This window comes from Dama dama, chromosome 3 (assembly GCF_033118175.1).
Source record: "Dama dama isolate Ldn47 chromosome 3, ASM3311817v1, whole genome shotgun sequence".
In the NCBI taxonomy this organism is placed as follows: Eukaryota; Metazoa; Chordata; class Mammalia; order Artiodactyla; family Cervidae; genus Dama; species Dama dama.
In genome coordinates this window covers 35,155,602-35,730,500 of record NC_083683.1, presented here as the reverse complement: position 1 = coordinate 35,730,500, position 574,899 = coordinate 35,155,602, and the positions used below count along the sequence as shown (strand labels likewise).

At 38.6% G+C, this 574,899-nt stretch overlaps 2 protein-coding genes and 1 non-coding gene across 8 annotated transcripts; 2 read left to right on the top strand and 1 right to left on the bottom strand.

The window, feature by feature from the left end:
* Positions 1–209,198: 209,198 nt before the first annotated feature.
* LOC133044015 (uncharacterized) lies at positions 209,199–456,827 on the top strand. 5 transcript variants are annotated; one of them, XM_061125579.1, is made up of 8 exons: positions 209,199–209,663; positions 237,576–237,632; positions 245,445–245,482; positions 301,033–302,040; positions 305,815–305,957; positions 349,661–349,731; positions 453,246–453,951; positions 455,404–456,827. In XM_061125579.1, the coding sequence occupies exons 4-8, from the start codon at positions 301,951–301,953 to the stop codon at positions 455,465–455,467; spliced, it is 1,074 nt and encodes a 357-aa protein (XP_060981562.1). In that variant the 5' UTR covers positions 209,199–209,663; positions 237,576–237,632; positions 245,445–245,482; positions 301,033–301,950; the 3' UTR covers positions 455,468–456,827. The 5 variants fall into 5 exon arrangements, 1 of the variants encoding a protein (XP_060981562.1); XR_009689812.1 differs by lacking the exons at positions 237,576–237,632; positions 301,033–302,040; positions 455,404–456,827 and adding exons at positions 348,444–348,523; positions 448,001–448,135 and having other exon boundaries at positions 305,815–305,961; positions 453,246–453,358; XR_009689815.1 differs by lacking the exons at positions 237,576–237,632; positions 301,033–302,040; positions 305,815–305,957; ... (1 more) ...; positions 453,246–453,951; positions 455,404–456,827 and adding an exon at positions 276,078–276,619.
* TRNAG-CCC (transfer RNA glycine (anticodon CCC)) lies at positions 352,588–352,660 on the bottom strand. The gene has a single exon. It is a non-coding gene; the product is annotated as a tRNA-Gly (tRNA).
* A 22,640-nt stretch (positions 456,828–479,467) lies between the features above and the next one.
* On the top strand, positions 479,468–574,501 carry KITLG (KIT ligand). Of its 2 annotated transcripts, XM_061125555.1 has the most exons (10): positions 479,482–479,700; positions 517,941–518,054; positions 530,360–530,422; positions 547,928–548,098; positions 550,575–550,734; positions 551,454–551,537; positions 559,969–560,078; positions 560,727–560,794; positions 561,796–561,872; positions 570,126–574,501. In XM_061125555.1, exons 1-9 carry the CDS (start codon positions 479,686–479,688, stop codon positions 561,833–561,835), a joined length of 825 nt encoding a protein of 274 aa, XP_060981538.1. In that variant the 5' UTR covers positions 479,482–479,685; the 3' UTR covers positions 561,836–561,872; positions 570,126–574,501. The 2 variants fall into 2 exon arrangements, with proteins under 2 accessions (XP_060981547.1, XP_060981538.1); XM_061125564.1 differs by lacking the exon at positions 551,454–551,537 and having other exon boundaries at positions 479,468–479,700.
* The last annotated feature ends 398 nt before the right edge of the window (positions 574,502–574,899 follow it).

Here is a 574,899-nt window from a genome sequence, read left to right as displayed (position 1 = left end):
AGGATGTAGCGACTTAGTTGGCAAGAGGTGGGCATGATTAGAACCGGAATCTGGGAGAGAGAGCCAACAGGAGAAAGAGCAAGTCTTTGGGCAAGCTGGCATGACCTCAGAGTACTCAGAGGACTCTGTTCTTTAAACGACCCCAGGCATTGTTCAGGCCATCTTGTTTGTCACAGTCTCTCTCTGACTTTTTGTATAAGACATACAGAAACAATTCTTAAACATGAAATAATTTTCTTCTCTGGTCTCATACAAAACTGACTCATAAATAACCTACAGCCTTACTGCCAGCCACTATCTCCTAGGTATGTCTTCCTGGTTCCAAGGAGTCTATGCATAAAAATCACTACACTTCCCATTTATGGAAACATCATGTAATATCAACCAGACACTATTCATTAGCACTTAAGCCATCAACAAGTTTTTACCAGGTTCCTTGATTTGCAGGGTATGGGTGCAGGCACTGTTCCTAAAAACTAGGTGTTTTATAAAAAAGCACTCATGGTGATTCAGAAATTTCTTTTTCCTTTGATACCAAAAGAAAGTGAAATCTCTGGGCTTTGTTAAAAATGATAGAACTTAGAACTTTTCAGACAGACAGTGAATGTGGGTGTTAAGTGGGTTTTCAATGGTAATTGATTCATCAAATTTATCTTGCTGTTATTCTGAGTTATTATTTTTGTCTTTAGAATAGTTGGAATCGGGGAAGACTTCTTTTATTTGTTAGAATGTTTTCAGTTTCCTGAAAATAGAAATAGAGAGAAAAGGACAAATGGAAATGCTTTGGATAAGTCAAGCCATGACTACTTTATAATGTCAAAACAGCTAAATATATTTTCCCTTGTGATGTGTAGGTGGACATTCAGTCCAGCAAGCATACGTAACATTTTCATATTTGAATCCAGCTTACAAACTACCACTGTACTAAGTAGTTCACTCTTAAATCCCCCCATCCCAATCTCAATCATTGGCCTACATTAATCTGTGCAATAATGAAGAATAAGCTTCCGCTTCAACTCCTAGCCCTGCTACTCACTAACATGTCTCATAGGATTGTTAATCTGAGGATTAAATGATTCAATATGCACAAAAGCTACACAATGTAAGCACTGTATGTTAGCTGACAGTAGTCATTACAATAAAAATAAAGGAAAATTAATTTATTACTCAGTTCTGTGACTATAATAATACTAACATTGTCTTCATAATACTGATCGTGTTTGGGATGAAATTTATAATCTATCAAGCACTCTGCCTATGTTACATCTCATTGAGTCCTCACAATGAAGCCATCCATGAGCTGGTGTCATTACCATTTTCCTTAACTTATGCTGGGGGTGGGGGGCGGTCAAGTGACTTGCCCAGGGTCACCCAAGTGGGAAGTGATAGGGTAGAATTTGAAACGAAGGCAGTATGATTCTAGAACTTCTACCTTTAATCACTTCGCGGCACTGTCTTTGCATAGTTGTCCCCAGTTGTGAAGCCAGTTCCTAAAATCCAGTTAGTCATCTTGCAAGGTTTCCGTTAACCCAGGACTATCAACCCCTCTGTAAGGTCCTCACACACTTCCATTGGGCTGGATTACTTTGGTTGGCTTTTGCTGGAAATCACATTCCAAAGATACCCAATGACTTTACCTTTACCTAGAGATTCAGATTGAATATACCTTGTGCTTGTAATATTCCCAAATGTTCACATACAGCCCTATGTGGTAGGTACCATTATTCCCATTTTACAGAGGAAAGGCTGAGGCTCAGGAAAACTAGATAGCTTTCTCAAAGTCTTGTAATGAGTATGTATATCAGAAAGCTTTTGATTTCTTGTCTAGTGGTCTTTCCATTAGAGGCGTGATGGAACTAAGGTCAAGACTCTTTTTTTCCTCATTAGGCATCATTTTAGGTGTCTTGATCATCCTCAGTTGCATAGCAACACAATTATAAAGATGAACTTTGAACTGATCATCCCCTGGGTTTGTTTAAAAAGATAAAGGCCATGCTTAACTTCTAGATGCTGTGCATCTTTGACTGAGAGGGTACTGTTTTACTACCAGAGCTCTGAACTATATCTCTGTGAAATTTACAAGCATGCTGTGAATGATCTTTCAGTTCATGCTCTTGGACTGTGTTTCCCACCTACTTGCAGGGTGATGAAACTGGACAGCTGCTTCCTGGGGGCAAGGTGAAGATGTAGATAATATGCAGTCCCTTCTGACCACTGCAGAGGAGTTCTACAATAGGACTCAAAGACCCCTCTGCCTTCTGTTCCACCGATGGCTTCTCAATGATCTGTTTGCACATTCTTTTCCTGCTTGGTAATTAGCACCAGCTGTCTCAACTTAAAAGGGAGGAATCCCTTTGAAATTCTCTCTGTCCTCCATGAAATGTGCTACTGAAACGTGCTAATTAGTAACTGGACTTAGGACAACACAGACATGTGTTTCCTGTGAGTTCTGTAGAAGGAAGAGCAGGAGGAATCTGAACATCTGTTTAGTTGCATATGTGTGTGGATGCTTTACTCATTTTCGAAATGACATTTTTAATGCAAATCTATCTGCTCAAATGAGACTGGTAGCCAGGAGCTAGGGCCCAGGCCCCCCACGTGCTGCCTGCTCCCCCTTCATTTGTAGTTCTTCTCAAGTTGCCAGGATCCCCGTGTGCAGAGAGCAGGGCCAGGGGATACCTCCCCCTGGACCTCAGCAAACTGGCTTCCCTGTCAGCATCCCCTTGCTCTTCACTAGAGTATCAGGATCATGGGGTTCCAGGGACACAAAAAAGTAACTTCTCTTCCTTTAGGGACCCCTGTCCCAGGGTGAGCTTATAGTCAACTGGGTGTGTCACAATTAGCTCACCCCAGTATTTGAGGAGAGTGCCTAGAGACATAATGTAGCATTGCGTTAAATTGTTGTTTAGTCACTAAGTTGTGTCTGACTCTTGCCACCCCGTGGACTATAGCATGCCAGTCCCCTCTTTCCATGGAATTTTTCGGGCCAGTATACTGGAGTGGGTTGTCATTTCCTTCTCCAGGGGATCTTCCCAACCCAGGGATCAAACCTGCGTCTCCTGCATTGCAGGCGGATTCTTTACACTGAGCCACCTAGGAAGCCCATTGTGTTAAATGTACTTTGCTAAAAATGGAGAAGTCTCCCATCTGCCAGTTTAAACTACGATTGAAAATCCTCATCTTCACAAAGAACTTTGAGCAGCAACTTCCAGGGTTAGAAACCGTCTTGGCACAGGTGGAAAGGTTGTTGATTTTATCAAAACCCTTGGGGATTTATTAACAGGATTAAGGAAGCTCAAAGGAAGCTTGGGGAAAGGATGGGAATCATATTCTTCCTCCAAGGTCATTCTCTTGGAGCAATGTGGTCAAGAACCACCCCTGGCATTCACAGCACTGATTCCTGGAACCCCAGAGGCTGCTACTGCTATAATCTTCGCCCCAACTGTTCTCATATCCTTGCCTTAGCGACACACCATTTACAGTCTTGGGGTTAGCGTTTGGGGCTTCCCATGCCACGCTAGTGGTAAAGAACCCACCTGCCAATGTAAGAGATACAACAGCCACAGGTTCCATCCCTGGGTTGGGAAGATCCCCTGGAGGAGGGCATGGCAACCACTCCAGTATCCTTGCCTTGAGAATCCCATGGACAGAGGAGCCTGGTGGGCTACAGTCTAAAGGGTTGCAAAGAGTCTAACATGACTGAAGCAATTTAGTTCACACACGCAGTGAGTGATTGATAGCTTGAACTTAGGTCACATCACTTTCACCTGGTTGTAAGGTGGGATGGGACAGTCCTCAAAAGATTTGTCTGTTGATGGGAAGCTCAGTTAGACTTCATTGTTCTTTTCAAAATCATGTATGGTGGTGGAAGGATAAATCTCCACAAGGAAGTCAGGTTATTTTTGGAAACAACATTTTATAAATATATATTATGGAGACCTACTGAAGGACCTACTGTTTGCCCAGTGTCCATTGATTGTGGTTCAATGCAGTCTTGTGTGGCCAAGGCCATGAGAGACATGTCCTGTCTATCTGAACACCTGGCCCAACTGGCCTCGCTCCAGGATGTCATTCAATAACTGGGAGTCTCCTGCTGCACCCCAGGGGTGAAGCAAGCCTCACTCCAAGGACTCACGTGCATTAGGTCTATGTTAGCTCTTTGATTATCCACCTGGCTCTGCCCCATGCCCTTGACCCATTCCCAGACACCCTACCCTTGACATGTGTGGGCTCTTGGGCTTTGTCTTGGCAGCCCGGCTTCTCTGAATATGTGATTTCAGACTCTCACCAGCTGAACAGGTCAGATAAGAATGTCAGGTTGCTATTTTTTACTCCCACATATTTGCTCTTCTAACTGTACCAGGCTTTGCTATTTGGACTCCTACTGCCACAAAAGACATCACCATTCTTTTTCTTTCCGGCTTCTGGATAGAGGCACAGGAAAGAAGTGAGAATAAAGATATCATGGTGTGTTTCTTTTGCAGACAGCAGCTTGACACATGTGACATGAGCACTCCAAACCTAAAGCCTGGCCTACTGTCCACCTTAAAATCTGTAATGACCTCTGCGGCCTTCTGAATTAAGTTCAAGTCCCTTGGCAGGCAGGAGCATCCCTGAACTCTGTGCCTCGCAGTCTAGGCTTGAGCTTGGCTACATTTAGCTGCCTGGGCCAGCTGTCTTTCTCTCATCTTCATCCCTTGCACACAGGAGGTTTACCTCTAACATTTGTAGGGCTTGGGTACAAATGCAGGCCACAGGCCATTTTCCTAAAATATGTGAAAAGTGAAGTCGCTCAGTCATGTCCGATTCTTTGCTACCCCGTGGTCTATAGCCCACCAGTCTCCTCTGTCCATGGGATTTTTCAGGCAGGAATACTGGAGTGGATTGCCATTTCCTCCTCCAGGGGATCTTCCCAACCCAGGGATCGAACCCAGGTCTCCCACATTGCAGGCAGACACTTTAACCTCTGAGCCACCAGGGAAGCCCTAAAATGTGTACATTAAGCTAACACACTGTTACATATCAGGTGTTCTATCCTTTACCTTTGACAAAAACACCTTTGTAACTACCTAGAAAGTTAGGTTCAGATTTTGAATTCTCAGACTCTTCAGAGTTTCACGTCAGAATGTCACAGGCAGGAGAGAGCTCCCCACCCCAGCCCACCAGCCTTCTCTTCCCACCCCTTCACCTGTTGTGCACAACCTGTCTGTGTGCAAGTTTATGGACACTTTAGCCTGCACACCCAGGCACCGTTCACACCCCTGCACATGGCCATTCCCCAGCAAGAAGCCCATGAACAACTGGGCTCCCTCTTAGGAGGATGGAAGAAGCCACACAGGCTTTGCAAGGGGGCCTGAAACCACTGGGGCCAGAATTTCTGGGGTTGAGGTTTCTAGAGCACCATGATCCCTGGGTCGGGAAGATCCCCCGGAGGAGGACATGGCAACCCACTCCAGTATTCTTGCCTGGAGAATCCCATGGACAGAGGAGCCTGGCAGGATACAGTCCATGGGGTCATAGAGTCAGACACGGCTGAGCAACTTAGCACGCACGCGTGTCTAGAATGGGAAGAGGTGGGAACGTGCTGCAGGTGGGCATGAGCCCTCGGCCTGCAGACCTTGGAACCAAGGGGAGGGGCACCACTGGAGGAACACTAGGTCCTGTTGCGGGGCCCAGGGGTGAGGCTGGCACAAGTTTTCCCTCTGCATAGGATGATCTTCCCCTACTTTATCTAACTGATGCACATCTGTCTCTCAAGTATCCTCCTGTTCTACCTCCTTCCTCCAGGAAGTCTTAATTCTCTCAGAGTGGGGGACATATTTCAACTAAACTGGCTGTGACACTTACCATGTGACTCTGAGGAAGTGGCTTAACCTCTCAGCACCTCAACTGACCTTTAAGACTGTCGTGAGGATGAAAGAGTTAATGCGTGTTGAATTTTAGAGCAGAGCTTGATATGAAATGAATGTTGACTATTTTAACTATTATTATACACTCACATAGCATGCAGTACTTACTCCTATAGAACTATTTCACACTTTTGTCGTGTTTTTTCCACACCTCTCTCTTCCAGCAGATAATGTGCTTCTTGCCAGCAAAGACTTAATATTATTTAATTTTGTATTCCTAACGTACAACCCGATATATGTAACATATCAGTGTTATATAAATGTGTACGGAGTAGATGAACTGCCTCAAGGGGAGCTGGAATATACAGCTGAAAGCATTCATGAAGCAGCCTGTGACTTTCTATAGGAAAAACCACTGAGAGGCTGAACTCAACTTCTCAGATCCTTTTGACTCTAGGCTCTTAGAAGAATAGATGGAGATGATAGACTGAGCTAGAAGGATCACAGAGTGGCACAGAGAAGAATTATTCATGTGGCAGTCCCACCCAGAGATGAGATATGCTTATGCATGTATGCTAAGTCACTTCAGTCATGTCCTGACTCTATGTGACCCTGTAGACTCTAGCCTGCTAGGCTCCTCTGTCCATGGGATTCTCCAGGCAAGACTACTGGAGTGGGTTGCCAGACCCTCCTTCAGGGGATCTCCTCAGCCCAGGGATCGAACCTGCAGCTTCAGCATTGCAGGTGGATTCTTCACTGCTGCACCTGAGATATGCTTATATAAGATGCTAATCCTAAATCCTGGTAAAGACTTATAATCCAAAATACTCCTTTATTTAACTTTATATTTGTCCACATGTGAGCCAAAGGATCCAGCAAGCATTCTTTCCTAGGTTTGGAGACCACATGTTCCTGGGCATCCATGATCTGAGGAGGATATCTCTGCTTTCTTTAATTGGACCTGTTTATTCTGATGACTTGCAGATAAGCAGAGTTCAGGAAATACGGTCAGGAGAAAGTCTTTAATGATGTTTGCTTGATTACAATTATGAAACTGCTCTGCAGAGACTTCCCCATCATTTACTCAAGTGGTTGCTAAGTAATCTCTGATCTGGTCCCACAATTAGAATGAATGGGCCTGGCTGCTAGTTGGCCACAAAACCGTTCCATTCACCATTCATTCCTGAACTGCAATGGGATGTAGCAAAATGCTTTGCACAGTGCCCAAAAACAAAAAATGAAAAGAAAAAAAAAAAGGAGACTCCTCAAGTGAGTTTACTTTTCCCTTCTTTTGAAGTCACATTTACTCATTTAGCCATTGCATATAATAAAAATATGATTTTTTAAATGTTTAAAACATTGCACATAGGACATTTTAAATTAATCAAAATAAAAACAAAGCATCTAAAGACAAAATGAAATGGTCTTTCTCTCATCAATCACAATTTATAATAAAATAATTATTTTTATGATAACAAATGCCTATCTAGTGCTTATTATGAGTGAGGCACTGAGTACTCTGTATATATTAACTCATTTAATTCTTACAATGATCCTGTGAGGTAAGAACTATTCTTATTCCACAAATGGAGAAACTGAAGCATAGAGAATTAGGGATGTTGATGACGGTTGTATAACAAGTGGCAATGGCAGAATCCAAAGCCAGTCCACCTGTTTCTAGAGTCTGATCACTTCACAATTATGCTCTGTGGTGTAAAAAAAAATACTTAAAGGAATTTTTCATCTAGAGAGGCCCTATCTGTGGCACTTAGCTTCATGCATATTTTAATTTTTTTTCATTTCTGGGCAGCTTGGTCTTGCTGTGATGGAATACATAATCCCCTGATGTGACATAAACCTGATTGTGACATGGGTGAGTGAGTTTTCACTACTGGGTTTACACCTTAATATACTGAGCATCTGACATTTTGGCTGTTTTAGGATTTGGGACTGACCTCCCCAAATAAGGATTTTTCTGAATGAAACGAAATTGATTGAAGTTGAATGAAATGCTGGGGGAGGTATGCTGTACACCCTGGAAACCATGTTATTCTGACACTGAGGTCTTGTTTCCATGGTGATAGGTCAGGGCATTAACTGCTACAGGGCTGACACGATGCCAAGATTTGGGTTCTGGGTTTGTCCTATATTCTTCCTTCCCTTGGATTCCTGACTTCCTCACAAGTTAGTGATAACCAATTGCTACAGGAGGAAAAAAAAGAAAAAAAAAAACTTTCAGCAGCCAGTAAACATTTCTAGAACTTGATAAAAGGAAAAAGTTGTATTCTCATTAAATCACTCGACCTTTTCAAAGGGTGCCTTACAAAAGTTTTAAGAGGCTTTTTCTGTTATAGATTATGTTTATCCTCATGTCTGGCTTGAAGGCTGGGGGTTCAATGAAAAAATAAAAATAAATAATTTCTTCTCCTTCCTTTATTTGCACTTTTTTAAAGATCAACACTGATTAAAAAAAAATGGAGTGGGCATATAATGGAATGGAAAGGGAAAAAATGGAGGGCTGCTTCTTTTATGATGATTGTGATATGACAGCTCAGAAATCAACTTTTTTGTATACCTCAAGGTCCATGAAGTCTGATATGTTCAATCTGTTGCTTTTCTTAGAGAAAAAAAAATGATCAAGTGATACTTTAGAAAGAAGGGGCATGGCCAACTGAAGAGACAAGGTATAGATATTTACATCTTGGGTTGATCTAGCCTCCAATGGAAAAGATAATTACCATAGCAAACCCTTAGGTAGAGTTAATATGTTCCAGACGCTGTTCTAGGTGCTATGCCTGTATTCACTCATGTGATCCCCAAATCAACCCTATGCGGTAAACCATACTATGATATTCACTGCTATTTTACAGCTAAAGCATAGAGATATAAAAAGATTCTCCCAGAACTTTAGAACTATTAACTGATGGTGGGGAGAGGGGAGCGGGAGGGAGCTGGTAGGGGCAGGGGGTTAGGAGGTACCAACTACCATGTATAAACTAAGTAAAATACAAGGAAACATTGTAGATCACGGGAAATGCAGCGATACTTTACATACGGGGTGTAACCGTTGGAAATCGGGGGCCCTGTGTCGTACACCTGAGACTGACATATACATCAACTTTATCTCACTTGAAAAAAATTAACTGGTACAGGCAGTTTTCAAACTCAGAAAGTCTGATATCAGACCTATGTAGTTAATCCCTAGTCTATGCAGTCTCCTACTTTCTAAATCATTGATCCCTACGATAGGGATAGAGTAAAAGGATAAAGTTGGTGATTAAATAATTAGTTCCACTAGAGGACTGTAAGCTATATAATATATATATATAAGCTATATAATATATATAATTATACATATATATGTATATAAATATATATAGGAGACCTCTGTAAGTTAATGCTTACTCAAGAAAGAAGGCTTGCTTAACCACAAAACCGAGCAGGCTTTCTTAGCAACAAAACCATACACAAGTCATGCCCCAAAACAATAAAACAATGGTGGCATGAGATCTATATCTTGCCCAGTGAACTCAGAAAGTTAATGATTCTCTAGGACGTCTCTCTACACACATAAAAAACAGTAATTTTAGCTTGACCATGTAGGGACAAGAAAACTCCCCCGCCCGATCTGGTGGAGGAGCTGAAGATGGAAGCATGATGTCTACTCAAGAAAGACAAAGAAAATTATTTTCCCTTTCCCCACTCTTCCTTTGATTATAAAAATGTAGCCCAGTAAGTTCTCGGTGAGGCATTTCTCGCCCACTCACTTGTAAATCTCACAAGTGTCTCATTCTAATAAATCACTTCATTTCTCGCTGAATTCTTCTCTTTGCGAGACATAAAGGACTGTGGTATTGGAGCTCTTTGGAGCCCCTCAAACGACACCCAAATGGTTTCACCTATTTCCACTTATTGGACTTGACATCATTTTTATCTCTTCAGTTCCGTGTTGAAATACACAGAAGTTTTGTTCATTTAGATTTGTGCGTGTGTGTGTGTGTGTGTGTGTGTGTAAGTTAATTAAAATTATTTTCCAACAGAATCTTGGAATCTCTTTAGGGATAATTGTGAACAGCTTGGGATGTCACAAGTCTAGGGATCAACTGCACAATATTTGTATTCATGCTTCTGTTAATCTTTAGTTGAAAGGAGAAACAGCTGGATGCTCTGCTCTTTAAAGTAACTCTTTAATCAGTTCCTTCTGAAACTTTCTACAATTTTCCCTCAGTGCCTCTATGCTAAACCTGAGTACATGAAATTGATATATCTAAATATTTAGTGATGCCATAGTATTCTTTTCAGTTATGCAAGCTTAAGACAATGATTATTAATGCTTTGGTCTGTGTTTGATTCAGGCCTCAGCACAATAATGCTATTTAGTCCAACTTGGCATTTGTATTTAGGTTCTGATTCCTGCTTAATTTTTATTTAATTCCTGGTAGATAAGATCATATATATCTATTTGATATGAATTAACTCATAGCATGGGGCTTCCCAGGTGGCACAGTGGTAAAGAATCCACCTGCCAATTTAGGAGACACAGGAGACTCAGTTTGATCCCTGGGTTGGGAAGGTCCCCTAGAGTAGGAAATGGTAACCCACCCCAGTATTCTTGCCTGGAAAATCCCATGGACAGGGGAGCCTGGCAGACTACAGTCCATGGGGTGGTAAAGAGTCAGACACGACTGAGCACGCACACACACACACACACACACACACACACACAGAGCTCATGGCGTGACCAAATCTTCATCAAAGTGAGTTTTACCAGCATAGTCATAAAATATTCTCATAATAGTATCATTATAGCTTCAAACTTTTCACAATATCATCAGTGGTTATTCATTAGATTTCCATTTAACATGACATTGAATTAAATTACTACCACGATTTACAGTTTGATGACAATTAGAGTGAAATATTAGGTTGGTGCAAAAGTAATAGTTTCAGACTGTAAATTTTAAATCATTACAACTAGGCTCAGACACATCTTTATTAATCAGAATAGGAACCATTACAATCAACACAGCTTTGCCAACTAGAAATAAATTTGCTTATACTTGCAGCAAAAAACAAAAACAAAAACAAACCATGCTTTGGGATTTGAGAAACTCTCAGAAAGCATTTTCTGCACCTGCTGGCTATGGAAGCGTTTTCCCTGCAAAAAGTTGTTGAGATGCTTGAAGAAGGGGTAGTCAGTTGGCAAGAAGTCAGGTGAATATGGTAGATAAGGCCAAACTTCATAGCCCCATTCATTCAACTATTGAAGCGTTGGTTGTGCGACATGCAGTCGTGCATTATCTCAGAGAATTGGGCCCTTTGTGTTGACCAATGCTGGCTGCAGGTGTTGCAGTTTTCAATGTATCTCATTGATTTGCTGGACATACTTCTGAGATATAATAGTTTCGTAGAGATTCAGAAAGCTGTAGTGGAGATGGGCAGCAGACTGCCAAACAGTGACCATGATGTCACTGAGGAGAAACCTTTACAGAATGAGGACATTTATTGTAACATACTACAGACTTGCTTTTTTTTTTTGGTTCAAGTTTAGCTTTGGGAAGTGTTTTGGAGCTTCTTCTTGGTCCAACCACTGAGTTGGTTGCTGCTGATTGTCTTATAAAATCTGCTGTTTGATCACCAGCCCAGGTTGGATGCATGAGACAAGTGCTTGGGCCTGGTGCACTGGGAAGACCCAGAGGAATCGGGTGGAGAGGGAGGTGGGAGGGGGTATTGGGATGGGGAATACGTGTAAATCTATGGCTGATTCATATCAATGTATGACAAAACCCACTGAAATGTTGTAAAGTAATTAGCCTCCAACTAATAAAAATAAATGAAAAAAAAATCTGCTGTTTGTCACACATTACAATCAGATTTAGAAACAGTTCGTTGTTGCATAGAATAAGAGAAGCCACTTCAAAACGACAACTTTTTTTGATTTATAGTCAACTCAGGAGGCACCCACTTATTGAGACTTTTCACCTTTCCAATTTGCTTCAAACAACAAACAACCATAGAATGATCGACACTGAGTTTTGGGGCAACTTCTCATGCAGTTGTAAGAGCATCAGCTGTGATGATGCCCTTGGTTGTCATCCACTTCCGATAGCCAGCCACTGCGCTCTTCATCTTCAAGGCTCTCATCTCCTCTGCAAGACTTCTTGAATCACCACCCCACTGTCCATTCATTAGCAGTTCCTGGGTCAAATGCATTGTTGATGTTGCAAGTTGTCTCCACTGCTTTATGACCCATTTTGAATTAGAATAAGAAAATAGCTTGAATTTGCTTTTTGTCTAACATTATTTCCATAGTCTAAAATACATATAAAAAACAGCAAGTAATAATTCACTAGCAAAAAACATAAAGCTAGAAATGCATATTAAAATCATGTATAACATAACGACATTTATTTAAGAAGGTACACCAATATCAAATGGCAAAGTTCAACAATGCAAAACTGCAATTACTTTTGCATCAACCTGATAGTTGAATCCAACCTTTTAAACTCTGTACCTATAGAGGTGTTTAATAAATATATTTTGAGTAGTTTCTATTTTTAGGGACCAGGAATAATTCAGCATTTTTTGTTAAGATTTGCATTATTGAAAACTGAGTCTATATGCTCAGTTGAATGAAATTTACTCATTTATTGAAAACAAATACTGCATGATTGATGGTGCTTCTGTACCCTCTAGTGGTCTGACGCAGAACTGAAATAACAAGAATCTTCAAGGAAAATTGCCTGAGAATTCTGGGGTCTGGGCAACAGTACCTGCATGTACATGGCCATAAATTTTAAAAAGCAAAGATAAGAAGAGATTTAAGACCAGGCTTCTAGAGTGGGGCAATGTGAGTGTGGATTTCATCCTCTAAGTTGGTTTTACACGCATGACAGAAGGAGTAGTGGTAGTTTGAAAAAGTTTCCCCTCTCCCGCTTTACATTTCTTAATTTCTCTGAAATACTGGAGCTAGTAATATGTTAAGGCCTTTCTAGTTAGTGTTAGTGGTAAGGAACCCGCCTGCCAATGCAGAAGGCATAAGAGTCTCAGGTTCCATCCCTAGGTCGGGAAGATCCCTTGGAAGAGGGCATGGCAACCTACTTGAGTATTCTTGCTTAGAGAATCCCATGGACAGAAGACCCTAGAGGGCTACAGTCCATAGGATCTCAAAGAGCCAGACCTGATTGAAGTGACTTGGCACGCACACACACAGTATGTCAAAACAAACGTTCTCTATCTATAAAGGTTTCTCCTCAGTGACATTATTGACGTTTTGGGTTCTGTAATTCTTTGTTGTCTACCCTCATCCCTCACCCCCTGCACTGTAAGACATTTAGGAGCATCCCTGACTTCTTACCTACTAAATAGAGTAGCATCCCCAGTCGTGATAACCAAAATCATTTCCAGCATTGCCAAACATCCTTTGGGGGAAATTTTTTCCCTTTGACTGAGAATCATCTTAATAATTCCTGTTAGGTAAAATGGAAGTAATTCATCAATCAACATAAATAGCTCATTTAAGACTTAGTATGAGTCAGATGGACAAAGAAGCTGTGGTACATATATACAATGGAATACTATTCAGTCATAAAAAGGAATGTGTTTGAATCCATTCTAATGAGGTGGACAAACCTAGAGCCTATTATACAGAGTGAAGTAAGTCAGAAAGAGAAAGATAAATATCATATACTGACATATATATATGGAATCTAAAGAGATGGCACTGATGGATTTATTTTCAGGGCAGCAATGGAGAAACAGACATAGAGAACAGACCTATGGACATGCGGGGAGGAGAGGAGGGGAAAGGTGAAATGTCTGGAGAGAGTAACATGGAAATTTACAATACCATATGTAAAACACATAGGCAATGGGAATTTGCCGTATGACTCAGGGGACTCAAATAGGGATGCTGTGACAATCTAGAAGGGTGGGATGGGGAGAAAGATGGGACGGAGGTTCAGGAGGGAGGGGACATGGGTGTACCTATGGCTGATTCTTGGATGTATGACAGAAAACCACAAAATTCTGTAAAGCAATTATCCTTCAGTTAAAAAAAAAAAAAAGACAGCATGAGTCAGGCCATGTACCTGTATTACTTAATTTAATCCTTTTTCGAATCCTCAGAAGTCAATCCTTTACAGTCAGTCCCGATAGTAAAATTGTCTTCATTTTACTGATGAGGAAACTAAGGCTCAGAGGAGTTGAGCAATTTTCATGACATTACATAGGTAAGTGGTAGAGCCCATGTTAAAATCCAGGTGGTCTGGTTCTGGAATGTGCATTTGCAAACATTCTACTGGTGGTTCAGTGGATAGGAATCTGCCTTGCAATGCAGGGGACATGGGTTCGATCTTTGGTCTGGGAAGATCCCACATGCGTGGGGCATCTAAGTCCATGCCCCACAACTACTAAGCCAGTGCTGTAGAGCCCACAAGTCACAGTTACTGAGCCCGCACTACTGAAGCGTGCGTGCCCTCGAGCCTGTTCTGCATGACTAGAGAGGCCATGGCAATGAGAAGCCGGTCTCACTGCAACCAGAGAGACCCCATGAGCAGCAACGAAGACCCAGTGGAGCCAAAAACAGAAACAACACAGAGAGAATAAATATGTACTGCAAAAGTATAATGCCTTATTAAGCCCCACAAAGGAATGAAAAACAGAATTACTGATTTACGGGTAATAAGAATCTACAGATGCCAATTTATGGCAATTTTCTGAACTGACAAAACAGAAAAGAAAGATAGTGTGTTGACCTTGTCATAGGAAGATTTGTTCTTTTCACACAAGTACCCACTCTCCATACAGATACAGAAATGTATAAAACAAAGCTCCTGGGCTCTGAAGCTTGCTCTTATTGTCGCAAGCAATAAGCAAATGAACAAATGTCTAATATTTCCTATAGCAATACGCTATGGAGAAAATAAAGCAAGCTAAAGGGGGTGGAGAGGGTCTGAGAAGAGGTAGAGAGCTTCTGTTTTACACACAGTGATGGGGAAGTATTCCAAATAACGAGAACAGCAAGTGCAAAGGCCCTGAGGTAGGAGCATAGTTGAAGTGGGAGCAACTTAAGCATAAGGGCAAAGCAAGAAGCCAGTGAAACTGGAGCAGAGTGAGTGAGGGGGAGTGGTAGATGAGACAGAGTGGGGAAGACCAAAGATGCCCTGAGGTGTAGCCGGCCTTTGTAAAAAGACTTCTCAACTTTTTACTGGGATGAATATTCATTGAGAATTGCCATTATCTGACTTATTTTTTCAAGGACTTTCTCTTATTTGGGAAGTAATTTATCATGATGCTTAAGAGTGTAAGTTCTGGAATCAGACTGACCTCATTTTAAGACGACTTTAAGAACGTATTCCCTGTGGGCTTTGGGGCAAGTAATTTAACTTATCTGAGCCTCTGAATACTTATCTGCAGAAAAGATATTAGTAATATCCTAGTTAATTGAATTGAAGTGCCTTTAGACATAAGATGCACCATGATTTTGTATACTAGCAAGAAAATTACAAAACAACACTGCTAATCACACATGAATCAGACAGACCAGGCTTTCCAAGTGTGAAAATGTCCTTAAGCAGTTTTTTGGGTATTTGGTCATTTACCCTGACTTCATTTGCATTGCTTGGCATGTAACAGCCAATTATGTCACATAAAGCTCAGTAATGAAAGAAAGCATAGTTTCATCTCTTTGTTAGTGACTTAATTTCTTAGGGCCCCTTAAAGCATTTGGTTGTTGCTTTGTAAGAAAATCAGGAATCAGGGTCTTTACTGTGAGGAATACTTGCTTTGCTAATACCAAATTTGATCCACTTTCTTGATCAGTTTTTATGCTGGTTCTGCTCATAAACCAGTTTATGAGCCAGTTTAAAACCAGATCATAGAGTAAAAGATTTTTAAGCAACAATTCAACCCAACATATGTAGTGCCAAGGATGTGCATAAGTCAACTGAAGTGACAGTATTCTGAGTTTACACATTCACAGACAATGATGGGATTACATCATGTCTGCCCTCTAGTCTCTGGTAATTGTAAGGTGACATCTTGTGTTAAAATGTCTTATATCTGTGGGTGTGCATCACCAACTGAATGAACAACGATTTGAGCAAACTCCAGCAAACAGTGGAGGACAGAGGAGCCTGTCGAGCTGCAGTCCATGGGGGTGAAACAAGTTGGACATGACTTAGTGACTGAACAACAACAAATATGTGTGTCTATCTATGTGATATTATGATATATATGATATTATATATCATAATATTATCATGTAATATGATAATATTATCATATAATATATGCATTTTTGTTGTTTAGTTGCTAAGTTGTGTCTGATTCTTTGCAACCCTATGGACTGTAGCCCACTAGGCTCCTCTGTCTATGGGATTTTTCAGGGAAGAATACTGGAGTGGGTTGCCATTTCCTTCTCCAGGGGATCTTCCTGACTCATGGATTGAACCTACTTCTCCTGCATTGGCAGGCAGATTCTTTACCACTGAGCCACCAGGGAAGTCCATGTATGTATGTATTAAATTTAAATATACACACAGTCTACCTGTGTATGTGTTTATTTTAAAATTGATGGAATATGGGATAACACCTGCCCTAAAGAGTAGAATTAGAATGGGAAGTTCCTGGCACATCGTTAGTCACCAGAAACTATTAGTTATCATTCTCATCTCTATGAAGACTTTATATTACAAGCTTCCATCTCTTTCTATAAGACTCCCTAACTTAATTTCCTCTGTTTTGCACAGGCTCAGATCTTTCAATTCTAATTACTCCCTTCTTCCGCACTTTCTACTCTCAGAAGCAAATAAAATTATGTCTCTAACTCCCTAAACATTTTTTTTCCCCAAAGTCATTAATCAATGGCTCATATTAAGTAAAAAAATTGCCTCAGTTCTCTGGAGAACCTTTCTATGGCATAATAGATTCTTCCTTATTTCCTATCCCCTGAGCAGCTATTAAATCAAGGTAGATATTTGTCTTGCAACTTTTTTCATTTTCTTGATGATTTGAAATACTAAGGGACCTTTATCACTTTGTCTTGTGCTAGTTGCTTAGTCGTGTCCAGCTCTTTGAGACCCAATGGACTGTGGCCCACCAGGCTCCTCTGTCCATGGAATTCTCCAGGCAAGAATGCTGGAGTTGCCACACCCTTCTCCAGGGGATCTTCCGGACTCAGGGATCAAACTGGGTCTCCTGCACTCACTTTGTCTTATCTCTTTTATATTTATTCATCAGCATGCTTGGTTGGTCTGCCCTTCTTCATGAGAAGGTCATGATTAACTGATAAGCTCAGTATCCTGGTTTATCCTTCTAATCCTAATGTCATGTGAGGTCATTTAAAGAAAAGATTGGAGGCAGCAACACCGCTGATTATTATTTACCCCACGCCTTTTTACATCTTCCTGGGATGTTGCACTTCTTGACCACCTGCCTCATCAAGTTAAAACAAGAATGAAAATAGCTGGGGTGGGGAGGCAACAGATCAAAAGGAGGTCTAGGAGGAAGCCCATCTCTGGGACCAGTTTGCCCTCATTATGTGCAAGCTGGGAATGGCCTGGGTGCTCAGCTGTCCTGGAATCTCAGGCAACGCAAAGGGCTTGTCAGTGTCTATCAGTCCCACATGATTAACAGCCTCTTAAATCTTTAGATTAAATTGCTTCCAGGTCTTTTAGAGCAGGTGGTCTGTTCAGAACTATAAACTGTGGAATGTCAAAGAGGGGGGAATGTGTCCATTTGTGAGGGCGGGTGGGCAGCTAAAAAGGCCTTCATTCTTCGGTTGAGCCCACTTACTTACTCTGGGTAGAGTGTCATAAAGTTCAAGATTGGGTACCTTTAAAATTATTGATTATAATTTAAGGTAATCTATCTAAACTGCAGCATTAGAAGTAGTTCATCATTAAAAGTGCTCTAAGCAGTTTAATCCACTTGTATTGGCACCTAGATTGTAATTTGTAAAGAGGTTAGTGGCCAGATACTTGCCTCAGAGGTCACTTAAATTTTAATTGATTTTCCCTGAAGTTTCAAAACAACCTGACATGTTGATCCTCCAATGCTTTTGACAGTCAGCTCTGTCTCAGTTGACTATGTTTAAGTTAACAAATTAATACTTCTTTGTTTCATTCTTCAAATTCATACAAAAATGAACCGAGGCATTTTAACAGCCCATTCTTGTTAGGAATGTCTAGAGTCCTGCTTTTCCTTAAAAAAATTTTTTTTTAAATATTTGAACATCCAAACACCTGTGGGCTTTAAGAGGCCTCCCTCTGGCATGTTTCAGATAAAGAAAATGGTTATGAACAGAGAGAAGTCATTCATTGTAATTTGTAACCATGCACCGATCTTATCTAGCAAGGATCTGTTTTCAGATGAGAAATACACAGTCTAGACAGGAAGAAGGAAGTGGTGGGGAATAGGAAACAGCAGGCTCCTTGTGGCTCTATGGATTTAACCTCTGGGCAACCACACATTCTGGGTTGGGGGAAAGGATTAGTGAAGCTGAGGGAACTAAATACATATTACCATTCACACACAAACACATGATTAAAAGTCAACCTGTTCTTGCTAAGAGTCTGTTATATGCAGAGTGCTCTCCCTGGAAGGAAAGATAAGAGCGATTCTCATTGATCTTACAGAAACTTGTCTTATTCTCTGTCAAATGAAGTTAGAATTTGATTGAAAGCCACCTTAAGCTTTTTATTTTATTTTTTTTTTTGAGAATCTAGACTGATCAGCTATCTGATGCCATAACCCATTACTACCAAGACATTTTCAGTTCTGAGACTATTCTGGGAAATATTCTGTCCATGGAGGCTTTGGGAGGATCTGATTTTGTTTGGTCAGCTTTAAACCAAAACTGCCAAAAATAATTTTGACTACCTGATATTTGCCTATTTTCCTAGAAGATGATAACTTTATTAAGAGTGTGGTAAATTGCATCCTTGGCCCTAATTCATCACCCAGCCCCTATAACCACTCTGTTTGCTGGGTGACTTTGAAGTTATCCTACTAAAGAAGTAGAGAGCTATTGAGTGACCATCTGGTCCTTGTTTACTCAGGAGTTTCCTGGTTCTAGCACTAAAATTTCCTCATTCTGGGAAGCCCCCTTTGTCTTAGGCAACTGAAGATTCTTGACCACCCTTACTTAGCAAAGTATATTTTTACATGTTTTTACTTTGGGCTTGGCCGTGTGATTTTCTTGGCCAATAGAATGGAACTGAAATGGCAGTGTAGGTTCTGAGCGTAAGGCATTAAAAGACACTGTGGTTTTGCCATCACCATGAGAAGGACGTGCTCTGATTACCCCATTAATTAAAAGAGGAAGGGCGCTGTAAAGAGCAGAGCCAACTTCAACTGAGCAGCTCAGCCAAGCCCAGTTTGTATCAGCCTACTCTTGGACTGCAAGGAGATCCAACCAGTCCGTCCTAAAGATCAGTCCTGGGTGTTCATTGGAGGGACTGATGTTGAAGCTGAAACTCCAATACTTTGGCCACCTGATGCGAAGAGCTGACTCATTTGAAAAGACCGTGATGCTGGGAAAGATTGAGGGCAGGAGAGGGGCATGACAGAGGATGAGATGGTTGGATGGCATCACCGACATGATGGACATGGGTTTGGGTGAACTCTGGGAGTTGGTGATGGACAGGAAGGCCTGGCATACTGCGGTTATGGGGTCGCTAAGAGTCAGACATGACTGAGTGACTGAACTGAACTGAACCCCAGAAAAGCTAGGTTTGCATGAGTGAGAATAAATTCATTTGTTATTTTGAACCATTGGTTTTTGGTGTGCTTTATTACTCAGAAATCATTAACCGATACTAATCAGTGTTTTTTGGGGCTTCCCACATGGTGCTAGTTATAAAGAACTGCCTGCCAATGCAGGTGATATAAGAAACGTGGGTTCGATCCCTGGGTCAGGAAGATCCTCTGGAGAAGGAAATGGCAACCCACTCCAGTATTCTTGCCTGGAGAATCCCATGGACAGAGGAGCCTGGTGGGCTATAATCCATGGGGTCTCAAAGAGTTGGACACAACTGAAGTGACTTAGCATGCACATAATCTGTTATTAGTACCCAGCAGTGGGTTAAAATGGGCTTCCCTGATGGCTCAGATGGTAAAGAATCCACCTGCAATGCAGGAGACCCAGGTTCCATCCCTGGGTGGGAAGATCCTCTGGAGAAGGAAATGGAACCCACTTTAGTATTCTCGCCTGGAAAATCCCAGGGACAGAGGAACCTGGAAGACTACAGTCCATGGGGTCACAAAGAGTCAATGACTGAGTGACTTCACTTTCACTTTAGTAGGGTAAAAGCTTTATATAGATCATCTTCTGCTACCATGCCATGAAACAGTAATATAATTATTTTCCAGCTGGGAAAAGTTATAGATAGAAAGATGGAATAAATGCCCAAAATAAGCAATGGAGCTGGTTCCAAACCTGCTTTCAAAGTAATCCAAGATCTCAAAGTTTCTAAGAGTATTCAACTAATACAAGCTCATTGTGACAGAATCAAGCAAATCTTGAATATATAAATAAGAAACATAAATGAGAAAAAAGTAAAATGTCATCTCTTTTCCTTCCTACTCCTCCCCCTTTCTCATGTCTTAAGTCTTCATTTCTGAGGTAGTCACTATTCATCTTTTGGCATGAATTCTCCCAGATGATTTTCTGTGCATTTTATAAGCACGTTTCTTTATTTTAAATTTTTATGCAAATAAATATATACTATTCTGAAGTGCTCTTTTGTTTTCTTTGATAACTTGGACATCCTTCCATGCCAGTGCATACAGAGGAACTTCAGGTTCTTTTATTAACTGTATATCACTCCCTAGTATGATGGCATCATAATTTGAGTTTTCTCTTAACAATAAGCATTTCCATTGATTCTAACTTTTAATTGTTCCAAACAATTATTCCATGAACTTTCTTTTCATGTATTATTGTGCACATATGTATTTTTTATATTAAAAAATCCTAGAAATTAATTTTGTGCACAATTATACATCAGTGTTTCATAATTTTTTTGTTTCTTTTAATAAAATATGTGCAAAACATGGTACTTGTGCACAATAAGCAAATGCTCACTGGATACTGAGTTCTCTTTCTGAACCCATCCTTCCCTCTTCCCCTCCCCACGCTTCCCTGGTTGGAGGCACTTCGTACACATTCATGGGAGCCTGTGAAGTGCATTAACTATACCTGTTTGTCCCCAGATGAAGTGGGTTGGGTTGCTATCAGCTGTTGAGTTTGTTGTTCTTCCATTCCACATAGCATGAATGATTCTTTGGAAGCTTTACCCATCATCCTTAAAGACCCCACCCACTGCAGGTGTTTGCTGCTTAAATGACAAGCTGGTGATAAATTTCTTCAATGGAAACATTTGTTCCATTAAAGAGCGAAATCATAGTACGCAGTGGGGGTATGACGTCACCTTAAGGTAGGCTCCGTCGCTGTTTCTATTCAAACTGTTTAGATTATTTAGTTTAGACTGTTAAGGGTCTCATGTGAAGAGATTCAAAGCCTTCTGCCTTATCATATAGGTTCCTCTGGTTGAAGAAAAAACTTCAGAGAGAGAGAAAGACTTTAACAAAAGAGAAGAGAAAAAGATAGGAGGTATGGGATTAACATGTATTACATGTCTGCTATGGGTCAGGAATTTTGTTTTTGATCCAGAGTTATTGAGAATCATTCGTGTGCCAGACACCGTGCTAAGCAGTGGGAAGAAGAAATAAAAGAGGCAGTCTCTGCTCTCACGTAGCCCATGGTACCCTGGGGAGACACGTATAGAAGGAAACAGGTATTGTGAAAGAGCACACAATGCAACATATAGAAAGTGTGCAAATGCTTCTCGCGGAGATGCTGGACAGATGTTCTGGGACAAATGAGTCTTGCACAGCGTTGGGGTCGGGGACCTTGAGCTCCCTTCCTATTGATACCGAATTGTGCGGCTACCATATCTCATGTCCGGCACCACGTCTGGGAGCTGACACCTAGATGGGTTCATTAACTGCTGCTGCTGGTTATCTGATGAGCCACTAGGCTCTGCAAGGATCATTAGCAGGTGCTTCAGATCTTAGACCTGAGAGTTAGAATCAGGGTTGGTTTTAGAAAGAGTGCTTATATATATATATATATGTATATATATGTATATATATACTAATATATAGATAGTACTTAGCCCAAAAACATGAATGAAATCATACCACTTGCAGAGACATGGATGGACGTAGAGACTATCATATAGAGTGAAGTATGTCCGAAAGAGAAAAACAAACATCATATATTAACACACATAGGTGGAATCTAGAAAAACGGTATGGATGAACCTATTTGCAAAGCAGAAATAGACACAAATGTAGAGAACAAACCTATGGAGACCAAGGCAGGAAGGGGGGCTGGGATGAATTGGGAGATTGGGATTGACATTTACCCATCCAGTACAATGTATAACACAGATAACTAATAACAACCTCCTACGGTACAGACAGGGAACTCTGCTCAACGCTTTGTGTGACGGAGGGGATGTGTGTGTACGTGTAGCTGATTCACTTTGCATATAGCAGAGCCTAACAACAGCATTGTAAAGCAGATAAACTCAGAAAAAGAGAGAGCGCTGACACCCTAGGTATAACCCAGCACTCGCTGCATGACATACCCTGTCTCAGTAGCTTGGATCTATTGAATTGTTTAATCCCCATAACAAGCCTATGAGATAAGACACAATTTTTCTTTTTTAAATACATTTTTATTGAAAAAAAAAGCATATACACGACACATAAATCCTAAGTGTACATTTCCGTGAACTTTCACACATGGAACACGCTTATGCAACTGGAATCAAGATCAGGAGATAGAACACTGGTAGCGCCCCAGAGACACGCCCCATCCCCAGTCACTACCCTGCTCTTCCCTGAAGCTGTCACCGTCCTGACCTGTCAGTACAGATGAGTGCTGCCTGGTCTTGAACTTTATATAAGTGGAATCATATGGCACATACTCTTTTGTATCTGGTCTCTTTGGTTCAATGTTGTATTTTTGAGCTTTGTCCACATTGCCGGTTGTAGCGGTAGTTTAATCATTTTCATTGGTGTCATTACTCCATTGTATGATCATGCTGCAGTTTATTTATACACTTTAACAGTGAAGAAAATGTGGTTGTTTATAATGAATTCATTATAATGAATAGTGGTACTAGTTCTATCCAACAATATGTATGTGTCTAACTATATACGTATATGTATATATGTGTGTGTATATATATATGTCCAGAACCAGCAGAAATCAACATATTTGTTTATACATGTGTGTATATATACACATATACTGCCAAACCATTATTTCTAGTGATTTTGCCCATTATACTCAGCATGAGGAGAGACATCTCTCATTCATTAGCACAAAATCCGACATCCTTTCCCACCCTTGGTTCTGTCCTGCATTACAACCAGCCTAACATGCATAGGTTACATCATCACAGCCACCCTTCGGCCACTCCTTGGATCAAGATTTGCACACACCAGCAATGTGGCCTGCCTTTGGAAAATGGGCTTAGGGAAGAGGCCTAATTCAGGCCCAGTTCTGGAGTCCTGGGTGTCTAGACTATTGTCCATGGAGGAGGGGATATAGGTTCTGAGTGGGCATGTTCTTGGGCTCCTCACTCCATGGGATGGAGCAGGGTCAGGGCGGGCCCCCCTTGACTGGGTCTGAGGACAGTATTACACTTAGTTGCCATGTATGAGAATCTCAGTTGTTTCACTTCTTTGTTAAGACTTGATCTCGTTAGTCTTTATTTTAGCCCTTCTGCTGGGTATGTAGTTGCATCTGATTGTAGGCTGAACTTATGATCAATGAGGCAACGAGGTACAGTGTTTTCTTTTTGTATTTTTTACCATTTGGATATGCTCTGTTGTGAAGTGTCTGTTCAATGATTTCCCACAATTTTCTATCAGGTCACTATTATCATCCCCATTTTACAATGGGGAATTGGGAGCATAAAGAAGACAAATAACTTTTCCAATAACTAGAAGTAGAAACAGAGCTAGGATTTGAATCCAGGATGTCTGACTTCACAGCCCACTCTCCTAATTCACTCAAATTAGTCAGACAAGACAAGACATAGCATCCGCTATGACTCACTGATATTCAGCTTGAGCTCCCCATACCGGAGGAAAAAAGTTGTACTCAAGATTCCCAAGTGGGGACTACCTAAGGAAAGGTAAAATGACCACAAGTTTGACGGCTTAAAAAAACACACAGTTATTCTCTTGCAGTTCTGGGGGTCAGAAGTACAAAATGGATTTTCTAAGGGTGAAACCGAGGTTCTCTTTTTGGAGGCTTTGGAGAGAGTCCGTTTCCTTGCCTTTTCACCCTCTGCCTTACTGCATTACTTGGCTCATGGTCCTTTATTCCATCCTCAAGGAATCTTCAAATCTCTCTCTGCTTCTTCACATTAGCTTCTCCAACACAGTCAAACCCCTTTCTTCCTCCCCCTTATAAGGATTAGTGGTTGCATTTAAGGCCCAGGATAATCTAGGATACTCTTTATATCCCAAGATCCTTACTTTGACCCCCTCTACAAAGGTACTTTTTCCACATAAGATTAATATTCCCAGGTTCCTGGATTAGGATCTGGGTATCTTTGGGGGCCATTATCAGCCTACCACACCCTTCTGCCATTTTTGACTCAATATGTGCATGTCATGTGTTTTCCCCTGCAAACATTTGTACTTGGAAATAAACTGATTCATCACCTGATTCACTTATACTGAATATCCGCCAAACCATTGAGAAAATTTCTGCTCAGAAATGTCTGTTTTTGTGGTTCCCATGAACCTTTTACTTCCTTATGATCTGTTAAAGTGTTCTAGGAAGGAACCAAGAATGGCTAGCATTTATGTTTTAGTTAAGATATAAATTCTTTAGATGATTCATGGGGTTTCTTACCGTGAAATCATCTTTCTAAGAAGCTTCCTTTTCTCAGAACCTGTTATACTTTCAAGTTTTCTATGTTAAAAAGTAGTTTTCTGTACCACTTCTGCTTTGTACATGTAGCAAATCCTGGTCGGGAGTGACAGGAAGCTCACTTCCGTGCGAGGGCTGGCTGCCCCGGGACACCTGCTGTGCTAGCGATGAACATGAGACGCCTAACACGTGTTGTCCTTCCCCACACCCAGACCCCAGTTGCCAGGTTGAAGGCTCAGCTGCCCTCAGTCCCAGGATCTTCATAGCTTTATCCAGAGGCTGGGAGTTCCCACTCATCCTTCTTTTCTTCTTCCACATGATTCACATTGTATGAGGCTTTAACTCTGGGTCCCCCGGAGAACATTTTTATTCTGTAGCCATTTGTTGTTCATTTATTCATCACATGTTTGCCAGGTGCCTGCTATGTACGTGGCATCCTGCTGGATGCTGGCAAATTAAGGATGAGTAATGCACAGACCCTGCCCTCAGGATATCAAGCTGCTTAGTCACAATATGATAATCCTGCATATTAGCCCTTTTCAACGGCAAGTGATGGGAACGAAATTCACACTCACATAAACATGAAAGAAGATGTCTTGATTTACATTATGGAAAAGTCCAGGGATAGTACTGTGTATCAGTTTGGGTCCAAATTGAGAAGAGTTCAATCAAAAATGTGTGTGTGTGTGTAAATTCACACTAAAGGGCTTATTACAGGAATTGTACTGTGCTATGCTTAGCTGCTCAGTCATGTCCAACTCTTTGTGAACCCATGGACTGTAGCCCAACAGGCTCCTCTAGTCCATGGGGATTCTCCAGGCAAGAATACTGGAAAGGGTTGCCATGCTCTCCTCCAGGGGATCTTCCCAACCCAGGAATCAAATCCAGGTCTCCTGCACTGCAGGCGGATTCCTTACCATCTGAGCCACAAGGGAAGCCCTATTGTAAAAATTTGACCTATGCAATTGTAGAGGCTGGTTAACCAGTTTCTGTAACGTGCTCTTCATCTCGGATACTGGAGCATGAGGATCTCCGAGCTAGCTATAAGGAAGCTAGATGTGAAGTGGGAAGGACCGAGAACAAACGGGCACTCCTGCATGTAAGCCAGAACCTATGCGGTTGGATGGGAACCTTCATCAGTCTCTCATCATCTCCAGCCCACATGGGACTCCCGTGGTCCAAGAGTTGAGGAAACTGCAGGGACGTCTGAGGGAAGGCGGGGTTGATGGGAACCTGGCTGCTGCCCCACAAACACAAAGGCAAGTCACCCACCAGCACAGTACACGTGTGATGGGCCATATCCAGGCCCCTTCCCCAGCTGGCTCAGACATCAAAACGACACGGCTGCTTTCATGCCTACCCTCCGAATCCCACACAGAACATCTTTACCACTAGCGCCACCTGCGAAGCACATTTTAACAACAGGCACAGGTCGCGCAGGTAGTCAAGAATCCACTTGCCAATGCAGGAGACATAAAAGACTGGGTTCAGTCCCTGGGTTGGGAAGATCCCCTGGAGGAGGGCATGGCACCCCACTCCAGTGTTCTTGTCTGGAGAATCCCATGGAAAGAGGAGCCTGGTGGACCACGGTCCATGGGGTCACGAAGAGTCAGACATGACGGAAGCGACTAAACACACACACACCGAGAGTACATGAGTGATTTTTCCCCAGGGAAAATCAAGGTATCCATACTAAAAAGGCAAACCCAGCCCCAAAGTAAAAGTCCACTAATACAGAGAGAAACCCAGGGAAGCTTTGCCATAGGACATAGTGGTATCAATACAAAAGCAGCTGGATGCACAGAGTAATTACTAGGCTGAGATCTGGAAACACACGGTGTCAGTCTTTATTGCTACTTCTATAATCTAACTACGTGGCCTCGAGCAAGTTGCTTAACTTCTCTGCAACTAAATGATCTCATCTGACCTCACAGGGATCTCATCTGACCTCTCATCTCATCTCATCTGTTCTCATAGGGAAAATGTTAGCCTAGATTTATTCATTCATCCAGAAAGCAATTATCGAATATTAAACCATATGCCACATCTTGGGATGGACAGAAAGCCCTTAAGGAGCTTATCATCTAATGAGGGAGACAAACAAGTAAAGTTACAACACGTACAAGGGATGCAGTACAAGGATAAGAACTCCTTTCTGGGGCAACGTTTAGGGGACAGGAAGCTTCCTGAGGAAAGACATCCTAAGAACTTTTAAATGACAGGTAGGATTCTATTGGCAGATGGGTGGAGAGACTTCATTCAGCTGGTAAGGAGAGCAGATTCATGAAGGGGCAGGGCAGCAGAGGGGCAGGCCACATAAGAGGCAAACTTCAAGGGTTTAACAGGGCACTTGTGGACAATGAACAAAGATAGGTTCCCTGTTAAGGATCTGAGCAAGAATTTCAAGCCACACTCAGGAGTGTGGCCATAATCTTGAGGGAGGCAGGGCGGGGATGATTTGGGTAGGGGAGCCTCATGAGTGGTGTTCAAGAAGCTGGGAGTCAGTAGGGAAGAAAGAAGGGGAAGCACCGCAAGTGGTCAGCTGAGAAATGGTTTCTCACATCCAGGTGGCAAAGGCCGCAGGCCTGGACTTGGGAAGTGGTGTTCTGTCTGGAGTTAAGGGAAATTTAGAGGGCGGATTGTTAGGCTGTACTCATTTACTAATGGTGACGGGAAAATGCCAGACCCCAGACTGACAATCAGGAGGAAGGAGGGGGGTTGCTACCATCTAGAAAGGGAAAAACCAGAGGAGGAGTAGGCTGGGAAGAGGTGGAGGGAGGTGTTGAACTCAGTTTGGAGTATGTTGAACTTTCAGGAGGCTTAGATGGAGAAGTCCATGAGGACCAGAGGTTCTATCTTTATGCTAGGAGTCCTTGATTGTACTCAGACTGTTCATGCAGATTTTTGAGCCTTTCTTATCTACTCATGAGGATGTAAGAATACATATCATCATAAATATACAAGGACTTGAGAAGTGCTTTGTAGATACGAGGAATGTGTCTATTGTGATATGCTCTTCCTGATGTTTAGTGGGAAAGCATAGCTGTATTTTATGATTTATACAACAAAGGAATGAAAACAACACATCTATTCCTAATTCCTCTAATTTTTTATCACAGAGGGAAATCATGGAATAGGAAAGAACTCTTTCTGATGATTCTTCATAAAATGCTTTCTACACTCTTCAGTTGAAATGACAGTCTATGTGAAGAATAACTCTTGGTAAAGAAATATTTCTTTTTCTTCAAAATTTCTATAAATAATATATTATTACCATTCTTCATGATAGGAATGCGAAAGATGTTCCAACACAACTAAATCTTTATACTACAATAAAAACACAGTCTCTAATCCCATTTCCCATACCACTTCCATTTTCTTTAAAAATGATGCCTTTTATTTATATAATGTTGTATATATCTAGAGTGAGAAGGATTTGTGCTAATCCAAATTTCCTTCTAGATTTATATCAAGTACAACTCTAGTTCTAAATGATCATGAAAATAAATTTTCCCAGCATTCTGGGGGCTCTCTGTTCAATGTCAAGGCATCTGATGAGACACATACAAATAAAACAGATTTGAACATGATCACAGTTATCTCCTGACAAAGTTCACTGAGGTTAGGGTTCATCTTTTCCTGTGTCTCTAGTAGATAGAAAGCTAGAAGATTAACGCCAATCTTTACATTCATAAACCTTCTCTTTTGGGGCTCAGGAAAGCAAAGGGACCTCTAAAAATTTTGTTTTTCAATTTTATTTTATTTTTAATTTTTATTTTATGTTGGAGTATGGTTGATTTATAATGCTGTGTTAGTTTCAGGTGTACAACAAAATGATTTAGTTACACATATACATATATCTATTCTTTCTCATATTCTTTTCCCATATAGGTTATGATTGAATAGGTCCATGTTGATTATATCTATCTTATACAAATGTATTTGTTTATAAATGAATAAAGGAAGGAGACATGTTTCCCCTTTAACCCTTTCTTAAATTGGATTTATTAATTTGATTGGAGCTAAGATCAGTGACTTAGGACAGACTGAAAATTTGGACTCTGTTTGTATGAGGACACAAAGTGTATGTGAAATTGATGCCATATGCTGACATGACGTACCTGCATATGCATGCATGTCAGGGGCTTCATTGAAATGTGAAGTTCCCATTAAATCCTTTTCACAACTTCGTCAAGTAGGTCTAATTATTTGTATTTTACAAATGAGAAAAGTGAGGTTCAAGGATGTTAAATAACTTGTTATTAGTCATTGCTATAAGTCAGGTTTGTTTTCATCTGAACCTTCAGTTCCTCTCTCTTTGAAAAATCCTGCCGGTTCTATACCTAGATGTACACACTTTATCTTATAGGTGGAGATAAAAATCACAAGGAGCAATTAATTACAAGTTAAAAGTGAGGAATTCTTGTCTTAGCTTCACTATTGATCCTTTAACTCCTCTTACAGAGAAAGTTTCTATATCCACAAAATAAAGATAAAGGCATCGACATCTATTCTTTCTAGCTTACATGGTTGGTATAAGGAGTTGGAGTTGGAGGAGTCAGAAGAAAAGAATTCACATTCCAGTGAATTCGCTTACCAACTCTGCAACCTTGAGCAAGTCACTTCACAATCTCACCTCAGCTTCCACATCTGTTAAATGGGAATATTGATAGTCTTTCTATCTCATATGATAAAACACCACTGAAATGAAACAAACAGTTGTTGGTAAAATTTAAAAGCCATTTATATACAGGATTTGTAAGGTATTATTCCTCTGAGCAGAACTTGTACTGGAGAACAGAGTGTGTGTGAGTTAGTCACTTAGTCATGTCCAACTCTTTGCAACCCCATGGACTGTAGCCCTCCAGGCTCCTCCGTCTATGGGAACAGAGTGTAAGCAAGAAATTTCTCAATATGTGTATTAGTTCTCTATTGCTGCTGTAGCAAATTAACACAAACTTGGTGATTTAAACAATAGAAAGGTACTATCTTAATTTTCAGTAGGTCAGAAGTCCAGTGTAGGTCTCTCTGGGCTAAAATCAAGGCATCATGGGAACTATGTTACTTTCTAAAGGATCTAGAAGAGAACCTATTTCTTTGTTATTTCCAAAAGCTAGAAGTCACCTGCATTCCTTGGCCCCAAATCTCCTTCCGTTGTGTTTAAAGCCAGCACTGGGGTGCCCCTCTATGCTTCCTTTGATTGCTCCATCTCTCTCTGACCATAGGTGGGAAATTCCTTGATTTTAAGGATTTATGTGATTAGATTGGCCAACCTGGACAATACAGAATATCCTCTTCCTCCTCATCTTAATGACCATAAACTTAATTGCATATACAAGTCCTTTTTGCTATAAAACATAACATATTCAGAGGATCTGTGGTCATTTTGAGGGAAGGTTATCATTCTGCCTACCACAGTGTATAAACATAGTAGAAGTAATGACTGTGGCGTTACTGAAAGTGATTTCTTTTTTCTAAATTACCTAGCCTTTGCTGCCTAGAAATCTGTACAAAGCTCCCCATGTGGTTCTAATGAATAACCAGGTTTGAGAACTACTGCCCTGGGACCTATAGTATAACCCAATTATTTTTCAGCAGACGGAAGAAAAGAAGTGAAGGTGGATCTTGATTTATTGTGTGAAATCTAGATTCCCCAGAGACAGTCTCTCTGGAAGATATTTTTAAAAATCTATTTCAAGATAGTTATTTCCCTGGAGTGTTTTGATTGTCATTCTAAAGCCGTGGCAGAGACTTGATGAACTTTGCGGGTCACTACCAACTGTCCAATTTTATAAAAATGTGTCTAGTTCTGTAAATGTTACAATGATCTTTAGAAAAGATTTTCCCTCTAGAAAAGAGAGCATTTACTTCACACCCATTAAGCTAAGCGATCATGACACTTTCACACCCCTGAGCACATTTAGTTCTTGATAGAAAATGAGACATTTAGCGTATTGTAGAACCATAAAGACATTGGGGATTTTACTTAAGCTTTCATTTCTCAAAAAAAAAAAAAAAAAACAATGTGTAAGCATAAAACTAATGTACAGTTCATTCATTTTGTAGATAATTTGCATTCTGAAGATTCTATAACAGTTTTCCCAATTTTACACAAGACTTGTTTTGAGCAGATGCCTCATTAATGTGTTCTTATGTTTCTCTCTTTCAATTTCTTCATATTAATTTTTTACAAAAATTATTTTAACCCAAGACTCAATGTATTTTACAATATACAATGCACTCTGTCCCAAATTTTCAACCCTCATGAGTAGAAGAACTATTATTGGAGTGAAAAGTTGATATTTTTGTCTGTACACCACTCCTATATGCTGTGGGAATCTGTCATTGTCTGCTCCTTTGCTCTCAGGGGTGAACATGTGATCCCAAGTGGACCAATTTTAATAGCTAAACCTTTTAGGAGCAGTGATTGGCTTAGACACAAGCAGGTGACTCAAGAATGACCAATTTAATGTTGGAATAATGGAATGTTTTCCACCCCCCACTGCCACCTTTTTCCCCCTTCTGTGCTTGCTAAACTGGAAGTGATCTTGGGTCAAGTAGAAGTAGTTTTCCCCACCAAATGATGAAGAATTGGTTTGCATAAGGAAGTGGGCATTTGGGAAGGGAAATTGGGAGGGATGGGAAAAGGGATGTATGGCATTCTGGATGGAACTGTGTTGATTCCTGAACTTTCAGAATGAGAAGTACCTGAACTTGTTCTTGGAGCTATCTTGAATTGAGTTTGAAAACTAATTGAGTTGCAAATAAAGAAGTCCTGACAAATATAAATATGTTCTACATTTTCTGGATGAATAAACTGAAACCCAGAAAAGTAATTTGATCTATTCAGTGAGTAAGTCAGGCTTGAAGTCATGTTCTAATGCTCCAAATCCCACATTCTTTCTGCCACACTCTAATTCTTTAGCATCTCTTAAAGAGGTCTGACACTCGTGGGAAACACCTGAAGTAAGAAATAGGTCAAATGCAGCTGGCTGAGGAAGATACTATACAGAACACTGAGTTAGTTGAACAAGCAGGTGACTTTTGAGCCAAATTTACAGAGATCTCATTGTAGTCTTAATTTGCTTTTCTGTGATTACTCATGAAGGTGACTATCTTTTCATATGTATATTCAGTATTCGTGATTCTTACCCATAAAATACCTGCTTGATCCTTTTTCCCATTTTTTTCCTTTTGAGTGTTTGTCTTTTTTTTTTTTTTTGGCAGGTATTTTAACACATTATGGCTTCTGTTTCCTTATTAATTCTCTATGTTGCAAATATCCTTTTCAAATTTATAACATTTCCTTTTTATTTTCTTTCAGATGCTTTTAGGAAGAGCTATATTAAATTTTAATACAATCAAATGTATCAATATTTGTTTATGATTCATGCTTTTGTCTTTAAAAAGACTCTTACTGAATAAACCTTTTATATTTTCTTCTAGACATTTAAAAATTTTATTTCTTACATTGCAATCTGAGCTTGTATTTTTCTTTTTCTCTTAAGGAGAATTCTGAGTGTGAAGGAGGGCCCAAGAGCACAAGTTGTCTGATCAAGTTGTAAAAACAATTATTCACTGTCCGGTGAGATCACAGTGCATCTGAAAAGCTCCAGGGATGAATTTCTACTTTGTGAGCTATCTTGAGAATAGGCTGTTTCTGGATCGCTGGTGTATCCTCAGCACTTACACCAGAACCTGTACATAGTAGGCAGATGGTAGGCAATTAGTAGGTATGTGTATTTGTATGTGTGTGTGGATTATAGAAATCAAGACAATTCAGAAAATACTAAATTTTTTTAAAAAACACCTTACACGTAGTAATTGTCAACAAGTATTAATAGGTATTCATCTTTCTAGATCTTTACAAATATTTCTGTGTATTTACATATATAAACATGTATACATATTTGTGCACACAATGTAGTGTTAAAAACTACATTTTGTCATTTTTCTTATAGTTCTCTCCCCTCCTCCACCATTTACTGTGTGTGGGAGGTTTTTCCATGTTCATATTTAGAATTCTGTAGCATTCTATTTAACAGCTGCATAGCATTCCATAGTATGAATGTCTCATAATGTTAAAATTATTTCCCTGTTAGTGGGAATTTTCCTTCTTATAAACAATGCTTCCTTGTTCAATTCTTGACCAAGAATGTTAGCACATGTACATGTCTTTCTATAGGTCAGAGTCCTGGGAATGAGGGTGTTGGGTCCAAAATATATATGTGTTTAAAATTTTGTATAAGTATTTCCAAATTTGTTATGAATTCAAAGGTTTTGTCTCATGAGTCAGTAAGAAATATTGACATTGGTGTGTCAGTTTATTTTTGAGAGGGTGTTTAACAGGAGTCCAAACTATGAGGACAACTGCTTTCCAATTAATTGTTTGAACAACTAGTAGATACTGTTTTCACATGCTGGCCTGAACAGCTGGCCAATAGAAGCACAACTGGGCTTCTTTTAACCCCCTAACCCCATGCGTTAAGTCACTTCAGTCTTGTCTGACTCTGTGACTCCATGGACTGTAGCCCTCCAGGCTCCTCTTTGCATGGGATTCTCCAGGCATGAAAACTGGATTGGGTTGCTAGTTCCTCCTCCAGGGGATCTTCCTGACCCAGGGATCATCTGGTGCATTGCAAGCAGGTTCTTTACCACCAGGACTACCTGGGCGAATTCTAAGGAGGAGGGAGAGCCTGGAACACTGGGTTTGAGCTCTGAGAGCAATCTCTCTGTGTATTCACTTGGTTCACAGAAGGAGTCTTGAATTGTCCATTTCTGATATATACCTATCTTCAACTGTAGTATGTGAAAAAGGGTATTTGTGTGTTTTTCGCTTGTGTGTGTATAGAAATTCATTTATATTTATTAAAGAAAATCTAAAAAATTCAGAAAAGTATGAAGAACATTGACATAAACTCTAGTTTCATAACCCAGAGATAAGCAACATTAATATGTTAGTGTATATCTTACCAGATGTAAATAGTTTTTTTTTAAACAAAATTAGTACTACCATATAATACTGCTCTGAGATCTGTTTTATTCTCTCACTTAAAAATATCGATAGTGTCACAGCAGTGTTTAAGAGAAAGCATAAGCAATTAAGACTTTCAGCTGAGAATTTACAAATAGATTCCAGGTGCAAATGGTGGAATTTGAATGAGAATCCAGGTCTATATGCCTATAAAGCTGTTGCTTTTCTGTCATCCTTGCTTGGTCACAGAAAGTAATTTTATGTGTGGTTTTTGTACTCAAAGTCCTGGCTTTACACTCAGTTAGTGATTAGCTTGCAAGTTATTTCTAAGGGAAGTTAAGGAATATTAGGCAATTTCTCCAACTACGGAACAGAAGTGAAGCACATGTGTTTATTCTCTTTTCACTAATGGAAACAAGCCTTTCTGTGGAATAAGCAGATAACTGTGACAACTGGGACAAGAGCTCCATCTGTTGGTCATAGAGTTCTAGGCCCTTAATTCAAGAAAATTATGAAGTAAACCATCACTATTGCTTTTCCCAACAACGAAAATACTCTTAGCAGCAATCTTGGACCAAATGTCAAGGAAAGTTAGGAGCTAACAGCAGTAGCCCCGGTTTTTTAAAAATTATTTATTGAGGTGAAATTCATATATCATGAAATTACCATTTTATGGTGATTCAGAGGCATTTAGTACACTCATAGTGTCCTGCAGCACCTTCTATCCCATTCTGAATCATTCCCATTACTCCTGAGTAAAACCCGTTACTCATTAAGCAGTTTTCCCTGATACCGCTACCTCACAGCCCTTGGAAAATATCAACCTGCATTCTGCCTCTATGGATTTACCTATTCTGGATATTACATGTACATGGAATCCTAGAGTATGTGATGTTTTGCAATCGGTTTGTTTCTCTTAGCAAAGTATTTTGGAAGTTCAGCCATGCTGTAGCGTGAATATGTATTACGTTCCCTTTCATGACCAAATAATATTCCATTCTGTGTATATATCAAAATCTGTTTATCCAGTCATCCAATGATGGATGTTTAGGCTGTTTCCACAGTTAGCAATTGTGAAACGTTCCGCTGTGAGCATGAGTGTCCGTGTACTGTGAGTACCTGTTTTCAATTCTTTTGGATAAATACCCAGGCATAGAATTGCATTAGCCTCGATTTTAGCATAAAGACATGGATGAGAAGTACCTGGCAATGGGACTAAAGTTGTTTGGTGCAAAGTAAAACAAATTATTTCAACAGAAGATAACAAATCTTTAGTGGATCTAAGAAAGGATATTTTCTCATGGTCCCCCTCAGTGATTCATTAAAAAACTGTCAGAATTACCTGAGGTGCTTGTTTTACAATGCAGCTTCTGCTTTCTTGCCAGCCCCCATTCTGATTTAGCAGGTTTGGGTGTGGGAAGAATCTGTCATTTTAGAATTTCTCTATCATCAAGAGACCCATCAATCAAGTTAACCTTATCTTTGCTATGAGGACAGCACAACAAAGTATTATAGATTTGTCTTGAGAATTAATTTAGAAACAGTGCTTTTCACAGTGCCAGCAAATATCAGGTGTCAAGTAAATGTCAATAATCTTCTCCTTTGTTTCTCTCAGGAGAGGTGACCCATTTACCTGGCATTTCTGGACTGTATGCACTTTTCACAGCAAAAATGATCTCTGAGTACCAAAAAGGGAGCTGAGTGGAGGGTTGATCTGTGGAGTTGCACACGTGCTAAGTCATTTCAGTCGTGTCTGACTCTTTGCGACCCCGTGGACTGTAGCCCTCCAGGCTCCTCTGTCCATAGGATTCTCCAGGCAAGAATACTGGAGTGGGTTGCCATGCCCTCCTCCAGGAGACCTCCCCGACCCAGGGATCGAACCCATGTGTCTTATGTCTTCTGCATCGGCAGGCAGGTTCTTACTAAAGCATCACCTGGGAAGCCCATGGAGTTTCTTGGCATGAAGATAATGTGGTACATATTCCCCTCCGTAGCTCTTGGCAGTGAGGTACATGGAATTCAGTCCCTGCCCTCCCCCATAAAGACTACTATTCTTTCTGACCCAGGAAGAGCTCCCCATCTCTGAACGTGATCTCAGGAGCTCCTATGAGATGTTTGACAGAAACTAGGAAACACCACAAACACTGGTTTGTCTTTTACACAGAAACTTACAGATCCCTGCTTTAAAACACATAGTGTTCATGCAAAGGCAATGCAAAATTACATCCAATATGTTTTTAACATTTAGATATTCCTTCTGTATTTCAAAATATGCATACCCAAGAGAAACTGTACTATCATAGCTTTGCAAATGAGGTCTGAATCCCAGGCATGAGAAAATTTTAGTTGTAAATATTGCAATTGAGGGAAATGCTTATCTGTAACTGGTTTGCCTGGTTGATACAGTTATTTCCAAAATAGAGTTATTAATAGTTTCATAAAAATATTATCAGTGTGTGTGTGTGCATATGTGTGCACTTCTATATCTGTATATATGTTTCTTACAGATCAGTGACTTTACTAGCAGTAAATAAGAAAACCTAAGCCATTAGTTTAGAGAGAAAGAAAGAAATGTAAAAAAGAGACCATAAAGAATATAGAATAAGTAAATGCAATTTGATATATTTTTAGAAGGGTACTGCAGCTGACAAGGGAACGCAGCCTTGGCATGTGCTTAAAAACACATGCCCACCTTGAACCCAATGTACTGTGTATTTAGTGAATGGCAGCCACCACATTCTTTATCTGGTTTAATAAGGATACTCCCTCATCAAGTAGATAATGCTATCCCCAGTTTACAGATGAGAAGACTGGGGCTTAGAGATATTAGCTAAATACTTAAAGTTTACAATCTTTTGGTGAAAGAGCAAAATCAAAAGGACATTTTGATTTTTAACCAATATATTCTCTTGTTTAGGAATATATTGAGAAGGCACTATCTCACCAGTTTCTCTTCTGATCTGGGAAAAAAGTTCCCTCTGGTGGTTATGACATGCACTCTTCCTCCATGAGAAGTTTGTCTAAGATTCCTAGAGGTGGAAAGAGCCTTGGATGTTTTCTGGCTCCATGCCCTCATGCAATTCAATGCTTCTTTGTAAGGGAGTCTGCCAGTCCCTTTAATAAGGCCAGATTTGAGGACTTTATTTCTTTGTAATCTATCAAATATTTGCAGTTAGGATTGTAAGGAAGTACTTTATACAACCCTTCGAATGACCAGTTTTCCCCAGGAAAGTCTCAAAATATTTATTAGTTAGTTGTTTTGTTCATTAAACTGTCCCATTGTTCAATCATTTAAAAATATCAATTAAGCTAGCTTTTGTCTGATTCAGCTTTGACATTACAGTCGTAGATAGCTGAGCATGTGTTATGTGTCATCTTTTTAGAAAAATCATTGCATAGTCATTCTTTAACCTGACAGTTAAATTTTTTCTCTGGCCTGAAGTGTTGGATTTTTCAGTTTTGATCTTTTTGTCTACTTTTTTGAAATCTGAATTTCACCAAAGAAATCACCCCAATTTTCTGAAATCTGAAAAATTGGTAAGCATACCTTCTGTGTCTTTGTTTAAATAAACAGTCATTAAAAATATTGGTTGTGTCTCCTGGTAACAAGCCTCTGTCCTTAGGTGGGTGCCAAAGTGATCTTGTTAACATAACAAAAAACATCTTTATTGCTCTCATCACTCAGGAAATCCCAACGGTTTTAGGAGCTCTGTGCCAGAAATTGGATAAAGGCCTAATATATGTTTCTTGTTATAAATCACAATATCACATACAATAATATCACATATATTTACAGGTGTTAATTCTGTTTAATCTCTGCTGTTTGCAAGTAAGAGGATCTCTCTTTTCTTAGAAAAGTGCCCCCCCCCAAAGTTCATTTGCATCATGAAGATCAGGTCTTAAGAGATCCAATTTGGCTCTTGTACAGAATATTCCTCATGACTGGTATATGGACATTGTTAGTGTCAAAAGTAAAGGTTATTGAGGGAATGTCTTCAAAAAGTCCAAATGAGAACTCATTGTACAAGTGTCCATTTAAGTGTGATATTTTCCCGTGATAAATTACTATTCTTAAGTGATTGACCCATTTCCCAAAAGGGAATATTTTTAACTCTTTCCTGGTAGCATCAATTCTGGCTCCTTTATCAGTTTAGTTATTCCTTCACTCCACCCTACACTCATACATCCATTCATTCACTTAGGAAATATGTATTGATCAACAACTATGCCAGTTACTCATCTATGTGTTGTGAATACAAAGGTGAACAGGACACAGAATGTGCTGACCCCAAGGAATCTGTATATGATGGACACAGAAATGAATAAGATATTAGAGGCTGTGATAAGAGCTGTCTCTACAAGACACAGGTTGCAGTGATAGAAATCAACTAAGGTGAGGCTGGGGTGGCTATTTTAGAGGAAGTGGTCTGGGAAGATCTCAATGAAAAAATGAAATTTGACCTGAAATCTAAAGCAGCCATGTGAAAACTCAATCATTTCCATTCAAATACAGCTGTGTGAATTCTAAGCCCTTGCAAATGAAGGTTAGCATGTGATAAATGTTTGGTTGGCAAGAGGGGTTGGAAGGCCAAGCCCCAGATCAGCACCAGACAACCTCAAGATCATTAAAATGACGCCATTTAGCAAGGAGGAGGCTACTATGAGGACGTTCTAGAGTGCTACTTCCAGTGCCAGACTCTCAAAACAGAATTAACATTCAGTGAGGTTAGGAAGATCCCCTGGAGGAAGGCATGGCAAACCACTCCAGTGTTCTTGCCTGGAGATTCCCACAGACAGAGGAGCCTAGTAGGTTATGATCCATAGGGTTGCAAAGAGTCACACACAACTGAAGTGACCTAGCATGCAAGCATGCATGGAGGTATATCCAAAAAATTAAATGGTGAAGCTACTTCCCAATGATCACAGGAGTCTCTGCAGACTATTGTGTATATATGTTTTTTTAATTATTTTTTTTATCGAAGTGTAGTTGATTTATAATGTGTTAGTTTCAGGTGCATGGTGAAGTGATTGAGTGATACATATATATTCTTTTCAGATTCTTTTCCCATATAGGTTATTACAAAACAGAAAAAGACTCACAGATATAGAAAAAAAAAAAAAACAACTTATGATTACCATAGGGCAAAGGTGGAGAGGGGCAGATAAAGGAGGAGTTTGGGAGTAACATATACACACTACTATATATAAAATATATAACCAACAAGGACCTACTATATAGCACAGGGAACTACACTCAGTACTTTGGGTATGTTTGTTTTAAGGAACAGTCAGCCAACCAGCCATCTAACTATTGACTAATTTCATTCTTTTTCTCCAAAACAACTACCTATTTGACTGTCAACTGCTTTATTCTATTAATTTCTATACCTAATCTCCTGAAGACCATTCTTCTAGAATCTTCTCGGTTTTCCTCTGTGCTATCTGTGTTCCAGCTTCATGTGGATGCCCATGACACACACATGCCTTAAAAAAAAGAGCACATGATGAAAAAATTTATGCTGGTACCTATATAACTTCAATATAGTTGTCTAGAATTTTCTCAAATAGATGACTTGTATTAGTGTTTACATAAAGGCAAGGCTACTGGATGCTTTCACCTAAGGCATATGGACCCAAAGGAAATGTGGACCTCAGGTTCTTGAAGGAGAGACTTTGTGGAGGGTGGTGACCAGAGAGCTCTTGAGGTTTGGGAATATCCTACATGTAGGGCAATTTTTCTAAGTAGCCACAAGCATGGCTGTCTTCATGGAGGGTGTTCCATAGTTATACTTTCTCTCTTCCTGCCTTTCACTTTCAATCTTAAATCTTGTCATTCAAATATAAATTTTAGATGTATTTTTTTAATTGGAGGATAATTGCTTTTCAATGTCAGTTTGGTTTCTGCCATACAACAACGAGAATCAGTCATCATTATATATAGCCCCTCCCTGTTGAGCTTCCCTCCCAAGATGTATTTTTATAACACACATTTCAAGACTTTCTACTTGTATGTATCTAATAAAGCATGGAAATCCTTACAAAAATTTGACCACGTTACTCCCACATTACTCCAATACTTCTGTATTGCCTTTGAGATGAAGTCCAAGATGGTCAGAATGGCACAGTAAGTCCAGTGCAGTCCAGTCTCTGCCTAATGTCTTTAGCCTCATCTGAGTCCACTCTCCTCACTTCAGGAAAAACAGACATAGTACTAAGTACTGGGTACTGTGTGACTAGCTTTCATGCATTTTCTCAGTTATTCTTCACAACAGTTTCCTAAATTGCTATGCTATTTCACACTTCTGTGTGTTGACCATGGTATTCCCTTCCTGCTTTGGCTGGCAAATTGCATCTCAGCCTTCAAATCTCAGCTGAAGAATCTCCTCCGAGAAGCCCTCCTTACTTTCTCAGAAAGAGCTAATCACTTCCTAAGTTCTACTCTGAGTATAACTCATACACACAATTCAGCTGAAGTCTATTCACTCAGTGAGCTTCTAGTACAAACCAGACATTGTCTTAGGCCTGATCATAAAATAATTCAAGTCCCAGTCACCACCTTAATCAATTCACATCTTAGTGGAATAGATAGACATGGCAATGGAATAATACTATGCATACTGATGAGTGTTGTGAAATTTATCATTATGTATAGAATTATTCCATCATTAGACCTAATGAGAAGAACTGACTCAATTTGAAAAGACCCTGATGCTGGGAAAGATCGAAGGTGGGAGGAGAAGGGGATATCAGAGGATGAGATGGTTGGATGGCATCACCAACTCAACGGACATGAGTTTGAATAAACTCTAGGAGTTGGTGATGGAAAGGGAGGCCTGGCGTGCTGCAGTCCATGGGGTGGCAAAGAGTTGGACATGACTGAGCGACTGAACTGAGATGATTGCTGAGTAGAATTAAGTTGAGTTGAATTAAAGATAACAATTATATATTTATCAGCATTTATCAGTGGGTTGAATGGTGGTCCCCAAAGGTATGTCCAAGTCCTAATCCCTAGGACCTTCGAATATTACCTTATGTGGCAAGAGTTAATATTAATCTATATGGATCTTGAGAGGAGGAGTTTGTCCAGGATTGTGAGGGAGTGCCCTAAATGCAATCATATATGTCAGGTAAGTGGAAGGAGACACAGAAAAGTGAAGGAGGCCATGTGACCATGTTGGCAGAAATTGGAGAGATGCAACCAGCCAAAAGCCAAGTGTTCCCTTGGGCTCCGGAAGGGAGCGTGGCCCTCAGGACAGCTTACTTTGGACTTCTGGCCTCTAGAATCGCGAGAGAATGAATGTCTATTGTTTTAAGTCATTCAGTTTGTGAAAATTTGTCAAAGTAGCAGGGGTAACTAATATTATAAATTGTGGTCTATCTTTTCAAAACAAGTTCCCTTGAAATTGAAAATAATTTTATGGATCTAATAAGAGAGAACACTATGAAAAGTTATATCATTTTTTTCTTTTCTCAGATCCGTTAGTATGAGTTACAGTGTTTTGTGAATCTCAAAAATATATATCTATCTGTTTATCCTGTAGCACTTCTCAGCATCTTTTATCACATGATCCTTTTTTTTTTTTCATGGACTATATATTAATATCTTTCTGTAGATGTTAATGTTCTATAGAACAGAGTTTTGAGTCTATGAGACTTAAGAGCTTTCTGTAATGAAACCCAAGTGAGAGCATTTGCAATACATACACAGGAAACCACCACGGGTCAGGATAAAATACTTCTGCAAATATCTAATGTTTACTTGGCACAGCTTCTCTTGGGTTTAGCTTTGCAAAATCTTCCGCAGGCTTTGTTTTCCTGTTGCCATGGAGCCAATTCACTTCTAAAGGCAACCTGGGACTGGGCCTGAGGAAATAATTGAGGAATTAAGTGGCTGTGCTTGGGCTCCATGGACAGAAGGGAACTGCCAGACCAACTTGTAATCTGGAACATTAGTGTTCATTTTTGGTGTGCCTTCTCCTCCTTCTGCTATTCTTTCTGCTTCAACCTCTTGGAACTTGTCTTTCTCAATGTAAGCTGGAGCCCAGTGTATCATGATGCAGTTTGGTTTGGTTGTGTAAGAAGTAATAGTAACTGTGTTTGTTTAGACAAACTCATCATCATTTATGCCTGAGGCAAGGTGGGGGAAAATTAGGAAGCAACGAATTACTCATAATATAAAGTTAGCTGATAAAAATGTTCTGAGGTCTCATATTTAAAGTATGAGAGTGTGAGAGAGACATGAATAGATTTGCAGGATCTGGTTAGCGGGGTTTAGCAAGTTTTGCAAACTTTAGGCGATAGGCAGGGAATACATTATATGACCCAACCTCCTGGACATCTTGAGGTGTAAAGATAATTACTTTTAGTAATTAGGCAACTTCAGCACAATAAGGCTGAAGATGGTAAGAAGAAAGACCTAAAAAATGCTAGAAATGTTATTTCTACCAATAGCTCAATGGGAAGGATTCCTCATTAGCCTGTGGCTACAAAGAATTACTTTTCTTTTTTAAAACTCGAATCACATTGTTTCAAAGCCTTCTCAAAAATTTCAACATTGCTTATCTAATGTTAAGGTCACTCAAAGAGTTCTCAGTATTTCTGTGTACCCCAAATAGGTAACTCTCATGAGTCCACAGGTAAACTGGTCAGCTGCAGTCACTTCATTTACCTTTTTAGTTTTTCCTCTTCTGTCCTTTAAGCTGAGTGGAAATAACTTGTAAAGTGACTATATGCCTTGATGTACCAAAATTTTCCTGTTTGAAAGTCATTCCCGAGCACATCAACATATGCAAATAGACCCTGGAAGTGAAGTAAGAAAGACATGGAAAGAGTGAGGAAGAAATGAAAATACTGTATATATGTGCTGTGCCTGGGCCCTAGTTCTATCAGCCCTTAATGACCGTTGTAAATATTCATTGCAACCATGGTGCTACACACATCTTAATGCGAACTCTCCCTATATGAGCAAGAAGACTGAGATAACCCTTTTTCTCTTCCTTTCTTCATTCTTTTCCTTCCTTCCTTCTTTCTTTCTTTCCTCAATAGTTCTTTCACACAACAAGTATTTATTGAATGTTGACTATGTGAGGGACACCGTGCCAAGGACGGGGAAATAGTGGTTAACAAAATACACAGTCTTGTCTCTCATGGAGCCTCAAGTTTAGGGTGGCATAGAGACCATTTGTAAACAAAGCATCGTAAAAAAATTCATTAAGTATAACTTCGTTAAGTACTATGAAGGAAAAGCTTATGGAATTCTTTGTGTGTGTGTGTGTGTGTGTATGTGTTAAGAACACTTACCATGAAATCTACCCTTTTAACGATTTTTAAGTGCACAATACAATATTGCTGACTACAGGCACAAGGCGGTACTGCATATCTCTAGAACTTATTCATCTTGTGTAACTGAAACTCTACACCTATTGAGCAGGAACTCCTCATTTTGCCCTTTCCCAAGCCTTGGCAACCAGCATTCTGTGAGTTTGGCTATTTTAGATACCTCATATGAAAAGAACCACACAGCATCTGTCCTGCAGTTGCCTTATTTCATGCAGCATAATGTCCTCTGGGTTTAGCCATGTTGTCACAAACATCAAGATTGCCTTTTTTAAAAGACCGATTACTGTTCCACTGTACATTACCACATTTTCTTTATTCATTCATGTGTTAGTGGATATTCGGGTTTTTTCATATCTTAGCTATTGTAAATAATGCTATGATGAATATGAGAGTAGAGAATCTCTTCAAGATCCTGATTTCAATTATTTTGGATATATGTTCAGAAGTAGGATTACTGGATCATATGGTAGTTCTAATTTTAATTTCTGGAGGAAACTTCATACTGTTTTTTATAGTGGCTGAACCATTTTCCATTCCTACCAACAGTGTTTCAAGGGTTTTCTCTCTGCCCTTACCAACGCTGGTTCCCTTTTGGTTTTTGATTATAGCATGTGCTGGGCTTAGGCACTCAGTCATGTCTGACTCTGTGACCCCATGGACAGCAGCCCACCAGGCTCCTCTGTCCATGGGGACTCTCCAGGCAAGAATATAGCAGTGTGATGCCCTCCTCCAGGGGATCTTCCCAACCCGGGGATTGAATCCAGGTCTCCCACATTGCAGGCAGATTCTTTACCATTTGAGCCACCAAGGAAGCCTGATAGCATATGTAAGGTGATATTTTATTACTTCTGATTTGCATTTCCCTCATTATTAGTGATGTTGAGCATCATTTCATGTATACATTGGCCATTTGCATGTCTTCTTTGGAAGAACATCCATTCAAGTCCTTCGCACATGTTTCATCATTCTCTCAAGGGTGTATACCAAGGGGGACAGACCTCATCTGGAAATGTATGTAGTGTTACCAGACTGAGAAGACAAAAATACAGAGCATTCAGCTAAATTTGAATTTCAGATAGATCAACCTTTTAGTATTAGGATGCTTTATATAGTATCTGAGGCATACTAAAACCTTATTTCTTGTTTATTTGAAATTCAAACTTAACTAGGTTTCTGTATTTTGTCTAGCAAATCCTACGTGTGGGACTGGGGAGGGAATAGTTAAGAAAGGCCACTTTGAGGAGGTGATACCTGAACTTAGACCTAAACAGTAATTGGCAACAGTGGGCGAGGGCAAGTCAGACAGATGGAAGGAATAGAATGTGTACTGAAGTGAGAAGGAATTTGGCAATTTTAGTCATTGTGGGTATAATGTAAGGAATAGCAGAGACATACGGCACTTGGTGATGCTGGAGAGAGAGAAGAAACCAGAGATATCAGGGATTAGCAAGCTAGATTAAGAATGTTGGATGTTACAGAGAATGGACTTGAGGTTGCTAAGAGGGAGGGAGGGAAGAGAGGGGTGGGCTGGGAGTTTGGGGTTGGCAGATAGACACTATTACATTTGGAGTAGACAAACAACGATGTCCTGCCGTATCACACAGGGAACTGTTATATATTCGACATCCTGTGATAAAACATATTGGAAAAGAATATAGAAAAGAATGTTTATGTGTATAACTGAGTCACTCTGCTGGACAGCAGAAATAGGTACTAAATCAACTATACGTCAATTAAAAAAAAAAAAGAGAATGGGGAAACCGCTCCCCCTCCTCCCCTAAATAGCATGATAGCATGTTGGATGTTAACTACACTGGGGAGGGATTTCAGAAGCTGGGTTCTAGTCCTGGGGCTACAGTGAGTCTCTGGCCAGCCTGAGGCCCATCGATTTACCTCTCTGGATCTCATTTTACTTATGGGCTAAGTAGATGTCAAAATGCTGACAAATGAGATACTGGAACACTGGTCCTGAGCGCTCCACCCAGAAAGAAAACTCAAGGTCATCTCACCTAAAACCCTCAAGGTAAAACCAGCAATTGACTAAAAAGTACGAAGAACTTTGAAGTCACTCTTCGATGCAGAGCCTGGTTCTCTCACTTGCCAGCTCTGTGGCCCTGGGTGAGCAAGTCAGCCTCTCTCTAACCCTCTGCATTTCTTGTGAGCAGCATGAGATTAACAACATCTTCCTTCCTAAATTGTTGGTAAAATACACAATGAAATAAATAGTAAGCTTGTCACAGAATTACTCATCCATTTTTTTTTTTGCCTATATAGATTGGCTGTCTGTTCATAATTTAAAATAATTATGGAAACATTTGTGGAAGTCTAGAAGGTGAGGAGAAAAGAAGCAAATTGTTGCCATAGACACTATGTATATCAGGGTTTTTGCCTGTGGCCATTGCTACTTTTGGAAATAGTTGATCTGTCAGTTCTGGAGGCTCAGGGAAGATGAGGATTCAAGAAACAGATGTCTTGAGGCTCTCAGGCTATGAAGTGTCAGAAGTTCAAGAGATGCAGGAGGAGAAAGAAAGAAAGACTATGAGCCTTAAAGTTTTCCTCATTTTCCAGGTAACATTTTAAGGGGGCCTTCTAGAGATAATTTGATTCAAATACATTCAACTAATTAATTAAGCAAATAATAATATCTTTATGCCTTTTTTTAAATTTTGCTCTTCCCCAATAGTATATTGGATACTGATTGACCTAGGGGTTCATCTCTCAGTGTCACATCTTTTTGCCTTTTCATACTGTTCATGAGTATATTGTCACCTTGCTTATTTAACTTACATGCAGAGTACATCATGAGAAACGCTGGACTGGATAAAGCACAAGCTGGAATCAAGATTTTGGGGAGAAATATCAACAGCCTCAGATATGCAGATGATACTACTCTAATGTCAGAAAGTGAAGAGGAAATGAAGAGCCCCTTGATGAAGGTGAAACAAGAGAGTGAAAAAGTTGACTTAAAATTGAACATTTTAAAAATGAAGATCATGGCATCCAGTCCTATCACTTCCTGGCAAATAGATATACAGAAAGTGGAAACAAAGTCAGATTTCATTTTCTTGGGCTCCAGTGACTGTAGCCAGGAAATTAAAAGACACTTGCTCCTTGGAAGAAAAGCTATGACAAACCTAGATAGTATATTAAAAAACATCACTTTGCTGACAAAGGTCCATGGAGTCGAAACTATGTTTTTTCCTGTAGTCATGTAAGGATGTAAGAGATGGACCATAAAGAAGGCTGAGCACCAAAGAATTGATGATTTCGAACTGTGGTGCTGGAGAAGACTTGAGAGTCCCTTGGACTGCAAGGAGATCAAACCAGTTTATCCTAAAGGAAATAAACCCTGAATATTCACTGGGAGGACTGATGCTTTGAAGCTGAAGCTCCAAAACTTTGGCCACCTGATGCGAAGAGCTGACCCATTGGAAGAGACCCTGATGCTGGTAAAGACTGAGGGCAAGAGGAGAATGGGGTGACAGAGGATGAGATGGTTGGATGGCATCACTGACTCAATGGACATGAGTTTGAGCAAACTCAGGGAGATAGTGAAGGACAGGGAAGCCTGGCGTGCTGCAGTTCATGGGGTCACAAAGAGTCAGACACGACTTAGCGACTGAACAACAACTATCTTTATTTAACTATTAAGCAGCTTGCAGTCTATGTGCTCAGTCACGTCAGACTCTGCAGCCCAATGAACTGTGTACATGCTCAGTTGCTTCAGCTTTGTCTGATTCCTTGTGACCTTATGGACTGTAGCCCACCAGGTTCCTCTATCCATGGGATTGTCCAGGCAAGAATACTGGAGTAGGTTGCAATTTCCTTCTCCAGGGCATCTTCCCAACCCAGGGATGGAACGTCTCTTATGGCCCCTGCCTTGGCAGGAGGGTTCTTTATCTCTAGAGTCACCTGGAAGTCTGCATTTACATGCACACATACACGCATACATAAGCACATCTCCCTAGAGGAAAACAAGCAAATCAATTGAATAGATACATGTTTATTGATGTCACAGGGGTGTGGACTTTATTAGTAGGAACTTTATACCAGGTTAAGAAGATGGGCTTCCCAGGTGGTGCTAGTGGTAAAGACCCTGCCTGCCAATGCAGGAGATGTAAGAGACATGGGTTCGATTCCTGGGTCAAGTAGATCCCTGAAGAAGGGTGTGGCAACACACTCTAGTATCTTGAGTGGAGAATACTATGGACAGAGGAGCCTGTGGGCCACAGTCCATAGGGTCACATGGAGTCAGACACAACGGAAGCAGCTTAGCATGCACACACACAGAAGGAGAAGATGGGTCTGCAGAGACCTGAGCATCCCTCAGAACGCCCAAAGGAGGCTGTCCCTGCTCTCCAATGACAGACCTAGCTCTGTGTCATCTTCCTGCCCAAGCTGTCCTGCTAGTTAGGGCTGCACATCTAATTTGTGACCTAGTTTATCAGTTCTCTCTAACACACTGAGATGTGTAGGCAAATGGTAGGCACTTGCTGTGGTAGGTTAGCATTTGATAAATGTTGGGTGAACTCAACTGTTTACTTAAGGGCTCAGTGCCAAGTAAATGGCAAAATATTTAGTGGACTCTTTCATATGTTGAAAAAGCAGTAGAAGTACAAGCTCATTGAGCTGTTAGTTTTTTCAGCAAAGATGTATGTGCGTGAATCCACCCATAGCTGAGTCTAGTCCATGCTTTTGCAAAGCAACTGGCCATATTAGGAGAGGACTTGGTGGCTGAGAATAGCTACGCTAATCTTTTAACAAAGGTGATGTCTATGACTCTAATTCTAGAATGTAGATTGAAAAACAGAACCCAGAGTGAGCAGAAGGTAAGCATTTACAATTTGGAGTCCTATGAAATGTTTAGTTTAAATTGATCACAGTTTAATACTGCTAGGTAGGTTTTTTTTTTTTTTTTTTGAGCTCCTCTTTTAGAAGAGAGGAAACTTAAGAAAACCATCTGGTGTAAAGCATTCCATTTTAGAAGGTCAACCTCCCACACTTTCTACAGTTATGGTTTTGGGCAAAGGAAACTGTTGTTCCAGAGGATGTCCCTGAGGTATGGATCTTCAGAATCACCAAAGAAAGGTTCAATTGTGTTCAGAAAGGCTGCCTTTCCTCACAGGAAAGGGAGTAGCATGTTTTAGAATTATTGCCAACTGCAAGGCTGAGATGAAAATATCAGAGACTCTGAGTTAGAATATTTGAGTGACCTCAAGTCTTCCAGTGGTCAGTGATTTGGGATATTAGGTGAGGAAACTCTGCCTTCTTAGAGGTTTTGGTCTAGGGAAAAAGAAAGAACAGATTGTATGAAAAATATATAAAAGTAAAAAACTCAAATAATATGAGTGTGTGTATCTCTGACACACACTGGTTTTATGCTTTTCCCATTTAACCAGTGTGTTTGTGTTGTTACTCCTTTATGGGGTTATCCTTTTCTCTATTTAAAAAATCTGTGTTTTGGCAATTTATGAGTAAATGTGTGAGACCTACAGGGATGCTCATCAAGAGCTCTGTTCTGGCCAGTTAAAATATGAAATGTACTCAGACCTGCTTCTTCTGGTTTATAACAAGCTTTCCTAAATACAAATGTGCTCAGTCACTTAGCCATGTCCAACTCTTTGCAACCCCATGGACTAGTCTGACAGGCTCCTCTGTCCTTGGAATTTTCCAAGCAAGAATATTAGAGTGGGTTTCCATTCCCTCCTCTAGAGGATCTTCTCAACCCAGGGATAAAACCCAGGTCTTCTGCACTGCGGGTAGATTCTTCACCAGCTGAGCCACCAGGGAAGTCCTTTGTTTATATGCTCATCTCTGGTAAATACATGAGGTTTGAAGACAGTGACTTTTTCTAATTCATTGACAGCTATAGTATTTGACACAGTGTCTGGTATAGAATAACCAGCACAGATTAAGTCAATGGCTTTGGATTGCTGGAGATGGTACTACAGACATGGTGTTTTTCCCAGTGATGTGTTTTGTATGAGTAGAGGAAAGAGGTTCGTCCATGGACCAGAGATGTTAAATGTCCTACAATGTGGGGGACAGTGCTGTTCAGTTTTCTCATCTGTTCAGGTGAATAGAATGTGCTGTGGCTCTCCAATGCTGAGGATTCTATTTTGGCCCATAAAAAATTCTAGAAATGGTTATTCCTGCCTATGGGATTGAAAACAGGTTCAGTTATATTAGAACGATACTTTTTTTCAACATTGGTGAAAATCCTTAGGCAATGAATGAAATTTCACCTATTTGTTCCATAGACAGAAATTTATCCTAGAAAAATAATAAGGGGATTTGTTATAGAGAAAAACGTGTACAATTTTTCTTGACAACAGAATAGTGTGACCAACCATCTTGATTTGGTGGGGCCTTCCCCTTTTTAGCATTGTAATTCCCTCAGTGCTGGGCAAGTCCTGACCACCTGGCTGGTGACCACCCTACAGCAGAAACCTCCCATTTTGCTCAGTTAATGCTTTGAGATGCTACCTAAAAATATGGAAAATATGGTCATCAAATTGCCTTCTCAGGCATTTGGATTTAGTTAACTTCAAGAGTTTAGCTTTTCAAAGTGGACAATATGACCTAGGGGCTGAGATGAATTCCTTGAGGAATTAAAGGCAATTAGGAGAGGTTAAATGAGGAAAGAATTTTTAAAAAGGAGTAGGCTTGTGGCCAAGAAAGGAAGCAGAAGGATTTAAGTCAAAGAGGGATGTTAATAAAGTTGTTTGCTATGCAGTGCATAAAGTTTCTTTTTCTTCTTCCCATTCTGGCTAATATTTAAAATTTGATTGATGGGTTAAACAGAAGTTTAGATATAGGAAAAAAGAGAATGAGTCAACAGGAAAATAGAGCCCTGTGCATCCCTCCTTACAAAAACCCCTAAAATGTTGTATTGAGAGACAGTTAGAAAATGCATAAGAGAGATTTACAACATGTATAATTGACCTTAGATTTTTATTCAGAATTTTAAAAGAAAGGGAAAAAATCCTTTAAAAATCAGGGAGAAACCAAATAAAATAATGCATAGGCAAAAATATGAACAGGTAAATCATATGAAAGGAAATATGAATGGCAAGTAAATAGGAATGAAATTCAATTTCACCAGGAAAATAGAAGTACAAATTAAAGCCACACTGAGATATCACTTTCATACCCAGTAGATGCGCTCGTGTGTGTGTATGTGTGTTTAAGAGTATCAAATCTTGGCACAAACATAAATCAATGGGAACTTACATTCTAATGGTGAAAATATAAACTGGTTCAGGCATTGTGGAGGGCAATTCAACCATATATACCATGTAACATGATTTCAGCGAGCAAATTTTCTGCTAGGTGTGTTCCAAGGATATTCTCTGACACATTGCTTACAGATATAGACGATACAGATGCAGATGAAGATTTGTACTGCAGCATTGTGGCTAACTGTCAACATTACTCTGCTGACAAAGGTCTGTATAGTCAAGGCTATGGTCTTCCCAGTGGTCACCCTACAGTTGTGAAAGCTGGACAGTAAAGAAGATGGAGCTCCGAAGAATGGATGCCTTTGATCTGTGGTGCTAAAGAAGACTCCTGAGAGTCCCTTGGACAGCAAGGAGATCAAACCAGTCATTCTTAAGGGAAATCAAACCTGAATACTTATTGGAAGGACTGATGCTGAAGCTGAAGCTCCAGTATTTTGGTCATCTGATGCGAATAGCTGACTCATTGAAAAAGTCCCTGATGCTGGGAAAGATTGAGGGCAGAAGGAGAAAAGGGCATCAGAGGATGAGATGGCTGGATGGCATCACTGATGCAGTGAACATGAACTTGGCAAACTTCAGGAGATGGTGTGGGACAGACTGGCATGCTGCAGTCCATGGGGTCGCAAAGAGTTGGGTATGACCAAGCAACTGATCAACAATAACAATTGTTGTTAATAGGGCTTCCCTGATGGCTCAATGATAAATAATTTGCCTGCAGTGCAGGAGATTCAGATGAGGGTTTGATCTCTGGGTAGTGAAGAACCCTTGGAGAAAGAAATGGCACCCACCTAAAATTCTTGCCTGAAAAATCCCATGGACAGAGAAGCCTGGCCCAGTCCATGGGATCACAAAGAGTTGGAAATGACTGAGCACAAGCATATAACATAATTTGTTAACTGTAGGGAAACTAGGAAGTAATACATAGTTTATTATAAGTCAAAACACATACCCTTATAATGATATTTTGCTCCAACAAGGGGATATTAATTAGCACAACCTCTCATGTTCTTTTCACAGGAAGAGAAGTTACTAGTGAGTCTTACATAAGCAAATGAACATGCGTGGCTTGGCTCTGAGTGGCTCCAGGTGAAAGTGCTCATTTACTTTGCTTCACTGTATAACTTTTATAGTTCTGCCCTGTTGGAGTAGGGAGGATGGCCCTGTGGGACTGCTGCTTATGCCTTAGATTCTGGGGTTCAGAATGAGGATGCCCCTTTGTCCACAGATATAAGCCCTATTTTCCAGTTCAATTTTGCCAGTAAAAAGGTGATATCTTGATCTTCATCTGCCATCCACTTTTATCTCATTTATTGAATAGGTCAGTGCCAAGGTATGCTATTTATTGAGCCTCTTGAATCCCAACATTAAGACATAAGTAAGAAGTACAATTTGGGAGAAAAGAACATATGAATAAAGATGCTCTTAGATGCCCAAAGTGAGTAATCTATGCTTTGAGGACACTATGCTAGGCTGTGACCATGGGAGATGTTTACCTTAGTGAGCTCCTTCAACTTATAGGAACCTTTTACACAGGTGTGTGTGTGTGTATGTGTGTGTGTGTGTGTGTGTGTGTGTGTGTGTGTGTGAGACTGTTTTCAGAATGATGAGGCTAGACACATGAGGTCATAGGCAGACGTTATCTAACCCTGCCTTGCATTTAGGGAAAGCAAATCTTCAGCTAGCTGCAAGCTTCAGCAGACGCTCAGGCCAAGGTGACATCTGAATCAAGTGGTGGGGACTTGAAAATGCAGATTGCCAGGTCCATCTGGACCCACACCTGGACCAGGTATCAGGCTGAGGCAGGACCAGATCTTCCGAGCCTTTCCTCTCTTCCTCCCTCCCTTCCTTCTTTCCTTTCTTTTCCTTTCTCTCCTGTTCTTGTTATAAAACCTTGTGTCCAGGGCTGACTGTCAATGATCTCAGTGAAGGAGATGCTGCTATGTAGGAGACCCTGATCCAGAAGCAGGTTGTGTACAAATGATTTAACACCAGTTTCCCCACGAGTGTGCGGTGCCAGAGGGGGAGGGGATGGCTGATTTTCTTGCCCAGTGTCCCAGGACAGAGGGCTCTCCCTGGCGGGCCCGGGTGGGAATGATGGAGCACCAGCTATCTGAGGCCAACTGAGGCCAACCGGGGATGCTGCGGCTCTGCCATATCGTTCTGCCTGGGTGGGATCTGAGCCATTCTTGAACAGAACAGGATTTGCTGATTTTAGGTGGAAGGCAGAAGTGAATTCCACGTGAGTTACAGAACACTAGCAGAGGTTCTAGTTTTAGATATTTAGAAGCAGGCCAGGCTAGGTAACCCTAGACTGATGTCTCAAATTCCATTTTGCTTCCAAGACTATAGAGGACTTCAGAGGAACAAACCTGAGATGTCTTGGATTTATGTGGCTTGCTCACAGGCCGAGAGTCACCCAGTGGTATGCAGAAGCTAGTCTGTGTTAACTGATGAGAGCTGATTGTTACATTTCCAGTAATTTTGTGAGGTGGTTGATGTCACATTGGTAGCTTGAATTTGGCCATGATAGGAGAATTTATGCTTCTGAAATCAGTAAATCCCATACTTCAGGGTTTTTCCTTTTCCTAAAGTGAAAAGTGTTAGTCACTCAGTAGCGTCTGACTCTTTGTGAAGCCATAGTGTAGCCCGCCAGGCTTCTCTGCCCAAGGAAGTCTCCAGGCAAGAATACTGGAGTGGGCTGCCATGCCCTCCTCCAGGGGATCTTTCCAAGCCAGGTCACTTGCATTGCAAGCAAACTCTTTACAGTCTGAGCCACCAGGGAAACCTATACAACTGGGTTTCCCTCTTTCCTAACTCCCAGACAATTGTTAAATCTCTTTCATCAGGTGCTTCTCTGTGCACTTTGGACTTGAAAATTACATGAGTTCAGGCCTGAATTGAGATCCAATCTGTGATAGATGCCCACAATTGGGATGGCTGCATGCTTAAGGGGTTGAACTTAAGATCTAGTGGACATGTGTCTGCCTGGGTTTGACCCCCATTCCTGGTAGAGCTTCTTTTGGGAGCTTCCCTGGTGGCTCAGATGGTAAAGAATCTGCAGTGCAAGAGACCTGGGTTCAGTCCCTGGGTTGGGAAGATCCCCTGGAGAAGGGAATGGCAACCCACTCCACTATTCTTGCCTGGAGAATCCCAAGGACATGGGAGCCTAGTTGGGCTACGGTCCATCAAGTCGTAAAGCATCATAACAACTGATATAATAACCGTTATTATCATAACAACATAACACTTTCACTTTTTCACGTTTTCTGTGATAGACGTTATTATTTTCAAGCAAGCAATAAAGAGGACCAGGGCACCAATTACAAAGAGCATTTTGGGCAGACTGAAGTCGCGCACTCAATGAAATTATTGCAGACTCAATAATTAGAAAGACAATAAAAGAATTTTGTGCCTGGAATAATCTCTCACAGTCTGGTCTGTGTAGGAATTCAAAGATAAACTGCAGAGGTTTGAAACACAGGGTATAATAAAAATAAACCAAGAATAAACAGAGCCAGGCTAATTAAACTAGGAGAGAAGAAATTTCTTTAGGAGAACAGTGGAGACTTGAGTATCGGCAAAGACTTATACAAGGGAAGTGAAAATTTTAAGGATGGAGCATATAAATAATATTAAAGAAGAATGGAGATGCAAGTTAAACCAAGTCTCTGGGAGTCATTAGATGGGGAGATGGAGTCACTACATGGTTTTGCACTGTCATTGACTGGGGCCCAATGAAAAAGGGCAAAATCTTAGGGAACAAACCAGAATGATTGCCCCAGGGAAGGCCAGGATTCAGGGCACTGTTAAGAGGCAACTTTTTTAAACTTTGTATAAGCAAGTTGCTATGTTCTTGTCCCTTTAATGGAGGCATTTGAGATTTGTTTTGGAAAGTTTAGAGATTGGATCCCCTTAAAGAATGAAACAGCTCTCCAGAGTGGGGTCAGCAAATCTAGACAGATTTCAAAAGAGAAAATGAGGAAGGTCAGTATCAGACTCAATTATTGGGGGACTTTCAAGGCACTGGTTTCTGTATGTGGGAACAGAGGAATTGCTTGTTCTTAGAGGGAACATGTCTGAGAAAATTAGGAGATTAAAGCTCTACAGGAAGACCCAGCAAAGAGTAAATATTAAAGGAGCACATACTGCAGTAACCAGTCAAGTCCAGACCTGGCTGAAGGTTTAGCTACACGAGACACCTTCAAGCTGAGAGTCTTCAACCAAGAAAGGTGAAAGCAGATAAGGTTTGCTGAGCAGTGGATAATTCTGGCAGGTTCAGAACAAGCTAAGTTCATATCTCTTGTTAAGAAAGAAATACAATATAAACCCTGGAGAAATAAGATAGAAACTGAGTGTATGAGTCAGAAGTCAAAATGTACGTTTAAGGAAAGAGGACATTCAGAGCAAAATCATTGTCCTTCATGAGGTAGAGAAGGAAAGGGAGTAACTTAGGAAGCAGGATAAACTGTTACGAACCCTGTAGAATCATTCTCAAAGATGCAGAGGAAGAGTAGAGAGTTTTAAACCATTAGAGGATTATCCAGGTATAAACACACCACACACACACACCATACACTTAATGGAAAGAACACTGTGCAAGAACATTTAAAAACAGAATTGACAGTCCCTTGAGGAGCATATGAGTTACTGGACTCTTTTATGTGACTAGGGGCACAGACTTCAGAATAACCGACTACAGCTTCCTTTTAAGAAACTGCTAAGAAAAAAACCCAAAAAACTACATTATCTTACTTAATGTAGGTTCTTAAAAATAGAATATATGAAGACAGAGAGTAGAATGAAAGTCGGTGGGGCAAGGAAGTGTGAGTAATGAAAGATGTCGGTCAAAAGGTACAAACTTGCATCATGTACAACGAATAGTTCTAAAGATCTAACATAGAGCATGATGACAAGAGAATACAGTAGTCCCCCCTTATCTGCGGCTTCACTTTCCAGGTTTCAGTTACCTGTGGTCACTGTCTGAAAAATATTAAGTGGGAAATTCCAGAAATAAACAATTCATAAGTTTTAAATTGCAGCAACGTTCTGAGTTATGCGATGAAATCTCACATCCTCACACTCTGTCCCACCCGGGACATGAATCATCCCTTTGTCCAGCATGTCCCTCCTGCCTGCTAGTCACTTAGCCACCTTCAGGCTGTCAGATCTACTGTCGTGGCATCACAGTAGTCCTTCTTTGACTTAATAATAGCTCTCGAGCACAAGAGGAGTGATTGCACGCAATTTGAATTTGTCAAAGAGAAGTTGGAAGTTGCTTCTTTTAAGTAAAAAAGGTGAAAGTTCTCAACCAGGAAAGAAAAAAAATTGTACACTGAGATTGCTAAGATCTATGGTAAGAATGAATCTTCTATTAATGATATTGTGAAGAAGAAAAAGACATTGCTGTTCCATCTAAGACTGCAAGTATTACAGCCAGTGTGTGATAAGTGGAAGAGGTATTAAATACGTACAACATTTTGAGAGAAAGAGGCCACATTCATGTAACTTTTATTACAGTATATTGGTATAATTGGTTTTCCCAGGCAGTGCTAGTGGTAAAGAAGCCACCTGCCAATGCAGGAGACATGAGACCATGAGTTCTATCCCTGCGATAGGAAGATCCCCTGGAGGAGGGCATGACAACCCACTCTAGTATTCTTGCCTAGAGAATCCTATGGACAGAGGAGCCTGGCGGGCTACAGTCCATAGGGTCACAAAGAGTTGAACACGAGTGAAGTGACTTAGCACATTGGTATAATGATTCTGTTTTACTGTCAATCATTATTAATCTCTTGCTGTCCCTAATTTATGACTTGAACTTTATCCTGGGCATGTATAAATATATATAGGGAAAAAAGTATATATAGAGTTCAGTGTTATCCATGGGTTCAGGCATCTACTGGAGGTTTTAGAATATATCCCCTTCATATAAGACAGAACTAAAAACTATATTGAATACAGGAAATTTGCTAAGAGACTAGATTTCAGATATTCTCATCATACAGAAAAAGTAACTCCATGAGAAGATATGTCATTGGCTTGACTGTAGTAATTATTTTGTTTCCCTATACATATGTATAGCAAATCACCATATTGTAACACCATATATATAAACACACGTAATTTTTCTTTTATAAATAGTAAACAAAATAACCTGCTGAGGTCAGATTCTCTAGATGAATAAATTCAGAGAGTTGGGGAAATTTTTTTCTAGGAAGTTCATCTCAAGCAAATCTATTGTACATGCCCATGGTGAAAGCCATGAAAACACCGGAATGAATGTGTCTACTCACAAGGGTGGATGTGTCTTTCACAAGGCATGGTCCTACCTGAAAGCAGCACAAAAATGTCAGGAATATCAGGTACAAAGAGGAAAGGGAAATTAAGAGGGATTGGATATTCTGGACAAGAGAAGGCATTTTGAGTTAGATTTCTAGGCTACCACCACTAGAGTTTCTAAGCATTGCAAGAAGCCCTCAGTATCTCAGATGCCACAGTCAGAGAAATAAGATCGTAAGCATGAATGGATTTTCCATACCAAGCTCCATCCTCTAGATATTTCAAATGGCGAATTCACAGACTCTACAGTAACCACTTGCTGGAAGATCTTTTCCATTTGAATTTAAATTCACAGTTTGTAGACACTGAACATCTGGAATAGATTTACTAGCATTCTAATGAGGTTGGGACCAAGTTTTTCTCTCTGCTTTCCTTACCTCAGGTATCACTGAGATTTTGCTATCTTCTTTGATATCATTAACTAATAAGTTCCAGGAACTTAACTTTGCCTGAGATAACTACTTTAGAAGTTACTTTTTTACCCCTGCATTTTATAGATGTTGTACTGGTGCTGGGCTAAAATGCTGTGTCCTATTAATCTTTTGAACCATTTATTAGGTGAGATTCATTATTGAAATTAGCTATAGTTTGAGACCTTGAAGAGACTAAATTAGTTCCTATAAATTCAGCCTAGGCTGCCACTGCTGAAACACTCTGGGTTCTTTTTAGTCGCTAGAACCTCTCTAGCTTGGGCTGAGTAAAATAAGAAATTGGAGAGGATAAATTTTAGACTCTCTTTTCTCATTTATTTCAACTTTAAATTACAGTGGAAACCAATTTGATTTTTGGCTTTGATATCATTGACCTTGAACATTTGAGAAACTTACTCATTAAACTGGAATTTCTCATGAGTCATATTGAACAATGATTCTGGACAAAATTTGTGATGAGAAATAGAATGAAGAGTGAATTTCAGCTTTGGAATGATGTGCTCTTAGAGTTAACGTAACTAATTCATTGCTCTGACATAGACCTCTTTGAGAGGATATTTTGCACTTGAATTTGAGGCTGCTTTCTTCACTGGCAGTGGTTCCAGAAGGAAATCATAGGACTAATGGTTGGTATTAGGGGAGTGGCTTTGTAAAAGTAGGGAAGGCCTACCCTAGAAAGAGGAAGGGTGCTTCCCTGTTTGACTTTATATATTTATGGGTTAAATCTAATAGGGTTAAGAGGAGCACAGGAAATTGTTATGAAGCACATTCTTTCCACCCACCTTCACTGACTCCCCTCTCTGTTAGGAGTGAAATATCTGATTGATCATTTGGGATATTGGACTGCACATACAGATCTTGGGAGCTAGCATTGCTTCCAATTGGTCTCAGGAATGCAGTCATCTTAGTGGTGAAGGTCATGCTCCATGAATGAAGCTTGTGTTGGTCCAGCACTGACTGTGGATGGTTGACTGTGGGTGAGTGAGTCAACCTAATTCTGAGGTTCAGTATTATGAAACTGACTTCTCTGCAGATATGAGCTATGTTTCCTGGTTTCAGATTTATATATTATAATTGGTGACATTTTGGTTCTTCATCAGACAGTTCTATTATTACAGAAGGGACATAATCCACACTCCATAATCCATCACTCCACTTCCATGTGGAATGATCTACACTTGGATAACATTCCTGACCTCTCTCTATCCCCTTACCACTTAGAGAAGTAAAACAACTTACATTATTGATACTTTTGGTGGGGAGAAACTGGGCATGCCTCTGTCTTTTCCTCCATTTCAGAATGTTTCCTACAATTGTTCTTGGCCATATCATGAACTTAATGGTGAAGGCTTTGCTCTTATAGGAAAAGCCTGCAGCTGTCTGGCTTCGATTTATACTGTGTGTTTTCATATTGGGACTTCCCTAATGGCTCAGATGGCAAAGAATCTGCCTGCAATTCAGGAGGCCCAGGTTCAACCCCAGGGTCAGGAAGATCCCCTGGAAAAGGAAATGTCAACCCACTGCAGTATTCTTGCCTGGGAAATCCCATGGACAGAGGAGCCTGGCGGGCGACAGCCCATGGGGTCACGGAGCTGGACACGACTGAGTGACTAACTTTCCATATTATTTGAGAATATTCAACTTTGCTGTAGAGGACAAGAAAAACAATCAGGAAGGTGAAACTCATAGGATGTGTTTAAGTATAGACAAGTTAGCAATCTGTAAGATAAAAATAGAGATAGATGAAGTAAATAGAGCATATGAGTACTAGAAAAAGATAGGAAGGAAAGAAGCACCTAGAGGACACAAATAATCACAATTCATTAAATACATACATATATAGTAGCACTCAAAATTTATGAAGATTTAAATAAGCCATCTATTGGGAACACCCATTTCTGGCAACACAAGTTCTCTGCCTGGAAAGTGCAGATAAAACTCATACTTGCTCTTCAGCTTAATTGCCCCTAGAACTCTTAAATGAAGCAAGACTTGTGATAACTTAGTCATCTTCTGTCTGTGGACCACTTGCCCCAAAACACAACTCTGGTCCTCACAATCACATCATCAGTAGAGAAGGCAAATGATCAGAAAGAGGATTCTGTGGTCTTTCCATCCTGCTTGTATTCTGTCATAACTGTATTAACCTACCCATCTTTCTTCTCTTGCTTCTCACTGTGCCCTTTATATTGATTTAGTCAACTGTGTGATCTGAGCATCTTAACTTAGTCTGGGAACCTTTCTGTTCCATGGCCTCTGGGATAGCTTTCCTGGTGGTATACTTGGAGGCCACCACTGTATAAAGGCAATTTCCCACATGATAAAATTGATCCTCAATTAGCTCAACATTCAGGGAAAATGAGTGTTATTTACTAGATTTTTATACTTCAATATCCATCAGTAAATAGTTGCATAAAGTATGATTTAAAGCTATAATGGGATGTGTACAGTTAATAAAATAAACTAACTAAAATGTATTTATATGTAATCATAAGGATAAATCTCAAATTTACTTTTCTTCCTTCCCATAAAAGAGCAGCCACTCACCCAAGATTCAGCAGAGCATATGAGTATGTGGCTATATCATTAGATATTTTCTAGCCTCCTCTGAAGTTCAGTGTAGCCATAAACCAAATTCTGCCCAGTGTGATGTGAGCAGGATTATGCATGTGATTGCGTGTGTAATTTCACTGTTACATACTTCAATGTGTAAAGGGTACTGCAAGCCCAGCACTGCCTCTCCTTCCCCTTCTGATGGCTGAACACCAGCTTCAACTATTAGGACACCCAAGATGATGCTGCTACACCAAGAATAGAAACCTAGGTTGCAGATGCCTTATGGTCATCTGGCCTGGACTGCTGGATTGAGTCATGGTTTTTCTGAGTCACTGTATTGTGGGGCTTCTCTGTTATTGCAGCTCAATATGTATCCTAGTTAATGTAACACAAAATGATACTTTTATTTTAAAATACTTATGCAATAAAGCACAGTTAGTCCTCTACATAGGAACCTTAAATTGCAGACTTTCAGAGACATAGATATGCATTTGCACGTCCAATCAGGTAAGTTAGTTCATGTGTCTGATGTATATTGCCATGTGTGTGAATCCCCCACAAGCGGTTGTGATTTTTTGTACTTTACTGTATAGTGTATAGTATTGTAGTACAGTGTCTTTATTTCAAGCCCTGGATGTCCAAATGCGTGTGCGCGTGCTAAGTCACGTCAGTTGTGTCCGACTCTTTGTGACCCTATGGACTGTAGCCTGTCCAGAAGCAAGCATAGAAGCAGCTGTGATGTAGTTGACACTGTACTATTCTTTTCAAGGCACTGTACTGTAAGATTAAAAATGTTTTCTTTATTTTCTGTGTTTGTTTTTTTAGGGACTATTTGTGTGAAAGTATTATACACCTATTACAGTACAGTATTATATAGCTAATTTTGTTAGTTGGGTACCTAGGCTAACTTTGTTAGACTTATGAACAAATAGGACTTATGAACACTCTCAGAATGAAACACGTTCATATGTAGGGGAGTTAAGATATAAAATATTTGTGACATGATACACTTCAACTTCAGGATAATGCAACTCTGGGAAAGGAGAGACAAGAACGGATGCAGTGGTGCTTAGGAGGTGATCTGTAATTTGTAAGATGAATTCACAAAGTCATAGGAATCCAGACTCATCATTTGCTTTGCTCATTCAAATGTGTCACTTCTTTTTCTCAAGGTCTCAATATATTTGCTGGAATCTAGCCATCACATTCTTATTCCAAGTAGAAAGCAACAAAAAGGGGAAAGAAAAAAGAGGATTGCATCAAATTATATTCATGTAATGAGATTTTATGTAAAAATTACCTCAAAATTTCTCCCTGTATTCTTGTCCCCTCAATCTAATATTCCATGCTGTAGCCAAAGCAACCCTGTATTTTCTGCATCAATAATTTCCCAATCCTTGGGATTCTGTTCAGACCTTAAATCTGCAGGTGAGTCCCTTCATAATCTATCAACCTCACCAGCTCTATTCTTGTCCCCCATGCTTGCATGTGACACTCCAGTCAAGTCAGATGCTTTTGGTTTTTGAAAATTGCTCTACTTTCTCCTGTTCCTATGCCTTGACAACTATACTTCCCTCTCCTTGGAATGGTCATCCTTCATTTAGCTAACTCATTTTTCCTTTGATACACCTACTTTATGCCCCTTGGACTCTGTTAAGTATTCCTTACCTTAGGTCTGGACCAGGTATGCTATAAATAAACACTGAAGACACTTTGTGTATATAGCTGTAACACTTACCACATGTTTTAAAGTTCTTTATTTAATTCTCTTTCTCTTCTACTATACTGAGCCCCTTAAGGATAGAGACTTTCTTGTATCTGTAGTGCTTAGTATGCATGAGCTGTTTCATAAATAGGGCAACCCTATAACTTGCCTTCCAAACTACGTTGCTATTAATCATTCCATGAGGATAATGGATATAAGGTGGGCAAACTGGAACATATGCTCTTCCCATCAATAAATGTTTGGTTAAATATATATACATACCATCGGATTGGTATGTGTACATTCACATATCAATGATATGTGAATATATATCATTGCATTGGAATTAAAAAAAAAATCTGGCTCCCTGACTAAACTTTTAGTTACTTGATGACATCAGCCCACAGTATAGTTCGTGGCACATTGTAAGGGCTTCATGATGTTGAATAAATGAATAAGGACATGCTCTCACCTACCATTTCAGAAAGAGCATTCACCCTTTATGTACTGGAGAGAATTGGTAGAGACTGATGATTCAAATGTTTACAAAGGAGCACTTTCAGTAGAATGTACAAGAAAATACTTTTATAGAAGAGGTAGTAGGCACCATGGTATTTTCTACCATTAATATTTACTCATATGACTGCCTTTTTCTGAGAAGGTTCTTTTTCCCTTGTCTACTTAAACTTTTGTCATCTCCCACAATCTTCAAAGTCCATCGTAAGTACTTCATCCACTAGAACTTCTGTGTTGTACCTCACACCAGTGAATGTGGTCACTGTGTTGAGATAGGTTATGCACCAAAAACGTGTGAAATGTGGAACATCTTTAATTTGAGCATGAGATCAGAAAGGCCAGAGTAACTTCCTCCCCACACATTTCTTGGCTCCCAATTCAGGATAATCAGGCCACTTTCAAGAAAATATTTCTTAATTCTTTGTTTTTTCTTTCTGTTTTATTGTTATATTAGCTGCTTCTAAGGAGATTTTTTTCCCCCTCTTGTGTGGGAGTCTTCTGCCCAGAGGACAGTTTTGTGTTAAAATTAACACATACTTTGATTAAGTGATGAAAAGCAAATAAGATTTACAGAGGTCTTTGTTCAAGCTTTGTGTTGAAAACAATTACTTCCAGACATGCTCATTACCTGATTACTACTCCAAGTTTCCAAAGCACAATTAAAAGGTTAAAATTATAAACTTGTTGGTACACAGTTATTCCTAGACACACATTCAGGCAAGAGTGTCAACATTTAGTCATGGTCTGAGGAATGCAGGGCTCTGGTGACTGAGTTCCTGAGATGTTTAGATATGTGGGCAGAGGACCGGGGAGCTTAGTCCTGGTAGAGGATTCCAAGTTTCCATCTGCTTGTTCAACAATAACTCCATTGAAAAAGTTTCAATGCACACGTATGGACCAAAATAAATACATAACACCTTTTTAGAAAGTTCAAAACCAATCAGAAATTAAAACAAATCTCTACCAGAATTCTTCAGGAAGACAATGGTATAACGTTCCCAGTTTTGAGCATACTGGTTTCAGCATGCCTTTGCACAATGAACCAAATTCTTCTAAAGGATACCAAAGGAATCCAAGCTGATTATTTTTTACCACATAGTCCAAGTCAAAGAAAAGAAAAAGATCTGAATGTGGCACTAAATAGATAGGACTGAACTGACCGAAAGTCGTTCAGTCATGTCAGACTCTTTTCGACCTCTATGGACTGAGGTCCATGGAATTCTCCAGGCCAGAATACCGGAGTGGGTAGCCTTTCCCTTCTCCAGGGGATTTTCCCAACCCAGGGATCGAACTCAGGTCTCCCGCATTGTGGGCTTTAGCAGCTGAGCCACAAGGGAAGTCCAAGAATACTGGAGGGGATAGCCTATCCCTTCTCCAGCAGATCTTCTTGACCTAGGAATCGAACCGGGGTCTCCTGCATTGCAGGCAGATTCTTTACCAACTGAGCTATTAGGGAATCTTGAGTAATTAATTCACTTCTCCTTTTCATGACCTCATTTTTTCTCAGTGATAAACCTAAACTGAATGATCTGTAAATCTAATTTTAAATATTTGATTCTATGAACTCAAAGCATGAGACATTGTGAGGAGTACATTTTCTCACCACTAGTCGTCCTTCTTGTGCAGAAAATGAAGATGCTGGATTGAGGTGCTATTAGTTCAGCTGCTTATTTATCAGAAGTAGAAGATGTGCCTTTAAAATGCTTTTTAAAAAATTTTTTTTATTATCGTTCTATTTCTTCTAGGCGTTCTTTGTATAGAGATGTGTGGCTCTGTGTAATAAAGATGGAGATATTTGGGATAAGCAGTGATGGGACTGCAGTGTATTCAGCTACTAACTCTTTTCTCACAAGAGAGAGTTTTTGTTAGTCTCCATCTGAATGGCCATGCGAACCTGGTTAGGAATTTGATATATAAGAGTCTATGGTTTCTAAAGAGAGGAGTTTGGAATATGCTGCCTTTGCCTGGGAATGCATGTGTCTGCTTTCTGGGCACAGTGCAAGAGGAAACCTCAAGGAAAAAGGACTAGAATTTACTTGCACATGTAGCTGCTATCAGGACAAGGGATCAGCCTTGCCTTTATGTGACTCATATCTTGACACCCTCAGACGGCTTCTGGATTGAATGACTGACATGTCTAATAAGGGCCTGTATCTAGGTGTCTGTTTTCAGATAGAAAATATTCCTCAACTCCCAGCAGCAAAAATAATTGTTCTTTCTGAAGTAGTTTCAAACCAAAAGCAATTCAAATTAATGCAAAAATATAGTGAAATGTATCACTTGTATCCTAGGATGAAAAGAAAGGTGTTGATGACAACATGTTCTTCTCTAAAGTGTGTGGTTGAAATATTGAAAGTTTGTGGAGACTAATTATTATCACTTTAATTTCTGGACCATCCAAATGAAAATAGAGTTAAATTAACAGTCCTCTTGATGTCACATTAGCTTATATATATTGGGGGGTATGAGGATGGGGGTTATAGTTACAATTATATTACTATATATAAAAACATAACTATATGTACTACATTATCTATAATATATAGTTACATACATATTATATTCTGTATTCTATATAATATTTTACATTATATTACTATTATGTAATCATTGTTATAATAATTTCTTGAATTCACTGGCATTACTCTGTGCCAGGCACCACGTTAAATGTTTAACTATATTTATTTACTGAATACTCATGTGAGCCTATGAGGTACAATTATTATTCCCTCTCTGCCTATGAGGAAACCAAGGACTAGAGAGGAGCCTGAGAACGTATAACTAGTGTGTAGGAGAGCCTACTTGTATCCATATCCAAATTCTAACTACTGCGCTCCACAGCTAACAGCCAAATATTTATCACTGGCCATAATGCAGTCCATGGGGTCGCAAACATGATTGAGCGACTAAACTGAACTAATAAAGATGGAAGCATAATTTTAAAATGAATCAGTATTATCTGCCTTTAAAATAGTGCTGTCTTTTCCTGACCTTATCAGTGTGGAAGAGAAAACATGTAGAATGTAATTTTATTTTATATGGCGTTTGTAATGTTTTTCAAATTGAAGAAATTAACCTGAATTTATTAACATTTTAATATGTTTCACCAATCAGATAAGCCAACAGTACTTCCTACTACTATTTCCACACAACATTTAAAATTAAGTAAAAAGGTACGATCATGTGTCCAAATGAATTGAATCATACTTTTGACAAATATTCTTATGTAAATAGTAGTTTTGTTCTATAGTGTGTCAGTTTAAACAAAATTTCCAAAATCTGCAATTAATTTTAAAATTAAAAAGAAAATTCTTAAAGTACTATTATACTCAGGTAATTAATCTTGATATGTAGATAATTTTTCAGTAAGGCAGAATACTAAAACACTGGTCACCAAATATTGTTTTAATCCATATATTATTTTGCCTCATTTTTATTTTTATATGTTTGGAGGGAGCCTTATAACTGGATTATGTTAATGATTTGCCACTTTAAGAAGGTGTAAAATAAACTGGTGTGGCTCTAGGGAGTAGAATTATACTATCTAGAGAGAAATTTTTACTTCTCTCCATTCATGAGTTTTGTTGGTATGCTAAAATGCTTGCTAATGACACACAGTTAACAATTACCTATCTCCTAGTTCTCTCTGTGGAAAAGTAGTTACTCTTTTAATACGACTACCACACGCACAACACTTGTGACATCAGATGTGTCCCCTTGCCCGCATGTGACACCTAGGTGTCCTACAATTCAATTCAATTCTGCCACTAACCTGAGTTAGGACAGACCCCTCAAGCTAAGGATTGGTCCCAGGTTACAAGTAAGCAGGTCCCCAGGTTACCCACAACTTCTGCCTGACGTGGTTACAAATCAGAGGTTCCTATGATTTCCTTCTCTTTGGATTCAATTATTTGCTGGAACAAACTAGAACAGAAGTAAGGAACACTTATGTTTACCAGTTTATTACACAATAAGGGACATGATAAAAGATACAAATGGACAACCAGATGAAGAGATACATAGAGTGAGGTTTGAAGGGGTCCCAAGAGCAAGAGCTTCTGTCCTTGTGGAGTTGCAGTGTTTCACCCTTCTGGCACTTGAATATGGACACCAACCTAGAAGTTCCCCAAACTCCCTCCATGTTTCTGGGATTTTTATGGAGATTTTATCACATGATAAGTCATTAATTCAATTTCTACCCCTTGTCTGCAGAATGGTGGTGGGGGCTGAAAGAGCCAAGCTTCTCATCATGGCTTGGCCTTTCTGGTGACCGGCCCCCATCTAGGGGCCCACCAAGAGTCACCATTAAAACAAATAAACCAAAAACTCCTATCACCCAGGACATCCCAAGGGATTTAGTAACTCTGTGTTAGGAACCTAGGTAAAAAACTAAATATTGGAAGAAAAGGGGCTTCTAGTGCTCTTATCATTTTAAAAAATTACAAGGATTTTAGGAGTTCTGTGCCATGAACCAGCGGCAAAGACTTATATATATATATATATATATTTTTTACTATACACCTGTTATTTCAGGTGTTAACACAGTGACTGAGACTGTGTTAGGAACAATAATGACAAAGGGGTACGATCATGTAATAATACACACTACTACTACCAATAGTACCATTCAATCAATGTAATAAATGTGCTTTGGTTTATCAAGGATAAAAGACCCAAAGTAAAGAATCAGGTTGTTCAGAATATGAAAACGGACAGCAAGAGACAAAATTTGTATGGATATAGAAAATTGTAGAAGGCTTATAGAAATTAACCTTTACTTCTTTGCTTTATGATCTGAAATAAAGAATCTGAAAAAGAGTAAGAAAATATGTTAAATTTCAGCCAAATTTACTCAGTTTTAAAGGAGCTATTTAAGAGATAATTTATAAGGAAGGACTTTGTGTATTCTTTACTGCTGAATATATTCATGTAACACTAGAATTTAGTTTTCTCATTTTCAAAATGCTAAGTGTGCCTTGGCATATTCTACTCTTTACAGATGTAATAAATGTTTATCCTTTACTTTTTTTTAAATTGATTTTTTTAATTGACGGATGATTGTCAGAATTTTGTTGTTTTCTGTCAAACCCCAAAATGAATCAGCCACAGGTATACACATATCCCCTCCCTTTTGAACCTCTCTCCCATCTCCCGCCCCATCCCACCCCTTTAGATTGATACAGAGCCCATGTCTGAGCCATTCAGCAAATTGCCGTTGGCTATCTATTTTCCACATGGTAATGTAAGTTTCCATGTTACTCTCTCCATACATCTCACCCTCTCCTCTCCTCATATCCATAAGTCTATTCTCTATGTCTGTTTCCCCATTGCTGCCCTGAAAATAACTTCTTCAGTACAATTTTTCTAGATTCCGTATATATGTGTTAGAATGTGATATTTCTCTTTCTCTTTCTGAGTCACTTCACTCTGTGTCTTAGGTTCTAGGTTCATTCACCTAATCAGAACTGACTCAAATGCATTCCTTTCTATGGCTGAGTAGTATTCCATTGTGTATCTGTACCACAACTTCTTTATCCATTCATCTGTCGATGGACATCTAGGTTGCTTCCATGTTCTAGCTATTGTAAATAGTGCTGCAATGAACAATGGGATTCATGTGTCTTTTTCAATTTTGGTTTCCTCAGGGTATATGCCTAGGAGTGGGAGTGCTGGGTCATATGGTGGTTTTATTCCTAGTTGTTTAAGGAATCTCCATATCGTCTTCATAGTGGCTGTATCAATTTACATTCCTACCAACAGTGCAAGAGTGTTCCCTTTTTTCCACACCCTCTCCAGCATTTATTGTTTGTAGACTTTTTGATGATGGCCATTCTGACTGGTGTGAGGTGACATCTCATTGTAGTTTTGATTTGCATTTCTCTAAGAATGAGTGATGTTGAGCATCTTTTCATGTGTTTGTTAGCCATTTGTATGTCTTTGGAGAAACGTCTGTTTAAGTCTTTTTCCCACTTTTTTATTGTTTTTTTTTCTGGCATTGAGTTGTATGAGCTGTTTGTGTATTTTGGAAATTAATCCTTTGTCAGTTATTTAATTTGCTATTATTTTTTCCCATTTTGAGGGTTGTCTTTTCACCTTGCTTATAGTTTGTTTGAAAACAAAAACTTTGTTGTTTAAAAGCAAAAGCTTTTAAATTTAATCAGGTCCCACTTGTTTACTTTTGTTTTTATTTCTGTTACTCTAGGAGATGGGTCATAGAGGATCTTGCTTTGATTTATGTCCTTGAGTATTCTGCCTATGTTTTCCTCTAGGAGTTTTATAGTTTCTGGTCTTACATTTAGGTCTTTAATCCATTTTGAGTTTATCTTTGTGTATGGTGTTAGGAAGTGTTCTAATTTCATTCTTTTACATGTAGCTATGCAGTTTTCCCAGCACCATTTATTGAAGAGGTTGTCTTTGCCCCATTGTATTTTCTTGTCTCCTTTATAAAAAATAAGGTGCCCATAGGTGCATGGGTTTATTCTTGGGCTTTCTATATTGTTGCATTGGTCTATATTTCTGTTTTTGTCCTAGTACCACACTGTTTTGATGACTGTAACTTTGTAGTATAATCTGAAGTCAGGAAGGTTGATTCCTCTAGCTCCATTCTTCTTTCTCCAGATTGATTTGGCTATTCGGGGTCTTTTGTGTTTCCATATGAATTGTGAAATTTTTTGTTCTAGTTCTGTGAAAAATGTCATTGGTAATTTGATAGGGGTCACACTGAGTCTGTAAATTGTACTTGGTAGTATAGTCATTTTCACAATATTGATTCTTTCTACCCAGGAACATGGAATCTCTCTCCATCTTTGACTACTTCTTTCATTAGTGTCTTACAATTTTCTGTATACAGCTCTTTTGTCTCCTTAGGTAAGTTTATTCCTAGATATCTAATTCTTGTTGCAATGGTGAATGGGATTGATTCCTTAATTTCCATTTCTGATTTTTCATTGCTAGTATATAGAAGTGCAAGTGATTTTTGTGTATTGATTTTGTATCCTGAAACTTTGCTAAATTCACTAATTACCTCCAATAATTTTCTGATACTATCTTTAGGGTTTTCTATGTACAGTATCATGCCATCTGCAAATAGTGACAGCTTTACTTCTTTTCTTAACTGGATTCCTTTTATTTCTTTTTCTTCTCTGATGGATGTAGCTAGGACTTCCAGAACTATGTTGAATAATAGTGGTGGAAGTGGACACCCTTGTCTTGTTCCTGATCTTAGGGGGAATGCTTTCAGTTTTTCACCGTTGAGAATAATGTTTGCTGTAGGCTTATCATATATGGCTTTTGCTGTGTTGAGGTAGGTTCTTTCTATACCCATTTTTTTGAAGAGTTTAATCATAAATTGCTGCTGAATTTTGTCAAAGGCTTTTTCTGCATATATTGAGATTATCACATGGTTTTTATCTTTCAGTTTGTTAATATAGTGTATCACATTGATTGATTTGTATATATTGGAGAATCCTTGCATCCCTGGAATAAACCCAACTTGATCACAGTGTATGAACTTTTTGATGTGTTGCTGAATTCTGTTTGCTAAAATTTTGTTGAGGATTTTTGCATCTATGTTCATCAGTGATATTGGCTTGTAGTTTTCTTTTTTTGTGTGCTGTCTTTGTCTGGTTTTGGTATCAGGGTGATGGTGGCCTCGTAGAATGAGTTTGGAAGTGTTCCTTCCTCTGCAATTTTTTGAAAGAATCTTAGAAGGGTAGGCATTAGCTCTTCTCTAACTGTTTGATTGAATTCTATGAATCCATCTGGTCCTGGACTTTTGGGTTCTGGGAGATTTTTGATCACAGCTTCTATTTCAGTGCTTGTAATAGAGTTGTTCATAATTTCTATTTCTTCCTGGTTTAGTCTTGGAGATTGAACTTTTCTAAAAATCTGTCCATTTCTTCCAGGTTATCCATTTTATTGTTGTATGGTTGTTCATAATAGTCTCTTATAATCTTTTGTATTTCTGCATTGTCCATTGTAACCTCTCCTTTTTCATTTCTAATTTTGTTGATTTGATTCTTCTCTTTTGTTTTTCTTGACTAGTCTGAATAAAAGCTTGTCAATTTTCTTTATCTTCTCAAAGAACCAGCTTTTAGTTTTATTAATCTTTACTATTGCTTCTTTCATTTCTTTTTCATTTATTTCTGCTTGGATCTCTATGATTTCTTTCCTTCTACTAACTTTGGGGATTTTTTGTTCTTCTTTTTTCCAGTTGTTTTAGGTGTAAAGTTAGGTTGTCTATTCGATGTTTTTCTTGTTTCTTGAGGTAGGATTGTATTGCTATAAACTTCCCCCTTAGGACTGCTTTTGCTGCATCCCATAGATTTTGAGTTGTCATGTTTTCATTGTCATTTGTTTCTAGAAACTTTTTGATTTCCCTTTTTATTTCTTCAGTAACCTGTTGGTTATTTAGAAACGTGTTGCTTAATCTCCATGTGTTTGTGTTTCTTACAGTTTTTTCTTGTAATTGATATCTAGTCTCATTGCATTGTGGTCAGAGAAGATGCTTGACACAATTTCAATTTTCTTAAATTTACTGAGGCTTGATTTGTGACCCAAGATTTGCTCTATCCTGGAGAATGTTCCATGTGCACTTGAGAAGGTGTTTTCTTCTGCATTTGGATGAAATGTCCTGAAGATATCAATGAGATCCATCTCATCTAATGTATCATTTAAGACTTGTGTTTTCTTAGTAATTTTTGGCTTAATGATCTGTCCATTGGTGTGTGAGGTGTTAAAGTTTCCTACTATTATTGTGTTACTGTCAATTTTTCCTTTTATGTCTGTTCATGTCTGTCTTATGTATTGAGGTGCTCCTATGTTGGGTGCATAGATATTTACAATTGTTATGTCTTCCTCTTGGATTGATCCCTTGATCATTATGTAGTGTCCTTCCTTATCTCTTATAATCTTCATTTTAAAGTCTATTTTGTCTGATATGAGGATTGCTACTCCAGCTTTCCTTTGCTTCCCATTTGCATGGAATATATTTTTCCACCCTCTCACTTTCAGTCTATATGTGTCTTTAGGTCTGAAGTGGGTTCTTGTAGACAGCATATATATGGGTCTTGTTTTTTTTTCCATTCAGCCAGTCTGTTTCTTTTTGTTGAAGCATTTAATCAACTTATATTTAAAGTAATTATTGATATATATCTTCCTATTGCCTTTTTCTTAATTGGGGTTGATTTTATAGATCTTTTTCCTTCTCTTGTATTTCTTGATTATATAAGTCTGTTTAATATTTATTGTAAAGCTGGTTTGGTGGTACTGAATTCTTTTAACTTTTGCTTGTCTGAAAAGCTTTTTATTTCTCCATCAATTTTGAATGAGATCCTTGCCGTGTACTGTAATCTTGGTTGTAGATTTTCCCCTTTCAGTACTTTAAATATATCCTGCCATTCCCTTCTGGCCTGCAGAGTTTCTGCTGAAAGATCAGCTGTTAAGCGTATGGGGTTTCCTTTGTATGTTACTTGCTGCTTCTCCCTTGCTGCTCTTAATATTCTTTCTTTGTGTTTAGTCTTTGTTAGTTTGATTAGTATGTGTCTTGGCATGTTTCTCCTTGGGTTTATCCTGTATGGGACTCTTTGTGCCTCTTGGACTTCACTGACTATTTCCTTTACCATGTTGGGGAAAGTTTCAACTCTAATCTCTTCAAAAATTTTCTCATACCCTTTCTTTTTCTCTTGTTCTTCTGGGACCCCTATAATTTGAATGTTGATGCATTTGATATGGTCCCAGAGGTCTCTGAGACTATCCTCACTTCTTTTCATTCTTTTTACTTTCTTCTGCTCTTCAGAAGTTATTTCCACCATTTTATCTTCCAGGTCACTGATTCGTTCTTCTGTTTCATATATTCCGCTCTTGATTCCTTCTAGAGTATTTTTAGTTTCAGTAACTGTGTTGTTTCTCTCTGCATGTTTATTCTTTAATTCTTCTAGGTCTTTGTTAATTGATTCTTGCATTTTCTCCATTTTGTTTTCAAGGTTTGTGATCATGTTTACTATCATTATTCTGAATTCTTTTTCAGGCAGTTTGCCTATTTCCTCTTCATTTATTTGGACTTCTGTGTCTCTAGTTTGTTCCTTCATTTGTGTAGTATTTCTCTGCCTTTTCTTTTCTTTCTTTTTTTTTTTAGCTTATTGTGTTTGAAGTCTCCTTTTCCCAGGCTTCGAGGTTGAATTCTTTCTTCCTTTTGGTTTCTGCCCTCCTATGGTTGGTCCAGTGGTTTGTGTAAGCTTCATTAGGGTTGAGATTTGTGCTGAGTTTTTGTTTGTTTTTCCTCTGATGGGCAAGGCTGAGTGAGGTGGTAATCCTGTCTGCTGATGACTGGGTTAGTATTTCTGTTTTGTTTGTTTTTTAGATGAGGCATCCTACACAGGGTGCTACTGGTGGTTGGGTGATGCAGGGTCTTGTATTCAGGTGTGAGTTGTATTCATTGTGTGAGTTCTCACTGCTTGATACCTCCTAGGGTTAGTTCTCTGGTAGTCTAGGGTCTTGGAGTCAGTGCTCCCACTCCAAAGGCTCAGGGCTTGATCTCTCTCCAAAGACCAGCCTAGGTCCAATCTACCAAGAGAAATTCACCTGAAATGAAAGGGCCTTTACTTGAGTGCCAAGGGTCAGTGCATAAGAACACAATGGAGATCTCTGACTCAGCAGAAACTCGGTATTGTCTGCCACTTGGACAGGCCTCCTTGGGTTGCAACAGATGACTAGAGGGTCTGTCCTTGGCAGTGCTCAGCAGACTCTATCCTTTACTTTTTATGCAGTCTCTTGAACAGCTATTATTAAGAAACCAAATAAAGTGCATTACTTAGCTAAATTTCCTTCAGTTCAGTCGCTGAGTCGTGTCCAACTCTTTGCGACCCCATGAATCGCAGCACACCAGGCTTCGCTGTCCATCACCAACTCCCAGAGTTTACTCAAACTCATGTCCATCGAGTCGGTGATGCCATCCAGCCATCTCATCCTCTGTCGTCCCCTTCTCCTCCTGCCCCTAATCCCTCCCAGCATCAGGGTCTTTTCAAATGAGTCAACTCTTTGTATCAGGTGACCAAAGTATTGGAGTTTCAGCCTCAGCATCAGTCCTTCCAATAAACACCCAGGACTGATCTCCTTTACGATGGACTGGTTTGATCTCCTTGCAGTCCAAGGGACTCTCAAGAGTCTTCTCCAACACCACAGTTCAAAAGCATCAATTCTTCAGTACTCAGCTTTCGTCACAGTCCAACTCTCACATCCATACATGACCACTGGAAAAACCATAGCCTTGACTAGATGGACCTTTGCTGGCAAAGTAATGTCTCTGCTTTTTAATATGCTGTCTAGGTTGGTCATAACTTTCCTTCCAAGGAGTAAGTGTCTTTTAATTTCATGGTGCAATTAAAACACTGTATTGTTATTCTGACTGATAAACAAGTGATGTTCCTTAACTTATTCTTTTTAGGTACCCACAATCCTATCTTAATCAAGTGACCACCTGATAACGTCTTTGCTTTTGCTTCCAGGATCAGACCCTAAATTCTGGGGTGGGAGGAGGGGCAGATCCATCCATCCTTTACACCTGACATTATTATCAAGATTTACCAGGGAGTACAAGACAAATTCTAAAGATTGCTCTCTCACCTCATTAGAAAGAGGGATGCTAGAAATGATTAGGTTTTTTTAGTATGTTCAGAATTTCTTAAATAGCTCAATACTGTAGTAAGAGCTTTAATTGTCCTACTGGGACAATTACTATTATCATCTTAGAAGAAAAGAATTATTGATACAAAAGAGCAGCTCAGCCTTCCTTGGGTGTCTTTTTGTCTTCAACATATTATGGGGACCTTGAAAACAGAGGGTTTATTCCACATTGATCAGTACTGCAGGTGAAACTCAGTGAGATAAATTTCTTGGGTTTGTTTTTTAAGCCACTGGAACAAAGAGCAAACAACATGGGGGGTTTTGAAAATACGACCCTAGACTTCTTCTAGATATTCCTTATAAAAGATGATTCTCTGGCATTAGTAATATAACATAGTATGACTTTATACACTCAGGGTAGTTAACATCTTATATAACATCCATGTAAATTAAATGGTCAGAACACAAGACCATCATTTTGTGTGTGTGTGTGTGTGTGTGTGTGTGTGTGTGTATGTGGCAGTCATTAGTGATCATGAATAAACTCTGGAGGTGATTTATGATTGTAAAGGTGTCTGTTAAGAAAAATTATCCAAAACTTAAAAATAAGACAAATAGAGGACAGCATGTCTTTTTTAAAAATTAAATCTTCACTTTTAATTGGAGGATAGATTTCCATCAAAATGAATGGATTAAAGAAGTTGTCATACATATATACAGTGGAATATTAGTTGTAAGAAGGAGCAAATTTGATTCAGTTAAACTGAGGTGGATGAACCTAGAGCCTGTTATACAGAGTGAAGTCAGAAAGAGAAAAACAAATATTGTATATTAATGCAGCATCTCTTTTTTGTGTGTGTGAGAGAATGTGTGCTTTTTTAATATTTATTTTTATTTACTTGGCTGCAATGGGTCTTCTTTGTGGCATGTGGGATCTAGTTCCCTGACCAGGAATCAAACCCAGGGCCCATGCATTGGGAGCTCAACATCTTATCCACTGGACCACCAGGGAAGTCACAGAGAATGTGTTTTTTATTTATAAAATTATCCTAACTCCACACAACCAATGCCAGAGTCCTATTACATATATATATATTTTTAAGGGCTCATGTCCTTTTAACATTCTATGGGAACATTATTTAACAAACCGGCCCAATTTAGGGGAATTTACCTTTGTTGGACATGCAATTCATTTTTGATTAAAGGCTCAGACTTTGTGAGTTTACTTGTTCACTTACTAAATATAAAATCTGTATATTTGTCCTCAAACTCTGGATGCTATTAATCATTACACTTGGACAATAGGGTCCAGTAGAGAAGCAAATAATTTCTAAGCCACAGAATAGAAAATTCAAAAGATTATTGCCCTGGAAGACATTGATCAATTTCACATCTGAAGTGAAGTCACTCAGTCGTGTCTAACTCTTTGCGACCCCATGGACTGTAGCCGACCAGGCTCCTCGGTCCATGGGATTTTCCAGGCATGAATACTGGAGTGGGTTGCCGTTTCCTTCTCCAGGGAATCTGGTCTCCCGCATTGTAGGCAGACGCTTTACTGTCTGAGCTACCAGGGAAGCCCATCAGTTTAGCAGTTTAGCAGTTGTATTCAAATACATATAGATACCCACTTCTTCAAATACTCACTTTGAACCAGTTTTACCACCTGCTGGTTTCCTAAATAATGAATTAAATTTATAAACACTGTGTTTTTAAAATTTTCAAAATTATACTTTGACAAATGTTTAACAAAGTGTATTCTGGAGTATACACGTCCAGAGATATTTTATGGGGAAAGTGATTCCATATTCATCCTCTTGCCACCAACCTCTGAGGACATTTCACACACACACACACACACACACACACACACACACACACACACACTCAGAGGCTTCCCTATTAGCCCTGTGTTTCCTAAATGTACTCAAACCTGGCAGCCTTCTCCTTTCTCCCCCATACCTTTGGTTATTATATATATGTTACATCAGATTGACTTTTCCTCCAAAACACATACTGAGTGCATCTGTCTCTCTCCACCTCTGGTGACACCATCCTAGTTTGAGTTATTACTACCTTTTGCTTGACTTTAGCATGAATCTGAAACTTGGGTCCCCTGTTCTATCCTGCTGCTCTTCAACCCGTTTTTCATACAATGATCTAAGTGATCTTTCAAAAATAAAATGATATTCTGTTTTTGCCTTTTAAACACTTCCCTACCATGTGTAAGACAGACAGCTAGTGGGAACCTGCTTTACAGCTCAGGGAGCTCAGCCGGGTGCTCCGTGGTGACCTAGAGGGATGGGACGGGGAGAGGCGTGATGGAGGGCCATGAGGGAGGGGATACACGTACACATGTAGCTGATTCACTTCATTGCACAGCAGAAACTAACACAGTTGGAAAACAACCATACTCCAATAAAATAAATACATAAAAAGGGGAAAAAACAAAGCCTTCCCACTGGGTTCCCACTGCACTCAAACCAGAATCCAAGCTTCCTCCTCACCAGGCCCTACATGAGGTGCCTCCTGCCTGCCCCTCTCTCTTCAGATCAGAAGCCCCCTCCTCCTCTCTCTCTGTATTCTAGCCTCACCAACCTTCCTCCTCTTCCTAGAACAACCTTAGGGTCCTGCTTCCTGGAACGATCCTCCTCCAGATCTTTACACGATGGTTTCTCCATATCCTTCAGTCTCAGTTTAAATGTCACCTCCTCAGAGAAGCCTTCTTGACCACCTAGTTTAATATAGGTCCTCCATAAAAAACATGATCTGAAAGGAATATGCACCCCAATGTTCACTGAAGCACTGTTTACAATAGCCAAGACATGGAAGCAATGTAAATATCCATCAACAGAGGAATGGATAAAGAAGATGTGGTGTATATATATATACATACATACATACATACATACACACAATGGAATATTACTCAGCCATTAAAAAGAATGAAATAATGCCATTCACAGCAACATGGATGGACCTAGAGAATTTCAAACTGAGTGAAGTAAGTCAGAGAAGGAGAAAGGATAAATATCGCATGACATCCCTTATATGTGGAATCTAAAAAGAAACGATACAACCGAACTTACAAAACAGAAAGAGACTCACAGACTTAGGGAATGAGCTTATGGTTTCTGGGGGAAAGGGATAGTTAGGGAGTTTGGGATGGACAGGTACACACTGCTGTATTTAAAATGGATAATCAACAAAGACCTATTGTATAGCACATGGAACTCTGTTCAATATCATGTGGCAGCTTGCGGGAGGAGGGGGTTTGAGGGAATATGGATCCATGTATATGTATGACTGAGTCCCTTCACCATTTATCTGAAATTATCACAACGTTGTTAATTGGCTATGTATTTTATATACCCCAATACAAAATAAAAAGTTCCAAACAAAATAAAATAGATCCTCCATGTATCAAAGAGGCCAAGGAAGAAAAGCGTGATTTTCTAAGTTAAGGGAGCTGAAAGCGTGTTGTGTTGTAAATGTCTTCTAGTTTTACTGTAGGGTTGCCTGAAAGTCTACCATACAGTCTTTTTAAGGGTATCTTTGTTCTCTTCTAAAATGCATGAATTCCTAGAAGGATTAAGGCAAAGGTGGAAGGGAAAAACAGTTGGCTGGGGACAGGAATTCGGTCTGCAGATAAGCTTTGTGGGGCCTAAACAAGTGTTTAAATATTTGAATTATTGCCAACATTTAAAGAATTAAGAGGTTTTCAAGTAAACATTTTGTGTGCATGTGGGTGTTGAAATCAGGTTGACTTTCTCTCCTGGTGATACTCTTGTGAAAGGACAGCACCCTCTAGGGTTCTCCAATTCCCACCCAATTCACAACATTCTTGGGAGTGACCTGCCTGCACTTTGCAACACCTCTATCCTCTCTTGCGTAATGGCTTGAGAACAACTTAGATGAGACAAGCTTTTTATAGGCAAGGCGATGGTGATTTTAAAAAAAAACAATAGAGCTATGGTAATTACAGATGTATAATCTGAATCTTAGAAAGTAATTTACAGATCCTCTAGGTACCCATTTTTCCAGTGAAAGAATTATTTTAATTTTTATAGCCTTTTGAAGAAGATATTGACCTCTTCTTGGGTGAGGACATGGGTCCTCAGAGAGATCATATAGCCAGTAAGTGGTGGAATCTAGACCCTTTCTCACTGGAATTTGTTTCATTTCTAGAGTTCTTTCTTCCACATTGCTTCCCTACATGATAGCAGGCTTTGTGTATAGCTAGTGTGAGAATCTGGCCAACAGCTAACATGAATTTCTGCTCAGTTCTCTGGGCTCTGCATCCTTGCCCTAGGCTTTGACTCTAGGCATCCTTCTGGACCTTCTGTGTCGCTGATTCAAAAGAACCATGTCATGTGCCTCCTCTTGATTTAGCTTGTGGTCTCCCGGCTCATGTTCCTTTCTTGCTGTCATTTGTTCACACTGTGTTTTGTTTTTTTTCTTCAGATATTTTTATTCAATGAGTGAGTGAGGGAGTGAGTGCTCAGTGGTGTCTGACTCCTTGCAACCCCATGGACTCCTCTGTCCATGGGATTTTCCCAGCAAGAATACTGGAGTGGGTTGCCATTTCCTCCTGCAGGGGATTTTCTCCACCCAGCACTGGAACCTGCATCTCCTGCAATGCAGGCAGATTCTTTACCACTGAGCCACTGGGGAATCCCTTTTTATTCAATACAAAGTTTTAATTAGTTTTTCCAGTTTTATAGAAGTATAATTGACATATAACATTGTATAGGTTTAAGACGTAAAATATGTTCATTTGACATACTAATATATCACAAAATGATTACCACAGTAGCATCAGTTAACACCTCCATCATCTTACCTAATCAGCATTTCTTTTTTGCGGTGAGAACATTTAACTTTCTTATTCTCTTAGCAACTTTCAAGTATATAATACAGTATTGTTAAGTATAATCACCATACTGTGTATTGGATTCCCCTGAACTTTTAACTGGAAGTTTGTTTCTTTTGACCATACCTCCCCATTTCTACTCTTATCCACTAACCTGGCTCTTGGCAATAGCAATTCTATTCTCTATTCTTTGAGTTTGGTTTTTTAGACTCCACATAGTAGTGATTTGTATGGGTGGTATTTGTTGAATAGTGTTCAGCTGCTCAGTCATGTCTGACTCTTTGCAACCTCATGAACTCTAGACTGCCAGGCTCCTCTGTCCATAGAAATTTTGGGGGCAAGAATACTGGAGTGGGTTGCCATTTCCTTCTCCAGGGGATCTTCCTGACCCAGGGATTGAAACTGAGTCTCTTGAATCTCCTACACTGGGAGGCAGATTCTTTACCACTGAACTACTTGGGAAGCTCCATATTAGTGATACCATATACTATTTGCTTTCTCTGTCTGGTTTATTTCACTTAGCGTAATGCTTTCAAGGTTCATTCATGTTGTCACAAATGGAAGAATTTCTTTCTTCCTCATGGCTGAATGCTATTCATTATATATTTATAATAATATGTTATATATAAATAATATCTTCTTTATCCATTCTTCATCTGCACACAGAGGTTGTTTCTATATCTTAGCTACTGTGAATAATGCTACATGATTATGAGAATGTAGGATTCTTTTTGAGATTCTGATTTCATTTTCTTTGGCTATATACCCAGAAGTGGAATTGCTAAGTCACATGGTTCACTTCAGTCGCTCAATTGTGTCTGACTTTTTGTGACCCCATGGACTGCAGAATGCCAGGCTACCCCATCCATCACCAACTCCCAGAGTTTACTCAAACTCATGTCCATTGAGTCAGTGATGCCATCCAGCCATCTCATCCTCTGTCATCCCCTTCTCCTTCCGCCTTCCATCCTTCACAGCATCAGGGTGTTTTCAAATGAGTAAGTTCTTCACATCAGGTGGCCAAAGTATTGGAGTTTCAGCCACAGCATCAGTCCTTCCAATGAATATTCAGGATTGATTTCCTTTAGGATGGGCTGGTTGGATCTCCTTGCAGTCCAAGGGACTCTCAAGAGTCTTCTCCAACACCACAGTTCAAAACCATCAATTCTTTGGTGCTCAGCTTTCTTTATAGTCCAACTCTCACATCAATACATGACCACTGGAAAAACCATAGCTTTGACTAGATGGACCTTTGTTGGCAAAGTAATGTCTCTGCTTTTTAATATGCTATCTAGGTTGGTCATAACTTGTCTTCCAAGGAGCAAGTGTCTTTTAATTTCATGGCTGCAATCACCATCTGCAGTGATTTTAGAGCCCCTCAAAATAAAGTCTGTCACTGTTTCCATTGTTTCCCCATCTATTTGCCATGAAGTGATGGGACCAGATGCCATGATTTTAGTTTTCTGAATGTTGAGTTTTAAGCCAACTTTTTCACTCTCCTCTTTCACTTTCATCAAGAGGCTCTTTAGTTCTTCTTCACTTTCTGCCATAAGTGTGGTGTCATCTGTATATCTGACATGTGGTTAGTTCTGTTTTTAATTTTTTGAGGAAATTTCATAGTGATTTACATAGTGACTGTATCATCTTTCATTGACATAAACAGTGCATGAGAGGGTTGCTTTTTCTCCCTATCCTTGCCAACATTTGTTATCTCTTGTATTCTTGATGATAGCCATTTGAACAGGCATGAGGTGATATCTCCTTGAAATTTTGATATGCATTTCCCTCATGATTAGCAGTATTAAGCATATTTTAGTGTATTTTTGGCCATTTGTATATATTCCTTGAAGAATGTCCAGAATTTGTATATATTCATTGAAAAATTCTACCCAGTTCCTCTGCATATTTTTTGTCAGATTTTTTTCCTCTTCAATTATGAGAATTCCTTAAACATTTTAAATATTAACCCCTTATCAGATTTATGCTTTGCGAATGTTTTCTCTCACTCTGCAGGTTGACATTTCATTTTGTTGATTGTTTCTTTTGCTGTGCAGAGTTTTTTAGTTTGATGTAGTCCCACTTATTTCTTTTTGCTTTAGTTGCATGTGCTTTTGGGGTTATATTTTTAAAAAATTGTTGGCAAGATCAGTGCCAAAGAGCTTCTTCCCTATGTTTTCTTCTAGGAGTTTTATAGTATCAGGTCTTATATTCTTTTCAAGTTAAGTTTTGGGACTGATGTAAAATAGGCATACAATTTTATTTTCCTTCATGTGATTATCCAATATTCTTGTCACTATTGTCAAAAATTAATTAAATCTATCTATATATCTATCTATATATGGGTTTATTTATGGACTCAATTCTGTTATTGGCTTTGTTTCTTTTTTTAAGGCAGTGCTATGCCATTTTGATTACTTACTACAACTTTGTGGTATAGTTTGAAATCAAGACGTATGGTGCTTCCAACTTCGTTGTTCTTAGAATTTCTTTGGTTATTTGCAGGTTTTTGTGATTCTGTATGAATTTTAGAATTGCTTTTTCCTATTTTTTATATCATATGCTTATTAACAAATTATTATGCCTATCAGTTCAGTTCAGTTCAGTCACTCAGTCGTGTCTGACTCTTTGCGACCCCATGGACTACAGCACGCCAGGCCTCCCTGTCCATCGCCAACTCTCGGAGCTTATTCAAACTCATGTCCATTGCGTTGGTGATGCCATCCAACCATCTCATCCTCTGCCGTGTCCTTCTCCTCCTGCCGTTAATCTTTCCCAGCATCAGGGTCTTTTCAAATGAGTCAGTTCTTCACATCAGGTGGCCAAACTATTGGAGTTTCACCTTCAACGCCAGTCCTTCCAATGAATATTCAGGACTGATTTCCTTTAGGATGGACTGGTTGGATCTCCTTGCAGTCCAAGGGACTCTCAAGAGTCTTCTCCAACACCACAGTTCAAAAGCATCAATTCCTCAGCACTCAGCTTTCTTTATAGTCCAACTCTCACATCCATAAATGACTCTGCTTTTTAATATGTTGTTTACATTGGTCATAGTATACCTATAATTATTTTTAATACTCTTGTTCTTTAAACTTTATGCTAGAATTAAGTGGTTAACATACCACCATATTATGACATAAGATATTAGGAATTTGACTAGATACCTTTACCAGTGTGTTGTATATTTTCACATGTTTTCACATTACTAATTAACATTCTTTTATTTCAGCTTGGAGAATGTCTGTCAGCATTTCTTGTAAGCCAGGTCTAGTGGTGGTGATCTACTTCAGCTTTGTTTCTCTGGGAAAGTCTGTTTCTGAAGGAAAACCTTGCCTGATAGAGTGTGCTTGCTTGGTAGACTTTTGTTGTTGCTTTTCATTCAGCACTTTGAATATATTATCCCAGTTTCTCCTAGACTATTAAGTTTCTGCTGAGAAATTCACTATGAGCTTCATGAACTTTGATTGCATATCTCTTCCCAGATTTGGAAAATTCTCAGCCATTATTTCTTTAAACAAACTTTTTGCTACCTTCTCCCTCTCCTTCTTTTGGAACTCCAATAATTGGAAAAATGTTTCTTTTGATTGTATGCAATAGATTGTGAAGGTTTTCTTCATTGATTTTTGTTCTTCATTATTGATCTTTGTTTTCCTGACTGAATAAAGTTTCTGTTTTTAACTCACAGATTCTTTCTTTCTTTAGATGAATTTTGATATTGATGTTCTCTATGCATTTTTAAATTGCATTTCATTTATTGTATTCTTTAGCTCCACAATTTCTGTTTGGTAATTTTAAAATTTCTATCTCTGTGTTAAACTTATTGTGTTTTTGTATCATTTTTCTGATTTCATTAAATTGTTTCATATAGCTCATTGAGTTTCCCTAAAAGAGCTATTTGGAATTTTTTATTAAGTACATCCTAGATCTCCATATCTTTGGGATCATCTACTAGAAGATTTTTGTGGTCTTTTGTTGGTGTCGTTTTCTTGATTTTTTTCATATTCCTTAAAGTTTTGTAAATTTCCTGTCTTTACATTTGAAGTAGCAGTCACTTCCTCCAGTCTTAAATGCATACAAGAGAGAAATACCTTCCATCAGTTCTGCTAGGGACACTGAGGCTTTCTCAAACCTTCTGCGGATACACCTGCTCTATGTTTCTTGCTCTAGAAATCTTAAGTACCTATGCATGCATGCTAAGTCACTTCAGTCATGTCTGACTCTTCACAACCCAATGGACTGTAGCCCGTTGCCAGGCTCCTCTGTCTATGGACAGACGAGAATACTGGAGTGGGTTGCCATGCCCTTCTCCAGGGGGTCTTCCTGATCTAGAGATCGAACCCACATCTCTTAGGTCTCCTACATTGGCAGGCGGGTTCTTTACCACTAGTACCACCTGGGAAGCCCCTATGCCTTCCCTTATTCCTGCAATACATCAAGTTGAGAGCTGACAGCTTCCCTTTGGTTTTCCAATGGTGGCCCTAAGGCTCTAGTGTGTGGTCTCTCTCTGGCTCACAGATCCACGCTGGTTTCCTGTACTTGCTCACTAACCATCTGCCAAAGCTCAGTCTCCCTGCCATAGCTGAGAGTACCCATGGAGATGGCCACAGGGTCACGTGTGAGTGAGGTGCATAGGGTCCTGGGAATGCTCATGAGCGATTTGGGGAGATCTGCTGGTGAGGCGTCCCCAGCAGTTCATGGATAGGCTTCCTAATGGTGTCTGCAATATGGTTAGTAAGATCTGCATTCCTTTAATGTCCTGCAAGAATCCTATTTGCCTTTCTTTCCGGCTTCTTCTCAGAGCCACTGAATTGGAATCTGCACCTTAACAAGATCCCTGGGTGATTCATATGCCCATTAAAGTTTGCAAAGCAAACATAACATGACTTCTTTTTCAGCCATCATGGAGTAAATCTGCTGCAGCTATCTGCATTCCCATTGGATCGAGTCTAGCCAATCAGAAATCTTGAGACAGTTCCTTTTTCCTTTGGAGTCATTTCTAGTCTGTGGCCTGTGATTGCCTTATTCTTTTCTAGACTCTGCTTGGATGTTACATTTGGTTGACATAGACAACAGTGTGTGTGTGTGTGCGCGCGCGTGCACATGCGTGCACATGTGTAGAAATGTGCATGTGTGAAAGTACCTAGTTAAGGACTATATTTTCATCAAGATGGTAGGTTTTTTAACTGAATATGAAAAGATAAGGAGGACTTTGTAAAGGTGGAATTTGGCAACAAAGAAGGAAGAAGAAAATCCCTTAGAATCACAATAAATGAAATTAGGCATTTCTTAGTAACAACCCACTTACTAATGCTTCACATACATTTCTCTCATTTAATCCTCACAATTCTATAAATTAGGCTTATTATTATCCCTCTTTTACAAATGGGGAAACGGAGGTGCAAAGATACTAATTAACTTGCCCAAGGCCACAAAATAAGTAAATGGTGGAGCAGGCCTTTGATCCCAGACAGTATGAGTAATGCACCCACGCTCTTAACCACATCACTGCTTATGCTCTTAACCACATCACTGCTTATGGAGAAACATGCATCTAGGTTTGAGGAAAATGGAACTCAACCCATTATACACTAAAGAGTCCAGATTAGTTGAAACATAGTATATAAAAAGAGAAGTAATTGGAAAGAAGAGACAGCTAGAGAATTTCTACATAAAGGGTCTAGCGTGGAAATCCAATGAAGGAGTTGCTTAGAGTCTTACCTTGATGTTTTGTTTGCATAATGAGTACTCTTTTTTAACTTGGTATAAGTTAAAAAGAGTATAGTAGTGGGTGCAGGCAAAGGCTAATAAGTGAGCATGCATAAGAGCCCTGTAAAACTAGCTCTTGTCATGGCCAAGTCTGGAGAACTTAGCTGGGGCAAGATATGCATGTTGAACTGGCCCAAATTAATGACTTACTTGAGATTTGTGTGTGAAAGAGATTGGGGGAAAGGGCTAGTGAAGGGCCATAAGAGGTAGAGAGAGGAGTTGGGGAATTATTACAGTAGACTAAGAAGTAGTAAGATCTCAGCTAGAACAGAGGCTGCTAGTTTACGAGGAAATAGACAGTAGACAGTTGTACAGTAGAAGCTGTACCCTATGACTGATAAGGGCAGGATGGAGTGGAAACAGCTAAAAGTGACTCTAGTATTTGCAAACTCAGTGACTGTAAGTCTGATAGAATACTAACAAAAATGGAGTAGCTCGAGGCAATGTTGATTTGAACAGGTTATAGATCTAGCCTCTATTTAAACCCTTGGAAGGACAGAGATCATGTTTGTTGAATGCACAGTCTGTTAAATCATGAGATAATTCAAATTATTATTATTTAAAATTTTTAATTTATTCATTCATTTCTTTATTTTTGGCCGTGCTGAGTCTGTGTTGCTGTGTTTGGGCTTCTTATTGACGTGGCTTCTCCTGTTACAGAACATGGGCTCTAGGAAATCTGGCTCAGTAGCTGTGGTACACAGACTTAGTTGCCCTGTGGCATGTGAATCTTCCCGGACCAGGGATCATACCCATGTCTCCTGCATTGGCAGGTGGATTCTTAACACTGGACCACCAGAGATGTCTCAAATTATTATTGATGAGATAACTAAAGTTCATATTAGAGGAAAAATAATTCTGAAATCCAAAGCTAATCTTGGAATACTGAGGTCATACCACTCCGGGAATATTTTTTCTATATACAATTAGAAACAATTTATACATTATTGGGCTTCCCTTGTGGTTCAGCAGGTAAAGAACACACCCACCAATGCAGGAGACGCAGGAGACACTGGTTCGATCCCTGGGTCAGGAAGATCCCTTGTAGAAGGGAATGCAATCTACTCCAGTATTCTTGCCTGGGAAATACCATGGACAGAGGAGGCTGGTGGGCTAATGTCCATAGGGTTTCAAAGAGTCAGACACAACCAAGCAACTGAGCACGTACATACATCATTAAAGCAAAATAAATAGATAATTATGTTTAAAAATTAGTGAATAAGTGCTTATAACAATATGTGAAAATTTAGATGAAAAACTTGAAGGGAAGATAAAAATTAAATGAGAGAAAAAAGTTTTCCAGAAGGAAGGAATAGCTTGTGTGATAATCCTGGGCTGATAAGAAACAGGCAGTGCATCTGGGCAACTGTAATTAGTTCTGAAGAGATACAGCATAGATAGGTTGGGGTGGAGCAGATCCCAAAGTCTAGTGAGCTAAGTTAACTGTTTAGGCTTCATAACTATAGAGGAACCCTAGAGTAGACAGTACTGTGCGGTGCTTAGTTGCTCTGTCATGTCCGACTCTTTGCGACCCCATGGACTGTAACCCATCAGGCTCCTCTGTCCATGGGAGTTCTCCAGGCAACAGTACTGGAGTGGGTTCTATGCCCTCCTCCAGGCAATCTTCCCAACCCAGGGATCGAACCCAGGTCTCCTGCATTGCAGGCAAATTCTTTACTGTCTGATCCATCCAGCTCAGCTGGTAAACACATTACTAGTGCTCACCAATATCTGGTTCTTTTCTCCTTCCGGGTCACATTTAAGACTCTGCTTCTCAGAACACTTGCAGTTTGGGGGATGTGACTAGTTCTGGTAATAGAACGCATGTAGCGAAAGAGCTGGACAAGACTGAGTGACTAAGCACAGCACAGCAGAACACAGCAATTGGACTGCAGCAAATAATGCCCATCCCCAAAGAGATTAATGTCCCAATTACAAGAACCTGGGACTGTGTTGACTTACATTGCTAAAGTCACTTTTCAGATGTGTTGAAGTTAAGGATCTCGAGATGGGAGAGCTATCCTGGATTATCCAAGGAAACCGAAAGTGTTAGTCACTCAGTTGTGTGTGATTCGTTGCGACCCCATGGACTATAGCTCACCAGGCTCCTCTATCCATGGAATTCTCCAGGCGAGAATACTAGAGTGGGTTGCCATTCCCTTCTCCAGGGGATCTTCCCAGGTCTTCTACATTGCAAAATGTTCTTTACCATCTGAGCCACTAGGGAAGCCCCTGGATTATCCAATGGGCTGACTAATTGTAAGGGACCAGAAGAGATGCGTTAACAGAAGCAGGGAGGAGGACAGAGGAGGGAGGGAGGGAAAGATGAGAGGGAGGGCAAAGTGGAGAGAGAGAGGTAGCGGGATTTGAAGACACTATACTGCTAGCTTTGGAGATGGAGGAATGGGCGCTGAGCCCAGGAATGCAGGCAGCTTCTAGAAGCTAGAAAAAGCAAAGAAAAGGATCCTCTCTTCGACTCTCCAGAGAGAACCATCTGACACCTAGACTTTAGCCCAATGAGACCCAATTGAGCCTCTTGCCCTTCAGAGCTGTAAGATAAAAACTTTGCGCTGTCCTAAGCCACTGTACTCGTAGTAATTTGTTATTAGTAGAAATAGGAAACTCTCACATGTCCTGAGGTAATGAATATCTCTGAAGGATTTTACATCCCTCTCCATCCCCCAAGACTGAACAGGGAAGCCCTGTGATGGCAGAACTATGAGGTGGGTCCAATCTGGATTGATGATAAAGAAAGCAGCCTGGAAGAAACCCTAATCTAGGAACAGAGAGATGTTTTGTCTTTTGAATGATGGAGATTTTGGCTTTGATTCAGAAGCATTGGCCTCTTCTATCCTATCTGTTATAAAGCCATTAATGGTTTTTAAGTAGAAAAACTTTTGCATTTTTATTATTATTTTATCTGTAGTGTGGAGAATGGATTGGAGGGATACAAAGTGGTTAGACTATTTAACTAGAAGACTATTATAAGCATCCAGGAAAAACAGAATCATAACTGGTAGGAATATGAAGAGAAAAAGACAACTTGAAAGATGTTTCTGGAAGTTGAATCGACAAGGTTCAGTGGTTAATTGGATATAGGAAGTGAGTGAGAGAGAAGATGCGAGGATGACCAAGTTTCTTGTTTGGAAGGTGGATGGTGGTGTCCATTGTTGAGAAAAGGAACACAGGAGAAGGGAGATGAGGAGTTTCTGTTGACCACCCAAATGCAGGTACATTGTGGGAAGCAGAATATATGGATTTAGAGCTCAGCAAGTGCGTTAAGTTGGAGGTTAAAGAGTCATCAGCATAGAAATCGTTAAGTGGATCCATTCATTTACTAAGTATTGGAGTGCTTACTGTGTGGTGAGCTCTAGGCACTGGGGCTTCAGCAAGGAAAACAGACTAAAAATCTCAGCTCTCATATAGTGTGCATTCTAGTGGGAAAGGCCAAGATAACCTAGGGAGCAGATGGGGAATGAGGAAAGATGAGGGCTTAGGACAGAAATAAGAATAACACCCATATTCAAAGAATAGCTGAAGGAATAAAGTCCAGACTCTATAGGCTGATACAAAAGATCCTTTATAACCTGACTTTTCTCCCTCTCTCCAGCCTTAATCTTCTGAAGTTTCCATGATACCAGTTTTACTCTAAAGGAGAAGGGGAAAGATCAACAGAAAGAATGAAAACCAGAAAAGTATAATACCAAGAAGACCAGAGGGGCATGTTTTCTGAAGAAAATATTCAACTCTATTAAATGCTGTAGAGAGAACAAGAAAGAGACAGACTGAAAGGTATGTGTTCACTTTGGTGTAGTGGTCAGAGCCATGGGCAAGAGCAGTTTCAGGGCCTGAGGAGTTCCCAGAGGGTCTAGGCCTGAGTGGACTACAAGAGGAGAAATGTTATGTGTTTCTTGCATGATAAAATATTATAAGATGGTATCTCATCACCTCTTTGTGTAACAACTTATCCCAAAACTTAGGGGGATACTTAAAGCATAAGTGTTTGTTGCTTCACACAGTTTTGGAAGGAATTCAGGAGCAGTTTAGCTCAATGGTCTGACTCAAGGTCTCTCATGAGGTTGCCATGGAGATGTCAATCATGGCTGCAGACTCTGAAAGATGTTGGCAAGAGGTGGTTCCTCACTAGCTATAGCTTGAAGGATAGCTCACTGCTTGAAGGACCATTGTCAAGAGGCCCTTCTTAGAGGCTGGTTACCACTGTGGGCCATGGAAATGCAAAGTCAGAAATCTTCCTCAACTATTTATGTTTGTGAAGTGGCCAGTAGTAACATATTACATTGTCTTCTTAAAAATCTCTGTTGTAAATGTTATTAAAAATAATAGCTTCCCTGATGGTCCTGCTTCCCTAAGATTCTGTGCTCCCAGGGGGCCTGGGTTCAATCCCTGGTCAGGAAACTAGATTTCACACATTGTAACTAAAAGATGCCTAAGATCCCAAGTTCCACAACAAAGACCCCTGTGCAGCCAAATAAAAAACAAACAAAACTATTTTTTAAGGACTGCTTTTGGTGAGGAATCAGGGTACCATTGCCTGAAAGATTAAAAAGAAGTCTGGCAAGAGCTGCAACTTTAAATTATTGTGATCTGGCTTTTAGACTTTCTTTGACACACTTGTGATAGATTGCCCCATTAAACATCTTGGTGGAGAGCCATATTGAAATATTTCCCTATATTTAAGAGATTATAATAAATTATGTATTATACTTGTATTATTTCCTATTTTAATATTTTTTTATTATTTATCATATGTGTTTTATAGTATCTTATCACTTTTTAAAAAACTCTCTAATCCAGTGTTTTCAAAAGAGTGGTCAAAAAAATACCCAGTTAGCATACAAATGGAGTTGGCAAAGTTACTACTTTGAGATAGCTAATCTGCTTTGAGATAGTTAATCTACACATTAGTATATTAAGTGTTCTGAGAAGCCCTGCAGTAAACAGTGACCTCACTTTATTTGGCTACAGTATGTTTTTTGTTTTTTTCACATTAATATCAAACTGAATTAGTACCTTGGAAAATTCTTTGGAAAAAAATGATGACCTAATCCTTCTTTTCCTCTCAACTCTTGTTCTCATTATGTTGCTGAAAACAATCACAGTAGCCTTCTCATGGGTCATCTGCTTCAGCAGTCTCCCACCTTTTTGGCTGCTGCTGCTGCTGCTACTGCTAAGTCACTTCAGTCATGTCCGACTCTGTGTGACCCCATAGATGGCAGCCCATCGGGCTCCCCCGTCCCTGGGATTCTCCAGGCAAGAACACTGGAGTGGGTTGCCATTTCCTTCTCCAATGCATGAAGTGAAAAGTGAAAGTGAAGTCGCTCAGTCCTGTCTGACTCTTAGCGACCCCGTGGACCGTAGCCTACCAGGCTCCTCTGTCCACGGGATTTTCCAGGCAAGAGCACTGGAGTGGGGTGCCGTTGCCTTCTCCGACCTTTTTGGCACCAGAGACCAATTTCACAGATGAAAATTTTTCCATGGACCAGGGGTAGAGGGGGTAGGAGGGGATAGTTTGGGGATGATTCAAGCATATTACACATATTGTGCACTTTATTTCTATTATTATTACATCAGTTCCACCTCAGATCATCAGGCATTACAAGGCGGAGGCTGGGGACACCTGACCTGCTTTATCCCTCCCACCCAATCCAGTCTTACATGATCGACTTTGCTGTCCTCCTAAAACAAAGTCTGATCATCCTCCTCGTCTCTTTAGAACCATTGGATGCCACTCAGAATCAGGTGCTAAGTCTTCAGCATGGCGTGAAAGACCCTTGTGTGACGTCTCCAGTCTTGCATCCGGACATTTTCACACCCCAGATCTGCACGGGATTTCCATAGCTCCTCAAACATACCACGTTCTTTCACCCTGCCACGTTTTGTACTTTTTCCCTGAAAAGTCCTGCTCTGTTTTCTTACTTTGGCCTTCAGAATTCTTCTTAAATATAACGATCTGAAATCTTTTGGCACCACCTTGCCACACAGATTTTTCTCCTCAATAGACTTTATGTTTAAATCTTCCAACCTTGTTTTTCATTTTAACTACGCTGAGTTGAAACTCTTTCCAACGAGTCTGGGTGACAAGCCAATCTGGCTCAGGAGCACAGCTGGGAAGGCGTTGGCTCTCCTGGAGGGATTGGATACTATGCAGCTGGTGTTTGGCAAAACTGGAGAAAGTGTTTGGCAGACTTGGTTATGAGTCTTTCAGAGTTCAGAATGGGGATTTTGTGTGTTCTTTAAACGTTGATAGTAAGTCAGCTCCTAGTCAAGTGTAATTAGTCCTTTTTCCTCATCTCTATACCACCCAGTGACACTTCACACCTGTATTTATTTACATGGAACAAATCCATTGGAATTGCTGTGTGTTCCTTTTGCCTATCTATCCTCTGTCTATCAAATCTTTTTCTTCTCACAGTGCTCTGTCTGCCTTTTCCTTTGGGGAACCCCTCTCCTTTGCTCTTATCTTTGCAGTTAGGGGGAGCTGACCCCACTCCATATTCAAGAGTAGCTTCATGATCCACAGCTATTCAGAGTATTTTATTCCTCTGTTCACAGTGATTGGCTCAGGGGAGAGTAATGTTGCAAGCCGAATTAATGAGACTTCACTTTTTAAATTTTGCTAGAGCTATTGCAGAAGAGGCACCCTGTTCCAGCAGAAGTGGCTAAGTAGGTCAAGTCCATGTCCATAGCAAGAGGGAGCCACTACACAAGAGGGTGTGCTCAAGCTGAAAGATCATAGAAGAAAGGGTTGAGCAACAGAGACCTGTTTGTGATGTCATTTGAGTACCCAAACCCAACCTCAATTGGGAATTTCAATTGTATGAGTCAATTAATGTCTTTTCCCCCCCTTAAGTTAGTTGAAGTGTGGTTTCTGTGGCTTGGTGTTAAATACCTTTTTGATAATAAAGAAATTGTTTGTTTACATAACTGATTTCCAAGTAATTTTTAACCGTAGTTTTCTTATTTTTTCCACTGTAGCTCCCGGCTGGCATATTATACCAGGTACAATCTTTCATTGTATGAATCACTGAGCCTCCATCACAAAGCAAATATGTGACTTTCCAAAGTTAAAATATTATTGGTACTAAGTGTTAGTCACTCTGTTGAGTCCAACTCTTTGTGACCCCATGGACCATAGCCCACCAGGCTCCTCTATCCATGGAATTCATCAGGCAAGAATATTGGAGTGAGTTGCCATTTCCTTCTCCAGGTGATTTTCCTGGCCCAAGGATTGAACTTGGGTCTCCTGCATTGCAGGTAGACTCTTCACTGACTGAGCCACCAGGGAAGTCCATTGGTACTAAGGATATTATCAAGCTCTTCTCCCCCTACCCCTGGAGTTAAACAAATTGATTACAAAATTTATCTGTAAAAATAAACAAGTGGGATTATCCAGGAAAACTCTGGGGGGAAGTAGGGGGTTTCTCTAGCAGATATATTAAACACAATAAATTCTCTATAATTAAAACAATATTGGGATTTCTCTGGTGGCCAGTGGTTAAGAATCCACCTTCCAATGTAGGAGACTTGGGTTCAATCCCTGGTCTGGAAAATAAAAGTCCCCCATGTTGCTGGGCAACTAAACCTGTGCAACACAACTACTGAGCCTGTGCTCTGCAACAAGAGAAGCCCAAGCACCGCAACAAAGACCCATCACAGCCAAAATACCAGCCAACAAAACAAACAAAAAACCAAAACCAGCAAACAAAAAACAGTATCGTATTGGCATGAGCTTCCCAGGTGGCACACATCGTAAAGAATTTGCCTGTAATGCAGGAGACTTAAGAGATGTGGGTTTGATCTCTGGGTTGGGAAGATCCTCTGGAGTGGGAAATGGCAACCCACTCTAGTATTCTTGCCTAAAAAATCCCACGAACAGAGGAGTCTGGAGGGTTATAGCCCACGGGGCTGCAGAGTCAGACATGACTGAGCACACACACACACACTGGCGCATGGAAAGACAAACGGAGGAATAGAATAGAAAATGCAGAAATAAATCCAAATTAATTCTTACATTTAGTTTGTGATAAAGATGATGTATGAGTTTCCTATTGCTATTATCACAAACTTAGTGACTCAATATGACACAAATTTAGTAATAGTTCTGTAGATCAGAAATTGGAAAAGGTTCTCAGTAGGTTAAAATCAAGGCGTCTGCAGGACTGCATTACTTCTGTAGGCTTTAGGAAACAGCCATTTCCTTGTTCTCCCCAGCTTCAACAGGCCTTCTGTATTTTATGGTTCATGGCTTGCTGGGGAGAGAAAAATCTATCTACCCCACTACCCCTCTTGAGTTCTTCTGACTGGAATAACAATAAAATTGACACAAGCCAGATTAACAGGAGAAAATAAACAAATTTTAATTCATGTGATTTCATGGAGATTTCATAGAAATGGAACTTAAGAAGTGTCCAGAGCAAGCAGCTTTTACACTTTGTTAAAAAAAAAAACAAAACAATAAATTCATGAGGAGTTGACAGGACAAAGAAGCTTAGGTTTTGGGTGCCCAATTAGTGGAGAATCTAAACAGAATTTGGTTTGCGGGCAGTAAATTAAAGAAGAAAGAAGGTTTGTTTATATTGGCTTTTCAGTTCAGATTCCCTGTCATTGGCAAAAGGGTGTCCTTCTATCTCCAGATGCAGGGAGGGCACCTTTCACATGGGAGATTTACTTTCAGTTTTTAGGGAGACAGGAGGGTCAGCATGCCCCTTCTGCACTGGCCATTCCTTAAGTAACTTTAACTCAAAATAATCAATATACCTGTTAGGCATGTTTTGGTGTGGCCTATCCTGGGCCCCAAAAGGCTCATGGCTCCCTCCTTTCTCTTCAAAGCCAGCAGTGTTACATTTCATCTCAAATCTTTCTCTGACTCTGACTTCCTTTTCTGACTCCCTCTCCCACTTTAAAGGACCCTGTGATTATTCTGAGCCTACCTAGATAAAAGTAATCTTCTTATTTTAAGGTTGGTTAATTAGCAAACTTAATTCCATTTGCTACTGTAATTCCCCCTTGCCATGTAAACAAGTTCGCAGGTTTCAAGGATTAGGACTTGAGTATTTTTGTGGGAGAGAGTGCTTTATGCCATCTACCACAGATAGCATCTTAAACGAGTTAAAAAAACTGAATTTATAAAATAAATGATGTGAAGATAAATAGTTTATGGAAAAAGATAAAAGTGGATTCCCTCTTCACATCTTCATATTTATCCTAGGATAAATTTCACATGTACGGTTGACCCTTGAAGAACATGAATTTGAATTGTGTGGGTCCACTTATACAGGGATATTTTCAATAACTGTTTATTATAGTACTACACTATCCTGGGGTTGGTTGAACCCGAGGATACAAAAGCTCAGATATGGAGGGTTGACTATTAGCGATACTCAGAATTTTAACTGCCTGGAGGGTCAGCATCCCTAATCCTTTGTGTTGTTCAAGAGTTAACTTTGTAAGGGATTTAAATGTAAAACTACAAAACCATACAAGCAACAGAAAAGATATGGGTGAATTCCTTTATAAATTTAAGTAGGTAAAGCTTTCCTAAGTGAAAAGTGAAAGTGTTAGTTGCTCAGTCATGTCCGACTCTTTGCTACCCCATAGAATGTAGCCCACCAGGTTTCTCTGTCCACGGAATTCTCCAGGCAGGAATACTGGAGTGGGTTGCTATTCCCTTCTTCAGGGGATCTTCCCAACCCAGGGACTGAACCCAGGTCTCCTGCATTGCAGGCAGATTCTTTACCATCTGAGCCACCAGGGAAGCCCTAAATCTTGCCTAAATCTAACACTAAATTTAAAAGCAATAAGGGTAGATAAAGATATGTGTATGTGTATATGTGAGAAGGGAATGGCTACCCACTCCAGTATTCTGGCCTGGAGAATTCCATGGACTATACATCACAAAGAGTCAGACACAACTGAGCAAATTTGCTTGGTTTTGATGTTTTGATAGTAAGAGAAGGCTTCCCAGATGGCTCAGTGGTAAAGAATTTTTTGCAACCCCATGGACTATATAGTCCATGGAATTCTCCAGGCCAGAATACTGGAATGGGTAGCCTTTCCCTTCTCCAGGGGATCTTCCCAAGCCAGGGACTGAACTCAGGTCTCCCGCATTATAGGCAGATTCTTTACCAGCTGAGCCACAAGGAAAGCCTAAGAAAACTGGAGTGGGTAGCCTATCCCTTTTCCAGCGGATCTTCCAGATCCAGGAATCGAACTGAGCTCTCCTGCATTGCAGGCAGATTCTTTACCAACTGAGCTATGAGGGAAGCCATACCTTATTATTATTATTTATTGGCTGCCCTGGGTCTTCATTGCTGTGCACGGGCTTTCTCTAGTTACAGTGAGCAGGGGCTACTCTCTAACTGCGGTGCATGGGCTTGTCATTGCAGTGACTTCACTTGTTGCAGAGCACAGGCTCTAGAATGCATGCGCTTCAGCAGTCGTGACACGTGGGCTCCAGGGTACGGGTCAGTAGTTGTGGCCCACAGACTTAATTCCCCCACAGCACATGGGATGGTCCCAGACCAGGGACTGAATCTGTTGACCCCTGCAATGGCAGGTGGATTCTTAACCACTGGACCACCAGGGAAGTCCCTTAAACATTTTGATGTCATTTATCTTCAATATAAATCCTAACTTAGTGTGATTTATAATAAGAAAAAGTATTTGGTCTCTGTCCACTGTTTCTGGCACAGAGTTCCTAAAACCCTTGGAATTTTCAGTGTTGAGAGTAATAAAGGTGTCATTTGTTATGTGAATGAGGTGACTTTTGGACCTCACTGAAGGATGGTGGCTGACTGCCAGGACAATCAACCTTGTTGTTAGAGACTTAGAACTTTCAATTCTACCCTCTTGACCTTGAGAGAGGGGAGAGGAGTTGGAAGTTGAATCAGTCACCTATGGCTAATGATTTAATCAATTGTGTCTATGTAATAAAACCTCCATTAAGAACCCAAATGGACAGGGTTCAGAGAACTTCTGGGTGGGTGAACACGTGGAAGTTTGTGAAGAGTGGCCCGTTTGGAGAGGCATGGAAGCTCCATGCCTTTTCCCTGTGCCTTGCCCTATGCATTTCTTCCATCTGGCTATTTCTGAATTCTATCCTTTTATAATAAGCCAGTGATCTAGTAAGCAAGATATTTACTGAGCTTTGTGAGTCACGCTAGCAAATTAACAGAACCCAAAGAGGGGGTTGTTGGAACCTTAAATATGTAGCAGTTCAGTCAAAAGCACAGAGGACAATCTGGGCTTGCAAGTGGCATTGGAATGTATGTGTTGGGGGCAGTTTTGTAGGGCTGAACCCTTATCCTGTGGAATCTGATGCTGTCTCTGAGTAGACAGTGTCAGAAATGAGTTGAAATGTAGGACACCCACAAGGGGCCTGAGAATTGCTTGTTGCAGATATGAGGGAACGCCCTATTCCCAATAGTGGGATTAGGTGCAGAACTTTTAATCTAATGAAAAGGCCAAAAATCCATGACTTGCCGAAGAGCAAGAAGCTCCCTTGCACTCAGAATTTGGTCTTATTATACTGTTTTCCCCTAAAACATATCAAAGTGCTTGGCACAGAGGCTTCCCCGGTGGCTCAGCAGTAAAGAATCTGTCTGCAATACAAGAGCTGCAAGAGATGCAGATTCGATCCCTCAGTAGGGAAGAGTCCCTTGGAGGAGGGCATGGCAACCCACTCCCGTATTCTTGCCTGGAGAATCCCTTGGCCAGAGGAACCTGGCAGGCTACAGTCCTCAGGGTCGCAAAGAGTCGGACACTACTGAAGCAACTTCGCACTCATGCACGCAGTTAGCAAAGAAGCTATCAAAAAAAGTACTAATGTCACGTTAAAAGGATTCAGGAGGACCTAAGGAGGACCCCATTGGCAGAAGATGGAACAATTCCAAAGGTACTAGATTAAAACATGTTCTATAGTTGTTTGATTAATGTTTTATATGTACAACTATGTGAACTCTGTTAGTCATTTTTTAAAGTTCCTTTAAATTCACTGATTTGGGTCTGATTATCCTGGTGGCTCAGATGATAAAGAATCTGTCTGAAATGTGAGAGACCAGGGTTCAATTCCTGGGTCAGGAAGATCCCCTGGAGAAGGGAATAGCTACACACTCCAGTACTCTTGCCTGGAGAATTCTATGAACAGAGGAGCCTGGTGTGCTGCAGTCCATTGGGTTAAAAAGAGATGGATAGGACTGAGTGACTAACACTTTCACTTTTTAATTTCATTGAAAAGAATTTAGACTCGACTGAGCGACTAACACTTTCACCTTTCAGTTACTGGGCAAGTATTCACATATTACAGTAAAATCTACTTTATCAGAAAAAAGATGGAACAATTTTAGCATCAATAATCATGCTAACTGCAGTGACTTTAAAACAAAATATATTTTAATTAGTTGCTTCACAATAATACTTACTTAAAAAAACTACCACCATCACCAAATACATTGGTTCCATAATGCTAGAGGACCAATTTATTATTTTTAATAAAAATTAATTTAATCAAAGCGTTTACCCTATCTTCCTTCTATTGGTAACCACTAGGTAGATATATGCCTTTCCTATATTGTACCATTGGTAACTGTTGGGTAGATGAGGGGAAGTTTTCCTTTATAGAAATATTCTAGGAAATAAATTAAGTAATAAATCTATTGGAGTATTATCTTTTTACTACTCCTTGCCACCCCCTATTGATCCCCATTAGGAATCAAGACACAGAGCATCAATGGCTGCTTATAAAATTGAAAAAGAGACAGTGTGCTTCCTAATGAACAATACTACATCATCTATAGAGAAGTCTTGTTAAAAATCAAATCTGAATCTGATCAAGCCTTAGATCTAGCAACTGACAAGAAAAATAGAGAACACAGGAACCAATGAACTACTCCATAGGGATGCAACTAACAAAATGCAAACTGAGGGAAACTCTAAAGATCTCTAAAGATCAAATGACAGTATTTGCAACAATCAACTATTAAGCAAAAAAAAAAAAAAATGGAGGAGACTATCAATTAAAAGAAACTCAAGAGATTCATCAACCAAATTTAATGTGCTAAACTGGTAAATAAGTAGAAAGAATCAAGCATTCATCTTATGTTTTTTACTAAAACTGGAATAACCCAAAGAGCAGACCTCAGCAATGGCACCTGCTGTCTGATCATCTTTTTCAGTCTGTGTTTTGGACACTAAATGAAATCCACAGAGATTTGCTCACCAGTTGGTGAAGATAATTATCATTATGATAATACTAATGTATTATTAATGAAGATAACAATGACGATAATAATGTAATTAACTTCTTGAGCCCCCCTTATGTGTGAGAAACTGTGTGTTATTTCATTTCCTTTCCCAGTGATGCTAATGTAAGTACTTTATTATTTGACTATTACAGATATTATTTCCAGATTTCCATATTACAGATGAGGAAACAGAGGTTTAGATAAATTGAATGACTTGCTCATGATCTCACAGCCAATATTAAGCTGGAAGTTTGTGCCTGAGAACAAGATTCCTGACTGTCCAGGGCTTTTTACCTTCCTCAAGGACTTAATTCACCATAAATGCAAAAGAAAAAGTAACTCTTTCAGTTGCATGTTATCTGACACTGTAAATATAGTTAAGCAAGAGGTTCCATAGCCTCTAAAATAAATAGTATGCAGAAGAAATACAATGAAATCCATACCCCGTTTATAGCTGAGGGGTCTGTACCTTTTCACTTAGACTGGAGCTCTGCTTTAAATGGATTGTCATTTCAGGATTGCTTCAGGGGCCAATGGTGGTAGAGAGCAATGTTTTAGTCTAATAATACTAACCTGAATATTAAAAATGTGCTATCGAGGGACACAGTGTACTCTTGCATTATAGAGGAAGAAAGGAAAAAAAAAATTAAAACTAGAGCAGAGAGGTAGAAAGGTGAAGAGGAAAATAGGTTATGGAAATGAGAATTCAGCTGGGGAATACGCTTAATGAATAATTAGTGAGAGGGGCTGGGGTATATGTAAGGCTGGGCTCACTGCAACCTGCATACTGCATGGAAGTTAGAAGGACAGCGTGCACTGTGTAATGTTTTTTTTTTTTCTCATATCATTAATGGTAACAATTCAAACACTGCTAACATGTCATGGAGGCCTGGCAGACTACTGCCTGGGTGAGGTGATGACATTCATCTTATTCTGCTCTGCATTTGACCTCTGTGTTTTGTCATTTGATTATGACTTGTGAGGGCCATTTGGATCATGCTGGCAATTATTCTGGATGCAGTAGAATCTGGAAATTTTGTACCAGGATTTATCAAGGACTATGCTCATTTTTATTCAAAAATGAGGATAAATTCGAACCTTTGACCTCCAAGGGTCATTCTTGAATCTAGGAATCAGCTAGCCCCAGAAGTGTTGTGTTAATTCCTCAGTCATGTCCGACTCTGTGCAACCCCATGGACTGTAGACTGCCAGGCTCCTCTGTCCATGGAATTCTCCAGGCCAGAATACTCAAGTGAGTAGCCATTTCCTTCTCCAGGGGAACTTCCCAACCCAGGGACTGAACCCAGGTCTCCTGTACTACAGGCTCAGAAGAGCAGTTGGCAAGTCTGATTTTTAGGCTGTGCTTCAAAATACCAAGATATAGTTTGGGCACTGTTTTTTGTTTTGTTTCATTTTATAAGATTGAATGTTAAATTTTATTCTCAATGCATGCAGTATAGAACAGAGTAATGATGATCATAACAAAGTAATGATGATAGTATTTTGAGCATGAAATGTACTAGATCAGGTAAAGTTTGAGATGTGAAAAACAACATCCAGGGATAGGTTCAGACTATTCAAAGCTCACACAATCTAAACTTAAATGTTCCTTCATCATGTGACTGACAAAAATCTGGGTCCCTGGGTCTACCCTTCTGTCAAACTTCCTAGTATTTTCTCATATCTTTTGTTAACTATAGCACAGAGATCACAGAATTATGTTTCCTTCCCCTCTATCCACTCCTTTCCCAGTCATTCTGCCTTCTCCGAAGGCTGAGGGGCTCATTACCACAGAGAGATTTGATTTCTTGAGTTCGCCCTTAAAAAATACCTGACAACATTTTGGAATACTTCAATTAGCTGTGGATTAGATACTGGTTTGTGTCCCTATTATATGAAATTACTAATCCCAGGGAATAACAAAGGTGTTGAATACGTTAGGTGCTTAAGAAATATAGCTGTGATTTGATCAAATACATGTCCTGTTCTTAGGAACACATGAAGTTCTTCCCAAGCAAACCTTATTTTTGTTTTGGCTCTGAATTAAGCCTTGACTAATATTGACTGGCTTGTTCTTCAGAATAACAAGGTCCCACCCTGAAGTCCAGCACAGCCTCATGCAGTGTAGGATTTCCTCTCTCTCCAAGGCCAAAGAGTCATTGCATTAGCTATTGTGATGACAAATCAAGAACTCTCCACCCTGTAAACAAAACAATTTAAAACACATTGAAGTTAAAAACAAAAGTAATCTCACGTAAATAGGAGAAACATCATTTATCAGACAGTTTTTTAAAGGGATCTCTGTTATTTATGAACCTGAACTTGAGTTGTATACACAGCCTTTATTTCCATGGTGGCTGTTCTCATTTATTTAGATGTTTAATGTATAAACCTCTCTGACTTTCATAAACTGTTGCACTGATCTCTATATTTTCTTTATTCCTATCTGTGTTATAAATGAAATAAGTACTTAACAATTCATCTATGTTTTGACCTGAGTTATACTTCAGTGGTGGCTTAGAGGGTAAAAAATCTGCCTGCAGTGTAGGGGACCCTCGTTCCCTGGGTCGGGAAGATCCCCTAGAGAAGGGAATGGCTACCCACTCCAGTATTCTTGCCTGGAGAATTCCAAGAACAGAAGAGCCTGACAGGCTACGGGCATGGCATCTCAAAGAGTCAGTCAGACACGACTGAGTGACTAACACTTTCATAAAAACCCACACATGCAGTATGCTAGCCATTAGCTATATGTGTCTATTGAATAGGGCTTCCCAGGTGGAGCAGTGATAAAGAATCTGCCTGCCAGTGTAGTAGACACAAGAGATGCAGGTTTGATCCCTGGGTTGGGAAGATCCCCTAGAGTAGGAAATGCAACCTACTCTAGTGTTCTTGCCTGGAAAATTCCATGGGCAGAGGAGCCTGGTGAGCAACAATCCAAATACTTGAAATGTGGGTAGTACAAATTAAGATGTACTATAAGTGTACATGCAGAATTTCCGATGTAGAAGAACAAGAAAAACCCATAAAATATCTCATTAATATTTTTATAGTGATTACACATTTAAATGCTAATATCTGTGATATATACTGAGTTAAATAACATACATCACTGAATTCAATTATTTCTTCTTCTTTAAATGTTACCTTTGGAACATTTAAATTAAATATATGTGGCTCATATATTTCCCTTGGGAAGAACTTTTATAAACAATATAGATCCTTGTTAATGATATGTCATATCTGGTGTAAGGAGTTGACCAATGAAAGAAAAAAATCATGTAAACTCTGTGTGATTGTATAATGATCTAGACGAAACTTTACAGCACTGGCAGGTGTAAAACACTGTAACTATTCACCTCTCCTTTCAGCCAGGAAAAAGATGCACCCATGGGTACTCCTAGTTGCGTTCCTGGTGTTAGACACGTTCCAATCAGGGAAGCCAGAGCAATCATTTTCTTAAGGGCCCAGGCAACTTCTTTTCCCAGACTTGTGGGTACTTAACATTCTTCCTCCACATGAGGCCTTCTGACCGCTTCTCATTTACTCCCTAACACATCGTGTTTTTCATCACTGTGCTTAGTGTTCAGTCAGTTCAGTCACTCAGTCGTGTCCGACTCTTTGCGACCCCATGAATCGCAGCACGCCAGGCCTCCCTGTCCATCATCAACTCCCGGAGTTCACTCAAACTCATGTCCATCAAGTTGGTGATGCCATCCAGCCATCTCATCCTCTGTCGTCCCCTTCTGCTGCCCCCAATCCCTCCCAGCATCAGGGTCTTTTCCAGTGAGTCAGCTCTTCGCATGAGGTGGCCAAAGTATTGGAGTTTCAGCTTCAGCATCAGTCCTTCCAATGAACACCCAGGACTGATCTCCTTTAGGATGGACTGGTTGGATCTCCTTGCAGTCCAAGGACTCTCCACCATAGTGCCTGGTAATTCTCTTTCTTAAGAGAGAAAGAGAAGAAGGGAAAGAGGGGAGGGAAGAAAAGCACAGGAATCCTTCTTGGCTCTAACCGGCAGCATTTCAGTCTGTGGGTAGGAAGCAGGGACAGGTGTGGTGGATGACAGTGAGGCTATGGGAGCATCTCCAGATACCTATCTGTTCCAGTATGCTCATGGCCTTTACCTAGGCCAGTGGTTGTTCTCACCAGTCTCCTCCCAATCCAACCTACCCCTTGTTTAAGTAGGTGAAAATTTCAAAAGTAAATGTTATCTCTAAAGCCTTCTCCTGGCTCAGGGTTTTCTGGATTCTGGTTCCAGATGAAAATGTCCTAGGTGCACAGGGATAAATGTAACTAAGTGAAGCACATTCATCAATCACTTTGGGTGTCTCAGACCATAAAGAATCTGCCTACAATGCGGAGACTCGAGTTTGATCCCTGGGTTGGGAAGATCCCCTGGAAAAAGGAATGGCTACCCATTTCAGAACTCCATGGACAGAGGAGCCTGGTGGGTGGTCTATGGGGTGGGTGGTCTATGGGGTGGTGGGTGTTCTATGGGGTGGGTGGTCTATGGGGTGGTCTATGGGGTCACAAAGATTCAGACACGACTGACAGACTAACGCTTTTTGAGGATACAAGTGGTTTTTTGAGTGGTGGTTGTTTAGTATGCTTGCTTGGCGTTGACCTCTGTTCTAACATACATTCTTTCTTACTGCACTTTTGATATTTACTAAAATTGACTCTTACTGGGCCCTGATGAAAGCGTCAAGAAATTTCAAAGGATTAATATAATATGGACCACTTTTTCCTACAAAGTGTAATCAAATTAGAAATCAATGAAAAATAATTAGAACTCTTCCAAAAATTTGAACATTGGAAACTCACTTTAAATTAGACATGGGAAAAAATTAAAATGGAAGCTAGAAAATATTTGCCTTTTTATACAGTTCATGGGGTTCTCACAGCTAGTATACTGGAGTGGTTTGCCATTCCCTCCTCCAGTGGACCACATATTGTCAGAACTCTCCACTATGACCCATCCGTCTTGTGTGGCCTTACATGGCTCACAGCTTCATTGAGTTATGCAATCCCCTTCACCATAACAAGACAGTGATCCATGAAAAAAAAATTTATAACTAAAAGGTTATGAATCTATCACATACCAAAACTTACAGAAATCTGTTAAAGCAGTACTTAGAAAAAATATTATAGCCTGCATTTATTTTATTAGGACCAAAAAAATATGAAAACTAATGAACAAAGCATCTCTTTAGGTTAGTCTTTCTATGGTAACACACAACCAGGAATCCTAGTGCTTTCTAATTATAAAAATTTATTTTCTCCTCATATTACACAAAACTAGGAGTCAGCTACTGCTTCTTAGCACACATGCACATACTGCTATTTGCTGTCTTGATCAAAAAAATTGTTTCCTTCCTTCTGAAGTCAAAATATATTCACCTCCACCTCTAAGGAAGAAATTCTAAAGATTTCATCTAATCTGGGCACAAAATGCAAAACTTATCTTTCCAGAGAGTGAGGATCTGAAGGATCCAATAAAAGTGTACTTCCTTCAAAATACAATAGTGAGACAGTGAACAATAACTTCAACAAACACTCTTATTGGGAAGAAGATAAGAACTGTTACTTGATAAGGCCTTTATTTTTCCCAATCCATTGTTTTTCTAGGTGGTAGAATCATTTCTCTGGAAGAACATGCATTTCTTTTCTTTTTTTAAGAACATGCATTTCTATTCTACTCCTCAGCCACATCTCATAAGAGTACTGGAATAATATGCATCTTTGGGGGGCTGAGCAGCTTACTAAGACTCCTCTCTCCTTCTAGAAAACTGGGGGCCCCAAAGTTGTTTTATGTTTTAGAAGTCTCTTGGAACTTTTGACCAAAACTCTCTAAAAAATGTAGGTTTAAAAAAATTATTTGATTTCAGTCAGCAACTAGCACACTCCTGTTCTGAGATGCTCTGTTCTCTCTAGACTTCTAAATAACTTGAGCTACCAGGCTTTGAGGAAAGTGTGGATATCTCTTTTTTGCTAAGGCATTTTATCCAGTTAACATGATTTTCTAAGGGTCACCTTAAGTCAGCCAGTTTTCAACACAGGTTATGAATGGCAATGCCCTTTGTCTGGACATGTATTATCATCTGAATCTTAATTGTGCCTTTTTTCTCAAAAGCATTTCTATTTCTCTTTCCAGTTCACTTCAGTTCAGTTGCTCTGTCTTGTCCAACTCTTTGTGACCCCATGGACTGCAACACACCAGGCCTCCCTGTCCATCACCAACTCCCAGAGCCTACCCAAAATCATGTCCATTGAGTCAGTGATGCCATCCAACCATCTCATCCTCTGTCGTCCCCTTCTCCTCCCGCCTTCAATTCTTCCCAGCATCAGGGTCTTTTCAAATGAGTCAACTCTTCGCATCAGGTGGCCAAAGTATTGGAGTTTCAGCTTCAACATCAGTCCTTCCAATGAAACAGTTTTGTTTTCCAGCTCTAAAATCCTTGTAATTCCTGGTTGCTCTCATTTCTCTTTCTTCCCTGATGATTGGGTTATAAATTGGCCCAATTCATTTCTGAGTTTATGTGACAATTCTGGGGGAAAAAATAACCAAGTCACACTAGTAACATTCTGTTTTGAAACCTCTTTCTCTGAAGCCACTCATTCATTAGGTAGGTTATCTGCTTCCTAAGTTGTTGCAGGTAATGGCTTGCTAAAATATTTTGCCTCTACATATTGTGGGTCACTGTTTCTTCATACTCTAATAACTATTTATAACTTGTCTCTTGGACCCAAGGTCAATATAACAGATTTTCAGCTTTTTGCAACAGGAGCAGTTAACCTTAAGATACTAGTATCTATTTTAGTCACTTGCTATAATAACAAATAAGCTCAAAAGTTTAGTGCAACAAGAAAAAATTAATTTCTCACTCATGTTATACAGAATCCTGGGTCAGTTGTTGTTCAGCCAGATGCTTTAAATAGGTTGGGCTCTGCTCTGCTGTCCTCTTATGTGACTGAAAGTCCAGCTTCTGTGCCAGCAATTCACAATGCCTCTTAATGCTTCCACTTAGAATTAGAAGTCAAAGAGCTGGCATCCTGTCCCTAGTGTTCACATTACATTTTCCAAAGCAAATTACAGAATTTAGGCCACAATCAGTGGGCAAAGAAATGCAGAAATATACATAGAAACACAAAAAAGTATTGAGAAGGAAGACATGAATGATGGGAGTATTAACAAAATTTACCCATGATCCCATCTTAAATGGTTTGAAGACAGCACATAATAAACTATCTCCATAAAAAGAGAAACAGAAAAAAATGAACAAAAACTATCAAAAAGTTATTAACTAAACCAAATTCTTAAAAATAACAAACACAGAACTGAGAAACCTCTGACAACTTGGTCAAATGAAAGAGGCTAAAACATGAAAAGGGGACCATCACCAGAGATGTAGCAAAGATTACAAAGAAGTAAGAGAATCATACAAACACTTTGGAAAATATGGGTAACAGATAAATTTGTAGAGCTGTCATTAACACAGCTCTTCACACAGAATGTAAATACTTGAACAACACCACAAAGAAATTGCATCAGTACTTCAAGATCTTCCCTAAGTTAAAACATCAAATCAGTATTATAGGCAAGTTTTATCAAACATTTAAAGAACAAGTGCTTTGAGTTTATACAATATTGTAGAGACTACAAAATAAAAAAGAGAAACTATCTCCCCCTAAATAATTCTAGAAGGCTAAGTCAACCTTGGTGGCAAAACCTGACAAGAATAGAAAGAAAGTTTATAGAACCATCTTAATCAAGAGTTGACTCATTGGAAAAGACCCTCATGCTGAGAGGGATTGGGGGCAGAAGGGGAAGGGGATGACAGAGGATTAGATGGCTGGATGGCATCACCGATTTGATGGACATGAGTTTGAGTAAACTCCGGGAATTGGTGATGGACAAGGAGGCCTGGCGTGCTGCAATTCATGGGGTCACAAAGAGTCGGACACGACTGAGTGACTGAACTGAATCATGAACATGAATGCCAAAATTTTATATATATTAGTAAAAAAATACCAGGAATATATTAAAAGTTTAACATATCTTCAACAATCTGGGTTTATTACAGTAATGAAAATCTTGTTTAACATTAGAAAGTAAGTTATTATAATTTTTAATATAAAAAGTTTAAATGATTGGGATTAACAGATACAAACTACTATATATAAAATAGATAAGCAACAAGGATTTACTGTGTAGCACAGGGAACTATATTCAATATTTATAATAACCTATAATGGGAAATAATATAAAAATATGTATCTACATAACTGAATCACTTTGCTGTACACTTAAAACTAACTCAACATTGTAAATCACCTATACTTTAATAAAAACAAAGCTCAAATGACAAAAATTTGGCTATTATCTCAACAGAATCATAAAAAGTTTTGGATGAAATTTAATAGTGGTTGATAAAACACCTAGTATGTTAGGAAAAGAAAAAACTCTTCAATAAACAGGATCTAGAAAAATACTCAGGAAGTATTTTAATAATGGAATATTAAAAATCTCTAAAACTTTCAGATCATAAAAGAAAAAGCATCATTCTAGCACTGCTGCTGCTGCTGCTGCTAAATTGCGTCAGTCGTGTCCAACTCTGTGCGACCCCATGGACTGCAGCCCACCAGGCTCCTCCATCCACGGGATTTTCCAGGCAAGAGTACTGGAGTGGGTTGTCATTGCCTTCTCTGATTCTAGCACTACTTATATTCAATTTTGTGTCTAAGGCAATGAGGCAAGAAAAAGACGTGAGCATAAGGACTGCAAAGATAGAACATTATCCTCAATGGTGAAAAATTGATAGCATTTCCCCTAAAGTCAGGAACAAGACAAGGGTACCCACTCTCACCACTACTATTCAACATAGTTTTGGAAGTGTTGGCCACAGCAATCAGAGCAGAAAAAGAAATAAAAGGAATCCAGACAGGAAAAGAAGAAGTAAAACTCTCACTATTTACAGATGACATGATCCTCTACATACAAAACCCTAAAGACTCTACCAGAAAATTACTAGAGCTAGTCAATGAATATAGTAAAGTTGCAGGATATAAAATTAGCACACAGAAATCCCTTGCAATCCTATACACTAACAATGAGAAAACAGAAAGAGAATTTAAGGAAACAATACCATTCACCATTGCAACAAAAAGAATAAAATACTTAGGAGTATATCTACCTAAATAAACAAAAGACCTATATATAGAAAACTATAAAACACTGATGAAAGATCAAAGAGGACACAAATAGATGGAGAAAGATACCATGTTCCTGGATTGGAAGAATCAATTTTGTGAAAATGAGTATACTAACCAAAGCAATCTATAGATTCAATGCAATCCCTATCAAGCTACCAACAGTATTTTTCACAGAACTAGAACAAGTAATTTCTCAATTTGTATGGAAATACAAAAAACCTCAAATAGCCAAGGCAAACTTGAGAAAGAAGAATGGAACTGGAGGAATCAACCTGCCTGACAGGCTCTACTACAAAACCACAGTCATCAAGACAGTGTGGTACTGGCACAAAGACAGAAATATAGATTAATGGAACAGAATAGAAAGCCCAGAGATAAATCCACGTACCTATGGACACCTTATCTTCGACAAAGGAGGCAAAGATATACAATGGAAAAAAGACAACCTCTTTAACAAGTGGTGCTGGGAAAACTGGTCAACCACTTGTAAAAGAAGGAAACTAGAACACTTTCTAATACCATACACAAAAATAAACTCAAAATGGATTAAAGATCTAAATGTAACACCAGAAACTATAGAACTCCTAGAGGAGAACATAGGCAAAACACTCTCCGACATAAATCACAGCAAGATCCTCTATGACCCACCTCCCAGAATATTGGAAATAAAAGCAAAAATAAACAAATCGGACCTAATGAAACTTAAAAGCTTTTGCACAACAAAGGAAACTATAAGTAAGGTGAAAAGACAGCCTTCAGAATGGGAGGAAATAATAGCAAACAAAGAAACAGACAAAGGATTAATCTCAAATATACAAGCAACTCCTACAGCTCAATTCCAGAAAAGTAAATGACCCAATCAAAAAATGGGCCAAAGAACTAAACAGACATTTCTCCAAAGAAGACATACAGATGGCTAACAAACACATGAAAAGATGCTCAACATCACTCATTATCAGAGAAATGCAAATCAAAACCACAATGAGGTACCCCTACACGCCAGTCAGAATGGCTGCTATCCAAAAGTCTACAAGCAATAAATGCTGAGAGGGTGTGGAGAAAAGGGAACCCTCTTACACTGTTGGTGGGAATGCAAACTAGTACAGCCAATATGGAGAACCGTGTGGAGATTTCTTAAAAAACTGGAAATAGAACTGCCATATGACCCAGCAATTCCACTTCTGGGCATACACACCGAGGAAACCAGATCTGAAAGAGACACGTGCACCCCAATGTTCATCGCAGCACTGTTTATAATAGCCAGGACATGGAAGCAACCTAGATGCCCATCAGCAGATGAATGGATAAGAAAGCTGTGGTACATATACACAATGGAATATTACTCAGCCATTAAAGAGAATACATTTGAATCAGTTCTAATGAGAAGGATGAAGCTGGAGCCCATTATAGAGAGTGAAGTAAGCCAGAAAGATAAACACCAATACAGTATACTAACACATATATATGGATTTTAAAAAGAAGGGAATGATAACCCTACATGCAGGACAGAAACAGAGACACAGATGTATAGAACAGACTTTTGGACTCTGTGGGAGAAGGCGAGGGTGGGATGATCTGAGAGAACAGCATTGAAATATGTATATTATCAAGTGTGAAACAGATCGCCAGCCCAGGTTGGATGCATGAGACAAGTGTGCAGGGCTGGTGCACTGGGAAGACCCAGAGGGATGGGATGGGGAGGGAGGTGGGAGGGGGGATCGGGATGGGGAACACATGTAAATCCATGGCTGATTCATGTCAATGTATGGCAAAAACCACTACAATATTGTAAAGTAATTAGCCTCCAACTAATAAAAATAAATGAAAAAAAAAAAGGATTGCAAAGATAGAAAAATTTATTATTTTCAACAAAGTTTAATGATTATTCTAGATAGAAAATCAAATATAAAAATCAATTACTTTCAAGACAGGCAACAAGGAAGAGAATGCAATAATAATAGTAATATGCCAGTTATAGCATTTCTAAGGAATATTAAATACCTAAGAATAGATGTCACATAAGATGTATCAGATCATAATAGAAAAAAAGTAATTCAATTTTGGGTCTTCTCCAGTGGTTCAGTAGTAAAAAATCTACCTGCAGTGCAGAAGAAGCAGGCTTAATCCCTCGGTCAGGAAGATCTTCTGATGAAGGAAATGGCAACCCACTCTAGTATCCTTGCCTGGGAAATCCCATGGACAAGAGAGCCTGGTAGGCTATAGTCCACAGGGCTGCAACAGAGCTGGATATGACTTAGCAACTAAACAACAAATTCGATTTTATTGAAATATATTAAAGAGACTTACATAAAGAGATATGTCACTTTTGTGAATAAAAACCTCAATACAAGTAATAAATGAGAATCAAAATTTAACAGATATTTTTGTGAAAATTGAAGTTGATTTTAAATTTTATATTGGAAAAAAAAAAAAAAGACTAAGAGTAGGTAGAACTCTCCTGGAGAAAAGATCAATGACTGGGCCTCTATTATCAGATATAAAGACTGAAAACCATTTAATAATTAAAATGGTGTGCAATCAGTGTAGAGACAGATAAATGGACCACTGAGACAGGAAGTGTCCAGAAACATACGTCTGACTGTATGGAAAACAGATTTATAACAAAGATAGGATTATTAAGTAAATCTGGGGACTTAAGTAGAGCTGGACAGTTGTTTTTTCATGCAGAAAAAAGAAATTGGCTTTCTTATCCCACAGCTTGCAAATTGGGGAATTAAGTAGAGCTGGAGAGTTGTTTTTTCATGCAGAGAAAATAAATTGGTTCCTTATCCCACAGCCTGCAAAACATATTTTCCCCCAAATAGGTATTAAGTGAATTAGGTGAATTCACTTAATTCTAGGTGAATTAAAACTTAAATGTAAAAGTCAAAATAATAAAACATTGAGAAAATCTTTTGGATAGCAGCCATCCTGACTGGCGAGTAATGGTACCTCATTGTGGTTTTGATTTGCATTTCTCTAATAATGAGTGATGTTGAGCATCTTTTCATGTGTTTGTTAGCCATCTGTATGTCTTCTTTGGAGAAATGTCTGTTTAGTTCTTTGGCCCATTTTTTGATTGGGTCATTTATTTTTCTGGAATTGAGCTGCAGGAGTTGCTTGTATATTTTTGAGATTAATCCTTTGTCTGTTTCTTCATTTGCTATTATTTTCTCCCAATCTGAGGGCTGTCTTTTCACCTTACTTATAGTTTCCTTTGTAGTGCAAAAGCTTTTAAGTTTCATTAGGTCCCATTTGTTTAGTTTTGCTTTTATTTCCAATATTCTGGGAGGTGGGTCATAGAGGATCTTGCTGTGATTTATGTCAGAGAGTGTTTTGCCTATGTTCTCCTCTAGGAGTTTTATAGTTTCTGGTCTTACATTTAGATCTTTAATCCATTTTGAGTTTATTTTTGTGTATGGTGTTAGAAAGTGTTCTATTTTCATTCTTTTACAAGTGGTTGACCAGTTTTCCCAGCACCACTTGTTAAAGAGGTTGTCTTTTTTCCATTGTATATCCTTGCCTCCTTTGTCAAAGATAAGGTGTCCATAGGTTCAAAAAGTCTACAAGCAATAAATGCTGGAGAGGGTGTGGAGAAAAGGGAACCCTCTTACACTGTTGGTGGGAATGCAAACTAGTACAGCCGCTATGGAAAACAGTGTGGAGATTTCTTAAAAAACTGGAAATAGAACTGCCATATGACCCAGCAATCCCACTTCTGGGCATACACACTGAGGAAACCAGATCTGAAAGAGACACGTGCACCCCAATGTTCATCGCAGCACTGTTTATAATAGCCAGGACATGGAAGCAACCTAGATGCCCATCAGCAGATGAATGGATAAGGAAGCTGTGGTACATATACACCATGGAATATTACTCAGCCGTTAAAAAGAATTCATTTGAACCAGTCCTAATGAGATGGATGAAGCTGGAGCCCCTTATACAGAGTGAAGTAAGCCAGAAAGATAAAGAACATTACAGCATACTATCACATATATATGGAATTTAGAAAGATGGTAACGATAACCCTATATGCAAAACAGAAAAAGAGACACAGAAATACAGAACAGACTTTTGAACTCTGTGGGAGAATGTGAGGGTGGGATATTTCAAAAGAACAGCATGTATACTATCTATGGTGAAACAGATCACCAGCCCAGGTGGAATGCATGAGACAAGTGCTCCAGCCTGGTGCACTGGGAGGACTCGGGGGAATCGGGTGGAGAGGGAGGTGGGAGCGGGGATCGGGATGGGGAATACATGTAAATCCATGGCTGATTCATATCAATGTATGACAAAACCCACTGAAATGTTGTGAAGTGATTGGCCTCCAACTAATAAAAAAAAAAGATTAAAAAAAAAAAAAAAAAACACTGAGAAAATCATATAACATACTCTGCTTAAAAATATATATTAAAGGGCATCAAAATTATCACTACTATATAGTCTGCCAAGTTGACTACACTATAACTAGAAGTAATATTCATTAAAACATACCATAAGGGAAATGAAAAACTACAGACTTGAAAATGTAGTTACAAAACATAAAATGCAAACTAAATGTACACAAAAAATACAAAGAACTCCTACTCACCCCCATTCCCCAAAACAATCCAAAAGAAAAAACTTTGTCAAAGAGAAATCATGGATGATCATTAGCTTAATATTAGTCATTCCCATTAGCAATTAGGGAAATATAAATTAAGTCTATATTGAGATATCATTTCATGTGTACTAACTAGTTTAATTTCAAATATTGGTGAAACTGTGGGACAATCAGAACACTTATGTACTGACAGGGGGAGTTTTAATGAGTGTAACAACTTTGGAAGAAATTGAATACTTTTATAACATATGATAAAGCAATTTCATTCTTTGTTGTATATTCAGGAACATTATTTTCTGTGAAAAAATAAAGTTAAAAATGCCAACACAGGAAAAACTATAAAGAAAAGCAAGGGAGTGATAAAAACAAAATGTAACATCACATTCCCCCTAAACAGTGAGAGAATTGAGTAAGATGAAAGGCCCAGGGGATAACAAATGGCAAAGTTAATTCTTTTTATTAAATTGGGCAGTGGGTAAATAGATTGTATACTTTTTATATTTATATATATATAAAGAATGGGCTTCCCAGGTGGTGCTAGTGGTAAAGAACCCGCTGCCAATACAGGAGACATAAGAGACGCAGGTTCCATCCCTGGGTCGGGAAGATCCCCCGGAGGAAGGCATGGCAACCCACTCCAGTATTCTTGCTTAGAGAATTCCCATGGACAGAGGTGCCTGGTGGGCTATAGTCCATGAAGTCTCAAACAGTCTGACCTGACTAAAGTAACTTAGTGCTTTTATAGATATTTCATATCTATATTCATTTCATGTTCCTTTATAAAACAATAACAAAAAATGCAAGATATAGAAAGAATAGTCATACCTCTGGGATCACACACTGCTCTGACACTATGAACATAATAAATAGGCTTTCCTTTCCTTTAAATGCCATGTAGGAGAAGAAGGCATCAGGAAAGGCTGCTCCTTTAAAAAAGGCAGAGACAGCTCTAATAAAGACCTTAAACTTTGAATTGACAAACCAGTTCTCACAAAGAAAAATTTTTAATCTGAAAGAGGTTGAATTTCATTCAGTTGATTCATTTTCTCCCATCCAACCATTATCAATGAGAATAGGCACTCCAAATATAGCATAAAATAAAACTATACTTTGGGGTCATCTAAGCCATTGACTGAGCGACGGAACTGAACTGAACTGAAGCCTCTGGGTACACTCAGTTTCAGTTCCATGAGAATTTACAGGGGTGAATTCCAGGTAACATTGTGGCACAATCAGAAACTGTCCTCAAACCAGATTTGGGAAAGAAGTGGTCAGAGAAGACTTCCTGAGAGAGTTGACAAAGTGAGACTTAAGAGATGAGGAGTATTTAATCAGGGAAGTTTTTCCATCAGAAGAAGAAGTGCATATAAGGACCACTCTGTAAAGTAATTAGCCTCCAACCAATATAAATAAATGAAAAAAAAGAAAAAAGAAAAACTTGATTTTATTGGGAAAAAATTTTTTTTATGTTGGCTGAATGTCTGTGTTCCTCTCCCATTCTTACATTGAATCCCTAACCCTCATATGATGATATTTGAGTTGAGGCCTTTGGGAGGTAATTAGGCCTAGATGAGGTCATGGGATTGGCACTCTTATAAGGAAAGAAGGACCAGAGCTCTTTCTCTCCATCCTGTGAGGGTACAGCAAGAGAGTGTACCCCTGCAAACCAGGACGAGGGTTCTTTCTGGAAACTGAGTTGGCTGGCACCTTGATTTTGAATTTCTCTGCCTTCAGAACTTTGAGAAATAAATGGTTATTGTTTAAAAACAAAACAAAACAAAAAAAACACTCTCTTCATCTTCCACTGACCCTGGGAATAACTGATAGACATCAAAGGTATCCTACTTTTCTATGAACTGAAGTGAAAGTGAAAGTCACTTAGTTTTGTCCAACTCTTTGTGACCTCATGGACTATATAATCCATGAAATTCTCCAGGCCAGAATACTGGAGTGGATAGCCATTCCTTTCCCCAGGGGATCTTCCCAATCCAGGGATCGAACCAAGGTCTCCTACATTGCAGGCAGATTCTTTACTAGTTGAGCCACCAGGAAGCCAAACTGAAGTGCCAATCCTTTACTAAATGCATATTCTGGCCTGAGAGAGCTATGGGCATCTATTCTCTAGTCTAGCCATCCCCAACATTTTTGGCATCGTGGAAGACAATTTTTCCACAGGCCGTGTGGTGCAGGGGATGGTTTAGGGGTGACTCGAGTACATTATGTTTATTGTGCACTATATTTCTATTATTATTACATTGTGATAGATAATGAAATAATTATACAACTCATCATCACTTGCCACTCACAGATAGGGTTTTGAAATGGGTCTGCAAGTCATTGATTTATTATGGTCTCTGTGCGGTCAAGCCTCTCTGCTAATGACAATCTGCATTTGCTGCCTCTCCCCAGTGATGCTAGCATCATTGCCTCAGAGTCACCTCAGATTATCAGGCATTAGATTCTCATAATGAGTGGGTAACCTGGATCCCTTGCATTTGCAGTTCAGAGTAGGGTTCATGCTCCTATGAGAATATAAAGTTGCTGCTGATGTGACAGGAGATGGAGCTCAGGCTTACGGTAACTTGAGCAATGGGGAGCAGCTATATATACAGATGAAACTTTGCACATCCTAACAGGCCACGGACTGGTGGTTGGCTACCCCTGCTCCAGTCTCAGACAGCCCTGAGAGCTTCCTGGCCTCAGAGCTCTTATTATTCTGTATTATAATGGGTTCTTTATTTGTCTGCCCTTCTAGATTAAGAAATCCTTGAGGACCTCTTTCACTTTATCCATAAAGTCCAACACAGACTTTAGTACAAAGAAGAGTTAAAAAAAAAAGTTTAATGAGAGTTGAAAGAATAAAAAACAGGATACAATGATCTAGGGGGAAAGGCGTATTGGTGAATTGAATATATCCCAAAGGAAAGAAATCTATGAATGTGCAAGATACCAGTTCAGAAGCAAATTGGAGAGAAGATACATTTTAATTCCAACAAATTCCTTTCAGTCTCCATAGACCTTGTGCTATTTAATCCATCAAAGACTGCTCCTATCCTTTAATAAATGGCTTCAAAATGTTATTGGTTTATAGGTTCTGGGAATTAAGACAGGTTTATCCAAAATATAATCAATATTAGATTGAAGTTTGATTATGAGATCTGAAACTTCAGAAGTGACCCCCAAAGATGATGAATTTTCTGTATAGCATAGCATATTTAATCGTATTAAATTGTACCACTAAACTGATGATTCCTATAACTGAATTAAAGTCACTGCCACTACATTAAGTGGTTCTTAGCATTCCAGGTGACACGACTTTGACAAATGAAAAAGACAAAAAAAAATTGGCATTACATTCTAGGCTTGCAAAGAATGATATAATGTCACTGCAGGGGATTGGGGAAGGTATTATAAAGAGAGCTCTCCAATAATAATTGGGCTCTAGCTTTGAATGGACCTTGGGCTTTCTTTTTAAGTAGAGGTCTGTATTACAGGACAAAGAGCTTTATCTCTTGTGACGGGAAAGCTAAGAATAACTGCTCTTTATGAGTCATGCAAACACATTCCAAAAAGAGCTTTCTTCTATTAAACATCTGTAGCAGCATTTCCTGTTCTTTCCCAGCACCTCAGCCCAGGTAGAGCTGACAGGCAAGCGATAATGGGCAGCTGCTATTTTTATTCTATTGAATTTCATAAAGGAACAAAAAATAATTCACATGGATAAATAATATTCCAGTTCTCTATCTTCAGAGACAAAATGTGGCCAGGAGTGACCTTTGGGGACAGAAACTGTAGAAGGATTCCTTTTTCAGCTTGTAGCTGGTGCCAATTTCTCACCAGTTGGAGATAATTCTAGCTCTCTGGTTGAATCCTTATTTCAGCATCTTTTATGGGGATGACCATTTGATGTTTGGAGAAAATGTTTTGCCCTGGGTGGTGCGCAGTCTTTCACAGACAGCTCCCTAATACCATTTTTTCTTCATAAATGAATCTAACTTGTATTATTTTAGAAAGCTGACATTTAGGGTTCAGCATATAATATGAGGACACATTTTATATATTTAAAAACCAGAAAGGAACTTTGTTTCTTTTTAACAAAATCTTAGACTTCTCCATTAAAAATTGACCAGAGAGACTACTCCTTAACTCTTTCTTGACTTGGAGAGATTGTGCAGGAGTTGAATGATAATGACTTTTTGATGATGTTGTTGGCTGCAGAATACTCTTGCCCTTCCATAAAGGGCAGGGAGAAGTAGATAGTCAAAGGTGTTTGTTGAATGAATGAACACCCTTCTAAGAAGAGAAACAACCATTGATATATTTTCAGTCTGGATGTCTGTGTTCCCAAGTGTCATGACCTCAGAGTGAAACAAATAACAAACCAGTCTGGCTAGGATATTATAGTTTCTTTTACTAGTGCAGCAAACCAGCATATTTCAGGCATCTATTGTACCATGGAAGCAACAGCAGCTGCTTAATGAATCCTCAAATCAGAGATTTTATTTTTTCCTTTACAACCCAGCACGGTGGAGCAAATGGATGGTGATACTTACAAAAATAATTAAAATGGTGCCAGCTTTTACAAGAAAGAGGAGGGGCCCTGATTAGCAAAGACTTGAAGGACCAGCAGCTGCAGATGCCACTTTGAAGAGACAACAACCTTCCTCACCCTTGAGGGGCAACGGGTTTACTGTTTGACAGGAACCCTTTCCCAGATGAAAACCGTCTTATACCTGGAAAGTCAGCCAAACAGGAGAAGAACCCTTCCACAGCAGCTACACTGGCTACTAGGATTTTCTGACTGGTTCCAGTTTTCTTTCTTGTGTTTCCCTGCTGCAAAGCAACAGAAGGAAGGGACTATGCCTGCAGGGCTTTTGATGTAGTGCACAGAATTTTTTTTCTCAGAAAGTATTTCTGTTACCATCTGCATCAAAGTAACATTTTTTTTTTTTTTTTACATTCAATCTGAGTGCCTTCAATTCACATAAACAATTTGCATAAATTTTTTTTTTCACCTCTCACTTGTCGCCCCATGTTTCTCAACTAAATACATCTTCTCTTTTTAATCCTGTGTTCTTACTTATCCATGTACCCGCCTCCTTCCTTCCTCATCCTTATGTCCAGAAGAGGGAGTAGAAACAGTTTTTGAAAAATTATTGAATTGTTAAATTACTTTTAGGCACAGTTAAGTTAGATAATTTTCAGAGCTATGAAATTTGAAAGGCTGGAAGAAAGTGAATATTTTTTTATACCTTTTACCCCATGGGTTTCCACTATAAACTTGGGAAGATGTTGCTTTTGGAGAAGAGAGTCAGTCTTGAAAGATAATTTTTAAAAGTCACACAATAAGTAATTTAAAAATCAGAAATGTAACACAACAACCCAAAACCTATGGGACACTGTAAAATCAGTGCTAAGGGGAAGGTTCATAGCATTACAGGCTTACATCAAGAAACAAGAAAAAAAACAAATAAATAACCTAACTCTACACCTAAAGCAATTAGAGAAGGAAGAAATGAAGAACCCCAGGGTTAGCAGAAGGAAAGAAATCTTAAAAATTAGGGCAGAAATAAATGCAAAAGAAACTAAAGAGACCATAGCAAAAATCAACAAAGCTAAAAGCTGGTTTTTTGAAAAAATAAACAAAATTGACAAACCATTAGCAAGACTCATTAAGAAACAAAGAGAGAAGAACCAAATTAACAAAATTAGAAATGAAAATGGAGAGATCACAACAGACAACACTGAAATACAAAGGATCATAAGAGACTACTACCAGCAGCTCTATGCCAATAAAATGGACAACTTGGATGAAATGGACAAATTCTTAGAAAAGTACAACTTTCCAAAACTGAATCAGGAAGAAATAGAAGATCTTAACAGAACCATCACAAGCAAGGAAATCGAAACTGTAATCAAAAATCTTCCAGCAAACAAAAGCCCAGGACCAGATGGCTTCACAGCTGAATTCTACCAAAAATTTAGAGAAGAGCTAACACCTATCTTATTCAAACTCTTCCAGAAAATTGCAGATGAAGGTAAGCTTCCAAACTCATTCTATGAGGCCACCATCACCCTAATTCCAAAACCAGACAAAGATGCCACAAAAAAAGAAAACTACAGGCCAATATCACTGATGAACATAGATGCAAAAATCCTTAACAAAATTCTAGCAAACAGAATCCAACAACATATTAAAAAAATCATACACCATGACCAAGTGGGCTTTATCCCAGGAATGCAAGGATTCTTTAATATCCACAAATCAATCAATGTAATACACCACATTAACAAATTGAAAGATAAAAACCATATGATTATCTCAATAGATGCAGAGAAAGCCTTTGACAAAATTCAACACTCATTTATGATTAAAACTCTCCAAAAAGCAGGAATAGAAGGAACATACCTCAACATAATAAAAGCTATATATGACAAACCCACAGCAAGCATCACCCTCAATGGTGAAAAATTGAAAGCATTTCCCCTGAAATCAGGAACAAGACAAGGGTGCCCACTGTCACCACTACTATTCAACATAGTGTTGGAAGTGTTGGCCACAGCAATCAGAGCAGAAAAAGAAGTAAAAGGAATCCAGATTGGAAAAGAAGAAGTGAAACTCTCACTGTTTGCAGATGACATGATCCTCTACATAGAAAACCCTAAAGACTCTACCAGAAAATTACTAGAGCTAATCAATGAATATAGTAAAGTTGCAGGATATAAAATTAACACACAGAAATCCCTTGCATTCCTATATACTAACAATGAAAAAACAGACAGAGAAATTAAGGAAACAATACCATTCACCATTGCAACAAAAAGAATAAAATACTTAGGAGTATATCTACCTAAAGAAACAAAAGACCTATACATAGAAAACTATAAAACACTGATGAAAGAAATCAAAGAGGACACAAACAGATGGAGAAACATACCGTGTTCATGGATTGGAAGAATCAATATTGTCAAAATGGCTATTCTACCCAAAGCTGTCTATAGATTCAATGCAATCCCTATCAAGCTACCAACGATATTTTTCACAGAACTAGACCAAAGAATTTCACAATTTGTATGGAAATACAAAAAACCTCGAATAGCCAAAGTAATCTTGAGAAAGAAGAATGGAACTGGAGGAATCAACCTGCCTGACTTCAGACTCTACTACAAAGCCACAGTCATCAAGACAGTATGGTACTGGCACAAAGACAGAAATATGGATCAATGGAACAGAATAGAAAGCCCAGAGATAAATCCACGAACCTATGGACACCTTATCTTTGACAAAGGAGGCAAGGATATACAATGGAAAAAAGACAACCTCTTTAACAAGTGGTGCTGGGAAAACTGGTCAACCACTTGTAAAAGAATGAAACTAGAACACTTTCTAACACCATACACAAAAATAAACTCAAAATGGATTAAAGATCTAAATGTAAGACCAGAAACTATAAAACTCCTAGAGGAGAACATAGGCAAAACACTCTCCGACATAAACCACAGCAAGATCCTCTATGACCCACCTCCCAGAATATTGGAAATAAAAGCAAAACTAAACAAATGGGACCTAATGAAACTTAAAAGCTTTTGCACTACAAAGGAAACTATAAGTAAGGTGAAAAGACAGCCCTCAGATTGGGAGAAAATAATAGCAAATGAAGAAACAGACAAAGGATTAATCTCAAAAATATACAAGCAACTCCTGCAGCTCAATTCCAGAAAAATAAATGACCCAATCAAAAAATGGGCCAAAGAACTAAACAGACATTTCTCCAAAGAAGACATACAGATGGCTAACAAACACATGAAAAGATGCTCAACATCACTCATTATTAGAGAAATGCAAATCAAAACCACAATCAGGTACCATTACACACCAGTCAGGATGGCTGCTATCCAAAAGTCTACAGGCAGTAAATGCTGGAGAGGGTGTGGAGAAAAGGGAACCCTCTTACACTGTTGGTGGGAATGCAAACTAGTACAGCCGCTATGGAGAACAGTGTGGAGATTTCTTAAAAAACTGGAAATAGAACTGCCATATGACCCAGCAATCCCACTTCTGGGCATACACACTGAGGAAACCAGATCTGAAAGAGACACGTGCACCCCAATGTTCATCGCAGCACTGTTTATAATAGCCAGGACATGGAAGCAACCTAGATGCCCATCAGCAGATGAATGGATAAGGAAGCTGTGGTACATATACACCATGGAATATTACTCAGCCGTTAAAAAGAATTCATTTGAACCAGTCCTAATGAGATGGATGAAGCTGGAGCCCCTTATACAGAGTGAAGTAAGCCAGAAAGATAAAGAACATTACAGCATACTATCACATATATATGGAATTTAGAAAGATGGTAACGATAACCCTATATGCAAAACAGAAAAAGAGACACAGAAATACAGAACAGACTTTTGAACTCTGTGGGAGAATGTGAGGGTGGGATATTTCAAAAGAACAGCATGTATACTATCTATGGTGAAACAGATCACCAGCCCAGGTGGGATGCATGAGACAAGTGCTCCAGCCTGGTGCACTGGGAGGACTCGGGGGAATCGGGTGGAGAGGGAGGTGGGAGCGGGGATCGGGATGGGGAATACGTGTAAATCCATGGCTGATTCATATCAATGTATGACAAAACCCACAAAAAAAATAAATAAATAAATAAAGTAATAACTTCAAGTTTAAAAAAAAAAATAAAAAAAAAATAAAATAAAAATCAGAAATATGCAATTCTCCCTTATCAGGGTGGATATTACAGTTCGTCATTCATATTTGTGGGTTCTGAGAGTATTCAGAAAAAAAAATTCCAGAAAGCTTCAAAAAGCAAAACTTGAATTTGCTGCAAGCCAGCAACTATTTATGTATTATAAGTAATCTAGATATTAGGTATTATAAGTAATCTAGAGATGATTTCAAGTATGCATTAGGATGTACATAGTTTATATGCAAATACTATGCAATTTTATTTAAGAGACTTGAGCATCTATGGATTTTGGTTTCCAAGGGTGTTGGGAGGGGGGCAGGGTCTTAGAATCAATTCCCCATGGATACCAAGGGAGGACTATATCTTGTTTAGATATTCTTATTGACATATTCATCTAGTCTGCTAAAGTAAGTACATTGCTAAACTATTAGTCTTCTTCTATAGCAGCTGGAAGAGATGGCATTTCAAATGAGGGAATATTTTTCTCATGACTTTTGTGACCACTACCATTTCAGGCAGGCCCTTACATTAATCTGTGCACCCATACAGTTCATGCTCTGTCTAAAGGGTGAGCTAAATAATGAGGCCTGGGTGTAGAATGTATCTCTCTATTACCATCATCAAAGTATTTCCATCTTTGTGCAACAGTTATTTATTGAACATTAGCTGAAGTCTTCTAAGGCTCCAGAACAGTATGCAAAAGAGGTCCTTCAGCAACTGACTATGCTAACATGATAAACATTTATATTGGTTTCAATTGCAAGTAACAGAAAAATGCAAAGTAGCTTACATCAGAAATAGCTGTTTTGATAAACAAATGAAAGTACATGGGCAGGACTGGCATCAGTTATGGCTGGACTTAGAGGGTCAAATGATGTCATGTCTGTTGGATTAGCTCTGCTTCTCTCTGTGGCTTGCCTTCCTTCCCAGACTGATGTGATGGCAAGATGGTTCTAGAAGCTCTTCATATCATTTCTTCTTGAGTGGGAAAGAGACAGTATCTCTTACTAATAATTTCTACAAAAATGTGGGAGTTCCTTCTGATGGAAATGTCCTCCCCAAGTCTCTTTTGTAAATGGAACAAAGGAGACCAGATTAGCAGGCTTATGTGGATTGATGAAGCCAGGTCACATGACCAAGAAAGGGAATTCAGTGCTCTGATTGGTCAGACCTGGGTCATGTGACCAGAAAGAAGACTATGTGGTCTGATTGGCCAAACCTAAGACATTTGCCCAGAAAATGGATTCAGTATGGGTTGTTGTTGTTGTTCAGTCACTAAGTCGTGTCTGACTCTTTGTGACCCCATGGACAGGAAGCCCACCAGACTTCCCTGTCCTTCACTGTCTCCCTGAGTTTGCTCAAACTCATGTTCATTGAGCTGGTGATGCTATCTAACCATCTCATCCTCTGTCATCCCCTTTTCCTTTTGCCATCAATCTTTCCTGACATCAGGATCTTTTTCAATGAGTTGGCTCTTTGCATCTGGTTGTCAAAGTATTGGAGCTTCAGCTTCAGCATCAGTCCTTCTAATGAATATTCAGGGTTGATTTCCTTTAGGATTGACTGGTTTGATCTTCTTGCTATCCAAGGGACTCTCAAGAATCTTCTTCAGCATCACAGTTCGAAAGTATCAATTCTTTGTTGGATAACATTCCCTGGAAGGGAATTTGGTCCTTGTATTCCCCAGGCATATGTGAGTACTTACTATATTCTGGACCTAGTTCTCAGCACTTATATAATTTACCTCTTTTCATCTGTTTCTATCATAAACTCTGTGAGGTGGTTATAGCTACTATATACATTTTATATTTAAGAATTCAAAGTTTCAAAATTAAGTATTCTGCCTTAGGTTGCACAGTTACAAGGAGGTAGAGCCAGGATTTGAGGGACAATGTCTGATTTTGGAGTCTGCTCTCTGAAGCAGTATGATATTCCATTGCTCAAATGACAGTGACAACACCAGAAAAGCTAATTCTTGTTGGGTACTTACTATGCAAAGGCTTTATGTGGATTATGAGCAAGGTGCTAAATCTGCTAGGCAGAGCATAGCAGCTTAGTTTCCTAGAAAGGCTTTACACATACATAGAAGTAGACACAAGAGCTGAGACTTTCCTTGGAGTGAAGTAAGTTGAGGGACATAGTTCACAGTAGCAGTGCAGAGCTCAGCCTTAGGGAGCTGTTTTCAATAACAGAAGGATATATGCCTGTTTATGGGTTGAGAAGGGGTCAAGAGAGGCAGCAATTGATAATGCAAAAGAAAACAGGGAGTTGTTTATGCAGCCGAATCTCAGGAGAGGTGGGAGGGAAGGAGACTTGGAGCTTTGATGGAGGTTTCAGCCTTGGATAAGAAGGACACCCTTTCTACTGAGATAGAAGGAAAAAAAGGAAGAATAGGACAAAGGGAATAGATAGGTTCTTTGTTGAAGAAAATATATTTCTTCACATTTATGTTAAGAACACCCAACTCTGTGAGTAATAAATGAAATTGCATTTTTATTTCTGCTTTTGTTCCATCCTCTTCAACATCAGGAATCAGCTGACAGCACCAAATCACCAGGTTTTTGGCTAGTGTTACACATTTTAAAGCATTAGCATTTTAAACGCATTTATTATGTTCCATTATGAAATTCTTGCTTAATTTGCTTGCTTGGTTATTTATTAACTTTGAATAGGTATTTTAAAAGTGCTTTCTTTTTGTTATTCTGGTGTTTTTACACTATTTCATATTATTTTATTTTATTGTGAATGTCCACAAAGCACTAGTTTCACAATTTATTACAGAATAATGTATAGCTTGTTATTCATAGAACTTATGTACATAAATTAACATAAAGTGGGAAAATAGCATGTTTCCAAGAATGAGATAGAATAAGCTAACTAATTAGATACAATGTAGATAATTTGGCAACTGGAAGTGACAACACATTACTTTATAATTAATTGACTTAGACCTTTTTAAAATTAATTAGTGGAGAAGTACAGCTGGGCAAAGATTGATGCCCAAGAAGGCTTTGGTACTCCCATCAGAAATCAAGGTCAAGCAAGTGATTATGGCTATTCCACCTTTCTATTGCCTGTTTAGCAGTGATACAACTAGCCAGTTATTGCTGAAATGCTCCCTGTCTTCTCCAGATTCTGTTGAGTCTCCCAGTAAATCTACAGATAGCTATATTTTCTAAATAGTGACTTGTTCTAATTATAGCTCTATTGTCCTATAGACATTTAAAAAATATGTACCACATTGAGTGCTTAATATTCACCAGGCCCTTTGATGAACCACTTATATGCTTTATTTCATTTTTCCTCACAGGATCCCTATGAATTAAGCACCTTAAGAAATGGCATAACATAATGCTGAAAGGCAAGATTAAAAAACCTGACCTCCTAGGTTCAGCCCCCAGTCCTGCTATTTACTGCTGTGTGACTCTGGACAAATTACTGAACCTCTCTGTCAAGATTCCTTATCTGTAAGATGGTGATGATAGTATCTTATAAGTATATATAGATTAATTTAGATAATCTAAATAAAATGTTTAAAATAAAACAAGACTGTCATGTAGCTATAATTACTTTTTCCCATCACCCCCTGTCAATAAAAACATTTTTGAGGGCTAACCCTTTTTAAAATATTTTACATATATTAACTGACATAACACTTCCCAGAATCAAATTCCCATTTTACAGATTAGGTAACTGAAGCACAGAGAAGACTGATACGTTGCGTGATATCACCTATTAGTAAAAGAACCAGGATTTATAGGCATCCCTTGGAGATACTGCAGGTTTGGTTCCAGATGACTGCAATAAAGTGAACATCACAATAAAATGAGGCACATGACTCTTTTGGCTTCTCAGTACATATAAAAAGTTGTGTTTACAACACACTGTAGGCTATTAGGCTTCCCTCGTGGTTTAGCAGTAAAGAATCTGCTGGCAATTCAGGAGCCACAGGAGATGAGGGTTTGATCCCTGGGTCGGGAATATCCCCTGGAGAAGGGAATGGTGACCCACTTCAGTATTCTTGCCTGGAGAATCCCATGGACAGAGGAGCCTGGTTGGCTACTGTCCATGGGGCCACAGAGTCAGATACGACTGAAGTGACTTAGCATGCATGCATGTAGCTATTAAACATGCGGTAGCATGTTGTCTCCAAAAACAATGCACAGGCCTAAAAAATCATGCTATAGGAAAATGGTGCCAACAGATTTGCTCAACATGTGCTTGCACGCATGCCCACTCATTTGTCCAACTCTTTGCAACCCTATGGATTGTAGCCTGCCAGGATCCTCTGTCCATGGGATTCTCCAGGCAATTACACTGAAATGGGTTGCCATGCCCTCCTCCAGGGGATCTTCCTGACCCAGGGATTGAATCTGTGTCTCCTGCACTGCAGCCAGATTCTTTACCACTGAGCCAAGGGGGAAGCCCCTTTGCTCAACACAGGGTTGCCACAAATCTTCAATTTGTTTAAGAAAAGAGAAAACGCACAATATCTGCAAAGCACAATAAAGTGAAGCACAATAAAATGAGCTATGCCTGTCTTTTCAGGAAGTTTAGCTTCAAAGATTATGCTTTTCACGGTGGGCCTGCTGCGCCTGCCCCAATAAAAGCAATTCAAACCTAAAAAAAAAAAAAAAAGCTTGGGCTTTTAACTACAGTTAATCTTGTTAATTCACATTAACAGATTCAAGCAACGGCTATTGGAATTTCTACAGAACTGGAGGATACTGAGGGCCAACTGAATGAGGCAATTTTAATAGAAGACTTTACCAATCCTTGCATTTGGGTATCTGCCGTGGTCTTGGAATTAATACCCCATGGAGACAAAGGGACAGCTGTATTCTACTGCGGCTGTCCCATTCTGTACAACACCATCTGTATCCTAGACACTCTAAGTAAAAGGTGGTTTCCGGAAGTAGGGCTCTTCTATGACTCAACACAGGAGCTCTTGGCCTGCAATGCTCTATTGCCCTTGCCTACTTCTTGCACACCTACTCAAGCTTACATATTTAGCAACGACAATAAAATCACCCCACCTAAGAAACTTTCCATAATGTTCTCATAGTGGAGTTTTTTGTTTTCTGATACCACAGAGTCCTATGCTTATGTCTTTTATAACATTCTTGGGTCAATCTGTTAGTCAACTAGTCAAAAAATATTGATCAATGACTTCATCAATGACTTACCACTGAATTTCCTTCCTCAAGGAGCTTACGTCCTGGTACAGTATGAATTTGAACCTGTGAGGTAATAAAAAATTAAGATAATTTCAGACATTGAAAATGGACTTTTGAAGAAGATAACGAGTGAGTGTAGACCAGGATTGGGTGTGCTGCTTCAATGGGTGGGTTGGAGATGAGACTTAAAACTGTAGGAGGTAGCCAGTCATGTAAAGGTAAGTGTGGAGAACATTTCAAAGAGACTGACCAATAAGCTCAAAAGCCCTTTTGTAGGATCAGGGTTTGCCGCACTTGAAGGACAAAAAAAAAAAAAAAAATGGAATGCAACTAAGAATAATACTAATGTATGAATTGCATTTTTATTTGTATGTTAATTTTCCTACCTGAACTGTGAACTCTTTAGGGTTAAGGCTATGTCCCACTGTCTTTGAACCCCTAGCATTATTTATTTCCTGGACAACGGTCTTTTTGGCTAACTGGTTGAATCAGTGGTTGACACAAGTGAACTATTATCCAAGATGTCTTATTTCATCTTTTGCTTCTCTTATTCCTGCTTTTCTTGTACGTGTTACTCTTCTGAAGCGATTTCTATGATTCCTTTTTCTTTTTCTCTAGTATCCTCTCCACATTTCTGTTTTCTTTTGGTCCTGCCTTAGCCCACATCTATTTTCCCATCCTGTGACCTATTTTGGTCCAGGTAATTCCACCTTAAACTACAGGGGTCTAGCGGTAGGTAGGCTCTTTGGAGAGGGGATAAAGATGGTCATACATCTCTCACCTCCCCTTTCTCTGAACCCTCTTGCATGGACTCTAAAGGAATCCTAACATTTTGGGGTCAACACCAAAGCTGAAAACATAACACAGTCCCGAGATCCTTTTTTTGAAAAAGCAGCAAAAGAATGCAAACTCGTTTTCTTTTAAGCCATTGTTCTGGATGCTGGGCTTGGAAGAAAAAAAGAATAAGGTGAGCTACTTTGGTGTTCCTGCTCACCTAGTGTGAAGTTTTATTGCTTGATTGCTCTTAGAGACTGAGGTTAAAGAAGTTTAAAAAAGCAGGAAAAAAAAAAAAAAGGAAAAGCCAATTTTAATAGTTAACTATAAAGGATTCCTTGAGTTGCTTTTCTTCCATCTGAGAGAGAAAAGAAGCAACTCCTGTGCCTTTGTCTTGCAGGGCAGCTTTCTTCTGCTCCCCAGGAGTTTATACTGCTATTCAGGAGGAAAAGATAACCAAGGGTAAGCTCAAAGCTCCCCTGGGGCCATAAAGGCCATCTCTTCAGTTGCTAATCAGCTGAACCCACAAATCTTAGATATATACATTTCAATACATTTCAATCAGCTCCCCATCTAGTCTTTTTTTTTTTTTTTTTTTTTAATTCTTGTCTTTTAGGGAATGAGGTCTCCCTACAAAGAGTCTGGAAAGAATTTTGAAAATATAAGAGACCAACTTCTTCTTGCCTGTGATCCTTCTTGAGATCCAACTAGGATGACCTAATTCCTCTCCCCTTCCTCCCAGGCACTGTGGGGATTTCTGTATGGCCACTTTCATTCTATTGCTGCAAACACAAAGCAGCCCAATGACTGTTTGTTGCAAAAGAAAGCCTGATTCTTCTTTAAAAGCTATTTTTCTTTCAGTGTCTGCTTTAGCTACTAGTTGTAAAACGCCCATATTTTCAACTATTATAAGAGATGATTGAAATTATCTTGGTGACGAAAAATTATCTTTATTGCCTTAAATAGGAGGATATTTTCCAGGAATCCAACGACAGAGAGGCAATAATGTACAGATTCTACTTTGGACTCTGAAGTCTGATTGCCCAGGTCAAATGTCTGTACCAACACTTACAGAGATGCCATCTTTGAAGTGATATATTGCCTCTGAAGCTCAGTTTTCTGATACTTAAATGAGAACAACAGCCCCATGTTATAGGATTCGGGGGAGGAGTAAATGAGATAATGCATGTAAAGCACTGAGCATAGTGCCAAACTCAATATAAACATTCAGTAGAAGTGGTGATTATTTTGGCCATTAGAATAAAGAGGTAGAAAAGAACAAGGTAGCTATGAATCAGAGTACATGAACCCTCGTGGACTCAGCTGCTTGTCCTCAGCTGGAATGACCTTGCCAGGAATTACAGGCTTCTGTACCCACCAAAACTGTTCCGGTGGATGCCTGCATGGTCCCAGGAGGCACAAAAATCCTAACTTGGAGAGATCAGGCATGCATCCTCTTATTTGCCAATGTCATCACAAAGAGGAATTTAAAATAAATAAATAAATCTCTAGGAATTTCAAGGGGCGTTAAGAGAAAATGAGAAAGAAATCATCAAATCTAATTTGAAAAGAAGTGCCTTCTGTGAGTCAATGCTGTGTGAGGCTTTCTTGGGAGATTGGGGAGAAAAAAGGAAAAAAGAGGAAGACCTAGTGAGTCCACTCTACTGGCCTGGTTACAGCGACCTCACATGAAGGAGAGCCCCACGTCCCTTCCCATCTCTCTGGATTTGTTACTGCTTTGCACTCCTAACACCTGCCAATAAAGATTGTCTACACTGAAAAAAAAAAAAAACCACCAAAAACTCCCCCCTCGCCGCCTAACATTTCAATATGGGAGCAGAAATTTTAAAAAATAAGTTTCTTGTTTGCAAATGGGCACATACTTTATTGAGGAGAAAGGGTACACCTTACTCTTAGGTTGCTGAAAGCTCCCTGTATCACATAAAATGCAGGCACAGTGCTCGCTAATGTTTACTGTACGGTCAAAGAGAGTGTGCCATTTCCAACGTGAAGGGGAAAACATGCTTGCTATCTATCTAACCTGGGATGATTTACTTTCACCTCTCTGCATGCTTTTTCTCATCTCCCAAGTGGGAATAAGAACAGTCGTCCCTCATAGAGCTGTCAGCAGTAAATGAGAAAATGCACATGGGCTCACAGTTGAAGCTCAGGAGCTCGATAAGTGGCAGTTTTTATTATTATTAGCCAAGATTACTTTCATGGATCTTTCTTTATAAAAATTCACTTCTTTTCTGTACAGTAGGTCCTTGTTGGTGATCTATTTTAAAGATAGTAGTGTTTACATGTCAATCCCAGACTCCCAATAACTGAATCACTTTGCGGTACATCTGAAACTAACACAACACTGTTACTTAACAATACTCCAATATAAAATTTTAAAAAATCATTTCTTTTCAACCTCTTAATGGGTTTGCATAAAGTCAGTTTTGTCCTCACCAAACCATTTTTAGATGACAAGTTGCCCATTGAGACATAAGGGTTAAGACATTTATTTGGAAAGGGCTCTTAAGTTTTTCAATGAAAATCTATTTGGTTTTTTTGTTTGGGAAGCAAAAGAAGATGTGGATGGTAAAAAAAATTGACTGGTTTCTCAGATGGACTTCAGAATTGATATCCTTACTTTCCTGGTGGCTCAGTGGTGAAGAATCTGCCTGCAATGCAGGAGACCTGAATTTGATCCCTGGGTGGGAAGATCCCCTGGAGACGGAAATAGCAGCCCATTCCAGTATTCTTGCCTGGGATATCCCTTGGATAGAGAAGCCTGGCGGGCTAGTCCACAGGGTCACAAAAGAGTCAGACACAACTTAGCAACTGAACAAGAGCATGGATCTCCTCACTCCACGTATGAGCAGCTCTGAGAAAATCAGACAACATAATTAGTTAAAGCAGATAGCCAGGCATCAGGAACAGAGGCCATTTCTGCCTCTCCTACTGGCTGGCTGGGCAAGTCCCTTCAACTCACTGAACCTGTTTCTCTCAGCTTCAAAATGAGAATGACAAGACTTTCTACCCACACAGGGGTGCTGGGATGTTAGTTAATTGATGTTTGCATTATACTGGGAGATAAAAGACACTATGGAAATATAAAGTATATGAAAAAGAACAAAGGTGTTAAAAGTGACTGAGGGTGCAGTGGAACTAATGGATACATTGGGCAACAGAACGTGGATGATAATAAAGTTGGTGCAACACCCAGTCATTGTATTGATACTGGGGTTTGCAGGAGCTCATTGAAAAGAAGATCTTCTGATATGCAATCATTTCTGAGTACTGCAACACTTTTCTTCTTTTCCAAATAAATTCTGACCTTAAAGATGGGAGGTACTTATCTTAATTAAGGCTAGGTCTTTCCCACTCTTTGGTGAATTAAGGTGACCTTCGTAATTCTAATCCTTGATGCTGTGAGTGTCCTTCTGATGATGCTTATTTTATTTTTATGGCATTTTTTCTAGGTCAGAGACTGTCTACCCAGGAAAATTAGCTAGATAAAAAGTTAATAAAAAAAAAAAAGTTAATAAAATGTTTTTAAGAAGTCAGTCTTTTTTTGTTCTCCAATTCAGTTTAGAAGCCAGTTGGACTTTATTTCTGCTCACAGCAATAAAAATGAACTTAATCAAAGTGACTACTTTTTTTCCTGTTACTATTTCTTTTCTGTTCCTATTCCTGAGCCATCTGGTTTGACAACCATAAGAGCTAAAATACTTTCCTTTGCAGTCTTTAGAAATGCCCCCTAGAGGCAAATAAGCATTTGGCAGAACCAGTAAATAAAAGTATAAGAGGATGTTTCCTGCTTGTTCTTTTTAAGGTGCTGTGTGAAAGAGGGCAAGAGGTAAGAACAGCTTCTGTCTTCTTGGCAGATTTATAGATACTTTTCCAGGGGGGCAAATCATTTGCAAATCCTCAAAGAATTTGATCTCATTTCCATTCTACAGTAAATAAAGTAATAGCACCTTGTTATTCAACTGTGTGTCAGTGACCTTGGATAATTTTAAAAGTGCACAGAAATCACCCTTCACTCTAAAATACATGTGTTACTGCTGACTTTCCCCACCCCATCCATCTTCTCATCAGCTTTACCCATGTCTTTTGCTGACTAAAAACATCCTAAAGAAAAAGACTTTTGAGGGACCCTGGGTGAGGTCTGAGAATCAAACACACTCCACCCATTCAAAAATGTATTTTTTGAATTGACTTGGAGAATGGCTGTCTTGTTCTAAAATCATAAACTAGCATTTGATGACATTTTATAGTTTACACATTGTTGTACTTTTTATACTATATATTGATCATATCTCATTAATCTTTTCCATAAATATATTAGGATTACAGAGATCAGAAATCAGAATAAAATCAGAGATTAAGCAAACAAGAGACACTTGAGTTTTGCTTCCTTGGTTTTTGCACAGAAAAAGTTGAGGGTTCCTTGGAAGCTAAAAGCCAATTGGCCTTTCTTCAAAAAGTGCTCTGGGTGAATGTTAGGAGAAGATGCTGGAGGGACACAGGGAGACCTAAGATCAGAAAGGAGAGGTTTGTGATTTGTCATTTCCCTCAACAGTGTACAATATATTGAATTTGTTTTTAAAATTCGCTCCAGTAAAAGTGCCTGCTAGATTCATGCATGAGATCGTCAGTTTGACATAGGAGTCTTTTTCATTTTTTAAAACAACAAGCTATAAATAACACAAACAATGACAGGATTGTGTTGGTTTCCTCCTGACGTACCCGGCCTGAGGGCCTTGGTCAGAATCCTGAGGTAGAAAGCAGAAATTCTGTCTGAGCTACAGGGTGATCCATTGCTTTTCCAAGATTAGCTGAGGAGGCAGCTTGCAGGAAGCAGGCTTCCTCGCCAAGCACTTGCTGTGGGGCTTCTTGAATTATTTACTGTGTAAGAGAGCTCCTGACTTTGAGCACAGGGAATGTGGTTCCCCAGGCCACAGAGGCTCAAAATAGATGCCTATCTCTCTCCCTTCTCCCAATTTAGAAAAAAAAAAAAGAAGTCACTCAGTCATGTCCGACTCTTTGCGACCCCGTGGACTGTAGCCTACCAGGTTCCTCTGTCCATGGGATTTTCCAGGCAAGAATACTGGAGTGGGTTGCCATTTCCTTCTCCAGGGGATCTTCCCGACCCAGAGATTGAACCGAGGTCTCCCGCATTGCAGGCAGATGCTTTACCATCTGAGCTACCAGGGAAGCCCAATGGACAAGCAAATTATCCATCCTCCCATCCCTCCCCCAGGCATGCATTTTTTTTTTTCCCCTTCTGGTAGCAAGGGATAGTAACAATTTCTGCTTATTAGGAGCTCTCAGGATGGCTCACTTCCCCAGGGGAGAGCTTGTGTAATGGGTGACATGGAATCACATTCATAAATTCACCGTGATTCATCTCAGCGCTATTACAAATGGCAGGCCCTCCAAAATTAGCAGTGCATTTAAGCACAGCCACAGAACAGGAAGATCGCTTCTGGGCATGCTGCATGGTTCATGATTTTTCTGTGTTCCAAAGTGTGTGCTTTAATGACTCATTAAGTAGAAGCTTTTATCTGAACCAGTTAGCCCATCATTAATTGGGACGTGTTTCACCCAGCTAACTTAAGGCAACTGCTGTTTTACTTTGATTCCTATGGTGAAGACGGTGTAATGTAGACCCTAACTGCCTTCTCTCTTCTTACTATTCAGCCTATACATTCATCTGGCCATGTTCATAATGGCAGCCTTGCATGTCCTCAGCATAAAGGGAGATCCTAATTGACCTCTAGGGAATCTGGGAGAATTATTATGAAACCAAAAGGAATTATGACTGCTTCTGTTTGCCTTGCACAGATAGGTACTTAGCAAACATTTGAACTTTGTATGGTTTTGTTACTTTCAAAAATCAGATGGAAAGTGAGGGAGGGGGTGAAAAAAATCTGGGAAAATTAGTATTTAATCCTTAAATTTGGGAAGAAAGATATTTGGTATTAGTGCAACAACTCAGACCAAGGTAGATGGTCTTTGTCAAAACTGAATCCATATATTCAGTTCAGTTTGGTTCAAAAGCTTTAATTGAGCATCTATTGATATTACATACTTTACCAAGAAATGTACTGCTGCTGGGAATAGAATGATGAGCCCTTGAGAATCCTCTAGTCATAAGAACAGTCATGAAATATATCATTTAAATATTCCAGGTGTGCTTTTAGTCCTAGAGTTGCTGAGGCTATAGTTTGCTCTCAAATGTGAAGAGGAATTAGGCAGGCTTTTGCCATGTGTGCATACGGCAAACTATAGCCTCAGTGTTCCATTATGGCAGTTTCCTTGAGCATGCAGTCCCTCTAAATAAAGGCAGTTCTCAAGTAAAGTTATGTTTACTGGCAACTGAGCTCATTCTACTGAAAGGTAGGCTCCATGTTCTCTGAAATGAAGAATGTCCATGGGCTGGGCACTATCTTGAAAGTCCCACCTGGATCTTACTCAGCATGCTTTCTTGGTATTCACAGTCAACCAGAGTCTATACCAGGGGTCAGCAAACTCTTTCCATAAAGGGACAGAATAGTAAATATTTGGGTTTCCCCGGTGACTTAGTGGTAAAGAACCTACCTGCCAATACAGGAGACATGGGTTCAATCCCTGGGTCAGGAAGATCCCCTGGAGAAGGAAATGGCAACCCACTCCAGTATTCGTGCCTGGGAAATCCCATGTGCAGAGGAGCCTGGCCGGCTACAGTCCATGGGGTCGCAAAGAGTCGGACAACACGACTTAGCAACTAAACTACAATGACAATAAATATTTAAAGTTTTGCAGAATAGACAATTTCCATAACAACTATTCATAGTAGCTTTTGCAGCTTGAGAGCAGTTATAGACTATCCGTAAAAGAACAGATATGACTGTATACCAAGTGCTAGTAAAACAGTATAAAATGGGAAGAGGGCCAGATTTGGCCCATGGGGCATAGTTTGTTGATGATACAGAATTAAAAAAATATATCTGGCCATTGAAGTGAAGTGAAGTGAAGTTGCTCAGTCGTGTCCGACTCTTTGTGACCCCATGGACTGTAGCCTACCAAGCTCCTCCATCCATGGGATTTTCCAGGCAAGAGTACTGAAGTGGGTTGCCATTTCCTTCCCCAGGGGATCTTCCCGACCCAGGGATCGAATCCTGGTCTTCCGCATTGTAGGCAGACGCTTTACCGTCTGAGCTACCAGGGAAGTCTATTACTTGTGGTCAAAAACATTTAAAAATTTTGGGTAAAAATCAGAATTTCAGATATTGAACACTAAAACTAGTGTTTTAAAATCTTAAAATTTCTCTTATGCAGTGTCTGCTTTATATAAGAGCTTCCCTGGTGGCTCAGATGGTAAAGAATTTACCTATAATGCAGGGGACTGGGACTGGATTCCTGGGTCTGAAAGGTATTTTGGAGTAGGAAATGGCAACCTACTCCAGTATTCTTGCCTTCGAAATTCCATGGGTAGAGGAGCCTGGAAGGCTACAGTCCATAGGGTCACAAAGAGTCAGACAATTCTATGCTAGGCGATTGGGATACAAAGAAATGAACCTTTGTGCTTATTCTGAAGGCACTAATAAGAGCAGGAAGGCATCTTCTACAGATGAGGAAATTGGGACTTGCTTGGTGATCCAATGGCTAAGAATTCGCTCCTAATGCAGGGAGGCTGGGTTGAACCCCTGGCCAAGGAACTATTAATAGATCCCACATACTGCAACCAAGTTGCATGCCACAACTAAAATCTTTCATGTCACAACTAACACCCAGTGCAGTCAAATAAAGAAATATTTTTTTAAAAGAAGAAGAAAAAAAGAAAAAGAAATGTTGCTCTTGGTTGCATGCTTAGTCACTCAGTCGTGCCTGACTGTGTTTGTGACACCATGAACTGTAACCTTCTAGGCCCACCAGGCTCCTCTGTCCATGGGATTCTCCAGGCAAGAATACTGGAGTGGGTTGCTGTGTCCTCCTCCAGGGGATCTTCCTGACACAGGGATCAAACCTGCATCTCTTATGTTTCCTGCACTGGCAGACAGGTTCTTTACCACTAGCACCACCTGGGAAGCCCCTGCTCTTGGTTCAGTTCAGTTCAGTTCAGTTGTTCAGTCGTGTCCAATTCTTTGGGACCCCATGAACGAAAGCATGTCAGGCTTCCCTGTCCATCACCAACTGCTGAAGTTTGCTTAAAGTCATGTCAATCGAGTCGGTGATGCCATCAAACCATCTCATCCTCTGTCGTCCCCTTCTCCTCCTGTCTTCAGTCTTTCCCAGCATCAGAGTCTTTTCCAGTGAGTCAGTTCTTCGCATCAGGTGGCCAAAGTACTAGAGCTTCAGCTTCAGCATCAGTACTTCCAATGAGTATTTAGGACTGATTTCCTTTAGGATGGGCTTCCCTTGTGGCTCATTTGTAAAGAATCCGCCTGCAATGCAGGAGTCCTGGATCCAATCCCTGGGTTGGGAAGATCCCCTGGAGAAAGGAAAGTATTCTTTCCCACTCCAGTATTCTGACCTAGGGAATTCCATGAACTGTATTGTCCTTGGGGTCGCAAAGAGTCAGACACGACTGAGTGACTTTCACTTCACTTCACTTCCTTTAGGATTGACTAGTTTGATCTTCTTGCAGTCCAAGGGACTCAAGAATCTTCTCCAAAAACCACAATTCAAAAGCATCAATTCTTTAGTGCTCGGCATTCTTTATGGCCCAACTCTCACATCCATACATGACTACTGGAAAAACCATAGCTTTGACTAGATGGACCTTTACTGGTAAAGTATGTCTCTGCTTATTTATATGCTGTCTGGATTTGTCATAGTTTTTCTTCCAAGGAGCAAGCATCTTTTAATTCTATGGCTGCAGTCACCATCTGTACTTATTTTGGAGCCCAAGAAAATTAAGTCTCTCACTGTTTCCATTACTTCCCCATCCATTTGCCATAAGGTGGGACTGGATGCCATGATCTTAGTTTTTTGAATGCTGAATTTTAAGACAGCTTTTTCACACTCCTCTTTCACTTTCATCAAGAGACTCTAGTTCTTCTTCACTTTCTGCCATAAGGGTGGTGTCATCTGCATATCTGAGGTTATTGATATTTCTCCCAGCAATCTTGATTTCAGCTTATGCTTCATCCAGCCCAGCATTTCTCTTGATGTACTCTGCATATAAGTTAAATAAGCAGGGTGACAATATACAGCCTTGACATTCTCCTTTCTCAATGTTGAACCAGTCCGTTGTTCCTTGTCCAACTGTTGCTTCTTGACCTGCATCAGATTTCTCAGGAGGCAGGTAAGGTAATCTGGTATTCCCATCTCTTTGAGAATTTTCCACAGTTTGTTGTGATCCAAATGGTCAAAGACTTTAGCTTAGTCAATGAAGCAGAAGTAGACACTTTTCTGGAACTCTCTTGCTTTTTCTATGATCCAATAGATGTTGGCAATTTGATCTCTGCTCTTGGTTAGGCAGTAGCAAAGTCAGGACTCAGAATCAGGCCTCCGTGAGTTCAGGCCTCTTCCCAGCACAGCACTTTATCTGGGAATGTGAAGATCATTGAGTCAGAATGGAGTCTATGAGAAGGAAGAGAGGATGTATGATTCATTAGGGTTTTCATGCTTTTGAACCTTTGCTTCAACCACCTGGTAGAAGTAAGTAAAAGAAGAAACTGAAGCTGTTTTCTTAACAATGCTTAGAGTCAGGCCATTCATGACTCATGTTAAAAAGAGAAATCGCCCAACTTCCTTTGTTGCTGGGAGTTCACAGCTCACTGTATGTTCACTGAAGGCATCTGCCAGACTTCAAAAGAGTTTTGTGGTCATTTGGCAGAATAATCTCATCCTTTCCTTAAGGTCTTTGTAATGCTCATAGATAGAAAAACAAAGACACATCATTGTAAAGCTAAAGAGGTCACTAGGAAATTTATTCTATAGTGTTTTGATATGAATTCAGATAACAAATGTAACACAACAGCCAAATGCAAATCTTTCGGCAATCTCATTCTTATGATACCCCTGCAGTGTTTGACTTCTTCTCCACACTCTCTTTGAGAAATCCTCTTCTCTTTAGAATTCTTTTCTTCTAAAATGGAGATTTTCTCAAAACACAGTCCTGAATCCTCTACATTTTGGATTCTTTATTCTTTCTCCGATGCAGGAGATACAAGAGACATGGGTTTGATCCCTGGGTCAGGAAGATCCCTTGGAGTAGGGAATGGTAACCCACTCCAGTATTCTTGCAGGGACAATCCCATGGACAGAGGAGCCTGGCAGGTTACAGTATGTGGGGCCACAAAGCGTCAGACACGACTGAGCAACTGAGCACACATTGTCTTTCAGTTCTTTCTGTTTTTGGGATTTCAGCTCTTACCTCTAATTGAAGAAACAGGAAAGAAAGAGAAAGAGAAAATATTTACTTGGTACTTGAAGCTTTCTAAGCATCTAGAATTAGAAAACAAAAATCTTTCCTTCAAGGATTTCATAATCTAATGGAGACAGAGAGGGAAAAAAAAAAAAAAGATAATGGCTCTATAGATGGTAGATGTTAGTGGAGGTATACACGGGGTAATAGGTGAATAGCTGGCATGTGGAGAGGCAACTGTGAAAGTTTTCAGAGGAGAGACAGCTGCCCTAAATACAGAAATCTGAATATGGATGATCAAAGTGAAGGAATCTGACCCTCTTTAAGACTGAATTTGCGGCTCCTCGGTATTTATCCAACTATGACAACTCTAACACCAACCCATTACTACCCGTTTCTCTACTGCTTCCTGGACTAGATCAAAGCTTTTGGAGGTCAAAGTTGGGCCTTGGTCATCACAGTGTCTTCAGTATCTGAGCAGTGCCTGGCACTTGATAGGCTGAAATAATATTTACTGAGGGATAAAAAGGACTATTCCTACTTTACCACCAAGAAATGAGTCTCAGCAATTGGAGGTGAATTTATTCATGACCAAACACTGAGTATTGAGAGATGTGGATGTTTAAACACAGGCTTTTGCGAGTCCTTCACCTTTTTTTGCTTCAGTTTATGTAATAATAGGATACCTCAGGTCCTACCTTCACTCCCAAGCTTCAATTTAAAGTCTTCCATCCTTTTGTACATTCTCTCTGGATGCACTCTCAGACACAGGATGGCCAAAATAGAACTCATCTTTTTCTAGGATGGAGATGATTCCATGATATCAATATATGTGATATCAACACCCATTCTCTTTTGTTCTTAGACTCTAGTGTGTGGTGGTTTAGTTGCTAAATCATGTCTGACTCTTGCAACCCCATGGACTATAGACTGCCAGGCTCCTCTGTCCATGGGATTCTCCAGGCAAGGATACTAGAGAGTTAATTAAAAAAACAACATAACAAACCAGAAGGCAGGGGTTACGTAGCTGACAGAATGTGACAATTGTGGCACATAGCTTCTCCCATGCCATGATAATTAGCCCTCAGTACTGGTCAAACCTTACTTTAGAGCAGCACCATTCAACAGATATTAAATATGGGCCACAAACGTAAACCTCATATGCTATTTTACATTTTTCCACAGCCATACTGAGGAAAGTAAAAAGAAAAAGAAAAAAGACATTTTATCAATAACTCAATAGCCACATAGTGACTCATATAGACCAATGTCATTCTAGACACTCTTCACAAGGATTTTATAAACCTCAAAATAGCATTATATTTCCAAGTCTTCTCCAATCATTTGCATTCTCCTTTTAATTCAATACCTTATTGCTCAGATCCAACTGATTGGAAGGCAGGTGGTGGTCTCAGGGGATCTCAGCAGCAATCCTGAGGAGAGAAGCTATCAGGAAAAGAGATCAGTGCTACAATTCTAGCTCTTCTTGATACATTTTTGATCTGAAAAGCCCCAAATGTATTTCACAGACATGTTTACAGAGGTGATGTGTTTACAAAAGTAATGTGTTTACAAGAGTCCTGTGGCTTTCAGATCTCCAGTCTAAGAGCAGGAGGATATTTATATAGTTCAAGGGAAGTGAAGTCATAATAAAGCATTTGACCATCAAAGTCAATTGCTTGGAGTAGATTGGAATGTTAGGGGAAGTTTAAGTGTTTTCTACTTACTTCACATTCACTGCTTCTTCCATGTAACTACATATGGTTATTAACACAGGTCCTAATGCAATAGTTATTAACCACCTACTAGTCCTTGTCTTTAAGGTCTTTCCTGTATCTTAAATTCGGAAACCATAATGCTTTCTGAGTTTTTCCTCTCCTCTCTCTAACTGGATACCAAATCCTGCAAATTCTTTATTCATAGAGTTGCTAACATCCTCTTTCTTTTGTTTTATTCTTAATGCTGCTTTGCGGCTTTATCAAAGTTATTGCTTCACAGTTTGACCAATGCAATGATCTCCAAAATGACTTTGGTATCTCAAGATAGTTTTCTGCTTCACATCCCCTTTTAACATGACATCAATCTTTCTAAGCAACTACTTTGGGAACATTTCCCTTACTTAAATTGGTCTTTACCTAATGAAAACAAAAACTAAAACTTCCAAACTCTTCACTTTATAAATAAAGACATTTAGACTGATTAACAGTAAGTCACTTATCCAGAGCAAAATAACTGAAAAATGGAAGAGCTGGACTTAAACCCAGGCTTCCTGATTGTTAGGCTTGCATGCTCTCTACTACACATCCTGCCTGTAGCATAATGTCCAAGCCCTTTCATCTTTATTTCAGGCTTTGCCCCATTTAAATCCTATCTATCGTGCCAATCTCCAATCTAACTCTCATACCTAAACCTGTCAACACATTATTCCTCAAAAAGTCATTCATCCAGCCAGTGTAAAAATGTTTATTGGGCATGTCATGCGTAAGTCATTCTGTTAGATGCCTAAAGGGACCGATCTTCACTGGCTGTGTGGGAGATAAAGCTGGCAAGGTGGGTGAAGGCCAAAAGCACTGACAACATTGAAAGTCAGGCTAGGAGCTTAAGATTTAATTCATTAAACAGGGCAGTACGACAGACAGCTTTTGATTAAGGGTGTGAGATGACAAATCTGGCAGAGTATGCAGAACATATTAAAGTCAGCAGAGCTTGGAGTTGTCCTGAGATTGTAAAGTGGCAACTCATGGAGAGAATAAAGCTTAGAGGTGGTTTTTGTTTGGCTCACAGGTTGCCTCTCTGTGTGTGTGTTCAAATAAAATCAGTTGCTAATGTTTAAAAATTAGATATTTACATAAAAATCAATATTTAAAATTCTCTTGAAAACTTACATAATTTGGTTGTGTTCTTACATGACAAGAATCGGAACGTGTCGATGGGGAGCTGACTAATTTAGACAGGCAGGCTTTTACTGGCTGGATTCTATCCTGTGTGTTACCTGTCTGACACTTTAGGCATTGAGACTGAGATTAATCCACTAGAAGTAGGACTATTAGTCAGGACCAAGGGAGAGAGCAGCATCAGAAATACCAATGATGCTTTGAGTCAAGAAAAAGTGAGAGAGTACTGATACGATTTGCATATGCTTGCAGTACCCTTTAAGGCTCACCTTGGGTGCACTTCCACACACTGGCTAAATTCAGTATGTCTTCTATGAGCATCCCTATGCCCACCACTTCTATCTACATTGTTTTCTAATGATCTGTTTATATATAATCTCTTTCCAGATACTTCAAAAATAGTGTCCCCTTTGGCAACCCCATCTAAAAGAAAAATTAGCTAAAAAAACTTAGAAATAAATGGGCACTTAAGGTATAAGAGATACTACTTTAGATATATTAAAAGAAATTTTAGGAAAATATTTGTGGGAAAACAGTTTTAGGAAAGAAGAAATCTTACTGACCAAGACTTGCAAAGTAGAGTTATATAAAGAGAGAGTCTTAACTACTTGGGATTCCCAGATGGCACAATGGTAAAGAATCCACCTGCTAATGCAGGAGATGCAGGTTTGATCCCTGGGTTGGGAAGATCTCTGGAGTAGGAAACAGCAACCCACTCCAGTACAGCTGGACACGATAGAGCACACACTTAACAGCTTTAAGTAAACTGTAATTTTAAGGCTAAAACATTCTGAACAAAATTTTAAAACCTACATGATTGAAGATAAAATGTTTTCATGGCACATCTGACAAACATTGACTTCTTGAATATATAAAGAATATATAAAGAACACCTCAAATTGATGAGAAAAATGGTATATTATACAATATATATATCTTTAAACACGAAATACCAACTTAGAGACAGAACTCAACTAATCAATCAACATGAAAAGTTGCTCAATTTTATGGGTGGCCAGGCAAAGGCAAAGTAAAACAACAATCAAATATCACCTTTTGCTCTTCAAATTGCAAAAATTAAAAAAAATAACATGGAAGTGCTGATAAGGATACAGGAAAATGGCACTTTCATATGTTGTTAATAGGAACATAAATTGCTAAGCTTTTGCAAGATAATATCGAATGGTGTGTCAAATTAAAAATGAATGCACCTTTTGACCTACTAATTCCACATTTTATAACCTATCCTATAAAAATAACAGCATCAGTGCATAAAGATGTGTGTCCAAGGATATTTACTACAACTTTATATGAAATGATAAAGCACTGAAAACAACTTGAATATCCATTGACAGGAGAATGGTAAAATAAATTATGGTTATGTGGCAGAGTATAAAATATTAGATGGGAAATGTTGAAGAAAATAGATAAATTATAGACAGGATGATGTAATTACAAAAACAAATGATGAACTCCAGTTTGTGATATAATAAGTAAAACACAGAAAACACGGAGGAATGTAGAGGAAGATGAAGAAGGAGATACGCCAGCTTGTTTAGGCAGGAGTAGGAAAGGTTGGTGGAGAGGAGAGAGATTATTTAAACTCTATGGGTCTTTGTATCTGTTTACTTGTTACAGGTATGTACTCTTTCGTAATTAAAAAAAATGGAGAAAATCTAAAATATTTCAGTTTATATCCAAATAGAGATCCCATCTAAAAGCATAGATGGGAGTAGGAGGTTGGTGTTAGCAGTTGTAAATTTCTATGTATAGAATGAACAAACAACAAGGTCCTATCGCATAGCACAGAGAACTATATGCAATATCCTGTGATAAACCATCATGGAAAAGGATATTTTAAAATGTATATAAATATGTATAATTAAATCAATTTGCTGAACAGCAGTAATTAACACAACATTGTACATCAACTATACTTCAATTTTAGAAAAGCATCATTTGTCTTTAAATAGAAGAAATGCCTCCTCAGGTTTACTGACTATACTAAGCCTGTTAGTAATCTTTCATAGAGTATCTTTCTCTCCAAATTGCCAAACTTTATAAAAAATACACATGTACAGAGATGGGAAACCACCTGAGTATGACCACCCCTCCTTGTCATGCTCCTAGCAGATATGGCTAACCATGCCACCTATCCCCATGGATGCTGCTGGAATCTTAAGAGTGCTTCCCAACACTGGTCTTGAGACTGTTACTACAAGTCAATCAGACTAGAAGGTAAAATTATACCATCTGCCATTCCTGGTATAGTCAAAAGAGCATGTATATGTGCTTGAATCACATCTTCATCATTTTAGAACCTGGCACAGTTTAATAAGCCTATCAGAGCTTCAGTTTCTGATAAAATTGGTCATTATCTTCTTGATAGTTTTTTTATGAAGAGTAAGTGAAATCCTATCCTGGCTACAAGGGCCCTTCATCATCTCTCTACATTTGCTTATATCGAGTTAAAACTTTCCACTTAAAATGCTTATCATTGCTACTTTGCTCTTATTTATGCTTGGTCCTTGCATTTGGATATGTCGCTGAGGGGAAGGTATTGATTCAGCTTAATCTGGAAAACAATAATTCTCATTTTCTATCCATTCTATCCATCACCTCTAGAGAAAAGGCACAAGAAGTAGCTCTAGGGGTGAGTCTGCTTCCTGTCCTAAGTCAGTTTCATCAGTTGTCATGTGTTTTCCCTTTTTTGGTCAATTATCACTCAGACTCTATTTTCATATTTATTTTGAGACTTCTTAGTAGATTTTAAATTCTTTAACTCTTTTTTTTTTTTCTGCCTATACTATATGTATAAAGATTTTGGCAACTGCCTAAAATATGCCATGTGGTCTGAGTTCCATGGAGCATACTCCAATAGAGTTAATCAGGGCCATGAACCAGTCCAGAACAGAGCTGAGAAAATGTCAGGGTTTCATCCATCTACTCATTCATTCATCAACCATTCATCAACCATTTACTGAAGGCAAACTGTGTTCTAGACCCCAGAATAGACGCTGAGGATTTAAGAGTCAATGAAACTGACAAGCCCTCTTCTTTCATGGATCTTTTAGTGAAAGAAGATGAGCAAATAGCTGACATTAAATAAATAGATAAGTGATGTGATTTTAAGTTTTACTAAGTACTATGAAGAAAAGTAGGGAGGGTTTGAAAATGCGAAGATTGTCTTGAAGCCAAGAGGTGAAAATGCTTGAATGTAGTGGTTAAATAAGAAATCTAGATAATAGGAAGTCAGCAAGATTGGAGAAGTAAACAGATCACAGGCAACTGAAGATAACAGTGTGGTCAGCAGAAAACACAAAATGGGCCAGATATACAGGGGATGCTTACCCTCTGTCTCTCATTTAGCGTCTGAGAAGGAATTTCTATCGGAATGTGGGCCAATAGGTTGGTGGATGTGATCAAACTGAGTGCATCTAAGGAAAGCCTACAGGAATGGTAAGAAGAATTTTCCTTCCAAATTTATCTAACCTATAACATACTAGGCAGGTTTTCACAATTTCTTTAATTTCCAAGAAGCTACTAGATCAAAGGTCAGGTACGATTATTGCACAAAAGTTAAAAAAAATCCCCTTCCTCTGAGGGTGTCAGAATGAAGCCCCTTACAAATTATTATATAGATTACAGACTTCAGCGCAATACTTAGGCATGTGATTAAACTACAGAAACAAATTAGATGCAATTAAACGTTTTCAACTCTCCCATATACCTGAAACCAAAGCTGTGAAAAAAGGGTGTATCTCAGGTAATTAATTGCCAAGAAATGTTTAATAACTTCTCCTCTGCTACATTTAACATGAGGTGTGAATGCTTCGTTTTCAACTTAGTCACCACATTCCCTGGAGTCATGGGCATGTTTCTGCGGCCCACTAAAGGAAAAACCCCAGAGCACAGCTTATTTAATTTGCAACTCTTGCCATACTACTTCACACCTGAATTCTTTATCCTTTGGGCACATGGTTATAGAACCACAATGCACTATAGTAACATCCACTTTATAGGCAGAACTTTCATCTACCCACAGTTTCTTCTTTCTTTTTTTTTTTTTTTTTCCTGTAAAAGCATTTGGCTGACTGTCTCAAAATGATAGCAACCAGACTTCTCTCTTTGTAGCCTGACAGGTCAAGGACCCTGCTGAATTCAAGAAAGAGATGGCTTATGCATCATTTTGTTCTAATAACAGAGTGGAAACTCCTTTAATGTTAAGATTCTCTAGGTAAAACACTGTATTAAAAGTATTGACTCCCCTTGTTAGTTGTTTGGCCTGAGGCAACCCAGCCCTGGAGTCTGCAGGCTCTGTGAGAGGGTAATGGTGACCTCCAGGAGGGCTTATGCCAAGGGGCACCTCCCAGGACTGCAGCTGCCAGTTCCCCGCCCCCCCCACCCCCATCCTCGTGGCAAGCCATGCTGATCCACACCTCTGCAGGAGACCCTTCAACAGTCACAAGAGAAGAAGAATGCATGTCCTTCTACTTGGCCATGTTGAAACAATCTTGGCACTGGGATTATTTAAAAGCTTCCCAGGAAAATTGGAATGTGGATCCAGGGTTGAGAAACAGAGTTTGCATTGACTGACTAAAACAAGAAAGAAAACTTCCATGGTGGATGAGTCTTTCACAGTCGAGGAAGTAAAGCATTCAATAACCTGCATGCAAAAATGTGGCTTGAAAAACTGTCTTAGGCTCCAGTGAAGGGCTTCCCAGAAGGCTCAGTGGTAAAGAAATTGCCTGCCAATGCAGGAAAATGTCAGAGACATGGATTTGATCCCTGGGTTGGGGATCCCCTGGAGAAGGAAATGGCAAGCCACTCTAGTATTCTTGCCTGGGAAATTCCATGGACAGAGGAGTCTGGCTGGCTGCAGTCCATAGGGTCGCAGAGTTGGACACGACCAAGCATGCATGCCTCAACAGCTTGGGCTCCAGAGAAGCTCTGCCCTATGAAGCCTGTAAATTCTCTTCTCTCTGTCCAGCCTCTACCCAATCTGCTATCCATAAAACTTCATTAGCATTCCCAGAAAAAAAAAAAGAGTATTGACGCTTAAAAATTATAGGTGCCTGGCATCTTACAAAGAAATACTGTGGGCCAGCTTTCTCCCCAAGGCCCATTCCAGCTTTTGAACATATTTAGAACAGGAGGCATTGAGAGAAAGTTTATCTTTAAAAAAAAAAAAAAAATCCAAATATGTAACAGACGGGATGGTGGGTAAATGTCAATTATAGTTGCCAGAATTTGCAAAGGCGGATCTCCTTGGCTTTGAATTTAGCTGTATGACAACGGAAATGGGTTACTGGCGTTTAAGGGAGGATCTGCTGGACTGGTTGGGTTAGGTCTGAAGATTCTTTTGGTGAAGAGTTAACATGTCCAATTTCTGACAGAAAGGGAATTAATACCAGCTTCAAAGGTGGGCAGAACTGTTTAAAATTGAGATTTTCAAACCTAAGCTAGAAAAAAAAAAAAAAAAAAAAAAAGCCTTAAAACTATCAAAAGGAAAAGAGATGAATTTTATTTTGTGCTTAAAGATAAATTGAATTTCCCCACCCTGGTTTCCATTTGGGTAACTCTGGGAGCTATTTTTTAATCTAGCTGACTTGGAAAATATAACAAATGCAGTCAGATTATATATACCTCAGCACAGCTGATTAGAAAGTGAAAAATTCAGGTCCTCTGCTGATGTTTTGTTTTCTACTCCATTTACTAATTTTTCTGGCTTTTCATTTGACCCACTGTTGCCCTACTCAGCACTCAACTGCCTCTGAGCTCCCCCTCTGCTCCAACACAAACTCTCAAAAGAGACACAGACATCATTTGGTTCAGTCTCACAATTGCCCTCAGGATCATTCTGTATTTTTCTGGTTTTGATCAGGGATTGATTTTTGCATTTGGAAATACTTCAGCAGTGAAAAAAATCTTCCACAGTCTCAACAGAATATATCCCCTCTCTCTTTCCTCCAAGACATAATCTGGGGAAGCTCAAGAGAAGCTATCTCTACTCTGAGGATTGAAATTGATGTCCATTTCCTAGAGCAGGAAGGGGTTTCTCTTAGATTTTGTGTCCTAGGTTTTGTGAGGAAAAGTGAGTGCTATCAGCTGGCATTTAAAGCTCAGTGAAGTATATGTGAAAAGAGACATTTGCAAAGGCTATTGTGAGGGTTTTCCCTCAATTAATACAGTTTTAGAATTTGTAGTTTTAAGTTACAGACCACCAGGCAGGTATTCCTGCCTGGGAAATCCCATGGACAGAAGAGCCTGGGTGCCTACAGTCCATGGGGTTTCAAAGAGTTCAACAGGCCTGAGAGACTAAGCATATGTAGCACACATAAGCAGTCACCCCTAATTACTTCTTGCTTGAGCGGGCTCGCGCCTCTGTCCGCAGAATTCTCCAGGCAGGAATATTGGAATGGGTTACCATTTCCTTCTCTAGGGGATCTTCCTAACTCGGGGATCGAACCTGGGTCTCCTGCACTGCAGGCAGATTCTCTACAGTCTAAGCCACCAGAGAAGCCCGCACTGGGAGTTATTGAGCCCCAAATCCTAACTTGTATAATAATTACCTGGGGATTTTATTACAAGTATAGGATTCTTGCTCCACTCCCAGAAATTTGGATTCTGTTGGTCTGGATTAAGGCCAAAAATTTCTAATAAACAGATTTTTAAAAAATTCCCTAGGTGACTAACGCTTTGTACAGTCAGGTTGGGGAGGCCATCGCTCTTGTCACATTAACCAGCTTGTTTTGGAACAGAACCATGACATTCTCCTCATTAGTACCACACACTGGATACCGCAGCTAACTGGTTCTGTTTGGGAATACATAACCTTGTTTCTGATCTTGCTAGAGGGTATCCATGTGAGAAAATAACCCTTAGTACTGTTTGCTAGCATGGCTCAATAGACGATTTCAGTACTGCCGTTTTGTTTCCTATTATACAATTTCAAAAAGGGTTTTAACCTTCAAGACAATATCTACATTTGAGTGGAGATAAATGGGAAACCTAGATAGCAAAAAATGTCTTTCCCAGTAAGAATGGCTTTACACATTTTAATGACTCTCGAAAAATCCTTATTTAAACCTTTTTATCCAAACAGGAGTTACACATGTTTTAATGATTTATCACAACTTTTAGAAAGAAATGTCCTTATTATCTTTTTAATATTTTCCCCTAGGATAGTATGAGAGATAATAGATCTTGGATAAAGACTGTGCACAGTATATGTGTGTGTGTGTGTGTGTGTGTGTGTGTCTAAATGAGGTCATTAAACTCTGATTGTTCAATTTTTCTCAAAGGCAGGCAGACCTCTTCCAACTGCGAGGTCATCTCATTGTTTGTGATGATACATCTTTCATACAAGGCTCCTTTGTGCACCTTTTATGACTATTATCAACAGAGAAAATCAAAGACGAAAGGAGTCACTTTGTATCAAGGTGAGACTTTAGAAAGGATAGCAGGTCAAGAAAAAAATCCTCAAAACTCTATCCCTTAAAGAGGGCAAAGGATTTTAATGGGCTAGTTGACTTACCTAAGTCTACCTGGAACACATTAACCAAAATGGTTTACTGAGTAATCTCTCTCAGGCAAGGGCACAGTGGAAATTCTGAATAGAATTTGGGAGTTCAGGAAAGCTCTGTGCTCAGTGAAGCTGAGCCAGGCCCCAGGCTCCAGATGGAAGCAAAGCGCACTGATAAGAATCAGTGCCAAAAGAGATGAGGAAACGTTCCTGAGTTCTGGGTCACTGGTTTCTCAGACTGCAGTGTGCAGGAGAGTCCCCTGGGAAGCTTCCTTAAAATGCAGATTCCTGCCCCAAAGGGTGGGGCACCAACCACCTAGATCTTTGATTCATTAGGCTTGGAACCAACAAATAACTATTTTAATTAGCTAGCCCTGAGATTTAGATCACACCTTCAGGTATACTGCTCTAGATAATGCATTTGGTAAAAATCAAGTCAGATTTAAAAGTAAATATTTTTCCCAATTGTAAAAGAAATGACATGACTGCTGCAGAAAATATGGAAACTTCAGAAAAACAGAAGAAACTGACTCTTCAAAACCTATAATTTGAGCAATCTGTGATGTTTTTTGCTGAGATCTCTCTCCTTTTTTTGCAAACTCCAGTGGATTTTCTCCTTGGGCTTCCCCACTTAACACCTCCAGATGGAAGTTACTCTTAGTTTTAGTATATTCAAATCCAAGTATGGATTATGAAAACATTATTTTATGTCTGGTCAAAATTAGCATTATAAGGATTCTCTTGTTACTGAAATTGATTTGAAATGTAATTATTGCCATCATAATATCCCCCATACTTCAAATCACTTAGTCATTTCTCATTGTATATTTAGGCTGTTTCAATTTTTACTACTATTGTAAGCAATGCTGTATTATCTATAATAAACATTATTGTACATAAAGCTATGTCTCAAATTATTGTAATATATATTCTAAGAAGTAGATTTATGAGGTGTTTAAATGGTTTAGGCTTCTTACAATACAAAGCCAAATGACTTTCCAAAGGATAGTTTAAAATCAATTTTATTGCTACCAATAAAAAAAGAGAATACTCATCTTACCACTTCCTCTCAACAGTATTATTTTAACGTTAATCTAATAAGGAAAACTATATCATTTTTCTTTGATTACTACTCAAATTGAATATTATTTTTCAAATATTATTGTCTTTGTTAGGATCACTATAATATCAGTACAAGTCCTAATGATTCTGTAAGGAATCAAGGTTAAAAAAGAAGGCCCCATGCATTTGAAAGAATGTGCAGCTGGGAGTCAGGAGATGAAAGTTTTTTCTTTAATGCCAGTTACTAGCTGTTAACCACACACCAATGGCTTAACCTGTCTTTGCCTGAGCAGAATATGGGAATGATTTGTTATTATAGATGTCATGAGGATTAAATGAGAGAATTGATGTGTAAGTGTTTGGGACAAAAATTAGAAATGACAAAATATAGCTTAATTTTATTTTTGCCTCTTCAATGAGTTAACTACAAAAAATATCACTGGCCTATTTAGGATAAAATTTGTCAGCCACATTAATTCTATTATTGCTTACATTTGTTGGTACCAACTACAAGCCAGTGACACAATAGTCATAGAAGTAAAAAAAAAAATTAGTGAGTCAGGATCCCAGAACATGAGTCCTGAGAGTCCGAGAGGTAAGAAAGATAATAGAAATTAAAAGACAGACAGACACACATAAGTGTGTGCATATGAATACAATTTAATAAGTATTATCATAAGAATATTAAATACTTATTAAATTGTATTCATACAAACACACGCGAGCTGCAGTTCATGGAGTCACAAAGAGTCAGACTAAGCAACTAAACAACAACAAAACAACAAATAATAAGAATATGTAAAAATATTGTGGGAAAGAAAGAGAAGGGAAGAGCAAAAATTTGGGGAGGGCATCCATAGAATGAACATTTATGCTTGAGGTCAACAGGAATTCACTATGTAGAGAAAGGAGGGGAGTGACACTGCAAGAATGGGTGGAACAAAATGCAAAAAGGCATTGAGATGTGAAAGACCAAGAAATACGAAAGATTGGTGGTGCTGAAATGTGGTGCCTGTAGAGTATATTAGAGACCAAGAAAGCAGAATCTTGTTGTAAAGGTCCTTGTATGTACTTTTACAGAATTTACACTTAACCATATTTTATGGCTCAAACAAAATCTTGTGCGCACCGGACCCAGGAGAAAGGAGCAGTGACCCCACAAGAGACTGACCCAGATTTGCCTGTGAGTGTCTAGAAGTCTCCGGCGGAGGTGTGGGTTGGCAGTGGCCTGCTGCAGGGTCTGGGGCATGGAGTGCAGCAGTGCATGCACTGGACCTTTGGAAGGAGGTCGCCATTATCTGCATTACCTCCACCATAGTTTGGCCGCAGGTCAAACAAGAGGGAGGGGACACAGCTCTGCCCATCAACAGAAAATTGGATTAAAGATTTACTGAGCATGGCCCCATCCATCAGAACAAGACCTGGTTTCTCCCATCAGGAAGCTTTCATAAGTCTCTAATACTTATCCATCAGAGGGAAGACAAAATGAAAACCACAATCACAGAAAACTAACCAAACTGATCACATGGACCACAGCCTTGTCTACCTCAATGAAACTATGAGCCACGCTGTGTGGGGCCACCCAAGATGGATGGGTCATGGTGGAGAGTTCTGACAAAATGTGGTCCACTGGAGAAGGAAATGGCAAACCACTTCAGTATTCTTGCCTTCAGAACCACATGAACAGTATGAAAAGGCAAAAATATAGGACACTGAAAGATGAACTCCCCAGGTCAGTACGTGCCCAATATGCTACTAGAGAACAGTGGAGAAATAACTCCGGAAAGAACAAAGAGATGGAGCCAAGCAAAAACAACACCCAGTTGTGGATGTGACTGGTGATGGAAGCAAAGTCCAATGGGATAAAGAACAATACTGCATAGGAACCTGGACTGTTAGTTCCATGAATCAAGGTAAACTGGAAGTGGTCAAACAGGAGATGGCAGGAGTGAACATCTACATTTTAGGAATCAGCAAACTAAAATGGACTGGAATGGTTGAATTTAACTCAGATGACCATTATATCTACTACCGTGGGCAAGAATCCCTAAAAAAAATGGAGTAGCCATCATAGTCAACGAAAGAGTCCTCAATGCAGTACTTGCGTGCAATCTCAAAAATGGCAGAATGATCTCTGTTTTCAAGGCAAACCATTCAACATCACAGTAATCCAAGTCTATGCCCCAATCAGTAATGCTGAAGAAGCTGAAGTTGACCAGTTCTATGAAGACCTACAAGACCTTCTAGAACTAACACCCCCAAAAAATATTCCCTTCATTACAGGGGACTGGAATGCAAAAGTAGGAAGTCAAGAGAAACCTGGAGTAACAGGCAAATTTGGCCTTGGAGTACAGAATGAAGCAAGGCAAAAGCTGAGAGAGTTTTGCCAAGAGAACACACTGGTCATAGCAAATCCCTCTTCCAACAACACAAGAGAAAACTCTATACATAGACATCACCAGATGGTCAACACTGAAATCAGACTGATTATATTCTTTGCAGCAAGAGATGGAGAAGCACTATACAGTCATCAAAAATAAGACTGGGAGCTGACTGTGGCTCAGATCATGAACTCCTTATTGCCAAATTCAGACTTAAATTGAAGAAAATAGGGAAAACCACTAGACAATCAAGTATGATCTAAATCAAATCCCTTATGATTATACAGTAGAAGTGACAAATAGATTCCAGGGACTAGATCTGATAGACAGAGTGCCTGAAGAACTATGGATGGAGGTTTGTGACATTGTATAGGAGGCAGTGATCAAGACCATCCTCAAGAAAAAGAAATGCAAAAAAGGCAAAATGGTTGTCTGAGGAGGTCTTACAAATAGCTGAGAAAAGAAGAGATGCTAAAGGTAAAGGAGAAAAGGAAAGATATACCCATTTGAATGCAGAGTTCCAAAGAACAGCGAGGAGAGATAAGAAAACCTTATCAGTGATCAGTGCAAAGAAATAGAGAAAAACAATAGAATGGGAAAGACTAGAGATCTCCTCAAGAAAATTAGAGATACCAAGGGAACATTTCATGCAAAGATAGGCACAATAAAGAACAGAAATGGTATGGACCTAACAGAAGCAGAAGATATTAAGAAGAGGTGGCAAGAATACACAGAATTATACAAAAAAGATCTTCATGACCCAGATAACCATGATGGTGTGATCACTCACCTAGAGCAAGACATCCTGCAATGCGAAGTCAGGTGGGCCTTAGGAAGCATCACTGCAAACAAAACTAGTGGAGGTGATGGAATGCCAGTTGAGCTATTTCAAATCCTGAAAGATGATGCTGTGAAAGTGCTGCACTCAATATGCCAGCAAATTTGGAAAACTCAGCAGTGGCCACAGGACTGGAAAAGGTCCGTTTTCATTCCAATCCCAAAGAAAGGCAATGCCAAAGAATGTTCAAACTACCACACAGTTGTACTTATCTCACACACTAGCAAAGTAATGCTCAAAATTCTCCAAGCCAGGCTTCAACAGTATGTGAACAGTGAACTTCCAGATGTTCAAGCTGGATTTAGAAAAGGCAGTGGAACCATAGATCAAATTGCTAACATCCACTGGATCATCAAAAAAGCAAAAGAGTTCCAGAAAAACATCTACTTCTGCTTTATTGACTACACCAAAGCCTTTGACTGTGTGGATCACAATAAACTATGGAAAATTCTTCAAGAGATGGAAATACCAGACCATCTGATCTGCCTCCTGAGAAACCTATATGCAGGTCAGTTAGAACTGGACATGGACCAACAGACTGGTCCCAAATTGGGAATGGAGTACATCAAGGCTGTATATTGTCACCCTGCTTGTTTAACCTATGTGCAGAGTACATCATGAGAAATGCTGGGCTGCATGAAGCACAAGCTGGAATCAAGATTGCTGGGAGAAATATCAATAACCTCAGATATGCAGATGACACCATCCTTATGGCAGAAAGTGAAGAAGAACCAAAGAGCCTCTTAATGAAAGGGAAAGAAGAGAGTGAAAAGCTGGCTTAAAACTCAACATTCAGAAAACTAAGATCATGGCATCCAGTCCCATCACTTCATGGCAAATAGATGAGAAAACAGTTACAGACTTTATTTTTTTTGGGCTCCAAAATCACTGCAGATGGTGACTGTAGCCATGAAATTAAAAGACGCTTGCTCCTTGGGAGAAAAGCTATGACCAACCTAGACAGCATATTAAAAAGCAGAGACATTACTTTGCCAACAAACGTCCGTCTAGTCAAAGCTATGGTTTGATGTGAGAGTTGGACTATATAGAAAGCTGAGCACCGAAGAATTGATGCTTTTGAACTGTGATGTTGGAGAAAACTCTGAGAGCCCCTTGGACTGCCAGGAGAGCCAACCAGTCAATCCTAAAGGAAATCAGTCCTGGATATTCATTGGAAGCACTGATGCTGAAGCTCCAATACTTTGGCCACCTGATGCAAATGCTAGGAAAGATTGAAGGCGGGAAGAGAAGAGGACGACAGAGGATGAGATGGTTGGATGGCATCACCAACTCAATGTACATGAGTCTGAGTAAATTCCGCGAGTCGGTGATGGACAGGGAAGCCTGGTGTGCTGCAGTCCATGGGGTCACATAGAGTCGGACACAACTGAGCAACTGAACTGTACTGAACTGACATTTTAATGTGGGGCTTCTCTGGTTGTTCAGATGGTAAAGGGTCTCCCTGCAATGCAGGAGACCGAGGTCCAATCCCTGGGCTGGGAAGATCTGCTAGAGAAGGGAATAGCTACCCACTCCAGTATTCTTGCTTGGAGAATTCCATAAACAGAGAAGCCTGGCAGGATACAGTCCATAGGGTTGTAAAGAGTCAGACATGACTGAGCGACTAACATTTGTATGTATGTATGTTTTAATTTAGTATTCATGATTAACACTTCCAATCCCTGTTTCAGAATGGCAAATGTTGGCCAAGACCTAGGTATTGCTTTTATATCATAATTTGTAGGATTTTATCTTTTCAGGTGGGATAGTCAGCATGAATGCTTTGTTAGTGACAGTCTCTACTTAACTTTAGGAAGCAATTGCTAATAAGCATGGTATCAGTAATTCATCTAACAAATACATACTAAAGTGCTTACTAAGTATAAGGCACTGATCATATGGTGAAATTGCCACCTCTTTATGACGATTACATTCTAGAGGAGAAAATAGTCCTTGAACAAGTTAGAAAATGTAAGAAATAAAGGAATTTTAATAAATTCTATGAAGGAAATAGATTTTGAAAGCCTAAGTCCTGTACTAGGTTCTGGCAACTTAGTGGTACATGAAATGGGCAAGGTTCACATGCTCATGGACCTTACAACTCTTTCTAGTGAGTGAGGAATTAAAGAGTTGAGGAGGAAGCAAACTTAGATAAGGAAGTAATAGAAGGTTCCTCTACAAAGAGGCTAAAGAAATGAAAAATTCAAAAGCAGGGGCAAGAACATTCCAGGTGGTGGAAAGAGCAGATGCAAAGGTTTTGAGGCAGGAAATGGCTTAGCTACTGGAGGAACAGAAAAGAGACCAGCATGGCTCTAATATAGTGAAGGAGATAGAAAGTTTAGCAAGATGAGGTAAGAGATGCTAAAAAGATCACTCCAAGTGCCAAGTAGAAAACTGGATTAGAGAAGGGAAAGAGTAGAAGCAAGAGGACAATTTAATTTAGCAGGCTGCTGCTGCTGTCTAATGAGAAATCAGGATGGCTTAGATACAGTCAGATGAATTTGAATGTATTCTGACACTATTTATTGTGAGACTTGCTGATGAATCAGATATGGGAGTTGAAGGAAAGATAGGTGACAAGGGCATTTGCTACATTTTTAGACAGAACAACTAATGGATGCTGATGTCATGTGATGAGATGTTAAAGACTGGGGAAAATAATAGATTTTGAGGGGAAAAAAAATCAAGAACACCACTGTGAGATTCATACAGATGTGTATGCAGAAATTTCAATAAGCAGTTAGAAACCTGTGTTTGTTATTCAGAGGAGAGATTTCTTCTGGACATATACATTTGAGGAAACATTAACTTCATAAACAAATTTAAACTGTGAAGGAGAAATATCATATGACATCCCTTATAGGTGGAATCTAAAAAGAAATGATACAAACGAACTTACAAAACAGAAAGATGAGACTCCCAGACTTAGAGAAAGAATTTACGGTTGCCGGGGGTGGGGGCAAGGGATAGTTATGGCATTTGTGGTAAAAATGTACACACTGATATATTTAAAATGGATAACCAATAAAGATTTACTGAATAGTGCATGGAACTCTGCTCAATGTTATGTGGCGGCCTGGATGGGAGGGGAGTTTGGGGGAGAATGGATACATGTATGTGTATGACTGAGTCCCTTCTCTGTCATATAGTTCACCTGAAACTATCACAACGTTGTTAATTGGCTATTCCCCAATTAAACTAGAAAGTTTAAAAAAATTAAAAAAAAAAAAAAAACCCTGTGGATATAGAAGAATAGCTAAAAAGAGAGGATGAAAAGAGAAGAAAAGAAGGCTCATAACAAAGCTCAGAGTTGGACACTGGGAGGTAAAGCCAACAATGGAAACAGAAAGAATAGGCAGAGATGTAAGAACAAGAGAGAGGGGCTTGTTACAGAAGCTATAGAACACATGTGTTTTTGGTAGGTTGAATGTTTTCCTCTGCATCACAATCCATGCAGTTCATGTGGGGCTGGTTCTATCCTTACACCTGACCCTCCTCACCAACTCCAGGCTGGATGTGGCACCAAGTTTGCTCAATTAAAGTTTTACTATGACTTCTGCTGGGGCTTCCCACATGGCTCACTGGGTAAAGAATCTGCCCGCAATGCAGGAGACACAGGGGATGTAGGTTCGATCCCTGGATTGGGAAAAGCCCCTGGAGGAGGAAATGGCAACGTACTCCAGGATTCTTGCCTAAAAAATCCCATGGACAGAGGAGCCTGGTGGGCTACAGTCCATAGACTTGCAAAGAGTTGCACACGACTGAACGACTAAGTATTCCTTGGCTATTATATTCTGCCAGTACTCATGGGGGAAGAGGCATTTCCCCCGCTAATTAAGACCAGTAAAGAGAAGGATGATTGAGATAAGTCTAGAATTGCTAATAGCCTTCTTTGTTGCCACATGAGGTGAAAATGCCTAACAAACAAGATAACAGCAGAAATGTAAGCTGAGAGAGAAAAATAAATAGATTTCTGATAATATTGTCCATGGTCCCTTAAGCTAGCATCATTCCTTGAACTTCCTTGATAAAGAAGCCAATAAATTCCCTTTGTGTTTAAACAAACTGGTTTGAGTTGTGTTCCTATTACTTGCAACCAGAAGAGTTGACTATTATAGACGCCTATGAGAGGAGGTGTTTCAAAAAGAGTGAATTAGTCAATTATGTGAAAAGCCATTGAAAGTTAAAAAAGATGAGATGCATTCATCTGATTTAGCAACGTAGAGTCACTAAGATGTTAGTGCAGTATGCAGACTGGAAGTCTATATGGAGTGGAAAAAAGAAAAAATAGAGGTGGTTAGGTAAAGACAGTGAAGGTGGCAACTTGCTGAAGAAGACTTTCTATGAAGCAAAGAAGCAAAGTCACTGCTGGAAAGGATTATGGTAGCAAAGGAGAAGCAAGGAAAATCTGCTATTTACCTCTGATCCTTCATTTATCAAATCTTTATCAAAGGACTCTGGTGCTGGGACTGATTGGGGGCAGAAGCGGACAGAGGATGAGATGGCTGGATGGCGTCACCGACTCAATGGACGTGAGTTTGAGCAACTCCAGGAGACAGAGGACAGGGAAGCCTGGCATGCTGCAGTTCATGTGGTCAGAGTCAGAAACAATTTAGCGACTAAGCAACAACTATGTGTTAAGGTATCTTAGACCTAGAAAGATTTTTAAAAATCTACCATTACCATCCCTTGCACTAGGAGTGGTGATCATGGGCTATTTTTTTTTTAAATTAATTAAATAATTTTAATTGGAGGCTAATTACTTTACAATATTTTAGTGGTTTTTGCCATACATTGATATGAATCAGCCACGGGTGTACATGTGTTCCCCATCCTGACCCTCCCTCCCCATCCCATCCCTCAGGGTCGTCCCAGGGCACCAGCCCTGAGCGCCCTGTCTTGTGCGTTGAACCTGGACTGGCGATCTGTTTCACATATGGTAATATACATGCATCAATGCTATTCTCTCAGATCATCCCACCCTCGCCTTCTCCCACAGAGTCCAAAAGTCTGTTCTATACATCTGTGCCTCTTTTGCTGTCTCGCAAAGGGTCATCATTACCATCTTTCTAAATTCCATATATATGCATTAATATACTGTATTGGTGCTTTTCAGAGAAAAGCATATACTTTTCTTTCTGACTTATTTCACTCTGTATAACAGGCTCCAGTTTCATCCACCTCATTTCATCCACCTCATCATTGATTCAAATGCATTCTTTTTAATAGCTGAGTAATATTCCATTGTGTATATGGTATATATACCGCAGCTTTCTTATCCATTTGTCTGCCAATGGATATCTAGGTTGCTTCCATGTCTTGGCTATTGTAAATAGTGCTGCGATGAACATTGGGGTACACATGTCTCTTTCAACACGTGTCTCTGGTTTCCTTGGTGTGTATCCCCAGCAGTGGGATTTCTGAGTCGTAAGGCAGTTCTATTTCCAGTTTTTTAAGGAATCTCCACACTGCTCTCCATAGGGGCTGTACTAGTTTGCATTCCCACCAATAGTGTAAGAGGGTTCTCTTTTCTCTGCACCCTCTCCAGAATTTATTGTTTGTAGACTTTTTGATAGCAGCCATTCTGACTGGCATGAGATGGTACCTCACTGTGGTTTTGATTTGCATTTCTCTGATAATGAGGGATACTGAGCATCTTTTCATGTGTTTGTTAGCATGATGGTAGGCTTTTAAATGAAAATAAAAATAGTATAATGGAAGGTGGCAAAGATGTTTTAAAAAAAGATCATGTCATCTGTCTGACTCATCATGTTTTGTATTTCTGCAAAATACCACCCCCCAAATTGCCCCAAAATGCTTGATACACATTGAGGTAGACCTGCTTCTTCCAAGGAAAGAGGAGAATTCTGCTCACTCTGGGATGATCCATTTAATGAAGAACTATTTCAAGTTAGTGAGATCATCTTTTACCAAGTCAGTTATCTTTGGTAAGAACTGTAATAAACAGCTATGAAACCTCATTGCAAGAAAAACAAAAAATACTTAGTGCTTACAATGTGCCAGTTACTATGTAAAGAGTGAGTCTAAATAAATGAAAACACAGTCTTGGATACCTAAGAAATCAGTATCCAGAATGGGGACAAATATAAGCAATTCAAAACTTTGATAAGAATCATGATAAAAAATAAACACAAGGCTCCATAGGAAATCTTCAAAGGGGTATCCACCTTAGAGTCTGAATCTTTCCAACAGGAAGTGGAGTTTAACTGAATCTAGCACAGTGAGTAGGACTTGGGAAGATGACTGGTCTCCCTTACTTAGCAGTTTACCTGCTTCTCACAGTAAGATCCAGCCAGGGTGCATGCATAGCTCTCCACACAGCCACACACAGGAAGTGTCTGATACCAGTTGACTTAGCTATCATTAGCTGTAGACTCCTATCTCTATATAGATATACACAAGTAATAAACTAACATTGGTTAAGAACAGGCAGGAAATCAGCTATAGATTCATTTTGTGACAGTATTGTTTACTATGGCTGTCATGACAAAAATGACAAGGTGGCTAAAACAACAGAAATTTATTTTCTGAGGGCTGAAAATCCAAGATGAAGTTTCAGAGTTTTGGTTTCTTCTGAGGCCTCTCTCCTTGGTTTGCAGATGCTCACCTTCCTGCTGTGTCCTCACCTGGTCTTTGCATGGTATCTCTTTACGGGTCCAAATGTCCTCTTCTGCTAAGGATGCACGTGTGTGTGCTAAGTCACTTCAGTCATGTTGAACTCTGTGCACCCTATGGGTTGTAGCCTGCCAGGATCCTCTGTCCATAGGATTCTCCAGGCAAGAATTCTGGAGTGGGTTGCCATTTCCTCCTCCAGGGGATCTTCCCAACCCACAGCTCAAACGCATATCTCTTATGCCTTATGTAATTTCTTTTCTCTTATGTTATTGGCAGGAGCATTTTTTTTCACCACTAGCACCACCCGGGAAGCCCTCTTACAAGGATACCAAATAGGGTTAGGGCCCATCTTAACAGTATCAATAGGTCTTGAGCAAATCACCTCTTTAGCATATTGAGCATTCATCTCTTTAGCATAATCAGCTCTTTAAAAACCTTATCTCCAACACTGTCATATTCTGAGATGCCAGGGTTAGGGCTACAACATATGAATTTGTGGGGACACAATCTCAGCCCATAATAGTAACCTTGGAAACCCAACATGGTAATCACGCTGAGATTCAGTTTCCTTATGTATAGAAAAGAGAAAGAGCAGAGCGCCCTGGATTATGTCTGGATGGATTTCAGAATCGACAGAAGGACTAGTGGGCTGGTGAACACTTCTATTTTCTACTTGCATAAAGTGATAGGCATTGGTATTTTCTGGCAAGTGGTAAGGGAGGAGGTTTGTTGTTGTTTGTTTTGGTTTTGAACTTTATCATTTGAAAACAAGGAAGGAGCTGAAAGTCAGTGTCCCCTTGAATGTGCATGAAGTCCTGGTAGAGGACTGAGTGATTTCTTTGAGATTCTGGGTACAGATAGTCCTCCTTTGAGACTCAAGAACAAACTTCTATATATCACTGGGGAAAGGGCTATTCTTTCCATTTTTGTAAAGCACACAACATTGCTTTTTCATTTCCATTATATTTCAGTCTATCAAATCAGATTTGCAGCATAATAAACATCCTCCAGATCTCAGTGGCTCACAAAAGCAAACATTTATTTCTTGCTCAAGTTATACATCTGCAATTGTGAGAGAGCTGTAGGTGCCCTGACTCTGGCTCTGCGTGGCTCAGTTCCATGTGTCTCTCCCAGTCCCCTTATGGGACACCGTTTACAGAGCAGTGAGGCAAGAGCAACAGAACTGACGGAGACAGGTGATGTCTCCCGTATCTGCTCAGATGCGGCAAACATCTGTGTCACCTCACAGGCCATTGGTCAAAGCAAATCTAATAGCTAAGCCTGAAGGCAGGGAAATGTGTAACGACCATAAGGAAGACAGCAACGAACGGAGATATATAATCCTCTTACAGGGAAAGAGGAGGCGAATATTGCAAACAATAATACCACCCACCACATGCTGCTGTTTGCTACTCATTTGAAAAAGTCTGGTCCTCATCCACATAGATAAAGTGAACTATGCTGGTTTATCTGGATAAATCATGTTATTGTATTTTTCCCAATGGCTGATTCACTGCCCCCGTGATTCGCTTTTGCTGTCCTTCAGAGCTATGTGTGTAAGCAATCAGGATTTTCCTAAAAGTAAAAATATCAAGTCAATATGCCAAGCAGTCATCTTCAGAACCAAATGATAACATTTACAGTGAAGTTCAAACATAGGCACAGAGGTGGCAGGAGAAATTTTCTGTCAAAGTCTGAGTCAAAAGAAGTCAGGATGGCAGCATATGTTTATATGAAAATGGTTTAAGTTGTCTTGGAGTTCAGTATAGAACACATGTGTGTGCTATTTTAGCTTTTTAAAAAAGAATTCAACACTCAATTCAATTTTTAGAACTTGGTACCATTACATATTTAAATTACATAACTCACAAGGCCTGCTTTGTTTTCATGCTCACCATGGGAACTTCTCAATTGTTCATTCACTTATCGTTCATTCATTCATTCATTTATATATTATCAAACATTCATTTAACCCTGTAGTAGGCTTAGTATTTAGCATTAGAGAGACAAAGATGAATAATCATGTCCCAACCTGGAAGAACTCACAGTCTAATAAGGAACAGAGACATGTGAAAAAAGAATTATAACATGAAAGACTAGTGCACAAGGTAGCCTGGTGAAATGGAAAAAAAAAAAGTGTTCTCTAGAGCAGACAGATCTGGGTTCAGATCTCAACAATTGCCAGGTGTGTGACCTCAAGCACTTTACAAAAGTTCCTCGTGCCCCACCTTGCTTATCTCTAAAGATCATTATACCTACTTTATCGGTTTTCATGAGAATTAGGAATAACATGTATAAAACAACGACTACAGTTTCAGAACATAATGCATGCTCAATAGAGGTAGTGTTGTTTATTATATTATGGTATTTATTGGATGACTCAAAATAATTGTTTGGAGTGAGGAAACAGATGGAAAATTTTTTCTAAAAAGGTGACACTTGAGAGGGAAGTGTATTCAAGGTAAAAGACAAAAGTGCTGTGTGGGAAGGGGGAAAGTGTGTTTGGGTGCCTCTGACCACAAAACACATACAAGTGGGGAAAAGCAAGATGCGAAACTGTGAACATTGGGTGGGGCAGAGCATGCAGTCTACGTTCCAGAGTAAAAAATGTTGAACTTATGGACTCTTTCCTTCTAACGATAGCTGTTTGGCTGTCTTCCACTTGCTTCCTCTACCCTAGGTTGCCACCTGTAACTTGTGACAAATATTTCCAAGGCTCTTACTGTGGTCCTTAGGAGATAAGATGTTATTGCCTCCTCCTGCTCCTCCTCCCTGCATTCCTTTCCTCCAGCCCTAACTACCCCCATCCCTCTTCAGGGTTCTTCACTCAACTCTGCCCTGAAAGGTTATGTTACCTCCCACTAGCTTCCTGCTTTGTGAGACATTCCTCACGACTGTTCTGCTTGTCTTGAGGTTTCTATTTCCAGAAGCTAGTTAAGGATCTTTAATGAGCTCATCCTCGAGACCAATTATTTTATTTTGGAAATATAGGCCTTCTTTGAAATTGCTTTACAAAACATTTTTCTGTTTTCCTTTGAAAACTTTTTGATGTCATTCATCCTATCATTTCTTTCATCACATTCTATTTTGAAATTGCTTGCTTCCATTTTTGAGCATCTTCTTTTCTTCAGCAAAGCATTTCATTTCTCCAGTCCTTTAACATGGGCAGGTGGAACTAGACATTTCTATGAACATTTCTTGTTTTTAATTCCAAAACATTCCCCTAAACTCATTCAGATGCAAAACAGTCAAGGATTGTTCAAACCTTGCCCTCCTCTGACACTGGCAGAGAGAAAAGGTGTCCTCTGAAACTCTGAGATTTTCCCTTATCTTGCAGGAAAGCACAAGAACTGCCCACACCAACGGATCAATATCCTGCCGCTAGAATCAATACATTATTAATATGCAAGAAAATGGCTTTAAAAGCAACTTTGCAAACCTCACTATGGGATAACATTGAGATCGCATATATTCATCCTCTCTTCCTTTCTCTTGTTTTTTCCCATTATACTGTATTGCTCAGTCTTCTCCCTCATCTTTCCCTCTTTATTTTTAAATTTTCCTACTGACAAAATTACCACTGGTTTGATTTTCCAATTGTAGCTTTTCAATTCTGTGCAATTTGTCTTTATTTTCACTTTTATGGTCTACCCTTTATAATTTCTCCAAGTTTTTTGGAGGCCTCTTAATATTCTTTTAAATATCATCAACCTAACATTTCACCTGAGACAACCTCATGGACCCCCAGGTAGAAAATTTACTCTTCTTGGGGTCTGCTTCACTGAAGTATAATTTACACTAAATAAACTTCAGCAACTTTAAGTGTATAATTAGATGAATTTAGCATAGGTAATCACTAGTCAAGATACAAAACATGCCCATCAACCAAGAAACTTGCCTCTTGACCCTCTACAATGAATCCTCTGCCTCCAACCAGTTCTTTCAATCTTTGACCTTGGTTCTATTACTATAATTTTGCTTTTTTGGAAATTTCATATAAATGGAATGATACAGTATATAGTCTTTCGTGTCTGTCTTCCTTCACTTACATAATACTCTTAAGATTAATCTATTTTGTTGCATGCATAGGTAAGTCATGACTTTTTATGGCTAAGCAATATTAAGTTGTCACAAAATACCAGTTTGCTTATTCATTTACCAATTGATGAACATTTAGGTTGTTTTGAGTTTTGGGATAATAGGAATAAAGCCATCATGAACATTTGCATACAAGTTTTTGTGTTACCATATGTTTTCATTCCTCATAAATGTATGAGTGAGATTACTGGCTCATATAACATGTGTTAAGTGTTAGGGGAAATGCTGACTGAAACCACCCACCCTGGCCAGGCACCATAGTAACCATTTGCGTAAGTTATTTTATGACAGGAAGTCCTGGTAAGAAACAGAACTAACAAGTCACCACTAATCAGAAGAATTTGGGAAAGGTCAAAAGAAGATTCCATGTGTCCCACCACCTCCCAGAATCCTCCTTGATGGAATCCATCTTGGTTGAGTGAGGTATGCATCACCAGGAAGGACCCTGAGTTAGAATGATCCATAAGAGACAATCCAGAAACTAGTCCCATCATCATAAAACTTGAGACTGTGAGCCACGTGGCAGAGTAATTCTCCTGGGTTCCCTTACCCTCCTGTTCTCTGCCCTGGTACCCCTTCCCAATAAAATCTCTTGCTTTGTCTGTATATGTGTTGCCTCAGACAATTCATTTCTGAGTGTTAGACAAGAGCCCACCCATCCCCCTTCCTGCAACATAAGTGTACCATTTTGCAGTCCCAAGATACACCCTCACCAACATTAGTGTCATTTAAAAGAATTTTTGGCCTGATTGCTTACTGATATTGGTTTTATTTTACATATCATTAATGACTATTGAAATGGAACAGATCTCGCATTTATTTGGCATTCATGTATATCTTTGGTGATGTGAATATTCAAATATGTAGTGTGCTTTAATAGGGTGGTTTGTTTTATACTTGGTTTATAAGATTTATTTATATAATTTGGGTGCAAATCTTTTATCTGTTATATGTTTGGCTAATATTTTCTCCTAATCTCTGGTTTGTCTTTTCATTTTCTTAAAAATATTCTTTGAAGACAAAATATTTAACTTGGGGGAAATTTATCAATTTTTCCTTTATGTCTTATCTAAGAAGTTTCTGCCAAACCAAAACTCACAAAGATTTTCTCTTATATTCTTTTCTAGTGGTTTTATAGTCTTTGCTATTACATTTAAGTGTTAAACTCTTTATATACACTGGATTTCACTTGCTAAAATTTTTAAAAACTTTTTCCACAGCTATTATGTTGATGAAGGATATTTTAAATATTATCAGCCTAACACATTGATGAAGTGTTCTATATTTGAAATGCCTTCACTTGGTTTTGTTATCAGGATAACACAGCCCTCACAAAGTGACCTGGGAAGTAGCTTTTTCTCTTATCTTTTCTGGAAGAACCTTTGTAGTATTGGTATTCTTTAAATCCTTAAATATTTGATAGAATTTACCAATGAAACCAACGAAACCTCGATTTTTTTTTTTTTTTTGGTCAATAGATTTTTATAGTATAAATTATTTCTTTAATAAATACAAGACTCTTTAGGTTATCTTCTTTCTTTGCTTGTTTGTATATTTAGTATACTCAGTTTGCATCTTTTAGGGAAATTGTCCATTTCTTATAAGTTGTGAAATGTATCAGTATACAGTTTTTTCATATCATTTTAATATTTTTAGAATCTATGGAGATGTCCCTTATTTAATTTTTGATATTGATAATCTATGGCTTTCTCTTTTTTAAAAAAATGATTTTGTCTAGATTTCATCAATTTTATTGAACTTAACAAAAATTCAGCTTTTAATTTCATTGATTTGTTTTTTCTATTTTTGTCGATTTTTATATCATTGACTCTTATCTACAAATGTAAAATGTGAAAAATTTAGATTCATTTGATACCTTATCTTCCTTTGTTTTACTTTGATTACGAGTAAGGTTTGGATTTAGCACATTACTTCTTAGATTTCGAACGATTCTAACAATTTAGGTGTTTTTCCTCATTACTTAAGCTGTAATAAAACTTGGAACTTAGAATAATTAAAAAAAAAACTTTTATTGGAGGATAATTAATTTACAACATTGCTCTGGCTTCTGCCATACATCAACACGAGTCAGCCACAGGCATATGTACGATCCCTCCCTCCCATCTGCCACCTCATCCGACCCCTCCAGGCCGTCTGGGAGCACTGGGTTCAGTTCCCCGTGTCACACGGCAGACTCCCACCGGCCACCTACCCTACATGTGGCCATGTGTATGCTTCCAAGCTACTCTCTGTCCCACCCTCTCCTTCTCACACCGCGTCCACAAGTCTGTTCTCTGTGTCTGCATCCCTATCGCTGCCCTGCAAATAGGTTCATCAGTACCATCTTCCTAGACTCTATACGCACGTGTTAATATATAACGTTTGTCCTTCTCTTTCTGACTTATTTAAGATGCTAATTATTGTGTTAAAACAATCCAATAGATTTGACATGTAGGTAAATGCCAGCTTTAAGCATGAAAAAAACTTTATCAGCAAACTGTTATTTTTATCATTTCTGACTAGAATTTTACATTGAGGCTCAAAAAGTGTATAAAAGCCCAAAAGATACTCTTGTGCTGAAAATTTACACATTTTTGGGGGGTTCTGAAAGTGAAAGTGAAGTTGCTCAGTCGTGTCCGACTCTTAGCGATCCCATGGACTGCAACCTACCAGGCTCCTCAGTCCATGGGATTTTCCAGGCAAGAGTACTGGAGTGGGATGCCATTGCCTTCTCTTTTGGTTCTGAAGGGCTCATTTATTTCAGAGTTGCCTGTTAACTTATTTGTGCTAGTGGGGTGGGTCTGATTGACGGGAGCAATATTACAAATTGAAAACTGGGACAGAGATATTTTTCTTGGCTCTACTTTCTTTGGTGGAGAGATTTTTGCAAGTATGAGAATGACAGATATCTGGATCTTCAGGGAATAATGGAAAAGCTGAAAGCTATTATTACCACAGAATAGATTTTGTGTCATTTTTGGTTCTCACTACAAAGGAAGATATGAAAATGTGATTTGCTAATTTTGGTACTTCATAGCCTAAGACAGTCTATGCTTTAAATCCCAGAGAGGGTTTTTTTTTCTTTTTTTTAAACTTATTTCTGAAGCCTAAGTGATCATCAGATGAAAACTACCCTTTGATTTCATTGGTCTATTATACCAGATTCTCAGAGAAAAAAGCCACTGACATAGACTGGGATAGGTTGCTCAATACAAAATACTATTCAAACTGTTGTTGAGTGAGTTAATTTTATAAAATCAATTTTAAGTTGTGACTGGAGATGAATCTTGGCAATCTTTGATTGACATGTTTTTTTTTTTTAAACCCACTTTGCCCTAAAATTAACCTGCTTTAAAATCGATAGCTATGTCTCAATCACTTATAAATGGTAGGCATAAATTGTTAAAAGATGTTATTTTTTTTAATCATCACATGAAATGTCTTTCCTAGGAATGGTTGTGGGACCATAATATGCCTTTTACTCCAGGGACATATAAAAAGCAATCCTTCCAATAGTCATATATCCAAGTTGTACACTGTTCAGTACATATCTGAAGTAACGCTTGGCTTAGGTTGTTTTCTTCTGAAGAGTAGATCCTAGGGAAAATAACAAACTTTACAGTCTGTTTTCAGAATCTGGAGACTAGGTCAGTGATGAGCAACCCAAGGCTTGCCTAGGAAATTTTGGATTCAAATGTTTATCTCATGCAAGACATTGTGATGAAGAACACGATAAAAAAAAAATCCAAGCAAGTGATTTTAGAATTTTTTTTCTCAGAAACTGTGAGTTGTAGGGCATCATGATGTAAGCCAGCAAGTGCCATGCTGAGTCCTACAGAAAGCTGGAGATTCTCTGAGCCCAGCAAAGAGTGAAACAATCATGTAAACACCGCCCCCCTCCACCACCGCCCACCCCAGCTATCGAGGAATGCGGTGGTCTTTTGAATGCTTCATGCCACTCTGGGTTTGGAACTTCCCTGATCCATTGTAGGCAAAGCAGAGAGAAAATCCCACAAACACAGGAGGAAATCCAAGATATGGAAGGGCAGAGGTCCACTTTTGACAGCATCTAGCACAGAGTAAGCATTTAGTTGCATGACAGGAACCAACTAATCCTAGCCTACCTATGCTGTTGATAGTATTATGAGCACATGGCAGCCTAGACAATGCACTTTAGCTTATTGAATCCCAGTTTCACTAGATATCAAATCATAATAATGATAACCCTCTACCTTTAAGGAGATATTTTAAGGCATTAATGATAGGATGTATTTCTAAAAGGGATCCTAAAGGAAATCAACCCTGAATATTCATTGGAAGGACTGATGCTGAAGCTGAAGAAGTGCCAATACTTTGGCCACCTGATGCAAAGAGCAAAACTCATTGGAAAAGCCCCTGATGATGGGAAAGATTGAAGGCAGGAGGAGAAAGGGGCAGCAGAGGATGAGATGGTTGGATGGCGTCACTGACTCAATGGACGTGAGTTTGAACAAACTCTGGGAGATAGTGAAAGAAGGGAAGCCTCGCATGCTGCGGTTCACGGGGTTGCAAAGAGCCAGACAAGACTTAGTGACTGAACAACAACAATCTTTCAGATGGGCCTCATAATACTTTTATTTTATAAAAATAAGTTCGGGAGCCTATAAATTTTATTTTCCTCGGTTGGACTACATATAAAGAATTTTTTAAAAATATAATAATCTCATTTCCAAAAAGTATAATCTCTAGCGATATCGTCTTGGATTTCGTACCATCCGTTTTTTTTTTTTTCTTTTTTTATTTCTTCACATAATTGTGTTTACATGTATATTCTTATTTGTGCCTTCAGTAGCCTTATGATATAAAATAGGGTGTCTTTCTTCCCAAAGATGCAACAACAGAAAAGACAGAGTAATTAGTGATCATTTTTCAGGTACCTCTGAAAAAGAAATAGTTACAGGCTGTGAGCTGGTCAGGCTCTTGAAGCCCTTTTGCATTGGCAACCATACCCTATGTGAGAGGAGAGTCCTATCAGGGCTGGAAAGGGAGTGGTACCCCTCGGAGTTGTGCATCGTCTGAAAATATTCCTTGTCTCTGAAGTGCGACAGACCAGTGCATTCTGGGGCACACGGGAGCAACCTCAAAATTAACCCTGAGCTGTGCTTACATACTGCTTGGTGGTTTATCTTGTGTGTTGTGTGCTCAGTCAATTCAGTTATATCTGACTCTTTGCAAGCCCATGGACTGTAGCCTGCCAGGCTCCTCTGTCTGAGATTTTCCAGGCAAGAATACTGGAGTGGGTTGCTGTGTCTCTCTGTGTCTCCTGCATTGCAGGCAGATTCTTTAACACTGAGCCACCGGAAAGCCCTATTCATCTCATGAAAAGTGAAAGTCCCTCGGTTGTGTCTGACTCTTTGCGATCCCATGGACTATAGCCTGCCCAGTTCCTCTATCCATGGAATTCTCCAGGCAAGAGTACTGGAGTGGGTTGCCATTTCCTTCTCCAGTCTCCCCGCAATCCGGCTGCCTCTCTGTAGCTGGAAAGTGTGAGTGTTTGTGCATGCTCAGTTGTGTCCAACTCTTTGCAACTCCATGGACTATATAGCTTGCTAGTCTCCTCTATACATCGGAATTTCCAGGCAAGAATACTGGAGTGGGTTGCCATTTCCTTCTCCAGGGGCTCTCCCTAACCCAAGGATCAAACCCACATCTCCTGTGTCTCCTGTATTGGCGGGAGAATTCTTTACCACTGCGCCACGTGGGAATGATCTTCCTATAACTCACACTTGATCCTGTTGCCCACCTCTCTCTCCCCATCCTCCCTCCCCACAGGACTTAAAACCTTTCCTTTTCCTGTTGTCCCCTTAATAATATCCACATTCCTTGACATGGAATAAAAAAGAGCTTTATTCCCTAATGCCTGACTCAGCCTTGTCTTTTTCCCACCCATTATCCTATCAACAAACACACACACTCTGCCCCATGCCAGTTTATGCTCCAGCATACTGAACTACTTTCAGTTCTAGGAAAACTTCCTTCTACATGAACACTTATACATTCATGCACACACTCAACCAGTCCCTTGTTCCTTGGCTAATTCCTGAAAGTGAAGGTCATTCAGTTGTGTCCAACTCTTTGTGATCCCATGGAGGGTAGTCCATGGAATTCTCCAGGCCAGAATACTGGAGTGGGTAGCCATTCCCTTCTCCAGGGTATCTTCCCAACCCAGGGATTGAACCCAGGTCTCCTGAATTGCAGGTGGATTCTTTACCAGCTGAGTCTCAAGGGAAGTCCCTTAAATTCCAACTTATATGACATTTCCCATAGGAATCCTTTCCTGACTGGCTAGGACTAAGTTAGATGTCTCACTATATATTTTCATAGTTCATTGTACTTTTCTCCATCATACAGTTCTTGTCCTGCTGTATGGAATGTGTCAATTTGCACGCCATCTTCCCCTTGCAATGTAATCTGCCTGAAGACAGGGACAATGTCTTATTTGCCACTGTATCCTACGAGCCTAACACTGTTCCTGGTTGGTCATAAATGCTTAATTTGTACTGAGCAATAAATAGATGGATGGCTGAATGCATCCTTAGCTTTAAATGGTATCTCTGGAGAATTGTGTCTGTTCTTATATGTCAACAAAATAAGGGGTTAATTTTAAATAACTTTATAATGCCCTATAGGTTATATAGAAACTAAACTATGCCTGATTTAAAAAAAAATAATTTCAGGCTTTGGCAATCAAAACCATCTTGATCTTTATTCCTAAGCATTCCAAGATACATCTCATTGAATTGAAAATTAGCAAGGAATGTTGCAAAACTAAATTAAATATAAAATGTGTTTAATGAGAGCTTCACTCCACCCATAATCCCTTCCACAGAATTAAAAGGCCTTATCATAGATATCAACCATAACTCTAGAATTTTAGAGCTATATTATTTGGAACTGATTTAGATTAAAGCACTTCATGTTGAAACTGGGTCTTTTCCATTGTGATGGAGTAATCAAACTCTGACAAATACTATTTCCCAGAAAAAAAAAAAGACTAATATTTCAATACATTTTCATCAGGACAAATGTGTAAGAACAAAAATCCATGAAATGGTACATGTTTGAGTAGATAATGACAAAAATGAATAAAACATAGTTTGCTTAATGAAACTGATGCCACTGCAATGAACTGTATTGTGTAAGAGGATCATAAGTTCTCAAGAAAATGATAGATTATGACATATTTGTTAACATTAGCGCACATGAAAATATTGTGAGTCAGGAAGCTGTGGTCAAGCAAGAGAATATTCTCTGGGAGTACCAACACAAGGCCAACTGTATATTTGCTAAACTGATACAGTGGCACAATCAGAAATAAATCAATTATGGCCTCAATTAGAAAAGAAAGCAATCATAGAAGTTTGGCTCAATCTTTAATTTGCCGATTGGGTACTTTAAATTCATGCAGGCATTGTTATCACTACAACTATGTCCAGGGACTTCTCTTGGGGCAGATTCTATACATCCAAGTAAGTGCATATAAAGTTTGAGACACACCAACAAATTCTTTAATGAGCAGAATCAGAGAACTTTGGTTGAGGGGTGAGTTGTCTGCTCTAATTACATGACATTATGTTTATTTTAATGTTTCCTAACTACCTGTTTGCTCTTCATGATCTACTTATGAGTATAATCGTCCCAGAGAAGGGCCAAGAAACATGAAATCCCCAGGACATTATGGTTTAAACGTGACAATCAACTCAGAAGATGATCGAGGTGATTTTTTCAAAAGGACTCTCTGTACACTGATGAAGAAAGGATAGGAGAAACTCCATAAATGTTATCATGTAGAATCTTTGTTTGACTTCTACTTATAAATATCTTTTAACTGACTTTTGACTATATTTTCCACTAAGACTACAGGATTTATGAAGTGTGTGTGTGTGTGTGTGAGAGAGAGAGAGAGAGAGTGAGTCAGCTTTGTCTGACTCTTCACAACCCTATGAACTATAGCCTGCAGGTTCCCCTGTCCATGGGATTTTTCCAGCAAGAATACTGGAATGGATGGCCATTTCCTCTTCCAGGGGATCTTCCTGACCCAGGGATTGAACCCATGTCTCCTGCATCTCCTGCGTTGCAGGCAGATTCTTTGCCACTGAACTACCAAGGAAGCCCTTATGAAATATATTACTGGGTAAATGCATCTTAGTGTGCTAGGCTGAAAATGACCCCCAAAGAGGTCCATATCCTAATTCTCTTACCTTGTATGGGAAGAGGGACTTTGCAGATGGGTTAAATTAAGGATTTTGAGATGAGGAGATGATCCACATGGGTCTGATGTAGCCACAAGTATCCTTATGAGAGGCAGGAGATTAGAGGGAACAGTGGGGATATGACAACAGATGCAAAAGGTCAGGAACCAAAGGAAGAAGGTGGTCTTTAGCAATTGAAAAAGGCAAGAAAATGGATTCTCCCCTCAATTCTCCAGAAGAGGAGCAGTCCTGCCAACACTTGGATTCTAGACTTCTGACCCAGGACTATTAGAGAATAAATCTGTTTTGTTTTAAGCCACTAAGTTGATGGTAATTTGTTCCTACAATAGAGAACCAGTACATTCACTTAAGAGATGTAATTTTTAAACTTAACTCTGAAGTTTTACAGCTATCATATTCATGCATATACAAATATAACTTCCAATGTTCATAAGTTTGACAACATAGCTAAGTTATGCAGTTTAGCATAGCTACTTAATAAAAAAAAATTAGATGAAGTATAACAAGTGAGATATTAGCAAAATTCTGTCTTCTTTGTCACTAAATAAAGCTCTCACCAATTAGGAAAAGTAATAATTTCCCAAATATGCTTAAATATTCTTCAAATTCCTTAAAGGATATGTGCATGTTTTTTCATGTCAATAAATTTTATTTTATAATACTGTGTTACAAATGTTCATACCCAATGTCTAGACAGTTCAAAAATAGTTCCCATCACTTCTGTACAAATCTTCATGTGGCTTGAGACAAACACAGATCCTGTGAACTATGTGGTTTGAGTTTTAGCACTCAATTCTGTAGGGAGAAACTGGACGCCTCAATTGATCTTGTAGGTAAGAAGAAAATGGTATCATTTATTTTCCTTACAAAATGAAAAAAAAAACCACAATAAATTTTATTAGGAAGCATTTTCACAAAGGTTAAGACATTGATTTCTGAAGACGCAACTCTTGTCTCTTTTCCTCTGAGTTTCTGCCCCAGATCCTAGTATTTATTTTATCTCTCAGCTAACTGGATAGTTAGAACTCATGCACCTTTAAACACATGAGCTTCTTGAATTTTTTTTCACTATCTCAGGAACAGCTGCTCCTTGGTGACGTCGTTTCCTTCCTGACCTTGGGAATACCATTTAAAAGCAACCATTTCCAGGGAGTAAAAGCATAGCTCCTGAGTCTCAAGTCATGCTACCAAAATAGCCCATTAGACGGTGCTTTTCAGCTTAGTTATGTCATAATGAATCAGTCTCTTCTCCTCTGGACTGTGTTGACGACTATTCCCTACCTTTTACCAATTTCAGTATAAACCTGTAGCTGTCAAAGGCATTAGGAGGGGACTAAGGAAATCCTATAGGAGAACAATGACAGGAAATAGCCATTAAGAAGTCTGGAAAAGTTAAGCGAGAAGAAAGTGGGGTTTGGCCTATGGCCATTTTGGAAATAGGGAACGAATTGCAGGTGGGAATGAATTTAGAAAAGTAAACATAAAATTTAAAAAATAAGGTTGTATGTAAAGTATATTGAAATAAAGGCTAATAAATTGAGAAGATAGAGATAATGGCTGATTTTTTTTTTTTTTTTTTACTAAATTGGAATCATTGTAATTGAGGTTCTGATTTTTTTAAAATCTTTTTAAGACAAAGGTTTCAATGGAACTGAAACCAAGGGATGGCCAGGTTTCTCAGCCCAGAACTGATTTCACTGAACTGGGGAGGTAGTGAAAGGAAAGATTTGTTTTCCTTAAACATCTGTAAGGAAATACGTTGTTAAATATTTATAGGTTTAGAGCACAGTCTATAATTACATATCTTAGATAAATAAAAGCAAAGTTAACTTGGCAAAAACGTTAACTTGGAAAAAATGACCTCATTCAGGGAATGATACAATGGGAATTAATAATTACATTTAATTTTTTAAAAAATTAATCAATGATTATTTGACCTCATCTCCATGTATCAGATGCCCATATCCAAAGTCAGGTAGGGAAGTGAGTAATAATGAAAGAAAATCCTCATGAATGACTGGATGAGGCATGTGAGAACAGTTCATGTCTAAATTTATCCTTGGGTTGTAAGAAGCTCTTTCTTACTTTTGACTGTTGATTTTGCCAGATTGAAGATTATATAAAGCAAAGATGTATCTTCATAAAGAGTCACTTGAGACAGTAAATCAGAAAGACTGATGACTTCATCGATTTTCAGAGTTGAGAGATACCTTCAAGACAATCTAAAACAACTTACTTACACAGTTAAAAAGCTGAGTCTGAGAGTACTTAAATAATTTATGAAGTCACACACTACTAGAATAAACATGTTTCCTGATTCCCAATACAATGCTGCTAGAGAAGACTTACTGGGTCATTAAATCCTTACTTCTACTAATTAATTTTGGATCCAATAGTAAAGCAATATGAGTCAAATGGACTACCACTTATCATTCTCAAGGATGTAGTGAAATAAATGCCTTATGTTAAGTAGATGATAGCTAACTCTCAAAATGCAGAAAAAGTACTGTGAGAAACCCGTTTTGGGGACTGGTAATCATGGCATAGTCAGTGGTCAACCAAGTAGATACTGGGCATGATGCCTTGTTACTTGAATTCTATGGGCCTTGGGGCAGTTAACGAAATCTGCCTGATCCTTTGGTCATCTGGCCTACCCTTATTTAAATTTCAAACACAAATAACACAGGTAAAGAGAAAAATCTCAGCCCAGGTCAAAGAAAGAGAATCCTGTTTTACAGGTTATGTTAAATTGAACTGTCTGCCCCATGCAACACAGCCACATGCTAGGCTGTTCTTCTATCTGCAGTGAGACTGAGAAAGCCCAGAGAACTGCTTAGAGCAGCAGTATTTGGTTTCTGCATCCAGAGCCAGAGCATAGTCTTAACTTGTGTCTCCTAGTCTCAGCCCAAACTAAATCTAATAACTGGACATATGGCTAGCTAAGTTCATGCATTTATTTAAAAACATGTATTGAATGCAAGATATTTAATCTTTTAAGTTTCAGCTTCTCATCTAAAATAAGGACATTGTTTAGGATGGCCTTCAACCTTATTGTGAGGATTAGATGAGTTCTTGCATGCAAAGCTTTCAGCATAGTGCTTGGCTGATAGAAAGTGCTTAAATATCAGTAATGATGCAGAAGAGAGTGAAGAGGAGAATCACAACGTTCCATTCCAGATGATAAAAGGAACGTTCATGACCCTTGAACACCACCCTTGATCTTCCATAGAGAGAGACTCTTATCCCGGCAGGGAATGTTTTACAAAGAAAAAAAGCAGAAGGTTTTGGGATTTACTTAGACTATCTTCACACTAGACATATTGGAGTTGGTCTCCCAATAATGGAAGATAAATGGATATTAACTGGATGAAAGAATAGAATCTAGGATAGATTTTATTATTAATAATTGATCTGCTTCCAAAAAGGTATTTGAAGCAACTTATAATAAAAGGATAGGTATGGCATTATGAGCATGGGCTTCCCAGGTGGCGCCAATGGTAAAGAACCCACCAGCCAATGCAGGAGACGCAAGAGATACAGGTTAGATCCCTCGGTCAGGAAAATCCCCTGGAGGAGGGCATGGCAACCCACTCCACTATTCTTGCCTGGAGAATCCCAGGGACAGAGGAGCCTGGTGGGCTACAGTCCATGGGGTCACAGACATGACTGAAGTGACTTAGCATGCATGCCCACATAGCTCCATTGAAGCAAGGATTAAAGAATGAAGGCCAAGTGGCATGAGAAGATGCTTGACCCAAAAAGCCTTAGTTAGGGGCGATTACTAAAGTGGCACATTAAACTCACTGCACTTAAGATCAAAGCACTTAAATAATCCTCTTTATAAATAAAATGAAGCATATCAATTTACATTAGATACATTTTCCCTAGCTTTTCACTCTGAAGGGAAATGTATCATGTAGACAGTGTCCATAATAGTAGTTTTTATTAGGTTAAGTTATCTCTTTTATAAACCTTCATAAAACATGAGGACTCAGTGTTTAAAATTTTTATTCTCTGAAGGCATTTCCATAGGGAACAAAAGTAATAAAAGGTGATACAGTCTAGGAAGTTGGCTTTCTGATCATTCAAGAAGGGAGGCTTAGATTGACAGTTAAGAATGCCACTCATACAGTATAGTCCCTGCTGGACACTTATTGACTAACTCAGATATTGCTTGAATTAGGAAAGCAATCAACTTAATATAGAAGTCACCATATATTCCAAAAATATAGTTATTCTCAATCATTAAAGGTGATACATCTGCTTTGGATAAAATGCTTGGCAAGTGTTTGATAAAGTTATCTATTTTGTTATAAAAATGAAAGACTCTGACCTGAATCTAATGTAAATGAAAAGGTGACTTTCACAGGTGGGTTGTAGGCACACAGGTAGGTCATAGGTAGGGTAGGTAGACAGGTGTTGGGCGTGGTGGTGGTCTTAAGGAAACATTTCCTAGGAATTGGTCTGGATCTCAAATTCTTAAAGACCCAAAGGTTATTCTCATCAAGCAGTAACTCCTAACTAGGGATTCACAGCAAAATGATGGGGTAATTTTTTCAGAATAGTCTCTTCACACATCCCCCAAATTTGAATCTCTAAAAGTAAGGCCTGTCTATGAGTTTTTAAAAATAAAATCCCTAAAAATTTTTGATGCAAATCCTGAATAAGAGTTCTGTCACTGTGTTGTCAAGACATAAACTGTGGTCTGAGAGTATATGATAGCAGAAGTTAGCTTCTACTGTCTAAAGAACTCCTAATATGGTTCTTCTGGAATATTTTGTTTTGAGGAAAATGGAATTTCAGTAGTTCTAATAACTTGGGGTTTACTGGAAAATATATTGCAAGACAGCTAAGTGGATTTTCTGCAGAACGGGATTTATTTAGAATTATCCCTTTGCATTCAAAATATGCCTAGGACTTTAGATTTTGGTGAAAATGATTGAATTTGATAGTAAATTCAGTTTGACTTGCTCTTTAAGGCTACTTTTAGAATGCTGCCATAAAAATCACATGATCAGTATAGAGAATAATGTTAACTTCCTTCCCTTTAGCACAGCAGGAAGTCAGACATCCTGTAAAAATGATTTACATTATTTATGTAAGGTCCATTTCATTCTAAAAAAGACTTGCAGTGGTATACACATTCTTCATGAGTAAGTTGAAGAGGAGGAAGTCTGGGTAGGGTCCTGTTTTATGCTGTTTTCTTTTGACATTTAATCCACCAAGAATCTATTTCTATTCACTTTGATTCCTGTGCTAATCTGAATATATCTACCCTCTTTACCCTTGGGACCTCAGCTAGTCTCATGGCTACATATAGATAACTTTCAAATTTCCATCTTCTTCCTACAACTCTCCAATGACTGCTTAAGATGGGTCACTGCTAGGTTAAGGAGTTTAGAGTTTATCCTGAAAGACAGGAGACTACAACTGACTCTCTCTTGACAACTTTTATTTATTCTTGAAAACCCTTCAGCTAAGTGAAAAGTCATTACTTGAAAATAATTCTAGTATTTTAAAGAGATGTGTTCCTACATGTTCTGTCCAAAATAAAGATATGTAAACAATTTTCACATACAGATAAACAGATATCGCATGAATACTAAAAAGACAAGCATGTCTATCTAACAAATTAAACAACATGTCCAAGACAAACCTCTTGATTCCTTACTTCCCCCACCCCAATCTATTTCTTCTTTAGTCTTACACACTTCAGTTGCTCATTCTTTTTCCTTAGTCTACTGATCTATGATTGATACACAAAAAGCTGTACATATTTAACATGTAACCTTTGATGTTTGGAGAGAAGTATACATCTGTGACACCATCACCACAATCCAAGCCACAAATATATCCTTCACCCCCAAAAGTTCCATCTCACTCTGTTTAATTGATTATATGATGATAACAATATTTAACATAAGTTCTACCCTCTTAGCAAATTTGAAGTATACAATACAGTATTATTAACTACAGGTACTATCTTCCCTGGTGGCTCAGCTGTAAATGCCTGCCAACACAGGGGACAGGGATTCGATCCCTGGGTCAGGAAGATCTCCTGGAGGAGGAAATGGCAACTAACCCCAGTATTCTTGCTTAGGAAATTCCATGAACAGAAGAGCCTGGCAGGCTATAGTCCATGGCAGGTTAAGTCTACAGCTTTGTGATTAAATAACAACAAGAACTATGCTATACTATATAGCAGATCTCTGGGACTTATTCATCGTGCATAACTGAAACATATTATTATTTAATACCTCCCTCTTTCCCCCTCTCCTCTCCTCTGGAAACCACCATTCTATTCTCTGTTGCTATTCACTATCCACTTTATTCTTTGTTTTCCAGTTGCTCAGTCATGTCCGACTCTTTGCCACCACATGGGCTGCAGCACACCAGGCTTCCCTGTCCATCACCATCTCCTGGAGTTTCCTTACACTTATGCCCATCATATTGGTGATGCCATCCAACCATCTCATCCTCTGTTGCCCCTTTCTTCTCGTGCCTTCAATCTTTCCCGGCATCAGCATAGTGAGTTGGCTTTTTGCATCAGGTGTCCAAAGTACTGGAGCTTTAGGTTCAGAATCAGTCCTTCCAATGAATATTCAGCATTGATTTCCTTTAGGATTGACTGGTTTGAACTCCTTGCCATCCAGAGGACTCTCAAGGGTCTTCTCCAGCACCATAGTTCAAAAGCATCAATTCTTTGGCACCCAGACTTCTTTATGGTCCAGTTCTCACATCCCATACATGACTACTGGAAAAACCACAGCTTTGACTGTATGGATCTTTGTCGGCAAAATGATGCTTTGCTTTTTAATATGCTGTCTAGGTTTGTCATACCTTTTCTTCCAAGGAGCAAGTGTCATTTAATTTCATGGCTCCAGTCTCCATCAGCAGTGATTTTGGAGTCCAAGATAATAAAGTTTGTCACTGTTTCCATTGTTTCCCCATCTATTTGCCATGAAGTGATGGGATGTGCTAATCTGAATCTGAATATGAAAGCCTTCTATGTTCACTATCTACACTCTTACCCTTGGGACCTCAGCTAGTCTCTGAGGTCTACAATAGAGTTTGACTAGCATATAATTTTTATGTAAGTGGTATAATATAGCATTTGTCTTTCTGTGTCTGGCTTATTTCACTTAGCATAATGTTCTCCAGGTTCATGCATGCTATCACAAAAAGCAGGATTTCTCATTGCAAAATCTTATTTGTACTATTTCTCACCATCTCCTTGCCATTGGCCTAGCTAGGCTACTCTTATCTCTTACATGGATCATTCTCCTAGCCTCCACACTAATCTCTCTGCTTGCATTCTTGTGCCCTAATAGCCATTCTTTTTTGTTCAAGGCTTTATTTTTTTTTAAACATGGACCATTTTTAAAGTCTTTATTGAATTTATTACAGTATTGACTCTGTTTTATGTTTCATTTGGCTTTTTTTTTTTTTTTGCACAGAGGCATGTGGGATCTTAACTCCCTAACCAGCGATCAAACCCATTTCCCGTGCATTGGAAGGTGAAGTCTTAACCACTGGACTGCCAGGGAAGTCCCCCTAATATCCTTCTTGACAAAGCAGCTACAGCGATGCTTTTACTAAAGCCCAGATAATTAATAACATCTCCCTTAAGAAGGTCCTTTGAGAAAATCTTTAGATACTACTTTAAAGACTGAAGCTCCCCAATATTGGTTAAAAACCAACCTGAAACAACAAAAAACCACATAACATCTAAGGAGAGTTCTGTAATCAGTAAAACACAGGATGAATGGCACAGGTCTACAAACTGATCTTTATGAGTAGCCTACCTAAATTTGAAAGTAATAGGGGTTGATTTGCAAACTTTTAATGGAGGTAGCCAGTATAACAAAACATGTAAGTATTCTGCCTTATCATATCACCATAGCACCATGATTTTGCAGGAAGCATTCAAAAAGAACTTTTAGGAGAATAGGCATTTGTTGATTCAATCAGTTTTAGAAAAAGATACCTTCTAAAATTCCTCTTTGCTGTGATATACACATTTAATAGCATTTTATTGTTTTCCCTGAATCCTCTAGTGTATGAAAACTTAATCATGTCAGTCTTAGTTCTGCCAGCTCAGGTCCTTTTTAGAAAAGTACAGTTCCTGCATTGGTGCAAAGTTTCTGTCATTCCACGTGGCTGGAAGGTAACATGTGAAATGGTATCAGATAAGGCAGGGGTTAGGTCACCTATCCTTTCAAACTATGTTAAAGAGTTCAGAGTTTATCCTGAGAGAAAGGAGAGTACAACTGAGTCTCTCTCGATGACTTTTATTTGTTCTTGAAAACTCTTCAGCTATGTGAAAAGTCATTAATTGAAAATAATTCTAGTATTTTAATGAGACATGTTTTTACATGTTCCATCCCAAATAAAGATATATAAACAATCACATACAGATAAATAGATATCACATGAATACTAAAACATTTCTATAAATATTTAAAAGGAAATTCTGAACCTCAGTTTCCCACATGGGGTAGACATGTTTCCCCATACCAACATGTGCGCTCCAACAAGAGCTGGGTGTCCTACAACTCAATTCTGATACTATCTACCTGGAGATCACATCAGATCCCACAAGTTAAGGGTTCAGACCTACAAGAATGCCCCTACCCTCACTTCAGAAGCTAATCAAACACCCAGGTTGTCACCTGTGCTTCTCACTAACTGGCTATAAGTTGAAGGTTCCAATGATCCCCTCCTTGGGCTTCAGACACCAGTCACAGATCCAGGTTGTTACCTACACTCCTGACCAGAGGGTCCCATGACCCCCTCCTTAAGTCCAATAATTTGCTAGAGTAGCTCATAGAATTTAGAGAAACATTTTACTTACTTCATGACCAGTTTAGTGTGTGTGTGTGTGTGTGTGTGTTTGTGTGCGCGCACGTGCGTACTCAGCTGTGTCTTACTCTTTGCAACCCCATGGACTGTAGCCTGCCAGGCGAGAATTTCCCAAGCAAGAATACTGAAGCAGGTTGCCATTTCTTTCTCCATGGGCTCTTCCCAACACAGGGATCAAACCCTCGTCTCTTGAGTCTTCTATATGGGGAGGCAGGTTCTTTACCAGCTGAGGCACCAGGGAAGCCCAGTTTATTATAACAGGATATAATTTGGAAAGAGCTAGGTGTAAGAGATGCATAAGGCAAGGTATATGGGAGGAGGCAAGGTAAATACTCTGTCAGCATGCACCATTCTCCCCAAATATCCATTAGTCACCAACCCTGAAACGCAGAACACCATCCTTCTGGATTTTTATGAAGGCTTCATTACATAAGCAGGATTGATTAAATAATTTCAGTTGTGTCTGACTGTGACTCTATAGACTAGCCTATCATGTTCCTCTGACCATGGAATTCTCCAGGCAAGAATACTGAAGTAGGTAGCCATTCCCTTCTCCAGGGGATCTTCCCGACCCAGGGATCGAACCCTAATCGCCTGCATTGCAGGCGGATTCTTTGCTGTCTGAGGCACCTGGGAAGCCCAGTTAAATCACTGGCCACTGGCAATTAACTCAGTCATGTCCAGTCTCTCTCCCCTCCCTAGAGGTGGAGATGTAAGGGCAAGGGGGGAGTTAAGGGGGGACTGAAAGTGTCAACCCTCTAATAAGTGGTTGATTCTCCTGGTAGTTAGTCCCCCATTCTCAGGGTTCATAAGGACTTTTAAAAACTTACCACATTAACATAACAAAAGACACCTTTATCACTCTTATCACAGGAAATCCCAAGGTTCTTTAAAACTAACAGCCAGGAACTATGGACAAAGACCAAATATATATGAGAAATACATTTGGCCCATCTGAATATATACACACTTTCCTTGTAGCTCAGTCGGTAAAGAGTCTGCCTGCAATGCAGGAGATCCGGGTTTGATCCCTGGGTTAGGAAGATTCCCTGGAGAAGGAAATGGCAACCCACTCCAGTATTCTTGCCTGGAGAATCCCATGGACAGAGGAGCCTGGCAGGCTACAGTCCATGGGGTCTCAAGAGTTGGACACAACTTAGAGACAAAGCCACTGCCATCATGCTTAGTCATGATCCTTTATTGGTTACTTTATGCTTTATTTCCATGTCCTTCCTCAACATACACATTAATGTGTACATATATAGTTATTATCAATTTCATCTCTATTTCCCTACTGTTAACATGAATTACCTTCAAACTTCAAAAACCAAAATCATCATGTGATACAAGTATATATTTCTTATAAGTCATAATATCACAGTGTGATGATAAATACAATCTGTATATATAATGTATAAATACCTGGAAATTTATTGTACTTGCTAAGAAAGAATTTGCTTGTGAGTGAAGGAGAAGGCAATGGCACCCCACTCCAGTACTCTTGCCTGGAGAATCCCATGGACGGAGGAGCCTGGTAGGCTGCAGTCCATGGGGTCAATAAGAATCAGACACAACTGAGCGACTTCACTTTCATTTTTCACTTTCATGCATTGGAGAAGGAAATGGCAACCCACTCCAGTGTTCTTGCCTGGAGAATCCCAGGTACGGGGGAGCCTGGTGGACTGCCGTCTATGGGGTTGCACAGAGTCGGACACAACTGAAGTGACTTAGCAGTAGCAGTAGCAGTGAAGGAGAATGTCAATGAGAAAGTCTTAGGAACGAGCATATTGTTATCTTGTATTCAAATTGCACTAAAAATGAGGTTTTTACACACACATTCAAACAATCACAAAATAACTATAAGCTAAAAGGCTACTGTGAAAATAGTGCATGCTCACAGCAGTTTAAAGAACCATACCATGTCCTGGCTATTATAAACAGTGCTGCGATGAACATTGGGGTGCACGTGTCTCTTTCAGATCTGGTTTCCTCAGTGTGTATGCCCAGCAGTGGGATTGCTGGGTCATATGGCAGTTCTATTTCCAGTTTTTTAAGAAATCTCCACACTGTTTTCCATAGTGGCTGTATTAGTTTGCATTCCCACCAACAGTGTAAGAGGGTTCCCTTTTCTCCACACCCTCTCTAGCATTTATTGCTTGTAGACTTTTGGATAGCAGCCATCCTGACTGGCGTGTAATGGTACCTCATTGTGGTTTTGATTTGCATTTCTCTAATAATGAGTGATGTTGAGCATCTTTTCATGTGTTTGTTAGCCATCTGTATGTCTTCTTTGGAGAAATGTCTGTTTAGTTCTTTGCCCCATTTTTTGATTGGGTCATTTATTTAGCAGATGAATGGATAAGGAAGCTGTGGTACATATACACCATGGAATATTACTCAGCCATTAAAAAGAATTCATTTGAACCAGTCCTAATGAGATGGATGAAGCTGGAGACCATTATACAGAGTGAAGTAAGCCAGAAAGATAAAGAACATTACAGCATACTAACACATATATATATGGAATTTAGAAAGGTGATAACGATAACCCTGTATGCAAAACAGAAAAAGAGACACAGAAGTACAGAACAGACTTTTGAACTTTGTGGGAGAATGTGAGGGTGGGATATTTCAAAAGAACAGCATGTATACTATCTATGGTGAAACAGATCACCAGCCCAGGTGGGATGCATGAGACAAGTGCTCGGGCCTGGTGCACTGGGAAGACCCAGAGGAATCGGGTGGAGAGGGAGGTGGGAGGGGGGATCGGGATTGGGAATACATGTAAATCCATGGCTGATTCATATCAATGTATGACAAAACCCACTGGGAAAAAAAAATAATAATAATAAAAAAAATAAAAATAAAAAAAATAAATAAATAAAGAACCATACCTTCTCATCACTCTAATTCAGCTTATGCGAGCAAACCATGTTTTAGATTCACCCCAAAACTGTATTCACATCAAATTTGCTCTTCAGTGTCACATAAATTGTTAAATGTGCCTTTGCTTAAGACTGTAATGTTACTCCATATGCTATATTTATTTAGTGTGTTTGGAGGTAAGAAATAAAGATTGTTACACTAAAAAATAAGTATTCTGAAAAATAATCTAACTCTTCCAGAGCCATAACAGCAAATAGGCATTAACAGTCATTCTGATATGCACATCTTTTGGCAAAAACGGGGGGTACTCAGCAAGGAGAGAGCATAATGAGATTTGGCGATTATAGGCAGAGTGGATGGTAGGCAAGCATTTATACAGCTGAAAGAAATGAGGTGGACAGTGGATGGATGATAGCACTGGTTAGCAGACAGGTTTCACTGGACTTAGACCTGGTGTGAAAGTGGACTATGGAGAGAAAGAGGTTGGTGGGTGATAGTGCACGTACCGAGAAATACGACAGGAACAGAAGCAGCATCAGGGTGAGGAGAGAAAAGACAGTCTACTAAAGAATTGTTGGTTTTGAAGTCTCTACAGGAAACCTAAGTGGAGACGTCCAATAGGGAGTTACACAAGTCTAGGGCTCAGGAATAAAATCTTGGCAGAAGCTAGAGGTTTGATAGTCATTGTCAAATGATATTAGAAGGTAGTAAAATGGATGAGATTGCTTTGGGAGAAAGAACAAAGGAGACACGGGACAAAACCTAAGGGCCATCAAATTTTAAAAGATGAGCAGAAATAGAGTTCACAAAGAACTCTGAGAAGCAGGAACTTGAGACAGAAAGAAAACCAAGAGAGTACAGGACCACACAAGTTTTTCAAGGAGTTTTTCAAGGAGGAAGGATTAAATACTGAGAGCTCAAATGAGAAAAGACTAACCCAATGTATATTAGATCTAGCAACAAAAGGATCAAAAGTTATCTCAATGAGAATAATTCCAGTGGGATATGGGGAGCAGAGGCTATTTGGAAGGTGTTGAGGAATGTGTTTTAAGTTTTAAAGAAACGAGAAAATCATCTGGCAGAGTTGACATCTCTAAACATAAAAGTCAAAGTAGTTATATTCAGAAATTCCTTTGGGAAGGTCTCGTGGCATCTATTATTTTTCCACAAACTGCTCAGCTGCACAATGAGAGATGAAAAGAGCTCCTACACTCATCTCACTCTGTCTCATTTTCCGCTCTAAACAAAGGCTAAAATAGATTTTATTGGGCTATTCTCCTTAAGAGTTGTTTACATGTTTCATTAACTTGGGGGCAGCTGGAAGATTGGACACTGGATAAAATGGCATTGCATAGGTTATATAACTCTTAAAGACTGATCAAGTTTTATCTTTTATTTTTCTGTTTACAAATTCAACCCGACTTTTGGTATATTGCATATTCAACAAACCTATTTTGCATGAATGTGTTTTTATGCTGGCAAACTGATCATCTCTTCTGATAGCTTATCACAAACTAACTCTGGGAGAACCAGCAATTTCTCAATCATTTAAACTCATGCTAGTGTTCACTTGGACAGAATTTAAAGAAGGATGACAAATATTTTTAAAGCAATTCTAAACAATCTCAGGAAAGACAAAAATTATAGACAAATTGTTTCCTCATAATACTCTGTTTTTGTTGATGGTGGTTTGTTATTGTTCTTGTTCATTATCAGGGTCATGTTCCTAGATTAGCCTTGACTGTTTTTAAATGTAATTTATATTTCACTTTGAAATTTTAAAATAATTTTTTTGTGCTGTTTTATTTAATTCTTTCAACAACCATGTGAAGTAGATATAATTTCTCCAATGGGCTTTCCTGGTGACTCAGTGCTAAAGAATCCTCCTGCAAATGCAGGAGACAGGAGTTTGACCCCTGGATTAGGAAGGTCACTTGGAGAAGGAAATGGTAACCCACTCCAGTATTCTTGCCTGGGAAATCCCATGGACAGACAGTGTAGCTGGCAGCTACACTCCACGGGGTCACTAAAGAGTTGGACATGACTCAGAGACTAAACAACAACAATTTCTCCAACAGTTGCACCCTTAGTAAGTGGAATTAGGATGAAAATCTGAGTCTTCTGATTCCAAGTATTCTAATGTTTGGTTTAGGAAAACCTGGACTTTTATTTATATGGTCATGTATTTGCTCACAAGCTGTATCTGCTATTTTGATGGGTGAATCATCACCCATTATTATTATCACATTATTTTTTTAATTTGCACTTTTCTGATAACTAATGATGCTGAGCATATTTTCTTGCTTAGTGGTCATTTTGATATTTTTACTTTGTGAATTATCATTTTGAGTCTCTTGGCTGTAGTCAAAATGGTTTGCTCATTAGAAGTATCTGTTAGAAATAATTTCTCCCAGTTTATGACTTGTCTTTCTATTCTCCTAAAGGTATCTTTTGATGAACAGAAACTTAATTTTAATGATGTCCAATTTGCAAATCTTTTAAGTCACTGTCTTTTTGAGTCCTGTTTAAGAAATTTTTGCATATAATAAGTCATGTAGATATTCCTCTAACTTTCTAGGGCCAAAAATTTTACTTTAAGATTTTTTAATGACCAAATAAGAAAAGAATGCACAAACAAGTATAGAATTCATAGTGTTCGTAAGGTTAAAAGTAAAATAATATTTAGAAATATCTTGATAATAAGGTCAGAGTAAAACTTCTTCTCTAGGACTAGATTATATGTGGATTATAATGATCAACACCCTCCTCAAACATCCTGACAATATTAACAGTGATGAATTGCTTTTAACAACATCCCTTGATATAGCCAGTCACTTCATGCTGTAAAGTAAATGAATAAAAATACTTCTTGAGTCAATATAAGACATTTAATTCTCGGGTAGATCACTAAGTACGTAGGCAACTTCCATAGATAGTATTTCCATTAGTAATTCATTTGAAAGGTTCTGAGGAACTCTGAGTATAAAATTTTACACTCACAGAGATATTTGTATCCAGCTACTTCATCTTGCTGGATTATTATGGACCATGTGCTTCAGCAGTCGGGAAGCCCAGTGAGGACACACTTGTGCAAATAAAGCTACCCTATTCTGCTAGAACTTGAATGCAGAAGTAACTCTTGTGGAGCCAAATTACCCTATAGGCAGAGAAAACACTTGTGACACCTCTCAGTAAGCACGGGTACTGTGTAAAAATTTTTTGAAAGAAATGAATAGAACAAGTACTAAAATCATTCACTGTGTGAATGGTTAGAATGTGGATAGATTATTTTTACTTTATTTAAAAAAAATTAAATAGAGGTGAGGTGGCACCAAAACCCCTGTTCTTTGCTTTTGTCCTCTAAAATTTTCCTTTCCATAGGTCAGAAGAAACATTCTTTGGCATTATAAGATATTTGGTCCTGATTTTTAAGAACTAAACGAGAGTTCCCCTTAAACCTTATCTGAGTCTCATTTCTATCACTCTGTCTCTAGAGGCAATTACTACTATAGCTAATTATTAGTCCTCATAAGAAATATGTATGTGTGGTACAACTAATATAAAATAAAGAAAAGATAAATAAAATAAATAAAATCATTCATAATTCCAAGGCTTAGAGACAACCCCTATGGTTTGATATGTTTTCCTTTAATTTTCTCTATGAATACTGTATAATTGCTTACAACAAAATTTTTTATGTTTCCACATCCAGCATAGCTTAATGGTTAATAACAGAGACTCCCATTTGTTTATTTTTGCCTTTTATTTCCACTATTCTGGGAGATGGATTAAAAAAGATTTTGCTGTGATTTTTTCAGAAAGTTGTTCTGCCCGTGTTTTCCTCTAAGAGTTTTGTAGTGTCCGGTCTAACCTTTAGGTCTTTAATCCGTTTTGAGCTTATTTTGTGTATGGAGTTAAGGAGTGATCTAATTTCATTCTTTTACATGTGGCTGTCCAGTTTTACCAGCATCATTTGTTGAAGAGACTGTCTTTCCAACATTGTGTAGTCTTGCCTCTTTTGTCATAGATTAATTGACCATAGATGCATGGACTTATTTTTGGGTTTTCTATCCTGCTACATTGATCTATGTTTCTATTTTTGCACCAGTACCAAATGGGACCTACTTAAACTCAGAAGCTTATGCACAGCAAAGGAAATGATAAACAAAACAAAAAGACAACCCAAAGATTGGGAGAAAATATTTGTAAATGATGTGACTGATAAGGGATTAGTCTCCAAAATTTACAAACAGTTTATGATACTTACTAGCATCAAAACAAACAACCCACTCAAAACAACCTGGATAGACATTTCTCTAAAGAGGACATGCAGCTGGCCAACAGGCACATGAAAAGTTGTTCAAAATGCCTAGTTATTAGAGAAATGCAAATCAAAACTACATTGAGATATCACCTCACACTAGTCAGAATGGCTATCATCGAAAAATCCACAAACAACAAATGCTGGAGAACGGTGTGGAGAGAAGGGAACCCTCCTGCACTGTTGGTGGGAATGTAAATTGGTACAGCCACTATGGAGAACAGTGTGGAGGTTCCTTAAAAACTAAAAACAAAAAAAATAAAAATAAAAATAGAGCTACCCATATGACCCTGCAATCCCACTCCTGGACATATATCCAGAGAAAAACATGGTCCAAAAAGATACATGCACCCCAGAGTTCACGGGCAGCACTGTTTACAATGGCCAAGACATGGAAACAACCTACATGTCCATTGACAGAGGAAAGGATTAGGAAGATGTTGTTGGAGGGGTAAACAAGGAATTATAATCAAGGTAATCTTTGAGAAGGGCGAGGGTCTGACTTTTTAAAACATTTTATACAATTTTAAAGGTTCTTTTCTATTTACAATTATAACAAAACATTGGCTGTGTGTTGTACAATACGTCCTTGAGCTTACCTTACATCCAGTAGTTTGTACCTCTCACTCCCCCAACCTTGTATTGTCCCACCCCCACCTCAACTGGTAACATTACTTTGTTCTCTTATATCTGTGAACCTACTTCTTTTATGTTATATTGATTTTTTTTAAATAACCTTTTTTTTTCTTTTGGAATAATTTTAACTTTACAGAAAAGCTTAAAAGATAATTCAGAGAGTTCCAGTACACTCCCCACTCAGTTTCTGCTAATGTTAACATCTTACATTACTATGGCACATTTATCAAAACTGAAACTAATATCGATACATTAACAAATTGAAATTTATCCAGTTTTTCCATTAATGTCTTTTCTCTGCTTCAAGACAACCCAATTCAGGACAACTCATCACATTTAGTTGAACTAAGTTCTGAAGATGGCTAATAACTGGAATGAACAAAAGGAAGAAAGGAAATCTCAGGATGGCAGTGCACCTGCAGGGTGATGAAAGCAGAGGTGTTAAATGGACTAGGCAATGACATGTGGGATAAAGGAGGGGACTGACTGGCTAGAACAGGCTGAGAAAGAGGTAGTAAGGGGTGGAAAGTTTTGGGAAATGATTTGGGATATATTAGAATGGAATTGTGAAGCAGAGCAGTTGTATTTCATGGCCTTTATTGGGAGGGCGGTCAAGGGAGCAAGTGTGTTCAAGGAAGTTGGGGAAAGAACATGGATTTCCAACCATTCCTATTGAGATCTTCTCCTAGAGAGTGTCAGAAAAGAAGAATGTCTGGAAGAGACTAAGGGACATTTTGTCATTGAATTCTTATAGGAATCTTTCAGTTAAGTGCCATCATAATTCTCTCATTTCAGGAAAGGAAAAGGAGGTTTGTGAAAGTCATGTAGTTTGCACAAGATCAAACTACAATCAGGGCTGGTGCTGGAAACTGAGCCAGTTTTTGCCTTCAAAGCCTGTGTTTGATTCTCTAGTTCAATCTAACATTTTCTTGATTATACTGATCAGAGTCCATATTATAATTTTCCTCCTCTTTCAAGCCAGTTGCTGAGTGTTAGACATTTGTATTTCATCAGCTTTTTCTGAAGGAAATCACTTGGGACTTTGATGTCCTGCAACACCCCCTCATGGCTCAGAATGTGTCTCCATTCTTTCATGGTTACACAATAAGAAAATGATTTGAAGGGATCAGTTATTTGACTAAGGGGGTCAGTTTGATCTTGGGTTGGGTTAATGACATATTTTCAAAGTTCAACTGACTTGGGGGTTAGATCATGACCCCTGTTGCTGTGTAGAGCTTAGGCTCTCACCCTGTGGCTTGGGACTGGAGCCAGAATGAAGACAGGCAACCTGAGAAGTGGCAGGAAGCAGCTATGGGCAGTGGCATCAGAAGAAAAGAAAGGCTAGATGATGTTTTCCCTTGCTTTGATTCCCCTTTGAAAATTAGTATCTCTGAGAGGGGAAATACCTGAGGAGAGGTCTTCAAAGCACCTTTCTCTGACTTCACCCTTCCTTTATTCCTCCCTACTTCCCTCTATCAGTTCTTTTCAGATTTCCAGGTTTTCTCCTGGAATTTCAAAATAAAATAATACTCATCACTCAATCTGGAAACATCATTAGAAAATCAGGACTGGTTCTATCACAATGCTGACCTTCAAGATTGATTAGTTGACATTTTCTTGACATTCTGTTGAGATTGTATTCATCATTTTTTAATAGTTGATTTCTCTCTGAATTAAAACTGCTTATCTTTTAGTTTTGCCTGATTTTCTTTCTACCCAACAATTCAATAGATACTCCTTCTTGAACTCTCCTGATGGCTTCTTTTATGATTGATAAATGCCCTGTTCTCTGACCTTCAACCCTTCTCTAACTTTATTCTTTCTTAGGTGAATTTGCCCAGGCCCATGGCATTAGAAACCAATTAATGCTACTGACCAATCAATTTATATTCTATTCTTTGACTGTTCTCCCAAATTTAAGTCACGTATCTGATTGACTATTTGAATCCATCTTTTCTGAATGTCTAATAGTCATCTCTATCTTACCAAGGTGAAAATTAAATTCTTAAGACATTTCAAATTTTATTTTCCCAAAATATTTCCCACCATAGTAAATGGCAAAAACTCCCAGTCATTTGCTTAAGCCCCAACTTTAGGAATCACAGCTGACTTCTTGAGTTCTCTGACTTCTCACCTCAATTCACAATGCAGTCCCATTGCCCATACCTAAGTCTGACCACTTCTCACCCCGACTGCTACCACCTTAATCTAAACCACTCTCCTGTCCATTCTTACCATATCAAGAGCCTTCTAGCTGCCTCCCTGCCTCCATTTCTGCCCTTTGACAATCTATTTTCCACACAGCAGTCAGAGATATCTTTTAAATTTATAAAAGAGATCTGTCCCTCTTCTGCTCAAAATTCTTCAACAGCTTCCCATTATACATAAAATAAAACTCAATTTACTTCTCATGGTGTACAATAAAGGCCAACCCTACGCAATCTGTTCCTGCTTTCCCTTCTGACATATCCTTCTAATTTATATTCTTCTGTTTCTGACTTACATTCTTCAGTTCAGTTCAGTTCAGTCAGTCGTGTCCAACTCTTTGCGACCCCATGAATTGCAGCACGCCAGGCCTCCCTGTCCATCACCAACTCCTGGAGTTTACTCAAACTCATGTCCATCAAGTCGGTGATGCCATCCAGCCATCTCATCCTCTGTCGTCCCCTTCTCCTCCTGCCTCCAATCCCTCCTAGCATCAGGGTCTTTTCCAATGAGTCAACTCTTCGCATGAGGTGGCCAAAGTACCGGTGTTTCAGCTTCAGCATCAGTCCTTCCAATAAACACCCAGGACTGATCTCCTTTAGAATGGACTGGTTTGATCTCCTTGCAGTCCAAGGGACTCTCAAGAGTCTTCTCCAACACCACAGTTCAAAAGCATCAATTCTTCTGTGCTCAGCTTTCTTCACCATCCAACTCTCACATCCATACATGACCACTGGGAAAACCATAGCCTTGACTAGACTTACATTCTTCCTAGTCCTCAAACAGGCCAAGATGGTTCCCACCGATCTTCATACTTGGCTGTTTTCTGCCTGTGATTCCTCTTTTCACCCTGTCTGCAGCTGTTTCCTTCCCGAGGTTGAGCATCTGCTCACTGAAACCTTCTTGGATTGCTCTCTCACCACCCAGTCTGTGTTGTTTGCTTCTTGCCAAGTAAAATTGGGCATTGAGTGTGTACCTTCCTCACTAGAATATAAACTTTACAAATCTAGGCATACAGTAAAATCTCACACTTTTTTTGGATTGTTTGAGTAAATACCCATCTTTTCCTTCTTGAATATTCCAATTCTCAAGTTCTGTAAATCTTGCATTGTACAAGTGTTCATCTTATGTCATGTATATAAACGTTAGCAATTTTTATGAAAACAGAGACCCACAGAAAAACTGAGTCAACAGCTAACACATTTTGCACTTCATTACCTTGCATATCCAGAGTTATACTATTTAAATATCTTATCCCTCTGGAATAACATAGTTCTATTGGACCATAAAGTTTTAGAAGTCACTCCATTTGTATTTACCTCCTGTCTTATTTACACACTATTAGATCCAACTGATCCAGACTTAATGAAACTCATGCTGGTAGAATAGTCTTTTCATAGGTGAGGGTAGTCTAACATCCTAAAAAGTAAGTCATATAAAACAAGACACATCGAGACCAAAAAAAATACATATATATTATAATAAGTGAAGACAAGAAAGAAAAATTATCCCCAGGTGTATGCTTAAGTTTGGTCTTCAAAGTAACACCATCTAAATTAGTCTTACAATTAACCTCATAAATGTACTTCTATTAAGCATCTAATAAACAGTTGAGGAACAGAGAAAAAGTAGCAAAGACAATTAAGCCTAAAATATTTTAGAAGTCAGTGCTCCATTGTCTCTAATGTTTTTCCCTGTTTTTTACTGACTTTGTTTTGATTTTCAGTTCAATGAACAAGTAGCTCCATGGCAAACATCTTGCAACTGTTTGGAAACGGGTGTCTATATCTTTAAAACTCTTTGCTGGCTTTCTCACTCTTTCGTCAAAACAATAGCTTTCATGGTATTATATTTATGATTTGAAAAATCTCTTAGATATAACATCAAACTGTTATTTTAAGAACCTTGGGTTCACAAAGAGCAGAGAATTTAGGACCTGAGGTTCTGGTACCAGATTATCTAGGTTTCACTCTATCATTCAGCAGCTCTGTAACTATGACATTTAATGCCTTTTTGCCTCAATTTCCACAACTGGGAAACAGAGATACAGGCATGTAATTCCTTTCTCATATTTCCAATAAAGTATAAGTGGATTCACACTTGCAATTAAAAATATAATTATCATCCACTAATTCTAATCAACATGTGTTGCTGTTGTTCAGTTGCTAAGTCGTGTCTGACCCTTTGCGACCCCATGAACTGCAGCACACCAGGCTCCCCCTGTCCTTCACTGTCTCCCAGAGTTTGCTCAGATGCACGTCCATTGAGTGGGTAATGCTTTCTACCCATCTCATCCTCCACTGCCCCCTTCTCCTTTTGCCTTCAACTTAGGATATTCATAATGGAAGGTATGGTTTCTTCTCATATTGTATATCTCAATCAGGTGTACATGAAGCTCTTTCAATCAAAATATTTAATTGATTCCTCACTTGCTGATGGAAATTACAACCAGGCTCCCCAGCACTGGAAGAGCTACTCTATGTGATGTGACTCTCTCCCTCAACACGGAGTGAGGACCACAGGAGAGGCTGCCCCGAGGAAGGATGTGCAGATTCCCCGGCTTCCCCGGCTTCCCCAAGGTGAGGTTTCACTGCGGGCTTCACTGTTTTGTCATTCCTGTGTGTGTGTTTTACATCCTCAAATGGAAACCTTAGAGTTTCACTCCACAGCATTCTAAGAATGGTTTTGACTAATGATTTCTTTGGAAAAATCTAATGATGATAGCTATATGGTAGCTATTGGAGGTTAGGATTTGCTTTCGCATAGATTTCATGCAGGGTGCATACCTTGATATGTTCTTTGACAGATAAGGAAAAGCCAGAAATTCACTGATTTTCATACATTTAGACAAGCAATTGCCACATGGGGTACAAGATAGAGTATAAGTTCATCCATTAGCACTTTTCAGTTTAAATTTCCTTACCTGTAAATTGGAGGTAACAAATATCTACCTACCTAGTGGATTATTGAGAGTATTAAACAGATACTATGTAAAAGGAACTGTTCCAGGCACACAGGTGAGGTTAAGTCAATGCTAGTAGTGCTACTTTTTAGATGGATGACAGAAACACCTCCTTGCATTTCAAAGGAACCCTAAGTATATACCACCTATAAATTAATCTATGGTTAAAATAAGTAATCCAAATTTGTTTGTTTTTGCCTTTGTGGCTCAATGAGTTTTACTTAACATTTTATTCCTAATATGCCTTTCCCAGAATTTGGTGCTTATGATAATTTCTGTCCTCATAGTTTACGTGACTGCTTTCTTAGGATACAAAACAAGTGTCCAAAAGCCCGTTTTGACCTATTGTAACCTGAGATAGCAATAAAATTTGCATGAGGCAAATTCCGTCTTCTGGAGGAAGACAAGTCTATGTAGGATACAATAAAGCCATTCCTTCAGTGAAGGAAGAAACAATATACCCAAGTTAGAAATACACTGCATTTTGAACCTAATACAAAAAGTGTGAAATATAATTTTGCATTGCCTTGGCAAGATGTGACAGGATGATTCAAAGATAAAAGGTATAAATGGCTTATAAAATATTTCAAAGGGATTACAGAACATCAAAGAATTATTGCTAAATAAAAATTTGATTGAAAATGAATCAGAAACTTCAGAGCTAAATTTACTCAAGATGAACATGGCTATAAACCTATTTTTACAAAAGCAATGGCAAAAAGTGAACATGAGATTGGATTTTTTTTAAAAAAATTCAGAATCAAAGATTTGGTAAATGCAAACCTAGATCAGATCCAGTTCTGCTAATATTAGAAACAGTATTGTTCTAGTGAGGCAAAGGGGCCGTGAGCCCTGCACAGAGCAGAATGCTAGGTTATGGTCCTGGCCTTGAGTTTGCTTCCATGTGCCCCTGGATGGATCAAGGGCCCTCTCTCTGTTTAATTTCCTCATCTAGATAATGAGGATGATTATAACACCTGCTCTGCTTCCTTCCTACAGAGTGGCTATCAGAGTCAAAGGAATAGGCATAAAAATAGATTCTGAATCCTACGATGTTCCACAAGTGTTAAATAAGACTGAGAAACAACAATGAAATAACACTGTAAGTTCGAAAAAGTTACATTTCTGGATTTGACTTAAAACAAAAAATAATAAATTGTGTTTCTTTGGAAAGCCATGTGTACTACCCATTAACTATTGCTGTCTACCATCTAACAAACCATCCCTAAATTTACTGCCTTAATTTATTTCATCACAATTCGGTAGCTTAGCAAGTTTGGGGCTGGGTTCACTTGGGTAGTTCTTCTGCTTTTCTCATCTGGATTTATTCATACAACTGCAGTCATCTGAAGATTTGACTGGGGTTGGATGGTATAAGCTGGTTAAGTTTCTGGTATAAGCTGGTTATGTTTCTGTTAGCTGTCAGATAATTGGTCTAGGGGCTTTCAGAGGGGAGGGTTCTTCTTGCTCCAGTTCTTTTGAGTTCTTTTGTCGTCTGTTTGTTAGATCAGATTTTCTCACCGGGTACCTCAGCACAATGGTTTAAAGGCATGAAAACAGAAGCTGTAAGGTCTCTTGGAGCCTAAGCTCCAAAGTCCTCTATCATGACTCCGGCTATATTCTACTGGTCAAACCAAGTTACAGGCCAACTGAACTCTGAGGGCTGAGAAAACAGACTCTGTTTCTTGATGGAGGGAGTGGCCAAGTCACATTACAAAAGCCTACTGGCATGGGAGGAAGTACTGTGGCCATTTTCACAGAGAATTTACCACGCCACCAATTTGGTTGTTTAATTACTCACCTTTTAAACTATTGGTTAAGGAAGGATACTCCTTGAGGAAGATGCAATCATACAAATCCCAAAAAAAAAAAGGTCACATTTTCAACAGAGACACTTAATTAAGAATGGCAAGATTGGGAGTTTGGGATTGACATGTATACACTGCTATATTTAAAATAGATAGCCAACTAGGACCTACTGTCCAGCATAGGAAACTGCTCAGTAGTCTGTAATAACCTAAACGGGGAAAGAATTTGAAAAAGAATAACACACGTGTATGTATAACTGAGTCACTTTGTTGAACCTGAAACTAACATAAGATTGTTAATCAACTATACTCCAAAATAAAATTTAAAAATTGAGGACTTCCCTGATGGTACAGTAGACAGGAATCAGCCTGCCAATGCAGGGGACACGAGTTTGATTCCCAGACCAGGAAGATTCCACATCTGCCCGAGCAACTAAGCCCGTGGGCCCACATCTACCAAGGTCCCTTACCCTGGAGCCCTTGCTCTGCAGTGAAAGAGGCCACCACAATAAGAAGCCCATGCTCACCACAATCAGAGAAAAGTTTGCACAGCAACGAAGACCTGGCCCAAACAAAAATAAAAATAAGTAAAATTTTAAAAAATAAAAGCAAAAAAAAAAAAAAAAAACAAGAATGGTAAATCAATGGCAAAAGTGAATCCGTTGGATAGCAAGTATAGGAATAAGTTAGAAAAAGGCAAGACAGGATGCATGGTAGATAACCATAACTGAGAAGTATGTGGGTTAAATCAAAAGAAAAGGGGATTAAAGTCATGCAATAAATAAAGTCACCTTAGGGTAAAAGACTAGAAATCATAGTGAAGGGCATAACTAGAAAGATTTTTGGAGGAGCAGATAATACAGATGAGAGTTCTTTCAAGGGGACTTAAACAGGATTGAGCAGGGTAGAAGTCAAAGTATATTCAGTAGCATCATTTCTAGAAGCAGCAAGAGCAGGTGCTGGATTTTGTCCATGACTCAGTACATGAAATTGTGTGAGTACAGGTAGGGTCAAATAACTTGAGTTAATTGGCAAGCGCCCATCAGGAAGACAATGATCAAGAGGAAAAGTTAGGGTCACAAATTTGAAAAGCTATATAGGAATGAAAGAGAATCTGACCAGGATCAGTTTCTAGGGTGATCTGAATAATTCTCTCAGCCTGATAATAGTATATGTGTTAATTACTTATCAGTATCCATTTAAAAGCACGTATTCAGCACACACAATGTTTTAAGTGCCATGCGAGGCTGTGGAGATACAAGGTCAAGCAAAATATATTCAAGGGTCTACAGACATTATCAATACAAGTGATCGCAGCTGTAACAACACCAAGCCTAAGAGGAGTCACAGAAGGGACATCTCACTCAGGCTTGGATGCAGGGCAGGCTTCCGTGATGATTACTGTCAAGGCTGGGGCCACAAGCGTGGGAAATTATCACAGCACGGTGGGGAGAGGAGTGCTGGCTGTATGTTTAAAGGAACTTAGACCAAGTAAAGCTGGCAATATTTATAGAACTCTTGCTTGACAGTTTTGCTCTTTGAATTATAATAACCATAATTACAATATTATGAAATACTAAATTCCCATTTCATGCCATATACACTCTTTTAGGCACTCTATATGCCAAATAGCACAGAGTTTTTATTCCATTGCACACACCCATATACACAAACACACAAATACGGAGTTGGTTAGGTTAATAAGATAGAGAGGTTGGTTTAGTTCCAAACCATAGCTCTTTACTCGAGGGTACATGACCTTTGATAAGACCAAGGCAGACCAACTAGGAGCTTTGTTTACCACCATCCTTGCTACTCTCAGAAAGACCATCAATTAGTCTCAGCTAAAGGACCGCCTGGCGCCCAGGTGGCTCCGTGGTAAAGAATCTGCCTGCCAATGCAGGAGACACAGTAAACACGGGTTTGATCCCTGGGTTGGGAAGATCTCCTGGAGGAGGAAATGGCAACCCACTCCAGTATCCTTGCCTGGAAAAGTCCCGCAGACGGAGGAGCCTGGTGGGTTACAGTCCGTGGAGTCACAAAGAGTTGGACACAGCCAAGCAACTGGACACAAATAGCACACACAAAGGGCCGCTTATTTCTACAAAGCTTATTTCTTACGCTGTTTGTATCTTAAGTTCTCTAATTTTTTCAACAAGAAATATTGGTCATTCACATTTACTTTCAACCAATATGTAAATCTGACTATTTAATAATATTTTTCTTTTGAAAATTGAAAGCTGTGTTTTTCAACAGGGATGTGCACATTTCTGCATCTCTGAAAGGAGAGCATATTAACTTTCAAAGCTTACTCAATATTATACTTTTAAATCTGGAAAAGGAAAGTCATGCTCACTGTTTTTGTAATGTTAACAGTAGGAATGAGCACCATAGACTCTTCTGTGCTGACTGTGGGGAGGCAGATGATACTCACTCTGTGAGGGGTGTAATGGAGAGAGGAAAATTTTTGCTGCTATGTTAGTGGAAAGCATAGAGGAAAGGATGAACATTTAAAATACACACAGACAGGACTTTCCTAGTGGTCCAGTGGGTAAGACTCTGAGCTCCCAGTGCAGGGGGTCCAGGTTCAATTCCTGGTCAGAGAACTAAATCTCTAATGCTGCAACTAAGACTTGGTGCAGCCAAAATAAATTTTATATATGTATGTATGTATGTGTGTATATATATATACATATATATATATAAAGCAAAATGCACGCATACTCATGCAAAGGGTCTGTGAGCTAATGAAAAGATGAAAAATATTTATCTTGCAAAAAAAAAGAACATAACTTCTTTTTGGATACTCTCTGATCAGTTGACTTTAGCAGAGTCAAGCATCTGCCTGCCAATGCAAGAGATACAAGAAGCTTGGGTTTGATCCCTGGGTTGAGAAGATCCCCTGGAGTAGGAGCTGGCAACCCACTCCAGTACTCTTGCCTGGAAAATCCCATGGACAGAGGAGCCCGGCAGGCTACAGACCATGGGGTTGCAAAGAGTCAGGCACAACTGAGCACAACATGAACCCAACTGATTAAATTTTAGGCTTCCGTGGTGGCTCAGACAGTAAGGAATCTATCTGCAATGCAGGGGATCCGAGTTTGATCCCTGGGTAGGGAAAATCCCCTGGAGAAGGGAATGGCCACTCACTCCAGTTTTCTTGCCTGGAGAATTTCATGGACAGAGGAGCCTGGCAGGCTACAGTTCATGCGTCACAGAGTCAGACGCGACTGAGCAACTATCACTTTCAGAATTTCAGTAGAGTAGAAATTAGACAGTTGGGGCAGAGTTTTGGGGTATATTTCACTCACAATTCCTTATTTTCATTCTTAAGCTTTGCAGGAAGTCTTTCAGAATATAATAGTGAGAATCTGTAAGACTACCTTTGACTTACAGTGGTCCACTGGTAAATAAGAATCCTTAAGTTTTCATAAAAGCAAATTCATACATCTTCGTCTTTTAGCTCAGTCACTAAGTCATGTCTGACTCTTTGGGACCCCATGGGCTGTAGCACACCAGGCTCCTCTTAATCTTTTAGAAACTGGTTATAAAAATCTTATAGATTTCAGCCTTCATTTGTAAGGTTACACTTGAAAACATCTGAATGATGACTGAATTTCTGAAAGCCTTGATGTATTTAATGAGAACTGAAAAATTTTCTTAGTTAATTTAAGCAAGGAAAGACCCTAAGATAGAATTCTTGCACCCCGCAAGTAAATCATGCCAGAAAAATTTTTCTCATCCTTTGTGAATTGTGAAAGAAGTGACTCTCCCACAGAGAGTTCTCCTGCTTTGTGTGAAAAACATCAGTTTCACCTGTGTCACCAAATATAGCCTGTTTGATCTCCACAATGGCTTCCAAATCTCTAATCATTCCACTGGACACCAGGTCAAAAGTTGACTATAAGCAGGGTGGTTGGCAGTGATTTGAAGAAATCAAATATTATGGGGCAAACTGAGTTGACTTATTTTTATATATTGTCAAAATATAAGTATTTATTGACTCACTGTTTTTTGTTTTTATTAAGGAAAAGCTTTGCATGTGACTTCTGAATTTAAAAAGCTCATGGTCATACAACTAATGTGTAGGCATTGTTATATAATACATATGAAACATATAAAAATCAGCATATTCATATTAAAGATAATCAGCATATAACAATAATAGTTCAGTAACTGTTACTATTAATATCATTTGTTTGATCAGTGATGCAATATGCATATAAACATTTTTGTGGCATCATTTTTTAAAGAGCTTTTTCTTCTGCAGAATCACATTCTTATTAAGACAAAGAATAATTTCCTCTGCATCTGACATTAATAATTTTTTCACTTGTGTAATATGACATAGCTCAATATAACAGTCTCCAAGGGAGTAACGAAACTATACTATTTTGTAATAAATATTGTTTAAAAGGAAGGAATCAGTCTGTGAATTCATTTGCCTTAGCTATGATGTATTTCCCTGGGGCTGAAAATGAAAGAAGAAAGGGGAGGACTTGGACACTGGGGACAATGAAAGACAAAATTCAGTGAAGTTTAAAAATTACTCATGAAAGAAAAAAATGCAAATTTGAAGATGAAATAATTTAAAATGACACAAAATAAAAATTCTATAGATAAACAGAGAATAACTATCTGCTGCAGATATTGTTATTGGTGGTCTTGATCTCCCCACCTCCCACTTTCCTACTTCCCCTCCTACCCACCTGTGGGTCCTATTTGCCTGCTGTGTAGGTATTTAGCTTCTAAGGACTCATATCCTTCTTTCACTGGAGGCCTGGCCTTGGTTGATAGGAGCTTCCTCATCAGGGGACGCTGGAAACCCATTACCACAGATTTGATGAGACAGGAATGTAAGAGCCCAGCTCTCTTGCCTCTAGGTGAAGACAGACTCTTCGATGCGATCCAAGTTCCAGAACTCCCTACAATATCAGGAGGCTGCACTTCTCCTAAAAGCCTTATTGACTTAACTATCCCCACATTAACTCACTCCTTTCATAACCTTATAGGTTTCCCATAGAGTAGTTCCTCAAACCATCATTTGCATTAAGAATCACTGTCTTATCTCAGTATCTAAGGATCCTGACCAAAGACAATTCCCAGTGTCACATAGTTGTGTAGACAGCAGCTTGACATTTTTAGTTGTGAGACTGTGTTTTATAGAATTATTCCTCTACCTTGCATTGCTGAATAGGTATCATGGTAATTTTTGATCACTTGGTTGCTTTATTCTTTGAATTTATTAACTTCTTTTATAGCTGCTTTTACCAAAAGGAAACTGTACAGTTTTAGATAATATATTTGCATCAGATGAAAATCTAAGTGATGAAGCTATTTTTTTTTTTTTCCAGTAAAGGATCAATACAAAAGACAGAGCACAGGATTTGGAGCTCAGAGATACTTATATACGAATCTTGACTCAGTCATTTATTAGCCATGGGACTTTGGTCAAATCACATAAATTTTCTGAGCCTTATCCAACTTTTTGTTTTAACTGGAGGAATGATGCCAATGTCACTTCATTGTTATGATTACTAGCATTATGATAATGTAGATGGCATACTTAGTGTATGGCACATAGTAGGTGCTCAGTAAATGAGATATTTAGTGATGAAAAATGGTTTAAACACAGATGTCAGCAAATCAGGTAATTAAGCCTGAGTTATCACTCTGCTTTCCATCATTTGGTCAGTTTTCGTAGTTTATGAGGATGGATGCTTCCTCTAGAAGCTTTCCAACAGGATCTGTTTAACCTGAATCATAGTGTATACATGAATATCTAAGTTGAACCACACATTCCACCTGCTGGGGTAGATAGGAAAATTGTGGTATTTAAGCTCCCAAGTTGTAGAACTTTTAGGCCAAAAGAGATTGTAAATTAGTGACCCATAGGGAAATCTATTTTTTTCAGACAAATTTTGTCTTATAAAGAAAATAAAGATAAAGATAAGAGTTGCTATTCTTGTTTAGTTGCTAAGTCATGTCCAACTCTTTGAGAACACAAAGAGAGCTGAACTAACATTAAATATCAGGTGACTATACCCAAAATGCAAAGCTGGCTTCACTTGAAAAAGCACAGATCTTTTATTCCAACATGAGAGCAATTTTCTGGAGCCAAGTAGAAGCTTACTTCTTTAGGTAGAAAATGTGCTCTCTAGTTCTTCAGAGTTGGGGTAGCCATATAATTTATTGCTTAAGCCACCATACTTTGGACATGATAGGTGTCAGTTCAGTTCAGTTCAGTCACTCAGTTGTGTCTGACTCTGCGACCCCAGGGACTGCAGCACGCCAGGCCTCCCTGTCCATCGCCAACTCCCTCACCTTGCTCAAACTCATGTCCATTGAGTTGGTGATGGCATCCAATCATCTCATCCTTTGTCGTCCCCTTCTCCTCTTTCCCTCAATCTTCCCAGCATCAGGGTCTTTTCAAATGAGTAAGTTCTTCGCATCAGGTGGCCAAAGTATTGGAATTTCAGCTTTAATGATAAGTGTAGAATCAATAATTATGCCAAAACAACAGGCATTAATCAGGACTGGCTCTGGGCAAATTGGGATAAGTCCTCCCATAACCACAGTCCTTTCCACTTCCTATCCCTTCTCACATGGAATCACTCTATTCTACTTTATTATTTGCCTTTCACCTGTGGGTATCTTAAGACTCTCTTCAAGAGCATCTGGTCCTTTGAGTGAGTGCAAGAATAAGTAATTAATTTATTGGGTTCAGTATCCTTACAAGTAAATTCCTATTAAGTCAAAAATACCTATAATAAAATCTGACTAGGATATGCAAGATGATATACAGTATTTAAATAATTATATTTTCTCCATAATTTATTTGAACTAAAATATTTCATTATTAAAATATTTTTTAAATGTATACAGACTTGTACGAAAGCAGAAAATAGAAAACAAAAGCAGAAAAAAAAATAGGCACAGTTTTCATATTAGTAGGATGTCAATAATTTCTCCAAGTCAAGCAGGTTTGTGGATTTCATTTGAAGAACACCTTTGCTGTATGTGGTGAAAGATCTTTTGAAAGGACTGATGAGTGATTGATGACCATAGAAAAATGACACAGATGGCATGTAAAGTTGGAGGCAGGAACACAACCAGCTTCAGAGAGAAACAATGCAAGTGTATTTAGAATGGACAGCAGGCTTTGCAATCTGTTGCACTGGAGTTTTAGGGACTTACCACAGACAGTGTTTGCTATTGCAGAACATTTTGCTTCCCAGGAGGAAGGAAGATTAACCAAAAGAAATACAACATTGAAAAATACACAGATGATACAGCAAAATAAAGTCCTAAACTGTAAACCACAAAAGGCCCAATATATTTGCTTGGGAATTAGTAGAGTAGCCCACAATCTAATGCTTCCATCCTAAGGATGTTTTTAAAAAGAGAAGATTGAGTAATGCTTTCCCTGGCTTCAACAAAGTCCCTGTTACCACCTCCCACAATCCCTATGCTCTTGAGGCTTCTTGGGCTTCTGTAATTCTCCTTTGACACATTTGACTTTTGTCTCCTAAAATCTGGCTTGCTTGCGGAATGTGTGTCAAAAAGCAAACCTTATTTACTCATTGGGAAACTGACCACTAGTGTGGAGTTGGGCATACCTAATGGGAAGAAAGGAAGAAGGGCCACGTGCTCACCCACCCACCACAGAGGACAGCCACTTCCAGGCAATGTGCCATCTTGTTCCTACTAAGGCAATGAAACCACAAGTCAGGCCCATTGGCATCTCAGGCCTAGAGTACACTGGTTAATTGATGTTCCAGCCAGAAGTCTTCTCTACGTTCCAGAAATTCCTTCCTTGTATTCTGAGATATCTGAAATTCTTCTTTCTCCCCTAAGAGGATAGTCCTTAGGGTGGTTTAAAAATGCTTTGCTCTTTAATTCAACCACAATTGAGATAGTTAAGTTAGCATGTAAATAATGTTTCTATGACATTTAACCTAGCTTCTTAAACCAGTCATTACTTTCATTTTTATGTATTCTTCCTAGTATAGCAACCCTATGAAGGAAGGGTAAAATATAAAACATTTCAAATAGCCCTATTTGAGGAGGAAGGAAACAGCATTATTTTTCCTTTAGGGTCATATTCTATAGCTTTGAACAGTGTTATGGTAAAGCTGGAGGAACTCATCAGCTGACATTCCTATATGTATAGTGGCTATTCCTACGCTATACTTCCTATTGAATCTCCATAAAAATAACAATGACAGCAACAATAACAAAAACAAATATATAAAATATTGGGCTGGATGACTCACAAGCTGGAATCAAGACTGCCTGGAGAAATATCAACACCCTTAGATATGCAGATGATAGCACTCAAATGGCAGAAAGCGAAGAGGAACTAGAGGGCTTCTTGATGAGGGTCAAAGAGGAGAGTGAAAAAGCTGACTTAAAACTCAACATTTAAAAAATGAAGATCATGGCATCCAGTCCTATCACTTCATGGCAAAAAGAAGGAAAAGTGGAAACAGTGACAGATTTTATTTTCTTGTGCTCCAAAATCACTGCAGATGGTTAGTGCAGCCATGAAATTAAAAGATGCTTGCTCCTTGGAAGGACAGCTATGACAAACCTAGATAGCATATTAGAAAGCAGAAACATCACTTTGCTGACGAAGGTCCGTATAGTCAAAGCTATGGTCTTTCGAGTAGTTATGTATGGATGTGAGAACTGGACCATAAAGAAGGCTAAGCACCAAAGAATTGATGCTTTCAAATTGTGGTGCTAGAAAAGACTCCTGAGAGTCCCTTGGACAGCATGGAGATCAAACCAGTCAATCCTAAAGAAAATCAACCCTGATTATTCATTGGAAGGACTGATGCTGAAACTGAAGCTCCAATACTTTGGCCACCTGATACAAAGAGCCAGCTCATTGGAAAAGACCCTGATGTTGGGAAAGACTGAAGGCAGGAGAAGAAGGGGGCCACAGAGAATGAGATGGTTGGATGGCATCATTGACTCAATGAACGTGAGTTTGAGGAAACTCTGGAAGATAGTGAAGGACAGGGAAGCCTGGAGTGCTGCAGTCCATGGAGTCACAAAGAGTCATACATGACTTAGCAACTGAACAAATAAATGAAAATAATAGCACTGAGAATTCTAACTAGAAAACTTTTAACCTTTCATTGAATGGCTTACTATTGACTCATGTTACTGTACAGTCATTATAATAATAACTGTTGCTTATTATGGGTTTACTTTGTGCCACGTGACTTTCTAAGCACTTTATATTTATTTTCACATTTAACCAACAAGATAGCCCTTTAAAACAGTATGAATAATATCTCTATTTCATAGTTTTTTATCGATGTTTAAAGAAATAAGCAGTTTATTAGAGATCATGTAGATTACTAGTGACAAAGTGGGGATTACAATGTGTATATGTGTCTGACTCTAAGGTCCCCAAGTTCTTCAACCACTACTATACTTATTACTTCTATTGTTCTTAGGCTCTTATACAAGCTGGGTTCTCTTAAGTGCTGGTCTGCTCTTTGTGGCTCAGAAGGTAAAGTACCTGTGATGCAGGAGACCCAGGTTCAATCTCTGGGTCAGGAACATCCCCTGGAGAAGGGAATGACAACCCCCTTCAGTATTCTTGCCTGGAGAATCGCTAGTGTGCTACAGTCCATGGGGTCACAATGAGTCGGCCAGAACTGAGCAACTAACACTTTAAGTTCAACTAAATTCAACTAAAACTTGTTGAACCCTTGCACAGTCCCAGGCATACAACCAAAATATTTCTATAGACAGAGGTGTCTTTGCCTCTCTATTTTGCAGTTTCTTTAATGTAAATAAAGGTAACATATCTGCCTCACAGCATTGTTGAGTATAGTATCAGTAAAGGATAGCTATTATTATTATTATTAAAAATAAGTTCCTGGAATAAGGTGGTTAATCAATAAATGTTGGATGGGTTAATGAATGAATGAATGAAAGTATAATGAGACAGAGTCTTGTCTATAAGAAGTTAATAGTCTGGTTGTAGGAGCAACAGAAATACCCAGCTATCTGTGCTTCAGAGGCATGAGTTTTATATTAATAAGACACATAGGTACTACTGAGGCAGAAATGAATAAGTTAACCTTGAGAATGAATGACAAGGCAGCAAATTCTGGGAGGTTTTTTGGAGGAAGAAAGGGAAAAAAAAGGCAGTCTGGAAATGTCAAGGTGGCTCAAGGATTAGAGTGAAAAAGACAAGAAATAGGAAAATGAATTAGAAGATTATTCGATTATTGCAATCCTTAGGACAAAAAAAAATTTGATGAAAGTTTGAACTTGGCAGTGATAGGGAATGAAAAGATAAGGATGAATTCCAGGGGTACTGTAGTGTTTGGCAAGGCTTAGTGACTGATTAAACGAAGGAGGTGGAGGAGAAGGAGACAAAACCAGGCTTCTGGTTTATTAAACTCAGTAGAGGATGATGTCATTGAGATGAGAAACACAGGTTCCAAAGTGCAATTCTAAGGAATTTATTATCTTCTTAATCTTTACTTTCCTCTTCTGTGAACTTATGGTTGTAACAGTCCTTATCACATTCAGTTGGGGTGAGGATAGAGATATGACAACAGATGAAGAATTTAGCACAGTGGCTGGCATGTTGAAGTGCTCAGGAGATAGCTCTCTTACTCTATAGGATTGGCAGCAGGGCTGGGACAGCAAAGAGCAAATACATTCAGTGTTGCGGTATCTGAGTTTGAACTACATATAAGTTATCCAAATCAGCGTGTGGATCCTGAAAGACCATCTGATAGTTTGTGAACGTCAGGAAAAGAAGACGCACCCTTTTGTCTGAGATGTGATTTTTTAGAGACGGTTTCAACTTCAGTAAAAGCGATCACAAAGTCAATCATGGCACTTTCTGAGGACTGGTAATAGGATTAGCCAGTAAGGAAGGGATGTTAGAGGAGGAGTCTCTGTCACCCCCATTAGAGGACAAATCTAGGACTCTCACAGCCTCTATAACTCCATTTTCAAAAGCGGACTGATTGCTCATTTCTGGAATGCATTAGTCACCACCCAAACCCAAAAAACTATCTTCCTTCCTCCAAGTTGCACTTTGGAGGTCATAATCACTCTTGACCTACTAATGGGGGGGGGGGGGTTAAATTTACTCTTTAATTCAAATTTAATTCATATGTTAGCATGCTCAATCTCTTGCTATTTTGTATTTAACCACTATTTGCTCTGTAATCATTTCTCCTGCTTTCTCTGTATATTCTTTTACTGCTTGAAACAGGATTTTGGTTCATATTGCCATTTAAAATTTCCTCACGGTGTTGATATTTAAAATAGTCTATGGTGTTTGGTTCCTTTTGATGAAATAAAATTACATCTAGCTTATTGTTTCGTGAAACTCATCTTCTACTTTACTCAGGAACTGGAGTGGGAGGTGATGGATCCTTTTATTTTGTGGGATTTTTAGTGACTGCCTGTATTTTAAGAGTATATAGTGTGTGTGTGTGTGTGTGTGTGTGTGTGTGTGTGTGTGTGTTAGTCGTTCAGTTGTTTCTGACTCTTTGCAATACCAGGGACTGTAGCCCACCAGTTTCCTCTGTCCATGGGATTTTCCAGGCAAGAGTACTAAAGTGGGTTGCCATTTCCTTCTCCAGGAGATCTTCCTGACCCAGGGATCGAACCCATGTCTCTTGCATTGCAAGCAGATCCTTTGCCATTTGAACCACCAGGAAGCCCTTATTGTAAGAGTAAGTGAATTGCAAAGATTAACTCTTTTTTCATACTATATCCAACCATTTAACTCTCAGCCAAAGAAAATTCATGATATTCTATAGTATATTATTTGCCAAATCAGTGAAGTATCTGGCTCTAGGATGTTTATGTCATTTTTTGATAGCAAATAACTGACATGTATATTAACTTCAGTTCCTAAGGCAGCATGTAGACATATGGATGTACGCTTTTTTTAATTACAGTGCAAACTAACTCAAGTCAGAAAAAGTACAATTCAGTCATGAGGCAAAGTGAAGCACAGTTAAAAAAAATACACACATACATATATAGATAGATAGATAGATAGATCTTCTGAGGAAAGTAAAGCAGAAACATTTCCGGTTAATTGAACATTCAACAAACACAAGAAACAATTTGAAGAATATTTTCAGCTAAGGAATTTGGAGCAGTAAATTAATAGCACAGCTTGTTGGATCTTTGCCTGACATGTATTGTTTATGCAAAATGTTGCTAGTAGACTCACATCTTAATTCACCCAACACCAAATGCAGCCCAGACTGTTTATGTAACCTAAGAACACACTCTATAAGTGACTGTTTCTTCTTGAATTAGTATTTATGAAGGAAATCACTTAACTATTCACAATAAATAAGAAAGACATTTTAAATATTTCTTTGATATGGAAGCTGTTTAATATTTAGAGAATGGAATAAGCTCCAAATATGAGAAAGTGAACATCATTGAGTCTTTTTTGCAGTCTGTACTAAGGCACAGAGTAGATTTCTGATTAGATTTTACACACTTTGAGTATTTTAGAGTGCACATTCATTTTTATTTGTCAAAATTTTAATCCATTTGTTAAGTTGCAGAATATGTATCTTACTGAAGATTTATCTTGTAGATTTTTTTCCCTTTCTCTTTTCATGACCAGACAGTCACCTTGCTTTTAGCATGGTAAGCTACCTTTGAGGAAATAAATGATTCCCTTTCTGACTCTGTGTGTTATGTGTGTGTGTGTGCACCAGGTGGGAGGAGGAAATTATAGGGTTCTTTGAGGCAATTTGAATTACCACCTCAGGTAGTTAGACAGGTTACCCCATAGCAGTGTTTATTGAAAAAGGGTGTCATGATCATCTCTGTCTTCCAAGAGCATGAAAAGAATAACTACCTAAAAGTTTGGGGTGTGACACCCAGTGAAGTAAAGGGCAAGGTGGTTTTAAGTTTGCAGATGGACACGTGAATTAATTCTGACACTCTGGAAGCACCTTTTAAGGGATTGGCCAGCCTGAAGTGTTGTAAACAATATCAGGCTGAGATTGGCTTGGGAGAAAATTCATGTTCCTGTCCAAGGACCTGGATCCAGGGCACATCAGTATCACCTCTGTGGCCGTAAAGCTGTTAGAACCAAAGGCAGTGACAGTCTTCTCTCCCTGGGGAGTGGAGGTCAGTGTTCCCACCCTTCAGATTCCTTGGACCATGGGCTTCCTACCAATCTGACAGGTGAGGATTTGACTGGTTTTATCATTTTTTTAAATAAGCAAAACTACCACAATTTGGAACTTATATAGCAATTCATAGTAGCTTTATTTTAGGTGACTTCAGCATTTCTGATTTCTTTTGCAACATGTAGCAGTATTAAGCACTATGCCCTAATGTCAGAGCCAATTGCATTTTCAGACAGTGGTCATAAATCATTGGGTAGCTTCCTGTACAGAGTGTGAACTTGCTCAAGACTGATTTGGGGGATTACAGGGACTGTTAAAAGAATGAGCCTATCAAGATGTCACAGAATGCTTCCCTGTCTGGATAGCAGAGTAGTCAGAGGGGAGAAGAGGGGACAGATGCAGATTAATGAGTTTTCTAAAAATCTGAATTTATGTTTTGCCTCTAGAGCACTACCTAAAAAAGGAACACTGAAAGTAACTTTCAGACTTTATTTTCCAAAAGGAAAAACAAACACTGAAAAAGCTAAACTTCTTTATGGAGAAAGAGTGGGGTCACACCATGTCAACCATCACCAGATTCCTTAATCCTAGATTATAAGGACACCCTTATTGTTCTTGGCCCAAGACAAAGAAAGCCATCAATGATATGGGTTACCATGTTGGGGGCTGCTGCTGCTAAGTCACTTCAGTCGTGTCCGACTCTGTGCGACCCCAGAGACGGCAGCCTAGCAGGCTCCTCTGTCCCTGGGATTCTCCAGGCAAGAACACTGGAGTGGGTTTCCATGTTGGGGGCAGGTGATCAGAAACACAAAATAAGAAGCAGAAACTGAGGAGTTGTTTTTTTAACTTTCCTTCTCACTTGAAGATATATTAATCCCTTGGGTAATTCAGAGTACTGAACTGTCTCTACAAAGGCAAATAGAATTAAATAGAGACAGCTAAGGGATAACTTTTGTAGTTGTGTCTGGAAGGAACTGAAGAGTTCTGAGACAAGGTCACAATGACTACAACACGAATTTTTAAAGAGCTAAAACTGTTTGGGAATGTAAGCTATGCTGGCCAAATTTCTTAATTCTTAAAAAAATATATCAAAATTAAAATGCCTATGTACACCCTTTAATCTAACAACTCTGCTATTGAATGTGTTTCCTAAAGAAGTAAAAGTACTATTATGTCAGAAGAAATGTAAACGTAGGAAGGGATGGAGATGGAGATGTTTATATTAGTTTATTGACACATAAAGAGATGTTAACGGCAGGATTTTTGCGGTGGACAAAACAGACTGGGAAATTGAGAATACCATTACAGGAATGGCTGAATACATTTTGGCACATGATATTGCATGGTATGCCATATTATGCAAAATTAAAAGAATGACCTACAATTATATACATTGTTTCAGATTGATTATTAGGTTAAAAAAGCAAATTTAGGGTGATGTGCATAATACGATAACATTATCCTTTTGTACTAAATCAAAATAAAACTCTGTGTGTGTGTGTGTGTGTGTGTGTGGTGCATATGTACAGGTACACATTTGAGTATAGAGAAAGATGTAAAAGCAAACACCAGACTGTTATTGGTTATCTCCGTGGAACAGGATTAGAGGAGTTGATGGGGAAGGAGGTAGGATCTATAAACTAAATCACTTTTAATAACTAGATTTGTTTAGAGTTGCTTGATTATTTTCCAACTTAGTTTTCATACTCAGCCTCTTTAAAATGAAAAACAAACACCAAAAAAGAAAAATCACCACAAAAAATTGGCCTAGAGTTGCCAATTTTTTTACTTTGTAAAAATAGAACATTTAAAAATGCATATCTATTTTCAGTATTTTATAAAAGACATTTAAAACAAAAAAGAAGGAAAGGTATGAGCTAGAGGTGTTTTTTCCAAGAAAGATAACCTTTCTTTCTTGGAAATATAACCACATGGAATATTGCTCTTATTTTTCTCAACAAGATTCAGTGCAAACCTTATCGTGGACGAAGTTTATGATCCTTTTGTCTAGCGCAAAGCAGTGCACTCAGTCAGGACGTTTCAGATTCTAGCATGCACTTTCTCAGCTTCAGACGACTCCTCTGGGAGTGAGGTTATCACATCAGGAAGGTTCCTCAGATAAGCTTCTAAAAACCCCTTTGCCTTGTAACATCTTATTATTCAGGATGATCTTACTTCTCACTCTTCAATTCCTCTGTTCTTTGTTTTTATTCATTCATTTAGCAAATGTTTACTGAACGCTTATCTATATATCAGACATTTAACTGCCACTGGGAATGCAGCCATGAGCAGGATAGGCAAAGTCCTTTTCCCCTAAAGCTTACATTCTCTTGAGGGGGACAATAAGGAAGCCAATGAGTAAACATACAGAGAACGTAGATTGTGGCAAGTGCTTCAGGGACAATAAATAGATTGGTGTGATGGAGTGTGAATGTGGAGGCTTTAAGGAGAAATAACCTGAGCTGAGTTTCCACAGAAGAGCTTTCTGTGGAGTTGAGTTGAAACCTGAAGAACTGAGTAGGCATCAGCCACAGGAGGTCTGCAGAGAGAGCGCGTCATGCAGAGGTAACAGTTCATGAACCGGCAAAGGGCTTGGTTACTCCCGGGACAGAGAGGAGGCCAGTGAGGCTGAAGCGTAATGAGCAAATGGGAGAGGGAAGTGAGGGAACAGGTTTGACAAAGAAGGATGAAGTGGGCAGACATATCACAGATTGAATTTTCATGGAAGTGCAATGAGAAGCCATTAAAAGGTTCTAAGCAAGGGGACAATATGACCTGATTTATCTTTTTAAATGACCACTGACTGCTGCGTGAACAACGGATGGTTTGGAAGCAGGAAGCAAGGACAACAAGTTGGAAGTTATTGCAGCAATCCAGGTAAGATATAACATTACTTTGGATTAGGACTGTAATAAGGAAAATAGAGTGAAGCTGAACAATCCAAGAATGTTTTGGAAGCAAGCAGGCTGGAATTTCCAGATTGGATGCAAGGGATGAAAGGAAAGAAAGAACTAACTTTCACTCCATTGTTTCTAAATTAGGAAATTAGACAGAAGGTGGTACCACTTACTGAGACAGAGACAGGACCCAGAATGTAGCAGGATTTTTTTTTCCTTATTGGGAGTTGGGTGTGGGAATCAAGAAATTTGTTTTAATTGTGATGAGCTGGAACTTCGGATTAGCTGTCTAGGTAGAGGTGTCAACTAGGGGTTAAGGGGCTCAGGGGAAAAGTCAGGGCCAGAGATAGACATCAAGACTCATCAGCATATGGGTGACATTCAAAGTCATTTAAAGAACAAGAGGGTGTTAAAGCTTCAAACCCAGGTAGCTCAACACCTGTAGCTGCTTTCAGATCTACCAGCAAAGCTACCTAAGAAACAGGGATCAGTGAGGTAGGAAGGAAATCCATGGTGTGCTCTAATGTTTGTAATTTATTTTAAAATACCTCAGCTTAGACACTGTAATATGATGTGTGTGTCTTCAGCTGCCTTACTTAGGAGTTCGTGCAGAATAGTAGACTCAACATTTAATCGGAAAAGATTACACTCTGGGACATCTCTGTCTTGTGCTGACATGAGAAGTTCTGCTGTTACTGGAAGAGTTGTTTCATTGATGAAATTAACTTTTCAATTAGCAAGAGGATGTTTATAAATGGGTTTTCATTATTAAAAATTGGTTTTGTTTGAGTTATGTGAGATACACAGGATGGTAAGAATATATAATTTTGTACCTAGAAGCTATCAATAATTGTTGGATGTTTGTTTGTTTGCTTTTTTCATTCCTTTAAAACCAATATTTCTCCAAGATTCCTAACTTGTATAAAATTTCCCAAATTATTCTTTATCTGTTTTCTTACTCTGAAACTTCTACCATGTTATTTGATCTCTTTAAGGCACTTAAAAAATTTACTTGCTTCTTGGAACAAGAATACTTAATGGCAGACCTATCTTTATAAATCACCAGAATTAACAAAAGGTCTTAAAAATATACATAACGTTATTTCCCCCCAGGGGCCTATTATTAAACACTTAAAATGTTGAAAGACTATTTGATGTCAATTATGGGAGGGAAAACTTAGAAAAAGATTTAAAATAGTGAAGTAGAAGAGCAGAAAGAAGAAATAAGTATGGTCTGAGGAGGGGAGTAGACGGGAGCATCACGCACACACATGCCAAATATAAACTATTTCTGTCCATGGTCATGTTTGCTACTGGGCCACAGAAATGGACCACATTGTTCCCTGGTGATCTTTAGCAGGGGTAAGAAAGATGGTTTGCTGGTATTCAACCACACTAAATTATTGCCCCAGGAGAGCGTGTTTTTGAAATTTGTAAGAGCCCCCATCACACTGTGGTTTGTGATTTGTACACACTGCCCTAGAATGAGCTCTGAAACAGCTCAAATATTGCAGCCTGACGCATGTTCTGATCCAAACTACTCACAGTAAAAGACAAGCAAAGTACCCCCAAATACCACAGAGTAGGCCCTTCAGATAACACAATTTTACTAGTGGAAAATATAAACACGGTTTTTGCCCAAATTTCCATTGTGATCAAGGAACATTTGCTGAGAAAGCACTACTAACCTACAGAGAATTGTGAAACTGATGAGAGATTCAAATTACTCACGATTTGCCTTTGAGCCAAAACAAATGCAATATTTAGAAGCTCTTTCCCATAGGTATCTAAGGGAAAGGGGGAATTTTCACTGTGATACAAACACTTTTTTTTTTTTTTTCAAGGAGAAGGATATTGTGATCCCGGTAAGAGAAAGCAAGTTCTTAATTTGTGTCTCTAGATTACTTACATGAAATGAGCAAATTAATGAGTTATGTTTTTTTAACCTAAAATAACTCTTTATCCCATACCAATTATCTACAGGTTTTCTAACTAGTTGAAGCAAAGTTGTAACTTAGCCAGATTCTCTGCCCAAGTCTTTTCTTTGTATCTCTTAACAAGAATTTCTGTACCAAAGCTTGTTCAAAGAATCTTGCTAAAATTTTAGGCCACGAAAGTAAATCTAATGAAAGTAAATATGCATTCTATGTACCCATAGAAAACTGTCTGCTTTTTTCTTAAATCATCTGCTGCTGTTGCCCTATAGGAATGGTCTTAGGCTGTATGTATGCAAAGCCACAGATTTCATTCACAAAAGTAAAGGCACAGTTTTATTTGCTGACACTGGGCAAACTTTATGGGTTCAGATTAAGATACACTGACAAACCCAAATGCAAAAAGAAAGTACATGCTCCTTTGTAATATAGAATTCCAGGAAGAAGACTTAGTATAAATACCAATGGACCATTTTAAAATTTATAAAATACTATAATCCACATACAGATATATGCTTTATACTACAGCAAGCATTATGGGCAGTTTTCATAATATTCCTACTGGAGGTAGTTAGTGAGGGGGTCACATTCCTGAAGAGAAAAGCAGCCTGTGTTTACGTGGAATCTTCTTCAAGATTTTCTTTCTCTGGTCACTTTGGGCAGGAGTATGAAGTGGTAGTTAAGAGCATAGACTCTGACGTCACACTGTTTTCTTATCCCAGACCTCTCACCTACTCACTGCCTGGTATTGATCAAGTTACTCAGTCTCTCGGGACCTCCACTTTGCATCTATACAAGAAGAGTTACAATAATATTTAATTCTTAGGGCTATTTTGGAATAGTTGAGAGCCACCTCTTTAGGAAATTCTTAATAAACTATTTTTAAAGACCAGATTTAGATTCACAGCAAAATTGAGAGGAGCAAGGTACAGAGATTCTCTTTATTGCCCCTGACCACACAAGTGCATAACTTCTCCCAAAATCAACATCCCCTATCAGAGTGGTACCTTTGCTACAACTCATAACCCTACACTGACCCACTATAATCACCATAATTTACACTGGGATTCACTCTTGGTGGTGTACAGTCTATGGGTTTTGAGCCATGTGATATATACAATGGCATCCATCCACCATAACAATATCATACAGAGTAGTTTCACTGCCCTAAAAAACATCTGTGCTTCATCTAATCCACCCCACTCCCCTCTAACCCATGGTAAACCCTGACCCTTTTACTGTGTTCATACTTTCGCCTTTCCTAGAATTTCATATAGTTGGAATTGTATAGTATGTAGCCTTTTCTAGATTAATCTTTTTTTAACTTAGCAATATGCATTTAAAGTTCATGTCTTTTCATGTCTTGATAGCTCTTTTTCTTTGGCTCTCCCGAGCTATAATTGACAAAATTATAATATATTGAAAGTGTACAATGTGATGACTTGTGATATGTACACATTATGAAAGGCTTCCCACAGTAGAGTTAATCAACACAACCATCACCTAACATAGTTACCTTTTTTTTGGTGAGAACCCAAGTTCTACTCAGCAAATTTCAATTACATAACATAGTGTTGGCAACTATAGGCACCATGTTACACATTTGATCTGTATTCATCTTATAACTGAATGTTTGCATTATTCTACAGTGTTTCTAAAGCTCTACTTCTTCTCCTTTCTTTTAAAAAAATTTATTTATTTTTATTTATTTATTTTTATTTATTTATTTTTTAGATTCCATGTCTAAGTGATACCATACAGTATTTGTCTTTGACTGTCTGGCTTATTTCACTTAGCATAAAGCCCTCCAGGTCCACCAACGTAGTTGCAATGGCAAGAGTTCCTTCTTTCTCACAGTTGAATAATATCTACTGAATATATACTGAATTTTCTTGATCCATTCATCTGTTAACAGATACTTAGGTTGTTTCCATGCCTTGATTATTACTAATAATCCTGCAATGAACATGGAAGTACAGATAGCTCTTTGAAATACTGCTTTTGTATCCTTTTGATATATACCTAGAAGTGGGATTACTGGATTACGTGGTAGTTATATTTTTAATTTCTTTTTTTTTTTTTTAAATTTTATTTTTATTTTTTTTTTTCCAGTGGGTTTTGTCATACATTGATATGAATCAGCCATGGATTTACATGTATTCCCAATCCCGATCCCCCCTCCCACCTCCCTTTCCACCCGATTCCTCTGGGTCTTCCCAGTGCACCAGGCCGGAGCACTTGTCTCGTGCATCCCACCTGGGCTGGTGATCTGTTTCACCATAGATAGCATACATGCTGTTCTTTTGAAATATCCCACCCTCACATTCTCCCACAAAGTTCAAAAGTCTGTTCTGTATTTCTGTGTCTCTTTTTCTGTTCTGCATATAGGGTTATCGTTATCACCTTTCTAAATTCCATATATATGTGTCAGTATGCTGTAATGTTCTTTATCTTTCTGGCTTACTTCACTCTGTATAATGGGCTCCAGCTTCATCCATCTCATTAGGACTGGTTCAAATGAATTCTTTTTAATGGCTGAGTAATATTCCATGGTGTATATGTACCACAGCTTCCTTATCCATTCATCTGCTGATGGGCATCTAGGTTGCTTCCATGTCCTGGCTATTATAAACAGTGCTGCGATGAACATTGGGGTGCACGTGTCTCTTTCAGATCTGGTTTCCTCAGTGTGTATGCCCAGAAGTGGGATTGCTGGGTCATATGGCAGTTCTATTTCCAGTTTTTTAAGAAATCTCCACACTGTTTTCCATAGCGGCTGTACTAGTTTGCATTCCCACCAACAGTGTAAGAGGGTTCCCTTTTCTCCACACCCTCTCCAGCACTTATTGCTTGTAGACTTTTGGATAGCAGCCATCCTGACTGGCGTGTAATGGTACCTCATTGTGGTTTTGATTTGCATTTCTCTAATAATGAGTGATGTTGAGCATCTTTTCATGTGTTTGTTAGCCATCTGTATGTCTTCTTTGGAGAAATGTCTGTTTAGTTCTTTGGCCCATTTTTTGATTGGGTCATTTATTTTTCTGGAATTGAGCTGCAGGAGTTGCTTGTATATTTTTGAGATTAATCCTTTGTCTGTTTCTTCATTTGCTATTATTTTCTCCCAATCTGAGGGCTGTCTTTTCACCTTACTTATAGTTTCCTTTGTAGTGCAAAAGCTTTTAAGTTTCATTAGGTCCCATTTGTTTAGTTTTGCTTTTATTTCCAATATTCTGGGAGGTGGGTCATAGAGGATCTTGCTTTGATTTATGTCGGAGAGTGTTTTGCCTATGTTCTCCTCTAGGAGTTTTATAGTTTCTGGTCTTACATTGAGATCTTTAATCCATTTTGAGTTTATTTTTGTGTATGGTGTTAGAAAGTGTTCTAGTTTCATTCTTTTACAAGTGGTTGACCAGTTTTCCCAGCACCACTTGTTAAAGAGGTGTCTTTTTTCCATTGTATATCCTTGCCTCCTTTGTCAAAGATAAGGTGTCCATAGGTTCGTGGATTTATCTCTGGGCTTTCTATTCTGTTCCATTGATCTATATTTCTGTCTTTGTGCCAGTACCATACTGTCTTGATGACTGTGGCTTTGTAGTAGAGTCTGAAGTCAGGCAGGTTGATTCCTCCAGCTCCATTCTTCTTTCTCAAGATTACTTTGGCTATTCGAGGTTTTTTGTATTTCCATACAAATTGTGAAATTCTTTGGTCTAGTTCTGTGAGAAATATCGTTGGTAGCTTGATAGGGATTGCATTGAATCTATAGACTGCTTTGGGTAGAATAGCCATTTTGACAATATTAATTCTTCCAATCCATGAACACGGTATGTTTCTCCATCTGTTTGTGTCCTCTTTGATTTCTTTCATCAGTGTTTTATAGTTTTCTATGTATAGGTCCTTTGTTTCTTTAGGTAGATATACTCCTAAGTATTTTATTCTTTTTGTTGCAATGGTGAATGGTATTGTTTCCTTAATTTCTCTTTCTGTTTTTTCATTGTTAGTATATAGGAATGCAAGGGATTTCTGTGTGCTAATTTTATATCCTGCAACTTTACTATATTCATTGATTAGCTCTAGTAATTTTCTGGTAGAGTCTTTAGGGTTTTCTATGTAGAGGATCATGTCATCTGCAAACAGTGAGAGTTTTACTTCTTCTTTTCCTATCTGGATTTCTTTTACTTCTTTTTCTGCTCTGATTGCTGTGGCCAGGACTTCCAACACTATGTTGAATAGTAGTGGTGAGAGTGGGCACCCTTGTCTTGTTCCTGATTTCAGGGGAAATGCCTTCAATTTTTCACCATTGAGGGTGATGCTTGCTGTGGGTTTGTCATATATTTAAAAAATCATACACCATGACCAAGTGGGCTTTATCCCAGGAATGCAAGGATTCTTTAATATCCGCAAATCAATCAATGTAATACACCACATTAACAAATTGAAAGATAAAAACCATATGATTATCTCAATAGATGCAGAGAAAGACTTTGACAAAATTCAACACTCATTTATGATTAAAACTCTCCAAAAAGCAGGAATAGAAGGAACATACCTCAACATATTTTTAATTTCTTTAAGGAAACTGCATACTACTTTCCACAGTAGCTGTGGTAGTTGTGGTGGTTTAGTTGTCAAGTCGTGTCCAACTCTTTGTGGCCCCCATGGACTATAGCCCTCCAGGCTCCTCTGTCCATAGGATTTCCCAGGTGAGAATACTGAAGCAGGTTGCCATTTCCCTCTCCAGGGATCTTCCCAATCCAGGGATCGAAGATGCATCTCCTGCACTGCAGGCGGATTCTCTACCAACTGAACCACCAGGGAAGCCTAGTAGCCATACTAGTTTGCATCCCCACCCACAGTGTACAGGGTTCTCTTTTCTCCACATCCGTATCAGCATTTGCCATCTCTTGAATTTTTGATTATACACATCCTGTATATTCACAGCTGTGAGGTGATATCTCATTGTCATTTGCATCTCTCTAATGATTAGTGATATTAAGCAGTTTTTTGTATACTTGCTGACTACTTGCATATCTTCTTTTTTCAAAAAGTTGGCTTATTTTTTCATTGAAATATAATTGACATATAACATTATATTAGTTTTAGGTGTACAACATAATGATTCAATATTTGTACACATTACTGCTGCTGCTGCTAAGTCGCTTCGGTCGTGTCCGACTCTGTGCGACCCCATAGACAGCAGCCCAGCAGGCTCCCCCGTCCCTGGGATTCTCTAGGCAAGAACCCTGGAGTGGGTTGCCATTTCCTTCTCCAATGTGTGAAAGTGAAAAGTGAAAGTGAAGTCCCTCAGTCATGTACACATTACTAAATGACCGATAAATCTGGTTAACATCTATCATGACACATAATACAAATTTTTTTCCTGTGATAACAACTTTAAAAATCTATTCTCTTAGCAATATTCAAAGATACAATTCAGTATTGTTACACTGTAATTATCATGCTGTACATCATATCTCCCAGACTTATTTATTTTTACAAAAGGAAGTTTGTATCTTTTGACCACCTTCCCCCATTTTGCCCACCCCTACCTCTGATAACCACCAGATCATTCTCTGTATCTATGAATTCATCATGGGGGGAGGTTCGATAGACATATAAGTGAGATCATATGGTATTGACCTTTCTCTGTCTGACTTATTTCACTTAGAATAATGCTCTCAAGATTCATCCATGTGGCTCCCAATGGAAAATTTCCTTCTTTTTTATAGCTGCATAATATCCCATAGTTTATATATATTTATCACAATTTCTTTTTTATTCATTCATTAATCAGTGGACACATAGGTTGCTTCCATGTCTTGACTGTTCTAAATAATGCTCTAATGAACATGGGGATTCAAATATCTTCTCACGTTAGTGTTTCCATTTCCTTTAAATAAATACATAGAAGTGGAACTGCTAAATTATATGTAGTTCTATTTTTAATTTTCTGAGGAACCTCCATACTGTTTTCCATAGTAGCTGCACCAATTTACATTCCTACCAACAGTGCAGGAGGGTTCCCTTTTCTCACATCCTCACCAACTCTTGTTATTTGTTGTGTTTTTGATAATAGCCATTCTAACAGTTGTGAGGTTTGGTTTTGATGTGCATTTCCCTGATGATTTGTATTGTTGAGCACTATTTTATGTACTTGCTGGCCATCTGTATGTCTTCTTGAAAAATATCTGTTCAGATCTCTGCTCACACTGCAATCAAACTGTTTGAATTTTGTTATTGAGTTGTATGAATTTATTACATATTTTAGATTATTAACCCTTTATGAGATATAGGATTTGAAAATATTTCATTCCTTTTGATACACTGTCATTTCATCTTGTTTATTACCTTTTCTGTGCAGAAACTTTTTAGTTTCACAAGTCCCGCTTATTTATTTCTGATTTTGTTGCTTTTGCTTTTGGTGTCAAATCCAAAAAATCCATTGCTAACACCAATGTCAAGGGGCTTAGCTTCTATATTTTCTTCAAAGAATTTTATGGTTCCAGGTTTTATATTCAAGTCTAATTTATTTTGAATTAATTTTTGTGTATGGCATAAGACAGTGGCTCAGTTTCTTACTTTTGCATGTGGCTACCCATTTTCCCAAAACCATTTATTGAAGAGACTGTTCTCTTCCCATTGCACAGTTTTAGTTCCTTTGTCATTAATTATATATACACATGGGATTATTTCTGGGATCTCCCATTTTTGCCATTGCTTTATGTGTTGTTATATGCCAATAATATTTTGATTATTACAACTTTGTAATATAATTTGAAGCCATGAAGCATGATGATTCCAGCTTTGTTACTCTTTCCAAGATTGCTTGTCTGTTTAATGTTTTTTTGTGTGTGCTGCTATAAATATTTTGTATTGTCCTATATTGTGAAAAATGCCATTGGAATTTTTATAGTTATTATATTGAATCTATAGATTGCTTTTGGTAGTTGAGCCCTGTAACAATATTAATTTTTTCAATCCGTGAGCATAACATATCTTTCCATTTGTGTCTTCTTAAATTTGTTTCATCAATGTCTTATAGTTTTCAGTATACTTGTTTTTTACCTTCTTGGTTAAATTTATTCCTATGGGTTTTTTGATGCACTTATAAATTATAGTTTTCTTAATTTCTCTGATAGTCCATTATTACTTTATAGAAGTGCAACTGATTTTTGTATATAGATTCTGTATTTTACAATTTTACTGAATTCATTTATTAGTTCTAACAGATTTTTTCTGGTGGACTTTTTAGGGTCTTTTATCTATAATATTATTCCATCTGCAAGTAGTAACAGTTGCACTTCTTACTTCCTGAGTTAGATTCATTTTTTCTTTTTTTTTTTTCTAATTGCTTTGGCTAGGAATTCTAGTATTACATTGAATAAAACTGGAGGGAGTGAACATCCTTGTCTTGTTCCTGATCTTAGAAAAAAAGTTATCAGCTTTTCACTGTTAAGTAGGATGTTGCCTGTGGACTTGACACATATTGACTTTATTATATTGAAGTATGTTCCTTCTACACTCACTTTGTTGAGAGTTTTTGCTGCTCCCTCTGTGCAGAGCCTGGGTATACAGCTGGGGGAGTGTTCTCATACAGATTTAATAAACTGCTTCTTTGTTTGCTATATTATGAAATTCATAAAAACAAGCTCCATTGGCTCTCAGAGCTAGGCAATGAGGGGGCTGGTCCCGCAGGTGTCAGTCATAAAAGCTGGGAGACTGGATGTGCAAACAATCTCCTTCTAGAGTAAAGCCGGGAACCTGGTTCTGTTGTTGGAGCAAGCCAAATGGAGAAGGTAGGGAATGCCCACCATCTCTTTCAGGCACTGGGGAAGATCCCAGTCAGCAAATAGATGTGAGCAAATTAGGAGCTGACCCTCAGCAGCAGCTGGGAAAATATGCCATCAAATCTCTTCCAGGGTGAGTTGTGTGGAATAACGTTGTGTTGTGTTGTGCTCAGTCATGTCCAACTCTTTGCAACCCCATGGACCGTAGCCTGCAAGGCTTCTCTGTCCATGGAATTTTCTAGGCCAAGAACACTGGCATGGGATGCCATTTCCTACCCCAGGGGATCTTCCCAACCCAGGGATCGAACAATTCACATCCCTTGCATCCCCTGCATTGGCAGGCAGCTTCTTAACCACTGCGCAACCTGGGAAGCCCTAAAGAACCTGTTAAACAAAGGGGGCTAAATGGTGCCATGTGTCTATGACAGATGCAAAGTAGCCAAAGAGTAATCGAGATTTTCAATTCTCACTGATTTTTCTATAAGTTATAAACTCATCTTTAATTAATGCAAAATCAACATAATCCAATGTCAGTCTTTCTGTCCACATAATAACTGTTAAATCATAGTATCTGTAGCCTCATATTTCACAATACTAATACATTTACTTAACAGAATTAAAAGAAACCAGAAATTCCAGTTTCTGCCAGTTTGTTTTCAATCAAAAGAAACTGAGAACACTGATATTTGCCTATGTCATTAAACACGCATTAAAACATCTGACTAGACAGACAAGAGAATTGGGGTTGGATTAATTCTTTGTCTAAATCTAGACCCAGAGAAGTTTTTGGGGAAAGATAGTCGTTTACTTTGCTTTGGAATAATAAAATGAAAAATGTTTGATAACACTATCCTTGTTCTAAAGTACTTGCAATTGTTAAATTTCATATTTTTTTCAAATGCTAATACCACAGGGAACACATACTTTAAAACATAGTTATTGACTTCGCAAAGTTGTGGGACAGCAATAATAGTTTTAAAATCTTCCTTCAACTGAATTAATGAAATTTTGTTTCAAAAAACAACATTAATGAACACTCAATGAATGGGATTGTATTTCTTTCCATCTCTGCTTGCAGACTGGCTGGCTTGACTGCGCACATAACTTTGTTGTAGAACTGTGCATTTAATTGTCTCTCCCATTTCTCTTAATGGTCAGCACATTGAGCTATAAGAAGCAAATGTATTTATTTTATCAAAGTATACCAAAATTCATCATCTCTTTGGAATATTACATCTGAGTACTCCCCATCCTCCATTCAGTTACTTAATAAATGCCAAATATAGTGGCTTAGTGGTAAAAAAAATTCGCCAGCAATGTAGGAGACCCAGGTTCTATCCGTGGGTTGGGAATATCTCCTGGAGGAGACAGTGGCAACCTACTCCAGTATTCTTGCTTGGGAAAATCCCATGGACAGAGGAGCCTGGTAGACTACAGTCCTTGGGGTCATGAAGAGTTGGACACGACTGAGCAAGCACACTTCTATTACACGCAACCCTCAATTTCAAGTTCAAAATACCTTTGCATTCAATGTTTACTCACAGATTAAAGAAGTCACCCTGGCTAGTTTAAGCTGAAAAAGATTTTGTACAGGAAATTAGGTGCTTAGAAATCATTTGAGGGGCTAAAAAGGAACCGTTATGCTGAATCTCCAGAAACGACTTCCAGAACACCTCTATAGAATTGTGCCACCTAGCAAGTTTCTACCTTCACCATGATCAAAAGATCAAGGAAGCAAGCACGATTCCACATGTCTTCTGCCAGGATATAGGAAAAGTGAGGCTCCCACCATATCTAGCTCCAGCAACAATCTCTCTTAGACAAGATTCAAGCCAGTAAAGTGGATGTCAAAGACCCTGCCTAACAACACCTATGAAGTCAGGTACCATGCATAGGTCAGTAATTACTGTTCCATAAACCAAATGCCATGACTAAAGTCACTAACAGAAACAGCGTAACTACCAACCTGCATTGCCAACAGACAAGTGTGTCTGCTCAATGAAGGCTAAGGCCATTTGGAACCTGAGTTGTGAAGGAGTCTGAGAAAAGTAGTCTGTAATTTTTCAACCTTTATCATTCAGTTAAGCATGTTCCAAGACACCTGAAATGGACTGAAGTCAGTCAATGTGCAATATAGGTCATAAGACCTAAGAGTCAATCAGTAAAAGAGGAGCTTAAGGAAAAATAGAACATTTATGCTTAAGAAATTAACATGCTATTATAAAGAATACATACAATGAAATGGAAAAACCTATAGTGCATATATTAAGTATAAAATCAAATGTCAGAAAAGCTATGTATGCATATATTTAAATATATGTATAATTAAGTATATTAGTATATTTAGCTATATTATGTAAAGGTACAATTGAATAAATTCAAATCTGTAGAAGACAGAAGTTTGCATAACAAGCTATTTATAGTGTTACTTTTGGAAAAGATGGTAGAAATGTGAAAGAAGTAGCCAGAGTGACAAATGTACACTTTTCTATCAATATTTCTCTATTGTTTAAATATAGATAGAAGATAACTTTTTAAATACAATTTTACAAAGTTAGAAAATTATATACTTGGATATATACTGACACAAAGAGACATCTATGATGTATTGCTAAACTAAAAAGTATATTGCAAATTATTATGTTCACTATGATCTCATTTGGGAAAAAATATGTTTTTTCTACTTTATATATTATATACACATACACGTATATAAGATATATGGTGGTGGTGGTTTAGTCGCTAAGTTGTGTCCAACTCTTATGACCTCATGGACTGTAGCCCACGAGGCTCCTCTGTCATGGGATTTCCCAGGCAAGAATACTGGAGTGGGTTTCCATTTCCTTCTCCAGGAAATCATCCTGACACGAGGATTGAATTTGCCTCTCCTGAATTACAGGTGGATTATCTACTTCTAAACCACCAGGGAAGCCCATAAAATATATATACAATAATGTTAATAGTATATATATATGATTAATATATACATGATTATATATACATATATATAAAATATACATGTGTATATATACATATCTTATATATACACACATATATGATGTGTATATATATATACATTTGTACATACTTTAATGCTTCTATATACATTGAAAAGATATGGATGTATATACGTCACTCAGTGTGTACCTTTGGGAATTGGGCTGTCTAGAATGAAACTTTCACATTTTCCTATTTTCACTTTCATGTTATTTGACTTTTTCAAGTGTAATATTTTTAGATTAAAGCCTATTATTTTAATAAAACAACAGGTATTTGTTATTTAAAAAATTAAAGCAATGTGGAAAGAAAAAAAAGGAAAGTAAAAATCAGTTTCAAAATCCACTCCAACTCCTACTCCCCAGAAATAAATGTTAAAATTTGGTGGATAACATTTAAAATATCATGATTTGCCTTTGTTCATATGTGATAATGATATAGATGGATATGTAGACAGAAAAAAATGGAATCTGCTTCTGCTAATGTTACAATAATACATTAATTTAATTTTTCTTGATTTAGAAATGAAAATTAAGAATTAAGGTAAAAATCAAAGTAACTACTTCTCAAATAAGTATATTCACAAGTATTATCCCTCTTAGAGTAAGACAATATTGCACTGGAGGTTCTTGCTGTAAAGAACTAAAACATAATCGCTTATTTAAAGACTGGAAAAGACGAAATGAAAGTCATTATTTCTAAAGTGCAATATAATTATCCACATAGGGAAACCCATAGATGCTCATCCAAGTATCTAGAAATAAGCAAGAGTTAACTAAACTAACTAGATGTAATATCAACATATAAAAGTCAAGTAATTGGACATCTGTTTCTGAGCATAATGGAGAACATGGGACATACATAATATTTTCCACAAATCGTTAGAAAACTGGACAAATGGAGAAACAATGATTTTTGGACACACAGGCAGTACTGTGGTCCATGAGAGAAAGTAAGCAGGTGAGGTGAGCCTAAATAATCGCCCTGACTTTCTGCCTGGAGGCAATATCCAGATCACGGGCACAGGAAAGGAGATTCCCGTTAGCCTTGGCACTCTCACTTGTGTAGTGACGGAGAAGGAATTCAGGAAAGTTGAGACAGCTGTAAATTGCAAGACAGAATTTTATAGAAGGAGTTATTAAGGGAAAAAACTTCAGAAACAGGCACTGAGGGACCTTGAGTCTTCTTTATATACTGCTAGTCTATGCACATGTAGGTAAAACTCAGTGAAGTCAGACAAAAAGTTGTGAACAATCCTCAGTTCCTGCGTAAGGCAGGAAGGCATCCGAGCTCTGCCTAGCCAGTATAGAGATTCTCCAGTCATCAGTAAGGTATTCAAGAGAGCCCAAGAGGGGTCATATCTTGGTAAAGAAATCAAAGTATACCCCAAAGAAAAATGTATACTATGTATATATACTAAATATATAATATATATATACTATATACTATATATATACTAAAACATATACTATATATATACTAAAAATGTATACTATATACATACCATACAAATGCTTAAAAGTAATGGATTAAATTATCCTTCAAGTAAGTTAACTGCCTACCAGAATAAAGCACAACACTCTTTGGATAGTAAGGAAATCAAAACAGTCAATCCTAAAGGAAATCAACCTTGAATTTTCTTTGGAAGGACTGATGCTGAAGCTGAAGCTCTAATCCTTTGGCCACCTGATGCGAAGAGCTGACTCATTGGAAAAGACCCTGATGCTGGGAAAGATTGAGGTCAAGAGGAGAAGGGGGTGACAGAGGATGAGATGGTTGGATGGTATCACCGACTCAAGGGACATGAATTTGAGCAAACTCTGGGAGATAGTGAAGGACAAGGAAGCCTGGTGTGCTGTAGTTCACAGGGTCGCAAAGAGTCAGACACAACTTAGCAACTGAACAACAGCATAAATCTATAACATTATAGATATTCAGCAATATAACTTCACCATGTCTAGCACACAATTTTAAAAGTTACTGCGCATGCAAAGCAGCAGGAAGTTATAGCACACAGGAGAAAAATCAGTCAATAGAAGCAGACTAAAATATGATGGGGAGGATAGATAAGCAAATAAGGACAAAAGCTATAACAAATATGTGCAATATGTTCAGAGATTTAAAAACAAAACAGAAATGATGAAGACAGAAATAGAAGCTACAAAATGTACCAAATAAAGTGCCTAGAGATAAAAGAAATGTGAAATAAAAAATTCACAGGATGGGATTAAGAGGGAATTAGACCGTGCAGACATAGCAATAGAATCAATCCAAACTGAAGAGTAGAGAGAGAGAAAATATGACTAAATACTAATGAATAGAGCTTCAGTGACCTGTAGGACAATAGGAAGCAGTCCAGTATTCCTTTATTTGGAGTCTCAGAAAGAAAAGCAGTAAGTGAATTAAGCAAAGTCACAAGATAGAAGGTATAGTCAACATCAATTTCATTTTTCTATACTAGCAATAAATAGTTGGATGTTTAAGTTTAAAAACATTATTCATAATAGCATAAAAAGTGTAAACTACTTCAAAATACATTTAGTAAAAGATATGTACATCCTGCCCATTAAAAATTATAAAATATGGTTCAAAGCAGGCAGACTCTTTACCATCTGAGCCACCAGGGAAACCCTGACCAAAAAAGAAGTTAAGAGACCTTAATAAATGGTGAGATATGCCATATTCATAGGTTGGAAGATTCAATAGTGTTAAGATGTCAGTTCTCCAAGTAGTCTACAGATTCATCTTCATTTACATGAAACTATGCTGCTGCTGCTAAGTCACTTCAGTCGTGTCTGACTCTGTGCAACCCCATAGACGGCAGCCCACCAGGCTCCCCTGTCCCTGGGATTCTCCAGGCAAGAACACTGGAGTGGGTTGCCATTTCCTTCTCCAATGCGTGAAAGGGAAAAGTGAAAGTGAAGTCGCTCAGTCGTATCCGACTCTTAGCGACCCCATGGACCGCAGCCTACCAGGCTCCTCCACCCATAGGATTTTCCAGGCAAGAGTACTGGAGTGGGGTGCCATTGCCTTCTCTGATGTGAAACTATAGGAAAGACAAATTTTATTCAAAATGAAGAAAGCACACCAATGGTAACCAGAAGCAGATATTAATAGAATGACTGACTGATAAAGGACACAGGTTGTATGAGTGCATGCATTTATCAATACTTACAGAACTGAGCATTTGAAATGGGTACGTTTTCTTATATGTAAATTATACCTTAATAAAGATAATTTAGAAATAAGTCAATTGACTTTCAATATGCCAGCAAAAATTGGGAACCTTGAAAAAATAACCCATTTATAAAAGCAATTAAAATTAAAAATTATCTAGAAAGAAATCTTCCAAAAGTCTATAACCCTTATGTTTGTACAAATGCCTGTGTGTGTGTTTTCCCACAGTCAATCAACCCATGCTTGATTGTATTTTCAGTTATTAGCATTCTGTTTTGTTATGGCCTCTGTATTAGAAAGGCTTGATTTTCTGTAAAGGGTTTTTTTGGCTTCTATTTCTTTTTCATGATTTACAAGCTTCCTTTTCAAATATTCTTATTATCTTATCACATTTTGGCTACTTTATTCTTTGAGATTCTATTTGTTCATGTTATTATGTTATTTTAATGTTTTTGAAATTATGAAGAGCAATATATCTGAACTATTTTTGTCTCTCTTTGGTTAAGTCTTTGTATGATATAGATCTTTTGCTTGCTTTTAGCTTATGTACACTTCCTGCATTTTTATATAGTACTTATGTTTAGGTTCTGTTTTGTTTTTGATAATTACTCATTTTTATATTTCATAAATATATATTTTATAGTAATATACTTTATGTTTTTGTTTAAAAATTTTTATTTTATATTGCAGTATAGTTGATTAACAATGCTGTTAGCTTCAGGTGTACGGAATATCCGCTAGTGAAGGAAATGGCAACCCACTCCAATAGTCTTGCCTGGAAAATCCCATGGACAGAGGAGCCTGGCGAGCTACAGTTCATGCGGTTGCAAAGAGTCGGACATGCCTGAGCGACTGGGCACAGAATATTGAGCACAGTTCTCTGTACTATACAGTAGGTCCTTGTTGGTTATCTATCTTAAATAGCAGCGTGTACACGTCAATCCCCAACTCCCTAACTACTGCTCCCCACCAACCCTTCCCCCTTAGTAACCATAAATTCATTCTCTGTTTGAAACAGGGTGGGTCGCATATGGAAAATAAACACAGTACTTAACCAATTTCTTTCCCATTTATTGTTCTGAAACCATCTTATCAAATGCTTCATTTCCTTTGCCCTGACAATTCATTTCTCCTTAGTGTTTGATGTTTAAGAAATTTAAACATTAATAGCTTAAAACAAAGCCTTGAGTCACAGGATTTCTATGCTGAAGTATAGCAGTTAGTGCCTCAGCTCCATAATTCATCCCACTTCTCCTCAGGAAGTCTCCTTTGTCTAGGGTTACAATTCATAGAAAATGTAAAAGAGCAGTAAATATACTTTCTTATTTAGCTCTAATTCCTCGCTTTTATGCTGTGTCCAACCAAGTTTATGTGTTGATACTCCTTATTTCTGTTGTGATCTAACCACACCTCAAAATCTTGTCAGTTTAAGCAAGATATTTGGATAGGACTAATACTTTTAGGGGAACTTGCTTCCTCCTCAAATTTTGAAAAATTATGTCAGCTCTTACTTTTGTCCAGGGTAGTCCAAATTCAATGTAATTGACTGGAGTACTTAATTATACATTTTTTGTATCTTGCCAAATACTAAAATGTGTAAATCAATGCCTCCTTCATTGACGACAATGATTTTGGTGAGTTCTAGTATAAAACTCGGAGAAGGCAATGGCACGCCACTCCAGTACTCTTGCCTGGAGAATCCCATGGACAGAGGAGCCTGATGGGCTGCAGACCATGGGGTCGCTAAGAGTCGGACACAACTGAACGACTGCACTTTCACTTTTTACTTTCATGCACTGGAGAAGGAAATGGCAACCCACTCCAGTGTTCTTGCCTGGAGAATCCCAGGGACGGGGGAGCCTGGTGGGCTGCCATTTATGGGGTCACACAGAGTTGGACACGACTGAAGTGACTTAGCAGCAACAGTATAAAACTGTCTCTGCAATTTTCATATGCTAATTTAAAAAATTAACCAATTTCATAAAAAAAGAATAAAAGTATACCCAAAATAATTTAACACATTAAATATACAGGTAGGGAGCAGTTATCCAAAAATAGATTAATTCCTCTTAGCTATGTCTAGACTATATTGCTTAGATATAAAATGCTTATTTATACCCATTCTAATAAAAATTTCCCACAAACAGGATGTCCCTTAATAATTAGCAAGAATAGTAACCAAGGGATCTCCAGAAGGTAACTCCAGTTGTTTACATACACACAAACTGAGTAGAGAATAACTGTTAAAAGCTCCATTTTTATTATAATAACAAACCAGCTCTGCTGTATCATTTTTATTTCTTCTTATATTGTAAACTTCAGTGATCCTTAAGGAAAATTCTTTTTATCAGCATGTGCTACAATAAGTGAATATACCCTTGAAATGATGATATAGCTCATTTTTTAAAGAAGCTGTCCAAATCATTAGATTCAGTTATTTCTAAATCTACCTGTTATGAATCCAACATAATTCATTTTTATTAAGCAAAAAAAGTAATGTTACCATCTTTGGCATGTATCTTTTCCTTTAGATGGTAGTCATCAGGAACCCAGGGTGAAAAGACTAGCCAACATCTGAAATGTCATTGTTAAAAAGGAATTCTGGAGGATCCAAAATTAGCTATTAAATCTTGGTCTAGAAATCACACATATCACTTTTACTTAAAAAATCATTAGTCAGAACTAGTCACACAGTCCCATTCAACCATTAGATGATCAAGACTTTTAAGTATACCATTGCCCAGAATTTTGAGAACTAACTTTAATGACTATAGAGTGAATCCCCCAGGAAAAAATTAACCTATGACAATCCAAATATGAGATAATCACCAAAAACAACACATTACCTAAACTTCCTGAGGAGACTGCTTATTATCCCATTGAGCCAATATATTGTAAAATAGGGAATAGTAACATAGGACAGTTAGATGAGTAAGTAAAGTAGGCTTCCAGTGAAGCCAATTCAAGGACTTAACAATCATTTTTTTATTATGCTACATAATTTATGTAAAAAAAATCATTGGCAGAGACAGACATTGCATATTGACATATACTGTCGAAGTTATTATTAAGGCTAAAGAAGTAAGGATAGGGAGTCTTAATTCCCTTTTATTTTTGCTGGCACTTATTCTGGAAGAAATTTTCCACATTGAAGCCAAAGAAGATTTATTTTTATTATTATCGTAAAGTTTTACAAGCTTTTCATCTTTGGCCAGTCAATTTCTGCTTAACAAATATCTTTCATAAATGAAATTTGCTTATCTTCTAGAGAGTTTCTAAGACATCACATTAATTTTAAAAACAAATATGTTTGCTATGTCATACTGCTTTTTAAAATCAACTAACTTATTTGAAGTTCCTGTTAATAAACAGTTTTATACAGAAAATAGGTCTTGTGACTTTGATCATCAGAAACAGTTCATTTTCTGGGTATTGATTTGTTTCTTTTTCTCACATCATGAATTGGAGCTCTCCAGAGTAATGCAAGCTGCTGTCTGTATTATTCTTCGTTATGGATGATAAATGTGAAACTTTACTTGTATTGCGATCTTCAGTCTTTTTCAAAGTTAATACTTTCTGGTAGTTGAAAAGAGAGATGCTGATGGCAAATCAGAAGCCTACTTGAGCATATCTGAGGGTGTCCTTTAGATTTTGAAAATAAAGTATCCTGCTGCATAAATTTGAATTCTGCTAAAATTACTTATGATTTATAACCCTATAGATAAAAGAGCTACTGAAGAAACCCAACAGGGTCATTTATATATCGTGTAAGTGCTTAAAAATAAAAAGAACCATCACATTTTTAAAAAGTTAATACTTCAAATTGTAAAAACAAAAAGCATGTCTAAAAAGGGAAACATTTCTCAAAAGCCTGTGGGAAATTCTATGTTCATAGAATTTTCACTGAAAGTATTTGCAGACGTTGATAACCCTGAACTTTCAGAAGTGTTAGAAAATACATCATCACCTTTGGGACTTGTTTAAAAGAACCCAAATATGTAAAAATATAATCCTCTTATTAGTAGAATATGTAATGGTGAAAAGTTCACAAGGATAAAGTATTAGTTGTTAAGTCATGTCTGACTCTTTATGACCCCATGGATTGTACACTGCCAGGCTCCTCTGTCCATGAGATTCTCCAGGCAAGAATACTGGATTGCGTAGCCATTTTCTTCTCCAGGGACTCTTTCTGACCCAGGGATTGAACCTGGGTCTCCTGCATTGCAGGCGGATTCTTTACCATCTGGGCCACCAGGTGGACTATAGCCCGCCAGCCATAAGGGTAAAGTCCATGCTTATTATATAATTGCTCTATGCATGGTGTTACATGTATCAACCACTAATAAATATTTGTTTATTAAATGAGTGAAATGTCCAACTATAGCATAATTAAATAAATTATTAAAAAACTGACTAGGACTTCCGTTGTGGTCCAATGGTTAAGAATCCGTTTTGCAATGCAGGGACACGGGTTCAGTCCCCAGTCAGGGAACTAAGATCCCACATGCCATGAAGCAACTAAGCCCAACTACTGAGCGTGTGCACTCCAGAGCCCTTGTGCCACAACTAGAGTCTGTGAACCTCGAAAGATCCAAAGTGCTGCAACTAAGATCTGACGCAGCCAAATAAATAAATATTTTTTAAAAATAATACATTACTGAATAATTCACTAGCTGACTGTCATTAATTCTTTAGGAAAACAGTTTCATTAGGAAACAGATTCTCATACAATAATGGTGGAATATAAAGTGATATATTATTTTGGGGAGAGCAATTTGCCTTTGTGTATCAAAAAGTTTTTTAAATGGGCCTACTTGTTGTTCTATCAAGTTTATTTCTAGGAATTTATTCTAAGAAAATAATTATAATTTGTGACATCACTTTGCTATAAAGAGGTGTATTGAAGAATTATTCAAATTAGCCAAAATTTATGGAACTATGGCTATTATTTTTCTTTTCTTTCTTTTCCATATTTTCTGTCATGTGCTTATATTATTTATAAATCATTACACATTTTAACAGAAAAAGACACTACCATGACAATGGAATTTAACTATTCTATAGGCTTTAAAGTCAAGAAGACGATAATCAAAAAATCATAAAATTAAATCATTATTAAAATGGTAAAAAAAAATTCTGACAACTCTTAAAGATCATTAAATAACTTTTAAATGATGCTATTGAAGACCGACAGAACTGTTTTGGAAAAATTGGTCCATTTCCTCCCTTAGCCTCACTGCCATGCTTCAAGTCATTTATTTTTACTTCATCCTCAAGTAATTGTTTTTCTGTCCAGTTGTTCTATCAATTACTAATATCAAAGTATGGACCACTTCAACTATTAATATTGACTTGTCTAAGTATTGAATTCTCTTTAATTTTGCTAGCGTGTGTTTCATATATTTTGTGGCTCTGTTATTACCTGCACAAATTTACAATTCTTCCTAACGAATTGACCCATTTATCATTATAATATATACCTCTTTGTCTCTAGTAATATACCTTTCACCTTAAAATTTATTTTGTCTGATATCTGTATAGGCACTCCAGCTCTCAGCCGGTTTAACCTATTTGAATTTAATATCAGTCTCTTACTGGTAGCAAAGGACTCTCAAGAGTCTTCTCCAACACTGCAATTCAAGAGCATCAATTCTTTGGCCCTCAGCCTTCTTTATGGTCCAACTCTCCCATCAGTACATGACTACAGGGAAAACCATAGCTTTGATCATATGGACTTTTGTGGGGAAAAGGATGTCTCTGCTTTTTAACACTCTGTCTAGGTAGGTGATAGCTTTCCTTCTAAGGAGCAAGGGTCTTTTAATTTCGTGGCTGCAGTCACCATTCACAGAGATTTTGGAGCCCAAGAAAATAAAATCCATCACTGCTTCCACGTTTCCCTCTTCTATTTGCCATGAAATGATGGGGCCAGATGCCATGATCTTAGTTTTTTGAATGTTGAGTTTTAAGCCAGCTTTTTCACTCTCTTTCACTCTCATCAAGAAGCTCTTTAGTTCCACTTCACTTTCTGCACTTCAAATGGTATCATCTGCATATCTGAGGTTGTTGATATATCTCCCAGCAATCTCGATTCCAGCTTGTGATTCATCCAGTCTGGCATTTTGTATGTGTACTATGCATATAAATTAAATAATCAAAATGACAATATACAGCCTTGTCATACTCCTTTCCCAGTTTTGAACTAGTCAGTTGTTTCATTTCCAGTTCTAACTGTTGCTTCTTGACACACCTATGGGTATCTCAGGAGACAGGTAAGGTGGTCTGCTATTTCCATCTTTTGAAGAATCTTCCAGTTTGTTGTGATCCACACAGTCAAAGGCTTTAGTGTAGTCAATGAAGCAGGAGTAGATGTTTTTTCTGGAATTCCCTTACTTTCTCCATGGTCTAATGAATGTTGGCAATTTGATCCCTGGCTCCTAAGCTTCTTCAAAACTCAGCTTGTACATCTGAAAATTCTCAGTTCATATACCGTTGAAGGTAACTTGAGTGATTTTGAGCATTATCTTGCTAGCATATGAAATAAGCACAATTGTACAGTAGTGTGAGCAGTCTGGCATTGTCCTTCTTTGAGGTTGGAATGAAAACTGACCTTTTCCAGTCCTGTGGCCACTGCTGAGCTTTCCAAATTTGCTGGCATAATGAGTGCAGCACTTTAACAGCATCATCTTTTAGGGTTTGAAATAACACAGCTGGAATTCCATCATCTTTGCTAGCTTTATCTGTGGTCATGCTTCTTATGGTTCATTTGAATTCACATTCCAGGATCTGGCTCTAGGGAGTGAACATACCATCGTGGTTATCCAGGTCATTATGGCCTTCTTTGTATAGTTCTGTGTTTTCTTGCCACCTCTTCTTAATCTTTTCTGCTTCTTTTAAGTCCATACCATTTCTGTCCTTTATTGTGCCCATCCTTGTATGAAATGCTCCCCTGATATCTCCCTGATACACATGAACATATCTCTATGTGCATGCTAAGTCACTTCAGTCATGTCTGACTCTTTGCAACCCTTTGGACTGTAGCCCACCAGGCTCCTCTGTCCATGGGATCGTCCAGGCAAGAATACTGGAATGGGTTGCCATATTCTTCCCCAAGAGATCTTCTAGATCCAGGGATCAAACCTGCATCTCCATAGTTTCATATTTTCTTTAATTTTTAAAACATGGCTTCCTTTAGGGAAACATTCAAGTTGCCTCAAAGACAATTTCTACTGACCACTTTCATTTTTCTGTATATTGGCTAAACTTTCCTCTTTATTTGCATGTCTCTTAATTTGTTGTTCAAAACCGGAAAATTTAGTTAATTGAGTGGATGATTTTTATTCATGGTGGTTATGCTCTATAAAGCCACTGCAAACCTGAATTAATAAATACTGAACTGGTGCACATATATATCATATGAATTACAATCTTAAATCTTGAAAGCAACACATCCTGGTAGACTGTTTGATTTTACAAAGAGAAAATAAGGTTTAGAAATGTTACTAATTTGCCTGAGGTTGCCCCACTACTGTCTTCATGTTGTGGTCACCTCTGATGAGAGCTAAAACAAGAAGGCAGAGAACCACCTTGTTTGACCTCACCTGAATATCTGTGGATGGCATCACCAACTCGATGAACATGAGTTTGAGTAAACTCCTGGAGTTTGTGATGGACAGGGAGGCCTGGTGTGCTGCAGCCCATGGGGTCGCAAAGAGTCGGACACGACCGAGCGACTGAAATGAACTGAACTTAACTTCCAATCCTTTAAGGTTGAATCATTCCCTAAATCTTCCTGTCAAAATTTTGGCCAGCTTCTTTTTTGTCCCAGCTGGAACTTCTTTCTGCCTTAGACAGCTGTAATGTTGATTACTGTAGCTAATTGTACTTGTTTTTGATAATGCCTGAATGTAGGGCTTCTCTGCCAAGCTGAACTCCAAGTCAGGTTAAATAGCAACAAGGTCCTGAGAATGGGACTTTTCCAGAAAGCTCCAAGTTTGGTCAAATAGTGACAACACTCTGGGGAATGAGGCTTTTGCAGAGCTCCAAAAGGAGTTCAGTCCCCTTCAGTGGCTGTGAGATGGGTAGTTGCTGCACCTGCCATGCCATGGAAAGAGGGGTACAGACAGGATTATACTCAAAACCAAATGACACAGATCCTGCTTTAGTTACTAAAGTAGCTTCTCTTTATTTCAACACTATATATATGTGTATATATATATATACACACACACACACACACATATATATATATACACCCACAAATATATACACAATAAAATGCACAGGTATTTAATATTCAGCTCCATGCATTTTTCTAAAAAAATTTTATTGAGGTAAAATTGACCTGTAACATTATATTTGTTTCAGTGTACAACACAATGATTCAGGACTTGTATATATTGAGAAATAATCACCACAGTAAGTCTAGTTAACATCTGTCACCATATATAGTTGAATTTAAACTTTCTTGTGGTAAGAACTTTTAAGATTTGCTCTCTTAGCAACGTTCAAACATACAGTGTGATTAACTATAGTCAAAATCAGTCCTGAATATTCATTGGAAGGACTGATGCTGAAGCTGAAGCTCCAATACTCTGGCCATCTGATATGAAAAACTGACTCATTAGAAAAGACCCTGATGCTGGAAAAGATTTAAGGCAGGAGAAGTGGACGACAGAGGATGAGATGGTTGGATAGCTTCACCAACTCAATGGACATGAGTTTGAGCAAGCTCTGAGAGTTGGTGATGGACAGGGAAGCCTGGTGTGCTGTAGTCCATGGGGTTGCAGAGTCGGACATGACTGGCAACGGAACTGAACTATGGTCACCATGCTGTCCATTACAGCCCTGTGACTTATTTCTATAACTGAAATTTTGTACCTTTTGACCCGCTTCACCAATTTCATACTCTACCTCAGACACTTTTCCCCTGGTGACCATCAATCTATTCTATGTATCTATAAGCTTGGGGGTCTTTGTGATTTTGGTTTCTTTAGATTCCACTTATATAAAACTGAGATTATATGATATTTATTTTTCTCTGTCTGACTTATTTCACTTAGCATGATTCTCTCAGAATCTACTTATGTTGTCATAAAGGGCAATATTTCTTTCTTTAAAGGCTAAAATACTCATAAATAAATATAAATATATGCCATATTTTTTTAATCCATTCATCCATTGATGGACACTTAAGACTGTTTCCACATCTTGGCTATTGTATATGACACTGCAATGAACATGGAGGTGCATATATCTCTTCAAGAGGACGTTTTCATTTTCTTTACCTAGTAACTTTTCTTAAATAAACATTTTCTACTTTGAACTATGTCTTTGGTTAATTTCTAGGGTTCTGAAATGGTTGATGTAGATAATTTTTCCTAGTATTTTCTTTGTCCTTCTGGAGGCAATTTACCAAGGTTCTCTGTCATTCTGAAAGTTTCACCTCAAGCAATTATTTTGATCACTTTGCTTGGAAACTAACTTTTGTAGCAGCAACCTATATCTTTCTTCACCATCATATTATACTTACCTGGCATGCTTTCCCAAGCTCAGCTGATAGGGTAATCAATTTTAATATAGTCATTTCTTTTTTTCATTTATTTATCAGCTTTTTAAGCATCCATAATATACATGATCCTTGCTATTTACTGTGGAAAAATTAAAGAAAACTTCACAAACCCACTTCACTTCATCCTGAAGGACCTTACAGTCAAACTGAATAAGACAGACATAATACAGATAAAATTGTATTGGTGATGGACAGGGAAGCCTGGCGTGCTGCAGTCCATGGGGTCACAAAGAGTCGGACATGACTGAGTGACTGAATTGAACTGAATACAGATAAATATAAAATCTTAAAGCGTGTAACAAGTTCTATAAAATGATTAGAGCAGACAACGCAAACAGTTTTAAGTAGTAAGTGATATTTCACCTAGAGGCATCATGAAATGCTTCATGAAGTCATGGCATAAAAGTCCATGTATTCATGGTGATAACATTATCCATTCTAGTTTCTAAATGTATATTTTTAAGGTGTCAGCTTACCTGCAGTGTTATATGAATCTAAGTGCTTTAATCATGGAGACAGGTCAATGGGAGACATATGGAGCAAGCAGGTTTTCACCTTTCCTCTAATCTTGCTATCTCAGAAACTTTCTATTCCAGCTGTGCTATGGCATAACCCTCAGAATTTGTCATTATAGTGTTTTATCTTAAAGGCTACAAAATCATCTAGCATTGGCCTATGCCTATCATCACCACCCTTTTGAAAATTATAATGAGAAACAGTTTTTTGTTGGAGGGCACGGATAGTATTCCACATAGAGAACACTAGAAAGCAGACCATATACTAACAGACCTACACTGCTGCTATTTTCATGATCAGACAGTGTGAGCTTTCATCTGTGAGCAGGCTGGTCGTGTCCATATTTGGTGCACTAGAAGATGTTGAATGAATAAGTGGGGCATCTGTGGAAGCCCAAAGAGAACGCACATCTTCCAAATAAATGTCCAGGTAAAAATAAACAATCAGAGAACAGGTCTGTTAAATTCCACTGTTCGCTCTAAAAATAGTTATAAATGAAAATAGAGTCAAGTGTTTTACAAAGTACCCTGGCAATAAGAAGTGCTATTCCAGTGAAATGTAAGTCCTAGGAATTCAAAAGAGTTGGGCAAAGCAACTAAATGGTGAAGTTATAAACACAGGTTGCTAAAGAAAGAAGCATTAGTAATAATGACATCCATGTGGGAAACCCCTGCACAGAGCACCATCAATCTGACCGACTCATGTCAGCAAGACAGAAAACAGCGACTGAAACAAAAGATCTGAAAAACTTGTTGCAAAAAGGTCAGTGGGGGACTGTGAATAACTTAGCATGAATAGTAATGGACAATACCAGCCAGTCTTTCTACGTGACCAGAACATTACAATTTGAAAGTACTCAAATAAAGATGAAACACTAGATGTTAAAATGCATTCTGTGTGTTTACTGGAAGGTGGTTCACGTTAATCCTTTTAAATCTCTGCTCAGTATTAAAGCTTAGAGAATCCTTCATATGGCAGCAAGGAGTCGTTTTTCAAAGGGAGTGTAATGGAAGGATAATCCTAATATTTGTTGCTTGATTTTTAGTCCTCATTCAGCTCATGTGAAATTGGGACTCGTTTTGCAGATTGATTATACAACATTATAAATCTCAAAATTTAGCCAAAACATATACAAGAGTGAGTTCCAAGTTATTAGTCATGTGAAGTGGGGGAGTAGGGAGGATGGAAGCTCAGCTTCAATAATGATGCTGCCATTTTCTATAAATGTGCTACTTTTTGGATGCTTTAAGCTATCAAGAACTTTTTATAATAACATGTTTAATAAGCCAAATAAATCTGGATACTACAACAAAGACTACTACTTGAGATTTCAACTTCTGCATCACTCCCCTGGGGTCATGCTGTGTCACATAAAATAGCAGAGCAGCCTCCTGGCCACTTACTGTGGCACAATAACACTCGAACTGAAAGCCAGGTCAACTGATGCTAATTTGTAATTCTTCTAAGCATGGCAGGTGAGTTGGTTAATTTCATGTATTGACTTAGATCGGTCATGGTAATGATTTTTTGTTAAACAGCAGTCTAGATATTGCTGTGAAGGTATTTCTTAGCTGTGATTAATATATAAAATAGCAGACTTTGACTAAAGCAAATTGCCCTCCACATGGTGGGTGGGCCTCATTTAATTAGTTGAAGGTCTTAGGAAAAAAGACTAACAGTGCCCAAGGAAGACAGAGTTCTACTTTAGACTGTCCTTGGACTTGAGATCACATTATCAACTCCTCCTTCAGTCTCCAGCCTGCTGGCCTGCCTGTGTGTGTTACAAATGTGTGCGCTAAGTCGCTTCAGTCATGTCTGACTCTTTGTGACCACATGGACTGTAGCTCACGAGGCTCCTCTGTCCATGGGATTCTCCAGGAAAGAATATTGAAATGGGTTGCCATGCCTTCCTCCAGGGGATCTTCCGAATCCAGGGATTGAACCCAAATCTCTTATGTCTCCTGCATTGGCAGGTGAGTTCATTGGCAGGTGAGCACCACCTGGGCCTACCTGTAGATTTCAGAATTACCCACTCCTACAAATCATGTGAGCCAATTCCTTAAAATATCTATCTATCTAACATCCATCTGTCTACACACATCCTATTGGTTCAGTTTCTCTGGAGAACATTGACCATCATACCAAACAAAATAGAAACCCAACAATGTCTTCCATGTTTGCCCATCAGTGTGTCTGAACTACCTGTAAATGCAAGTTGGTCAATACTCACTAGAAATGTTGAAGACTGTGGTATACATACACATGCTGAATACAATTCCTGTAGCTATTGACTTGAAGTAATAGGCTTTTCCTAAAACATTGAAATGAATAGCATACCTCTGAATGCTTTATTTTTTTCCCCAGTTGCTTACCAGAAGTGAAAGCAATTCATTATACGCATTGGGAATTGAACTGCAACATAAATCTGATGGCTTTCTGTGCAAAAATGATGATCCTATTCCAAAACCAACACAAAGTGTTTTGATATGATTTTACAGTTGTGATGGTGTCTTAAGACATGCTATATCTCCATATTTATTTGGTTCCCTCTTATAACCAATAAAATATTTGAAAATTTAACCCTCTCTATCTCAACTCAAAAACATCTGTTGAGGACTCACTATGTTCAGTGCTAGAGATAAAAAGATGAGGAATAACTTCAAAGAGGTCAATGTTCAATAGGAACACAACATATAAATATTTATTTTTTAAAAATAAAAATGTCTAAGTAAGGCAATGTATTAAAGGCACTTTTACTCTACCCTTCAACCTCAAATCCCATCAAAAATAGCAAAAATAAAATAAAATAAAGACAAGTAAATATAAAATATTCATTAAGATGAAGAGATTCCTGTGCCTTCTCAGACACATTATGGATCACACCCAGACTGAGAGAAGAGAACATGCGTAGTTCCAACATACGTAGTTTTGGATTTTGAGTCAGAAATAAACCACCCCCCAATTTGTTACATTCTAATGGACATATACAATATTATTTTTTATTAGAATGCCCCATTAGACTGATTTTAAACTGTGATTTAGACCAATTTTCTGAACTGTGAAACAGGGAACACTTAAGGAAAATTTGTGGTGGTGCTTATGTCATTTCTACTGTTAGTTTCTCTGCCAATACGGAGGGATAAGTCAATGCAAAAGAAGATTAAAGTTTAAAGATTAAGCTTTTAAAAAGACTATTAAGTAAAGTTTCTATACTTTGCAAGCTAAGGAGATGTTTATTCCTTGGGTAAAGAAAATAACTTGAAGAGAGCAGTGCTTGAAATAAGTCCCCAAACTGTTCATCAGCAGGTACTTACCACCACTCAAAGCTCAGTAATGTTCACAAAAGAAATTATCATCGGACCTATGCCTGAAAAATTAAGAGGGGAAAGATAGACTAGAAGCAAGCAAGAAAAAGAAACATGAGGAAAAGAGAGCTGAAAAACACAAAAAAAGTTAAATTACATAATTCTATGTAGTAAAATTGTAGAGAATGATTTTAAGAAAAGATATTAAAAAGTTCAAAACAGTTATATAAGTGTACAAAAAGCACTCAATAGAGCATGGAAAAGAATGTAAAGCACCTTATAAAACTCAGACATTAGAAGAAGACAAATAAAAGCATCATAATGATGAAAAACATTCTAGAAACAACCCTCCTAAATGGGATAAATGAAACTGAAAAAGTCAGAAATATGGAGACTAGGTTTGAGAAGCTATCCTCAAATGAAGTAGAAGAACTATGCATGCAGGATCTCAGGCGAGATAATTGGGAAGACCTAATACACACATAATGTCTGTTTCTGAAGAAGAGAAGAGTGTCTTGGAAGCCAATAATGTTATTCATATAGATTCTAATTTTTCACTCATTTCAGGAACATAGCAAGATTGCAATTATCATTTCCTTTGATAGTCATGGCCATGTGACTAGACTGGACCCCATAAATGTGAATGATAAAGGCTTTAGGAGTTAGCATTTAATTTACTACATTCCCTTTTCTCTGCATTTGGTCAACTTTGTAAACATGTCAGGAAGGAGATTTCAATACTGCATATCAGTTATATGTGGATTTTTTTTTAAAAGGTAAAACTCTTAGAAACAGAGAGGAGAAAAGTGGCTAGAGGTGGGGTAAATACAAGTTGAAATCAAGACTGCTGGGAGAAATATCAATAACCTCAGATATGCAAATGACACCACCCTAATAGCAGAAAGCAAAGAGGAACTGAAGAGCCTCTTGATGAAGGTGAAAGAGGTGAGTGAAAAAACTGACTTAAAACTCAACATTCAGAAAATTAAGATCATGGCATCTGGTCCCATCACTTCATGGCAAATAGATGGGAAAACAATGGAAATTAAATAGACTTTAATTTTGGGGGGCTCCAAAATCACTGCAAATGGTGACTGCAGCCATGAAATTAAAAGACACTTGTTCCTTGGAAGAAAAGCTATGAAAAACCTAGACAGCATATTAAAAAACAGAGAGATCACTTTTTCAACAAAGGTTCATATAGTAAAAGCTATGGGTTTTTCAGTAGTCATGTATGGGTGTGAGAGTTGGACCATAAAGTGCCAAAGAATTGATGCTTTCGAACTCTGGTGCTGTAGAAGACTCTTGAGAGTCCCTTAGACAGAAAGGAGACCAAACCAGTCAATCCTAAAGGAAATCAACCCTGAATATTCATTGGAAGAATTGAAGCTGAAGCTGAAGCTCTAATACTTTGGCCACCTGATGTGAAGAGCCAACTCACTGGAAAAGACTCTAATGGTGGGAAAGATTGAGGGTAGGAGGAGAAGGGAATGACAGAGGATGAGATCATTGGATGGCATCATCGACTCAATGGACATGAATTTGAGCAAACTTCAGAAGTTAGTGAAGGACAGGGAAGCCTGGTGTGCTGTAGTCTATCGGGTCTCAGAGTCAGACAGAACTGAGCAACTGAATAGCAAAGTAAAAGGGTATAAACACTCAACTGTAAGATGAACAAGGTCTGAGGATCTAATGAATAATATGATGACTATAGTTAATAATATGACACTGTATAATTGGGAGGAGGGGATGGCTACCCACTCCAGAACGTTTACCTACAGAACTCCATGGACAGAGGAGCCTGGCAGGCTACATATAGACAACAGGGTCACAAAGAGTCAGACATGACTGAGTGACGAACCCTTTCTCTTTTTTTTTTTCAAGAGAACAGAAATTAAATGTTCTCATTGAAAAAAAAAAAAAGATAAATTTGTGAGGTGATGAATGTGTTATTAGATGGTGGGAATCTTTTCACAATTCACATGTATTTCAGATCACCATGATGTACACCTTAAGATGTAGATGTACACCTTAAGATGACATTCATCTAGCATCAATTATATCTCAATAAAGCTGGAAAAATAAAATTAAAATAAAAAAGGAATCTCCATTAGCTTGGGTTCTTGAGTGACTGTAATCAACAAAGCTCTAATGACCCATGTTGGACTTGTAATACCAATAAGAAATAAAATTTAATGTATAATGACACTAAGATTTTAATACTGCAGCATAACAGACTGATACAAGTGTACTATGGAAAAATATTTCAAGAAAAATAGTCTATCCCAAAAGTCTTAGTACAGTTTTAAGCCTTCTTACGTTCAGTAGTATAAATGATACCAACTTAAAAAAAAAACAAAACAGAATTTGAAAGTTTATTTTCATTTCCTCTATACTTATTTTTGTTGTTGCCAATGCATTTTTCTTTCTTTTTTTTTTTTTTTTGTCGTTGTTTCTTCCAATTTTCACCATATTAAATTAGAGGTACTTAAAATGCTGGAAAGGATTGGGGGCAGGAGGAGAAAGGGATGACAGAGGATGAGATGGCTGGATGGCATCACCGACTCGATGGACATGGATGGGTTTGGGTAGACTCTGGGAGTTGGTGATGGACAGAGAGGCCTGGCGTGCTGCAATTCATGGGGTTGCAAAGAGTTGGACATGACTGAGCGACTTAAGTGAACTGAACTGAACTGAAAAAGTTAAAATTACAAATATATTGCTGGAAATTCAGAGAACTAAATAAGTATAAAAACATATAAGTAACTTTCAAGTGATGAAATTGGTGAGGCGTTATTTGCTTCCCTCACTAGTTTGTGAAGGCAGGAGAAGGGGATGGCAGGGGATGAGATGGTTGGATAGCATCACCAATTAAATGGACATGAGAGTGAGCAAGCTCCGGGAGATAGTGGGCAGTGAAGACTTGCGTGCTGCAGTCCACAGGGGTGCAGAGTGGGAAATGACTGAGCAACACCAACTAGTTTGTGAACTACTTGAAGAAACAGAATATGTCTTCTTTTTAAATCAAGTAGAGGGCCTGGCATTGTATAGATCTTAAATAAACTTTCTTGGACAGAACTGATTTGTTACTGCCTTTACTGTCCATGTAGATCATTTGAGACTGATATATTTGACTAAGAATTATAATTGGGACCCTTCTGACTCAACATATATATGTACAGTTAAAAAGGTTTCTAGTTTCTTTACTTTTGATAGTATGGCTTTTATTTAAGTCAATTTAGCTGCACAGGCTACTGAAGATACTTTAAGCTTCAAATTGTAAAAGATATGATTGATAGAAGTCATTATATAATTATGTCAAAGTAATCCTTTATAAACTGGTTTAGAAATGACATAACAGCATTTTACAGTTAAAATGAAGTTCAAATTGAGACATCTGGACATGTAACTGACAGGGTTTTACTCTTTCTCTCTTTGAAAGCAAAATGATCAGTCATGTTCAGCAAATGGATTACATATATGAGATTGAATGCATAAATATCTCAGTTTAAATCTTTTAAAATGCCATAATTCTTCTTCTCCATTACCCACTTGACTCTATCCAGATAATATATGTAGTCTTTAAAAGCCATTACAGATCTTTAACCTTTAACTTTAACATAGAAAAGAGATGGTTAGAGGAATTATTTTCAGGTAAATCATGTAAGTACAAGTGACTCTTATCCTCCCTGCCTTATATTTCAGCTCCAATCTTTGACTAAACCTGTTATCACACTTTTCTGAGTCTCCCCTACTTCTATTATCACTGTTACTTGGTTTCCTTTGCTGACTCTTCTTTTGTCCTCTTGCTCTTTGATTGTGGATAATTTATTGAATTCAATCCTCAGGTTTGTTTCCCCCCCACCTTTGATGATATTTTCAACATCTATGGCTTAAAATACCATCTCCATACTGAAAAATTTCAATTTAACATCTTCAGCTCTAACCAATTACTTCCATCTCAATTTTTTTGTCACACATGCCACCTGGAATTCTCTGCAACCTCTGCAAACTTAGCATACCTAAAAACTGATTTCTTCCCTGGGCATGTCATACCAGAATTTTTAAAAATTTAAATTTATTTATTTTTAATTGGAGGATAATTGCTTTACAATATTGTGTTGGTTTCTGCCATACATCAACATCAATCAGCCACAGGTATATATATGTTCCCTCCCTCTTGAAGCTTCTTCTCACCTCCCACCCCATCCCATCCTTCTAGCTTGTCTCAGAGTACTGGCTGGAGCCTCTTGAGCCATACATAAAATTCCCACTGCTACCTATTTTACATATGGTAATGTATATGTTTCCATGCTACTCTCCCAATTTGTCCCACCCTCTCTTTTTCCCGATGTGTCCTCAAGTCTGTTCTCTATATCTACATCCACTGCTGCCCTGCAAAGAGGTTCATCAGTATTATCTTTCTAGATTCCATATATATGTGTTACTATACGATACTTGTTTTTCTCTTTCTGATTTACTTCACTCTGTATAACAGGCTCTAGGCAAATTTTAAATCAATGGTTCTCAACTCAAATTTTGGAGAGGAAACCTGAAGTTGTTAGAAAGTGAAGTTGAATCAGAATTATATATGGAGGCTTTTAAATCAATCTCTCTCCACATAAACTGTGTCAGAACTTCCTGGGGTGGGGAATTGGGAAACTGGACATAAAGTAAAAACAGTTTATGGGTGATTCTGCCCAATCTTAACCTCCCATTACCCCCAGTTAAGATGGTATGCTAGGCCCATGTACAGCCACAGCTCCTTTTTCCTTGTCCATTCCTTACAACTGCCACTACATACATAATCAAATGTGTCTGAGACAAGGGGAGGGATTTCTTATTTACACCAAAAGAAAAAGATAAAGAAAGGAGCTAGCAAATGACATGGAATAGTCCTAATTCTGAAACACCTCTGACAGCTATTTCATGTTCAACATCTCCAACATTTGTTTCATGTTCTTTACTCCCATTCTGTCTACAGATGCCTTTCTTCAGGATTACTACGATCATCTTGACTTCTTAATAATATTTCTTCAGTCTTTTTTTTTTCTTTTCCTTTTTTCCCAGTGTATATTTAATTTATTTTTTAATTGAAATATAGCTGATAGTTTAGTCTTTTTTCAATTTCATCCACCCTACATTTACTACCAAATGTATAAATTGTATGTATATGTGGGGCTTCCATGGTGGCTCAGATGGTAAAGAGTCTGCCTGCAATACAGGAGACCCGAGTTCAATCCCTGGGTCGGGAAGATCCCCTGGAGAAGAGCATGGTATCTCCAGTATTCTTACCTGGAGAATCCCCATGGACAGAGGAGCTTGGCAGGCTACAGTCTATGGGGTCACAAAGAGTCAGACACGATTGACCGACTAAGCATACAGCACATCCTTTTAAATGTAGCCATTCTAGTAGAAGTATAGTTATATTTCACTGTGGTTTTAATTTTCATTTTCCTGATGACTAATGATGTTGAATATTTCTTCTGTGTTTGTATGTCATTTATGTTTTTCTTTGTGAAATACCTGTTAAAATCTTTGTGGTTTCTTTTTTTTTTTCTTCAGATTTTTGTCTTCTAATTATTGAGCTATGTCTTATCATGTGTGTGTGCTCATTCCTGTCCAACTCTTTGCAATCCCATGGGCTATAACCCTCCAGGAGCCTCTGTCCATGGAATTTTCCAAGAATACTAAAGTGGATTGCCGTTTTCTCCTCCAGGGGAATCTTCCTGACTCAGGGATCAAACCTGCTTCTCCTCTATCTCCTGCATTGGCAGGTGGATTCTTTATGCAATGAGCCATCCCGGAAACCAATTATTCCAGCACTATATGTTGAAAAGACCATCCTTTGCCCCTTGAATTACTCTAGCTCCTTTATTGAAATTCTTGCTCTCTCTTCTATTCCATTGATCTATACATTAATCCTAATGCTAGTACTACACTGTTTTGATTAGTAAAGTTTCAATGGTAAACCATGATATCGACTGGTATAGGCTTTTAATTTTTTTCTTTTCATCAAAGATCACCTTTTGATCATGAATCACCTTGGCTATTCTATGTATGTAGAATTCTCATGTGGATTTAAGAATAACTTTGTCAAATTCTTCAAAAAAAAAAACCCAATGGGTTTTTGACTAGAATAGAATTGACACCATAGGCCAGGGAAAAAGTTGAAATCTTAATAGTAAAATCTCTTCTAAAAAGCTCAATATCTGTCATGTATTTGAATCTTCTTTAATTAACTCCAGCAATGTTTTATAGTTTTTAGTTAATAAAATTTGAACACAATTTGCTAAATATGTCCTTGAGTATTTCATATTTTTATGCTATTTAACTGGTATTGATTTTTAAATGTCATCTTTTAGTTATGCCTTGATAACATATAGAAACAAAATTGATTTTGTATAATTGCTTTGAATATGAAATCTTGCTAAATTCACTTATACATTTTTCCTGTTTTTTTTTTTTTTTTTTTGGTAGCATGCATAGCATTTTCTTCATAAACATGCCTTAAGCAGGTAAGTTCAGTTTCATTCTTCTATTCCAATTTATATGGATTTTTTGGGGGGGAGTGTGGTTATTCTTCTGGCTAGGTCTTCCAGTGCAATGTAGGAAAAAAGTGGAGGTGGGGGGACATATTTGGCTCTTCCCAAAGTAGGGAGAAAATATTCAGCATTTCATTATAAAGTACAGTGCTAGTTGTGGGTTTCTCATAGATACTCTTTGTCATATTGACAATCTTCTATCCTATTGCTTGCCTACTAAGAGTTTTCTGTCAGGAACTGATGTTGAATTTTGTCAAATCTTTTTCTTATTTATGCTGATAATTTTGGAGAAGGCAATGGCAACCCACTGCAGTACTCTTGCCTGGAAAATCCCATGGACGGAGGAGCCTGGTGAGCTACAGTCCATGGGGTTGCCAAGAGTCGGACACGACTGAGTGACTTCACTTTCACTTTTCACTTTCATGCATTGGAGAAGGAAATGGCAACCCACTCCAGTGTTCTTGCCTTGAGAATCCCAGGGATGGGGGAGCCTGGTGGGCTGCCGTCTATGGGGTCGCACAGAGTCAGACACGACTGACTCGACTTAGCAGCAGCAGCAGTAGCAGCATACTGGTAATTATATCATTTTTTGCTTTAAAACAAAAGTAGTTGTTAGCAGGTGTATTACACTGACTCCTGTTCAAATGTGGAGGCAACACTGCATTAGTGAGAGAAAACCCACTTGCTCATGTTGTATTTTTTCTTCAGTTATTGTTGGATTATATTTGTTAAAGTATAAGTTTATTTTCTAAACTTTAAGTTATAAGTGTATCCATTTTATCTTGCCTTATTGCTTGCATTGTTTCTGACAATGCTATTAGTCTTGTTTTTGTTCCCCTGTACACAATGTGCCACTTTTTTCTGGCTGCTTTTAATATTTGATCTTTTACAATGGTTTTGAGATATTTGTTCAAAGAGTTGGACATGACTGAGCGACTGAACTGACTGACTGACTGAGATATTTGATTAATATGCACCCTGGTGTAGTTTGCTTCATGCTTCTTGTCTTCAGGTTTATTGAGCTTCTTTGAACTATGGATTGAAAGTTTTCAACAAATTTAGAAAATTATATTTTCAAACATTTTTGAAAATGTTTTTCATACAAATATGATGTTTTTTGCTGCAATGCAGGGGGTCCCAGTTCGATTCCTGGGTTGGAAAGATCCACTGGAGAAGGGACAGGCTACCTACTCCAGTATTCTTGGGCTTCCCTTGTGACTCAGCTGGTAAAGAATCTGTCTGCAATGTGGGAGACCTGGGTTTGATTCCTGGGTTGGGAAGATCCCCTGGAGAAGGGAAAGGATACCCACTCCAGTTTTCTGGCCCAGAGAGTTCCATGGACTATACAGCAAAGAGTCAGACATGAATGAGAGACTTTCCCTTCACTTCATGATGTTTTTCATATAATATAAATGCTATATTTTCAAACATTTTTCTATTTTTTCTTCTCTCTCCTCTCCTGCCTCAACTTCAAATACATGTAGATTAGGTAGCTTGAAGTGGTCCCACAACTCAGTGATGTTTTGTTCACTACTTTTACATTTGAAATACTCATATTTATTGGCATTTTACCCACACAATGGCACTGAGAGGTAAATACTATGCTGTTCATTTTGTAAAGGAGGAAACCAAGACTAAAAGGTTGACTTCCTTGATGTTTGTTATTTAGCAAATAGTTTTAAGCATCAGTGATTAGCTGAACACTGGGGATCCAGTGTTATATATTGAACACAAATAAATATGACATAGTGCCTGATTTTGTTTTCTACTCAGTATATACAAATCAGAATCATTATAATAAATGTCCTCATACCCATCACTCTGCATCAATAATGATTAATTTATAACAGATTTATTTCACCCATGTAAAGGGGGCAGCAGAGAATGAGATGGTTAGATAGTATCACCAACTCAAAGGACATGAGGCTGAGCAAACTCTGGGAGAATAGTGAAGGACAGAGGAGCCTGGCATGCTGTAGTCCATAGCGTTTCAAGGTGTCAGACATGACTTAGCAACTGAACAAGAAAGTCATCCTATCCCCTCCTCTCAGCTTTTATATAGTGCTTTTTAACATTTCATTTTGAAATAATTATCAATTCACATGAAACCTCAAATATAGTAGAGAGAGGACTGAGGTATCTTTCACCCAGTTTTTCGTGGTTATATCTTACATAATCAAAGTACAATATCAAAACCATTGACACTGACACAACATGTGTATAGCGTTTTGTTTGTTTGCTATAATTGCATGTTGGATTCATTTAACCACCATTGCAAAGAAAATACAAATCATTTTATTCCATGAATATCTTATTTACATTGCTTCTTCAGAGTCATACTTACCGTCTTCTTAACTTTTGTCCCAGATGATCAAGACCAAAATCAGACTGATTATATTCTTTGCAGCCAAAGAAGGAGAAGCTCTATACAGTCAGCAAAAACAAGATCAGGAGCTGACTGTGGCTCAGATCATGAACTCCTTATTGCCAAATTCAGACTTAAATTGAAGTAAGTAGGGAAAACCACTAGACCATTCAGGTATGACCTATTCAAATCCCTTATGATTATACAGTGGAAGTGAAGAATAGATTCAAGGGATTAGATCTGATAGACAGAGTGCCTGAGGAACTATGGAGGGAGGTTTGTGACATTGTACAGGAGGCAGTGATCAAGACCATCCCCAAGAAAAAGAAATGCAAAAAGGCAAAATGGTTGTCCGAGAAGGACTTACAAATAGCTGAGAAAAGAAGGGAAGCTAAAAGCAAAGGAGAAAAGGAAGGATATACCCATCTGAATGCAGAGTTCCAAAGAATATTGAGGAGAGATAAGAAAGCATTCCACATTGATCAATGTAAAGAAATAGAGGAAAACAATACAATGGGAAGGACTAGAGATCTTTTCCCTGGAGGAGGGCATGGCAACCCACTCCAGTATTCTTGCCTGGAGAAAACTATGGATAGAGAGGCCTGGAGGGCTATGGTCCATGGGGTCGCAAAGAGTGGGACATGACTGAGCAACTTTGCATGCACACAGAGACCTCTTCAAGAAAAGCACAGATACCAAGGGAACATTTCATGCAAAGATGGGCACAATAAAGGACAGGAATGGTATGGACCTAAAGGAAGCAGAAGATATTAAGAAGAGGTGGCAAGAATACACAGTAGAACTATACAAAAAAGACCTTAATGACCCAGATAACCACGATGGTATAATCAGTCACCTAGCCAGACATCCTGGAATGCGAAGTCAAGTAGCCTTTAGGAAGCATCATTACAAACAAAGCTAGTGGAGGTGATGGAATTCCAGTTGAGCTATTTCAAATCCTAAAAGATGATGCTATGAAAGTGCTACACTCAATATGCCAGAAAATTTGGATGACTCAGCAGTGGCCACAGGACTGGAAAAGGTCAGTTTTCATTTCAGTCCCAAAGAAAGACAATGCCAAAGAATATTCAAACTACTGCACAATTGCACTCATCTTACACGCTAACAAAGAAATGCTCAAAATTCTCCAAGCCAGGCTTCAACATTACATGAACTACGAACTTCCAGTGTTCAAGCTGGATTTAGAAAAGGCAGAGGAACCAGAGATCTAATTGCCAACATCTGTTGGATCATTGAAAAAGGAAGAAAATTCCAGAAAATATCTACTTTTGCTTTATTGACTATGCCAAAGCCTCTGACTGTGTGGATCACAACAAACTGTGGAAAATTCTTCAAGAGATGGGAATACCAGATCACCTGACTTGCCTCCTGAGAAATCTGTATGCAGGTCAAGAAGAAACAGACCCAGACATGGAAAAACAGGCTGGTTCCAAATTGGGAAAGGAATACGTCAAGGCTGTATATTGTCACCCTGCTTTTTTAACGTGCATGCAGAGTACATCATGAGAAATGCCGGACTGGATGAGGCACAAGGTGGAATCAAGCTTGTCGGGAGAAATACCAATAATCTCAGATATGCAGATGACACCACCCTATGGCACAAAGCGAATAACTAAAAAGCCTCTTAATGAAAGTGAAAGAAGAGAGTTAAAAAGCTGGCTTGAAACTCAACATTCAAAAAACAAAGATCGTGTCATCAGGTCCCATCACTTCACGGCAAAGAGATAGGGAAACAATAGAAACCATGAAAGACTTTTTTTGGGGGGGCTACAAAAATCACTGCAGATGGTGACTGCAGCCATGAAATTGAGACACTTTCTCCTTGGAAGAAAAGCTATGACAACCTGGACAGCATATTAAAAAGCAGAGACATTACTTTGCAGACAAAGGTCTGTCTAGTCAAGCTATGGGTTTTCCAGTAGTCATGCATGGATGTGAGATTGGACGATAAAGAAAGTTGAGTGACAAAGAATTGATGTTTTTCAACTGTGGTGTTGGAGAAGACTCATGAGAGTTCCTTGGAAAACAAAGAGATCAAACCAGTCAATCCTGAAGGAAATCAGTCCTGAATATTCTTTGGAAGGATTGATGCTGAAGCAGAAACTCCAATACTTTGGCCACCTGATGGGAAGAACTGACTCATTTGAAAGACCCTGATGCTGGGAAAGATTGAATATAGGTGGAGAAGAGGACGACAGAACAGAGGATGAGATGGTTGGATGGTATCACCGACTCAGAGAACATGAATTTGAGTAAGCTCCAGGAGTTGGTGATGGACAGGGAAGCCTGGTGTGCTGCAGTCCATGGGGTCACAAAGAGTCAGACATGACTGAGCTACTGAACTGAACTGAACTTTCATTCCTAACCCCTCGAAACCTCTGATTTAACTATCATCCTTTTTACATATCATTTCAAGAGAGTTGTCAGGGACTGGAATGCAAAACTAGGAAGTCAGGAAACACCTGGAGTAACAGGCAAATTTGGCCTTGGAGTACAGAATGAAGCAGGGCAAACACTAATAGAGTTTTGCAAAGAGAACATACTGGTCATAGCAAACATTTTCTTCCAACAACACAAGAGAAGACTCTACACATGGACATCATCAGATGGCCAACACAGAAATCAGATTGATTATATTCTTTGCAGCCAAAGATGGCAAAGCTCTATACAGTCAGCAAAAACAAGATCGGGAGCTGACTGTGGCTCAGATCATGAACTCCTTAATGCCAAAATCTGACTTAAATTGAAGAAAGTAGGGAAAACCAGTAGACGATTCAGGTATGACCTAAATCAAATCCCTTATGATTATACAATGGAAGTGAGAAATAGATTTAAGGGACTAGTTCTGATAGAGTGCCTGATGAACTATGGACAGTGGTTCGTGACATTGTACAGGAGATAGGGATCAAAATCATCCCCAGGAAAAAGGAAAAAAAAAAAAAAAGCTGTCTGAGGAGGCCTTACAAATAGCTGTGAAAAGAAGAGAAGTTGAAAAGCAAAGGAGAAAAGGAAAGTTACACCCATTTGAACGCCAAAGAGAGGCAAGGAGAGATAAGAAAGCCTTTCTCAGTGATCAACACAAGGAAATAGAGGAAAACAATAGAATGGGAAAGACTAGAGATCTCTAAAGCCCATGCAAAGATGGGCTCAATAAAGGACAGAAATGATATGGACCTGACAGAAGCAGAAGATATTAAGAAGAGGTTGCAAGAATACACAGAAGAACTGTACACAAAAATCTTCACGACCCAGTTAATCACGATGGTGTGATCACTACCTAGAGCCAGACATCCTGGAATGTGAAGTCTAGTGGGCATTAGGAAGCATCACTGCAAACAAAGATAGTGGAGGTGATGGAATTCCAGTTGAGCTATTTCAAATCCTAAAAGATGGTGCTGTGAAAGTGCTGCACTCAATATGTCATCAAATTTGGATGACTCAGCAGTGGCCACAGGACTGGAAAAGGTCAGTTTTCATTCCAATCCCAAAGAAAGGCAATGCCAAAGAATGCTCAAACTACCGCACAATTGCACTCATCTCACACGCTAGTAAAGTAATGCTCAAAATTCTCCAAGTCAGGCTTCAGCAATACGTGAACTTCCAGATGTTCAAGCTGGTTTTAGAAATAGCAGAGGAACCAGAGATCAAATTGCCAACATCTGCTGGGTCAGTGAAAAAGCAAGAGAGTTCCAGAAAAACATCTATTTCTGCTTTATTGACTGTGCCAAAGATCTGACCATGTGGATCACAATAAACTGTGGAAAATTCTCCAAGAGATGGGAATACCAGACCACCTGACCCTCTTGAGAAACCTGTATGCAGGTCAAGAAGCAATAGTTAGAACTGGACATGAAACAACAGACTGGTTCCAAATAGGAAAAGGAGTATGTCAAGGCTGTATATTGTCACCCTGCTTATTTAACTTATATGCAGAGTACATCATGAGAAACGCTGGGCTGGAAGAAGCACAAGCTGGAATCAAGATTACTGGGAGAAATATCAATCACCTCAGATATGCAGATGATACCACCCTTATGGCAGAAGGTGAAGAGGAACTAAAAAGCCTCTTGATAAAAGTGAAAGAGGAGAGTGAAGAAGTTGGCTTAAAGCTCAACGTTCAGAAAACTAAGATCATGGCATCTGGTCACATCACTTCATGGCAAATAGATGGGGAAACAGTGGAAACAGTGAGATACTTTATTTTTTTGGACTCCAAAGTCACTGCAGATGGTGATTGCAGCCATGAAATTAAAAAACACTTACTCCTTGGAAGGAAAGTTATGACCAACCTAGACAGCATATTAAAAAGCAGAGACGTTACTTTGCCAACCAAGGTCCGTCTGATCAAGGCTATGGTTTTTCCAGTGGTCATGTATGGATGTGAGATTGGACTATAAAGATAGCTGGGTGCCGAAAAATTGATGCTTTTGAACTGTGGTGTTGGAGAAGTCTCTTGAGAGTCCCTTGGACTGCAAGGAAATCCAGCCAGTCCTTCCTAAAGGAGATCAGTCCTGGGTGTTCATTGGAAGGTCTAATGTTGAAGCTGAAACTCCAATACTTTGGCCACCTGATGGGAAGAACTGACTCGTTTGAAAGACCCTGATGCTAGGAAAGATTGAGGGCAGGAGGAGAAGGGGATGACAGAGGATGAGATGGTTGGATGGAATCACCGATTCAATGGACATGAGCTTGGGTAAACTCCAGGAGTTGGTGTTGGACAGGGAGGCCTGGTGTGCTGCAGCTCATGGGGTCACAAAGAGTCAGACAGGACTGAGTGACTGAACTGAACTGAACTCAAGAGAGTTATATAGCTGGGGTCATATAGTATGTGCCTTTTTGAGACTGACTTTTACCGTTAGGTATAACGTCTTTGAGATCAATCCAAGTTGTTGCATGGATCAAGAGATTGTTTCTTTTTACTGCTGAGCACTATTCCACAGTATGGATATACTGTAATTTGTTTAGCCAGTCACCTATTGCAGGACATTTTGGTTATTTCTAGTTTTTGACTACTGCAAATACAATTGCTATCGACAACTGTATACAGGTTTCTATGTGAACCTAAGTTTTCATTTCTCAGGTAAAATTCTCAGTAATGTGAATGCTGAGCCAAATCATTAGCATAAGTTTAGTTTTTATATCAATGTATGACAAAACCCACTGAAATGTTGTGAAGTAATTAGCCTCCAACTAATAAAAAAATAAATAAATAAATAAATAAATAAAAATAAATGGAAACTGCCACACCAGTTTCCAAGTGATTGTAACATTTGGTATTACTGTTAGCAATGTATGAGAGATTAGGTTTCTCTGCATTTCCACAAGCACTTGCTATTGTCACCTTTTTCATAAATGTGTAATGGTATCTGATTGTGTTCTTTATTTGCATTACCATGATAATGGGCAGAGATATGGTGAACATTTTTGTGTGCTTATTTACCATCTCTTGATATATATCTTCTTTGGTGAAATGTCTCTTAATATATTTAGTACATGTTCTAATTGGACTGTTTGCTTTTTAATGCTGAGTTTGAGAGTTTTTTATACATTCTGGATGTGAGCGCTGTGTCAGATATATGGTTTGGAAATGTTTTATAGTTTGCTTTTTCATCTTTTTACCTGGTGACTATGGTTAATAATACTATGATGTATATGTGATAGTTAAGTGAATAAATCTTATAAGTTCTCATCATAAGGAAAAATTATAACTATGTGTTGTGGTGGACATTAATTGTGGTGCTCATTTGTAATACATACAAAGATCAAATCATTGTGTCATACACGTGAAACTAATATAATAGTAAGTGTCAATATTTCAATTAAAAAAAGAATAAAATTACAAAGTTCTGATTAAATATGGTGAATTGACCATAAACGCCAGTATTTTATGTTAAAATCATACTAAAATGACCATAAAGGGATTTCAAAAATGTTATAAACCAAGAAGGAAAACTTCCATAGGAGAAAGGTGATAAATATGTTTTAGAAGCTTGTATGTGTGTGCTTAGCCAATCAGTCATGTCAGACTCTTTGTGACTCCATGGACCATAGCCCACCAGGCACTTCTGTCCTTGGCGATTCTCCCAGCAAGAATACTAGAGTCGGTTGCCATCCTCTCCTCCAGGGGATCTTCCCAATCCAGGATCCAACCCAGGTCTCCTGCATTGCAGGTGGATTCTTTACCATCTGAGCCACTAGGGAAGCCCATGAATACTGGAGTGCATAACGTATTCCTTCTCCAGGGGAGGGTTTCCTGAATTACAGGCAAATTCTTTACCAGATGAGCTACCAGGGAAGCCTTTGTGAAGCTAAAAGTCAATTAAGTAAGTTATGACTGATCTAAAAGACCAGAAGCTTCATCCAGAAGGGTGGGAATCTCTGAAGCAAACTAGTTACAATACAGAAGCCCAGCAAAGCTCAGGAATAGGAAACACCAGCTACCTTGAAGTGGGGTAGGGGACAGCTGGGGCCTGCAAGTGGAGGGTTGTTTAAAAATCTGTATAAACAGTAATTCAAACTCTAGATCCACTCCCATGCTCCTCACAGTCAGGAAATCCACCCCCCACCCACACACACCCCTCCACATTCCCCAGCATATTAGATTTTATTTTCTAGAAAGGTTGGAAATGAGGGACACTATATATAGATGAAGACAAGAGCATCAGAAGAAATACTCAAGAGCAAAGTAAAAGGTCATATATATACATGGACTTCCTTGACTCATTTAGTTATGAATGAGTAGCTCTGGTAGCCAGTCTCATTCATTTCGGGTAGGATATTACAGGGATTTTTTCTTGGAAAACTGATTGGTCTTAAAAAAAAAAAAAAAAAAAATAGAATCTGCATATGTTAACTGTATTCAGCACTGCTTCACCAATGAAACAACCCAGACAGATCACATGGTGGTAAAGCCTAGAAGTAGAAAAGCCTACCTTCTTACACTGAACATTCAATCAGCAATTTAGCCTCTTTAAAGATAACTGGGCAGCCAATAATCACCAAACTGGAGAGAAAATCCTCTAACATGAAAGGCAGAGATTAAAATGAACAATGAAAACAACACAAAACAAAAAAATCTGAAGCGGATAGTGAAAGGAACAGGAGAAAACTTTTTGTAAAATCTTAATCAAAGAGAAATTGAACTGCATTATAAGAGCAGGAAGCAGTAAGAAAGATTTGGAAGAAAGAGCTCATCTTGAAAATTAAAAATTAAGGAGTAAAAATACACAATTCAAAGGAGAGGTAGGAAGATAAATTTGAAAGGAAATCTTAGAAAAAACAGTTAAGCTATAGGAAATAACAGTTAAACTGACTTTCTTTATAAATCTTATTTAACTATTTCACTTTTTAAACTATATAGGTAGTTTTCTGGCAATTGGGGGTTAATCAATTAATTCTGTAAGAAGTTACAGAATTTGTAACTTCTTAAGAAACTGGATTTTTTCCTAGAAGAGAAGAGAATGTGTAGCAGGCAGGAGATAGCTGACTAAGGGCTATCCACATGCAGAAATAAGAATTTTCTCTAGACTGCTCTGGTGAGGTTAGTTTCCAAGTAAGCACTGAGGCCTTTATTTGAGGCTCCATGCTATAAGAAACTAGATATATTGCAGATGAAAATGGGGCAGGAAATTCACAGGAAGATTTTTAATTGTGGTACAAAATGCCAATACAACATAGGACTGGCACACCTCCGAGCTGGGCTAAAAGACCACAGTTATAAAAGATTTTCAGCATCCAAGATTAGCAATTTTACATGATCTCAAAGTTGTCCATGGATACGTTTTAGTAGCTGAGGGATATTTAGTAACATGGAGGAAAAGCTGTTAAAATTCAAGCAACTTTTTTAGTGAGCCGTGAGACAAGATGCTGTGGAACACATCTTAAGAAATTGGTCCTGATTAAGAGCTGGTTCTTGCCAAACAACTGACAACAAAGCCTTGCTGAGAGGCCTTCCTTGATATGTGAATTACAAATATTGTCTAATCTCTTTCCCCCAAATCCACACTTATTCATTCAACAGACATTTATAAACCACCAGTAATTGTTAGATAACTGTGAGAAGAAACAGAACTTCAAAAAAAATGACCAGACATAGTCTTTGTGTTCGTGGAGTTTATAATCTAATTGGGAATTTGATAAGGGTGATAAGCAATTCCAATAAGCGTCAAGGTCATCACTTTTGGGTTTTTTTTTTTAATTTATTTTTTTTTTATTAGTTGGAGGCCATCACTTTTGAAGGAGATGTCAAAAGTAAGAGTGACTCAACCCACTCTGATAACTCAGAGAAGACTTCTTTGAGAAAGAGATATTTGAACTGATGGGTGGGTAATATTTAATTAAGCAAGTAGAAGAGTATTAACAGGGATAGAATAAGATAGTTACACAAGTAGTTGTAGAAGTCCCAGTTAGGGACTATAGATAGAGAAGGAAACCTAGGAAACTTTGGGTGGCCATGGTAAGTTAATGATAGCTCAAGAAAGCTATTGGAACATTATTCAATGAAACAGGCTTGCTACCTTATAAAACCATAAACAAAACCACAAGATATGCCCCAGGCCACTAGATGGAAGAAATGTTACCACCCTTCTACTAATACGATAATCCTAGTTTGACCTCCTAGGGTCAGACACTTTCCCGCCTAATATGAAGGAGGAGCTAGTAAAAGTGAACAGAAGGTGGTCTTCTCCCCACCCCACCCCCTTGTTTTCATTATAAATTGCAGCCCACCCAATCCTCAGGACAGAGCTTCCTTGCCTGCCCACTTGCATCTCTTATAAGCATCCTATATTAATAAATCTACTTCTTGCCTATCACTTTGCCTTTCGCTGAATTCCTCCTGCACCAAGACACAAAGACCCTGAACCTTAGTGAGTCCAGACACCGGGTGAGTGGCTCTAATTAAAAGATTCTGGGTTAGAGTCCCAAACTGGGTTTTGGCTGAGTTTGAGTCCCAGCCATGTGGGTTCAAGTCCCAAACAGGGTTTTGGCCAGGTATGAATCCTGGCCATGTGGGTTCGAGTCCCAAACTGGGTTTTGGCTGGTTGTGAGTCCCAGTCACATGCATTCAATCCCAATCTGAGGTCAATGGTTTCAGTATCAAAATATTTCAGGCAGAAAGAATAGCATGTGCAAATGTCTTGGGACAGAGCAGAACACAGTGCCTTCAAGGAAGTGAAGGGCAGTCTACAGAACAGCCTGTGGCAAGAATAAGAGGCATATTGTGGATTAGGGACTTTATCCCAAAGGTAATGAGAAGATTTGAAGAGTTTGAAGGAGAATCTGCTCAGTTTGGAATTCCTACAATATTCTGACACCTCTGTGATGATCAGATTGGAGGAGAAGAAAATAGATTGAAGGAAAGCAGCTGGGAACTTCTCTATCTTGTTAGCTTTCTGTTGAATTTTCCATTCCTTATGTTTGGTGCTTTATTGCTGTTGTTCAGTTGCTAAGCTGTATCCGACTCTTAGTAGCCCCACGGACTGCAGCACGCCAGGCTTCCCTGTCTTTCACTATCTCCCAGAGTCTGTTCAAACGCATGTCCACTGAGTGAACGATGTCACCCAACCATCTCATCCTCTGTTTCCCCTTTCTCCTCCTGCCCTCAGTCCTTCCCAGCATCAGCGTCTTTTCCAAAGGGTCAGCTCTTCACATCAGATGGCCAAAGTACTGGAGCTTCAGCTTCAGCATTAGTGCTTACAATGTATATTCAGGGTTGATTTCCTTAAAGATTGGCTGGTTTGATCTCCTTGCTGTCCAGGGGACTTTGGTGCTTTATTTTCCTCAATAAGAAATTAGGAATAAGGAATAGGAAATTTCTTTGATAGGCTTATAACATTCAAATGACTGTTTCTTTAGGGGTCAAGAAACTCAAATCAGGGAAGTCTGAATTCATACGTGGTATCCAACAAGTACTAGCTGAGACAGGCTGTGTGTCTGTCTGTGGTGAGGAGAGGTCAGCAAGGCTAGGGGCATGAGAACTGAGATCTCTTCAGAGTGTCCTTTATTTCTTTTATTTTCTGTCCTCCCACCCACCCTCAAGGTTTTCTCCCTTATGGCTCAGCTGGTAAAGAATCTGCCTGCAATGTGGGAGATCTGGGTTCCATCCCTGGGTTGGGAAGATCCCTTGGAGAAGGGAAAGGCTACCTACTCCAGTATTCTGGCCTGGAGAATTCCATGGATTGTATAGTCCATGGGGTCGCAAAGAGTCGGACACAACTGAGCCACTTTCACTTTCTTTCTTTTACCCACCCTCAGGCATCTTTTGCTTGAGGCATCGAATTTGTCTTGGCAGCCTCTTAGCTGTGATGTTTTCTGTAATACAATTAGTTATCACAGAGCACCGTAATTTCCTTCATGAACTGTCAACCTATCTCTTGTGTCATTTTACTATTTTAAGCTTAAAAATGAATATGTAAACTGGGGTCAAAAGGTCTATGTTTCGATAAGAAAATGGATTTGGAAAGATAAGGGCATGCCCTCTTTTCCCCTGATATAAACCTTTGCCTAATTTTAAGTGTAATACCAATCAAATGAGTTTGGGGAGAAAGAAAGATTGCAAGTAAGATCTGAAGTCTCTCTATCCAAAAACTCCATTTTTAAACTTTTGTTGCCAGGCTGAGCCACTTAGAATACACTGGAGAGAGGCTTATACAATTATATAAGCAGGAAACTTCATCTGTGTCGATTCTGTGGTATGCCTGACTATTTAATCGCTGTTCATTCATTCATTTACACAAGTAGTTGTGGAGCAGCGCTGCCAAAGGCATTATTTGAGACCTTTACTCTTGATGGTTTTCTTTCAGGTGAGTGGTATAAATCGGCAGTGATCACAGAAATAGGCAAGTCACAATTACAGGAGGTGAATGTGGTCCAGTAGCTCAAGGAGCACAAATAAGGGCCTTTAACTCAGACTTGGCACTTGTCTTGGAGGAGCACAGTGTCTGATGGAAGCGTTCCTCAGGATGGATGAATTCTACTGGGAGCAGCAGAGGAGAAGAATGTTCTAGAGCAGAGGAGAGAGCATGACACACAAGGCCAGGGAGAGAGCATGGCCCTGTGGGGCTAAGCACAGTTCTCTGTGTGAGATGATTGTGTACGTGGAGGGATCAGAGATAAGCAAGGGTCAGATCGTGACGTGAGCCACAGCGAGTAGTTTGGGTTCATCGTACTCTGCGTGCAGAAGAGAGCCATATAAAGTTTTAAACTGAAGACTATAATCATATTTGCATTTTGGACACACATCACTCTGACTGCAGGGCAAAATATGGACTGGAGGCAAGCAAATCAGTTAAGAAAACTAAAGTAATTCACGCAAAAGATAGTAGTATACCATATATTGGGGCCACGAGGATGAGGAGAACTAGATGAAATAAAGAACAATTTAGAAGTAGGTTAATAGGACTGGACGATTGATTTGGATATGCATAGCATGATCAGGTCGCAACTCTCTGCGACCCCATGGACTGTAGCCAGCCAGGCTCCTCTGTCCATGGAATTTTCCAGGCAAGAATACTGGAGTGGGTTGCCATTTCCTTCTCCAGGGAATCTTGACCCAGGGATTGAACAAATGTCACCTGCATTGGCAGGCAGATTCTTTCCCACTGTTCCACCTGATATGGGGGGATGCATAAAGGGGAGAAAAGAGTGAAAGAGCATGGTCAAGTTGCTGGTTGGGTTCCTATGTGTATAGAAGTGGGCATGTTCAGTGGCATCTAAATGACATTTTCAGTGCATCTAAAATGAGATTTCTAATAGAAAATTATGAAATCTAGAGTTCATTGATGATGGGTTGGTAGGTGGGAGGGGAGCATCCGATCATGAAAGACTCTTTCATGTATAAATGATATAATATCTCACCCATACAATCAAGGAAATATTTTGGCTCATGTTTTGGAAAAATCCAGAAATATTCTTAAGGTTTCAGACCCATTTGAATCTAGGACTGAATTAATGAATTAATTAATGAATTAATCAGGACTTAGTGTTTATCTGCTTTCCACAGTGATGGCCTCTTTTTCTGAAATTCAACTACACTCTGCTTAACATCATTCTCACCACCAGAAATCACGGTAGAAAGAATGTAATTTTTCCTTGATGGCTTCAGCAGAAGTTCTAGGAAAGAAACTCCTTGGCTCTCTTTCACCTAATTTGGGTCATGTAGAATCCCTAATTCAACCTCTGTGACCAGATTGAGTGAATAAAAATGTCCACTGCAGTCATGTAGTCCACACGTTATAAAATGGACATAGAAGAAACCAGAAAAAATGTCCAGGAAGGTGATAGGAAATTATGGTGCTGAAGAAACCAACAGAAGAGTATATTCCAGAAAGAGGAAATGGTCAGCTGTGACAAATGATGGTACTAAGTAAGAGGAAATGTAGAATCAAATGACTATTTGATTTAGCAACAAAATGATTTATGGCATTGGCAAAGAAATTTCTATGTGTAGTGGGTCAGAAGAGAGACTGGAGAGCCGCAAATTAAAAACTGGTAAACTGGGAAGAGGCTGGGAGTATAAACAACTCTTTTGACTGTGAAGTGAGCACCAGCATGGCAGTCAAATTCACAATCACTGCTACATTATTCTGCAGGCAAGTAAGCTTGACCACTAATGGAGTCAGATATAAGTGGTGTGAGACAGCCACCACCTCTAGCCACCCCTCCTGGCACTGTCTCTGCATTCTTGTGACACAAGCCTGCTGTCTCTTTGGGAGGCAGATGAGACTGACCTGCGCCATTCCTAACAATAACATCCACAGAAGAGGGAGTCTAGACCAAAGCGGTGACGTCAATGTCTAAGGCAGCAGGTCAGAAGGAATGTGAGACAGAGTTTAAGACTGAAAGAATGAAAAGAATATACAACAAAGTAATGACTTACAAGGATTTTAATGACGCGCCTCCACTTCTAAATCGAGGAGCATCCACCATTAAATTTTTATAAACTGTGTTTGGGTCTGTTTCTAGATGTCCTTGTGTGTGTCAGAATGCTACAGTAGCTAATTAAATGGGCTTTGAGATTACAGAGATTAGGAACTGGCTCTAACACTACTTTTGATTCTCGGAAAAATTTGCAAAGTTCTCTATGCCTCAACTTTCTCGTAGGTTAAAGGTGGCCAATAAAATAATGCCCATTACAAAAGCATGCTCTGAAGATTGCTACATAATGTAAGGTAAACATATATCACAATACCAACTACATACAAAGTATTAAACTGATATTTACTTCTGCTATTGTTATCATAGCTTTTTAAAATTTAACCCCTCTTCAACTGTTCATTAACCAGCTAGTCTATTAAATGATACATTTTGTTCAACAGTAAATGATGAGGGGGGAGGTTAAAAAAATAGTAAATTTTTTTTCTCAATTTATGACATGCAAGCTAAATCTTTATACTTATATGCCAATATAAAACAACAATAAGAAAATGCAAATGAGAAAAAAAGAAGAAAAATTCAGATGGCTGTTTTACTCTGTCTAATCATATAGTATTGTTTTTATTAACTTCAAATTCAGTTTCCACAAGTAGCCATAGCATTAATTAAGTGTTCACTCATTTTTAGCACTTTTACTAAGTAAATCCATGGCATTCTTATTTCAGATTCCAGTAAACCCAGATTTGCACTAGAGTCTGGTCTCAGTTTAATAAATGATGCTAAAGCATCTTATTTTAATCATAAAATGGCAACCAAAATATTTACCAGCATTTTAGTAACAGCAAGGTTCTTTTGCCTACTCATACGGTAATTTTTTTTCTCCATATTTGCATTAAAAATTGTTTATAATACTAAGCTATGGTTCCAACTACTAATGATGGAGTCATACCACAGTAGCATCTCATGCGGGAATTAATTCAATCCAACACAATTTTTTCTCCAGTCTTAGACTAGAATTCTGTTTTCTTTGGTAAATCACCAGATGGCAGCTGGCTTGCATGTAAGGCATTTAGAGACCATGTTGCAGGAAAAAAAAACTATTTACTGTGTGTTTAAAAATGAGAATTACACTTACTGCAGTAAGATGCTCACACTTAGGTTGTTGGGAACTGAGGACAGCAGATTAGTGTATTCCATTTCATGCTCACTCAGAGCCAAAAATTTACCCTGTGGACAGAGGACAAAATCAACTGATCTCTCTCTCTCTCTGTCTTCCACACACATAAATTGAATTTAACTTACATAAATATATGCTACTGCACTGTAATGTTTACCAGTGAATGAGATTTTTTAACATCCATGAACAAATTTCTTTCACAAACATCTATGAGGGTTAGACTTAATATTACTAATAGCTTTACAAAATATTTTAAGCCAAAGGAAAAAAAAAAACACAAAGAATTTGGCAGAGATGTTGCCAAAATTATGACTTCTGTTAGGACCATAAAAATGATCACAAAAGATAAGTTATAAGCCAAAATATCCAGACCAGTTATTTGCGAGGTTAACCATTACAGCTGTGTTGCACAACCAAAATCTGGAAACATCTACCTCTTTCCAATTATGGGAGTGGGAGAGCATGCGAAAGGGTATGACAAAGCTGTGTAACCATATTGAAAGCACTAATTGGTGCTATATATACTGAAATTATGGAGAAGGAAATGGCAACCCACTCCAGTATACTTGCCTGGAAAATTCCGTGGACAGAGGCGCCCGCCAGGTACAGTCTATGGGGTCACAAAGAGTTGGACACGACTGAGCATGCACACACATGCACGATGAAATAAACTATCTTGGCTCCTGAGATAGAAGTATTTTCAGAGTAAACACGACAGCAGAATTCCCCTACCAATACAACTTCAAAAGGTATCCTAACATATCCTTCACATAGTAAACCAGTAATTTCTATTTTTTTTTTTTTTTTTTTTGGCTAGGGTCAATTTTACTTAACCTATATAGACAATTGGCAGATGAATAAGTGGTATATGGGTGTCTTCAAATTAATACTTAAAACTTAAAAATGAGTATATTTTGCCTTCCTGAGGATGGATTCGTTATACGGTCATAAATGAATAGATTCACTGATCTCCACATAAAAAACAAAAAACAAAAATGGAGCATGTATTTCAGGCAAAATGGAGAAATACATTCTCCTTTCCCCTCCTACATCTATACTGACTTTTGTTATCTTCATAGGTTTGTTATTTATTTTTTTGTTGTTATTTTATATATTGAACACACTGTGGTAAACGTTTGAGGAAAATGTGTAGACTAAGATTCAAAACAAAGGAGGAGGCAATGAAGTTAGGAAAAAGAAACAGAAGGGAGGAAGGATGGAAGGGAGAGGAAAAAGGAAAAGAGGGAGGAAGGAACATAAAGCACACTCATGGACTTGTGAAAGTGGTAACAAACTGGTAGTGTATTAAAGTCATACGGTTGTATTTTTTAAAAATGTAAAAAGCATGACAAATGAAGTCTGACATAATTCAGTTCAATTCAGTCCAGTCGCTCAGTCATGTCCGACTCTTTGTGACCCCATGGACTGCAGCATGTCAGGCTTCCCTGTCCATCACCAACTCCCAGAGCTTGCTCAAACTCATGTCCATTGAGTTGGTGATGCCATCCAAGCATCTCATCCTCTGTTGTCCCCTTCTCCTCCTGCCCTCAATCTTTCCCAGCATCAGAGTCTTTTCCAATGAGTCTGCTCTTCTCATCAGGTGGCCAAAGTATTGGAGATTCAGCTTCAACATCAGTCCTTCCAATGAACACCCAGGACTGATCTCCTTTAGGATGGACTGGTTGGATCTCTTTGCAGTCCAAGGGACTCTCAAGAGTCTTCTCCAACACTACAGTTCAAAAGCATCAATTCTCCGGCGCTCAGCTTTCTTTATAGTCCAACTCTCACATCCATACATGACTACTGGAAAAACTATAGACTTGACTAGATGGACCTTTGTTGGCAAAGTAATGTCTCTGCTTTTTAATATGCTGTCTAGGTTGGTCAGAACTTTCCTTCCAAGGAGTAAGTGTCTTTTAATTTCATGGCTACAGTCACCATCTGCAGTGATTTTGGAGTCCAAAAAAATAAAGTTTCTCACTGTTTCCATTGTTTCCCCATCTATTTGCCATGAAGTGATGAACCGGATTCCATGATCTTTGTTTTTTTGAATGTTGAGTTTTAAGCCAACTTTTTCACTCTCCTCTTTCACTTTCATCAAGAGACTCTTCAGTTCCCTTTCGCTTTCTGCCATAAGGGTGGTGTCATCTGCATATCTGAGGGTATTGATATTTCTCCTGGCAATCTTGATTCCAGCTTGTGCTTCATTCAGCCCAGCATTTCGCATGATGTACTCTGCATGTAGGTTAAATAAGCAGGGTGACAATATATAGCCTTGACATATTCCTTTCCCAATTTGGAACCAGTCCATTGTTCCATGTCCATTTCTAACTGCTTCTTCTTGACCTGCATACAGATTCCTCAGGAGGCAGGTCAGGTGGTCTGGTATTCCCATCTCTTGAAGAATTTTCCAGTTTGTTGTGATCCACACAATCAAAGGCTTTGTCATAGTCAATAAAGCAGAAGTAGATGTTTTTATGGCACTCTCTTGCTTTTTTCATGATCCAATGCATGTTGGCAATTTGATCTCTGGTTTCTCTGCCTTTTCTAAATCCAGCTTGAACATCTGGAAATTCTCAGTTCACATATGGTTGAAGCCTGGCTTGGAGAATTTTGAGCATTACTTTGCTAGTGTGTGAGATGAGTGCAATTATGCAGTAGTTTAAGCAACAAATTTTGTCTCTGTGTTTAGAAACTAAAACACTTAATAAAGTAATTATCTTAGAACTTCAGAGTTAAGTTTTTTGCTTGTTTTTTTACTTTGTAAAATATATGCCTCACTTGCAGTAATATATGGAGTGTAATAAAAATCACTGTCAGATAGTGAACAGCTCTCAGTTCAGAGTGCTATTAGTAATTTAGGTAAATATTAAATATCAAGTACATAGACTACTCATGCATTTCCAGTTCTGATGTCAGGGCTGAATTACTAGGAATCAGATTTTAATTTGGCATTTTATAAATAAAGCACTAAAAAAGTCTTTTCACATAAATAGATGGTATAAAGAATCCTACTCCCAAGGGAGTTTTAAAATTATACATATCACTTAATCTTAATACATAAAAGGCATACTCTTTGGACTACATTATCCCCCAAAAGGGCTTCCCTGGTGGCTCAGATGGTAAAGAATCTGTCTGCAATGTGGGAGACCAGGGTTCGATCCCTGGGTCCCTTGAAAGATGGCACGGCAACCCACGCTAGTATTCTTTCCTGGAAAATCCCATGGACAGAGGAACCTGGTGGGCTACAGTCCGTGGGGTTGCACAGTCAGGCACACTAAGAGACTAAGCACACAGCACACACATCCCCCAAAAGGAAGGAAAGGAATAAAGGAAGAAAGAATGGAGGCAAAAGAGAAAGGAGGGAAGGAAGAAACAGAAGAAGGAAGGAGGGAGGCAGGGAGAGAGAAATTAAATTAGAATTATCTTTAAGAGTACATATCCCTAGGAACTGTACTGAAAATTCTAAAAAACCAAATAAAGTGCATTCTGTATGCCATCAGTGGGAATATTATAACTCTTACAGACCTTCAGATAAAGTTGTAATCAATAAGAAATAATTGAATATTTATTTGGATAGTGATTTATTTAAATACTCTCTGTGCACATATTCTCTCATTAGATTATTTTAAAAGATTTGAGTTAATATTATTTTAACCATCCTTCACACCAATTATATGGGTGAAATTGTGTTTCAGAAAGTGAACTCATCAAAGATTATATCAGTTTGGGGAGTGTGTTGGGGGGGTGGGTCTCAGATTATAAAGCTTTTTACCATGTATCACAATGATACCTCATTCCCCCACCCCCATCTTTGTTAGTTTTGTTTTTTTAAAACAATTTATTTATTTTAATTGGAAGCTAATTACTTTACAATATTGCAGTGGTTTTTGCCATACATAGACATGAACTGGCCATGGGTGTCCATGTATGCCCCCATCCTGAACCCCACTCCCTCCTCCCTCCTATCCCCATCCCTCTGGCTTGTCCCAGAGCACTGGCTTTGAGTGCCCTGCTTCAGGGATCGAACTTGCACTGGTCATCTATTTTACATATGGTAATATACATGTTTCAATGCTATTCTCTCAAATCATCCCACCCTTGCCTTCTCCCGCTGAGTACAAAAGTCTCTTCTTTACATCTGTGTCTCCTTTGCTGCTCTGCATGTAGGATCGAAGGAACCATCTTTCTAAATTCCATATATATGTGTTAATACACGGCATTTGTATCTCTTTCTGAGTTACTTCACTTTGTGTAATAGGCTTCAGGTTCATCCACCTCATTAGAACTGACTCAAACGTGTTCCTTTTTATAGCTGAGTAATATCCCACTGTGTTTATGTACCACAACTTTCTTATGCAGTCGTCTGCCAATGGACATCTAGGTTGCTTCCATTTCCTAGCTTTTGTAAACAGTGCTGCAATGAACATTTTGGGGTATATGTGTCTCTTTCAATTCTGATTTCCTTGGGCTGTATGCCCAGCAGTGGGATTGCTGGGTCATATGGCAGTTCTATTTCCAGTTTTTTAAGGATTTCCCACACTGTTCTCCATAGTGGCTGTACTAATTTGTATTCCCACCAACAGTGTAAGAGGGTTCCCTTTTCTCCACACCCTCTCCTGCATTTATTGTTTGTAGACTTTTGGATAGCAGCCATTCTGACCAGCGTGAGATGGTATCTCATTGTGGTTTTGATTTGCATCTCTCTGATAATGAGTGATGTTGAGCATCTTTTCATGTGTTTGTTAGCCATCTGTATGTCTTCTTTGGAGAAATGTCTGTGTAGTTCTTTGGCCCACTTTTTGATTGGGAGTTTATTTTTCTGGTATTGAGTGGCATGAGCTGCTTGTACATTTTGGAGATTAATTCTTGGTCAGTTGTTTTGTTTGCTATTATCTTCTCCCATTCTGAAGGCTGCCTTTTCACCTTACTTATAGTGAAAGCTCATTATTTTTTAAAAGTAAATCATCTCTTACAGGTAACAGCATTCTTCCTCAACTGGCTTAAAAGTAAATCATCTCTAAGATCGATTTTGGAGAAGGTAGGAAGTCTAGGTTTCTTAAGAACATGTCTGTTTTTCAAGCCACAGTTAATGGGTTGGCTGGAGGTAGGGAAGGCAGGAGAGAAGAGGCGGTTCTTAGCAGAGTACCTTTTTGTGTTGCTGTTTCTAGTGGCAATAAAGACAGCAGAAAGAAACCATGACAATAATAAAGAAGAGAAGCTATTTATTCCTGATTTTAAGTCCCATTCTACTTGGAGTCAGCAATTATTTTCTCCCTTTTTCCAAGTTCTTTCCTTAGCTTTCTCTCTTCCACTAGCTTCTTTCCATGGAAGAAGGGGGAGGCAAAGGAGAAGAAGGAAGAGATAGAATAGTACTCATTGGTGAGAGTGGACCAAGAATCCCAGGGTTTGCTTCACTCAGATTCGACTTGGCTTTCGGGGATCTGCCTGTCCTCAGGCCTACCTCATCTGCTCTGCTTCTCTCTACCAGGTCAGAGCTCCTTGCCCCACCTGGGCAGACTGGGATCTTCCCTGTGGTCTTGTGGGTTATAGCGATGCTCTGAAACGCTGTAAGTAGCTTCCTGGTCTGGATTTGAGAAAGGCGGTAGCAGCAGCACTTTAACCCCCCAGTTGCTTTGGGCTTTGCTGGTGACTCAGACAGTAAAGAGTCTGCCTGCAATGCGGGAGACCCTGGTTCAGTCCCTGGGTTGGGAAGATACCCTAGAGAAGGGAATGGCTACCCACTCCAGTACTCTTGCCTGCAGAATTCCATAGACAGAGGAGCCTGGCGGGCTACAGTGCATGGAGCCACAGAGTCAGACATGACTGAATGACCAACACTTCAACACTTGTGTTGTACTTACTGGTCTAACTTTATAGGACTGCTCATTTATTTCTGGCTGCTGGTTTAAAATTCAAAAGAAGAGTTGATTAGAAATTTCCAGATTCTAAAATTGCCTTTTTATTGCTGCTATTACTACTAAGACAGCAGGATATTTGGTACCCCAAAAAGAATAAGTTAATAAAATCTGGTTCCCTTAAAGACTCTAATACAATTATAAGAAGGCTAAAAAAAAAAAAAAAAAATGTTATTTCAATTTTCTCCTGTGACTGCAATAACCAAATGGGAAGAGTTCCAAGCCTCACTTTCAGGGACATATAAATCAAAGGCAGTAATAAAAAAGTGGATAATTTCGTAAGTTTTGCAGCTTGACAGTATTGCTTTAAAAACTGCAAATCTTTGACACATTATGGTTTAAGAATATGCTTTCACATGTCTAATTGCTAGCTGATAGAAAGACATGAATGTGCTTTGAATGCAGAGTTTCCATCTGTCTAGATGATTGCTTCAATGTGAATTTGCTAATAATGAATTTTATTTTTAAAAATCAACGTTTAAAATAAAGATATGAAAGTATCTTTCTTTTTTTTTTTTTTTTTTTTCCTGTAGGCTATAATATGGTTGTATTTTCAAAACACCTAATCCCAGATTCCTCAGCCCAGGTCGGTCTCCCTAGTCAGGCGCTCTCATAGCATCTTCTGCTCCTGGTTTGTAGCTGCTGTTGCAGGAGCAGTTAGGAAGTTACTGGTGTAATCGTGGTTGATAGACGCTATCCCTCCATAGGCTGTAGACTCTATGAACAGAGGGATCACATTTGTTTTGTTTGTCATATTTCTGTTGTCCAGCATAGAGCCCAGTACCTGACAAGTGGAGTGACTTCAACCAAAAACAATATATCATATATGCAGTGCAGATGTTGATATTATTAATAGAACCAGCTGGGTTTAAGCCAGACATTAAGAAATTTTCAAGTTTGGAGAACTTAATCCATTTAGGCTTACGCTATTGATAGGTAGGGATTTACTACTGCCATTTAACTGTTTTCTGACAGTTTTGTACATTCTTGTTCTTTGCTGCTTTTCTTGCTGTCTTCCTTTTTGAGTTGATGACTTTCTGTGGCTGTATGCTCTGATTTCTTTATCATAATTTTCTGTGTATCTACCACAAGGTTTTTTCTGTGATCACTCTGAAACTTACATAAAATATCTCACAACATCCTATTTTAAACTGACAATAACTTTAGGAGCACTCAGAAACTTTTACTTCTCCTCACTCCCGTGCATGCACACGTGCTAAATTGCTTCAGTCACGTCTGACTCTCTGTGACCCTGTGGACTATAGCCCGTCAGGCTCTTCTGTCCATAGGATTCTCCAGGCAAGAATACTGGGGCAGGTTGCCGTTTCCTTCTCCAGGGGATCTTCCCAACCCAGGAATCAAACTCTCATCTCTTATGTCTTCTGTATTGGCAGGCAGGGTTTTACCACTAGCTCCACCTGGGAAGCCCCCCTCCTCATGCTCACCCCTCACATTTTAGGTTATTGATGTTATAATCTACACCTTTTTATATTTGTATCCAATAATACATTATTGTAGTGATGGATATTTTAACACATCTTTTATAACTTTTAAACTAGAACTGTGATTTACAAGCCACTATTACAATATTAGAAAATCTGACTTTATATATTTATCTTTAGTGAAGAATTTTACACCAAAGAATTCATTTTTTTTCCAATTTTATCTATTTATTTATTATTTATTTTCAGCTGTGCTGGGTCTTCATTGCTGTGTGGGCCTTTCTCTAGTTGCTGTGAGCACAAGTTACTCTATTCACAGGACACAGGCCTCTCTTGTGGAGCACGGGCTCTCGGGCACGTGGACTCAGTAGTTGCAATTCCTAGGTTCTAGAGTATAGGCTCTATAGTTGTGGTGCAGAGTCTGACACAACTGAGCATGCATACACACACACACACACACACACGGGCTTAGTTCCACTGGCACGTGGAATGTTTCCAGATCAGGGATCAAACCTAGGTTTCCTGCATTACAGGTGGATTATTTAACACTGAGCCTCCAAAGAAGCTCTACACTCACATTTTTATGATGCTAGTTAGAATCCTTTGCTTCAGCTGGCTGTTGGGGTCTCTAGTCAGATATGGCTACTCCCCTTGCTCTGAGGTCACAGAGGAGGTGCCATGACTGGGCTCCTCAGCCAGACAGAGTGGCTGTCCAGACACTGGAGCTGGGTGGAACTGCAGGTTATGCTCCATGGTTAGACGGGGTCACTGGCTGGACTACTTGCCTCAACAAGGCTGCAGACTGTGTCCATCAAATAAGAAGGCCACATGCTGGGCTCTGCTGCTGGGTGGGCTGGTAGAAGGGGCTCCGTGGCTGGGTGGTACTGCAGGCTGGGCTCTGAGGTTGCTCATGGTCCCTGGTTCTACAAGGCTAGAGACTATGCTCAACAGTAGGGCACGGTTGCTGGCTTGGCTCCCAGCTCAAGTGGCCCTTCGGATGTGCTCCACAACTCCCGGGCACTTGTGGCCCACACTTCCAAGAGGGAAGAACTGGAGGCTAAGCTGAGCATTGGAGCAGAAGTTCAAATTTGCTCCCTAACTTGCACAGAGAATGCTAGGGGGAATGTAAATTGATACAGCTGCAGTGGGAAAAAGTATAGAGGTTCCAGAAAGGAAAAAAAATAGAACTACCATATGACCCAACAATTCCACTTCTAAGTATACACCAAAGGAAATACCCTGAAGAGAGATCTGCATCCTTATGTTCACTGGAGTATTATTTACAACAGCCAAGACATAGAAATAAACTTTGTGTCTGTAAATGGGTGAATGAATGAAGAAAACGAAGTATGTATGTGTGAGCGTACACACACACAGGAGTATCATTCAACAATGAGAAAGAAGGAAATCCTACAATTTGCAACAACATGAATCTTGAGGGCATTAGGCTAAGTGAAATAAGTCAGACAGAGAAAACACCCTGTATGATCTTACTTATAATAAAAAATCTTAAAAAAATAAAAACAACACCCCCAAAACCCAAACTAGTAGAAACAGAAATTAGATTACTGGGGGGCAGGAGTGGGGTCAGTGGAGACAAATGCTTAACAGTCAAGGGGTACAAACTTCCAGTTATAAGATAAATTCTGAGGATCGAATACAAAGTATGGTGACTGTAGTTACCAATACTGTACTGTATCCTTGAAAAGTGCTAAAAGTTCTCATCACAAAAAATAAACAATAGGTAACTATGTGAAGTAATGTATGTGTTGACTGACCCTCTTGTGGCAGTCACTTCACAATACACACATATATCAAATCATCACACTGTACACCTTCAACTTACACAAAGTTATGTGTCAATTATGTTTCAATAAACCTGGGAGGAAAACAAATTTGGAAGAGTATAAAACATTGCCATTCTTCTCACTATATTTTTATTTTTGTTTTGGATAACATGTTTACTTCTCATAGTAATAGATAAATTATGCAAACTAGAAAATACCCAAGTAAAGCTTGTAGCAAAGTGTCTAGAACATAGCAAGTGCTCAATTAATTACTTATTAGTATCATCATTAATAAAATTAGTACTATATACCCATTGCATTTACAACGCAAATGTGAAAACCTGCCATCTAAATAGTACTCAAAGCTTCATATTTTTCCAGTCTTACCTCTAGCCCTCTCTCCCATGCTATGTCGCAGCCACAGAAAATTGAGATTCCTCCGGACACCAAATCTATGTGACTTTCTCCCCTTTGTGTATGACCCTTGCTCTGCCCACAAGGCTCTCCTTTTCCAAGTCTCCATTAGCACACTCAGTTCCTACTTCAAAGTTTCCACCTCCAAGTTTATCTCAATCTCATGGTGCTTTGTCCATAAAACTTCTAGCACATTTTACTTTATATTTTTATCTTAATGACTTTTACCCCTTCCAAGCCTCTACAAGTGCTTATTGTGACAATGTGTGAATGCAAATGAGAAGGTTGTTTGCTTTTAAATATAATATGGATTTTTCATGTAGTGCTGTAAAGTTGTTTCAGTTTTCTTTTTCAGGATGGTAGGGCTTTATTTACTAAGAGTGATTACTGACATTGTTAAATATAGGGGTCTTATCACCTGCCAAACCACACCAGGTGTAGCTGTGCCATTATTTTTGTGTTTTCCAACATCTGCTGCTAGGACTGGCTTTCTCAAACACACAGAAAATTTAACTGGAGCAGCTTTTCTCACAGACTGACCAGAGGTCACTCTCTAGGTCCCCTGGCAAAAGGCTCTTATTGACTCTCAGCCCAAATTCTTAGAGAAGGTCACAGCCTTAAGGACCTAGCCTGTCTGTCTAGGCAAGATGGGGCTTGCTTTTATACAGTTTGGTAGAGAAGGGGAAAAGTTCAGAAAGAATTAAATGGTGCATGTGGTATATTTCTTTCTTAGTGGTTATGAATTCCTTAATCTCAATTCAGGTTTATTGAGTCTTTCTCAGGCATAAAAGTTGGAGATACTGAAAGCCAAAAAGTTGCTAAGTGTTATAATAGATATATAAGATATATACAAGATAGAGTATAAGATATATATAATATATATATAAGATATATAAGATATAATAAGATAGAGTATATTGCTAGTCTTGCAAAATGGAGGTCTTATTTCTCATCTTGGTAACATCTAGTTGAAATTGATATTGCAAGTAGAGAAGTAAGGGTACCAATTAGGCAATGTTTATGGTCCACATTACTATTAACAACTGTCCCAGTTTATCCAGAACTGAAGGATTTCCTGGATCTGTGACTGTCATTGCTAAAGACTGGAAAAATACTGGGCAAATTGGAAAGATTGGCCTTTCCTGCTGATTTGTTTATGTCACATTTAGAGAGTTTCAGCAATCAGGAGTACACTGTTTTATTCATTCTAATACACCTGAGTTCTATCATCACAACAGAGTAAATGAGAAGCTATTGTTAAGAGCCAGGTTTTAATGAACAATATCTACACTTATTTATACACTTATAATATCTACAATATCTACACTTCTTAAGATATGCATAATGCTTAGTGGCCTTGATTATGAAATCAAGTGCTGCATCCATCCCCCAGCTTTACCATTTATTTATTGAGTACCCTTGGGTAATTTCAGAGAAGGCAATGGCACCCCACTCCAGTCCTCTTGCCTGGAAAATCCCATGGACGGAGGAGCCTGGTAGGCTGCAGTCCATGGGGTCGCTAAGAGTGGGACACAACTGAGCGACTTCACTTTCACTTTTCACTGTCACGCATTGGAGAAGGAAATGGCAACCCACTCCAGGGTTCTTGCCTGGGGAATCCCAGGGACGGGGGAGCCTGGTGGGCTGCCGTCTCTGGGGTCGCACAGGGTCGGACACAACTAAAGCGGCTCAGCAGCAGCTTGGGTAATTTATTTAACCTCTCTGCGCTTCAGTTTCCTCATGTGTAAAGTTTCTAATTCTAGAACCGATATTATTGACTTGCTCTTGAGGATTAAGTTGGGTAGCACATGTCCTTAAGATAGTATTTATTATTGCTATCACTGCTATTATTATGACTGCTATCACTATTATTGCTGTTCAGCCGCTATGCCATGTCCAACTCTGCAATCCTATGCATCGCAGCATGCCAGGCTTCCCTGTCCTTCACCATCTACTGAAATTTGCTCAGACTCATGTCCATTGAGTTAGTGATGCCATCCAACCATCTCATCCCCTGCCATCCTCTTCTCCTCTTGCTCCCCATCCTTCCCAGCATCAGGGTCTTTTTGAATGAGTTGGCTCTTCACATTAGGTGGCCAAAGTATCGGGGCTTCAGCTTCAGCATCTTCTATTATTAATCAGCTACTAATTAGATATTCAATTCATTCATTTCCTTATCTGTAAAATGAAGCTAATATCTCGTATGGTTGATGTGAGGATTAGAAGGGAAGAGATAATATATGGAAAGCACTTACCACAGTAGCAGAAATTAAGCTCTCAAGATTTTACTTGGTGTCATTATTACTATTATCAAAAGTGTTATTATTTTTATTATTGTTAGTCTGCCTTATTCTAGTTCCAAAAGTAGAACAGAGCACTCCAAATCAAATGCTTTGGATTCGTGAGAAGCTTTCCATTCTCCAAATTAATATTTCTTGTCATATTTCCTTTATGTTTTGCCTTCAGCAACTAATAAACTATCTCATAATGATATCCTTCTCAGATGCTGATAGAGCTGGGACAAATTACTTGTCTTTCCCTAGGCTGACTTAGCATCAAGTCATTGGACTGCTGTTTTATTTGTAGTGTGTGGTGGTCAGGGTCCTGGAGAAATTTCAGGCAAGTGAACATCTAGGGCAGATAACTGCCCTGTTTCTGCCATGCTCCCCCAACACTTTTAGTTCTTAACAAGTCAAGGAGTGCTTAGCTTTATTTTTCCTCCTAAACCTCGAAAAACGTGTTAGAGTAGGAATGCATATACATAAAATGTTTATTGGGAGAGAAATGAGAAACTGGAAATATTTTCTTAAACCAAACATGTCTGACTATTAACCAGGGCAAGTGACATATTTGAGTTGAGGAAGGAAGAAAGAGTAGGGAAAGGAGATGGAAATTATAAACCAACTAGGAGAGCTTAGCCAAACCTTTAAGGCTCCCAGGAACACATTTTTAAGCATACATTTCAAGCCTGTAATGTGACTATTGATTCTTTATGTCTCATTATGGCATAACAGGTCCTAGGCTTTGTAGCTCAGGAAGGAAAAAAAATCACAAAGGGTTGGTTTAAGTTAAGACACCAGGGCTTACACAAATACAAATCAATCTTAAAACAAATTTGATATCTTCAGTCCTATGATCATGGTAAGCATATTCAGGCTTTAAAGTCTCCAAAAAGGTGTGGTATTGAGTAAGGAATGTCTATCCTCACATGAACTCATTGTACAGTAGAAGGATTTAAAAGTAGTTCTATTTGTCAGAAAATGTGTGAACTTGCCAAAGGGAGATATCAAATACTTTCAGGTGGCCCAAGTCCTGACTCTGACAAATGTGTTTGGATGCTCAATTCATTGGCATCCGATGGTTAGATTTGGAGGGCTCTTGCACAACACCAAAGGACTGCAGCCAATATATGCAATGGGATCTGTTTTATTCCATTTCTCTCCATTTCTGTAATTCAGCCTTACACAGAGTGACCAAAAAAAAAAAAAAAAAAAGAAGAAGAAGAAAGAAAGAAAGAAAAGAAAAAAGAAATAAAAGCCCTGAACGGCTTAGGCTTTCAGTTAAAGACATGGTTTTAAGCTCAGTTGTGCTATAGCTTGTGATGTGATAGGGAAGAGTCACCATGAGCACAGGCAGTGTGCCAAGTGAAAACCAACACACATCAGTGGCAGGGATGCTTCAGGCACGCTTTCACAGAGAGACGGCACCAGCCTCTCTTAATGCCACAGAGGACAGAAGATTTTCAAGATTCTAGAGAGCAGGCAGGCCCACTGCCTGAGTGAGAAGTGGATATGCTTTAGGTGTTCACTGAAGTGTTTTATGAAAGTCATTTTATGAATAAAGGATGATTAGTGGAATTCACTGCGAGTTAAGAGAGTCACTATTTTTCAGGGTGTGTTCAGGAAAAAAGTGAAAGTCTCAGTTCCTCAGTCCTGTCCAGCTCTTTGAGATCACATGGACTGTGGCCTGCCAGGTTCCTCTGTCCTTGGAATGTTCCAGGCAAGAATACCAGAGTGGGTTGCCATTCCCTTCTCCAGGGGATTTTCTGCCCAAGGAATCACACCCAGGTCTCCTGAATTGCAGATTTTTGTTGTTGTTGTTGTTGTTTTGTTTTTTTCTTTGTTTGTTTGTTTTTTCTGAATTGCAGATTCTTTACCATCTGTCACTAAGTCATGGTAAAATGAGTACATATACTAAGCAGGCACAGAAAACATGGGTTTCTGCTTCTGGGGTATTGGGAGTATTTCCAAGAAGACAAGCTACTTTTAGCCTATATACCTTACACAGAACCCATGTGAGAACAGGTCAAGCTGTGCTGCTTCAGTGCCTCCTCCATTACATCACTTTCCAGCGGGTCTGTGCTTCCTTTTCTCTTGGTTTCTCTGAAGCCTTATCATGTTTATGGATTACAGAACTCATTACAAAACACATTACAGAGCTGTTTTATAATAACTCAACTAGACCTACACAACAAAGCATTTCTCAAGAAATTTCTTTTGCTATGATTCACCAGATTTGGCTACTTGTAGTATTTTTCTAAGATCCTCAGATTAGTTTTTTTTTTTTCATAGTATGATTGGCCATGTTTAAAGTCCCAACCATCACTATTTCACGGCTCCCAGAAGAAATGAGTAGCCATCATAGTCAACAAAAGACTCTGAAATGCAGTACTTGGATGCAATCTCAAAAATGACAGAATGATCTCTGTTCATCTCCAAGGCAAACCATTTAATATCATGGTAATCCAAGTCTATGCCCCAACCAGTAATGCTAAAGAAGCTGAATTTGAATGGTTCTATGAAGACCTACAAGATGGTTTAGAACTAATACCCAAAAAAGATGTGCTTTTCATTATAGGGGACTGGAATGCAAAAGTAGGAAGTCAAGAAACACCTGGAGTAACAGGCAAATTTGGCCTTGGACTACACAATGAAGCAGCAAAAAGGCTAATAGAGTTATGCCAAGAAAACACACTGATAGCAAACACCCTCTTCCAACAACACAAGAGAAGACTCTACACATGGACATCACCAGATGGCCAACACTGAAATCAGATTGATTATATTCTTTGCAGTCAAAGATGGAGAAGCTCTATACAGTCAGCAAAAATAAGACCAGGAGCTGACTGTGGCTCAGATCATGAACTCCTTATTGACAAATTCAGACTTAAATTGAAGAAAGTGGGAAAACCACTAGACCATTCAGGTATGACCTAAATCAAATCCCTTATGATCATACAGTGGAAGTGAGAAATAGATTTAAGGGACTAGATCTGATGGAGTGCCTGATGAAATATGGACGGAGGTTCATGACCTTGCACAGGAGTCAGGGATCAAGACCATTCCCAAAAAAAGAAATGCAAAAAAGCAAAATGGCTGTCTGAGGAGGCCTTACAAACAGCTGTGAAAAGAAGGGAAGCGAAAAGCAAAAAAGAAAAGGAAAGATATACCCATTTGAATGCAGAGTTCCAAAGAATAGCCAGGAGAGATAAGAAAGCCTTCCTCAGTGATCAGTGCAAAGAAATAGAGGAAAACAATAGAATGGGAAAGACTGAGATCTCTTCAAGAATATTAGAGATACCAAGGGAACATTACATGCAAAGATGGGCTCAATAAAGGACAGAAATGATATGGACCTAACAGAAGCAGAAGATATTAAGAAGAGGTGGCAAGAATACACAGGAGAACTGTACAAAAAGATCTTCACGACCCAGAAAATCATGACGGTGTGATCACTACCTAGAGCCAGACATCCTGGAATGTGAAGTCAAGTGGGCCTTAGGAAGCATCACTGCAAACAAAGCTAGTGGAGGTGATGGAATGCCAGTTGAGCTATTTCAAATCCTAAAAGATGATGCTGTGAAAGTGCTGCACTCAATATGTCATCAAATTTGGATGACTCAGCAGTGGCCACAGGACTGGAAAAGGTCAGTTTTCATTCCAATCCCAAAGAAAGGCAATCCCAAAGAATGCTCAAACTACCACACAATTGCACTCATCTCACATGCTAGCAAAGTAATGCTCAAAATTCTCCAAGCCAGGCTTCAGTAATACATGGACCATGAACTTCCAGATGTTCAAGCTGGTTTTAGAAATAGCAGAGGAACCAGAGATCAAATTGCCAACATTCATTGGATCATTGAAAAAGCAAGAGAGTTCCAGAAAAACATCTATTTCTGCTTTATTGACTGTGCCAAAGATCTGACCATGTGGATCAAAATAAACTGTGGAAAATTCTTCAAGAGATGGGAATACCAGACCACCTGACCTGCCTCTTGAGGAATCTGTATGAAGGTCAAGAAGCAACAGTTAGAACTGGACATGGAACAACAGACTGGTTCCAAATAGGAAAAGGAGTATGTCAAGGCTGTATATTGTCACCCTGCTTATTTAACTTATATGCAGAGAACATCATGAGAAACACTGGGCTGGAAGAAGCACAAGGTGGAATCAAGATTGCCGGGAGAAATATCAATAACCTCAGATATGCAGATGACACCACCCTTATGGCACAAAGTGAAGAACTAAAGAGCATCTTGATGAAAGTGAGAGAGGATAGTGAAAAAGTTGGCTTAAAACTCAACATTCAGAAAACTAAGATCATGGCACCTGGTCCCATCACTTCACGGCAAACAGATGGGGAAAGAGTGGAAACATTGGCTGACTTTATTTTGGGGGGCTCCAAAATCACTGCAGATGGTGACTGTAGCCATGAAATTAAAAGACACTTACTCCTTGGAAGGAAAGTTACAAAAAACCTAGACAGCATATTAAAAAGCAGAGACGTTACTTTGCCAACAAAGGTCCATCTAGTCAAGTCTATGGTTTTTCAGTAGTCATGTATGGATGTGAGAGTTGGACTATAAAGAAAGTTGAGCACCGAAGAATTGATGCTTTTGAACTGTAGTGTTGGAGAAGACTCTTGAGAGTCCCTTGGACTGCAAAGAGATCCAACCAGTCCATCCTAAAGGAGATCAGTCCTGGGTGTTCATTGGAAGGACTGATGTTGAAGCTGAATCTCCAATACTTTGGCCGCCTGATGTGAAGAGCTGACTCATTTGAAAGGACTCTGATGCTGGGAAAGATTGAGGGCAGGAGGAGAAGGGGACAACAAAGGATGAGATGCTTGGATGGCATCACCAACTCAATGGACATGAGTTTGGGTAAACTCCGGGAGTTGGTGATGGACAGGGTGGCCTGGCGTGCTTCAGTTCACGGAGTCGCAAAGAAAGAGTCAGACACGACTGAGCGACTAAACTGAACTGAACTGATGGACTAAATCAGATGCGAAAAACTGGTCGATGGGAACATCATGAAATAATATTTTAAAATTATTTCATGTCTTTTGTAATATACTCAATACTCACTGTTCATTTCATTGATCAATATTTATTATGTCCTTACTATATTCTCAGGCACTGATATTGGCTAATTGTATTAAAAAAAAAAAGTTCTTAGTCATGTCCAACTATTTGTGACTCCATGGACTGTAACCCACAGGGTTCCTTCAGTTCATCTAATTCTCTAGGCAAGAATACTGGAGTGGGTTGCCCTTCCCTTCTCCAGGAGATCTTGCTGACCCAGGGATTGAACCCACATCTCCTGCATTTCAGGTGAATTCTTTACCATCTGAGCCACCAGGGAAGCCCAGCTAATTATATATTGATCTTTAAATTACTAAGCAATTTATTATCTGTAATATTCCTTGAAGAAAATAAATGATACATTTTATTTCCTTTCATGAGTCAGGTATTATGTTAAGTGTTTTACGTACCTTATTTCTAATGTTCTTAAAAATCTCTGCAGAGTAGGAATTTTTACCCCTTCTTTTAATATAAAGGAGACCTTGAGACTCATAAACACTGAGTGACACTTCTAGTCACAAATCTAGTTATGGGTTGGGGTTTCCCAAACCTAAACTGATGCCATAGCTCACCTTTTTTTGTGATTATGGGTTGTCTGCCAAATTGTACTAGAAAGTCTTCACACTCAGAGAGACATACTTTGAAATTTCACTGCCTAATATAGAGTTTTCCATGATTTAGTAATTCAATATATTTTTACTCGGCCTTGATTAAATAGAGATTGTAGTTATTGATTTCAGGCAATGAATCAGCAAGGTTTGGGCAAGGAAAGGAACCAGAAAAAAGCCACAGGAAAGAAGACGAACTGGAAACAAAATCTATGTGCAAAAGAAGAGAAGATCTAGACAGGTGATCACTGTGATGCTAGAATTTGAAAATTCTCATTAGCTAAAAAAATTTTCCCAGAAGAAATCAAACATTCATAAAGTGACTTAGATTTTTTCTTCCTCCAGCTCTCCCTCCATTCTCTTTTCTTCCTTCCACATCAATTCATTACTGATATGCAAGGTTCTGTGTCAGATGCTGAGACTACAATGATGAATCCTAGAAGACACACATGTAAGGAGACAATTATAAAATATAATCAATCCTTTACAAGGGCCTAAGAGAGAGAAAATCATAGTTGAAAATTGCCAAGGCAGAGAATTAAGTAAAGAGAACTAAGCGAATTATGCATCTATATCAAACTTTTTAATTATATGTATTTCATGTATATATGTGTGTATATATATATATGTATGTATGTATGTATGTAACGAAGATATACATACACAGTATTTGCCTTAGGAGAGAAAGTTTCTTGAGAGCATGGATGATGTATTATATTTAACATTTTAAAATTTTCCACTGAACTTGTCTTATCCCTGATAATTGATCCTTACTAAATACCTAAATCACTTTCTTTGGTATATTCCTAAGCCGACATTTTCTTATTCCTTTCAACTTGATTCTGAGTTTCGAATTTTTTATTTATGCTGAAAGTCTACTCAAGACTTCTAACAACCACAATACTTATACAATGTCTATTGTTTTTCAATTTTGAAAGTATTATCACATAGGTAACTTTTTCCCTTTGAATAGTCTATGTTCTCACTTTTCAGGTGACTAGACAGAGGTCATGGAAGGTTCTGTGACTTCCTGATGGTCACTCAGCTGGGAAAGGGAAGTTTAAATCCTGGACTTACAAGTCCAGAGCCCATCACATTTCATTGACTCTACGAGAAAAAATTTAAGGTGAGACCCTCACATTTCATAAGTCCAAAAATTTTCTTTCCACAATAACAGAATAATGTAGCAGTGTGACAGGCTGTATAGATAGTCAGACCTCGAACCACTATTTACCGACTGTGAGTCTTTGATAGATTTAGAATTATTCATACATTTCTCAGATTATTAATCTAAGTTTCAGGCTCCTCATATTTTTAAAAGTGAATAATAACTACCTCTGAAATGTTGTTCCACAGATGGCATGAGATCACAGGAGGGGCTAGCCCATACCAAGCTCCCCCAAATGGAAGGCATTACTATTATCAGAGCAGCAGCCCATGAGAGTTAAGGCAATACAAGAAGGATGAATATTACATATTTAAATGGCTCAAGGAGGCATCAAGGAAGAGATGGATATTAAATTGGTGTTAAGAGGAAAATAAGCTTTAGGTTGTGGCTTCCCAGGTGGCGCTAGTGGTAAAGAACCCGCCTGCCAATTCAGGAGACTAAGAGACATGGGTTTGATCCCTGGGTTGGGAAGATTCCCTGGAGAAGGGCATGGCAACCCATTCCAGATTTCTTGCCTAGAGAATCCCATGGACAGAAGAGCCTGGTGGACTACACTCCATAGCATTGCAAAGAGTCGGACATGAATGAAATGACTTAGCATGCATGCAGACAAGCTTTAGGTTGATCAGAAAAGATAATTCCAGACAGAGGGGTAGAACAAGGAGAGACAGGAAAGAGAATGCTGAAAATCACTGAGAAATTATATGACCAGTCTATCCAGGGAATATTTATATTGAGGAATCAAGACATTAAAGCAAAACAGAGAAAGAAAATTAATTGAAGGGGACTTGGGTTCTGCATTGGGAAAACATAACTTTTGATATTCCTTCTACCAACTTTTGAAGCAGGGGCTAACACAATAGAAGTGATGTTTGTGGAAAACAGCTCTAAATCTTAGTGTATGTTGGATAGGAAGAGTTTGAAACAGGAACTAGAACACAGCTCATTGCAATCTCTAGTACAGATGTGAGATGATCAGGTTAACCCAGTAAGAAAGCAGATAAAATGTCTCCTGGTGTGTCTTCTCAGGGGTCCCACAGAACTTCAAAATCAACATTTCCAAGCCGCCTCAAATATAACTTGCATTCTCTATTCTCTCTCCACCAAGAATTTCGACACCCCAACCTAGAAATTATCCTTAACTTTATATTATTCCATCATGTTAACCATTCAGTCTTAAAATCCTTCAGTTCTGCTTTGTAGACCTCCTCTCTTCCAACCTCATGGCCACTGCAAATGTTCACTGAGCATCTTCTCTGAAGTAGGCACCAGAATACAGTGGTGCACATATGGTTCACAGCCCAGCACAGATACTGAGTGGAGATTGTGGGTGTGATCACTGCTACAGCAAAGGACAAAGTTCTACTGTATATCACACAGCTATAAATCCTAAGCTACAGGGTCAATAATGGTTTTTCTGGAGAAGCAATATTGAAACTGATACTGAAAGGATGAAAAGAAGTTAGGTGATAAAAGAAGAGTAAAAATTCCAGAAAGAAAGAATAACATCTGCAATGATTCTGAGTTAGTCAAGGACATGGTATGTGTGGAGAAAAACAGGCAGTTTCATGAAACTAATAGGTGACCTGTTCTATATGTCTTTCACTGAACTATAAATCATTTTCTCATTTTTTTTTAACCTTCTCTCTTGGACTACTCTCACCAGGACTTCATCATGCTGCTAGCGTGACCTTTCTAAAATGTAAAACTTATTATGCTACAAATTCCACAATGGTTCCCCACAGTCTACTTAGTAAAGGTCAAAAACCTGCTATGTTGATGGGATCCTTCCTTTGGCCTTCCACCGCCTCCAACCATAAGCAATAATGATACTATATGTGTCAAAAAAACTCATGCCTCTTTACCTCCTTATATCTTTGCCAAAGGCTATTATCCCAACCTAGAATACTTTTGTCTGCTTAGAAAACTTCTACTCATCCTTTAATGGAACTCATACGCCACATTTTCTAAACCAGAGGTCGGTAGTCTATAGCTGATGAGCCATAATCCAAGAGTCCATCAATCAGTGGGTGACCTATGAGCTAAAACTTTTTCATAGTTTTGTGAAACTGAAATAAAATGAGAAGAAGAATATTTTGTGACATGTGAAAATTATATCAAGTTCAAACATCAGTGGTCACAAATACAGTCTTGCTGGAACATAGCCATGCTCATTTGTTTCCCCATTGTCTATGGCTGCTCAATAAGTAATTACTAATTAAACAAATGAATGAATGTGAATGGAGTCATGACCATGGAACGTGAGGATGAATGTGGATTGTATTGAGCACTAAACTGATATTTCATATGCACATCAACTTAGTGATGCACACATCTGTACTCAGTTCAGTTCAGTTCAATCACTCAGTTGTGTCTGACACTTTGTGACCCCATGAACTGCAGCACACCAGGCTTCCCTGTCCATCACCAACTCCCAGAGCTTATTCAAACTCATGCCCATAGAGTCAGTGATGCTTAGCTGAATTTTAAAAATACAATAAAGCCAGTAATCATTTTCATTCAAATGCTAGAAAATATGAGATGTTTGACTACTCAGGAGGGGACTATATTAATATTAAGGTCTTAGAAACTCCAGTAAATAAGTCTGAACTTTTATTAACTTGAGGACAATTTCCTAATTTTTAAAAGAGCAATTCTGGATAGTATATTCACATTTGCTAATGCCTTTGTATGCTCTTGGGCCAACTCCTTTTTTCATCTTTTCTTGCCATTGACTTATTTGCCTTCTGCAAATGAGGCTGCATTTAACTTGGTTGAAAAGCAAGAATAGATATTACCACAATACAATAAATTAAAAACCATTCTTGCACTTAAAAGAAACAAATACACAGACACATACATACACACATCAGGCCACAGAGTATGCAGAGGGGATATTTTTCTCAACATATTTTAGCAACATTGTATTGTTAATACAATGGAAAGCCCAGCTTTCACCTAGGGATATGATTATTTATGAGATTTAGAACAGGTTGATCATTTTCATTCAAATGTTGGAACGGGTTCTTCAGAAATCTATATCCATGAAGAATTTGTGAAGCCCTCTGGGACTGAATTTATTCTGAGCAATAAGAGAGTCTAGGGAACAAGTTTAGTACAGTAGCAGAGTTTCAATGGTCATAGAGGGGAGGTGACTGAAAATAGCAAGGTCTTTGCTCTTTCTAATCACCTAGCAGATCAGTCCTCTGGACTCTCATCTAGCCCCTATGTTGTTGTTTAGTCATTTTGTCATGACAAGATTTTTTTGCGACCCCATGGACTATAACCCCCAGGCTCCTCTGTCCATGGGATTTCCCAGGAAGAATACTGGAGCGGGTTGCCATTTCCTTCTGCAAGGGGATCTCTCTGAACCAGGGATCGACTCTGGGTCTCCTGCATTGGCGAGCGGATTCTTTACCACTGAGCCGTCAGGGAAGCCCCAATGCATGAATGTTAAATGCGAAAGGACAGTTTCTCAGGATCTGGTATAACATTGGCCCATAGCAGTGTTGCTTTAAGTCCTCTTCAACACAGTAGTGGGAGCAGGGGAAGGAGAAAAACCTTCTCGCTCACTTGGCAGCCATGAGTTTAAAACAGATCTGTGCTTCAGTGTCAGGACAGAGGCACAGGCCATGACCCAGAGCACATACAGGTGCACTTTCAGTGCAGCTCTGTGGGAAGAAAGCTGTGCCCCACACACGTGTCAGCAAAGATTCTACACTGGGGGTCTATGGGAACAGATGAGGGGTGTCCAAACTGGGAAGGTCAGAGGTTTCCTAGAGTATGATGTAGCTAACTGAGACCTAAACAAAGGAGCTGGAGGTGGAGGAAAATCTACTACAAAGGCTTGGCTGTGATGAAGATCATGGCCTATTTGGAGAACTGCAACTCATTTAATTCTAACCACAACCCTATGAAGTGGGTACAATGATCATCTCCATTCGCAAATGAGAAACTAAGGCATAGAGAGGTTAAGTAACTTGCCTTAAGTAACCTAGTTAGAAAGTGGCAGATCTAGGCAGACTGACTCCCAGGTCTGTCATCCTAACCTCCACTGTATAATATTACTGAACATAATTACGTAACATTAATTGCACCATGTCACATACCATAAGTACTTTACATGTATTTTCTAATCTAAGTATGTCCCAGTTACATCTTGCTTCCTACCACAACTTAGTAATGTACATCAACAATAGTCATTTATTTTGCTTATGAATCCTTGATTTGGCCTGCACTCTCTGAGGAGGATTTATCTCTGCCTCCCCTCATGTTAGCTCAACTGAGCTCTGAAAAATCTGTTTTCAGGATGGTGCACTGACATGCTGGGAAGTTAGAGCTAGGCAAGGCTGAGGGCAGGAGCCTAGGGCTGCTTCACTGGGTGCCTCTGTGTGGCCTGGGCATCCTCAGAGCTCATGACAGGGTTTCAAGGTCAATAATTCCAAGACAGAGTCAAGCGGAAACTGTTACATTCTATGATGCACCTCAAGTCACATTGCATCATTTCCACCATGTTCCATAAAGAAATCATAAAAGCCTGCCCAAGTTCAAATGGAGGGAAGTAGACTCCACCTCTGCATGGCAGGCTCTAGAAGTATTGGTTTAGCCAAACAGTTCATTTGGGTTTTTCCATAACATCTAATGGAAAAACCTGAACAAACTTTTTGGCCAATGGATACATGTAAGCTCAAGAATATTGTTGTAACCATTTGGGGGAAATAAATTAGTATGCAATATCTGATTTAATCTTCATAATGCACCTGTAATGTGGCTCTTACTGTCTTTGAAGATGAAAACTGAGGCTCAGAGAGATTAAGTAACTGGACCACCACTACATAGCTGGTAAATGGTGGGAGAAAGCTTATTTCTGATTCATAACTCCATGCACTGTCTCAACTTCAACTTCAGGTGTTACCTCTGTGATTTAGAACATGTTGGTCATTTTCATTCAAACGCTGGAATGGGATCTTCAAAAATCTATATCCATGAAGGATTTGTGAAGCCCCCTGGGGATATCCTTGTGGGGATATCCTGGGGATACCCTCTTGTGAATCCCTCTGGGATTCAATTTATTCTGAGCAAAAAAACAGTCTAGGGAACAAGTTTAGTACAGGGTAGCGTTTCAATGGTCATAGAGGAGAGGTGACTGAAAATAGCAAGGTCTTTGCTTTTTCTAATTGCCTAGCAGATCTGTCCCCCGGACTCTTGTCTAGCCCCTATGTTGTTGTTTTTTAGTCATTTTGTCATGACAGGATTCTTTTGTGACCCCATGAACTGTAGCCCTCCAGGCTCCTCTGTCCATGGGATTTCCCAGGAAGAATACTGGAGCAGGTTGCCATTTCCTTCTGCAAGGGGATCTCCCTGAACCAGGGATCAACACCTGGTCTCCTGCACTGGTATGCAGAACCTTCCCTAACCACTACTTTCTCAATAAAATTATTTCTTTTCTATAATGTTTCGAGATATTTTGCATGTATCTGTTATTTCATGCATCTCACTGATGTATATGGAAAGGTAAGGTTTCAGAATATGCTATTATGCACATGAACTTCAGAGCCAGACTTGGATTCCAACCTCAGCGCTGACACTTCTCACTAGCTGTTGAACCACAGATGGTCACTTGGCTTCTCTCAGTTTTCTCATCTCCAAAATAAGGATAATAATAAAGCATCTTCCTACACAAGTTCTAAAGAATAAATAACTGCAAATTGCTTAGAACTGAGTCTGGTACACAGTAACTGCTATCTAAGTGTTAACTGTTATTTTGGATTTAATTATTTGAATGTCTGCTTCTTCTGTGAGATGGTCAGCTTTCAAGAACAATGCTCCATCTTATTTTTCTTTTTACTCCAATGTTTAGTCTGAGAACTCAATATGTACTAACTGTATTAGATAAAGAGAATTTTGAAGGGTTTTCCTGGTGGCTCAGAGAGTAAAGAATTTGCCTGCAATGCAGGAGACCTGGATTTGATCCCTGGGTTGGGAAGATAACCCTGGAGAAGGGGATTGCTACCCACTCCAGTAGTCTTACCTAGAGAATTCCATGGACAGAGGAGCCTGGCAGGCTATAGTCCATGGGATTGTAAAGAGTCGGACATGACTGAGCAATTTTGCCATCTGACTTGTTCTGTTCAATGAGTCCTTGAATCTGAATAAATGTCCCCCCTCCCCAAACTCTTCTTTAGGATAAAGGCATATTTAGAAGAATTTGAATAACTGCTTTCTTCCAAACTCTTCTTTAGGACAAAGGCATATATAGAAGTAAACCAAATGTTATTAAAATTTTAATCACAAAAGCATATGTCCACCATATGTTCAAAATTATTCTTATATTCTATACCTTTGGACGTGCTCTGGTGGCTCAGTAGTAAAGAATCCACCTGCCAAGCATGAGACTCGGGTTTGATCCCTGGGTTGGGAAGATCCCCTGGAGGAAGATATGGCAACTCACTCCAGTATCCTTGCCTGGAGAATCCCATGGACAGAGGAGCCCAGGGGGTACAGTTTATGGGATAGCAAAGAATCAGGCACGACTTAGCAACAGACAGACTTTATATCATTTACATTTACTATTTCAGTCACAATTCTTTTTAAAAACTGGAAGAGACAATAGAAATAATCACTGGCATCTCCCTTATTTTGTAAATAAAGAAGCTGAATATCAGAGAGGTTAACTATTATTTTCATTGATAGTCAGTTCAGTTCAGTCGCTTAGTCGTGTCCAACTCTTCGCAACCCCATGGACTGCAGCAAGGCAGACTTTCCTGTCCATCACCAGCTCCCAGAGCTTGCTCAAACTCATGTCCATTGAGTCGGTGATGCCATCCAGCCATCTCATCCTCTGTCGTCCCCTTCTCCTCCTGCCCCCAATCTCTCCCAGCATCAGGGTCTTTTCCAGTGAGTCAGTTCTTCGTATCAGATGGCCAAAGTACTGGAGTTTCAGCTTCAGCATCAGTCCTTCCAATGAATATTCAGGACTGATTTCCTTTAGGGTTGACTGGTTTGATCTCCTTGCAGTTCATTTTTATTGATAAATTAGTGATAAATCTCAGACTACATCCAGGACATCTAATATCCTTATTTGCTTCATTTCTTCCATTCCATTTACTCAAAGAGAAAAAGATATCAATGCAACGATTAAGAAACTCAACAACTCATTAATTAATTGATCAAAATAGTTTTGAGTGCTCACTGTAGGTGCCATGCTAGGTTCTGGAAATATGAAATGAGTGAGTCACGGTCATGGTTCTCAAAGATACACATGTTAAAGGAGACAGATGTGAGCACAAATAAACTCCATGAGGCAGGAAAAGTCCATCCTAGTCGATGACTACTGATACTAATAAACTGTACTTCTAGAGAAAAAAAGTAAACCTAAATTCTAAGAGAGGGATCTGAGTAGTTACTTGAAAGAGGTAACATTTGAGCTGTGTCTTGAAAAATGAAGAGTCTTCCACTAGAGGGTGGAATTCTAGACAACAGAAACAACAGATCAATCATCAAACGCTCATTTAAAAACCACTGTGGGCCAAGACACATGCTGTGTCCTAGAATGCAAGAGTGAGCAAGAGAATAAGGTCTCTGCTTGTGTGCCTCCTCTATTCTATTGAGAATTCTAAGGGTTAGCTACGGGGGATTTGTCTTTTTAAAGTACAATAAAAATAAAGTCTTTGTTAAGACTATTTAATTTGGGTCTAGAAAGCATGAAAGAGGAGCAGGACTACTTCCTGAGGAAGTGAGACCGAAAAGTTAGGAGAATTAACTGCCCTAAGTGGATTATGGGGTAGGAAAAACATTAAGAGACAATACCACAGTCTAATGGCCCTGAGGCAATAATCAGCTATGTATAAAGATGGTGCGGGGTGGGGGGTTTGGACATAAACAATAGGGATAGATGTAGCCTTAGGTGGCTTGGATGTGGGGGACAGAGGTCAAGGAATGCCTGTAAGCAACAGTCAATGAAGCCATTGTAAGATCAAATTTGTAATCTTAAAAATCACTGACTCCTTGGGCAAAGCCACAAGGTTGTGAAAGACATGGCACACTCAGGAATTAAAGATAATTTTATAAGGCTGGACTTTAGGGCCTGAGGTGGAGCATCGCAGGAACTACAGGTTGGAGTCAGATCCTGGAGGAAGTTCCTTTTGTCTCAGGGTAGGACGTGTGCATTTTATGCAGCAGGGAATAGGGATGTCTTGATTTATATACAGGAGAATAAAACATTCAGACCATAAGAAGCATGCTGAAAAGACTCATTTGTATCCAGGATATTGCAGTTACTAATGTAGATAATGGATTGGCACGTTGTATAACTATTTTATTATATAAGTTGGAAAGAAAAAATAACCAGTTAACCAGATAGCCTAGTTTCTACTTTCTAGTTATTTGAGGTTTGTTGAGGACCTCAAACTTGGATTCTTTACCGTCTGAGCCACCAGGGAAGCCCTTGGACATGGCAGAGAAGGGCGACTAAGACCTTCTTATATAATGCCTTGTGTGATGGGCTTTCTGGTAAACTTTGTGTGAGCTCCCAAGGATATGCCTGGGCACATACCAGAGCAGTGCCTGCCTATGTGATGAAAACTAGCACTGCCTCTACTTGCTGCAATTTTACTTCATGCCTCTGGGTGGTAATTATAGATTGTTTGATCTTAGTCAATAAAATAGTATTCAATTTCCCCTAAAGACATCAGAGGTGTATTTACTATAGTAAAAATATTTTCCCATGCTCCTATTTGAATTTCAAGCATACGTTTCTACTCATTTAGTTTCCAGCTACTTACGCAGGCTCTTTAACATACAGACTAAGTGCAAATTTAAAAAACTAGAAGAACATTACTCATATTTCTGGAGGTGTTCAGGAAATTACATCTACTCTCATGCTATTCATGAAACTCATGAAGATTAACTTCTTGATCAGTCTACCCTGTCTGTCGCCTGTGACAGTCTATGTTCTAAAGTTTGGATTAAATAGATAATGCAAGAAACACCTACATTCAGAATTTGGGAGATGTCTTTGAAAAGTCAGTGAAACCTTAATGCAGTAATTCTCTCCATCATTTATGTTATAGATATCATGGTCCAAATTCTGACCCTCAATTCATTATAACCCCTCAGAGTTTCTCTGTAAAGCAGGAAGAAATCCTTTTTTATACCTCCTGTGTTATCATAAAGAGGTGCCATTCTATTTAACAATTTATGAGATTACTAGCTATAAATGCACTTATAATAGTGGTAGGCTTGGGAGGGAAACAAAGATCTCATGTTTGTTCAATGATTAAATAATTAAAGCTCATCAATACATTCACAAGGAATAGGAAAGAAAATCACTGTCTGAACTCAGAGTCATTGTCATCTTGGAAATGTGAATCAGTTTATATCCTTGCTAATTTGGTGAAATAATATAGCTCTAAATTTGAATAGCTTTCTGAAAATAAACAATGGTTTCTGTTTGCTTCATTACACTGTATTATATGACATGAAGTAGCAGGTTAAATAAATTTGCTTTTTAAATGTAAATGATAATAGTATCATATGACCAGTAAAAAAAAACCAAGTATTTGAAATAAGTGAAAGAACTCACGTTTTGTGTTCAGTGCCTTAAAATTACTAGAATCAATCAAGATTAAGATGATCCTAATAAGTTTGGTAAGAGATATAACTGACATAACTTCAAGTAAAAGCAAATATTCTAAAAATGCATTAGCAATAGTGTTAAGATCTGAACTCATGTGTCAGTATAAAAAGTACTCAAATGCTTTTTTTCGGTTTTTGAGAAATACAGACTGCATCAAATTGAGAAGTACAGCAGTCCCACTTTGAAATGACATAGAAACTTAAGGAAATTATATATACATATAATAAGTTAAACAATAGAATTGAGTAGTTATAGAACATATAAGACCACAGAAAAATTGATATCTGATATAACTGTGATTAAGATAGGAATCCAATTAGCATTAAATACATTAAGTCCTATGAGATTACATACTACAGAGTGTAGTGTTGGTGTTGTCAAGCAAACTCATAGGGAAGTTAGAAATTAACTAGCTTTAAAGCACTAGTAGGAAATGGGCAGGTGGAGAAGCTAGGCAAAGGCTCTTAGGAAGGGAGAGGTGAAAAGATGGAGGTGAGCATGGAGTAATGAACACAAGGGCAAAGGGCAGAGGGGCATCCAGCATTAACATCAGGTAGTGACTAAATCAGTCTGGATACAGTCAACTGGATTCAAATATTTATAAAAGGGGGTAGTGGGAAGTGGACTGGAATGTTAAACTGAAGAAAACATGGAACTTCTTCACTCAAACTTTTATGAAAAATTTCCACTGAATGGTAGTCTTTCACTCCTCTTGACCTTTAGTGGTATATGGACTTCTGGTAGATTGTGCTATATATCTTTAATTTCCTGTTCAATCCATCTTTTCATATTCAGAATCAAAATGTGGAGCTTGATATAAAACGGACTGTTGCAAATGAAGCGTGCAGATAACTATGACATCAATTTCTGGAATGTGTGTCTCAGATTATCTTTTAACTGTCTACTGGGCATTTATACATTGAAACCCTGCTCCTCCTTCCCCTAAACAGGTCAAAAATGAGTATTTTCTCCAATCTGGATGCACATCTTCCCTGTACTTGTCAAAAGTGCTGCAAGGCAGTTTTATCATCACAGCTGCTTGGGCTCTTCTCCTGTATATAAAACGGCACTATAATTAATCATCTACGCAAAAGGGGTGTCAATAACTCCATGCGTACAACAAATATAAACAGGGTGTTCCTGGGAAACCAGGATTAACGGTCACCCTATTTAATCTTTCTGTCATTAAATTCTGACAGTTCTTTAACTCTCTTAATTTTTCTCCCTTTCTTTTCATTGTTTCTGCCCCCTCCATAGTCTGTGTTCAGTAGCACCCTCCTCACTTTCTTGCTAGTGGTAAAGAACCTGCTTGCCAATTAAGGAGACATAAGAGACATGGGTTCAATCCCTGGGTCAGGAAGGCCCCCTGAAGGAGGGCACAGCAATACACCCCAGCCTCTTTGCCTGGAGAATCCCATGGACAGAGGAGCCTGGCAGGCTACAGTCCATAGGGTTGCAAAGAGTCGGACACGGCTTTAGTGACTTAGCATGCACACACACTTTCTTGCTCTGTTCTTATAGTGAAAAGTCACGCAGTCGTGTCCGACTCTTTGCGACCCCATGGACTGTAGCCTACCAGGCTCTTCCTCCATGGGATTTTCCAGGCAAGAATACTGGAGTGGGTTGCCATTTCCTTCTGTAGGAGATCTTCCCAACCCAGGGACTGAACCCGGGTCTCCAGCATTGTAGGCTTTACCGCTTTACCGTCTGAGCCACCAGGGAAGTCTCGGTTCTGATAAATATACCCAAAGCTCCATTTCTTGCACCACTTCCTTGCTCAAGAACCTATAGAGAATCTATAGCATTTCTCCCCAAAGAATAAGCTACTCTTTTTAGCTTTTCAGGACCAGTTTGATTTGCATCTATCTACTTCCTGTTATCTCCTAAGCACAAAAATAGATTCCCCAGAAATATCCCTCTCCTTTTTCTTTTTTTATGCTTTTGCAAATGCTACCTGGACATCCTAGAATGCACACACCTAACCTAACCATAGAAAGCATGCCTTTCTATGTTTTACTTCTAATCAAGTTGCTGTATAATCTTAAGGTTTGGATTAATCCTACTTCCTTTCTTAAAGCCTGCTCTGATATGGAACACTCCCCCAAACTTCTTGACAACCTTGCCTTTAAATCCTTGATAAACCACTAAGCTTTTGCAGTCCCACTCCTTTTGCTCCCACTGTTACAGGTTTGAGTTCCTAAACAAATTTCTTTAGCTCAATTCTTGATTCCTTGACTGTACAGAATAGGGTGCCATGTTATTCACATAAAGTGTGTTTTCAAATATATGGTACGAAATGTGTCTTTCCAATAAAAATCACTCCTGGTTCCCCTGATGCCTGCTGTCCTTTTGGTCACTTTTAGAAAGCAAAGCAAGTTAAAAGGGGGGGGGGGGAGCAAAGCACCTGTTTAATATGTCATAATTATCTACCCGATAAAATCTAAAGCATTGGTATCCTCTCATTGGGCGTCCCTGGTAGCTCAGTTGGTACAGAATCTGCCTGCAATGCAGGAAACCTGGGTTTGATCCCTGGGTCAGGAAGATACCCTGGACGAGGGCATGGCAACCCACTCCAGTATTCTTGCCTGGAGAAGTCCATGGACAGAGGAGTCTAGTGGGCTATAGTCCATGGGGTCTCAAAACGTTGGACAAGACCAACTAACACGTTCAACTAACACTTGCACTTTCTTCCTCTCCTTACTAAACAAAATAAATAAATTCCAACAAAGGGAAATATTAGTGTTTCTTATTTGTCTCAGAAAGACAAATAGTTTGCTTTCCTATGCATAGTAGATTCATATATAACAATTTGCTGACAGAAATTATTCCTGGTGAAATTTAAACCTGGCATCGTTCCCCATGCTTTTATAGTATTCTAACGATCCATCTGAATGCTTTATGTAAACCTAGAGCTAGCAACAGAGTCTCTGCTGGGTCCTCCCTTTGACTCGCCGGCCTAGTGTTTACCCCCAGTTCCTGTTGTCAGTCACAGTGGCTCTTTTTCTTGTTGTTGTTATTGCTTTAATTTATTTTAATTGGAGAATAATTGCTTTACAATATTATGTTGGCTTCTGCCATATGGCAACATGAATCAGCCACAAGTACACATGTGTCTCCTCCCTCCAGAACCTACCTCTCACTCCATACCCCCTCACACTCCTCTAGGTGTCACAGAGCGCCAAGTCGAGCTCCCTGTGTTATAAAGCAACTTCCCATTAGCTATCTGTTTTATATATGATAATGTATATGTTTTATTGCTACTCTCTCAATCGTGCCACCCTCTCCTTCCCCTAGTGTGTCCCAAATCTGTTCTGTATATCTGTGTCTCTATTCCTGCCCTACAAATATCTTGAATCAATGTCTGTGATACACAGAATTGAAGGTGACTCAGAAACTTTAAATTTCAGGGAAATGGGAGTCACCTTGCCAGGTTACTATGAGGCCAACACCAGCATGGCTCCTTCCCAAAGTTTTAAAGTAGGGGAATAAGGAAGACCACCTTGCCTCGCTCTTTCTTTCAATTTCTACAATGTATCTTACTCTCTGAGTCCTATTCAGGAAAAGAGGAAACCTTGAAATCCCCTTGAAAGACATTGTACCCTATCTAAAACTGTCATAAGACATTTGATCCACACAAAAATATCCTTAAAATTGGTCCTGTCCAACATATCCATAAGAAATGTGGTCCAGGCCAAAAGATCTTTGAAATTTGGTCCTATTCAAAACATCCATGAGCATATTTGGTCTATCTCAAACGGTTTTCAATACAGTTCAGTCTCTCAGTCATGTCCGACTCTTTGTGACCCCATGGACTGCAGCACGCCAGGCTTCCCTGTTCATCACCCACCCCCAGAGCCTGCTCAAACTCATGTCCATCATGTCAGTGATGCCATCCAACCATCTAATCTTTCCCAAATGGTTTTAGGAAAAAACAAATATCAAAGACCTTTTGATATGGGCCAAATGTCACATGGACACTTTATATAGAACCAAATATCTGCCAACCTTGATATTCTACTTCTGATTTTCATTTTCTTCTTCCTATTCCCTGGACATGAAAACGGGATAATCTTTTTTTCCCCCTGATATCCTTCTTCTTCCTGATTTAAACAGAAGACTGGGCACTTTAAGAACTGGAGTCCCCATGTTTTGGCCCTTGGCATGTTAAAAGGGACAGCACATCCTCCCTACACAGAAAGTCAACCTTTCATCACTATTATCTTACAAAGAAGCTAAGTCTCACTCTTCTGTTCTAAACCAGATTTTGCAGAGCTAATTAAAACCCATCACTTTAACATTTGAAAATCAAATATCTGGATTGATGATACATGAATTAGACAAAATATCTCTTTTTTATAAATGATAGAAAAAAATCTTCACAAATGTACTTCTGGGTGAAGACACTGGTTTTCAAATTAAATCCTAATGGTGTATAGCCACAAAATTATATCTTACATTTTTAGTCATATGTCATATGTGTGAATATAAAAATACAAAGCTTAAGCTTCAATGTTCAATGCAGTTACCCTACATATGTTAAAAGAAGTTAAAAATACCAGCTTCCTATATATCATCATTTTAACTGTTGTTACTGTTAATTACTTGTCTATTGCACCCTGCAATTATTCACTCAGAACAATGACATTAATAATATGCTGCTGGAATTTTAGGAAATGAAAGCAGTCTACTGACTCTTTCATTATTATTTCCTTTCCTTTTAATTCAAAGCTCATTCATTCAGCATTTATTAAGAACCTACTTTGAATCAAACCCATCACGGGGTGAAGCAATAGAGACAAAAGATAACAAATACAAATTCTCTACCAGACGCGTTCACATATTTATTGTTTTTGCTACAATCCTCCTTACTTTTACTTAATTTCACAATATAACAGCTTCTCAAATATATAGCTGGTATTTCTCTATATGAGTACAAATGAAGAGCAGAGTCTAATAGAAGTCATTACCCAAAGAGAGTAATGCTCCACACTTTATTCATAAGTTCCATTGTTCATTCAAATTTTTATGTGTTCATTTGTTCATTCATTCATTCAGAAAATGCTGTTAGGCAGTAACTGGGTTAACTGCCACAGTTGACTTCTGGGCACACGCCATCTATGTTGGCCTTCAAAGTAATGTCAGTCTACTGATTGAGTGTACATGCTAGCCCCATAGTAAAGGAGTATGAATATGATGCAAGGAAGGAGGGGTGGTTAGGGTAAGGTAGGAATCCTTCACAGTGGAATGGATAATAAGAATTGATGTTGAAGGGATAGAAGACCATAAAACATTGAAGTGGGGAAGGGCAGTCTTATTCAAGTGAAATGTATATACACAGAGGCATAGAGGCTGAGAAAATATAACTTTTTTTAAGCCTGAAATATAGAGTATGTCAAAGAGCCTAGTGCAATTTTGTTGAGCATAAAAATGTGCCCAATGAAAGTATGGTATTTCCTAGCCTTCTCTTTGCAAATAAGGGTGAAAAATGGCAGTGCAGTCCAGGTCTGGTTAATGAGTGAGTTAAAAGTATTCCTTGTGAAGCAAGGCTCCAGGTAAACCCCTTAAAGGCAGAGCAGACTCAGCTGGGATGAGCCTTTTGCCCTTTCCCCTTCCTATTCTCCCTGCCGGGAATGCAAACATGATGCCCAGAGGAAGGACGATGCCCTGTGACCACAAGGCAACAAGCAAGTGCTGAGGATGGCTGAGCAGAAAGACACAGCCCTGAGACAAGAGAGGACAGCTCTGTGGACCATGCACAGTCTGTCACAGGCTTCTCACCACCAGAGGGGAAACGCCTTAGGTAATTACAGTTACACCACTGGTTTTCAGATTTATTTTACTTGGGCAAATTGATGGTGTGAACCTGGGTGAACTAAATGAAGCCAATCAAAAGGAGCCCTGCACAGCTATAGAGTATGAACTGTGTTTGGCAGAGATTCTTTTTTTTTTTTTTAATTTAAGAGAAGATCAGTTTATTAAAGGACCATAACCTCTTCAACTCACAACTGGAAAACCATTAGGAAACTAGGTAGTTCGTGAGGGCCGTGCAGAAATGCCAACACATAGCATTTTTCCTCTTCCTGCTTCTAAATGCCAACCAATAAGTTATTTACCTGAACTCTTTGTGTTATTTTTTTGGTAGAGGTTCTTAAATTCCAGTCAATTTGAGAATCACTGACAGTGTCTAATAAACACGCATATTTCTGAGCTACACCCGCACAAATTCGGAGTCCAGCTGTCTAGGTGGCAGACAGGAATTTCAACTTTAGTTTCTGATGCTGGTTCTAAGGCCACATTTAAACAAACAGAGCAAATCCCACAAATGACAAAAGAAATAAAAATCCTCCCAAATGTGTGGAAGTGGAGCAATTCATATATTTGAGGCACAAGGAAGCCTTTTTGTCTTTCTCTTCCTTTCCATTTTCCTACTACTCATGGGGAGACAGAACTGCTACCTGCAGTTAACAAAATCCATATCTATGACATCTATGTTCAGGCATAAAATTGATGAAGAAGGATTTTGTTTCATTTGGCAAACCCTTAACTGGTGCTTAATATACCATAGGTACTCTTCTTAGAACTTAAGAAGTACTAACTCATTTAATTTTTATAAAATTCTATGTGGTAGGAGCTACTATCGGGCTTCCCTGGTAGCTCAGCTGGTAAAGAATCCACCTGTGATGCAGGAGACACTGGTTCGATTCCTGGGTTGGGAAGATCCCCTGGAGAAGGGATAGGCTACCCACTCCAGTATTCTTGGGCTTCCATGGTGGTTAAGATGGTAAAGACACCTCCTGCAATGCAGGAGACATGGGTTTGATCCCTGGGTTGAGAAGATCCCCTGGAGGAGGGTATGGCAACCCACTCCAGAATTCCTGCCTGAAGAATCCCCATGGACAGAGGAGCCTGGCAGGCTAGAGTCCATGGGGTCACAAAGAGTCAGACACAACTGAGTGACTAAGAACAGCACAGCACAGGAACTGCTATTATTCCAGCTCATAGATGTGAAAACTGAGCTACACTGATGGTAAACAATTAGGTCACACAGCTATTAAGTGACTATGCTGCATTTCTAATCCTTGACCATCACAGACTTACTATTTGCAGTTCCAACTACTTATCAGAGGCCACAGAATTTCCATGATTTATTCAATTATAATGAGACTGAAGACATTACCACCATATGGCTCTTCTGAGACATAAACATCTGGAGAAACAAAGATCTTGTAATGAAAGCATCTAGCATAAATTTGTATCTCATGGGCTGTGATGTTGCTTTGGATAAGCAGGTTAATTTGTTAGTCTAGCTAATCCTCAAACATCTGTTTCTTAGTTTCTGAATTTCTAGGTTTTATGAATTTGCAAATACTCAAAGATCTGGAGCTGTAACCAAAGTAAATATTATGGGTTTACAATAGCATTTCCCCAAATATTTTTTTTCTCTTGAATATTTGTTTCCCAAGATGCTGGGCAACAGACTTCTTATTTAAATAAATTTGGGAAATATTAGCCTGTGCAGTCTTTTTTTATTGGAGTATAATTGTTTTACAATGTTGTGTTTTTATTGTACAGTGAAGTGAATCAGTTATATGTATACATATATCCCCTCCCTCTTGGACCTCCTTCCAATCCACCCCCATCCCACACATCTAGGTCATCATAGAGCACCAAGTTGATTTTGCTATGCTTTATAGCAGGCTCCCAACTAGCCATCTGTTTACCATATGGAAGTGCATATATGTCAATCCGAACCTCCCAATTCATCCCACCTTGCCATTTCCCATCTGTGTCTACATGTCCCTTATCTACATCTGCATCTCCATCCTTGCTCTGGAAATAGGTTCATCTGTACCATTTTTCAAGATTGCACATATATGCATTAACATACGGGATTCCCTGGTAGCTCAGCTGGTAAAGAATTCGCCTGCAATGCAGGAGACCCCGGTTCAATTTCTGGGTCACGAAGATCCCCCTGGAGAAGGGATAGGCTACCCACTCCAATATCCTTGGGATTCCCTGGTGGCTCAGCTGGTAAAGAATTCACCTGCAATGCAGGAGACCTGGTTTTGATCCTTGGATTAGGAAGATGCCCTGGAGAAGGGAACAGCCACCCACTCTAGTATTCTGGCCTGGAGAAGTCCATGGGGTCGCAAAGTCCATGGACCGTATAGTCCGTGGGGTTGCAAAGATACACGAGAAAACCATAATTCAAAAGGACACATGCACCTCAATGTTTACTGCAGCATTATTTTCAATAGTCAGGGCATGAAAACAACCTAAATGTCCAACAACCCATGAATGGATAAAGAAGATGAGGTACATATATACAATGGAATATACAAAGTCTTTACCACAGGAATTATCAGAACCTTAATATGAAAAATCCCACTGTAAATCTGCAAGAGAGAAATACCGTATATAGCATTTACCCAAACTGACCACAGAGGCCTTTTTCCCCCTGGGTTTTAGTGATAGTGTTGTTCCATAGAACACAGTTCTGAAAATGATTCTTACTGTATATGAAAAGTGAATATTTTTATCTTGTTCAGATAGAAGTAACATTTTTGACAGAACTATTCATAAAAGATTTTTTGCAAGCTGTGGGTATGTGTGATCATGTAGATCACAGAGTAGAATAAGAATAAAAAGAGAGAATGAAACCTGTCAAATATAACTTTCTTTCCTTACCAGTACAATAAAACCTGTTTAATTTCTAAATACTCATATTAGTTTCTAAATTCTTTATAATCTATTTTAACATTTTGCTCTATAATTTTTCTATTCCGGCCTTTGAAGAGTTCTGTTGTTTTCCCTTTTCTAGTGTTTTATATATTTCCCTGCTTCTTTTTCTTTCTCTAATCATAAACCTGTAACTATGAAACATAGAAATGATAGATTCATCACCTTCATCCAGCCAGTAGAAATCTTTTTTCATTATCTGAAGTAAGTACTCTGGAGAAGCAATATTTATGTATACAGAATAAAAATCAAATCATATTTTTCTTAATGAGCCAAATAAGCTGAGAAATGCTTCTTAAGGAGAAACTGTATGGTAAATAGTAAATAAATATGCCTCAACTTCTATGCTAAGGAAATGCTCCCATTAAAGTTGGTGTTTTACTATTTTGGTTTCATCAAACATGAAACACAATTTTAATAATTTGATTCTATGAACTCAAGTCTCTGAAAGGATTTCTGGATTTAAGAAGAGGTGCTATAAAGTGTTCATTTTGGATATTTTTCAATCAAATATTTCTGATTTCTTTCTTTAAAAAAACATGTCATTTAAAGGTAGTAAAGGACGGATTAAGTCAACCTGTTCAGTCTGGCTCATCTGTGAACTTACCATCAAATCATTTACTTCTCACATAGTCTGATTAAAAATATTTCTCAACTGAATTCAGATTTCCTCTTTTCTTTGGAGTAATCTTGCCTGGAAAATTTCCATGGACTGAGGAGCTTGGTAGGCTACAGTCCATGGGGTCGCAAAGAGTCGGGCACGACTGAGCACCTTCACTTCAGTTCACTTTGGGTAATATGCTTTTTAGGGAATGAATATTCCCTAAAATATTTTAGTGTATTATTCTCATGTTACTCTTCTCTGTGTATGAGAGAGTATGTATGTATGTGTTCTTTCTTCCATTTTTATTATTAAAAGTCAGGGCATTTTTTTAATATGTGAGATATGTGTCCATTATTTTATTTTTTAAGAAAGGAGATGGCTATATATTATTAATATTAATTACTACTGTTCTTCACTCATTTTCAAAGATATTATGTAAAGAGGATACAAAGATGAATTAAAACACTCCAATTTACCCAAGGAAGTGTTCTATCTTTTGCATAGATAAGCAATCAGAGAATTAAAAGTCCTATCAATGAAATTATAAGGTGCCCTGTAATAAAGCAGAGTCCTTACTTCTCCAATCTCCTTGAACAAATACTCCCAATCCTCTGTTTTATGATGGAAGAAGACTAAATGAAATCTCGATTTTGGCATATTCTTCATGTTTTCTGTTTTATTTCTGCCTCATACCTCTCTATAGATATCACCAAACTGCAGTTTCCTAAAAAAAAAATGGTCATCTCATACAAATAATTAATCTACCGAAGTTTGTTGGTGCTCTATTGGAAATGTATCCGAGACCAGTAAGATGAGTTAGAGCATAATGCTAAAAGACCAAAATCTTATAACCCCAACCAATCAAAGAACAACATCTGAAATAACAACTATGTACTTGTCATGATAGAATCAGTAATTAATGATCTAGGCTAATTTTTCACTGAGATTAATTAGTTACCATTTTGCTTGACCTTAGCTTGGACTTCCAATGAGAGCCAATTGCCTCATAAGTGCACACTCAGAGAAATACAGGGCAAATTGCTGTTTTTACCTGGATTTTTTTAAAGTTTAGATTCAGAATTTGTACTTTAGTCTTAAATCTACATACTTAATTATTATGATCACAGTTAATAACTAGAGCTTTGCCTTACAATATAATGGACAACTATTTTTGCACTCAAAATGTGGTTAAGTACAAAGTAAGATTTTGTAAATGTAAAGTATATACTAGATTTAGAAGACAATACAAAAAAGAACGTAAACATCCTAACTTTTTATTTGGTTAAATACTGGCATAATAGTATTTTTGATATATTGGGTCATAAATAAAATATACTGTTAAGATTAATGACTGTTATCTTTCTCTTTTAATTTTTGTTTTGTTTCTGTTTTACTGTTTTAATGAAGCTACCAGAAAATTTTAAGTGCTTATGTGACTTGTATCATGGCTCATATTATATTTCACTAATGAAAAAGCAAGAGAGTTCCAGAAAAACATCTATTTCTGCTTTATTGACTATGCCGAAGCCTTTGACTGTGTGGATCACAATAAACTGTGGGAAAGAGATGGGAATACCAGACCACCTGACCTGCCTCTTGAGAAATCTGTATGCAGGTCAGGAAGCAACAGTTAGAACTGGACATAGAACAACAGACTGGTTCCAAATAGGAAAAGGGGTACATCAAGGCTGTATATTGTCACCCTGCTTATTTAACTTATATGCAGAGTACATCACGAGAAATGCTGGGCTGGATGAAGCACAAGCTGGAATCAAGATTTCTGGGAGAAATATCAATAACCTCAGATAGGCAGATGACACCACCCTTATGGCAGAAAGTGAAGAACTAAAGAGCCTCTTGATAAAAGTGAAAGAGGAGAATGAAAAAGTTGGCTTAAAGTTCAACATTCAGAAAACTAAGATCATGGCATCTGGTCCCATCACTTCATGGGAAATAGATGGGGAAACAGTTGAAATAGTGTCAGACTTTATTTTTGGGGGCTCCAAAATCACTGCAGATGGTGATTGCGGCCATGAAATTAAAAGACACTTACTCCTTGGAAGGAAAGTTATGACCAACCTAGACAGCATATTAAAAAGCAGAGACATTACTTTGCCAACAAAGGTCCATCTACTCAAGGCTATGGTTTTTCCAGTTTTCATGCATGGATGTGAGAGTTGGGCTATAAAGAAAGCTGAGCACCGAAGAATTGATGCTTTTGAACTGTGGTGTTAGAGAAGACTCTTGAGAGTCCTTTGGACTGCAAGGAGATCCAACCAGTCCATCTTAAAGGAGATCAGTCCTGGGTGTTCATTGGAAGAACTGATGTTAAAGCTGAAACTCCAATACTTTGGCCACCTGAAGCAAAGAGCTGACTCATTTGAAAAGACCCTGATGCTGGGAAAAAGACTGAAGGTGAGAGAAGGGGACAACAGAGGATGAGATGGTTGGATGGCATCATTGATTCAATGGACATGGGTTTGGGTAAACTCCCAAAAGTTGGTTATGGACAGGGAGGCCTGGCGTGCTGCAGTACATGGGGTCACAAAGAGTCAGACACGACTGAGCAACTGAACTGAACTGAATACATTTAACTTCCAAATGTAGAGCTGTATATTTCACCAGCAGTGTTCTAGAGTGTGCTTTGTTTATAAGGTATTTGAAATAGTACTATTAATTAATACTTATAAGAGGCTGAAAAGTATTGTATGATGAGTAACTTTAAAGAGACAGTAAAAACTGAGAAATTTAAATTACATTAGGCTAAAAGCCTTAATTTTTAATGAATTCACCAATTAACTTTGGATAGACGCTAAGAAAACTTTTTTTTTTGTTCAACCACAGTCTATTTGTTTACAAAATAAGGATTTTGCCTCTAATTAGAATATATAAGTATCAAGGCACACTTTTTCTATCCTTATATACACATCCAAATCTCTCAAATTACTGGACTATATCTGGGGATGTAAAAAATCTTCAGAGAAACATCTACCAATATCAAAACTGCTTTGAAAGTAATCAAATAAAGAACTGTATATACACTAACCAAACCACAAGGAAGGCTTCTGGTTGCTACATGACAGAATTACTACAATTATTTGTTTTTTACACCAAGAAAGTATTTTATACTCAGAAACAATTTTTAAAAATAGCAAATTGAGACACTTGATGTAAAATTCAATTAATGTAACAAGTTTCAAAAACCCAAACACACATAGGATTGTTTTAGGTGGTGAAGATGTCTAGTTATAGAAACAGAAAAATGATAATAAAGTGCAAGATATAAAGCAGTATTATAATATGATGCCATTTACTGATGAGCTGAGAAAAACAGAATCAACCTGAAGTTGTATCAGACCAGCAATGATTAACAATGGCTATCTCTGTATAGCAGAATTACAGTTCAAGCAATTTTTGTTTTATTTTGCTTTTGGTATTCTTTTTCATTGTTTAGCTGTATTTTCTAGTTTTTCAAAAGCATATATGTAATAAACATATGATTTAAAAAAATATGACCTGTAATAGGCCTTACAAGAAGAAAAGAACTAAGAGACTGTGAGGGGAGCCGTGTACATGGGTAATAAGAGGAGAACCAGGCATTGGTAAGGGGAACCTGAGGAAAAGAATGCTGTCATGGCAGCCATGGAATCCCCTGACATTTGGAGCCAAGTAGCCCTGTGTTCAAATATAAACCCTAAACTCTGATCATGGACAAGGTGCTTAACATCTCCAAGGCTGTCTGATCACAAATCTTAGCTTGAAGGCATGTTGTGAAAATTACACAACATGGTTATGAAAAACAAGTAAGATCATGCTCCTCATTAGAGTCAATGGAAAGAAATGATGAGGAGGCTAATGTAACCTATAGTGTGATGGATATTTTACTCTTCATCAAGGCCAGTGCCTTCCTGCGCTCAGTCTGAAGTTCCTGCCACCACTGCATAGCTGGGGCTGGAAGGAGCAATGGAAAAATCAAGAGGATACACCCTTCAACTCTAGATTCCCGTCCAAATGCAAAACTCCAGCTAAGTGTCTAAGAGTAATCCCTATCTTTTACTCCCTGTTTACGAGAACTGTTTCTCCCTTTATTTTAGGAAACAACTCATCTAACTATTGAATATACACTGGTTTAATGCCTGCTATTTTTATGGTGGGTCAGAAATGAACTCACAGTATGACAGAGGCCAACACAATATTGTGAAGTAAATAATTCTTCAATTAAAATTAAATAAATTTATTTTTTAAAAAAGAAGTGAACTGATGGAGTCAATGGACACATTGACATTCTGAGTCCAGAGCAGGAGTGGACAGCTTGATGGGCAGGGAGCAAAATCTGAAGGTGTTCAAAATATCTTAGATGATTCTAAAAGAGAATTATTAATAGTAAGGAGAAGGTAGGTCATTTGCCCCTGGAATTTTTCTCAAACCTAAATATTTATACACCCAAAAAAGAGAAAAATTTATGATTCCATGATTATGTTGGTATGCGATTAAGGTTTTTAGACTTTACAAAGTTTTTATTCATTACCTATATATATGCTTAAAATGTTTTAGTCATGTTATTGCTTTTTGGTGTGTTTCTCTTTCATGGTGTGGTATGCCTTTGCAAGTTTCCTTTCACATGCTTTCACAGCTGGTCAACTCCATCTGCTTTACAGGCTTTTTACCAGATTAATGTCTTTAGTCTGATTATGGTCAAATTTTGCAAATCTAGAAGGCATTTTTCCTTTTTAAAATATCTTTTCATATCCTTCTGATGTAGACCTAATTTCTTGATGCTAAACAAGCAATCTCATTTCCCTTACTTCCAAGTGCTCAAGGGACCAAGCCTGTAATACTGATTATTGATAAATTATTGAAGAACAAAGGATGGTCTGACTTTCACCTACTGTGCCATTGACTTTAAAGTTCAGATGCAAAGATGATTTATCTTTAATTTAGAATGTTCATATTTATAAACTAGGTTATGATGTTTTTTCCTTAGATGTGAATATGTAAGTAACAGAAATTAATATATTTATAAACAGTTTAATAAACTTATCCACTTTTAACATTTGGAGTCTTAGACTTTATTTTTGAAGTATAAAATCTACCCCTTTAGAGTGAGGGCAGAGAGGAGAGTTTAATTTAGTAGTAAAATGCCAAAACATTATATAAAAATCAAATTAGAGATAGAAAGATTTTCTAACCTCTCAACAGCAAGTAGAACCTCACCCTGAAGAAACCATGGCAGATTTGTATGACAAGTCTACAATTAAGAAGGAAGAAATAGTAAATTCTGCCCTAGTTCACACACACACACGCACACACACACACACACATATTTCCTGTGCTTCCTCTGTCTTTTAAATGATTCAAATTTTCAAAAGGAAATGAAATGACAGAAATGATGAATATAAAGTGATAAAGCATATTTTCTTCAAAGGTACTAATAAAAGATATGACAATAATTTCATTACTTAAACTCATAAAAGGCCATAACTTTAAATACAGTTAAATTAGTGACTGTTCATTTAACAGCCCAAAGAGATATTTGATTTAAGGAAGGAATTACCAGATCTTTTCTTTATTATCCACCCCCTTCCTACCCCAGAGAGTCTGGGCACTCTGAAGTCCCTGAAACATGTCATCATTGATACAAACAAGCCCCTCCTCACTTTTAGCCCCCGACCCTTTCTCTTCTAATCTCAGTATGTTTTCCTTCTTTCTTATTGCATGCATGTTTGGTCTCTAAGTTGTGTCTTTTTGTGACCTCATGGACTGCAGCTTGCCAGGCAATTTCCCAGGCAAGAATACTAGAGTGGGTTGCCAATTCCTTCTCCAGGCGATCTTCCTGACTCAGGGATTGGACCCCTCATTCTTATTGGCTTCACCCTACTGTATCTGATATATGAACTTGGAGATACATGTATTATTGAAAAACATACAGTCTATGAAAGTTTTGATGTTACAGATGTTCTTTCTTCCTTAATCAATACTGTGTGTCCTAGATTTCCTCATGTGTGGTAGACTAAATACAGCAATAAGCTCTTGGACATTCCTCCCATCCGGAGAGGAGGTCATGTCCTAACTCTGAATCTGGTGAGCTCTGTGAATGCTCTGGCTAATAACCTATGGCACAACTGACCCTGTCTCAGCTTCAGAGCCCAGGCCTTAAGAGACTGACCACTTCTACTTCCTGCCTCTTAGGATACGAACCCTGAGATACCATGTAAGAAGTCCACTGCCTTGAGACCACCACGCTGGATAAGCCACATGCAGGCTCTCCAGTTGACAATCCCAGTCGAGACCAGTCTTCCAGGCATCTTTACCAAGTACCAGGCATCAGGCATGTGAGTAAGTAATCTTGGGTGCTGAAAACCATCCCTTCCTTCTCCTCAATATCAGTTGGTCACCCCAGCCTAATGCCTTGTAAAGTAGAAGAATCAACCAGTTGAGTCCTGCCTAAGTTCCTAACCCACAAAACTGTAAGATAATATTATAAATGGTTGTTTTAAGTCACTACATTTGGGATAGTTTGTTACTCAGCAACAGATAATCATAACAACATGCTTCTACAAGTACTACTACTTACTAATTTCTGATTGCTATGTAATGTAGTTTTATGTCTACCTTTATTTAGGAGTTCTTTCTAATTTGCATCAATATAGGTATTACAATATACCTATTTTTTTTTTACTCTGTATTTTTTTTTTTTACTCTGCCCTCTTTTTAAGATCCATCTATATTGCTCTCTGAAAACCTAGTTCTTGGCTTTCATGTGCTAAAATTGTAGCCGTCACATAAACTTCCATCTCTTTAGGACCCATAAACAATACTCTGATACATATACTAATACATGCTTATCTGTCAACCAATGTGATAATTTCCCTGGCATATATTCCAAGGAGTAGGATTGCCAGATGACAAGGTATATACACATCTAATACTACTCAATACTGCTACAGAGCTCTTCACTCTTCATTATGATACCATAAGTTTATACTTCTCATGAAAGAAAAGTGTTAGTCACTCAGTCGTGTCCAACCCTTTGCTACCCAATGGACTGTAGCCTGCCAGTCTCCTCTGTCCATGGAGATTCTCCAGGCAAGAATACTGGAGTGGGTTGCCATGCCCTTCTCCAGGGGATCTTCCTGACGCAGGTATCCAGCCCAGGTCTCCTGCATTGCAAGCAGATTCTTCACCTTCTGAGCCACCAAGAAAGACCTAATATTTCTCAAATGTACTGTTATATCAAGGGTTGCTACACTTCTTCCATCTAATTTTGTGTTTTTCATTTACATTTCTTTTCTCCTTTTCTGTCTTCTACTGGATAGATTAATTTTTCTTCTGCTCATCTCAACATTTTATACTATTTGGTATTCTATGGGCAATTAACATATTAGTTGGGATTCAGTTACAAAGAACAAAATCCTCTTTAGCTAGTTTTAGCAGGGAAGTATTCTAGAGTTTTAATCCTTTATGGACTCACTAGGAGAGCTGAAAAAACACAAACTTTGTAAGTTTTAGAAACAATTCAGGGAAATTCTCAGTCATTATTTTTTCAAATATTTTTTCCCTTCTAGTTACACTTCTTTCTTCTTCTGTGACTCCTGATATTCAACTACTGATTTATCTCTTGAGTTTTATATTTTCTATTTCTCTCATTTCTTAATGTCATTTGGATAGTTTCTTCCATTAGTTCTTGCACCCTACCTATACATTCATTTTCAGCTATATATTTTTGATATACATTCTACATATGGAATTCTGGCTATCATATTTTTCAGAACCATATTTTCACCTTTAATTAAAAGAACCATATTACCAATATCTGGCCTTACTCCTTTGAGGATATTAAAGCCTATTTTAAATCCTGTTCTCTCTGATCTATTAATCATTTATTTTCTGGCATGAGCTTTTTGGTTTGTTGATTTTCTTTTCTGCTGCATGCCTCAGATTCTCCTTTTTCTTTCCTGTGTGCTTGTATTTCACTAGGCATAGGAACTTACAATACCAAGTGTGGTATGTAGTCTAAGAGATGATTGCCAGTGTTCCCTGCTTCGAGTGTTCTTATACTGTGAAATTTCCTCCTCAAGTGTGGGCTGGACCTAGCAACTCACACCTAATGAGAATATGGCATGGAATGTCATTTTAAAGATCAAATTGGAAAAACACTCAGGTTCTATCCTCTCCTGCTCTCTTACTTTCTTACTCTGATGAAAGTCACACATCCAGTGATGAGCTGCGATAGAGAAGCCATAGAGCAAGAACAGCAGGAGGCCTCTGGCCAATGGTTCATGAGACACTAAATTCTGCCAACAAACGCAAAAGGAAGTCAGTTGGGAAGGAGGTGTTTCCCCAGCGGAACCTTGAGATAAGACCATAGCCCCTGGACTTTCCCCATGGTCCAGTGGTTAAGTCTCTGTGCTTCCAGGGCAAGGGGGCAAGAGTTTAATCCCTAGTCAGGAAGTTTCACATGCCATGCAGTGCAGCCAAAGGAAAAAAAAACAAACAAACATAAACCAAAGTCCTAGTTGACAATTTGAATCCTCATGAGAAGTCTTGAGGTAGAGGCATCCCAGCTAAGCCACACTCAAATTGACAACCCACAGAAATTGATAAAAGTATATTGTTTTAAGCCACTAAGTATTGGAGTTATTAAATAACTATTTGGAGAAGGGAATGGCAATCCACTCCAGTATCCCTGCCTGGAGAATCTCGTGGACAGAGGAGCCTGGTGGGCTACAGTCCATGGGGTCAGAAAGAGCCAGACACGACTGAGTGACTAACATGCACACAAACACACAAATAACTATTAGAGCAGGAAAAGAATACCTTGCAAAATGGTAAAAACATGGGCCCCAATTCCCATTGGGCTGAAGAGGAACATGGTTCAAGAGAGACAGTCTCTGACATTAAAATATGGGCTCAACTCTCCACCTTACCATTCCTCTATCAAGCTGGTTTTCTCTTTAGGGACCCAGTCAGCAATTATGCCAGAATGCTTTCCCTTCCCCACTCCTCTTCAGATGCAATCACCTAACCCCTGGAGTATGGGAAACACTCAAGCACCTGTTATTTTTTAAATTAATGTATTAGTCTTTTGATTATTTTATTCATTTTTAGTTTTTGACTGGGCCACATGGCAAGTGGAAACTTAGTTCCCCAACCAGATATTGAACCTATGCTCCCTGCATTGGAAGCGTGGAGTCTCAACTACTGGATCACCAGGGAAGTCCCAGAGCACCTGTAATTCATCCCAACCTCTCCTTCTTTTGCTTTCTCACTCACATGACAGAAGCGCAGGCACTGACACACCCAAGGAAATGTGGGCAGAGAAATCTACTTTTTTTCTTACACTGGAATCAAAGTTTGACCTGTGTATAGTACCCAAGTAATTTTTCTTCAGTATTTCAAAGATGTTGTTTGCTGGCATCCTACCTCACAGCCAAGAAGTCAGATATCACTTTAGTTCTTTCTTCAGAATCATGGGGATATCTTTGTTATATCTTTTATTGTTTTGTTTTCTACCTTTTCCATTCTCTCCTTTAGAAACGCTGATAGGGCAAAAATGGACTTTTCTAGACCTATTCTTCATGCTCCTTAAACCACACAGACAGTATTATGTCAGAATCGTTGCTTATGTGAAAAAGTCATAATGAATTGCTATAAACTGTAAGGCGATATTTAGGCAGTAACTAATAAAATATAAAATAAGTTTACAGTTAGATCAAGAAATCACCAAAAGAATTAGTATATAAGAATACAGGTATAAATACTGAAGCTTTTTTTTTTGCAATAAGAAAACATAAGCTTGCATGTTTGAAAAATATTATGGCATATGCATTCTATAGAATAGTATGAAACTATTTATAAATTAGATTTAAATATTAATTAAAATATTTTCTTTAATATCTGTGAGTGTATCCAGTGATAATGTTATGACTTTCATTGTTTTTAAGAGAAAACATTAAAGAAAAAAGGAAAGAATGAAGGCAAGAAAAAAGGGAGATTGTTGAAGATAAAGATTAACTCACAAATCATACCAGAGTTTGAATATCTGGTGCTCTTACATCCCACTCTTGAAGGCACCCAGCATTTGCAAAGTTTCAGACTGTTTTGATAGAACGACACAGATGGGAAAAATAAACCCCTCCCAAATATTTATCAGCAATCCTATTTCTATAATCTCCTCCAACAACGTATTCAACAGGTAATTATTTCCCTAAATTAGCAGTCCCTATTTTTCTAACAGCCAAGTCTAGGAATAAGTGCAAAAACAGTAATACTTAGGTTTTTAAGAAGTAACAAGTTTAAAGTAATATTTAAATTTTATTATATTCCATGGTGACTTATTTTCAGTGCCATTTTCTATGACAACTTGCCAAAGTAGGCTCTGATAATCCTTTAAGTTGGGGCTTAAAATGAGTCTAACAAAAGAAAAATAAGACTTAACTTCAGAATGCTAACTCACTGATAGGAGCTAGGAAAGAGAAGTTTCTCATAAAAGGCATAAGAATGGAGTTTCAGGAACTCTTCAAACCATAAAATAATATTTTTAAGTCTTTAGAACTTTTTATATTAATTCAGACATAGTCAACATTCTGATATCAAAAATAGGATGAGGAAAAATAATCAAGTCCAGGATTGTACAAATGCAGAAGGGACAGGATGAAGGGGGTTCCTAAAATGGCAATGTTAGTAGTAAAGTATGGGGGAAAATTAATTTGAACAGGAACATTCCACTTACAAAAATGACCTATGGGGAAACAATCCTCCTACTTAAAAATGAATTGAGGTAAGGCTCTGGAAGTACTGCCATCTACCCTGGCATTCAAGTCCATGGCAATATTTATTTCATCTGTTGGATACTTGGACTAAATGGAATTCACAAGATTGTTGAACTGTAGCCATATATCTAAACAAACAACTGGTACCTTGGCAGGAGGATACAAACATTAAAACATTTTACATCCATCTTATTTGGGAGTTCCACCAAGACAAGAAGAAGTTCAGTTTACATAATACCAAAAGCTCAGTAAGAATCCTTTGATAATAACCACGTTTATAATAGCTGATATACCCTTATTTCTACCTTCCTTAATTTTCAGCTGTGAAGGAAAAACCAAAAATTATATTTTTCTAGAATCCATTTTTCCTGAAGGCATAAACTGTCAAAACTCAGAAGAGGAAAAAACACAGTAAAATTAAATTACTAAGATCAGGTCTCTATTCAGCATATTGCAAAAGAAGAATCTTGAACATTGGAAACACACCACTAGAAATCCAGTATAAGAAAGATATCTCATGCAGCACTGAACTGGGACATAATTGTCAGTGGACTGATTATTAAAATTGGTTTCATCCTCGGGTGTTAAGACTGTAGTATAACTAATCATAGGAAAAGTCTGCAGATTGCTGGACTTAAGCCATCATTCTGAAGGGCAATATTCCAGCTGTGAAATATATAATAAAGAAGACTAGAGCTCGATTTTGGAAAGGGACATCTGGGGAGCTAAGTTGTAGGATGAGGTTTTGAGGAAATACTTTTTCCTCAAGAGACAATATGGTAAGTATAGAAGTTTAATTTTACAGGTCCCATCAAAAGGACTGGGATCTTAATAAGGTTTGTGCCAGTGAGTGGAGAAAGCAACATTAATTTCTTTTTCTCATCGAGAGAAAAACAGAAGAGTCCAGGAAGCCAGAGCATCCCTGCCTAGACTCAGAAGGACCAGGGACTGATGGGAAAGGTGATAGATTCCTGATTCTAATGGATCTCTGGCATTTTCAGCAGACCTGATCTGTTTTGTGAATAGGAACCTAGCCTTCATCAATTTCCACCTGAACCACATAACGATAAGGAAAGTAAGGAGTCCTTTTTACAAGAGGATTCTCTTTTTATTTTGTCTGAAATGTAAGTGAATCCAATAAACCAACACAATTTTAATTATTATTAGCACTTTTCCTTCAGAAACAAATGCATCCATTGGCTTCCATAAGCAAAGCAAGTTTTCAGTGGGAACTTTCCTCTAAAATGATCAAATTATTCAATTATCTGTTAAATATTTATTAAATTCCTACCATGTCCCACCACTTCATAGCAAATAGGTAGGGAAAACAGTGGAAACAGCGACAGATTTTATTTCCTTGGGCTCCAAAATACTGTGGATGGTGACTGCAGCCACAAAATTAAAAGACACTTGTTTCTTAAAAGGAAAGTTATGACAAACCTAGACAGTGAATTAAAAAGCAGAGACATTACTTTGCCAACAAAGGTGCGCATAGTCAAAGGTTTTTCCAGTAGTCATGTATAGATGTGAGAGTATGACCATATAGAAGGCTGAGCACCAAAGAATTGATGCTTTTGAACTGTGGTGTTGGAGAAGACTCTTGAGAGTCCCTTGGACTGCAAAGAGATTCAACCAGTCCACCCTAAAGGAAATCAGTCCTGAATATTCTTTGGAAGGACTGATGCTAAAGCTGCAACTCCAATACTTTGGCCACCTGATGCAAAGAACTGACTCATGGGGAAAGACCATGATGCTGGGAAAGATTGAGGGCAGGAGGAGAAGGGGGTGATAGAGGATGAGATGGTTGGATGGCATTACTGACTCAATGGACATGAGTTTGAACAAACTCCAGGAGATGTGAAGATCAGGGAAACCTGGCATGCTGCAGCCCATGGGATCACAAAGAGTCGAACACAACCCACTGACTGAACAATAATCACCATGTGCCAGGCATTATGATTTCAGTAAAAATTGTCCTTAAGGATTCTGGGAATATTGTCCTCAGGACAGATGAGAAACTGGAGCAAGTTTCATCTTTGGGGGAAGTTGCAGATCCCTCTATGATATGAGAAAACCGATAGGTCCACTTTTCAGAACCATGCATATATGCTTTTAGTGAGTTGAATTGTGTTCCCCCAAATGACAGCTAAGTCCTAACTTCTAGTACCTGTGAATGTGACCATATTTGGAAACAGAGTCTTTGCTGATGTCATTAAGTACAGAATACCAATATAGGGTCATCCTGGATTTAGAGAAACAGAAAAGGAGAAGACACAGAAATACTGAAAACAACAGTGGAAGACAGAAGTAGAGTGTGGAAGTATGCTACCATAAGCTAAGAAATGCCCGGGATTACTGGAAGCCACCACATGCTAGGAGAGAGGTGGGGAATGGATTCTCTCTCAGAGCCCCCAGAATCAACCTTGCCAATACTTCAGTTTTAGACTACTGGCTCCTCACACTATGAGGGAATAGATTTCTATTGTTTTTAGCTGCTTTATTTGTGATACTTTGTTATAGCAGCCCTCAAAAATTAATATGATCCTCTTATAAACATTATTTCATTACAGTATTAATCCTATGCCTGGACTCCCGAAGGGTCCATGAAGCCTCAGTGAAGAACATCTAAATTAGAAAATGTCCAGGGAACTGTGACTGTGAGGGGACTGAGGGAAACTTACAACTGTATTATCTGTGATAAAAGTCAACCAGGAACATGTAGTCTGCAGAGGAGATGAGTGATGAGAAATGACTCTTGATGACTCTCCTTAAATATTAAAAAAACTGTCAAATCTATGAGGCCTCATAGATGGGTGTGCATACAATTCATCATCCAAAATGAGGCATTTCTGAGAGTTAAAAGGAAGAATATTACTAATTGTGCTGGGCCAACAGATTTATGTAAGCCAAGACTGCCCTGAGCCAAGTAGCGCATATGGTACCCCCTGCAAGTAAGATATAGCCAAGGTCAGAGTATGGGGTGGAGAAAGAGAGAGATATATAATTTAGCTCAAGACAAGGATGAATTTCTCAAGAAAGTAATCCAACCTCTTATTAGATTTGTTCTGTTAGAGACTAGGCAATCATTTGGCAAAGAAGTTTTTTTTTTTTTTTTTTTGGCAAAGAAGTTTAAAGGAGCAACATTTTGCTCTAAGGAGAGCTCTGAAGTTACTTTCAAGTTTTTGGCATTTTTTTTTCCCCCTGGCAGTGAAGCATGTGGGATTTCAGTCTTATTTCCCCAGCTAGGGGAAAGCTTCCCTGCAGTGAAAGCACTGAGTCTTAAGCACTGGACCACCAGGAAAGTCCCTGAAATTACTTTCTAGTCTGAAGTTATATGTTCTGAGGTCCTGGTCCAAATTTGAATTTTACCATTTTCAATACATACTCCTGGGATGACAACGTATCAAGAACTGATTTGGAATTCTGCCTGCTATTTTTCAGTTATAAGCAAATACATTTGACTACTTTGATCCAAAGTAATATTTATTTCAAAGGACAGTTGTGAGGATTAAATGAGAAAACACATGTAAAATTCAGCACAGTGTCTGACATATAATAGGTAATCAATAAATAACATTCCTTTTGCCTTAGCAAATTATAAATATCAAACTACATACATATATTTAACTATGTATGTATAATGAACATATTTGTTATTTAGTTAATGACAACCCTTGAGTTCTTGAAAAATCATTACTGTTTATGCTTTTAGGGCTTTGTGGGGTGGCGGTGGTGGTTGAGATGCCAAGTCACGTCCGACTCTTGCAACCCCATGGACTGTAGCCTGCCAGGGTCCTCTGTCTATGGGATTCTCCAGGCAAGAATACTAGAGTGGGTTGCCATTTCCTTCTCAAGCTTTAGGGGGGTAGAAAACGATGTTTCTCACATGTACTTGAGGGGAGGGAGGGAGGGAGGGAGGAGGGAAGAGAAGGAAGGAATGTAGGAACAAAAGAACAAATGAACGCACAAATGAATGAATGAGAAGAAAGGGAGGGATCGAGAGTGGGAGGAAGGGAAAAAGAAAGAAAAGAAACAAAGAAAAAATTTCATAGTGATCCTTTTGTTACACTGAGAACAACTTCTCCATGCTGTTCTCCATGAAGATTTTAACTGGCGTCAGAGGGATATAATCTGATCCAGAGTGAAGTGTATAACTAACATCCTTCAACCACCCATGACAATTCCTGTAATGTTCTGAATAGATTAGTATGTGAATGCCTTAGCTACAGTGCAGTGTCCTCAGCTGAAATAAGACACAAAAGCCTTGTGTACAGTCCATTCTGGTTATCTGGAATATGTTTTTTTAGCAACTTAAATGTCTATCAGCCAGTCTTTAGTCAGCCCATTGCATTTAAGGGCTATAATGAAGACAATAGTTAGGGGGCATGGATGATAACATTTGTCCTAGTTTTCAGGATCCTCACGAGGATCAAATGGGATAATGAGTGAAAAAGCTTTAAAATCTTAATTGCTATAGAGTGGAACATTCTATTAATAATAATGGGAGTCAATAAAGACAACAATTCTGCTGGAAAAAGTCAAGTCTCCTTGGCAGCAGGGACAGGAACTGTACACTGCTGACCCAGGGGCATAAAGAGGCTTCAGCTCTGTCCTGAAAATGTAGGGCACTGGAGAGCCCCTGGGATAACTCTGAAGAAGACTCCAAAGTAGAAAACTCAAAGCTCCATGGCTGTCAATTTGGGAGGCAAAGGTGTCGGGGATTTGAAGTACATCAAATACAAAACTCCAAAACAGATAGCTTTCGAGACACAGCAGGCCAAGCACGGATAACCTGCACCAAGTCTGCTGCTACTGCTAAATCACTTCAGTCGTGTCCGACTCTGTGTGACCCCAAACACGGCAGCCCACCAGGCTCCCCTGTCCCTGGGATTCTCCAGGCAGGAATATTGGAGTGGGTTGCCATTTCCTTCTCCACACCAAGTCTGCTACAAGCTGAACGGAGGATGATGTCAAGCAACAGAGGTCATCATGCAAATGACCACAAGTGGCCAGGCTCCCTGGCCCTTTTCCAACTTAGCTAACTGGGACTGACCTCCTCCCCCTACTCCTTCCCACGGACCATGCTCTCAAGGCAGGATAATGTTTTGGAAGGCTAAAGTGTATACGTTCTGTGTACATATCCTTCCCCATTCATTTCTAACAAGCAACCAGCTTTGTCATTATGGCCTCAAGGATTTGGGCAGAGTCAAAACAGAAGCAGCCAAATGTTAACAACTTTTTCTGCTTTTTATTTAAAACAAGATGTCTAGAAGGATTATGCCAGGGCAGAAGAAGAACACAGAGAGGGCATTTGGGAAAACTGTGAGCACCCCAGGATTGACTGAGCAGGGGACAGTGGTCTGAGAGGTCTTGCCCTGCAAACTTGGAGCATCCCAAACAGGGGAAAGATTCCAAAGGGAGTGTGGTAGAGCTTTTGAGCATTTACAGAGTCATGAGCCTAGGGTCCTCAGTCTCCCTGAAGACAAAGATGCATGTGTCCAAGCAGCAGAGCTGCCCAAGCATAGGGGACCATGAACTTTGAAGAGGGAATGCCCTCGTGATAAGTGGCATGGACCCAATATCCAATAACCAGAGGATTCCCCACAGCCTTGAGCTATGTAAGATCCAAGAACTTTGCCCAGCAAAGAGTGAAGAGTTTGGTGTTTGAATTCAGCTGGTTTAAATAAACAGTTTTATGTGTGATCATTTTTGTATAGACAGCTGTCTCCTTATATTGACCTCTGACTTCCGAAGGCATGGCTTTGCTGGGGGGTTTCACTCAACCTTAGACTTTTCTGATGGTTGATACCTTCATCCTTCCCTTTACTCTGAATCAGAACATGGGTGTCTCGCTGTCATAGGTTCCAGCATGGAGATAGTTGTCTCAGGGGTTTTACAATAGGTGGGAAAGCATGAACATGAGGTTGACCTCTCCAGAATACTTGAATCTCTTACTTATGAAGAACACTTACTAGTTTTCAGGATGCATTTCAGATGTCCTATCCCAATCTTCCTTGCTTTTCTAATACCTAGTTAGGTATCCCCTGGTTTTTGTTCCCTGGGAACTTGTTTGTGCCTATTCCTACCATGACACTTACCATTATAGGCAAATGCCACTTTGAGTCTCTGCTTCTCTGATGCTTTACGGGATTGTGTGTGTCCTAAGAGCCGAGACTCAGAGTCTAAACACTAAAGCCTCCATGTAGTAACTCGACAAAATAAAGTCTTACATTGTAAATGAACATAACATTGTGAAGGGCACTTCTGAAGAAATCAACAAATAGATTAGAGCTATGAGGAAAAATGACACTTTGCCAAATGGATTTAGATAGGAAATCCTGTTATTAACAGCATCTCAAGTTGAGGGGATGGTACCTATCTTTTTGTCTAACTTGAAAACCAAAGCTAGACTTCAGAAACAAAACTTCCTTAAGTTCAGTTCTTAAACACATAGTAACCTCAGTAAATGTTCAAAGAAGGAGATGAAGATGAAATAGGAAAAGGAGGAAGGGGAATAAAAATATGTACAATATTATGCCCAAATTTTGAACAGGTCAAGTTTCTATTGAATTTGAAAGTTTGGGATGTGAATTTCAAATTTTCAATGAAATTTAATATAAGGAAAACATGAAGCCTGATAATTAAATCTGAATAAAATGATTTTCTAGGTCATATTTCCCAATGCTTATTTTCATTGAATTCTTAGTTCTTAGCCAATATTATGGATATTTTAAACCTCTTTATTGGCATTCACATGTTATATGGATAATTTTGCTTCCTTTCAACACTAGTGACTATAAAAAGGAAATCTCAGTCTTTTCAACAACTGATTCTCACAGCACATTTGTTGCTATTGTTAAAGTTGTTCATTTTCACAGCATTATAAAAAAAAAAATGTGATCCAGGATGAAACCTGGCTTGTAAAGTCACAACTTACAAGTGAATTTTAAACATAGTCTGGAAGAATCTATTCATCCCTTTGTAACATGCAATTCTATGAATCAAATATAAATGTGATAATTTTAGATGCCTTTTGCAATTGCATCACCAACAAATGGCTTGTTTAAAAATATAGTTGTAATTTTAAAAGCACACGTACTTCCATAATCTTTTAATACCCCTTGTGAGGTAGAACAGAACAAAAAAAGCAGTTTTTTTTTTTTTTTTCACTTCTGAAAAATACATCCTCTATCAAAACCTTTCTGTTCTTAAATGTTAAGCTTTTTCTTAAGCCAATAGCTTTCAGTCATTTTTATGGCAATTGAAACCCCTTTTGAGTTTAGTCACTAAGTCATGTCTGACTCTAGTGATCCCTTGGACTCTTCTGTCCATGGAATTCTCCAGCAAGAATACTGGAGTGGGTTGCCATTTCCTTTTCCGGGGGATCTTCCCAACCCCAGGGATCAAATCCAGGTCTCCTGCACTGCAGGCAGATTCTTTACTGACTGAGCTACCAGGGAAGCCCCAAAATTATATTAATTGAGTGAGTGAGTGTGTGTGTGACTAATTACATGAGTGAGTGAGTGTCAGACTGTAACCCCATGGACTGTAGCCTGCCAGGCTCTTCTGTTCTTGGAATTCTTCAGTCAGGAATACTGGAGTGGATTGCCTTTCCCTTCTCCAGGGGATCTTCCCAACCCAGGGATTGAACCCAGGTCTCCCGCATTACAGGCATATTCTTTACCGCCTGAGTCACCAGGGAACCCCTTTTAGAATGATGTTTTCTGCAGAATGGTAACCCACACAAAACAGGTGAAAGCAGAGTTACTCTGACTCAGGCAGTGAATTTGAAGACCTGCAAGTGTAGCTGCCTCCATCCTCATCTCATGGCCTCTGAATGGAATAAAAATGCTGCCTGGTTACTTCAGGGCATTCCCAGTTTCTGCCGGGTGTTTCAGCATAATTATTAACAGCCCCATCCCCTCCCTCACTCTTAAACTGTATGATCAGTAGGCCTCAGAAGCACTGCCATGGAACAGAAGAGCTGCATAGAAAACAGATGAAAACCATTTGCCTAGAACTGATCTAGAAGTCAGATGGCAGAACTTCTCTTATTCTTTTTTTTTATTAATTTTTTTTAAAAGACTTTATTTTTTTGAACAGTTCTAAGGTCACAGCAAAATTGAGAGGACAATACAGACACCCATGCACCCACTAACCCCACACAGGCATAGCCTCCCCCATTACCAACATCCCCACCAGAGTGGTCATTTGTTACAACTGATTAAACTGCACTGACCCATTACCACTCCACTTCATACATCAGTGTTCACTCTTGGGGACATCTCTTTCCCTGAGGCATCTCCTCTCCTCATGCCTTGAGGTTACCTCGATTCAGCCATGCCATATTACATTCTACATGATTTGGGCTGTCTACTAGTAAGCTAGAGTTTGTCCAAAATAAAAATCCATCACTCTTCCTACTTATGTACTCAGTCAGTACTCAGTGCTTCTGCTAATTCTACTCCCTAGTCATTAAAACCAAAATTTTGTTAATTTTTACTTCTCCTCACCACTTGTGCAAAAATCTACTTAGTTTTCAATTTCTATCAATCCTCAAATATCTTTCTCCTATGTGCTTTTTGCCTGCCTTGTCACTGTTACTTCTCCAATGAAGGCCCATGTCTGCTCTTGTATCTTGAGGGTGCAAGGCATAACACATCTTCACCTTTCAGTTCCTATTTCAAACATCTCATCAATTCCCTTCCTTGCAATTTGCCATCACCTCACAAACCCTTCCCAGTTCCTCTCAGTGTGAAGCAACCTCTCTCTCCTCTGAATGTCATTACAACTTCATACATGCCTCACTTGTGACTCATGCAAATTTTTACTTTCAGTTATAAGTGTTGGCATATCTTATTTCTTCTATTAGTTTATCAGTTCCTTGAGAGTGAGGTTCATGACTCATCTTGGTGTTTCTGCATTTTAGAGGTCTTTTATGAATGTTTATAATATGGATGAACAAATACAGTGATATATGTAGATTTTACTATATTCATTGCTCCAGCCTTCACAATCCGACAGGAATTTTGGTATACTACTCACTACCATCTCAATCAAACAGGATAGTCTACCTCATCTGTCCCAAGCATAAGCCACCATCTGTCATCGTTTTTACAAGTAACCTACATACAGACCTTTCCCTTTGCTTTCTGCTACTTCTACATGCCCTCCAGGTTTTCAAAACTCAACTCCAAATTAAGATTCTCTTCATCAATAGCCTAATTGGTGAGCCCCATTAAGCAATATCGTTACTTCATATCATTTAACCAACCCCTATTCCCTGGTATCATCAACTATTAACGATGCAAATAACACAAAACTAACTCAATTGTCTATACCATGCATTTCTCCCAGACTTTTATTATGGCTCAACATTTTTGAGTGTTTACTACATACCAGGCCTTGTTCTAAGAGTTTCACTATAATAATCCATTAATTTTTGCTAGACTCTCCATAAAACAGGTAATACTCTTTTACAAACTAGGAAACTGAGGCCAGAGAAACAAAAAAGTAGCAGAACTGGGCTATACATATAGGCAGTAAGGTGTCAGCTTCCACACTTGTAGCTACTACATGTTTCTGCTTCTCTGGGCTTTGAACATCCCGACGCCAGGCCTGAGCGTGTGGTGTAATAAAAAGCATGCAGAGTTAGGCAAACCAGGGTTCAAAGTCTATGTCTGCTACTCAATAGCTCTGAGACCTGAAACATGATATGTAATTGACCCTTCAGTTCTTATCTGTAATATCAGGAAAATTTTAGTGTTATGAGAACTGAATGAGTTAGGATACATTTCATCTAGAGGGCCCAGCAGAAGATTTAACATAGAGTCGGTGTTCAATACATAAAGCAAATCAAAATGGAAATTTGTAACATGAGGATGATTCAAAAACAACCAAAGGGTCAACTGTCATCCTGTCTTCATCCTGGTCATAACACCCCCAACCTTTCAACTAAGAGAGAAAGGGTAAGGGAAGAGTTGAGAGCCTGGGCTCTGGAGTCAGTTTGTCTAGAAATAATCCCAGATTTACTGTACACTAGTTCTGCGAATTTAAGCACATTGTGAAGGGCCCACTCATTGGAAAAGACCCTGGTGCTGGCAAAGATTGAAGGCAAAAGGAGAAGGAGGCAACAAAGGATAAGACGGTTAGATAGCATCACTGACTCAATGGACATGAGTCTGAGTAATTCCGAGAGATAGTGAAGGACAGGGGAGTCTGGCGTGCTGCAGTATTTGGGGTCTTGAAGAGTCAGACATGACCTAGCAACTGAACAACAACCACCTAACCCTATTAAACTCCAGTCTCTTCAACTGTCAATAAGAATAACCATAACACCTATATCAAAAGGATTTCATAAATATATGAGTTGAGACCATAAAAAAACCTAGGGCACAATAAGCTGTTACTATTAACTAACTAGATCTTTAACCCCTTAGCTTAAAAGGCTAAAAGGGCTAAAATGGCTAAAAGGGCTCCTGAGTGATCCTTATACTTTTAGGAACTTACCATCCTGTACAACATTGCCAGGATCTTCGTGCTAAACAGAATTCTAGATGGCCCCTGTGACCTTGGGTTCCTAGTGTTACTCTTGTAACATGTCAAAAGATTATTTTTGCAGATACAATCAAGGTAACTAAACAGTTGACCGCAACATAGCAAGATTTTCCTAGTGGGCCTAATCTAATTACATGGGCCTTTTAAAAGCTGAATTATTTCTCAGACTGGTGGCAAAATAAAAATCAGAAAGACATGAAACATGAGAAGAACTCGGTATTCTGTTGCTACCCTTGAAGTTGGAACAGGGGCCATGTGAGAAGAATATGGGTGGCTTCTAGGAACAGGGAGTAAACCCCAGATGACAGCCAGCAGGCAAATGGGATTGTAGTCCTACAGCTTCAATGAACTGAATTCTGCCAACATCTTAAGTGAGCCTGGAGGCATAGTCTTCCCCAGAGACTCCAGATAGGCACACAACCCGTCAGATATCTTAACATCAGCCTTGTGTGACACTGAGCAGAAAATCCAGTCGTTCTACTGAACATCTGTCTTGCAAAACTGTGAGATAAAAAGTGGATATTGTTTTAAGCAACTAAGTTAGTGGCAAATTGTTATGCAGCAATGGAAAACTAATACAATCATCATTCTAGATGACTGACCCATCCTTTTAATGGTTCTAATTATTTTTTTAATTATTTCTTGTTTTTTTTAATTTTTACAATGTTATGTTGGTTTCATTTTAACCGACTGTAAGGACCTTCCAAAGTATTACACTAATCTAATCTTTTCAACTGTTTCTCATCTTCACTAGTTGCTCACAAGTAATTGCTCCCATCAAGAGACCCAATTAACTTACCTTCCATGTGGCTTTAATTTTCCAAACTCCTGCTCTTAGTAAGTGTCCTCACATTGGAGAGCCAAGGCACAACTCCTCTCTCATTCCTTTGTGTCTGACTGGATCTTAAATGTCTATACAGAGGGGAATGGCATGGTCCATGGCTTAGGCTAATATTTTCTATGTATTTCCTGACTCCTGATGATGAAAAGGTTTGGTGACGAAGATATGGGTGATCATAATGATAAAAAAAGGCTCTACCAACAACCACAGCAGCAATAGCAAAAACCATTTTGTTAAATACTTAGAATGTTGCAAGCTCGGTGTTAAATTCTGTCTTTTATTTTACTCCCTTCTGCCAGTCCTATAAGATAGCTTTCCACAACTTCAGTTCATAGAAGCAGAAGTTTGAACTCAGGTGGTTTAAATAACCTAAGATAACATGGGTTGCAAAGGATACACACCTAAATATATTTGAGTTAAAAGCCCCTATTTTTAACTAAATTTTTTTTTTAACTAAATTTTAATCTTAGTCTAGTTCAGGTACTAGGAGATATCAGGGAATTTAGAAAAGATTATCATCTCTATAGTACCTTGTAGAATGACACTGTTTTTAGTTGAATTTAGTTAACATTTATTTAAAATTTACTTATGTCAGCCACCATGCAAGGCACCAGGAACTCAAAGGTGAATAAGCTGCTGTTTCTTAAGAGGTTTACAATCAAGGTAGGATTACTTGAAAGAAAGAGCCCTTAGATTTGGACTTAAAGGATGAGTTAGACTGTCAAATGAGAGAGGTATTCCAAGGAGAGGAAATAGAAGTTATAATGGTATAAAGGGGGAAAATAGTAAGTAGTTGAGTGAAGACTCAGACAGCTGAGAAAGAGGCAAGAAGTTGGAGAGGCACAGAGTGGTCAAATTCAGAGAGCAGAATGCACCAAACCCAGATTATACTCAGTGCAGAGGCAGTAGGGTATCTCTGTTGATTAGATTTGAACAAGGTTAGCGATATTAATAAGAATAGATAGCATTCACTGCAGCCTTACTATGTTCCTAGCACTGTGATAAGTGCTTTACATACTTTATTTTCTAACTTTCATCATTACCCTGCATGCTGCATGCTGAGTTGCTTCAGCTGTGTCCAACTCTTTGTGACCCTATGGACCATAGACCACCAGGCTCCTCTGTCCATGGAATTCTCCAGGCCAGAATACTGGAGTGGGTTGCCATGCCCTCCTCCAGGCTATCTTCCCCACCCAGGGAATGAACCCAGGTCTCCCACATTGCAGGCGGGCTTCTTTACCAGCTGAGCCACCACAGAAGCCCAAGAATACTGGAGTGGGCAGCCTATCCCTTCTCCAGAGGATTGTTCTGACCCAGGAATAGAACCAGGGTCTCCTGTATTGCAAGCGGATTCTTTGCCAGCTGAGCTACACCTGGGAAACCAATGGCCAGTTAAATAGCTTTGTTTACATATAATGTACCCTGCTATAATAGTAAGTATTTTCTCACCTAAAAGTTTGTTCTTACAATATACAGCAGCAAAGAGGGAGAAGGAGAGAGACCTTACTTTCCCTTTGGATTTAGACTGGATGAATTTGAAACTCCTAAATCTTTATACTTTCCTCTTATCTTGAATCATTTGGTTTAAAATATGGTTTTCTGATGCTTTTAAAGTGGTTACTCTTAAAACCTCATTGTGTACTTAAATATGCATATTTGTAAAAAGTCCCCAGACTTTTAACCTTATGGGTTCTGAGTAAAATAAAAAATGATATAGCTTATTATTTACTCTTTTTGATGATCTCAGAACAAAATGTTCTCATCTCACTTAAACTATTTCATATGTTGCTTGCTTTCTTTATCAGGTAGGAGAGTTCAACTCATATCTCAAATATTATTTATTTGTCTGAAAAAAACACAACTGGAGGCTTGATTAAGACATAATTCTTGCCTTTGACTTATTTAACACCCAGGTGGGACGATGCCACAGTCTCATAAAAAATAAAACCAAAATGTCATTCAGTGACCAACACATAACCAAATCATCAGCGATATTAGAACTGAAAGGAGGAAGAGATTTGGAGCAATTGGTGAAGGGTAGAGAGTGGATACTTGGTCTGGGTCTTTAGGAATAAAACAAGGGCTCCTATTCTCACCACTACTATTCAACATAGTTTTAGAAGTCCTAGCCACAGCAATCAGAGAAAAAAGAAATTTTTAAAAAGCCAGATTGGAAAAGAAGTAAAATTAACACTGTTTGCAGACGCAAGATCCTCTACATAGAAAACCCTAAAGATGCCACCAGAAAATTACTAGAACTAATCAATGGATATAGTTAACTTGCAGAATGTAAAATTAATACACAGAAATCACTTGCATCCCTATACACTAACAATGAAAAATCAGAAAAAGAAATCAAGGAAATAATCCCATTCACCATTTCAACAAAAAGAATAAAATGCATGGAAATAAATTTACCTAAAGAAACAAAAGACTTGTATACAGAAAACTATAAAACAGGGATGAAAGAAATCAAAGATGACACAAGTAGATTGAGAAATACACCACATTCTTAGATTGGAAGAATCTTCATATAGTGAAAATGAGTATACTATTCAAAGCAATCTACAGATTCAATGCATTCCTATCAAACTACCAAAGGTATTTTTCACAGAACTAAAACAAATAATTTTACAATGTGTATAGAAACACAAAAGACCCAAAATAGCCAAAGCAATCTTGAGAAAGAAGAATGGAACTGGAGGAATCAACCTTCCTGATTTCAGATTATATTTCAAATTTATAGTCATCAAGACACTATGGTACTGGTGCAAAGACAGAAATATAGATCAATGGAACAAAATATAAAGTCCAGAGATAAATCCACACACCTAGGGACACCTTATCTTTGACAAAGGAGGCAAAAATATACAATGGAAAAAAGACAGTCTCTGTAACAAGTCTCTGGAAAACTGGTCAACTACCTGTGAAAGAATGAAACTAGAACACTTTCTAACACCACACACAAAAATAAACTCAAAATAGGTTAAAGACCTAGCTGTAAAGCCAGAAACTATAAAACTCTTGGGGAAAACATAGGCAGAACACTCTTCAACATAAATCACAGCAAGATCCTCTATGATCCACCTCCCAGAGTAACAGAAATAAAAACAAAAATAAACAAATGGGACCCAATTAAACTTAAAAGCTTTTTCACAACAAAGGAAACTATAAACAAAGTGAAAAGACAGTCCTCAGAATGGTAGGAAATAATAGCAAACAAAACAACTGACAAAGAATTCATCTCCAAAATATATAAGCAACTCATGCAGCTCAATACCAGAAAAATGAACAACCCAATCAAAAAGTGAGCAAAAGACCTAAACAGACATTTCTCCAAAGAAGACATACAGATGGCTAATAAACACATGAAAAGATGCTCAACTTCACTCATTATTAGAGAAATGCAAATCAAAACTGCAATGATGTATCAACTCACACAGGTCAGAATGGCCATCATCAAAAAGTCTACAAACAATAAATACTGGAGAGAGTGTGGAGAAAAGGGAACTCTCTTACACTGTTGGTGGGAATGCAAACTGGTACAGCCACTATGGAGAACAGTGTGGAGATTCCTCAAAAAGCTGGGAATAAAACTGCCATTCAACCCAGCAATCCCACTGCTGGGCATACACGCCAAGGAAATCAGAATTGAAAGAGACACATGTATCCCAGTGTTCACTGCAGCACTGTTTACAATAGCCAGCACATGGAACCAACCTAGATGTCCATCAGCAGATGAATGGATAAGGAAGTTGTGGTACATATACACAGTGGAACATTATTCAGCTACAAAAAGGAACACGTTTGAGTCAGTTCTAATGAGGTGGATGAACCTGGAGCCTATTATAGAGAGTGAAGTAAGTCAGAAAGAGAAAGACAAATACTGTATATCAACACACATATAGGGAATTTAGAAAGACGGCACCATCGATCCTACATGCAGAGCAGCAAAGGAGACACAGATGTAAAGAAGAGACTTCTAGACTCAGTGGGATAAGGCATGGGTGGGATGATTTGAGAGAATAGCATTGAAACGTATACATCACCATATGTAAAATAGATGAGCAGTGCAAGTTCGAGGCATGAAGCAGGGCACCCAAATCTGGTGCGCAGGGACAACCCAGAGGGCTAGGGTGGGGAGAGAGGAGGGAGGGGGGTTCAGGATGGTGGGAGATGGTGGGACAAATGTGTACCCATGGCCGATTCATGTTGATGTATGGCAAAAACCATATTGTAAAGTAATTATCCTCCAATTAAAACAAATAAATTAATTAAAAAAAAGAAGGATCACATTTTTCTTTGAGAAAAGAGGATGAAAATGAAAGGAAGGTAAGTGGGCACCATGAATAGCAAGGAAGTTGGGAAGCAATGAAATTTTTTCTAAGTAAATACAGGAAACTAATTGTCTAGAAATTAAAGTTTGCCTAGAAAAGTAGATTTTAATATTTGTGTGATACCTATATCTTTGAGACTCTGATGAAAGCTATATGCTCACTTCATAAAAAAGTACAAATGCAAATACATTGTTACCCTCTCATACAGAAACAATCATTCTCACCATTTTAGTACATTGCATTCTAGACCTCCATCTCCGATCATAGATATACAGGTATATGTGTATAAACTACTTATCAAAAATTTTTAAATAAATGCTCAAATATAAAATAAAATACAAGAAGATGGGAAGCACAAAAAATCTTATTGGTTTTTTGTGTGTATATTTATGTGTGTTTATGTATATATCTCTCCCTCTCCACCAAGACTGATGTGTGAAGTTTGGTCATTTGCAGCAACAGGTTCAAGTGCAGATACTGGTATTCATTTCTGAACCAGAAATACTATTATATTCAGAATTATTTTATTAGAGCAAATGTTTATTTCTTTGAATATTTTTATCTTTTCAAAATAAAAATAGCTTTCTCTTAATTATACCTAAGTAAAACTATGAGCTCATAGTAAAAATTTCAACCAATACACTATAAGTCTAAGATAGAAAGTGAATATTCATGTAGAACCCTACCAACAATAGAGGGGCTTTTGAGCAATGGAACAACATAATTAATATAGTTCTCTAATTGTTATTGCTATGTCAGATGAATTGGAAGAGAAAACGCCTAGAAGCCAGGAAACCAGTTAGACAACCATGCTAAGATTGATAAATATGTATGTACATGTAAATCCATGGCTGATTCATATCAATGTATGACAAAACCCACTGGAAAAAAAATAATAATAATAAATTAAAAAAAAAAAAACTGAATCCCAACATTAAAAAAAAAAAAAGATTGATAAATAGCTAAGGTTAAGAGGAAAGCTATCACCAGTAGTGACAATGGAAGTCAAGTTGTATTGAGTATCTAGCTTGAAGAAAGCACTCTGATGGATGTACTGCAGAAAATTTTTAAAACATTCAGCCTGTGCCCTTTAGGAGCTTAACTTAGTGGAACAGACTAGGTCATACACAATTGATGTTCACAAAATATGCCAGGGAGTTTGTGTGAACAGAATTCTTTCCTAGTCTGTGTCCTTTTCCAGCTTGCTGCTATGTTGGGAAACATTTCAAATCCATAGTTTTAATTTAGGGTTAAGAGGTCAGTGGTAAGCAGTAGAGAGTTACCACATCAGGACTGAGAAGATAACCAAAGTTTAGAAAACCTTCAAATTGGCATAAATCACTTGATTTGAGGTTGAAAAGAAAGACAAAGTTTGTTAGAAAAAAGAAGGGTTCCAGAATTCCGGAGAGGCTGGAGGGCGGAGGTAGTCTCTTAAAGGTGAAGCCTCGTAAGACATTTATCTCTTGGTGGATGTCTGACCAGCAGGGTCAGGTCAGGGTGACATTTGTTAATGATTATTGAGTCGCTGTGGAATGTATCTAGAGCTAAGTTTCAAAGCAAAAGTAAGATACAAGGGTGACTAAGACTATAGCAACAATTACTTGGAAACAAAAGGGAAAAAATGAAGGAGCAAATTAGAAAGCAAATGGTTCTTCAAGTAGCTGGAGTTTTTCTCCCCAAGAACATGGATTTTAGTTTCCATCTGGAGTATTTTGCAATGAACCCACTTCTTGCATAAACATAGGAAACTTAAAAAGCCTGTTTCTTTTATTTTCCATGCACCTTTCTGATAAAAAATTTACTGTAATAACATGTCAAAAATATCAGAGTTAGAAAAGAAGTTACATTTATAATATTACAGTGATTTAACACAATATTTTAACAAAATTTTCAAATGAAATTTCCTTTTTTTCACTATATAAGCGGGAGAATGTTGAAAATAGAGCTCTGAGAGTGCAGACACAATTAAATCATTTCATACTAAAATCTGCACCTGATTTTTCCATGATTTTGAGGCTAGAATACTTTTTAATGTCTTATTACTCTGGTAATATGTAATAGTCAAAATTTTAAAGATATGCAAATAAATGTTAAAGTATGACTGACATATGGAAGCTTATATAGATTTTAAATTGAAATAGCACTCCATATTCCCCATTTTAATTTCACTAACATCAGACAAATCGTTTTAATAATCTAAACACAACTTCAAGGGTGGGAGGGGCTGCCATTCATTTTTTGATTCAATTCCAAAGTTCCTTTCAGACTAATAAAACACTTTCTGAGGAAGCAGGGAAGCAGTGGGTGGATGGGGGGCAGGGTGGGGGAGGGGGTTGGTGACCTTGCTTTATTATTTAAGCAGTTCAGTCTCTGTTATTTACCAAGCTCACAGGGTTGTTTTCAAGGACTTATTTTTTTCATAAATATTCTTAGAGGAGGAATGATGTTATCATGGAAGTTGTCAAGCATAATGTTTTCCCAAAGACACTGCTCTGTGCTAGATATTAAGAAGGAGGGGCCCAAAGACAGAAATCACCAAAGACATATCTAGATTTAGGTCTAGATTCATATCTGTTCTTTTTTATGAAAAGACTATTTGAATTACTTTGAAAGTAATTCCAAGGACACAGACATATAGAAGCAGTTATAGGGATCTTTTAACAAAAAAAATACTAAGGTTACAAAGCACCATAATCAATTAAAAAAATGAAATTAGATATTGTTAAATTATATTTCTTATTTAATTTTGTATATTTTTCTCTTCTGGTAAAGACATATGGCTGACTAAATAATATAAATTAAATATCTTAAAATTACATTGAAAGTAAATGGTCATATGTTAGGAAGACTCGTAGAATACATACATATATAATTAATTTCTCCATCTTGTCCCAAGTTGATGGATTACATCATCCAAATTCTAGTTTAAATAATAAGAGTATAAGGCATTAGCACAAGAGAAAGTGTTATAGCAAGGAAAAGCAAGAAAGTTCCAGAAAAAACATCTACTTCTGCTTTCTTGACTACACCAAAGCCTAAGACTGTGTGGATTACAACAAACTGGAAAATTCTTAGAGATAGGAATACCAGACCACCTTACCTGCCTCCTGAGAAATCTGTATGCAGATGAAGAAGCAACAGTTAGAACCAGACATGGAACAACTGACGGGTTCAAAATTGGGAAAGGAGTACATCAAGGCTGTATATTGTCACGCTCCTTATTTAATTTATATGCAGAGTACATCATGCAAAATGCCAGGCTGGATGAAGCACAAGCTGGAATCAAGATTGACCTGGAGAAATATCAACAACCTCAGATATGCAGATGACCCTACCCTTATGGCAGAAAGCCAAGAGGAACTAAAGAGCCTCTTGATGCAAATGAAAGAGGAGAGTGAAAAAGTTGGCTTAAAACTCAACATTCAAAAACAAAGATCATGGCATCTCGTTCTATCACTTCATGACAAATAGATGGGGAAACAATGGAAACCGTGACAGACTTTAGTTTCTTGGGCTCTAAAATCACTGCAGATGGTGACTGCAGCCATGAAATTAAAAGATACTTGCTCCTTGGAAGAAAAGCTATGACCAGACTAGACAGGTTATTAAAAAGCAGAGATGTTACTTTGCCAACAAAGGTCCATCTAGTCAACGCTATGGTTTTTCCAGTAGTCATGTATGGATGTGAGAGTTGGACTATAAAGAAAGTTGAGCACTGAAGAAATGATGCTTTTGAACTGTGGTGTTGGAGAAGACTCCTGAGAGTCCCTTGGGCAACAAGGAGATCAAACCAGTCAATCCAAAAGGAAATCAGTCCTGAATATTCATTGGAAGGACTGATGCTGAAGCTGAAGCTTTAATACTTTGGCCAACTGATGCGACTTATTAGAAAAGACCTTGATGCTGGACAAGACAGAAGGCAGGAGGAGAAGGGGATGACAGAGTATGAGATGGTTGGATGGCATCATCCACTCGATGGACATGAGTTTGGGCAAGCTCTGGGAGTTGGTGATGGACAGGGAAGCCTGTCATGCTGCAGTCTGTGGTGTCCCAAAGAGTTGGACACAACTGAGCTACTTAAGTGAACTGAACTGAAGGCAATATAGGTAAACTGATAAAAGTAGAAGTATCAAAAGGGGCTTTTGCTATTCGATTAAAAAAAATGATCATGTAGCTGAGGTCTGTCTTCCACACAGTGTAACCAAATTATTTGGGTCAGGTACCCAGTGAATTGAAACATTTAAGCTCTCCTAAATCGTGTTTATCATTATTTTTATTTTCAAGATTTATACTAAGTAGTCCTCAGTCTTGTCTTCTTTTCTAAACCATTGCAAAACCCTTGATTATTTTTCTCACCTACTCATTCTAGGTGAAAAATTGCTCCTTCATTTATCTCTTCCCAAACCCAGTCACCTCTAACCCACCCTCCTCACAATCTGATGATGTGATGTTCCTAGTGCCATGCACTTCCTTGACTCTCTCTTGCCTTCAACCCAGTGCACTGGCCCTTGATCTTCACCAGCAGACTTTACCTGACATTTGTAAGTCCTCACAGATACCCCAAGGTGTCTCCTCCAGAAAAACTTCTACACTAGTTCACTCTCTAAACGTTATCAGCTGTGTTAAGCTAAAACACCAATTATTTAGGTTTTAAAAATCAGTGACCATTTTTAAAAAATAACCCTCACTGTCTACTGACACTTTCTTTATCAGTGCTCAGTCTCTTCAGTCGTGTTTGCGACCCTATCGACTGTAGCCAACCAGGCTCTTCTGCCCATGGGATTTCCCAGGCTAGAATGTTGGAGTGGGTTGCCATTTCCTTCTCCAGGGGATCTTCCAAACCCAGGAATTGAACCTGGGTCTCCTGCATTGGCAGGTGGATTTTTTTTTTTTTAACCACTGAGCCACCTAGGAAGCCCTTTTCTTTATCAGTGTAAGATATTAAATATTACATCTTATTAAAAATATTAAATATTGTATAAGTCTCATAAAAATCAATAAAATAACCCCTTCTTCTTATACTTCTTTTGTTTTAAAAATTAAAATATCTTAAAAACAATCTACAGAGCAGTAGTCACTGAAGGGCCTTTTAGCTCTTCAACTTTTTCATACTCACTAAAATTCAGAACTACATTCATTGCAATCTCAGTGTCTTCACCAAGTAAAAACTAAGAGAGACAAAAAGTCAATCTGAGTTTGAAAAGGTCTTTATTTTTCAAAGTGCTTTAAGGTGGATCCTCCATTATGTCATGTTGAAAAGAATTTCATTCTACATAGTTAACAGAAGGACTTTTGTCAGTAAGACCAGCAAAATGTGCCTGGAAAATGTTCAGCTATTTTGAAAATAAATGTCAGGATGTCAGTTCCCTATTTCTCCTGCTGCAGGCTATCATTACTTAGCTATATAACACTCATTTGCACTGGCCCTATATATTAACCCCATCAGAGATGTGTAAACAAAACGGGACAGAGTTCCTGCTAACCAACTTCCTATTATTTAATGTTATGCATGTTAAAAAACAAACAAACAATCAAAAAACCTACTTTGGTTTCTTCCCTCAATGTTTTCAGATTTAGCAGTTTACAATCGATTTATATCTATAGTCATTTAAAATGAACAGAAAAGTAACTATCATTTTTCAGCTGATAATGCTGCTCCATTAAATATGACAGAGACAGAAGAAAATGTAGACTTGATGGAGGAGAGACGAAGCTAGCATTCATAAAGCCTTTATAATTACAAATCCAGTAGTGCTAACATTCTATAAGATTCCATCATTTTACTTACTCTCTTCATTTTTCAATATTCAACTGTATCCATAGTAATTTCAAGGTAGTCATGGAACGTTCAAGAACAAGTCAGCATTAATTCATTTGTATTTCTAACTTAAATTATATCCTGCAGTAACATAAAATAAAATACATCTGCAAATCAGATAGTCAATAGCTATGTTATTTCCACTTAGGATTTCATCATCACTGCAGGTTAAAGTAGCTAAATTTATTCTTTAAATTGCATGAGAAGCCATTTTGAGGATGAACTGCATGCATATATGGAAAGAGGGAAGGAAATAGAAATAGTAGAACTTCTAGCCATGAAGTGCCTTAACCTATTTATGCAGCTACATCAAAGCTTCATTTTCAAAATTTCCATATAAGGACATTTATCATGGCATTGCATACAACGGGAAAAAAGTAAAAACCACTCGAATGTCCTAAACTAAGAGATTTGTTGTTGTTGTTCAGTCGCTGTTGGGTCTGACTCTTTGCAACCCCATGGACTGCAGCACATTAGGCTTCCCCATCCTTCACTATCTCCCAGAGTTTGCTCAAACTCATGTCTACTGAGCTGATGATGCTCTCCAGCCATCTCATCCTCTGTCGCCCCCTTCTCCTCCTGCCCTCAATCTTTTCCAGCATCATGGTCTTTTCCAATGAGTCACATCAGGTGGCCAAAAAGTAAGAGATTAATTGATCAATAAAGATGTTGGCATAACAAAATGTTATATAGTCATTTAAAGATACTGAGATATCATTATAAGAAAATAAGTTCACAAAACATTTATGTTTTAGTTATGAGATAAGCATGCTTGTATTATTGGGTTTAAATATGTATATGTATTAAAGTCTATACTTATATATTAGTGGGAGGCCATCTACAAAAATAAAAACAGTTTATGTGATAGGATTATGGATGATTATTAGTTTTCTCTTTTTCTTACATGCATTGTTATAATTCCTGTAGTAAATATGCTACAAATATTAATTTTATAAAATATATTTTAAGATTGACATCCTTCAAGAAAAATTTTAAGATGTATTATGTTTACTACGAAAAAGTATATATGGTTCTGTATGTATGCATATGTATATATATAAAATACATTTATATATATGCATAATACATATATAAATTCCCTGTCTATCTAATTTAAAATATATCACTTAAAATATCTTCTAACACAAAATTGCTTCTGATCCTGGATTAATAGGATTGCAAATATATAACTGACAAAATAATTTTCATTTCCACTTTGCATTCAAGCTTACCAAAAGCAGAAATAAGCTAGTGCCTTAGAAGTCTGAGTTCCATAACCTTATGTCTGAGTGCCTTAGAAGTCTGAGTTCCATAACCTATGGAACCTGAGTTCCATAACCATAATCTTGTAGGCATTAAATCAAGGTTGGATACGTTTTCAATTTTCCTTTTAATCAAATCTATGAGCAAGAAACCAGGAAATGAGATCACAGCAGCTGAGTTACAGCTGTGGTCCCTTACCTCCAAACCTAGAGATAAGGCATATCAGGAGTAAAAGTTCATTTAGCCAAAAACAAGGAAGAAAAAAAAAAATAGTACATAGTACATACACATACACGCATATAGCCACACACATACACATACACACACACATGCCTTCATAGTGTTTCTTAAGATTTAGAATTCTTGGAAAATATTTTAGTATGTGAAATCATTTTGCTTCCACTTTTTAAAAAACCATGCAAATACATGTTTTTAAAATGGAAAGCAAAAAGAGAAAAAAATTTCCCACAATCCACTCTAATAAAATCAGAAATGAAATTAGGAAAAATATTTTTGTGTAATTACAATTATTAAAAAAAAATAAGCTCAATTATATGAGCTTACCATCATTAACTCATCATTACAAATCTGAATATTCAAATGCACATAATAGGTAAAATCCTTTGGGGTTTTCATGACTTTAAAATTGTTCTCTTGCAGCAAATAAGTTCATATCCCCTTATAATTTTCATAGGCCCCTATATTTTCCCATTAAAACATGTAATTATTTTATTTAAAATTTATTTTAGTAATACTTCTCCTCAGTAAGATTGTAAACAATTTGAGTACAAGGACCACTCTAGGTTTTTCTCATTATGATACCCCCAGAACCTAGTTCAATGTTTGGATCAGAGTAAGGCTGTATCATACAATTACCAATAAATGAATGGCAGCTACGCAATGAATGACTGAAAAGCCTCTTCTCTGAATGAGCATCATTCAACTTACTTTGAAACTTGACTTTGAACCTTCTAACTACTTTTGAATTAAATCTCTCTTTTTACCTTTTGGTATTCCCTTTCCTTTTTGCTTTGAGAAATCATAATAGCTACTTTGCAGTTTTATTTTTAGAAGCTTGCATCTAGAAGAATGCTTATTCATGAGTGCACAATATTTTTCACTGTCATATACTGGAAACACTGTAAGTTTTGGGATAAAAGTAACCTGGGCCCAAATATTTGCTCAAGTATGTACCTGTATGATATTGGTGTAAGCTATCTTCACTTCTTTGTGTTTCAGTACATTTATACAATCCAAACATACATAACCTAACTAGCCAGCCTGGTAGTTGTAGATGAAAAGTAACATGTGTAAAGCACCTTGGATGCAGAAGGAATTTCCATAATTGTAGTTCCATCCCCTGACATACTTAGACTTTAGTGCTGAATAGCAACCAATGACTTTGGTTATCTGCTTTATGCAGGATTTCATGTCTCATACCCCATTTAGGAAATCATCACCCTGGATAAACAATCTGTGAAACTAATTCTATCTATGAAATTGTCTCAGAATCATGGGCTGTCTTTACCAAAAGAACAGACAATTGGCTCCTGAAAGAGTTTCATTTGCAGCCTAAGACTGCTAATGCAAAGAAAAAAAAAAAGCACCATCTCCAGGGACAAAGAAGGCATAAAACAGCTATAGACACAATGAAAAATCATCAATTGTAGGAAAGATAATTTAGCAAAGCGACAAAATCCGCACATTAATTAATGAGAATGTCTACAGTTTTTCATTGAAAGCAAATGGCCAAGATCTTAGAATTACCTTATAAGGAAAGTAACAACATGCCTGCCCATTTTCATGATAGTGTTCCGCCAGGTCTTTGATCCACTGGAAGAAAACATGATTTATTCAACAAACATACTTCGTGATATATCTAATTATTCTATCCAGAATAGGAGAAACTCATATTTCACAGGTATTCAACTGAAGTTAATTGGGGGTCTCAGCATAAAAAAATAACATTATAGGGTTTATCCAGCAATTAGTGTTCCCTGCTGTCATTGATGAAAGTTTATTTTTAAAGTAACCTTTTCTTTTGTGCTGGGATAATAGGAAAGAGCATGGAAATAAATGAAATTCACATACAAGAATTTAAATACCTGAAACTCTGAACATCATTTCCCACAACTGTAACAAAATAATAAAAGAATATTTATCCATCGATAATATCACTTTATAAGAATTAATTCATCTAAGATGTTCCACAAGTCTGTGTCGTTCTTGTTCAGTCATCAAGTCATGTCCAACTCTCTGCGACCCCATGAACTACAGCATTCCAGGCTTCCTTGCCCTTCACTGCCTCCCCGAGTTTGCTCAAACTCATGTCCATTGAGTCAGTGGTGCCATCCAACCATCTTATCCTCTGCCACCCACTTCTCCTCTTACCCTCAATCTTTCCCAGCATCAGGGCTTTTTCCAGTGAACTGACTTTTCACATCAGGTGGCCAGTGCATTGGAGCTCATGATCCTGTGAGCGTTGTCCTATTATTAACCCCAATTTACAGGTGAGGAAAGCAGAGCTCACAGAAGTTGAGAAACTTACCCAAGTTACATAGTTAGTACTTGGCAAACTTCAATGAATGTATCATTTATCCACCTGCAAACCTGCTCTTAACTATTCTTACCTAGGAATTAACAAGAATTCATACTTAATGATGTGAAAATGTTTGCTTGTTATAGAGAGCACATGGATAACCAACAAAATAACTAAAGGGCAGGCAACTGAAGGAAGAAACATCAGGAGACTGCATAGACTATAGAAGTGAAGGTAGTTTTCAAGCTTGCTTTGTCCAATTGCTTCGTCACCAAGTAGGCCAAGACAGGATGATAGGGAAGAGTTAGCCCAGCCTGGCATCTTCTCATAATGTTACTGTATAAAAGCCTTAATAGTATTTCTTCCTGACTAGTTGAGAGAAGATTCTACCCTACTCCAGACCAATACCTTGATTTTGTAAGAATTTAACAATTTAGATAACATGCTGGCTTTTTCCTCTTACTGTTCTGAAATAAATTGCCACATCAGCAAGACCTATGCTTTAGCAATCAGCCCTGTAGACAAGGAAATGAAAGATTCTTTGAATGGGGTAATTTTCTTCTCTCATGAAGTGGGAGAAATAAGTAGTTAGTGAACTAGTGATTAGCATATTTATAGAGTCATTTACATACTATTAAAAATTCAATCCACTTGTGGCTTAAATCTACAGTTTAAGAACACAATTATACCCTGAGGAAACCATAATTGAAAAAAACACATGTACTCCAATGTTCATCACAGCACTATTTATAATATCTAGGATATGGACACAGATGATCATTGACAAATGAATGGATAAAGAAGTTGTGGTACATATATACAACAGAATAGCATTCACCTATAAAAAGGAATACATTTGAGTCAGTTCGAATGAGGTAGATGAATCTAGAACCTATTATACAGAATGAAGTAAGTCAGAAAGAGAAAAATAAATATCTTATATTAATGCATATATATGGAATCTAGAAAGATGGAACTGGTGAACCTTTTTACAGGGCAATAAATGAGACACACACATAAAGAACAATCTTGTGGACACAGCCGGGGAAGAAGAGGGTGGGACAAATCAGAAGAGTAGTATTGAAACATATATATTATCATATGTAAAATAGATAGCCAGTGGAAATTTGCTGTATGATGCAGACAGCTCAAATCTGAAGGTCTGTGACAACTTAGAGGGGTGGGATAGGGTGGGAGGGAGATTCAAGAGGGGAACATATGAATATCTGTGGCTGATTCATGTTGATGTATAGCAGAAACCAACAAAATATTGTAAAGTAATTATCCTCCAATTAAAAATAAAAAATTTTTTTAAAAAAAGAACACAATTGAACTGTGATCAATATTAATTCCAAAACACCTAGCTGTATCAGAAAGAGAAACTTTCTATTAAAAGCTTGCTCCAGGAAGTATCTCCAGTTTCACTTATTCTTCTAGTCTCTGTTTTACGATTCATACTCTCAGCATTTTGATGTTGAGTTTGTGTCACTTTGCCTTCTCTCTCTTTTCTAAATAGATACTTTTTCTTTGGGTACATTTGATCTCCTCAAACTATTATGGCTCATTGACCAGCTATGCCTGTTCTTTCTTCAGGATAGCTTTGCTCCTTTAACCCTTGTGCAACAATTTGCATGCCTAACATGTTATTCTAACCCAATTCAGAACAATTTAATAGGTAGGGAACTCATTCATGCACTCATTCAAAGAATATTTAACTCATGGCAGGTCCATGTTAAGAGCTGACCAATTATGAACAATAATTGTTCAAATTCTCAGAGCTTAAAGTATTTAATAAAGAGCTATGTACAAGGTGCTATAGAAAAAAAATCAGCCCAGATTGGTTGTCACAGATTTCTTCTTCAAAGAAGTACTCCTGAGCTGAGACTTGAAAAATCACTAAGAAATTTAGCCAGGTGAAGGATTAGAAGGACGTAGCATTCTAGCCAGAAAGAAAAACTAGGTGAAGAAAACAGTACCAAAGTGCCAAAGGATTAGGAACACCTGTAATGTATAAAACTAACAAAAGATTGTCGTTCAGTTATTGTCAGCTAAAGTGAGCAATGGCAATGTTTTTCAGATCATAGCACTATCACATATTCCTTCTAAAACCTTGGTCTGTTCTCAGTTCCTTTATCTATAAATGAGTATGCACTGCCTCAAACCACACAGAGCAGTTGTGATGGTTAAGTGAGGAAAGCCCATATTGTATACCGAGCATAAAACGCCTTGCAAAAAGTGCTTTATTGTTATTAATTTTCAGACTAGATCATGTCATACTGGCAGATACTTGAAGCAATCTGCTAAAGAAAAGACAGGAAGTCATTTAAATTTTTAAATATACTTAAATATGTAATTATTTATGTTTTTATACACACACAAACACATTGTTGTTCAGTCACTAAATTGTGTCCAATTCTTTGCGACCCCACAGACTGCAGCACACCAGGTTTCCCTGTTCATCACCAACTCCCCAAGCTTGCTCAAACTCACATCCATTGAGTAAATGATGCCACCCACCCTTCTGATCCTCTGTCATCCCCTTCTCCTCCTGTCTTCAATCTTTCCTAGCATTAGAGTCTTTTCCAATGAGTCAGTTCTTCACATCAGGTGGCCAAACTATTGGAGCTTCAGTTTCAGCATCACTCCTTCCAGTGTATATTTAGGGTGGATTTCCTTTAGGATTGACTGGTTTGATCTCCTTGCTGCCCAAGGGACTCTCAAGAGTCTTCTCCAGCATCACCGTTACAAAAGCATCGATTGTTCACCACTCAGCTTTTCTGATCCAACTCTCACATCCATATATGACTACTAGAAAAACCATAGCTTTGACTATACAGACCTTTTTTGGCAAAGTGATTTCTTTGCTTTTTAATATGTTGTCTAGATTTGTCATAGATTTCCTTTCAAGGAGCAAGTGTCTTAATTTCATAGCTGCAGTCACCATCCACAGTGATTTTGGAACCCAAGGAAATAAAGTCTGTCACTGCTTCCACTTTTGCCCCTTCTGTTTGCCATGAAGTGATGGGACCAGATGCCATGATCTTAGTTTTTGAATGTTGAATTTTAAGTCAGCTTTTTCACTCTCCTCTTTTACCTCATCAAGAGGATCTTTAGTTCCTCTTCACTTTCTATCATTAGAATGGTATTATCTGCATATCTGAGGTTTTATCTCCCTGAATAAGGCAGTTTAGGCTGGCATAAAAGAACAAATAAATAAAGCAAATTCACAGTGTTTAGAAGTTAGGTGAGGAGACTGCTGAATGAAAAATCCCACTCTTAAGTTTTGGCCTTAACCTGAAATTGCCTTGGAACTTGCTGTCTTAAATGGAACTTGGTATTCTTTTTGTGACCTCAGTTAAACCTCGGCATTCCTGTCATCCTTCTGAACACAGATGCATAGTTAATGAGTCTGGACTGAAAGGCAAGAGTTTCTGATCAATCTGTATTTGATGCCCCTCCCCACTCAAATGTATGAAATGTTTTAAGAAGTCACTTTCACAGGTCAAGACTGATTTCTTCCCACTGCAAAAGGAGCCTTGATATTCCTTTCTGGAAATCTGAAGAGAAATGTTAATTATTTACTAGAGTACAAGGTAGCTTACTAACCTGTTTAATGTTTACCAGAATTTCTCTCTTTTTTCTAAGTAGACCCACTATGCAATAGACCCAAATAGAGGATACTCAATGCTTCTGTTGAATCTCATTTTTATCTTAACTACTTATGGAAACAAATCTGGGTAAGGAAAGATAAGTAAAATGGTGACATGTTAAGGTTGCTAACTTTATGCAAGCAAATATCTGCAATGCTTTCCCTTTATCTCTATGATACCTGTGAGGTGACTCTTCTAAATTCCGAGTCCCTTGAGGAAAAGGCTGTCTTTTGCCACTGACTCCTCTGGGTCTAATACCAGGAATTCCGATGAAGAATATTTGGATGGATAAAAGGATACATTGCCAAGAAAAACAAAAGCCTCTTCTTAGGAAGACAAGACATGAATACATGTAGAAACAAACATGAATGATCACAAAGTAGTACATAGCTATGTGTGAAAAAATAAGTGGGAAAGACATTATGTTTTTAGTTTGTAGAAAAATCCAAGTGGCTGCTGATACTGTGTGGACTTTCAAATAGTATTAACTTGAAATAGGAGTAATGTTTAAATTAAAGTAGTGCTTGGATAGAATGGCTCTTTACATTAAGTAAACTTTAACAATGTTTCTATTAACAATTCATTACTTTTCTACTCTGACATTTAATTTAACAAATACTACTGACCAATAACATGTCATGTGACTGTTTCTTGCAGTTGGCTGAAATGATTGCAATTTAATTCTATATCACAGGCTTCCCAGAAATTCTGATTCACACATGTGAAATTAATTTAAAAAATGGAAAAATACTTCATTACCTGATAATGTCCAGACTTTTCTAAATGTGGGTTCCACAAAAGAAGAAAGAAGTAACATATGGCTAAAAAAAATCAAGAAGCACGTGTTAATCTAAAACATTACTCTCTAATGATGAGTTCCCTCTCTCTAAAAATTGCTGCTTTTTCTGTTTATACTAGTAATTCATACACATTAGTTGCTCAATATCCAGTATAACATTTAAAACATGTAAAATATAATTGTTTCCAAAAATGTAAAAAATATATACAAGCTTATTTTTTATTTGAAATTTAGAGAAGTGAGTATTGTGGGAAGGCAAAGTCCTCCATAAAACAGTAGACAGGTCTAATTCTATAGCAAGAGCGATTTGGGGACCTGAGGCTCTCAAAAGGACTCTCTTATCCACCCATCAGCCAAGTTAGTAATCCAAAAAAAATTACTCCTTCATTTCATTTAATCTATAAATGAAAAATTAAAATTTAATTTTCTATTCTGTTTGATATAATCATCTGACCGGATTGCAGTAATTGGCAGGATTAGATGAACAAACGATATAAAGCAACACAGGACTGACATCCATGCTTGACTTTAGGGCCTATGATCTCATTAATTCTACCCTTCCAAATACCTGATTTTGGCACATGGGGCAAAGAGCAATTCTGTGCCATCAGAGGCAAGTCCAATTGGAGGCTCAAGGAGAGCACCACCATATAGCCACAAAGCTTGCAGTAACCCTTTCTCTTTCTTTGACTATAGGATCTGCCAGTTTTAACTTCAAGATTGATGCCTTCAAACAAGAAAACTCTAGAATGTACTGGAACAATCTGACCAGGTTGCAATCATTCCTCTTACAACACAAGACTCATTGGCTCCCTTCTCCTCTGATAAAGAAGAGTGCTGATTGATCCATGACCCAGCATCCTTTGGCTTAATTATCTTTATCTCGATAGAGGACACAATAACAATGTCTACTACCACTTTGTAACCACCCCCCCCCATTTTTATTTTTCAAACTTCAATTATTTGCTTCTAGTTAGTCTCAAAAGTTTTCCATTTGGTTTTGTATCATCTAGAAGCATTTTTCTTTCATTCAACAAATGATTACTTATTTAGGACCACCATATCCACAGCACAAACAAGGGTGAGAGGGAAGAGAGAGAGGAGAACCTAAACAGGAATGAGAAATAAATAATGATCATGTTCTTAAGACGCTTACAAACAAGCATAGCCACGTGCATAAATAACTATATTATAAGGTTTTTTTTAAATGGCAATTACCATAAGAAAACAACCAATATCTAGAAAATTCTAAAGAAAAGAAAGAACAACCAGCTAAAGAGATCTTGTTAGGTTTCCTGCAAATAAACCTGTCATTAAAGGGCTTCTAGTAATTTATCATGGGTGTGATAAAGGGAAAAGGACTTCAAGGCGGACCAGAACACTGAGTAGCAAATTTCTGTTTAATTAAAACAAATGTTCCGAAATAGACAAGTAACCAAACGTGTAAGCAGAAAAGCTAAAACTTTTCATGTAAAAGGCAAATGTAGGGAAAACAATAACATCATTCATAGTACTTCAAAGTGTCTATGTACAAAATCTGTTAATTCTTTAAAATGAAAATGTAAAAAGCCAAAGAATCCCCTAAGATTTATGACTAGTCCTAATTGTTCAGTTCAGTTCAGTTCAGTCGCTCAGCCGTGTCTGACTCTTTGTGACCCCATGGACTGCAGCACACCAGGCTTCCCTGTCCATCACCTACTCCCAGAGCTTGCTCAAACTCATGTCCATTGAATCAGTGATGCCATCCAACCGTCTCATCCTCTGTCGTCCCCTTCTCCTCCTGCCATCAATCTTCAGTCCTAGTTGTAACCAGTGTCATAAGTCTTAAAGGACTACAGGGCATTAGGCATGGGTTTCTCAAGTGGGCAACGAACAGAGATGACTTTGGACAGGATGCCATGATCTTATGATCATATACAGTGTTAAAGATAGTTGAGGCAAGAGGCTCACTTTCTCAGAGTGATGTGAGGAATAGCAGAAAGGTGACTCTGCCCCCAAATGATCTCTCCCAGTAAGGGATGGAAGGGACTGAACCTCTAGAATTAACTATTAATTATGTCTTGGAGACATTTGTTAATTCGGCAGGCTGTCCTTCAGCACCTACCTACTTTCTGCCAGGAGTTGTGCTCTATAAAAGATACAAAATGGGAGTAGATAAATCCAACACATAATGTTCTTTCCTCTGCCTGGAGTTGCCCCCACCCAAACCTTCCCCTCCTTCACATTCCACTGTTCTCCCACTGGCTCTTTAAAATCCTTCAGGCCTTAGGAGTAATTCACATAGTCCCCTTCCCATCTTAGTCTAAAGATGGTCTCCCCTTTTACTGCCTTTTACAGAAGTTTGGGCTTCCCTGATGGCTCAGTTGGTAAAGAACCCACCTGCAATGCAGTAGACTACCTGCAATGCAGGAGACCCGGCTTCCATCCCCGGGTCAGGAAGATCCCCTGAAGAAGTAAATGGCAACCCAATATTCTTGCCTGGAAAATCCCATAGACAGAGGAGCCTGGCAGACTACAGTTCGTGGGGTTGCAAAAGAGTAAGACACAACTTAGTCACTAAACCACCACCATCTCACACCTAACAGGCTAGCAAAGTGGAGAAGGCAACCATAGCAGATGTTTCTGGGCTTCCCAGGTGGTATTAGTGGTAAAGAACCCACCGGCCAATGCAGGAAACATAGATCCCAAGCAGGTTCGATCCCTGGTTTGGGAAGATACCCTGGACGAGGGCATGGCAACCCACTCCAGTATTTTTGCCTGGAGAATCCCATGGACAGAGAAGCCTGGCAGACTACAATCTGTGGGGCTGCAGAGAGTCAGACATGACTGAAGCAATTTAGCACATATAAGTTTACTTTTTTTCTTCAGCATATTTCTCCCAACTTACAGTTATGTTCTTTTTAGTATGTTTATTTGTTTTCTCTCTCTTAGAATAGAATGGACTTTTCTCTGAGAGCAGAAACCCAATGTTTTGTTTAACTTTATATCAGCAATATCTTAAAGAAAAGTGCTGTTGTATTGTGGATGCTCCAAAATTTATGATGAACAAATTAATGAACATGTTAATTCTACTATTGAAGAGTGAAACCACAAACTGAATTGAGAATTCAGTACATGTTATGAACTATGGCCTCCTACACATTATAGCGTGAACAATATTTCAGTTTGCCTGCAACAGAGGGGTTCCCCAGAGGAAAAATGGAGTTTTCATTACTAAAGCCAGGACAGTCCTGGGAACTAGAAGTGATTTGTCATCATTGCATGTGAGATGTGGTTTGCAAGACAATGGAGATTGCACTGTGTGACCAAAAGAGCATTAATCATAACTTACACTTGTATCATATTTTTCAGTTTTAAAGAGAACATTCAACATCACCTCCCTGTTCCTTTGTACTTCTTTGAGACAAAGAGGCAGGAGACTATCACCCTTAGGTTATAGGTGAGGAACCTGCAACTTAGCTTAACAGATTACTCCAGAGTCATCTGCCTAGTAAATAAAGCCACGGCACAGGAGGCCATGACATTGAAAAGGCCATTAATAGTGAACAAACCAGATAAAGTCAAATAAGCTCTCTCATCATTTATAGAACAAATACAATATTTCTTGGTCAGGAGTATTTTCCTTGAACTGATATTTTCTCCAGGTCTCTGAAATATTTTTAGTTTCATGTTTCTAATTTCCAGTGTAATGTTGTTGAAGCTGTTTTTAATTAATGGCTTTTTTTGTCACGATCTCATTATATGCGTGACTTGTGTCGGTTCTTTGAAGCTCACTATATCATCTCATGACCCCAGTGGACACATAGAGCTTTGCTAATGGTAGGAATGTTTTCCTTTAACATCTTTCAGCTCTCACAGATTCCTACGAAACAATCAACTGTAGGTAATTAGAAGCTATTGACACTAAACATAAGAAAACATAACAGTAACAACCAAAAAAAGCCGAAGGCAAATAAATTTATCTTAGGACAAGGATCTAAAAGGGTGGTTTTTAAATAGTTAGGGTATAACAAACATAAGGAAAACTAGTCAATTTTTAAAATACAGGTTTTTCCAAAAAATAATAACTTCCTTTGTGACAATTAGGAAAATCATCCTGCTGTAATTATCTTCTGGCTAAGACTAGTATGGCAAGAGAGACTAAAGGTCAAAGTAAAGATCTATGTCCCAGAAAAAGATGAAATATTTGAATGAGTCAGAGCTCTCTCATCATCAAGTTTAACCTCTGGTTCACTCGAAGAAGCTTCTTACAGTGAAACCCATTAAAAATTAAACCAAAGCAAAGAGTGTGTACAGAAAAGGAAATCTTCCATAAATAAATTGGTTACAGAAGATCTATAACATTTTTCTTGGAAAAATGAGAGATTTAGTTGGAAAAAGGAGAGACAGAAAATTATTGATTTGGACTCAGAAATTACATTACTGTTGATCTCAAATCTGAAAAGAAGAAGGCTCCTTGGATAAAGTCTCTTTCAATATTTAGCATGATTGAAGCCATCGCTGACAAGTGTAATAAAGGTTTTCCAGCCATGAGCCTCTGCCCTTACCCACATCTTCTGCTTCATGCAGACCTCAAGGAGTGATCCACATTTGGAAAGCAGATGGGGTATAAGCAGCAGTTAACTCCTGTTCTAATCCTCTTGTTTGTCTAGGGCACTTCTCTCCCTTTCTGCATGCTTACTTGCTCTTTTTTCAAAGGACTAAGTGTTCTTTAGCTTCCAAAATTATCATTTTTCATCAATGTGTGAAAAGAAAACAGCAAGAATTCTTGTCATTAAGGCTATTGTATTTCAAGACTGAGAATACAATACTCAAAGAACCAAACTTCTTCTATTTGTGAGTGATTTTAATTTAACAGTTTCCTCCCAACAGTAACCTTGTAATTAATCAAAATCAGAAAGAAAACTACTGAAAGGAAAACAGTTGGGAAAGTGCTAAAATTGGGTAATGGCCTAGATATATTCAGATAAGGTGTGTTTAATAACACAGCATGAGAAAATCAGGGGAAATATTTAATAAGCTTGCACTCATGGTAGCATTTTTGTTCTTTAGTGAATAATGAGTTAGATTATGCCAGGAGAAAATTCATTAAAATAAAAGAAAAATAGTTCTAGTATAATTTAGAAAGATGATCATAAATATGCAAAAAATAGCAGTTAAGAATTAAACTCTTCATGTAAAGCAAAATTAATGTCACTAACATTATCCAAAGTCAACCATCTGGTAGAAAACCTTAAAGTAAGGTCATTTTTAAAAAATACTTATTTATTAATTTGGCTGCACTGTGTCTTAGTTACAGCACTCTCAAGATCTTCAGCATGCAGGATCTTTAGTTGTGACATGAGAACTCTTAATTGCTGCATGTGGGATCTAGTTCCCTGACCAGGGATTGAACCTGGCCCCCTGCATTGCAGCACAGAGTCTTACCCACTGGATTACCAGGGAAGTCCCATGTAAGGTCATTCTTGATTGATAAAAGGCATCATCTAAACTACACCACAACAGATCCACTATTATAGGTGAATAATATAGTGTCAGGGCTTCCTAGGTGGCCCAGTGGCAAAGAATCTGTCAATGCAGGAGATGCAGGTTCAATCCCTGGGTCAGGGAGATCCCCCAGAGAAGGAAATGGAAACCTTACTTCAGTATTCTTACCTGGGAAATCCCATGGACAGGGGAGCCTGGCAGGCTATAATCCAAGGGGTTGCAAAGAGGTGGACCAATTTAGCAACTAAACAACAACGACAATATGGTATCAAAATGCATCAAGAAAAACACTATTAGAAATTTAAAAAAAGTAATATAGATAAGGACTATAGTAAATATGATTTAACAATTCATTGTCAAAATATATAAAGCAAATAAAAGGCATAAATCAGAGTATAAATAATAGCTTTGTTACTATTAATAAAATGAAATTAATTGTTATATTTTCAAACATACTACTTAGCAACAAAAAATATATACTGGCAGGTCAAGTATCTAAGTAAGAATTAAACACTGCTCAAATACTTGGTAGCAAAAAGTTATATATTTTATAAAATATAAATTTTACATAAATATGACTACATTTTTTAATCAAATTGTTTAGGTATTTAAAAGTTCAAAATATTTTGTCAATAACACCAACTTTGAGAATAATAAAGATAAAATTGCTACATATCATTTAAGGAATACAATAAACTACAGATATAATTAATTTAATGGCCTTAAACATATTATTAATAAAGTAAATGAATGAATAGTACTTATGAATAATTTGTATTCTTAAATGCTTGTTATTTTAAAATAGGAAAAAAAATGAAAATAATACCCAATTTGGAAATTTTAAGAGAATAAAAGGCCCAAGGAAAGGAGGCAGAATGAAGTAATTAATATAAAAAAATTTTTAAACAGGAAATAAAAGAGGTATTTAGAAAAACAGCTATAGTATTGACCAACTTTTCAGAAATCTAATATAGAAAAAATTTTAAATAAAATTGGAACCATGGAAAAAGCTGAAAAGAAAACTTTAAACGTTTCAGAGAATATTGGCTACATATGCTTACAAATAAACATAAAATCTCATGAAATGGATGGTTTTTCTTGGGAAAAAAGATCAAAATTGACTGATGATGATGTAGGAAGCCTGCATAGGTTGTTCATACAGGGACAAAATGAGGAAAGATTGACCTGCCAGCCAAACTTTGGAGCCAGTACTAATATTCATAAATAATCTCACACTTTGAAGAAAGAGATGATTTCCATCTTACTTAATTCTTCCCAGAATACTACAGAGAGAAGACAGAGTTCCCTTCTGAATAGGCAGCATAGTTAGGACACAGGCCAGTGGCATCTTACGAACCAGTGCTTTTCTCACTATACAGAAACAGTCATTCTCTAGTATGGCAAAGCATGCATTTCGACAGAAATACGTTTATTTTTCTTTTTTAAACCCATTTTACTGGGGGAAATAAAATAATTTATCTTATTATAAAGTGAAGTAAAATAGTGAAGTAAAATAATTTTCCCCAGGTCACCCAGCAGAGGAATTTCATCTGTCTCTTCTAAGGCTCACACCCTTTCCACCCAGCAGAGGAATCTCATCTGTCTCTTCTAAGGCTCACACCCTTTCCACTTCCAGGCACAATGCTTGGGCACCCAGCCATCAACCTCCAACCAGCAGCCTACACCCTGACAGTAATTCTGCAGTTACTCTCACCACTGTCTACACTCATTCATTTTCTATAACCACATGTAGCTCTCAAGCCTTGACTCTATTTGATAGCCTACACTTGAATTCCTTTAAAACAAAACAACTCAGTTACTTCCACTTTAAACTGGATTTCTTTAGGGAAACTACTCAGTCACTTCAGGATTCTTCTCAGAATTTCTTCCCCCTCCCCTTTTCTTTGTTATCTGTGATGAAGCTCTGGAGGTTCTGGGGTGTGAGTGAGGTTTGGTCCATGCTGACTTCTCTGCTGGTGGACGTGGCTGCAGTTCCTCAACTCTTCCATTGGCTTAGGCAAGGCTGAAGCATCACTATCGTCACGGCCCATCTGAGGTGGACTTCTGCTCATCCCCTTACCTGGCATCTCTGGGACCACCATCAGGCATGCCAGCTCTCATCTTTAGGTTCCTTTCTTGCTCTACTCATTGGATTTCTTCATTACCAGACAGATAAACAGTTTCTACTCATGGACTGCTGTTCCATAGTGAGATGTGCAGCTAAAGAGTCCTCCTGCCCTCAGCAGTTCTACACAGGAAGCAGGACCTCTACCTTCAGGAGTTTTTCTAGCTTTTGTCACTCAGGCAGGGCTGATTAATAAACACTTCTCAGAAACCCAGTGGGTTGAATACTAATACCTGCATGTTTAATCTCCTTTCTCTAACCCCCTAAACTGGTTACAACTTCTATACTAGCCCAGAAAATCATGGTGCCTGAAGTGGAGTAAGAACACACCCCAAGAACCCTAGAGAATTCTCAGGTGTAGGACAGTTCACCTCAACAGACACAATGTTTAGTTTAGGCAACCTTAATGGGATTCCAAATCTTTAACTTTCATTCTCCAAACAAATTCACAGTCCACAATTAGAGAAGATAGACTCATTCTTTTCTTTTGTTCCCAGATTATGTAATCATTATTTCAGAATGAATAAGCAAAAGATTAAGTAAGGAAAAAAAAATTTTATTAACTGAATTGGCAGCTTTCAAAAGTTCCTTTGATCAACATAATAACGTATTTTCTTTCCACCGTCACAGCATTATTGTATGATGCTCAATCACTAAAGCAACCAAAGATATGCAGAAGATACACCCCCAGCAACTCTGCAGTTTTAAAAGTAAGTAAAATTTTTAGTGACAAGAGTTAAGGAACCATCCCTTGGCTAATTTATTTAGTTCAGGCATTGAAACAGTTTATTGGCATCTGAACTACTCTACTTCTATAGTAAATACAATTCAGGAAAAAAAAAAAGATATGCACAGTTACATGTTTTTTCACTTAACATTTTAATGACAAATAGGCTAGTCAGAAGGGTATATGTAGTTGATTCAATCATATCACACAGACATGCTCTTTACACAAAACCTACAAACCACAAGAAGCTCCCAGAAATTCGGATGTCATCTTAAAACATTACTTTTCTCTCAGGCTCCCCAAACCTATCCCATTTACCAAATACTGTGAGTTTGCTACTTTAATCTCTCTTTTTATTCTTCAATTCCAGCAGTCAATGATTTAGTTTAAGATTTATCATTTCGTGATATTTACGACACTGGCTTCATACTTTCTTACTCCAATTCAATTGCCACACCTGTCAGAGCACTCTGATCTGTCCTATCAAGAGTTCTTTTTGCAGCTTCCTGTCACCTTGGAGGAGGAAATGGCAACCCACTCCAGTGTTCTTGCCTGGAAAGCCCCATGGACAGAGGAGCCTGGAGGGCTACAATCCATGGTGTCACAAATGGACATGACTGAGCATCTGAGTGCAAACACACACACTCACTGCCTTCAGAATAAAAAGTCCAGACAGCTAGAACAGCCTTCCCGAAGTTCCAGTCTCATGCCTGCTGCTTTCCCTGCCTCATCTCTCCTTCTATCTCATCATTTTATTCTGCTGGCTACACTTGCAACTCCTGCTAATTGTCCAGCTTTCTTTCATCTCCAGCCTTTGAGCTTGCTTATTGCCCCTCTTTCTAGAATAGCCTCTCTCTCTTTTCCCTCTCTTCACTCAGCTAGTTTTTACTCATCTTCCAACATGCAGTTTAAACAGTATCCTCCTTCCACCTCCACACTCCTCCCATGTGTGAAATGGAGCACTGCTCTCCATGAACTCCCATAGGCCCCTGTGAATATTTCCTTTGCTAGAACTCACATCTCCTTTGTCTTCTGCATCGCAGGCAGATTCTTTACTGCCGAGCCATCAGGGAAGCCCACTCAGCACCATACTAATGTCACTTACTTTGTTTCTCCTAAGGCAGTCAGTTGCCACAAGACGGGAATGTGTCTTTGCCATCTTCATAAACCTTGGGCCCAGCACAATGTCAGGTATAGTAACCGTTCAAAAAGTATTTGTTGTCTGAGTCATTCAATAAAATAGAGTGTTACTTGGTGGCTGTGTAATCTTGAGAAAAGAACCTAACTGCCTCAGTTTCTTCACCTATAAAATTGGTATAATGTTACACTTATCTCTTAGGATTTGTAAAAATCTTAAGTGAGATTCTTTGCTAAAGAAATGTTGGCTGACAAATCTATGTTTATATTCCTATTCTCTTTTTTTGGCAGTGTGACCTACTTTCACTGCATTACCTAGAGCACATTTAATGATCTTTCCAAACTTTATCTTGCTCATTTATTAAGATTTTAATGTCACTGCCTCCCAATGATTAAATGGCATATGTGCATAAAAGATGTAGCAGAGCTTTGTGGTCAGTTGTTACTTAGTATAAATTTGCTGTGATTATTTCAATGTTAATATTTGGTTTAATAATACTTGTTGTTAATGACACTTTGTTATAAACAAAGTGATTAAGACTCTAGGAATCTGTATTATGAAGACAGTTCAGGACTTTCATTAGACTTGTAAAGAAATAAATTAGTTATTAGAACTGACTCAAATGCGTTCCTTTTTATAGCTGAGTAATATTCTATCATGTATATGTACCACAACTTCCTTATCCACTCATCTGCCGATGGACATCTAGGTTGCTTCCATGTCCGAGCTATTGTAAATAGTGTTGCAATGAACATTGGGGTACATGTGTCTTTTTTAATCCTGGTTGCCTCAGGTATATGCCCAGTACTGGGATTGCTGGGGTACCCAAAGCCGGTGCTCTGTGACAACCTGGAAGGATAAAGTGAAGGGATGTGAGAGGGGGATTCAGGATGGAGGGGATACATGTATACCTATGGCCAATTCATACTGATGTATGGCAAAAACCATCACAATATTTAAAGTAATTATCTTCCAGTTAAAATAAATCAACTAATTTTTAAAAGGAAATAAATTTCCTAAGACAAAAATGTAACACTTTTGGAAAGACAACATAAGTAACAAAAATTAATTGATTATTGTTATAACATATGGGATTCATTTGAAACTAATAACAATAAGTTATTCTCAAGATTTGTATCAGATTTCTTCCTACAATTGAAAGGACTTTGATGACAGGCAAAATAATAATTAGCAATGTACATATCTAGGGCAATATATTTTGACATTCTTCAACTACTTTGGAACATTAAACATCAAGGGAAGCAGAAATAGCACAGAGAAAAAGGAAAAGAAATTAAGAATGACTTTAAAGAAAGCACAGGAAACATGATTTTTATTTGACCTACATTTAGAAAGGGAAGTTCTATAGCACAGAAATAATGAGGAGATGTTGGATACACTGAATATCTAATACTTAAATTCAACTTTTGCTAGACATTAGGAAAATGATTAGATTTTTAAACCTCTAATTTATTGACAGTATTTAAAGATCAATAATGTCTCTTGCAAAAGCAAATGTTAAAGATTTGGTTATTTAAAAAGGGAAATTTGTCTTAAACTGTTGCTTATGATCAGTTTTGACAGAGAACAAGTCTTTTAACTGTCACAGTCAATCTGAGGATTCATTATTTTCTATTTATTTAACATTACAGATGTCAGTATTGCATCAAATGTAGACAGCTTGGTGCCTGCCCTAAGGGAAGAGAAAATTTCAAAATGGGAAGAGTACATAGCCTTAATAAGTATGTTATATTTAACTTTTGACTTTGGCTGTATTTCGCAGCTCTACCATACAAATAATATTTTCTCTGCAGTATCTACCAAAATACTGCAGAAAGGTTAGTAGCATTACTTTCAAAAGAAATTAAACAGGCTGTGCTGATAAAGCTGCTTTCATTGTTCGCCATTTACCTAAGAAGCTTATAACCTTTTTTGGAAGAAGCCAGGGAATGAAATATAAACATTTTCCTTAAGCAAAGCACATTCTTTTCAGAGCAGCACTGGTTATATTGGAATTCAACTTATCTAGATACTAGTTTGAGGAGCTTAGATCATGGTGAGAGGGGCAGTGCAGACATGTTTTAAATATTTCTTTTTTGTGATAAGATTAGAGAGCCAAAAATGGTAAACCATAGGCAGAAGTCTTGGTTTGAAACCAAAACATGCCCAACACAGTGAATGAGCCTCTAAGTTCTATGATCAGAATCATAGAAGAACTGATCATTCCATAAACACAGTCAGGAGAAATGTGTGTCTATGTGTGTCTACGTGTACATGTATTTGTGTTTGGGGGCAGGTAGAACAGGAGGAAAGGACATGAGAACTAAGCAGAACATGGGGTTCTGTACAAAGACAAATCCTGGACAGGAGAAGGCAACCGCACTGAAGAAAATATCATGAACAAGATGGCCGGCTCCCACCCGCCCATATAGGTCTTCATGCACTTGCTCAAGAACTAGGAAAATACAATTTTTGTAATGTTTGCATCTCACAATGAGTTTCTCAGTTAGTTTTGATAAAAACAATGCTATTTAGCAACCTCTTGCAAGGTTTGTATTTTATACATTTAAATACAGTCCTTTCTTATATTTCAGAAAATATATTACTGTCTATAAACTTTTGAGTCTACAACAGCAAAGTGTGAAGCTCAGAAAGCAAATTATTTTTGTAGTTAAGTAGTTCTGTCTCTTAATATTTCATCAATTTTTTTGGTGTGAAAGGTTACTAATATCCTTCCTTAGCATTTAACTTTTTATCTGCTAGTCTTATATTACTAACTAGATTGCAAATCCTTTTTTTAAAAAAAAATATTTATTTATTTGGCTGTGCCAGATCTTAGTTGTAGCACACAGGATCTTCGATCTTCACTGTGGCACATGGAATCTTTAGTTGTGGCATGGGGGATCTAGTTCCCTGAACAGGGATCGAACCTGGGCCCCCTGCATTGGGAGTGCAGAGTCTTAGCCACTGGACCACCAGGGAAGTCCCTAAATTGCAAATCCTTGTGTCTGATTTTCCCTGTGTCTTCCATAGGACTAACTCAGAGTCTTTTATGTAGACAAAAATGCGTTTTCATTTTATTTCATTAGAAACAATATTAGGATGGAAATCAGAAATAAAAGCTTCATTTTAAAGTTAATTTAGACCATCTAAAAGGAAAATGAGAAATAATACTAGAAATAGATGGAAAAATAGCACTCAATCATTTATTCATTCAAAAACATTAGAATATTCATGTGCCAAATACTGCTTTAGGCTTTTGGGACATTTTCATGCACGATACAGACAAAAATACTTGCCCCAGATTGGGGAGAAACAGGATGAGGGGAGTGCCAGGGGCAGAAATGTGGGGGGAATGGGGTAGATTTTTAATAGGGTGTCAAGGAAGCCCTCACTCAGAAAGTGATATCTGAACAAGACCCAGTGGAAACAGGGAATGAGTCAGGGGAGTATTTGGAAGAAGAATACTCCAAGCAGGGAGAACAATGTCAAAAGGCCTTGAGGGTGAAATAGGTTATGTGTGCTCAGAAAGCAGTGAGGCAGCCTGTCTGGGCCAATCTCTGTGAGAGACCAGAGTGAGTACTGCAGGAGATAAACTCAGAGAGACTGTAAGCTTGAGGAAAGGTACAGATTATGTAAGGCCTTACAGGAATTCTTACTTACATAAGGACTTATTCTATTTGGGGGAGGGGAGTGGACAGTGAGATATAAATTCAGAAGATGCTAACAACAGAAGGGCCACAATCTGACTTACACTCTAATTTTTACTTTAGGATCAGTCTGTTTCTTTTATTGAAACTGTGCTATACCAGTGAGAGTTTGCTGTAGGGGCAGGGAGCTCAAACCTGGTGCTCGGTGACAACCTAGAGGGGTGGGATGGGATGGGAGGTGGGAGGGAGGAAGAGGGAAGGGACATATGTATACCCATGGCTGATTCATGTTGATGTATGGCAGAAACCAACACAATATTGTAAAGTAATTATCCTCCAATTAAAAACAAATACATTTTTTAAAAAAAGGAAACTATGCTATAAAAGTGTAAGGGAAACCAGTCGGGAGAAATGTCAACAATCTTGCAAAGAAATGTGGATGGTTTGGCCCAGAATGATAGCAGTAACTGTTGTGAGAAGTGATAGGATTACAGTTATATATTGAAGTTAAGGTCAATGAGATTTGATGGTGTAAAGTGTGAAAATAAGACAGAAATCACAGATGACTGAAGGTGTTAAGAAATACTATCTAAAACTTGGAAGTAAGACAAAGGGATGACTATACATTCTTTTTATATAGACCGTTGTCTCACAGGCCTGGGCAAGGATGATTGAATTCTCCAGGGCATATACCGATGTTGACTTGCTATTTGCTATTGTGAAATAACTTCATTACTGTGAAGTTACATGTTCCCTTGCAAACGTGTGCACTGGAGAGGCAAATATTTCCCACCCATTAGAGAGGATAACCTCAGCAATAGTACTGTCCTAAAGATTATTAACCACTTTTGTCTCCAATTCAGCAAAATTATTTTGCTTGCCTTCCTGACTGACTACACAACATCAGCATCTCCTTTCAATCAGCTTTACCTCTTTTGAGTCTTTGATTCTTTCTGAATCAGCTTTACCATCCTGCTGATTCCCTAATACATGAGCTAAGAAATTTTTGGCACATGTCCACTGTATATTTGTATACGAGCCATGGATTTATCTTTTTTTAAAAAATTATACTTTGACACAGGTGCTGCCTGTGAGCAATGGGAAAAATAAACCTACCACTTACTGAAGTTGGGGAGATTGTTGGAGGTACCAGGAAGATTGAGAGTTTGGCTTTGGACAGGTGATGTACAAGGTGCTTATTCAAGTGGAGATATTGAGTAGGAAGTTGGATGGAAGAGTTTGAATGAGTGAAGAGAGTTGTATTCAGGGGATGAAATTGGGGCCATCAGCATCAGACATGGCTTAAAAGTTCAGAGATAGGGTAAAATCTCTACAAGAGTCCAGCTAGAAGAAAGGTCAAAGGATTGAGTCCTGAGGCCTGCAAACAATTAAAGTTTAGGGAAATAGGATAAATGAGAAGAAAAAATAAAGTGGCTAGGAAATCCAGGGGTTTATGCTGCCTTGGAAGCTAATTTTCTGTTGATGGGGGGGGGACTGTGCTCCCTCCCTGTTGTTTGACCTGAGGCCAAACTATGGTGGAGGTAATGAAGATAATGGCGACCTCCTTCAAAAGGTCCCGTGCACATACTCCACACTCAGTACCTGTAACCCTGCAGCAGGCCATCGCCAACCCATACCTCTGCTGGAGACTCCTGGGCACTCACGGGCAAGTCTGGGTCAGTCTCTTGTGGGGTCACTGCTCCTTTCTCCTGGGTCCTGGTGCACACAAGGTTTTGTTTGTGCCCTCCAAGAGTCTGTTTCCCCAGTCCTGTGTAAGTTCTGGTAGCTCTATGGTGGGGTTAATGGTGACCTTCTCCAAGAGGGCTTATGCCATACCCAGGTCTACTGCACTCAGAACCCCTGCCCCTGCGGCAGGCCACTGCTGACCCATACCTCTGCAGGAGACACTCAAACACTCAAAGGCAGGTCTGGCTCAGTCTCTGTAGGGTCTCCTGTTGTGCACAAGGTTTTTCTGAATGGTTCTGTGAAGACCTAAAAGACCTTCTAGAACTAACACCCAAAAAAGATGTCCTTTTCATCATAGGGGACTGGAACGCAAAAGTAGGAAGTCAAGAGATATGGAGTAACAGGCAAATTTGGCCTTGGAGTACAAAATAAAGCAGGGCAAAGGCTAACAGAGTTTTTCTAGGAGAACACACTGATCATAGCAAACACCCTTTTCCAACAACACATGAGAAGACTCTACACATGGACATCACCAGATGGTCAACACTAAAGTCAGATTGATTATATTCTTTGCAGTCAAAGATGGAGAAGCTCTATACAGTCAACAAAAACAAGATCGGGAGCTGACTGTGGCTCATTGATGAACTTCTTATTGCCAAAATCCAACTTAAATTGAAGAAAGTAGGGAAAACCACTAGACCATTCAGGTATGACCTACATCAAATCCCTTACGATTATACAGTGAAAGTAACAAATACATTTAAGGGATTAGATCCGATAGACAAAGAGCCTGAAGAAGTATGGACAGAGGTTTGTGACACTGTACAGCAGACAGGGATCAAGACTGTCCCCAAGAAAAAGAAATGCAAAAAGGCAAAAGGGTTCTCTTAGGAGGCCTTACAAATAGCTGAGAAAAAAAGAGGAGCTAAAGGAAAAGGAGAAAAGGAAAGATATTCCCATTTGAATGCAGAGTTCCAAAGAATAGCAAGGAGAGATAAGAAAGCCTTCCTCAGCGATCAGTGCAAAGAAATAGAGGAAAACAACAGAATGGGAAAGACGAGAGATCTCTTCAAGAAAATCAGAGCTAACAAGGGAACATTTCATGCAAAGATGGGCACAACAAAGGACAGAAATGGTATGGACCTAACAGAAGCAGAAGATATAAAGAAGAGGTGGCAAGAACACACAGAAGAACTATACAAAAGAAAACCACGATGGATGATCACTCACCTAGAGCCAGACATCCTGAAATGTGAAGTCAAGTGGGCCTTAGGAAGCATCACTACAAACAAAGCTAATGGAGGTGATAGAATTCCAGGGGAGCTATTTCATATCCTAAAAGATGATGCTGTTAAAGTGTTGCACTCAATATGCCACAAAATCTGGAAAACACAGCAGTGGTCACAGGACTAGAAAAGGTCCGTTTTCATTCTAATCCCAAAGAAAGGCAATCCCAAAGAAAGGCAATGCCAAAGAATGTTCAGACTACAGCACAATTGCACTCATCTCACACACTAGTGAAGTGATACTCATTTTTTTACAAACCAGGCTTCAACAGTACATGAACCATGAACTTCCAGATATTCAAGATGGATTTAACAAAGGCAGAGGAACCAGAGATCAAATTGCCAACATCTGCTGGATCATCAAAAAAGCAAGAGAGTTCCAGACAACATCTACTTCTGCTTTATTGACTATGACAAAACCTTCGACTGTGTGGATCACAACAACCTGGAAAATTCTTCAAGAGATGGGAATACCAGACCACCTGACCTGCCTCGTGAGAAGTCTGTATTCAGGTCAAGAAGTGACATTTAAAACTGGACATGGAACAAGAGACTGGTTCCAAATTGGGAAAGGAGTACGTCAAGACTGTATATTGTCACCCTGCTTATATAACTTACATGCAGCATACATCATGTGAAATGCTGGGCTGGATGAAGCACAAGCTGGAATCAAGGTTGCCGAGAGAAATATCAATAACCTCAGATATGCAAATGACACCACACTTATGGCAGAAAGCGAAGAACTAAAGAGCCTCTTGATGAAAGTAAAGGAGGAGAGTGAAAAAGTTGGCTTAAAACTCAGCATTCAGAAAACTGAGATGATGGCATCCGGTCCCATCACTTCATGGCAAGCAGAGGGGGAAACAATGGAAATGGTGAGAGACATTATTTTTCTGGGCTCCAAAATCACTGCAGATGGTGACTGTAGCCATGAAATTAAAAGATGCTTGCTCCTTAGAAGAAAAGCTATGACAGTTGGATGGCATCACCGACTTGATGGACTTAAGTTTGTATAAGCTCCGGGAGTTGGTGATGGACAAGGAAGCCTGGTGTGCTGCAGTCCAAGGGGTCGCAAAGAGTTGGACACGACTGAGTGACTGAACTGAACTGATGACCAACCTAGACAGCATGCTAAAAAGCAGAGACATTACTTTGCCAACAAAGGTCCATCTAGTCAAGGCTATGGTTTTTCCAGTAGTCACATATGGATGTGAGAGTTGGACTATAAAGAAAGCTGAGTGCCAAAGAATTGATGCTTTTGAACTGTGGTGTTGGAGAAGACTCTTGAGAGTCTCTTGGACTGCAAGGAAATCAAACCAGTGAATCCTAAAGGAAATCAGTCCTGAACATTCAATGGAAGGACTGATACTGAAGCTGAAGCTCCAATACTTTGGTCACCTGATGCAAAGAACTGACTCATGGAAAAAACCCTGATGCTGGGAAAAATTGAAGGCAGGAGGAGAAGGGGATGACAAAGGATGATGAAACAGTTGGATGGCATCACCAACTCAATGGACATGAGTTTGAGCAAGCTCGGGAGTTAGTGATGGACAGGGAAGCCTGGCGTGCTGCAGTCCATGGGGTCACAAAAAGTTGGACACGTCTGAGCGACTGAAACTGAACTGGAAGCTAACTGAAGAAGATGTTTCAAGTAGGAAATAGAAAACTATTCTGTCAATGCCGCTGAGTACTCAAGCTAGATAAAGACAGAATTGACACTGAATTTAGAAACATTTGTGTCCTTAACCAAATCACTTTTGTTGCAGTTATGAGCTTAAAACCTAACTGGAAAAAATTTCAAAAGAGAATGAGGATGAAGTAATTGAAGTCAGGGAATACAGATGATTCTTTGGAGAAATACTGCCTTATCTCTTAGTAGGGATTTTTCATTCATGGTAGGAGGAGAATAGGCTGAGGCTATGTGCACAGATTCAGGCCCAGGTTCACAGCTATGCATGTGAACTGAGACCAGTCAGCCCGACTCTGTGCTTTTCTTAAGTCATACTCTGCTCTGAGGGTACAAATATAAGGTGGACTAAAAGTTTGATGGAACAGCAGGTGACATTTTTCAGGTGATCATGATGGAGCAAGAGATGTTCAAAGGACATGAGGCTGTACAGAGAAATGAGTATAGTCATGGGCTACAGAATTTAGCTGGAGAAGGAGAGTAAAAGGCACATGAGACAGTAAATGAATTGTGAAATAGAGGAACAGAGGCTTTTACAAAATTAATGTTGAAGTCAGAGAACTCCAGAAGTAAGTAATAAAGTCAGAACTCTGGGAAGGTGGAATTGGTAATTCTGATAATTCACACTATAGATGGTTAATTACAAGGTCTAGATCACGACTGTGATACTTAGTAGCTTTTCCATTTTGGTTTATCAAAGGATCTTGAATATAGTTCCCTGTGCTATACATTAGGACCTTGTTGCTCATCCATTTTAAATGTAATAGTTTTATCTACCCCTCCCAAACTCCCAGTCCAAAATATAAAAAAAGGAATTTACATATGTGTATAACTCCATCACTTTGAAGCAGAGATTGGCACAACACTGCAAATCAACTAGACTTCAATAAAAAATAAGCTTAGTGGCTAAAATAGGGTGAAGATTCAAGGTCAAGATTCAGGTCAGATTCAAGATTCAAAGGAAGAAGCAGAGGCAAAGAATACCCTCAGAAGTGAACAAGCACACAGCATTGACTCCCAAGGAGCAGTTACCCAGCTCAGAATGGTGTGGTGGAGTGAGGCTCCCAGCAAGTCTGGGTATTGAGACTGTGCTCTTAGCTAATACTTTATCACGCCATGCAGTTTGTAAAGTAAGTTGTATTGCTTTTCACAGCCTTAAGTTAGAGAAATAGGAATCATTGTAGAAACATTTTCTTTGTATACTAGAGTGGATGGTCTTATAAATAATGCTTTAAAATACCCATCTTTTCTACTTCCCAAAATAGCAATTTGTAAGTGAACAACAACTCATCTCTTGGCCCTCTTCACCAAAAACACAAGCAGAAAGCAAAGTAGGCAGTATAGAAAGCTGCTGCTGCTGCTAAGTCGCTCCAGTCGTGTCCGACTCTGTGCGACCCCACAGACGGCAGCCCACCAGGCTCCCCCGTCCCTGCAATTCTCCAGTCAAGAACACTAGAGTGGTTTGCCATTTCCTTCTCCACTAGGTAACAGTAAAACCAGTGGCTGACACATGAGAAGAGGAATATAAAATGAATCACGAGGTGATGCAAAAAGAAGGAAAACAAAAAATGTTTAAGAATAAAAGAAGGGAGAAAAATTAGGTTCCAGAGAATGAGAAAACAAGCTTGCAAGGCTTTACATAGGGAGCAGAAAAGCCTACATATAGTAATAATAATGAGTAACCTATAGAAAGAATTACTCAAGAATGTATACTGCTGGAAACAATGAAGCAATAAAATCAAGGTATACCAGTAACTTCTGGTTGATAAACTACAACAGGTATCTTACGACTGGGGAAGATTTGGGGTGTTTAAAATTACTCACATTGACATCACAATGCACAATAAAACACAGTCTATTAGTAATTTGTGTAAAGTATAACTATTTAATATATGTATGGCTTCATTTATGAAATCTACATCAAAATTCACAAATAATGGCTTTTATTGCTTATTAATTAATTAATTATTGCTTATTAATTAATACTACTAGTATTAGTTATGCTTGAATCCAAATGACACTTAGAAGCATGAAAGAGTCAACACAGTGTTCAGGTAACAATGGAGGCTCCAGAGCTGGTTATGTTGGCACCTTCTTTCTGCAAGATGAAGTTACAGATTTAATATTTAAATATGTTTGGTTATACAATCACTCCTCTCTTGATATAAATGAAAGTGTTCATTCAAGAGATTGACTCGCCTTCTTTTTTAATAGAGCATTAAAAAGATAGTAATCTCAAGAAGATTTATTATCATGTAAATTGTTCACTTTGATGACAGAAGAGGTAGGAAAATCTAATAAAAACAAAAAGAATGACTTTGATTTCTATCAAACCTGCTTGTGAAGTCTCAAGTAATCCCTTAAAGACTTGTCCACACCCTCATTATATAAAGGTGATCCTGTCACTTTTTCATGATGTTAAGGGAAAATTAGTTTGAGAACAAATGTTGACTGCATACTGCCAGTTTTATAATAAAGATAAAAAGACTTGGGGTTGGAATGGTGTTACTTAATTTAATTAAGAAATGATCTCTAGCCGTCCTTATTACAGCAAACATGATTGAACGTATACACATTTGTTCTGTTCACTTAACTGGCAGGAAACATTGTTCCTTAATTCCAGCTTACGCATTCTTAGTTATTTTCATAACAACACTGAGAAAAACCAAACAGTACATTTCTAGCAGATTATAGCACTTCTCAGATAGTCCTAATCACTTGAACAGCATTACTAGGTGCAAGGCTTAATGCCAAAATATTCTAATTATGCACAAAGGTGCTGCCTATCTTTAAAGAAGGCATCTGAACAAGACGGAACAGTATCTCTACATATGTCTGATCCTATAAGGATTTAAAGGATTTATGGTCATCAAATAACTTGAAATTTTAGAAAGTATTTTTGGTCACTTGTAGAAAAGGCTATAGTCAAATTACAGTTTCATGAAAACAGTACTAGAAAATTTTAGAATTTGCCCTACCCTTCTACCATCAAAAATGTAGTCCCACTGTTTATTTTGATAAATAATAATTTTTATTTTGTATGGGTTAATTCCCTGCACTGTCCATGCACACACACACATTTGTTGCATATCATGTTGTAAGTGCATCTATTGTTTAAAGTTTGACTGGACTTATCTGTAAATTCCCCAAATCTTGATGAGCTTGTGAGAAGTTCTTTCTCCTGGTGACAGCAATGTCTGCATCAGGTTATTCCAGGGGCAACTGAGAATCTTGATCTGTTTCACAAGTCTTAGAATGTATCTAACGGTTAGGTTTGCCCCCTGAATTATAAAGCATCTCAGGATTTCCAGAAAGCAAATGCTTGTCACTAACCTTATTTATGTTTGTTATGTCTGTCAAATGTTTCAGATGCTCCAAATTGCTCCATCTCCATTATTCCTCTTCAATTAACTTTGAGAAAGTGGGGAAAGGGACTGCAAATGTCTGCTGCGTTCTGTTTGTGTTCATGTGCTGGTCTCACAAAATCTCAAGGGTTTCTCTACTTGATACTCAGAATGCTCACAATTAAAAGTGAAAGATGAGATATGAACACATGTTTAAACAACAACAACAAAGTGTGTGTAAAGTGAGAAGGGAGTTAGTTGGCTGAAGGAATCTGAGCATTAACTTCAGAGTAGCTTCCATATAAGAGAATCTTAAGTTATATCATCAATGCTCAATTTCTCTTCATCTCTAAACTCTGCTTTCCTCCCGTGTCCTCTCTATGCTTAGGCTGCTCCATACCATATTTCATGAAACCTTATCACCACTGATTATAAGAAAAAAAATTAACTTAATGTACCAGCAAGGAAAAAAAAAAAAACTGTTGATCTTTAAATAATAGCACAAGTTTCTTATGACACAGAACGTAAAATGCACCCCAATCTCAGAGATATTAAAATATAAGTGAAAATGGGGCATCCTAAAGTCAATGAAGGGCTTCCCTGGTGGCTCAATGGTAAAGAACCCACTTGCCAATGCGGGAGATACGGATTTGATCCCTGGGATAGGAAGATCCCCCAGGAGAAGGAAACGGCAATCCATTCCAGTATTCATGCTTGGAAAATCCCATGGACACAGGAGCCTGGCAGGGGTTGCGAAAAAGTTGGACACAACTTAACAACTAAACAACAACAGCAAAAATCAATGAACTATAATTGGCCATTTTCTCATCAACTCCAAGGTCACAGTAGTTTATAACACTTATCAGGAATAGTTAAACTTAAATCACACCTATCTCTGAACAAATTAAGTGGCTGGCCAGAAAACCAGTATATGTTGATCAATTTCACTCAAGCCCCTGGGGCCAATAGTAGGGAAGAGATGGTTTCCATAAAGAAAGTTAAGGTCTCTTCCAGAATAGGAGGAAATAAATTCTGGAAAGACAACAACATAATAAATGCCCAATATTATAAACCCACATAAGAATTAAACCATAGGATGTCTGACTTTCATTAAATAATTGTAAGTGCCTTCACTGAATATTTGATCTGCATTGCAAAAAGATTTATAACTCAAGATCAATTTATAAAGAAAGAAGAATAACATGTGGGGGGGCTTAACAGTATCTGAAAATGCTTCACTTCTCTTTCAAAAGATCATTTCTCTTTTTATCCTCTATCTCTTGTTTCAAATCTGTTCACAATATGGAAACCACCTACTGTTAGTCCTGAGGCATATAGCATCAAGGCTACAATTATTTTTAGTCAATGAAACATTTTGATAGTATTTTTCCAGTAATATGTTTGTTTGGACAGTACCCAAATGTGAGCTAATTTCATCTTATGTTTTAGTAATGATGCAATTTATACAATAACTCTGAATTAGTTGAACACCCTATGCAGTACTTTCCAAAGGGAACAGACAGTAAACAATGAAAAGCTCCTCTATAGATCCTTATAACATAATAAGACTAGCTGGTTACTTTTAATTCAAATTATAGGCAAAACTAAGAAGCACCATAAAGAGGAAATTTGAGATTTTCAGTTGTTAGGTTTTTCCTGCCAATGGGTAGCACTGATGCCCCTTTGCTAGCAGCTCAGACCCTTTTTAACTTCAAGAGATGCAGCAAAAGATGCCCTCTAGACTGGCCATCCAGGGTTAGGAAGCACATCAATCTCCAACCCACCAGAGTTCAGCTACTCTGCAGCCCCCAGTGGGGCGGTGACCAAGGGGATCTTTGGGTGACAGGCAGCAGAATCAGAAGTGGTTGCAGAATGTAAGAGCTATTTAAGATTCAGTCATTATGCATGAGTCTCTACTCTGTAGACACTAAGATGCTTTTTCATTTATTAGCATTTTGAAAGTAGAATGTAATTCAGCAACTAAAGCAGCCAGTGCAGCAAGAGCAGCCATATAATGAAAGAAAAGCAGACAGGACATCAGGAGACAGGTGGCCCCAAAGAGCTCCAGTGAAAGACCTGTGAGAAAAAGAGACAGATTCTATAAAGATTCACAGAGAGGGTAGCAAAGCCCTACCAGAAACACTAAAAAACTGAGCACTCAGCCTCTCCTAAGAGTATGTTTTGTGTACTTAGTCACTCGGTCATGTCTGCCTCTTTATGACCCTTTGGACTGTAGCCTTCCAGGCTCCTCGGTCCATGGGATTTTTCAGGCAAGAATACTGGAGTGGGTTAACATTTCTTCCTCCAGGGGATCTTCCTGACCCAGGGATTGACCCTGTATCTCTTGTGTTTCCTGCATAGCCGGTGGATTTTTTTTTTTTTTTCCCAGTGGGTTTTATCATACATTGATATGAATCAGCCATGGATGTACACGTATTCCCCATCCCAATCCCCCCTTCCACCTCCCTCTCCACCCGATTCCTCTGGGTCTTCCCAGTACACCAGGCCCGAGCACTTGTCTCATGCATCCCACCTGGGCTGGTGATCTGTTTCACCATAGATAGTATACATGCTGTTCTTTTGAAATATCCCACCCTCACATTCTCCCACAGAGTTCAAAAGTCTGTTCTGTATTTCTGTGTCTCTTTTTCTGTTTTGCATATAGGGTTATCGTTACCATCTTTCTAAATTCCATATATATGTGTTAGTATGCTGTAATGTTCTTTATCTTTCTGGCTTACTTCACTCTGTATAAGGGGCTCCAGCTTCATCCATCTCATTAGGACTGGTTCAAATGAATTCTTTTTAATGGCTGAGTAATATTCCATGGTGTATATGTACCACAGCTTCCTTATCCATTCATCTGCTGATGGGCATCTAGGTTGCTTCCATGTCCTGGCTATTATAAACAGTGCTGCGATGAACATTGGGGTGCACGTGTCTCTTTCAGATCTGGTTTCCTCAGTGTGTATGCCCAAAAGTGGGATTGCTGGGTCATATGGCAATTCTATTTCCAGTTTTTAAAGAAATCTCCACACTGTTTTCCATAGCGGCTGTACTAGTTTGCATTCCCACCAACAGTGTAAGAGGGTTCCCTTTTCTCCACACCCTCTCCAGCATTTATTGCTTGTAGACTTTTGGATAGCAGCCATCCTGACTGGCGTGTAATGGTACCTCATTGTGGTTTTGATTTGCATTTCTCTAATAATGAGTGATGTTGAGCATCTTTTCATGTGTTTGTTAGCCATCTGTATGTCTTCTTTGGAGAAATGTCTGTTTAGTTCTTTGGCCCATTTTTTGATTGGGTCATTTATTTTTCTGGAATTGAGCTGTAGGAGTTGCTTGTATATTTTTGAGATTAATCCTTTGTCTGTTGCTTCATTTGCTATTATTTTCTCCCAATCTGAGGGCTGTCTTTTCACCTTACTTATAGTTTCCTTTGTAGTGCAAAAGCTTTTAAGTTTCATTAGGTCCCATTTGTTTATTTTTGCTTTTATTTCCAATATTCTGGGAGGTGGGTCATAGAGGATCTTGCTGTGATTTATGTCAGAGAGTGTTTTGCCTATGTTCTCCTCTAGGAGTTTTATAGTTTCTGGTCTTACATTTAGATCTTTAATCCATTTTGAGTTTATTTTTGTGTATGGTGTTAGAAAGTGTTCTAGTTTCATTCTTTTACAAGTGGTTGACCAGTTTTCCCAGTACCACTTGTTAAAGAGGTTGTCTTTTTTCCATTGTATATCCTTGCCTCCTTTGTCAAAGATAAGGTGTCCATAGGTTCGTGGATTTATCTCTGGGCTTTCTATTCTGTTCCATTGATCTATATTTCTGTCTTTGTGCCAGTACCATACTGTCTTGATGACTGTGGCTTTGTAGTAGAGTCTGAAGTCAGGCAGGTTGATTCCTCCAGTTCCATTCTTCTTTCTCAAGATTACTTTGGCTATTCGAGGTTTTTTGTATTTCCATACAAATTGTGAAATTCTTTGGATTTTTTACCTGCTGAGCTATCAGGGAAGATTACTCCTAAGAGGGTGGAGTTTAAATCTTTGGTAACCCATGCCAAAAGATGATCAGGGGGCTGAAAATGAAGGAACATAGTTAAAGCAGCTTTTGTATGTATGCCATAAACTATTCATTTAGACACAATTTCATTTAGACTCTACAACTTTAGGAGGTAGATGTTCTATGTTACAAATGAAAACACTGAAGCCAAGAGGAATTAAACAATTTCTTTAAGGAAACAGTAGAAAACTGACGAAAGCAGTACTATCTACTAGACATTCATTCATAAATTCAACAAATATTTGTGGGTACCTTCTATGTGCCACGTACTTACTTAGTTAAGTCAAAGTCCATGGTATGTTTTTAAATAAGAATTCTAAAATTAGTAAAGGCATAAAAGAAGGAATCTAAAACATAAGAAAAATAATATGAAGAAAGAATGAACTGATTTGGAAAACAACTAAATAGAACTTTAGAAATGAAAAATAAGGTCCTTGAGATTTTTCTTTTATTTTAATGCTGTGGATAGGCTCAAAAAATAACTGACACTTCCTGGGCACTTACTATGAACCAGATACTGTCCTAAGCATCCATTTATTTTGTCCTTACAACCCAGTTTTGAGGTAGGTATTATTGGTATCCACCTGATGCAGATACACGAAAATGAGGGGGAACTTGCCCAGAGTCACATGGCCAATTTGAGATGCCAGGATTTGAATCTAGGATTGTAGAGTATTTAGTCTTTTTTCTTTTTTAAAGCTGAACAAAGATACAAGAAAAGGGATGTAATTCACATACCATACAATTCACTCCTTTAAAGTATACAATTCAATAGTTTTAGTAAGTCCACAGAGTTGTGCAATCATCACCGCAATCTAATTTTAGACATTTTCATCACTCGCAAAACAAAACCCATGCCCTTCCCTGCTCCCCATTTCCAGGCAACCATTAAACTACTTTCTTTAGCTTTGCCTATTCTGGATATTTCATACAAATGAAGTCATACAATAATGCAATATGTGTCTTTTGTGACCGACTGCCCTCACTTAGCATAATGTTTAAAAGGTTCATCCATAATATAGCATGCATCAATACTTCATTCTCCTTTTTATTGTCAAATAATATCCTATTGTATGAGTAGACTACATTTAATTTATCCATTAATTAGCGGATGGATGTTGAAGTTGTTTCCACTCTCTGTTATAAGTTGAATAATTCTATATGAATAATGCAGCCAGAATGTTCCTATACAAGTTTTGTGTGAATATGTTCTCTTCCCTCTAAGGCATACAGATAAGAATGGAATTACTGTGTCATATATAACTTTGTGTTTACATTTTGAAGAACTACCAAACTGCTTCCCAAAGTAACTATACCACAGTACATTCATTTTACATTCTAGCTGCTTTGAAGTAATATCATATTGTGGTATTTATTTGCATTTCCCTATTGACGAATGATGTTGAATATTTTTTCATGTGTTTAGTGGTCATTTCTATATCTCTTTTGGAGAAATGCCTATTGAGGTCTTTTGCTCCCATTTTCTGAATACAAACTATTTGTGCTGCCTTTAACCTAGCTCTTAGCAAAAAGTCTGTAAATAGGGTAGCAGGATAAAATAGGAGAAGGGAGGTAGTTATCATTAAATGAAGAAACCATAAAGTTTGTGATATGAAGTCCTTTACTGTGAGACTCGTCAAGCCCAGAACACTGAATCTGGTGGAAACACCACCCTAAAGAAGACAAAATAAATGATTATATAAAAGGTTTTAAGACAGACAAATAAAATTGAAGCTTCAGACTTTTCCAGATCACTCTCCTCCCCTTCCACAAATAATTCTTCAACAAATAACTTGCCTCATTCAAACATACATAGTAGTAAGAAAGGGTCAGATGGATGAAAATGTGTGTATAATTGGCATTCCTATAAGAGAGAATTTATATAATATCAAAATTATTTAAATGTTTAATAGAAGGAATATTTATTTAATAAATAAAATACACTTGGCCCAGAAAACAAAGAAACATAAATACAAAGATGTGTCTTAGTATTAATAAAATTACTAAGCATTAAGGGTAAAAAAGAAAAATATATCCCTTCAGAAGGGAAAAGAGGATGTACAATAAGTGTCCCATATCTTGGTTTCAGACATTTCTAGAGTAACACTCCATATCTGAGGACAGTGACGATGCCTATACATTACTGAGGGAAAGAAAGTGATGTAACAATTTTATCCCAGCAAAGTGGCCTACTGCATGCAAGAGCCAGAAAGAATGCAGCATGTGTGAGCCCTTCTTGTAAAATTACTGGCCAATGAAACCAGCCAACTGACAGATGACTCAAAATAATGAGCTCAGGGAAGAAGCCATGGGCAATAAACTAATAAAGAGCTCTGAATCTATTTAACTGTAGAATTCAATATGACGCTTTTGGTTGTAGGCAGAATTCAAATATTATACGCTTTGACAACATATGATTAATAAAATAATATTTCAAAAATTAGTGGTCAAGAGAAGGGAAGATGGCAATCTCTAAGTGCATTTTAATACGATTCAAATATCTCAGAGAAATTGTGGATTCAGTTCAGACCACCACAATAAAGTGAATATCACAATAGAGAAAGTCACACAAAATTTTTGGTTTCCCAGTGCATATAAGAGTTATGTTTACACTATACTGTAGTCCATTAAGTGTGTAATAGCATTATGTTTAGAAAACAATATATATACTGTAAAAGAAAGAATATTTTATTGCTAAAAATGCTAACCATCATTTAAGCCTCCAGCAAGAGTTGTAATCTTTCTGCAAAAGTAACATCTAAGATCACTGATCACAGATCACCATAACAAATATAGCAAAAATGAAAAAGTTTGAATTATCTCAAGAATTACTGAAATGTGACCAGAGACACAAAATAAGCAAATGTTTGAAAAGTGGTGGTGATAGACTTGCCTGACACTGGGTTGCCACAGAAGTCTAATTTGTAATAACCAAAATATCCTCAATGTACAATAAGGTGAAGCGCAACAAAATGTGTTATGACCACAGATTTTTTTAACTAGCAATTTTAAAAAGAAATTTAAAATTTTTAAGAGAGATTCTTCATTTTAATGGACATTATGACTGAATTTCATCAAGTGGTATGACGTGTCCTTTTGGATTTGAGTAAATATTACATTTAACTGGATTATGTGTATCACTATTTTGAGACAAAATTATGTATGATATGGCCCAATAAGTATATGCTTGTTAAGTGTAAATTGATATAATAAATTTTTTCACCTTTAACTAATTGCATTAGTAGATTTCTTGAGATATCTTCACACTCCTGAAGCAAATTCAGCTTGAATCATGGTATATTCTTCAATGAACTGCTCAATTTTTTTTAGTAATAATTATTTAAAATTTTAGATTTAAGTTCTTAAATATATGTATGGTGGGAAGTCGTACTAGCTTATTAAGTAAACACCAGCCTCATAAACCTTAGAGATTTCTGTGGTTATGTGTGATGGTTTAAATAATAGTATACTTATCCAATTTTTAAACAAATTTTTAAATTTTTATGGCATGTCTTACATATCTTCCAAATCTCTTCCACAGGTATTATCTGCTCAGATTTTCTATTTTTACTTCAGTTAGTTTTGTGACTCAAAAATCACCCAATTCCTTTTGGCTAGAAAATCATTCAACTCCTTTTGGTTTTCAAATTTTTTGCCATAGAATTACAGGTAATATTCTCTCATAGTTCTCTTAATCTCTTCCAAATATTTTGTTATATTTCCTTTCCTCCATCCCAACCCATTAAGACGGAATTTTTAAAATTTCTTTTACTGCCCCACTCCACACACACACACACACACGATTTCTAGAACACTATTCCTTAATCCCTGGGTCTTGCTAATCTATAAAAGGGGTACAGTTTGTTCAGTTTAGATTTTTAAGCCATAAAATTGCACACAGGTACAATTATCTTTGATTATCCTTGACCACAAGATGAAGTCTTTGTCTTGATTTTACAAGCCATACTGTTTAAATAATATGTATCTTTAAATACCAGAGTCATTCAACAACCAAGACACACACTGTCAGAGGTGTGTGGGAAATGCTACTGAGGGAAGAAATACATCTTCCATTTCACATTTATTCAGGGGTATCTGCTTATTAAATGAAATTAAGGATGAAATTGGTAGCAGAATTTAAATCTCTCTCTGTTTTTCCCTCCTATTCTCCCTCTCTCTGCTCCCACACCAAATAACTTAGCTCAAGGCAATTATTGGGTTTTTCCATAGTAGAATAAATATATCCTCTATTTCAAATTTAAGACTTAAAAATACATAGTCATGGCATCATCTTAAATTTACTACGTATCATTTTTTCTTCTTGAGATGTTAAGTTCTTCATTGAATTTTCCTTTAGTTAGGACACCCATTTGAGTATATTTTTCAGACAGAGGATAAAGTGGTATACTCTGATCTCCTGAATTTGGGGAAATTTGTCTTTCCATTGGCTGGTTGGACAGATGATATCTTGGCTGGGTATATGATTCTTGAACTGTAATCTCTCAGTAATCTATTAAACTAATACGACTGTTTTCTTGAATCCAATATTGCAAATGATATGCCCAATACCACAAAGTTGTGATTTTCTTTCCAGGCTATCTATTCTCTGGAAACTTTTAAGACTTCCTTTTTATTCTTGAAATTCTGAAAAGCCACTAAGATAGGCCTTGGTGTATGACTTTGTAAATTAATTCTTTCCTGGTTCACAGGAGGATTTTCCAATGAGCAGACTCAAATCCATTTTTAGCCCAGTCAGTTTTTGTTAATGATGAAATTATTACCACTCTATTTCTTCATTTTTCTCCCTACAGATCTCCTGGTGTTTATATGTATGTTTTTAGAATATTTTCTAAGATTATTATCTTTTATTTAATAACATTCATCACCGTGTAATTTTACTCCGTATTGTTAGAATTTACCTCCATTTAATCTTCAAGAAAAAAAAAAAAAGTGTTTCTCATCAGTGACCATAGGAAGATTTTTCTGGTATGTGATCTGAACCATAACTACTGATTTATTAAAATTATCTTTTCATTCTCCCACTGATTTGGCCACAAAGGGAGCTATTTATTCTTGTCTCAGTAACTGGGTCTCCTTGTTATTATTCTTTGTTGAAAGATTTATGTCCCAATGGCACTTGTACAGTGATGATATCTTTATCATTATTCTTTACCAATTGGACCCACAGTCAAGAGAACGGCAGAAAGTACACGTTTGGTACTTGATGGCTGACAGTGAAGGCGCTGGTAGTTGTTAACAATTTGATGATATACAAAGGAACAATTTGGCTTCCAGTATCTCCCTGTGAGAGCAACAGCTCAGTCCAAGTCCTGGAGTCAAGAGCAACTCAGCTGCAGTGCAGTTTGCTTCCAGGTTCCCAGGGATTCTCTTCGGGTGGGTCCTTCCCAAAGGACACAGAGGAAGAAGGCAGGTACTGCTACTCCTGAGCAAATGTAGATGTGTCTTTAGTGACTCTCCCAAGACCAAAGAAAGCCAGGTCTTCCTTCCAGGTCTCAAGCTTTTCCACTGTCACCAACCTGTGGACAAGTAATAACCTATACCTCTGTAGGCTATTAGATACTTACTAAATATTTGTTAAATGAGTTACTTAAAGTCACATGACTTGGGAATGGGCAATAATCATGGTCTCCCTCCTCCTGGTCAAGTGACTTTCCTACTATAAGCTCTTTCATCTTGATACTGTGCTGTTGTTGTCATGGTTAAGGTGTTTAAACTAACTCTGCTTGCTATGTTGTGGTATTTTTCCATACATGTATTCTCATAATATCCGTTTGTGTGACTCTGATTTGCAGAGTCACCTCAAGAAACAGGCAACCTAGATGTCCATCAGCAGATGAATGGATGAGAAAGCTGTGGTACATATACACAATGGAATATTACTGAGCTATTAAAAAGAATACATTTGAATCAGTTCAAATGAGGCAGATGAAACTGGAGCCTATTATACAGAGTGAAGTAAGCCAGAAAGAAAAACACCAATACAGTATACTAACACATATATATGGAATTTAGAAAGATGGTAACGATAACCTTGTATGCGAGACAGCAAAAGAGACACAGATGTATTGAACAGTCTTTTGGACTCTGTGGAAGAGGGTGAGGGTGGAAAGATATGGGAGAGTGGCAATGAAACATGTAAATTATCATATGTGAAACGAATCACCAGTCCAGGTTCGATGCATGAGACGGTGCTCAGGGCTGGTGCACTGGGATGACCCTGAGGGATGGGATGGGGAGGGAAGAGGGAGGCGGGTTCAGGATGGGGAACACATGTACACCCGTGGCGGAGTCAAGTCAATGTTTGGCAAAACCAATACAATATAAGTAAAATAATAAATAAATAATTTTTTTTAAAAAAGAGAGGGGCTTCAGCCTTCTTGTACCTCAGTTTCTCTAAAAATAAAATGGATATAAAATGACATTTATACAGGCTTTTGATCTTATAAAAGTATAAAATGTCACTAATTAGCATTCTTTAATGCTAGCTTTTGTGACTGTTAAAAATATAATAATGCTCTGAACTCCTTTAGTGCCTTTCATCTGAGAATGTTAAAGTGTTTCGTAAACTTTTACTAATTAATCAAGCACATTGTACAGGAGGGACAGTATTATTATCTCTACTTAATGGATTGGAAACAGGAGTTCACTAGATTACAGACTAAAGGACAGACTCCAGACAGGACAAGAGCAAAAGTATCTTTGTCTGGACTTTGTTCTTAAGGACACCCAGCCCACTGAAGGGCTTCTCTCTTCATGACAAATAATTATACACTATAAAATTTTTATTTTGCCTTTGAGGCAGAAGAAAACACTTCCCACTCATTCTTCCCCTCTCTTGAATATAACCTCAACCCATGGGAGAGAAGTGGACATGCTCCTCAGCTCTTTGCATCTCAGGGATACAAATCTCTCCAACGCAGATGGGCAGACCATGGACAAGATGCTAACAAATTTCTTCAGCAGTTTTTATAGATGTAGCTTGTGTAAAAGTTCATTGTAAAACAACATATATTAATAATGTATCATTGTTTAACAATTAAAATGCTTTCATACATTCATTTAGTCAATGAATGTTTATTAAGCATCTCCTAGGTGTCACACACTATTCTCAACAATAAGGATACAGCAGTAAATAAAACAGTTGTTACTGTCAAAAAACGTTACATTTCACAGGAAATGGAGGTGAAAAGAAATAGTAAACAAAGAACTACAGACATCATAGGAAAATATAAGAAGCAAGGTGGAGACTTTCCTGATGGTCCAGTGGCTAAGACTCTGCACTCCCAGTGCAGGGGACACGGGTTTGATCCCTAGTGAGGGAACGAGATCCCACCTGTCACAACTAAAGAATCCTGCATGCTGCAACGAAGACTGAAGATTTCATGTGCCACAACTAAAACCCAGCACAGCCAAATAAATAAATATTTTTTAAAAAAGAAAAGTCAAGTTCCAACATATTTATTGTCTTCTCAGTTGTTAATAAAAGATGTTTAAAAAGAAGAAGAAGAAATTGAATTACAGTAGGGAAGTGAAGAAAAAGGGAGAGGCCATGCTATTCTCTATAGATGCCAGGGAGCTGGCATTTAAACAGACATAAAGGAAACAAAGGGGCTGGTCTACAACTAATGAGGGGAGATTTTTCTGGCAAAAGAAACAAGGGCAAAGGTCCTGAGGAAAGAGTGTGTTTGGCATATTCCAAGATCAACAAGAAAGCCAGTGTAGTTGGAGAAAAGCAAACAAGATGAAGAGTGAGATGAGATTAGAGAGGTGGGGGCAAAGGATGGAGTGGTGCTCAGAACATGCAAAGCCTTATTGGCCACGGGAAGGGTTTCCATTTTTATTCCAAGTGATCAGTGAAGCAATTGGATGGTTTGGAGGAAAGAAGTGACATGACCTGACCTATGTGTTTAAAAGGTCACTCTAAAAAAAAAATTAAAAAAAAAAGGTCACTCTAGCTGCTATATGGAGAATAGACCACAAGGATGGAAGCAAGATTTTGTTGCAGTACTCAAGACTCGAATCAGACTGTGGCAATGAGACCCCAGAGGAAATGTTAAGTAGCTGGATATATGAGTCTTGAATGCAGAGAGGACGGCCAGGTTGGGCAGAAATATGTGGGCTGGATGAGATCACGAAGCAAATGAAGGTAGCAGGAAGGAAAAAGAGTGCCAGGCTGAGCCTCAGGATGTCACTGTGTATAAGTGGGAAATCAAGGGAAAGCCCACCAAGAAGACTCAACAGTGAGCAGGGAGATAGGAGATGAACCAAGAGAGTGATATCCTGGAGGTCAAGTGGGGGGGGGGGGGTGGGGGTGGGGGGAGTATGTTTCAAAGAAGAGAGAATCACTAACTGTATGAAATGGTGTTGAGCAAAATAAGGTCTGAAAACTGACCATTAAATAGTGAAATATGGGTCTCATTAAAGACCTTTAAAAGAAAAATTTCAAGAGAATAATGAGAATAAAAGTCAGATGGCAGTAAAGTAAGTTTTCTTTATAGAAATCTCTCATATCCTTCTTTCTGACTGAATTCTGAATTGCTTAGGTCTCTTTCTTATCAGAGGAACTTTCTCCAACCCTGAGCAGCTCTGACTTACCTTAAACTCCTAATGCTTGTATTTTCTTGGTGTTTTTTGTTTTTGTTTTTCTATTGGTTAGTAAAATATCATTTCCTATTTAATTCATCATTCATTCAACAAATATTTATTCAATATCTGAAAAACACTTCCTTGGAGAGCTGCAATGATTTTCACAGATAGTATTTTTAAATTGCTGGGAGATAATCAATAATCAACAAAAATCTTATTGTTTTGGTAATATTTTTCTGGTGAGATATTTACTCCCATTACATATTTAAACTACTGCAAGCACAATTTGTTGCAATAAAGTAGCTACAGAATACTCTTGGGTTAACCAAAATTTGGATAGCAGAAAATCCAGCTGGGCTACAAACCTTTTCCCTTTATATGGAGCTCAATATAGGCTTGCATGTTATAAAAAGTATGCTAGTTTTTTCAGAAAATGGTATGGATAAAAGAGAGGCAGAGGTAAAACTGACACATTTTCTAATAGTACGGGGAATTAGATACTGAGACTAGCCCTTCTGATGAACAAAGTATTTGTAAAGTTTTTCAAAATATATTTTAGCTAACTGGCAAGAAATCAAGGAATCTCTAGAGACCAAATGGAAAGCAAAAGCAAGAACCTGAAAAGGTAAATGGATTTCCACCCTGTCTTAGCTCAGATTCCCTAGAAGGAGCACCTGAGGCCAGAGCTTATATACATGGATATAGTCTCATCTAGAGTCTAGCCTTAGTCTGATGCAGGGAGCAGAGAGGGCAAGAAAATTGGGGCATAAATTTCACCACTGTATTTTTCCTCCCAAGGCAAGCGAACCACATATTTGAACCCCTGTATTAGTCAAGTAACAGTTAGAACTGGACATGGAACAACAAACTGGCTCCAAATTGGGAAAGGAGTACATCAAGGCTGTATATTGTTACCCTGCTTATTCAACTTATGCAGAGTACATCATGAGAAACGCTGGGCTGGATGAAGTACAAGATGGAATCAAGATTTCTGGGAGAAATATAAATAACCTCAGATATGCAGATGATACCACCCTTATGGCAGAAAGCAAAGAGGAACTAAGGAGCCTCTTGATGAAAGTGAAAGACGAGAGTGAAAAAGCTGGCTTAAAACTCAACATTCAAAAAACTGAGATCGATGCAGCTCTGAAGCTGAGGTGCAGGGCAGCCATTTCACTCCATGAATTGTGGTCTAAAGTCCTGGGTTGAGAGACTTGTGGATGCAGCACCTATGAGCAAGTGAAACTGGACTAATGGCAAAGGAGAAAAAGGATAATAGAACAAAGTTTAGGAGTGTATGGCATTGCCTTCAGATAGAATTACATTTACCAACAGGCTTGTGATTCACGGAAATACAACAGTGCTGTCACATTTCTGTGTAACATGGTTGGCAAGATTAAAGAATCCATCTTAAAGAGATCAAGCCCTGAGCCTTTGGAGTGGGAGCACTGACTCCAAGACCCTATACTACCAGAGAACTAACCCTAGGGAGTATCAAACAGTGAGAACTCACACAAAGGAAACCACCTGAATACAAGACCCCGCATCACCCAACCACCAGTAGCACCCTGTGCAGGATGCCTCATCTAAACAACAAACAAAACAAAAATACAAACCCAATCATCAGCAGACAGGATTACCACCTCACTCAGCCTTGGACATCAGAGGAAAACAAACAAACAAACAAATAAACAAACAAAAACTCAGCACAGATTTTACCCTATACAACCTTTCACAAACCACTAGATCAACCTTAGGAGGGAAGAAAGCGAAAGGAATAAAGAATTCAACCTTGAAACCTGGGAAAAGGAAACCTCAAACACAATAAGTTAAAAAAAAAATAGTGAAAAGGAAGAAAAATACAACACAAATGAAGGAACAAACTAAAAACACAGAAGTCCAAATAAATGAAGAGGAAATAGGCAAACTGCCTGAAAAAGAATTCAGAATAATGATAGTAAAGATCATTTAAAATCTTGAAAACAAAATGGAGAAAATGCAAGAATCAATTGACAAAGACCAAGAAGAATTAAAGAATAAACATACAGAGACAAACAACCCAATTACTGAAATTAAAAATACTCTAGATGCAATCAATGGATGTGAGAGTTATATAAAGAAGAAAGCTGAGTGCTGAAGAATTGATGCTTTTGAACTGTGGTGTTGGAGAAGACTCTTGAGAGTCCCTTGGACTGCAAGGATATCCAACCAATCCATCCTGAAGGAGACCAGTACTGGGTGTTCATTGAAAGGACTAATGAAGCTGACACTCCAATACTTTGGCCACCTTATGCAAAGAGGTGACTCATTTGAAAAGACCCTGATGCTGGGAAAGATTGAGGGCAGGAGGAGAAGGGGAGGACAGAGGATGAGATGGCTGGATGGCATCACCAACATGAGTTTGAGTAAACTCTGGGAGTTGGTGATGGACAGGGAGGCCTGGCATGCTGCAGTCCATGGGGTTGCAAAGAGTCAGACACGACTGAGCGACTAACTGAACTGAACTGAATCAATAGCAGAATATCTGAAGCAGAAGAACGAATCAGTGAGCTGGAAGATAAAATGGAGGAAACAACTTCTGAAGAGCAGAATAAAGTAAAAAAGAAAGAAAAGAACTGAGGATAGTCTCAGAGACCTCTGGGACAACATAAAGAATACCAACATTCTAATTATAGGGGTCCAGGAAGAAGAAGAGAAAAAGAAAGGGTATGAGAAATTTTTTTAAGATATTATAGTTGACAGTTTCCCCAACATGGAAAAGGAAACAGTCAATCAAAAAACTAAGATCATGGCATCCGGTCCCATTACTTCATGGCAAATAGATGGGGAAACAATGGAAACAGTGGCAGACTTCATTTTCTTGGGCTCCCAAATCACTGCAGATGGTGATTGCAACCTTGAAATTAAAAGATGCTTGCTTCTTGGAAGAAATGCTATGACAAACCTAGACAGTATATTAAAAAGCAGAGACGATATTCTGTTGACAAAGTCCATCTGGTCAAAGCTATGGCTTTTCCAGTAGTCATGTATGGATGTGAGAGTTAGACCATAAAGAAGGCTGAGCACTGAAGAATTGATGCTTTTGAACTGTGATGTTGGAGAAGACTCTTGGGAGTCCCTTGGACAAGTAGATCAAACCAGTGAATCCTGAATATTGATTGGAAGGACTGATGCTGAATGTGAAGCTCCACTACTTTGGCCATCTGGTGCAAAGAGCCGACTCATTAGAAAAGACCCTGATGCTGGGAAAGACTGAAGATAGGAGGAGAAGGGGATGATGACAGAGGATGAGATGGTTGGATGGTGTCACTGACTCGATGGACATGAGTTTGAGCACACTCTGGGAGATGGTGAATGACAAGGAATCCTGGTGTGCTGCAGTCCATGAGGTGGCAGAGAGTTGGACATGACTGATCAACAGAACAGAACAGAATCAGTCAGTTATTATGTATGGGCTGATAGAGTCAACCCTAACTGGAACAGTTCAGTTCAGTTCAGTCACTCAGTCATGTCCAATTCTTTGCAACCCCATGGATTGCAGCAGGCCAGTCTTCCCTGTCCATCACCAATTCCTGGAGCTTGCTCAAACTCATGTCCATTGAGTCAGTGATACCATCCAACTGTCTCATCCTCTGTCATCCCCTTCTCCTCCTGCCTTCAATCTTTCCCAGCATCAGGCTCTTTTCCAATGAATCAGTTCTTTGCATCAGGTGGCCAAAGTATTGGAGTTTCAGCTTCACCATCAGTCCTTCCAATGAATATTCAGGACTGATTTCCTTTTGGATTGACTGGTTGGATCTCCTTGCAATCCAAGAGACTCTCAAGAGTTTCTCCAACACCAAAGTTCAAAACCATCAATTCTTTTGTGCTCAGCCTTCTTTATGGTCCAACTCTCACATCCACACATGACTACTGGAAAAACAATAGTTTTGACTCAATGGACCTTTGTCAGCAAAGTAATGTCTCTGCATTTTAATGTGTTGTCTAGGTTGGCCATAGCTTTTCTTCCAAGTAGCAAGTGTTTTTTAATTTCATGGCTGCAGTCACCATCTGCAGTGATTTGGGAGCCCAAGAAAATAAAGTCTGTCACTGTTTCCATTGTTTCCCCATCTATTTGCCATGAAGTGATGGGACCAGATGCCATGATCTTAGTTTGTTGAATGTTGAGTTTTAAGCCAACTTTTTCACTCTCCTCTTTCACTTTAATCAAGAGGCTCTTTAGTTCCTCTTCACTTTCTGCCATAAGGGTGTGGTTATTGATATTTCTCCTGGAAATCTTGATCAAGCTTGTGCTTCATCCAGCCTGGCATTTTGCATTAGGTACTCTGCATAGAAGTTAAATAAGCAGGGTGACAATATACAGCCTTGATGTACTCCTTTCCCAACTTCGAACCAGTCCATTGTTTCATGTCCAGTTCTAACTGTTGCTTCTTGACCTGCATACAGATTTCTCAGGAAGCAGATAAGGTAGTCAGGTACTCCCATCTCTTGAAGTATTTTCCACAGTTTGTTGTGATCCACACAGCCAAAGGCTTTGGCGCAATCAATAAAGCAGTAGATGTTTTTCTGGACTTCTCTAACTGGGACCATTTCTCAGAAAAGAGAGGGAGCTTGAACTTTGAGCAACCAACCCACTTTAGCTATGGAATGGAAGTACCAACCCAGTAAAAGGGTCTGAGGAGGGGACTCTGAATCACCACAATACTATTACAGCCCACTGCTTGCACCAGTGAGATGCATTTTCTTCTCACATCAAGTTCACTCCAGCTAGTTACAGTGTCTCCAGGGTACTAAGATGTTAATTCCTATGAAAATTTAGGAGGGATATATTATTGGAATAAATAGGGTCCCCACTGTGGCAGTTGATCTCTGAGAGAAAACTGATGCTTGTCTTCTAACTTTCCATTAGTCCAGGATAGCACGTCTAATAGCTTGCCTAGTGGAGTGACCCAGATTCTCATCCCTGAGGTGTTGACCTCATCAGGCCATGACTGCTTTACATGCCCATATACAACTAAAACGGGGCATAAAGATACCCCAAAATACCCCCGTTCACCATTGTACTACACACATCCTACCAGCCACAACACCTAACAGCAGTCACAACTTTTCACGAATATGAGGATCAATCACACCTGCTGGTACATGTCCTTTTATGTCTCCTCTTCTGCAGGCATGGAAAACTCATGTCAGCTGCATCTTTAAATGTATGCGGTCTCTTAACTCTATGCCTTGGGTACTACTATCCCCACTACTAGCCAAGACCTCTAGACCCACTGAACCTAAATTTGTGACAAGAAACATAAGTTCCCCTTAAGTAGTTTGCTGTAAGGGAGAGTCCATGGGACCACTTCTGCTTTGACCCCTTGATTTCTGAACATATTTATTCTATCTACCGGAGAGTGTGCTCAGTCACTCAGTCATGTCTGACTCTTTGCAGCCCCACAGACTGTAGCCCATCAGGTTCCTCTATCCATGGGGTTTTCCAGGCAAGAATACTGGAGTAGTTGCCACTTCCTACTCCAGGGAATCTTCCCAACCCAGGGATCAAACCCACATCTCTTGCATCTCCTGCATTGGCAGGTGGATTCTTTACCACTAGCCCAATAAATAGCAGTTGTTGGTTTAAGGAACATAACTGCATCTTAAAGTATAGCCCTAGAGCCAATATCTTGGTGCCCCAGCCAGATCTTGCCTAATAAAAATTCACACTGGCCCCATCACTGGAAAATAGCCCTCAGCCAACAGGAGCCACCTGGCACAGGAAGCTACATTCCTCTCCATTCTGGAAAGGAGGAAAGTCAGCCAATGAGTGATTGACACAAGGTAAAAGGTCATCACCCTTGCTCAATATAGAACTAAATCTATGATGCAATGTGTGCCCCAAATCTTCCCAGTGGGATCAGATTGAACCTAATCTCCAGCTGAAACCAGAGTCATACTTTCCCCTTGGCCCTACCCAGTTTCAACTGGGGCCTTTCTTCTGAGAATACTCCCCTTATAAATCACTTGACCTAGAGGTTTTGTTTTTTTTTTTTTTTATGCTTTTCATCTAAGGAACTGGACCAAAGCTAGCACTTCACCCTTGCAAATCAGCATTTCTTTGCATACAATAGATGTGATATTAAGAAGCCAAACTCCCGGAAAAAAAAAAAAAAAAGAAGCCAAACTCCCATCTGAACAGCACTGAAAAACATCACTGCCATGAAGAACGATGGAAATAATAAACAGGTAACTATAAAAGTTCACTTTTTCTTTTTAAAAATTATTTAAAAGATGACTAAGATAAAAATTAATATTAATGCATTTTGGGGCTCAAAATATATGTAGAAGTAAATATACCAAATCAATATCCCAAAGCATAGTACTAGGGTTAGTCACTCAGTCCCAAAGCATAGAGGAAATGTAACTGGAATTATACTGTTGTAAGGTTCTTACATTAATATGGTGTAATAATATTAACTCAAACAGACTTTTATAAATTAAAGATATATCTTGTAATCTCTGAAGAAACCACTAAAAAATAATACCAAGAGCTATAGCTAGAAAACTATCAGAAGAACTAGAATGAAATCCTAGAAAGAAAATTATAGAGTAATTGTCAGACTAGTTGTAAGCCTAAGACTCAATTGATGTTGTTTGAAAAAGATGCATTTAAATATAAAGACACACAGAAGTTGAAAGAAAAAGGATGTAAATAAACATATTATCCAATCCCTAAGACTAAGTAATTCAATGTGACTAGATTATTTCCACACAAGAAGTATTATCAGAGATGGGGGTTATTTTATAATGATGAGAAGAGTTATTCATCAGGAAGACATAACTCTAAATGTGTACTCATCTAAGTACAGAGCTTAAAAGTAAATGAGGCATAAAAGAACAGAAGTGATGGGAAAAAAGACAAATTCAATTAATGCCCCTTTCAAAATAACTGATAGAATAACTACCCAAAACTATTAGTAAGGATATAAAAGACTTGGCATAATTGCTAGAAGGTACATCAGTATATATCCTGTGGACATTAAATCATAATAGATAGATATTATGAGCATCTTTATGCCAATAAATTTAATAGCTTCAATAAATGGAAACATTGCCTGAATAATACAACTTTCTAAAACTGACACAAGTACAAATGAAAAATATGAATAGGGTAGGGAAGATCTCCTGAAGAAGGAAATGGCAACCCACTCCAGTATTCTTGCCTGGAAAATCCCATGGACAGAGAAGCCTGGTAGGCTACAGTCCATGGGGTCACAAGAGTCGGACACGACTGAGCGACTTCACCGTCACTTATACCTATTTTAAAAATTGATGTAATTAAACAACTTCTGAAAAAGAAAATTCCAGGTTTAGATGACCTCACTGTTGATGTCTATCAAACATCTAAGGAGGAAACATCAATCTTCAAAAGATCTTTTAAAAAACAGAGGAGGTAGATACTTCCCAATTGGTTTTATGAGAACTACCAAACCTGACAAAAACATTACCATTAAAAAATGGAGACCAAATAGACTTCTATTTTGGAAAGCTGAGGAACATTGAGTTGATTTGCCAGGAGAACGAGGGGGAGAACAACCCTGTGCTGCAGAGGATAGTGGACATTCTCTACGCCACAGACGAAGGCTTCATGTACCTGATGAAGGGGGCCCACAGGAGGAACAGGAAGAGTATTAATAGCCTGGACCAGCCGAGCAACATCCGAATTCTTCACTCCAAATCATGTGCTTAACTGTAAAATACTCCCTTTTATTATTCTTAGAGGACTCACTGGTTTCTTTTCATAAGCAAAAAGTACCTCTTCTAAAAGTGCACTTTGCAGAAGTTTCACTCCTTTTCCAATAAGTTTTGAGTTAGGAGCGTTTACCTTGTAGCAGAGCAGTATTAACATCTAGTTGGTTCACCCAGGGAACAAAGAGGCTGACCATGGGGCTCACTTTGTGGATGCTGGTAGCACTGATAGCTGGAGAAGGTGGAGACCTCAGTAGAGAAATGTAAAGACTGATTTGAATTTTAAGTTAATGTGAAATCTTGGCAGAGAACGTTTTAATAAATAAATGCCTTAAGAGTATTTAAAAAAAAAATGGAGACCAATATATCTCATAAATGTAGACATACACACACACACCACTTACAAATTATCAGCAAATTAAATCTACTGGTACTTAGAAAGGAATACATATCATGACCAAGTAGAATTGATTCCAGGGAATTTTTGAGAAAATTTCTACATGATTATTTTTAAAAACATGGAAAGTCGTTTGATATAATATAGCAGTCATTTATGCTAAGAACCCATGCAAGCTAGGAAGAAAAGGGGATTTCTTCAACTTGAAAAAGAGGATCTCTGAATAACCTATACTTAATATCATATTTAGTAGCAATTATTAACCCTTGTGGCAGAAAGTGAAGAAGAACTAAAGAGCATCTTGATGAAAGTGAAAGAGGAGAGTGAAAAAGTTGGCTTAAAACTCAACATTCAGAAAACTAAGATCATGGCATCTGGTCCCATCACTTCATTGCAAATAGATGGGGAAACAGTGGAAACAGTGGCTAACTTTATTTTTCTGGGCTCCAAAATCACTTCGGATGGTGATTACAGCCATGAAATTAAAAGACACTTACTGCTTGGAAGGAAAGTTATGACCAACCTAGACAGCATATTAAAAAGCAGAGACATTACTTTGCCAACAAAGGTCTGTCTAGTCAAGGCTATGGTTTTCCCAGTGGTCATGTAGAGATGCAAGAGTTGGACTATAAAGAAAGCTGAGCGCTGAAGAATTGATGCTTTTGAACTGTGGTGTTGGAGAAGACTCTTGAGAGTCCCTTGGACTGCAAGGAGATCCAACCAGTCCATCCTAAAAGGGGATCAGTCCTGAGTGTTCATTGGTAGGACTGATTTTGAAGCTGCAACTCCAATGATTTGGCCATCTGATGTGAAGAGCTGACTCATTTGAAAAGACCCTGATGCTGGGAAAGATTGAGGGCAGGAGGAGGAGGGGATGACAGAGGATGAGATGGTTGGATGGCATCACTGACTCAATGGACATGAGTTTGGGTAAACTCTAGGAGTTGGTGATGGACAGGGAGGCCTGGCGTGCTGTGGTTCACAGGGTCACAAAGAGTCAGACACGACTGAGCGACTGAACTGAACTGAACTGAATTCCCCCTGAGATTGGGAAAGGCTAAGATATTTGAACTCAGCACTTCTATTTATTAATAACACTGTACTGGCGATCTTTGCAAATGATAAACCAAAAAGAAAAAGAAAAAGGAAAGACATCCAAGATTGCAAAGGAAGATACATAACTATTTTTAGACATCATTGTTCATGGAGATTTTTACCAAAGATTTACTAAGAAATTTAGTAAAGATTCTTTAGAGTATTAAGTTCGCTAAGTCACAGTATACAACATATTAAAAAATACAGAAGATCAGGTGGAGAAAACAATGTAAAATATGTTTTACAATAACAACAAAAACATAAAATAGTTGGAAATACATCAAATGAAAGATGTGCAAGATCTCTACATTAAAAAGGCAAAACATGGAGAAGGAAATGGCAAGCCACTCCAGTATTCTTGCTTGGGAAATCCCAAGGACAGAGGAGCCTGGTGAGATAGGGTCACAAGAAGAGTCAGATTAGGCCGACTAGACTGACAACACAACACAGAGAGACAGAGACTGGCAGCAGACGGGGGCCGAGGGCACTCCCAGACCACAGGAGGCGCCCCCGGACCACAGAAGGCACCCCCGGATCACAGGAGGCACCCCTGTCCTGGATCTGCCCTGACCTCCTGCAGCCTGAGGGGCCTTAGAGGGCCACTGGCAGGGTCTACTGCTGAGCTCAGAAGCAAACCTGGCATCACACCAGTGAGGGGTCCACAGGAGGTGATCCTGAATCTCCCCCACCCCCAATGCCTTCCCAGGACCAGGTGCTGCAGTGAACCATTCAAGCAGGAAAAAAAAAAAAGGGCAAAACATTCCTGGGAGAATTTCAAAAAGATTCAGATAAGGGGAGAGTTATACTATGCTCATGGGCTGGAATGCTGTTAAGAAGTCCATTATCCTTAAAGGAATGAAAATGTAGAATGAAATACCAATCAAAATTCCCTCAGTATTTTTAGATAAATCAGCAAGCTGATTTGATAGTAATTAGGAGGATATGAAGCACTTAAATTATTCCTCATTTTCAAAAAAAATCCAAAGTTTTCTGACAAAGGGTTACAAAACTGGAGGACCTATGCTACTTCATTTCAAAGTATATTATAAGTTGTATTTATCAAGAAAATGTGGCAGCAGTGTAAAAACAGACAAATAGGTAAATGAAAGAATAGAAAGTCCAAAAACAGACAAAAATTTATATGGTCAACTGATCTTTTCTACAAAGTAGAAAGGTAATTCAATGGAAGCAGAATAATTTCTTTAGCACATTATGCTAGAAAAACTGAAATACAAAGAAAAGAAACCAAAACTCAACTTCTGTCTAAATATAAAGCTAACACTATACAATTTCCAGAATAAAACATAGACTAACTTTACAATATTCAGGTGAGCAAAGATTTCTTAGGACATAGACAGCTCTAGCCATAAGAAAAAACAATAAATTATTCTCAATAAAAATTAAACTAGTGTTTCTAAAAAAAATCATTTAAGACAATAAAAAGGCTGAAATAATAATTAATCTCTATATACTCAGATTTTATTTGTAAAATATTTTTATAATACGTTTATATTATAAAATATATTCAGAATATATTTTGTATATTCAGATTAGATAAGGAACCCCTTCAACTCAGTTATTAAAGTTCAAGTTAAAAAAAAAAAAGTGATAGACTTGACCAGACACTTAAAAGTATAGGAATTTCCAAAACATAAGAAGGAAGATACTCAAGATCATTACTATTTAAGAAACTTCAAATTAGAACCATAATAAGATATTACTTCACACTAATTAGAATGACTGAAATTAAAATTCATAATACCAAGTGTTGAGGAGGTGGAATAAATGTATCTCTCATACACTGCTGGTGGGAGTCTAAAATGTAATGGCCACTTTAGAAAAATAGTTTTCAGTTTCTTATAAATTTAAGCATACATATATCCTATCTCCCAGCAATCCTATTTCTAGGCATTTACCCCAAATAAATGAAAAGATATATTTACAAAAAGATGTGTACAAGAAAGTTTGAGCCATTTTATTCCTTGTAGCAAAATACTGATAAATATGATAAATAGCAACAATCTATTGGTCCGTCAACCTGTGATTGTAATATTTTAAGAACTTGGAGTACTTAGTAGCAACAGGAAGGATCGAACTACTGATACATAGAACAAAGATGAATTTCAAAACATCATATTGAGTGGAAAAAGCCAGACACAAAAGAGTACATTCTGTATAATTCCTTGCATATAAAGTTCTCAGGCAAAATAAAGCTGTGGTTATAGAAATCAGATTGTTTCTAGGGATAAGGGCAGGGGGGTGAAAGATTGCAAAGCATACTAGGGAATTTTCTGGGACAATGGAGACAATCTACACATTAATTGGAATGCTGATTACACAGGTATAGTCATGAGTCAAAAATTATTGAGCTACAGCTCAATACGTTTAATTTTAATAAACTTAAAATGTGTGCATTTTGTTATATGTAAAGAACTCAATATAGTTTAAAAACAATTTCAAATTAAGAATGACACTGTTCCACCTGTTTTCTCTAACTATGGCAACAGCAACGATAACAAAACCAAGGTTTATTGAGCAGCTGTTCTTTGTGAGGCACTATGATAAATTCTTCACACATGTTAACTGATTTGACTTCCTAAGAAATCTTTAATACTTCATACCATAGATGCGATTAATCCCTATCTGTATTGTATACACCACAAAGTTGACCCACAGGTCATTGCATCAAAATGCTCAGTGACTAACAAGAAGAAACTGGTGGAACCAGAGAATTAATCTAGGCATTCTAAACCAAAGTCTAGTCTGCTAATCACCCCACTGCACTCTCTAATTTCTGTGCTGTGCTTAGTCGGTCAGTTGTGTCTAACTCTTTGCAACCACATGGACTGTAGCCCGCTAGGGTCCTCTGTCCATGTGATTCTCCAGGCAAGAATACTGGAGTGGATTGCCATGCCCTCCTCCAGGGGATCTTCCCAACCCAGGGATCAAACCCAGGTCTCCCACATTGCAGGTGGATTCTTTACTGTCTGAGCTACCATTAGAATAATGGAGTGGGTAGCCTATCCCTTCTCCAGGGGAACTTCCCAACCCAGGAATTGAACTGGGGTCTCCTGCATTGCAGGAGGATTCCTTACCAGCTGAGCTACCCTATTATTGATTGATTGAAAGATAAAGAGTCAATTTTTTAGCAACATTAGATTTCACATGGTTGGAAATTCCCAAGAACTTTGACACTAGGAACCAGGTAAGCATGTGTAAATCAAAATTAACATAATTAACCAGAGTTCTGTTTATGAAACATGGAACTACAAAAGGTAGCTGTCCATCATTTCTCCAGATGTTGGAGACAGGCTGCCAGTTCCTCAAAGCTGGCAACGTTAGCAGCAGCTGGTCAGTCAGGTTTGAGCAGCATCACTGTGTGGTCCACTAGAATACTTTGGATGTTTCCTATTCTGCTTTCCACTCTGCTTCACTAAATGGTCTCCAGGTGTTTTCAGAAAGGGCCCACTATCATCTTCCCCTTTAGCAACACATGAACCGAACCAAAAGAGAAAAGGGTGTGGGATTGTGTTAGGTTTCTCAGTGGAGGGCATATCAAGATTTACAATAGAACAGTAGGCATTTTGCCATCTCTGCATGAAGTATATGCTTACTTGACAGCCAACAAGCTGGAACACACAACAAAATCTTACTTATGAAACTAAGCTACACTAAAATCTATAGGTTTGTATTCACCAAGACACTTAAGAATTGGATTTCATGTCATGTAATCAGGTTTTATGAATTTTTTTTACTGCTTTGTCATCAAACCAATGGAATTAATTTGCTTTTCCATTACATGTTTGTGCATAGTTCTCAAAGCTACGATAGGAAGGCAAGGTAATTGTACTTCCTTTTAAACCATTTTTTTCATTTTTTAAAAATAATTTATTGTTCAGTTTATGACAATCTGGAGTAAGAGAACTCATTAACTAGACCTAGAAAATATTGTGCAAAGAAAGGTGTTTAACACTCGCATGTTATCTTTGTTCCAGAATTAAATTAGGACTAAAGGCCAGAATTAAAAAGGCCAGTGTTTCTCTAAATGACCTCCTTCACCAGGGTCAACTGAGTGCTCACTTGTAAAAGAGAGTCCTGGGTTCCATTTCCGTGCCCACTATATCAGTGTCTCAGCTGAGGATCCCAGGGCAACATTTTACTAAATAAAATTCCAGATGGTTCCTATTTACCCTTAAATTTGGCAACTCCTGCTCTAGGCCTGACAGAGAGGGGAAAAAATAGCCATCAGAGATTTTTATTTGTAAGAGGCAATTCCTAAAGTGAATGGAGAATTAAACCACAGCCAGCAAAAGAAACATTTCACACCAGCACAGCCGCTTCTCTCTGCAAAGGGCTGCGTCCAGGCTTAAAAACAGGATCTGTAAAATCTACAGCACACGATGCCATTATCTTCAACCTCACAAAGAGGGTTTTAGATCTGCTACATGAAAGATGTAATAAACCACACAGATGCTACATTGAACTAAAGCAAATGCAAGGGGAGAATTTAATACCCACAGATATAAAACCTCAGTTTGTTTTTAAAGATCCTTTTCATCTCAGGAAGAAAGACAGATTTAATCAGTTCTTTTGCAGACGTTATCCCGTGTCAGACTTGTGCCTGCCTTACTTGAGTTCAAAGGGGACAAAGGTGGTTTCTTTTTCTAAGCCAAGTTTGGAAGGGGCAGGGAGTAAAATAAATGAGCAGCCACCTTTATGCCCATGGCTCAAATGATGTGTAACATAAGAGGTATTCCTGTTTTGAGGAAAATGAAGAACATGGTTCTATAGAAGCTTAAATGTAGCTGAGCTGTGGTTTCTTTTCTTGTTTGTTTTTTTACTTTTTTATTAAAATGGAAATGAATGAATGAGTGAACAAACGAACTAACAAACACTTTTAAATAATGTGATTGAGTATGCTTTATGTATTTCCTGTTCTTGGCGAGATTTTTCACCTGTGAATGGGGACTGCCTCCGCATTACAAATGGGCTTCCCTTACCTCATGAACCGAGACTGGCCTCAGTAAACCTGACAAGCTCAAGAGCAAGGAAAAGATCTTTGGAAACAGATGGCTCCAAGCCAGACTTTGTCCTTTCAAAGCAACTCAACCCCGAGCTACTGGAAAAGGCTGGATATCAGTGTGCTACTTTTCCGTCCAGGCTGTTGTCATCACTGCTACATAGCAGGCTTTGCACCAGCCAAGTTTGTTCCTCTGAACTCAACTGGGAAGTAGTCCTCAAACTAGTCCTACAGAACTATGAAGCCAGACCAGGAAAGAGGCAAACTAATTCTTATTACCAAAGCTGTACCTTCATTGAAAACCTATTAAATAAAACGTCCACATTTGGTACAAAATGCAAGTGCTTAGAAGAAAAGAAGAACAGGTTTGGAAGGCCATATCATGAAGCACAGAATGGCACTGTTTGTTTTTTTTTTTTTTCTAACATATTCTAAATAAAATGGCCACCTCAAAGGCTAACCACTTAATATTTGGGGGTCAGGTTTGGATGGTTAAAAGAAGTACGGTAGAAAATAAATAGGCTTTTTAGCCCAGAGATAAATCCACGAACCTATGGACACCTTATCTTCGACAAAGGAGGCAAGGATATACAATGGAAAAAAGACATCCTCTTTAACAAGTGGTGCTGGGAAAACTGGTCAACCACTTGTAAAAGAATGAAACTAGAACACTTTCTAACACCATACACAAAAATAAACTCAAAATGGATTAAAGATCTAAATGTGAGACCAGAAACTATAAAACTCCTAGAGGAGAACATAGGCAAAACACTCTCCGACATGAATCACGGCAGGGTCCTCTATGACCCACCTCCCAGAATATTGGAAATAAAAGCAAAAATAAACAAATGGGACCTAATTAAACTGAAAAGCTTTTGCACAACAAAGGAAACTATAAGTAAGGTGAAAAGACAGCCCTCAGATTGGGAGAAAATAATAGCAAACGAAGCAACAGACAAAGGATTAATCTCAAAAATATACAAGCAACTCCTACAGCTCAATTCCAGAAAAATAAATGACCCAATCAAAAAATGGGCCAACGAACTAAACAGACATTTCTCCAAAGAAGACATACAGATGGCTAACAAACACATGAAAAGATGCTCAACACCACTCATTATCAGAGAAATGCAAATCAAAACCACAATGAGGTACCATTACACGCCAGTCAGGATGGCTGCTATCCAAAAGTCTACAAGCAATAAATGCTGGAGAGGGTGTGGAGAAAAGGGAACCCTCTTATACTGTTGGTGGGAATGCAAACTAGTACAGCCACTATGGAGAAAAGTGTGGAGACTTCTTAAAAAGTTGGAATTAGAACTGCCATATGACCCAGCAATCCCACTTCTGGGCATACACACCAAGGAAACCAGATCTGAAAGAGACACGTGCACCCCAATGTTCATCACAGCACTGTTTATAATAGCCAGGACACGGAAGCAACCTAGATGCCCATCAGCAGACGAATGGATAAGGAAGCTGAGGTACATATACACCATGGAATATTACTCAGCCATTAAAAAGAATCCATTTGAATCAGTTCTAATGAGTTGGATGAAACTGGAGCCCATTATACAGAGTGAAGTAAGCCAGAAAGATAAAGACCAATACAGTATACTAATGCATATATATGGAATTTAGAAAGATGGTAATGATAACCCTATATGCACAACAGAAAAAGAGACAGATGTACAGAACAGAATTTTGCACTCTGTGGGAGAAGGTGAGGGTGGGATGTTTCGAGAGAACAGCATCGAACCATGTATATTATCTAGGGTGAAACAGATTACCAGCCCAGGCTGGATGCATGAGACAAGTGCTCGGGCCTGGTGCACTGGGAAGACCCAGAGGAATCGGGTGGAGAGGGAGGTGGGAGGGGGGATCGGGATGGGGAATACATATAAATCCATCGCTGATTCATGTCAATGTATGACAAAAACCACTGCAATATAAAAAAAAATGTTTTTTAATAAAAAATAAATAAAAAAGAAAGAAAATAAATAGGCTTTTTAGAGGGATACCAATAGAAATTAGAGAAGCAATTCTGGATCCTTCACTTCACTAGCAAGGATTTTCAAATCTGCTCTTGTCAATATTATTCATTTCCTCTTCTGGCATACCTGGCACCATTTCAATTCTCTGTCATTAGAATTTTTTATTTATTATATTGACCACACAGGAATCACCAGCATTTCCTATTATTTTTAAATGATTGTCCATTAATTATCCTCTAAACTTGACATACAGGGTTTACATGGATCAGTATTTGTCTAATCTAATTGTTCTGCTTTATGAGGGAAAACCAAAACAGAGTATTTTGTGCCAAGATGTTGAAGAAAGCCCCACAACACTTGGAACCTTAGCAACACTCAAGGAAAGGTATTTTATGTCATAAGAATTGGAGACTTACATAGAAAAATGAGTGTTTCTAGGATTAGCTGATAATGAAAGGCACATTTGCTTCTTTCATCTCTCTTGTCAGTGCCTGTGATGGTGATGGGGGTGGAGAGTTACTGTAAAAAATACAGATCTGTTGTAATTAGAGAAAAGATATATAACTTATAAGGCTCATCAAATGTCCTTCCTTGAGCTGATTTTAGAGCTATCAAAAGTCATAACCCCCCCCCCCCACCAAAAAGTCATAACCCCATGATTCTAGGAGGTATGATGGCATTTACAAAAATCTCTTATAATTTGGACATGCTAACTACAATCTCTACCCTCTGTTTTCATGAGACTCAAAGGGACTACAGATGGTAAAAGAAGTGAGATCGGGCAGTAACCTGGTACACTTAAATCACTAATATCACATTAATATATACAGTGGAGGAGTACAGATTCAATGACTGGGTCTAAAATAGATGTACAGATACCTTCTAAATTTAAATGCTGTGGGAATAAATATACACAGAGCATACTGTTCCTGCCTTCAAGAAGTTTAGATACAAGAAGCATATTGTGATATTGCATTTCTTCTACAATTCTATGGATAGTCACCTCCCTTCTTGGTAAGAACTTAACTTGAATGCATCATTTGCACACACTGTCTGTAGGAATTCAGCCCAAGAATGAAGGCAAAGAGTTCATCTGATTCCCTATGACTTGTCTGTTCTGAATTTATTTCACAGATCATCAAAAGCTTATGCATTTGAAAACACATACACACAAAAAAAAACATATTCTTACCTGTGCACTGGTAAGAATTCTAAAGGAAATATATCAGCTGAATATTTGGATTCTCTACTTTCAGCATATTTGAAATATGAAATTATAATTAAAGACAGACTTCACCAGATATAAATTTGAGATTTAATTTATTATTTTAGCAAAATTGGATAAACCATGCTGAATATTTTTTTGCCTCAGTTAGCTTTATGTTCTGATAAAATTTGCCAGGGAAGTCCCACTGACCTTTGCTATATACATACAAATTCACTAAGACGTTCTGATGATCAGCGTTTGTGTTTTATTACATAAATAGTCAAGTTATGCTTCATGAATCTCATAATTAGCAAAATGTGTATATCTTTTAACTAACATAAATATGTATATTTTTACATTTCAGCTGACACATTCTTACTGACAGCCGCTCTGTTCCTCTCTCCCTCTTCCTCTCTCAATACTTCAAAGAGATTGGGTTGAGTGTTGACTCTCTGGGCACCCAGATTACTATGTATATCCTACTATATACAATTAATCTGATTACCCTTTAATCATTTTCCCTCTCATTTTGTTTATCCAAGTTCTATAAGGACAGAGGCTTTGTTTCATTGTTCTTATTATCCCTCAGGTTTAGCACACAATTTGTCACAGGATAAGTATTCAATAAAATATTCACTGAATAATTAAATGATACCTCCCCTTGAAAAGATCAAAATTTAGTAGGGCTGGCATATATGTATGTAACTAACTATAATGCAAAGCAAAATAATATGACAAAAGAGTTATTAATACTAGATAGATGTATTTACTCTATTTATAGAAGATCAAATTATTTTTGCAAATACATTATAATTACTAAATAAAATATTTGCTTGCAGAATTTCATAGATAATTGCACAGCACTTTTTTCCTAAGTGTGCTATTTCCCTGATATTTATTCTTTCCCTTAGAAAATAAACAATGTTTGAATTTTTAAATATTAACTTTCTATTTTACGCTAATTTCTTGCATAATTATAATGAACGTAAAGAAATTGAAGAGTTGTCTTGTTTTTTTACTCTCTTTTTTGAAAAGTTATCTTCTGTTTTCTCTCTGGCTTTGGGTATATGTGGGGGGAAAAAGTGTTAAGTAAACTTGACTATAAGTAAAACTGAATTATGTCATTTATTTCCAAAGGAATAAAGAAAGGGAAAGAAGGAAGAGGAAAATAAAAAGGAAAGGAGAAAGAAAGGAAGGAAGGAAAGAGATAAGAATGGAAAATTTTTTTCAGAGTCATGGAAAGTTAACCTCACTGTATAGAATTAGAACCATAGTCAAATATTTGCCAGATATTTGTACTTAAGCTTTTCACAATGATACCTGGCATTTGTTCACTATGAAAAGAAAAAATACAAGTGATTAGTGCCAGTCTTTTTTTTTTTCAGTATTGACTACAGATTGTTATATTTACAAAGCACAGTAGAATCTTCAGAAGTTTCTTTAAAATCTTGAAAACCTTCCTTTTATTGCTGTTTCTGTCACAGTGATTACACAATCTCGTCTGGTTAATATTAAACCAGCTAAAAAAGCCAAGTATTTCACTATTCCACAAATATGAATTTAATCCTGAATTTGTTAGCTTTTAACAAATTGGCTCTGATTTTACAGAAAATAAAAACTTCCTCCTTTTAAAACAAACCAGAAATAAGCCTCTTCTCCAAAAGAATGTATCACTTGATTATTTCAACCTACTGGACTCAAGCCTTCTTTCTTAAGAAAAGTAACCATGCAGGTGGTGGATGACTCATGTGACTGCCATGCCTCAAGTTTCATTCGTCCTTTTGAAGAATTCTTTATAATAGTAACTATTGTCCATGGTCAAAATTCAATTACTTTTTAAAGGAAATAAAACCTTTATTTCTATTTATCATGAAACTTTCAACAACACAAACCAATATCAATTAAGGTTCTAAACTAGTGAAATATAAAAATAGTACTTATATTTTCAAGGATATACATACATATTCCAGTGGGGGGCTGATTTTTTTTTTAAAGAATTTGTAATTTGAGGGGATTTTCTGCTGAGTGATAGGAGGTTTGTCTTCCATCTTGGCTCCAATAATTACTAGTTATGGAACCTCAGTAAAAAGACTTACTATTTTTAAACCTTAGTATCTTCAGCTATGGGCTTCCCAGGTAGTGCTAGCAGTAAAGAACCTACCTGCTAATGCAGGAGACATCAGAGATGCAGGTTTGATGCCTGGGTTGGATAGATCTCCTGGAGGAGGGAATGGTAACCCACTCCAGTATTCTTGCCTGGAGAACCCCATGGACAGAGGAGCCTGGCAGGCTACGGTCCATACATAGGGTCATAAAGAGTCAAGCAAGACTGAAATGACTTGGCAGGCACAGCATTTTCATCTATAAAATAGGCATGATAGTACAATTACTTCATAAGAAGCAATGTTGGGAAAATACCATTAAAATGTAAAAATATTTAGACTCATTGCTACATGATTGGCCTAACAAGCATTCAATAAAACAGCAGTGATTTTCATCAAGAGCCAAATCATTGGAAAAGACCTAGAAGAAAGATTGTAGGCAAAAGGAGAAGACGGCAGCACAGGATGAGATGGTTAGAAAGCATCACTGACTCAATGGACATGAATCTGAGCAAACTCCAGAAGACAGTGAAGGACAGGGAAGCCTGGACTGCAGCAGTCATAGGGTCACAAAGGGTCAGACATGACTTAGCAACTGAACAACTACAATTTTTATCAACATTATTATTATTATTTCCAATTGACGGCTTCATATTTTAATGCTATGGGCTTCCGTGGTGGCTCAGATGGTAAAGAATCTGACTCTATTGCAGGAGACCTGAGTTTGATCCCTGGGTCTGGAAGGTCCCCTGGAGAAGGAAATGGCAACCCACTCCAGTATTCTTGCCTGGGAAATCCCATGGACAGAGGAGCCTGGCAGGCTACAGTTCATGGAGTCACAAAGAGCCGGACATGACTGAGCAAATAATACTACTTTCTTGCCTTTATAGATACATATATATTATTATGTAAGTTCCAGTTATGAGTTTCTGTCTTAGGGTGGTTTCCCAAAAGTAGACCCTAGAGCAAGAATTTTAGTGTAAGGAGTTTATTTGGGTGGTGATTTCAGGAAGCCTCAGTAGGAGCGAGGGAAACTCAGAAAATAAAACTTTACAACTTACACTGTTGGTGGGAATGCAAACTAGTACAGCCGCTATGGAAAACAGTGTGGAGATTTCTTAAAAAACTGGACATAGAACTGCCATATGACCCAGCAATCCCACTTCTGGGCATACACACTGAGGAAACCAGATCTGAAAGAGACACGTGCACCCCAATGTTCATCGCAGCACTGTTTATAATAGCCAGGACATGGAAGCAACCTAGATGCCCATCAGCAGATGAATGGATAAGGAAGCTGTGGTACATATACACCATGGAATATTACTCAGCCATTAAAAAGAATTCATTTGAACCAGTCCTAATGAGATGGATGAAGCTGGAGCCCCTTATACAGAGTGAAGTAAGCCAGAAAGATAAAGAACATTACAGCATACTGACACATGTATATGGAATTTAGAAAGATGGTAACGATAACCCTATATGCAAAACAGAAAAAGAGACACAGAAATACAGAACAGACTTTTGAACTCTGTGGGAGAATGTGAGGGTGGGATATTTCAAAAGAACAGCATGTATACTATCTATGGTGAAACAGATCACCAGCCCAGGTGGGATGCACGAGACAAGTGCTCCGGCCTGGTGCACTGGGAAGACCCAGAGGAATCGGGTGGAGAGGGAGGTGGGAGGGGGGATCGGGATTGGGAATACATGTAAATCCATGGCTGATTCATATCAATGTATGACAAAACCCACTGGAAAAAAAAAATAATAATAAAAAAAAAAATTACTGAGAAAAAAAAAAAAAAAAAAAAAACTTTACAGGAAAATTTTAAAGGGGAGAAAGAGGAGGGATCTTGAAAATATTAACCAAAGCACATATGCTCTTTCATTTGTAAACCCTGAGACCGTCTTCAAGTTCCTTAGCGTATACTTTCAAGATCCTGTCTATGATCTTAAGCTGCAGCTTAATAGGCTAACCAAATGACTGAGAGGAACAAGTTTATCTCTTCTTCAGAGATACTATTCTAGATTAGATCTCTGCTTAAAACCTTACTTAAGGGTGCTTCCCTAGTGGCTCAGGGGTAAAGAATTCACCTGCCAATGTGGAGGCCCTGGGTTCTAGTCCCTAGTCTGGCAAGATCCCACAAGGCGTGGAACTAAGCCCGTGCACCATTAACTATTGAGCCTGTGCTCTAGAGCCCGGGGGCCACAACTACTGAAGCCCCTGAACCTAGAGCCTGTGCTCCGCAAGAAGGGAAATCTTTGCAATGAGAAGCCTATGCACTGCAACTCGAGAGTAGCCCCCACTCACCGCAACTAGAGAGAGCCCATGTGCAGTAACGAAGATCTACCACAACCATAAATAAATTAGCATTGTTCTTTCAAAAGAAAAAAAAAAACATACCTAAGGAAGCAGTGTCTCAGAAAATAATTTAACAATAGCATCTACTAATCACATATGTGTCACATTTTCCATTCTTGTTTAATCATTGTTTAGTATACAGGAAACATTAGGATGCTCTAACTGAAAGGCTGTTTAAATATGGAAGCACATGTACGCCCATGGCTGATTCATGTCAAAGTATGGCAAAAACCACAACAATACTGTAAAGTAATTAGCCTCCAATTAAAATAAATAAATATGGAAACGGATCCTCATAACCAGCTACTTCTCACACTAAAGCTTAAGAAACGTGTCCTTCTCATGCTCTCTTATTCATACACAAAGTATAAGTTTTACTGTCATAATTATCACCTTCCTTACTGGAAAACCTGTAACTTTGTGAATAGCAAACTGTATCAATTTTGCCAGTTTTCTATAAATATAATAATAATTATTATTATTAAAATGGGAGGTTCAACTTTGAAAATAGCTGATGATAATAAATAGGGATGCCACTTACATCCCAAAAATGCAAAGGGAGAAAGTATACAATAAAAAGGCTGTAATCACAATCTCTTTGTTGAATCCAGCCCATAATTTCCAATGTCAGAATTCTATATCCATATGGTTCATGATAACACACACTTGGTTAAGTTGTATGTGTTACAAAAGACAACCCCTCCTCAGAGAAAACTCTAGCATAACTTAATGAATAGGCACAGATCTGAAGTGATGGAGTTCAAATTATTTCTTCTATTTAAGGGAGTAGCGCTTAGGCTAAACTATGAGATAGTGCTTTTGGAATGTTGATGGCTTTCTCTTTAAAAAAATATCTGAAAGAATTTCATAACTCCAGAAATTTATAACACCTTTGAATCTGGAAACATAGATTTTATTGTTGGTCCCACCATCAATTTAATAACAGCAGCCTAGACACATGTTTCCTCTCTCTCTTATCTATCCTACTTTAGAGTTTTTGGTAAAAGCAAAGTACAGGTAAACATACTCATCAGTCTTATTTTTAATAAATAAAAATTCAATAGGTAAGTAAACTTTCACACTGAAGTATATTGAATGAATACCCAAGTAATGTCCACCTAAAGATCAACTTTTTTTCAGGCTTACTGACTTACGATTTTTAAAACCGACACCAACAGGCCATGGCTTGGTATTACTATTTTCCGTGTGAAACTTTTCACTCACTACTATTCACCCTTGTGCTGCGCTGGGCTTAGTCGCTCAGTCGTGTCTGACTCTTTGCGACCCCATGGACTGTAGCCGGCCAGGCCCCTCTGTCCATGGGGATTCTCCAGGCAAGAATACTGGAGTGGGTTTCTATACCCTCCTCCAGGGGATCTTCCCAAGCCAGGGATCAAACCCAGGTCTCCTGCATTACAGGCAGATTCTTCACCATCTGAGCCACCAGGGAAGCCCAAGAATATTGGAGTGGGAAGCCTATCCCTTCTCCAGAGGATCTTCCTGACCCAGGAATCGAACTGGGTCTCCTGCACTGCAGGTGGATTCTTTACCAGCTGAGAGGTAAACCAGCTAAGTCCATTATTCACCCTTAGGTTTCTGCTATTATTTACTCACCAAATATATTTCAGCATATACTATGGGTTTCCTAGCAGTAAAGACTCTGCTTGCCAATGCAGGAAATAGGATGTGGGTTCAATCCTGGGGTCAGGAAGACCCTCTGGAAAAGGAAATGGCAACCCACTCCAGTATTCTTGTTTGGGAAATCCCATGGACAGAGGAGCCTAGTGGGTTAATGTCCACAGGGCCACGAAAGAGTCAGACATGACTTAGCAACTAAACAACAATAATACATCAGGTACTGCTACAGCCGCTAGGAATACAGGAGTGAATAAAACCTATACAGCAAAAGTAAATAAAATCATTCCTCCCAGAGCTTATACATTGGTTCAATCCTCCAAGATTCCAGTAAGTTCCAAGTTATTGTTAAATCAATTTCATCAGGATAGTAAAGTCTTTTTGACTTGCAGATGACAAAGAATAAACTTGAGTATTTTGGAAAGAAAGGTAATTTATAGAGTGAAGAAACCACATTTCTTGATTATGCTGCTTGTATTGAAAATCCAGGAATAAGGATCACATTTAACCTCATGTTCTAGGTAACTCAAAAATTAGTACACATATAACACCCACTCTTTCATTATCAATATATCTTTACTCTTTCCCCTTATCATATAAATATGCTCAGATTTTTCCAATATTTTTAAAAAGAAAACTCGCCATGGTTTGCCTCCCTTTCAATCTACTTCTTCTTTTTTAAGCGTATTTGGAAAAGAAACTTCCCACTTATTTTCAGTCCTCACCTCTTACGGCTCTTCACTTTGCTATAACCATCCCTAGTTCACAACTCCTGATGTAAAGGCAAGTATAATTTTAATTTTGTCTCCCATGGGTAACTAAAATTAATTCAGGGTATATGCCCCTGCTTGTGGAGAAAACCCAGACCAATCCCAAGGCTTCTCTGCTTCATTCAGTCAGTGGGTCAGTTCAGTCTCTCAGTCATTTCTGACTCTTTGTGACCCCATGGACTACAGCATGCCAGGCTTTCCTGTCCATCACTAACTCCCGGAGCCTACTCAAACTCACGGCCACTGTGTTGGTGATGCCATCCAACCATCTCATTCTCTGTCATCCACTTCTCCTCCCACCGTCAATCTTTCCCAGCATCAGGGTCTTTTCCAGTGAGTCGGTTCTTCATATCAGGTAGCCAAAGTACTGGAGTTTCAGCTTCGGCATCAGTCCTTCCAATGAATATTCAGGACTGATTTCCTTTTGGATTGACTGGTTGGATCTCCCTGCAGTCCAAGAGAGTCTCAAGAGTCTTCTCCAACACCACAGTTCAAAAGCAGCAATTCTTCAGCACTCAGCTTTCTGTGTGGTCTAGCTTTCACATCCATACATGACTACTGGAAAAACTATAGCTTTGACTTAGACGGACCTTTGTTGGCAAACTAATGCTTCTGTTTTTTAATATGCTGTCTAGATTGGTTACAGCTTTTCTTCCAAGGAGCAAGCGTTTTTTAATTTCATGACTGCAGTCACCATCTGCAGTGATTTTGGAGCCCAAGAAAATAAAATCTGTCACTGTTTCCATCGTTTCCCCATCTATTTGCCATGAAGTGATGGGATCAGATGCCATGATCTTAGTTTTCTGAATGTTGAGTGTTAAGCCAACTTTTTCACTCTCTTCTTTCACTTTCATCAAGAGGCTCTTTAGTTCTTCTTTGCTTTCTGTCATAAGGGTGGTGTCATCTGCATATCTGAGGTTATTGATATTTCTCCTGGCAATCTTGATTCCAGCTTGTACTTCATCCAGCCTGGCATTTCACATGATGTACTCTGCATATAAGTTAAATAAGCAGGGTGATAGTATACAACCTTGACATAATCGTTTCCCAATTTGGAACCAGCCTCTTGTTCCATGTCCAGTTCTAACTGTTGCTTCTTGACCTGCATATAGATATCTCAGGAGACAGGTCAGGTGGTCTGGTGTTCCCATCTCTTGAAGAATTTTCCACAGTTTGTTGTGATCCACACAGTCAAAGGCTTTGGCATAGTCAATGAAGCAGAAGTAGATGTTTTTCTGGAACTTTCTTGCTTTTTCAAAGATCCAGCAGATGCTGGCAATTTGATCTCTGGTTCCTCTGCTTTTTCTAAATCCAGCTTAAACATCTGGAAGTTCACAGTTCACATACTGTTGAAGCCTGGTTTGGAGAATTTTGAGCATTACTTTGTAGTGTGTGAGATGAGTGCAACTGTCCAGTAGTTTGAGCATTCTTAGGCATTGCCTTTCTTTAGGATTGGAATGAAAACTGACATTTTCCAGTCCTGTGGCCACTGCTGAGTTTTGCAAATTTGCTGGCAAACTGAGTGCAGCACTTTCACAGCATCATCTTTTAGGATTTGAAATAGCTCAACTGGAATTCCATCACCTCCACTAACTGTGTTCATAGTGATGCTTCCTAAGGCCCACTTGACTTCACATTCTAAGCTGTCTGGCTCTAGGTGAGTGATCACACCATTGTGATTATCTGGGTCATGAAGATCTTTTTTGTATAGTTCTGTGTATTCTTGCCAACTCTTCTTAATATCTTCTGCTTCTGTGAGGTCCATACCATTTCTCTCCTTTATTGTGCTCAACTTTGCATGAAATGCCAATATCTGCTTAATATTAAGTAATAGATGGCCCTGCTGTTGGTTTATGTCTCATACTGTCTGTTAGTTAATCAGTTGCATCCAACTATTTGCTCACCAGGCTCCTCTGTCCATGGGCTTCTCCAAGCAAGAATACTGGAGTGGGTTGCCATGTCCTTCTCCAGGGAGTCTTTCTGACCCAGGGATTGAACGCAGGTCTCCTGCATTGCAGGCAGATACTTTACTGTCTGAGCCAACAGGGAATGCACAAATTCAGTCTCAATTCAATAATTAGAATGTCTTTACCAAGATATTAATCAAAACTCCAAATTCGATTATAGCATTAAGCATTCCCCTCCCCTAGCTAGGTCCTCCTTCAGGCCCTCTTCTTGCCTGTTTTGTGCATTAATGGAAGGAGGGAGAAGTTGATAGGAAAGAGGAAAGAAGATGACAAGAAAAGTCTTAAACAAAAGTGCAGAAGATCAACTTTAGGAAAATTATAAATGTTTAAAATACACCCAAATATTGCCTTGGAGATCATGTCCCTGACCCCCTTTAGAGTTTAAATTGGTTGTCCCTCTTATTCCCTCTTATATCAGTATAACCCAGTTCTTCTCCTTCATGTTAATTATCACAATTTATAAGATTACATGTGTTTTTTTTTTAATTTATTTATTTTACTTTACAACATTGTATTGGTTTTGCCATACATTGACTTGAATCCACCATGGGTGTACATGTGCTCCCCATCTTGAACACCCCTCCCACCTCCCTCCCCATCCCATTGCAACAAAAAGAATAAAATACTTAGGAATAAATCTGCCTAAAGAAACAAAAGACCTATATATAGAAAACTATAAAACACTGATGAAAGAAATCAAAGCGGACACAAATGGAAGGACAGAAGATTACATGTTTTAATTACTTGGTATATGTTTTGTTTCTCATGTCTGTTTTTCTCACCCAAATTGATCTGATATCAAGGCATGTCCACTGTGTTTCCCGCTGCTTACTCAGGGCCCAGAACAGCGTATAGCATAATCATAACTGCTCAGTGTATATTAATTGAATATGTGAAGACACAAAGCATCGTGGATAAAATTCATCTTTTAGATGAATTAGAATTCTGCTCAGAAACTGTCAGTACCTCTGCATCATCCTAGTAGACAGCAGCCATTACACCATTAACATCAAGTTCTACAATCAAAACTTTGTTCTCAGTTTTAGTGTTATCCACAGGACACTAAAACTCTTAGTATTCAATTGAATTTTGAATTCCTTTTTTATTATTCAAACTTCTTTCCTTTTCTGCTGTGTTAATCATAATACACATATTTTACTTGCCACATGTCTCAAATCCGTTTTCAGAAGGAGGCAGGAAGGAAAAGATGAGAAAGGAAAAGAAGGGAATGGATTATTACTGATTATGGTAAAAGTATGAAACTGCACCATTCTTAAAGGTTGAGAATGGCTCATCAAGAGAGTTGCCATGAATCTAAATGTTAGTTATAAAACTAATAAAAGATATTTGTTTAATGTTTTACAATATATAATGTACTTTCATTATATATATTCTCACACCTATAGTTCACAACAGCCCCCAGGGTTAGCACATGGATTTTGGTCCAAAATTCAAATACGGATCAATTTCAGCTCAGAGAAATTGCATGACTTGTTCAAGTTCTCATAGATATTAGGTTGGTCAAGCTATGACTCAGATATAGGTCAGCTTTGCCAAGTTCATTGCTCTTTATAAAATACCACTGCACTTCCTTCAAAAGTGAAATTTCTGTGTGTAATTGAAAAAACAGAACCAAAGAATGGAGCTTTAATTAGGATTTCTTTTAGGAGCACAAGTAGTAGGACTTCTTTATCACATTAAATGCCAAGATAAGTGGATTTACCTACACCCATACCTTTGCGCTTATTCAGTACATTGAGATACTGAAACTAATTCTTCCAGGCATTTCTGAAATAAAGTGATGAAGTTTTTGAATCTGCATTTTATCAGACACAGATACAGTATTTTGTATAGGGCTTGTCAAGAGAGAACATCTAAAGCAGACCATTATTTAATTACAATGAAAACTGAAGTAAACAACATGAGTGATTTCTGAAAATCTAACCACTGAATGCCACACCCTTGGCAACTCCCCTAAGACTCACAAGAAGACAATAGGGTAGATTGTGTTAAGAGAATATTAAAAATAAGCATTAAGTTCTGTGCCAAGACATAGCAAAAGATAGAATCTTGATGAAACCTAATGAATAAAAGTACCTAAACTTATTTAAGGGACGCTTCTTTGTTTATTTTTTCACTTTTTGGTGTATCTTAACCAACATTCTCCTGTGTTAGATGATTGCCATGTGAAAGGTACAGTTCTAAACAGAAAGAGCTTTCGATTAAGTCCATGAAATATTTTTTAAAAGCATAAACTTGAAGTCAAATAAATGTGAATTTTAATCCCACCTGCTAATTATTACTATTATTACTAGTTATTACTATTATTACTAGTTATTACTATTATTACTAGTTATTACTATTATCTATGAGAATGAAGCAAACTACTTATACTTTTTGAAAACAGGACATAAAGGACTACTGTCAGGATTAAACAAGATGTCATATTCATCTATCCATTGCTTCATTCAGAAAATACTTAGTACCAGGTACTATACAAAGCACTCAAGATACAGTAGTGAACAAAAGAAAAAGTCTAGTAGGCCTGAAATAAGAAAGTGCATACCATAATGCATGAAACATACCATAATGCATGAAACATAATTGGTACATAAGAAACACTGACTTTCTTTTTCAGTTCCTTATATCACACCACCGAAATCCTTCGTTCTTTGTTAACAGTAATTGCATGGATTAAACCAGCAATACTTAAACAGTACTGGCAGCAGCTACTCTGAAAATAGAGTAAAGGGTCTATTAAAAATAATAGTGGATAAAGTGTGTTTAAGAAGAGTCCTACTCAGCCAAGTAACTGCTTGTTCCTTATATTTGCTGAATGGAAAACAAGAAATCAAAACAAAACAAATAAGAAAAAGCCCTGCATATATGTATATGTATAACTGGAAATGGCAACCCACTCCAGTACTCTTGCCTGGAAAATCCCATGGACAGAGGAGCCTGGTAGGCTACAGTCCATGGGGTCACAAAGAGTCGGACACAACTGAGTGACTTTACTTACTTACTTATAACTGGTTCACTTTGCTTTACACTTGAAACTAACACTACATTGTAAATCAACTAAATCTGTGTGTGCTGAGTGGCTTCAGTCGTCTCCGACTGTGCAACCCCATGGGCTGTAGCCCTCCAGGCTCCTCCGTCCATGGGATTCTCCAGGCAAGAACACTGGAGCGGGTTGCCATGCCTTCTCCAGGGGATCTTCCCAAGCCAGGGATCAAACCCAGGTCTCTTACGTCTCCTGCACTGGCAGGTAGGTTCTTTACCACCAGTGGCACCTGGGAAGCCTAAATCAACTATATGTCAAAAGAAAATTTTAAAACATTAAGAAATATCCCACAGAATGACCAGATCAATCACCCAGGTGTGAGCAGCCTGGTCATCTACATGAACTAAGGGACCACACTTGAGAATAAAAGTTAGTCCATAACTGTCATAATTTCATCCATTTACACTTTTATATGAATATGAATCAGGCTATTTCCAGGGGTCATTGCCCAACGTACTTATCCACATGTTGCTGAGGGAAGGAAAGAAAAACAAAAGAGAAGTCGCTATAGATGTTATAAAGAAAGAAGAGTCAGATTTGGCAGCTACTTGAAGACATAAAAAAAAAAGAAAAAGACAAAGTAAAAATCACATAAAATTTGAGAATCTTGAGTGTTTTTGCCTATGGATGGGTTTATTTGTATGCTCTTACAGGGAAACTCAGAGGCAAAAAGAGGACTCTGGTAACCTTAGTATTGAATGAGTGGTCGCATCAAGTGTCACTGAAAAAGGACAAGGAAATCTACCAGTTCCACTGCAAAAATGGGAAAACAAAAGGAAAATGTCTACCATTAACATAAAGCCAGCAATCAAAGCATGAGGAACAAAATCGGTGGTGAGTGGGTTATTCCCATTACCCAAATTAAAGTATGATGGGCCCAGTAGTCCTCTTAAAGACTGATTTCAATTGTTGCAATTGACTTGATACACACTGAGTTATTAAACATTTGAAATGTCTCAAAACTTACATCAATATTGTTTTGGCTGATTTGGTTTCCTGATGTAAACCCAGAAAGTAAGTAAAAGGAAGATGTGGGATTAAGGAAATAGTATAGAATAAGGAAAGAAGCAATTAGAATATGCAGGATGATGGGGAAACATCCCAGGATGGAAGTTTGGTAGCAGAGAGTAACATTCATCTGTTTTGAGCTGGAGGACAGAGGCTCCAAGAGAGATGTGTCTAAGAAGAAAGCATTGTTAAAATACCTGCTCTGTTTATAGTTTGAATGACCTGGGGAGGGCATGTAGCAAGAGATACAAGGGAAAGTAAACAATCTGAAGTGAAACAATGATTAAATCCACAGAAAATAGAAGTGTAAACAATATGAAAATGTATTTTTAAATACAGAGTGAAGTAAGCCAGAAAGATAAAGAACATTACAGCATACTAACACATATATATGGAATTTAGAAAGATGGTAACGATAACCCTATATGCAAAACAGAAAAAGAGACACAGAAATACAGAACAGACTTTTGAACTCTGTGGGAGAAGGTGAGGGTGGGATGTTTCAAAAGAACAGCATGTATACTATCTATGGTGAAACAGATCACCAGCCCAGGTGGGATGCATGAGACAAGTGCTCGGGCCTGGTGCACTGGGAAGACCCAGAGGAATCGGGTGGAGAGGGAGGTGGGAGGGGGGATCGGGATGGGGAATACGTGTAAATCTATGGCTGATTCATATCAATGTATGACAAAACCCACTGAAATGTTGTTAAGTAATTAGCCTCCAATTAATAAAAAAAAAAAAAGGAAAAAAAAATTAAAATCAGAAATAAAAGCAAAGACAAAAGTACTTTAAAGACTTTATCACTATTGCTGTAGAGCTTATCAGGGTAAAGTCAAAAATGTAAATCTAACATAACCTGGTGAGGGTAGCATTTAAAAAGGAGGTGATAAAAACATTGTTGTTTGAAGGCACACTTTCCTGAGATGCTTCTTTACCGAATTTTAAGCAATGCTATTAGATCATGAAAGTCTACAATGTTAAGTCAACTGTCTAGCCCTAAAAGAGCACACAGTGATAAGCACACATATCATTTTGTGATGCATGTTCTTACTTTAGGATAAATGCTGAGAAAGAAAAGAAACAGCATGAGGAAAAGTTCACTGTGCTGGAACTAACAAAGAGATTGAGCATCTCCATTCTACCTTTCACTTAAGTTGTCCACTGTCCCCAAACTATAAATGAGTCTAATCCATAATCCATGTTGTTCTCTCACTCCCCCAAGCCTGGAAAAGCACCAGACCTACCCCACCAGACATTCCTAGAAATTTGTACATTTCACACACAAATTTGCCCAAAAGAAGACACTTCTGTTATGTATAAATATAGATGATCCTCCTGAGATGAGATGGAGAGACATGAAAATGGGTAGATATTCTAAAGAGGCCTGCCACCCTCTCATTGTACCAGTATCTGCTTATAAACTATCTGCGTAAAAACTGACTAGTAATAACAGTATTGAACAATTATTCTGCACAACTATATGTAAAAAGAAGTAACTTTAAAAACCAATAAAACCTTTTGTTACTATAGTCTGTGGTGATAATCAGTAATGTTAACAACTCAGATGATTTTTTTATAGTGAGAGAAAACCACACTCTAATTTGTATTCAGAGTGGTAATAATACCCCTAAAACATTTTATTCCGCAAGCATATATATTTATTTTCAATTATCTCTACCATCTCATTGCACAGATCTATAAAATAAAAAAGCATGTAAAGTCCAAAACAAAGTTGTAAACTTGGAAAGTTTTAACCGGTTTTGCAGCAACTTGGTACTTTTAAAAATCAATGAGGCCAAATGTCTTGTTCTTTGGAATTCAATTTTTAGTTTCTCACTTTTTAAATAGCTGTGATATTTTCTATTCTTAACTGAGATTCTGTTTTCCATGGAAAGATTACAATCACAGAAACTGAAGTGGCACAAAGATCATTTCTCAATTTCCATATTTATTGAGGTTACATATGAAGGAAAGTGTTTATATATATAGGTAACATTTTAAAAATAATTTAATAATGTATCTATTCATCCATCTCCCCAACTAATAAAATGATGATGAGAATGCTCCTCTCAAATGGCATTCAAAGAAAAAGTCTGATAATACAATAAAATTCTCTAGATTTAGTCTTCATAAAAGTGGAAAATATTCATTCATTCCTAGTTTCTTTGTCAAAAGTACTTATTGTCTTTCTTCTCAGCTTACAAAACACGGTGAGTATTTTGAAATTAGTTTCTGACTTCCAGATCAATGTAACTGTCCCTTCTCCTATCTTTGGAAACCTAGCTGTTCAATCTTTCTTAATAAAAAAAGAAAAATTATTTGGCTGTGCCTGGTCTTAGTTGCGGCACTAGGGATCTTTGATCATGGTGTATGGAATCTTTAGTTGTGGCATGTGGGATCTTGTTCCCTGATCAAGAATTGAACCTGGGCCCTCTGTATCAGGTGTGAAGTCTGAGTCACTGGACCCCTAGAGAAGTCCCTCAATCTTTCTTATCTTCTCTCCCTCCTGACTCCTTCTCTCTCTCAATCCCAAATTTTCTCTTTCTCTCTCTTTCTCTGCCTAAATTCTATAAGTCAGTAGCATTTTTATAATCCAAGAACTCTCTTTTGTGCTCCAATGTTCTACTTACAACATTTCATAAATGTTTTCCTATTCAATTTGATACTTTACTGAGCATAGTCTTAAAAATCATCTTAATGGACATAGGAAATGTCACTGTGTTGACAGAGTGCAAGTATTAAAATATTTTCTAAATGTTGACTTTTTATTGCTTTGTTTACTGTTTCTGTTTTGCCCCTTTAGATTATATGACACGAAAGAGAAGACTTGTTTTTATAACTTCTTCTCTTTGATGACCCCTATGCAGGGACTAATCTTTCCTCCTTATAACTTCCATCTTTAGAGCGTCCAGCTCAGCCTCTCTGATTACCACCTGACCTTGAGCAATCTCCCCTTAAAGTTTCCAGATTTAAGGCTTTTGCCCTGCTTCCAGATGCCCTTGTATCAATGTGGCCTCTTGCAGCACAGTTAGCTTCTTAAGGAATAATACAGTGGGATGGGAGTTAGGGCACAGTGGGTTGTATATGGGGAGGCCTGGAAGCAGAACACGAATAAGCCAGTAAGCAAAAGATAATCGGCACTAGCATATCTTTCTTCAGGGGAAGAAAAGCAAAATAGTGAGAGAACGTTGACCAAAAACCGTTTGAGAAAAATAGTGGTAAGGATAAGGGATCCACTGACGGCAATACAGAGAGACATTTTATTTCTTCCAAATCAAATTTGGATCATATCAATGTGCAACAACATGAATAGGTTACAACATGGCCAGCATTTATTTTTAGTTAGTTAAGTATTAGTTCGTTTCTCTGAATGTCTATTTGGCTGTGATGATTTGGATCAATCAGAGAGACAGTTAATCTTCAAGCAATATTGCAGTTCAGTTCAGCCACCACATAAAGACATAATCCTCATCTTTCATGTTTTAGCTCCTTTCATTTAAACCACTATAAATTTTTCCACAAATTTTCAAAGACAAGTTTCTAAAGGAAATATGCCTTTGGAGATCAATCAATGACAACATATAACTTGGCAGGAGATTCTCTTTACTGTAGCTACTGCTATATTATCTGTAGATATTTAAAAAGGCAAACAGTGACTTTTAAACTGAGCTACTTTAATCATATATTGGAAAACAGGGAAGATTGGTTGAATGTGGCTTAAGGTTCATACTCTTTCACATAATAAAGATTTATTCAGATAGTATGGAAAGACACTTTATTACAAATTACTGATAAGAGTCTTCACTCTTAGGAGAAACAAAGTCTATAGGGAAAGCATCCATGAATAATGAAATGTACCTGAAGCTACCTTTCTGTCATAAGATCAGAGTTGGTCTTTCTGAAACTACTCATTAAGCTGCTGACTCCCTTCCCACAGTCCCACAATTCTAGTCATCTTTGCTTTTAGATTGGCATAACAAATCTAATTTCTTGGGCAAATCTACTTTTATGGGAAATAACATAATACAGTAAATCATATATGTAAGACCTGGCTCTAAAATCTATAGGTACCTACACAATCTTGTAAATTGCTTCAACTCTCTGAACATCAGTTGCTTAATCTATGAAATGGAGCACTAATGTCTATCAACTAGGGTTGTTGTTAGGACTAGATGAAATAAATTAGCAAATAAGTACTCTATAAATAATCATTCTCTTCCTGTCTCCCTAAGAAAATAAAGTTTGTTTAAGCCAACAAGAAAGGTCAGGCAAACTTCGAAAACATGGATGACTAACTTTATACACAGAGACTCAGATAGGCAGTATTAGACCATACTTACTTCTGCAGTTACAGTATGAAAGTGGACATTACCAACAGGTAAACCAATGAGTGTTGCTGTGTTCCAATAAAACTTTGCTTATGGAGGCTGAAATTTCAGGTTTATACAAATGTCACAAACATGAACCATTATTATTCTCCACTCTTGAGACCTATAAAAATGTGTGGCATGCTTCACATTATATATGGGCTTCCCAGTCGTAAAGAATCCACCTGCCAATGTCAGAGACACAAGAGACGTGGGTTTGATCCCTGGGTCAGGAAGATTCCCTGGAGGAGGAAATGGCAACCCACTCCAGTATTCTTGTCTGGAAAAATCCCACAGACAGAGGAGCCTGGTGGGCTACAGTCCACAGGATCGCAGAGAGGTGGACACGAGTGAGTGACTAACCAACCAACAACCATGCTTCATATGGTCTGTGGACCACAGTTCGTCAGTATCTGTTCTATGGAATCAACAACAAGTGAATGAGAAAACTGTCCAGAATCAAAAAAGATCCAGTTAAAGAATGGTTACGCCTGTGGCAAAACAGCATTACTTAGCATCTCCTCCGTACTTCCATACTTGGTTTGGATACATCCTTTCCTGATCCCCCATAGAACTCATGTTCTCTATTTTCACACTAAGGGGATATTTGTTTGCATGATAACAAAGCCCACTATTCCCATATATGAGGAGAGATATCCCAGATAAAAAGAACTTAGTAAAGATGGGCCCATTTATTTTTATCCTAAACTCTTCTCTAGCTATACTCAGGAGGCTTTTAGTTTTAATATAGAAATGAGAAGCTGTTTTAATACTACCTACATCCCTACATTCTGTGTTTTTTTGTTCTATTGCTGCTTTACTTTCAAACCTCCTCGCTTTTCGTGAAGATGACAAGGACATAAAAAAAAAGGAACCATGCCATGAAATTATTTCGGACATTTTACCATGAAATTATGTCAAAGGATGTAGAAATACTTAGGAAATTGTTGGACACATTTAAACAAGTTTGGGTTTTACCAAAATTTCCCAGTAAAATAATTTGTGCAATCAGAAGGTACTAATTTTTACGTGACCTTAGAAATACATGTTTCACATTGTTTTTCCAAAACTTGTAGGATTGCAAAGAGCATCCAAATATGTCTTTTTTTTTTAATGACCAACAGCACATATTATGATTCAGCTGGCTGGAACACAGAACTATAAAACAAAGTATGTTGTAGCATTTTATTTTTGCTTTTTTATCTAATTTTTGTGTGAAACCTGTTGGCTAACAGAGAAATCAACTGCAATGATGTAATGTGGACTTGGTAACAACAGAGCCTAAACCATTGGTCTCACAAGGTGAAGTGAATACTTACATCAGAGGGTGCCAAAATGACTGAAGGATAGGGAAAAGAATTATAATTTCTACTTATATTTACTTTAAACTGAAACAATTAAGAAGAGTCAAGGTTAACTAATGTTTAATAAATGCTTGAACTACGGTCATCACTTGCTATCTTTGTCATGTCATGTAATTAGATATCAAGACCATGGGCAAGGGATCCTGTGAAAGAATGGAAGGAAATGCTGATATAGGGCCCCTCATTCACTTGTTAGCTGCCAGTTTACGGCTGTTAAGTAGGCACACTATAGTCACAAATTAAATTATTTAGACTGAATTATGCCTAACTTCTCAAAAGGACAAGTGGTGTAAAAAGACTCCAGTGAACAGACACAAATTGAGGGCACTGCTACAAATACAAGCACAGCACCCCAAAGAAAATACGGAGTCGATGCATCTCATCCCCCTAGAACCGGTTGTTCATCATTTATAATATAATATCAAAGACAAGGACACCCTAATCCCATCTGACTAGAAGTTAGCCAAAGAAATTCAAATAACCAAAACAATTTAAACAGTGGATTTATATCCACTATTGTTAATGAAGAAACTTGTTTGACATGAATTTCAGGCTTTAAAAAATTAAAGCCATCACTTCTAATAATATATTTTAAAATGTGGTTCACTCTTTATTTTGACCTTTTCAAATGTCCGTGCTTTATCATTTGTATAATAAAGTAATGAAAATTTTTCTGTATATATCTTATAAATAAACTTCCCAAGATACATATATAAGGATGTGTACAAAAGATTTTACTAAAGGGGGTGCACAATCAAAAACTTTATAGAAAAATTGTTGACATAAGGGTGGTATGCTTATTAGATAGCCATAAAGCAGTCAGGCTTATATATGATATTCAAATGTATCATGGTACTGGAAACTTGAAAAGTATTTGGCTTTTGATAAATATAAGAATAACCTATTATCAACAGATATCTGGGGAACATTTTTTAATGCATGTGTGCTCAGTTATGTTTGACTCATTGTGATCCCATGGACTGTAGCCTGCCAGGATCCTCTGGGAGAGGCAACATAATCAGTCACTAGGGAAACGCACATTAAAATTACAATAACATACCACCACATACCTATGAATGGCTAATATTTAAAAAAAACTGACCACACCAAGGGTTGGTGACAATGTAGGGAAACTGGAATTCTCATACACTGTTGGGAATATAAAATGGTACAACTACTTTAGAAAACAAATTGTTGTCACTGTCCCCTCACTCAGAGGTGTCTGACTGCAACTGCAACACTCCAGGTTTCCCTGTCCTTCACTATCCCCCTGAGTTTGCTCAAACTCATGTCCATTGAGTCAGTGATGCCATCCAGTCATCTTATCCTCTGTTGCTCCCTTCCCTTCTTGCCCTCAATCTTTCCCAGCATCAGGGTCTTTTCCAATGAATCTGCTCTTTGCAACAGGTGGCCAAACTATTGGAGCTTCAGTTTCAGTTTTGGAAGATGGAAAAGTTCAGGAGATTGGTTGCACAACAATGTATGTTTAACATTACTGAATTATACACTTAAAATAGTTAAGACAGTAAATTTTATGTTGTGTGTGTTTTACTACAACTATACACATTATAATTATACTAAAATGTTATTTATTATACATATATGTGTATACATACATACCTCATATATTAAATGTACATCTACCATTAAAAAAAACAATACTGGAGTGGATTGCCATTTCCTACTCCAGAGAATCTTCCCGACCCAGGGATTGAACCCACATCTCTTGCAATTCCTGCATTGGCAAGCAGATTCTTTACCACTGCACCACATGGAAAGCCAGGAGCAGGTGTCACCGCTAATAATTTTATTGCTTTTCTAGATATGAAGAGATGCAAGAATTGGGCTCACAAAATCTCCTGAAAATATCTAACCATCTGAAGACCTAGTCTGCCAGTTTTCCTCCAAAAAGTGCTCAGTTCCTGCCCTCCACCCTTAACTCCTTCCATGGGGTGCTGAAGGTCAGCAGCTGCAGCAGCTCATGATTTAATCCTTGCAGAGGGAGAAGGCAAGTGCCAGTTTTTAGTTGGCACAGACGGAATACTTACTTGCTGATTGTGGGTTTGAAACCTCAGGAGCTCACTAAGTTAAATGTGAAACTGGCCCCTGTACAAGGAGAGACCAAAGAAAGAGGCAGACCACTCCAGATAAGTAGGTGGCAGGTCTGATAAACAAGGGAACTTACATGTGAGGCTCATCTTGGGCACCATGAGATGAATAGCTCTCTGCACCCACCTGCCAGAATCCTAAAAGCTTACATAGAGGCTTTGGTTTCAGTCACTAACAGCATAAAGAAAGTTCAAAACCCACTGAAATGTTGTGAAGTAATTAGCCTCCAACTAATAAAAAAAAAAAAAGAAAGAAAGAAAGAAAGTTCAACAGCACATTGCTGTCTCAATGCTGTGTCATTAAAGACAGCTCTCACTGTAGGCAAAAGGTACATTCCAAGGACAGGGAAGAAGTGGGGAGCCTCCAATTACCTGGGCACAGCTTGTGAGTCAACCCTCTATCTTGTCTTCTTGATGACTTCCTGCAACATTAGTTTTCTCATTTATTATCTGCTTCTCTCTACAGACTATAATTTCCACAAGGAGATGAACCATATCCCTTTTATTAACTGTGTATCCAAGGCATATTGTACTTTGTCTGGCTCAAGCAAGGCATTCAGTAAACACAACTTGAATAGATTAAATGCATGAATGAGTAAACGAGTAGTCATTTCCATTCCATTGACTCTTGCACATCCAGTTTTCTTAACTAAATCCATAGTCAATAAGGTTTTAATTTCCTTATTCTTAAACTCAATCCATTATAAAATAAATAAAATTTAAATGTCTTCTGGGAATCATTGGCCTCAGATTTAGACAGAATCTCTTGAAAACAATTCATAGGCAAAACAATACAGTTCAGACCTGTCCTAAGGTCTGTTGGAGGTTTAGAAGTCTAAAAGGTAGATAGACATTTGCTTTCACAGAACCTGAATTCCAGCTCCAGAGTCCCAGCTGGTTTTATATTAAATGTGCAGTAAGTATAATGCACACACTTCTGCCTTATATGAGTAATACTTCTCAGTGGAAATCAAGCATAGCATGCTCTGATCCATGTCAGGAGTAAGAAGTGGTAACTAGAATAGCAGAACAACCTATAAATTGACTTATAGTTGAAGCATTATACTTTTAGTTTAAGGAGTAAAGAGGCAGAAATGTTTAGGATCACGTCGTGTCCCCAACACCATTGGAGAAATGGTGAGCATGGGTTGGGGGGTTCCAATGCAAATGGTGTGTAATTCATATATTCCATATGAATTCCAAAGGTCAGGGCGTCCTCAACTGATTCTTGTGTGTGTGTGTGTGTGTGTGTGTGTGTGTGTGTGTGTGCGTGCTTAGTTGTGCCCAACTCTTTGCAACCCCATGGACTATAGCCTGCCAGACTCCTCTGTACATGGTATTTTCCAGGCAAGAATATTGGAGCGGGTTGCCATTTCCTGCTCCGGGGGATCTTGCTGACCCAGGAATCAAACCCGCGTCTCTGGCGTCTCCTGCACTGGCAGCAGACTCTTTACCACTGCACCATCTGGGAAGCCCTCAGCTATTTCTTGGAGTACACTAAGTACAAGAGTAAGTGGTAAAACAGGAGCCTGTTCTGTGTACAAACCAGTGGGAGGGTCAAAAGAAGTGAGAACTGTGACTCAGACCCATGAGGATAGGCAGAAATGGGGGAGGCCAGACATTCTGGCCGTGTCTTATTTAGATTTTGGAAGGGTGACTCTTTTTTTTTAAATTCTTTTTCTTTTATTAGGACTTTATTTTTTAGAACACTTTTAGTTCACTACACATGCATAGCCTCTCCCATTATCAACATCCCCCAGCAGAGAGGTGTATTTGTTACATTTAATGCATTTACATTGACACATCATCACTACCCAAAGTCCACAGTTTACGGTTCAGGCTTAGTGTTGTACATTCTATGGGTTTGGACAACTGAATAATGGTATGTGGGCTTCCCAGGCAGCACGAATGCCAAAGAACCCACCTGCCAATGCAGGAGACATGGGTTGGATCCCTGAGTTGGGAAGATTCCCTGGAGGAGGGCAGGGCAACCCACTCCAGTGGTCTTGACTGGAGAATCCCTGGACCCAGGAGGCTGACAGGTTACAATCCACAGGGTCACAAAGAGTCAGACACAACTGTAAGGACAGCACACACACACATGTAATGGCATGTATCCATCATCATATGTTGTACTGATTAATTTCACTGTCCTAAGAAAGCCTCTGTGCTCTGCCTATCCATTTCTCCCCTTCTGCACCCCTTGTAACCACGGATCCCTTTACTGTCTCCATAGCTTTGTCTTTTTCAAACTGTTCTATAGTTGGAATCATACAGTATGGAGACCTTTCAGATTGGCTTCTTTGTAAGTTATTTTTCAGATCTCAAAGGCCAGCAAGAAGAGTATTAAGTGGTACAGGTATGTTTTCTAGAGCATCAAAGTTGGCCCGGGAAAAGGAATTAAGAAAAGAATCAATGAACCCAGCTATGAGGAGCCAGGAAAAGCAGAGACCAGTTACATAGGGGCTGGGCTGGACACACAACAATAATGTTTACCATGCTCAGGAAAAGATAGGCTTTGAGAGCAGGTGGTGGAACCAGCGGTAGGGAAGGGAGAGGGGAAAAAAGGAAGGGAAGCTGGCATAGTTCTCAGTGTGCTGGATATTAAATAGAACCTTAGATTTCAACATAGACAAGCTCACTACTGATGAGCTGTATTCCCCTTTTCCAAGTTTCCTTTCTGTCTCATATTTCAACTATGACTGAAAATGGCTACAGAATAGATAGTTGGTTTCAGGTGTGATTATTACATTTTAAAGAAGTCAGCTTTTATGATCTTAAGGAGGGCAGCTTTCTTAGCTTTTTACTACAGTGGTCTATTAAAGTTGATTACCTTTCAGTAATAGGAAAAGCAGCCTAGGCCACTCTAATTTAAGCTCTTATTAGATTTTGTTGCTTTCAGAGAACTAACCGGTCGATTGAAATCTCCTACTTTAAGATGAACTGGTCTCAATCTACTAAGTACCTAAACTGAAACTTCTACCAAAGCACTGGACATCTGGTTAAAGATTAGCTATTTTTAAAAGTGAAATATTCAGTGGAGCCATCAAAAACAAAGCACAACTAGGGTAGCATGTTCAAAATATGTGACTATAATACAGGACCAGCATCTGGTCCCATTGCTTCATGACAAATAGATGGGGAAACAATGGAAACAGTGACAGACTTTATTTTCTTGGGCTCCAAAATCACTGCAGATGGTGACTGCAGCCATGAAATTAAAAGACACTTGCTCCTTGAAAGAAAAGCTATGACAACCTAGACAGCATATTGAAAAGCAGGGACATTACTTTGCCAACAAAGCTCCGTCTAGTCAAGGCTATGGTTTTTCCAGTGGTCATGTATGGATGTGAGAGCTGGAGAACACAGAAGGCGGAGTGCTAAGGAATTGATGCTTTTGGGGGTGTTGGAGAAGACTCTTGAGAGTCCCTTGGACTGTGAGGAGATCAAACCAGTCAATCCTAAAGGAAATCAGTCCTGAATATTCATTGGAAGGACTTCCAATATTCATTGATGCTAAAGCTGAGGCTCCACTACTTTGGCAACCTAAAGTGAAGAGCCAACTTGTTAGAAAAGACCCTGATGCTGGGAAAGATTGAAAGCAGGAGGAGAAGGGGATGATAGAGGAGGAGATGGTTGGATGGCATCACCAACTCAATGGACATGAGTTTGAGCAAATTCCAGGAGATGGTGAAGGACAGGGAAGCCTGGCATGCTGCAGTCCATAGGGTCACAAAGAGTCGGACACGACTGAGTGACTGAACAACAATGATACAGGATTTAGAAAAATTTGTGGGAGTCATGGAATATTCGAAGACTGAGACAAGTCTTTTGGAGTAGAGCAGGAACTGACTGAAACAGACATAACTTGAAAAGAGATCATTCTGGACTTTAAAAGTGTAATCAAGATAAAATGCAAACTACCAAATAAAATGAACATATATAAAACATTTACTGACAAGCATGTATCCCATGTATGATATTTTTCTTTTACATAAATGTAACTATGTAGGCAACTGTCTGGTCAGTGATTGTTTCATTACTTGGCCCAAAACTCTATAGTACCACGTTGCATAACAATGTCACCAGCTGTTCGTAAGAGCTGTTTTGTTTTGGTTACATTTATTCAGTTTGGCTTGGTTGGTCTGGATTGAATTTAAAGCTGTTGAGCTCTGGAAAGATGTACTTTTGTCAACATAAGTCAATCCATCTGTCACTAGATGCTAAATGTCACAAGACTGGAAGCAACATCTGAGGTTTTCTCTACAAATGTCATTAGCACTACTAATACTACCTTGAATGTAGGTCTGCTCTGGACCTGAACATATTTCAGTTATCTTGAATGTAGCTGGATGAATATGGTCTTTATAGAATCACTTACACAGGTTAGTGGGTTAAGATAACTCAATTGCTCTCCAGAGTAAGTGAGATACAGAATTTCATCTTATCTGGTCTATGCCTCTGGAGGGAAGTATAGTAACACTTCACTGGACTTAAGCTGCTGGGTCATTTCACTCTTGGGCCTATTAGAAATCATAGAAAGTATCTGAGCTTTGTAGATCTGTGTTCAAGTCCTAACCCCACCACTAGCTATGTGCCCCATGGGTAAGATATGTGACTTGGTATTGTATTAGTCTCTACCTAAGTAATTTTTAAGTTTCTGTCCTAACTCAGTTTTTATACAGCTCAAATGCTCTTTGATATTGGCCTGAACTTCTGTTGAATCAGGACACAAAAAGGATGATAGGTTACTTTGGTTTGCAGGTTTAATTCTTACATTTTTCCTTTGTCAAAATGTATTCATCAGAAATCTTTCTTCCTAACCGTATATTTAACAATATATAACAATTTTACCAGAGGGCTTTCTAGGTGGCATTAGTGGTAAAGAACCCACTTGTCAATGCAGGAAACATGAGAGACGCAGGTTGATCCCTGCGTCAGGAAGATCCCCTGGAGGAGCACGTGGCAACCCACTTAAGTATTCTCACCTGGAGAATCCCATGGACAGAGGATCCTGGCAGGCTATGGTCTATAGGATTGGTAGTCTTATTTTCTTTTATATTATCTAGGTAAATTCAATATTCATTTAACACTCATAACATAACATGTAACATACATGGATAACATAAAATAAGTTAAAATGAATATAATTTCATTATCACCGTCGGAAAATAAACAGTAATATGCCATGATGATGAAAATTCAAAAAATATGATATATTCTCAATTATCTACATTAAATATATTATGTTCTCAATTATTTATATTTGGTAACACCTTATTTTTTACTCTGATTTTCTGAAGGGCTTCATTTAGCAACACCTCTTCACTTTCTCATTCACCACACGTTTACCATCTACTATGTGTAGGTATTATTCTAGAATAATATTCATGTCTATTTCCCAACTATGTATTCTTCAGAAAGGAAACTGTGGTGGCTGAGATGGTAAAGAATTTAACATTAGCCTAATAAAAAATACAATTGGAAAGGCAAGACTGCAACAAGAAAATCATATAGATCACCATCAAATCTAAAGTTTAGAATTTAGATATTTATTTAAATTTGATATATTAGCATGACTACATATTACCAATATCAGTACCAGCTTCTGAAATTTAATTTCTATAAGGAGGGCTGAAAGACAAAGGAAAAATATAAAGAAAATGAAAGAAGACTAAAAATTCAAGAAACACTATAACCTAGGACTACATACCTTAGGAAAAGAAACTGCTCCAAAGAAATAAAATACAACTATGATAGAAAATAAAAATGAGATCTTATTTGACATCATAAACAACAGATTATTGGACTAAAAGTTATTATTTGGAAAATATCTGCAAAAAATCCAATGGGGTGACTATGTTGAATCCATCTAAACATTCATTTTCAATAGATAACTTCTAATTTCTCATAAATAAGACATTTGTTTTTCCAGTAGTCCATGGGGTCACAAAGAGTTAGACATGATTTAGCAACTGAACAACAACAAAAGACATTTGTGGAAATCATTTTCTTTGATTTTCTTAGGTCCTATAATATGTTTACCCCAAAGGCAAAGCACTTTTAATGAAATATTACCCTCTTGAAAGAAAAGGGTTTTTGTATCCCACAGGGAAGGTAAACAACTCATTAGGAAAGAATAAAACCCTGACTTGTAACACAACGTTATAGGGAAGGGCAGCCACCCCTCCCCCGCCCCCCCCACCCCCCCCCCACCCCCGTCCTCCAAAAGCCTTAGCCATACTTGCCAACATAATCTCCCAATTTATCTTTCAAAGCTGCTCTTATTTTGGCAGTTTCTCCAAGCAGCTGTGGGCTCTGCTCTTAGTGCTTGTAGCTTCCCCCATCTTCATTATTGACGGTGAATCTTTGACAAAGTGCCTCAAAACTATAGCAAAATGCTCTGTAGACATACTTAAGAGAAGGGGTCAACACATTTCCAGAAGCGTAAAAGCTGATTACCTTTGTATCTGAGCACAGGGCAGATGATCAGTGGGAGAGATGGGCCAGAGTGCACAGAAACAGTAGCCTGTGGTTTAGTTCAGTTCACTCCAGCATAAAGGAGAAGAGAGATAAGAAGCTCCTTTATGTGATTAGGGGAAAGAAAAATCTATACTTTCCATATGGGAATTTCTCATGTGTTTTCTTAATGAACACAGAGAGAAGTTGAGAGAGACTTTTAAGCTGCTAAAACTTTTAACATATTCTCTTTGGGACTGGGAGAGTATGAATTTCCTAATTTCATCAGAACCATTAATGACTTCAGTTCCTTCCTATTTCAACAAAGGAAGTAGAGGAATTTTTTTTTTTTTTTACTGCAATTATGATTTTGAAAAGCATTAGACAGCAGGAGAAATGATTTGTAATCATGCTGTGGAAAGAAAAAATATTTTTTTTTTCTTCTCTAGAAATGATTCTCATTGAAAATCTAAAAGCTTTTTAAAGGCTAGATAATTTATTATAATGGAACATACTTATGAGTTAGCATTTCGTAATAACTGGGAGGTTATCTTTTCTCCCAGATTTATTTCTTTAAATGATGTCTCAGCCTCCAGTGAAGATTGCATGTTTCTATTTCAACTATAAACTCAAGACAAAACTAAGGAAACATCAAGAGGGACACATCGCCTCTTACGCTCATCGTTTTCCACGATTTTTCAAAGAGGGTCCTTTCCTCACCCAAATAACTGAGGTGAACAGAAGAAAGAGGCCAAATGCCAGATATACTGATCAGAACCAGAAAATTATTCTTGAAATAAGTAGTAGAAAAGAACATTGTCCAATGCCCAGGTAACTTGACGTGCTGTAAAAGGGAGGAATGTACAAGCAGGAAAAGAAGCACAAGGTCCTGAATCCAGAAAAGGGACAGAACTACACCCCTGGACTCAAAATGTAGACCTGCAAATACCTTATAGAGTAGGAGGGACTGAGCAGAAGGAAGCTGCAGCTATAACGGTAGTGATATTGAGCTAGCTATTATGCCTGGCTAGAGTCAGATAGAGATTCACTTAAACAGCTAAATTAAGTGATATATGTACTGAGAATTTTTTTAAGAGTTTAGCATATTTTATTTGATAGAATTAAGTTAAAAGAAAGCATTTGTTTAATTCATACCAGTTTCTGCAATACATAGGTCCGCACTCACAAATTTAATAACTTTGTTGAAATGTTACAAATTTATTGAAAGACACAAAATCTCAACACACAAAAACAAAACACACAAAATAAGTAAATGATACAAATAAACCTATATCTATTAAAAGTATTAAATTAATAATTATTAACATTCCAAAAGAGAAAGCAAGGCCCAGATGGCTTTCCTGGTAAATTCTACCAAACATTTAATAAAGAAATTATACCAGTTCTCTATAATCTCTCCCACAAAATATATAAGTAGATGGAATACTTCCAAACTTATTCTATATGACCAGAATTATCCTAATACCAAAGCCAGTTAAAGACACTATAATAAAACAAAACTATAGGCCAAAAGCGCTCATAAACTTAGATGTATATATCCTCAACAAGACATTAGCAAACAGAAACCAACAATATATTAAAAGAAAATCCAACATGACAAAATGGGATTTATTCCACATATACAAGGCAGGTTTGACATTCAAAAATCAATTAATGAACATTTCAAAAATATATGTCAGTCAAACCACTATGCTATATAAAACTTATATGGTTTTATATAGCTTTCCTGCTATATAAAACTTTTGTGCTATAGGAAAATTATATCTCAGTAAATATGGAGAAAGAACCAACTAATATAATCTATCACTTCAATGAGCTACTGAAGAAAAGATAAAAGATTAGGTCATTAGATATAGAAAAACTTTTGGCAAAATCCAGCAACTATTCATTTCCTCAACATAATAAAGAATTTCTTCAAGAAATTAACAGTTAACACCATTCTCAGTTTTAAGAAACTTGACATTTTCCCACAAATATCAGGTAGATGCAAGGATGTCCCCTCTCACTACTCCTTTTCAACACCATACTTGAAGCTCTAACAATAAAAAGGTCTGCTGGTTGGGAAGGAAAAAATAAAACTGTCTTTATTTGCAGATGATATAATTGCCTAGGTAGAAAATTCAAAAGAAGCAACAAGGAAACTCCTGGTATTGCTAAGAAATTGTAACAAGACTGTAGGATACAAGCTAAATGATACAGTCAATTGTATTCCTATATATCAGCAATGAAAGTAGAATTGAAATTTAAAATAAATCACAAATCATATTAGCATGCCCAAAATTGAAAACTCAGGTATAAATCTAACAAAATACATATAAAATCTATATGAGAAAAAGCTATAGAACACTGATGAAAGAAATCAAAGATCTAAATAAATGGGGAGATATTTCACATTCATGGATAGGAAGACTCATATTAAGATGTCTGTTCTTCCCAACTTGGTCTATAGACCAAGGCAATCTCAATCAAAATCTCAGCAAGTTATTTCATACATACCAAAACCTTATATTGAAGTTTATATAGAGAAACAAAATAACCAACACAATATTGAAAAAAAAAAGACCAAAATCAAGAATCTGATGTTCTTTGACTTCAAGACTTAAAAACTTTAAGTAATCAAGACAATGTGATATTAACCAAAGAATAGATAAACAAATTAATGGACAGGAATATAGACCAGAAAGAGATCCACATAAGTACAGTCAACTGAACTTTAATAAGGAACAAAGGCAATACAATGAAGCAAAAATAGTCTTTTCAGTAAACAATGCTGGAACAACTAGATATCCACATGCAAAAGAAAAATGAATCTAGACACAGATTTTATACTCTTAATAAAAATTAACTCAAAATGGATCACCTGTCTAAAATATAAAACACAAAACTATAAAACTACTAAGAGATAGCATAAGAGAAAATCTAGATGACCTTGGGAATGCTAATGACTTTTTAGATACAACACCAAAGGCATGATCCATGAAGGGAATACTTGATAAGCTGAACTTTATCCAAATAAAGACCTTTAACTCTGCAAAAGATAATTTCAAAAGAATAAGACAAATCACAGACTGAGGGAAATATTTGCAAAAAACACATTTGATAAAGGACTATTATCCAAAACATACAAAGACCTCTTAAAAATCAATGATAGGGAAACAAAAAAAAACCAATTAAAAATATGAGTCAAAAATGTTTATAGACACCTCACCAAAGAAAATATACAGATGGCAAAAAAGCATATGAAAAGATGCTCCACAACATACATCATCAAGGAAATGCAATTAAAACAATGAGATATCACGACATGCCAATTAGAATGGTCAAAATTCAGAATACTGGAAATACTAAATGCTGATAAGTATGAGGAACAGTAAGGAGTTCTCATTCACTGCTGATGGGAATGCAAAATAGTATAGCCACTTTGCAGGAGAGTTTGGCAGTTCCTCACAAAGCTAAACATAGTCCTACTTTTAAAGTCATATTCAATTAAAAGATGTAGAGGAACCTTAAATTCATATTGTTAAGTGAAAGAAGTCAGCCTGAAAATGCTAATACTCTATGATTCCGACTAGATGACATTCTGGAAAAGGCAAAGCTATAAGACAGCTAAAGTTTCAATGATTGCCAAGGTTTTGGTTGGGGCAAGGATGGGAGGCTGGAAGAATAAACAAGTGAAGTGAAGTGCAAACTTAGAGCAGTGAAATCTGAATGACATGATAATGGTGAATACATGATAGTATACATGTATCAAACCCATAGAAATATACAAAGAGTGACCCTAATTGTAAATTATAGACTTCAGTTCATAATAATACATCAATATTGGTTCATTAATTGTAAAATGTACAGAGTAAAATGTTAATGAAGAAAATAGTGTGAGTGTATGTCTATGGGGATGGTCTATGGAGACTCTCCAAACTAGCTGATTAGTGTTTCTATATATCTAAAACTGTCCTAAAAAGTGAAGTCTATTTTTAAAAGATTTATAAAAAATTAAATTAAAAGTATTTACTCCATCTTTAAAAAAGCAAATAAACAAGTGCTTGCCCTGGTATAAACTCTAGTTTTATTTGCCTTTCTTCATCATTCAAAATACTAACCTCAAGATTCTAAAATTCTTAAAAAAAAAAAAGATTCTAAAATTCTACATTACCCCCAAACAGAAACCTTATTTTATTATGTTCACTCTTTATCTTAATTTAGGGTTAATATATTCCTTCACATGTGATTTGCTGTTACTCATCACTCTCTACTTGATTCCATAGTTATTTATGTACAGGTCTCTTCTCACCAACTTGACCATAAAATATTATTTATTTCCCACAGTACTCTTGGCTATGAGGCAACATTAATACAAAAGTTTGGAGCTGAAAGGAGAAATGATGATGCATGATAAACTCTCTCAGAGCTTCACAACCTAGGAAAGTACTGGAAATTAGGACTTCAACATGTGAAACTGGGAAGAACACAATTAACTCTGTAACAGCTTGTGTCTCTAATTTTCACTGAAAAAAAAAAAAAACCTGCACCTTAAGCATATTTTCTTCAAGAAAATTACAGATACCAAGGGAACATTTCATACAAAGATAGGCACAACAAAGGACAGAACTGGTATGAACCTAACAGAAGATATTAAAGAAGAGGTGGCAAGAATACAAAGAAGAACTATACAAAAAGAGATCTTCATGACCCAGATAACCACAATGGTGTGATCACTCACCCATAGCCAGACAGCCTGGAATGTGAAGTGAAGTGGGCCATAGGAAACATCACTACAAACAAAGCTAGTGGAGGTGATGGAATTCCAGTTGAGCTATTTCAAATCCTAAAAGATGATGCTGTGAAAGTGCTGCACTCAATATGCCAGCAAATTTGCAAAACTCAGCAGTGGCCACAGGACTGGAAAAGGTCAGTTTTCATTCCAATCCCAAAGAAAGGCAATGCCGAAGAATGCTCAAACTACTGGACAATTGCACTCATCTCACACGCTAGCAAAGTAACACTCAAAATTCTCCAAACCAGGTTTCAACAGTACGTGAACTGTGAACTTCCAAATGCTCAAGCTGCATTTAACAAAGGCAAAGGAGCCAGAGATCAAAATGCATCCAACATTCGTTGGACCATCAAAGCAAGAGAGTTCCAGAAAAACATTTATTTCTGCTTTATTGACTATGCCAAAGCCTTTGACTGTGTGGATCACAACCAACTGTGGAAAATTCTACAAGAGATGGGAATATAAGACCACCTGACCTGCCTCCTGAGAAATCTGTATGCAGGTCAAGAAGCAACAGTTAGAACTGGACATGGAACAGCAGACTGGTTCCATGTTGGAAAAGGAGAACATCAAGGTTGTATATTGTTCCCCTGCTTATTTAACTTATATGCAGGATACATCATGAGAAATGCTGGACTGGATGAAGCACAAGCTGGAATCAAGATTGCTGGGAGAAATATCAATAACCTCAGATATGCAGATGAAAATCACTGCAGTTGGTGACTGAAATTAAAAGACACTTGCCCTTTGGAAGAAAAGTTATGACCAACCTATACAGCATATTAAAAAGCAGAGACATTACTTTGCCCACAAAGGGCCAACTAGTTAAACCTATGGTTTTTCCAGTAGTCATTTATGGATGTAAGAGTTGGACTATAAAGAAAGCTGAGCACTGAAGAACTGATGCTTTTGAACTGTGGTTTTGGAGAAGACTCTGGAGAGTTTCTTGAACTGCAAGGAGATCCAACCAGTCCATCCTGAAGGAGATCAGTCCTGAATATTCATTGGAAGGACTGACGGTGAAGCTGAAACTCCAATACTTTGGCCATCTGATGTGAAGAACTGACTCATTAGAAAAGACCCTGATGCTGAGAAAGATTGAAGTTGGGAGGAGAAGGTGACAACAGAGGATAAGATGGTTGGATGCCATCACCGACTCAATGAACATAAGTTTGAATAAATTCTGGGAGTTGGTGATGGACAGGGAAGCCTGGCGTGCTGCAGTCCATGGGGTCGCAAAGAGTTGGACACGACTGAGTGACTGAACTGAACTAAGCATATTTTAGAAAAAGTCAGCAAGAAAGCCCCTCTGTCTTGAATGATTATTTTCTGATTTCACTTTTAATAATTTTAGTTGTTTTTAAAAAAATTTTATGGTTCTTCCCCTTCCCCTTTGGTTAAACCCCTCAACCAAACAAAGAAGCATTTACTGGATATGATGAGTAAATCTAATTAGTGATTTTTGTTTGTTTGTTTTTTGGTAATGAATCAGCTTTTCTAAGGGAAAAATACAGAGTGGTCATAATGTCTGGCAACATAGATAAACACACACACTAGATGGTTTATTGCTATTATGCTGTTCCTTATCACCAATGAATAGGGTACAGTAAGGGAGTAATTTTTAAAATCTCTATTCATGCGTTTGTGATGTGTTTTGTCTCTGATGGCTTATATGTCAATTTGCTAGGAGTGCTATAAAAAAAGTACCACACCTTGGTGGCTTAAATAACAGAAATACATTGTCTCATGGTTTTGGAAGTTAGAAGTTCAAGATCAAGGTTTTGGCAGTTATAGTTTCTCCTGAGGGTTGTAAGGAAGACTGCTTCATGCCTGTCTCCTAGCATCTGGTGTTTTGCTGGCAATTTCTGGCTTTTCTTTGCTTGTAGACTCATAACCCATATCTCTGCCTTCACATTCACATGGCATTCTCCCTGTGTGTATCTGTGTGTGTCCAAATTTCCCCTTTTCATAAGGACATCGGTCATATTATGTTAGGGACTCAACCTACTCCAGTATGATCTCATCTTTACTAATTTTATCTGCAACACCTCTATTTCAAAATAAGGTCACATTTTGAAGTACTGGAAATTAGGACTTCAATATGAGAAATTGGGAAGGACACAAATCTACAACAGTTTGTGTCTCTAATTTTCACTGAATAAACCTGTACCTTAAGCATATTTTAGAGGAAGTATCAAGAAAGTCCCTCTATTTAAACAAAAAATCTATATCCCTAGTCTTTATGGCTATCCTGAGTAGAATCACAGCATTGAGCACAGGATTTGAATATCTGGATTTTAATGTCTCAAGCACTTACAATCATTTTAAACTTTGACAAATTACTTAAATGTTCTTCCCTTCAGCTTTCTAGTCTATAGAATGGGACTAAGAATTATATCTGCACACACGGTTATTATAAATGTTAAATAAAAATTTACATACAGAATTTATGACAGTGCCCATCATCATTTTAATCCTCATCTTGCTCAAGAAAAAAATTTTCATAGAATGTAAAATCCTATGATCTGTCTCTCTGGTTCAGAGCTGTACCTTAAATCCCAATGCCAGACATACTACTTAAAACATGATGGTGCGCCATACAACCTTTATGAGATGAGTATCTGATATTCTACTTAATCATACCCCAAACTAAATTATTGATACTTCCACATGTAGAAATACACACACACACACACACACACACACAAATCTCAACCTAAGATATTTTTACACACAAAAATTCCAGTTTATTTTTTATACCAGAAATAGTGAGGCATCCACTTAAGAGCCTTTTAAATGGTTGGCGGTAGTAGTTTAGTCACTGAGTCATGTTCGACTCTTGCGACCCCATGAACTGTAGCCTGCCAGGCTCCTCTGTCCATGGGATTCCCAGGCAAGAATACTGGAGTGGGTTGCCATTTCCTTCTCCAGGGGATCTCTTCAGGAATTGAACCCCAGTCTCCTGCACTTGCAGGCAGTCTCCTATTGGCTGAGCTACAAGGGAAGTCTTATAAATGGTTATTAGACCAATACGACAGGACAATCAGATGAAGTAAACCATACTTTTTCTGTACACACATCAGAAAAATAAGAATCATTTTTCCTTTCTCTCTCTAAAGGCAAGCAACATCTTGTGTTCTAGAGACTTTTGCTCTCAAATTTAATTAAAAAGAAGCAGGATGTTAGAAAGAGAAGATCTCACAAGGATAAAAGAGACAGACATGTTCTGACTCCAGAGAAGGGAGATTTCTGGGCACTGAAAAATATTCTGGGAGAGACTAGTAACTCTAACGTAAGCAGGCATGGAATGTTTGGGGAACGAAACCCTAAAAGTCAAATCTTTAGAAGCTTCATGGAAGGTATAAGAAGCCAAAAGTCTACGTGCTCAGTTACAAAGCCTCCAGCCTTCCAATGGGCCATGCCAGCTTAGACAACAGACATCTTTTGAGGTGATATAATTAACTGTTGAGGAAGAATGGTTAATTTACTTTAGAAAAATAAAATTAGTTTGTTTTGACTAAACCATTATCTGATATAACAACGTAACCAAATCCTAACTCTCCTGCCTTACCAAAGCCATCCTGAAACCTATCCTGTTTCTTCTGGAGCTAGATATACAGGGCAAGTGGAGATCTCCTAGGATTTCAGAGTGTCTCTTCTGTAGAAATAAAAACAATAAGGAAAAAAAAGATTTGTTGTTGTTTAGTCACTCGGTCCTGTCCAAATCATTGCGACTCTATGGACTGCAGCATGCCAGGCTTCCATGTCCCTCACTATGTCCCAAAGTTTGCTCAGACTCATATCCATTGAGTCAGTGATGCCATCCAAACATCTCATCCTCTGTTGCCCCTTTTTCCTCCTGCCTTCAATCTTTGCCACCATCAGGGTCTATTCCAATAAGTCAGCTCTTCACACCAGGTGGCCAAAATGTTGGAACTTCAGCTTCAGCATCAGTTCTTCCAATGAATATTCAGGGTTTACTTCCTTTAGGATTGACTGGTTTGATCTCCTTGCTGTCCAAGGGATTCTCAAGAGTCTTCTCCTGCACCACAGTTCAAAAGCATCAATTCTTCAGCCCTCAGCTTTCTTTATGGTCCAACTCTCACATCCATGCATGACTACTGGAAAAACCATAACTTTGACTATACAGATCTTTGTCAGCAAAGTGATGTATCTGCTTTTTAATATGCTATCTAGGTTTGTCACAACTTTTCTTCCAAGGGGAAAGTGTCTTTTAGGCGAGTTCATTAAATTCTACTGTCGGAGAGAATATAACTGTATTGACCAAACTGCAGAACTATAGAGAGATGGAGCACCTTGATGTCTGAGTACCTGTTACTAAGTATTTGATAGAACAGGTGGTAAATCTATATTCTTTGTTAGGTGTAGTGAGATGATTCACATTTAAAAAACAAACAAACTCTAGATGGTACCAAATAGATTTATGATACTAAATGGGAACATCTAGAAATAAGACCTTTTTTCATACCAAAGGCAGCCGTGAAGTGGTAAGAAACTTCTCTCTGAGATCTCCCAACAGGTAGACAACTGCAAAGATGGGAAATGGCCCACATTCCCCATATTTTTCTATTAATTTTTAAGGGAAGATGAAATATATTCCCTCTTGCAATAGGGAATAAAAGGGGAAAAAAAGTAGAAGCTTTTTAGAATCTTAATCTATTCAGAAGGCTGAATCTGACATGGAGATATTTGTAGAATATTCAGATAATCCTGAAAGGTGTTACTTTTCATACTTGTAACAAAAAATGCTAAATGAATGATGACTTAGAAGAACAGAATGGTCTAACATATATTCATTTCAAAATGCTCAATGAAACATGAATCTATTTATTCAGCCAACAAATCATTATCGATCATCAACTGCATGCCAGTCAGCTTGCTATCTCACCTCTTCCTCCCCACTCTCCCATAGCTAAGCACAATTTAAAAAAATAATATTACAACAACATATCATCTTGTATGTTCTCCTCTCAGAACACATTTACTTCCTAGAATCCATTTCCTACTCTGGCTAATGTTAGTTCTCTCTCATTTTCCCAATACTCCTTAGCTGAATGTTGTCTTAACTGGGCAGATAAACCAAAAGAAACAAGTTGTTTGGGATATAATGTATTTCTAAAGTAGTTACAGAGATCAGGATTAAATATGAACAAGTTTCCCCACTATCCTAGTTTTAAAAATCTCTGGAACCTTTCAATGAATTGTTTCCTTTAACTGGATTTTCTATTACTTGCCTTACTGACTAATTATCTTGGATCTTTTCTGCTCTTCAGATTCCAAAGAAGAAGAATGTAGAAGTGAAAATAACACTCCCTGAATGTTTCTAATATTTCAGGAAGGCGCTGGTCACTTTACATGTTGTTGTTCAGTTGCCAAGTCATGTCAGACTCTTTGCAACCCTACTGACTGCATGCAGCAGGCCAGGCTTCCCTGTCCCTCATCGTTTCCCAGAGTTTGCATAATTTCATGCCCATTAAACTGGTGATTCCATTCAACCATCTTGAGAGTCCCTTCAACAGCCAGGAGATCAAACCAGTCAATCTTAAAGGAAATCAACCTTGAATACTCATTGGAAGGACTGATGCTGAAGCTGAAGCTTCAATACTTTGGCCACCTGATTCAAACAGCCAACTCATTGGAAAAGTCCCTGATGCTGGGAAAGATTGAAGGCAGAAGAAGAGGGCGACAGAGGATGAGATGGTCACTGTACATACATTTTGCCATTTATTTCTTTCAACAACTCCAGAAAATAAGTACAATTTTCCCTATTTTGAAAAGCAGGCTCTGAGAGGTTAAAGAGCTCGTCCAAGTTTCACAGAGCTAGAGAACAGTAGAGCAGAGAAGTAAGACTGAAACCTGTGTTCATGTTCCTTTCACTAAAATGCATTTCTTCCCCAAACTAAGAACTTAGGTTTCTTTTGAAATTCTTTGTCCTGTCTCTCCTAAATTAATTAATAATACCACCATTCAGTCTATTCCACAAACTGAAAAATTAATCCTTTATCTTTCTTCCTCTTCCATCATGTCTAGTCCTTCTTCTCTCTCTCACTGATTGGTAACCAGTTCTTGCAAGTCCACCATCCCCTAAGAGTTCTTGAACCCCACCTGTCTTGTCTGTTTCCATGGTGAGTACTGCATTTGAGACTCTCACATTGCACATTAACTACTAACTGGTATTCCTGTCATGGCTCTTTTTTCTGGAAGGGGTCCATTCTCCTTTCTGTTACCAAGGTGATCTCTAAGTACATGCCTTTGTTTCTTCAGCTTGAGAGGTACACCAGACCCTTACGAAGGTGCCCCCAGCCTCACTCCCCTCCTCACCTCCTGCCCCATAGGATTTCTCGACAACTTTCATACTCACTATGCTCATGGTACTATCTTCAACTATAATACTCTTCTCCTTATTTCTCTAGACTCTTTCACAAACATCCTCTCCTCCTAGGCCAGTTCCCCTCCCCCTAAACAGAACACAGTGCTTCTTAACGTGTAGGTCTTAATGCGTACTTCTTTCAGAGCACTTGACCAATCACTGTATAATTCTTTGTCTACAAGCTTATTTTTCCTCAAGACTCTATGTTACAGATACTGAACACATTGTATAGTGTTTTGTAGGGGCTCTTGTAGTTGCACAAAGCAACTGCAGTTTTAGAGTGATGTTTTGGTAGCTATTAAAACAGCAAAAATATTTACACAACAAATTGGCAAAGGATCTATTAAAAAGAACATTTAACTACTGGAAAGAGTGTTGAAACAACAAAAATGTATGGTCATTAAAATTTTATTTAAATAAGAGAGGCTAGATGATTGAGCATAAATGTTTTCAAATATATTTCCTCAAACAACTGTCCAAGAATAGCACTAATCTATGAAGGCATAAAGAATATAGGATTTTGATACTTTATTTGAATAAGGCACTAGAGGTTTCAGGACATTCTAACCAGTAATTATAACAACTAACAACTTTAAAACTTAAATGAAAAATTTTTCCAGAATGACCTTTTGTACAGAGTGTATTAATGAATCTAACTTACAAACTCTTGTAATAAATCAAAGGGTATAGTAGCAATTCTGTTTAACAGAAAACATTAAATCTCTCCCTAAAAGAGTAAGTACATATTAGATGAAGTCTATAAAACAGCTCAAAAATGTTAGGCAAATAAGGAAATTAGAATGTCTATGTATAAAAAAGAATGGGTTTAATTCAAAGGCAAAAGAAAAATTACTCCTTAAAATGTTAAATTGTTGTTTAAAATTAAAAGTAATAAGGCATTGAATGCATACAGCTGTTTATTTTTAAAAAACGTTGACAGAATTCCTTGGTCTTAAATAAGCATTTCAAGACACTGCTTAATAAGAACACTTAAAGACTCTTATTCAAACAGTACTTGTTTTCCAAATATTAGTTTGGGAAAGAATGCCTCTCTAGATTCTTTTTAAGTGGTTGGTTATCAGCTCTCCCTCTTTTCCCTTCCTGCAGGTCCCATGACCAAATTACATCCCTGTTAGGGCTCAGGAGAAAATTCTCCCCTCCTGCTACCTTCCCCTAGCCTGCCCCCACTTGCACACATAGTAGAGTTCACTGCTCCCCAGGCTGTGGTTCACCAATATTATAGTCATTGTTGCTTTTGATTATCGCAATTTATACCTGTAACTCTCTCCTGCTAGACTGACAGCTTCAGGCAATCAAGGACCAGTCCTACTGTTAGGCAACAGAAACCCGATGAAGAAGAAACCTTCCAAGTTGTCATGGTACAACAGCAGAAAATTGATAGAACACAAATGGATTTCAGTACCACCCCTGCATGCTGCAGTCCAAGGGGTCGAGAAGAGCCAGACACAACTTAGCTAAACAACAATTACCCCTTTACTCAGGGAAATACGGCAGAGACTCTATCTTGTAGCTTGCAACTGTAAAAACTTAGGTATTAAAAAAAGAGAGAGGTAAGTTAAGTATTTGTTGGAAATCACTGAAACCCTAACACTAAGCTTTAGTGCCCCCAAAAAGAGGACTGAAGGGAAGGAGACATGTTAGAAGAAGTCACGGGGGAGGGGAGTATCTTTCACTAATATGTATGCTTTAAAAAGACAAGATAGTATAAAATTTGAATAAACAGTGAACTCGTGTGTGCCCCACTCTGAAAGCTTAGACACTAGAGTATTTCCTTGAAAAGTCTACAGGTGTGCTTAACCTTGAAGCTATTTAATGTGAGAATGGCTAAGAAGGTATGTATGTCATTCTGAGAAAGAAGTATATGTAACCTCCTCCTCAGTTAAAGAGAGAAAAACTGGTTAAAGTGCTAAGAAACTGCTGAACTGCTTTAAAAAAAAAAAAAAAAAAACTTTTATTGCAGTAGAGTTGATTTAAAATGTTTAAAGTGATTTAAAATGATTTAAAATTTAAAATGGAATTCCGTGGTGGTTAGGACTCCGCCAAAGGCCTAGTTTCAATCCCTGGTCAAAGAACTAAGATCTCACAAAGCATGTGCTGTGGCCATAAATAAATAAATAGATAGATTAATTAATGAATTAATTACATGTTGTGTTAGTTTCTGCTGTAGGGTAAAGTGAATCAGGGATACATATATCCACTTTTTAAAAAATATTCTTTTCCCATACAGGTCATTACACAATATTGAAATAATTCCCTGTACTATACAGTAGGTCCTTATCAGTTATCTATTTTATATATAGTAATATATGTATCGAAGAAGGCAATGGTACCCCACTCCAGTACTCTTGCCTGGAAAATCCCATGGACGGAGGAGCCTGGTAGGCTGCAGTCCACGGGGTCTCGAAGAGTCAGACACGACTGAGCGACTTCACTTTCACTTTTCACTTTCATGCATTGGAGAAGGAAATGGCAACCCACTCCAGTGTACTTGCCTGGAGAATCCCAGGGACGGGGGAGCCTGGTGGGCTGCCGTCTATGGGGTCGCACAGAATCGGACATGACTGCAGCAGCAGTATATGTACTTCGGTCCCAATCCCCCAATTTAACCCTCCCCCTTTAACCCCACCCTCTCCCCCTGGTGAGTATAACTTTGTTTTCTACATCTGTGGCTCTATTCCCTGTTTTGTAAATTGCTTTGGGCTCAACAAAACAAATTCTGATTTTGACTGAGTTAATGTCCCCTCCTAGGGCAAAACAGAACCAGAATGCCTAAAAGAACCAGCCAGCCTACCAACTCCCCAGGACAACAGACTTTTTGGGAGTACTGGGATCTTTTGAAAATCTGATGGGAAAAAACAGAAATAGTGTACTTTTTTTAATGTCATGAGTTTCCAGAAGCCCATCCATTCCTATGAGAATAAAGACCCCTGAGGAAGTCAGAAGCAGCTCGCAAAGCAACCATATTGAGGGGCTTTAGTAATAACAACAGCAAAGATGCCTTTCAGAGGCTGAGGGAGTCCTCCAGCAGCCTAGCAAAGCAGCTGGGAACTGATCAAGTGACTGCCAGATGCTAAAAGCTTTTGGGACTCCAAGCCAGAGGCAAATAAAGCTACATGAAATAAGTCCAAGGTGGGAAGTTCAGAGCGCCACCTCCCTGCTCTGATAGTCTGTTTAAACAGGTTATCTAAGACTGTTTCTAGGCCCATGAATGAGAATAGGTCTTCTTCCCGTCCCTTTATGGCTCTGTCTTTGAACAGACTTTGAAGGAAGGGAGATACAGATGTTCAAAACTCGTATTTGTTTAGACTAGCATAGCTCTTATTGATGATCTCATGAGAAAACTAAACAGGTGACTGTATTAGTCAGAGTTCTCCAGAAAAAGAGAAACAAAAAGATATATATAAAGAGGTTTATTATAAAGAACTAGCTATTGGAATTATGTAGGCTTAGAAGCTTACCATCTGCAAACTGGAGACTCAGGAGAACCAAAGGAATAGTTTCAGTCTAAATCTGAAAGGCAGTGAACCCGAACAGCTGATAATGTACGTTTTGGTCTGAGTTTGACTCAAAGGGCAAGAAATGACTGATATCCCACCCAAAGACAGTCAGGCAGAGACAGAAAATTCTTCCTTATTCAGCAATTATATCCTATTGAGGCCTTCAACCAACTGGATAAGGCCCACCTACATTAAGGAAAGCAATCTGTTTTACTTGGTCTGCCAATTTAAATGTTGATCTCATGGAGAAACACCCTCACAGACATATCCAGAATAATGTTGAACCAAATATCTGGGTACCCCATGGCCCAGTCAAGTGGCCTAGTCAAGTTGACATATAAAGTTAACCAACACAATAACTTCTAGTGGAAGAAAGACCAAGGAAACTTTTAAGGGAATCCAATCATAGTCCAGAGAACATTAAAAAAAACTTCAAACACTACTGCTAATTTTTATAGATACAGTTAACAAAAGCAGTCAAGCGGCCATAATGACATAATACCATTCTTCTCTACCACGCGCAAACTAAACAACCCAAAAGTATCAGCTGTTTCTTAGATCTTATTCTAAAACATAAGCAAAAGTATTTTCTTTTTATATTTTATTTAAGATAATGTATGCACTGAAGGTCTATCAAGAATACACTGCAGTGTCTGCCTTGCTGATCATGCTTTTTGCAAAGAGCTGTTTTCCTTTTATTTGTTGTAAGTTTATTTCTGGGGCCATTATGACAGTTTTGAAGTTACACAATATTTATCTTGGCAGAAGTGATCCAATTTTTACAAATATGTGTATGTAATAATCTAACCCACTGTATCATAAGTATGGAAAACTAGAAAGTGTTGAAAGAACAAATTTTTTTAAACTATTGCTTGGATTTTAAAATGAGATCAAGGGTGATTCTTAAAAACTATCAAATGTTTGGTCATCTAAGAACACATCTATCAGTGGGTTTTGGTTTTTGATAGTTTCTTGTTTATCTATTGAGTTCCAGGCACCGGAATTTGGTCAACTGTCAGTTATCTGTGCTAATTAAGAGGAGTAATTTCAACAACAAATAATTTCAAATCATGAACAGCCTAAAGCACACTGTATTTGCTTTTATATGTTCTGTGAGTTTTTGTCTTTTTTTTTTTTTACATTAAAATTCCATATGTTTTGCTGACACACACCATAGCCTTCCTCATGGTTACATATCAAAAGCACAATGGGAGGAAATTCTGACTCTAAAGCTCTAATTGATTTTGGATAACTTCTAAGGGCTTCGATGGTGGCTCAGCTCAATCAGTTCAGTCGCTCAGTCGTTCCTGACTCTTTGCAACCCCATGAACTGCAGCACGCCCTGTCCATCACCAACTCCCGGAATTTATTCAAACTTATGTCCATTGAGTCAGTGATGCCATCCAACCATCTCATCCTCTGTCATCCCCTTCTCCTCCTGCCTTCAATCTTTCCCAGCATCAGGGTCTTTTCAAATGAGTCAGTTCTTCACACCAGGTAGACAAAGAATTGGAGTTTCAGCTTCAGCATCAGACCTTCCAATGAATATTCAGGACTGATTTCCTTTAGGATGCACTGGTTGGATCTCCTTGCAGTCCAAGGGACTCTCAAGAGTCTTCTCCAACACCACAGTTCAAAAGCATCAATTCTTTGGCACTTAGCTTTCTTCACCGTCCAACTCTCACATCCATTACATGACCACTGGAAAAATCATAGGTTTAACTAGTTGGACCTTTGTGGGCAAAGTAATGTCGCTGCTTTTTAATATGCTGTCTAGGTTGGTCATAACTTTTCTTCCAAGGAGTAAGCGTCTTTAAACTTCATGACTGCAGTCATCATTTGCAGTGATTTTGGAGCCCTGCGCCCCCCCCCGCCCCCCCAACCCCCGCCGCCAAAAAAAGTCTGTCACTGTTTCCACTGTTTCCCCATCTATTTGCCATGAAGTGATGGGACCAGATGCCATGATCTTAGTTTTCTGAATGTTGAGCTTTAAGCCAACTCCTTCACTCTCCTCTTTCACTTTCATCAAGAGGCTCTTTAGTTCTTCTTCACTTTCTGCCATAAGGGTGGTGTCATCTGCATATCTGAGGTTATTGATATTTCTCCTGGCAATCTTGATTCCAGCTTGTGCTTCATCCAGTCCAGCGTTTCTCATGATGTACTCTGCACATAAGTTAAACAAGCAGGGTGACAATATATAGCCTTGACGTACTCAAAGGGGTACGTTCCTGAGTTGGAACCAGTCTGTTGTTCCATGGCTCAGTGGTAAACAATCCATCTGCCAAAGCAGAAGACACAGGTTTGGTCCCTGGTCTGGAAATATCCTACATGCTGTGGAGCAACTAAGCCCCTGTACCGCAACTTCTGAGCCTGTGCTCTAGAACCCAGGAGCGGCAGCTACGGAAGTCTGAGCACATCAAAGCCCATGCAACAAGAGCAGCCACCACAATGAGAAGCCCAGGCTCTGCAACTGGAGAGCAGGCCCCGCTCACCTCAGCCAGAGGTGAGGTGCAACAATGAAAACCCAGCACAACCCAAAATCAATGAATAAATCAATAAAATTATTGTTGAAATATCCAGATATTAAGTTTAAAAGGAATCTGAGACAGTTTGTGCAGTCAATAAATCCTGTGCAGTTAGTTTTAAATTGAACATGCACAGAAAATCCAGCTTTAAAAACAATGTTGCTGATAAGTTTACTAAACTAAAACCCACCAGAACAGAGGGGAGCAGAAACATGGTCAGCCCCTTTACTATAAGTTTCCTCACTAACATCTCCCCTGTAATAACTCTAATGCACCTTGGTCTCCTGCCATGCAAGGCTTTCATGGCAGAAAAGAAGACAGAATTTTTTTAATAATAACTTAAAGAGAAATTCTCTGAGGCCCTTCTCCATCAGGTTCTGAAGACTAGATAAGGAAGAAAAGGAAATTGAATTTTCATATCTAATAATTACATTTATTTTTATGAACTTTCATAATACATATCTTTATAGACATTTAATTATTTGATGGGAACACCACAGCTTTGAAGGTTCTGACGTAGGGAAAGCACGTGTGCACCCTCAGTTAGGGGAGACTCTGAAAGTGTCTCCAGCACATGGTTCTTTCTCAAGTGTCCTCCTGCTTTCTGTCCGAACCTCTTGATTTTTCTCTTAACTCTTCTCAGTTCTTCCCCACTTCTTCCCCTTCTCAGCTTGACTCCCTCCCTTTGAGTTTTCCCTTTCCCAGGTGACACCCAAGCTGTCCCTTTTTGTCCTGACATCCTGTGAGGAAAGCCCTCCTCTCTCAAGCTTTCTTCCTGGATACCTTCCTCCTCCTAAGATTCTAAGATCCATATTTTCTGAGGTTGAGCTACTTCATAATCTCAATCATAGCCCCTCAGGCCAGCTCCTCAAGAGTTACTTTCCAGATGATGGTCCCTTAACCACTGATGAAGTAAAATGAAGTAAGGGGAGCCAGAAAATTAAGGGAGCACAAAAGCAGAAAGACAAATTGGTAGCAAGTTTATTCAATACTGTCTGTGCATCTCAGGGCAGGGGAGCTGGTAATAGGTCACAACATCCAGAAATCACTTTGACAGCCCAACATCAGTCATGACTAAGAGCCAGCCCCTGTCTGTGCCTGGCGCCAGGTCTGTGGCACCAATTTATATCTCCCTTTTAGGCCCCTGACTCCTGATACAATCACTGATGTAGGGCGTGCAGTGTCAACCACAATTAATACCCACACTCACCTTCTAATCCCAGTCATTGGACTATTGACTAGCGTTAGAGATTCTTTGTTCCCCCAAAGATTAAAATTAACTAATGTGAATGAATATTATCTATAATACCCTCACTGTTTGGGACAGAATGAACCAGTATGAACTGAATGATTTTTAACTTGATGACAACAATTTAACACAAATTAAATTGTCCCAGAAGCATCTCTATTTTTAAACCGAAAAGCTCAAGAGGAAAAAAAGAATGAGAGCTATAGAAGGACTATGGATCAAGAATTTTTTATTTGTGAGTCACAGTTACTAAGTGTGGCTTTGCACTTCTTAATGAAGAGAATTTTGGAGAATAAAGCAGTGACTAAGAAAAAACAGACTGCAAAACAGGCACTGTATCAGTGGCAGAATTCCAGGATGATAGTGAAAACCACACTGAGACTGATCACAGAGTCGGATTGTTTTTCCATCAAAATTCTCTTTTATGAGATTTGTCAATCAAGTGGACTCCATTTATCTTTTCAAAGTTAGATGACCTCTGAAGAGGCCAGTCTTACCAATATATCCATCCTTTTCATTGCCATCCTATCATGGTCTTTTATATCTGGATAAGATTTAACCCCCATAACCTCACATAGGGTAGTTAATGAAATCACTTTCAATAGGATATTGCTAAACTTAAGGACATTTAAAAAATGTTAGCTTAACAACCTCTCAGAATTGCCTGCTTATTCAGTGAACAGTGTCCTTTTCACTATCTTGCACAGCATTTTCTTTGTTCTTTCTGCAAACCTCTCTCATCAGAGTCCATGCTTTGGACTCGTTTTTTGCATAAGCAATAATCCTGTAAATGTGGTTTTTTAACAACAACAAAAAGTCACCACTCAAAACTGAATCCTGCTCCCCCACTATGATAGAATTCATAAATAGTTGCTCTTTTATAATATTGGCCCACTGGATGTATCAAATCATTGTAGTCTATGAAAAAGTGCTTTGGGGGCTCATGTGAGTAAGTCATGTCACTTTTCAAAGGAAGACGAAAGAGAGGTATAGAAGGAAGGAGAGAGGGAGAGATAAAGGGAGGGCAAAAGTTCTAGGGCTAGAAAAAAAAAGGAAACAGCAAAGGGCCACAGTGTTTTGCAAAATACAACTGGGACTTCGATATCCTACATACTATCATGAAGTTTCAGGTTACAGTTTGTACGTGTGTGCACAAGAATGTGGTTATTTTCCTTGTGGTTATGATATACCAGCCTAGACTGAATTCAGTGGAGTATTACACACAACAGTGAAACCACATTTGTATGTCCTTAACAATTGTAATTTTAAACAAATATAAGAAATTCTCATGCATTCTATACAGTGAAATACCAAACATACAGCAGGCCTCCGTCTTTCTTTTACCTTTTTTAGGTTAGAGGCCAAGCAAAGGTCAACAAAAGAGCGACTCTCTATCCTAATGCTCTCCAACTGCTTGCTCCTACTTTCTTATATTACGGTAGAACTCCAAGGCCATTTCACCAAGTTAACCCTCTAGCACTGCATGGCCAGCAAACAGGGAACCTGGTCCAAAGTGCCAGAACATGAGTAAAGCAAGCTGGCAGGAGATCTTATTATCCAGTCGCTAAACATAGTAAGGAGGTCAGAGTACCACATCCACACTAAAGGCAACTCAGCGTTCCCTTGACCTTCGTGTTAAGAAGGAATTAAACTTCTTTCAATTTACAACACTCCCTCTAGTCCCCACGCCTCCTCCACCAACCTCATCTCCTGCCCCAGCCACTTCCAGACACTTTACATCCAAATCCTTGCCAATGAGGAAGAAACAGGAGAAATGTTAATGACCGCTCCAGTACACACTGTCAAGGACCTGCCCCATAATGGATCCCCATGACCATTAGCAGCAGGAATTCCTGCCAGAGATAAGCACCTGTGGGCTTGATAACCTCAGATTTCAAAAGTCTGAAACAACAAACATGATTTCATTAAAGCCTTCTTCCTACTTGGGAGGAGCAGGCACCAACACAAACACAATGATGCATGATGAGATTTCTCTGGAAGGGAGTTTCCTCTTCACGGTGCGCTGTCCTGCTTACAGTCAGAGTATCCTGGAGCTGGAAGGGGCTGCTCGATGTTCAGGTTAGAAAGTGACAGTCACAGTCCCAATGAGGGGGATGAACCTGAAGCCTACTGTAAGAGTGAAGTAAGTCAGAAAGGGACAAATACTGTGTATTTAGGCAGATGTATGGAATCAAGAAAGATGGCACTGGTGATCCTACATCCAGGGCAGCAAAGGAGACACAGATGTAAAGAACAGACTTCTGGACTCAGCGGGAAAAAGAAAGGGTGGGATGCTTTGAGAGAATACCACTGACACATACACATTACCATATGTCAGTGCGAGTTTGACATATGAAAACAGAGCACCCAAAGCCAGTGCTCTGTGACAACCTGGAAGGACAGGGTTGGAGGAGGGAGGGGGGTTCAGGATGGGGGTGGGGGGGACACATGTATACCTATGGCTGACTCATACTGATGTATCACAAAACCCATCACAATATTGTAATTATCCTCCAATTAAAATAAATCCATGAGGGAACATAGACAAGATGGCGGAGGAGTAGGACGGGGAGACCACTTTCTCTCCTACAAATTCATCAAAAGAATAACTGAACGCAGAGCAAACTTCACAAAACAACTTCTGATCGCTAGCTGAGGTCATCAGGCCCCCAGAAAAGCAGCCCATTGTCTTCGAAAGGAGGTAGGACAAAATATAAAAGATAAAAAGAGAGACAAAAGAGCTAAGGACGGAGATCCGTCCCGGGAAGGGAGTCTTAGGCGGCATTGCTTGGGGTAGGGTCCGGGCCTGAGTGCCCTGAGGACAATCGGAGGGAGCTTCTGTGAGTTGCCAACTTGAACTGTGGGAGACCAAAAGAGAAAGAGTAAATTAACCGGCCCGAACACACTGCCGGCCGTTCGCAGAACAAAGAGACCGAGAAAGTCCAGAGAAGAGCACGCAGGCTGCGGACGGGCCCAGCCCCGCCGGAGGCAGGAGGCAGGGGGGAGGGGAAGGTCGCGGCGAGACACAGGGCGCAGGCACCCGACCGGCGCGGGCGGGGACTGGGGCTGGGGACGCGGAGGGCAGAAGGCGCGCGCACCCGACTGGCGCCAGCGGAAACTGAGACTGGGTCCGCGGAAGGGAGGGGGCGCGCCACACCTGGGGAGAGTGCGCCCACCAAGCCCCTGGCTGCCTGGACCGCTCTGACGGGGAAGGCACAGAGAGCAGGCGCAGCTTTTCCTTCCGCGCTTTTGTGGAACACCCGAGGGCTGGAACCTCGCGCAGCGCGGGGCGCGCTCCATATGGAGCGGCCGGGAGCCTGAGCAGAGCAGACGGAGAGGGCAGCGTCGGCCCCTCCCGGCAGCGCCAGCCCGTCCCCGCAGAGCGACGGAACTAGCTACCTGAATAAGAGTCCACCTCCGCCCGCCTGTGTCAGGGCGGAAATGAGGCTCTGAAGAGACCGGCAAACAGAAGCCAAATAAACAAAGGGAACCGCTTCAGAAGGGACTGGTGCAACAGATTAAAATCCCCTTAGAAAACACCGACTACACCGGAAGGGGCCTGTAGATATCGAGAAGTGTAAGCTGGAACGAGGAGCTATCTGAAACTGAGCCGAACCCACACTGACCGCAACAGCTCCAGAGAAATTCCTAAATATATTTTTACTTTTTTTTTTTTTTAAGTAAGAAAAAAAAATTTCTCTTTTTTCTTTTTTATTTTTTCTCTTTTATTTTCCTTTAAAATTCCCTGTTACTCCCCCATTACTCCTTAACTTTCATTTTCATAGATTTTTACGATTTTTTTAATTAGGGGAAAAAAATTTTTTTTCTTTCTTTTTTCTCTTCTATTTTCTATTTTTCTTTTTCTCTTATTTCTTTTAAAGTCCTCTAGTACTCCTCCACTACTCCTTAATTTTCATTTTCAATACACTATAACCTTACAAAAAAAAAGAAGAGAAGGCCTATTTTTAAACCGAAATTCAGTTCCCATTTTTATTCAGGAGTGTGTTTATTACTCTCTCCCAATCTAGACTCTCTGTTTTCTACCTCAGAACACCTCTATTTCCTCCTTTCCCCTTCTCTTCCCAATCCAATTCTGTGAATCTTGGTGGGTGTCTGGGCTACGGAGAACACTCTGGGAACAGACAGCTGCGTAGATCTGTCTCTCTCCTCTTGAGTCCCCCTTTTTCTCCTCCTGCTCATCTCTATCTCCCTCCTCCCTCTCCTCTTCTTCATGTAACTCTGTGAACCTCTCTGGGTTTCCCTAACGGTGGAGAATCTTTTGGCCATTAACCTAGACGTTTTCTTATCAGTACTGTATAGTTGGAGAAGTCCTGAGACTACAGGAAGAATAAAACTGAAATCCAGAGGCAGGAGACTTAAGCCCAAAACCTGAGAACACCAGAAAACTCCTGACTACATGGAACTTTAAGTAATAAGTGACCGTCCAGAAGCCTCCATACCTACACTGAAACCAACCACCACCCAAGAGCCAATAAGTTTTAGAGCAAGACATACCACGCAAATTCTCCAGCAACGCAGGAACATAGCCCTGAACGTCAACATACAGGCTGCCCAAGGTCACACCTAACACATAGACCCATCTCAAAACTCATTACTGGGCACTCCATTGCTCTCCAAAGAGAAGAAATCAAGTTCCACACACCAGAAAACTGACGCAAGCTTCCCTAACCAGGAAACCTTGACAAGCCAATCGTCTAACCCCACCCACTGGGTAAATCCTCCACAATAAAAAGGAACCACAGACCTCCAGAATACAGAAAGCCCACTCCAGACACAGCAATCTAAACAAGATGAAAAGGCAAAGAAATACCCAACAGGTAAAGGAACATGAAAAATGCCCACCAAGTCAAACAATAGAGGAGGAGATAGGGAATCTACCTGAAAAAGAATTTAGAATAATGATAATAAAAATGATCCAAAATCTTCAAAACAAAATGGAGTTACAGATAAGTAGCCTGGAGACAAAGATTGAAAAGATGCAAGAAATGTTTAATAAAGACCTAGAAGAAATAAAAAAGAGTCAATTAAAAATGAATAATGCAATGAATGAGATCAAAAACACTTTGGAGGGAACCAAGAGTAGAATAACGGAGGCAGAAGATAGGATAAGTGAGGTAGAAGATAAAATGGTGGAAATAAATGAAGCAGAGAGGAAAAAAGAAAAAAGGATCAAAAGAAATGAGGACAACCTCAGGGACCTCTGGGACAATGTGAAATGCCCCAACATTCGAATCATAGGAGTCCCAGAAGAAGACAAAAAGAAAGGCCATGAGAAAATACTCGAGGAGATAATAGCTGAAAACTTCTCTAAAATTGGGAAGGAAACAGCCACCCAAGTCCAAGAAACTCAGAGAGTCCCAAACAGGATAAACCCAAGGCGAAACACCCCAAGACACATATTAATCAAATTAACAAAGATCAAACACAAAGAACAAATATTAAAAGCAGCAAGGGAGAAACAACAAATAACACACAAAGGGATTCCCATAAGGATAACAGCTGATCTATCAATAGAAACCCTCCAGGCCAGAAGGGAATGGCAGGACGTACTGAAAGTAATGAAAGAGAATAACCTACAACCTAGATTACTGTATCCAGCAAGGATCTCATTCAGATATGAAGGAGAATTCAAAAGCTTTACAGACAAGCAAAAGCTGAGAGAATTCAGCACCACCAAACCAGCTCTTCAACAAATGCTAAAGGATCTTCTCTAGACAGGAAATGCAGAAAGGTTGTATAAACGTGAACCCAAAACAACAAAGTAAATGGCAACGGGACCACACCTGTCAATAATTACCTTAAATGTAAATGGGGTGAATGCCCCAACCAAAAGACAAAGATTGGCTGAATGGATACAAAAACAAGACCCCTATATATGCTGTCTACAAGAGACCCACCTCAAAACAAGAGACACATGCAGACTAAAAGTGAAGGGCTGGAAAAAAATATTTCACGCAAACGGAGACCAAAAGAAAGCAGGAGTCACAATACTCATATCAGATAAAATAGACTTTCAAATAAAGGCTGTGAAAAGAGACAAAGAAGGACACTACATAATGATCAAAGGATCAATTCAAGAAGAAGATATAACAATTATAAATATATATGCACCCAACATAGGAGCACCGCAATATGTACGGCAAACACTAACGAGTATGAAAGAGGAAATTAATAGTAACACAATAATAGTGGGACACTTTAATACCCCACTCACAACTATGGATAGATCAACTAAACAGAAAATTAACAAGGAAACACAAACCTTAAATGACACAATGGACCAGCTAGACCTAATTGATATCTATAGGATATTTCACCCCAAAACAATCAACTTCACCTTTTTCTCAAGTGCACACGGAACCTTCTCCAGAATAGATCACATCCTGGGCCATAAATCTGGTCTTGGAAAATTCAAAAAAATTGAAATCATTCCAGTCATCTTTTCTGACCACAGTGCAGTAAGATTAGATCTCAATTACAGGGAAAAAATTGTTAAAAATTCAAACATATGGAGGCTAAATAACACGCTTCTGAATAACCAACAAATCATAGAAGAAATCAAAAAAGAAATAAAAATATGTATAGAAATGAATGAAAATGAAAACACAACAACCCAAAACCTATGGGACACTGTAAAAGCAGTGCTAAGGGGAAGGTTCATAGCATTACAGGCTTACATCAAGAAACAAGAAAAAAGCCAAATAAATAACCTAACTCTACACCTAAAGCAATTAGAGAAGGAAGAAATGAAGAACCCCAGGGTTAGCAGAAGGAAAGAAACCTTAAAAATCAGGGCAGAAATAAATGCAATAGAAACTAAAGAGACCATAGCAAAAATCAACAAAGCTAAAAGCTGGTTTTTTGAAAAAATAAACAAAATTGACAAACCATTAGCAAGACTCATTAAGAAACAAAGAGAGAAGAACCAAATTAACAAAATTAGAAATGAAAATGGAGAGATCACAACAGACAACACTGAAATACAAAGGATCATAAGAGACTACTACCAGCAGCTCTATGCCAATAATATGGACAACTTGGATGAAATGGACAAATTCTTAGAAAAGTGTAACTTTCCAAAACTGAACCAGGAAGAAATAGAAGATCTTAACAGACCCATCACAAGCAAGGAAATCGAAACTGTAATCAAAAATCTTCCAGCAAACAAAAGCCCAGGACCAGATGGCTTCACAGCTGAATTCTACCAAAAATTTAGAGAAGAACTAACACCTATCTTACCCAAACTCTTCCAGAAAATTGCAGATGAAGGTAAGCTTCCAAACTCATTCTATGAGGCCACCATCACCCTAATTCCAAAACCAGACAAAGATGCCACAAAAAAAGAAAACTACAGGCCAATATCACTGATGAACATAGATGCAAAAATCCTTAACAAAATTCTAGCAAACAGAATCCAACAACATATTAAAAAAATCATACACCATGACCAAGTGGGCTTTATCCCAGGAATGCAAGGATTCTTTAATATCCACAAATCAATCAATGTAATACACCACATTAACAAATTGAAAGATAAAAACCATATGATTATCTCAATAGATGCAGAGAAAGCCTTTGACAAAATTCAACACTCATTTATGATTAAAACTCTCCAGAAAGCAGGAATAGAAGGAACATACCTCAACATAATAAAAGCTATATATGAGAAACCCACAGCAAGCATCACCCTCAATGGTGAAAAATTGAAAGTATTTCCCCTGAAATCAGGAACAAGACAAGGGTGCCCACTCTCACCACTACTATTCAACATAGTGTTGGAAGTTTTGGCCGCAGCAATCAGAGCAGAAAAAGAAGTAAAAGGAATCGAGATAGGAAAAGAAGAAGTGAAACTCTCACTGTTTGCAGATGACATGATCCTCTACATAGAAAACCCTAAAGACTCTTCCAGAAAATTACTAGAGCTAATCAATGAATATAGTAAAGTTGCAGGATATAAAATTAACACACAGAAATCCGTTGCATTCCTATATACTAACAATGAAAAAACCGAAAGAGAAATTAAGGAAACACCATTACTAACACCTATCTTACCCAAACTCTTCCAGAAAATTGCAGATGAAGGTAAGCTTCCAAACTCATTCTATGAGGCCACCAATTAAGGAAACACCAAACACCAATGGTGAAATACCATTCACCATTGCAACAAAAAGTATAAAATACTTAGGAGTATATCTACCTAAAGAAACAAAAGACCTATACATAGAAAACTATAAAACACTGATGAAAGAAATCAAAGAGGACACAAACAGATGGAGAAACATACCGTGTTCATGGATTGGAAGAATCAATGTTGTCAAAATGGCTATTCTACCCAAAGCAATCTATAGATTCAATGCAATCCCTATCAAGCTACCAACGGTATTTTTCACAGAACTATACCAAAGAATTTCACAATTTGTATGGAAATATAAAAAACCTCGAATAGCCAAAGTAATCTTGAGAAAGAAGAATGGAACTGGAGGAATCAATCTGCCTGACTTCAGACTCTACTACAAAGTCACAGTCATCAAGACAGTATGGTACTGGTACAAAGACAGAAATATAGATCAATGGAACAGAATAGAAAGCCCAGAGATAAATCCATGAACCTATGGACACCTTATCTTTGACAAAGGAGGCAAGGATATACAATGGAAAAAAGACAACCTCTTTAACAAGTGGTGCTGGGAAAACTGGTCAACCACTTGTAAAAGAATGAAACTAGAACACTTTCTAACACCATACACAAAAATAAACTCAAAATGGATTAAAGATCTAAATGTAAGACCAGAAACTATAAAACTCCTAGAGGAGAACATAGGCAAAACACTCTCTGACATAAATCACAGCAAGATCCTCTATGACCCACCTCCCAGAATCTTGGAAATAAAAGCAAAACTAAACAAATGGGACCTAATGAAACTTAAAAGCTTTTGCACTACAAAGGAAACTATAAGTAAGGTGAAAAGACAGCCCTCAGATTGGGAGAAAATAATAGCAAACGAAGCAACAGACAAAGGATTAATCTCAAAAATATACAAGCAACTCCTGAAGCTCAATTCCAGAAAAATAAATGACCCAATCAAAAAATGGGCCAAAGAACTAAACAGACATTTCTCCAAAGAAGACATACAGATGGCTAACAAACACATGAAAAGATGCTCAACATCACTCATTATTAGAGAAATGCAAATCAAAACCACAATGAGGTACCATTACACGCCAGTCAGGATGGCTGCTATCCAAAAGTCTACAAGCAATAAATGCTGGAGAGGGTGTGGAGAAAAGGGAACCCTCTTACACTGTTGGTGGGAATGCAAACTAGTACAGCCGCTATGGAAAACAGTGTGGAGATTTCTTTAAAAACTGGAAATAGAACTGCCATATGACCCAGCAATCCCACTTCTGGGCATACACACCGAGGAAACCAGATCTGAAAGAGACACGTGCACCCCAATGTTCATCGCAGCACTGTTTATAATAGCCAGGACATGGAAGCAACCTAGATGCCCATCAGCAGATGAATGGATAAGGAAGCTGTGGTACATATACACCATGGAATATTACTCAGCCGTTAAAAAGAATTCATTTGAACCAGTCCTAATGAGATGGATGAAGCTGGAGCCCCTTATACAGAGTGAAGTAAGCCAGAAAGATAAAGAACATTACAGCATACTAACACATATATATGGAATTTAGAAAGATGGTAACAATAACCCTATATGCAAAACAGAAAAAGAGACACAGAAATACAGAACAGACTTTTGAACTCTGTGGGAGAAGGTGAGGGTGGATGTTTCGAAAGAACAGCATGTATACTATCTATGGTGAAACAGATCACCAGCCCAGGTGGTATGCATGAGACAAGTGCTCGGGCCTGGTGCACTGGGAAGACCCAGAGGAATCGGGTGGAGAGGGAGGTGGGAGGGGGGATCGGGATGGGGAATACGTGTAAATCTATGGCTGATTCATATCAATGTATGACAAAACCCACTGAAATGTTGTGAAGTAATTAGCCTCCAACTAATAAAAAAAAAAAATCCATTTAAGATAAAAAGGAAAAGAAAAGGAAGTGAGACTCAGAGTGTAGGCCTTGTGTGCAAAGGCCACAGCGATGGTAAGCATTAGGACTAAAAATTAAGGTCCTCGGATTCCCAGTTAGTACGCTTTTATATGTACCAATGATCCTCAAATGTTTGTATATCTTGGGGTCACCAGCAGTGCTCTTGAAAAATGCCAAGCTCCTAGGTCTCATCCTCAGAGCATCCTGGTTGGTAGATGGCATGGAATCTGAGAATGTATTTCTACTGAGCTCCCCTTTGTGATTCAAAGGCAAATGGACCCCACTCAGGGACAGGGTACAACAGCTGCTGAGAAGAACACCAAAGTTTGCTCATGATATTTATACACACTTTCTACATTTTTTTGGTTCACCTCTCACAATTCTTCCTTTGCCAGTGGGTTCATGACTAACTTGTCAAGAAGCAGAACTCATGTTTAAACCCTCAGTCCTTTAAAACTCCATGTAGTACTGTGTTGGGGTAGGTGTGAAAAGGACAATCTCCCACATAAAGAATTGCTCAAGTAACGCATGCATATATGCTCATTGAAAAATTTAAACAGTGCAGAAGACTGTAAATTAAAAAGTGAGGTTCTTCCTTTATCCCCCCCCCCAATCTCACTCCTCTCCCCAAAGTTACTTACTGCTGTTGGATGAGTACCCTTCAGATTTTTCTATACATTTACACACACAAATACGTAAGTGTGCATGTGTGTGCTTTTTGCACTTTTTGGGAAAGTTCTGCTTAGAGAATGATCTCAGCAATTGTTTCTTTTATTATATAGGTGACAGTGGATACAAAACTTAAATCAAGGACATCTCATGATACGTGACTGCTAGTGGTAATTACAGCATCCTTCCTTGATCGTTCTAAAAATGAAGGCTTCCTGGACCTCACTCACCTCCTCAGATACATTTTGGTCAGTAAGTAGTGTTCCTCAGTTATATAAAAAAAAATCTGTGAGGATGCTAAAGGAAGAGGAAAGGGCGGGCAGTCACACTGTGTAAACGCGTGAATACTATTATAGAGTTCTCATGCGAACACAAGGTGCTAAATTAATTCACCTGGTTCCAAGTCCTGCATGACGGAGGATCTGCTTCTGTGAGAAGGGTTGCATGGGGTAGGGTCAAGGACATAGAGTGAGTGCTGCTGTGCATTCAGACAAAATGTACAGCGTTTGTCTGCTTTCCCACCTTCTAAATCCCTCAATGCAATTGTCACTCTCTGCATCCAACTGAAATGGCTCTTGTTAAGGTCGCTCAGGACACCTAACTGCTGAACCTTATTCTCTTGACTTCTGCAGCATTTTTTATTTAACCATTTCTGCCTTATCTCTCCTCTGGTTCTAGTGAAACAGTATTCACTGTCCATCTTTAGCAATTTCTTTTAAATCTTTGTATACCTCAGGATTCTATCCTGGGATTGCTTTTATGCTGGCTCTATATCTTCTGATGGTGCTCACAGCCTCAGCAATGAACCCCAGATTTTCATCTACAATCCCATTTTATACTGAACTCAGGGATCACCTTCTGAAGAGCATCTGCAATTCAAATATGGCATGTCTAACAGCAAACTGGTGTCTCCCTCCCCATCTTTCCACCAGCCTCATCTCTACCCTATATATTACTCCTATCAGTTAAGGATAAAACAATGTATCAGTTCCTGAATCAGAAACTCCATCACTGTTCCTCATTCCTCCCTTTATCTTATTCTTTTCATCAAATCCTATGGATTATACCTCCAGAATATCTACATACTCTACCGTCTGCACTCTGCTCCCATTAGTTTACCCTTGTCCTCATCATCCCAACTTGGACCAAAGTCATCGCTCCCTAGCAGGCATCCCTGTATGAAATCTCTTTCCTCCTCCAATTCCAAACAGTTTGCACCAAAAAAGTTCATGTTTCTGAAATATATAACATATATGGCACTCTCCACTTAATAACCTTAAATAGTTTCCCATAACCTACTGTATATAAATTTAAAATCCTTGACATATTTTCAAATCCTGTCCCAATCTACATTCCCAGCCTTATCCCTGGTCACAAATAACTCAGCAATTCCCTCAAAATGCCATAAGCTTCCTTATCTGTTTTGGCCATTCAGTTCTCTCAACCCAGAGTGAAGTCTGCCAACAACTCCTTTAGTTCATAAAATAAATGTTTTCTCCTCTGTAAATTCATGCCCACCTGTCCACCATCTCCTTCAAGGCACTCACATCTTTCTCTGGGTCCCACTTTGCACCTACCTCTAACAGGACACTTACCATAGCATTCATTCACATATTCTTTCAGCCAGCATGTAAGTAAACACTCATAACTGTATATAGTAATATCATTTCTAAACCCTATTGACCCTAATGAACCTGCTATCCTAGAATTCTGTACCAACTTCCAGTATATAGAACCGAGCCTTGTATACAAAAGGCTCTCAACAAACTGAACAGATAAATGAATAAAACATAAATAATAGCCATGCATGGAAATGACCTTCATCTTATTTCTCATGATGCCAAACACTAGAAAACCACAGATTTGAACCCTATTACCAGCTCTGAGTCCCGCTCTCCAGAATGTGTTCATTCATCCTTTTATGTGTTCACATATTCAATAACTGTTTAGTACCTGTGATATGCCAGGAGTCAAGGTGCCAGGGAGACAGCAATGAACAAGACTGACAGAAGCACTGATTTCTTGCAATTTACATTCTAGTGGGGGGGGGGACAATAGATGAATATAGAAGTAGAATGTACGGCATTCCAGTCAGTGATGAATATTAGGGATGAAAATAAAGCTGAAAAGGGAAAAAATGCTGGGAGTATAGCTAAAGTTTTGATTGGGGACAATCTATATAGAGAGGCCAAGAAATGGCTTGGGGAGGCATAATTCTAATTTGTACTCCAGGGATGATTTCCTACAAAAGTCAAGAAAAGAGGATGCCAAACTACTTTCCTAGCTCTTTCTCAGGGAAAAATAAATAAATAAATAAACGGGCAGAGAGGGACAAAGAGGCTTCCAACACACAACCATGTGGTGTGGATTTATAAAGAGCAGGACGGAAGTGTTGTCAATCTGGGCCTAGGGTCATAAGTTCATACTTGGGAGAGCCTCTGGACTTTATAAGAGAGGAAAAGCTTGAAGCCCTTGGGCCTCGCAGAGAGCTTTGGAGAAGAGGATCAGGTACTTTATCAGAGAGAGACTTGGACCCGAGGCACTAGTCCACCATCTTCTCAGTCTGCGGGCATTCTCTGTCTAATAAAGTCACTGTTCTTTGCCCCCAACAATTCATCTCTCGATTTACCAGCCTGTTGGGCGCATGAGCAGTACAAGCTTGGACTCTGGACTCAGCAACACTAATAACCCAGAAACCCAGCCTATCTACCCGCGAGAGAGAAGGCAGGGCCTGCCATCTGGGCTCTACTCCGGCAGATACGCCAACCTGCTTCCACCTGCCTCCAACCTGCCTCCAACCTGCCTCCAACCTACCCCCACAGGAATTTTTATTTTATTTTTTTAAAGAAGAAGAAGAATATAAGGAGGCCATGGCTTAGATGATTTTTCAATGACATTGCTAGGTTTTTCTTGATGATAATACTGGTACATATCACCCAGATGATTTGCCTGGACTCAGGCAACTTCTCACGCAATCTCTCTGCCTAGTCACTGATTCCTGGTCCATTATCCAGAGTTATAAACCTCTGTGGCAGTACTGCCAGTGTGCTGGAGCTGACCCATATTAGCTCATACCAAAGAGTTGTTAAAAGTGCAAACACTTTGCAAGTCCATTTATATCATTTTGATAGCTTGAAAGTGGTTTTGGTAGGAGTATTTATACCAGGGAAATTGGAACAAGCTACAGATTCTCTTCTTCTTCCCTACTCCTGCATTCCCCACTACAGTTACCAACCCACTGCTTGGTTTAACCTGGAAAACTTGCATGCAGATCCCTGCTGTATCTAATTTCCATGGATGTATCACCATGCCCATATGATCCTTTCTGTCTGTGAGTTCTTAGTCTCACCCCATTTAACTTACCCTATCCTGCTGGTGCCCATGTCTTAGCATGGGAATATTCTCTGCCAAAAGCTACCACAGCAGGGGAGATAAGTAGCCCTCTCATCTACAGTATGATCTGGCTTCAGAGTATGTAAAACTGAGTGTTACAGGTGGATTGTAGAGTCATTAGCTCATCAACCACCCATCCTATTGCTAATAACTTCCATGGCATCACTGATAAAGAAAAATGCGATGTGAAATGTTCATAGAGATTACAAGGTACATAGCCCAATTTTAGAGTGCTGAATTGTGGCCCCAAGAAAGTCTTAGAAGTGAAGACACACGCTAATTAAATATAAAATCTTCAAGCAGTATTTTTTTAAAGCATCTTTTGACAACATAGGTGACAATTTCCCGAAGGAAAAACTATTTGGAGCTGAATATATATATATTTTTTCTTTCCTTCAATTTCTCCTACATTTTGCTGCCATATTATTTTCTAAAATACAGATTTTATTGTAACATCAGATTTTTTTTTTTTTGGAAGAGAAAAAAAGTGACTTTGTTACTTTAATAGGCAAAGGGGGTACACAGTAGGCTAGTGCCTCAAGAACTCTGCCCTATAATTTAAATTCTTTGATGAAACTGTATATGGTTGCATATGGTTGCAATTAATACTAATTTTTATATCTCAATGAGAAAGAATAATTAGGACAGTGTAACAGTAGGAAAAATAATGCAGAACTTATTTGGAATTTAAAAGTACAAAACCTGGGAATTATACACTTCTTTGAATTATTAACATCCTGCTCCCATTATTTTGATAATCATGAATTAAATGTAGTTCTACTTAGTTTGATATCTTCCTACAAACTTGCTTAAACATAAGAGACACATCAAGGTCTTGTTAAAAAAAAAAAAAAAAAAAAGAAGGTCTTAAGCAGACCTACTGAATCTTCAAAGGGAGAGACCTGGAACATTATAATAAATGTCTTAGGTAATTTCATGGTCATACAATCTGGAACATACTGGTTTGGTACAACCTTCTATTTTTTAATAAATGAAAAAACTTCTCTGGAGAAATAAAATACTGATGGTTAAAAACAGCCAACCTAAGACTATTAATTAAGTTTTCATAATTTAAGGCAGTAGACAGAATAATTCTAGATTTATGAGACACTATTTCCACAATAAAAACAGACAACCAACTTTTATGGAAAGGCAAACAAATGTATTATATAATAGTAACAATATTTACTATATGAATCATTTTTAAGAAATTAAGTAAATTTTAAATTATATGCATCATTTAAAAGATTAAACATATATTTGAAAACCATCTATAAATAGTTAACTAAGCAAATTAAAAAAAAAAACAAAAAACTGCCACGTTGCCTTTTATGACTTGTTTTCAGAAGTCCCATAGTAATTTTTCTACTGCTTTCTATTTATGGAGGCAGTCAGAAGGGCCCACCAAGTTTTAAAGAGGAGGACTGCAGTGGAGAGAGGCACAGACTCCACCTCTGGACTGGGAAGTTGCCAAAGTCTGTAGGATTGGAAATGTTCTTGCAGCCATTTTTGGAAAATACAATCTACAACAGTGGGGCTCTTATTGAACATACTTGAGATGACTTTTAACTCAGAGTACAACCCCACATAATTTATTTTAGTCTATACAAATGCATCCAAAAACCAGGTTGAATGTAGCTTGAAATTGTAGGTTAATCTAAAAAAGAAACGTATTCAAATATGCATTTTTAAACAGAATGCTTTTAACATGGTGAAAATGTGTGATTCTGGTTATTCATTTGATCATGTGTAATTGGTCAATAAATAGGTACACACTTTTGCATATAAATGTATGAGTTAAAAGGCAGATGTAACCACAGCTGTCTCTCTATTTCTCTATTACCTTAACACACTCATATATACCTGGGGATATATATATATATACATATATATATTTCCTCATATCATACATATGTATCTGTGTGTATAACTAATTCAGAAATGTCTTTTTTTTTTTTTTTTTAGGAAACTTCATTTTCTGCCTGTCTTATTTCCATTTCCTGTTTAAGGGTCTGTGGAAGAGCAACTTAAGACCACTCAGTGGTCGTTCCTACCGGTTCAGTGGCCCAAGCAGTGGGAGCTGCCATCCTGTCCTCGGCGTTGGGCTGAGCGCGGCAGTCTTCAGTAGGAACTGCTGGACGGGCCCAGAGGGCACCTGCAGACCCATCTGCAACTCCATGTCAGGTAGCAGTACATTTGGGCGCTGGAGCAGTCCGTTCACCCTGAACTTCCTACCGAGCCGAGGCCTTTCCTGCAGCAGCCAGCTCATCACCGGAGTAGAGATCAGGCTGATCTTCCGCAGGGTGCTCACGGGAGTCGGCGCCACGCATGCGCAGAACTTCTCACCGTGCATCCACCCGGCTTTGCTGTTGCTGGGCGATGGCGCAGAGGAGAGTCACCGGGACAGGGCGATGAGAGACCGCTTAACAGAAGACGCCTCCGAGATCTGCCCGGGGCCAGTAACCGCTAGAAGTCTTGGCTCCGGAATGGAGGCCTGGATGGAGTTAGGAAAGGTTCCAGAAGAGCAGGAGCCAGCAGAAGGAATGGCTCCAACGGCAGTAGCAATCTTCAGCCCAGGTCGCTGGCCAGTATCCCTGGAGGATATGACACTGACATCAGCCCAGTGTCCGATGGCAGCTATGGCAGGAACTGCCAGCGGAGGCTTCTCTCGGTAGGTGTAAGAAGTACCACCACCACTCTTCCTTTCATAGACCATTTAGCAGTCAGGGTTGGTGCCACCGAAGTGGGTTCCTGCTGCAAACAATTTGAGGATACCTTCCTTTCTCATTTGCAGGACACCAAGGGCTCCAAACATTGTGATCCTTTTCCTTTAACGTACATGGGGAACCCAGAACAACGCTGTATGACCCCTTTTGGGGTAATGCAGAAAAGCAGGAATGTCATTTTAATAAATAAATAAAAACATGCAGTTAGTTCAGTTCAGTTGCCCAGTCGTGTCCGACTCTGTGACCCCATGGACTGCTGTATGCCAGGCTTTCTGTCCATCAACAACTCCCGGAGCTTGCTCAAACTCATGTCCATCTAGTCAGTGATGCTATCCAACCATCTTATCCTCTGTCATCCCCTTCTCCTGCCTTCAATCTTTCCCAGCAGCAGGGTCTTTTCCAAGGAGTCAGTTCTTTGCATCAGGTGGACAAAGTATTGGAGTTTCAGCTTAAGCATCAGTCCTTCCAATGAATATTCAGGATTGATCTCCTTTAGGATTGAATGGTTTGATCTCCATGCAGTCTAAGGGACTCTCAAGAGTCTTCTCCAACACCACAGTTCAAAAGCATCACTTCTTCGGCACTCAGCTTTCTTTATAGTCCAAGTCTCACATCCCTACAGGACTACTGGAAAAACCATAGCTTTGACTAGATGGACCTTTGCTGGCAATGTCTCTGCTTTTTAATATGCTGTCTAGGTTGGTCATAGGGACTTCCCTGGTGGCTCAGACGGTAAAGCATCTGCCTACGATGTGGGAGACCCGGGTTCAATCCCTGGGTAGGGAAGATCTCCTGGAGAAGGAAATGGCAACCGACTCTAGTATTCTTGCCTGGAAAACCCCATGGAATGAGGAACTTGGTAGGCTACAGTCCATGGGTTCACAAAGAGTCAGACACGACTGAGCAACTTCAATTTCACTTCACTTTCTAGGTTGGTCATAGCTTTCCTTCCAAGGAGCAAGCGTCTTTTAATTTCATGGCTGCAGTCACCATCTGCAGTGATTTTGGAGCCCCCAAAATTAAAATTTGTCACTGTTTGCACTGTTTCCCCATCTATTTGCCATGAAGTGATGGGACCAGATGCCATGGGACCAGAAAGAGCTTTAAGCCAACTTTTTCACTCTCCTCTTTCACTTCCATCAAGTGGCTCCTCAGTTCCCTTTCGCTTTCTGCCATAAGGGTGGTGTCATCTGCATATCTGAGGTTATGATATTTCTCCCAGCAATCTTGATTCCAGCTTGTGCTTCATCTAGCTTGGCATTTCACATGATGTACTCTGCATAGAAGTTAAATAAGCAAGGTGACAGTATACAGCCTTGACGTACTCCTTTCCCAATTTGGAATCAGTCTGTTGTTCCATGTCCAGTTCTAACTGTTGTTTCTTCACCTGCATACAGATTTCTCAGGAGGCACAATAAAGGACATAAATGGTATGGACCTCACATAAGCAAAAGATATTAAGAAGAGGTGGCAAGAATACACAGAAAAACTGTACAAAAAAGAACCACATTACCTAGATAACCACAATGGTATGATCACTCAGCTAGAGCCAAACAGCCTGGAATGCGAAGTCAAGTGGGCCTTAGAAGCATCACTATGAACACAGCTAGTGGAGGTGATGAAATTCCAGTTGAGCTATTTCAAATCCTAAAAGATGGTACTGTGAAAGTGCTGCACTCAATTTGGCAGCAAATTTGGAAAACTCAGCAGTGGCCACAGGATTGGAAAAGGTCAGTTTTCATTCCCATCCCAAAGACAAGCAATGGCAAAGAATGTTTAAACTACTGGACAATTGCACTCATCTCACATGCTGGCAAAGTAATGCCCAAAATTCTCCAATCCAGGCTTCAGCAGTATGTGAACCGTGAACTTCCAGATGTTCAAGCTGGATTTAGAAAAGGCAGAGGAGCCAGAGATCAAATTGCCAACATCCATTGGATCATTGAAAAAGCAAGGGAGTTCCCGAAAACCATCTGCTTTTGCTTTGTTGACTATGCCAAAGCCTCTGACTGTGTGGATCACAACAAACTGTGGAAAATTCTTCAAGAGATGGGAATACCAGACCACTTCACCTGCCTCCTGAGAAGAAACATTATACTAGCAAATTAAATGGTGGTCAATTTACATGCAGTGAAAATTTTGAAGAAAATGCATTCTAGATCTGAGAGAACTCTGAGCTCTTCGCAGCTACAGTTTACTCTTAGGAGCTGAACTGAGTCCCCTCAAAATATTATATATGTTGAAGCCTTAATCCCCAATACCTAGAATGTGACTGTATTTGGAAAGAGGGCCTGTAAAGAGGTGACTCATTAAAAGGAGGGCAATAGGGTGAACCCCTGACTGTTGTCCTTATAATGTACTCAGTCGCTCAGTCATGTCAAACTCTTTGTGACCCTATGGCCTGTAGCCCACCAGTCTCCTTTGTTCATGGGATTCTCCAGGCAAGAATACTGGAGCAGACTGCCATACCCTCCTCCAGGGAATCTTCCCAACCCAGGGATCATACCCACATCTCCTGCGTCCCCTGCATTGCATGCATGTGGACGCTTTACCCACTGAGCCACGTGGGAAGCCAGTCCTTATAATAAGGAGAGATTTGGACACACAAAGAGAAAACCAGGGCACAAATGCACAAAAGGACAACCCTGTGAGGACACAGCAAGAGGTGACACCTGCAAAGGAAGAGAGCAGTTTCAGGAGAACCAGCCCCACTGACACTGTGACCATGGACGTTCAGCCCCCAGGCCTGTAAGAAAACTACATTTCTCTTGTGTAAGCTACCCAGTCAGTGGTAGTTCCTTATGGCAGCCTAGTAAACTAACATAGCCACTCAATCTACCATTTAAATGCATGAACAGAATTAGGTATCTCTCAATATTTTTCTAAATATTCTATCAAGTGTTTTCTATCCAAAAAGTTGAAATAAAATTTTGAGAAGTCTGTCTTTTGTAAAGTCTCATTTGTTGCTGGTCAGTTGCTCGATCATGTTCAACTCTTTTTCGACCCCATGGGACAGCACGCCAGGCTTCCCTGTCCTTCACTGTCTCCTAGAGTTTGCTCAAACTCATGTCCATTGAGTCAATGATGCCATCCAACGATCTCATCCTCTGTTGTCCCCTCTCCTCCTGCCCTAAATCTCTCCCAGTATCGGTGTCTTTTCCAATGAGTCCACTTGTTTCCCTAAATATTCCTCCTACACTTGTGCTCCTCAGGCACCTATGTTTAAGGTTCTTTGTGATCCTTTTTAAAAAGACAGTCCTAAGTATATTCAAACCATGTTATTACCACAGTTCCCTAGGAAAAGCACAAATATGCTTTAGATGAGAAGTCTTATTATGAAATGAGCCTACGTTTAAATAGCCTTTTGGTTTTAACTGATCTTTTTTTTAAAAAATGAACAAAGTGCAGCATTAGGATCAGAGCATTTACTACTTGAGTTAGTAGCCACAAGAGACTTAAGCACTCTTCTGTGTGACTATAAATGCATTGACCTTCCTACACAAGGATGGAACTGCTACTGTATGGTCATTATTTAAGCATAAGCTGACAGGAGAAACAACAACAACAAACACCTTTGTTTCATTTTAAAAAGGAAAAATATATTCATAGTCTTTTTAAAAATAGAATGTGCAAGCATTTGTGTTTACTTGTGTGAGTTTGTTTATCTCTGTATATTTGTATTAACACATTAATTAAGTCAATAGAATAAACCATTTATGAACTCTGTGTCTTAGGATAAATTCCTAAATCTAAAACACTGTTCCCTCATCTAGAAAATTGGTGAATAAAGTGCAGTCTCTAAAGGATTGACGTGGGAGGATTAAATAAGAAAACATGGCCGTATTTTCCCTCTGCGATGGCCCACACTCGTCTGTGGAGTCTGCTTCTCTCTGTATCTGAATAAATCCACTTCTTACCTACCACTTTGTCTCTCACTGAATTCTTTCTGCGATGAGATATCAAGAACCTGAACTTCATTAGGTCCTAAAACCAGGTACTGTGGGCTTTGGCTGGGTTTAAGTCCCAGCACATGGGTTCGAGTCCCAGTCTGTGTTAAACGGTTTCAGCTGGCAACCACAAAGGGATGGTGATAAGGTAAGAAAGGTTTAAAGTCAGGTCTTGGTCCTAAAGAGGTTCCCAGGACACCTGAGCCAGGTATACTGAGGAAAATGCTCTGCTGTTGTCTGCTTATTTGAGACTGGCAGGTCAATTCTGAATGCTTATGCACGTCCAGGACAGAATTATACTGTTTACTTTGACTGAGGTTTTTCTCCTACATTTTTTTGTTCTTATTCATTTCTGATCTGTTTCTTCTGTTAACCCCAGAAGATTGCTTTTATTCTCCTCCCTCTTACCCTTACAAGTGTTGACCCTTTATCCCCAACTTATAGCTAAACCACCTCCAGCTCATCATCAACACCATTGGGGATGTCTTTGTGCCATTTCTTTGTGACAGCTTTCGGGTACTAACAACTGGTTGGGAGACCCCCTTGGAAGGGATAGCATCTAAAATCATAAGTGCAAATCTTGACCAAATTGTGTGGTGGATTCTGACTTAAGGGTAAAATTTTGAATAGAACAGGAATTAGACACATCATCCCTGGTTTGGCTCTGAAATGGGTCAGGCGGCATCAATCCCAACCAATACCCCATGTGTCTCATCCTCCAGGATTGGGAAAGATTCAGACTACTGGGATTAAAACCAAAAAAATTTGTTAGGTTATGTAATCATGTTTGGCCATAATATGAGTTAGGATGCCAAGAAAAGTGGCCACTAAATGGGTCCCTGAGTTATGATACTATATTGCAGCTAGATTTATATTGTAGAAGGAAATTTAAATGGAGTGAGCTTCCATATGTTTGAATTTTCATGACCTTGTATTAGATCCACAAGGGATTTAAGGTGTGTGTAGCTCTGAGGGATAATTCTAGTAAGGACACAAAAGATGTTTTAGCTGATTTACTCTTTAGAGCCATCCAAAGATTAAATCCTTTGCAAGGAGGAGCCACAGCTACTCCTCACCTACTGGGAGGAACCATTGCTTTGGGGGGAGACACAGCTAAGGATGGAAAAGAGGCCCCACCCATATTCAGGAACCTCTTCTTTGTACCCTGAGTTACCCAAGGGGCCCATCCTTAGCTCAGCTAGCAGTGTCAAAGATCTAAGTCACCAACCAACTCCCCCTACAGTTTTGCCTCTGAGAGAAGATCTTGATGGAAACCGAGGAACGATAAGATTCTATGTACCTTTCTCAATATCTGATCTAAGTATGGCAGAGGACAAGTTGGGAAGTTTTTCTGAGGATCCTGAACGTTTTACAGAAGAATTTACCCTACTAGTGAGTGAGATCTTTTGATCTCACCTGGGAGGACTTACAGAATTTACTATCCTATTGCTGTACCCCTGAGGAAAACCAGGGTATAATACTGGCAGCCTGAGCCAGACAGGACCGTGCGGTGCACCAGGTGAGGAAGGATGCTGTCCCTTAGGCAAACCCACAATGGAATTACCAGCTGAATTCTATTGATAGAGATAGACAGGATCATATGACTGTTTGATAGAGGGTATGAAGAAACTTACAGTAAAGCCTGTTAATTATGAAAAGCTGAAAGAGGTCCAACAGGGACATGAAAATCCTGCAGTTTTCCAAAGGAGATTAGTGGAGGCTTTTAGAAAGTATACAAATGTGGATCCCTCCTCCCCTGAGGGACAGACCCTTTTGGCTATGCGTTTCATAGCCCAGTCTGCCCCAGACATCAGGCACAAAATTCAGAAAGCAACTGCTGGTCCTCAGATTCCAATGAATGATTTAATCCAGTTGGCTCATTTGGTTTTCAATAATCAGGATACAGCTGAAAAGGCTGAACACACCCAGAGAAATATACAAGAGACCCAAATGATTGTAATGGCTTTGTCTGCTCAAAAGACCACCAATCTGGTCCTGACAGACCACAAGGCCCATGGGTACCCATACAAGGCCGGTATACCCTGTGTAGACAAAAAGGCACTGGAGGAAGGACTGTGGTCGATGTGTCCTTTGCAGACAGCCAGGGTATTGGCAGAGGGAATGCCCCAGATACCAGAGACTGTCAGGGGCCCCTCAGCCATTGATGGTTTTGCAATCAGAAGACTGATGGGAGCCAAGGCCAAAAGTGGCTCTGCCTGGAGATACTGTCTACATAATTAATGTCCAGCCTTGGATGATCATTGATGTGGCTGGCTGCTTGGTAAAATTTCTTATAGACACTGGGGCAACCTTCTCAGCCTTAACCCAAAGGATTGGAAACCTTAGCAATCATAAGAAATATGTAATGGGGTTGTCAGGGAAGAAACAGACACAATTTTCTGGAGCCTGTTTTGTGCAATGCTAATGGTCAGTTGTTTTTACCTTCATTTCTGGTTGTGCCTGATTGTCCCACCCCTTTAATAGGTAGAGATTTATTAACTAAGTTAGGGGCCACTCTGTTTCTGGAAGGGCAAAGAAGCCACCCTCATTGACAAATGATTTTAACAGAAAATAGAAAGGGACAGGTTGAAACTGAAGTTGAGATAGAAGACTTACTAGGCCCTGGAATGTGGAATTCTGAGGTCCCAGGTCTGGCCAAAGATGTCCAGCTAATGGTTGCTATACAAGATCCCCAAGAAATAGCTGTTGTTCACTGTAGGAGACATCAGGCTCAGATTCTCAGGTCTGAAATTGGACAGGGAAATCACCGAGTTTCCCAAGAAGCAAAGAAAGCAGCTTACATACCAACAGATAAAACACAGGCAGTTTTAAAAGTCCTAGGCTTGGGTAGAGGAAATGCAACAACCTTGCTATACCAAGGAAAAACGTTGTGCTAAAAATAGGGGGTTAATAATTCAAAGCAATAGTATACATTAGGTAAAAAGATTATGATCCCACAAGCTCAACAATGGAAAGTAATCAAGGCTTTATATGAAGCTGATCAGGATTTTCTAAGATTGGATGAAATTTATTTGGGCAAATGGATTTTGTTAGGAATGGGCTAAGACAAGACTGGATTTGGTTTCTCTCTCAAAAGATTCTTGAAATGCTACTTATGACAAATGGAGCGGAGTTTCTTCACCTGTAAGTGATTTATATTTGCTTTTGAGATCCTTATAACTTTGGATAGGGAATAAGTATTGTCTCCCTGTGACTTATGATTTATCTGACTAAAAATTAACTTTGCAATGTTTTAGAGGACTCCTGAGGAATCTCAGAGAGAAATATTTAACTAGGGTTATTTGGTATGTTAAATGTGATCATTTGTAATTCTGGTTATTGTAACCAAACTTTATCTTACATTGTAATCAGATATTTGACCATGACTTTTGAGTCTTTTGTCATTTATAGATATTTCTGTACACTGGTGCTGGTACAAAATGCTTCATCATCAAAAAGATACATAAGAAGACTAATAAGAAACCAGTTACAACAGTTCTACATCAAGAAGATGGCTATGTAGGGATTTCAGCCCATGTGGACTAAAACAAGGAGCTTCCCAGTCCCTGGGGCCCCTAGATCAGGTATCCAGAGATTTTTACTCCCTGATAGGTAGGGGTGATGCCTCTACTCAGCCTGGAAGCAATTACAGAAGATGGCCCTTCTGCTTTTCATAAGAATATAGGAGTAAAATCTCTGTGGTGGGAATGTAACAGGAGGGACAGGGGCAGGGCACAACTTTTGAAAGAGTGACATAGCCCAAGCACATGATATAAACCGACTAGAATCAGATGGGACCAAGATGGCAGACAAGACTAGATCCTGATCCTTGATCAGCAAGTGAAATGACACACCCAGAAGTGCCATAACAGTTCCAGTCCAGCTCAGTTCAGTCACCCAGTCGTGTCCGACTCTTTGCAACGCCATGGACTGCAACACGCCAGGCTTCCCTCTCCATAGCCAACTCATAAAGCTTACTCAAACTCATGTCCATCAAGTCAGTGATGGCATCCAAACATCTCATCCTCTGAGGTCCCCTTCTGTCATCTGCATTCAATCATTCCCAGCATCAGGGTCTTTTCAAATGAGTCAGTTCTTCAAATCAGGTGGGCAAAGTATTGGAGTTTCAGCTTCAACATCAATCCTTCCAATGAACACTCAGGACTGATCTCCTTTAGGATGGACTGGCTTAATCTCCTGACAGTCTAAGAGACTCAAGAGTCTTCTCAAACACCACAGTTCAAAAGCATCAATTCTTTGGCGCTCAGCTTTCTTTATAGTCCAACTCTCACTTCCATAAATGACTACTGGAAAAACCAAAGCTTTGACTAGATGGACCTTTGTTGGCAAAGTAATGTCTCTGCTTTTTAATATGCTGTCTAGGTTGGTCATAACTTTTCTTCCAAGGAGCAAGAATCTTTTAATTTCAAGCATCTTATAATTTCGTCTTTTAATTTCACCATCTGCAGTGACTTTTGGAGCCAAAGAAAATAAAGTCTTGTACTGTTTCCACTGTTTCCCCATCTATTTACAATGAGGTGACTAAGACTGGATGCCGTGATCTTAGTTTTCTGAATGTTGAATTTTAAGCCAACTTTTTCACTCTCCTTTTTCACCTTCATTAAGAGCCTCTTTCTTCTTCACTTTCTGCCCTAAGGGTGGTGTCATCTGCATATCTGAGGTTATTGATATTTCTCCCAGCAATCTTGATTCCAGCTTGTGCTTCATCCAGCCTGGCATTTTGCATGATGTACTCTGCATAGAAGTTAAATAAAGAGGGTGACAGTATACAGCCTTGATGTACTCCTTCCCCAATTTGGAACCAGTCTGTTGTTCCATGTCCAGTTCTAACTATTGCTTCTTGACCTTCATACAGATTTCTCATGAGGCAGGTCAGGTGGTCTGGTATTCCCATCTCTTGAAGAATTTTCCATAGTTTGCTGTGATCCACATGGTCAAATGATTTGGCATAGTCAATGAAGCAGAAGGAGATGTTTTCCTGGAAATCTCACTTTTTTGATGATCCAATGGATATTGTCAATTTGATCTCTGGCTCCTCTGCCTTTGTTAAATGCAGCTTGAACATCTGGAAGTTCTTGGTTCACATACTGTTGAAGCTTGGCTTGGAGAATTTTGAGCATTACTTTGCTAGCATGTGAGATGAATGCAGTTGTCCAGTAGTTTGAGCATTCTTCGGCATTGCCTTTCTTTGGGATTGGAATGAAAACTGACCTTTTCCAATCCTGTGGCCACTGCTGAGTTTTGCAAATTAGCTGGCAAATTGAGTGCAGCACTTTCACAGCACCATCTTTTATGATTTGAAATAGCTCAACTGAAATTCCATCACCTCCACTAGCTTTATTCTTAGTGATGCATCCTAAGGCCCACTTGACTTCGCATTCCAGGCTGTCTGGCTCTAGGTGAGTGATCACACCATCGTGGTTATCTGGGTCATTAAGGTCTTTTTTGTATAGTTCTTTTGTGTATTCTTGTCACCTCTTAATATCTTTTGCTTCTATTAGGTCCTTACCATTTCTGTCCTTTATTGTGCCCACCTTTGCATGAAATGTTCCCTTGGTATTTCTAATTTTCTTGAAGCGATCTCTACTCTTTTCTGTTCTATTGTTTTCCTCTATTTCTTTTCATTGATCACTGAGGAAGGCTTTATTTTTTTTTTTTAATTTCTCCTTGCTATTCTTTGGAACTCTGCATTCAAATGGGTATATCTTTCCTTTTTTGCTCATCTTCTTTTCAAAGCTATTTGTTAGGTCCCCTCAGACAACCATTTTGTATTTTTTTTTTCTTGAGGATGGTCTTGATCACTGCTTCCTGTATAATGTCACAAACCTCTGTCCATAGTTCTTCAGGCACTCTATCAGATCTAATCCCTTGTATCTATTTCTCACTTCCAATGTATAATCACAAGGGATTTGATTTAGGTCATACTTGAAAGGTCTAGTGGTTTTCCCTACTTTCTTCAATTTAAGTATGAATTTGGCAATAAGGAGTTCATGATCTGAGCCACAGTCAGCTACTGGTCTTATTTTTGCTGACTGGATAGAGCTTCTCCATCTTTGGCTGCAAAGAATATAATCAATCTGATTTTAGTATTGACCATCTGGTGATGTCCATGTGTAGAGTCTTCTCTTGTGTTGTTGGAAGAGGGTGTTTGCTATGACCAGAGCATTCTCTTGGCAAAACTCTATTAGCTTTTGACCTGCTTCACTCTGTACTCCAAGGCTAAATTTGCCTGTTACTCCAGGTATTTCTTGGCTTCCTACTTTTGCATTCCAGTCCCCTATAATGAAAAGGACATCTTTTTTGGGTGTTAATTCTAGACGGTCTTGTAGATCCTCATAGAACTGTTCAACTTCAACCTCTTCAGCCTTACTGGTCAGGGCATAGACTTGCATTATTGTGATTTTGAATGGCTTGCCTTGGAAAAAACAGAGATCATTCTGTTGTTTTTGAAATTGCATCCAAGTACTGCATTTTGGAGTCTTTTGCTGACTATGATGGCTACTCCATTTCTTCTAATGGGTTCTTGCCCATGTAGTAGATATAATGATCATCTGAGTTAAATTCACCCATTCCAGTCCATTTTAGTTTGCTGATTCCTAAAATGTCAGTGTTCACTCTTGCCATCTCCTGTTTGACCACTTCTAATTTGCCTTGATTCATGGACCTAACATTCCAGGTTCCTATGCAATATTGCTCTTTACAGCATCAGACTTTACTTCCATCACCAGTCACATCCACAACTGGGTGTTGTTTTTGCTTTGGCTCTGTCTCTTCATTCTTTCTCCACTGATCTCCAGTAGCATATTTGGCACCTACCGACCTGGGGAGTTCATCTTTCAGTGTCCTATCTTTTTGCCTTTTCATACTGTTCATGGGGTTCTCAAGGCAAGAATACTCAAGTGGTTTACCATTCCCTTTTCCAGTGGACCATGTTTTGTCAGAACTCTCCACCATAACCCATCTGTCTTGGGTGGCCCTACACAGCATGGCTCATAGTTTCATTGAGTTAGACAAGGCTGTGGGCCATGTGATCAGATTGGTTAGTTTTCTGTGATTGTCCTTTTCATTCTCTCTGCCCTCTGATGTAGAAGGATAAGAGGTTTATGGAAGTTTCCTGATGGGAGAGACTGACTGAGGGGGAAACTGGGTCCTGTTCTGATGGGCATGGCAATGCTCAGTAAATGTTTAATCCAATTTTCTGTTGATTGGCAGGGCTGTGTTCCCTCCCTGTTATTTGTCCTGAGGCCAACTATGGTGGAGCTAACGAAGATAATGGCAACCTCCTTCAAAGGGTCCCATGCACACACTGTCCCCAACCCTGCATCAGGCCACCGCTGACCCACGCCTCCACCAGAGACTCCTGGACAGTCAAGGGCAAGTCTGGGTCAGTCTCTTGTGGGGTCACTGCTCCTTTCTCCTGGGTTCTGGTGCACAGAAGATTTTGTTCGTGCCTTCCAAGAGGTGGCTCTATGGTGGGGTTAATGGTGACCTCCTCCAAGAGGGCTTATACCATACCTAGGTCTACTGCTCCCAGAGCCTCTGCCTCTGCAGTAGTCCACTGCTGGCCCGTACTTCCGCAGGAGACACTCAAACACAGTTATGTCTCATTTTCTGTGGGGTCTCTGGGTTCCCAGTTCAGTTCAGTTCAGTTGCTCAGTCGTGTCCAACTCTTCACGACCCCATGGACTGCAGCACACCAAGCCTCCCTGTCCATCACCAACTCCTGGAGTTTACCCAAACTCATGTCCATCAAGTCGGTGATGCCATGCAAACATCTTACCCTCTGTCATCTCCTTCTCATCCTGTCCTCTATCTTTCCCAGCATCAGGGTCTTTTCAAATGAGTCAGCTCTTCACATCAGGTGGCCAAAGGATCGGAGTTTCAGCTTCAGCATCAGTCCTGCCAATGAACACCCAGGACTGATCTCCTTTTAGGATGGACTGGTTGGATCTCCTTGCTGTCCAAGGGACTCTCAAGAGTCTTCTCCAACACCACAGTTCAAAAGCATCAATTCTTCGGTGCTCAGCTTTCTTGACAGTCCAACTCTCATATCCATACATGACTACTGGAAAACCCATAGCCTTGACTAGATGGACCTTTGTTGGCAAAGTAATGTCTCTGCTTTTTAATATGCTGTCTAGGTTGGTCATAACTTGTCTTCCAAGGAGTAAGCATCTTTTAATTTCATGGCTGCAGACACCATCTGCAGTGATTTTGGAGCCCAAAAAAGTAACGTCAGCCACTGTTTCCACTGTTTCCCCATCTATTTGCCATGAAGTGATGTGGCCAGATGCCATGATCTTAGTTTTCTGAATGTTGAGTTTTAAGCCAACTTTTTCACTCTTCTTTTTCATTTTCATCAAGATGCTCTTTAGTTCTTCTTCACTTTCTGCAGTAAGGGTGGTGTCATCTGCATATCTGAGGTTACTCTGGGTTCCCAAGGCACTGTTAAAAGACCAAGGAATGGGCAGCAGCCCAAATCCTGGAAATCTCTGCCCCTTCCCAAAAATAGTTGGATTAATCCTCCCACCATTAGCATGTGACGTTGCCCAGCCTAAAAACTAACCACACCATGTTTTGCCACTGCATTCTCTCTCTGCAATGGCCCACATTCTGTCTGTGGAGTGTGCATCTCTCTGTATCGGAATAAATCCACTTCTTACCAATCAAAACAGGAAAAGAAAACATATGCAAAACCCTTGGCAAAGTGGCTGATACATAATAAGAGATCAATAAAAGTTAGCAACTAAAATTGTATTACCATAAAGCTGAATTCCTCAAGAACAGGGCCCTGTGTTATCTCAGGGCCAGTATCATGCCCTAGAGAATAGGTTCTCTTTGAGTATTGTAGGTTGAATTAAATTGCCAGTTGAACAGAACCAAAATATATATTATATTTTATATATACATTTACACATTTTTTATTTCTGTTACTTTCTAAAAGTATTTTAATATGGCAAAGAAAAAATTTATCAAGTATTTAAGTAGCTAACTGAGGATAATAAACTATTTTAAGTAATCTAAGTTAGTTTGGACTTGATTCTTACAAACCCAATGCTTTTAAACTCTATGTAGTCAGTAACCATGTTTCATAAGAAGACCTCTGTTTCAAAGAAATTTTAATCATTTTGTTAGTATTCCAATTGCTTTATTCATCAAAATATTTAATTTTTTTCTTTGCTATTTCACGTTGAGAAATTTGATTTCTGATCTTAAAAACTTTGATCTTTTTTCCTGAAGAAAGACAAAACATTTTGCTATTTCAGCTTTCAAGGGTCTGAAATCAGTTCAAGTCTCAAAGCTGATAGTGGCACAAATCCATTCAATTTAGCAAAGTGTGTCCTCTGTTCCTCTCTAAATGTTACAGAGAATTCATCATCATTTTTCCATTTAAAAAAATGAAACGATAAGCCAAGGGCATCAACATATCATGAACTCATCAGAGGAAAGCCTATCTTGATTACTTACTTCTTGCTCTTACAATTTATCCCAACAAGATTCCTTGAAAGTTATACCAGAAAAATAAGACAGTGAGAATGTTTTATGATGGAAAGATTGTTTGCTGGGGCAGAATTCAGGAATCCAGATTCCAGCCTTGATCCTACTGAATCACACCATTTCTGCAGAATACCACTAAATTTCTCTGGATCTCAGCCTTCTTTTCTGGAAAATAGAGAATATGATGTATATGTCCTTCTCCACAAGGATATGATTGTGCTTCAAAAAGTAGTGAACATAGTTTAAATATGGGAAATTTTTGTCTATTTTGTCTGCTACGGCATATATTTTTTCCTATGAAAACAAGTATTGAGTAAGCCAATCCCACCAATAGACCTAATGTGGATTTAACAATGTACTCCAAACATTTACTGCATCCCAGTTGTGTATCATTTATTGCCTGCTTCTATGAACTAGGAGCTGGCAGTTCTGAATATTCATTGGAAGGACTGATGCTGAAGTTCCAATACTTTGGCCACCTGATGCGAAGAACTAACTCATTAGAAAAGATCCTGATGCTGGGAAATATTGAAGGCAGGAGGAGAAGGGGCCAACAGAGGATGAGATGGCTGGATGGCATCACTGACTCTATGAACATGAATTTGAGTAAGCTCCGGAAGTCGGTGATGGACAGGGAAGCCTGTCATGCTGCAGTCTGTGGGGTCACAAAGAGTTGGAAATGACAGAGCAACTGAACCGAACTGATGAACTATGAACTTGAAATGTATTACTTTAATCTTAAGAAGGCAACTACCAGGTAGTCATTTTTTTTTTAACTTGACAGATAAAAAACCAAGAGAGTCAGTCCTATATATTTCGTCCATCTGTGCAGGAAAAGTTCCAGATTGGAGCCAAGAAACATGACTATTCCCATTTTACAGATGGAGCTTCTGAGGCTCAGAAAAGTCGAGTTTCCCCAAGTCAAAAAGAAGGTTTATGACAGATATAGGCTTCAACACTTCTGGGTGATGGATACTGGGAGTTCCATTTAACCTATGGGGAAACTGAGGCTCAGAGAGTTTTAAGAATCTGCCCTAAATTTCCCAGGCAAAAACTACTAAAGCCAGGATTTTATCCCAGGTCTGCTGACTGCAAAGCTAATGTTCTTTTCATTACCATACAGTGTAAAAGGAAGGACATTCGACAGAAAATATACTTCCTCTTTTTATATAATACACAGTGTAAAATCAATCATTTTGCACTTTATAACTTCCTTGTTCATTTTTTCCTCCATTGTTGGCTACAAAGCCTCTCTCTGCTCTTCTACCTGATTTAGCTGGTCTCCAGAAGTCATACATGTTCTGTTTCCTTTTCAGAGAAAAAGGTTTAATAGCATCATACCTTCTATTTTTTTTTTAATCAGTTCTGCTTATATTGCTAAGAGTTCAAGGATTATCTTCCTTAACAAAGCCACATCTTTGATGTATTCGATTTAAGAGAACAGCTTCAGTGTAAGGATGAATTGACAAAAACTCTTTATTGAAGTTCAAATAGAAAAACTTTGTAACACAGCAAATAATCAAGATTTTAGCCAACCCTTTTTGTTCACCACGTACTGTGTTGTCGATATTCTTAAGTGAACCTTCCCCCTAGGAAGCCTTCCTTCCTCAAAATGCCTTCTTTAGGTTAGCTGTTGGCGCTTTAATACCTTTACTACTTTATTTCTGCTCAAGCAAACTTTTTTAGTTTCTCTTTTTCCTAGTTAGCACCATTGGAAACCAGATGAAAGGCAGCTTCTCACTTTGCACTGATAGTTGATCAAGATAAGCTGACAAACACAAAGGTTACAGAGATGATATTGTACAAGCTATACTAAGGTCGGGTATCCAGAAACCCGATAAGGTGGATTAAGGGAAAAATCAGCACAGATAATCTTAAGCTTCCAATGTTTGCCCTGAAAAGACTCAGTGCTAGCCTAACTATTTCCTGAGCTCTACATAAAAGAACACAGCTTTGCTTTTGGAGCCCTTCATTGTCATGAAATCAGTCATTTGAATCAAAATCCTTAAGGACATTTTCCATGCTGAGAGTCTTGCTTTGAAAAGTGTCTAATTATCTCAGAGTCCTAATAGCTATCCAGCATGCCCTACACTTGACAAATTATTTTCTATCATTGGACCCCAGGAGAAAACTCTGCAAAGTAGATACTGTACTATCAGAAATATTTAACTCACTTCTTAGCCCCTAAATTATTCCATGAACAAGAAAAAATCATTTGGAGATGCAGTAAAACATCATGGTTAGAAGGATGGGCTTTTAAAGTCATTCAGGCACAGGTTAAATCCAAGACTGGCCACTTTCTATCTGTATGTCCTTGAGTAGTCACTTAACTCCTCTGTGGCGATAGTTTCCTTATCTGTAAAACAAGTAATTATGCCCACCTCATAGTATAGTAGTTAAGTTGCTAAGTCGTGTCCGACTCAATTTAATTAGCTTGCTTCTCTTTCTCTAAATAATGACAATGATTAGCATCATCCTGTACATAGATGGTTTGCCAAAACCAAACAATAACTGTTGTGCAAGGAGTAAAGTGAGAATTATTGTATAGATTACTATAGAGGTCAAATAATATATGCAAAGTACATGGTAAGTGCTCCATAAACCATTACGAACTGACTCAAGCCAATTCAATATGCACAACTCTTAGATTCTTTATGGTAGATTATGCTATGTGGCTACAAGATCATGTTGAAAGCAAATCACAGACCAAATTGTGCAACACATACAGACCTTCTCCAGGGGATCTTCCTGACCCAGCGATTGAACCTGGGTCTCCCAGATTGCAGGAAGATTCTGAGCTACCAGGGAAGTCCCAGTAAAATGACAGACATAAATCAGGTCACACCAAGTATTCTTTATAGCTTGATAAAGTTCCAGCTCTTAGTACAGTTAAGTGTTCCACTAACATCTCACACGAATTATTTACTCAAAACAAACACATCATTAGAAATTCTCTTACCCAATAGCTGGAACCAATCTGTTTAGGACTCAAGTCTTAAGCATCATTTTTACTGCTAAAGGTTTCAGGCCTCCTTGCATCATTATACCCTGTTCATGACTATGCTTCCAGAACAATTTTAGTCAGTGCACATATCCTGAAGAGCTTTAATTTTACCAATGAGACTGTCTTCTTACATTAATGATGTTGATCAATAAGCCAGCATTTTCACCTCTGAAAAATTATTTGCCATATATATGCTGTTTATGAATAATATAAAATATTCCTATTTCTAACCTATTTGCCATCTATGAAATAAGCTAGATTTAGATAGCATAGATATGGATGATAGAAGCACGTACATTAGCATCTCATAGTGCATGGAACTTTTAGCTTGAAAGCTAGCTGGCTAACCCTGGACTAAAATTCTTGAATATGATGTTTTCAGCACGTGGAATGTACTCTCCATCAAATAACATACACACAGCACTAAGCTGCATATTTTTAAGGTAAATGAAAGATATCATAGCATATCAATCCAATTTAAGCGTGAATTCTTTATAAATGAAAAAGAAAACATATATTTAAAAATCAGTGATTATGACAATGATTACCTTATTTTTATCTACTGTCTCATGTTGGGTGCAGGCCTCAGAATAAGAAAGGTGGTTATGAGGATTTGCCATGGGAGCCTCCATAGTATGGAATAACAGATCTGAATGGGGAAAAAAATTTTTTTTAAGGAAAGTGGGTGAGAGTGGCTGGTGTATATGGCTAAGATGACAATGCTAGGGCTTACCAGCCATTCTAAGCTTGGATCTCTCAATTATGAAAGCCATCTCTTTCCTCAAGGCCTTTGCAGACTAGGTTGAAAAGTGGTCAAGATCTGCATAACCTCTAAAGATGGGGTCATTGCAAATAGTTTCTAGCTGAGGGAAAACACAGACAATAAGGTACATTGTTAACAAAAGTCTTTTATCCAAACTTGATAAGTGGTCTGATGACGCTGGAGGGAGACATAAAAAATCTGCTACTTGTCTAAGCAAGTTGCACATCCACTTTAAAAAAAAAAGGTATCTACAATGCTTGTTTCAGACTTTGGAACCTACAATAAAGAGTAAAGTTTATTTGTTCTCTAGCTGCCTTAATGTCAAATTCTTTTCACCCACCATGCTCCAGAAGAAGAGGAAAGTTCCAAATACATGACAACTTCTCTGCCATTCCCTGTTTATAATTTTTAAAGGGAGATAACCAGGGGAGTCACATTACATTTCATGATAGAGCTTTACCAAGTTCTAGTACATTTGTCAATGCCTCTATACTGTTCACTGACTATGCCATTCAAGAGCTGAATATAACAAACTTGTCAATTAGGAAATAAGCCATTAGCTAGCAACTTCTCATTTAAATGATTCATTAGAGAACGCATTTCAAAATTACAATGAAAAAAAGAACACTGCTACAGTTCAAGTCACACATCTCTTTTAAATCAGATAAGTGAAGAGAATAACATCACTGACAAAAACATCACCCTAAATTAATTTATCTAATACACATAAAAGTTATGGGACATATATGGATGTCATAATATCAAGGAAAATTCTGTAAAAATGTGGAGTTATATGTTTTTTAAATGTCATGGAGAAGAGGGACTTGTAGTAAAATATTAAAAGTTCTAACAGCTCATGGTATTTGATCATCATATATATGTATGGATACTTATATACACATATATGTATATAGAAATGCATATTCCCAGAAATACGTATAAATTAGAAAATCAATTCTACTTTTTTCTCTTCTCTAGAAATTCTTCTCTAAATAATCTTAAAATTATTATCTTATTAATAAATCACTCTTTACTGTAAACAAAGTAGAATATTTACTCCTTGATCTGGATTTCTTGGAAGTAGTTCTTCCGGACTAGCCAGAAAGTGTTTCATAAGTCATTTATGGAGACAAATGTTCTCCTCCTCATTCAAATAAGACTTTCTGTGGCCTCCATTCTTCATCTGTAGATGAACTGTGTAAACCACATTTATCAAAATTTATCAAAATTCTTTTCTAGTTTTAAAACCTAGAAATAGTGAAATCACTATTTCTGAATTTTTTAAGGATTTGAAAGACACAAAAACATTTATATAAGTTGAAGGGAATAATTATACCTATTAAAAATAAAACTTTGAGTCAAAACATATTTGCTAACCTTTTAGTAAAAAAAAAAAAAAATCACATGAAACTATTATCAAGCCCCCATGTGCATATTCTCTTGCTTGAGCGTTCCCATCAAATTCCCACAGCTCATTTTATTCTTCCGCTCAGCACATACTGAGAGTATCCTTCTCTCTTTCTCTGAATGAGGGCTCATGGATTACCAAATAACTCTCTCATTAATTGTAAGCCTAATGAATGTTATAAGGAGTGAGCAACCACTCTGCTTCTAAGAGGAAGTGTTATTTGAACCAGGATTTGAATGATGAAAAGGAGATTTCAGGCATAAAATAGAGAAAAAGCTACTCCATGCAAAAGGAACAATGTGAACACAGGAACAAAGGTGTCAAAGAGAAAATGTTGAGAAGTCCAATATGGCTAGTTGGAAGAAAGCAGCTAGTACAATTGATGAGTCTAGGGAGCTACAAACACGTATTGTGGCCAAATTGCAGGGAACTTCAGATTTTATTCTCTAGTTATGGAGAATCAGACTACATTTATAGACTGTGAGGTACTGTGTCTAGATTTTTATAGATGCTACTGTAATGTTGACAGTGATGATGAAGTGGATGGGAAGAAGAAAAGCCCAGAGATGGGATGCCATTAGGTGAATCTGTTCAAATGGTTTTAAATGAAATTCATGAGCTCTGAAGTGGGGTAGTGAGGATTGAAATGAATGATACATTTGAGGGGAGATTATTGGGGGTAATTAAAAATTATGTTATAATTACTGAAAGCATTAAAATTATTTGTCAAATGAATTCATTAATGAATAAATGAGTTAATTCTACAATTTTTTTTTTTTCAGGAATGTAATTATTTACTGTTGTTTTTAAATTGGACTTGTGATTAATCTTCAGGTACCTGTAAAGGGAAAGAATGCTGACTACCAATTATTAAAAGTATTTCCTATCCTTGGCAATATTTTCTAGTCTGTATTCTATAATCAAGAAAAAATAAACTAATGAGTTTGGTAGTATTCCCTAAATATAAAAACTGTTGGGTTTTCAAAGAATACTCTGAACTGTTATCTTTCAGCATTTTTAAGGCTGGTCAAACCAGACATCAATAGGACAAAGGAAGCTTCACATTTTTGTAGCTTGTGGCAAATCCATAGGAAGAAGGTAACCTTTCCAAGTAACTTTAGCAGGAAAATATTTCAGTGGATTCTGATTGGTCCATCTCAAGTGATGTATCCATACCTCCCCAATCAGGGGATTGGCCAGGATTCTAAACCCAGGCCTCTAGTGAAGGGGGAAGGTGGGGAACAAAGGCTTGTGAATGACAATCCCTCCTGAAAGACTTGGAATCATCTTGTGTGATTTCTACAAAAGAAAGTGGGATGCCGGTAGCAGAGGAAGAAGAATAGGAGAGGTGCTGAGTAGGTAAAAAATCCTAACCATAGTCCACAGCCTGAATTAGATCATGCCTTTTTCACTTACCAACTGAGGATCTTGAATAAATTACTTAATATTCTTGGTCCTCAGTTTCCTTATTGATAAAACAGAAAAATTATCTCCCTTAGATGATTGTTGTGAGAAATTGGTGATATCATATAAGCTATGGGCCTTGTCCAATTACTGCCTCCTGTCTGGCATCAGCAAACTAATCAGAATAATATTTAAGAGATTCACTGTGTTCTGCTCACTGCACTAAACATTGAAGGTAAAATAATGAGTGAGGATAGTCAGAGTGACTTTAATAATCACACAAACAAATGTGAAATGGCCTCTGTTTTATAAATGCTATAAAAGAGGGAATTCATACTTGAGTTTCTAGTAAGACCGTGCATGTGTGCTAAGTCACTTCAGTCATGTCCAACTCTTTGCAACCCCATGGACTACTGCCCACCAGGCTCCTCTGTCCATGAGATTCTCCAGGCAAGAATACTGGAGCGGGTTGCCATGCCCTCCTCCAGGGTATTTTCCCAACCCAGGGATTGAACCTGCATCTCTTATGTCTCCTGGCAGGAGAGTTCTTTACCACTGGCGCCTTCTAATAAGAGACATGCATGCTCAGTCGCTCAGTCATGCATGATCTTTGCAATCCTGTGGACTGTAGCCCACCAGACTCCTCTGTCCATGGGATTCTCCAGGCAAGAGTACTGGAGTAGGTTGCCATGCCCTTTTCCAGGAGACCTTACTGATGCAGGAATTCAACTGCAGCTCCTCAGTCTCCTGCATCACAGGCAGATTCTTTGCCCACTGAGCCACCTGAGAAGCCCCTCTAAGAAGAGGGAGCTGATCAAATCAGAGGTTGGGGAAAACCTACTTGAAGAAGGGAATTTAGGAAATACTGAGTTAAGATCTAAAGAATAAGAAGATATTTACTAGGCGACAAGAAGCGAGTTGAGCAAGGTGGTGTAGGCAGAGGCAGAAGGAGGAGTACCGAATGAGTGCAGGCTCTGAGATAGGAAAGATTCTGAGGAATATCAAGTGGCTCTTGCCTCTGGAGCAGGAGCACTGCACGAATTGACTTTGGAGAGGCAGTGAGGAGCCAGACCTCAGGAGGTGCAAAGCCGTTGCTTTTATTTTTTTCATTCCAAGAGCAATGGCAAGCCACCAGAGTTCTCAGCAGAGGAGGTTATGTGATCAAAGTGTTACATCTAACAGAGGGCAACCAGAAGGGGTGAATGAACAAGAGACGTTTCGTATGCAGGCAAGACCTACCAGACTTACATACTAAATTAAATCTATCTCTAAACAACATCAACAACAACAAATGTTAAAGCTCAAAAGAAAAAAAAAAAAAGCTTTCCAACAATTAATCAAAAACAGCATGATGGACCAACTAGCACTGAATGTATGCGAGTGAAGACTAGATAATCATGGACGGACTTTCTTCCCAATGTATCAACTGTTGAACTCCCTGAACCCTATAACAGGAGACTACTATTCTGCAAGAAAAAATTCCTGATGCTTCCTATCCATTTAGGGCATAGCCTTACCTCTTGTTCACTTTTAAGTAGCTCCTGGTTTCCTTCTGCTAAGGGGCTGGAGGCTGGCTCTTGTCTTCTCTCAAAAGCCTACCCCGAAGAAAGATCTGAGTCTTTCTGACCCACTTCTGACCTTCTGATGAGCTTGCCCACAGTCTTCGATTGGTATGCTAGCACTTCTAATTGCTTGGGTATCTTCTTTTTTGTTGTTGTTCAGTCTCTCAGTCATGTCCGACTCTTCTGGACCCCATGGACTGCAGCACTCCAGGCCTACCTGTCTTTCACTGTCTCCTGGAGTTTGCCCAAGTTCACATCCACTGCATCGGTAAGGCCATCTGACCATCTTATCTTCTGACACCCTCTTCTCCTTCTGCCCCCCATCTTTCCCAGCATCAGGGTCTTTTCCAATGAGTCAGCTGTTTGCATCAGGTGACCAAAATACTGGAGCTTCAGCATCAGTGCTTTCAATTCTCCAACACTCTGCCTTCTTTACGGTCCAGCTCTCAAAACTATACGTGACCACTGTCTAGGTATGTCATAGCTTTCCTTCCAAGAAGCAATCATCTTCTAATTTCATGGCTGCAGTCACCATCAGAATTGTAGCGTCATATGAAGGAAACAACAGATACAGAGTTATCGATGAGAAAGTCAATCATGCTATTAATGGAGCTAAAAAGCCATTGACTGTGGAGGTGGAAGAAGAAAACAGAACTGAGAGGGAGAAGAAAGGAAGAAGGGAGGAAGAGGGAGAAGAGAGTGAGTCATTCTAGGAGATGAGCATGTTGAGTACTGAGATGAATTATTCAGTTGATTGAAAAGAAACTGGACTGAATTTATGCTAGGTCTAAATTATCTGGTTTCTTTTAACCTGTTCTAACCTATAGGCATTTCCTCTTATTGGTTTCATAAAATTAGAATGGTTAGATAGATGTTGGCCAAGCTTCAGTAATTCTACCATGATGATTTTTGTCAATATCTCTCTTCCTTTACTACCAATTTTATTTAATGTTATAAATTAAACTTCTTTTAAAATTGACCCTTAATTTTTTTTTATAAAAAGCAATCAACTTGGACTCATCTGTTTAATATGATATATATGTTATATGTGTGTGTGTGTGTGTGTGTGTGTTAGTTGCTCAGAGGTATCTGACTCTTGCTGACCCCATGGACAGTAGCCCGCTAGACTCCTCTGTCCATGGAATTCTCCAGGCAAGAATACTGGAGTGGGTTGCCATTCCTTTCTCAAAGGGATCTTCCTGACCCAGGGGTCAAACCCAGGTCTCCTGTATTGCAGGAAGATTCTTTACCATCTGAGCCACCAGGGAAACCCTATATATGTTATACATGTAAATATATAGTAAACATTTTAAAAATTCACATTTCAACTTATCCTCATTTGATAAACAAAAATATAGTATCTATAGTCACTTGGGGAACCTTTACAATTAGGCATGCCACACTGTTAAATCCCTGATTGGACACAAGCTTCTATAAGGATTGGACACAAGATCATAGAGCCTGCATAGAGTTTGAAATAGAATCAACCTTCCTCAAACTCATTTCCCTTTCCATTGGTCCATAATGATACACTTCAGGAGTGTAACTCCTTAGTGCGTAAATATATGCAACTCTTTGGAAGATTCTGGCAGACCAAAATTACTCCTAAAGGCTGGTTATATTAAGATTGGATTGCCAGGGAGGAGTCATTAGTTAAACGATTTTCCTCTACTGTCCTATTTGTTTCTGTTTTCACACTTCCACTCTGTTTAAAATGGTTTTGACTGAAAGTAAGTAATTATTTAACACTCTGACCTTTGGTTGTGGTCTTTTTTCAAACACTTATTTTCATAACTATGGAGCAGATAGTCTCCTAGCCAGAGATCTGTGGCTGCTTGGAGTTAAGCACTTGATGAAGGATGCATAGTGAAATAAATCCACATTTTCACTCCATGTTCTTCCAGAACTTGTTTGCTATTAAGTGTGGTGTGTGTTGAGTCACATCTGACTCTTTGTGACCCCCATGGACTGTAGCCCACCAGGCTTCTCTGTCAACGAGATTTTCCCAGCAAGAGTGGGTTGCCATTTTCTCCTCCAAGGGAACTTCCCAAACCAGGGATGGAACTCGTGTCTCCTGAGTCTCCTGCACTGTGGGCAGATTTGTTTTCTTTTAATGATGCGCCACCAGGGAAGCTCACATTGAGTGTGGCAGATAGAAAAATGCCTGTACCTGCTGCTCCCAAACCCCTACCGAGATATCAATGTTCTAAGCCCTGGAACCTGTGAATATGCTATGCTAAATGGCAAAGGGGAATTAAGATTGCAGATGGAATTAATGATGCTAATCAGATGATTTAGGCGCATACCCTGGATTATTCAGGTGAGCCCAATGTAATACAAGGTCCTTCAAAGCAGAAGGAGGAGGCAGAAGGGAAGGTCAGAGTGGGTGATATGAAGACTCAACTCACCATAACTGATTTTGAATAGGAGGATGTCTGTGAGCCAAAAATTCTGGATAATTTCTACAACCCTGGACAAGCAAGAAAAGGAATTCTCCCCTAGAGCTTCTATAAGGAACATAGCCCTGTTAACATTTAGCCCCAAGAGATCCATTTTGGACTTCTGACCTCCAAACTCTAAGATAATAAATACGTGCTGTTTAACATGAATAAGTTTTGGTTATTTGTTACAGCAGTGATGGAAAACTAATATTATGAGCTTCAAATTTTACCTAGTTTCTTGTTTTTCATGATTATAGGTTTGGCATATCCATTTATTTAAAAAGGCTCACTGAATTAATTTGGAATCCTACTCATTAAAATACCTAAATTCTAAATTTACATAATATTCTTTCTTATAGATTATTGACATTAATCTCTAGTACATATTTTCTTCAAAGAATTAATAAAATGCTTTTTAGTGGTCTGAAATGATAAGAACAAATATAATGGGGCTTTAAAGAGTCAATAATTGTTTTAAATATTTTAAAGGCTGTATAGCCAGGACTCTGGATTCAAGTTAAGTTCTGCCATTTACTAGCTGTGATTTGGGAAAGTTGACCTAAGACTGTTTCACCAACTATAAAATGGAAATAAAAATGACAAGACCTGTATAATAGATTTGTGGAGAGGATCTAAGTGAGATAATCGCTATAAAGTACTAACACTTTACAGGCACAGCGCCTGGCATGTAATTAAGTGCATCACACAGTGGTTTTAGCTATTATTGTTGTTGCATTATCTGACTCCAAAACCTTCTCCAACAACAGAAAGTACAGGTTTCAAAACTGCCTGGTTCTATGGCCTGCCTGCTACCTACTGCTTCTCTTTCCATCTAAATTTCTAAAGCGGCAGCCGTAAATCACTCTGGAAGCAGCATCTCCCTTAGCAACATTCAACTCTGAATCAACAATCATTTCGATGATTAAATATCCATTCACTAATTATTTTAAAAAATGGAGTGGGACAATGGCCTAACTATATAGATCCTAATTAAGCTTTAAACATTTTTTCCCTAAAGCAGGACGAGGTGAATTCTTCGCTAGGCCCCCAGTGACCCCTCCCGCCCCGCCTCTGCAGTAGAGAAGGAACTGCCAGCCCTCGCCCAAGCTCAAGGTTTCTCGTGAGTCCCCCGGCCGTGCCAGGCTAAGGAGCAGATCAGAGACTCTCCGCGCCCGGCGCGCAGCGTGAGTGGCGGCTGCAGCGTGTTCACCTTCGTCCTAGGCGCCCCCGCGCCCCAGTGGTCTCCGAGCCTTGCGCGCACCGGCCCCCCAGCTTCGCTTGATCTGTCCAACTTCTGGTGCTCCAGCCGCCCTCCAGGGTCTGCCCTCCCGCTCCCCTGCCCCAGCCCGGGCTTGCTTCCCCGGGGCTCCGGAAGGGAAGGAGGCGTGTCCGGAGTAGGCGGGCGGGAGCCGTATAAAAGTGCTGGCGGCGCGCCGGCCAGGGCTTCGCTCACCGCCTCGCGCCGGGACGGGGATCGCCACGCCAACACGGGCAGTGGAGAGGGCGTTGCGCTCGGGCTCAATGCGTGGACTATCTGCAGCCGCTGCCCATGCAGTATGCCGGAGCTCCAGAACAGCTAAACGGAGTTGCCACACCGCTGCTTGGGCTGGATCACAGCGCTGCCTTTCCTTATGAAGAAGACACAAGTAAGTAGGGCGCGCCCGGGAGCTCGCCAGCTCTCCAAGAAAAACCGTGCCCGGAGGCCGGCGCGTCCCGGCCGCAGCTGCCCCGGCGTGCGGGGCTGTGCCTGCCGGACTAGCCTGGAGGCTGCGGGGGAGGCGGGCGCGGCTCGCGAGCCCCAGCCGCCCGGCCCGGGTGAGCCTGGAGAGGAGGAGTGGAAGGGATGAGAGGGAGCGGGCATCAAGTTTGGAGCCATAGCCCGTAAGTTGGGAGCTGTCAGTCGGGAGCCGGCAATTCCTGTAAGACAGAAGGATCTGTTCTTTGGCCGGAGAGTTGAAGTTATTCCGGAAAGGCATGTCCTTGCACGGGAGACATTTTCCCGTGGATTTCGGGAAGGTTACACAACAGTTCCCCCACGCGCCACGCTCGATCACTCGCGTACTCAGATTTTTGTGTGGCTCCGGGGTGGGTGCCGGCCTCGTGCGGACTCCGGTGCAGCCGCGGGAACCGAGCCAACCCCGAGGTCCTTATTCGCCGCGCTCAGCTGGGCGGAGAACCTGCCCCAGCAGCCGGGGAAAAACTTGGCTCCCGCCGCGTCTGCCAGTTTTGCGGCTCCAGGCGAGCTCTAGATAGGGTAATACCTCCACGTTGCACCCACTTTCTTCCATTACAGAAGAGGAAAAAGTTGTGTGTGTGTGCGCGCGTGCGTGTTTTAATGGGCACCTCTGGTGGTAGTTACGGAGGTAATTCCCAGTGCTGCAAATTTTGCATTATGCACAAGAAGCACAGAAGGTAGAGCACCGTCCAGGGATACAATTAGTTGGGTTTTTTTTTTTCTTTTTTTCCCTTTCTTTCCTTGTAGCAGATATCTCTGGCTTGTCCTTGATAAAGGGCCGGCGCGGCACTCCCATCCACAGTTCTTTTCGCCAGGTCTCACCTCTTCTTACTTCTCCCCTTAGGAATTTTTCTGTTAATCTGCTGCGGGTTGGGTAAGGCTGCCCTCTCACCCCCCAGAGGTTCTGTCGGAGATTGCAATTCTTGAAACGTGTCGAAGGGGTGGAAGTGGCGGGTGAAAAGATTGTACCCGTCTTCAGTTTAGCATGTGTTGAAAATGCTTTATTTAATGATACATTCAGTGTCACATTTTCAATAGACGTCTAGATCTGGAAAGGGTAGCAACGCATTTAGAAGGAAGTAGAAAGACCAGAACCCATTACACTGTGTGGCAGAGGGCAGCGGTTTGGGACTTGGCCTGGCAGAAAGGGTTGTGTAGTCTCTAGGGCAGCTGCCCGAGGCGGAGGAGGGGAGCGCAGCGCAGGTTTCTCTCTTGCAAGCAGGTTAGTTTATAGGCAGAGCACCTGGGATCACCGCAGCGAGCTGTTGAAATGCAAATGTGGAAGACTGGCAACAGAAGTTTTAAAGTAATTGCTTGACTTATTATTATTGTGTGAAATTAATAAGCATGGGCGGGGAACCAATTCTTTGTTACAGTAGCATCTGCTCACATGAATGGCAGTAGTGAGATCAGGGTGGAGAACCCTGCTACCTTCCAGTTCAGGAAAAGAGCCTAAACCTTCCTATTTAAACACGATCTCTGGAGACAGATCAGGTTAATGACCAACAATCTAAAGGTGGGGGTGGAGGGGGCGTATGGGACCGTACTATCAAGTCAACTTAGACTCTGTAGGATTGATGATCCTTGCACCCTTGCTTGCTTTGCAAAACAAACGGTGAGCTCTGTAATCTCCTTTCTCACTTTGATTAAATAGCTGTGTAAATCGGATTACATGGAATAATTCCATTGAAAGCTAGAAAGAGGTCGAACTAGCCTGAAACTCCTTGGTGGTGGTGAATCAGTACTGCTGACCAGGGACGTTGGAGACAGGGAAGTATTTTAGAAATGTGACCTGCTCAGGCTGAGTATAAGTGCAAGCCCTTTGGGGGAACTTGCTGATGCTGAAGGGCTGGAGGCAAAGGAGGCCAGTACCCTTGGTGAATGAAGGCATTCATTGCCTGGGATTTAATGACCTTCAAGGTTTCCTTTAAGGATACTTCTAGCAATTCCACATTCTTGCCACTGAAGAAGGAGACCCTGGAAATAACATGAAATCAATGAAGTAAGCAGTGGAAATGGGGGAGGGTGCGTAGGTCCTCATTCATATTGTTAGATTTTCTAATTCAAAAGTTACAAAGAAATTTCCTAGTGCAACTCTGTATGGAGGGAAAGTAGCATAAGGTAATCTGGCATTAAGAGATGAGATCAATTGTTCCAGTCAATCTAATGTTATACTCGAAAGGGTGGAATAGCTATTAATATTCAGTAGTTGAAATAGTCATTTATAAAGATGGAATCAATTCCAAGTTCTGTTATAAAGCAAATAATTGTGTACCCTTCCATTACCCAAGATATAAAATGAGAAATTAATAATAATATACTTGAATTATGCAGCTCTCCAAGAATCACAGGGACACCAGGCATTCTTGCCTTATAGTCAAGCTAAATAAATGTGGAAATTCCACCAACAACCACTTGGGGTGTGAAAAAACGATTCTTTCATTTATTTAGCACATGCGACGGACCAGCAGATGGGCAATAATTACACGGCAGGAGTCGTGAGGAGCAATTTGAACGGTTAAGTTTTAATCACAAGTCTACAGAAATGAACGTGTTTTGCATTTTTCAGATCTCTGGATGTATTTTATCCTTATTGTGTGGTTTTACGGTTTCTGAAGGGAATTGTGTCTCTGGCTTAGAACATCTATATTCAGCGTATAATAACAATTGGACATCTTAGTTTGCAATACCAATTAGAAAAGTGCTATCAGTTTAACAGGGCTGATGCCATGTTTGTTGATGTACTTATATTTTAGTTTTCAGATGGTTTGTGAGAGTTTTCACAACTGCTGTCGGGTTTAGAAATATGAAGATAGGAAAATTTCATCTGGCAAATGGTGTAGAAAAGACCACATTAGGCACACATTAGTTCTCAGAAGAAGCAAATAGAATGATTATTAGCTTTTGTTTTTCCAAAGATGCCCCCCTCCTTTTTTTTGTCTGTGTGAAGTTTGTCATCTGGGTGATGATACAAGGTTATAGAAAAATTTAACATTTATGAAAAGAGCATTTTTTAAATCTTGTCCTTAGAAATCACTCCATTTGGAATCTGTGCTTTGAACAATCCTAATTTATGTAGCTTTTAATTGATACATTCTGCCAAAACTTTGAAACTCAAGTGCTAAATCGATTACGTTTAACATAAAACAAGGAAAATAACCATATGTAAATCTGAAGGCCTGAGCCAAACCAATTAAAATTGCCAAATTTTATTTATATCTAACTGCTGATTTGGAGATAGCAAATTGTGAGCCACATTTATTCTATAATGATAGGTGATTGAAATCTTTTCATCACCATCAATAATGTGAAAAAGAATAAATTCTTCCCCAAGTAGTTAGTCTGAATATGGGAGGTTCTTGCATGGTCTGGCAAGCCCCACTCCATGTGCCCTTCCCCATCCATGTCCAGGGAACACCTAAAAATAGTGAAGAGATCTTAAACTTTAGCTTTTCAAGACTGATTCTAATTCCTCTTTTACCACTGGTGAGAAAAAATGACTAGGCACGTGGCTTAACATCTTGGGATTTCCATTTTGTAATGTGTACAATGATTATCAAATAGTTATAAAGATTTGTAAAGATTAAATGAGATTTTATGTATCCCAGCACAGTGACTTGCTGTGGTTACAGTCTAAATTTATTATCCCTAGAAGAAAGTTGCCTCCCGGCTCTCTTAACAGCCAGAGATAAAACTAGCTTTTGCAGGTAAATGATGCTTAACCATCAAAGCATAGAGACCAAATTTTCATAATCTGGATCTGTGGATTCAACTTTATAGGCTGATATGTGTCTGTACTCATCAAATCAAGAATGTGTGAAAAGAAAAGCTATCCATGGCATGGGAGATGCTAAATTCTTAAAAATATTTTCTTTAAAAGTGAAAATGAGAGAGTGAAAATAGAAAAAGGAAATTTTATCACTATCTCTGATTCACTTTCATATTTCTGCACTCTCGCTTTCTGAGTCCCCCTAGTATGAAATCTGAGGATTTATGTTATTTCGTTTTAGACTAAAGGGACTGGGTCAGCTTCTTGTCCTTGATGTTCTTGAACTTGCTCTTCTGAGTGAGGACAAGCATTCATGTCTGCAGGGTTCTTTATTGTCTTTACCAGGCAACAGGCGGTGACATTTTTTTTTTTCCCAATTATGCAATTTTGGGAGATTTTTTTTCCCCCCTTGATTACCTTAACATTCCCTTTCTTAAATTAGGGTAAGGCATTTGGATATAAATCTGTCAGAATTGATCTTTTATCTTTGTTTTCTAGTACATGAATCATGAGCAGCTGCAGGAGATGTCTTTTCGGTGTTAGTCACCTGTGTAGTCAGAACAATTTAGAAAACAAATTGAAGGGACACCAGGATGCTTTTCTAATATATGCTGCTTTCAGGATTATTTTGTTTGGACTTTGTCTCATAGAAACCATTGACTTTAGCCTTACTGATTTATAGATGCAGTGAGATGCTTTTGCCTTTTCACTTAATTATGGGCATGCTAAAACTGTTTACTAGGAGTGGGAGAGAATTGTCATTATCTATCTCTACCTATTTTCTTCTGTCCAGAAAAATGGGGATGATGGGGGGAATGTGATTTTCTTATAATTAGGCCTCAGGGACCTTTTTCTAAAATCACGATGTGTGTCAGGAAGACTGTCCTTTATATAACTCTCTTTGTCTTTTGACTATATTTTCCTATTTTTCTAGGTTGCTGCATTGACTTGGTTATTAGGGGCTGGAGTTCTTTTTTAGCACAGATACTATATGACTTTGGGAAGGCATTTGAATCTCTCTGGACCTCAGTTTCTTCTACTGTAAAATGAAAAAGTAGGACTAGGTAATTTCTCAGTGTCTTACACTTCTAAAATTCTCTATTTCTAAGGTTCTAGTAAAATAGATAATTTGAACCAGCTAGTGTTTAAGCTTCCATTGGTTCTGAGGCTCATGTAGTCATTGCTTTGGTGTGAATAGAAATCATAACCATTGTCTTATATATGGTTATGGAATATAACCATATAACATATATATATGGAAAATAAATCCAGTAGGGCAAAATGAAGGAGATTTCATTTTGGACTGCTCTACTTTTAGCCTTTTCACCTACTACTTGATATTTTTCTATAAAGAATGGTGTTTACCCTTCCTATTTTGGCAGTATCCCTTGTTAAAGGGGATCTTTACTTTCTCTCTTCCAGTCTTTTAATTCTCTTAAGTGAAGAAGAATCTTAAGGCAAAGTCAGACAGCCAGAGGGGTCCTCTTACGTAACTAATGCGTGCCTGCCTCCCCATATTAGCTTGTCATTTCTGCCCCTGCGGTCTCTAATAATCTGTGTGCCTGGAGGAGAAATGGAGAGAAGCTGATCCTGTATAGAAAGAGCTTGCGTGGAGGGTATCAGAGGTGTGGGTCCTGCACTAGACTCCGGTTCCAGGGCCAGTCACTGGGTCTCTGTAGTCTTGGGCGAGTCTCAGACAAGTCTTAGCCGTATCCGTGCCCTAGTGTTAATCCTGAGAAGAGAGTGAAGAGGAGAGGGGTCTGCAGCTGGAGACGCAGAGGCTGAGAAAGGAGGGAGCAGCTCTTCTGCCTCCAGGAGAGGCTGTTCCTGAGGATAGCTCATTGACATGTGAGCCTGTCCGTGCCCTGGCTTTTGCAGGTCTCTGGAACACCTCTTCCTCACCACTTTTCCTTCGCTTCTCCTGCCGACTGACAGAGTTGGAACCTGGGACTAGCCCGGTAGCCAGCAGCTGGTTTTCCTTGGCAGCCAGAAGCCACTTGGCTCATGATTGACATGAAAATATTCAAAGATCAACCAGACCCCCCCCCCACCACCACTTCCAGGCAAAAGACTACAAATTCTGCAGAAAATAGAACTGTAGCAGTGACAACAATGTACCATTTGCACTCAGCATCAGCAAAATCTAGCGAGTTTCCTACTAAAACCATGTTCAGAATGGAGGCAGTGATCCAGATGCTTGACAAAGCAGCGGCGGCTCTTTCGGTTATCTGGATGCAAGAATTCAGCGCTTGACTTTGCAGGTGTAAACTGTTGCCTTGGGGCTTGGAGTGCAGCTGATTAGAATGTAGTCTCTAAGGGGGGCAGTTAGGGTGCCTTTTCTGTGTCCCTGGCACACAGACAGCAGCTCAGAAATCTGACAGTTGCCTTGCAAATAATGCCTTTGCTCTCCAGGGTGACCATGCAAAAGAGCGTGCAAGGCGAGAGCAAGTGCAAAGCTCCGTCACTGCTCACTTGCAAAAGCAAGCCCCAGCCTCCTTCACCTTTGCAGAAAGGGTGTCCCCCCTGTCTAACGTACCCTGACTGTACACCGTGTCACCGCTGGAGACCGGGGAAGAAAGAGCGTGACCTGGAGGGGGCCGTGTTTGTCCTATATACATGTGCTCTGTTGCCCTTTCAGGAGCAGAAGTTCATCTTTTGTGTAAAAGCCCTGTGGGTGCTTAGCACTTTTGCCTCTTTGTCGCCTTGACATGAAATCTCTGAAGCCAAGGACCTTTCCTTTCAAGTGTCTTTACCAAAAGTCCAGGACTGAATCACATCTGGTAATTGGCCTGTTTCTTCTAAATGCCAGTGTTTCAGTGGTGGTAAACCAAGTTGTCTCTAAACATTACAGCTTAATAGTGGTAATCTATTGTCACAGACTCTGTTGTGCTGCGTTTTTGACTGTTTACTTGGGGTCCCTTTCTGAAGCCTTCCTAGATGCCTTATGAAAACGCGCATCTGTTGATTTCCAAGAAGAGTGTTGCAGAGAAAGTAGGTTGTGTTATAAAGGCCTTGCCCCTCTCCTGGAATGTGTTGTCCTTATAAGAAAGAGAAGAAAGATAGCGCGAAGTGGTGTCCGACTCTTGCAATCCTATGAACTGTAGCTTGCCATGCTCCTCTGTCCACGGGATTCTCCAGGCAAGAATATTGGAGTGGGGGGACTTATAGATGGCTGTTAAAATTGACATTCATTGCAGAACTTTAGATGGGAGGAGGGAGGAAGGGTAGAGATGGATTGCAAAACAAACGCTAGCAGTCGCAGATCATTATTTATGGTTCTGTGTAAACCTGCAGTTTAACACTTCTGAAATAGTCACTGCATTAGGGATTTCCATTTTTGATGACCGACTAAAACCTCTGTGATTGCTTTTGCTTGGATCTGGCAATTTTAGAAAGCTGCTACCTTCAGCCAGCCCTACCCAGAGATCTCTGATGTGTTCTGTTAGGCAGAGAATGAACTCAGGTCACTCTATTGCTTGTTAGATATATTATCACACTACAGGAACTGGCTCTGTGCTTTCTGCCTCCAGATGGTCCAAAGTGGCAGCTAAAATGCTGGGATAGTAAAGTCAGAAAACATTCATGAAGAATCCAAAAGAAGTTATTAGCATGTTTTTAATACTGGATGAAATTAATTCTATGTAGAAAAGTATAGAACTACAAAGTAGGGTTTATATAATCCTTCCATTGTTATGCAACAAATTGTAACACTATTGTTTTTGCTTTTTCTAATTCTTAACCCCTGCCCAGGAAAGTATTTTAAAACTTTAGGACACATTTGTTTACAAAGTACTGTAGCCATAATGCTGCTCTGTGTCTGAACAGTACTAGGAAATAGTGAACTCTAAAAAATAGTCCCCCATTTGAAACTCGAATCTTTTACATTAAACAGTTCCATAGACTTCTAACCCCCAAGTTGATTTGCGTTTGTTGTTTGCATTTCTGTATAAATGTCACACATAAATGCTTTGGCTTGAAGGAATGATATTTACTATAGTTTGTGTCAAGCATTTGACATTTAAATGTGTAGCCATTTTAAATAGCTTTCATGGTTATTTTGTGAAATCAGATCACCTTGATAATAAGATTATGCCAAAATAGCACTTAGTAGAAAACAAAGACCTGGTCTTGTTCAGTCCCGTTTCACAGATGAGGAAACCAAGATAAAGTCTTCTCCTTGTTAACGCGAAGGGTTTTCTGGTCATGATTACACCCAGAGATTCAGCGGGCACTTCCTCAGTCCATTAGTGCAGCTTATTCAGAACCCCAAAGATGTGTGTTCTGCTCCTAAGAACATTGAGTTAAAAACAAACACAATCAGATATTAAAAACAGCTGCCTGTAAGAGAATTTGGCAACAAAAATTTTGTGATTCCAGTGGATCTAGCAGGGTGGCTCACACTAGAGGCTCAATGATAATAAATGGAATGTTGTGGAATGAATACATGCCTGACATCAGGCTGTTAAGTGCCAATAACCTGTTTTAGAAGCCTTTTTCTTTCTCTCTTTCTTTATTTTTTTAACAGACGGCAAATTTTAACTACTGTCCTGGCTGTGTCATACACAGAAATATCTGATTAATGATTGGAAAGGCTACTTCGGTCCCCATTTACAGCGTTAATTTTCAGTGAATGTGCAGTATTTACTAAGCAAAACTGGTGGGCATGTGAGGATACAAAAAACACGGACTGAAGCAAACATGATACAGGTTCTGCCACTTACTAGCAGTATGCTCTTCAGTAAGGATTTCTCTCTGAGCTTTACTTTCCCAGCCTCTAAAATGGGTGCAGAAATAACTACCCGTGGGTAGTATTGACGTCGTGATTAAGTGAGATAGACTGTAACGGCACAGAGGCTTGCTTCTAGTAAATAACCAGTTCCTTCTCAGCAAGAAGAGTGAATCAGTCACAGAACCTTTCAGCAAATCCACATACTGAAAGACATAAATGCATTATTCGCATTTCCTGACTTTGGGTATAGGGCTTGCATGAGTAAGTGAATTAAAATAATAGAGCTTGGGATAGTTGGGGAATTGGGGATTGATACGTACACACTGCTATTTTTAAAATGGATAACCAACAAGGACCTACTGTATAGCACAGGGAACTTTACTTACTTAATGTTATGTAACAACCTAAATGGGAAAAGAGTTGAAAAAGAATAGATGCATGTGTATGTATGACTGAATCACTCTGTACACCTAAAACTAATACAACATTGTTAATCAACTATTACTCCAACATAAAAGTTAAGGTATAAAGCTCTATCTTAACTGCCTTCTTTATACACAGTCTACCTTCTTTAGCACTCCTAGAAGATTAAACAGAATTTTCCTCCAATTTTACATCCTCTACCTCATTCCTACCCTTGCTACAATGGTAACAGGTATACAAAATGGGCCAAAAGACAAGCTGCTTAACAAAAGGAGGAATGAGGAAATAAAAAAAACTAGTTAATAAGTTAATATCCATTGATTACTCACCATAGCTGAGGCACCAGGCCACAAACTGCAGAGGAATTTCTCATTTTATACTAGCCACACACACAAAAAATCTTATGACACAGTTATCATTATTGATAACATTTTTTCAACAAATAAGGAAACTAAAGTTCAGAGAGATTAAGAGGACTTGCCCAAGATTTTAAGTGGGGGAAAATGCACGTAAGTGGAAGAGTTTGGATTTGAAGCCAAGCCTGTTTAATTCTAAAAACTAGATTCCACTGAACCACGTCAATGGAATGCACCTATGTTTAAATATACATATAATCTGTAAGGCTTGAGACTTTAAAAAGAAAAAAATGTGTGTGTGAAGATGATGGTTTTTTAATCTTATAAGGGGAAGGCTGAGCAGGCAAAGCAGAGCTCCTGGGATGAGTTGAAGGGTTGCCTCTGACTCAGCTCCCAGGACCACCCAGGAGTGTAAATGGCTGTGAAGCTCAGTAACACTCCCACAGTCTGGGAGCCCAGGCTTGGTCCTCAGTCTCCTTAGCCATCAGATGCTTGCCTCTGCTGACCCATTGTGAGGGAGGCCACTTGTTAACTGGAAAAATGCCATTTTATTTTATGGAATTAAGAATCACTGCCAAATTCTTGGTGTCTGTCAAATAAAATGGTACTTCTGTTGGCAGAGGGGAAGGTTGTTAAATATTTGAAAATTGTTGCAAAATCACTTCTTGGGAGAAAGCTGTTTCAAGGATTACTTTAATCAATTTGCTCTGACTCTCTTTTCATGTTGTTTATGAAGACAATTTTCAGTGACTGGGATCATTTTTGGAAAACTACTGAATAATGTCTTTATGCTTATGTCTAGTTGCTAAAGCTACCAGCTGTTAAAGTTGTGACCTTTGCTTTGTAATTCCCTATCAGTCCAATTGCATGAATAGTAAAAATTCATTTTCTGCATTGATGTTATGATTTTTTGCAACAAATGACTGTTGGAGCATCCTTGGGGGCAGCATCACTTTGTAACTTATCAGTTTAATGATAAAAGGTCCTGGGATCATTTGAACACAGGTGAAAGAAACAGCAGCACAGAGGTGTGATGAGCTAAACAGAACTAAACAGACAGCAGGTAAGATGGCCTGCTTTGGTTGACTTATCCCCTGAACCTCAGTTTCCCCATCTGCCAAAAGCGACAGCAGTACATTTCTCAAAGGTGGTTGTGAAAATTACGTGAAATAATCCACAAAAAGTCCTAAGTCCAGTGTCAGGCACCTAGGGAATCCTAAGTAAATATTCACAGTATTCATTAACATTAAGCAAATGATATATATTTATATTAAACAGATGGCTTCCTTGGTGGCTCAGTGGTAAAGAATCTGCCTGCCAATGCAGGAGATATATGTTCAATCCCTGGGTCGGGAAGATCCCCGGGAGAAGGGAATGGCAACCCACTCCAGTATTCTTGCCTGGGAAATCCCATGGACAGAGGAGCCTGGCAGGCTACAATCCATGGGGTCACTAAGAGTCGGACGTGACTTAGTGACTAAACCACCACCACAACCGAGCTTATCAATACCAATGAAGCCTTATGTTTTAAAGTGACTTTCACTGCAAAATCTCCATTGTCAGAATGAAACAGAAAGTCGAAGCAATTTATCCAAATACCTCAGGCCTGAAATTCACTTTAGTCCTAAATAATTGTTTTCATTCCCTACTCTAACCAAAAAACTGAAGAAGAGCTAAATGCGTATAATTATAGTTGCAAGATAGTTTACCTAGAGCAAAGTTACTTCTTTCTATCGTGTGTCCAAGGTCACAGTGCTAGCACGTGGTGGAGCTGGCCTAGGAACCAGGTCTGGAACCAGAGCCTGCATTCCTAAGCCCTATGCTGTACCTGGAATTGGGGGTACAGACCATGAGTCCTTCCCCTGAACTGGTGAGTGATCTCCTTTCCCTCTCTGGGAGGAGCAGTTGTTTTCTGCATCAACAGAAATATATAGCCACTCCTTGAGGGAAAGGAAAGAGTGTGGATTTTGTGTCAAAAGCACCTAGGTTTTACCTCTAGCTCTTGATTCTAGCTTTCAAAGGGATCTTAGGCAAATTATTTAACTTGGCTTAGCCTACTCTTAAACTGAATTTCCTCTCTTGTAAAGTGGAATAATACTTTGCAGCTTTTTAACCTAAAAATAGTGTTGTATATCTGCTTTCTGATTGTCACTCACAGAATTGTACTGTAATAAAAAAGTGCTTTTCAGACTGAACACATGTTTTCCCACTGTAGTATTAAGCACTAAATTGTGATTGTGTAAGTGTTTGATTCATTGGCCTCATCAGACACTCAAAGGAGCATGGACTTTGGAGTTAGAATGAGGCTTAAGTCCTTAGTCTTGTTATTCACCAAGACCCACTTTCTTTCTCTGAGCCTCAATGTTCCTGTCTGTATAATGGAATGGTAAAGGTAATAATATATAGTTGGAAGAATACAAAGATTACATGAGATAATGTATGGAAATTGGCTGACCCAGAACTGATGTTCAGTGAGTGGTATCTCTAATCTTTAGGGACTGGAATATGCCAGCAGACAGATCCGTATGGATCAGTCTGCTCTGCCTCTTGCTCCACTTGTGTGACAGCTATAATTATTTAAACCTGTTGTCACTGAAAAGCAGAAAAGCAAAGAGAGATTATGGGAAATGGGCTTGTGTAACCGTGAACCGAGACTAGTAAGGGTCTGGATGTGGGTCAGCCTCCTGCTTTGAAAGCAAGGATGCTGACGCACGTCTTGACTGCATCACCAGTTGTAGTGAGACAGAGACAGACAGTTGTGAGACAGAGACAGTTAATAGAGCAGTCCTCCTCACACTGTGCTGTTCTATTCAGAGGCCTACAGTCATGCTATTATTCTAAGCCCTGAGTAATGAGTAAGTCCAACTTTCTAAATAATGAAAGTTTTGAGTTTATTAATGTCTCCCAAAATGAGCCTCACACTCATATAATATGTATTAATAGCTTTGGAGATGCATAGATATGGAGTCACCTCTTCAAATTGGAATGTCTTTGAACCGCTTAATTCTTCTAACATTCTGACTTTCTCATTTGTAAGATGACATTTATAATAATGTTTAACTCATCAGGTGGTTTTGAGGATTAAAGGAGCATGAGAAGGGCTGGCTGTTCCATGCCAGATACCCAGGAAACCTAGGTAAATGCTAGCTGCTTTCGAGCAAAATTCATTTTTGTATTCAGTTGGTTGCGTTTTTTTGGTTTTTGTCTGCATATATTGACTTTGCATGGGTGTAGGATCAACAGTTTGGGGATGTTTGCATTATAAACTCAGGTTTTATTTTCTTGTGGGTGATGGTGTTTTAGAGTTTAAGGGCTTGATTGTCGAGGTTAATCTTCAAGTAAGTGTATCAATCAAGACCAGACGCAAGTTACTTTTATCAGTCCATTATTTCAGGTAAACAAGCATTCCCTTCTTGGAAAGAACATTAAACTGTTATGTTCCTTTTGATGGAGTACTGACTTGTGGAAGACAGAAAACGGCTCCTATTTTCCAACATTGCATAATCTGAAGACTGTTTCTAGAGGCTTCTTAATTGAATCTTTGACTCTCACGACTTCAACAATTAAGTTATCAATCCAGAGAAGCGTGAAATAACTTTGGGCTCAATTCAGAGTAGGCTTTAACATAACAACTTGAGGCAAGACTCCAGTGAAACTCAAAAGCAAAAAGATCTCTTTTAAATGTTGGGGGGAAAAAAAAAAGTATGTCCATTCTTTCAAGGCCCAAAGGAGAATGGGACTGAATCATTGATATGTGTGTTATTTTTATAAGTTGTTTAAGAGGAGAGTTAGATTATAAAGGGGCTTTTTGTATCTTTCCTTGAAAATGTGTGCCCTGCCACAAGCACTTTACTGACTGCACAAGAACCCACATCCTAAATTCAGCCCTATGGTGTTGATGTAGAGTTGGTCCCTCTGACGGCATCCATTTCGTAACTCAACGAAATGATGAGTGAATTCTGTAATGTTAAAGATTCTCTGTAATGCACACAGTCTAGAGTATTAAAGAAGTCTGATCATGTGGCTGCCCTGGTTAAAGTCCTCCACTGACTTTATATTACCTGCAGGATAAAGTCCAAACCCTCAACACACTGTACAGGATTCTCTGTGATTTGGCTGTTGCTTATTTCCACTGCTCCCTCAGTGGTAAATTTCATGCCAGTGTCACCTAACCAACAAAACAGTGATATACTCCATGCTGCACTTGGTCTTGAAAGCCCCCGCTCTTCATCCTCCAGTTCATCTACCTGAAATGGTTCTTCTTCTCAGAAGCCCTCCCTGAAGTCTGTTGCCCTTCTTCCTTGCCTCCACTCCCCCTGTATTTAGTGATCTTACCCCATGCTTCTATAGCATTAAATATATATATATAAAACAATATAACAAAATTTTCTTATTTACCTGTCTACTTGGCTAAACTGGTTCATGTTAATATCCCCAGCTAGTGGTACAACACCAAAATCTTAAGGTTTTTGGAACCAAACTATGAGTGAATGAATCACATCAGTTGTGTCTTTTACTGAATCTTTGACTATAGTATTCTAAGCATGGGTCAGACTGCTTATCAGTTTAATACCTACTGACCTCAGTTGACACATGGGGTGGTACCACGGAGGGCGATTTGGAAGGTAGGAGGAAGTCATGCATTGATGTCATACCTGGGAAATGCATATAACCGTGCATGCAGTACCACTTGGCACAGACATACGTTGTTCAAATGTACTTCTGTTTGGAGAGAGAAGTGGGTCACTTGGGGTTGTAGAAGAAGGTAGAAACTCTGGATTAAAAAAAGAGTTGGGTGGGTCAAGTTGCTGGCCATCTTTAAGGAAATAACACACTAGGTTGAGTAGCAGGTTGAGATGGTGCTGGCTAATTCAAGATTATACAGGGTCTAAGAGCCAGAAGGGATTCTGGGAGATGATACTGCCGCTGATAATGATGAAGAAAATGCTGATTCTCATTTGGTGTGTCGGGTCCTGACCTAAGCGTGCCGCATACTTTGATCTGCACTAATCTCTCCACTTATGAGTCTGGTGATGTGATCCCTTCCATTTACAGAACAGGAATAGGTAGGTTGTGCAAGTTGCTCAGCATCTTGCAACTAGTTAGTCTTAAACCCAGTCTGTTTGCTTGGCATTAGTATTGCTGGCATTTTCTCTTTTTGCTTAGGTGAGATGTTTTGCTTGATACATGATGATGAATAAGACTGTCATAAATAGAATAAATGAAATTCTTTCCAGCTTACCCACATTCAAGAAGCTTCCTTTCATATTTTCTTTCCACAGTTTGTGTTGGTTAACGGTTAGCCAGTGCAGTAGACAAGGGAAGGATGTTGTGCGGCTTTACATACTGGTGTGTGTAATCTCTATCAAGAAAGTGATGAAAGAAATATGAGACAATAGACAATATGAGAACTTTAGATGGTCAAACCTAAGTGATATTTGTGGACTTAAGATTGATGTGGTTAAGGAATTTAGCAAAAATGATGTTTCAGTACAAAGGATCAAAGATGTCTTTAAGTGTGCAGGAAGAAAGTTGGAGAAGGATTTACCATGAAGTGACATTTTCAAATTTTATCTGTGATTATAAGCTACCATCTTAGTGACCCAAGGCAATGATACCACTTATAACACGGAGTTCTTACAGACAAAAGTATTTTGACGCCAAGTTTTCAAAAGTTCTGAAGTTGTTAAAGTTATGCAACCTATAGCATGCCCTAGTTTTGCTTTTTTTTTTTTTTTTTGTCTAATCAGGTAAGCTGCTTGGTTTGGGGTGTAGAACTGAAAGATTAGCATTTCTGAAACCTGTAAAAACTTTTTAAGTTTTGGATAATGCTACATTATAAGGAGCAACATCTACCTCCTGTCTCCATTTACAAACAAAAGCTCCAAAAAGTACCATAATGAGAAGGGGAGATGACACAAAATTTAACAATAAAGTTGACATGCAGAATGGCTTGTGCAGATTTGGCACTCGAATCATACGGCAGCTGAAGCATATCTTTGAAATTTCATTTAGTTGGATACACGGCCCTATCTTCATTTTCTGAGGAATTGGATTCCCATTCTTTCCTGTATAGTGAGAGAATCTCTTTGCTCTCCAAGCGTGCTCCATGTTTATATGTGTCCCTCCATCCACTTTTGATTCCTCAGCAAAACAGCTGCTTTGAAAAAAGTCCAAAGAACAGTCTTGCAATGGATACTCACTCATCTTCTTTCCTGACCCATGGAGAAATCCCTTTCTTTCTTTTTTTCCCTCAAGGGTTTTTTTTAGAGTTAAGGCTTACGGGTTTAAAGTACATTTTCCATATTCTTCTTTTGTCCTATTATACAAGGAAACTTAATTGATCATCTCCCAGGTCATCTCTGAGAAAGAATTTCAGAACACAAAATAGTTGATATTTGCTTTGAAGATTGTTAACTGATAACCTTTTAAAAGCTAGTAATAATAAAAAGTGTGTGATGCCACTCCTCACATCCTGGTACATTGTTTGAAAAGTCTTTTCCTTTTTTATTTCTGTCCGACATCTTCCTTTCTCTAGTGAGTTTTAAGTCTCTTCCTACATAGTCATATTATAGAGAATGCTAAGCACACCTCTATGGATATCTTGGTGAAAAATTGCAATAAAAGAGCTTGCCGTGTAGTCATGCTTATTAGCATGAAACTGTCTATTTTGGAGGGGAGGTGGTGAGGGCACTGTCATCTGAGTCCCCTCCTGTGTAGTCTGGCATGCAACTTTCTGCTTCTTGCAAACAAGTCTTACAAGAGGGAAATGGTGATATTATGCCTGTGTTGCTCTGAAGAAAAGGTAGTTGTTTTTATTTTTGAGTCAAACTTAGGAATAGGTCTGATGACATAAAAAAAGTCATTTAGTTCTGTGAGTTTTTTTTTTTCTTTTTGCCTGCTTCAGTAGGGATGACAGAGTCAACCAGTGCTTTGGGAAAAGATAAGATTAGCATTTAAAAGCTTAACCTATGTCATCACTTCGAACTTGCCGGCTCCCTAGTGAAATCATATTCCCTGCATGTTTTTCCCAGTGCAGAGCCACCATGAATAATTTTTTATGAATGACTGCTTTAGAAATTGTGATGGATTGCAGCTCCCTGGGGAAACAGGGAGAAATTTATAGATGCATCTTATACTGAATTCTAAATAAGAGTTTAGAATTGTACACTTCTTACATACTTCCACTGAACTTACTATAGGAAAGTGTCTGCATTCCAGGTCTTTTTTTTTTTTTTTAATGCCCTTATGAGTCAATAAAGGAAAGTAACTGCACGTGATACTCATCTAGTTCCTTTAGAAAGGGAATTGGGATTTTATAGGCAGGTCAGCACTTTGGGAATACTGTCACATTTTGACCAAATCTGCCAGTAAAAACATTTTCCACTGGTTGTTTATTAAAAACAGTTTATTTAGCATTTAGCAGAACACTGTGCTAGAGGCTAGTGCTACAGTAGTGAACAAAACACATCATTCCTGCTTTTCATGGGGTTTACAGTATAGCCTCCGTTTTATATCCTTATTTTCCATTTTCATGGGGCTAGAGAAGTATTTAAAGGTACAAAGAAAATGGTTTAAGTTCAAACTGAAAAAGCATTTAGCTGATGTTGCATTTTGGATCATTAAGAAAATGTTGCAGCATTCATATGTGTCATCATGAGGGTTTGGCAGTTACTGGACAGTGGTTCATGCCCAGTGGATGAGCAAATCTGTTTCATTTATCCTTCATTCATTGGTTTATTTTATTCATGTTATTGAGAAGCTCCTCTGTATTTAGCAGTGCTCTACTCACCCTGGCCAAAACAGTGAGGGACGAAAGTGCCTGCCTTATGGGGCTTAAACTCAGGAGCTAGGAGACAGGTAACAAGCATGCTAAGTCGCTTCAGTTGTGTCCAACTTTGTGTGACCCCATGAACTGTAGGCCGCCAGGCTACTCTGTCCATGGGGATTCTCCAGGCAAGAGTACTTGGGGTGGGTTGCCATTCCCTTCTCCAGGGGATAACAAGCCTGCCTGGTGGGCAAGGTCAGTTTCGTGTGAATAAGGACACCATCTGCTAAGGATTGAATCAGACACTATCCTGGCTTTACCTGTGCCTCATTTCACATACCTGAGTTTATTCTCTATGCAAACAATTTAGAGTGTGTTCCCACCAGGTCTGTACTATATAAAAAAGAATTTGATGGTAGGAGTACTTGAGTAGTTCAAGGTGCTCGAGATAAGAATGATGAACAACAATAATAGTGTCTTCATCCTCACCCCATTTTCCCACTTGTTAGAAGGAATGGGGATAAGAATAAATGAATTGGGCCATCAAGACAGTTTTCTCATAATTTCTGATGAAAAGTGCTTCAGTGGGAATAAAACTGTGATCTGAGAGTGCTGGAGCTGCTTAAGGCAGGTCACCTGGGAAGGTTTTTCCCAGAAGGTGATATCTGAACTGAATCCTGAATGATCAGAAAGCTTTGCCTCATTCACAGCGCAAGAGGGAGAAAGCTTGCAACAGTGGTGCAACAGCTTAAGGCAGAAATATGTCCCCGGTGTTTAAGGACCAGAAAGGAGGCCAGTGGAGCTGGAGTATAGTGAGGGGAGAGGCATGGTGAGACTGGGCATAGAGCAGGACAAGTCTGTGTTAAATAGGGCCTTGGAGACCTTGGTAGCAATGTGGATTTTATCATAAATGTAATGGAAAGGTATTCCGAGGTTGTAAGCAAGTGGTGGTGATTTGCATTGCCTGAAGACCACAGTCTTGTGAGTAGCAGGCTTGGAAGCAAAGGAGGCTATTTAGGAGGTCCTTGGAGTCTTCCAGGCAGGAGTGATGGAGCTGGGCATAAGTGTTGTGCTCTAAGATGTGATGGAGGGAAGTGAGTATTTTGCTGGTAGAACTAACAGGACTTGACAGAGTTGATGTGGAACTAGGGGAATGGGAAGGATCAAGGATAGTGCTCAGGGCTGTGGCTGGATCCGCCAGGCTTCAGGTCTGGAAATGACATTACCGGGGATGCTTGTTCTAGGTGTGGTTGGAAAGACAGCACTGAGAACCACAGTAGTGGACATTTAGGAGGGTGAGCTAGCTCTGAGATACTCCATACCAAGTGCATTTGTAACTTTAGTCCTCAAGAAGCTTGTGAAGTGAGTTCCGTTATTAGGTCCATGTTACAGTGAGGAAACTAAAGCAGAGAAAGATATCTTTCCAAAGGCCACGAGGCAAGTCTGTGGCAGAGTAGAGATTAAATCTAGAGCAGCTTGATTGTAGAATCACTGCCTCCCAGCCCCCCAACTTTATATCTGTTCTCTGTGCCTGAGTAAACACACTCTGTTTTCTAAAACCATCTTGGATTATTACTGAAGCTGAAGTTGACTTTTGAAACTCTACTATTCAGGTTAACATTCACCTATTGCCCAAACAATTTCGTCTCACTTTTGCTCCAGGTGGAGATGAGCCTGTCGACTCTGGGAGAGCTGATCCTGAATCTAAGCTCAGGGGTCAGTTTCACAACCTCTTTTTATCATCTTGCTGTGCTGATCGTTAATCTATGGGGAAGGTGGAAAATGAACGGGATTGTGACATCCACTGTTAGTATAGTTTTTAATTTAAAAGTCAACAGTTAAAAAACCAGGAGTAAAAAAAAAAAAAACCAGGAGTAATGATAAAATAACTACAGGTGTACCTTCTTTTATTGTGCTTCCTAGATATTGCTTTTTTTTTTTTTTTTAAACAAACTGAAGGCTTATGGCCTCCCTGCCTGGACCATGGCTTTCAGCATCACTTTTCCAATAGCACTTGCTCACTTTATGTCTCTGTCACAGCTTTTTGCATTATTTCAAACTTTTTCATTATTATAGTATGGTGATCTGTGATCAGTGTTGTTTCATGTGACTTCTTTGACTTACTGAAGGCTCAGATGATAGGCAGCATATTTAAACAATATTTTCTAATTAAGTTCTATACATTATTTTAGATGTAAGGCTATTGTGCACTTAATAGATGACGGCATAGTGTAAATACAACTTTTGTGTATAATGGGAAACCAGTGTTATTAGTGTGACTTGCTTGCTTTATTGCAGTGGTCTAGAACTGACCTTAAATCCAAGATATGCCAGTATAGCTTTAACGGGCTTCCCAGGTGGTACAGTGGTAAAGAGTTTGCCTACCAATACAGGAGATACGGGTCCAATCCCTGGGTTGGGAAGATCCCCTGGAGAAGGAAATGGCAACCCACCCCAGTATTCTTGCCTGGGTAATCCCATGACAGAGGAGCCTGGCAGGCTACAGTCTGTCGGGAAGCAAAGAGCTGGACGTGACTGAGCGTGCACACATGCATAGCTTTAACAGTCGTGTCTCAGTCTACCATGTGCCAGGCCCTTTGTATAACAGCTTTATGTAACGCTGTCTTCTGATTAATCTTTTCAAATATCCAAAGAAATGTTATCACCATGAGAAAACCAAAAGGAACCTCAGAGTTTCCATCATTTGTTGACGTTTGCAGCATGTAAGTGACAGAGTCAGGATTTGAATTTATATCTTACTTTGTTGATTTTCTTCTTTTCTAAACATCATCTCATCTCTTTCATAAGCAGTGAACCTGTAGCTGAAATATATTGTTACCAGAGGAACATGTCCTGGGCATGTCAAAAGTAGATGCTTTGCTGGGCTTCAGGTGGTAGAATTACCAGAGGAATGTGTTTTAGGCATGCCATAGATACATGATTGCGGGGCTCAGGTGGTAGAATTGCATTAACAGTCTCATGAATTGCCAACCAAAAACTGCCTTTAAAAGAAAAAAATTAAATGATTCTTATTTTACAATTTGAATTTTGAAATATTAATGGAAAATTCCTAAGGAGAGTTTACACTGACCTTTATGAGAAATAAATGCTCAGTAACTTAAATGTTTCTCTCCTAGCATTGCTTGGGGTCTGGTTGCAGGCAATACAATCTACTCTAGCTAGTTTAAACATTAAGGGATATATTAAAGTATATTTGATGGCTTATGAAACCACTGGAAGGGCTAGAAGAACAGGTTGAGCTTTCAGAACACTCCCACACCCAGAACCCAGTTAAGTCCAAGGCAGCCTGTGAGGCAGCTACATACAGCCAGTGCGGTCCAGCCAGGACTGCTCCCGAGGGCAGGCTCTCCCTGCTGCCTCCACCACCTCTCAGCAAAATGCATGCCCAGCATCCATCCAGCTTCTCTTCTCCCGGCTTTTCTTTCCATATCAAATCCTACACAGTTGTGCCTGACTGATAAAACCTAAGTCACATCTGCAACCGTCGCTAACTGCAAAGGAGTCCAAGACATGAAAATTTTAATTTTGCAGTCACTACAATACAGAAGAATATGGTCAGAGAGAGCGGGAATAGGAATTAAGGCTCAATTGACAGTCTCCTCTACACTCACTATATTTAACTCTTCTTTTTTCAAGTTCCTCTAAATCAGGAGTATCTAACATGTAACCCTGGAACCAAATGCAACTTCACATACCTTTTCAGACATTTTCATTTTCTCTAATGATATAGCACTCATGAGCTAGTGCAGCCTAAAATGGGATGTCTCGGACTTCAGAGAGTATCTAAGAATCTTGTTAAAAGTACACATTTCTGAGATGGACCCTCGGAAATTTGGATTCCACATGATGCCCAGGAACCTGCATTCTAAATAAACACCCCCAGATGATTATACTTTGATCTAAACATATGAGAGTAATTCCCCTTTTTTCAGTTGGGGCACCTTTCATGAAAGTGGGGGCAACATTTCAACAGTTTATTCCGTTCAGCCACAGGCATTTGGTATGTCCAGCACACATTGCATAATCAGGGAAGCTCATGCAGTGACCTTTGCAAATCTGGCTTGTCATCTGATGTGATGGAGAAAATGATCAAGATTGTGAGTGTTCTTTAAGCTCATGCCTTTGACCTCCTGGTTTTGGTGCTATTTGGAGTAGTTCCAGCAGAGTATAAAGATTTAGTTTATTTGTAGTCCAAAAACTCAGGTGGGGAAAAAAAGAAACTTTGTCAGAGATTTCCTGAGCTGCCTTCCTCAGATTGAATCTTCTTAAAATTAAAAGGGCCTGTGAGACCAAACTTGTCACACTCCCAATAGCTGATATGACAAGACCTCTGAGCCCTTTTAATTACAGCCAAAGGGGGCGGGAAACACAAGAAGTTTTTAGGAAACTCAGGCATTCGATCCAAATTCAGTGCGTGGAATCAGAGAGCAACTGGAGCCCATGCTCATTTTCCATCCCTGAATTGTTTGGAGTTCAAAAGATTGTACAGATTTTACAGAACTTTTGATTTACAGGAGATCATAGTTTCAGAAGTGAGTCACATAGATGGAAGAAGATAAATTATGATTTAGGTTTTGTAACTGTTTTTGGAAAGCTACAAACCCTCAGAATGTATGCCATGGTGATTCAATTTTAAGAGCAATTAATTAACATAATAGTGAATACTGCCATCCCTAAAGAATCAGTGCTTGTAAAGTGCTGAATTTTTGAGTATGTGGATTTCAGAACTGTCACAATTTCTCTTTCTTGCAATATTCCTATACTTTCCAACGCTGAGGGCCTGTTGCTTTTATTAAAAAACAAGCAAAAAAACAAAAACAAAAAAACACTGATAGCAAAAAAGAATTGGCAACAGATGTGTAATTCTAGGTTCAACATTGAGCTAGCACCCACTGGTTTTCTAGACCAGTTTGGTTTGTTACATATCCTCTTCCTCTTAATATTGATTAGAATTAGGTCACCAGCTAGCATCTCTATAAAATACATCCTTTCTCTCTGCATTGATGTAACTTCTGAAGACCTATATTTATGAATAGCAGTGACCTATCTATTACCATTGTTTGGAATGAAATCTCCACTGCTGTACAAAGCTTATTCTATCACATGTGCTTCTGTTAAAAGTAATGACAGTAAAACTTGAACACCTAGCCCCTAGATTCTAGCCTGGGGTAGAAGTCCTTTGTAGATATTTTCATACAGGGGCAAAGTCTCTGAGCTAACTTGGTTCTCATTAACCACAGGGGAGTTCTCTATGCTCAGGCTATTTAAGGTGGAAGAAGGCTTAGTTACTCATTTTAGCCTATTATTTTTCTTTTTAAGATTTTTATTTTTTTGATGTGGGCCATTTTAAAAACCTTTATTGAATTTGTTACAGTATTGCTTCTGTTTTATGATTTGGTTATTTGGCCTTGAGGTATGTGAGATCTTAGCTGCCTGACCAGGATTCAAAACTGCACTCCCTGCAGGGGAAGGTGAAGTCTTAACCACTGGACCCCTAGAGAAGTCCAACCCCATTCTTATAGAGGTACCTTTTCTCATCTACCAAGACTAGAGTTGACTTTCTAGCCATTCCAGACCTTAGCCACTCTCTGTTGTGGTAAGCCCTTGAAATTTCCTCATTCTCACTGACCCCTCTGGTCCATCTTCCATGGTCTCCCTCCATGGAAACAGCCCTCATCACGGTCAGTTCCATTAGGTCCTCTTCCAACAACCAACCGGTTGACATCTTTTAGTGCTTGTTTTATTGATTATATTCTCCCTTTTGTACTTTTTTCCTCTATTGGCCAGGGTACCCCCAAAGCAACTAATATGCATCTCATTTCTATTTGACTTCTCATTCTCTCATCTCCTATGTAGCTAATTCTTTCTCTTATATGGGGTATTCTCCAGGGTTTTGGGTGATAACTTCCAATCCCCAGCTGCCACTTCTGATGGAACTAGCACCACTTCTGCCTCAGTTACCTGTGGAAGTCATTTGTGACTCCCTCCCTTACACCCCACACTTTCTTTCTGCCTACTTCCACATCCTCTTGAACTTGTCTGTTTCTCTATTCCCACTGCCCCTTGTGAGTTAAGGGCCTCCTCCGGTGGCCTCTGGATGACTCCATTGACCTTTTAACTGACCTCCTGCCCCAGGCTTCTTGCTTGCCCCCCTCCACCCCATGTATCCTTTATTCTAATTACTGACAAAGTTTTCAAAAATAAATCAGATCTGGATACTCCTTGCTGAAAATCCAGCAGGAGATCCCCATTGCCTTTAAGATAAAATCAAATCAATTAGCGAAACTGGGAGGGCCTCTGCCTATCTTTCTACCCTTGTCTATTGTTGCGTATTCCTTGACACTCATTTTTCATTCAGTCATAAACATGAAGATCTATGAAAATGCCTCTTTCACTTCTGTAGGCACCTGCTACTTTGGTTTCTCTGTCACAGGTCTTTGACCTGGCTACCTTCCTCTCACATTTGAAAAAGAGGACTCCTCCCAGAAGCTATCACTGAGCCCTTCCTATACTCTCCCATCCCGAAGTCAGGTTTATTGGGCTCTCTGGGCCCTTCCTCTCTTAGATGCTCTGTCATTTAGTTATGTTCGACAAGAGCTTGAGCTCCTGGAGGCCATGACCATATCTTCTGTATCGTTACCTTCTGAACTTATCAGGTACTCTATGGATCTGATGATGAATAAGTAGCTCTTCTTAGAAGTCTGAAGGCACTCAATTTTGTTTTTATCAGAAGGAACAGCTTATCACTTCATTTTCTGGGCTCTCCCCTCCCTCTAGCTATGCAATTTTTTAAGTTATGGCAAGCATAACCTGATTTACCCGCATTCCTTGTCTACCCAGCCTAGTCATAATTTGAGATTGTTGTTTCACTTAGAAATTGATGCAGTTAAAGAGACCTGTATGCTGTCCACAGCACAGGCATTGTGAAGTGAAGGTTGCTCAGTTGTGTCTGACTCTTTGCGACCCCATGGACTATACAATCCGTGGAATTCTCCAGGCCACAATACTGGAGTGGGTAGCCCTTCCCTTCTCCAGGGCGTCTTCCCAACCCAGGGATTGAATCCAGATCTCCCACATTGCAGGCGGATTCTCTACCAGCTGGGCCACAAGGGAAGCCTGAGAATACTGGAGTGGGTAGCTTATCCCTTCTCCAGAGGATCTTCCTGACCCAGGAATCAAACTGGGATCTCTTGCATTGCAGGTGGATTCTTTAACCAACTGAGCTGTGAGGGAAGCCATAGTAAATAAAACTTAATTGTTCATCAGATATAACAATTAAGTTGTTTGAGCAAACTCCCAGAGCTGGTGAATGACAGGGAGGCATGCTGCAGTCCATGGGTTTGCAAAGAGTTGGACATGACTTAGTGACTCAACAACAACAGAAGTTTTACTAACTGGCCCAGTGTTTTTCTTTCCAGTGTAGTGTAGGTCTTGGTTTAAACTGGGTGGAGGCATACAGATGGCCTGCTGCTGCTAAGTCACTTCAGTCGTGTCTGACTCTGTGCGCCCATAGACAGCAGCCCACCAGGCTCCCCTGTCCCTGGTATTCTCCAGGCAAGAACACTGGAGTGGGTTGCCATTTGCTTCTCCAACAGATGGCCTACAGACACATAAATGATGCAACATATCACTAATTATTAGGGAACTGTAAATCAAAACTACAATGAGGTATCACCTCACACTGGTCAGAATGGCAATCATCAAAAAGTCTACAAATCATAAATGCTGGAGAGGGTGTGGAGAAAACGGAGCTCTCCTACATTCTTGGTGGAAATCTAAATTGGTATATCCACTATGGAGAACAGTATGGAGGTTCTCAAAAAAACTAGAGTTGCCATATGATCCTGCAATCCCACTCCTGGGCAAATATCCAGAGTAAATGATAATTCAAAAAGATACATGCACCCCAGTGTTCATTACAGCACTATTTATAAGAGCCAACAACCCAAATGTCCTAAATATCCACCAGCAGATGAATGGATAAAGAAGATGTGATACATATATACAATGGAATATCACTCAGCCGTGAAGAAGAATGACATAAAGGCATTTATAGCAAAGGTTTAAAGATTTTCATAGTAAGTGAAGTAAGTAAGGGCTTATCCTAGTGGCTCAGCAGTAAAGAATCTGCTCGTCAATGCAGGAGACACAAGAGATGTGGGTTTGATCCCTGGGTCAGGAAGATACCCTGGAGAAGGAAATTGGAACCTGCTCCAGTATTCTTGCCTGGAAAATTCCAGGGACAGGAGATCCTGGCAGGCTACAGTCCATGGGGGTGCAAAGAGTTGGACAAAATTGAGCATGCATACATGCACATTACTGTATATAAAATATAGTATGCACATAAAATATGGTATATAGAATGCACATTTCTATATATAAAATAGGTAAACTCGACCTACTATATAGCATAGGAAGCTATATTTAATCTTATAATAAAGAATGGAAAAGAATATACATATTCAACTGAATTACTTTGCTGTCTACCTAAAACATTGTAAATCAACTATACTTCAATAAAATTAAAAGAATAAACTTGGTTTCAGGGGTTTACTAGCAGAGTGGCCATAAACAAATTACTTAATCTCACTGAATCATGTTTTACTTACTTACAAAATGGGGTAGTAATAATCTGCCTGGTTGATGAGAAGGTCATATGAAATATTGCAGATTGCAATGTGTGGCCCTTCGTAGGAGTCAATACATGTGAGTCATTTTCCCTTTTAAATAGTATTTACATATAAAGTATGAACATATAGTATATGAACATACATATACATATATGAACTGTCACAGGGCGTTTCTCCTCCCACCCCCATTTTTTCCTATAGATTATCTTGAAGTCCTTAAATTCTCCTTTTACTTTAAAACCATTGTCTGCCTTTTTCTATTAAGCAGTTCCCTTCAGAATGTTCAGGTTTTGTTATAAGAGCGTTCTTACCCATATTTCAAAATATTCTACTTCACAAAAAAGACCTGCATTGAGAGAGAGAGAAGAGTGAATATCTTTATAGGATTTTAATGGACCAACTTGGACTTCAAGCTGGTTTGGGTTTCACTTAACTGGCCTGTTAACATCTCCTTTCCTGATAAGGGTAAAAACAACCAATCTGCTGTTTCTTTTGCCCCTTTGAGATTACTAGACAATCACTAAGGAAGAATTTGAGCCTGTGTAGGATGCTTCTGTATTTTCTTTATAATGTTGGATGGTAAAATCTTGAGCAATAAAAAATCTGAAGGAAGAAGTCATACAGAACTAAATGGTTATTCACTGATTGACAATCTGCTGTTGCTTTAGGTAAAGATTATTTTGGGAGGATATGGTTTGTATGACCTCAGAAAATCTGAACTCAGGACTCATTTCTATACCTGTATCTTGGTAACTTGCTTTCCTGGCTCTGGGTGGCTGAGCCAGTTGGCTGTCTTCCAAAGCACATTTGGGCTACAAGGGAACTGCCTGCTTGGCTAGCTGGCAGGCGAGATTAAAGAGGAGATGAATGTTGTTTCTGGCAGCAGCTGCTGTTTTGTTCGGGGCAGTCCTAATACCATTCTGTAGTTCTCTGCATAAAGAAAAAGGCTACACAGACGCCCTGCTTACCTTTTCGACTTTGAAAAGTCTGTAATGTGGACCCTGGCAATGCATATTTTAAAACCACTTCTCACATGCATAGAAAAGTTTGTTTTTTTTCCAAGTTTAGAGAATTAGAATCTTCTGGTTTCCCGAACAGCATATGTTGCCCTGATGTTCTTGGTCTGCATGCATGTTAATTTCTACTAAAGGAAAGGAGTCTGCAACCTGACTTCTATGTAATAACACATGCTCAGATCAAGTAGATAGTTTGCTTTAGGAGGCTTTGCAGCTCCTTTTTCTGGCTTGTGGCTTTTTATTGTAAGGAAGGCTGTTTTGCTTCGGAAGAATTGATGAATGGGTGAATAGTCCACTTAGAGTCTCTTGAGATTGGTTCTCAACAAAAACGAGATTTAGATAACACCTTTGCTTTAGGGGTCTCCAGCCCAGCCTCATCTTCCTGTAAATTTTCCCTTTTAAAGTTCCTTTTCAGTTCTCTCTGCCACTGTTAAAACCTGCTCCCAGAAAAAGACCCGCTATATCTTGTCATTCACAATTGAATGTGAATTTTAGTCACTGTTACCTCCCTCTATTAGTACTGTTTCTACTGAATGTTTTAGTTCTAACAGTGCCTGAAGATTTCTCACTTTTCATAATGTAAATAAGCTGAGGGTTCTTTTAACTATGAAAGGGTTATTGGAATTTTGTGTGCTGTGGGGAGGACGTGGGGGACACTTTTGACGCATGCCTCCAAATTAAAAAAAAAAAAAATCTAGAAATGGCCGACAATAAGATTAGTTTAATGTGTCTATGCAGTGAAAGGTTATCATGAAATGAGGGGTTATCATACAATGAGCGTGACCTAGAGAGAAAAGTTGTACAGTGCTAAAACAAAGTAGCCAAAGAAAAATGTCATCTGCAGAAGCAGAGTGTTAGGAAAAAACAGCGAGATGATTACCCAAGCCAAAAAGATACATTGTAGAACTGAAGTCACAAATGAGGGACATTTTGCTTCAACTTTCTATCTCCATAGGGTGTGTGTGTACACACCTGCCCACGCGTTCAGGCACCCGCATACCCTCCTTGGAGTTTCCAGAAGTTAGAGAAAGAGGAAGGGAGAGAAAACAAAGATAAATATTTTGTCGATGTATTGGAACACCTCACTTCATTGGAAGTCAATTGTCTGTTAACTCAAGCTACTCTCAACACAGCTGAGAACTAAGAAATAAATTCAGAAAGCCATCTGACACCCAAGTCAGTGTCACAATACCTGTGCACTAAAGATCAGGCTCTTCGTTCTTGCAGGATTGATTCTATAAAGTCCTTTCTTGGACTCTTATTTGTATGGTTTTGAAGCAGTTGTTTCCCTGACTTCCTAGACGATGCAAAACCTACAGGGCACACAACAAATCACAGCACGTGTGGTTTGGAAAGTTTTCGTTTGATTCTCACCAGCACTCCGTGAACATGGAGGCAAAAATGATTCTCATTGTAGACACTGATAAACAGATACTCAGAAGGATTCACTGGCTTGTTTGAAGTCACACAGTGAGGGGCTCAGAGGTTTTTCTGGATCCACCTTCTGTACCCTACCATCACACTACAAGTTTTCAAAAGCGTGAACCTTTTTTCTTTCTTGTCCTTGGAAACCTTTGTTCAAACAAAGTCTTACCCGGAAGCATGAACAAATAGAAAAGAAAAAAAAAAAAGCTGAGCTGCTTGCTTAGGGCAAGCATCGGGGGCCCAGAATTCTGGTGAGGCAGTATATTTTCCTTACCAGGAACAACTTGAACATTGCATAGTGCTGCATTCATTGCTTAATTCATCCAGAAAGTAAATTTATTGAGCTTTGATTTATTTTTCTACTGCTGTTGGAACATATATGATCACCAGTTTAGTGACCTAAAACAATACAGATTTATGATATTATGGTTTGGAGATTCAGAAGTCCAAAATGGGACTTACTGGGCTAAAAGCAAGGTGAGACCCTGTGCTTTCTTGAAGTCTGTAAGGGAGACTCTTTCCTTGCCTTTTATCAGCTTCTATCCTAGCCTCTTACTTCCATCTTCAATGTCAGCAGTGGCAGGTCAAGTCCTGGTCGTGTCCCATCTTGCTGACCCTTCTTCCATCATTGCATCTCTTTGACCAGCTGGAAAGGTTCTCAGTTTGTGAAGACCAGTATGGTTAGGTTGGATTTAGAGAATTGAGGATAATCTCTAGGTCCTTTGCTTAGTTACATCTGCAGAGTCCATTTTGCCATATAAGGCAATATATTCGCAAATTCCAGGAATTAGGACATGGCCATCTTTTTGCCATTATTCTGTCTACCATAAGTACTGCCCTGCCCCATCCATAGGACGTGTGTTGTATTTGCCATGGAGACTACAAGAGGCTAGATACGGGCATATTAACAGTAAAACTATGTTGCAAATCATTACCTGATGACATGGAAGAAATAGGTAAATTAAGACACAAACCAACAAAACTAAAAATAAAATTGAAAAGCAGTCATTCAAACAAGTACAGTAATTTGGAGCTCCTTGGAGAAGGGCAGTCACAACTACATAACCAAAACACTTTCTTCCCCCTAGCTTTATTGAGGTTATTGTTCAGTTGCCCGGTCGTGTCCGACTCTGCAACCTCATGGACTGCAGCACGCCAGGCTTCCCTGTCCTTCTCCATCTCCCAGAGTTTGCTCAAACTCATATCCATTGAGTCAACGATGCCATCCAAACATCTTTTCCTCTGTCGTCCCCTTCTACTGCCTTCAATCTTTCCCAGCATCAGGGTCTTTACCAATGAGTCAGCTCTTCGCATCAGGTGGCCTGAGTATTGGAGCTTCAGCATCCGTCCTTCCAATGAATATTCAGGGTTGATTTCCTTTAGGATTGACTGGTTTGATCTCCTTCCTGTCCAAGGGATTCTCAAGAGTCTTCTCCAACAGCACAGTTCAAAAGCGTCAGTTCTTTGGCACACAACCTTTTTTATTGGCCAGCTGTCACACCCATCCATACCTGACCACTGGAAAGACCATATCTTTGACTATACAGACCTTTGTGGGCAAAGTAATGTCTCTGCTTTTTAATACGCTGCCTAGGTTTGACATAGCTTTCCTGCCAAGAAGCAATCATCTTCTAATTTCATGACTGCACTCACCATCCACAGTGCTTTTAGAACCCAAGAAGAGAAAATCTGTCACTGCTTCCACCTCTTCCCTTTCTGTTTGCCATGAAGTGATGGGGCTGATGCCATGATCTTAGTTTTTTTTAATATTGAGTTTTAAGCCAGCTTTTCATGCTCCTCTTTCACCCTCCTCAAGAGGCTCTTTAGTTCCTCTTTGCTTTCTGCCATAAGGGTGGTGTCATCTGCATATCTGAGGTTATTGATATTTCTCCTGGCAATCTTGATTCCAGCTTGTGCTTCATCCAACCCAGCATTCCACATGATGTACTCTGCATATAAGTTAAATAAGCAGGGTGACAATATACAGCCTTGATGTACTCCTTGCCCAATTTGAAACCAGTCTGTTTTTCCATGTCTGGTTCTAACTGTTGCTCCTTGACCCGCATACAGGTTTCTTAGTAGGCAGGTAAGGTGGTCTGGTATTCCCATCTCTTTAGAATTTTCCACGGTTTGTTGTGATTTACACAGTCACAGAAGCAGAGATCAAATTGCCAACATCCTTTGGATCATAGAAACAGCTAGAGAATTCCAGAAAAACATCTACTTCTGCTTCATTGACTACACTAAATCCTTTGACTATAGATCACAGCAAACTGGAAAATTTATTGAGGTATAACTGACAAATAAAATTGTGTATATTTAAGGTGTATGATGGGATGTTTTGATATATGAATACATTGTGAGATGATGAGTACAGTCAGACTGTCTACAGTTACCCATGTGTATATGTGTGTGTATGTCTGTGTGTGTGATGAGTACACTTGAGATCTACTTAGAAACTTTCAAGTAAACAATACAGTATTATTAGCTGTAGACAAAGTGCTGTACATTAGGCCTTCAGAACTTATAAATGAAAGTTTGTAACCTTTAATCAATATCTCCCCATTTTCCTCCACCCCCAGCCACCTTTCTGTTCTACTCTTTGTTACTATGAGTTCAACATTTTTTTTTTTTTGATTCCACATATACGTGAGATCATATATTTGTCTTTCTGTGTCTGGCTTATTTCATTTAGTCTTTCCTTTATTTGATGAGAATGAATCATCAAAGGAAAGCAAAGTTTAATATTTCTAGTCACTGTTTAGGAAATCAGGGAAGTATGTGTACTATATATTAGAATAATTTCTGCATAGAATAATATGGAAAAAAATACTTTTTAAAGAAGTAAGCTCCTCATTTCAACCCTCTCCCAAAAATACTGATAGGGAGCTATTACTACTGCTGTGCAGAATGCTCAATACATTCTACCCTGACTGCTCCTCCGTCCTAATCTTTAGTTATGCCTGAGTGAATGATTGACTTTTATGAAAGATGAATACTCATCAGTAGCAAAGTACATGACCCTTGAAGAACATGAGTGTGAACTGCATGGGTCCACTTATATGTGGATATTTTTCAATAGTAAATACTGAGGCACTACACAGTCTCAGATTGGTTGAATCCCTGGGTGCTGAGGAGCCAGGGATAGGGTGGGCTGACTATAAATTATACATGGATGACTGCTGCATTGCTCAAGGGCCACTGTACATGCAATATCAAATTACAATTTCAGTGTCACAGCTTTAACATAGTGCTTCATGAAATATGTTTCTCAGAGATACTTGTTTTTTATTTTTTTTAATTTATTTTATTAAAGTACAGTTGTTTTGCTATGTTGTGTTAATTTCCAGTGTGCAGCAAAGTGATTCAGTTACACTCATACATTCTTTTTCATGTTTTTTTTCCATTATAGTTTATCCCAGGATATTGAATATAGTTCTTTGTGCTATTGAGTAGGATCTTGTTTATCCATCCTATGTATGATAGATTGCACCTGCTAATCCCAAACTTCCACTCATTCCTTCCCCACCTCCCCTCACCTTTGGCCACAACTACTATGTCTGTGGGTCTGTTTCTGTTTCGTAGGTAAGTTCATTTGTGTTGTATTTTAGATTCCAGATGTAAGTGATATCATATGGTGTTTGGCTTTCTCTGACTTACTTCGCTTAGTATGATAATCTCTAGGTCTACTCATGTTGTTTAAATGGCATTGTTTCATTCTATTTTATGGCTAGTATGCCTTTCCATATGTGTATCACATGTTTACCTGTTTATCTGTTGAGGGACATAGGTTGTTTCCATAGCTGGGCTATTGTAAATCGTGGTACAGTGAACACTGGGAGGCCTGTATCTTTTCCAATTATAGTTTTCTCATGATATATGTTCAAGAGCGGGATTGTGGGATCATATGGGAAATGTATCTTTAGTTTTTTTGAAGATTCTCCATACTGTTTTCCATAGTGGCTGCACCAATTTACATTCTCTCAGGAATATTGGAGTGTATTAACAGATTTAAGTTTAGTCCTACCCAAATAGACTCTAATAAATTGAGCAAAGTCATCTTTACAGATGTTTGTATATAGTTGGCAAAGTCATCTTTACAGATGTTTGTATATAGTTGATCCAGAAGAAATTGCTGCCCTGGTGAAATTACTTTGCAATTGTTATAGAAGTCTGTGTTAATATATATTTTTAAACCATCAAAAACATATAAAATTATAAAATTAAAAGTTCTGAAAAATGTAAAATACTCAGCTTTGAGTTGGAAACAAGCTTGTCTTCATATGTATTATATTTAAATAATTATTGAAGTCTTTGAGAGATGGTGTCAGAGTCCTCATCAATGATGTAACAGCTTCCTGGGAGTGTTATGAGTATGAGATGGTGAAGAGGACAGGATTTCAAACTGGACACACTTGAGTTTTCATTCTGGTCTCACCACAAAGTGAAAGTGAAAGTCACTCAGTAGTGTCCGACTCTTTGTGACCCTATGGACTATACAGTCAATGGGATTCTCCAGGCCAGAATACTGGAGTGGGTAGCCTATCCCTTCTCCAGGGGATCTTCCTGACCCAGGAATCAAATCAGGATCTCCTGGATTGCAGTCAGATTCTTTACCAGCTTAGCTGTCAGGGAAGCCCTCACCATGTAGAAGTCACTGAATTTCTCTTTATCTTGGTTTCTTCATCTTCAAAATTAAGATAGATAAATCTTAAATTTTGTTTGTGATCAGTTGGACAAAATGTTTGGTGCCCAGTAAATATTCAGCAAGTGAAAGCTGTATTCACTGCTGCTCAGAAAGCAGCAGCATTTGTGCACACATTCAGACATCCTGCCTGGTGGTACTGATGACCTACAGTATATACTCGATTCAGGGCCAGGCCCTCTGTTTGAGGCCTGGCTCTCACCCCCTCCTGTCCTCAGGAGCATTGCTCCAATGTACCTTTCTTCTGATCTACAGTGCCAGTTGTATCTCCTTCTGGATTATCCCCATGGGTATACAGACATCCTGGTATTTCTACCATCTTACAAATAAAAGTCTCCCCCCCATCCCAAACTAATTCTTCACCAACTACATTCTCACTTTGTTTTTATTTCCTTGGTCATTTATTTATTTGCTGTCCTTTGAAAGACACCTCTTTTTAAAAAGCTATCTGTATGTACTGCTTCTAATCGCTCACCCCTCACTTTCAAATCTGTTCCTCGCTGGCCTTTTCCAAACCGTTTCAATAAATGCTCTTGTTAATGTCACCAGTGACCTCTGTGCTGCTAAATTCAGGGATCAGTTCTCAGTCCTCATCTTCCTTGATCTATTATGAGTATTTGACGTAGTTCATAGTTTGACCTCTTTAAGGTACTTTTACTTTTTCTGTTTTTTTTTTTTTTTAACTTGGGTTCCTCCTCCTCCTCCTCCACTGGCTCTCTCTCAGGCTCCTTTCTATGTTCTAAATCTTTTTCCAGACCTCTTAAGGTTGGAGCACCGTAGGACCCAGTTATTTGTTCCTTTTTCTATTTGTATTCACTCCTTTGATGGCCTCATCCACTCTTGTGCTTAAAATTCCATTTATGTATCAAAGGGTGTCATATTTTTATATCCAGCCCAAACTACCCTCCTCAATCCAGATTCAAATATCCTGACCTACTTTCATCACTGGGATATCTCAAAGACATCTCAAACTGAGGACATTCAAAACTTTACTCCTGATCTGACCCCCCAAACCTTCTCTACCCCTCAGCCAGCCCCATATTGATAACTTGATGGCAACACTGTCCATTTAGTTGCTCAGACCAGAATCCTTGGACTCATCCTTGACTCTGAGCTAACCACCTCAAGCAGTACTCTGCGACAATCCTTTCTTGCTTGGATTACAGCAGTATCCCCAAATTGGTCTTCCTGTTTCTATTCTTACCACAGCAATCAGAAGTGATCTTTTTTAAATTTTTGTTTTAGGGGAAGAATTTATATTTTTAGAGCAGTTCATAGCAAAATTAAAGGTACAGAGGCTTCCCCAATGCCCCTTACCCCCCCACACACAGGGCCTCCCCCATTATCAATAATCTCCCACCAGAGTGGTGCATTTGTTACAGCTGATGGACTTATATTGATACACCTTAATCACCCAGAGCCCATAGTCTATGCTAGGGTTTACTCTTGGTGGTGTATCTCCTGTGAGTTTAAACAAACATATAATTATATGTATTCACAATTATCATATAGAGTGCTTTCACTGCATTAGAAATCCTCTGTGCTCTGTCTGTGGGCTTCCCAGGTGGCTGAGTGGTAAAAGGAAAATCTGCCTACTAATGCAAGAGACATGAATTTGATCCCTGGGTTGGGAAGATCTCCTGGAGAAGAAAATGGCAACCCACGCCAGTATCCTTGCCTGGAGAATCCCATGGACAGAGCAGCCTGGTGGGCTACAGTCCATAGGGTCGCACAGAGTCGGCCACAGCTGAGCACACACGCATGCATGCCCTGTCTGTGCATGCCTCCCGCTCCAACCCCTGGCAACACGGATCTTTTTACTGTTTGCATAGTTTTGCCCTTTCTGGAATGACAGAGGAGTTGGAATCAAATGGTGTAGAGCCTTTTCATCTTGGCTTCTTCACTTTGTAATATGCATTTATTTCCTCTATGTCTTTTCATGGCTTCATAGCTCATTTCTTTTTAGTGCTGAGTAAAAGTCCATTGCCCAGATATACCACGGTTTATTCATCTGTTCACCTGCTGAAGGACATTCTGGTTGTTTCCAAGTTTTGGCAGTTTTGAATAAGCTGCTATAGAAATCAGAAAGCAGTATATATCAGTAAGATATATATTTTCAGCTCCTTGGGACAGGACCAAGGAGCATGATTGCTGGATCATATGGTAAGTGTATGTTCAGTTTTGTAAGAAACAACCAGTTTTTTTTTTTACTATTGTTATATAATATCTCATCTGGCTCCTATGCTCAAAATCCTGCAACGAATCCCACTTGGTTCACAGTAAATGTCAAAAATCCAGATGAGTATAAAAGACCCTACATGATCTCACCTGTTCTGTTTGACATCATCTTCATTGCTCCCTGCTTTAATCTCACATGCATGCGTGTATGCTAAGTTGCTTCAGTCCTGTTCAACTCTTTGCAACCCTATGGGCTGTAGCCCTCCCAGATCCTCTGTCCATGGGATTCTCCTGCTGCTAGTAGAGAAGAGTGGGCATTATCAGCCCAGTCCCTCTACTGAGATCTTTTCATGGCACACTTTTGACATACTATATAATCTGGTTATTTACCAGTTTTATTGGTTATGGTCTGCCTTCTCTCACTAGAAGCTAAGCTTCATGAGGACAGGGATTTCTTCTTTTTCTTTTCTTTTTTTTTTTTTTACTAATATATCCCCAGCATCTAGAACAGTGCCCAGCACACAGTAGCACTGGGTGCTTAATAAATATTTGCTGAATGAATGAGTGAACAAATGCTTGTGGAGTGTTTCTTCAGTGTCAGGCATAAGACATGGTAAAGAGAAATCAACAGAATTTCTGCCCTTGTATTTCTTTTTTCTTCATTCAGTCTTACTGAGATATAATTGACATATCCCCTATATAAGTTGTACAGCATAATGATTTGACTTACATACATCATGCAGTGATGACCGTATTAAGATTAGTGAACATCTGTCATCTCATATAGATACAAAATTAAAGAAGCAGAAATTTTTTTTCCTTGTGATAAGAACTCTTGGCATTTACTCTCAAACAGCCTTCATATATAACATAGAGCAGTGTTAATTATATTTATCATGTTATACACTACATCCCTAGTAGTGATTTATCTTTTGACTGAAAGTTGGTACCTTTTGATCACCTTTATTGAATTCCTCCCCCCATCCCTGTGCCTTTATATTTCTTACAGCCTAGAATATGAATAAGGTTATTAGAGATTGGCCCTTTATAGAGATCCTTAGGGAAGATTCCAAAGTCAGATCATGAAAGAGGGTGTTGAAGAAATATATTCAAGGGAGGGTTAGATTTTAGCAGTGACAGTATGAGAGAAACTTTGAGTTTAAGCATTGTATTTACATACATGAAGGGAGACTCTTAGAGGAGATGTTATGTGTTGGGATTGTCCAAAAAGCAGAATCCCCCAAACAAATAATTTACACCAGCAGTTTCCAACCTTTTCAGCACCAGGGCCCAGTTTCATGGAAGACAGTTTTTCCACGGGCCAGGGTAGAGATGGGGATGGTTTTGGGATGACTCAAGCATATTACATGTATTGTGCATGTTATTTCTATTATTTATTACTCAGATAATAGTAATTCTCTTTATTCTCTTCAGATCATCAGGCATTAGATCCCAGAGGTTAGGGACCCCTGATGTACACAATTTAGTCTTTATTTTGGCCCAAGGGAGAAAAGCAGGATCCCACCAAGCTCAAAGTAGCCTTAAACAAAATTAAGCAGGATTACTGTTAATGATTACCTATGATCATCTATGTAATCATAGATTACAATGGTAAAACAATGAAGGGATTTTAGTTTTGTTTACACTACATTATTATCTATGTAGGTAGCATTGTAGTCTTAGAAATTTTAGTAAATGATAATTGTAACTTGGTCCAGTATAATATCTATTAAGCTGGCAGATATTAACTGAAAATAATAATTCAGTTCCATTTAATACATGGCTGGTTGCATAATAAGTAGGAAAGATTTCTAGCCATGTGCAGATGGGCCTTTGTGTAATTTTAAGATGCCATAGATGAATGTTAACTCATAAAAGAATTCTCACATTTTAAAATATCATCACATCTCCATGCCTTTGCTCCTATTGTTTATTTTTCCTGGAATGCTCATCCCTTCTCTGTCAACTCTTGCAAATTCCTTCTCTGTCCACCAGAATCCAGTTGGAGTCACATATTTTCTGTGGCTTTTCTTGGCACTGCCTTTCTGCCATGAATTCTCTCCCTTAAGATTAGTTGATTAATTGCTTCCTCCTCTGGGTTCCCAAAACATTTATCACAGGGTGTGGGTGTTACTTAGTTCCCTGAATCTGCATTTCAGGGGAGTCTTAACACCTTTGTTTCTCTGGCTGGCTCGGTCTCTGTCTCATAGAAGTTCAATAAAATAGGTATCAAATTTGAAGCATTAGACTCTTTTTTAACCTTGATCACTGATTCATCCAGCAAATATTTAGCAAGAGCTTTTTATATTCCAGGTGCTGTTATGTCTTATAAAGATACTGAGGGGAAAAAAAATAGATGCCCCAATTTTTAGAAATATAAAACATAGGGTAATAAGGAAAAGTAAGCCATGCATAAAAGTAACTATTTAACATGGTTGAAAGAGTTATTTGGAAAGAGAGGTAGCGTGTGTGTGTGTGTGTGTGTGTGTGTGTGTGTGTGTGATTACTTCATGCTGGTGTTCAAAAATGTCTTCTCATTGACTAAGAAAATATTTTTCCTTGTTAAATTGCTAAAAAAATTGTGATTCAAAACAATGATTCTTTTGATGTCTCACAAGTTAGATTAAATTCTTTCCTAGATCTAAATATCTCTCCCTCACTTTAACTGGGTGTTCTAGTAGGTTATTGGGTTAAAGCAATGCTCAGAGTTTTGCTGTTACTTGCCAAACAGTCTACATTTAAAGTAGAGAAAATTTTTTTTGGTGCCTTAAGGCACAAATTTTATACATTCCCTAGTTTTTAGAAAATAGCTTAAGTGATAAATTCTTTTCGTGTTGCTACAAGTTCATTTCTAATTGCCATTGGGAAATTGCCCATAGACAGCTTTTGACAAAAGTTAACGATACTATCATTGAAATGAAAAATCCAAACTGTATTTTAACTGAGAATTTTTAAGAAATTTGGTTAGCATAGTTTGTGTGTAAGGCATTTAATTGTATTTAAGCCAGTAGCATTAAAAGAAAAAAAAAATTCTTTTTTCCACATTAAGGCAGAAAATGTTAGTTGTTAATACTTTGAGTGATTATGGATATTTACTGATGGTCACCAGCATTTTTTCTCTTTCCATTTAGACTTGGATTATCACTTGCATTTATCTTCAACTGCTCCTATTTAATCCTCTCGTCCACACTCAAGGGATCTGCGGGAGCCGTGTGACTGATGATGTGAAAGACGTTACAAAATTGGTAAGGAATGCTTTCAATTGCTCTGACTCTTGTACTTTTTGAGAAAGATTTCCTTTTTTTCTTGCCCCAGATTAGTGTCTTTCAGAGATCAGGAGAGATGTCACCGAGTTGTCCTGAAGGGTTTGTGGAGAGCAGGTCAGGAGATATGTACGGTCACGGAGCATCTTGGTAAAGTTGGCCCGCCGCGCCTCCCTTGGGGGACTGTTTCCTTGCTGGTCTCTTCGTGGCCTTTGCAGGCGGTGAAGGACACTGGTGGGTGCTTTGTCTGCCGATGGGTGAGCACCAGCTTGTTCCCCATTATCTCATGTTTCATTTTCCCCCCACATGTCTTCCTGCTCTTCTCTAAGGAGCCTAACAAAAGGAGATCTGAGCGGCTCATGCTCCCCTTTCCAGCTGCTCTAAGACTCTCTTACATGCGGGTGGGTGTTTGCCCCTCAGTAAGCACAGTTGGAGTCATTTGTTGCCCAAACGTTGACCAGGCACATCTCCCACATCCATCCCGTCATAACCCTTCCCTCAGCAAGAGCCGCTTTACACTAGTGCCCTTGGTCACTGCCGGCTTCCTGCCATGCTTCTCTTAAGACGCAGACCGCAGAGAGGGAGGCGGTAACACAGCCTCTGAGATGGACTCCTCCCGACCCTCAGGATCTCGTGGCAACTGTGCGCGTTCATTTGAGCTACGTTGTGTGCTTTTGGAATGAGCAAAGTTTGAAAAAGCCGTTTTGTAAGTTCCTGGTTTAAAGGAGCCCAGTGGCACTCAGTTATTTGAATATTGTTTAGAGGGCAGAGTGATGTGAGAATAGGAAAGAAATGAGGTTGTATGTAAAAAAGAAAAGAAAGTATATTTGTTGAGATATTTATCTTCCCCACTTTGATATGCATTTCCTGGTGTATATGTTGTTATTTTGGGTTCATAGCCAAACTTCAAAACAGAAGTTTAATGTTACGATCTGAGTTTCGCTTAGCTTAGTCTCAATGCAGAATTAAGAATATACACATCCATGCACACACATACACACACCATGGAGATTTCTTTGGATACCTACAAAGTCCAGGCTTACAAATATTATCTTGTGTAGTATCTGAAGGTGTATCAACCTGTTTTATTGGAGGGACTGGTGATCGAAGCAGTATAACATTTGCCTCCTAAATGCCCATCTGGGTTTAAGGATGGACTGGGGGAAGTACTTCTTTCAAAACATAGATCATGATCCTTTTCCTCAAGTTGCTTGTTAGTTTGTGAGCCAAGGGACTACACTAAGAAGAAAATGTTTATATTCAAAATTTGGTATGCCTCAAAGGCCCTCATGAAATGTTTGTTCAATGAATGAAGAAAGGATGTGCACCATCAAAGGATGTGTACACATCAAAGGATGTGTATGGCATCAAAATTATCTGTTCGTGAAGGTCACAGGGGTCTGGGCCCCACTGTGCAAACGGGTCTGAGGAAGGGCTCTAGGCATCTACATTTAAAAGATATTCCTTAAAGGAGATTGAGGAACCATTGCTTTAGATGGTTTATGCTGTCAAAGTTTAGAGACCAAAATATTGTGCCCTTACTTTAACCTCATTTCTTATTATGACTAGTATTTTTTCTTTTTTTTTTTTTTTTTATTATGACTAGTTTTATCTATGTTGTATCAGTTCAGTCGCTCAGTCATGTCCAACTCTTTGTGACCCCCTGACCTGCAGTACACCAGGCCTCGCTGTCCATCACCAACTCCCGGAACTTGCTCAAATTCACGTCCAAGTCAGTGATGCCATCCAAATATCTCATCCTCTGTTGTCCCCTTCTCCTCTTGCCTTCAATCTTTACCAGCATCAGGGTCTTTTCTAAGAAGTCAGTTCTTTGCCTCAGGTGGCCAAAGTATTGGAATTTCAGCTTCACCATCAGTCCTTGCAGTGAATATTCAGGACTGATTTCCTTTAGGATGGACTGGTTGGATCGCCTTGCAGTCCAAGGAGGGACTCTCAAGAGTCTTCTCCAACACCACTGTTCAAAAGCATCAATTCTTTAATGCTCAGCTTTCTTTATGGTCCAACTCTCACATCCATACATGACTACTGGAAAAACCATAGCTTTTTCTATGTTGTATGGGTTTACATATATGTTAGATTAAACAAGTCTCCAAAATAGACTTAAAGTAGGTCACAACTGGGAAATTAACAACTCTTATGGGGCTATTTGTGGAACCATGGAGCTACAGTGAGCAGGGGGATCAGAAGTAGTCCTAGGCATTCAATTTCAAATATGTGGGCAAGGAGTCACAGATGGAAGGTGATGGTGTATCTGACCACAGGCTGAGAATGTCCAAAATTAAAATGGCATTTAAGGAAAATTACTTGTAGTCAGTATTTTTTGCTGTTTGAAGAATATTACTTAATGAGCCCCACTTCCTGTGAAATGTCAAACCGATATTTTCAAGTGGCATAAGTAGGTACTATAAACACCTTCCAAGATTTTCTGTTCTTGTCTTTAACCATCTGCTTATTTTCACTCTGTTACCTATCAGCTGATACAGTGAAAAATGCAAGAAACTTTGAGAAAGAAATGCCTGGAAAGAGATACTTATTAACAGTAAAATATTAATATAATTCCTTTCCCCAGGGGCAAAGGTAAAAATCATTAAACTGAAAAAAGTCTTTTTTCTCCCTTCCAGCAACTGACTCAGAGGGGAATTTTTTAATTTCAAGAGTTGATCTAAGTGAAATTAGTGTGTTTACTTCAGATTATTGGGGGGAAAAGTCAAGTTAATAACAAAAAAGGATTTAGAAGATCACTTCTGATTGAATAAAGACCTACTTAATGCACAGCCAGTATTTCATAGAGTAGGAAATTGAAAGATAAAAAATAATCCCTGGTCTCAGAGTGTTTATAATCTAGTTTGGGTCTAAGCCATCTCTATGAATATATGAAAGCAGATCACTAATACCACAATAACCACATGAAAATGGATGCCATTTAAAAGGTTTTCTGGTAAAGTATGGGATCCAACTGGTACTAATTTTTTGGTTAGAATGGATTTTAGCATCTGACAGACCTGCTCTTTGACCTTAGATAAGAAAGCTTTCTAAAGCTCAGTTCTTACTTCCCAATTTTGTGGTGTAGATTAAATAAGAGAATGTGTGTGTGTGTGTGTATTACATATATATATATATATATATATATATGTATATATATATATATATAAAACACCACAGTTATTGTAACATAGTCTCTCTGTGTGTCAGTTTCCTCATCATTATAATAGATTAATCGCACAACAGGGGCTGGCAGTGGAAAGTCGTCTCACAGCCTGTAGTTGGCCCTCTACACGTAAGATTCCTCCCTCACTGTGGTTTTTGCACCCACGGATTCAACAACGGTGGATTGTGTAGTAGTATAATACTATTGAAAAAAAAAAATAGGAGTGTGAGTAGACTCATAAAATTTAAACACGTGTTGTTCAAGGATCTACTGTACTTAACCTCATAGAGTGATTTTAAAGATTAAATAAAAGAGCGGTGCTAGGAACATCGCAAGCGCTTGCTAAATATTGTGTTCGTGATGGTAGTATAGGGCTCCTCTGGTGGCTCAGTCGTAAAGAGTCTCTCATTGCAAGAGACTGGGTTTGATCCTTGGGTTGGGAAGATCGCCTGGAGGAGGACATGGCAACCCACTCCAGTGTTCTTGCCTGGGTAATCCCATGGACAGAGGAGCCTGGTGAGCTACAGCCCAGGATCACAAAGAGTTGGACATACTTAGCAAGTGAGGGCAGAATGGTAGTGTGATGGTAGTGATGTTTGTGGGGTTATAGGATACTGGAGCTGAATTTAGAGAATTTAGAATTTCATAAGTAGGAAAACTGAGATCCCTGAGTGGTGAAGTCCAGCTCCTGGTCCCATTACCTGTGTTGTCTAGGACAGTGGTTTTCAGACTGGCTTTAAGAGACTACCCAGCAGCTCTGCTTTTATTGATGTGTCTGGGTTTTCTGAATAAGACTTGGGTGGAACAAAGAATTGAGCTCTGGAAAAATGTTTGTGAATCACGTCTCTAAACTGGAACCATCCAGTCACAATCTCTGAGGGTCCTTATGAAAAGTATAGCCATCAGGGCCCTGCCTCAGAAATACTGGATTGCAGCTCATGGAGATGAGATGCAGGAAACTTAATGTGTGGGGCTGGCATCCCAGGTGATAGTCATTTGCACAGGTCAGGACTGCTGAGGTCATAATATTATACTTAGAATTTGGGGTTGTTTCCATATTTGAAAAGAAGTGGCATCCCCATCCTTAGCCTAAAACTCATTGATTTTTGGGGACATGAGTGACTTTTCTGTTTTATGGCTACAGATAACCACAGCCTCTCTCTGGAGAACAGTGGAGCAGAAAAGCGTCTTGAAGTAGGTCAGGCTTACTGGGGTGTTTCATACGAGCTCTGCTGTTACCCAGCTGTGTGCCTTTGGACAAGTAAATCTCTGAACCTTTCTAGGATTCAACTTTTGGTTTTGAAAATGAGGAATTAGGACATGATCAGTAGTTCTTAATTTAGAATTCATAAACTTTAAAACTCTTTCAAATGAAATTCCAAATTATGCTTGCTGTGTGCCTTATGTGTTTCTGGTGGTGATGGTTTATTTGCTAAGTCGTGTAAATCCAATCTGATATAATCTGATATAATTGGATCACAATCTGACTCTTGTGATCCCATGGACTGTGCCCACCAGGGTCCTCTGCCTATGGGATTATCCAGGCAGGAATACTGGAGTGGGTTGTCATTTCCTTCTCCAGGGGATCTTCCCGACCCAGGAGTTGAACCCGGGTCTCCTGCGTTGCAGGCAGATGATTTACCAACTGAGCTACGAGGGAAGCCCTATGTGTGTTTCTAAGAATGTGTGTAACTTTTCATTTGCTTCCCAGAGAAGTCTGTAACCCTCCCCCCAAAAAGATAAGAACTACCAAATTGGATTACTTGGGAGGTGCTTTTTAGCCCTGAGATTCTTTTATTCCATAGTCCTACTTCTTCAGATTGTACATAATCCAGTTATGCCTTGACTAAGGGAGGTTATATCAGATTGGATTTACTTGCTTTGAAGGCATAACATTTGTACATTTTATCTGAGAAAAAGAAAGTGGGTTGAGAATACTTTTTTACCCTTTGCTCATTGTAATTTATTCAACTAAAATCATTCCTTTGCCAGTGCTGCCAGTTCCGCCTTTGCTGTAGGTGGCAACTTGCACTCTGCCCACAAACCTTGTTTGTTTGCTTGGGGTGACTCCCATGTCACAGAAGCATGTGGTTTGTGACTTTAGTGTCATTTTCTTTTTAATTTCTCCTTGGACGTTTTGTACTACACCTATAGTCCCCATGGTTTCCATTTGACATCCTTCTGACATGTTTACTCAGCATAATAGTTCATCTATTTACAGAACATTTTGCTTTGTTTCTAAAAAATGTTGCAAGACTTGTGTTAAGTGGCAAACTCAGACCTACCTAAAGTAAGGGTATTTGGGAAGGGGGTGAATCAAACTTCAAAAACTTGTATCTTTGGGGTGGTTCAATTGCAGCTCTTAATGATTGTGTTGATAAAAAAGGAATCCGAACATTGAAATAGATCAAATTAGTTTTTCCTTCTGTTCTTTCTACTGTCTCCTTCATTTATGATAATTTTTCTTCATTTGGGGGAGTTTAATTAAATGTGACTTTGCTGGTTTTTGAAAACATTTTTATCTTTATCTGTTGGGTAATTATTTGTCTTCCTTAAAATGTTTAAGGCAGGTTGCTGTTCCAGCCTCCATCTTGTAAAAGTGAAATCACTCTGTCTTTTCAAGGTCAGTCTATAGACCAGTAGGGTAAAGTCAGAAATTTGTGGCTTTTTGGTCTTGCGGTAGGCACTTATTTTAAATAGGTTATATTAATACATGACTGTTACAGTTTGACATAATAGGAGATTATAAAAATATTCTTAGATAACAAATTTCATACTTTGAGTGGATGGTTTTGAATAGTGCTGAATTTTTATTCTCTTCAAAGACAATGTTCTTTGGATAGAATTACCACTGCATTAAAATGGAGGATTGGAGTCTCTGAGTCTTCCCGTTTCTAAGTAAATCTTCTCTTTAAAAGCAGAGGTCCCCCATAGTTTTGTTTGACCATTAAAGAACAACGGTTTGATAGCTGGATAGTTTTTAAAGTTGATTTTTTATTAATTTGCAGTATTTAGCATTTTACGTTCTGCTCCTGCAGTCAGTGGATTTTTTTTTTTCTATTTAAAGCTAAATTTTGGACTTAAACAGTATTCAAAGTACAGAGTATATTAGAAATAATATTTGTAAAAACTGACTAGCTACGTTGCCAAGCATATCAGTCTTATCATAAAGAAAATGTTGTTCTTCCTTTGTAAGATAAACCACTTAGGTACAGTATCCCCTGCTCCTTGACTTTTTTACAGCAGATATTATTGTGTGAACATCCAAGCACCATGCAAAGCCCTGTCTGTGGATTCTCTGTTTTAGTCATTGCAACCTTAGGAGGTAATGATTTTGTCCACCTGTGCATTCTTGACCGTCTGGGTCAAAGGGAAGCCTGACTAATGCACCAATGTATTGACTAGGCAGCTGAAGCCTAGTGATGGTTAGTAACCTGATGATTCTCACCTGGAAACTGGGAGATGAATAGAGGTATGAACCCATACCTGCCCATCTCTGAAACATAAGAACCCAGTTCATAATTTATGATGTCTTATATCAGTATCAACTGCAATTTAAGAACTATCATTCTGTCCTCTTGAATTGTATTTCCGAGGTAGAAGTCACCTTATTTTATGATGGAAATTGTAGATTAGTACTACTTAACGGGAGTCATCATCATAAGGTGTGCTTATGAAGCAGACCAACATTTTAAAATTAATTTTTATTGGAGTATAGTTGCTTTACATGTTGTGTTAGTTTCTGCTGCATAGCAAAGTGAATCGGTTATACATATACCCCCTCTTTTTTAGATTTCCTTCTCATTTAGGTCACCACAGAGCATTTAGTAGAGTTCCCTGTGTTAGATGGTAGAAACCAAATGTTTTTAATCTCTTTTATTTGAAGGAGACAAGGATCATCTAAACTTATTTCGGTATTCTTCACTGCGAAAAGGTGACCTAGAAAGTCTTGTGAGTTGTCATGTTAATTTTTTCTAAATCACTAATTGAGTTATTATTTAAAAAAGAAAAAAGCAATTGACCTGGTTAGATTTTTAGTCAGTACTAACAAAAAATGGCTTACAAGGGGAAATAAAAAGGCAAAAAGCCTTGTTCTGTGTTATTTCTGAAGACTGAATAACCAGTGTTACAGTAAGCTGTGGCAGGAGAGTATACTGGGATATTACTGGGATATTTTAAGTACAGCATAGAAGGCTTTTTTGCTCTAAGAATCAGCAGTGATTCTTAAACTTCTCTGGGTCTCAGAGATTTGAGAACTGGACTCTTTCCTCACAAAGGTCAACTATGTGTGCACCGATTTATGCAGGGTCAAGGGAATAATGAGTTACTATCAGTGCATTTTGATTCTTATCAAGATCTTGACAGAAACAGCTGAGACAAGTATCTCACCAAGGATGTCCAAAAAGCCACTGATTTCACAAGACTGAGAGACCTCAGTGACATTTGAATCTTGAGATCCAAAGCTTTTAGACCAATGATCTAGAGAGGGAGTTAAATGTTCTGACTGAGTTCTTTTTTTCCCCAAGTCCAAATACCTGCAGGGCATGGTAAGCAGCCAATGACTGTTTGGCTTGCGAAGACTTTTTCTTGGCCGAGTTTCCAGTATTTCTACATGCTATTTCTCTTAAGCATTTCCCCCCTAGTGTCACTGAGTATGATCAATCCTTAAGATATCCAAAAAAATGAAAAGATAGCAAATGGGCCTATCTAGTAATAGAGTAAAAGTGAAAGTGTTAGTTACTCAGTCGTGTCCGACCCTTTGCAACCCCATGGACTATAACCCGCCAGGCTCCTCTGTCCATGGGATTCTCCAAGCCAGAATGCTGGAGTGTGTTGCCATTCCCTTCTCCAGGGGATCTTCCCTACCCAGGGACTGAACACAGGTCTCCCGTATCCCAGGCAGATTCTTTACCATCTGAGCCACCAGGGGAAGCCCATCATATCACAAAATGACTTGTTTTGGAAGTTTTATGCATTTTCTAATCTGGCACAATATTTAAATCCTCACACTCCAAACCATTTCTTTCATTGGACTAACTTGACCTTTGATAAATTTTCCATCAATTAGGTTCTATTTCATTTTAATTTTTGCCCTGAACTTATTTTCAGTTAGGTTTTCAAAATCTATAGCCTTGGTTATGTATCCATATAACCTTCCCAGCAGGATGCTTCCTTGGGATCTAAGCCACATCTCTGCTTTTTCAGCTCCTAATCTCTGTAGAAATATTTAATGCGTGTTCAATACTCTCCTACTGGTCTTCTAAGCTGCCCCTGGTCTCTCTTCGCTTCAGTCCATGCTTCCAAACTAACCTTCCTAAATTGGCTGTGATGTTTTCTTCCTGCTTAAACACATTCCGTGTAGCACCACTGCTTACATGAGGAAGCTAAATCTGACTGAATTCTTAGTAATTTTCTCCTTCCACTTCATCTTACAGATGGGGGGTAGAGGTTCCACAGGGAGGAAGCGATGTGCCTAAGACAAGAGTGACTTGTTGTAGGGATCTAGTAGTGGAACTGGTTCCGCTGAACCTTACTGCTTCCCACTTGGCCTCCGTGGCCCAACATTCAGGTCCCTCACTGATGTGGGTCTCCTGGTGTATTTCTTACCTCCTACCGGCTGGAGCCTGAATCATCTGTCCCTGGTCTACCATGCCTTTGTCTTTGCAGATGTCCCTTCCTTCCTATATTTAGAATGTGCCTCTCCCTTGCAATTAATAATAATAAGTACTCGTTCACACACAACACTAAATAAGTGTTTTAAGCAAGTTACATTTATCTTTGTATAGTCTTAATAAATCCACCAGCTCAGTTCTGTGATTCCCATTTTACCTATGTGGAAATTGAGGCTAAAGAAGATTTGGTAACTTGCCCAAGATCTCTGAGTTAGCACGTGGCAGGACCTGGATCCAGCCTGAGCAGTGTGTCCCCAGGACCTGTGCTGTAAGTCCTTCATCAAAGTAACTGCCTCGAAGGAACAGCTTATCTTCCTAGTTCCAGGCCAAAGGCTCTCTCTACTCTGAAATTTCTGCAGTGTTCATCATACATAAGAGAAACCGAATTTATCACAAGGTTATCTCTGCTTTTTGGATGCTATTCAACATACTATGAGTGCTTAGAAAGTAATATAATAATTCATGCAGTGGCCATAAAAAATATACAACTTGACTTCCTAATTTCTCTTCCAAATGTGAATGGAAATGAACCAATGCAATCCAAGAAAGTAATAACGTGGAGACTGATCGACAGATAACTGCTGAGACCAGCGCTCAGAGCCAGGATTTGTGTGCTCACTCGCACCGTGTACTCCTCATGTCTGTGACCCTGAGATGCAAGTTAACCCTTCTGAGCCTCCATGTGTTATTTGGTGAAATAGGCCCAATGATGTGTATCTTGGTTGTGGCAGAGACTGTGTACCAAAACTTGTTAAATTTTTAAAGCATTTTTCAAAAATAGTATTCAGCTTCATTAGAAACTAAATATCAGTAAATCAGTTCAAGACAGAAGTTATTATGATATACCGCCCACCCCCCCCCCACCATGTGGTAAGGAGGTTTCTTTGACTTCTTTGCACCAATTTTTACATGTAAATTATTAATAAAACAGAATTGGCCGGTCTGTCTTTTAACATTTTCTCTGTTCTCTTGGTACATACTCAGATCATAAGTTTTCTGAATACTAATTTGGTCAATTCTATATTTATTTTCCGATAATGTTAATTGTGCTTAAGGAAGGGGGCTAGATTGTCAAGCACCTGTATTCAGAACACCCGCCATGTTGTGCCATGCTTCTCCATCTGGAATGGCTTTCACTTTCCTCGTTGGTTCGTAACAAAACAGAACGTTACTGCTCATTCTGATTCCAGCTTTTATACCTGTGAAGCTGTCCGCTCTGTTTTCCACCGGGGCTTACATAAAATGATGAGGTCCGTCTGCTTTTCAAATATGGAGGTGAAGATCCACAAGACAAAAGAAATCATGGAAGCATGGTGGGAAGTTTGACCAAGAGAAAGAACATTAATGTAAAAAGTCACCCTTCTGTGGTGGCCCAGATGTGTTCTCAGTAAGCAGTGCAGACTTGACTGTTTTCTTGGGGGTGGCACGAGGAGGGATGTTGGTGAGTCTCACAAGTGGAAAATATCTAGGACAAGTGTGCAGAGTAGCTGGGTGACCATGTGTAGTTGAGCTGAGGGGTAACGGAGGCCTGGCTGTCAGAGACCTGAGTTCTAGTCCAGACTTGACAGGTAGCAGTCGTGTGACCTCAGTCAGGTTACCTGACCTCTTTGAGTCTTAAGTTCTTTATTCATTAAGTTAGCAATACTATGTGAAAGTGATTCTCTGAGGGTTGGATGCGATCACACAACGTAAGCCCATAATTAGCACAGTGCTAGAACATGGTAAGTATTTGGTAAGTGTTAGGCTGGAGGCTGAAATGAATGTGAGGTGGTTCCATGGGATGTTGGATGGTAGCACGCATCATGGGATTACCTACTCCCTTGGCTCCCCTCTGACTGCATATATCTTTACCTAGATTCTTTTCTCAGCAAATTGTTCTCAAATTCTAGAAGTTATTGGCAAAGCCAAGAAGAAACATAAGGGTTGTGTTCTGGGAGTCTTGTCAGAGATGAACTAGCCTGAAAATATGCACAAGGTACTAGCTCACGATGGAGAATAGTGATGATTTTAGAAACAGGGTAAAGTGGATAATGAGTCTGCCAGAGCAGGTAAACCCATTGAAGATATAATGGAGCAAAACCACTTTTTTACATTGTCTATTGTTTTAAGACCCAGCGGGCTAAGTCAATTTCTACATAAAGTAAATGGGCCATATTCTACAGAAGGAAATTTTAACTATGCTGAAGGGTGAGATGTCAGAGCTGGTGATATGTAGGAAAGGGGACAAGTGAACCTAAAACTTTAACTTACTAGAACTTGTGCCTTGGAAGTCAGTTTCCAGTGTAGCTCTCAGTAAAGAATATGGATTGATTGTTTATGATGTTTGGCACACTCATCTAAGTTCTTAAATTGACTCTTAGACACGGGTACTTTTTTTTTTTTTAATTTGAGGACTGCTGCTTTACAATGTTGCGCTAATTTCTGCCTTACAACAATGGGAATCAGCCATATGTATGCATATATCCGCCCCCCACCCCGTCCAGTCTCACCCCCATCCCCATCCCTCTAGGTCATCACAGAGCCGCCAAGCTGAGCCCCCTGTTATACAGACGTTTCCCACTAGCTAGCTGTTTTATACATGGTAGTGTATATAGGACATGGGTACTTTTATCTCCACTTTACAGATGAGAGAAACCAAAGTAGACTTTAGATTTGTTCTAAATTCCCTGGTTCTAAATCAGGTGCTTGTTCAACTTATGCCACAGTGACTGATGGAAATGGGTTAGATATTTTTTGAAAGTCTTTAAAAGAAGCTAGTTAAACATTTGAGGCATCACACACGTTCAGTCCCAGGCAAGTAGGTTACATTATATCACAAAACTGAATCTTTCTAAATTAATTAACTGATAAAGCATTTGCAGCTTATAAGTATCATTGTTCTTTTGAAATTTAACACTTTTTTTCCTAGGATTAACATAGAACAGCAGTTCTCTAACTTGAGCACACATCAGAATCACCTGGAGGACTTGTTTAGGAAGATTCAGTAGGTCTGATGTGGCCTGAGACTTTGCATTTCTAACAGGTTCGTTCCCTGGTGCCGTTGACACATCACTTGGAGAACCACTTATGAGAAAAAAACACTGCGTTACTGATCCTTTGGAGGAGCAAATAGGAAAATAGTCCTGAAGGGAAATTCCAAGACCACAGATGGAAGCTGAAATTCAAATCATGTTTCCAAACTCAGTAGATTATAGTTAGCCACCCATAACTGAATTTGGAATAAAAAAAAAGATTTGTATTATTACTTCATTTCTGGAGAGTGCTTTTGATTGCAGAGGGAAATCAAGAATGAAAAATCACTATGTATGTAAATGATGAAAATCAGTGGTAATTTAAAAGCATACTAGGTTGGCAGGTGTTTTTCTTTAAGCCACTAAAAACATGTGATTAACTGATGTGTATGGATTTTCTTACAGATATTTTTTTTTTTCTTTTGGTCTCTGTAGGTGGCAAATCTTCCAAAAGACTATATGATAACCCTCAAATATGTCCCCGGGATGGACGTTTTGGTATGTAAGCTGTACATTTCTGGGTTTCATTATGGTAGCTGACAAAAGAAATGGGGTCATTCATATTGAGATAGGAAGTTATCTGCCATTTAAGAGTTTGCTAATTGTCAGAATTTGAAGAAGGTATCTTTGGAATTTGACTTGTATATTTTTTCCTCAGGCAACTGCTAAACTTTGGTTTGGGGTGAACATTTCAGCATGTGTCTTACCCCTATACTCCCAAAGCACATAAAATCACCTTCTTTATAGCTAGCCATTGACTTCTCTTTTTCTTTCAGCCTTCCTCCAAACAAAGGCTCAAGTGTAAAGTTATGTAAATTATTTTCATACCTAAAAAGGTCCTATATAAGTCTCCTATTTAATTTGAGAACACAAAATGTTTTATCTCTGAATTTATTTGCAGTGTGATTGATTCTTCAAAATTTACAATAAAAATGTAGCTATGATTATAGGTATGCTTTTATGACGGTAACCAAGAATGTTCATTGATTTTCTAATTACGTAGTGTTAGTATTAAGGCATGAAGAAATGTTTCACATATAGGAACTAGTGTAATGCCTGTGGACCCATCACATAACTTGTCAGATGTTACCATTTTGCAATATTTGCTTCAACTGTATTTTTTAATTGGAGTATAATTGCTCCACACTGTTGTTTCTGCTGTACAGTGAAGTGAATCAGCCATGTGTATACATGTACCCCTTCTCTCTTTGGACGTCTCTCCCACCTACCTCCACCCCACCCATCCCGGTCATCACCGAGCACCCAGCTGAGCTTCTGGTGCTTTATATAAATAGCAGGTTCCCACTAGCTATTTTACATATCTGTTTTTTTACATATCTATGTTTTACATAGCTATCTGTTTTACATATGGTAATGTATATATGTCAATCCTAATCTCCCAATTCATCCTACCCTTCCCCCCGTCCCTCTCTTTCCCCTCATGTCTGCAATCCAGTCTCTATTTCTGCATCTCTATTCTTGCCCTGGAAATAGGCTTCAAATGTACTTTTTAATAGTGAATCATGATAAATATAATTAAAGCCCCATATATGCCTCTGTCCTATACCCTTAAGTACCATTTTTTCTCTTAGGGAGAGCTTATCTCTTAGGAATAAGTATTCTGAGCTGGAGTTTCTCATTGCAATGCATGCTTTCAGGGCTTGACATGAGGATACCATCCCCTTGGAATTGTGTTGAGTGTAACAGCCCACAGTAGCCCTACTCTTTCTTATACTTTGATAGCAAACTCTACATCCATATATAAGATACTGTATTTTTGCATATTTTCATAGTTTATGTTGATACCTATAATGCATGTATCACTTTACAACTTGCTTATATTTTGCAACATGCCTTTGACACATAATATGCTTCATGTTGATTCACTTTAACTACTGTACTGTGTTGCTTTGAGTTAATTTAAAACCACGTGGGTTACTCTCTGCTCTGCAAATTGACATCTTTCTATAACACCAAAAATACTTATTACACATTGACTTCTTGCAAGTTGACTTTGAGTTCTTTCTGTGGACACATCCATCAAAAGTTCAAGTGTGTTAATAAGCACGTCACTAAATTGTTGTTGTTCAGTTGCTAAGTCGTATCTAATTCTTTGCGACCCCACGGACTGTAGCACGCCAGGCTTCCCTGTCCCTCACCACCTCCCAGAGTTTGCCCAAGTTCACCATTGAATTTGGTGATGCCATCCAACCATCTCATCCTCTGTCACCCTCTTCTCCTTCTGCCTTCAATCTTTCCCAGCATCAGTCTTTTCTAATGAGTCAGCTCTAGTATCAAGTGGCCAAAGTATTGGAACTTTAGCATCAGTCCTTCCAAAGAGTATTCAGGGTTGATTTCTTTTAAGATTGATTGGTTTGATCTCCTTGCAGTCCAAGGGACTCTAAAGAATCTTCTTCAGCACCACAGTCAAAAGCATCAATTCTTCAGCACTCTGCCTTCTTCACTGTCCAGCTCTCACATCTGTACATGACTACTGGAAAGACCATGTGAAAGTGAAAATCACACAGTTGTGTCTGACTCTTTGCAACTCAACAGACTGTAGCCTGCCGGGCTCCTCTGTCCATGGAATTCACCAGGTCAGAATACTAGAATAAGTAGCTGTTCTCTTCTCCAGGAGATCTTCCCAACCCAGGAATCAAACCAGGGTCTCCTGCATTGCAGGTGGATTCTTTACCAGCTGAGCTACCAGGGAAGCCCTAGACTTCAGTATATGGACCTTTGTCAGCAAAGTGATATCTCTGCTTTTTAACACACTGCCTAGGTTTGACATAGCTTTCCTGCCGAGAAGCAATCATCTTCTAATTTCATGACTGCAGTCACCATCCACAGTGCTTTTAGAGTCCAAGAAGAGGAAATCTGTCACTGCTTCCACCTTTTCCCTTTCTATTTGCAATGAAGTGATGGGGCTGATGCCATGATCTCAGTTTTCTTTAATATTGAGTTTTAAGCCAGCTTTTTCAGGCTCCTCTTTCACCCTCATCAAGAGGCTCTTTAGTTCCTCTTCAATTTCTGCCATTAGAGTGGTATCATCCACATATCTGAGGTTGTTGATATTTCTCCTGGCAATCTTGATTCCAGCTTGTAACTCATCCAGTTCAGCATTTCACACGATGTGCTCTGCATGTAAGTTAAATAAGCACATCACTAAGTGCTTGTTCTTAAAAAGTCTTCCAAACTTTGTAAGGTTGTCATTTCAAGAGCATTCTCTTGAAAGGCATATTTCTTGTCATTAGTCCATGCTAAAATCTTTACTATCTACTAAATTCCTTAGAATTCCTTAGAATGTGTACCTTCTTGTTGAACCAGTTATATCCTCTTTGTTGACCTAGCAAGTCTATTGAATAGGGAAGTTCTTGGGACATAGTAATGTAAATCTCTTAGCAGCCTGAACCTTAGTTAATCTAATCATCTGCTCATTTAGCAAGTATTTGTTTAGGGAAAACTATGGAGCGAGTGCTTTATGAGACACTTTAAGAAACAAACAAACATACATCAATTAACCTTATGTTTAAAAACTAGTAATTATGGGGGTGGGGTAGCTGGCCTTTTCATAATGCTTTTCTATTTGCAAAATGATTTCACATGTTTATTTCCTTGGATGATTAAGAAAAATAGGAAAGCAGGATGGCTACTGTGATTCTTATTATACAAATGACACCCTGAGCTTCATAAACCAGAAGTATTTTGACCAAGGTTAAACAACTAAAAAGTGATAGTCTTAAAAAGAAATCCTAGGTCATCTGACTCTTAGCCCTTCATGTGGGTATCTATTAATGGCAAGCCAAAGTGTTCTCAGTGAAGCATCTAAGTAATAAAGACATACCCTGTTCCTGACCATAGAAGCACTTAGGCTGGGACTGCCAAACTCATTTAAAGATGTCATGCAACTCTCTGAAAAACAATGTGTTAAACTGAAAATAGCAAAATAGATTCTTTTGTGTAATCATAGATTGTGCCAAATCATAGATTTGAGTATTGTCTGGTGCTAACAAGAGCTAAACATAAAAATAAAACTGATTCATTGCCACCTATTTTTCCCCCTTTGTCTGTAATTGAGAAAAGTCCACTATTATTTGGTCTTGGCACACCGTCCTGGCACAATTGGAGGAACTCTGTTCTTGGCTACCACAGTTGGCAAGAAAAACAAACCCGAACATAGCCTTTGGGTAGAAACAGGGGGCCGTATGCTTTGTTTTACCTTCATTTAAAAATGTTAGTTTCCTCCAAGACCAGAGGAGTTTCCCAGTGGAGAGGCTCAGGCTTATTTGTCAGTGGTTGGAGTCCAGGCAGCCTTATCTTTTGTCTTTAAACAATACAGGGTGGAGTGGGAGCCTGAATGGGTACCTGAAAGATTCTCTGGGGCCAAACCAATAAAATTCTGCTGGAGGCCCTGGGCGGAAGAAAGCTCTAGAATAGAATACTTTTTTTTTTTTTTTAAATCAACTGAATACTCCTGAAAAGGGGAGGCTACTTTTCTAAGTGCCTTTTTAGAAAATTACCCAGCAGATTGTCTCTCACAAATAGCTGGGTATGATCCACTGGTTGGTATTTAAATCTAACAATAATTACCAATTTTAGTTTAAACTCTTTGAAATATAATATTGTCAGACTTTAAATTCTTAGCCTAAAAATCCTAAAAGTTTCTGATCCTTTTCACTTTCTAGTCATGTTGTTGTAGAAAGAACAGAAATTGAGTTGCTGAATCTGCAGTCATTCTGACCTCTCAAATGATATCAACTATGAGTTGCTTGAGGTATTTGCATAATAAAGTTAATCCGCTTTTAGTTAAATTACATACTTACCACTTTTTATCTAACTTTTTAGTTGAAAATCCTTTCAAATTTACTGAAGGTTATAAGAATATTCACCCATATACCTTTTAATACAGATTCAATTGTTTTTAACATTTTGCTTCATTTGCTTTATAAATGCTTGCTTTCTCTATGCACCTATCTAAACCCCTTGAGTAAGTTGTATACAAAATGACTGTTTACCCCTAAATACTTAAGTGTGTGTTTCCTATTTTCTCTTACATAACCACAGTTGTCCACTTGAATAAACTTAGCAGTAACTAAACTACTTCAATCTGTTGAAAATTTTTCAAATTTTTCAAATATTTCTAGCACATTTTTCTTCTGGTGCAAGATCTAATCTAGCATCATGATTTGCATTTTGAAACTATGTTTGATCGGCAGAATAATGGTACCCCAAAGATATCTCATGCTGTGACTATATACCTTCCATGGCAAAGAGTCTTTGCAGATTTAATTAAGGATCTGAAGATGGGGAGGGTATCCTGGGAATATCCAGGTGGACCCAATCTAATCACATAAATCCTTATAAGAGGGAGTTCAGGAACCTGAGAGAAGGTGTTACACCACTGGCTTTGAAGATGAAGGGGCCACAAGCCAAGGGATGTGGGAGATCCCTGACAGCTAGAAAAGACAGGGAAGAAGATTCTTCTGTAGAGCCTCTAGAAGAAACACCATGTAATCTGTGGTCACTTTGATTTCAGCCTGTTGTTGTTCAGTCACTCAATCCTGTCTGACTCTTTGCAACTCCATGGACTGCAGCACACCAGGCCTCCCTGTTCTTCACCATCTCCCGGAGCTTGCTCAAACTCATGTCCATTGAGTCAGTGATGCCATCCAACCATCTTGTCAGAATAAGCATTCCAAGGTGTGATGCTACATTAAGGAATGATGTGTCCTCTAGTTATCACACCCAGAGGCACTCCCCATAGCGCTGATTGTTTTAACCTCCTGGTTCAGGTGTCCCAGTATTCCTGTGTATTTATTCATTAACAACTAAACAGCAATCTTTGGGAAGATACTTGAAGACCATGTACATTTCTTCATCAAAGTTTCTCTTATAGATTGATTTTTACATGAACCAGTCTTTACTGTCATGTCAGTTTTTATTTTTTTTTAAAGTCAAGGTTAAACAAAGAAGTCATTGGCAATACATGATGTTATTCTGAAAATATGGCTCCCAGCTATCTTCCTTTTGCCGCACCCTTCCTCCCTTCTGGACGATTTCACTTTCTCAACTGTTCATACCTTTTTTTGCTGGTCTGCCCCTTCTGGGTCTTCTCATCTCCCTCACCAGTCAAGGATTTATTACTCGATATTTCAACTCTTCTTTAAAAGACAGAGTGGATCTTCAAAACAAATACACCGGGTCATTTTGTCCCTCCTCTTCATATACTTGGAGTGGTTGCCCTTAGGAAAAGAAGCTCCTTCAACATGGCCTCCAAGACTCTGGTGATCTGGCATCTTTCCAGATTCTTTTTCATTTCTGCAGGCTTACATGTTCCCTGCTGCCCCTGTTCCTTTACTAATGTCCTTCTCTGAACCTAGTGTGCTGGTCAATCCTTTTCTTTAGATAACTCCTCTTTCACTTTCTTTTTTTTTTCTTCCATGATTTTTCTTTCTTTTTTTTTTTTATTTTTTATTTTTTAAATTGAAGTATAGTTGATTATTTCCAGGAGATAGAGGACAGGGAAGCCTGGTGTGCTGCCGTCCATGGGGTTGCAAAGGGTAGAACACAACTTAGTGACTGAACTACAGTAGTTGATTTATAAATGTTGTGTCAATCCCTGCTATATAGCAAAATGACTCAGTTTTACATATCTATTCATTCTTTAATATTTTTTCCATTATGGTTAATCGAGAATATTGGATATAGTTCTCTGTGCTATACAATAGGACCTTGTTGTTTATACATTCTAAATGTAATAATTTGCATCTACCAACCGCACATTCCCTCCCCGTTTCCTGGCAACCACAAGTCTGATCACTGTGCCTGTGAGTCTGTTTCTATTTTGTAAATAGGTTCATTTGTGCCATATTTTAGATTCCACATATAAGTGATATCATGATATTTGCCTTTCTCTTTCTGACTTACCTCACTTGGTGTGATAATCTCTAGTTTTATCCATGTAGCAGCAAACGGCATTACTTTGTTCTTTTTTATGACTTAGTAGTATTCCACTGTGTTTATGGGCCACATCTTCTTTATCCATTCCTCTGCTGATGGACATTTAGGTCGTGTCCCTGTTTTGGCTATTGTAAATAGTGCTGCTGTGAACTTAGGGGGTGCATGTACCTTTTTGGATTGTAGTTTTGCCCAGGTGTATGCCCAGGAGTGAGATTGCTAAAGATCATACAGTAGCCTGATTATTAGTTTTCTGAGGAACCTCCATACTGTTTTCTACAGAGGCTGCACCAACTTACATTCCCACCAACAGCATAAGGGAGTTTCCTTTGCTCTGCACCCTCTCTAGCATTTGTTATTTGTCTGACAAGTTCATTTTCAATTTTGCTTAAGGAAGCCTTTGCTCTCCTTGAGGAAGCCATACCCTCATATTAGAAACTTTTAACAGTACTCCTCAGAATGGTAGTGCTTTTGTTTATTTGTGCAGTTATTTAGTTGTAGTCTTCTATTTACCTATAAACTTCCTGAGGGCAGCAATTGTTTAATTTTGCTCATCCATCCTCACTGTCCAATGTATGACTATTATTGTTCAGTTGCTCAATCATGTCTGACTGTGCAACTGCATGAAATGCAGCATGCCAGGCTTCCCTGTCCATCACTATCTCCTGGAGTTTGCTCAAATTCATGTCCTTTGAGTCAGTGATGCTGTCCAACCATCTAATCCTCTGTTGTCCCCTTCTCCTGCCCTCAATCGTTCCCACCATCAGGGTCTTTTCTAATGAGTGGGCTTTTAGTATCACATGGCCAAAGTACTGAAGCTTCAGCATCAGTCCTTCCAATGAATATTCAGGTTTGATTTCCTTTAGGGTTGACTGGTTTGATTTTCTTGTTACCCAACGGACTCTCAAGAATCTTCTCCAGCACCACAGTTTGAAAGCATCAATTCTTCAGTGCTCAGCCTTGTGTATGGTTCAACTCTGACATCCTTACATGACCACTGGAAAAACCATAGCCTTGACTCTACAGTACTTTGTTTGCAAAGTGATATCTCTGCTTTTTCATATGCTGTCTAGGTTTGTCATAACTTTTCTTCCAAGGAGCAAGCATCTTTTAATTTTGTGGCTGTAGTCACCATCTGCAGTGATTTTGGCACCCAAGAAAACAAAATCTGCCACCGTTTCCACTTTTTTCCCATGAAGTGATGGAACCAGATACCATGATCTTAGTTTTTTGAATGTTGAGTTTTAAGTCAGCATTTTCACTCTCCTCTTTCACCTTTATCAGAGGCTCTTTAGTTCCTCTTAGCTTTCCACCATTAGACTGGTATCTTCTGCATATCTGAGGTTGTTGATATTTCTCCTGGCAATCTGGATTCCAGCTTTTGAGTCATCCTGCCCTGCATTTCACATGATGTACTCTGCATATAAATTAAATAAGCAGGGTGACATTACACAGTGTTGACATACTTCTTTCCCAATTTTGAACCCAGTCCATTGTTTCATGTCTGGTTCTAACTGTTGCTTCTTGACCTGCATTCAGGTTTCTCAGGAGGCCGGTAAGGTGGTCTGGTATTCCCATCTCTTGAAGAATTTTCCACAAGTTTTTTGTGATCCACAGAGTCAAAGGCTTTAGCACAGTCAATGAATCAGATGTTTTTTTGGAATTCCCTTGCTTTTTCTATGATCCCAACAGATGTTGGCAATTTAATATCTGGCCCCTCTACCTTTTCTAAATCCAGCTTATATACCTGGAAGTTCTTAGTTCACTTACTGCTGAAGCCTAGCTTGAAGGATTTTTAAGCATAATCTTGCTAGCATGTGAAATGAGCACGATTGTATGGTAGTTTGAACATTCTTTGGCATTGCCCTTCTTTGGAATTGGAATGAAAATTGACCTTTTCCAGCCCTGTAGCCACTGCTGAATTTTCCAAATTTGCAGCATCATCTTTTAGGATTTGAAATAGCTCAGCTAGAATTCCATCACCTCCACTAGCTTTGTTCATAGTAATGCTTCCTAAGGCCCACTTGACTTTGCACTCCAGGATGTCTGGCTCTAGGTGAGTGACCACACCATCATAGTTATGTGGCTCATTAAGATCTTTTTTGTACAGTTCTTCTGTGTATTCTTGCCACCTCTTCTTAATCTCTTCTGCTTCTTTTAGGTCCTTACCAGTTCTGTCCTTTCTTTTGCCCATCTTTGCATGAAATGTTCCCTTGATATCTCCAACTTTCTTGAAGAGATTTCTAGTTTTTCCCGTTCTACTGTTTTCCTCTATTTCTTTGCATTGTTCAATTTAAGAAGGCTTACTTGTATTTCCTCACTATTCTCTGGAACTCTGCATTCAATTGGGTATGTCTCGGCAAAACTCTGTTAGCATTTGCCCTGCTTCTTTTGTACTCAATGTATGATAGGAACTTATGTGCTGAAAGTGAAGATGGAAGGAAGGAGGGAAGTTCTCTAACATGTAATCACTTGTAATTTCCCTGAGGTACCAATCAAATAGAATCTATAAGATGATGATGATGCGGTGAATGACTGTAACTTACCACACAGTGTTTGCACCTCAGTGTTTTACTCGTCTTCTTTTAGATATGTATGCATTTTGTAAAAAGTTTTAGGTCTACGAGGAATATCATGCTATTTTGAGAAATCATGATTTCCATGAGCCTTCTGTTATGCTACTACTTTTCATTGAGTCATTTTGTTAATCAAGAACTTTCTCATTGTTCTCAATGATGGAAGGCTGAAAGCCAGATTCCTGAGTCTGATGTTCATAACCTTCCATAATAACCTTCTTGCCCCACCCCATCCACCTCATCTTAATGCCCATTATTCTGCAACACAAACTCGTCACCCAGTCAGGTGCATCCCACCCTCCTAGAATCAACTTGAACTGAAAGTGTTAGTCGCTCAGTCTTGTCTGACTGTTTGTAACCCTATTAGCCTGCCAGGCTCCTCTGTCCATGGAATTCTCCAGGTGAGAATACTGGAGTGGGTTGCCATTCTCTTCTATTCTTAATTCCAAGACTGGATGGTATAGCTTGCCTTTGCTGGGAATGTTCTTTCCTCTCCCATCCACTCATCCAAATTCTATCCAGAGAATTATGTAGTATCCTGGGACTGAATGCATCTTAATGGTCATCTCCTCCAACGTCAGCTTAAGGTCCCTATTTCTCATAAGACCGTTTCCTACTGTCCCAGACATGCCCTCTTCCCTGTATCATTGGCCGGTAAAACCTGACACCACCCCAATCTGTGCATCTGCTGGGTGCTCGGGTGGGACAAAGTGATGTGGTATCTGTTCTGTGCGCCTTATCTGTTACTTTATCATCTGAATTTCTATAGAATTTGTCTCGAAACTAATCATTTGGAGTAGTTGATCATATATTGCTTACACAGCTATTTAAAATAGTATGTGTCATGGATCTGTCTCATAGTATTGTTGTGAGAAATGATTAAGATGTGAAAAACCCAAGATATAGTGTACATGCAATAATTGTTCTATGTCCTCACAATTATTTTGTTGTTATATTTTCTCTTTTTACGTATTTATCTAAAGATTAGGGATCAAACCTTTGTTTTATTTCCTTACCATTTGAGCAGGTCGTAGCTACCTCAAAAACTACCTACCAGTAAACATTTAACAGCTGGCCAAAAAAATGTCTGATTTATAAATCTTGAGGGAGCCTACCTTATTTGTTTATAACAGTAATGAACTCAAGCTTCACCAAAAAAAAAAAAAAAAAAAGTCCCATTACTGTAAGGATACTGAAGAATAGCATTTCAAGCCAAGGGGAGGGATGCAGACAGGCCTCATGAAGGGACTCGATCCAGGACTGGGAAGCCTGCAGGTTTTCCTTTCCCTTCTCTGCATCTCTGCCGTGTTCTGCTTCGCCTGTGCAGGATTATTGTGTGTTTTCAGTCACCTGGTGGCGTAACGGCTGGCCCAGAGCTCCCACACTTACATATTACAGTTTTGACCCTGCTCAGACCGAGTTATCAGTTCTTATCACTACTACCTATTTGGGGGAGGGACTTTCCGATTGACCCATTTGTCTCAGGTCGCCACCACTGGCCAGTCAGCTGTGGCTGCTTTGTAATTGTGGATCCTGAGGATCCACCCCTACGATTCGAAATGCTTCCTATGGAAACGGCAGTCAGTCAGGTAGACACTGTACTTGTCTGCTTCTAGCTCTCATATAGTATATATTTCAAAGAAATAAGCATAAAATCTTAGGTAAATGAATAAAACATAACATTAAGTACTATTTTTTAGGTGGCTCTTTTGTATACTCAGACCACAGGGCCCATCCTAATAAGTAAGTGATTACATTAAGATACTTTCAGAACATCTAGACCATTACTACCTGAAAAAAATAGCATAGAAGCCACATGTTGTTAAGTTGCTCAGTCGTATCTGACTTTTGCGACCCCATGGACTGTGGTCCACCAGGCTCCTTTGTCCATGGGATTTTCCTAACATGAATACTGTAGTGAATTGTCATTTCCTCCTCTAAGGGATCTTCCTGACCCAAGGATCAAACCCGTGTCGGCTGAGATCTTGGCAGGCAGATTCTTTACCACGGAGCCCCCTGGGAAGCCCAGAAGCCACATATGTAATGTTAAATTGTCCAGTAGTAGCTGCATTAAAAAAAATAAAAAAAAAGGAACACGAAAAAGTATAATAAAGTTTATTAGTCTAATATATTCAAAATGTTATCACTGTACCTTGTAAACATAAAATTATCAACATATTTTCATTTTTAATATTTATTCAGAATCCACTGTGTATTTCATATCTACAGTACACTCCAGTTCAGACACTAAATTTTCATCAGAAATATTTACTCATTTAGATTTTTATAAAATTGGCAATTGAAAACACAGATTCACATACCTAAGCTTTTCCAAAGATTCTTTAAAAGTGTTCCAGTCACCAAATCAGGTAATGATTTTTTAACTTTCAACATGTTGAATTAGTTAAGCAAAATTAATATTTTAGTTCCTCAGTCATCCTGGCCACATTTTGAGTGATGAGTAGCTGAAGGTGGCTAACGGCCCCTCTATTGGCTCACACAGATTAGACAGAGATATTTTAGAGACAGAGAAAGTGATGCTCTGAATAGATTAAGTGACTTGCCTAAAATCACAAAGTGTGTTAACGGAGTTAGGACTAGACTCAGCCTCTAGTTCATCAGGGCTGCCCTCATCTCCCACATTGACCTTTCTCCCTGGTGCTATTTTGTATCTGGCTCAGAGGCCATTTATAGGCGTGCCTGGGGAAACAACATGTATTTATAGTGTTTGGACTGATTACCATCTTAATCAGATTGAGGTTTCTACTCGCTTTAATTAAAGCGAGAAAATGCAGTTAGATGTCTGCAGTGAACACTGAAGACCCAAATTAATTGTTTAGAGAGAGGACTAAAATAAATCATGAAAAAACCCAGCTCAAAAACGTTAGGATTTTGGAGACTCTACAGCAGTGACGTGAACACACAATATTTTACAGTGTTTTTTGTAGGAATGTTTTAAATCTGCCTGCCCATGAAATGTTCGAGATTGGCAAGGAATATCTGCTTTCTAGTCCTAAGAGGAAAAACAAGAAGGAGTCAGGAGAGTCCATTAAAGTCAATTGGTGGTGATGGTTTAGTCGCTAAGTCGTGTCCAACTCTTGTGACCCCATGGACTGTAGCCCACCCAGGCTCCTTTGCCCATGGGATTTCCCTGGCAAGAATACTAAAGTGGGCTGCTCTTCCTTTCTCCAGAGGATCTTCCTGACCCAAGGATCCAACCTTGGTCTCCTGCATTGCAGGTGGATTCTTTACCAGCTGGGCCACCAGGGAAGCCCACTAAAAGCAATTAGCACTTGCTATTTGGTTGCAACAGTTCCTGGAAGAAATCTGGCTCCTATAATATAGTTCTGGATTCATTGAAATGATACAGAGCCATTTCTAATTCCTAAGTAATCTCTTAATTGAGCTGAAGGACCAGTGTGTCTCGTCCAGAAGCGGCACCATATGAGTCCTGGAGAAGCCAGCAGAAGAAAGGGCTGCAGCTGTGTGTGTTTTGACTGTATTTACTGATGAGAAAGAACTAGGCAAGTGCTTGGGAGTCTTGGTTTCTAATATTTGTTTTAAATTTGTTGTGTAACCTTGGTGAACCACTTCACTGCTCGAGACCTTCCTTGATTTTCCCATTTCTGAAATTGGTGGGACTGGACCAGATGGTCTTTTAGCATTTCTTCCAGATCTAAACCATTGCGATTCTAGTGGCATGGTGCTAGATTCTTTTTGACTGATCAGCCAGGAGGTAAATGCTGGAAGCACAAGAGGAAAGAAAGGAGCGCTTTGAGCCTGTGGGCATTCATACTTCTCATTCTGGCAAGATTGAAGATTGACACACATTAAAGAAAACAAAACAAATAATCAAACTGGGCGGCAATGCTGGTAATTAGATTAGTTGGATTAGAAGATGGAGTGGAAGACTCATTGTGAATAGTTCTCAGAAGCCTCATAGTTTATGAGCCAGGGCTTTGCTCCCTCAGAATCTCTAATGGGTGTTTTACCCCAGCTCCTTTGTAGAGAATTCCCTCACAGTGCACATAACTCCATGAGGCTTCCTGATGAAGCAGACACATATCTCTCAAAGAACAGTTACTAAATGGAAAAGCAGTGCCAAGTACATCCGTGAAGACACATTTGTGTGTGTTTTGTCCACTTTCAGATTCTAGTACCAGAAGGCTTCTGGACTGCTCTTGGAGACTTTTCATCTAAGACTGATGCAGAATACTGTGTCAAATGTTTTCGGCTAATAAACCAGAACAGTTTCTTAAATGAAGCAGGGGATGGAGAGAAGAAGGCAGGCCAGATTTAGCAAGTCTCTCGGATGTTTTTATTTCAGCCATGGTCTCAAATTTACCAGTTCTGGGTCTGCAGAGATATTATATCACACATCCTGTGAAATTCATGTATCATCTATTTTAAATTTGTGTGAATGTGTGAGTTTTCATTGTTGGATTTTGGAAATGGTCATATTCTTAATTATGTTTAGAATGCTTTCAATCATAGTTTTTTTTTTTAATCTTATCATTAATTTGGTGCTTATGGTACTTCAAAATCCTTAGGAAGTTCATAGTTTTTACCCAGATCTTCTGTGGTGGTGGCATGCGAGCAGGTCAAGGACATTGTTCAGTTAGCATTCTAGAATGATACATGTTATATATCATTTATATATACACACACAAACATGAATAGAAAGCATATGTTGCTTCAATAATCCTAAACAGAGCTGTTATAATTGATCCAGAAAATGTAAGACAGAGGCTACCAAAAAATAAGGTAAGAAATTAAGAGTATGAAGTTAAGGAAAATCCAGACAAGTTTTCCCTTTCAAAGCAAAAAACTATATTTCTTTTTGTGTGTATATGGGTGAATAAAACATTACATTACATGTACTTCAGGAATTTGAAACATACTCTTTACATCCTCTTTGACGTCCTATCTGACTCTATCAACTTTACTGATCTTTCACATTCTTCTCATGAAATAGAGAACATCATTTATATCTTACATTCTTCTAATATATATTGTGAGTTAATAGCTATGAATATAAAACTAGTTTAAAATGGTCTCTGAAAGATGAGTGACAAGTAATGCCTGTTTATTAAGGTAAAGGAAAAATTTAAATTTGTGAACTGCACACTTTTAATTATCTATTTCCTAATCATAATAATCTTGTGAGAGTTGAAAAACAGACTTCATACCATCTCACAAATGAAATATTTAGGTCACTGTGTTTTGCTGTCTGGAAATCATTGACTACATTTAATTAAAAAGAAAATGCATCACTACTTGATGTTCTACTCAAGGCTGGTTTCCTTTCTTGTAGGCAGACAAGTTAAAACTGGCTGATATTTAATATTGTTTACCTCAGTTTTATCTTTCCTAAATTCAATAAACTTTAAAAGCTAAAATATAGCTTTTAAACAGATTAGTGAAAAGAAATAACTTTGAATTGATTATATAGTCTTTTCCAATAAAATTATGCAAGACTGTATAGTGAATGAAATACAGTTAAAGGTGTTTAGAAATGTATTTTTCAGCAGTGTAGTCTCTATGTTTATGTCAAATATCAATGAATTTTTCATAACCTTAAAGGGGCAGATATTGGGCTAGGATTTGATTATAGGATTTCCATGATTTAACAGTAAGAAATTACAGGTTTAGGGTTGAAAATGTTTCTGGGAAAAGTTGATTGCTTGGACTGTTGATTAGATATGTGAAAACAAGGGTGGGTGGCCATGGGGCAAGTAGTCATAGCTAAATAAGAACTTGAATGAGGAATGTAAACATAGAGTTCAGTTGAAGATAGAGATAAACAGAAGTGACAGCAAGCACCCCAGAGTTCCCAGTTTAAAACTAAGAAACATATCAACAAGCGCTTTAACCACAAAAAAAGCAACAAACAGACAGAAAGCAAAAAGAAAAAACAACCTGTTCATTTAAGGCACAGACCACAGTACCTTAATTCAGAATAGGGGAATTTGATTTTGGTTCCTATACGTCAGAGGATCAGAGAGAAGGACAGGCGAGCTTATTCATAAAGTGGAGCAAGGACAGAGTTTGAAAAGATTAATACATGAGCTGTACTTGCCATGGAAAAATTTGCACAATTTCAGTGGGATGAACTAACAGGTGAAGGCTGTTCTACCATATAAATACTACTAAAGTAGTATTTACAGAATGTACTGTTTCCCATATCCTAGGAAATCTGCCCCTTGCTGATAGGGATGACTATCTAAAGGCAGTGGTTGCTGTCTAAATGGAGGGAACCTTGGCAGAGCAATCAGCCTCCAAAGAAAGACTGACAGCTTGTAAAGAGACTTGTTAATGATGCAAATATGAACTTGCATGTGCTTTAGATAAGCACTTATAAAACAAAGAGTTCATTCTCAGCATATTTTGGAAACACTTAGTCTTTGAGAACTTGCTTGGTGAGTCAAATGAAATGGCCAAATTGAACTAATTCCCACTAGGAGTTTGTTTATTCTACTTATCTGAAGCCAGAGCCAACACTCCCTAAAAGTTTTGAATGGCATTTAATGCTTCCAGAAATTGCAACGTACCTATCAGTAGAGAAACCAGTTTCCCCTTTGGCTGGGTCATGTTAATTGAAATTGTTCTATTAAATAAATATAAAATGACTCTCATATAATTTAGAAAACACGATTTACATGACTTTCCCCCACATAGATATTCTGCTGTTAAGTAGAAAAATAAAGTGTAGTGGGTTTTACTTGTTTTACATGGCATCGGTTACCCTCTCTGATTATGTATTTTTATTACAATAGAAATAATTTAAAATTATGTGAGATCTTAAGAAGCCAAGACCATTTTACCTTTGTCCAATATCTATCTTATTTTTTTCATTATAACATTTTAACAGAGTTAAAATTATAAATCAGAACCTAGACTTCAAAGTTCTTTATGAGAGAACAGAATATTACAATATACAAAGTATGTAAATTTTCAATTATTATATTTTAAGTGGTGTCACATTCATTTTTAAAAATGTTATAATTCATCCTAATATACTAAGAAAGTTTTCCCTAATAATCTAAACCTTTATTTATCTGCAGCAATGTATAAGGGGGGTTGGCAAACTACACTCTATAGACCAGATCCAGTCTGTTGTTGATATTACATGTACAGAAGAGTTTGTCTTGGGGAATACATGTAAATCCATGGCTGATTCATGTCAATGTATGACAAAAACCACTACAATATTGTAAAGTAATTAGCCTCCAACTAATAAAAATAAATGAAAAAAAATTTTAAAAAGTTTGTCTTTTTACAGATGAATACTTACAGTCTACTTGATAATAGAGAATGCTTTTAACCCTAAGTGAACAAAAATGTTGACCCAAAATAAAGAATTCCATTCTTCTTATTGCTAAACTTGTGTTACAAAAGAAGCTAAATTATTAATTATGCAGAAGAAATTATATCCATTTATAATCATTACATTTTATACAGTAACAAGAATGGGTGGAAATTCATTTTCTCTGGTATAACTGGACCTACACAATAATCTTCATTTTTGCCTCTTAGCATACTAAGCTTGAAAATATTTGCCATCTAGCCCTTTCCAGAAAATGTGGGACCCTTGTTATATAGTATTTTTTCTCACTTTTTTTTTTCACTTCTATATCAGTTAAGCAACTAGTTTCTGAGCAACTCCCACATGCCAGACACTATTCTAGGTCTTGGGGACACCACAGGGAACACAATTATTTAAAAACCCTATCCTCATGAAACTTACATTCAAATTATATACCTCATCTCCTCAAAACTACCTTACTTCCATTATCCCCTTTCTACAGGGGGGCAAAATGAGGTTCAGAGAATTTAGGTTGCTTGTCAGGATTCTCTCAACCAGAAATGAACCCAGTTTTGCTTGACTCCAAGGCTTGAGCTTCTAGCCCCACAAATTCTGTAGCTGGTCCTGCCACTAAAACAAAAGTGCTTCTCTCTCAGACCACATTCTGTCAGGGCTATTTTTTTTTTTTAAACACCCTCAGAAACTTAGCTATGAAGAAGCTTTGAAATCTATCAAGATCTTGAGAAAAATAAGCTATTATTGATCCACTGATTCATATTCCAATTCCCCAAAAGACTGGAAGTTCTTTGAAGAATAGGAATCTTTCCCACTATAACTTTTTTTTTTTTAATTTCTCTGGGTCTAAAATTCATTTCAGAATACAGTAAGTGAGAAATAAATATGCTTCCATAGAATTAAATTTCATAGTATCTGAACCTTGTCAAGGGCTCTATCTTAATTTTATTTCCATGGAAGGGCAAAATCTTTACCATCAACAATTTCCTCTGATCTTTATGCATTTGGAAATTTTGAAACAGCTGTTAGATATGACTTAAACAGAACCTAAGAACTAACCTGTTCTGATACAAGGAAAGCTTTTGTCCAGCAATCAGTGACTGTACTTAAAACAGGTGCTTTGTCTTCTTTTCATTTAATTTCTTACAGCCTAGTCATTGTTGGATAAGCGAGATGGTGGAACAACTGTCAGTCAGCTTGACGGATCTTCTGGACAAGTTTTCAAATATTTCTGAAGGCTTGAGTAATTATTCCATCATAGACAAACTTGTGAAAATAGTTGATGACCTTGTGGAGTGCATGGAAGAACATTCATCTGAGGTAACTTTGTATTGGGACTGCTTTTTATTACTTGTCTCTGTAACCTATGGCTGATTGGTGGTGGCAGGGGTGGGGATGTGTTTGTGAGATTTTTAATTTATAAATTTGTAATTTAAAAAATTTTTAAGATGAGCACAGAAAATAAATGTTTATAGTTATATCACAACTGAAATGTATACTAAGACAATGAAATGTTGTCACTTAATATAAAAATAAAATGTATTCACAATGCACTTATAAAAACAACCCTGACTTTATTTCATGGATAAGGTTCTACCAATGTTCATTTATCTTTAAATGGAAAATTGCCTATAATGAACACTTGACCTCTTATCTATAGTAATAATATCACAACAAAGAAGTGCATTTTAACGTCTTTGGGTCATTTGATGATTAGTTGTCACTTCAGAGTATGGGTCTGGCAGTGCTTTGAGTTCAAAGCATATTAAAGAAGCCATGTACCCACTAGAGATTAAGGATGAGATGCTGGAGGTCAAACCCTGGCTTTGTTCAGTAATAGCTTTGCTCACCTTCTTTACGCATAAAATGGGGACAATAAGAGGAGTGGATGTTACATGATAGTGATGAATTTTTAGCCCCAAATTTGGCAAAGTAAAATGTTAACAGTTTTTTTTTTTTTAATTTTATAACACTTTGTCTATATAATAAATGACTTCTTGGGACACCTGTTTTGGCATAGAGTTCACAAGCCAAGGTTTAGCCTACAGGCCTTCTTGAAGTTCAAACCTAAGGCTTTAACCATGATGATATACAGTAATAGTCAAATACTCTGTCTCCATTCAAATTCCAGTCACTCTCTAAGACCCGACCTCCATCCCATTTGTGCACTCCAATCTTAAAATTCTCATAATGCCAGTAACCTAATCACTATAATTCATCATTTCTACTGTTTTACTTTCTAATTTCCCAATCAGAATGTATCTTATAATCAATGACATCTTAGAGTTAGCATCCCTTTTTATCATATCAGTATGAATGATATACTAATGGCAATGATAAGTAGAGGTCACAAAAAGTAGAGTATACCAGACAAGGTGTCATGAAGAAAATAAGATATGCCCTAGGGTCTGAAAGATGAATTAATTGGTCAATAAATGACAATTTATCTAGAAGAGCATTCCAGATCCTAAAAAGTGTACATTTACTAACCGTGGCACTTTGGCTAGAACCCAAGAGATTCATATCAGGTGGTATTTCTCAGTTGTTTCAGAGGTTAACATATATAAAACAGAGTAGTACATAGTAAGTGGTACATAGGTGTTAACTCTAATTATTATTACCTGCATTTATTGATAGATAACAATGTTTGAGAAGATCCCCTGGAGAAGGGAAAGGCTACCCACTCCAGTATTCTGGCCTGGAGAATTCCATGGACTGTATAGTCCATGGGATCGCAAAGACACGACTGAGCGACTTTCACTTTTCATATATTTCTGAATTCCTAAAATACAGCTTTGACTTGTTTGGGGATTTTATAGAAAAATCATACACTTTTTATGCTTTTGAGACTTGCTTCTTTCACTTCACATTATGTTTATAAGATATCCACATTGATTATTAAAGTTGTAGTTGATTTTTTTTTTTTTTTTACTGTTCATAGAACATTTCATTGATTCAATATACCACTATTTATTAAACCACCCTCCTGTTGATTGGTGTAAGAATTTATAAACACTGCTGGCAAGAACTTTCTTAATATGCCTCCTGGTACATCTTGCAAGAGTTTCCTTATAGTTACCTAGGAGTGGAATTTCTGGGTCCCAGGATGGGAGCATGTCCAACCTTACTAATATCAAAGTGCCAATTTATGTCATTCCACTGGTATATAAGAGACCCCCTCTGCTCCATGTCCTTGCCAGTATTTATCATCATTAGACTTTTTAATTAGTGCATATTTGGAGCATGTGTTGTGTATATTTTTAATGAGAAGTAATGATTTTAATGAACATCTCTAAAGAGAACAGTTTGTAATTTGTTGTTAGGATTATTTCATTGTTATGATGTTGCTTTCACCTTATTCACCCTCACCACCACCCTCTTCCTTTTATCCGGAATTGAGTCCCAGACTGAACTGCATAGAATCATTTGTCCTATAGTGCCAGTTTGAATTATGAGTTGTAAAACAGTTGTCTAGAGACTTCCCTGGTGGTCCAGTGGTTTAAGACTCTGGGCTTCCACTGCAGGGAGCGCAGGTTTGATCCCTGGTTGGGAAACTAGATCCTGCATGCCCTGTGGAGAGGCAAAAAAAGACTTTAAAAATAATTCAAATTTAACTCAATAGATAATGTTCCTAAAATATTAACAATGTTACTTTAAAAAGTTGTCTAAAAGTGTCAGTTTCACTTGAATCTGTCAAGGACATATTTTGTAGTCTATTACTTTGACATTAGTTAAATCTGCAGGCTATTTGAAAAACCTAATCATGTTTTTTTTTTTTATTTTTTTCTTCTTCTAGAATGTAAAAAAATCATCTAAGAACCCAGAACCCAGGCAGTTTACTCCTGAGAAATTCTTTGGAATTTTTAATAAATCCATCGATGCCTTCAAGGACTTGGAGATAGTGGCTTCTAAAATGAGTGAATGTGTGATTTCCTCAACATCAAGTCCTGAAAAAGGTAAGACATACAAGCGTTCCTAATATAAATGTAAAAAGCAAGATTGAATCTTTTATGTGTAGGTAAGAATCTACCTCTAACTCAAATATATATATAGCTAGAAAAAGACATGTGTGTGTGTGTATGTCTAATATAAAAGCAAATATCAGTGGCATGAAAGAAAAAAACAGTTATATATTTGTTGGTGTTCAAGCCCAGACAACACTTAACCATCTTCAAAGTACAGAATTGCACATGAGTAAACGATATATGAGATAGTCACTCATTTTCACCTGATATTTACTAGTAATATACAATTATATTCTTCTTCACTTCCAGTCTTCTTAATGTCCCCTTCTCAAATCTTTTCCTTAGGGGTCTGAGTCATGAATTCTCATCTTCACCACTTACCCTGTACTGAGACTTCCTCCCCACTACCATCCCTATGATACAAAATTTTAATTTCATTACTTATTTTGAAAAAAGTGACCAATTGCCAACCGTTTGCATTATTCACATTTATTAGCGTGTGTAGGTAGTGAATCTTTGTCCTGTAAGGTGACTTTGGTGAATTTCTTAATAAGAATAGCAGGACCCAGTATAAAATAAATAGGATCTGAATAATCAAGATTTGGGAAGCAGGCCTGGAAAGTACTCTAATATTGCACTTCACCTTTTGAGGACTCTTTAATTTATGTACATCGCCATGCAACACTGACACATTATTGCTTTCTATTTAGATTCCAGAGTCAGTGTCACAAAACCATTTCTGTTACCCCCTGTTGCAGCCAGCTCCCTTAGGAATGACAGCCGTAGCAGTAATAGTAAGTACATATGTCTGATTTAATGCATGCATGGCTCCAGTTAGCTTCTGTTAGGAGTATTGCATGAGCTTTAAAGGAAATTTCTGCAATCACCACTATTAATTCTGTTCTCTTACTATTCTTCCTGCTATGATTTTCCTGAGAATTAAATAATTAGGTTTGCACAATTGGATTTCCCTACAGCTGGAGATAATGTTTAATTGGGGTAATAAATTTTCTGCTAAGATAGTTTTCAATAAGGCATGAAATTACTTTTAGATGATTTAAGCTTTTTTCATTGTTGACTCGAAATATATTCTGCATGGAATTTGCCTGACAAAAAATGGAATTTTAAAATGGAAAATACAGGTGCTGGCTGTGTAAAATTCCAAGGATATCTTCTGTTTTGTTGTGTATAACACTATTTACTACTGTATGTTTGGAAATTTGATGATTTTTTAAAATTTTACTATAAAATTATATGTTGGGGGACAATATGCTTCTTTCTCTGAAATTTCTATCCTTGTTCGTGAAGAAGAATCCAGTTTTCTGGAAGTCTGATGTCCTTTTTTTTCCCCCAAATGTAATCCAATGGACAGAGGAGCCTGGTGAGCTACAGTCCTTGGGGTCGCAAGAGTCGGACACAACTGACAGGCTAAACTTACCTCCCTAGGCAGAGGTCACTATAAGCGTCATTGGATTTACTAAATATTCTGACCCGCTAGTCTCATGGATGCTATCGGAGGAAAAAATTCATCCTGTGATCTTAGCTGAGAGGATTGTCCCTTAAAAGTTAGTAATGGGACACTCTCATGTGTTCAAGAGCATCAAAGACCTCTCTGTAAAAAAGAGTAACCAATTTAATACAAACCCACAATAGCAATGCTGCAATTCAGAAATCAAAAGGGAAAACCTCTAAAATCCAATCTGTTTGGGACATTTTGCCACCAAAACCTGACTTGATGAGGCTATTTATAATCTTTACCCTTTAAAAGTGGGTATGCCTTTCACTAAGGCATGCCTTTCACTAAGAAATATTAATGCGTTTGACTATAGGGTGCTACTCATACCTCATCGAGGATATTATATAATATATAATATTTATAGGACAGAAATATTCTAAGATCTAAAATTCTGAATACCCATTGGATTTGAAAAATTTGAAGACACTATATATGTTAAGGTCTTTCTTACTAAGAATTTTATTAATCTTTTCAAAGAAGTGATTTTTGACTTCTAAAATTCTGTTAGTACTTCATTGATTTATAATCTTACCTTTCATAATTTCCCTACATCTACCTTGGGTTTAATTTGTTCAACTTGTTCTAACTTCTTAAGTTCTCAAGGTAGAAAAATTAGATCATTGACTCTAAACTATTCTTCTTTTCTAAAATAAGCACTTAAAGGTATAAATTTCCTTATAAGCAGCTTTAGCTGAATTCCACATATTTTGATATATTGTGTTTCCATTATATTTCTTTAAAAATAATTTTCCTTGTGATTTCTTCTTTTGTTCATGGGAATATAAAAGTGGGTTGTTTGTTGTCTAAAAATATGTGATTTTTCTAGATATCTTATTATTGGTTTCTAAATTATCTCCATTACTGTCAGAGAACATACACTGTAGTCTTGTGAAATTTATTGAGACATTTTATGAATATTAAAGTTTCAGGTGTAGCATTCTGAAATTTGAAACAAGTTGTTGACAACTTTCAGATCTTCTGTCCTTATTACATTTTTTGTCAAATTTTTAATCATTTACTGAGAGGGGGCATTAAAAATCTGTCCTTTTGATTGTGGGTTTGGTTGTTTCTTGTTTTGGTTCTAAGGTTTTTGCTTCACCTACTTAGCAGCTCTATTATTAAGTACTTATATATTTATTATTGTTATGTCTTTCCTGAGTAATTGACTTTTACATCTTCCTGAAATATTCCTTATTAACTCTGCTAGAGCTCTTGTCTTGAAGCATATTTTGTTTGACATTGGTAGAGCCAGCCTTTCTTATATTTACTCTTTTCATATATATTGTTTTTCTTCTTATCTTTATTTTGAATGTATATCTCTGATAGACAGGATGCAGTTGGGCCCTGCTATTTTATCTAGTCCCTTATTTTCATTAATTAGGCTGTTTCATCCATTTTGTATTTAATACAGTTGTCGGTTTGGTTAGATGTAGGCCGACACTTTTGTTATTGGCACCACATGCTTACTGATCCTCTGTTCCTCCTCTGCAGCCCTCTTGTGTGTTCATTGATTGATCGACTTTTAGTGCTCTATTTTAATTAGTCTGTTGTCTTTTCCACAGCACCTCTTGACATTTTGTGGTTGCTTTAGGAATTACCATATACATCTTAACTTGTAACTTTATTTAGTGTTGTAGCACTTCAGAAACAATGTAAGAATCTTGCAACAGGATAGTTCCACTTGCCTATAACCATCTTTTGTGCTGTGCTGACATATATATTTATGCAGGTTATAAACCTCACAATACAGTCTTAAAATTATTGCTTAAGCTCATCTTTTAAAAAGAAGGAAAAAAAAATATTTTCCATTTACCCACATATTTATTATTTCTTGTTACTCCTCATTTCCTCTTGTAAATCCTAGTTTCTGTCTAGCGCTAATTCCTTTCAGGCTGAAGAGCTTCCTTTAGCATTTCATGTAGTGCAGATCTGTTGCCAACAAATTCTTTTTCTTTTAATAGAAAAATGTCTTTGTCTTCAATATTGCAGGTGCTTTTTACTAGATACGAAATTCTGGGTTAACAAGAGTTTTCTTCTTTGAATCCTTTAAAGATGTCACTCCATTGTCTTCCTGCATCTATTGTTTTTGACAAAAAGGCAGCCAGCATTTATATGATGTTTTTCCTTATATGTACTGAGTCATTTCCCCCCCCCCCCCCGCTTTCAAAATTTACTTTTGTTTTAGGAGTTTAAATAAGATGCGCCTAGGAGTGGTTTTCTTGTTTGTCAAGCTTCTTGGATATGTAAGTTTAAGAATCACACATACATACAATCACACACATAATAATCCCACATATATTATTGATAAAATCAGTCTCACAGATCATGGAAGTTTTGTTCATTTTTTTTCCCAGCCGCTCTTTAATCTTCAAGATGAATAATTTCAACCTATTTTCAAGTTCCCTGACTTTTCTGTCATCTGCTAAATTTTTCTTCCAGTAAGTTTTCCTTTTTCCATTAATTTTTTTTATTAAGACTTTATATTTTTAGAGCAGTTTAAGGTTTACAGCAAAATTGAGGTGAATAGACAGAGATTTTCCACACACTCCCTGCCACACATGCATAGCCTCTCATTATCAACATCCCCCACTAGAGTGGTGCATTTGTACAATGGAGGAATCTTCATGGACACCTCATATCACCCAAAGTCCATAGTTTACATTGGGCTCACTCTTGGTGCTATTCATTCTATGGGATTGAATCCAGTGCATTTTTTTCATTTCTAAATTTGTACTTTGTGTTCTAGAATTTTCATTTGATTCTTTTTATATTTTATATTTTTCTGCTGAGATTTTCCATCTGCATATTCATTATGACAATATTTTCTTTTTTGGCTCTTGGATATAGTTACAATAGCGTATCTAAAGTTCTTGTTTTCAAATTTCAATACGTAGGTCATCCCATCATGGTTTCTATTAACTGATTTTTTTTTCTTCCTGATTGTGGGTCACATCTTCCTTTAGATAGCTAGTAATTTTTGAACATATGCTGGATATTATAGGTATTATGTTGTTGAATATCTGGATTTTGTAGCATTCCTTCAGCGACTGTTTTGTTCTGATAGGCAGTTAGTTCAGTTCCTAGCAGATCAGCTTTCTCTTCCCTCCTAGGCTTTTTTTTTTTTTTTTTTTTAAGCTTTCTTAGAGGGTAGAGGGAGAGTAGCCTTATTTCTAAGGCATGGGGTCGCTGAGCTGTTTCTTGAATGCCTAGAAAATCTCTCCATTTTCTTGCTTGTCAGAACTTCTTTGTCTCTGAATTGACTGCTAGGGTCTTTAAGTCATGGTTTCCTGGACACTGTTTATTGCCAGCTTTTGTGAAGTTTCTCCCTATGCATGTATAGCTTATTATTCAACCAATGATTGAGTCTCCTCCAGACACTTGTAGCACTTCTTTTCTGCACAGTTCCTCTCCCCAAAATAACCCTGCCTCACAAACCGCCCTGCCTTCAGCTAAGGCAGCAGCCCTAAGCTTCATTCTCTGATTTCCTATCGCAGTGAGGCCACTAAGTCAAAAGCTGTCACCCATCCAGCAAGTCGGGACAGTTGTGGGTCTCATCTCTTGCATTTTCCCTCTCCCAGGGATTACACTCCTGCATTGCCTTTTGGTCAAGGTCTGAAAGTAGTTGCCTTGTATAATTTCTTTAGTATGATAATTATTTACGTTGGGAAGGTTAAATTGCTATCATCAGGGTTGAATGCAAAATCTTTTCTACTTAAATGACAACTGAATATATAACACCTGTTCGGTCCTATACCTTTGAGACTGTCGGTAGTTTTTAAATGACAATGTGAATGACCAGACTTGTTTTTTGTTTCCCTTTTTCTCCCTTTCTTCTTTAAAAAAAAAAAAAAAAGTGGGTCTTGCATGATCAATCAGCAGCTTTTGGCTAGGTGTTCTCACTCATGAATATGGCACTTAGATACCCATGGATAGGACTAGCTGTTATGGAGTGTATAGTCTCATAAGAGAAGCAGACACAAATCAAAATATTCATATTTTATGTTATTTATACTATATTTAATAGAAGTATGTAAATGTCTTTAGTTGTAGCATAAGGAAAGTAAGAAGTTTTGGTGCATATGGTCAAGGAAATTTGAAGAAGCCATGCTGTTTTCAGGGATAAGACCCCAATTGTTGCCATACTGGTCAGAGGACCATGGCATATGATGGAGCAGTCCAGAGGTGTAAGTGCCCTCTCTGTAGCTTATAAGGGAGAATCATGGGATAAGGTAAACATGTAAAAGTTATCCAGAGGGAATTGTGCTTTCAAAGTAATGGTAATATTCTTTGTACCAAGCTAAAGTGTGTTTTAAAAGTGTTTAAGTTTGCGATCCTTACAGACAATATATTTAAATGACAGAGAGAAGATCCTTACTTTGACATTACCTTACACATCTTCTAGAAAGATCACTGCCCAGCTCTAGCCCTTGGTTAGCTGTGTGATCTTAGGCTAGTGTTTTAATTGCTCTGGACTCCTCGATCAAACTGTGGTTGATAATCTTTCCTTCATAAGTTTTCTATGAGTCGTAAATGAGTCAGCACATGTGTACTTAGCACCGTGCCTAATGCATAGTACATATTCATCAAGAGTTATTAGAACAATTAAGAGGCAGCGAGGCCGGGTCAGTAAGTGGCGAGCCTGCAGTGAGCTCTGAATCAAGGGGAGAGTACTGAGTTGCATGTTTTCTAAGGATTGAGAAGAGAGACGTATTCATGGGCATGGTGCCCATAAGCAGACTCACTCTACAAAGAAACTCAGCAGAACTGTAGCACAGGTTTTTGTGGTCTGTGTTTGTACAGATGTCCGTCATTATTAGTCAAACCACACAAGTCAGTTCCCACCAATTTTGAACACTGAACAGTTTTCATAATAATGAGACCAACTAATAAGAACTCAGGAATTCAGGATTACTCAAATCCTGTCCAGATGAGCTTCCCCACCCCCATAAACTTAGAAGCATTTTTATATAAAAGCAACACTTTGGACCCAATACCCTTCATTTATGCTTCCCAGGTGGCATTAGTGGAAAAGAATGCCCCTTCCAATACAGGAGACAGACACGGTTTCGATCCCTGGAGTGGGAAATGGCAATCCACTCTAGTATTCTTGCCTGGAGAATTCCATGGACAGAAGAGCCTGGTGGGCTACAGTCCATGGGGTCGCAAGGGTCAGACACAATTGAAGTGATTTAGCACACACGCACACCCTTCATTTGGCCCTTGAGGCACATAATTCAGATCTCATTGACCCCTGATGAATAGCAGCAGTAGCAAGTATTGGGAATCACGCCTTGGAGGTGTAAGCAAGCCTTTTCTAATGGAGTAGATTTTCTCTCCTGGAAGAGGGATGGCAGGATCACTGAAGAGGACCCAAGGCCCAGCTGTGAAACCATTTACATGAAGAGTAGAAATAAGGAAATGAGGCCTCTGTAGAAGGTGACGTCAGCTCCTGTGGATCTGACCACCTCCTATCTCCTTTTCTGTCTCATACAGGAGGCCTGGTTCTAGGTGTTAGTCAAAGTCCAGAACTTTGCTCAGGGCCACAGTCCTAGGGGTAGGACTTTGGTTAACAAGTCACAGTGTTCTGGGAGAGCGAGGTGTGCTTTCTTTAGTCGCTCCTCCAGCTTGGCTTTATTTGCAACACCTCCCCTGGGGGCTGTCCTCCCAGCTGAGAAAGATTTAGAGTGGGGAATCCCAGAGCAACTCACTCTGTAACAAGTTCTTTCCTCTGGTCTGACTAATACTTCAAGATTTGGCCTTTGGATAGAACAGGAAGAACAGATGGTTAGCTGCCTTGACTCTGGGACATCTGGCTTCTCAAACATGGGCATTGGAGTTCTCTGTAGCACCATCCCCACTGGTTAGTTTTCCACTGAGTCTGGGGACAGAATATTCATAGCTTTTTTTGTTCTCTGTATATGTCTGGATATGTCACTTGGCCAAAGCATAATCACATGCCAGCAATCAAAATAGACAGTGTTGGCCGTCAGTGGGAATTCAAACATGTCACTGGAATACAAACACAAATACCCAAATTATTATTTACCAATAGTGATACAAACATTTCTAAAATGGCCAGAATTGCCTGTAACTCCAAACACATTTCCTCAAAGAAATCACTTTTATAAATAGTAGCAAAATCTCAGACAAACACATATAATTTTATATAACCCTTGAATAGCTTTATTATCGTAATAATATTATTCCTTCAATTATGACGAATCCCATTTTATAACTTAGGCTTATTTTGGTGATAAAATTCATGTTGAGTTTTAAGATGCCTAAAACATATTTCCCATGGGGTTGGCCAAAAGATCTGTCAGTCTGGTCTTAGGAAGTGATTCATAGTTACATGAATAGAAGAGTCCAGTTCTTTACTCAATCTCCTTTAAGTATAAGGGGCAGCATTACTCACCATGTTCCCCCTACCCTGCCCCAGCGCACACCCAAACTTACTATTATGAGAACCTGTTTGGAAACATAAGAATTGTAGAATTAGTGAGTTTTCTGTTCCAAGTTTCCAAATGGTAGGGAGAAGGGCAATTCCTATTCTCACTACAATAGATAAGATTTATTTCTTGCCTCTCAGGTTAAATCTATAAGTTTATTTTTCCCTCTTAAATGCTAATACACATACAGTGGTTTGATTCTTTTAGATCATGTACTTTAGGTACTTAATATTAAATAGGTGACTGTAGGCTGACACAGTAACCCAAGTATCATTGTGAAATATCAGAGCCCAAAACAGTCACTTGTACCTAATTGGCTTACATTTTGATCATGTGACTGCTCAAAGTATATAATTTATAAATGTATTACATCTTCCAAAGAGAACTGACAGTTTAACTCTTACAAGTTGACACACACATGTCCATGTTCTCAAACAAGGAAGTTGTTTCTTGTAAAGAGACAGGAAAAATCTGTCAAAATGTTAAGTTTTGTGATGGAAGCAAGAGACCCTTAGGGGAGTTTTGTTGTTTAATTCCTGAATCATTCTGCTTCTTGAGAAATATCAGAGCAGGATGAAGGGAGGTGTTGATTTCATGTGCAGGTTTTCTCTCTCAGTTATATGGGGAAACTCTGGTGTTTCCAGCCATTCTTCCCTGTTCAGTAGTCTCTGGCTTTCTAACATAGAAAGCCTGAAAAATTGAAACCTTTAGTCCATAGCACTGTGCAATGCACTGCTTGGTATCCAGTAAATGCCATGAAGAGACACCGTAATTCTAAGCTTGAGGTCCCTGAAAATACCCTAAGCATAATGTTCAGATATTAACTTAAAATTTGAGACAGGCCAGACATAGCTTGATGCATCAAGACCTTGATCAGGTTGCAGAATGTCATCTTTAAATTTTCTTGGCAAGATGTGACATGTAAAAAAGTGAAAAGGTGTTAGAAGATAAAGGCATAGAAGATGGATTTGCTTGATTAGATAGACATCATTTTCAGGTATATGTTATCTGTGTTCCCTATGGGTCCACATTAACCAAGTCAGGCAGCCTTCTGCCTGTGGGGTTTCTTTTTCACCGTATATCTTTCAGAAACTACATGAACTTGTATTGAAAGTGGAAAAATCAGTATGTTAAATATTTTAAACAGATAGGTCCAGAGTACATTTCAGAAACAGTTGGGAACAACCACAGCATTAAGAGCAAAACCTCTGGCATGGATATGGGTATGTGGTGTTCACCACTGTACTGTTTAAATTACAGGGAAGGCCTCAAATTCCACTGAAGATTCCAGCCTACAATGGGCAGCCGTAGCATTGCCAGCATTCTTTTCTCTTGTGATCGGGTTTGCTTTTGGGGCCTTATACTGGAAGGTAAGTGTTGTTATTCTTTTTTTTTTTTTCCCCTTAATCAAAAACTTTACATATTTATTTGTTCATTCTACATTACATAAATGGTTAACTGCCCTTTTCTAAGAAAGGGTCCTACCAAGAAAACAGTAAGATAGGATATGTCTTAAATTATAGCCTCCACAGAATATAAACCTTAGAAAGGGTCCCCCATTCCTCCTTATGTTTTGAAGACCACTCCTCTAATTGAGAATACATACTTAAGAAAATGAAAACTGGTTTTATTAGTCTGAACTAAATATAAAAAGGATATGATGTGCTTAAAATTAGCTAGAAATGCCATTTGTATGATCTGCTATTTTTGGATTTCTACTCTTATTTCTCTTCTCATTGAAGCCTGTCTGAAATTTTTAAATGTGCTAAATGATTGCAAATCAGCTTTTTGAAATGTCTTTTTAATTTGATTACTATTGAGATCTTTGTTTCTTTACTACTCTTTCATCTCCAACATCCTGAAACTTTTGAGTGATAGTACCATGCATTTTTCGTAATTTTCTTACTGCAAAAGTATTTTCATAGGCTGCCTGCTGACGAAGACATGGAAGCGGAGACTATTTACCTCTTAAATAGGACATGATAATTTTTTAATACATATCATTGTTCTTTTCCCAGAAGAAACAACCAAATCTTACAAGGACAGTTGAAAACAGACAGATTAATGAAGAGGATAATGAAATAAGGTACTTCATTTTACTAAAGATGTTCATCAGTAAGGTTGACCTCGCCACTTCGCATACCATGCATGTGCTCATAACATCTTTTAAGAAGTGTTTCACCCTCACGATGGCAGCTCCTAATCAATGTCTTCCCACTTTTAGCTCCATTTCTGATCTCCCATTGTCTCTTCAGTCCCACATCTCCACTTACCTGTGAAATACCTTCACAGAATTGTGTTCCTGACCCTTCTTAGGGTATGCGCTCTCTTTTTCTATAAGCAGCAGAATCTTGCTCATCGTGTTCCTGGTCATGGAGCTCGGAAGGCACGTTTCCCGTCCTCTTTCCCACACTATAACCGAGACATGCTTAGTTCCTTCTTTAGCAGCAGTGATTATTTTCATCTTGTCTGAGTTGCTGCCACAGAACCTTCCTTGGCCCTTGTAAATTCCACCTTCGTCTCCTTCTGTAAACCCCATTCTTGATATCACCTCCTAGTCAAGATATTTTCTGTGCTTTTCTCTTTCACACTTCATATATTTGACCTCACTCTGGATTTTGGAGCCTTTAACGTATTTCAGCTTACTCAGTATTTTTTTAAAGCCAGATACAAAATTTGTTTTAAGATACCTTTTGTCTTATGATAGTTGACTTCTGATCACTATTTTACTCTTTCCACATACTGCCCAGGACCAGTACTTTGACTTTACATTCAGTTATGGTTTTTCCATTTGGCATGTTATTTTCTCTTATATCATGTTGTATGTGTATGCATTCACATATTAAGCACATATAAGCATTTTCTGTATATGTATCTGCATATGCATAGAGAATTTTTTAACTAATTAGGGAGACTGTGTTGAAGTCCTCCCTATAGTAATATTATGAAAGTAAACTTCCCACCCAATTTTGTAAGCTTTTTGCTCCTGTATTTATAGAAAAGTAAAAACTGCCCTTTATAGTGCCCAGGTCATGATATACTTCAGAATCTGTCTTAAAGCAAATAAGCATGTTTCTTGGTTTTCAGCATGTTGCAAGAGAAAGAGAGAGAGTTTCAAGAAGTGTAATTGTGGCTTCTATCAACACTGTTACTTTTGTACATTGGTAAGTTTTTAGAATTCAAGCTAAAAGATATAACGGGAACTACACAGCATCCTAGATGCCAGAATGTATTGTCTTCTATCAAGCTGATGTCAGTCTGGCAGCTGAAACTGTTACATTGAATTGTGCATTCTCAAGTTTTGAAAGGCAAGCAGTGTTACTCCAGATTAGTGGATCCATCTTGTATAGGAGTTATACAAAACATTAACAGTTGAGTGTTTCCTTTTTTTTTTTTTTTTTTTTTGGCCACACCACATGGCTTATGGGATCTTAGGTCCCTAACAAGGGACTGAACCCACGTCCTCAGCAGTGAAGGTGTAAAGTCCTAATCACTGGACCGCCAGGGAATTCCTGAATGCTTATTTTTGAGGCCAGAAAATAAACAAGGGGAATAGAGCAAAGTAGGACTAAAATAAAATAGAAGAAGAATAAATAAAACCAATTTCAATTCACTGTGGTTATTGTAACATGATAGGAAACGTATCTCATTTGTTAAATGTTCAATCAAGTGCAAACCAAAAACATTTCCCTGCTATTTTAAGGAAAAGGAGTAGAGGTCAAAATCCCTTGTAGTCAGGAGAGGGAAAGCATCAAGGTAAGGTGCCACCTGCCACATGACTGGTCCTCATTGTGCCTCATCACATTCCAGAACCCCAGACGCACTGAATACAAGCCAGGGATAGATACCTGAGGTTGGGGTTGTGTGGGTCTGCGGAGGGCTCTGGGAGAAGGAAGACCAGGAGGACAGGACTGGGAGGGCGCTGTTATTTACATCTCCTCTCCCCTCTCCTGTCTACTGCCTTAGCTTCCAAAATAGTTGCAGACGTGGTGTGGGGAGCACCCTGAATGGCACTAACCTGATCCATCATCATGCATGCTCGTCCCATTTTACTGCTGCCAACTGGCTATTAATTCTGTTCTGCCCATGCACTCCCATGTATTCCAGTGGGGTATGAGTGTTCTTTCATTTTTCTAAAGCTTCCGTTCTTCCCCTGCACCCCTTCATGGTTGGAGGATCATTGACTTGCCCAGATTATTACAGATGCAGTCTCTGGGGAGCTTTGCCTTTTACTTTCCTGTCACTGTCCGTCCAGCTCTCCCTTCTGAATCTGGGACAGAGATTTCTCTCTCTACTGAATCTTCCCTGGGGAAACTGGGTCACAGAGTCTCTTGTCTCCTCCAGGAACTCTCTTTTTATCAAACGTCATTTTTTAGAAACCCAAAATAACATCATATAATAATAGTGATTATGTCGCACATGCCTCTCACACTTGAACCCTGCTATTATGCAGACTTCATTTTTACCTTGAATCATGCCCTTGATCACCACGTCTGGGGCATGAATAGCACCCTCTCTTTTTTCTGCTCCCATCCTAGCCCTCTCTAGACTCATGTTTCCTATCAAATACTGTAAAGGAACACTTGACTCTATTTTCAGGCCCATTATTCCCTAAGCTGAAATAATTGTTATTCCTGAAAACTTAACTTCTCTGCCCTTGAATCCCAGTACAAACCTGCTGCTTCTTCCCTATCTGCCGTTTCAGTTCCCTTAAGCCAGACATCCACCACGCACACGTTAAGTGGTTAATTGAACCTTCAAGGTTCAAGTAATGTCCTCTGTGGTTTGCTTTTGGATGGCATCACTGGGATCCTGTTTTGGCACACAAGTCATGTGGTATTTAATTGTGGTACTTGTCCTGTGACATTTGGAGAATGGATTTTGATGGAAAAGCCCAGGGCATTGGCCTAGGAGGAAAAAAAAAAAAAAAGATAGCATTTTAAACGCTGTAGTCAAGCAACTAACACACGTCTACCAGTCAGGGGACATGCAGACAGGAACCGAGGCTGTCTGGTTCTTGCTGTATCTCCTCACGAGCACCTCACTTGTTGCCTAAGCATTGTAGGCTCTCCATTGATGTCTACTGAATGAGTGACTGAGGGGATAAACAAACCCTAAATGAAAAGCTTATTAAGTGGTAAGGAATATAGTTCTTGGGAAATGACCTTTTTTAAAAGGTTTTTTGTTTTACAAGATGAGTATGTTTTTAGAGATCTGCTGTCCAACATAATGATTAGAGTTAAAAAAAAAAAAAAGCTATATTGTGTATTTAAAAATGTGTTCAGAGGGTGGATCTTGTGTTAAGTGTTCTTACTGCAATAAAGTAAGATGAACAATCTTTTAAAAAGTGCAGTAAGGTTTATTTTTGTCTTATACGTGTATGTTTAAGTTGCTGATTTTGGTCAGGACAGCAAAGTGTGTACAGCAAGGGGAAGATAGTCATATAGGCAACGGCTAACTTATTTTCTTAGAATCTGAAATATTACTGATATAATTAAATGAATGAAAATGAAGCAGGTTAAAGAAGCCCCGGATTGTTTAGAAATAAACTCATCACATACTAATTGAGGAGTTGGTGTGAAATAGGTGACCTTACTCATCATCATCTCGGCAAAGCTCTCTCAAGGCTCAGGTCAGAAACCACCCCTCTGAAAAGCTGACTTTCCAAATGAAAGTAACCTCTGTGATTTCCAGGTGGCTTAGTGGTAAAGAAATCCACCTGCCAATGCAGTAGACACAGGAGTTGCAGCTTCAATCCCTAGGTCAGGAAGATCCTCTGGAGGAGGAAATGACAGCCCACCCCAGTATTCTTGCCTGGCAAATCCCATGGACTGAGGAGCCTGGCAGGCTACAGTCCTTGGGGTTGCAAAGAGTGGAACCCGACTGAGCACACACATGCAATTATATTTTATATTACATTTCATACCATACTAATAAATTAGGAAGGCATCACATTTACTTACATACACGTTTTGTGTCCTCTTATAAACCATAAGCTCTGAGAGGACAGGACTCGTTTCTGAATTTCTTTATGGAATCCCACTAAACTATATAGTTTATACTTTGCACATGCAAGTGATGATGACTGTATCTGTTGAATAAATGAAGAGATGAATGACTACATCAAAGAATTGCAATAATGTGAGAGTAAATTTTATGTAGTAAAAATAGATGTGTGTGGGTAGAAGTAAATAAGAATTCAAATGTTGAGGGAAAGATAGATATAAAAGGAAGTAAAAAGCAGTTCATTATCATGAATCTGCAAACCCCAAAGTCAAAATGTGTAGGTATCGTTTGTGACCATTTGTTGAGCACCCATTACATAGAGAAAGCTTTGTTCTCTGTAACAGTAGAGGTTTAAAACCTGCCAAGGAAATTTGAATATAATTTGGGGAAAGGGATGTGGTGGAGGGAGGGTAGGCTGGGGCATGGTAGGAGAGGAAGTCTTCCAAGAAATAAGAATAACCATAGTAAAAAGTATCAAAATAGAAATGAAATGTGAACTTGTAATTATATATTTTAAAAATTGGATATAATTTGTATTACAGACATTTTCTTGGTTAACAAAAAAAGGGAAAGTATAAGGAATGACTCCGCTTTGTAGCAAAAATTCCTCCCTGAACTAAAACAAATTAAACCAGGACAAATATTGGAACACTAAAATAGAAAACATATGGAATAGTTAGATCTCCAACCTATAACTGGAAAATGAAGAGGAGGGCTTGATATTTTAAATACAGGGAAGGAATGTAGATAATGAACCAGAAACAAAAAGAAGTTGCCTCTAGGAGAAAATATACTAAAGCTGTGATTATTTGACATCAAATGTGAAATTATCGCTGTGAAAAGTTAAAAATGTATTTAGTCAACTAGCCGATGACAAGTATTCGTATGTGACATCCCAGAATTTTTCATTTATTAGGTTGCCTGTAGCACAGTTTAGGAGAGAGAAATAGAGTAGATCATAGCACATATTCCTCTTCATTCTAACCACAGATGTGATACCAACAAGCTCTGGTATAGCAAAACTTACTATAACCTATTTCTGTCCTCAGATTGCTTATGGCCTGCAAAAGGAGATAAGACATATGTATAAATAATCTATTTTTAAAAGCACCAAAGGAGGTGTTAGTTAAAAATCAACAGAAGGAGCTGACAGAGAAATGCAGTAAAGAATCAAAGGCAAAGCCACTGCATATGGTTGTAGAGAATGTTCTCTCAACATAACTCTAGATAATGAATGATATGGACGGCATCCCTTAGAATTGTACCACCCACATACAATTGTCTTAGAACTGACTCATTGGAAAAGACCCTGATGCTGGGAAAGATTGAAGGCAGGAGGAGAAGGGGACGACAGAGGAAGAGATGGTTCAGTGGCATCACTGATTCGATGGATATGAGTTTGAGCAAGCTCCAGGAGTTGGACAGGGAAGCCTGGTGTGCTACAGTCCATTGGGTTGCAAAGAGTCAGACGTGACGAACTGAACTGAACTCAACTGATACAGTTGTCTTATTTAACTAGGAGAAAAGCTTCATTGTGTAGGTGATGGAGGTGGCATTTGTACTGAGCTAAGTCTCGAATGATTGGTAAAATTTTACTGGCAGTAGGGAAGGTACTGCAAATGGCATAAGCTAAATCAGAAGATCAAAAGTACAGACTGTGTTCAAGAGTTTATACAGTTGGAGATCACACATAGAGTGTTTAAATGCTAAGAAAGGATGGACATCAGTGTGAAAGAGGGTCTGAATTCCATATACAGGGCTTACACACTATTGAGCTACATAAGGAGTTGCTGGAGGGTTTAGAAAAAATGTGAGTCATACAGTCAAAGCAGAGGTTTAGGAAAGTAGTCAGTTGTTGATGTGGCTGGATGGATGGGGGTGGTGAGCTGGAGTCAGGAAGTCCACTTAGGAGTGGATTTTCAAAACAGATGTGAGAGAATGACAACCTGAGCTAGGGTCACAGCCATGGAAATAGGAAAGCACAGGCCATTTTGGAGAAACAGCAGTAAAAGAATCAAGTCCTAGTTCCTGATGGGATGTAAGGCTTGATATTATAGCACTCAGGGATGCATGTGCTCAGTCATGTCTGATTCTTTGCAGCCCCATGGACTGTGGTCTGCCAGGCCCCTCTGCCCATGAAATCTTCCAGTCAAGAATACTGGAGTAGGGTGCCATTTCCTTGTTCAGAGGATCTTCCTGACCCAGGAATCAAACCCACATCGCCTGCACTGGCACATGGATTCTTGATGATTTGGAGCCTATAAGACCAACCAGATTTCAGCACCATTAGAAAAAAATGGGAGAAGGAGACATCAGTAATTATTAACCAGTGGCCAAACATGTTGCAACTTCAGTGAACAGTCAGGGATGGAAATAGTAGATTTGGGATTGGGAAGTCATCTACAAAGAATTTTAATTGAGACCTTAGGGGAAGGGCTGCATAATCATGGAGAAAGCCCAGTTTGGTTGGGGGTAAACAGCATGAGTCCGCAGACACACAGATAGCAGTGTTTGTAGACTCATCCCAGCATAGTAAGTGGAGAAAGTAATTCTTATTATAATTAGGCTGGCAGAGAGAGTTATAAAAGAAACACAAGTTGGAAGTTTCCAGTGGATCTGAGCTAAGACAGAAGAAGGGAGATCCTAGAATTGGAATAGGGATGAGAGGCAAGTTATGCTGAGACAGTTAATGTACAGGACTCAGGAATGGTTGGTTACCAAAGGGCGGGATCTGTGACTCTTTTACCATGTATTTCCTAAGAATTTCTAGAGCTTTGAAGGTTTGGTTTTGGAGCTTGCTCTCTGTTGATACATTGTGATGCAGAGGATTAGAAGGAATTAGACTTAGGTTCAAACCTTGAGCTGCAACTTAACTAGCTATAGGTTCCTGGATGAGTCAGTTGTTTTTGACCCCTGATTTTTCAAATATAACTGAAAGGACAATAATGCTTACCCTGTTTATTTCATGAGGTTGTTGTAAGAATCCAGGGTATCATTATAAAAATAGTAGTTTTGTTCTATAGAAAACCAGCTGTTGGCTTTAAATTTTTTTCTTTTTTTTTTTTAAATGATCCAAAGACAAGGTCAGAAGAGATTTCCAATCTTGTTTCTCTCTGCTTAAGTTTAGAATTTCGAATTCTTCATAGCTTTTAAAAAAATATGTATTTTTTTGCCTTTTGTTAGTCCCTTCTGCTTTTCTAACCAAGCTTTATTTTTCAAACTTGGTAATTTGTATTTCTGAAATTTTCTCTTAATGTCTGTTAATTTTTCCTTAGGATTTAATTCTGCTTTCCTAAATATAATTTTCCTATTTTTCAGAGTTTGGTAAATTGTCATATAATACAGTTTTTAGTATATTATTTATTAGTATATTAGTATATTATTTAGTATTTTATATATTTATAGTCTTAGTAAATTACATTTAGAGAATATATAAAATATATTACATTTAGAGATTATATACATCTAGTATATTACTGGAAAAAACACTGTACTTCTTACCACTCATACTATAAAGTTTTTAATATAGCCTGTGTAATGATCTCAAACATTTTAAAACCAGTGACCTCTGATTCTGGGATTGATAAATAAGGACAAAAATAGGTAAGGAGTAGGGGGCTTCTCTGGTGGCTCAGATGATAAATAATCCACCTACAAGGCAGGAGACTCAGGTTCCATCCCTGGGTCGGGAAGATCCCCTGGAGAAGGGAATGGCAACCCACTCCAGTATTCTTGCCTGGAAGATCCCATGAACAGAGGAGCCTGGTGGGCTACACTCCAAGGGGGTCGTCCATAGTGAGACACAACAGAATGACTAACACTGTAACTTTTCACAGGGAAGAAACTAAATGCAAAATACACATTTATTTAGGGGCTGTGACTAAAGATAACATATAAATGCTGCCTGTAATTTAAAAAAATAAAAGAAAGTACAAACACTTAAGTTGAAAGTTGAAAAACCTGGGACTTCCCTGGTGGCACAGAGGATAAGAATCCACCTGCCAATGCAGGTTCAATCCCTGGTCCAGGAAGATTCCATATGCTATGGAGCAGCTAAGCCCAGGTGCCTAAAGCCTGTGCTGCTCAACAAAAGAAACCACGGCAATGAGAAGTCCTCGCCCTGCAATGAAGTGCAGTGAACTAGCCCCCAGTCACCACAACTAGAGAAAGCAACGAAGACACAGCACAACCAAAAATAAATCAATTAATTAAAATAACAATAAAAAGTTGAAAAATCTGAATGCTGAGTCCACAGCTCAGCGGTTTAACCCCAGCACTGAAAAACTAGAACAGAGTCTGGCTTTCATGATTCAACAAGTACAATAAGCTGCTCTGAGGCCAAAGGAACTTCCCCAGAGGCTTTGTCGGGACATGGTGATAGGATTTCTTTGTTTCTTTTTTGGCTCACAGTACTGGAGGAGATCTTGCTGCTGGTCTTTCCTTGGTTGGTAGAAGTGATTGCTAGAATCTGGTGGGCAGTCAACACACTGGTGCTGCTCAGTGGCTGGGAGGCTGCCATGTGTGGGATCCCTGATCTAGTTCATGCCACTCCACTTCTCCACTCTGACACCGCCACTGTCCCTCATAACTCACTGCCTGTCTACAGCCTTTTCATAGCCTTGTTAGAGAAATTCACGGCTACATAGATTGATAACTCTCATCACAAATGGAGCTAATCTGTGGCGTGCCTGGGGATATGAAAGCCACAGGGCAATCATTCATCCACTCCATATTCAAGACATATTTATCAAATATAAGTGAGACTTTCCTAACAGGATGCACAAAATAAATTGAGGTGAAGCACAGACGCTTATAGGCACAGTAGCTTTATGCTGAGATTCTAAGTGTAGTTCCAGGGAAAGAACTTGGCGCCAGAACTTGTCACTCTTACTGATGGGGCTGCACGCTTACCCATAGGCTTATTGCAAAACAAACCCTGAATGCTATGTCACTTTTCGCCTTTTTTCATAGAAGCAAAATCCTTTTCAGATTTCTATCGTGTGTTGAAAACAGGTACTAATGTAGGTCTTTTGTAAAAAGCAAAGTAGTGTAAAGGGAACTTGGAAAAAGCAGGGGATAACTGTATGGATTTTGTACTAGGCCCTGTTTCAGTTGTTGGAATACAGCAGTGAAAAAGATCAACAAAGCTCCATGTCTTCAGAGGGCTTACATTCTAATGGGAAGACATACTAAGTAAAAAGATCATTTTAGATTTTGTAAAATGTTACTAGAGAGATCAGAGAGTGATCGCTAATATCTAGGAAAATATTTGTCAAGTTATTTTAGGCTGTGAAGCATACATTGTAAATCTATTACTCATTCTTTAGGCACATGGATTTAGCTACTGAGAATGAAAAGAAGGCAGAAAGCAGATAAGCTATATAATTTCTCTCTTTTCCTTTCTTCTCTAGGCGAGTAACAGTTCATGTTTGCTTCATAAATGAAGCAGCTTTAAACAAATTCCTATTCTGTCTGGAGTGACAGACCACATCTTTATCTGTTCTTGCTACCCATGACTCTCTACGGATGATTGAGAAATTGGAACAAAGTGTTTTACTGTGAAACTGGCACTGAATTAATCATCTATAAAGAAGAACTTGTATGGAGCAGGACTCTATTTTAAGGACCTACAGAGAGTTGTGGTCTCAATTAGAACTTGCAAACTGATATTGGAAGAGAAAGCACGCATCCCAGATTGCACATACAATTTTGCATGCCTCCAGAAGCATCTAACTGCTGAAAAACCACATAGTTTTATTTTACAGTGACAACCTGCAGTTCATAGTTATCTTGGTCTGCAAGTAGATTTCAGCCTGGATAGTGGGGGGTGGGGGTCATCATTTGTATCAAAGGGATCTAGAAAATGTTCAAAAAACAAAAACTCAACAGCATCATCCACTGTACATTTAGAAAGCAGTGGAAACAGTGTGGGAGTAGGTGCAGGTCAGCCTCATACCTGCTGATCAGTGAGGGATGTGGGTCTGAGCTTGGGTCTCTTCCTGACATAGAAGGTGCAAATTTGTCCACGAGACAAATGGACATAGTTGGCTGGCTCTATCCATATAAGCTAGCCAGTGCTGAATGACAACATGATGCCTTTGCAGAGAACAGACTCCTAGAGAGTTGTCACATGAAGAAGCTGTGGACACTGATCAGCAGAACCATCTGCTGAGGAGGACATCTGGCACCCCAGTGATCTGCCAAGGAGGACATCTGGCACCCCGAGAGAAGCCGGCCTTTGCCCTTGACCACTCTAGAGTGTATAAATTGTGCTTGCAAAATATATTACAAAGTGTTTATATTCTAAAACTATTAGAGAGTTATGTAAAAGGACTTAGGAGGAATCACTGAATGTACGGAGGCCCCATTTTCAATTTCTGCTGTGGGAGAGAGGAAAAATAAGTTACGATATTTAGTATCTAAGATTAGAAAACCACACTCACATGCTGATAATGGGTGTTGAAAATTAGGTGACTTGGCTTTTACAAGAATGCAGGGAATCAGGTAACTTTAGTTATTTATACTATAATCACCATTATCTGTTTAAAGGATCCATTTATTTAAAATCAGGCACTCTATATTCATTAAGGTTTATGAATTAAAAATAAAAAGAGAGCTTTATGTAGTTATGCATGTCAGTTTGCTATTAAAATATGCGACAGCATTTTTGTCATATTAAGTGAATTTGGCAGGAATTCCCAAGATGGACATTGCGTTTTTAAACCAGAACTTGTAAAGACATTAAGTGAATTTCCCTTGCCAATTTTCTTTTTTTATATCAAAGGAACATCTGACTAAGGTCAAAGAATGATTTCTTATGGTTTGTTTTGATGAAGAGTCTTTCAATATGTCATGAACATAAAGGAATCCAAAGCTTTCCTTCTAACTTCATCCTTGTGATAACATTATTGCCATATCCTACCACCATCAGATGACCTTCAATGCAGTGACACAGAAGGGCATGAAAAACTGCTACCTTTTATTTGACTTTACTAGTCCAAGAATTTCTAGTAGAGTTGGATTTTAGCTTACGTTCAATGCTAATTAGAATACAACTCCAGTAAGTGGCCTTTGCTCTTTTTTATACCAAAGAGCTCAGATGATTTCTATGACCCTTGTCTTCTCTAAAGTGCTGTGGTTCCTCAAATACTAGTCATTTCTCTAAGATACAACCCAGGTGCTTTGGGAAGCTGCATTAATTTATTTAGGCCCTCAAATATCCCATGGTACAGCTATGATATGTATAATAAAAGAGATCAAGTTAATGGCTGTCAGGACCTGTCTCAGTGTGTGATACTGTTTTGAATAGACATAGATTAACATGAGTATGTGTAAGTCATGTATAGATTGAGAAGATTGATACTTCTCAATCTAATAGTTTATTTCAGCAATGGTTTCGATTTTCATAGGTATGTGAAAATGCTGCTTAATGAGCTTCAGAGTACAATAAATGTACTTTTGTTCTCCAAACTGGTAGCTGGGTTTTTAACGCTCAAGGACATGGTCCTAAATCAATAGAGTTAAATAAATAAATTCAGCAAGTTATGAAATCTGGCATGGTAGGGTGAGGGGAGATGTATTCTGCCTAATTAAATATATTGGTTCATTGACAGTTGTATGGATACCAATTTTTAAAACACTAAAATTCAATAAAGTACACAAACAGTAGAAAAATGCTGAGCATTACTTTGGATGGTAGTTGCTTGGGAATTAACTGTCATATCTGCTTGGAGATTAATATATATATATATATATCTTTGCTTTATTTTATCCAATATGTGTTCTGAATAGCCTTCATAAATCATGGAAAACTCACAACTGACATCTGAAACAGTGAAATCACCCTTTAAATTGGTGCCATGTTTCTGATAGTCTTCTTTTGTAATGTTTTTAAATTGTCTTTTAAAATAATTTCAGAAGTCTTCAGATTCTAAATTACACTAAAAGCTTTGTACCTCTTTGGTAGAATGCAGATCTGCAGAGAGACGCTCTGTGATAAATGATGCCTGCCCAGTGACATCAAAGTGTTGCTGAATTTCGTATTGTAGTCTGTTGTATTTACCATACTGCCACTTTCTAATGAGTCAGAGACGTTGATTTTTTCAACACTTTAATAGAACAATACTCTATTCTCTTTAAAAAGGACTATGTGAAAATGACAATTTATGATAAAGTATGTTCACAACAAAGCATTTGCTTTTAGTAAGAATTAAAGTACTTTGGAGAAACTTTGTGGCATATTTTGATATTCTAATTCAGATGAAATTTTAAATTAATAGAAAAATCCATTCAGAATTCATAGATAGTTCTTCATGTTTTTCTGCAGCTAGTTTCTGGTTTCAAAATGTAACTCCAGTATGGGGCTTTTAGCCATTGCCTACCTATTCTGACTTAACTAAAAAATACATTTTTCAAAGAGGCAGTTTGACATAGTGGGATGGATATTAGGAAAACTGTCAGAAGCTTCCACTTTGCTATTAACCTGTATTGATGAATCACTGCCCTTCTTTGGATCTCAATTTTTTATTTATCTATGTGGTGAAGTCAGGTCCATACCATAGGTGTGAGGGAAACCTATTGATATGTGAATGACAAAGATGATAGATAAAATGGAGCTGAAGCTATCACATACAAAATATCCAACTATGATCTCTGTGAATAAGCAATTTGAACATAAAAAGCTATGGCTGTTCTTGTTTGTAATGTAAATATGGTCCATTCTTAAAGTGAAATCCAGTCTACTGTAGGTTGAATTGGATAACCATTTACACAAGAGATGGCTTTTTCCTTTGCTTAAATAAACATTTTTGGATTACCTCTGAAGAATGAAAACCAAGAGTATATTTTATCCAGGAAAAGATACTATAAGATGTGTGTAGCATTTGGAAGTGCACCAAATTAAGCATTTAAATCTCTCATTTTCTTAAAAGCTAAGGGCAGAAAATGTAAGATGCTCATAAAGTTTTTAAGTGTCAAAAGATACTTTAGAATCCATTTGGAGATGGGTAAACCATAAATTAATAAAATTGGAAAGTGGGATAAGAATTTTAAAGAAAGCCAGCTTGTTTTGAAACAGTATTATTTTGAAATTGGCATTAAAATAAAAACATTCAGATTGAAATTCCAACCACTTCATTTGTGGTGTTTATAGTGTTGCTGGAAATGCCCTTTGTGAAGATAAAATAATGGTACTTTCATTTCCTAACAAGGTATTGTTTTAGAAATAATCCATATTATAATGGATATTCATGATCCTAAAAATGTTTCCTAAGCATTGTAAATTTATTTATAAGTGCCATCTACAATTACATCTTAATTATATTGCTTTTTTAAAAATAACATTGTTTAAACTAAAAACCATAGTATTTTCAGTTACTTAATTTCTGAGCTATGACTCAATAAAAATTTCCAATCAAAATATCCTATTCTCCTATATTCTAAGGGTTAATGTGTGATTATAGTGTCCACTTGCCACTGTTTTTTTTTTTTTACTCAATGGACTTAAAAGTATTCAGACATTTAGATGGATGTATAGATATATTGCTAGTTCAGTCATAGATTGGAGTTTGCATATTGTAATGTAAATGTCTTTCAACACTATTCTATAGTTTTATTATGACTGAAGTTTAATTAAATAAAAAAGATTGTAAAATGTGATGTGTATGTGTATGTACTGTATGTGTACTTTTTAAAATAGGTATATGTCCTGACCCTTTTTTATACAGGTTTGAATTTGAAATTACATTATATATACATATACTTTATTGTTCTAAATAAAGAATTTTATGCACTCAAAGTTGTCCTGTGATTTGGTATCTTAAGGTTATCACACATGTTCATAATGTGGTTGATTTGTCCTGTGATTTGATATCTTAAGGTTATCACACATGTTCATAATGTGGTTGATTGAGCATTTAAGCTAACCTCAATTTTTTCCTATGGAAACATCAATCTGGATTTTGCTGTGATATGCACACAAGGAGATAAGAAATCATTTATTCCACAGAATAATGCCATTTGCAGCAACACGGATAGATCTAGAGATTGTCATACTAAGTGAAGTCAGAGAAAGAGAAATACCATATGACATCCCTTACAGGTGGAATTGAAAAAGAAATGATACAAATGAACTTACAAAACAGAAAGAGACTCACAGACTTAGAGAAGGAACTTAGAGTTGCCAGT

Coding starts and splice junctions, on each gene's coding strand:
- LOC133044015 (XM_061125579.1), top strand. CDS start 301,951: ATGTTAAAGCTGAAACTCCAATACTTTGGCCACCTGAAGCAAAGAGCT. Junction 302,041..305,814: donor TGCTGGGAAAAAGACTGAAG/GTGAGAGAAGGG, acceptor CCTGCCTCTTAG/GATACGAACCCTGAGATACC. Junction 453,952..455,403: donor GCCAGCGGAGGCTTCTCTCG/GTAGGTGTAAGA, acceptor ACCTGCATACAG/ATTTCTCAGGAGGCACAATA.
- KITLG (XM_061125555.1), top strand. Junction 550,735..551,453: donor AACATCAAGTCCTGAAAAAG/GTAAGACATACA, acceptor CTTTCTATTTAG/ATTCCAGAGTCAGTGTCACA. Junction 560,795..561,795: donor GAAGAGGATAATGAAATAAG/GTACTTCATTTT, acceptor CTTGGTTTTCAG/CATGTTGCAAGAGAAAGAGA.